General features: G+C 46.4%; 14 protein-coding genes, 2 long non-coding RNA genes and 2 pseudogenes across 63 annotated transcripts; 9 read left to right on the top strand and 9 right to left on the bottom strand.

Annotated features, from left to right (window-relative positions):
• The first annotated feature begins 6,173 nt into the window (after positions 1 to 6,173).
• On the top strand, positions 6,174 to 42,840 carry LOC105487065 (uncharacterized). Its single transcript, XR_011612794.1, has 5 exons — positions 6,174 to 6,301; positions 31,533 to 31,841; positions 38,445 to 38,560; positions 39,981 to 40,116; positions 42,125 to 42,840. It is a non-coding gene; the product is annotated as an uncharacterized lncRNA (long non-coding RNA).
• Positions 42,841 to 50,772: 7,932 nt separating this feature from the next.
• LOC139358323 (uncharacterized) lies at positions 50,773 to 62,812 on the bottom strand. Its single transcript, XR_011613091.1, has 3 exons — positions 62,552 to 62,812; positions 53,595 to 53,791; positions 50,773 to 51,323 (listed from the first exon to the last, which is right to left on the bottom strand). It is a non-coding gene; the product is annotated as an uncharacterized lncRNA (long non-coding RNA).
• An 18,605-nt stretch (positions 62,813 to 81,417) lies between these two features.
• On the bottom strand, positions 81,418 to 213,344 carry LOC105487061 (regulator of G protein signaling 3). Of its 11 annotated transcripts, XM_011750340.3 has the most exons (23): positions 213,175 to 213,324; positions 197,315 to 197,365; positions 193,713 to 193,771; positions 192,668 to 192,762; positions 191,269 to 191,337; positions 181,624 to 181,684; positions 180,069 to 180,159; positions 179,393 to 179,448; positions 171,998 to 172,079; positions 171,061 to 171,166; positions 169,913 to 170,264; positions 168,968 to 169,007; positions 162,953 to 163,149; positions 159,977 to 160,060; positions 154,530 to 154,641; positions 148,355 to 148,398; positions 140,633 to 140,755; positions 94,788 to 95,762; positions 87,771 to 87,835; positions 84,676 to 84,777; positions 84,228 to 84,289; positions 83,443 to 83,609; positions 81,418 to 82,387 (listed from the first exon to the last, which is right to left on the bottom strand). In XM_011750340.3, exons 1-23 carry the CDS (start codon positions 213,251 to 213,253, stop codon positions 82,202 to 82,204), a joined length of 3,258 nt encoding a protein of 1,085 aa, XP_011748642.2. In that variant the 5' UTR covers positions 213,254 to 213,324; the 3' UTR covers positions 81,418 to 82,201. The 11 variants fall into 11 exon arrangements, with proteins under 11 accessions (XP_011748642.2, XP_024650320.2, XP_011748643.2 ...); XM_024794552.2 differs by lacking the exons at positions 192,668 to 192,762; positions 193,713 to 193,771; positions 197,315 to 197,365; positions 213,175 to 213,324 and having other exon boundaries at positions 181,624 to 181,680; XM_011750342.3 differs by lacking the exons at positions 81,418 to 82,387; positions 83,443 to 83,609; positions 84,228 to 84,289; ... (1 more) ...; positions 87,771 to 87,835; positions 94,788 to 95,762 and adding an exon at positions 135,480 to 136,234 and having other exon boundaries at positions 213,175 to 213,344.
• A 27,438-nt stretch (positions 213,345 to 240,782) lies between these two features.
• Positions 240,783 to 269,390, bottom strand: C14H9orf43 (chromosome 14 C9orf43 homolog). 5 transcript variants are annotated; one of them, XM_071078215.1, is made up of 15 exons: positions 260,075 to 260,479; positions 258,494 to 258,695; positions 257,745 to 257,944; positions 257,495 to 257,630; positions 251,721 to 251,778; positions 249,660 to 249,760; positions 248,273 to 248,309; positions 247,366 to 247,538; positions 246,533 to 246,683; positions 245,775 to 245,832; positions 245,435 to 245,505; positions 245,125 to 245,212; positions 242,269 to 242,345; positions 241,546 to 241,609; positions 240,783 to 241,332 (listed from the first exon to the last, which is right to left on the bottom strand). In XM_071078215.1, the coding sequence occupies exons 3-15, from the start codon at positions 257,893 to 257,895 to the stop codon at positions 241,103 to 241,105; spliced, it is 1,395 nt and encodes a 464-aa protein (XP_070934316.1). In that variant the 5' UTR covers positions 257,896 to 257,944; positions 258,494 to 258,695; positions 260,075 to 260,479; the 3' UTR covers positions 240,783 to 241,102. The 5 variants fall into 5 exon arrangements, with proteins under 5 accessions (XP_070934316.1, XP_070934318.1, XP_070934317.1 ...); XM_071078217.1 differs by lacking the exons at positions 258,494 to 258,695; positions 260,075 to 260,479 and adding an exon at positions 269,370 to 269,390; XM_071078216.1 differs by lacking the exons at positions 258,494 to 258,695; positions 260,075 to 260,479 and adding an exon at positions 260,509 to 260,630.
• On the top strand, positions 260,656 to 263,845 carry LOC105487064 (DNA polymerase epsilon 3, accessory subunit). The gene is made up of 4 exons (XM_011750351.3): positions 260,656 to 260,848; positions 260,935 to 261,020; positions 261,346 to 261,464; positions 262,113 to 263,845. The coding sequence occupies exons 1-4, from the start codon at positions 260,783 to 260,785 to the stop codon at positions 262,283 to 262,285; spliced, it is 444 nt and encodes a 147-aa protein (XP_011748653.1). The 5' UTR covers positions 260,656 to 260,782; the 3' UTR covers positions 262,286 to 263,845.
• A 456-nt stretch (positions 269,391 to 269,846) lies between the features above and the next one.
• On the top strand, positions 269,847 to 283,353 carry LOC105487060 (aminolevulinate dehydratase). Of its 2 annotated transcripts, none has more exons than XM_011750339.2 (12): positions 269,847 to 269,959; positions 277,455 to 277,645; positions 278,598 to 278,648; positions 279,146 to 279,242; positions 279,841 to 279,976; positions 280,094 to 280,177; positions 280,278 to 280,366; positions 280,965 to 281,020; positions 281,136 to 281,223; positions 281,297 to 281,383; positions 281,714 to 281,843; positions 282,462 to 283,353. In XM_011750339.2, exons 2-12 carry the CDS (start codon positions 277,506 to 277,508, stop codon positions 282,521 to 282,523), a joined length of 1,020 nt encoding a protein of 339 aa, XP_011748641.1. In that variant the 5' UTR covers positions 269,847 to 269,959; positions 277,455 to 277,505; the 3' UTR covers positions 282,524 to 283,353. The 2 variants fall into 2 exon arrangements, with proteins under 2 accessions (XP_011748641.1, XP_011748640.2); XM_011750338.2 differs by having other exon boundaries at positions 278,432 to 278,648.
• Positions 283,354 to 291,623: 8,270 nt separating this feature from the next.
• On the top strand, positions 291,624 to 295,510 carry LOC105487059 (haloacid dehalogenase like hydrolase domain containing 3). Of its 4 annotated transcripts, XM_011750337.3 has the most exons (3): positions 291,636 to 291,754; positions 293,389 to 293,462; positions 294,404 to 295,510. In XM_011750337.3, exon 3 carries the CDS (start codon positions 294,579 to 294,581, stop codon positions 295,332 to 295,334), a length of 756 nt encoding a protein of 251 aa, XP_011748639.2. In that variant the 5' UTR covers positions 291,636 to 291,754; positions 293,389 to 293,462; positions 294,404 to 294,578; the 3' UTR covers positions 295,335 to 295,510. The 4 variants fall into 4 exon arrangements, with proteins under 4 accessions (XP_011748638.2, XP_011748639.2, XP_070934314.1 ...); XM_011750336.3 differs by lacking the exon at positions 293,389 to 293,462 and having other exon boundaries at positions 291,624 to 291,754; XM_071078213.1 differs by lacking the exons at positions 291,636 to 291,754; positions 293,389 to 293,462 and adding an exon at positions 291,784 to 291,937.
• Positions 295,511 to 297,526: 2,016 nt separating this feature from the next.
• On the bottom strand, positions 297,527 to 320,824 carry LOC105487057 (B-box and SPRY domain containing). 3 transcript variants are annotated; one of them, XM_011750335.3, is made up of 6 exons: positions 320,579 to 320,814; positions 315,704 to 315,802; positions 308,205 to 308,435; positions 306,556 to 306,578; positions 300,609 to 300,733; positions 297,528 to 299,361 (listed from the first exon to the last, which is right to left on the bottom strand). In XM_011750335.3, the coding sequence occupies exons 1-6, from the start codon at positions 320,783 to 320,785 to the stop codon at positions 298,835 to 298,837; spliced, it is 1,212 nt and encodes a 403-aa protein (XP_011748637.2). In that variant the 5' UTR covers positions 320,786 to 320,814; the 3' UTR covers positions 297,528 to 298,834. The 3 variants fall into 3 exon arrangements, with proteins under 3 accessions (XP_024650317.2, XP_011748637.2, XP_011748636.2); XM_011750334.2 differs by having other exon boundaries at positions 297,529 to 299,361; positions 306,556 to 306,581; positions 320,579 to 320,824; XM_024794549.2 differs by lacking the exon at positions 308,205 to 308,435 and having other exon boundaries at positions 297,527 to 299,361; positions 306,556 to 306,581.
• Positions 320,825 to 330,579: 9,755 nt separating this feature from the next.
• LOC105487056 (WD repeat domain 31) lies at positions 330,580 to 353,753 on the top strand. 5 transcript variants are annotated; one of them, XM_011750333.2, is made up of 11 exons: positions 330,580 to 330,730; positions 334,083 to 334,236; positions 338,165 to 338,206; positions 339,078 to 339,207; positions 341,236 to 341,310; positions 347,357 to 347,501; positions 347,601 to 347,701; positions 348,925 to 348,992; positions 350,009 to 350,150; positions 351,819 to 351,981; positions 353,541 to 353,753. In XM_011750333.2, the coding sequence occupies exons 3-11, from the start codon at positions 338,193 to 338,195 to the stop codon at positions 353,699 to 353,701; spliced, it is 999 nt and encodes a 332-aa protein (XP_011748635.1). In that variant the 5' UTR covers positions 330,580 to 330,730; positions 334,083 to 334,236; positions 338,165 to 338,192; the 3' UTR covers positions 353,702 to 353,753. The 5 variants fall into 5 exon arrangements, with proteins under 5 accessions (XP_011748635.1, XP_070934311.1, XP_011748634.2 ...); XM_071078210.1 differs by having other exon boundaries at positions 339,075 to 339,207; XM_011750332.3 differs by having other exon boundaries at positions 338,165 to 338,308.
• An 11,103-nt stretch (positions 353,754 to 364,856) lies between these two features.
• On the top strand, positions 364,857 to 371,580 carry LOC105487055 (ring finger protein 183). Of its 2 annotated transcripts, none has more exons than XR_011612791.1 (2): positions 364,857 to 365,185; positions 366,008 to 367,765. XR_011612791.1 is itself a non-coding variant. In XM_011750328.2 (2 exons), exon 2 carries the CDS (start codon positions 370,040 to 370,042, stop codon positions 370,616 to 370,618), a length of 579 nt encoding a protein of 192 aa, XP_011748630.2. In that variant the 5' UTR covers positions 364,857 to 365,185; positions 370,003 to 370,039; the 3' UTR covers positions 370,619 to 371,580. The 2 variants fall into 2 exon arrangements, 1 of the variants encoding a protein (XP_011748630.2); XM_011750328.2 differs by lacking the exon at positions 366,008 to 367,765 and adding an exon at positions 370,003 to 371,580.
• A 2,738-nt stretch (positions 371,581 to 374,318) lies between these two features.
• On the bottom strand, positions 374,319 to 392,949 carry LOC105487176 (pre-mRNA splicing tri-snRNP complex factor PRPF4). 2 transcript variants are annotated; one of them, XM_071078197.1, is made up of 14 exons: positions 392,817 to 392,949; positions 391,872 to 392,049; positions 389,271 to 389,457; positions 385,758 to 385,845; positions 385,287 to 385,366; positions 385,026 to 385,119; positions 384,213 to 384,307; positions 382,035 to 382,093; positions 381,465 to 381,588; positions 380,033 to 380,122; positions 377,710 to 377,832; positions 377,491 to 377,598; positions 377,282 to 377,400; positions 374,319 to 376,766 (listed from the first exon to the last, which is right to left on the bottom strand). In XM_071078197.1, the coding sequence occupies exons 1-14, from the start codon at positions 392,841 to 392,843 to the stop codon at positions 376,573 to 376,575; spliced, it is 1,566 nt and encodes a 521-aa protein (XP_070934298.1). In that variant the 5' UTR covers positions 392,844 to 392,949; the 3' UTR covers positions 374,319 to 376,572. The 2 variants fall into 2 exon arrangements, with proteins under 2 accessions (XP_070934298.1, XP_070934299.1); XM_071078198.1 differs by lacking the exons at positions 385,026 to 385,119; positions 385,287 to 385,366; positions 385,758 to 385,845; ... (1 more) ...; positions 391,872 to 392,049; positions 392,817 to 392,949 and having other exon boundaries at positions 382,035 to 382,132.
• Positions 392,950 to 392,975: 26 nt separating this feature from the next.
• Positions 392,976 to 402,895, top strand: LOC105487050 (cell division cycle 26). 6 transcript variants are annotated; one of them, XM_011750319.3, is made up of 4 exons: positions 392,976 to 393,204; positions 395,179 to 395,262; positions 396,029 to 396,122; positions 399,402 to 402,895. In XM_011750319.3, exons 2-4 carry the CDS (start codon positions 395,204 to 395,206, stop codon positions 399,576 to 399,578), a joined length of 330 nt encoding a protein of 109 aa, XP_011748621.1. In that variant the 5' UTR covers positions 392,976 to 393,204; positions 395,179 to 395,203; the 3' UTR covers positions 399,579 to 402,895. The 6 variants fall into 6 exon arrangements, with proteins under 6 accessions (XP_011748621.1, XP_024650312.1, XP_011748622.1 ...); XM_024794544.2 differs by having other exon boundaries at positions 395,151 to 395,262; XM_011750320.3 differs by having other exon boundaries at positions 392,976 to 393,208.
• A 1,936-nt stretch (positions 402,896 to 404,831) lies between these two features.
• LOC105487053 (solute carrier family 31 member 1) lies at positions 404,832 to 443,238 on the bottom strand. The gene is made up of 5 exons (XM_011750324.2): positions 443,104 to 443,238; positions 410,021 to 410,184; positions 409,139 to 409,211; positions 407,508 to 407,676; positions 404,832 to 406,124 (listed from the first exon to the last, which is right to left on the bottom strand). Exons 2-5 carry the CDS (start codon positions 410,147 to 410,149, stop codon positions 405,923 to 405,925), a joined length of 573 nt encoding a protein of 190 aa, XP_011748626.1. The 5' UTR covers positions 410,150 to 410,184; positions 443,104 to 443,238; the 3' UTR covers positions 404,832 to 405,922.
• Positions 443,239 to 443,433: 195 nt separating this feature from the next.
• On the top strand, positions 443,434 to 499,394 carry LOC105487054 (FKBP prolyl isomerase family member 15). 4 transcript variants are annotated; one of them, XM_071078193.1, is made up of 28 exons: positions 443,434 to 443,591; positions 453,970 to 454,085; positions 456,957 to 457,041; positions 457,666 to 457,735; positions 462,181 to 462,255; positions 462,588 to 462,686; positions 465,389 to 465,538; positions 466,409 to 466,477; positions 468,224 to 468,370; positions 470,825 to 470,967; positions 471,446 to 471,503; positions 474,400 to 474,507; positions 476,373 to 476,475; positions 476,965 to 477,071; positions 478,495 to 478,609; positions 480,058 to 480,167; positions 480,463 to 480,570; positions 481,019 to 481,113; positions 481,979 to 482,081; positions 486,095 to 486,266; positions 488,210 to 488,346; positions 490,250 to 490,405; positions 491,230 to 491,382; positions 493,146 to 493,271; positions 494,202 to 494,309; positions 494,883 to 495,604; positions 496,323 to 496,419; positions 498,756 to 499,394. In XM_071078193.1, exons 1-28 carry the CDS (start codon positions 443,539 to 443,541, stop codon positions 498,831 to 498,833), a joined length of 3,663 nt encoding a protein of 1,220 aa, XP_070934294.1. In that variant the 5' UTR covers positions 443,434 to 443,538; the 3' UTR covers positions 498,834 to 499,394. The 4 variants fall into 4 exon arrangements, with proteins under 4 accessions (XP_070934294.1, XP_070934295.1, XP_070934296.1 ...); XM_071078194.1 differs by lacking the exon at positions 462,181 to 462,255; XM_071078195.1 differs by lacking the exons at positions 443,434 to 443,591; positions 453,970 to 454,085; positions 457,666 to 457,735 and having other exon boundaries at positions 456,961 to 457,041.
• Positions 499,395 to 501,639: 2,245 nt separating this feature from the next.
• LOC105487049 (solute carrier family 31 member 2) lies at positions 501,640 to 515,202 on the bottom strand. Of its 12 annotated transcripts, none has more exons than XM_071078207.1 (6): positions 514,958 to 515,202; positions 507,960 to 508,026; positions 507,655 to 507,707; positions 505,079 to 505,170; positions 504,059 to 504,248; positions 501,640 to 503,015 (listed from the first exon to the last, which is right to left on the bottom strand). In XM_071078207.1, the coding sequence occupies exons 4-6, from the start codon at positions 505,134 to 505,136 to the stop codon at positions 502,847 to 502,849; spliced, it is 417 nt and encodes a 138-aa protein (XP_070934308.1). In that variant the 5' UTR covers positions 505,137 to 505,170; positions 507,655 to 507,707; positions 507,960 to 508,026; positions 514,958 to 515,202; the 3' UTR covers positions 501,640 to 502,846. The 12 variants fall into 12 exon arrangements, with proteins under 12 accessions (XP_070934308.1, XP_070934307.1, XP_070934301.1 ...); XM_071078206.1 differs by having other exon boundaries at positions 505,079 to 505,158; positions 514,958 to 515,201; XM_071078200.1 differs by having other exon boundaries at positions 504,059 to 504,609; positions 505,079 to 505,158; positions 514,958 to 515,180.
• A 39,762-nt stretch (positions 515,203 to 554,964) lies between these two features.
• On the bottom strand, positions 554,965 to 559,919 carry LOC139358055 (uncharacterized; annotated as a pseudogene).
• On the bottom strand, positions 554,965 to 563,368 carry LOC139358199 (uncharacterized). 2 transcript variants are annotated; one of them, XM_071078191.1, is made up of 4 exons: positions 562,574 to 563,368; positions 561,628 to 561,928; positions 561,123 to 561,229; positions 554,965 to 560,368 (listed from the first exon to the last, which is right to left on the bottom strand). In XM_071078191.1, the coding sequence occupies exons 1-3, from the start codon at positions 562,613 to 562,615 to the stop codon at positions 561,213 to 561,215; spliced, it is 360 nt and encodes a 119-aa protein (XP_070934292.1). In that variant the 5' UTR covers positions 562,616 to 563,368; the 3' UTR covers positions 554,965 to 560,368; positions 561,123 to 561,212. The 2 variants fall into 2 exon arrangements, with proteins under 2 accessions (XP_070934292.1, XP_070934293.1); XM_071078192.1 differs by having other exon boundaries at positions 559,913 to 560,365.
• A 1,711-nt stretch (positions 563,369 to 565,079) lies between these two features.
• On the top strand, positions 565,080 to 569,995 carry LOC105481482 (uncharacterized; annotated as a pseudogene). The gene has a single exon (XR_011612260.1). The product of XR_011612260.1 is annotated as an uncharacterized protein (transcript).
• The last annotated feature ends 1,011 nt before the right edge of the window (positions 569,996 to 571,006 follow it).

Raw genomic sequence — 571,006 nt, 5'->3', positions numbered from 1 at the left:
TCCAAGAGCCAGATGGGCCAGTGAATGGCCCAGGCTGGACATTAGGGCACCCATTGCCCTTGACTCCACAGATGTTTTTAGGGAAAGGGCGCCTGACCAAGCAAAAGCGGTCAGAGGTTTCCCTGGAATCAATGGTGGGAAATGGGGAAAAAGAAATTCTCTTTCCTCTGGATTTGTGGTGCCAGGAGGAGGTAGGTCAGGGCTGCCGGTGACTCACTCAGCTGACACTTTCACAGCACAGAGCTGAGCAGAGCCAAGTGATGGAGGGAGATGCCCAAATGACCCTGTTTGAGCCCCTGCTGTCAACTAGTTCCACCCATCTCCCAGGTCGGTGACTGTGGCAGGCTGGCAACCGGCTGCCCCAGCCTCGTTTCTGAGTCCCTTTCCTCTGGCTTCTCTTATAGAGGCAGAAACTGCTCACAGCTCAGTTTTCCAAGCCTTGATGAAGCTAAGGGTACCCTTGTGAACCAGCACAGCCAAACTGTGTCACTTGGCCACCACACTCCACTTTCACACCTGTCCACACCACCCTGTGTGTGGTGCCTTTGTGGCTCCTCCCAGAGAGAGGTAGAGTCTATTTCTCCACCTCTTTTTTTTTTTTGAGACAGAGTCTCACTCTGTTGCCTGGACTGGAGTGCAGTGGCACGATCTTGGCTCACTGCAACCTCTGCTTCCTGGTTCAAGCTATTCTTCTGCCTCAGCCTCCCAAGTAGCTGGGATTACACACACGTGCCGCCAAGCGCGGCTAATTTTTGTAGTTTTAGTAGAGACAGGGTTTCACCTTGTTGGTCAGGCTGGTCTCAAACTCCTGACCTCAAATGATCTGCCTGCCTCAGGCGTGAGCCACTGCACCCAGCCTGTTTCTCCACCTTTAATCTCAGCTGACCTCACAACTTTGGGGCAATAGAAGGTGGGAGGAGTGACACTGTGCCAGACCTGAGCCTAGGTCTCAAAAGAGCTTTTGGGTATCTCTGCTCCCTCTGTCGAACCCCAGCCCAGCCACCATGTGAGCAATCCCAGACTAGCCTGCTGGAGGAAGGGAGACATCCCAGCAGCTGACAACTCGCCAACGCCAGCCACGTGAGAGGGCCATCCTAGATCGGCCGGTCCCAGTGGACCACCAGCCTTTCGCAGACACATGACTGAGCCCAGCTGAGATCAGCCAAGCCAGCCTTAAATCAGCAAAACTTCTGAGCTGGCCCATAGTCTCATCAGCGACAATGTGTGGTGGTTTTTAGCTGTTAGGTTTGGGGATGATTAATCACACGGAAACAGATCACTGATATGGAAACATTATCAGAACTGCCTGTGGCACCTCCTTCCATTTTTCTGTTTTTGTTTTTTTCCTTCCTATGGGTAAGGGCTGGGAATTGGCAGCTGCCTCACAACTGCAAGACAGCAGGCTGGGGACGATGGGGCAGAAAGACAGGAGGGGTTGCTGAGCGCTCTCTCCTGCCCCGGACTGCCTGCCTCTGAACTTTTTTTTTTTTTTTTTTTTTTGGAAACAGAGTCTTACTCTGTAGCCCAGGCTGGAGTGTGGTGGCACAATCTAGGCTCACTGCAGCCTGCAGCCTCCACCTCCTGGGTTCAAACAATTCTCCAGCCTCAGCCTCCTGAGTAGTTGGGATTACAAGCATGGGACACCACGCCTGGCTAATTTTTGTACTTTTAGTAGAGATGGGGTTTCACCATGTTGGTCAGACTGGTCTCAAACTCCTGACCTCAACTGATCCCCCCGTCTCGGCTGCCCAAAGTGCTGGGATTATAGGTGTGAGCCACCGCGCCCGGCCCTACCTCTGAACATTATGTGAGACAAAGAAAACCTTTATTTATGCCAACCGTAGTCAGAGTTTTTATTTGTAGCCAAACACATTTCGGATACAATCAATAAATTACCTTGCTTGCTCAAGCTAGTTTTGAGTTGGATTTATGATCTTAACCAAAACAGCCCCTTTGTGCGTTCCTGTTCATCGGTTGCTTTTTTTTGGGGGGTAGCTCTATAACATGTAGTTTTTATAAAACAGCAGGTTTATAAAATGTAATTTTTCATGGCTCTTCTGATTTCTCTTTAGCCCACAGACAGAGGGACCACACTGGTTTGGGGTCACAGAGAGAAAACTCAGAAGCAGTGCTATAGTGTTTGCAGTATGAGGGCTATACATGTTGGAATATTCCCAGGTAAGAAAACTAACAGGTATTCTCATAGAGGCCTCCAAGGGGTCAGAAGACTACTCCAGGGATCCTATTTCTCAGGTCTTTGGTGGTGCCTCATGCCAAGGAAGCAGTGCCTGGCCATGCCCTGGAGAGTGAGTAATTGAGATACGCACCAGAACGATCTCCGTTTGTGAATAACCCACTATGTCCTCTGAAAGTCCAGGTGACTGATAGTTCCATCTTATCTTATCTTATCTTATCTTATCTTATAGACAGAGTTTTCACTCTTGTTGCCCAGGCTGGAGTGCGATGGTGCAATCTTGCCTCACTGCAACCTCCGCCTCCCGGGTTCAAGCGATTCTCCTGCCTCAGCCTCCAAGTAGCTGGGATTACAGGCGCCCACCACTATGCCCAGCTAATTTTTTTTTCTTTTTTTTTGTATTTTTAGTAGAGACGGGTTTCACCATGTTGGTCAGACTCATTTTGAACTCCTGGCCTCAGGTGATCGACTCGCCTCGGCCCCCCAAAGTGCTGGGATTATAGCCGTGAGCCACCGCACCCGGCCTGATAGTCTTATTTTAATTGTCTACTGCATAGTTCATCTCTGCAAAACTTTCTCTATCTGGTCCAGAGTAGGAAGGAGCACAGAAAATGTCTGTCCGGTGAGGGAAGGAACAGAGAGTTGAGTTGAAAAGGACGATGTTTCTCTCTCTTTGCTGGTTTGTGACACACTCTCTCTCTCCACCTCATTTTCTCTCTCGGGAGCACGGAGAAGCAGATGAGTGAGGGAAGGAACAGAGAGTTGAGTTGAAAAGGACGATGTTTCTCTCTCTCCGCTGGTTTGTGACACACTCTCTCTCTCTCTCCACCTCATTTTCTCCCTCTCTCGGGAGCACGGAGAAGCAGATGAGCTCCTGCCCCTGTCGCTAGGTGATCCCCCAATGCTCCTGGGAGCGAAAAAATGACTCACTCACCAAGCAAAGATTGCAAGCTAAACACAGGAGGATGCATCAGAACAGGGCGCAGACTCCGCCTTAGGGAAGCCCGCAGCCTGCGGGAGCACAGCTGTGCAGACAGATGATTGCAAAGCAGCGCTGAGTCCCTCAGAGAAGAACACACAAGCGTGAGTCCTGAGGAGTAGCTCCAAGCCCAGCCCACGGCAGGCGGGGAGCAAGGATGCTCTCCCAGAATAAGCAATGCCTACTGAATCTCTGAGGTTAAGTAAGACTTCATGAGAAAGAAGCGCTGGTAAGGGAAAGAAATACCGTATGCAAAGATGCAAGTCCAGGAAGCAGCTCAGTGATTCTGGGGCTCCACATGACCCAGAACAGTGGGGAAGAGGGTTGAGGACAGGAGCAGCCTTGCAGGGGCTGGCTGCGGGGCTGAGTGCTGCTGGCTGACATAAGTCCCCTCACAGCCTTTAAAGAGGGACCATCTTCTGTCCACAGCAAAATCCCCAGGGAAGGGCTCTGATGGGTCCACTTTGGTTCACAGGCCCATCCCTGAGGCGGGGGAAGAGGTAGTGCTTTTCAAAACTTGGCTACAGTTTATTTATTTATTTTGAGATGGAGTCTCACTCTGTCACCCAGGCTGGAGTGCCGTGGCACGATCTCAGCTCACTGTAACCTCCGCCTCCCAGGTTCGAGCAATTCTCGTGCCTCAGCCTCCCAAGTAGCTGAGACTACAGGCACCTGCCACCATGCCCAGCTAATTTTTGTATTTTAGTAGAGACCATGCCCGCTCAAAACTCCTGACCTGGCTAGGCGAGGTGGCTCACATCTGTAATCCCAGCACTTTGGGAGGCTGAGATGGGGGGATCACAAGGTCAGGAAATCGAGATCATCCTGGCTAACACGGTGAAACCCTATCTCTACTAAAAATACAAAAAAAATTCGCAGGGCGCGGTGACAGATGCCTGTAGACCCAGCTACTCAGGAGGGTGAGGCAGGAGTATCACTTGAACCTGGGAGGTGGAGGTTGGAGTCAGCTGAGATCGCGCCACTGCACTCTAGCCTGGGTGAAAGAGCAACACTCTGTCTCAAAAAAAAAAAAAAAAAAAAAAGGAAAAGAAAAGAGTTAAGGGCTGCTGTGATCAGGGGAAGGAAGGCTGGGCAAACAGAAACCAGCAGCAACAGATCCACTTCACTAGGAGCTCACGCTGGCATGGGCCAGCTGAGGCCGCTGCAGGCACGGAGCCAAGGAGACTGATAGGATGGCAAGGGGTCTGGCGTAGGCTTCCAGTTCCTCGATCCAGATTGAGATCCTACCAGGAGGGTCTTTGCAAAGCTCAGAACTTAGGTCACTCAAGAGGGGGCCTGGCCATCTCTTCCTGCCCAAGGGGGTGGCTGGGGTGCTACACGAAGCCCTGGCACAGGAGGTAGCCACTGTGAGCCCAAACCCAGCTCTACCCTCATGCAACCCCGTGCTGCCCTTCTCCTGGGGTCCTCAGTCTTCCTGCCCATAAATAAAGCTTTTCCAGCAGCAATAGCCTCTGACCTTTACTAGGTCTAGCCTGGTGGCCCAGCCCCATCCATCCACCCGGGGCAGATCCGTAACAAGTCCTGGAAAGGAGTCTGAGCACATCTCACTCCTGCTCTCCTGGGGAGTGGCCCAGACGAAATCTTAGATGAGGAAAAAGGGACGATTTGGAAAGACAAGAGAGTGAGGTAACCAAACGAATGTTTTGAGCAAAAATTCAAAATTCTGTGTAATTGGAAGGCAATATTTATACCAACCATGGACACAACAGCAATGATAGGTCAAGGAACACAGGCTTCCTTAATAGGGGTGAAAAAGGACACAATTTATAAACTGGCAGGCCTTAAATTTTGGCCACAAGGGCCTGGCAGAGCAGCTGTCACCAACCTGAGACTGCAGCGTTACCATGAGGCCGAGTCCTTACTGTGCCGGACACTGGTGTTCTGGGGTCCCGGGGTCTCTTGGCCTGGGCTTTTACGATCTCGCTGGGCTGAGAAAACAGATCCTCTCGCTGATAGCACCGGTGGTCAGGCTGGGGGCCAGCCATCAGCAGATGGCCAAGCTGACATTATTTGTTATTTAAATTAATTGTCAAGCATCTCGTTTTAATTCACCTGAAGTGACCTCGCTTTGCAAATTGTAATTAGCCAGAGAGAGAGAGGGCACAAGAGCCCGGTACGGTCTTCCATCTATCTAACAAGACCTAACAAGGTCATCCGCGTGTGGGAATCAAGAGACGCAAATGGCTGCTTCGAGGGAACTCACGGAGAAAACAATTGCCTGGAGAGGAGTTTGTGCGTCTGAAAGGGTGTGCATTGCGGGAGAGGATCTCCACGCCCAGCCTGTCCGCATTGTGAATGCTCATCACGTCTTCCTGCCTGGGCCTTCAGCTTTATTTTTGTGTGTTACTAAGTCTTGGGTTCAGAGGGAGATCCAGAACTCAGTGGCCCACACTGGTGACCAGTATGGGATCTCTCTCTGTGGGCACTGAGCCTTGGCATTGCAGATTCACTCTGTGAAGCTCTGGACCTAATTGGGGACCTAATACATCCAAGTATGGCCTTTCTGTTCCTTTGAGAGGCACTATGCCTTCCAAGAAATCCGTTTGTCCCCCTTGGATGACACAGGATATGACCCCTCCTCCAGGAATCAAGCCCACTTGTTCCCTCGGGATTTGGTCATGTATTGATGCCCTGTTCAGCAACTACAGTGTGTCATATGACGTTTCAGTCGATGACAGACCGCATATACGACAGTGGTCCCGTCAGATGATAATACTGCATTTTTACCGTCCATTTTCTATGTTTAGACACACAAATCCTTACCATTGTGTTACAGTCACCTACAGTCTTCCACACAGTGCCACAAGTGCAGGTTAGTAGCCTAGGACCCACAGGCTAGACCATGAAGCCTAGGTGGGTGGCAGCCTCTACCATCTAGGTTTGTGTGAGTACACTTTTATGACATTTGCACAAAATCGCCTAGCAACACAGTTCTCAGAACGCATCCGCATTGTTAAGCGACACATGACTATACTTAAGAGCACGATCAACAAGCCAGGGTCTGGGCCGGGTGTGGGGATTCAGTAAGAAGCAAGACTGGCTTGGTCCTTCAGGACACAGACGGTTCAGGGGACAAGTACTTACAACTGCAATGAATGTTGTGAGTGGTAAGCACACAGTGGGGCAAAAGCGTGGACTGGAGGGAGTGATCGGGGGCCCAGACTCCCTAAGGAAAAGTGACTTGTAAGCCACACCCCCAAGATAAGGAGGAGGGGATGGAAGAGCCTCCTGGGCTCAAATAGCGTTACCCTGAAGGCCTAGTCCTTACTGTGTTGGGCACTGAGACTGGCGTGTTAGAGGAACTGCTTTTCGCAGCTGAACTGTGGACTCAGCAGGGGAGAGGAAGTAGAAGAAATAGAGCCAGTTTTGGTAGGCCTCGTAGGTATGAGCCCTTTGGCTTCATTCTGAGGATAACAGGAGACCATGAAAGTATTTTGGAGGAATTGCCTTTTCCTGTTGGTTCCAGAGAGATCCTTTTGGTTCCATGATAGTGATGGATTGTAGGGAGTGGATGCAGGGGCAACGCCAGCATTGAGATTGGCTGCTTTTGGATACTCAATTGCTATTTCAGATTATTCAGCTACTTTTGAGTAGAATAAAAGATCTGGGCCACAAAACATCAATTGTGAAAAGTGGAGAAGCATGACACAAATTAAGGAATTATTGGGTGAAATCTGGCTTGAGGGAAATAGATTAATCAGGAGGACACCTGGTGTAACAACCAACCTCAAAATTTTCAAAGGCAAAACACCATAAAAGTTTAGTTTTGCTCATACAACCATCCCCCAAGGGCGTTTCTGGCTATAAAGCTCTCTGGGATGGCTCTCCTCTAGGGAGGGACTTGGGGATCCAAGCTCCTTCTAGCTTGTGGTGCTGTGGGATTCTCTGCATCTGGCCAGCAGATGATGTAAGAATGTGGAGATTCACATGAGGAGGTTTTCACAGATCAGGCCTGGAAGCAGAATATGTCACCTCCATCCACATTCTATTGACCAGAACCTGATGACAGGCCTGCACCTCACTGCAAGGAGGCTGGGCAATGCAGGCTTCCTCTGAGCCCAAGAGGAAAAGGGAAATGGTTTAAGGGGAAATTAGCTTCTCTCTGCCACAGAGGAGCTGCCACTGGGAAACTCAGAGCCAGAGAGGAAAAGTCGCTTGCTGATGGTTACCCTTCAGGTTGGTGACAGCAAGGAGACCAGAATCTTACAATCCTGATCCTCAAATCCATCATTTTCTCCTTTTCTGTAGTGGGCATGCTTATCAATGTGGGGTGAGGTCATGCTGCTCTGAAGTGTCAGGACATAGAAAATCAGTCCAGCAAGCTTTTATGAGAGCCTGCTATTGCAACTGGTAGAAAGACAACAAATAGGCCAGACTCGGTGGCTCACTCCTGTAATCCCGACACTTTGGGAGGCTGAGGCGAGTGGATCATGAGGTCAGGAGATCGAGACCATCCTGGCCAACATGGTGAAACCCTATCTCTAATAAAAATACAAAAATTAGCCAGGCGTGATGGTGCGCACCTGTAGTCCCAGCTACTCAGGAGGCTGAGGCAGGAGAATCACTTAAACCCAGGAGGTGGAGGTTGCAGTGAGCTGAGATCGCACCACTGCACTCCAGCCTGGGCAACAGAGCAAGACTCTGTCTCAAAAAAAAGAAAAAGAAATAAAGAAATAAGGAAGGAAGGAAGGAAGGAAGGAAGGAAGGAAGGAAGGAAGGAAGGAAGGAAGGAAGGAAGGAAGGAAGGAGAAAAGAAAAGAGAAGAGAAAAGAAAAGAAAGAAAGAAAAGAAAGAAAAGAAACCACAAATATATGATTTTTTGCCTTCAAGTAGCTCACTGTTTCCCAGGCAAAGGGGAACATGTGCCAGGGGCATTCAGAGTAGAAAGGAAATGGTATCTGGTCCCTTAGGAGACAACTGTGAGCTGAGCCTCAAAGGGCAGGCAGGGTTTTTGTGTTTGTTTCAATTTTATTGTCTTTCTGGGGTTTTTTGTTATTGTTGCTTTTTTGTTTTTTTGTGCTTTTTCTGGTTTTCACGGAGGTGCCATTTGGGCTATAGGGCCCTGGCACAGTTAAGGACATTAAATATTTATCCACGACCCAGTGTGACCTCTCCTGGATGTCTATCTTAGAGATATCTCCTCTCGCATCCTGCGTCTTGCATCTCATAGGACAAAAAGAAGCCCCGCCATCCCTTGAGGCTACTCCAGCAGTGTAGTTTAGAGGATCAGGGACTCTGAGACCACCAGGGTGTCCATTGCTGAAGAAATGCATGAGAAGAATGTGGTGAATTCTCACCATGAAAAAACATTGTACATGGTTATAAGCAACTATTACAGACTATTGAATATACTTTGGTGCTAAGAGAAGAAAGAAGAAGAAGAAAAAAAAAAAAGACTGAGAGCTACAGCACGGAATTAGTCATGTTAATTAAAAGCATATATACACAGAATAGCACAACATGTTTCATAAGGATTCATGCATATTTAAGAACATATATCAAATATATTAGTGAAAATGCCCATGGGGGAAACGGGATGGTGGTGGGAATCAGGGATAAACGAGAAAGAAGTTAAAAAACAAAAAAGAAACCTAACACCACAAAAAAGGTTGTGTGCAGTTCAACAGTGAGAATGTGCCAGGAGCTGGGAGATGAGAACCTTTGCTCTCTGTAGCTGAGTCTGATAAAAACAGAAAGATGGCTGGGCCAGTGGCTCACGCCTGTAATTCCAGCACTTTGGGAGGCTGAGGCAGGCAGATCACCTGAGGTCAGGAGTTCAAGACCAGCCTGGCCAACATGGTGAAATCCTGTCTGCACTCAAAATACAAAAATTAGCTGGGTGTGGGGATGGGCGCCTGTAATCCCAGCTACTTGGGAGGCTGAAGCAGGATAATGGCTTGAACTCGGGAGGCAGAGATTGCAGTGAGCCGAGATCACGCCACTGCACTCCAGCCTGGGCAACAGACTGAGACTTCCGTCTCAGGGGGAAAAAAAAAAAAGAAAGAAAAGTGCAGTGGTTTCTCTGTGTTGTTTAAGTTTGTATATCTTGGATTTCAGGTACATCTCTTTTCTTTCAAGCACTTGGTCACCATTTGATGTTATCCCTCTGTGAACTCCCTAGTGATATTCTTTGACCATTTGTATTGAATGTCCTAGGGTTTGTACTGAATCTCCTGGGGTCGTATTGAATTTCCTGGAACTCCTATTGATTTGAAGGAGTTCTTTGTCTATTATAGACAATAAGCTTTTTCTGATTTAGACATTAAAAGTCTTCTCCCAGCTTGACATCTGTTTGCTTTCTTGTCTTTGTTTTCCTCTGCTGAACAGAAATCCTAAATTTTGATGTAGTTGACTCTAACCATGTTTTGCCTTATTGTTTGTGCCTGTTCGGTCTTAGGAAGTCTTGTTCTACTCCCCAAGTCAAAAACCCATTCTTCCCAATTTTCTTCCATTCCCTTTAGAGTTTTAACTTTATCTCTTTAATCTGTCTGGATTATGAGATGTAAGGCAGGCTTTAGCTGTATTTTCCCCCCTACTTTAGGCTTGTTTTTCAGATACTAAGGGATCTCTCCTTTCCTCATTGTCCTGTGGCGCCCCCTTTTCCATAGACTGTTAGCAAGTTCCCGAGCATGTGGGAGCCTCACTCCAAGTGCTGTAGTCCTTACCACTGGCTGTTGGCTTTTTCTTTGCCCTTAACCACATTGTTTTTCTCTGGGGCTCTGCAGTGTGTCTTAATATGACATATTTGTGCTTTAAAAAATCTAAATGGGGCCGGGCGCGGTGGTTCACACCTGTAATCCCAGCACTTTGGGAGGCTGAGGCGGCCAGATCACCTGAGGTCAGGAGTTCGAGACCAGCCTGGCCAACACGGAGAAACCCCGTCTCTACTAAAAATACAAAATTAGCCAGGCATGGTGGGGCATGCCTGTAATCTCAGCTACTCGGGAGGCTGAGGCAGGAGAATCGCCTGAACCCAGGAGGCAGAGGTTGTGGTGAACCAAGATCGTGCCATTGCACTGCACTCCAGCATGGGCAACAAGAGCAAAACTCTGTCTAAAAAAAAAAAAAAGTCTAAACAGGGAAAGGGCAACCCAAGGTAGTAGAGTACCACACATAAGCCAAGACCTGGAAACCTCTTCCCCCAACTCTTTACTTAACCAGCTCCTTCTTACCTTGAGTCCTTGACCTGAACGTCCCCTCCCGAGAGAAGCTGGACCTGCTTGCCTTATATAAAATGCCCTCATCACTCCCTATCGTAGTCCTGTACTCTCCTGCATATGCAACACACACACTTTGTAATTTAACATGCAGCTGCTTATTGATGGTCTGTTTTCTTCACCAATCAGCAAACTCTCCAAGGGCAGAAAGTCATTTTGTCTTCCTGCCCAGCACACCCGCATGGCCACACCGAGAGTTAGTTTACGCTCTAGGTTAAGCACATCACATGTGTTGGCTCATTAATCTCCCATCCCAGCTCTACGAGATGGGTCCTATTATTCTCTCCATTTTATAGATGGGGAAACTGTGACACAGAGAGGTTTAGCAAATTGCCTAACACCACACAGCTGGAAAGTAGATGAGCTTGGATTTGACCCCAAACAGTCTGGCTGGGGAGTTCATGTTCATATCCGCTTGCTATACCACCTCTCCATACCACATTCATAGGGTGCACAGTAACTGAATGAAAGAATGAACAAATGCAGGGAAGAACGGGAAGGTGGACCGGATGATTCCAACAGCATTAGCAAACACATTTGGGTGCAGCTTCCATTTCTAAGTTGTTATGCTCTAAAAAGAGTTATTTTTCCTCTAAGATGATGATTTTAATAAATTATAGAAAATTCTTTGGCTATTGCTTTTTACGTTATGACCTGGGTGGAGCACAGGAGAGTGATGAATGACTTTTTAAATTTCTTCACATTGGGTTAAGGAACTCTCCAAGATAAGACCTCATGTAGAATGTATAATTAATTATTATTCACACTTAATACAGTTAGATAATGTGAACACATACTTTCCATTAATTTATGTGGCTGATTCCTCATCATTTTCCCATAGGTATATTTCACTGATTTCTCGAGTTATTAAAAATTAAAATTCATATTAGGGAGTTACAGGAGCCTGGTGTCCCTATGCCTATTTTTAGTCTAAAGTCACAGCTGGGTGGGAGCTTAACGCAACTGCTTCCTTTGGACAATTATTTTGTTGTTGTTGTTGAGATGGGGGTCTTACTATGTGGCTCAGGCAGGTCTCAAAGTCCTGGCCTCAAGCAATCCTCCTGCCTTGGCTTCCCAAAGCCCTGAGATTATAGGTGCCAACACCGTGCCTGGCCTTATTTATTTATTTATTGACAATTCTGAATTAAAGTGTGTGGATGCATTTACTCTTTTATTTGTTAATTCCTCAAAGGTTGACCAGTGACAGTTGATTGGTGACAATCCTGGGCCCACATGCTTGAAGGGCTATAGGGAAGACCAGCAGGTGTCTGTTCCCAGTGAGCCCAGTGCCTGCTGGGGAAGGTGGACAACAACCAGCTGCTGAGTGCTACCCAGGAGGCTGGGGACGAAGGGTACCTGGCCTAGACTGGGGAGGGGGCAGGAGAAACTGACATCCGAGCTGACCTTTGGAGGGAGAGTGGGAGTTAGACAGATGGAGAAGGGAGGGAAAGGCATTCCAGGAGCAGAAACAGCATGTGCAAAGCATAGGAGGCAAGAAAGGCATGGAAGCTTCTAGAAGGCCAAATACTTCAAGGGGGGAAGCACAAACATAGGGCAGTGGGAGTGCAAGCTGGAGAGGGGCAGGGGGCATCATAAAGTGCTGAAGAAAAAGAGAGAGGATAGTACTTTCCAGAAACCTCCATACAGGTATCTAAACACTTAGGGTGATCACAGATCCTTGAAGCTCATAGAGACCAACTCACCCATTATAAAGGTGAGAAAACTGAGGCCCACCTGCTTTAAAAACAAAAACAAAAAACCTTCATACCAAATGAATTCATCCCTGCCAAGGTCTCTGGGGCTAATACTCTCCATATGGCAGGGGCATTTACATTCCAGTTCCTGAGCACTACTCAGAAGGGACTTTCAAGAGGCATGACATTGCAGACAGGAGTCCAACACTTCCCGCTGCTCATGCCATCAGGAAGCTCTGCAGGTGGAATTATTCAGATCAGAGAACTGCAGGTGCCCTCCTGGTTACAACACAACCAGAGCCACTCCTAATTCGCATATTCTGCATAACTTTGCATAAAGCATTGACAAGTCTCAGAGCCTATAAAAATAAAACTAATTAGAGTAGTGTCTTGCCCCAGTATTCAGACTTTGCTTCTAAGAGGAGGGGAAGGGTCATCTTTGTCCTCTCTACTGCCCACTTGAATACAGCTCTTGGGGCTGGTGAGGGAGAGAAAGAGCCAAGGACAGTACTGACTTGGAGTCAGGCTGGGTTCTAATCTTAGCGTTTCTGTTTCCTATGTGTGCAACCTTGAGAAAACCATGTCACTCACTGAAATCAATAAGGGGCCACCAACCCTATATATACAAAGGAGTGAGTAGAGGCAAATGCACTCGTATGTCCAGCATGCCTGCCACAATGTCCAACACATATTCAACATTCAGCAAATATTTAGATATGTGGGTCTGATCCAGGTGCAGCAAAATTTCCCACCTAATAATCAATGCCAGAAAATTTTAATCTCATTTCTGAACGAATTTCTTGCCTATACCTCCCAGAAAGGAAATGACCCATATCCCTAAAACCAAAGGGAAATCCCAGGTCCCGAGAAAATCACCATTGACTGTGGAGTTTGTGAAATCAGAACATAAAATCCAACCTAGTGAGAAAACTGAAGCCCGGAACGGGAAAGTAAAAATCAAGGGCTGGAACCCAGGTTTCTCAACTTCCTGCTGGAGTTCCCACAACTGCCCCCCGTAGACCTGGATTGAGGACATTTTTTCTTTTTTCTTTTTTCTTTTTTTTTCCTGTTTTGGCAGTCCTTGGGATTCCAACCCCACACAGATAAATCTGGCTAGAGATTCCAAAGATCAATGCTGCTTTCGATACTCTCTCCCTGCGGCAAGCTCACGACATATTTTTTCACAAGTAATAATTAGCGACAGAAATATCTGACCTACTTACAACTCCACAAATACACACACTTGGCTGCCTGCACGTCAGCTCCAAGGCCGTCAGAAGGAGCCTGTTTGGGAATAGCTTTTTTTAAGGCGGTTGGATGACACTTCCGCGGTGGGCAGTTTGGGATGCTAATTTCTACCCACCTTACCTTTCAAGACTGGCACTGCCCCTCTGTGCCCTGCCTCCTCGCCATCGAGGTGGCTTTTGAGGCCCTGAAGCTGGTGATTATTTTTACATTCAGTTCCCACAAGCAGAGGGGGCACTGAGTCGTCGTTGGAAAGACAGATTATGCATAGATCTTTTCCGATTTTTCAAAGCCACTTAGGTGACTTTTTTTTTTCTTTTTTTTTTTTAATGCTAAACAAAAAAGGATAGTCTGGTGAATGTCCAGTTGTATAGTGTTAGTTCTGCCCTTGCATTTTGTAAACCCAGCCCTTCAACGTTCGGTCCGGGTTTCCTACTCATCTCCCCTGTATATCTTTACCTCGTCCCAGGAGAACACTCCACCTTTTCCCTTGCCCTCAAATGCTTTCCTAGAGTTTAAAATGTTCTTAACAAAATTAAACTGTGCAGGATCTGTGGTCCTGGGACGGGGCAGGGACAGGCCAGTGCTGGAAGACCTCAGTCATATGGCCAGAACATTCTGGAGCTGCCCTGTGGGAGGCTGTGGTCCCTTCCAACTGCCTCTCCCAGAACCCCAGCACCACCAACTGTTGGGATTTAGCCTTCAAGCGACACCCGCTGTACTGCTACCTGCTAGTGAGGCATGGTGCAGGCTGGTGACAGTAGCGAGGGCACCTTAGTTGAGTTCCGTAAGTGTTTATGGGGTACCTGCTATTGAGCCTGGAGACGCGGTGAATAAGACCTCTCCTGTTCTTTCCAGTGCAGTTTATGGCTTTGGGCTGCCTTAAGCTGCCAGCGAAAGAAACCCAAGCTACCAGGGCTTTAAATATCCCTGAAACTAAATAGATTAAGGAAATGTGTAGTGAATGACCGGAGGGGAGAATATGGCACAGGATGGGAGATGGGAGGGGACTTCCTCCAGCCAGCGGACATCAGAGAAGGGTTCATGGGAGACACGCACCTGCACCCTATCTTATTAGTGTTTTCCAGGTGGGGATGGGGTCAGAGGGAAAGGCCACTGCAGCCCAAGGGAGCAGTTTGTGCAAAGGCAGAAAGGTCAGTGGAGAACGTGGAGCGTTTGGGAAGCTGCATGAAAGTCAAAGGCAGTGTGGAAACTGAGGTTGGAGTGGGAGATATGATGAGACTGGAAGGAACTTTGGAGAACATGGAAAGGATTCAGACTCTAACATTAGGGCAAAGGGGAATCAGTCAATTGCTTTAAGAAAGGAGTCACATGATTCAGTTTGGACTTTATAGGTTCCTAGTGACAAGCACCATCTGGATGAGAAAAAAAATAGGAAGATTCTTCACAACTCTCCCACTCCCCATTCCCCAACCCAGGGCCCATGCCAGCCAGGACACTGGTATCAGGGCCCATGCCAGCCAGGACACTGGTAGCTGTCCTTCTCTAACCTTCCAAAGGTACACGAAAGTTAAAGAATGAGCCCGGGTGCGGTGGCTTATGCCTGTAATCCCAGCACTTTGGGAGGCCGAGATGGGTGGATCACCTGAGATCAGGAGTTCGAGACCATCCTGGTCGACATGGCAAAACCCCGTCTCTACTGAAATTACAAAAATTAGCCGGGCATGGTGGTGCATGCCTATAGTCCCAGCTACTCAGGAGGCTGAGGCAGGAGTGGCTTGAACCTGGGAGGCAGAAGTTGCAGTGAGCCAAGATCGTGCCACTGCACTCCAGCCTGGGCAATGGAGCGAGACGCTGTCTTTAAAAAAAAAAAAAAAAAAAGGTGAAGAATGAGAACACTGACAACAATGCAGCACTTTTGGGAGGTCAAGTCCTAGTGGGGCAGGAGGAGGAGGAGGCAGGAGAAGGTTGCTGTGGCAGTGCCTCCGAAGGCACAGTTCTGCCATCCTACATCAATCGACGTACATGGCAACCTGCACAGCTCTCTCTGTGGGTGTGGGGTTGCCTGTCTGCTTTGCACTTTTTAAAAAACTAAACAGATCATGTTTACTGCGATTTTATATTTGCTAATGTTTTAGAAAAGATATATGCTGGCGTTATGTGACTAATGAAGACCTGTAAGCATTTCAGTGGCATTCTCTAGTTGTTACGATGTTGTGCACGTTCCCCAGTTTGAGATGAGAAGTTAGTTTGCCTTCCTTCTTTTCTTCTTGAACTTTATTGATATCACTGAGGCTTGGGTATCCAGGCTATAATTGTTACATTATTGGCCTTTTGTCATATAACTACCCTTATAATTATACATTTGGATTTTTTTGTATTCTGTTGTTGCCAGATTTATAATAATTTAAAATTCTGTCTGTTTTAACTAAAATTGGTGTTGTTGCCCATTCTTTTTTGTTTTGCTTTGTTTTTGTTTTTGTTTTTTTAAGATGGAGTTTTGCTCTTGTTGCCCAGGCTGGAGTGCAATGGTGGGATCTCAACTCACTGCAACCTCTGCCCACAGGTTCAAGCGATTCTCCTGCCTCAGCCTCCGGAGTAGTGGGGATCACAGGCATGCACCACCAAGCCAGGCTAATGTTTTTGTGTTTTTAATAGCGGTGGGGTTGCTCCATGTTGGTCAGGCTGGTCTCGAAGTCCCGACCTCGGGTCATCCACCTGCCCCGGCATCCCAAAGTGCTAGGATTACAGGCATGAGCTACCGCGCCCAGCCACCAGTTCTTTTTATATCATGATTTCTTCATACCTGTGCTCTTAATTTTGTTTCATCCCTCAATAGGTTGGAGTACTTCCTCAAGTAATTTTTTTAAAAAGAGGTACAGAGGTAGTATATTTTCTGAGCCATTGCATGTCTGAGAATAAATTTCTTTTGCTTTCTTAAATGCAAGTTGGCTAGGTCTAGAATTCTTGGCTTACAATATTTTCAAACTTCTTAGATGCTTTGCCGTGGTCTGATAATGGCTGTGGAGTGAAGTAGTTTGGAAAAGCACAGATTAAAGTCCTAGACTGCCTATGGCCAAATAACAGCTCCGTCATCTGCTGTGTGACATTGGGCAGATTACTTAACTTCTCTGTGTCTCAGCTTGATCTGTTAGCGGAGATGACAATGACAGGACCTATCTCATAGGAGGATAGAACGAGCGAATGTGTGTACAGCACTTAGTTCATGCCTGGGACATAGTAAGCCCGATGTGCGTGTTCACCCCTATCAGTTGACCATTTAGGATTGCTCTCCATCCCTTCCTCCCCACATCCTTTGTATATAGCTGCCTTTTCTGCCTGGATAATTTTTAGGACTTTTCCTTTTGCTTTCTAATTTGAAAATTTTGCCACCACGTTGCCTGGAATGTAGAGAGTCCTTCTGATCTGCACACACAGTTCCTTTTTTAGCTCAGAAGAGTTTCTTGGTATTGCCTCTTTGACTACAATGTTTGTTTCTCTTGTTCTGAAATCTCATTCATGAACACCATTTTTTCATTCACTGGTCATCTCTTCTTTCTTCCCTATTTCTTCAAAATGATCCTATTATCAATCATCATTTTAATGTATTTTTTTCCTCTGCACTCTTCCTCCAAATCACCAATTCAATGATCTGAGGTATCAGTTAGGTCTGCTGTGATGACCACCAGGGTGGCCATTGTGCTTTTCTGTTTTCCTTGCAACCTGTCCTTGTCTCTCTCACCTACCTCCTTTTCCATCTCATCTTGTTGCTTTCTGCAGGCTTTCTACCTTCTTCTGCTCTACTGAGGATGGCTGAAATGACCTGTGGTGGGTCATTTTGGAGGTTTGCTCACCCACCGTTTCCCTTGTACTACAATTGTTTCATCCACAGCATCCATGTTGGTTTTTTCCTTCCTAATTCATCTGCACATGAGGCCAGATGATGGATCAGCTCTCTCTCCATTGACTGGTGATCTCCTCCAGCCCTTCAGTGGGAGGGGAAGTTGATGTTTGCAAATAGCAGTCAAATTTCCAATTGCTAGCAAATTTCCATGTAGTAAAACTCTGATCTTCTGTGACTTCCTCCTACCTCCATCATCTACGTCTCTGTATTTTGAGTGAGGTTGCCATGCACGTTGGACCAAGGTTGGGCAGAAGTTCCTTGTGAAAGCACTTTGGGCTTCTGTCTCAGTGCCCCCATGTCAGTTGCCTCCAAGGCCCTGGCAAATGCAAGCATGACATCTAAAGAGGCTGCCCCTCCTCCCCACTCAGCCTCCTCCTTATGGTAGGAGACCCCAGAGCTTCGGTGACATCCATTTACATTGGTAAAACAAATAGTCACATAACATGAGCAGAGAAACACCATCTTTCCTTTAATCCCCTGCAGGGCCAGCAGTTTGGTAATTCTGCTTCTCTTAGGCATAGGGTACAATGTGCCTAGCCCTGCTGGCACATGCGTTCAGGGTGTGGCTGCCTGCCACCTCCCAATTCTTCCCTTGGCACCAGCCTGGGGAAAGCCATAACACTAAGGGGCTCAGAACTGATGCCCTGGTCACCTGCTCCTTCAAGGTGGCTCAGATCAGTGTGATGCCATCTTTCTAAATCCATCCCTACAGAAGAGGTCCTCTATTTATGGTACTGGAGTCACCTGTGACAAGGATTCTTGGCTTGCCCAAACTTTAGTCAGACTCCTGAACCTTCTCCTAGGCCCATCTGTGCACTTCCTTACGAAGTCCAGTTTTAGCAAAAGAGCCCTGCTAAGTCAGTGTAGCAGCAACCCCCATCCTTGACATCTGATCATCCTCCATATCTGATCAGGTTCCTCACCCACCACCATCCCCCAGAGGATGTCTCATCTCCCTGGCCTGCCTTCAACCGCAATCCCCAGAATCCCGTTAGGTAGGTTTAACCAGAATCCCCCTCACCCTGAAGGTTTCATCTTAGTAATTTTCCACCCACTGACCCCACCCTGCCCCTCGGCTATAAGTCCCACCTGCCCATGCTGTCTTCAGAGTTGAGTCCAATCTCTCCCCCTGTTGCAATGATCCCTATACCTATATCAAGGGTCCTAAGTAAAGTCTTTGTTACCATGCTTTTAACAAGTGTCACTGAAGCGTTCTTCCTTTAACCCCTGCATGAGAACCGCCTGAATCCTGGAGCCCATCCTGAAATGCTCCAAGTCACAACCTCTGGTGGGTCTGCCCAGAAGTCTACATTTTAAACAATCCCTCTCTAATTTTAATGCCATATCAAGTTTGAGAACTATCCCCTAATAGGGTCTTGAAGCTCTATTTTTGGCACAACCCACATCCCTTGATGGAAAAAGATTTTGCTCCTAGTCTGAAGCATAGTTCTCACATTGGTCCATTCGTTGGTGTTAGACTCTCCGTGTTTATCTAAGGGGGATGATTTGGGGGGAGCAGAGGCGGAAGCAGTAACCTTGGGAGCAAAGCATGGGTCATGGCCCAGGCTTTTTTTCTGCCTCTATATCCTCAGGAGACTTTTCCCTGGTAAAATTGTGCAGATACTGTGGCTTGTGTACGGCTCACAGCTCAGGCACAAACAGCGGAGTTCATTAATTCTCATTTCCAGGCACGCCATCATCATCAATCCAGGCAGGCCCCCTCCACACTTTGTTTTATTGAATTCTCTCAGTGCCCCACCCTGCCCCCACCACTTCCTACCAGCACCAGCTCTAGGAGGATGACCAATGGGAGAGATTGCTCAGGCCTGAGGGGTTTCCTGGGACATTGGACTTTCAGAGCTCAAACTGAGGAAGTCCAGTGAGGAAATCCTCCCTCACTCTCACCCCCTCCTTCTTTCCCTTCCTCTCTCCTTTCCTCCCTCCCATATTCATGGGGCACCCGTCTGTGCTGGAGATGAGCACGGTCAGGGCTCTTCCCTCAAGGAGCTCACTGGGCCGTGGGGCACTGGGGAGTGGAGCGCTCCAGGCAGAGGAGTCAGCCCTGAGAAGGCCTGGAGGTATTGGGTGCAGCAGAGTTGGACAGACAGAATTAATGGGGCAGTGGAGAGGTCAGGCCTGCATCCTACTCCAGGCCCCACTCATTACCCACAGCACCTAGCAAAGCCATCCACTTGTTCTAGGGCAGGGCACAAGGCTCAGGGATGACTACATGTTTCCCAGGAGCCCTGTGGATTGGGCCCGGGAGCTTAGAGCTGGGACAAGAACCAGGGAAAGGCTTCAGTCACTGACTGGTGTCATCTGGGAAGTGGCCACAAGGTGGTAGCAGAGGATCAGTGGCATCACCTGGCTGCAGCCCCAGAGCTCTGATGATCTGACTGTGGCTGCGGCCATAGATAGCTGAGCCAGTCTCTGTGCTAGATCCTGGGACAACATGGTCACAACCCTGATGAATGGAGAGGGTCAGAGTCATGTCAGAAATGCATGTATGTGGGCATGTGTGTAAGTATACGTATGTCCATGCATGTTGTGGTGTATGCATATGCACGCCTGTATGTTGTGTGTGTGTGCAATGTGTATGTGTGCATGCATACATGTGTGGACATGGCATACACACTGCTCAGATGGGTGCGCTTACATGTGCACACCTATCTACACATATGCACGCCTTGTGTGCACACGTGTTGTGCATATGAGTGTGAGCATTTGTGTATGTGTTGTGCATACGTATGTGTGCATGGGTCTGTATATATATGGGCATATGTGTGTGCATATGATTCATGCCCATGTGTAGATGTGTGTGTGTGTGTGTGTGTGTGTGTGTGTTGGCTTCCCCATCCCGAGCCTTCCAAGGGTCTGTCTCAGGGATGACAGATGACTGAGGTTCCCAGGAAACCAAGATGACGGACACTAAAGCTGCAGCTGAAGATTGTTCAGGACTCCGCCAAGCAGTCGCCCACAGCCGAAAACTATGGGTGGAAAGCCTGCCAAGTGCTAAGCCACCTGTGCGCTAAGCCGAGCGCAGGGAAATGTACAGCGTGTGGAAGGTGTTGCAACCACCAGCAATACACTCTTTCTGGTGGTCAGGGAAGACCTTTGTGTGAAGTGACCTTTGAGCAGACACAGGAAGGAAGTGAGGGCTCTAGGCAGGCGGATGTGGAGGGAGAGGGTCCAGGCGCTTCCGGGGTGGGGTTGTGTTTGGGGCAATCAAGCAGCAGCAAGGGGTGGGTGAGTGAGTAGGGAGTTGGAGAAATTAAAATTGGGGGTGGGGGCATGTGATTCTGAAGCCCACCTGGGTCCCGGCTGCCTTTGGCTTCATCTCCGCCCCCTGGCTGCTCCTCCCCTCCCACCTGGACACCTGCAACAGCTCCCAAGCCTGGGGAAGAAGCCCAGAAGCTTCGGGTCCTGATGCAGCCTCATTTTTCCTCCTTCCAAGTCTTGGCGCCACCCTCTCCCCTGCCCCAGCCATTCCCTTGTCTTCTGCTCCTCCCCCTGAATTGGACATCTGAATCCCACTCAACCTTCCCGGCCCACCTCACCCCTCACCTCCTCCAAGAAGCCTTTCCTGCCTTCTGAGCCTCTCACCTCACAGCCCAGGGTGGGTTGGTTCTGTCCCCATGGCCAGTCCATCAGGACTCCCGAGGATAGAGGCCCTCCACAGCACTCTCTCCTCCCCATCCGAGGCCCTCCACAGCACTCTCTCCTCCCCATCCTTTCCAACTCATGGGACAGGAAGCTACACAGTCATCTTGGATGATCTGAGGGGAGGGGACTGTCCAGGATGGTCTACTTGGCTGGGCTGGGAGGAGAGTAGCACACTGGGTTTGTGGCCACCATCCCCGAGGCCCTGGATGTCAAAACTTCTAAATTTTGTCTTCCAGTGTTAAAGGGCAGGCTCTGGAACCACACTGCCTGAATTGAGTCCTAGCTCCACCACTGAGCACTGAGTGATCTTGGGAAAGTTACTAGCCTCTCTGTGCTTTATTTCCCCATGTGCAAAACAAGGATAATAGTAGGGCTGTTGTAGTGTATATGTAAAAAAGCACTGAGTTCAGCAGCACATGGCAGAGCTACGACTTACAGAATTATTAGCTACAGTTGTTACTACTAGGTTCAAATCTAGCTGCATCTCTGTGATCTTGGACAAGTCAGTTAACATCTGGACCACCAAAGCCCAGCCACTGTCCCCTGGCATCTCAAGTGTGCTTGTCCACGCGCACACACACACACACACACACAATGGATTTTGTTTTGTTTTGTTTTGTTTTGTTTGAGACAGGGTCTCGCTCTGTTGCCCAGGCTGGAGTGCAGTGGCGCGATCTTGGCTCATTGCAACCTCCACTTCCCAGGTTCAAGTGATTCTCCGGCCTCAACCTCCCGAGTCGCTGGGACTACAGGCATGTGCCACCACACTTGGCTGATTTTTGTATTTTTAGTAGAGATGGGGTTTCACCACATTGGCAAGGCTGGTCTCAAACTCCTAACCTCAAGTGATCTGCCCACCTCGGCCTCCCGAAGTGTTGGGATTACAGACATGAGCCACCGCGCCCAGCCAATACAAAATGTTTGTTCACTTGTTTACTGTCTGCCTTCCCTATTGCAGACCTGAACGTAAGCTCCATGAGGCAGAGCGTTGGTGCCGTTCATCAGTGAAGCACCAGCTCCCAACAAAGTGTCTGGCAAATGATAGGTGCTCAATCATTATTTGATAAACAAATGAACACACGTAGACTTTCTTCATTTGTCAAGCAGGGGATGATCATTCCTGTCTCACAAGGCTGCTGTTGGAAATGAATGAGACCACAACACATGAAAGCCATTCAATTTTCCTCTACGAGGGGGAGAAGCATCTGGGGATGACTATCTTGGAAGTGGACGCCAGGAGGCAGCAAAGGGCCAAGTCACTCAGGACACACTTAATCCTTGGGAGGATTTCCAACCCACCAGCAAGCAGGCAGAGGGAGCAGAAAAGAGAGGAGGGGGTCCCTCTTGCAGCTCCTGCCATGTGCCAGGGAGCTGTAGGCTCTCGCGGAGCAGATTTATGCACCTCACTCGTTCCTTCAGCAAGCCTTAATTGGGTCACAGAGAGGTAAACAGATTCTCACTCTCGTGGAGCTCTGAGCCTAGCAAGGAGACAGCCTCTGGACACACAATCAGAGGAAGGCGTGCGCTGAAGGCAGCAGGCCTTCAAGTGTCCTTGAGCACAATGACCCTGTGTTTTAGGCTGAGATGTGATAGCTGAGCAAGAGTTAACCAGTGAAGAGGAAGGGAGATGTGAGAGCTTCAGACAGACGGAAGAGCCTGTGCAAAGGCCCCAAGGCAGGGAAAGGCAAGTCCATTTCATCTTCGGCCCAGAGACAAAAAGTGACTCTCCAAGATGACACATTGAGAAGCAGAGCTCAGCTTTCTTGCTCCCCCTCCAGGCTCCGTCCCTCATCCCTAGTTTCCCTTCCAACAAGCTTCATCTCTGCTGTAGCAGCAGCTGGGCCGGAGGCAGAGGAATTTTGGCCCTGACACAGCCTGACCCAACTTCCCCAGAATATGAGCTCATAAGAGATTTTAATTTTGATGTCTAGACTAAGACAAAGACCAAACGTCATAGGGCGAATGAGGCTGATAAGAGCCTATATTTGGGGGAAACGAGGCAGCCTTCTCTGTTTTCATGTTTCAGAGTGGCCCTTGGCCAGGGCAAGGGGGCTGCAGAGGCCAGCGGAGCTAAGCATGGAGGCTTCTAACAGAGTGAGCGCATTGGCTGGGACTCAGAGATGGTTGGAAAGTTGCAGTTAAGACTGACCCTCATCTAGATGAGCATTCCAAGGAGGCTTAGCCTGGGACAGGGCAACCCTGTTTTATCAGTGGGAATAGATAAGGTTATACTGGAAACAAAACAACTGCTAAATCCAAGAGGCTTAAAACCGTAAAGATATATTTCTCACTCATGCAGAGTCAACTTCATGCTGGCTGGGCGTGGCCCCTGGGTACCAGCCCAGGAGGAGAGCAAGGGAAAAATTGGAGCATCTGTAATTGAATGCTTCCACCCAGCGGCCACAGCCAGGTGCGTCCATGTCCAAGGTCAGGATGGTGGCTTGGTGCTGTCATCCCCTGTGCTGGAGAAGGAAGAGGCCCGGGAACATAGAGCAAGCATGGGTGTCCATCTCCCCACCGCAGCACGAACAGAGATACCTGGGGAGCCACAGTGGGAGCCAGATCTCATTTAGCCAGTTGTCCCAAAAAGATAAGGCCTTGGGCTGGGCAACCTACCTCGAACAGTTGTGTCATTCATGAGCAATTACCCTCTGCCCCGTGCTCCGGGGGTGTTAGGACATTTAATCCTCCCAGCAACACCGTTAGGCAGGTACTGATGTTCTCCCCCATTTTACAGATGAGAAAACTGAGGCATAGAAAGGTTAGACAATCTGGCTGAGTCCACCCAGCATGTAAATGCCAGAGTGAGACATCACACCAGGCGTCCCATCTGCGAACCTGCACCCCTAGTCACCAAACAGGTGTTGAGAAAGATTGGGATACCCCACAAAGAAAGGCCTGGGGGCCAGGGCAGGGAAGCCGGGGTGGGTGTAGGATGCAGAGGGCTACTGACACAAGTGCTTGCAGCTTTGCGGGGAGAAAAAGAGAGGGGAAAGAGGGGTTTTATGAGGAGCAGCTTCTGTGGTAAGCAAAGCTTTGAGTGGAGGTTGGGGAAGGAGGATTGTTAGGACTTTTTTTTGCCACAGGATGCAAGTCCTGACTTTGTATTGTAGATTTCAGCAGAGATTTATGGCTTTTCCATTCCTTTTCCTTTTACAATTTTTCTTTTTTCTTTTTTTTTTTTTTTTTTTTGAGACAGAGTCTTGCACTGTCACCCAGGCTAAAGTGCAGTGGCATGATCTCAGCTCATTGCAACCTTCGCCTCCCAGGTTCAAGCAGTTCTCCTGACTCAGCCTCCTGAGTAGCTGGGATTAAAGGCACGTACCACGCTGCCTGGCTAATTTTTTTTTTTTTTTTTTTTTTTTGTATTTTTAGTAGAGATGGGGTTTCACCATGTTGGCCAAGCTGGTCTCGAACTCCTGACCTCGTGATCCACCCGTCTTGGCCTCCTTGCTGGCATTACAGGCGTGAGCCACCATGCCCAGCCTATTTGCATTTTTTGGTGTTTTTTTGTTTTTTTTTTTCTAATTTGGAAGGTTTTCTAACACATAGAATAGTTGAAAGAATACCCCTATCTGAGATTCACCACTAACATCTGACTGTATCCCCTTCATCAAGCTCTCTCTCTCTATTTCTCTTCTTCCTCCCCCTCTTTTGCCAAACCATCCAAAATTAAGTTGCAGACATCATGATACTCCACCCCCAAATACCTCTCTATCTCTCAGGACCAAGGTCATCCTCCTACGTAATCTCACACCAGTGCCACACCAGGGATAATCAGCGTTGGGCAACGTCACCCAACACAAAGTCCACACTCGCATTCCACCATTGCTCCATAACATGCTGCTGTTTATTTTTCCAATCCGGGATCCTGTCAAGTGTCATGCGCGGCATTCGGCTGGTGTGTACCCCCCAACTCTGCTCCTCATGACACTAAATCTTCTGAACAATCCAGGCCACATGTCCTGCAGAATAGCCCACGATTCCCAGGCTAGCTTCAGGCAGAACTTTTCCAGCAAGGGCCACACATCCTGCCAGCCCACAGCACATGGACACGGCCCAGCCTGACTGCTTTGGGGAGGTGCTGGCTGCCCGGTCCTGCCATCCTCAATGCACACCCCCCTCTGCAGTGAATACAAAATCTCTGGAGTGATACTTCAAAATCTTGTTCCCCAGCCACTTGTATTCCATGGTCTCTTCACATGCACTGATGATACTCACCTGAATCACTTATCACATTAGAGGTTATGAATGTTGATTTTCTAATTTTTTTAAAGACAGGGTCTGGCTCTGTTGTCTAGGCTGGAGTGCAGTGGCACAATTATAGCTCACTGCAGCCTCAAATTCCTAGGCTCAAGTCGTCCTGCCTCAGCCTCCCGAGGAACTGGGACTACAGGCATGAGCCACCACACCCAGCTAATTTTTAAACTTTTTTTTACAGATGGGGTCTTGCTATATTGTCCAACATGAGATGGTGTCTTGCTATATAGTCTCCAACTCCTGGCCTCCAGTGATCCTCCCACCTCGGCCTCCCAATAATTATTTACACAGATAACAAGAGGAAGCCTGGTTCTTTTGATGCAGAACTATCTGAGACTTGTCTCCGGCCCCCCACTGCCTTCCAGGTCACCCTGATGGCAGGTGGTAGGAGGATGGGCAGGCCATCATGGTAGAGGAGGCTGGTGCCAGGCCCAGTTCCATCACTAACTGCCTGTGGGGCCCAAGTTGGTCTCAGAACCAGCAGCACTGACTCACCTGGGAGATTGTTGGAAACCCAGGCCTCCGAGTAGGAATCTCCATCCCAATGACTCCAGGGGACCTGTGTGCAAGTGAACAGAGTCTGGCAAGAGATGGCCCAAGGAACCCCATAAGCCTCTCTGAGCTTGAGCCTTTCAAGGTTGAGACCATGAGTCAAACAGGCTCAGGCCCATGTTTTTCAGAAAAGCAGATTCTAATACCCGCCTACACAAGAAGGTGATGAAGGTTATGATGACAACAGCAACAACAACTGCCATTTCTAAGGAAGGAAAACGAGCTTGGACATTTCACCAAGGTTTCTGAATAGTATGTTTGTAATCAATAAGAAGGGTAGAATTTGTAGAGGAGGGGGCCTGGGGGTCATTAATCAGAAATGTGATGGGTTGGGTCGACCTGTTCCATCACAGGGCCACACGGACAGTCTTTCTAAAGTTTCTGCACTGCAGAAAGAGAATAGCCCACGCCAGGGGCTGGGCAGGAGGGAGCAGGGACAGAGGGGATGGGAGGGAACAGGAGGCCGGGTGCGTGATAGAGCACAGTGAGGCAAAAGCCTGCAACTGCCTTGAGAGTCCTTAGCCTCATGTGTTCGCTTCCAAATTCATGTCAAATTCTCCTGTTTCATAATAAATCCATGTTTATTTCAATATTTTTAAATGGTTTTAAACTGCCATGAGGAGAACATCAGTTTCCTACCCTATTCATCCCACGGCTTTGTCCCTCCCCAAAGCAGCCCTGGGCCCCAGGGATTTGTGAAGTTTCCAGCAGAGAGCGACCCAGCAGAGAGGGACCTGCCCACAGCTGCAGGAGGCCTTGGGGTGTGGATAGGCGTTCACAGCTGGAGACAAGGAGGCTCCGATTTGTCCAGAATCTCAACTGGGTGAGATGCTTCTGCTCCACACAATCCTCACCTGTGTCCAGTGCTTTCATCTGCAAGGCTTTTACTCCAAACTCCCCTCCCATCAGGTTTTATACAAGCTCCATGGGCCCCGCTGGCCAGGCATCATGACCATCCCATTCTACAGATGAAAGCGGCTGAGGCACAGAGCAGCACAGCAGTTCATCTGAGAGTGCATGTCAAGTGACTCAGGTGTTCTAACTTTCGGACCAGTGAGTCTTCCTGCTGGCCTGGCCCGGAAGTCTCACCCCTTCCCCCATGCAGAGGGAGGCATCTTCCAGTAGGACAAGCAGGATGTGGTGCACTTGCCCGGCAGTGTTGCCAGGGGTGGAGGAGAAAGGTTCTGTCTGCCTACTCCAGGGTAATCAGAGCCTCAGGAAAGGAGGCTGTTCCGCATCAGGGGTCAAGTGAGAGGAAGGGGAGACTGGGAGAGCCATAAGTTCTCAAATCCAGGCAGCCCCAGGCTCGCCCATTTTCAGGGCCTGTGGCCACCCCAGGCTGGGGAGCAGAATGTGCACAGTTTGGGGGTTGGGGAACAGGAGTGACCTTGAAGAGGCGTCAGGTTTCAACCCCGGGCGAGGATGTTTTCTCGCAGTCAGTGGGATGAGACAGGTTGCCTGAGCAAATAGTAAGCTTCCTGTCCAAGAACTATGCAAGCAGAGGCTGGCTGACCTCACCCTCCAACAGGCATACTACAGGCAACTGGCAGGCCATGTGTCGCTTCCATCCTCAGGACCCCATTCCAATAGGTGAAGCAAGTCTCAACGCTTTGGCCCTTGCCCTCACTTTTGGTTTCACCATGAGGGGTGGTGGAGGATCCCACTGAAGGCCATGTCTGCTGTCTCCATGTGGTCTGGCAGAGGACATCAAGTCTCCTGGAGAGGAGATGACCACAGAACTAGGAATCAGGAAACCCTTCCAACCCCACAGCATTGATCCACGGATGCTGTGTGTCTGAGCAAGTCACTTCACCTCTCTGAGCTGTCCATTCCCTTCTAGGCAGTGAGAATATTGCTCCTCCCACCTCAAAGGGCTGATTTTGGACACTCTCAAGAAATGGATGAGGGACCAGATTTTCAAAGTGCACTCTTGCTATCCCAGAAGACATTAGGATACTATTATCCCCATTTTGCAGACGGAAGAAAAGGAAGCCCAGAGAGGGGAAGCAGCTTGTCGAATGTCACAAAGCATGTCAGAGGCAGATTTCAGACTTGAACTCGGGGCTCCCAATCTCCGTTCAGAGCTGTCTCTCTCAAAAGACCCCACGAGCAGGATCACTGGAGAAAGGCAGGGTCCCCTCCCTTCCTGAACTTGTCAGTTTTCACAGTAACTGGTGAGGGAGCCCTTTGTCCTGCAGTAGGACTTAGCCTGACTGAACAGGAGGACACTGGCTCTCTCTCCCCTTCCTGGAGTGCAGGGGATTCCCTTCCAGAAAACCCTCATGGCTCTGCCACCCACACCCAGGCTAGACAAGAAAGATGCCCACACGTACCTTGCCCTAGGAAGGCTGGGGACCCCTCCCAGGTCCGCCCCAATTGTCACTCTAATTGGAATAGCATGTCCACGTTGACAAAATGCTAGGTGACCTTGTGCAAGTCCTTCCCCCCTCACTGGGCCTCAGTTTCCCTATCCATAAGCTGTATCAGAGGTTGGGTGTCAATCTCTCACCACCGTTAGCTCAGAACCAGCTCTGGCATATGCAACAAAAATGGAAGCTTTGTTTCTTTCTTAAACCGAACACATTAAAATATTCTGGTCCAAGGGAGCCTCGTGTGAGTCCAGTCCCCATGCGGCTCTCACATTCACAGCATCCTCCCCAAGCCCGAGGGCTCCAGATGGAAAGGCTTTTCTGGGCAGCGGGCCAGGCACATCTGCTTCCACTCAGCGCCCTCAACCGGCCGCTCTGCCAAGGCCTTGGCCCACAGCCTCTCAGGCCTTGGGGGCCTGGAGAGAGCGCCGGGTCCCATTATGGGGAGACAAAGGCCCCTGGCAGGACAACACTTGTAGCTTGCACATGGCTCTCTCGGCCCTGCAACAGCAGCCAGGCCTGCTCCCAGCCCAGACACCAGGAGGCCAGCCAGGGCAGATGCTCAGTGACTCAGGGGGCACAAAGAGAGGCCATGAGTGTTTTACACAGACGCAGGTCCTACAGGGCTGAGGGGCAGGGAGGGAAGGGCAGCCACTCAGAGGTGTGGCTGCTGGAGGGAAGGCTGAGGGGCAGCCCAGGCCTAGTGGTGGAGGAAGGTGTTGGCTTTGGCGTCAGACCTGAGTTCGAATCCTCACTGTGCCACCTCCTAGTGGTGCAACCTCAGGCACACCCTTCGCCGTGTCTGGTTTCTCATCTGGAAAACGGGATGATGATATTACCAAGTCTCACGATCACTGTGAGAATTACATAGGTCCAGGCATGCGAAATGTCTTACATGTAGTGATGCCAAGCCAAGAGTAGTTGCTGTGGTTATTGTTATTATGATTACTACCGTAGATATTAGTGTTGGGGAGAATGAAGGAGGTCTTGGTTTTATATCCTGCTCCCAATACATTGCCCCAAACAGCAAGCAGACAGGTTTCTAGATGCCATTACAGCCACAACACAGAGGGACAGAGAAGTCCTATGGGGACTGGGCAGGTGGAAACAGCTGGGAGGTAGAGGCGGGGCCCTGAGGCCTGTCCTGTCCATATCCTACCGTGTAGCCCCAATCCACCTTGACCACACAGAGGTTCAGGACCCGCAGGCTCTGACCTGAGTTCTGAGACTCTGGAGGTCTTCACTCAGCGGCATGGTTATAAAATCTATTTTAAGAGTGAAGGACAATGGAGCAAGCACTGTGGGTCTCCTGGGACAGAATGGCCTGACCCTCTCTACCAGAGCAGTGCGACTTCCCAGCAAGGGCACGGCCACCAGGTCAACAAGCTTTCAGCCAGTCTTGAGAACTTCATTTCTAATGGCAAGGGCAGCCTCAGGGTCTAGGGTTCCTCTGGGGACAGGGGACAGGCTGATGTGGTAGCTGCTTTCTATAAGGCTGCACTTCTGGGATGTGGCACTTCAGGAGAGGGCACTGACCACTCCTGGGCACACTATCATTCTTTCCCCCAGGAATCTGGCCGTGATGGGTTATTAGTTGATGCAGAAATATTTGCTGAACACTTACTTTGCATTCTGGGACAAATGCGGTCCAAGCAGAGCAGAGCTGTGGCTGAGAAAAACCGGAACAACTGTTGCCCTCAGAATGGTCAGGGAGGGCTCCTTCAAGGAGGCATCAGTGCATGAGAAGGCACGAGGTAGAAAGAAGGGGGCAGAGAGAAATATACCCCAATTTTTCTCCTTTGTCTGTGTCCAGATCTTTTGCTCAGTAATCTTATAGCTGGTTCTTATCACTAAAGAGGCAGAGTCTAGCACCAGGCACAGTGGCTCATGCCTGTAATCCCAGCACTTTGGGAGTATGAGATAGGAGAATCACTTGAGCCCAGGAGTTCGAGACCAGCCTGGACAACATAGAGAGACCCCATCTCTATAAAAAAATTTAAAAAAAATTAGTCAGGCATAGTGACAAACGCCTGTAGTCCCAGCTACTCAGGAGGCTGAGACAGGAGGGTTGCTTGAGCCCAGGAGGGCAAGGATAAGGTGAGCCATGATTACACCACTGCACTCCAGCCTGGGCAACAGAGCAGGACCCTGTCTCAAAAAAAAAAAAAAAAAAAAAAAAAGAGGCAGAGTCTATTTCCCCACCCTTTACTCTGGCCTTGGCCATGTGGTTTTCTTTGGCAGTAGGATGTTAGGAAATGACCCACACAGAGGCTGAAAACATGCGTCGGAATTCTGCCTTTTCCCTTGGACCCCTGCCTTCACCCCAGCAGGCCTGCTAGGGAGAAGGAAAGGCACATGGAAGAGAAGCCTGGTTGTCTAAGCCACCCCAGCCAAGACCAGCCAGACCAACCAACTGTCCATCAACCACCAGCACGTGAGGGAGCCCAGCCAAGATCCAGATCCACAGAACCACCTGCTTCATCCACAGCTACCTGCAAATGCTTGAGTGAACCAACCAAGACCAACTGAGACCAACCAGCACCACCAGATCTGCGGAGCTGCCCAGCCCACCCACTGCCTCCCAAGAAACCACGAATGGTTGTTGTTCCAAGTCACTAGATTTTGGAGTGTTTTGTTACCTGGCAGTTAACTGAGACTGATAACTGATACAGGCAGAGGGCATTCCAGGCAGTGGGAACAGCAATTGCTCAGAGATAAGAAAGAGCTGGGTGAGTTGAGAGAAACTGAAAAGAAGGCCAGCATAACTGGAATGCAGTGAAGGACCAGGAGGGAGAGAGAAAATGAGATTCCAGAGGTGAACAGGAGTCAGATCACGCAGAGCCTTGAAGGCCATTGAAAGGGCTTGGACACTTTTTAAGTACAGTGAAAGCCAGCGGTAGGTTTTAAGAACATAGTGGAGCTGGGCAGCAGGAGGCAGGGACCAGGGCGGGGAAACCAGTACAGGCATTTGATGCAATTGACTTTAAACCTCCCTCTGGTCACTCTGGGGGGATGGATTAGAAGTGCCAGGAGTGGAAATGGAAAGACCAGTTATGGTCTTGCAAAGCAGGTCTCAGGCACTGTTCACACCAACCCTGCAAAGTGTACATATGGGGAAACTGAGGCTGAAGGAAGGGGAGGAAATTGCCCATGGTCATACAGTGAATCCCATGGCAAGGGTATTGGGACCCTGGGCTCCTGATTTCTAGTCCAGAATTTTCTCTCCTGTTCCCCTTGGGCTTTAGCAAGGAGTCAGAGGAAAGAGGTTCACCCCCACCCACACCCCTATCCCAAAGCTCATACACTACGCCTCTGATGCTGCCTGCCATCTCTCCATCCAGCCGCCTCTCTGCCCATTTCCAACACTGGATGAAATTGCTTCTTTCCCACCCTATCCTCAGTCCCCTCAGACTTTCATCTCCGGTGCTCAGGGCTGACTTGGGTTTAACTGTGATTCTTTCTGTCTTGAACAGCTTCCTAACCATTCACTGCAAGGCACCCTCCACCCAGCTGCCAGAGGGATCCTTCTGGTTCTGCTCCAGAATTCTCCATGCCTGCTACCGCCTTCAGAATAAAGTCCAACCTCCCTAGCCTGGCATTCAAGTACCTCCACGATTGGGCCACGTCTCCAGCTTGAAGAGCATGAACTCTGTAGTTGGATTGTCTGGGATTCAAACTCCACTCTCTTTGTGGGACAGGAAGACATCTCCTAGACTCTCTGAGCCTCTACTTCCTTGAAGCTAACATGGGTACAGCAATAGGACTCATCTTGCCCAGTCATGGTAAGAACTGACTCACCTGCCTGCCGGTACCTGGCTGATAACCAGGGCTCAGTGAATGACTGCCCTGTTGCCGCTGCCCTCTTTGGCGGGCTGAGTTCTCATGAAACTGCACTCTGTGGGGGGTCCCTTCAGTCACCAGCATTCCTGTTTTGTTTCCGTTTCCACCATTGTGAAGGTGAGAGTCAGGAACTTTTGATCCTAGAGAGCAGCAGTCCCCAACCTTTTTGACACTGGGGACCAGTTTTGTGGAAGACAGTTTTTCCACAGACAGGAGATGGAGATGGGGATGGGGAGGGACAGTTTCCGGATGAACTGTTCCACCTCAGATCATCAGGCATTAGTTAGATTCCCTTAAGGAGCCTGTAGCCTAGATCCCTCGCATGCACAGTTCACAATAGGGTTTGCAATCCTATGAGCATCTAACGTCTCTGCTGATGTGACAGGAGGCAGGGCCCCGGCAGTAATGCTCACTCACCTGCAGCTCACCTCCTGCTGTGCCGCCCGGTTCCTAACAGGCCACTGGTTCCTAACAGGCCACAGACTGGTACTAGGGGTTAGGGACCCCTGCTATAGAGGACAAGAAGTTTAGATTTCCCAGGTTCGTGAGTCTCAGAGTTTGTGAATATTTTATCTGTGCACACGCATGGTAACCTCCTTGAGAACCAGACCCACATCTAGTGGGGATGTGACCTGTTCACTCACCCAAGCAGTGGGCCTCGAAACCAGGCCTGCCTCCAAGCCCTCCCAGCTCACTGGCTAGGCCACCTTTCTCCATAAGATCATTCCATGGGTCTCATGGCCCTTTCCTGCCCTGGGGAGTCAGATGGAACCACCTTATCCACCCGGCAACTTAAGCAGATCCTGGAGTTAATTGAGAAATCCTTTGAATGATCTTCTCAAACACGCAGAGTACTGTACTATCTTCTAAAGGCTTTTTACATGAGTAGTTATCCCTGCTCTGTACCTACTCAGTTTGCAAGAGATCTGAGGGAGTGGCTGTCTACACTGTAACCCCAAAGACTGAAGCCCTCTGGCTCTACCTTCTGATTAACAACCTGATTAAGAAGGCCATTCAAAGTATTCTCAGTTAACTGAGGGATCTGCTTCAAGATGATTTTATGATCCCACTTCTCTTCATTAAAAAAAAAAAAAAAAAAAAAAAACCCTAATGAATCTCTGCTTTCTCAAGTACCCTATTACATCTTAATCATCTGATTTTTCTTGTAATATAACAATCTCGTTTCTGTAAGAAGAACACATTAAAAAATGATTTAAATAATCAGTAAGGATATCAGCAGTGCTATCAACCAACTGAACTTAATTGACATTTAAGGAACGCTCCACCCAACAACAGCAGAATACACATTATCCAAGCACACGGCGAGCATTCACTAAGACAGATCACATGCTGGACCATAAGAAAGTCTCAACAAATTTTAAAAGATTGAAATCATGCAGAGTATGACCTCTGGCTACAACAGAATTAAACTGAAAATCAGTAACAGAAAGATATTTTGAAAATTTCTAAATATTTGGAAATTAAAGTCATTATAAATAACACATGGGTCAAATAAGAAATCACAAGGCAAATAAGAAACATTTTGAACCAAATAAAAATGAAAACACTGTATATTAAAATGAGTGGGATGTAGCTAACAGAGTGCCTAAAGGGAACTGTATAGCTTTAAATGTTTATATTAGAAAAAAGAGAGGGTTAAAATCAATAATGTAAGCTTCCACCTGAAGAAGCTTAAAAAAGAAGAGCAAATAAACCCAAAAGAAGGAGAAGGGAGGAATTATTAGTGAATAGAAATCAAAGAACTAGAAGGAGAGAAAACAAACGGAGTAAATCAATAAAACCAAAAGATGGAAAAAATAATAAATCTCTAACCAGACTGATCAAGGAAAAAAAAAGAATGAAGACACAATAACCAATATCAGGAACTCAAAAGGTACATCAACATAGATCCTAGCAGGATAATAAGGGGATTTTACAAATAGCTTTTTCCCCAAAAATTTGACAACTCAAGTGAAATGGAAAAATTTCTTGAAAGACAGAAATTACCAAAACTTAACTCGAAAACAAATAGAAAATCTGAATACTTCTATATCTATTAAGGAATTGGATTTGTAATTAAAAGTTGCAAACAAAACAAATTCCAGACTTAGATAGCTTAATGATAAATTCTATCAGACATTTAAGGAAAAATAACACGAATATTATACAAACTCTTTCAAATAACATAGAATTTTCCAACTCATTTTGGAAGGTCAGCATTCCCATGACACCAAAAGTAGACAGAGACAATGCAAGAAAAAGAAGGAAGGAAGGAAAGAAGGGAGGGAGAGAAGAAGGAACTACAAAACAATGTTCCTCATAACCAGAGAGGCAAAAATCTTTATATTTTAGCAAAGTGAATCCAGCAATGTATAAAATGACTGACTACATTTATCTCAGGAACACAAAATTGGTTTAACATTTGAAAATCAATTAATATTAATCACAATATTGGATAGAATAAATGAGAAAAGCCATATGATTATTTCAATAAATTCAGGGGAAAAAAATGACAGAATTCAACGATCATGCATGATTTGAAACTCTCAGCAAGCTTGAAATAGAAGGAAATTCTTCAATTTGACAAAGAGTATCTTAAAAATCTCAGGGTAAAAATCATATTTAATGGGAAAATTTCTTTCTCACTAAAACTGGGAACAAGTCAAAATATCCATTCTCACCACTTAGATTCTATACCATACGAGAGGCACTAACCAATGCAATAAAGCATGAAACAGAAATAAAATACACAATCCTAATAAAATACATACATGTGGGATGAGATGGAGTAAAACAATATTTTAAAATGAAAACATAAGCCCCATAATTGTATACATAGAAAATCCTAAGGAATCTAATAAAAAGCCACTAGAACTAATGAGTGAGTTTAGCACAGTTCCAAGATATAAAGTCAGTGTTCAAAAATGAATTGTATTTCTATGTACTGACAATGTACACTTAAATATTGAATTTACAAAATGCCATTTACAGATGTGTCCAGAAGATGTGATATATATATAATGATATATTTAACAAAATATATGTAATACCTCTAGGAGAAAAACTATAAAACATTACTGAGTGATATTAAGGAACACCCAAAGAAATGGAGAGATATTATATTCTTGGATTGAAAGCCTCAATATTGTTAAAATTGATCTATATATTCTCCCCCAAATTGATCTACAGATTCAATGCAATCCCAATCAACATGTAGCAGTCTTTTTTTTTTTTTTTTTTTTTTTTTTTTGTAGAAAGTGGCCAGATGATTATAAAATGTATATGGAAAACCAAAAGCTCTAGAATAAAATAAGTTGAAAAAGAAGAACAAATTTAAAGGACTTAAACTACCTGATTTCAAGCCAATTATAAATCTATAGTACTTAACGCAGTGTGCTACCAGCAAAAGGATTGACATAAAGATCAATGGAACAGATTAGAGAGACCTGAAATAGACCCAAGCATATACAGTCAATTGATTTTCACAAAAGTGCCAAGATAATTGAATGGGGGAAAGATGGACTTTTCAACCAATGGTGCTAGAACAACTAGATATCAATATGGAAATAAAATGAACCCGACCTTCACTTCCTATTACACACAAAAATTAATGTCAATAGATCATAGAACTAGACATAAAAAGCCAAAATTATTAAATTTATAGAAGAAAATATAGGAGAAATCTTTTTGACCTTGGATTAGGCAAAGATTTCTTTAGATCTGACACAAAATTCACTAACCATAAAACGAAAAAATTACATAAGTTGAACTTCATCAAAATCCAAAGCACTGCTCTTTGAAAATGTTATAAAATGAAAAGGCAAGCTACCAACATACAAGATTCTGAGAAAGGATTTGTATCCAGAATATATAAACAACTCCCTCAACTCAGTAACAATAAGAAAATACCATTTTTAACATATTTGAACAAACACTTTACCAGAAAAGTATACAAATAGACAATAAGCACGTAAGATGCTTGACGTCATTTGTCATTAGAGTCATTAGGCAAATACAAACAAAAATGACAGTGAGATGGCAGTACACACACACACCAGAATGGCTATAATTAAAACCACTGACAATATAAAGTGCAGACAGGATGCAGGGCAACTGGAATTCCCATATGTTGCTGGTAAGGATGTAAAATGATACTTTGAGAATAGATGGACATTTGCTTTGAAAGTTAAGCATTCGTTTACCACATTTCCAGCAATTCCACTCCTAAGCATTTACCATAGAGCAGCCATGTCCAACTGTTTGAATGCAAGGACTTTTTTGCTTATCTGTGGTGGTGGATATCATGAAAATTCTGCATGGACTTTTTTTTACTTTTAAGCTCATCAGCTATCATTAGTATTAGTGTACTTTATGTGTGGCCCAAGACAATTATTCTTCTTTCAATGTGGCCCAGAGAAGCCAAAAGGTTGGACACCCCTACCCTAGAACAATAAAAACACATGTTCACATAAAGACTTGTCCACAAATGCTCATAGTAGCTTTATTCAAAATACAGTACTCTCGAACTGGAAATAATTCAATGTCAATGAAACAGTGACTGTATAAGCAAACTGTGATATATCCATACAATGTACTGCACAATCAAAGAAGTGAGCTACTGATATACACATGAATGAATCTCAGAAACACTGTACTGACTAAAAGAAGCCAGATAAAAAATATCCTTGGCTGTATGATGCCACTCGTATGAAACTCCGTAAAAGGCAAATCTAGTCTATTGTGACAGAAAGCTGATCCATGTGGACCGAGGCCAGGGGTGGGAGGTATTGACAGTGTGGGTTATGAGAGAATTTTTAGAGGTGATGACAATGTTCTATATTTTGATCATGGTGGTGGTTACATAGACGTATAAGTTTGTCAAAACACATTAAAACATGCATTCAAATGGATACATTTTATTGCCTGTAAAACCATATCTCATTAAGATTGCTTTCTAAAAAGTAAACAAAATGTTTGTGGAAGGCAAGCAAGACTGTAGAATTGTTTAATCCTATAGCATTTGCTAAAGACCTACAACGTGTCCAGTTCCTGGGAAAAACACATCATGGGAAAGATAAATATAGGCCCTGCTTTCAAGAAGCTTGCAGCAGAGTCGCTGCTGTGGAGGTTGGTACCATAGAAGATTAAATAGAGTCCTGTCCTCTATGGAAGTTGGTTCTAAGGTCAGCACTAGGGCCGGGCGTGGTGGCTCATGCCTGTAACCCCAACTTTGGGAGACCAAGGTGGGCAGATCACTTGAGGGTAGGAGTTCAAGACCAGCCTGGCTAACATAGCAAAAAAACGTGTCTACTAAAAATACAAAAATTAGCCATGCATGGTGGTGCACTCTTGTAATCCCAGCTACTCGGGAGGCTGAGACACAAAAATCACTTAAACTTGGGAGGCGGAGGTTGTAGTGAGCCACTACACTACAGCCGGAGTGACAGAGTGAGACTCTGTCTTAAATAAATAAAGTCAGCATAAAAGGAGAACACTGGGCACCATTAAAATTATTCCTGAAAATTCTTTATGGAATTTCACCATGTTGAAGTCCAACATTCTATAACATCTCTCACTATGTCCATCACAGCCAGTTTTTCCTCAGCACAGATCTGACTGCAGTTTCTTTGGTTGAATGAAAGATGGTTGGCTTACTGGGGCCTTGTTACGAACACATGTGCACACACCCACAGACATTTGTGGGGGTTTTTCTTTTTTTTTTTTTTTTTTTGAGACGGAGTCTTGCTCTGTCTCCAAGCTGGAGTGCAGTGGCATGATCTCAGCTCACTGCAACCTCCGCCTTCCAGGTTCAAGAGATTCTCCTGTCTCAGCCTCCTGAGTAGCTAGAACCACAGGCACGCGCCATCATGTCCATCTAATTTTTGTATTTTTAGTTGAGACGGGGTTTTACCATGTTGGCCAGGATGGTCTCAATCTCTTGACCTCGTGATCCACCTGCCTCTGCCTCCCAAAGTGCTGGGATTACAGGCATGAGCCACCGCGCCAGGCCTTTTTTCTCTTTTTTTTTTTTTTGAGACAGGGTCTCACTGTGTCGCCCAGGCTGGAGTGCAGTGGTACAATCTCAGCTCACTGCAACCTTGACTACCCAGGCTCAAGCAGTCCTCCTGCCTCAGTCCCCCAAGCAACTGGGACTACAGGCACCCACCATCACGCCCAGCTAATCTTTCGTATTTTGATAGAGACAGTGTTTTGCCACGTTGCCAGGCTGATCTCAAACTCCTGAGGTCAAACAGTCCTCCTGCTTCAGCCTCCCAAAGTGCTGGGATTACAGGTGCGAGCCACGGTGCCCGGCAACACATGTGGTTTTAAACACTAGATCCACACTCAGTCTGGAAAGATGGCACCTGGGAACTAACACCTCCAGGAAGAATAGAAGAATGACAGACTCCAGTCTCCAATCTCGCACTCACTCCAGGCCATACATTCCTTGGGTGGAGTGGAGGGCGGAACCATCCACAGCATTGACCATGTTCAAATTCTCTCTTATTCTCATTCTCTCACTCTCACTCTCTGAAACCTTACAGATGATTGTAGACTGTGTCCTCCACACCATTCAGCAAGGAAGGCAGGCCTTGGGGAAGCAGAAATGAAGTGATGCCACTGTCCCAGCCCTGGGTGTGCTTACTGTGGCAAAGCTATCGTAAGTTGTGATGTTGGTGCAAGAATGAACCCACCATCCAATGAGACAGAATCCAGAAGCTGACTCAGGCATACCCCAGCAGGGCTGGGGATGCTGGAGCCAAATGCAATCAGAGTTGATTTATGACAACTGTCATGTGGTGGGGAAAGGATAGTGTTTCAACAAATGATGCTGAGTACGGATGGAGGCAGACACATAAATATCCATGATCCAGGGCTAAGTACTGCAAAGGATGAAGGCAGACAGTTTAGGGATGAAGAGAGGGCTGTGTGTGTGTGTGTGTGTGTGTGTGTGTGTGTGTGTGTGTGTGTGTGTCAGTAGAACCTGAAAGATACATTCTAAAACGTATATGGAAACTCAAAGGGCCAAGACACTCTTAAAGAAGAATAACAAGATAGAAGACTTGCCCTACCAGCTGTTAAGACTTAGCATAGTACAGGGTATCGTAAATTAAAGCTACGGTAAGAGTGATGTTGGTGCAAGAATGAACACGCCGTTCAATGAGACAGAATCCAGAAGCAGACCCAGGCATAGATGGATACATGATTTATGACAATGGTGATGTGGTGGGGAAAGGACAGTGCTTCAACGAATGATGCTGAGTCTATCAGATATCCATATGGCAGGGGAAAAAATGAACCTTGCCCCCTACCACATACCACAAAAAAAAACCCCACTGCAGATCTGAATATAAAAAGTAACCATAAAGCTTTTAAAAGATATTACGAACTTGAGGTAGGAAAGGATTTCTTAAAAAGCCGTAAGCATAAAGGAAAAATTTGCTGCATTTATTACATTTTTATATGTCTGATCACCAGAAAGTGCAATCAAGAAAGTGAAAAGGCATCATTGGGTGCAGTGGCTCACACCTGTCATCCCAACACTTTGAGAGGACAAGGCGGGAGGATGGCTTGAGCCCAGGAGTTTGAGACCAACCTGGGCAACACAGGGTGACCCCATCTCTATAATAATAAGAAAAATTAGCTGGGTATGGTGGCATGTGCTGTAGTCCCAGCTACTTGAGAGGCTGATAGGGGAGGATCGCTTGAACCTGGAACCTGGGAGTCTGAGTCCACTAACCTAGGCAACATACCAAGATTCTATCTCTAAAAAATTTAATAAAAATAAATAAATAAAAAGGACTTTTAATGGGTAAAATTAAACTCTGTGGTTTAGGAATGCCTATGTAGATGCAAACCTATAAAATAAAGCAAAATATGATCAAAAATCAACTAACTCTAGTAGAGAGAGAAAGGTGCACTGGGGGTTCTAGTTGCTGATAATGTTCTATATCTTGACCCGGGTGTTAGTTAGGTAGGTGTTGGCTTTAAAATTATTTGTTAAACTATACACATATATTTACACCCTTTTCTCTCTATATGAAATATTTGAAAATAAAAATATCATAAAATATAACAAGAAAGAAAATGCTGGGAGATGTGCAGTTGAGAGAGAAACTATATGTGCCCGAGGAAATCAAGGAAGACTTCATGGAAGAGGGAGTTCCTCCCTGCATACTAAGAGTTCTCCACATGCTAGACCCTGGGATGACAAAGGTAACCAAATACACACTCCCTGCCCCCAAGGAATTTACATTTCAGGAAGGGAGACAGGCAGGAATCAAATAAACATGCCGTAAATGCTTAAATTGCAGACCAAAGTAATGGCCATATTGGTCTGTTCTTACAGTGCTATAAAGAAATACCTGAGACTGGGTAATTTATAAAGAAAAGAGGTTTAATTGGCTCATGGTTCCATAGGAACCATGGAATGCTATGTATACTATGTAGGAAGCATAGCAGCAGCTGCTTCTGGGGAGGCCTCAGGAAACTTACAATCATGGCGGAAGGTGAAGGGGGAGCCAGGACCTCACACGGGCAGGGCAGGAGGAATAGGGAGTGGGGAGGTGCCTCACACTTTTAAATGACCATATCTCAGGAGAACGAACTCCCTATCACGAGAACAGCACCAAGGGGGAATTCAGCCTTCATAAGCCAATCACCTCCCACCAGGCCCCACCTCCAACATTGGGGATTATAATTCAACATGCGATTTGGGTGGGGACACAGACCCAAATCATACCAGTGGCCTTGCAGGTAAAGTTCATGGGCCCTCACTCTGAATATGCTGGAGATGCCGAATGAGCTGAGATTTGACGGGTGGGCATGGGTTGCTCAGCATGGTGAGTGAGGGGGGCAGAGGGGGCAGCACCCAGTAGAGGTCCTCAGGAGGGCAGGAGCTTATCTGTGTCCCCTCAACCCACAACTGCTGAAAGGTCACGTGGCCACGTGCAGAGAACCAGTGAGGGAGTAGTATGAGATGAGCAGCATGGAGAGGTGGGAGAGGATATTTGAACTGGGTTTTGAAGGGTGGATAGGAGTTCAACAGACAGAAATTATGAAATCCTTGAGGGCTTGGAATTCTGTGTCTTGCTCACCTATGTCTCCTATGTAGTCGTGCTCAGTAAATACTGTTTCTCCTGGAAAGTGAAAAGCCAGAGAATAGAAGAATGGAGAGGTTATAAAACGGAGGCCACTGGTCTTGACCTCAGGGGAATGGAGTGCAACTCGGGGAGAGAGTTTCCTTAGCATCCTGGGCTCTGTCTTCTCTGTCAGCAGCTTTAGTGGTCCAGTGAAGTCACCAACAGAGGGAGGTGGCAGCTGGAAAGGACGTCTCCAAGAGACAAGCCATCTGCTTCTGGAAGCAGCTGACAATGTTGCCCTACCCGCCACCACGACCACGAGGCTGGCTTGTACCATCTCTGCCACACCCCTAACCCAAACCCCAGGGTCCCATGAGGGTGACAGCAGCAGGGCTGGGGATGGTGGAGCCAGACGCAATCAGAGTGGGCAGCCACGGCTGCGGTGGCTTCGGAATCTGGTTGTTAGTGGGCGGCTGAGGGAGCCGTGCTGTCTCCCCTGTGTTTACTTGGCTCCATTGAGGGACTGGAAATTCGAGCTCTGTGGGGACCAGGCCCTGGTTAGCCCCTGCCTGGAGTCCAGTGGAGTCTTAGCCTCTCAGAGCTGCTCAGAGGCCATCCTGTTATCTGGGGAAACTGAGGCCAGGGAGTAAGTGGAGAAGGGACTCTCCCAGTCATAAACTGAGTGATAACAGCCACCATTTAGGGGGCACTTCTGATGTGCCAAGCGCTGGGACATGCTTTCTATATAATATCCCTGCAAGGAAAGTACTATTATTCTTGTTTGGAAACTGGTACTCAGAGAGGGCAAGTAATTTGCCCAAAGTCACACTGAGCTGGAACCAGATTGGCATCCAGATCTGCCTGATTGCCAGTGTCTCTAATCAGCCTGCAATCCTGCCCGCAAGGGCAGTGTTCAGCATGTGGCTGGGGCTCCTCAAAGATCTCCGACCACAGTGAACCACCCCCTCTATAGCTGATCCTGGAGTTGGGGACATCTCTTCTCACCTGGCCTGCCCACCTTCTCACAAGGAGGCTTCACACCTAGTGCCCTCCCTAAGCCCACCTTTCTTGAGCTCCTGCAGCTCTGTCTGGCGCTCCCACTGCCTCTATTTACTTATTTATGCTTCTTTCTTTTTTTTCAGGTGTGGGATTCAAACCCACGTTTCCACGGGAGACTGCATCCACTGCCTTTATGTCCCTAGAATGGGTCTGGGACTTTGAGCTCCCAATGGCAGGAATTCCTTCTCCAAACTGGCCATAGAAAGTGTATAACTATGAGAATGGGGTCTGTCCTGTTGTTCTGGATCCACAGCCCCCGACCACCACCATGCAGCACAGCTCCTGACACAGAGAAGGAATGAGAAAGGGCCCCAGCCTGGGCACCTGGCACGGGTGTCTGTGGCACAGCAGAGAAAGCTAGATCTGCTGCGAATGGCTGTGTGACCCTGGGGGCAAGGGATGCGACCTCTCTGAGCCCACAGCCCCTCTACTGATACTGACTTTTCACCGCACACTCCACGATTTCATGCAGGCAAAGGACTTGGCCCTCAGTGTGTGCTCAAGTTTAATGTCCTGGATTTGAACTTTGACTTTTTTTTTCCTTTTGTTTTGGATTTTTACTCTAGTTTTCAGATTCTTCCAGCAATGTACTACAAATTTCTGGGGTAAAGGAACCATGTGCCCCTGCCAAGATGCCCAGTGCAGTACCAGCAAGATGGCCAATGCCTAGAGCTCCCTTGTTGATCTGAAACCTCCCCTTTTCCTTACTTCTCTCTCTTTGTTTAGAGTTTGTAGACTTCTCGAAGCTTTGTTAAACCTGTTTACAACTTCAGGCCAAATCCCTCTCAGCATAAAAGGATCCAAGTGACTACTTAATCTGGTTGAACTAAGTGTCTAACTGTAATCCCTCTTGTAATTTGAGCCCATTTTCTCACATTCGGTCAGAAGTATGGAAGCAGCTGTTCTTTCTCCTCTGGGAATCCTGTGTCCTAAGCAGGGAGAAAGCACCCACGCCCCGCAACCCAGGAATCTCCCTCGTACCTTTCCTATAGGAAATTCCTGCACAGCATTGCTTTCCTCTCTTTGATGCAGCCTTGCTTCTTTGGGCCAGTTCCTCACCCACCAGGCCTTTTAGGGAAATGCTTTGAGCTTTCGCAGCTTGGGGAATTCCAAGGAACTCAAATCAGACTTCCACGACCCTCCCCACTGCACAGGAAGGAACCTAGCCAAGGCCCCTTCTTGGATAGATGGGGAGCGAGAAGGTCATCCAGTGTGTTGGTGGCACAGCAGATTCCTGACTCACTGTCTGCTGCTCCCAGGCAGCCGGGCCCACCTGTGGGGCCCTCGCTCCCCCTGTCTCCTGAGGCAGGGTCCCCTCCAGCCAGTCTCAGAGAACAGAGGGTCAGGCTTTCTTGCATAAAGAATGTCAGGTATCCGGTGGTCTCCAAGCCTCCAGCCCTACTGTCACTGTCCTCCTGGAATTTCTCCAAGCCTCCAGCCCTACTGTCACTGTCCTCCAGTGCCCATGTCCTGTGTCAACATTTGTGACCTCAAGTGCAGACTGTTCCTCATGGGGTGGTGAAGGAAAGAAAGCAGTGTCGACTCAGCACATCTACACACACACATCCCCCCCCCCGCTCTACGTGTGTTAAGGGCAGCAAGGGGGCCTTGTGAATCAGCCAGGTTTCTTAGCAATGCCTGGTGTTCAAACTCTGTGACCCAGTCCTGGGAGCTCATCAGCAATCCCCACAATCCTTCCCAAAGCCCAAAGCTGCATCAAAGAGCTGAGTCCTAGAGCCAAGGACCATCTATTCTCCTTTCCAGAGCAGAGTCCTCTCCCAGTCGGCCCAGTGAAAGAGAGCTCATTATCTCTCAAGGCATCTTACTCCACTGTCAGATGACTCAGGAGGCTGCCTGGAGGAGCAGAAGCAGGGCTGTGCAGTCAGAGAGACCTGAGTTCAAACCCTGGCTCCAGTGCTTCGTAGCTGTGTGACCTCAGGCAAGCCACTTCCCCTCTCTGAGCTTCTGATTCCTTTATTCTTTAATTAATTAATTATTTTTTTTTTTTTTGAGACCAAGTCTCGCTCTGTCGCCCAGGCTGGAGTGCAGTGGTGCGATCTCGGCTCACTGCAACCTCTGCCTCCTGGGTTCATGCCATTCTCCTGCCTCAGCCTCGCGAGTAGCTGGGACTACAGGCGCCTGCCACCACATCCAGCTAATTTTTTTTGTATTTTCAGTAGAGACGGGGTTTCACCATGTTAGCCAGGATGGTCTCGATCTCCTGACCTCATGATCTGCCCACCTCAGCCTCTCAAAGTGCTGGGATTACAGGCATGATCCATCGCGCCCAGCCAGTTTCTGATTCTTTATCTGCACAATGAGGAGTCAAATATTTGCCTTGTGGACTTGGTGTGAGCATTAGATGAGAAAGTGTACTTGAAATCCAAATGTCAGCCACTGCCTCCCTGCCCCCAGAGACAAGGGAGCATAGGAACCATCATCTGTGATCAATATCAACTAACTGAGAAGCATGTCAGGGGCTGCGCTCAATGCCCTTTACGGATCCTGCTATTTCATCTTCGCAACGAAATCTAAGGAAGCACTAATGTTACCCCCATTTCACAGATGAGGACGCCAGCACACTTAGAGAAGTGTGTGTGACTCGCCAAGGTCACATGGGTAGAAAGGGCAGGGCTGCGATTTGGGCCCAGGTATCCTGAACAGGGAACCTGCTTGTTTAGCCACAATAACTCACTACAGGCCCGTGGAAGTTGCAAGCCCTCCCCAAGATTTTCTCATGGGGGCTCTTGCCTTCTCGCAGTCTCTCTGCTCCTCCCCACTGCCTCCTCTGAGTCAGACCAGCTGTGGTTCATCTCAGTGGCCCTTTCATCACCATCTCAGCTCCTCAGTGTGTCTCCTAAGATAAACCATTCAGCCCCTTCCTCAGTTACCAGGAAAAACGCCTATTCCCAAGAAGCATGTGAGTGGGTGTAGACTGAACTGATGATGGAATGTGGAGGCATGTTTACACCGCAGTACACACTTCACACTGAACATTTGACATCCCTGGTTTTCAATATCCTTTTCTGCCCAACTCTGCCCCTCCAAGAACCTTCCTCTGCCCACTTTGCCTCCGAGGGCCCCCACCTTCCAGGGACCCAGTGTTCCACCCATGCCTTCTCCTCTCTCCTCTCCTCCCATGCCTCCTCGCCCTGCACCCATTCAGGCTTGCTCCCTCTGTCTGTTAAGACTAGGAATTCCAATCCCTCCAACCCTTAATCCCAAACCTTCCCACAGTCACACCCACCAAGGGGCCTTCCAGCTAGCCAGACCCACCCTCTTATGGGACAGTCTTTGAGGGGCTTCTTCATTCCTTGGCTCTGTGCCTGTTGACTCAAGTGACGATAGTTATATTAGCATAGAAAAATTCCTCCTCAGATTAAGTAGCAATGAGCTCCTTTCCAATAACAATCTTAAAATATCAAAAGCCACAGACCTGGGAAATGATCCTGCCCAGAATTTCTCAATAAGACACAAATGGCCTTCATGATATGAGACTATCCTGTGCACTGCAGGACACTTAGAATCCCTGGATTCTCAGCATTAATGCCAACAGCATCCTGCCTTCATCCTTGTGACAACCAAAAATGCCGCCCCATTTCCAAATTTCCCCATCTCTCACACAGGCACACTCAAGCACAGCCCATGAACACACACACACACACACACACAATGAATGGAGATCCAATCATCTCTTTTTACACACGGGTTCATGAGACCCAGAGAGGCAAAGGTCTCTGCCTGAGATCACACAGCAAGTGAGGTTGGAACAGAGGACTGGCGGACTGGGGGAGAGCCTCTCTCCCAATATGCAGGCTGAGGCTGCCCTGCCACTAGGCTGGGAGCCAGGGGACAAGGGCCCTATCTTGCACCCCACTCCAGATTTTTGTAAACCCAATTCCCTGGATCCCTTGGTAAGGACCAGCAGGATGCCAGACAGACACCAGCAGAGAAAACCTCAGCCTCTCATATTTTGAGGACTCGGCAGATTCTGCCTGGTTCCCGGTAAACCAGAAACATGGTCATGAGGTGAGGTTAACACGGAGTGCTGCCCGAGGAGGCTGAGCCAGCCAGCCCTCTCTGGGGAGGCAGAAATCCTTCCCAGAGCCTGAGACCCCTCCAGCCTGGCTGTGGGAAGTCAGCTGCTCTCAGCTGCCCAGAGATGGAGGTCAGGGGACAGGAGAGGGGATTTCCAGAACCCAAAAGCCAAGTGTGCCAGCAAGCCTATGCCTTCCAGATGTGAGGACCTACCAGGCCAAACACAGCTCCAGTCTCATCCAGAGACACAGTGCCAGGAGACGGGGAGGCAGGCTTAAGGAGGAAGATGTGATCCTTGACGCATCCCTTACAGTGTGCAGAGCACCCCCATTCACCTCTGTGAATCCTTATAGTGACCCTGCAAGGTAACCATAGCATCCCCATTTCACAGATGAGGAGATAGAGGCTCAGAAAGGCAAATCTGCCACCTACTAGCTGTGTGACCAAGGACATGCAATGTAACCACCCTGGGCTTCAGCTTCTCCTTCTGGATCATCTGGAGGGTATGGCCTGCCTTTAGGATGTTTTTGAGGCTAAATGAGGCAAACCTTTGTTATAGTAGCCCAATGCCTATCTAGCAACAGGTGCAGAAATAATGCTATTGGAACCAGCAGGTTGAGCAAGCCAGATTGGTAATGTAATCAAAAGCACAACCTTATTTTTGTGTCCCATTATCTCTTCAAAGACAACTCCAGGAGTGGGACAACTCCAGGAAGGGTGGGTGGGGGTGACTTTTTTGCTCTTAGTAATGGCCGTTCCTTTAAATTGCAAACACAGTCCAAGACAATCATGAGAATGCCCAGACCACTGCAGAATTCTCTGGTCCAGAAATAGAGAGAATGTCGCTTCTTCTCACCTCCAAGCCCATTCTCCAGGCTGCAGTTTCAACCCAGCCAAGGTTTGAGTAGTCAGGAAAAAAGAGGATTAAAGCGAGTGCACAGAAGGGTTCTTTCTCAGGTCATTTTAAAATTGAGACACACATGACATTTCTTAGATGTCTGAGTGTGTGGTTGCATCTGCATCTGCTACGTGCGCGCACACACACCCCCCCCCCACACCCCACATATTCTAATACTTTACTTTTTAGGAATTCTTGTATGTATAGAGTATGGTAGATATTGCAGCCAAGTTATGTGCCTTGTGCTTTCCCTTTAATAAACAATGAACACTGTCTTCTCTCACTGCACATACTTTTTTTTTTTTTTTTTGAGACGGAGTCTCGCTCTGTCGCCCAGGCTGAAGTGCAGTGGCACCATCTCGGCTCACTGCAAGCTCCGCCTCCCGGGTTCACGCCATTCTCCTGCCTCAGCCTCCCAAGTAGATGGGACTACAGGCGCCCACCACCACGCCCGGCTAATTTTTTGTATTTTTAGTAGAGACAGGGTTTAATTTATTTTTTGAGATACAATTCACATAACGTAAAACTCACTGCTTTAAAGTGTACAATTCAGGCCTGGCACGGTGGCTCACGCCTGTAACCCCAACACTTTGGGAAGCCGCAGCAGGTGGATCACCTGAGGTCAGGAGTTCGAGACCAGCCTGGCCAACATGGCCAAACCCCACCGGTACTAAAAATACAAAAATTAGCCATTAGCCAGGCATGATGGTGGGTGCCTGTAATCCCAGCTACTCAGGAGACTGAGGCAGGAGAATCGCTTGAACCCGGGAGGCAGAGGTTGCAGTGAGTGAAGATGGTGCCACTGCACTCCAGTTTGGGCAACAGAGTGAGATTCTGTCTCAATAAATAAATAAATAAATAGTGCAATTCAGGGGCTTTTAGTATATTCACTACCTAATTCTAGAACATTTCTATCATCCCCAAAAGAAATCTTATACCTATTAACAGGTTGGTGCAAAAGTAATTGCAGTTTTTGACATTTTAATTTTAAGTGGCAAAAACCACAATTACTTCTGCACTGACCTAATACTAGCCAATCTCCACTTCCCTTCCCCTCATCTCCTGGCAAAGAATCTGCTTTCTATTTGTCTGGATTTGGCACCTGGATAGGTTATATATTTGAAATTCTACAACATTTGACTATTTGTAACTGGCTTATTTTCAAGGTTAAACATTTCAAGTTGTAGCATAAATCAGTACTTCATTCTTTTTTATGGCTAAATAATACTCCACTGTTTAGATAGATCACATTTTGTGTATCCTGTTAGCAGTTGATCAATGTTTGAGTTTTTTCTACCCTTTGGAAATTATTAATCATGTACTATGAGCATTCGTTTACAGGTTTTTGTGTGAATATATTTCCACTTCTCTTGGATCTATACCTCGGAGTGAAATTTCTGAGTCCTGTGGTAACTATTTTTTTCTTTTTTCTTCTTCTTCTTTTTTTTTTTTTTTTTTTTTTTTTTTTTTTTTTGAGACGGAGTTTCATTCTTGTTGCCCGGGTTGGAGTACAATGGCATGATCTTGGCTCACTGCAACCTCTGCCTCTCAGGTTCAAGTGATTCCCCTGCCTCAGCCTCCCGAGTAGCTGGGATTATAGGCGCGCACCACCACACTCGGCTAATTTTGTATTCTTGTCAGAGGCAGGGTTTTTCCATGTTGGTCAGGCTGGTCTTGAACTCCCGACCTCAGGTGATCCACCTGCCTCAGCCTCCCAAAGTGCTGGGATTACAGGTGTGAGCCACCGCGCCTGGCTATTTTTTTCTTTTTTTGAGACGGAGTCTGGCTCTGTTGCCCAGGCTGGAGTGCAGTGGCATGATCTTGGCTTACTGCAACCTCTGCCTCCCAGGTTCAAGTAATTCTCCTGCCTCAGTCTCCTGAGTAGCTGGGATTACAGGCACGTGCCACCACACCTGGCTAATTTTTGTATTTTTAGTAGAAACAGGGTTTCACCATCTTGGTCAGGTTGGTCTCAAATTCCTAACCTCAGGTGATCCACCTGCCTCATATCTCCCAAAATGCTGGGATTACAGGCATGAGTTGCCGTGCCTGGCCCCTATGGTAAATCTATGTTTAGTTTTTTGAGGAACTGCCAGACTCCATAGCCACTTCCAATTTCTCCACATCCTCACCAACAACAGTTATTTTACCTTTTTAAAAAGTTACAGCCATTCTAGTGAGTGTAAAGTGGCAATTCATCATGGTTTTTATTTGCATTTCCCTAATGACTAATGCTGTTGGTCATGGATATGCTTTTAAATTATGATTTTAATGGCCATGCAAATTCCATTGTAGGTTACTATAATATATTTTTAAATTGGCTGTTATTGAATATTCAAGTTGTTTCTATTTTTTCAAATTCACTTATACATGTAAGCCTTTATGAATCATAGTCATCTCTGATTCCATGACATTCATCCATTCACTCATTTATTCAATAGCTATCTACCAAGCCAGGCCTGTTCTAGACAAAACAGATCCGATCTCTGCCCACCTAGAGCAGATGGTCCAGTGATTTATTAAATGGTTGTGCAAATAAGTCTATCAGCAGGCTGACGAGTATCAGTAAGGAAACACACAGGACACATATGTAAGAGGAGAGCATCATTCAGAGTGGGTGGCCAGGAGAAACCAGCCAGGGGTGGGAAATGGGGAAGAGCATTCCAAATAGAGGGAACAGCATGTGCAAAGCCATTGAGAAACTAACAGAGACCTGAGTGCCCAGGGGGACAAGAGCAAAGAGGGAGGTGAGGGCTAAGGTGGAGGGGATGGAAGTGGACATAGGATGGACTGTGCTGATTGGCAGCCCGCTGCGGGAGGGCTGAATATGTTGACAATTGTTTTATTTCCAATATGCCCTTTAAAAATAGCAAAGAAGGGATGAAGAGAAGGAAGAAGGCAGGGAGAGGGGATTTCCGAAGACGGAACACTTAAAGGAATGGGGTCCTGCCCTATCTGTGCCTACACTGGCCAAGGTGAGCATCTGTCAGTTGTCCAGCCTGTCAGTCACCTGCCAGCGTCCATGCCCAATCTCAGCAGCTTACACCACACATGATACTGAGTGATCTTTACCCCTGGCCAAGTGGGTATTTTGACCTAAGAGCAGCCAATCTTGAAGTTGGCCAGTGGGCTGAGAAGTAACCTGGTGTGGTATAAAATATGAATATTTGGTCTTGGTCTCTAATTCCTGGCACAGAGCTCCTAAAACCCTTGAACATATTGCCTTTCATATGCTAATGAGATGACTTATGGAGGAGCCCTAGAGAGCTTCACCATGAGGGCTGGTTACCCCCACACCCCCAGCCTCCATGGGGGCAAGATGGGCTGGAGATTGAATTCAATCGTCAATGGCCAATGATTTAATCAATCATAATGAAACTGCAAGAAAAACCCCTAAACAACAGGGTTTGGGAGCTTCAGGGCTGGTGAACACAGGGACTCACTGGGAGGGCGTGGAAGCTTTGTGCAAACCACCCCATGTTTTGTTCTCTGCATCTCTTCCATGAGTCTGTTCTTGAGTAGTATCCTTTATAATCCACTGGTAATAGTAAGTAAAGCACTTTCCTGAGTTTTGTGAGTCGTTCTAGTGAATTATCTAACTAGAAGAGGAGGTTATGGGAACCCTGAAATTCAGAGCCAGATGGTCAGATGTACAGACGGTCCCTGGATTGTGACTGGTGGCTGAAGGGTGACAGCCATGTGGGGCTCAGCCCTAAACTTTGGGGTCTGCACTGACTCCCGGAGTTAGTGTCAGAACTGAACTGAATAATTGAACACCTAGCTGGAGTTAGGGAATCAGAGACCTCATATAAGAACTCACTTAATCCACTGCCTGTCCTGGTGGGGGACTTCCAAACCAATCAAGTCCTCCCTCTGGGGCACTGAGTATAAGTTAAGAAGTTGGGAGCGAGAGTCGAAGCAGGAAAGATTCACAGAGGGAAGGAAAGAGAAACTGGGCTACAGAAGCCATGAGCTCACCGGAACTGGACAGCAAGAGAAATCACAAGGAGGCAGAGGCCGCAGGAAGCAGAAGGCATGCGACACAGAGGGGAGGAGAAGACACAGGAGGTAGCAGGGCAGGTAGAGGAAGAGATAAGCTGATCACCAGAGAAGGGCTGGAGATGACAAATTAGCTTGGCTCTGAGCAACTCTCCACTTCTCCTAAGAGCTTCCCAGGCTCTGAGAGCCCTGGCTGGGCTACGGCGGAGGTTCTGTTTTCCTCGTTTCCTCCTGGAGTCTGCTGCAAGTGACCTGGCAGTGTCTGCTCCTTACGCTGTCTCTGGTTCCAGGCACGTGGGCCTGGGCTTGGCTCAGAACTTCCCAGCCTCATTTTGCAGAAAAGGGATCTAGGAGAAGGAGAAAGTTCTGAAGAATGGCATAGGAAACCCTTAGGGTGGGGCCGCCATGGAGAACAGGGGTGCTAGGGTGGGCATAGGGGTCCTGTGGGTGCAGCTCAGAGATCCAGGAGCCAAAAAGCACAGATTAGACTCTGAGTCACTGGAGGCCCCTGAGAAAAGGCTGCGCCCTCTCTGGGTCTGAGTTTCCCCATCTCTGAAAGTAGGGTGACTTCTGCATCCCATCCCAGCATGAATATTTGTTGAATCTGTGACATGAGAGGAAAAATCATTTACAAAAGAAAGAGCCAGAAACTTAGAAATCCAGTAGGCCAACAGATGTTTGAGAAACACAACATCAAACATTTAAGATAACCAATACAATTTCATTTCTAAAATCTGAAGTTTCAAACTTCATCAAGTTGAGATATTCGAAATATTGGGCTCTGAGGGCTGGTGGGAGGAGAGGGGTCAGGTCTGCTGACGAATGTCCTCCTCTACACCAAGAGGACACCATCCACTCTAAGACCAACAGGGCACCAAAATGAAATCCCTCAAATTCCACAACATCAAAAGATTCCTAAAGTTCCCCAGGTTTAAAGATTCTCCAGATCCTAAAATGTCCAAGATTTCGAAAGATGCTGAAAGCTCTGAAGTTTCCCAGGTTCTCAAACTTTCACAGGTCTCAACTTCCCAAATTCTAAAAGTCCCAGATACACACAGTGAGCCTAGTCGGGATCTGGCTTGAGAAGCTTGAAAGCACAGGGCCACCATCTTTACCACCTGCTTTTTCTCCAGCCAGAGGCTGAGGCCCTCCCTTTGGGCACAGCTGTCCCTGAGGGCAGTGTTTTCTGTGACCAGGGTGGTCCCCACGTGGAGTAAGTTGGGCCTTAATCCTTTTCTATGCCTCCAGGGGCCCTAACCCTTCTCTCAGTAAGAACAGCTGCTGTCTGGGGTCCTGGGCCCCAAGATTCACCTTGTCATTCATTCCCAATGGCTCTGTCCTCGAGAGCTTACTGCCTAGTGGGGGCCACAAACAAGTAAGAGAAAGGGTCCCTGGAAAGGATGTTCACAGGGCAGTGGCCCGGCCAGGTGTGACCCCCTCTGAGGGGCCTGAGCTCCTGTCCTGCATGGCATCCCCACCTGCTGGCCGCACCCAGGTTACATCCCAAGGATGCCATTCATCAGCTCCAGTCTCAGGAGAAAGCATCTTAGAGGCTCCAGTCCATGGCAGGTCAGAGGGCATCTCCGAGACTGCTGCCGGCCTCGGCTTCTGCTGTTTTGGACCTGCTGGTCCAACTGCCCATCCCAGGCCTGAGCCTCCACCTCAGCCCTATCAGGGCATCTCCAGCTCAGCTTCCGCTCTGGTTCTGCTGCTCCCTGAGCCAGGCCCCCACTTTCCAGCTCTGATCCTTCATGGGATGACTGTACCTCAAGTCTCAGGAGAGATGGAAGATGCCTGAGGTCAGCTCCCAGCCTCCAAGTCAGGACCCCTCCCCAAAGGGATGTTGGGTGGCACCAGGTAGAGGGAGAAGAGACTTTGGAGGGAGCACTGGCCCAGAACCCAGACTTAACTATATATCCCCAGGTTGCAATCTCTGGAAACATCCATTTCCTCCACTATAAAGGGGGATTTTAATTATTCCTACCTGACTCAGTAGTAGGGGAATTGGGTGACCGGCTGCCTCCCTACTTGTTAAAGGACCTATCAGACATACTCCCCTTCCTTTCCGCTCCCCACCCCCAATCCTGAGTGAGTGTTGGGAGCCGAAAAGGTCAGTCTCACAGGAACCAGCAGCACAGAAGGGTTGGTGCTAAGGCTCGCCCAGGGGTGAAGAGTCAGAGAGTGGGTTTTAACACAAACACTAATTGTGGATCCCAGAATGGACTCCCTGGCTCCATTCATGAAACTGGTATTTTTAGCCCAGGATCAGCTGCCTGCGGCCCCAGAGGGGGTGGCCAGGCCATGTGTCATGTCTCAGTGATGATGGACTCACTCTGCCCAGGAAACAAGCCCACAGGGGCCTGCTGCCAGATCCCAGGGCTGCCACTGCATCCAGGAAGAGGCAGATGTTCAGTTAAACCCTCTCATCCCCAAGGGGCACACCACAGGGTGTCAGAAATGACAATAATAATGAATATACATTAAACATTTCCTAGGTACCCAGCACTGTCCTGGCATTACAGGCATTAACTTATTTAATCATCACTACGAGGTAGATACTATTATTATCCCCATTTTATAGATGAGAAAACTGAAGCTGGAGCAGTTAATTAACCTACCTGAGTCCACACTGCGGTAGCAAGTGGAGCAGGGCGATTTAAAGCCAGGGAATCAAACTCCAAAGTCCATGCTCTTTCTGCCTGGTCACTTGGAATCTGGACCAGCAGTGGACAGTCTTCAATGGCCAGTAGGTCCTCCTGCCTCAGCCCATTGAGTTTTCTGGGATTGCAGAGTGTATTTAGTCGGTGCTTCCCTCCTGCAGAGGTGAGGAAATTGAGGCCCACCATGATGTCCAAGGTTAAGGAACCATTTGGCCCTAATTCCCAAATCACAACTTTTCCCACTGAATGACTCCATGACAAGTTCATCTTGTCACCCGCTCGCCGCCTCAGCCTATCCCCAGCTCCCAGATCAGGTAAGCTTGCTTTAGGGCAAAGAGCCTGGACTCTGGATGCAGATATGAGCCCCGATCCTGATGTGTTATGTGACCTTGGGCAAGTCAACTCACTTCTCGGAACTTCAGTTTTCCCCTCTGTAAAATGGGTGTGACTGGGTTATCTTCATAAGGCTGTGTGGTGGGTATAAATTGCCTGGAGATTCATCAAACATGGGTCTCCTTACTTTGGGCTCCTTGAACTATTAATTAATCCCCACTGTGAACAAGACACATGGCATACACCTTCCCAGGGTTATTCCTGGAAATGGAAGACCTGGCGATGGAATTGTAGACACTGTGACCACCTGTTGGGGAGATATTTGGAGCAAATCATGCCATGACTGCCTCTATCCAGTCTTCAGATTCCCAACAGAAAAGAATTTGGCAGAAAGAAAGGGAAGAGAGACAAGGCCTGTCCATGCTCTGAGCCAGCTGCCAGGGTAGGAAAACAGAACATGCATGGCAGAGCTCAGGACCAGCTTAACCACGTGCCCTCTGGATGACCATGGGTCAGTCTCTCCTCTCCCTGGGGCCTGAATCTCCCAAATGCAGAGAGGGAAACAAGACTCATGCTCTCCCTGTCCTGATTTCTGTGACTCAATTAGGACAAGCCCCTCCCTCAGGGGCTTGGGACCCTGTGTCCTGCCCCATCTTCCAGCATGTGTGCACACGCGCGCGCGCACACACACACACACACACACACACACACACAGACTGTCTGCTCAGGAAGCCGCCACAGCTCAACTTCCACATTCACTCTGGGCTTGCCCAGGGAACGTGGGGGTGGGGCTCCCTGGGTCCTCAGCCTCTGAGTCACAGTCCGCAAGTGCAGCTCCCATCAGAGCAGGCGACTCTTTCCAGCTCTGAATCCCAATTGCGAATTTCCTGACCGGAAAATCTGATTGGCCCAGGTGGCATCAGGGGGCCCAGTGGGCTGGGTCATGTGTCCTGTGTCATGGGCCAGGGGTGGAGCAGCTTCTCCAAGAAGAGGGTGCAGATGAGAAGGAAATGAAGGCACCTCTAAGTCAGAAGCAAAATGAGTTCACCCGGAATGTAAATTAGTTACGTGGAAAAATCTATCTACACTCATTTCGCATTGATCTAGAAAGCTCTCAGAAAGCATCTGGTATTGGGGTGAAACTTAGAAAGAAAAAAAACTACGCCTTATTCTCAGCTGCCAAAATAAACGTCAAAAATCCATGTCCCTGACCCATCAGAGAATCCTCTCATTCATCGATTATGAACTCTTACACTACATACCATCCTGATACACATGGATTATTGGTTTTTCATTCGAAGGAGTCATGATAACACGGTGAGAAGTAACTGCTGATATCTCATAAGGAAGAAATCTTTAAAAATATAGAAGCAAAGCAGAACTTTTAAAAGCAGATACAAGGGTTAAGCAGCTTGGGGGACATTCACAGTTCAGGCACAGTGAGTTTAGGAGTCCGTAAAATTTACATCAATGCATACGGTAGTTAAAACTCACAAAGACAACCCTGGAGCATTGAGAATCAGTAAAATTACGTTTCGCGACCTTCACTTAAGGTGGTATAAATAGGTAACACATGGGGAAAGACTTCCATTTTAAAAAAAAAAAAGAACAGTTTTAAGTTTTTAACAGAAAAAATAAATCTCATCTGGAAAATGCATTCTTGTGGAATAATGCACTATAAATGATGTATGACTATACAAGGGTTTATAAGCCAATCCAACAAAAATAATAAATGGCACAATTTTGAAACCAAACTCTGTAACTAGCAGCTCGAGTTTCATTACTAGAGGAATAAAGTGCTTTAACAGTGATTTCAGTTGGATCAAGGACCCCAGAGACCCTGCCAAGAGCTTGAAAGCAGATAATTGTTAGGAGCAATGCCCAGTTCCAGCCCACCCCATAATTTTACCCTCTAGCTTCATAACTCTACACTTCGTTATGAGGGGGAAGGAGGCTAAAGAACTGTGATGTGTTCAAACTTGAGACTGGGTGGAAAATTCAAAGTCCTTGGTGTCGTGGGTCCCAAAACTTACATACATCAAAATCATTTAGAGGTGCCTAAAAACTTTAGGAGGTCTGGAAGAGGAATCAGAAATATCAGGAATAGGCATAAACACATTCCCTAAATGATTCTGATACGAGGTGGTCCATGGACCCCTTGTTGATGAACGTGGCTCCCCTCATTCTGCAGATGGAGAAATCAAGCCCAAGGAGGAACAGAAAAGTGGCTCAAAGTCACACAGCAAGTCAGAGGCTGAGCTGGCCTCTGGCCCGCGCCTGGGGCTTCTTTCCACCAAATTCCGCCTGCCCATGGGCTGCCCCCTGGGGCTCACATTCCAAGGAGCCATGTAACGGGAAAGGAAATGTCAGCCGTGACTGTTCCGATGTTCGAAGGCCCATTGTAACTCCAGGTTCCGCCAGACACAGTCCTCAGAGCTCAGGCGGCCAAGATTCATGAGCCTGCTTTTTCCAGATGGGATCAGGGATGAGATTACAACAGCTAGTATTTATTTTTATTTCCCCAGGAAAATAAATTGGCAGTTTTGCTCCAAGAAAAGTGATCAGAGGAAGCAGTGTTCCTAACCAGAAGGAGGGCCTGGACCATCTCCAGCCCCTCACAGCCCCCTCCAGGCCTGCCTCCCATCTTGAAGGTACCTGACATTAAGTCCCAGCCTCGGACAAAGCACCCTTTGGGCTTGGACTCAAGAACCCTCTCCTGCCTATCTATGGCAGTGGATAAAAGTCTTAGGAGCTAGAGGGTTACTTTCTCCCACCTCAACTTAGGTGAAAGACATTTGGCAATGTCTGGATCTGAGAACTGGAGAGCGGTGCTACTGGCCTCTAGGAGGTCGAGGCCAGGGATGCTGCCAAATATCCCGCCATGAAAAGGACAGCCCCCACAACAAAACTCCTTGGCCCAAAATGTCAACAGTGTTGAGGGTGAAAAACCCCCAAACATGGGCAAGTGGCCGCAGATGTTTGGAGTCGGGATGTGAGTCCAGGTTTTGCCTGTAAATGCTGTGTGAGCCTGGGCAAGGCTCTGCCCTCTCTGGGCCTCAGATTCCCAACTGCACAAGGAGGAGGCAGGGGAGGCTTGTCTCTGGCACCCCTGCCATTTTGGGCATTCCAGGCTTGGGAGTGTGCCTTGCCTTACAACTGAGATGTGGCTGTCAGAGGGGAAGGGTCTACGCAGCCCCACTTGCCTGAGGGGTGCACAATCAGCTCTGTAGTACCCCTCCCCCAAAGCGCTGTATCTGGAACTCCTGCTCCACCAGGAACGGAAAAACTATTATCTGCAGATGACATCACTTTGCAAAAATGCAGGCGGGTGGTTGCCAAGCAGAGCTCCAGGGAAACGGCGGGAAGGAAGGTCTCAGAGTATGCCAGCCACCAGCGCACCAGCATCCGGCACCTTCACAAATCTCAGCACAACCCTGGGCAAGTTACTCCACTTCTCTGGACTTCGGTCCTTCCATCCATACAAAAAGAGAATGCATCTGGGTTTTGCCAGGAGCCCTTCCACTGGAACAGTCCAAGATCCCGCAACTCTTTCATGTCAAGCCTCGGAGGGCTTCTGGGCTGCAGGAACACAAAGGGAGCCCCTCCGGGTACAGGAGTCCAGAGTTAGGACTGAAAGGAGAGGAAATTGGCTGCCCTGCTTGACTGACCACACAGAGGCTGCTGATGCCGCCAAACTGCTTGAGAGCAGCTCTCCTCCCGGAGCGCTGGTCCTGTGTCCTGCCCACCGACCCAATTCCTTTCTTGGTCTAGCATTTGGAGCACATCGTGAACCAGCAGAGCACTGGCTAATTGCGAGCCAGGGAACTTGCTTCAGTGGGGGAACCACAGTGACCTGCAATGCCCATCTTTCTACCTGTGGGCTCCCAGGATATGAAGGGTGGTAAAGACCGGCTCTGATAAGCAGAGCAGGCTCAGGTCACACTGGATGGAGTCCTGGGTTGCTCCCCAGAGGCCTGGGTTCTAGCCACAGACACAGGACCTCAGTTTCTCCTTCTGGACAGTGAGTAGTTTGATCCAGAGAATCTGTGGGGTCTCTCTACACTGTAGCAGGTGGTGGCTCCAGGAGCAGATAAGAACAAGTTACACATAAGACAGAGCATGGAAGAGCTGTGTGTCTTCGGCAGGGTGACAATTCCCTCTCCTGCCTGTACCTTCATCAAGACCAGAATTGCCTTTCAGACCTGTTGCTTTCTAAACGGAAGAGGAAGGCCGAGCACGGTGGCTCACACCTGTAATCCCAGCACTTTGGGAGGCCGAGGTGGGCGGATCACCAGAAGTCGGGAGTTCGAGACCAGCCTGACCAACATGGAGAAACCCTGTCTCTACTAAAAAAGCAAAATTAGTCTGGTGTGGTGGCGCATACCTGTAGTCTCAGCTACTCGGGAGGCTGAGGCAGGAGAATCACTTGAACCTGGGAGGTGGAGGTTGTGGTGAGCCGAGATCACACCATTGCACTCCAGCCTGGGCAACAGGAGCGAAACTCCGTCTCAAAAAAAAAAAAAAAAAAAAAAAAAGGGAAGAGGAAAGAAAAGGCAGATCAGCCTCGATCAAGCTCAAGGGAGGGGTGGCATCTGGCATGAAGGTCACTGCCCCCGCACCCTCCCTCATTGGGCGCTGCCCACTGCCAGGAGGCAGTATAGCTTACAGGTTAGAATAACCAGGCTGGCATCACCTAGACCAAAGTCCAAATCTTGGTCCAATTCCCTCTAAACTGTGCCAAACATGACTCTCAGTTTCCTCAACTGTAAAATGGAGTCAGCAACATATCCCTCTTTTTTGGGTGATTCTAGTTCCCCCTGCCCCCACCACCACCGGATTCATTCTCACCCCTCCCTGTCCTGCTCTGATCCCCAGGAGGCTGACCTCACCCAGGTAGGATATTGGAAGGCAGCAGGAAGAGAGAGAGGTCGAGGACTTTTCCCACTCCCTCTGCTGGGCCATAGTTTGGCTGTGGCTGCATCCCTGTCCCAGGGTCCCCCATCCTGTCGGGCAGCCCCTTCCACAGCTCCTGCTCTGTCATTCCGGTACCCAATGCCCTCCTCTGGCCCACAGGGCTAGAGGTGGTTACAACATGCTGCTTTCACTAGTCTCTGGTGCATCGTCGTCCCCTACCAGGTCTTTTCATTATTTCTCCAAAGATGATTTATAAACAGCCGACAAGCACATGAAAAGATGCTCAGCACCATTCATCATTAGAGAAATGCAAATCAAATTCATAATGAGCTAGTACTTCACACCCATAAGGATGGCTACTATCCAAGAAACAAAATAACAAGTGTTGGCGAGGATGTGGGGAAATTGGAGCCCTTGTGCATTGTGGGTGGGATTGTAGAATGGTGTGGCTGATGTGGAAAACAGTAGGGTGGTTCCTCAAAAAATTAACACTAGAATTACCATATGATCCAGCAGTCCCAATTCTGGGCATACATATTCAAAACAATTGAAAGCAAGGTCTCAAAGAGATGCCTGGAACCCCATGTTCATAGCAGCATTATTCACAATAGCAAGAGGTGGAAGTCACCTCAATGCTCATGGAAAGATGAATGGATAAAGAAGAGGTGGTACATACATACAACGGAATATTGTTGAGCCTTAAAAAGGGAGGAAATCCTGCCATACGTGACAAGGATGAACCTTGAGGACCTTATGCTAGTGAAATCAGTCAGTCACAAAAAGACGTTCTATGTAATTCCACTTCCTTTTTCGTTTGTTTGTTTTTTGAGATGGAGTCTAGCTCTGTCACACAGGCTGGAGTGCAGTGGCATGATCTCAGCTCACTGCAACCTCCATCTCCTAGGTTCAAGCGATTCTATGCCTCAACCACCTGAGTAGCAGGGATTATAGACGTGCGCCACTATGCCCAGCTAAATTTTTTTTTTTTTTTTTTTTGTCTTTTTAGTAGAGATGGGGTTTCGCCATGTTGACCAGGCTGGTCTTGAACTCCTGACCTCAGGTGATCCACCTACCTCAGCCTCCTGAAGTGCTGGGATTACAGGTGTGGTCACTGTGCCCAGCCTGTGTGATTCCTCTTCTACGAGGTACCTAGAGTCATCAAAGTCATAGAGACAGAAAGTAGAATGGAGGTTGCCAGGGGCTGGGGCAGGGGGAAATGGGGAGTTGTTTAATGGGTGCAGTCTTGGTTTTACAGGATGAAAAAGGTCTGGAGATCCTCGCACAATATGAACTACTTATATATGAATATACTTAAAAATATACCATGGAATGATACATTTAAAATGGTTAAAATGGTTTTTAAAAACTTATCAAATTGTATGTTTTAAAAATATGCAGTTGATTGTGTGTTGATTATACCGCAATAAAACTTTTTAAAAGTCCTTTCATTAAACTCTCTTCAGGAAAACTGGTGGTTCCCAAACCTGTGTGCATGTTAGAATGTTCTGGGATCTTTTAAAAATTCCCAATCCCAGGCCACTCCCCAGAGCCATTAAACCACAACCCCTGGGAGTAGGATACAGGCAGAAGGCGTATCTGATACACCCCAGCTAATTTCAACACACAATGACACCTACAGAATTGCATCCTTCAACTGGGCCATGTGTTTTTTGTCAGGAATCTGCGTAATTAGCTACTTCTTAAGCTTATTGTGAGGATGAAAGGGGATGGTGAGTGCAAAGCATTTAGCACAGCTGCTGGCACTGACAGCGCTTATACAATATAGTGAAAACATCGTTGGTGGTGTTGTTATTGTTATTAGTATTATTTCTCTGGGCCTCCAGGTTGCTGTGGGTCTCAGAGATACTACAGAGGAAGGTAGAGGGGGTATCAGGACTAAAGGCAAGGTACGACAGGAAAGCAAGCAGGGCAGGAAGGAGGGGTGCACTCAGAGGCAGAGAAAGAGGGGAATTCCGTGCTGGCTGGGGAACCTAGTTGCAAGACTGTGAGGAGCCCAGGGCAAGAGGATGGCAGATCTGCCATGATGCCAGGAAGTAACTGCCTCCAGGGGCTGCTGCCAGGCAGCGGGCACCACTCGGAGGCTTCAGAAAACACTGGGTGACACTCAGGGCCATGGAAGAGTTGATCCAGGAAGCAGCAGTCTGCAAGGTACATGCGCTTACCACTTGAGGACTTTTAGCTGTCTGTGCTTGCGGGGCTCCTTCTAATTTTTCAGGGTCCCCAACCACCCTTGGCAGCTGTGACAGGCCCTCTCTCAGCCTCTCCTCTGGGCTCCCCTGGTCTGAGGCAACCACGGACTGCCACCTCCGTTTACCTGCAAGTGTCTGCCCTGGGGCCCTTCACCTTGCTGGGCTGGCCGTGGTTGGGGGACAGGGGACGTGCCATCAGGGAGGGAGACCACATTACCTCCCTTGGTTGCCACGTGGGAGCTGGAAGATGGTGTAAGGCCATGGTATTGAGGTTCACCAATATGGTGAACTCTTCCGGCCAGCAAAGGATTCTGGTCAAGGAGGTGGAGCCACCGGCCCAGCCTGGATTTTCCGCCCCGCAATGGTAGGCCAGGCATCCACTCCAAAAAATATTTCCTAGGCTCCCACTACATGCCTGGCCTGGGGCCCTGAGATCTGATAGTGAACAAGACGCCCTGGCAGAGCTCAGGTCTGGCTGGAGGGAGCGGGAGTGCGGCAGGAAGGAGAGGGCCCCGTGGCAGAGCAGCCAGGGGCAGACAGACAGGGCTCACATCCCAGCTCTGCTCAGTACCAGCTGCAGGATTTGGGAGAAGTCGATTCACCTCTCCAGCCTCAGTTTTGTCTTCTACAAAAGAGGGTGACAAACCCAGCCTCACAGAGCTGCTGCTGGAGGGAATGAGACAAGATGACATGAGGGTCCCGTTTGGCACCACTTGGGGTTCCTTCCAGGAAGGGGGAGCGAAGAGCAGGCGCCTCCACCCGGTTCCAGCACAGGCCGCTTGCAGGGGCCTGAGCTGCAGATGAGAGAGGCAGCTCTCTGTGGACAGAGCTGTAGCCAGAGGCCAGCACCTGGGGCTCCAAGAACCACAAACCCACAGCAGGAAATCCTCCTCCAGAGCCTGGAGCCTGGGTGCCCGGGTCCCCACACTGCTGGCTGCTGATAGCGCTGGGTGAGTGTGGGGACTCCTTCCCCAGTCTGGAGTCCACCTTCCTCCTCTGGCCAGCAGAGCTCAGGCTGGACACCAACGAATCCTCCAGCAATGACATTCCAGGAAAACGGAAAGCCCTCACGATCCCTTCTTGCAGGTGGGAAACCAGAGGCCTAAGAAGGACAGTCTATTCAAGGGCACACAAGTTCACACAGCAGAGTCAGAAGTAGAAAGCCAGATCCCCTGACTCCAAATCCATAGCACCTGTCCACGCTAGCGCCTCTCCACAGGCTTGTGTCAGAGTACCAGGAAACTCAGTTAGAAGCTGTGGCTCCTTCTCTAAGGAACTCCTCGACAAAGCTCTCAGCTCCCATGAGGTAACCAGCCTCCCCTCCAAATATCCCCCAAGATCTAGAGAAGTCACTCCTTTGCTCAAGAACCTTCCACAGCTCTCCATCACCCAGTGAACATCTCACCCAGCATCCAGGGTCCCAACTTTCCTCTCCAGCGACTCCCCGGGGTCCCCCACCTTTGCCTTCCATCCTGGTCGCCACACAGTAATGACTATCCCCATCTCCTGGTCTTTCTGATTCTGTTTCCCCATCCTAGAACTTCCCTTCTCCTTCCTTTAAGACCATCTGAATGTTACCTCCTCCAGGAAGCCTTCCTGCTCCCCAGGTTAGGCACGGCCTCTCCCTCCCCCAGGCTCCCAGAGGAGGCAGGCTCAGGCTGTATCTGGATACCTCATGTGCCCATCTGTCTCCATGAGATGGGGAAGTACTTGGGCACGGAGTCTAAGAAACGCCCACTTCTTGTCCTCTTCTCATCCTCTATGCCAAGAATTGAAAGAGGAAGGGCTAAGTGACTCCTGGACCCACAACAGGACAAATAAACAGGGACTGTTTGGTGCCCATTTGGGACACAATTCCAGGTCAGAGGTGGCTAGAGGCTGGGCCTGGCGCCCAAACACAGGCGCTGATCCCGCCTCCAACGGCTGTTTCTGTTTTCCTTTTCCCTGGGCAGAGGCTGCGGGGGCGTTCTGGGCCACAGCTGGTTTCTATTGCATCAAGGCTCAAAAAAGCCCTGAGCATATTTTTAGAGAGAAGGGGAAAGAAAGAATCTTTTCTTCCCTGACCCAGGATGAGGGCTTGCTCCAAGTTTCCATCTGCTCTCTCTTCTGGGTGGAGCTGGCCGGGAAGTTTCTCTGCAGGGGGATCCTTCAGGACGGCGGTTTGTGAGCTCATAGTTAGGGCAGAGTGAGAGACTGCCGGCACGATGCCCGCCTCCCTCCCCGACACACATACAAACACAAATGTGCACATGCACACAACCTCGGGCATGTGATGTGGAGAGGAGAGCCATATGCCTGAGTAAGAACAGTGGAGGAGCAAGAGGGACTTGGAGCCACCAGTGGCTCTAGCCCAATCTTCCACTGGAAGCAGGTAGCTGAATGGTGGCCTGAACCAGGGGTTGCCGCACTTGCACTCCAGAGCCCGGGGATGTGCCGCATTCCCACTGAGGTGCCTGGATCCCCAAGACCTGGGCACATCTGGGCCTGGAATACAGAACGTGTTTGATGCATCTTTGAATGGCTGGTTTTCAATTGTCTGAAGATTCTGTTGGGAGGAATGAAAGACCAAATTATTTTAAGACTCTGAACTCTTAGAGCTTTTGTTGAAATGCATTTTCTCAATCAAAAAATACTAAATGCACTAGCGCTCTGCTGGTATGTGTGTGTGTGTGTTTGTTGTGTGTGGTGTGACATGTGTGTAAATCTGTGTGTGATGTATGCGTATGTCCTCTATTTGTATAACATGTATGGTGTATTTGTTGTGTTATGTGGTTGTGTGTTGTTTTTCTATGTGTATTGTGTGTATTTGTAGTATAATTTGTGTGGTGTGCATGTGGTGCATGTGTTTGACATGTTTCATATGAGATGGGGTGTATATGTGTGTCATATGTGTTTGAAATGTGCTGTGTGTGTATTGTGTCTGTATGATACATGCTGTGTGTTTGATGCATGCTGTGTGTGTGCTTGATGTGTGCTGTGCCTATGTGTGTTGTGTGTGTCAATGTATGTCATGTGTGTTGTGTGTTTGATGTATGTTGTATGTATAAGTGTGTGTTGTGTCTGATGTGTGTCGTGTAGCATGTGTGCCGTGTGTATTGTGTGTCTGACACAGGCTGTGTGTCTCTAATGTGTGTTGTGTGTCTGACACAGGCTGTGTGTCTCTAATGTGTGTTGTGTGTCTGACACAGGCTGTGTGTCTAATGTGTGTTGCGTGTCTGATGTGGGCATGTGTGGATGCTGTAATCAGAGGCCATTCTTGGTACCAGCCAGAGGCACATCTGGAACTGAGGGAGGGGGCTGTGCAGAGGAGAGTGTCCCTGTTTCCCCCAAGCACACTCTCCAAAGTGACACCTTTTAGAGATGCTCCAGGCCAATCTGTTGAGCAAAGCACCATGGGGAGAGAAGGTAGTTGGAGGGAAAGAGCCCTTTTCTTTTCTTTTCTTTTCTTTTCTTTTTTTGAGACAGGGCTCTGTTGCCCCGGCTGGAGTGCAGTAGCATGATCTCAGTTCACTGCAACCTCTGCTTCCCAGGTTCAGGTGAGTGTCCTGCCTCAGCATCCCAAGTAGCTGGGATTACAGGCGCCCGCCACCATGCTTGGCTACTACCAATTTTCTGAACTTGCTCCCCACCAGCCCCTGCCCCTGATGTCAGACCAGTCTTTGCCTCTGGTGGCACCCAGTTTTAAAATCCTCCAGCCCAAACAGCTGCAGGCCACAAAGCCAAAGCACAGAGAAGCACATGGCCCAGCATTACCGACAGGACAGGGATCAGAGCCCAGACCCTTCCTCCTCCTCATGGTCAACCTGGCCTTTAAGGCCCTTCAGTACCAATGAGACAGCCTGCAGAGAAGAGGTAAGGCTGTGACAACGAAAACCACAGCACACCCAGAGTCATCATTACAGCCCAGCAACTGCGCCTGGAGCTGGCTCTCAGGGGCCTGAGCTCTCTGCAAATGCAGCCTTACTTCCCTCTTGCACTCACCCATCAAGGGAGTATCATTGCACCGTTGTATCAAAGGAAACAGGCTCGGAAGGGAGACAGAGGTGAAGGCAGGCCCCTGAGCCAGGAGGGTAACTTCCTGGCTTTGGGGATCAGGTAGGGAAGTCGGTGGCAGCTTCCAGGGTCCAGGGGTTTACTCCGCCAAGGGGCAGTGCCTTTTCTGTCCTATCTGCAGAGACACAGGCCCTGCCCAGGGTCAGAGCTAGGAGGCAGGCGGGCACACCAGTGTCATGGGCCTTTGCCCTGCCCAACTCTCCACCTTTCCCAGGCAGCTTGGTCAGGCCAGGCACCCTCTTCCCCACAAAGCCCCTTCTGTCCCCAGGCAGGAAGGGCTGCTACAGGCTCACCCTCCAACTTCCTGGAAACTGAGGCAGCCCAGGTAGGGCCCAGGGGAGTTTCTTGGAAGATGGGCTTTAAAAAAAAAAGCCCAGATTCAATGCTTCCCCAGTCCTTTGGCCTTGGGCAAATCCTTCTCCCTCCCTGAGCCTCAGTTTCCTCCTCTGTAAAATGGGGCTGCCACCTGTTCCCTCCTGGGATGGTTGGGAGGAACACGTGCGGGTGCATGAAGTCCTTGGCACAGGCCTGGCACAAGGGAGGCGTTCGATCCACGTATGTCCTGTTCCCGTCTTCAGCTGCTCTGGCCAGCCACGAATTGGACTTGACTGGTCCAAAGGTTCCCCTCCTGACCCCAGCAGAAGCTGCAGGGGAGAAACAGTGATTCTTGGAAAGTCATCACCAAGTCCTTCCAGAAACTGGAGGGCCACTGGTCAACATGTCACCTGGCATCCACACCAACCGCCAGGCCCTGAGTACCCCCACCTGACCTCTCAGCTGACCAAATCAAACACCACAGTCCTGCTCACCACTCCGTGTCTACCCCGCGCTGGGCACTGGGGACTCATCAAACACCATCAGGCCCTGCCTCCCTAAAGTCATCTCGCTCAGCTCTCCCCTGCTCAAAGCTGCCAGGCTATGTATCAGACAAATGGATGATATCCATATACATTTATACACATGCCACACCACACCACACCACACCACACCTGCAGAGTACTGCTGCATTTAGCACAAAGTCCCTAGTCTGCAGCTGGGCATTCCAGGCCCCTCTTGGTCAGGCCAGCTTCCTCTGTTGTCTTTCCTGCACCTCTTCGGCCTGTACCCCACACCCAAGCCACTCCCCACTCCTACATGGCCGCCTGCTTTGGTCACCATGGAAAGAGCTTAGTTTGCGGTCTGGGCCACAGGAAGATGTGATCTGGAGTCTGCAGAACCTCCAGGCTTCAGCCTCACAGGGTCTCGTGCTTGCAATGCCACAACCCTTCTCTAGCAATCTATGACACACGTCCAGACCCACCTTGGTCTTCACCTCCTCCAGGAAGCCTTCCTTGATGCCCACCCCTCCAGGCCAGTATAGGTACCTTATTCCCAGGGGGAGCTGCCTGGTGTCCCCAGATCCTCCTGTCACTGATGTCCCATCAGGATGAAATAGCACCAGTCCCCACCCACCATCCTGGTGTGTCCTCTCCCCATAAATGTGGGTGTCCACCTGCCAGTCCTCCTTGCTCTCAGCATCTGCAGCTGTCCTCTGTCCAGCAGCCTGCTGGGCTCCATTCTGGAGACACCCCAACCCTCATCTTATCCCAAGGGCCTTGCAATGCTGAGTTAACTTGGATAACAGCAATCCCAATGCTGGCCACCAAACAACTTGACATTCAGGGTTAGACATGATGCTTCTTAGGAATTTGTCAACCATCTTTCCCCACAGAGAATCTCTCACAAGCTGGAAGTCGGGAAACCTAACCTCTCAGAGTGTTCTGGAAACTCCTTCTCCCTTCTCGGGTCCCCTCACCCTTCTCATTTCTAATGCCAAAGCTTCAGAACTTCTGCTCCTTGGAGATCCCAGGAGGGGCCTCACCTGACAGGATTTACTCTCTGCCAATATGCAAAAGTGGCTACTGTCAGTCATTTTAAATCGACATTGCTATGGAATGAAAGGTGTCTCCCACATTTCCAATGTTGAAGTCCTGACTGCCAGTTCTGGAGAATGTCACTGTATTTACGGAGGTTATTAAGTTACAGTGAGGTCATTAGAGTGGGAATGACTGTCTTCCTAAGCCAGTGTGACAGATGTCCTTATGAGAAGAGGAGATGAGGACACAGAAGGGTGCACAGGGAAGACCCATGGAGACACAGGGAGAAGATGGCCAACGACAAGCCAAAGAGAGCAGCCTCAGAAGAAGCCAACCCTGCTGTACCTGGATCCTGGATTTCCAGCCTCCAGAACTGGGAGGAAATAGATTTCTGCTACTTAAGGCACCACCAGGCTTGGGACTGCATTCTGGCCGCCCTAGCAGACTCATGTAGATGTTTCTCATGCATCTTGCTCATTGTGCTGTCCTCACCTATTAATGAGCCTGGGCAGATCAGACCATTCATCCCACAGAGCCTAGAAACCACTACGCCCAGAATGCGTGTCCTGGGTGAAGACCTTCTGTGATGAACAGAACTGGCTTCACCGGCTTTTTAAATCATCAGACACGGGAAGATGGCGGCCGGACAACGTTGCTCCCTCCCCATCTGCGAAGCACCATCCTATACGCCCTGAATGAAAGGCTCCCCAACATTTTACCAATGAGTAAACCAAGGCCAGGGAAGACAAGTGACTTGCCTGAGGTCATTCACGGAGTCAGAGTCGTTAGAGAGGAGAGACTGAAGCCCACAGGTCCCGGAGCGGGGGGCCTGAGAGGTAGCAGGCTGGTTTGAGTGGCTCTGCAGTGTCCACACTCTGGAAGGAGACAGAGAGGGCCTGGGTTTGAATCCTGACTCATCCTCTTATTTGCTGTGTGTGAGCAGGTTCCTGGCCTCTTTGAACTGGGCCTCAGTTTCCACATGTGAACAATGAGGCTGATAAATATAAGAGGACATGCAGTGCTCAGCACCGTGTCTGGCCCACGGAACGGGCTCAAGAATTGTTGGAAAGGCTGCTGCCCCCGCTAACAAACACAGCATTCCCAAAATACTTGCCGACTCCGCACCTGGCCCCACAGGAAGTCTAACAAAGAGCTTGGGTAGAAGCTTTTCCTGCCAGTCGACATGGGGGAGGTGGCCACACAACCTCTGTCCACCTCTGAGCACTGCCCCCACTCGCTCTATCATTTACCCTCCTCCTGGCCTTACAGGGCCCAGGCACTCGATAAGGTTCAATGGCTCATTGTTCTCCATCCAGGCCCAAACCAGGCCAGGCCTGCCGGGAACCAGCAACTAAAAATAGCCCCACAGGGTGTTTGGGTCCAGCTGCTTCTCTCAGTCCGGGGGTCAAGAGGTGCCCGCGCTCTTCCTGGTCACTGCTTTGGGTGAAGGCCAGCTTGGCCGACTGCCAGATCACCCTGACTGGAGAGCCCAGACTCACACCCGCAAAATATTTAATGGAAAATTCAAGAGCTGCTATGATTCCCCAAGGGACAGAGCCTTGGTGCAGACTTTCAGAGGAGTTCAGAGTTCAGAGGTGGGGCGGGACTCAGCCTGCCAAGGACTGGGAGAAAGGGCCTGGAAGAACAGGCTGGAATTGGCAACGCAAAGAGAGACAGGGAAGGCATCCCAGGTGGCAGGGACAGCAGAAGCAAGGGATAAGGAGGAGGCTCGGTGTGACAGTGAGAGGCTGCAGGAGGGCTATTCGGCAAAGCAGGAGGGGCATCTTCAAGGGTAGGCCCAGGCTCGTTCCAGAAGGGCTCCGAATGCCTGGCGAGACTTAAAATAAAAGAAAAAAGAAAAAAAGAATAAAATGGGAAGACTCACTCTACCTGATTGATTGATTTTTTTTTTTTTTTTTTTTTTTTTTTGAGACGGAGTCTCGCTCTGTCGCCCAAGCTGGAGTGCAGTGGCACGATCCTGGCTCACTGAAAGCTCCGCCTCCTGGGTTCACGCCATTCTCCTGCCTCAGCCTCCCGAGTAGCTGGGACTACAGGCGCCCGCCAACGCGCCCGGCTCATTTTTTGTATTTTTAGTAGAGACGGGGTTTCACCATGGTCTTGATCTCCTGACCTTGTGATCCGCCAGCCTCGGCCTCCCAAAGTGCTGGGATTACAGGCGTGAGCCACCGCGCCCGGCCGATTTTTTTATTTTTTTATTTTTTTTTGGCGGAGGGGACACAGTCTCACTCTGTTGCCCAGGCTGCAGTACAGTGGCATGATCTCAGCTCACTGCAAACTCCGCCTCCCGGATTTGAATGATTCTCCTGCCTCAGCCTCCCGAGTAGCTGGGATTACAGGTGCCCGCCACCTTAGCTGGCTAATTTTTGTGGTTTTTTTTAGTAGAGATGGGATCTCACCATGTTGGCCAGGCTGGTCTCGAACTCCTGACCTCAAGTGATCCACCCACCTTGGCCTCCCAAACTGCAGGGATTACAAGCGTGAGCCACCATGCCCGGCCCACTCTACCTGATTTTAAGACATCATATAGTACAGTAACCAAGATTGTGTGGCACTGGCAGAGAGATGGAAACACAGATCATTGGAACAGAGAACCTAGACATACACCCACAGGGTGTGACCAACTGATTTTTGACAAAGGTGCAAAATTTCACACCCACTGGGATGGCTGTAATAAAAAAGACATCATACGTCCTGGTGCGGTGGCTCACACCTGTAATCCCAGCACTTTGGGAGGCTGAGGTGGGCTGATTGCTTGATCTCAGGAGTTCGAGGCCAGCCTGGTCAAGATGATGAAACCTTGTCTCTACAAAAAGTACAAAAATTAACTGGGCACAGTGGCAGGCACCTGTAATCCCAGTTACTCAGGAGGCTGAGGCAAGAGAATCAGTTGAGCTGGGGAGGCAGAGGCTGCAGTGAGCCAAAATCATACCATTTGCACTCCGGCGAGGGCAACAGGAGCAAAACTCTTGTCTTTAAAAAAAATAATAATAATAACAAGTGTTGGTGAAGATGTGTAGAAATTAGACTCCTCACACACTGCTGGTAGAGATGTAAATGGCAAAGTTTGGCATTTCCTCAAAAGGTTACACACAGAGCTTGTTTATGACTCAGCAGTTGTACATCTAGGTAAATACCCAAGAAAAGTGGAAATGTAAGTCCCCTAGAGAACTTTGTACATGCCCATTCATAGCAACATTATTCATAATCGACAAAAAGTAGAAACGACCCAAATGTCCATCAACTAATGAATGGATAAATCAAATGCGGTCTGTTCTGTGGTATGTAAAATGTGGTATACACAATGGAATTTTATTAGGCAATAAAAAGAAACTAACTACTGATACACGCCACAACACGGTGAACCTTGAAAACATTATGCTAAGCGAAAGAAGCCAGTTGCAAAGGACCACGTATTGTGTGATTCCATTTACATGAAAGGTCTACAACAGGCAAATCTGTAGAGGCAGAAAGGAGATTCGTGGTAGTCCCAGGCTGGAAGGGTGAGGTATATGGGAGGGAGTGACTGCTAATGGGTATGATGTTGTTTTAGGGGCTGATGAAAATGTTCTAAAATTGATTGTGATAACGATTGTACAACTCTGTGAATACGCTAAAAACCACTGAATTGTAACCTTGAAAGAGGTAAATTGTCCCATATGTACTTATACCTCAATAAAGCTGTTTTTTAACAAAAGCAATTCAGCAGAAGAAGGATAGTCTTTTCAGCAAATGGTGCTGAAGCAACTGGCTATCCTTTTTTATTGTTTATTTTTTTGAGACGGAGTTTCCCTCTTGTTGCCCAGGTTAGAGTGCAATGGTGCGATCTCGGCTCACTGCAACCTCCGCTTCCTGGGTTCAAGCTGTTCTCCTGCCTCAGCCTCCTGAGTAGCTGGGATTACAGGCAACCACCACCATGCCTGGCTAATTTTTGTATTTTTAGTAGAGACAGAGTTTCACCATTTTGGCCAAAGCTGGTCTTGAACTCCTGATGTCAGGTGATCCAGTTGCCTCAGCCTCCCAAAGTGCTGAGATTACAGACGTGTGCCACTGCTCCCAGCCGCAATTGGCTATCCTTGTGCAAAAAAAAAGAAGAACCTCAACCTAAACCTCACATCATACGAGAATTAGCTCAAACTAGATCAAAGATTTAAATGAAAAACAATACAACGTTCAGAAGAAAACAAACGAAAAAGTCTTCAGGATTTTCCTGTACAACCCAGTAATTGCACTCCTGGTTATTTATCCCAGATAAATGAAAAGTCACATCCCCACAAAACTCTCTCTACAATAGTTCATAGCAGCTTTATATGTAACAGCCTCACTACCTGTACAGCGCCTAGGGCTTAGTGAAAAGCTCTTAGGCAACAGCAAGAGCATGATCCATTTTTTAAAAAGGACAAATTGTACTTCATCAACAGTAAAAACTTTTGCTTTGCAAAAGACACTGTTACAAGGATGAAAAGACAGGCTACAGACTGAGAACATTATTTGCAAATCGTATATCTGACAAAGGATTCATACATAAACTGTATAAACTCTCAAAACTCAACAGTAGGCCGGGCGCGGTGGCTCAAGCCTGTAATCCCAGCACTTTGGGAGGCCGAGACGGGCGGATCACGAGGTCAGGAGATCGAGACCATCCTGGCTAACACGGTGAAACCCCATCTCTACTAAAAAATACAAAAAACTAGCCGGGTGAGGTGGCGGGCGCCTGTAGTCCCAGCTACTCGGGAGGCTGAGGCAGGAGAATGGCGTAGACCCGGGAGGCGGAGCTTGCAGTGAGCTGAGATCCAGCCACTGCACTCCAGCCTGGGCAACAGAGCGAGACTCCGTCTCAAAAAAAAAAAAAAAAAAAAAAAACAAAACTCAACAGTAAAAAAGCAAACAATGTAATTAGAAAATGGGCAAAAGACATGGAAAGACAGTTCACCAATGAGGACATATAGACGGCAAATAGTACATGAAAAGATGTTCAATATCACCAGCCATTAGGAAAATGCAAATTAAGACCTGGATGAAAATCACCACGTATCTGTTAGAACAGCTAAAATAAAACATTGGGACAACATTAAATACTGGCAAGAATGCAGAGACATTGGATCTCTCGTGGTACAGCTACTCTGGAAGATAGTTGGCAGTTTCTTAAAAACTAAACCTATACTTACAGCACAACCCAGCAATTGCACTCCTGGTCATTTATCCCAGAGAAATGAGAAGTTACATCCACACAAAACTCTCTCAACAACAGTTCATAGCAGCTTTATATGTCATAGCCCCAAACTGGAAATGACCAAAATGTTCCTCAAGAGGCAAATGGCTAAACAAACAGTTGTACATCCACACCACAGAATGTTACTCAGCAATAAATAGGATTGAACGCAACATAAATAGGATACCCACAACATCTTGGATGAAGCTCAAGGACATTATACTGAGTGAAAAAAGACAATCTTAAAAGGTCACATACTGTACAATTCCATTTATATCACATTCTTGAAATGACAAAATTATATAGATAGAGAACAGATTAGTGGTTGCGAGGGGTTAGGGATGGGGAATGCGTGTGCCTATAAAAGGGTATCGAGGGAGATCTTCGTGGTGATGGAATAGTTCCATATCTTGATTGCGGTGGTGTTTATACAAATCTGCATGTGATAAAATGGCATAGAACTCTACATACGTATTGTCCCAATGTCAATTTCAATTTTTGATATGGTACCATAATTATGTAAGATGTGCTCATTGGGGCACACCAGGTGAAGGGTACATGAGACCTCTCTATACTATCTTTGCAATTTCCTGTGAATATATAATTATTTCAAAATTTAAAAGTTTAAAACACATACACACGCTTTCACTGCAGTGAGAACTTTACCCAGTAGACCCTGACCCTTCTGCCTGGGGGAATAGAGTTACAGTGAGCAGATCTGAGCCCAGCCCACAGGGAGGGGCCATGTCCAGCCCAGCTCCTCCTAGGTCAGTTGACTACAGAAGCATAAGAGAGAATAAGTGATGGTTATTTGAGGTCATTGTATTTTGGGGTGGGTTTTATTGATTGATTGATTGATTGATGATTATTTTTTTTTCGAGATGAAGTCTCGCTCTGTCGCTCAGGCTGGAGTGCAGTGGTGCAATCTTGGCTCACTGCAACCTCCACCTCCTGGGTTCAAGTGATTCTCCTGCCTCAGCCTCCCAAGTAGCTGGGAATACAGGCATGTGCCACCACACCTGGCTAATTTTTGTATTTTTAGTAGAAACAGGGTTTCACCATGTTGGCCAGGCTGGTGTTTAACTCCTGACCTCAAGTGATCTGCCCCACTCAGCCTCCCAATCACGGGATTATAGGCGTGAGCCACTGCGCCCGGCCTGCGGTGGTTTGTTTTGCAGCACTGTTGTATCAATAGCTAGCTGATACATACCCACTTGCCCCACTTCCTCTCCATAGCCCTACGAGGATGGACATCTGTCATTGATGACAGTGGCGGAGACAGCTTGTTGTGCCCAACATCTGCTCTGCCTTTGTATTACCCGAGAGTAACAGAACCTCTGATTTTTATCTGGCCACATGGCTATCTAGATTAACACTACATTTCCCAGCTTTCCTTCTTCTCATTTATTTATTTATTCATTTTCAGAGACAGGGTCTCACTATGTCACCCAGGCTTGAGTGCAGTGGCACCATCATAGCTCATTGCAGTCTTGAACTCCTGGGCTCAAGGGTTTCTCCCGTCTCAACCTCCTGAGTTCACTACCATGCCTGGCTGATTTTTTATTGTTTGTAAAGACAGGGTCTCAGTATGTTATCCATAGTGAGGCTCATAGTGAGGCTGGTCTCAAACTCTTGGCCTCAGGTGATCCTCCCACCTCGGCCTCCCAAAGTGTTGGGATTACAGGTGTGAACCACCGCTCCCAGCCTCCTTCTAAACAGGTGTGGCCATGTGCTCAGTTCTGGCCAATGGGGTGTAAGGGAAAGTGTCATGTGACAGTTTCTGAGCACCTTCTCAGACACAACTGAAATTTACCTTTTACCCCCTCTTTCTTGGCCTCCAGCCCTGCGTGGTGGCTAGAGCTCAAGTAGCCATCTTGGACAGGAAGCGGAAGCTACATTTTGAGGATGGCAAAGTAACAGAAGAGACAAAATCAGGGTTCCTGATGATCACAAAAAGACCACGCCAGCACTAGGCTGCTTCTACCCGAGTTTCCTTTATGGGAGAGATAGAAACTTCTGCCTTGTGTTTTTGTCACTCACAACAGAACACAGTCTTTACTCATGCAGTGGCTTCTTATCCAGACTTTTTGTTCATGGGCTTGTCCTGTGCAACCCACCATGCTAAGCAATATATGGCCTTTTATCCAATAAATAATTTATTAAGCACCTCCCATGCGCCAGGCACTGTGATTGATAAGGCTGGGGATACAGTGAGAAGTAAGACGGACAGTGTTCCTGCCCTGAGGGGCTTATGGTTGAAAGGAAGAGACAGCAATGAATGAACACATGCCTGTGTATAATTACAACCTGCGACAAGCACCATGAAACAGGAGCAGGAGACTTTGGGAGCAGTCAGCAGGGGCCTTCTTATAGTCAGGGTTATCGGGGGGAAGGGATACAGCCTACTCAAGAGCACAGGCTTCAGAGCCAGCCCGGCCTGAGTTCAAATCCCGTTTCCTCTTGCTACTATGGAACCTTGGACAAGGCGCAGTCTCTCTGCGCCGCAGCTGTTTTATCTGAAAAATAGACATTTGGTTGATAAAACATTGATACTGCATTTACAATGTGCCAGGGATGGTTCTAAGCACTCTGCAGGTAGTAACTGTGGAGTCTTACAGCTACCTTCTAGTACAGGCACTATTCCTATCCCCATGTACTGAGTACTGGGTAAACTGAGGCCCAGAAAGTGAAGTCAGTTGCCCAAGTTTACACAACTAAGTGGAAGAGCTGGGAGTTCCCCTAAGCCATCTGTCCCCAGGCCTGGCCTCGGGGCACTATGCTGTAGTGATTAATAATAACAGCTCTTAACTCCCAGGATTTTGGGGAGCTTGAAAAAAGAAAACGTCAGTCAAGTACTTAGCACAGTGCCCGGAAAATGTTAAATGTTAGCTATCATCCTTATCCTCCTCCTCATCATTCTCATTAACTAAGGGGGCGGGGGAAAGAGTCTTCCAGGGAGAGAGGACTGCAAGTGCTAAGGCCCCGAATGGAAGGAAGCGTGGTGCATCCGAGGACCAAAAGGCAGACCAGAGGGGCTGAATGCAAACAGCTCACCCCTATACTGTATTTTATTTGATCACAACAACTGTACTAGGTAAGAACTATTATTAGCTAGTTATAATCTCTTTAATGCTCTGTAAATGCGGAAACAGTGGCCCAGAGAGGTTAAGTGACTTGCCAAAGGTCACGCAGTAAAGAACCATCTGGGCCGGGTGCGGTGGCTCAAGCCTGTAATCCCAGCACTTTGGGAGGCCGAGACGGGCGGATCACGAGGTCAGGAGATCAAGACCAGCCTGGCTAACACGGTGAAACCCCGTCTCTACCAAAAAAGACAAAAAACTAGCCGGGCGAGGTGGCGGGCGCCTGTAGTCCCAGCTACCCGGGAGGCTGAGGCAGGAGAATGGCGGGAACCTGGGAGGCAGAGCTTGCAGTGAGCTGAGATCTGGCCACTGCACTCCAGCCTGGGCGACAGAGCGAGACTCCGTCTCAAAAAAAAAAAAAAAAAAGAACCATCTGAACCTGGACTCAAGCCCAGGTCTGTCAGCCTCCGAAGCCCATGCCTCCACTTACCACCCTCCCCTGCCTTGGAATGGACGGAACTCGAGAGCAAGCCAGTTCCTGCTGCAATAGCAGCTCAGAAGGAAAAGCTATACAGCCTGAGGCGTCAGAATCAGATGGTTCCTGGAGAGCACTTTGAACATGCCCCACCCATTTTTAAGATGGGGAATGTGAGGCCCAGTGAGGAAAGGGACCTGCCACAGACAGATTGGCAGCAGAACTGGGCCCAGAGACTGTATCCCCCTCCAGTCTTGGGGGGGCCATCAGCTTTGCCTTTGTTCAGGCCCTTCTTTTTTATATCTCCCTGGTGATAGCAAACTGCGCTGACTCCCCTGAGAGGGGCAGCTCCGGTGGGTGCGGTGCTTGTGTGTGCTGGGGGTAATGTGGGGATGGACTTTGCCTCAAGGGCAGGAGCTTGTAAAAAACCAGCAGATCAGGTCCCCAGCCTGGCTGGAGGACACAGGGGCAGTGTCCCCAGGGGCATGAACCCTGTAGACTGATGGGACTCCTTGGTAAACAGACTGCTCCATCCAAGTAGGCCTTCCAGTACCCTGGGAAGCAGCTCAGCAGAGCCCTAGCAACTCGAATGCACAGCTCACATACACACGTGCATACACACGCCCATGCACACACACCCCGCCGCGTACAGAGGCAGCTTGGCCTGGATCCCAGCCCCCCACACCCCACAGAGCACCATCTGCCCCTTCAGAAGGTCCTCACACAGGAGGAAAAGCTGGATTCTCCTTGTGTGTCAAGAGAAGAAGCCAAGGACCAGAGCAGAGAGGGGCCTCATCCAAGGTCACACAGAGGTTTGGGACAGATCCGAGCGCAGAGCCCAGAATTCCTGACTGCCAGGCCAGCTACCTGATGAGGCAGATGCTATTCGGTCGCCTTTGAAACAGCAGGCAGGCAGGACCCCGCTGAGCCCATGTGGAACCTAGGGCGCAAACCCCACCCCCTTGGGGCCCTGCCCGTGTCGCTGAGTCACTGGCCTTGGAGCAGATGCGGGGGCAGCTTCCTCCTGCACAGCTGGTTGGGGCTTGGCCTGACAGCGCCTCCTGGACCGGCCTCCCTCCCTCTGCCCCGCAGGGCACGCTCCCTCCGTGCCTGGCCCCGTGCTGAGGGTTCACACATATTCGTGAACCTGCCGAGTCCACACAAGTCCCAGGAGGTGGAATTATCATTCCCATTTCATAGTTAAAACAACTGAGGCTTGGAGAGGTAAAGCAACGTGTCACACAGTTCTACCAAGAACTGAGATTCCTTGCAGGACCGGACATCCGCACATTCATAAGCTCACTTATTCCTCGGACTTCCTTAGAAAAATTCTGCCCACAAGCCAAAGAGAACCAGCATCAAAAGCCCCTATCTGCAACTCCAGCTGAACCACTAAGTCTCGCAGACTGACTGGAGATGTGGATTCTTTTGGAAAGGCCTGGCTGAGGCTGCCTGGAAGTCAGGGATAGAGGTCCCCGTCCCTGTTCAGCCACGACGGGCTGTCCACTTTCTCTAAACCCTAATTTTCTCATTTGTAAACTGAAAATAATACTCAGCCCTTCCTCCCAGGGCTTTGTGAGGATCGATGGCAATGAGGCACGGAATGCGTGGTGTGTGCCTCTGCGTGGTCTAGGCTCCTATTTCTACCTGCCTCCTGGTACTGCCCTCCCCACTCCCAGCCATGCCTCTACTCTCTTCTGTACCCGGCAGATGGGATCAGTCTCACAGCTGTTCCTCAATCCCCTACTGCCTCCTCCCACCCAAGGAAGGGGGCACCAGTGCAGCAGGGGGCCCAGGGTACCCCTTTCCTCCTCCCTTCTCTGGCTAGGGAGAGGAGAGGCAAAGCCAGATGTTCCACAGATGTTGCCAGTTGTTAGCAAAACAACAACAAACAAGTGATTTTTTTGAGACCCCGTCAGGTCCATTGCTTGAGGGCCTGAGAGCTCCGAGGGAAAGGTGGGGCTGTGGGGGCGACACCAGGAGCCTGAGGTTTGGGCAGGAGGGGAGGTGAAGCAGAGAGGCCTTCTGGGGTGGGACGTCAGTGGGAGGAGTTTGGGGAGGAGACAGTAGGCTAAGGGACCCAGGCGTGCAGAGGCAGGGAGGTAGGGCGGGGAGCTGAGAGCTTGGTGCAAGCGAGAGGAGCAGGGAGGGGTGAAGCTGGAGAATCTGGTAGGTCCAGGAGTGGCTGCCTGGGCAGGAGGCCTGCAGGGGTGGTACTAACTTATCCCTCCTTCCCCACCCGGCCCCAGGACCCGACTTCAGATGGAGAGAACTTTGGAACCCCCAAGGGGCTCCCAGGCCCTTCTGAGCTCCGTCAGGGAAGGAATCAACAGAAATCCAAGGGTCCTAAGCACTGGGCAGCAGTTTGGACTCAATGGTCTCTTCCAAGCTGGAGAGTCTAGGAGGCTGTAGCTGGCCCAGACAGGTCAAGAGAGCACGTCACTCACATGGCAGAGGCCGAGAGCGTGAGGGACTTGACTCTCCCACCAGGAGCCTGGCTGCAGTTGGCACCTCTGCAGCTATCATCCAACTGAGTGGCACCCCCTCCTGCTGGCATCCGAGTGGCACTGCTGTGCCCTCTTGCCTCTCCACCCACCACAACCTATTTGCCAGCTGACCCCAACTGCTCCCGGCAGGGCCAAGACTGGGCAGCAGTACGGAACAGGCTGTTTCTGACTTACTCCCTGGAACTGGCTGGCTTTGTCCTCCAGCAAAACTGTTCCTGGAAGGACAAGGATCTGGGGTCTGAGACTAAAGGGCCCCCATCTTCTCTGGCCTGGGCAGGTGGAGAATGAGTTTTGCCACTCATCCTGTGACCCTGAATAATGAGATTGCTAACAGCAGCTCATGTTTATGAAGCACCTACCCCACGCCATGCACTGAACTAAACTTGTTGCATGCACGACCTCGCTTAGTCATTGCAACTCTGGGGTAAGTGCCAATGTGCACAATTTATAGATGAGAAAGCCGAGGGAAAGAGAAGGTACGTGACTTCTTCAAAGATTTGCAGCTAGTAGTAAATGGTGGAGTCAGAGACTGAGCCCCAGAGCCTGACTCCAAGGCCCTTCACCTCTATGGTGAAGAGTCCAGCTTCCCTTCCCTCCCCTCAGTCTTCCCATCTGTGGGATGGCGAGGAGCTGGATGGAATGACCTCACAGCTCCGCGATCCCACATTGACCGCCTAGAATTGCCAGAGACCAGAGAGCACTACTCCTTCCTCTCCTATGAAAGAAAATGGGAACCAGCCCAAATGACACTGTACAGATGAGACAACTGAGGCCTAAGCGGGCAGAGAATGTACCTAAAGTCCTCCAGGGAGCCCAGGCAGGGCCCAGGGAAGGGGGAAGGGGGAAGGGGACCCAGACACCTTTCTAGTCTGCCCTCCAGCTGCTCTGCACAGCCAAAGCCGCTCGGAGGCCAAGGGAACCAGGGTGTGTGTAATGGAAACCAAGCAGTGGGGCCTTCCGAAATGGGAATTCCATCTGCCTGACTTTGTTCTCCTGGACTTTGGTTTCCATGGCAACTCTGGGAACCAGGAGGTTGGGAAGGTGGAAGAGGGAAGGCCTGGTCCTAAACTGAATCCCTAGAATCTAAAGAACTGGAAAGGTGGGTCTCCTTGTGGACCCAGTGGCTCCTCCCAGCAGAAGATGTGAGAGAGGCCAGGTCAGGCAGGGAAGTCCTAGGCTCAGACCCAGTGCTGCCTCTACCATTTTGGGGGAGTAGGGAGTAGTATTATAGTCCTCCCTGGGCCCCAGTTTTCCCAGCTGTCAGGCCCCCACATCTCAGGCCTGGAAAAAACCTGGAAGGTGCCCTTGTTCAGAATTAGGAGCGCGACTGTTCCCAGGCCCTTCCAGCCTCTGTGAGGCCGTGAGTCTCTACAGTGGGAAAGCTCTTTACAGTCTGTAAAGCCCAATGACACTCATTGCCAGGTCCTGGAGAAAGACCCAGTGCCGCTCCTGGAGGGGCTCACACTCTGGTGCCAACACGTATCCAGCACCTACGGTATGCCTGACCCCAGGTTAGGACCCTGCTGCAGAACTGGCTCACCGGCTCTTCATCCCAGCGCTGAGGAGACAATAGAATCATCCCCATTCTTGCAGGCTCAGGGATGGGCAGTGACTCGCCAAGGTTACAGAGCAAATCAGTAAAGATAAGATTCAAACCCAGGACTGCCTGATTCCAAAGCCTGGCAGCCTTTGGAGACAGAAGAACCCATGCCTGACTCAGTACACGTGGTAAGGGCTAGTCAAGGAGAGGCCACGACCACTGGGGAGCAGAGGGAAGGGGTTCTCTGCTGACCCGGGCTACTGTTGTTGCACAGAAGATTCTTCCAAAATGGGTTTCAAGGTTTGAAACCCGTTACAAGGTTTCAATTGTTTGATCTGCTGGTTTTTTACAAGCAATGTTTCAAGCAAGCATTAGGGATCCCATTTGCAAGAGGGGCAGGAAAAGTCAGGTGCGGTCAGAGCGGCAGTCAGACAGCCCACCTCTCCCTCCTGATGAAGGTCTACCCAGCACCTGCTCCACACCCAGGCCCTGGCCCTAGTCCCCTGTAACCCTGAAGAAGGCTCAGTCCAACTCCCTGAAGGCCTCCAGAGACCAACAATTCTGATCCTCTCACTGTGCAGAGGGGCCAACAGGGCTGGCCTTGCCCAGGGAAATGAATGAGGGGAGGCAGGGCAGGAAGGAGCGAGCTGTACATGTCGTCTGCAGCTCCAAGTCTCCAAGACCCTGGGCAGGGAAGAAGATCCAAGGAGATAGGGCCCAGCTCCTCCTGCATCAACTCCATCAAGCTTCATCTAAGACAGCCCTGCTGAGCCAGACCCCACCCTGGGCCATGCCCTGGCCCCTGGGAGGTTGTATATGTGGGGTCAGCTCTGGCATCAGCTTATACTGGGCTCTGGGCCTCTTCTGCCCACTTCTAGGCAAGTGGCCCAGGTCCTCTCTTGAAGGATGCCCTGGGCCGTTCCTAAATTTGCATCTTCTGTTAGGTAGGAGGGGAAACAAAGGTACAGTGGGGAAAGCCTTGCCCAGGGCCACAGAAAGACTTTGTGAGTCCTATCTCGTGTCTCTACAGCTGTTCCTTCTGTCCAGAGACCTCCACAAGCTCACCACCACCCTTCCCGAGATTCTGGTCCCATCCACCTTCACCAGCCATCCCTGCACCAAGTGAAAGTTCTATTCAAACCTCAGGGTGTGGCGAGGCAGAGAAGTGAAGGAACTTGCTGAAAGACATGTGGCCAGCTGGCGACAAGCAAGGACTCCATCCTGTAGCCGGCAGAGTGCAGGCTTTGCAGTCAGTCAGACTTGGGCTGAACCCCTGCCACCTGCTGGCTACGTGACCTTCCCTGTCTGTGCTTCCATCTCCTCATCTGTAAAATGGGGATAAGCCCTACCTCCCAGGCTTGGGAAGGAGATGCAGTGACCACTAGAATGAGTGGCACGGCGCCTGGCACAGAGGAAGGCGTGCGAGAGCAGCCCTCACTAGTGTATCAGTGTATCTGGCTCCAGGATGGGGGCAGGTGATGGCAAGAGAGAAGTGGCTGAATCAACAGCCCAACGACCAACCCTCCCGGCCCCAGCCACCCTGGGAAGGCTTGAGACCAGGAACACACAAAAAGGGTCATGAACAAGAAATAACACAGGCCTTTTATTTGCTCCAGAACTCGGCTACTGTGTGGTCTGAGGGTGCCATGCTTTCCCAAAAGCCCCCAAGGGACACCCCACCCAGGGGGTGCCAGATCTTTGTGTGCAGCCAGACTGCAGTGTCCCCCAAGGCCGCCTTAGTCCAGAAGGCCAGCTGCCCACCACTGGTGCCCGGGACAAGCACATCCCCTGAAGCTGAAGAATGATGTCCACCTTTGTGTGGCAGCTTCTCACAAGGCATTGGCTAAAATATTGCACTTGTAAATCAGGAAAACTGATGAGGCAAGGGTTTCCTATTACAGGACAACGTGCCAAGCATCCAACTACTATTTAAATAAATAAAACTCAAAGTGGGGGTCTGAGCTGCGAGCTCCAATGGCCCTCCAGGAGGGCCCGAGAGCCCAGGCCTGGACCTCCTGCCCCATCAGCCAGTTCTTTAAGGAACTTGGTCAACATGAAGCCTCCGCGGTCTCCGAAGCAGGGAGCAGCAGCTCCAGATCTGGCTCGGCCGGGGCCCCCGACCTGCCAGAGTCCTTGGGCCCCCTCGTACCGGGGCAGTGGGGACCCCACGGGGCCCATCCTTCTACTCCTCCAGTAGCCTGGGCCTCTCTTGGTCCAGGCCTCACTTCCGTATGTCTATCCATCTGTCCAGAGACACAGCCTCTGGGGGCTTGCTTGCCCCCTCCGTCACAGTGGGGAGGGAGGCAGGTGGGCAGGAGACCCAGCCCGCCTGGTGTGAACGCTGAGCTCGACTCCAGTGGCCGGCCCCTAAAGCGGGGGACTCATCTTCTTCTGGTTAATAAGGTCCAGGTAGAGGTCAGAACGGAGAAAGCGAGGGTACGAGTCCTTTTCCATGAGCCCGAAGATGCGCTTCTGTGCCAGGTCGAAGCAGCCCCGCGTGACGCTCTGCAGGTTGTCCTTGGTGTGCTCCCGCGTGTAGGAGTCCAGGTTGACCTGCGAAGGCAGAGGGGCACGTGGTCAGGGTTGCCTGCTGGGGACTGACCGTAGGGCCCATGTGCCTGGAAGGGACCCATCCAGCCTCTCACCTCCAAGCCCCTCTGCCCACATCTTAAGGTTCATCTGAAGTGGAGACCCTCAGACCAGAGGATTCAAGTCCTGGCTCAGTCATTTCCTGAGGGGCTGGCAGCATTTATAAGGCTGAAAATACTACTCCGAGGGTTAGGCTTCCTGGGTTCAAATCCTAGCAGTGCCATACCTGGGTGTGTGACTTTAAGCAAATCACTTAAGTGCACTGAGCTTCAGTTGTCTAATCTACCAGCTAGCAATAATAGTACATTCCTCAAAGTGTGAAAACCAAGCAAGATCATCCATATAATGTGCTTTGCATATCCTGCCTGGCACACAGTAGACGCTAAATAGATGGGAGCAATTAAGATTTATCTCTCTGAGGCTGTCTCCTTTTTCTTTCTTTTTTTTTTCCAAGACAGGGTCTTGCTCTGTCACTCAGGCTAGAGTGCAGCGGTGCGATCTCGGATCACTGCAACTTCCGCCTCCCAGGTTCAAGCAACTCTCCTGCCTCAGCCTCCTGAGTAGCTGGGACCACAGGTGCCTGTCACCACACCTGGCTAATTTTGTAATTTTAGTAGAGACGGGGTTTCGCCATGTTGGCCAGGCTGGTCTCGAACTCCTGACCTCAAGTGATCCACCTGCCTCAGCTTCCCAAAGTGCTGGGATTACTGGCATGAGCCACCGCACCCAGCCTGTCTCTTTGTTTCACAGGTTGTTGTGAGGATTAAACATGAGAGCACATACATAAAGGGCTCAGCACATGCCTGGCATGTGGCAGTGCCTTGGTGGTGGCCATTTTTATTACTAACTGGGATTCTGTTCTTCCCCTGATCTTAGCTTGCATCTTCCCCGCTGGGGACCTGGGCTCATGGAGTCATTCTGGCCTCTCCCCTTCCTATGCTGCTGGCTGCCACCTTGCAGCTGAAAAGCCACTGGGTCCTGGGGATTGGAGGGGCTGAGGGTCTGCCCTGAGGTCCTACCTCCTTGCATGCCTGGATCGCAATGTATTCAGCAAAGATCTTCTTGGCCTTGGATGCCATCTTGGACTGTGACTTGACCTTCTTGAAGTCCTCACAAGCCAACCAGAACTCCAGATTCTCCTCGCTGAACTCAGTGCGAAGGAAGGCTTGGAACACTGCTAACCCGTCTGTGAGGAGAACAGATCCTGGGGTAAGAGGCAGAGTCAGCTTCTCCTACCCTTAAGACCCCCCAGCTTACCCCTACAGGACTTTGAATATGGGCGTGCTGGGAACTGAGTACAATGCCCATCTCTGATAGCCAGGAGCCCTGGGATGTAGCCCCAGCCCTGCCACTGCCTCTTTCAAGGTCTCAGCCGGGTCTCTCCCTCTCTATGCCTCAGTGTCTTCATCTGTGAAATGGGGACTATCGATTCTGTCTCACGGAGCCATGAGAGGAGCCGATGGGACCAAGTCCATGAGATGGCAGGCACATTACTCCCCGTGAAAGCCCTCAGTACTTAGAAATGTTTATTCTTATTCTGGGAATATGGATCTGAGCACACAGGTCCCACGGGCCTCCGGCAGGCAGTGCCAACTCCCATGGATGGGGAGGGGCTGGCAGAAGCTGGCTCAAAGGCCAGACCAAGGGCCTTGGCTTGGGCTCAGCCTCTCTGCAACAGCAAGGACACCCTGACGGCCCAGGAAAGGGAAGGCAGCCTCTCTAGCACCAGCTACACAGGGTCTGGATGGGGGCGAAGGGGAGAGGGAGGGAGGGCGCAGGGAAGGGGCAGGCCAGCCCAACTTACATTTGTGAACCAGCAGCTTCTCCAAGGACTCGCCCCACTTGAGCGCTTCCTCTGAGGTGGGCCTGAGGGGTGAGGGAAGAAACACAGTGAGGGCACTGAGAGGCTTGGGGACCTGGGGGGAAGCTGGGCCTGGAGGCCTTTGTTTACTGCCCTGGGCCCAGGCTGTAGCTGAGCCCAGCTGGGGCGCCCAGGAAGGAGGCCCATCCTCTTTCTTGGGGCCAGGGTCCCTTCCAGCCCCCACCTCCATCCCACCTAGCCTGCCCCCTAGGGCAGCCCCTCCCTGTGAGGGCAGCTGCTCGCCAGGTACCCGGCTCCGTCTGTGAGAACCTCTGTCTCCCCAGAGCTGGATCAAGCCGGCAAGCCCCTTCCCCTCAACCCAGCACTCAGTCCTACTCCCCGGGGGGACAGTGAGTCCCCAAAGGGTCCCAGGGTGCCAGGGAGGACCTACTTGAATGACTTCATCATTTTGTCTGCCTTGCCCGCGGGAGGGGCTCCAGGGGACTCGTTCCGCCGTCTGAAGATGCCCAGCTTGTTCTTCATGTCCTTGGCTCTGGGGGCAGAAGCAGAAAAGAGGATTGCTCAGCCTGGCCCACTCGCCCCCGCAAATACAGGGTCGGGAGAGCTGGGTCAAGGGCACCTACTCCTTCATGGTGTGTCGCCTCTGCAGGTTCCCGTTGCGAGTGAGGTACATGCCTCGGAGCATCTCTGTAGGGCCCCCCACCTTGGGGCCGCAGAATGGTCTGCAGGAAACACCCCTCTGGCTCCTGTCCCCTACCCCGCGTCCTGGGCAGCTGGCAGCAACGGTGCAGGCTGCAGCCACACGCGCTCGCTGGAATCCTGGCCTGATGACTGGACTCCCGGGCACAAGCCGGGCTGGGACTCAGACAGGAGGAGCCAGGAAATGGGAGGGACCAGGACGGGGAGCGGAAAAAAAAAATTCCTTCTGGCCAACCCTGAGAGGGAGCCGTGAAAGGGGCATGTGTCTGCAAGGGACAGCCTCTGGGGCCGCCCCGGCAGGAAGCCAGTCCCAGCTATTTGTGACTGGCCTCCTCGTTACTATGGCAGCAGGAAGACAGTGGTTGGGGGTGGGGGACAACAAGTCAGCAAATTGCTGAGAGGGAAGGAGGGAGCCAGGGGAGGCTCTGCCCACCAGGGTGGCAAGACTGGTTATTTTTAGCCAAGAACCATTTTTAGCTTTGTCAGTCCCCAAGGAGGCAGCAGAATTCAGCACTGGGTGAAACTGCTGGCCAGAAAGGGGTTAAATGCCTCTTGCTCACGTTCGCCCCGTTTTCCCCAGACCCCCTGTACAGGGCACCTCCCAGAGAATGGCTCCTGCCAGCCGGCCTCTCAGCCTCAGTCACCCACATTGGCGACTTCTAGTCATGAATATACAGCAGTTCCCCAACGTCTTAGAAGTTTTAAGCCTGAATAACTTCAGAAGCAGAAGTCCTATAAACTTACAAAAACACCATTTTAAAGTTTAATTATGTAATGTTGTGTGCATAGTTTTGTGATTTTTGAATAATTAATTTTTCACTTTAAGTTTTGGTCTCCATCCTCCCAAAGATGGAAAATGCTCACTGAAACCAAAAATGAAAATGAAAAATTGATTATTCAAAAATCACAAAGCTAAAGACGTGCAAAAGAAATTTTAATTTTAATCTTTCAAGGGGGTTTGGTAAGTTTGAAGCATTTATACCTCTGAAGCTCTTCAAGCTTAAAATGGCACTAAGACCTAGACACCCTGTCTAATGAAGGAGAGTCCTACGGGGAGGCTGAGCCCAGGCTTTGGAGCCAGACAGTCTTGGGTTCAAATCCCAGCTCCAGCAGTTACCAGCTGTGCGCCCCTTGACAAGTTTCCTGACCTCTGAAGTTTCCTATCAAGCTTTTTTCTCTGTCAAGCTGTTTCCTGTCAAACAGAAGCCAGCAGGCCAGGTCTCCAGGTCCCAGCTCCACCACTTTCTTACCATGTAACTTAGCCTCTGCACAGTAGTTTATTCATGTGTAAAATAAGGGTAAGGTCAATAAGAAAGAACGGGATGTAAAATAAAAGTAGTGGTAAAGATTACATTAGATCACATATGAAATACGCACAGAACAGTGCCTGGCATAATAAACAATAATGGTTATTTTTATTATTACCCTACATGTTCTAAGACTCTTCGTCTAAGCTTTTAAGAGTGTGAGCTTCAGAGGCCAGGCGTGGTGGCTCATGTCTGTAATCCCAGCACTTTGGGAGGCTGAGCCTGGAAGATCACTTGAGGCCAGGAGTTTGAGAACGGCCTGGCCAACATGGCAAAACCCCCGTCTCTACTAAAAGTACAAAAAAAATTGCTGGGTGTGATGGCACACACCTGTAATCCCAGCTACTTGGGAGGCTGAGGCACGAGAATTGCTTGAACTTGGGAGGCAGAGGTTGCAGCCAGCCAAGATCGCACTCCAGCCTGGGTGACAGAAGGAGACTCTGTCTCCAAAAAAAAAAAATGTAAGGCAGCACCTACACTGAAAGGAGGCTAGACAGCGCAGCTCCAGCACCCGGGGTGCCTGCCCTCTGCTGCCACATACTGCTTCCCTCTCCTCCCACTTCAGCGCCACATTCAACAGTCCTGGCACCCCCTGGACCCTCTCTCATCCTACAAAAGGTTAAGTGAAGATGGTTGGTGCAAAGGACTGTTTTGGTTTGTGCATTTCACCTTGCTAAGAAAGTGCAACTGGCTGTGGAGTAAGAGAAGCCAACAGTTGCTGCAGAAAACTGGAGAGGTCAAGGCAGCTGGGGCGAGAAAGGTTTTCTAGGGTAGTGGACCCCACCCAAGGTCGAGGCTAGGGAAAAGGGTTGCAGGAGGCTCCTCCCCATAGCCCAATTCCTGCCTAGTGGTGGGTGCTACAGGACCTGGAAGGGAGGGGCTTCCTCGGGGGGGGGTCACTGTGCACACACCCCACTGCCTCCTCCCTATACCTCCCCCGAGTCTCCAGGGCCTTAGGCCTGGGGATACAAGGAGACCTGAGGAGAACCCACACACACGTCTTTTTCATTGACACATCTAACAAACCCCCCAAAATAAGGCCTGAGTGTGGCCAGAAAGGCTTAGGGAGTGCGGGATTCGGCAGCTGGGCCAGCAGCGCCCCCTCCCGGCAACGCCTGAGACTATTAACATTCAGGAACTCAGGAGGAGAAAGAGGAGCCCCATGACTGTTAGGTCACTCGTGGGCCCAGAGGGAGCAAAGGAGTTGTCGAAGCCATTTGGCCCATGCTTGGCTCAGAAGCTGGGCTAAAGCCAGGGCAACCGGGCTGGTGGCCTCTGGTTCACTGTCTTCCGGGTACTGAATCAGCACTTTGCCTCCCTTGGAGAGAATGCTCAGGACCCAGGTAACCCCACTCTGGGGTCACTGCAAAGTTCCAAGATCCAGTTTTTCCTTGGTGTCTGTCTGGGGTTGTGGGTGGGACCAGGCACAACCCCTTCTCCCCACCTGGACCCCTAGAGGAGAGACCCCTGGGGCAGGGGAGGAAGAGGAGTGCAGAAGCCAGTGATCTTCCCAACTTACAGGTTTTTGCTCTTTCTCTTCCGGGAGGCTTCGTCATCATCCCCGACGGTGTCGGCCCCGCTCATCTGTGGAGAGAAGACAGACACGATGCAGTCTGGGCGCTCAGGAGCTCCTGCCTAAGCAAAGAGAGGCTCGGAGACCCAACAGTCCCTGCCACCAGCTCCTCCCACCCCCAAAGCCCCCACCCCCGGCACACAGGTGAGGGAGGGAAACCCCCCTGCTGGGAACAGCCTGGCCATGAAGTGGAATCGGCCTGGCAGACCCTCTGGCCACAGGGATCTCCTCCTGGGACATTCAGGCCCCCAGCTTACTGGGGAGAAGCCAGACAGCTGGCACTCATGACAGAGGCTTCATTGCAGGCAGTGAGCAGGTGAGAGAGTAGGGCTTCTGCTGCGTCACTAGGCCAATCCCTGCCTCTTTCTGCACCTCTGTTCCTTAATTTCTAAAATCAGGATCATAATGATTAAGTCAGGATTCTGAAGCTCAAAGGAAACCTCAGATGGTCAGCAGTGTATAAAATAAATCATTACATAGGCCTGAGCGCACGTCTCTTGCCTTATAGCTTTCCATGGCTCCCTAGTGCCCTCAGGATAACGTCCAAACTCCATAACATGACTGGATCTACCATCTTAGGATTAGGGCAGAAAGTTCCATTTTAACATCAGTTACAATTCCTTCAGTTCTCTCTCCAGCCTGGCCCCTACTTCAGCAACCTCCTCAACTCTGCCTTCCAACCAACAGAAGGTCTTCATCTCCATGTGCAATTCCTTCCCCGGAGAATGCTTTTGTGAGTCTCCCACCTGCCTGCCTGGATGGATGGATGGATAGTTGGATGGATATAGATGGATAGGTGAATGGATAGATGAGTGGATGGATGGATGGATGGATGAATATATGGGTTGGTGGGTGGGTGGGAGGGTGGATGGATGGATGAGTGGATGGATGGATGCATGAGTGGATGGATGGAAGAGTGGATGAGTGGATGGACATATGAATGCATGGGTGAACAGATGGGTGGGTGGATAGACAGATGAATGCATGGGTGAATAGATGGATGCGTGGGTGGGTGGGTAGGTGGATGAATCAATGAGTGGATGAGTGGATGGATGGATGAATTATACCTTCATTTAGCTCATACTATAGGCCAGACCCTGGATGGGGCATAATTCAGATACTATCTCATTAAACCTCACAATAAACCTATAAAGTAAATAGAGGCTCAGAGAATTTAAGTCACTTCCCCAAGGAGACCCAGCATGTAAGTGACAGAGGTGGAATCTGCCTCAATTCAAGACCTGTGTTTCTCCACCAGAGGATGCTGCTACTCAAAAATGCAAGGTCAGAACACATTTTAATGTTTCCCGTGAAAGACTCCAGAAGTGCTGCCTCCTTCCTGAGAATGCTGCCCCACCAGAGTTGTAAACACACGTGTGTACGTGCACACAGAGGCACACACCGTATGGTGTGTGATTTCAGAGCAAGGGTTTGGAACCAGACCTGGATATAAATCCTGCTTTCATCAACTTTGGGTAAGTTTCCTAGCCTCTCGGCTCCCGTTGTTTTAGCTATGGCTTAGGCATAGTGACAGCCACTTCACAGGGCTGATGGAAGGTTCACCAGGATAAACTCTGCACCCCAAGGCCCAGTCCTGGCACCTATACTAACCTCAGTAACCAGTGGTCATTGCCCAGTGAGTGTTACCACTGTCACCATTCAGTCCACCCTTCAGTGCACACACAGGCTGCAGTCATGCTGGCCCGGTGAGGCCATGCCCAAGGCCCCCACCCGTGGGAAAGAGCCCTCGGGCCCTGGGCTTCCTCCCATTCTAACCTCAGCTTCCGTACTTTATCGGCTCCACACAATGGGCCTGGGGACCACTCCCACCCAGCGGCCATCCCCAGCCTCTGTGCCGCTGTGAAATGGGCTCTTCCTTCCACTGAGGGGAGGAGAGTGTCTTCAGCAGGGACTGACCCAAGCCCAGCAGCCTGACAGAGGTGCTGGGCAGCTCTGGCCCTGGGAGTCGGCCCCCTGGGCTGCTGGGGAAACCCCAGCACCAAGAAGAGGCTGTGGGCCAAGGACAAATTGAGGTGAAAAAATTGGGTTCTGATTCCCAGCCCTAGGGACTCCCCATAGCTGCCAGGAGGCTTTGGCCTCTGACCTTGGAGGGGGCCAGAGTGGCCCCCCCAACTCCTCCCTCCCACAGCTGCAGCAAGGCCTGCCCAGGGCCCAGCCTGCAAAGGCCCTCCAAAGCAATTCTCCTTTCCATCTTCTCCCTACTGTCTCACTATGCGACCCTGTCCGGCTGAAAAGCAGATGGAGGTGAGTCCAGGATCATGCAGCCCTTCCTTCACTCCAGGCAGAATCCCCGGGCCCTGCCCAGCCTCATCCAGCCACCTCCAGGGACTAGGAGCTCACCACCTCTTGGAACAATAATTATAATTCTTACTGTAATTATAGTAATGTTAAGAGTGTAGATTTTTAATTGCCTGGATTTGAAGCTTAGCTCAATCATTTATTAGCTCATTGACCTTAGCTCAGTTACATCCCTCTCTGTGCCTCAGTTTCCTTATTTGTAAAATGTGGATAATAACTGGACCTCCCTCAAAGGGCTGTGGTGAGGATTATGTAAGTTAACACAGGGGATATGCTCAGCACAGCAACCAGCACACAGCAGTGAGCAAGTACTCTCAGCTAATGTGGGTTTTGCTATTATTTATTGAGCGTTCACTACATGCCAGGCGCTGGGCCAAAGTGTTTTAACATACTTTATCTCATTTAATCTTGGCAACAATTCTAAGAGCTAGTTACTGATATTTCCCTCAGTATGCAGCTGAGGAAACCGATGCCCAAGGTAAGTTTGGTAACTGGCCTGGGCTCTCTGAACTGGCAAGTAGCAGAGAATTGTGGTCTGGGTCCAGAGCCCACTGGTGACAGAAGGCTCGTCTGTAAGCAGGGCTCAGCTGGTTTCCCCTATTGGTCCTGGTTGAACTTCTGGGGCTCCCTGGCGATCCATGGCTGCCCTCTCTGATCCAGCCCAGCCTGGCAGGCCCCATGGAACCACGTGAAAACAGTGGATCTAAACTCTATACTTACTTGTTTACACATCCGAAATAATTCTTTAGGCTTTTTAAAAATAAGAGACTTGAAGGTATTATCATCTTGGAGCTGGAAGGCATTTTTTGGGTCCTCCTGTCTGACCTCTGACCTACATGGGAGCTTATGAAACAGGGCTGGCACCCTCTGTGGACCACCTCTGCCCAGGCCAGTCCCCTGCAGGGGAGGAAGGAAGCAGGGCCAGGGAAGGGCTGCAGCCTGTGGTCTCCTCACTGTCAAAGAATAGCCCATGACCCTCTGAGCTGAGCCAGAAAGGCTGGAATAGAATTCAATGGCAGCATCCTGGACCCAAACACAACGATTCTTCAGGGCTTCCTTGACTCCCCAGGAAAAACGCCTGTGGATCTGCTCTGCAGGGCCTCCAGGGAGCAGCCAGGAAGGCAGGGGTCTGGCGGCAGGGGGCACCATGAGACCACTCAACTCAGCACAGGGTGCCAGACCCAGAGGATGGACAGCTGGAGAATCGTGGGGGATGGGGGGGTGGCAGCGGGGGCGGGGTGGGGGGTGGCGGAGGGGGTGCTCTCTCTCTCTGGACTCAGTTGGCCCATCTGTGAGATTACCATGGCCGAGCCGACCATCTCTGAGGTCTGCCTGTTCTGACATTCCTACTCGCAGTAGAAATTGCTCAGCACACAAGACAGCAGGGTAACAGGAGTGTGGAGTGGTGACAACGGCGAGACTGAATGTCATCCTGTGGCAGGCAGCATGCGCTCTGGACAGCCTCAGTTTATCTGCACGGCAGCACAAATGACCAGCCCAAGCTTTCTATGTACTGCTCCCTGGAACCCTTGGGACAACTCCCGGGGGACTCTGTGTTCCATTTGTAAGAGAAAATCGAAGCTCAGAGAAAGAAGCAACTTGGCCAAGGTCTCAGAGCCAGGGAGGAGGAGGCAGAGCTGAGACTTGAACCGGGGTCTGTCTGACTCCACAGCCTGAACACTTCACCCCTCCCCTCTTCACCTCTTGCCTGGCATTGCCTGGGAATAGTGGCCCATCAGCATCAGGGGACCCTCCCAGAAGAGCCAGGCCAAAGCCAGGAAGACAGAAGTCATGGGGGAACCCGCCGCGGTCCCTCTGCCAGTCCCCCACCCCTGGCCCCTCATCAGCATGAGGTCACAGGGTCTGCAGTAGAGCCACAGAGGAGTGACTGGACAAGGGTGAGACCTTGTCCAGCGCCATCATCACTTGCTGCTGTGTGGCTGGGGACAAAACATCTCTTGCTAGCCTCAGCCTCCCACTGTAAGACAAGTGCCTGTCCACCTTGCAGCAGCGTCAGGAAGGTGAGAAATGGGGTCTGCTGATACTTTGAATGGTGGCACAGCCAGTTCTACCCTGGTTACTGCTCTTCTCTCCCTCCCCCCCTCATCACATGATTACCATTTATGCAGCACCCCCCCGGTGCTGAGCGCCAGGTATTCCCCTAAATGTTTTACCTGTGTTAAGCTATTTAATTTTCCCAGCAACCCTAGGAAGGATTATTACCATACCCGTTTCACCAATGAGGAAACTGTGGCTCACAGAGGGGCAGGGACTTGCCCAAGGCCCAGTACCAGTAAGAGATGGAGCTAGACCACGGTGTTCGTCCCATCTGGGCTTATCTCCTTTTGACAAGGGTGGGTTTCGTACTGAAGCTGCTGGCAGGACAGGGCAGGATGTGAATGGCAAAGGGCTCAGGGACTGGTGTGTGGAAGCCACATGGAAGGGTGGCCACCACCAGGCTGGAGGCAGTCTCAGATGTCTCTGCCAGCTCAGCCACTCAAACACAAGAAAGGAAGTGACCGGCTAAAAGTTGGTGGGACAGGGGAGGGTGCCAGTGGGAACCTTGGAAACCCAAAGGAAGAAGCTGAGACAAAAGAGAGCTGGTCCAGGCCTGCTGGACTCCCAGGCATAAGTATCTGTCCCAAAATAGGAGCTGAGGCCAACAGAGCCAGGGAATTAGATAGATGCATACACATGAATGTGTGTGAATTTATCTGTATATAAATAGTTTTATTGGAGCAAGTGTGGTGGGGGGAATGGAACTGGGAAGGGTATAGTGGGGGAATCAGGATTGGGAAGCCCAAGGCAGGTAGGCCTCAACCGCCCTCCTAAGAGGAGTGGCCAGGCCTGATCTGAGTGAGCCTGAGACCTTGCCTTGGAAGGACAGCATTCTGGATTCCGGACTCTCTCTTGTAGAAACCATCAAGAAATGGCCTAAGATGGTGATATTCTAACTTTGGCAAGATCATGATCCCTCAGGGCATGTTTAAAATACAGGGTCTGGGAACCACCCCTAGAGATTCTGATTCTAGAGTTCTGGGTATGGGGACTAGGAAACATGTATTAATAACCTCCCCTTGGTGATTCCGGAGCACACCACAGTGTGAGAACCACACATGCTTACAGATGAGGAAACGGAGATTCAGTTCCCAGGCCAAAGTTCAAGACCCTTTTCTGGAGGGCCCCAGCCTGCCCTTTGAGAATGACTAGCTTTCAGCAGAAGGCATCTCCCCAGATGCCAAGTCTGCCTTCTTGCTAGTGGCTAAGAAGCTAAGCAGACTTCTGAGGACATGTCCCAACTTGGTGAGGAAGTATGCTGGAATCCGTTAGTGATGTCTGCTGCTGGCTGGAGGGAGGAATAGCACCACCTGTGCCAGGCATCTGCCCTTTAGGAATGCTCTGCTCTAGCCAAAGAATGCCTGCCTCTACCTCTCTGTTTATTCTAATCCTGCTCAACCTTCAAGGCCAGGCTGAGAGGTATCTTCCTCCAGAAGCTTTCCCTGATGACCTTAGGCCCTGGGGTCTGTCCTCCTGAAGTTCTAGATCTCTGAGTCAGTTGCACTCCATGGGCACTGACCATCCCTATTCACCTGGCCTCACACCAACACCTTGCACAGGCTGTTGCATTTCAGGAGAAGGAGTGGGGCCCATCATTCCCTGAGGGCCACCGCTCATGTGGCTAGTGTCGTCAGGCACCAGCCTCTTCCATTCATCCTCAATTGTTCTGGGATGTGAGCGCTATTAACCCCTACTTTTCAGAGAAGAAAACTAAGGCTCAGAGGAGTTGAGTGACTCAACCAAAGCCACGTAGTAAGAAACAGAGCCCAGACCCAAACTAGCTGGTGGACTTCAAGATCATGGTACAATCTGTTCACTGTTAGGCCACTTTCGAGGCTCACACAGATAACTTATTTCTCTCAGGCTGAGAGCGGCCTCACACACTTCTGTGGCTCCTGCCTTGTTGCAGAGCGCAGGGCCTGGTACACAGCAGGAAATCGATAAATACTTATTTATCTACATACAAATATTCATGAGAGGCAAACAGTGTGGTGGTTGGTTAAGAGCACTGGCCCTGGAACCAGATTCTAATTCTGGTTCAGACACTGATAAACTGTGTAACCTGGAGCAAGTTAGATAACCTTTCTTTGCCTCGGTTTCCTCTGCTGTAAAATGGGCACCAAAATACTATCTACTTCAAAGGGCCGTTGTGAGAGTTAATGAGTTAATGTAAACTGCTTAGGATAATGCGGATATGGAATAAATGTGTGTTGTCGTTGTGACTGGCTGATGGATTTCTAGCCTGGCTAAGCTGTAACTCTATTTCTCCAGCTACTACCTCAGATCTTTTAAATCCAAATACACAATGGCCTGGGCTAAGCTACACCTATTCTGCTTTCTGTGGGGACCAGTGGAGCTATAAGAACACAGCATCTAGAGTCCTAAAGTCATGGGTTTAAGTCCAGGCTCTGCCTTCTTGGTCCCATTGGGCCTCAGTTTTACCTTTTGTCCAACAGATGGAAGGTTCGCTGGGAGGCTGCTGGGACAGTGGGGGTGGAACACGGTGACTGCTCATTCCCTGCAGCCCCTGGGCCAGCCCTCCCCACATTGCATGTATCCTTCTCCCTCCCCGTTTAGCTTTCTCACCTTCCTATGTCCCGTGAAGAAGAGGGAAAGGTGGTGCATGGAGCCACCATTGCGGCCCAGCTCTTTCTTGAGGGTGCTGGGCGAAGGCATGCCCCAGGTGGAGGCGGCGCCCTCACCATCTGAGCAGTGCAAGGTGGTGTCGGAGGCGAAGCAGGGCCCTCGGGGTTCCTGCAGCAGGCTGCCCTCGCTGTGCGTCCGGCGCCGCAGCGAGTTCTGCACACGCAGTGAGAGGCCACCCTCGGCCCCCTGGCCCGTCTCGATCATGCTGCTGCGCTTGGCCTCACTGCGCTCTCCATAGTTGTCATCGCTGGTGTCCTCATCCTCGTCCTCCTCCCCTTCCTCCCCTTCCTCCCCCTCCTCGGCCTCTTCCTCCTCCTCATCTCCTGAGCAGCCCCGCTCTGCCTCTGCCTTCTGGCTGTAAGTGCTATCCAGCCGGACCTCGGGGATCACGAAGGCTGGTCTGGAGGCCGCAGGTTGGTCCCCGGTGGTTGCTAGTGGGTCCCCAGAGCTCATGGTGCCCTCAGTAAGGGCCTTGGCCGGCAGGGAGACCTGGCTAGGAGGCAGATCTTGACAGGGTGGAAGGTCCTGGGTGGGGGGTTCCTGGACGGCAGGGAGGTCTTTGGTGAGTAGAGGGTCCTGGTGAGGCAGGGGTTCTTGACCAGCAGGCAGGTCCTGGCAGGGTGAGAGGTCTTGGGCTGGAGGGGGTTCCTGGCATGGTGGTGCATCCTTGCTTGGTGGGGCGTCTGGGCCTGGAGGGGATTCTTCACAGGTAGCTGAGTCTTTGCTGGACAGTGGTTCTTGGCTGGAAGTGGGTTCCTGCCCAGAAGGGGAGTCCTTGTTGGGTAGAAGGTCTTGTCCTGGAGGAAGCTCCTGGCCAGGAGAGGGCTCCTTGCTGGGTGGGGAATCCTCGGCACCAGGCCCCTTCCCTTCCTCCAAGGACATCTCCGTCTTCTCATCTGCCTCCGTCTCAAACATCTGGGAAACAAAAAGAAAACAAAAACGGTTCAGAAGAGGAGGCTCCGAGATGCCAGACACCATGCATGAGCTGACATGAAATCAGGCAGTACCCTGAATCCCGGCCCCCCAGTCTGAAAGCTGAGGTGCCAGATGGAACCCCAAAAGCCCCTTTGACTTAGCTGTGTAACAATTCTCACCCTGTCTTCTTGCTTGAACTTTCTGCTTCATCAAAAACACAGCTGGTCATTTACAGGAGAAGAGGGAGAGGTAACCACTGTCTATCTAGCTCCTGCCTTGGCAGTTGCCAGGGCAGCTTGACCCCACTCTCTCATATGGCCTTCCCAACAACCTTATAAAAGAAGCATCACTGTCTCCATTTTACAGAAAAGGAAACAGGGTCAAAGTCGCCTCTGGGGATAAAGGAGAACAGGCAGTTTCTGCTCATGGACCAGAACCAAGTCAAGCCCCAAACCCGGGGCAGTCACTGAACCCAGCCCAGGGTGTCTCCTACCTGAACTAAAAGTTTAAAAAATCCTAATGAGTCATTCAAACAGGAATATGCTCTGAACACTTAAGTATCTTTTTGAAACTAGTAAACTGGAATGAAACCGGAACTTTAAAATATTGTCCACACCTGGACTCACCAGATGTCACAGAAACATGGAACCTCCCTGAGGAATCACCCACCCAGGGATTTTTAAACTGCTTGGAGGAACCTCAAGGATTCCTCAAAAAACACAGCATCTCCTGCCTCACACACAACCCTCGGGATCCCAGGGGGTTTTGCTGAGTCTCGCCAGTAGATTTCATGCACAAAGAGAAGAATGTTTCTCTTGATGAAAGTCTGAATAGCAGCTATGTCACCAGAAGATTGGGGCCCCGAGAAAGTCAGGAGTGTCCATGGTGCCACAACCACACAGGGAGGCAGTTCTCAAGCCTGGGCTGGGCCCCTCCCACTCAAGGTCCAGGAATGCGGGAGGTGGAACTATTTAGAGCCCAGGTTCTGTCCTTCAAGAAGCCATAGCTGCTGAGAACAAATGAAAGAGAAATACCCCACTTGTACTCAGGAACTGAACAGATGCTTGGGAGTGTGTGCACATGCGGGCACATGTGCACACTGGCAGAAAACTTCAGAGGTAAGTACCCCCAGAACGTGGGTTAAGAGCTCTCATTGTAGAAATTATTAATGTCCATTTGATGGATGACAACACTGAGTCGAAAGGCCAGTGACTTACCCACTATTATACAGCTGCCCTGATACCCAACAGGCCATGCTCGAAGCTGAGAAGTCTTTGAAGCCCCGGGGGGTCTGTAATGGTGAAGCCCCACAGCTGGGAGTCACTGATCAGCCATGGCTTGGGGCAGCTGCAGGCTGCTGCACACACGTGTCAGGGGTCACGCTGGCATCTGGGAGCACAGATGTGAGCGGATGTGAAAGCGCGGCACGGGTAAGAGCCACAGCCTGGGAGCGTGAAAGTGAAAGTGGAGCCCTGTAGAGCAGAGACGGTGGCTGGACAAGGGAGGGGAGGCCTTGGAGGACTCTAGCATGATCTGGCCAAGGTCAGGAAGGGCATGCCTTAGGCTGTGGCTCATAGGCCAAAGACAGGTACCTACTGATGCTGTGGCCTTGCCCTGGAAATCCTGCCTGCAGCTCAGAGGTGACTCCACACAAGGGCCCTCTCAGACCTTATAGTCTCAGACTCTGGAACAACAGCGATCCGAAATCCCCACTGCATAGACAGAAAGGCTGAGGCCCAGAGGAGCAAAGGGCAACCTAGAATCACACAGGGGTGTCAGGTAGAGCCAGTCACCAACCTTCAGGCCTCAAGGTGTCCACCTATGAAATGGGATAACCAGCGTGCCTCAGTAACAGATCAGGAGCATATGCTGGAAAAGGCGGAAAGCTCCTACAGGAGATGGTGGTGTTGGAGGTAGTGATTTAAAAAGCATTGATCTAGAGGGAAATTCTGAAGTTAAGGACCTTAACCAGTGGCACATGTTTCCCACGTACCCCAAACTCTGTCAAACACCAGAGTCAGTGTTGGCAATTGGAATGTCAGGGCCTCCAGTCCAGAATTCTCATCTGGAAACTAAGGGCTGTGCTTCAGTCCCATCAGGCTGTTCCCAGGTGGACAGAAAGACCCTCCATTGGGTAGACAGGAAGGCTGAGGGCCCAGTCTGGACAGTGACTTAGTGACTTGCCCAAAGCCACCCTGCACAAATCAGGGGCTAGGCTGGGGCCAGAGCCTAGGCCTTCTGGCCCTGTTCTTCTCAAGCCCACTTCTGATCTCTGTCCCCATGAGCAACCCAGTCCCCAGCCCATCTCCCCACCCACCAGGGAGCATTCTCCATCAGGAGGAACAAACTGCCCTGCAGCCAGCTCCCTGGGGCCCCTCAGTCCTATCACCCTACCGCATGGCCAGACCTCCCCCCGACCCACCCCCCGGCCCAGCCACCTGCCTCTGATAGTCCTTGGGGAAAGGCGGAAGGAAGCAGCAACCGGGTGCCCTCAGGGCCTGGCACGGAGTGGCACTGAGTGGGGAGCAGGCTGCATTTCCCCTTTCCTGGGTGGTGAGGGTGGGGCCCAGGCCTGTCCCAGCGGTGATGACAGTCGGAGCCCGCCCACCCCTTGGGGAAAGTGCAGCAACAAACCCAAAACCAGAAATGCAAGTCAGCCTGCCTCTGCCAACTCTGTTCTAAATCGAGGCCAAACCAAACAAAGCCAGGAGGGGAAGTGCCGCTCAGGAAGGGGTGCTGTCCCCAGAGGGCCCCTACCCAGTGGGATCAGCTGAGAAACTAACCAAGACGGAAGGTTCGCAGAGGGCCCGGTGGTTATGTGCTCAGATACCCGAGCCAGGCTGATTTTGATCCCAATGGGGCCACTTTTTAGCTGTGCAACTCCGGCCAAGCCTTTCAACGCCTCAGAGCCTCTGTTTCCTCGTCTAGAATTGAGCCCAGTGATATCACACTGGACTTACAGGACTGTTTGAGTCTCCTCCTAGTGCCTGGCCCTGGAAAAGCTTTTGACACAATGGGAGCTATCAATGGTCTTATTTTAGAGATAAGAAACCTGGGGTCCCAGAGGGTATGGGAATTACCTAAGAGAATGAGAGGCTGATGCAAGATTAGAATTCACATCTCCTGCCAGGGTCTCTCCCTGTTTCCTTGCAGCCTTACACACAAGTGTTTGGGGCCCTCAGGGGGCTGTAGAGGGAGGAGGAACAGCCCGGAGTCCTGCCTGAGGCCCCTCACCTGGGTGCATCCCACACCAGCAGATGCTGGTGAACAGGGCCCAGAGCTCATGGTTTTCTGTGCTCCCAGGCAGGCCTGTATGAACAGGGACTGCATGCAGGTTTGGTACGGCCTGTGTTCTTGGGAGAGCTGGGGTGGGAAGTGGTTTGACGGGAGCTCCGGAGCAATTACAGGACACCCGAGAACCCAGGGGTGGGGGTGGCAAGTGTAGGAGAAAATTAGGACAGGAGGGGAGGCAAAGATGAGGGGGAGGTTGCAGAACACATGGTGGGCATGGGATTGCCCTGTGAGCAACGAAATGCCACAGGCAGAGCTGTGCTGTGTCAAAGCTGCTCCGGGGAATGTGGGCAGGATTTGTGGGTGGCAGGGAGGACTGGGGCATGCACACATTCATGTATTCATTCATTCATTCTCCAAGCACTGAGGTAGGTACTGGGGGGATGGCAGGGAACAAGTCAGACACAATCTCTGCCCTCACTTAAGCAGAAAAAACAGAGGTTAGACAACTAGTCTCAAGGAGCATGGGGATTGCTCTGATAGAGGAAGTACAGGCAGCTGGGGACCCTGTGAGGCAGCTGTTACAACCAGCTGGAGTAATAAGAATCCAGCCAGGGTGCCAGGGAGACCAGCCTGCTCACCCAGGGCCTTGGGTCCAGAGTGCTGGAAGCCACTGCCCCGCCCTTCCGAGGTGCGGGTCTGTCTTTCCCATCCATCACTTCTTTGGCTTGACTAGACCAGGTTAATTCTGCCCGTGTCTCATCTGCTGTAAGCACACAGGAAATGAACCAGGCCCTCTAAATGGAGCCACTGTTTAGGACCTAATCAAATCCTCTCCCAAATCCAATCCAGAGCTCGGAACAGGCTAAGGAGGGATGGCAGCTGTAACACCCAGAGTTCACACTCATACCAGCTTTGGCTCCTGGGCCCCAGACGCCCACTGACTGTTGGGTTGGGGGTAGTGGTGGGCTGCTGGAAGTGACTTGTCCAACATCACACAGCTACTCACTGAGCAGCCAGGTCTGCTGACCCAGGGACAACCTGCAGCTCTCACTCTGATGATTCATCACAGCCACCATGGATGCCGGGCTCCGCATCTGCCCTCGAAAACCACTTCCTGCACTGGGGGGTGTAAACTGGGGTTTGCCTCTGTCTCAGGGTGGCCCTTAACAGCCAGGATTTTACCAACAGAGCACTGGACATGCAGCCAGAAGACCTGGACTGGAATCCTCACTCCATCATTTGCTAGCTGTGTGACCCCAAGCTACCCCACTCCAAGCTTGGTTTTCTCTGCCATGAAAGAGGGTGAGGATGCCTGCGGCTTCCTATGCCAGAGACTGAGGGAACCAAGTCTGAGAAAGGGCAGGAAGGCACTCTGTGAACTGTAAAGTCCTTTGAGAAAGGGAGAGGCTATTAGAATTCCTGCCCCGCATTGGACCTCCAGGCTTTCAAGATGGGCTGTTCCTTCAAGCGTGGCATGCTCTGGTTCCCTAGCTTCAGGTCCCTGACTCAATGCTAGCTTCCAGGAACCTTGACAGCTCAGCTAACACTTAGCTCTCCCAGCTCAGCGTCAGCCCAGCTCCTCCAGGTCTGGCCTCTTGACCACCCAGAGGCTGGCACACCCAGTGCTTCCTCCATCACCAGCTCAGAGACCCTCCAGGCCATTCTCTCGTCCCCTCTACCTCCACTCTCTCCAACACAGCAGGTTTGGCAAAATTCAGGAGGATGGAGGCGGTGCTTACATTAGGGGGAGCTCCAGATACTAACTTCACACTTACTTGCTGGGTGACCTTGGGCTTAACCTTTCTGTGCCTCAGTTTCCTTAGCCATAACATAGGATTTCTAGAATACAGGATTTCTAGAACCTCCTCACAATGTTGAGAGGAATAAATGAGCTAACGAGTATCCAGAGCTCAGCACCATGAGGGCACACATGAGCACCCAATAAACGATAGCTACGGTCACCCCAGCACGGTGTGGTTTTAACAGCTCCCTCCCTGAATTTCCACTGACCCCTTCTCCATCCTCTCATGGGCCTGTCTGCCTGTCCCTCAGGACCTGCTGCAGGGCCCCTCTCATCACAGTCCTGTCCACTCCGTTGGGAACCCATCCACTCCCTGGGCCACAATCGCTATCTGTACCATCTGGCTACTGATGACTCGCAGTCCACACCGCTAGCCCAGACCCCTCTCCTGAGTTAGATGCCACAGGCATTCACCAAATCCTCATGGAATAGTTCTGCATCCAGACACTGTTCTAGGCTCTGCGCATAAAGGAAGGAATAAGAAAGACACGATCCCTGTCCTTGTGGAGCCTACAAACTAGAGAGGAAGGAGGGATATTGACCAAGTCATCACTGCTGTAAACACAGGATAAACAGAAACCAAGATCTGCGGTGTGAAGGAAAACCCTCGGGTGCTGTGAGAGAGTCCAGGGGAGTGTTGGGAAGGCCACCCTGTGGAATGGGTGGAGACTGAAATCTGCTCAAGGGGCAGGGCGGGGCTCACTAGAGGAGGAAGCAGCATAGGCCAAGGCCCCAGACCAGGAAGAGCCTTAGCATGCTGCTGAGACAGAGGACAGCCGTGTGGCTGCAGCCCAGGGACAGGGATGGAGGCCTCCTTCTGCATATCCCATCAGTGCCCCCAACTCAACAAGCCTTACACTGAATGTGTGATCTCCCTACAAGTCCATCATCCCTCCTCTCATGACCCCTGTATCAATGAAGCCACCACCAGTTGCCCAAACCAGGGAACTGGCCAGCATTTTCTCCTCCTTTTCCTCCACGGCCACCCCCATGGTCAGTCCTCAAATCCTGATCATCACTTATACAACTTCAAGGATCTTTCCATTAGGGAGGTTGGCAATAAGGAGGACAGAGTATATGGGAACTCTCTGTACTTCGTGCTAATTTCTAAGGCTACTCTAAAAAAATAAACATTGAGGCCGGGCACCATGGCTCAAGCCTGTAATCCCAGCACTTTGGGAGGTCGAGGCGGGTGGATCACCTGAGGTCAGGAGTTCGAGACCAGCCTGGCCAATATGGTGAAACCCCCGTCTCTACTAAAAATACAAAAATTAGCCAGGTGACATGGTGTGCACCTGTAATCCCAGCTACTCAGGAGGCTGAGGCAGAAGAATCCCTTAAACCCAGGAAGCAGAGGTTGTAGTGAGCCGAGATCATGCCACTGTACTCCAGACTGGGCAATACAGTGAGACTGTCTCAAAAAATAAAAAAATTAAAAAATTAAAAAGTTGATTCATCTTTTTTAAAAAGAATGTTTCTACTCTCTCCATGTCCACTGCCACCACTTCCCTCCAGACCACTGTCATCTCCCATCAGGATGATGCGGGGCTCACAGTGGCAGTGCAGACCCTGCTGGCCATTCTTTGTGCTATGTCAGGGGAGCTGTCTACATGCAAACCTCAACTTGTCACTCCTCTGCTTAAAACGTTGCTGTGGCTGGCTCCCCAATACCTCTCAGATAAAGTCCAAATTCTGTAGCCCTGGAAGACCCTGGGCTCTGTCTCCCTCTAGCCTCACATCTGATCACTCCCCACCTGAAGTGTTTGATGAATGAATAAATGAATGAAAGAACAATCGCCGGGCGCGGTGGCTTACGCCTGTAATCCCAACACTTCAGGAGGCTGAGGAGGGCGGATCACGAGGTCAGGAGTTCGAGATCATCCTGGCCAACATGGTGAAACCCTGTCTCTACTAAAAATACAAAAATTAGCTGGACGTGGTGGTAGGTGTCTGTAATCCCAGCTACTCAGGAGGCTGAGGGAGGAGAATGGCTTGAACCCGGGAGGGGGAGGATGCCGTGAGCCAAGATCATGCCACTGTACTCCAGCCTGGTGACAGAGCAAGACTCTCTCTGTGTCTCAAAAAAAAAAAGAAAAAAAGAAAAAAAAGAAAGAAAGAACAATCCAGTGAACTTCACAGGACCATCTAGACTCTTAGCCTCAAAGTGCAGCCCAAGAGTCAGCAGCAGCAGCACCCAGGAGCTTATACAAAATACACACTAATTTTTTAAAAATGCTAAGGAGCATCGTAAAAATGCCTGTCTGGACCCAATCTAAGACCTACTGCATCACATTCCCTACGAATAAGGCCCAGGCCTTTTTACTTTTTTCTGACTCCCAAGACAATTCTAGAGAGTGGCATCAGGTAACAGGCAAGGTAACTGTCTGTTATGTGAGGCCCAGAGAAGGGAAGTGATAAGGCCAAGGTCATACAACAGAATCAGCACTAAAATCCAGCCCAGAACCTTGCCCAGGACCAGTTCTAACACATAAAACCCTCTCTATAATGAGGAGCCTATGCAGAAGAGGCATGACCTTGGAGCAGGATTGGGGGCTGGCAAGTTCCCTGGAGGCAGCTACCCATTCATGTTTCCCAAACAGAGGCCCAACTGCAGGAGGAGAGAGGGGCAAAGGAGGAATTCAACCACAGACTGAAGCTCCTCTGTCAGAGGTTCAGGAGGGCGGCACACCACAGCAGGGAGCGCACCCACTATACAGAAAGCAATACTGAGGAACAGAGGGTTAGCTCACCCCTGCACAGGGACAAAGCCAACACTCACGGAAAGGGAATCCCTGAGGAAAGAGGAGATAGGAGGGCCCCTCAGAAACCCTCCCTACTCTTGGCTATCGCCTGACCAAGCCAGAAGGACATGCCATTTGCAGCCTGCTGGAGACCCACCACCACCTGCCTGGATGCCCAGCTTCTCCCTGGGTGGGGAGGCGGCTCCTGGGGTCTGGGTTTCAGCACGGTGTTGCCCTGTCACCCCCCCACCAGGCCCCTTCTCCTCTCGCCTCTGTTTCTGACACCACTGCTTCAACGTGGGGTGGACTCGTAGTCTCTGTCCCCACCCACCACCCCAAACACCCCTTCGACACCTCCAACTCTCTTCTCTGAAAGGCAGGAAGTTGAGAGTTGAGAGCAGGGGAGTTCCCAGTCTCTTCCTGAGCTAGTAGTGACTGACACCTTGTAAGAAGGGGAACTCCAGGCCCCCCTGGGGCTCTGCTGAGGAATCGGTTCGCCTGTGGGATCCATCCTCACTCCCCTTCCCACCCGACACTCTGCTCTTCTGCCTGCTCCGTGTGTGTGTGTGCTGGGGCCATCTCATTTCCCTAAGCTCTCTATCCCTCAAGTCCACTTCCTGCCTATCCCTGTGAGGACTGGTTCAATCTGCCTCGGATGCCCTGGCTAGAAGGCTCTCTGCTGCCCTGCCAAGACCCAGCCTGCCCTGCTGTCATGGCCCTGGGCAGGTCCTGTTTGGCTCGTCAGAATCATGTCTGGCTTATTCACACCATTTCCCTCAAGACTTACTCAGCAAATACCGACACAGCTGCAGCCATGTGCCAGGGCCTGTGCTGGCTATTGCTGCCAAACAGCAGCAAGCCATGTTCCCTGCCTTGGAGGTGCCAGATCAATCTCTCACCCACCTGCTACCACCCTAGGAGGCTGTGGAAGTAGAGGCAGCAGGGACAACTAGGATGGCTCTGGGAGGAGGTAATGGGGGAAAAGATGGGACAGGATATTCCAGGCTGAGCCAGAGCCAGCAGGGAACATTCAAGGAAGTGGAGGTGGATGGGGCAGGAGCATGGATATATTAAGGAATTCCGATGTTACCCTGAAAGCAGTTTTACTTAGTGCTGCAGAGGTAGGGAAGGTAAAGCTAGAGGTGTTTGAAACAGATAATGATGACAAAGAGGAGAGAGAGAGAGAGATCATTAATTGAGCATCTACTGCACGCCGCACACTGTGACAGTTGCTTTATACTTTAGGCTCTACTTCCAACAATCCTGTGAGATCAGTATCATTTTTAATAAGAAAACTAGGATTTAGAGATGTTAAGTAACTTACACAAGATCAAAAAGCAAGTCAGTGGAAGAGTCAGAATTGAAACCACTGTCTGCCTGACTCCAAAGCCCTGCTCTTTCTACTCCTCTGTGATCTCCTTTCCTGCTCTCTTCACTTCCTCCTTCCCTTCCTTCAAAGGATGCTTCCTGAGGACAAACCTGGGCCAGGCTCTGTGCTAGGCAATGGTGAGCAATACCAGACACAAGGGCCCTGCTCAAACTCCACATGGTTGGATATTGAGGGGCAGGAAAATGACACCTGGTATTGGGAGGGGCAGTGCAGAATTCTGTACACCTGGTGACCCTCCCAAATCCTCTCCCTCCCGGGGCCCCTTCCAGGTGGGGAGAGCTAGAAGTGTATGGCTTCTCTGTGATGTTTTATACTAGGTTAATCAAAGAAGCTCTGCCATGCCAGGATGACCTCAGGGAAGGACACAAATAGCGCTGCAGTCATGAGGTCAGCATTTGGAAGCAGGAGGGCCTGGGGGTGAATCCTACTTCCTACCCATGTGCCACCTCCCTCACAGCCAGTATGCCGCTTCCTCACAGGGCTGCTATGGGGCATACGGAGGCAGTGCCTGGCACACAGTAGCCCATGGTGGTGCGCCTCTGCTCCTTGCCTTCCTCTCCACAGCTTGACTCTCTCATGAGTGGGCACCAGGGACCAACTCAAAAACTAAGGTTTTAACTCCAAGCAACAGCTCTGAGAATAGGGACAACTGAAAGCCAGAGGTGGAAGGAAGGAAGCCTATTGCTGATGAAGAACTGGGGCTTGGAGACCAGCAAATCTAGCTTCAAACCCTGGCTCTGCCACCTCCTAGGTCAATGCACTGCACAGGCTGCTTAACCTATTCAGGTTTCCTCATCTGTAAAATGGCAATGTGAATACTGAGTATCTACATCACAGCTCTGTGGAGAGGGCTTAGCATAGGGCCTGGCACCTAGTAAGTGCTCAATAAGCATCTGCAATTTCTATAATCATAATTGTTACTCTCATCATGATCATTGACATCATCAGCTCCCTCTCCTGCATCCAGTTCCGGGACAGGGCACTTGGCATATTCTGACCCTTACAGCAGCCTAGAACAGGAGTCCTATTAGTTGCAGGTTTCAGGGGAGGAAACTTGGAAGCTGAGAAGGCAGACGAGTCTGTGCTCAGCCTGCCCCTAGGTTGGGTCAGACTGGCTCACTGCATGGCCTGGGCCAAATCACTCCCCTCACTGGGTCTTGCTCTCCCCAGCATGTCTGTCCAGCTCTGCATCTCAGCTAGCCTAGAAAGATCAGAGTTCAGGGCCCAAGGCATAGCCAGGTCTCCTTGTGGGGGCATCAAGGGCAGGAGGAACAGAAAGGTCCCCCTTTCCAGATATGCTCCCTTCCTTTTCTGTCTGCCCCAGTCTGCCCCACTGCCCTCCTCTTTCAGGGCCTGCAGCTCTGGGGGAACTGGGTGGTGGTGGGGGTCCACCCAGAAAAAAGAGTCTTTTTCACTCGAGGACACCAGAATGGACATGTGGACATGAGACTAAGCCACAACCCTGTGGCTGAAGGTCACCCTCCCAAGCCTCTGGTACCCTTGGCCTCACTGCTGCCTTCTGAGGCAGGCGCACCCTATCTCTGCTTGGGGGTGATGTCAGGGTTAGGTTTGGCTGAATTTACCATCTTCTCCAAACCCACCCTCCTGCCTCCATCTGTCATAAGACTTTATCTTATCTCCCTCAGCCCTGCACCAACTTGCCTATATTGTTCTCCTGCTCAAAATGCCTCCATCCCTTTAGGATAAAGTCCCATCCTCTAACCCTGTGTGTTCTGCCCCCGCCAACCTCTCCACCACACTGTTTCTCCTCCTTTCCCTCCAGCCAGTCTGATACACTCTACCCTCAGGCTCCTCTAAACCTATGCTCACACCATACGTCCTGCCTAGAGCACCTTCCCCTCCCCTGTCCACCTTTAGGCCGGGCGCGGTGGCTCAAGCCTGTAATCCCAGCACTTTGGGAGGCCGAGGCGGGTGGATCACGAGGTCAGGAGATCGAGACCATCCTGGCTAACATGGTGAAACCCCGTCTCTACTAAAAATACAAAAAACTAGCCGGGCGTGGTGGCGGGCGCCTGTAGTCCCAGCTACTCGGAGGCTGAGGCGGGAGAATGGCGTGAACCCGGGAAGCGGAGCTTGCAGTGAGCCGAGATAGCGCCACTGCACTCCAGCCTGGGCGACACAGCGAGACTCCGTCTCAAAAACAAACAAACAAACAAACAAAAAAAAAAATTCAAGTGACCCACACATGTATTGCCCCTCAATTTCTGACAAAGGTGACATTGCCCTATAGTGAGACAGGCTAGATTTTGAATACATTGAATATTTATCCAGAGAAAATGAGTCTTGACCTGTACTTCATATAGCGGACAAAAATCTATTTCAAGTGGATTTTAGATCTAAATATGAAACATAAAACATCTAAAAGAATACATAAAAGTATATGTCCATAACCTTGTAATAAGCAAAGAAACAGGACTCAACAAACACTCTCCATAAAAGAAAAAAGATTAACAAATTGGACTGCGTTAAAATTAAGAACTTGTGTTCTTCAAATATACCCTTAAGAGAGGGAAAAGGCAAATCCCAGAGTGGGAAGAGATATTTGGAATGTGCATATCCAACAATAAACACATATCTACAATATTGTTTAAGCTCCTACAAATTAATCAGAAAAAAAAAAAATCCAATAGGAAAATGAGGGAAAGACTTGAACAGGCACTTTTCAAAAGAGGTCATCCAAATGGCTAGTCAACACATGAAAAAGGGACTCGACCTCACCAGACATCAAGGATGTTCAAATTAAAGCCACAATTAGATATCACAATATCTAATACCAATAATGTTGGTACGGACATGGAATAACAGGCTCTTTCATGTACAGCTTGAAGTGAGTGTATTCCCGTCACACTTTGGAAAATAATATCATGGTATTTACTAAATCTAACTCTGTACAACTCTATGACTCAGCAATTGCAAAACTTAAGTATTTACCCAACAGAAGCATCCATAGTATATCAAAAGATATGTATGAGAATATTCATAGCAGCACCATTCATTATAGTCTCAAACTGTAAACAACACAAATGTTCATCAACAGTAGATTAAACTGTGGTGGTATATACAAGGAAATACCACAGAGCAACAAGAATAAACAAAATACAACTTGATACAATATTATTGATGAATCTTGCCATCAAAATGCTGATCGAAAGAAGTCAGCATGAAATAATATGTACTCAATGATTCCATTTACACAAAGGATAGGCTACACTCATCAATGAGAGAAGTCAGGACAAGGGCCAGGTACAGTGACTCATGCCTGTAGAGTCACTACATGTGGAGGCCGAGAAGGGCGGATCACCTGAGGTCAGGAGTTCGAGACCAGCCTGGCCAACATGGTGAAACCCCGTCTCTAAAAATACAAAAATTAGCTGGGCATGGTGGCACGCGCTGGTAATCCCAGCTACTGGGGAGGCTAAGGCAGGAGAATTGCTTGAACCTGGGAGATGGAGGTTGCAGTGCACTGCACCCTAGCCTGGGCAACAGAGTGAGACTCTGCCTCAAAAAAAAAAAAAAAAAAGGAAGTCAGGACAGGGGTTACCTTTGAGGTCACAGAAGCTAAAAGAGGGTTATTTGTGGGGATTCCTAGGGTACCAGAATGTTCTATTTCTTGACCTGGATGGGGTGTATGGTTTGTGAAAATTCATTGGCTATATTCTTCTGATTTTTCTGGAAGTATGCTATACTTCGATTTAAAAGGTTTATTTTAAAAACAAATAAAACCCCTCATCCCAGTGTCTCCTCCTCTGCTCCCTGGGCTGAGGCTCACTGCTCCTCAGTGAGTTCCTTGCTTTGTACACATCTCTGATTGCGCATTCCAACTGCTTCCCTCCAGCAAAACGCTGCCGTGCTGCCTCCTGAATGCCTGCTCATGCCAAGCGCCTCACGTACATCGCTGCATTTAATTACAGCCACCCATGAGATAGGCGCTAGTGGCACTCCCACTGCTAGCAGGACACAGAGTCCATTCACATGAAACATGTCTAAGTGCTTTACAGCTATCATCTCATTTAACCCGAGGAGACTAGACCACTGCTCAAGGACATAAAGGTAGGAGAAGCTCCATTCTTGTCCAAGAGCACACGACTGTAAGGTAGGAGAGAGCCTTCCCTCAAGTCCAGAGCCCATATTCCTATACAACCTCCCTAGACAAGGAGGAGCATGAGGCTGGACTCACAAAAACAATTTCCATGGAGGGAATCACGTCTACATCTCAGAGGGGTGGATAGACTGGAATGGAGACCTGCTCTTCAAAGGGCAAGAATCTGTACAATCACCTTCAGCTTCACCTCCTGTAGGAAGCTTTGCTGAGGCTCCCAGTCTGAACTGGGTGCTTCCCTGGTGGGTCCCACAGCTCCCCCCCACCACCCCGTGCCTCTCCATTAAAGCTGTATTGTTAATGTCCATTACCTGACCATCCTGGCACTAGATTAAAGATTGGAACTTTTAGATCTATGCCTCCAGTAATTTGCAAGTACATGGCACACAGTAGGTGCTTAACACACATGGAAGGAAGGAAGGAAGGAAGGAAGGAAGGAAGGAAGGAAGGAAGGAAGGAAGGAAGGAAGGAAGGAAGGAAGACAAGGAAGGGAGAGAGGCAGAGAGTACAGTACAGAGCTGCTGCTGTTTGAATCAACTGGGAACTAACTGCAGGAAGTGAGGTCTCAGAAGTGAAGACTTCATGTTCTGGCTGGACATTGCTTACAACCCTTGACTTGACGGGTGGCACAGCCATGCCACCTCCCATTCCATAGTCCTTCTCCTGGCTGCCTCCAGCCTGCTGTCAAGGTTCCTGCCAGTCATTTGGTCCCCAGAGGCGCTACCAAGACCTTTCTCTGCCTCTCCCCTTGTTCCCTTACCCTCTGCCACCCTTCCCGAAGTCCCCAAGCTCTGCTATTTGCCCAAAGCTAACCCCAGTAAGAGGTAACTGAGGACACCACAGACAGCCCTGGTTATGTAGTGAAAAGCATGCCCAGTTCCAAATAACTTCCTGCACACCCCCCTTTCTAAGTTGGGAGCCGCTGACAGTTCTCCAGCAGCAGCCTGAGCCATGGTGCCAGGTGCAAGCGGGCTGGCCCATGGAGGGCAGGGAGAGGGGAGAAGCCCTGGCCATCTGGAGCACAGGGCATACCTGACAGCTATCCATACATCTCAAGTGATGACTTAGGCCCACTGCCAGAAGGAAGAGGGTATCCTGGGACCCTCTTCCCTCTCGTCTGTGCCTGGAAGCTCTGATTTCCCAAGAGGCTTATGGCTCTAACACCCCTCCCACCATCCTGCCCCCATCCCCACTCCAATCCTGGAAGCCAGGGTACAGCTGGTTGTGTAGGGGCAGGCAGCACTCCATGGGGCTGAGCCTGGCTGGTCTGCTGTGAGTGGCTCCAGCTTCTCCAGGCTTAGGGGGCTGAGCCATAAGCAGCCTTGTTTATTCCTGGGAGGAATGATGGTTTTCCCTAAGCAATGACATCTTGGAAACCATCTGGCTCCACAAACAACAACAAACCTCCCAGCTTCGGCTTGGGCTGCAGCTTGCAATGAGAAGCCTCCTCCTGCCCAGAGGCACCTGGGGAACAGGCTGGGGGCTGCTTCCCTGCTGCACCAAGCCCTGGCCCTGACCATTGACTCTTGGAAGCCAGGAAGAGGAAACGGCCTGCAGAGAATCAGAGAACTGGATATTTGGAAGGCACCTGGCAATACTTGGCCCAGTCCCTGGTTGCTACAAAGGGGAAACTGAGGTGAGAAACAAGGCATATTTGCCTGAGATCATCAGTAAGAAGGGACTAGAAGGTGCTGCAGTCTCCAGCCCACCGACCAAGGGCTTTGTCTATTGCACACGCTGCTTTTCCCAGAGGATAGCAGGGCTCTAGTCAGTAAGCCCGAAGGTCCAAAAGGGACATGTAACTGGTGAGTCCAGAAAAAGAGAGCCCCAGGATGAAACCTGGATACTCAGACAGCCAGTTGGTGCAGTACAGAGAGGCCTGGGTTGGGGAACCTGAGCTTTTATCTCTGCTTTCCTGCTGAGTCGCACGTCACCTCAGGCAAGTCCTTCCTCTCCTGCCTCAGTTCTCTATCTAGCTATCTATTCGGTTGGTGCAAAAGTAATTGTGGTTTTACATTACTCTTAATGGCAAAAACCGCAGTTGCTTTCACACCAACCTAATAGAAGGCAAAGAGACTGCCATCTCCAGGGCCTTAAGAGGCCACATGGGAGGCAGCTGTTGGCCCCCAGGGACCCAGCTGAGGCTAGGCACTCTCTCCTCAGCTGTGCCTGTTCTGAGGGAGCCACACAGACCACTGACTTGAGGATCAATCCCCCCAGACCTACTCTGGTTGGCACCATCCCAAGAGGGTCCAGGGAGCTGAGCTCCAACCCCCTGTAGTCTGTTCAAAGGACCTTGAGCACTGCATTTCAACCAGCCAGGGATACCCCTCCACTCGTCATGGCCCAGGCTATGTTGTGGATACCACCTAGCCCAGCATGACCCCTGAGTGGATTCTCCCTATGGTCCCTGCCACGATGAAGCCAAAATCCTCCCCACCTCACCTCCTATCAAACCCAGCCCACATCCCTTGGCCCTATGGACACAACTTTGACATTCAGAGCCTAGGCCTCTCCTAAAGGGGCTCCCTGACAGGCCCTCTATGCCAGGCACAGAGCTAGGAGATGGGCAGACACAGCTGACTTGCACGTCAGTGTTTGTCCTCAAAGAAAACCTGCCCTAGCCAGGACAATGCAAAGCCCCTCTCCAACCATGCCCCAGGCCCCTGGCCAGGTCCTTGTGACTAAGGGATGAATAAGGCCCAGATTCTGCATAAATAGGATACAAAACAATATTCATGGGTACCACCACCAATGGACAGACTCATTCTGGCTGGAATATTTGCTCTAGCTGTGGAAGTTTGGATAGAATAAGACATGGAGAGGGGAGGGGAGGAGAGGGGAGGGGAGGGAAGGGGAGGGGAGGGGAGGGAAGGGGAGGGGAGGGGAGCGGGGGGGAGAGGAGGGGAGAGAAGGGGAGAGGAGGGGAGGGGTTTCCAGGTAGCCAGAACAGCATGTGCAAAGGCAAGGAAGCCTGGAAGTGCAATGATTTCACTGATACCACGTACTTATAATCAGAAGCCCCATCAACAATTTCTGGCTTAAAGCCCTGGAGACCTCTCACGAGGAGTGGTCACTTGCCTCAACTGCCTCATCTTCACCATCTGCCTGCTTCTCAGAAGCCAGTCTGGGCTTGCAATGAGCCCTGTTGTGGAACTCGGCTCCCTGAAGGGCCTGTCCTAGGCTAAGCCACACCACGTGCTAGGGCTAGGGAAAAGGGGAAGTGCCCCTTGGCTGGGCGCAGAGGACTCAAGGGGCCTTGGTGGAAACTTTGACTATGCCTGCAGTGCCCTGGCTGGGATCCCGCAGGCACCAGCAGGGCAGCCTCTGCAGCTCCTTCCCTCGAGGAGATGTACCCACTCTAGCACTGGGAGAGGGAGCCAGATAGCCACCCAGCCAGAAGGCCTGAGGGCAGCAGGATGTGGAAAGTTTTCAAGCATCGCTGCGGGGCCTGGTGTACCAAGCTTCTCAGGCCAGGAGGGTCAGATTTAAAGTTGAATTATAATGCTTAGCTCAGGTCAGGGAAATGATTTCCCACATATCCTGTTCTTGCTGTTCTAGGAGGCAGAAGTCCTCCATCCTGGTCCTGCTCAGCCAGAGACCTGCTGCTCAAACTTGGACTAGGCTCCTCCCTTTCTGGGTCCAGGTTTATCCTCCTGCCCTGAGTCCTAGGGTTCAAGGGTTCTTCCTGGACACCCCGGAACAAGAATAGAGATGTGGGCCCTCCAGGCTGGGAAAATAATTAGCTTCTGTCTGCTCACAGTGGCCAACTCTGTGGTGTGAGCCTGTCTCTACCACCACCTCCTGCCTGATGGGTCTCAGCTGGAGCCAAGGAAGCAGGTGCAGGTCCTCTCCCACGGGGTTGGAGCTTGGAGGCAAAGCATCTTTGCTTGTGCTTCCAGTGGACATTTCAGCAGAGACCGTCTCTGGGACCAAAGGCTACCCACTGAGACTAGTTCCACAGACCATCTCTTCCCCCGCCAGTGAAACTAGACACAAGCTTCCATCCCTGGTGCCTGGTGTGTGGCCAGCACCCCTGACACAATAGCAAACCCTGCTGACTGAGCTCCCCTCCCGTGCAGTGTCCTGACTTCTTGGCCACCAAACATTTCTTGTTTCTCCCAGAAAGAAAAGCTGGCTGGCCAGCCTAGAAGTGGGGAGCAGCCAACAGAGGAAGCATCCCCCCAAACCTGCAGGGCTCCCAGCCCCTGAGACAGACAGCTGGACAGACACACACACACACACACACACACACACACACACACACACACAGAGCTATCTCAGAACAGAGCACAAATGGTTTGGTTGCAACATGCCTATCAATGGCTGCCCTGGGGAAGAAACAATAGAAACAGGGGCACAGGGTGGCTTGGACTCCCGCCCGCCACATACACAGCCCTGTCACCAAGGCACCTACCCAGCACACTCCAGCAGGAACCCAGGCGGCTCCTGGCTGCTGCTCCTGCCAGCTCGCCCGCCCGGGTCTCCACCCGGCTCCTCCCGCAGGCGGGCGGCCGTGGCTGTGGCAGCTCCTGGCGGCCGTGTCAAGCGGCCGCCTTCCCCAGACAGAGCTCCTTTGTGTCAGCAGAGCTATTTATGGACTTACCCAAGTTCCCCAGGGGAGCAATACCTGCTAGGAAAAGCAGAACCAAATGACCAGGTTCCACCTCCCACATCTAGGTAGCGCTTTAAAAACCCTTGCATCACCCATCCCTCCTCCTCTTCCTCCTCCTACTTGTCCTCCTCCTCTTCCTCCTCCTCCAGCGACTTTCCCAAACACACACCCTGTCCAGCCGGCCACCGCCACTCTGGAGAGAGGCTGTTTTTCTTTCTTCCATTAAACAGAAAACTCTGTGGTTTCTCAAAGCACTTTCATCCGAGATGGAGTCCGGGATGTCTCAAAGAAGAGTCCTGGGCCAGCCCGTCCTTCTGCCCACCCTGCGAGGGGCCCAGCTGGCTCCCGGGTTACATGCTCACACGCATGGGCTGTGGGTCCCCTGCGGCTTGTCCCCAGGGCCCAAGCTGGCCCCAAAGTGCTGCTCCAGGGGGAGAGGCGTCCATCCCTCACAACAGCACCCCGTGGCACTGGGATCCCTAGCAGGCTCCACCCCACACACATCCTGAGGGCTCCCAGGCTGGGGCAGCGCAAAGCCGCCTCCAGCCAGCCTGCCGGCAGCCGCTCCCTACAAGACCAAGCCAATCATCACCGAGGCTTCCCTGTCACACCCCCACCCCGATGCCGTTCCTGTCCCAATGGGAGGCTACAACTGAACCCAGGGTCCTGAAGCCAGCACACGCTGACTTCCAGAATGTGACCGCCCCCGGGGGGGGGGACGGGTGGCAGCTTCAATCCCTTCCCAGCACACAGCTGAATCTTTGAATGCTAAACTCTGGGGAATCCTAGGTGGAAAGAGAACTTGGGGCTTCCTCTCCCGGAGACAGACAGCTGGGAGGGCAATTTGGACTGTAACAGCCCATTACAATTAGTGAATGACAGCGACATCCCCAAGGAGGAACTGCGGGGGCAGTGGAACAAGTCCTGGACTGGGAGGAGAGGGTCCCCAGCTCCAGTTCCAGCTCCAGCACTAGTTGATTGGGTGTCACTGAACAAGTTCCTGCCCCTCTTTGAGCCTCAGTTTCTTCACCTGTAAAATGGGGCTGCTAACCTTGACCCACCCACCTGTGGGATGAATAGAGGATTCTCTGAGCTGGCTCTTGGCTACCCTTTCTTGACCATGAACTCCGTGCCAGGCCCTGTTCCCAGAGCTCTGCCTGCATTAATTCACTGAATCCTCACCAGCAGCTTGTGAGGAGGACTATGATTATCCCAGTTACAGATGAAGAGTTCGAGGTACAGAATGGCAAAGGAAGTTGCTCACAGTCACACAGCCAGTTGGCTGTATAGCCAGGACTGAAAACTACTTGATCCTACTCACCTTGCCCACTCTTAACCACCATACAGCCCGACAACTGCAAGACGCTGCTGTGCCAGCACAGAGCTGTTCTCTGGCACTGCAGCTTGTCACGATGTCAACAAATGTACCCTGGGCTGTCCCTGAGACCCAAGTTGGGAATGCCCAACATGTGACTGGCTCCCACCAGAGCAGCAGGCATCCTGGGATGATGGCACAGAGAAAATGGACTGAAGGAGCCTCTATTTTCCCGTGCCCAGCCCGCCCACCTTGGCCACCTAGGCTGAAGCACAGTCTCTCTGTCTCTTTCTCTCCCTATGGTAGAGACCCCCCCAGGGTCTCGGGATGTTTCTGCCTGTATCCCTGCCTCTGTCTATCTCTGACTCTCTGTTCCTGACTCTCTCACACACACAAGCATACACATGAACACTGCTACAAGAAAACATTCTTTATCAGGTCGACTCGGCCTCCTCTGAGTTGGTCACTCACAAACTCCAACCAGTGTTTCATCTTGTCCCTGGGGGCAGAACCAAGGCAGTCCTTGCAGGGCCCAGGAACCTTCTAGATTGGAAGGCTGTCATCCTGCTGGCTCCTGAAAAGCAGGATTCACCCTTGGCCTGGGAAGCTAAGGAGGTGAGTCTCAAGAGATGGCCAATTCCAATGGAGCTGACCAATCACCAATGAGGCTGGCTGGTTTCCAGGATGGAATTTCTGGTGCATGGGATAAGATTTTCTTAAGGTGGGGAGCCTGAATATAGGATTCCTTCATGTCAGAGGTGCCCTTGAGCTTCAGCTGAGTTGTCACCTTCTTTCAATCAACAAACAGTTACAGAGCATAGACTGTGTGCCAGGCACTGTGCTGGGCACCAGGGATGTGGTGGAGAACTGATAGGCTGGGCCCTGCATTCACAAAGCTGACAGTCCAGTGAGGGAGGCAGACATTAGCCATGCAGTGAGACTAATGACTCCAAAATTACACCCTATGCTGTGATGGGCAAAGCAGCTCTGCCAACCCAGTGTGCTAGGTCCAGAACGAGTCCAGAATACATTCATCAATGCTCTGGACCATAGTATGGTGAGGAAAGGGTAGAGCAGCTCAGTGCCCCAAGGCCCAGAGCCTGCCAGGCCTGGATAGGAGAGCATCCCATGACTGGAGGAGCCCTGGGGCAGCCACTTCCCTCTGCCTCCCATAGCTCCAGACACAAATCAGCAGGGTTGGGGGGCCTCCCAGTGTATAGCCTAGGGCAGGATAGGGGAGTCACTGGCAGCCAAGCTATCTAAGCCAGAGGGCCCTCAGAGATCTTTCACTGTTGTTTCCCATTTACAGCCAGTGAAACTGAGGCCCAGAGAGGGAAAGTAGCTTTCCCAAGGAAACACAGAAACTGAGTGGCAGGGCTGGGATTGCTAACTCCCAGTCCAGTGCTCCTTTCACCACATCCCAATGCTTCTCAGAGGTACATAAATGATTGTGCTGTTCAGTACAGGATAAATTGGGATCTCGAGAGTGGTAAGATCTAGGCGGCCTACAGGCCCAGGGGTCAGCACCCGGGCACTCAGGACCTGGGCCCCAGTCACTGATCCACATATTTCACATAACAAACACTTATTTGACACATGATAGCACTGATCTAAGTACTTTCTGAATACTGATTGATTGATTGATTAAATCCTCATAATCCTATCAGATATGATTTCTTTCTTTCTTTCTCTTTTTTTTTTTTTTTTGAGACAGAGTCTTGCTCTGTCACCCAGGCTGGAGTGCAGTGGCACGATCTTGGCTCACTGCAACCTCCGCCTCCTGGGTTCAAGCAATTCTTGTGCCACAGCCTCCCAAGTAGCTGGGACTACAGGCGTGCGCCACCACACCCAGCTGATTTTTTGCATTTTTAGTAGAGATGGGGTTTTGCCATGTTGGCCAGGCTGATCTCGAACTGCTGCAGGCCTCAAGCAATCTGCCCATCTCAGCCTCCCAAAGTGCTGGGATTACAGGCAAGAGCCACGCGCCCGGCCTCAGTTATGATTTCTAATATCCCCATTTTATGGATGTGTAAGCAGAGGCATAGAGAGACTATGAAACCTGCCTAAGGTCACACTCTAGTAAGTGCAGGGCTACAGATGAAGCCCAGTTCACTTTCTACTGTGTCCTGCACCATGGCCCAGGGCAGCCCATGGAACAGATGAGCCCATCAGTTACACGGAGAACTGTACAGCCCAACCACACAGGTCAGGCACTGTGCTGGGCCCTGGGGATGTGGTGGAGAACAAACTCCCCACTGTTCACACAGGTTGGCAGCAGCTCCCAGGGCTAGAACCAAGGAGGTTCAGCAGGGACCCGCCTCCTATTTTTGGAATACAGTACCCTCAAGCAGAGCCTAGGTCTTTAGACAGAGATGCAGCAACAGCCTGGGATGCAGCCAGGTGCCAGAGACAGGCTGTTCCCCTACAGGCCACACCACAGCGAGGTTTCCACTGTCTTCCTTTACTGCTTCCACTGCGTGAAGACTAATGCACCTTGTGAGTTTATGCTCCCAAGACCCCATCATGAGCATGTAATTCAGCACTTTGGGAGGCGGAGGTGGGAGGATCATTTGAGCCCAGGAGGTTGAGATCAGCCTGGGCAACATAGGAAGACTCCATCTCTACAAAAAAAATAATAAATTAATTTTAAAAAATAAAAATTAGCTGGGTATGGTGGTGTGTGCCTGTGATCCCAGCTATTCAAGAGGCTGAAGTGGGAGGATGCTTGAGTCCAGGAGGTTGAGGCTGCAGTGAGCCATGATAATTGTGCCACTGCATTCCCACCTGGGTGACAGAGCAAGACCGTGTGAGAGAGAGAGAGAGAGAGAGAGAGAGAGAGAGAGAGAGAGAGAGGGAGAGAGAAAGAAAAGAAAAAAGAAAAGAAAAGAAAAAGAAAAAGAAAAAGAAAAGAAGGGAAGGGAAGGGAAGGGGCCGGGCACAGTGGCTCACATCTGTAATCCCAGTAGTTTGGGAGGTGGAGGCAGGCGGATAACTTGAGGTCAGGAGTTTGAGACCAACCTGGTCAACATGGTGAAATCTCATCTCTACTAAAAATACAAAAAAGTAGCTGGGCATGGTGGCATGTGCCTGTAATCCCAGCTACTTGGGAGGCTGAGGCACAAGAATTGCTTGAATCTGGGAGGTGAAGGTTGCACTGAGCCGAGATCACATCACTGCACTCCAGCCTGGGCAACAGAGCGAGACTCCATTTCAAAAAGAAAAAAAGAAAGAGAGAGAGAGAGAGAGAGAGAGAAGCCAGGGAAAGGTGTGGTCCCAGGAATTCCAGAGCACTTCAGAGTAAGACTAGCCCCTTGCCCCTACTAAGCTGCTTAGCTTTCATCACCCCCAGACACCCCAAGACTGTGCTGGGTACACACCGGCTTCAACTTCTGCAGAGCCCTGCCACTGTCCCAAGTCACTACAGAAGAAAGTGACTACCCCTGGCTGCTCTTTGAAACTCTGTGGAAGTGTCTGTACATGGCCACCCCAGTCCAAGCTTTGAATCTGCTAACTCGCTTAGAAAGTTCTGAGCTTTTACTTCCTGGGGCTCACAGCCCTGGTTTGGGGGTCTAGAGATTCTATGCAAAAAGGCCCTCCCACTGCAGAATCGGCCAAGAAACGTTAATTAGTTATTTCAATAACCACTGAATCCCTGCTCTGTGCTGGAGCCGGTACTAGGAACTAAGGATACAGAGCTGGCCGGAGCAGCCCACCCATAGGATGGAACTTGGAGACGGTCATGGCAGATGAAGCCACTGATGCTGCAGGCGGGGGCTGCCTTGCCATGTTTTGGACTCTAGGACCCTAGCACCCAGGCAAGGGACACATTCTCCTACTGCTTGCTTGGTGTAGGTCTTGCTCTTCCTGGTGGCACGGGCCTTGTTCTGGGGCACCCGCCACAAGTGGTGGGGTGGGGTAAGACAGAGCAGGTACCCTCAGGTTCAGGTTCACAGGGAGCTGTGGCTTGTGGCCTGCAGAACCCAGGGTAAGCCCCTTCCCCTTCCTGACCTCAGTCCTCCATCTCTAAAATGAGACCAGGAAGTGGGTGTCCAGTGGCCCTAGCCCTACTCCTCCCCTCCCATGGACAGTCCCATGCCCCTCCAGGCCCTCTCACTAAAGGAATCAGCTCAGCCAGTGGAATTTAGAGAGAGCACAGTCTTTGGAGTCTAAACAATCTGAGTGTGAATCATCCTGGGCAAGGCCCTTTACTATCTCTGAGTCTCAGTTTCCTCATCTGTAAAATGGGCCTCACTGGACCCTGAGGAGGACTAGATGACGTGGTATATGTGGAATGCCTGGTACACAGTAAGTGCTCAATAAATAAGAGCCATCATTGTTATTGCTATGATGTCATTGTTGCTATCATCTGTGAAAAGACAGAATTCACCTTGAGACGGTTAATGTAAATAGTAAAATTAAATGTGATAACACCTGTTGAGGGGCTAACAGATGAGGGCCTGGTGTGTTCTAACAGCTGAGAATCATTTCCATTTTTTGATAAACAGGCTATTCTCATCATGTCCAGCTTACAGATCAGGAAACTGAGGTATAGAAAAGTTACAAGGCGGAAGCCCAGCAGGCAGCATGGCTCCCAGGCCCATGCTCTTAACTGTATATTCTGCCCCTAATCTCTTATTCCCCAACTGTCTCCCCCTTGATATCTGCCTCTTCCTCAGCAACTTGAGGCAGCAATGGACGATTCCCAACCTGCTAACGGAAATGGTGGCTCCCAACCCAGCAAGGAGAAGCCCACATGCAGCAAAAGCCAGGAGACCAAATGTCCCCCTACAGAGCTATCCCCGAGGCCTGCTGCTGGCTGGATTCTGCCTCCATCCTGGGGCACGCTTTGCAGTCACCTCAGCAGTATCAGTCTGACCTTGGGCAGCTGTAGCAGCTCAGGATGGCTGGGAGCCATGACTGTCTCCCTTCCTGGCTCCAGTCCAACCAGCCACATGCTGGCCGGAGACTTCGGGGTTTTGGGAGCAATCCTCGACCCACTGTGCTTGTGCCAGCTCCAGGGCCGGGCTGTGTCCTGTCAGCCCATGTTCCTGGGAAGTGTTCAGCACAAAGCCACTGGCTCAGCTACGGGGAGACCAGGCCTGTGACCTTGGTTGCTGGAAACAGTTCTCCACACACTCCCCTGGGTCCACCCACTGCCTGGACTGTTGGAGTTGAGCCCAAGCCATCAAAACAAAGGGTCAGTGGGGGAAAGACCGAAATGCTAACTTTGCTGCTGCCTTCTGTGAACCCTGGGGCAAGGCCAATCCCCCCCCACCACCTTCAAGCCTCAGTTTCCCTGTCTCTAAAATGCACTGGGGTTGAACTAGATCAGTCCACTCAAAATGTGTTCTGCAGAACCATATGGGTTCACAGGCTGCTTGTTACCAGTCTGCAGTGAGATAGGTAGCAAGACTGAGTGTGTTTAAAGACCTTTGACTTGACATTGCCACGTCCAAGCATGAGATGAGTGGACTGGTCTCACTGAATAGGGCATAAGCTGGCTCAGGTGTTCTCAAGCCAGCATAATAAATCACATGCAGTGTGATGCTACAAAATGTCAAAGCCCCTCACCATAGGTAGCTTAAGGAGTCCTGATTTAAATGGCTTTGTTTCACGAGAACTCACTAACTCAGACCCTATCATGATACTTACATATACAGTAGGACTCAATCCTGCCACCCAAACCACTCCTCCTCCACTGCTCCCAACTCAGAGAATGGCACCGTTTCCCTGAGCTAGACTTACTATTTTTTTTTTTTAGGACGGAGTTTCACTCTTGTTGCCCAAGCTAGAGCGCAATGGCACAATCTCAGCTCACTGCAACCTTCGCCTCCTGGGTTCAAGCAATTCTCCTGCCTCAACCTCCCAAGTAGCTGGGATTACAGGCATCTGTCACCATGCCCGGTTAATTTTTTGTATTTTTAGTAGAGACAGGGTTTCACCATGTTGGCCAGGCTGGTCTCGAACTCCTGACCTCAAGTGATCCACCCGCCTAGACCTCCCAAAGTGCTGAGATTAGATGCGTGAGCCACCGTGCCTGGCCTCAGCTAGACTTTTGAGCACCATTCTTCTCCCAAACATTCCCCGTGAAATTAATCATAGAATTTTGCAGACCCCTTCTGCTATACATCCTGTGGATCTCTCACCTCTCTCAATCCCTGGTGCCTCCGCCCTAGTCCGAGACGCCATCAGTTCTCCCTGGCCGAGGGTAATAGCTCCATACTGCCCCCTGCCTCTCACCTTGCCTTCCTCCTCACCATTCTCCCCTATAAGGCCAGCATCAGCAACACCCATCAATACCTGCGCTCAGGATAAAGTCACACTTCTTCCTACAGCTTCTCAAGACCAGCACTGTCTGATCCTGAACACACCTCCAGCTTCATCTCAGGCTCTGTTCCCCTTCCTTGTCTTCCCGCCTACGCTGGCCTGCGTTAGGGTCCCCACCTAGAACAATCCTTACATCCCAAGCCTCCCCTGCCTCAGAAACTCTCCCCAGGTTCTCCCAGTAGGCGCTCTCATTAGGCCCTTTGTCACCACTGTCATCGATTTATTATATGCTGTTCATGACTGGTGTCCTGGCCGCACACTAGACTGTCAGCTCTGTCGGGTGAGGACCATGCTGGTTGATGAGCCAGGAAGTAGAGGACATCTGAGATCTGCCTAACCAGACCCCATTCACTTGAGGAACTAACCTTCCTTCTCTCATTCTCAAGCCAGGTGATTCACAAGGAACCGACCCAACTCCTGCTCCAAGGAAAGGCATATGACCCAGGACTCAGTCCATTAATTTAACCCATCCCACTGTCCTCAGTGGCTGGGATGGGCTTGTGATCCTACTTGGGCCAATGAGGCTCAGGCCCAGGGACTTTGATGAAATGATTGAGGGAGTCCAACTCCAAGGCCATGGCCATAACCCTGCCCCTTCTGGCAGCAGCACTGCTACCACTAAGGGAGTGAGCTAACACCTAAGTAAATAGAACCAAGAGATGAAGAGGCTGAGGCCAGTTCTCAGTGACATTGCTCAAGGGTCTGAATCCAACTAGGCCTGAAGGCTATCCCTCCTAATCCAGTAAATTCCATTTACTGCTAGAAGCTAATCTGAGTTGGGTTTTTGTCACTTATGCATACTGCATTGCCAGTACTTAGCACAGTGTTTGATGCACATTAGGCACTGTAAACTTCTTTGCTCACTCACACAGTCATTCAACAAACACTCAGCAGCGTGAAGGTGACCACGTGTGTTCTATAAGAAGAGTCATCGTGGCTGCTGTTGACAGCGGTGACTACATGGACAGGAGTAGGAAGAGGGAGACCCACAAGAAGCAATGCAGCAGTCCCAGGGACAAAGAGGAGGCCTGAAGAGGGTGGCTGACACCAAGGGAAGAGAAGGGAGGGGAAGAGTCCCAACTCTAAATTCACTGGAGAACCTCTGACAATCCCTGCCTGTCTCTGGCCTCAGTAGCCCAGTCTGTTTCAGATCCATCGTCCTAGCATCCCCAAGCTTTCCCCACTGATTACAGAGTCCCTGCCTGTTGATACTCAACATTGTCACTGGAGAGTACTGAGGGGAAGGGCAGGGTGGGCTCTGGGGTTGGGACCCAACAGGCAGGGAGTATAGTATAGCAGCTAAAGACACGGGCTCTGGAGCCAGGTGCTCGGGATTAGAACTTGGCCTGCACCTCCTAACTAGGAGACCTTGTATAATCTGCTCAATCTCTCTTTTCCTTTGTTTTCTCATCTATGAAATGGGGATAATAACAATAGTGCTGGGAAGATTATACATTATCACAGAAAGAAAGCACGCTTTAATGTTAGGCACCATTATTATTATTATTATTATTGTTATTATTATTATTATTATTATTTGTAGTAGGAAGTCCAGAAAGAGGAGATTGAATACATAGAATAGAAACCATTCCTAAATTAATAGAAAATTTCCCTGAACTAAAGGAAGACTTGAGTCTTCAGACTGAAAGGACTTACCTAGTTAGGACCAGGAAAAATTACCAAGAGAAACAACTAGAAATAATCTAGGGAAATTTCTGAATTCCAGAGATTGGAAAGAGGAATCCTGGCTGTTTCCATAAATAAATTTTAGAAAATCAATGAAAAACTGCTCTTAAAACACTAAATACTGGGGAAACCATAGAACACTGCTCTCAGGCTTCTGGGAGAGAAGGATGATTCACTCAGAAATTTCTATTCAAGCAAACTATGACTCAAACATGAGGACAAATATTTTCAGGCTTACCGGGATAAGAAAGGATACCACCCACAGACCCTTTCTGGAAAAATTACTCAAGAAAACTCTACAGACAAAAGTGAATTAAAATCGAGAAGTCAAGAATGAGATGATGTGGTATGTGAGAGACAGAGGCAAGCCATGAAAACGGAAACATTTAGAGCCTTAACTACTGATAACTAAAAGTGCAATTTTAAGTAAATGATTCTTAAAACAGAATAGTGCTAATGTTTAAAAATAGTCACAACCAGCCAGGCATGGTGGCTTACACCTGTAATCCTAGCACTTTGGGAGGCCAAGGCAGGCAGATCACGAGGTCAGGAGTTTGAGACCAGCCTGACCAACAGGGTAAAACCCTGTCTACTAAAAATACAAAAATTAGCTGGGTGTAGTGGCAGGCGCCTGTAATCCCAGCTACTCAGAAGGCTGAGGCAGGAAAATCACTTGAACCCGAGAGGTGGAGGTTGCAGGAGCTGAGATTGCACCACAACCGGAAACTGAAATTCCAGATAATTAGAACAATACCTAGGAGGTATGGAGGAAAGCAGAGAAGTATAGTCCAGCCGACATGATCATTATGGGTTAGAGGCCATGAGGACAGGCTACTATGGATCTGGTGTCATTCCTGATGTTGAAATATGTTTGTGACAAAGGTAACGGTAAAGCCACTAGCAGACTAGAATTAGGGTGTATAACTCCAAAGGAAATTTTGCAGAAGAATAATAGGGGTTTGCCTTGGGATGTTTACTACTAAACCATATTCTGAAGCTAAAGTCATTAAGTCTAACCTGATGTAGGAATAGACAGATCAATGAGGGAGATGAGAGACATTAGAAGCCAAACCACCCATATGTGGAAATTTGGTCTATGATAAGTGAAGAAAGGAAAGACAATTCAAAAAAATTGGTTTGGAAATACTGGCCAAACCATTTGGGGGAAAAAACTAATAAGAGTTCCATCTGACACCAGGCACTAAATTAATTGCAGATGAATTTAAAATATAAATGCAAAAAATAAAAGAATAAAAGTACCTGAATAAAATGTAGATGAATACTTCTCATAATCTAGGGGTAGGAAAGACCTTAGAAAATATAGGTGCTCCCAACCCCCCCAAAAAAATTTGATTACAAAAAAAGTTTACTTCTAAACGATAAAAGATACTATAAAGTTAGGCCGGGCGCGGTGGCTCACGCCTGTAATCCCAGCACTTTGGGAGGCCAAGGCGGGCGGATCACGAGGTCAGGAGATCGAGACCATCCTGGCTAACACGGTGAAACCCCGTCTCTACTAAAAATGCAAAAAATTAGCCGGGCGAGGCGGCGGGCGCCTGTAGTCCCAGCTACTCGGGAGGCTGAGGCAGGAGAATGGCGTGAACCCGGGAGGCGGAGCTTGCAGTGAGCCGAGATCGCGCCATTGCACCCCAGCCTGGGCGACTAAGCGAGACTCTGTCTCAAAAAAAAAAAAAAAAAAAGATACTATAAAGTTAGAAGGTAAATGACAAACTAGAAAAATAATTATAACCCATATAATAAGCACATGGTTAATATTCTAACCACATAAAGAGCTCTTACAAATGAGATAATGCCTCAGTCAAAAACTGGGCAAATGACATGAACTGACAGGCCAAAGCAGAAATATAGGTGACTGATCAATATAAAAAGAGGCTGGGCGCAGTGGCTCACGCCTATAGTTCCAGCACTTTGGGAGGCTGAGGTGGGTGGATCACTTGAGGTCAGAAGTTCAAGACCAGCCTGGCCAACATGGTGAAACTCCATCTCTACTAAAAATACAAAAATGTAGCTGGGTATGGTGGCATGCGCCTGTAATCCCAGTTACTCAGGAGGCTGAGGCAGGAGAATCGCTTGAACCCGGAAGGTGGAGGTTGCAGTGAGCCAAGATGGCGCCACCACACTCCAGCCTCTGTGACAGAGCAAGACTCCATCTCAAAAAATAAAATAAAATGAATCTCAACCTCACTAATAATGAAATAAATGTAAATAAAGATTAAATATAAATTTTCACTTCTTGTACCAACAAAGAATTAAAAGCAATTTAACATTCCATTTTACGTAGGGTGAACTCTCATTCACTGTGAGTAGGAATGCAAATTGTACATGTACTTAACCTCTGTTCCTTTGGTTTCTCAATTAAAAAATGGGATAAGAACAATACTGTTGGGGAGATGACATGTGTAAACAGAAGGAAAGCATTTTTAGAGCACTTCGCCAGTGTGTGCCACACTCCTAACAGAAAAGCACAGCAAGATATTTACTGCAACATTGCTCAGAACATCAAAACATTAGAAACAATCTAATCATGCATCAATACACTAAATACATTATGGTAACTGGGACTACAGGTGCCTGCCACCACACCAGCTTTTATATATATATACACACATATTTTTAGTAGAGACAGGTTTTCACCATGTTGCCCAGGCTGGTCTTGAACTCTGGACTCTGGATCGGCCCGCCTCAGCCTCCCAAAGTGCTGGGATTACAGACTTGAGCCACCGTGCCCAGCAGTACAGCCACTTTGGAAAACAGTCTGGTAGTTTCTCAAAAAGTTAAACATTAGTTACCATTTGGCCCAGCAATTCCACTCCTAGGTATACACGTAAGAGTAATAAAAATATATGTCCATACAAAAAAACTTGCACACAGATATGTATGGCAGCATTATACAGAATAGCCAAAAGGTGTAAACAACCCAAAATATCCATCAACTGATGAACAATTAAACAAAATGTGATATTCCATACAACAGAGTATCATTCAGCCATGAAAAGGAATTAGGTGCTGATACATGCTACAACATGGATGATCCTGAAAACATTACACTATATGAAAGAAGCCAGTCACAAAAGTCCAAATATTATATAATTCCCTTTATATGAAATGTCCAATATAGGCAAATCTACAGAGATGAAAAGTATGAACTAATGGTTGCTTCGGGTTGGAGGAGATGGGGGAATTAATGGATGATAGCTAAGTAGTATGATTTCTTTTTGAGATAATGAAAATGTTCTAAAATTGATTGTGGTGATGGTTACACAAGTGTGTGAATACACAAAAAATTATTGAATTGTATACTTTAAATGGGTGAATTGTATGGCATTTGAATTAAATCTCAATAAAACTACTCTAAAACAAATTATAGATATGACTAATAAGTCAGAAACATCTGTAGTTTAAAGAAATTATAAAAATAAAAGGCTAACATACAAATATCCTTATTATAGAAAGAGCTCTTTGTGAATTAATAATTAAACTATAAAAGTCCCAATAGAAAAATGAGCAAAAGACTTGCACAGGCTATTCCCAAAAGAGGCAACACAAGTGACTAGAAGGCATATAAATAAATGTTCAACATCTCTAATAATGAAAAAAAGAACCTATTAAAAAATCTAACAATATACCGTGTTGGTAATGATGAGGGGGAATAAACATTTTCTTATCCAGACTATCTCAGTTTGCTTGATTTGACAAGATTTTCAGTGCTAAAAAGGGAAAATCCCAGGCAAAGCAGGATGAGCTGGTCAATCTAGATGAGATTAGAAATCAGTACAACCTTTCTGCAGGGTAATTTGGCAATAGGATCAATAATCTATTTTATAAATATATAACCTTTGACCCAAAACTCTACTAACGGGCGTTTATTTTAACAAAACAGTCATTCATTCAACAAATATTTGTTTATTTAGTTCCTTTTTGAAATGAAGTTTCACTCTGTTGCCCAGGCTGGAATGCAGTGGCACAATCTCGGCTCACTGCAACCTCCACATCCCAAGTTCAAGTGATTCTCCCACCTCAGCCTCCCCAGTAGCTGGGACTACAGGCATGCACCACCATGCCTGGCTAATTTTTGTATTTTTTGGTAGAGACAGTGTTTCACCAAGTTGGCTAGGCTGGTCTCGAACTCCTGACCTCAGTGATCCACCCACCTTGGTCTCCCAAAGTGGTGGGATTACAGGCATGAGTCACTGCACCCAACAAATATTTATTTAGAGTCAAATGTGTACTAGGTGTTGAGCTGGATGCTGGGGATGCCAAGATACACCTAAGAGGATTTTTTTTTTTTTTTCATTCAGAGACAGGGTCTCACTGCTGGAGTGCAGTGGTGTAATCATAGCTCACTGTAACCTCGAACTCAGGCTCAAGCCATCCTCCCACCTCAGCCTCCTATACAAGGACTTTTATCTGAGGTTTTTGTAACAAAGAAAAATTGCAAGCAACCTGAATGATAAACAACTGAAGATTACTTAAATAAAGCATGTTTCATCTACACAATGAAATACTCCACAGGCACTAAAAATGATGTTGTAGAAGAATATTTATTGAAATGGAAACATGGATACACTACGCTGTTAAATGGGGGAGAAAAAGCAGGTTAGAAAATTGCACCAGTAACCCCAATTTGCAAATAAGATATATGTATGTATAAACGAATGCCTGACAGGACACATTCCAAAATGTTAACAGTGGTTTATCTCTGGGTGCTGGGATTAAGGATGAACTTCATTCCCTGTTCTTGGTTCATCTGTATTAAATGTTTTCTTCATAATAAACATCAATCACATGGATTACTTTTGCTACAACACAACAACAACAACAACAACAAAAGTCAACTGCATTAAAACAAACAAAGAAAAAAACAACTTCCCATGCCCCATGAGTGGAGGCCCCAAGGAAGGGGGTTATAGAAAGTCAGATACATGTTCATGGCTTGGTTTTGCAACAAGAGCTACTATTAAGTACCTACTGCATGCCAGGCATTACGACAGATCCCCTTTGATCTTCACAAGACCGCAGTGAAATCAGTGTTCTTGTCTCATTTTACAGATGTTCTGTGACCCACCAGTAATCCCACGGCTAGTGAGAGGAAGAGCTAGGATTTGAACCCTGGCCTGTCTGTCTCTAAACCTGCAGGAGTCTGCTACCACCTCAGCTGCCTCTGTTCCTGGGGAGGGGCAGGGAAAGATCCTGAGCTACTAAGGCCTCTGTCCTGCAGGCCAGATCTAGGCTGGTCCTTGTCCTTCCTCCCTGCAGACAGTCCAAAGAAAGGAGGACAAGTCAGCAAGGGAGGGGACACCAGCAAGAGGAGGTGTGGCACTGGACAGTCGGCTGGCTGAGGTCAGGGCTCAGGATGGGCTAGCCGGGGACTCCTCGCCTGCCAGGCGACTCTCAGGAAGCCTGACCACATCCGGTCCCAGGAGTTCCCAGGCTCTGTGCGCCCAAAGGCAGTGACAGCAAACCTCACAAGGCCTGCAGCCACTGTGCTGAAACAGCCAGGGAAAAACGGCCTGCCAACTGGGCCCTTCTCCCTGGGTTTGCTTGCCACCAGCCAGTGCTTTCTGCTCTCCGGGCCTCCAGGGCCTCCTCGCCTGTATGAGGAGGGGGTGTGAGAGATGATGGCTCCAGGACCCTCCCAGATGGAATTATGTGACTCCATGGGACTTCCGCACATCGGGCCTGGCAGGAAGAGGAAGGGGGTGAGGTCTCCCCACCCAGCTCCTGAAGGAGCCCCCTCCTCTTCCCCTCAGCTCCATTCCCACTGCTATTTTTAGAACAGACCTCAGGGAGCGTCTCCACCAGTCCAGCCATGCTCCTAGCTGCAGGTAAAACACAGCAGCCCCATTCATTCTGCTCCAGCAAGCACACGCCAGGAATTTACAGACAAGCCAGAGGACTAGACAACCTCTCCCCACACCATTAGCTGAGCTGCTTTCTCACTATTTCCATTACAGCCCAACATGGTGACTTGTATTTCCTAAGGCCAACACAGTGAGTTGCTGAGTGAGACAACTCTGAGACCATCTGTGCCCCTCCTCCACCCCCAGCCCAGCAGAATCTTCAGAAGTCACCAACTACATGCCCTTGGCCAAGTTTCTGCCTCTTTTACTTGGTTTCTACAGTCTAGCTTGTTAATCAATTGATCTCAGTGAGGGAGGGAGGAGGCTTTCCAGCTCCATGTTCAAAGTTTCTAGGGTTCTACCAATATTCTAGTCACTCATAAAATAAATGTTATATTCCCAAAGTCCACCTGAGTATTGATTATAGGCCTCTGAATGCATTTTCCCACTCAAAAGTATGTTATAAATGGTGGTCAGCTTCCTAGGCCAGCCTACTTAACCCTTAATAGTCTTCCATCAAGTAGAAAGAGTAGAAAACCCTATTGCAATAATAGACTTAAACCAAAACAGAAACCCACTAACATTTAGGACAATTTTCTTGAAAATTTATCTTGGGTAGGGTTATCCCAGCAGAAGTGGGTAGGTACTAAAGGTAATGAAAAAGTCAATGGCAACTTATGGGGAAGAGTCTGAAGGAGACTTCTGACCACACCAGAAATGAAAGGACTGCAAACCAGTGACCACAAATTCCACACGGAAATTAGCCTGATGCATTGGACTGGGAGTTGGAAAGGTTAAAGAATGTACTTGCATACATACTCGGTTGGTGCCAAAGTAATCGCAGTTCTCATCATTACTTTTAATGGAAAACACCACAATTACTTTTGCACCAACCTATATATACGTGAAGTTGAAACAAAAGAGTTCAGTGTGTGTGCCCAGCCACCTGAGCAGAAAGGAAGGAGGGAATGGGAAGATACAGGGTTGGAGAGCCCGTCTTGTGCTGGCCTCCCACGAGGGAGGCTGGAAGAGGCACCTCTAGGGGAGAGGAGGCAGTAATGTGCTCATAATTTGGGTGTCTGTGATGAGGACCACTTTCTGTCTAAAATATACCTATGTGTGATGAGTACATGATGAATATTCACCAGGAACAACATTTGCATAGGGCCATACACATATACTCTGTTTCAATGTGAAAACTAAAATGCCTGTTCCCTTTCTTCTTTTCGCCTGGTATTAGAGTACCGAGGCTTTGCAGTCTGCCCATTCTCCCCTCTGAAATCCCTCATGGAGCTGTTTCTATGGAACACCTATGTGTCTCCAGACAGTGACTGTGATGAAGAACCTAGCCAATTCTCCCCCTAGACCAGGATCTCCACCTTTTCTGAGGGGAGTAGCTACTTTATCATACTCATCTTTATTGTTATATCCTGATAATCTGGAATCAGATGACTCCTGGAGACCATCTGAATTCAGCTCCCTCATTTTTCTTGGTAAAGGAACAGATGATCAGAGATGTGAAGCAATTTACTCAAAGTCACATGGTAGTACCAGCAAAATCAGGACTCGAGGCAAGATTTTCAGAATCGCCCGCTGGTTTTCTCTGCGAGCAACGGGCCCGGTGAGAGGTAAGCTCCGCAACCCACAGCAGCAGCTCCAACTGTGTTTCCTTTCCCTCTGGGAATTCCCCAGCGTCAGCGTGGGAACATGGTGGTATCCATGACCCTGAAGTGAAACTGGTCAGACCTTCATAAACCAAGTGTAGATCCATGCTCTGGTCTCCACAAAGCTGAGGTGCAACAGAAAAAGCTCTGAATCCAAAGAATCAGGAGACCTGAGCTCTGGTCCTGGCTCTGATACTAACCTTTCTCATGATCCTGGCCAGGTCATTTCTCTTTTTGCACCTGTTTCCTCGTCTAGTTCTAGAATATAAGAGAGTTGAACTGGACAGCCTAATTCAATCCTACCTCTACGGAGCACCTACTATGGACCAGACAACAATAGAACCAAAGACAAATAAAATATAACATCCACTTGCTCCCAAGAAGGAAGCTCATAGTCATCCAGGTGCTAACGATGAATTATGCTAAGGCAGAAAAAGTACTCTGGGAACCACGAAGGGGGAAGTCAGGACTCCTGATGCGTGCCTGAGAAAGGTGTTCTCAGAGGAGCCACTAAGCCTCGAAGGTTGAGGATTACATCCAGCGGGGACAGCCAAGCAGGGCAGTCAACATCAGGCAGATCAAACACCCTAACTGTGAATGTATACAGTGAGTTTAGAGAAGGGGAAATAGTGCGGTGTGGCTGGGCTCCAGGTGCAAAGCAGGAGTGTAGTGCTACCAAGGAGAGCCTGGAAAGCCAAGCTTTATTCTGAAGACAGTGGCCTCCCACAATGGTCTTTAAGCAGGAGTGTAACAGCCCAGCCTCCCTGGCCCCCCCAGCTTGGATGGTCCGCACTTACAGGAAAGCTGTACAGCTAAATAATCCAGGCCGGGCGCGGTGGCTCAAGCCTGTAATCCCAGCACTTTGGGAGGCCGAGGCGGGTGGATCACGAGGTCAGGAGATCGAGACTATCCTGGCTAACATGGTGAAACCCCGTCTCTACTAAAAATACAAAAAACTAGCCGGGCGTGGTGGCGGGCGCCTGTAGTCCCAGCTACTTGAGAGGCTGAGGCGGGAGAATGGCGTGAACCCGGGAGGTGGAGCTTGCAGTGAGCCGAGATCACGCCACTGCACTCCAGCCTGGGAGACACAGTGAGACTCCGTCTCAAAAAAAAAAAAAAAAAAAAAAAAAATCCAAAGCAGGTGCCCTGGAGCTGGGCTGCCCAAGTTTCAATCCTAGCCACCCACTAGCTGTGTGACCTTGGGCACGTTTCTTAACTTCTCTGAGACTCAGCATCTTCATCTCTAAATTGGGCATAGTGAGAGTAAATGTATAACAGGGATAACACATCTCATAAGTCTGCATGAGGATTAGATGAGACAGGGTAGGTGAAAAGCTTGGCCCTGTGCCTGGCTCCTCTTGTAAGAGCCCATCAGATTAACTTCTGGTATCTACCTTTAAAACCAAGGATCTGGGAACAGTTTGGAGGATGGATGGCTCTACTGAGAGAAAGTCTTCAGCGAAGAGAAGGCAAAGACAGGATAGAGGGTAAGGTTGCACTGTCTTCTTCAGGAGCTAAAAAAAACAATAGCAAGACAGCTGAGACCAAGAGCAAGACAGCGAAGAAGGCAGTCTGTCCACCAATAGGGCAGCAGCAGGGAACGGGGAGGAGAGCTGGAGGCTGCCTGGAAACAGCTTTTTAGGGAGAAGAGTCTGCATCTCTTGGGGGAGATGGCTGAAATCAGATCCAATTCCCTGTTATTCAGGGCTGAGAGTCTAAATCAGTCAATTAGCAAAACCTGGGCACAAAACCTGGCAGGTTCAGCATGGGCAGGCTCTCTCCCTGCCCTCAGCTGGTCTCAAGTCAAAGGCCTCCTTCCAGTACTTAAGCTGGGCACAAGCCACCCTGAGCCTAAAGTTATACCTCTTTGCCTTTGGCCAACATTCCATCACTGCCAAGCACTTCAGGACTCTGTCTGCTGATCCTTTTGATGCCAAATTCAAAAGGGGAAGGGGTGTAAGCTACCCATTCCAGAGCTCCCCGAGAACCTGTCTCCCCGAGAAGCTCATTCCAGAGCTCCCCGAGAACCTGTCTCCCCGAGAAGCTCAATCTGATCTCTCATTTTAGTCTTTTTTCAAATCTTGTGGGAAGCTATTGATCTTTTCAGCCTGTGCCACCCTCAGGAAAATGCATTCTGGAAGTTTATTCTCCACTGGGTGGAAATTAAGGCATCTCATTTTATTTATCCTAAAAGCATCCCCTCTACAGCTTGATGGACCACAGCTTCTGACATGCCGGATATCCCTCTCTTGCCTTTTCCTGGAGATGATTGATTTCTCTTACTTCTGTCCCTAAAAGGCAAACCTTTTTATCTGAAATGAGCGGTAGATGAGATTCAAAGGCCTCGGCTTGAGGGCAAGCTTGGCCCTTGCCAGCTGTGTGACCTAGGATAAAACATCTAACTTCTCAAAGCCTTGGTCTCTTTCACCCATAAAACAAGGCTGCTGGGAGGCTGAGGGGAGATCATGCCTGGGGACCCCAGTTGCTGTCTCCAAAGTTCAGGCTCTCACTGTGGAGCTTTCGCTGTGGGGAGTCCTTCCACATTGCAAAACTGCCTTCATCTTCACTTTGCAAAACCCTCTTGGTGCCTTGGTGCCATGTGTGACAAATGAGGACTTTGGTGGGAGAATTCATGGGGAAAAAATAAAGAATAAAAATACAAGACATATATAAATAAATGTCATTATTTCCAAAAGGTCTGCAATGTCCCAACTCCCAAATGGCCAAAAGACCCAGGTCAGCAGAGATCCAGGACTGATGGCTTACAGGATAGATGAAGAGTTTTAAAAGACCCAGAGCCGGAGGCATTAAAAAAAAAACAAACAAAAAAACGTGAAAATAGGATCAGAGAGTCGGGGGTGAGTGGTGAACTAAAGAATAACTTTGTATTCAAGTTGCACAGATGGTCTTTCCAACAATAAATGGTTGTGCTCCCATCCTCCCAGCTCCTGGGCCTAAGACACCAAACCAAGACAATTGGCCCATCAGGAAAGAGGCCATTGTGTGCTTCTTAGCATGATTTATGTAGTAGGGAGGGGCTCGGCAATGCTTCCCGTGACTATAGCTCTCAAGTGCAATTTCGATAGCTTGTTCATCATCCTGGACAGCTAGGATGGACTGGGATGCTGGACAGCAGTGGCCATCAGGTCATGTTTCATCTTCTTGAGCCTGTGGAGCCAAATTAATTGTTCCATCGATTTGAGAGGCAGAGCAGCAACGGTGCTATGGCTCACCACAGTCACTGCCCAAGGCCCACCAGGAACTGATGTCTGCTTCCCTAACAGCTGGGCCTGGGACCCTGATGTGAGCCTCTGCTCGACTCAGCAGCTTGTCAGGACAGGCTGGGTGAAAAGTCCTGTCCCCAGGGCTGTGTGCTGCATTCAGATTGTCCATTTCTTTGTGGCCAGAGCTTCTGTCCTCTGCACCTGTCTGGTAGACACAGGTAGGTCACCAGGTCCAGGAGAGACGAGCTTGCTGCCTTCCCAGACAGGCGAGTCTCCTGTGCCTCACATTCCCCTTATGTCATTTTGTAAGGGAATCAAATGAAATCAAAGTGCAGCTTGCTGTCTGTGCAGACCCAGCTGCTCAGCCTCTCACAATTCCCCCCTGGCAGGCTGAGCCCTGGAAGACAGAGATACTGTGTATCACTGGTCCCAGTCCAGGCAGCGTCTACTCCCCTGCTGGGTGGGGAGCATTGGTCTGGTCACGGGCAGATCCAGCCCATCCCCCATTAGACTGCTGAGTCAATATGTCTGATCTTTCCTAGGTTGAGAGGAGGATAAGTGGGAGTTAAGGGGTGTATTCTCTTCTAGGCCACTATTTTTGGGGTTCAAGTGGCCATAGCAGCTGAGCAAGCTCACAGGGGCACAAGAACCTTTCTCTAAAGATGCTGAGGTCTTACACAACATGAAGAATGTCCACGGTCAGGCAGCCTCTCTGGCCTGAGCCAGCCCTCAGCCTCTCTGATCCTCTTTTCCTATGCAAGTGACTCTAATCCTCTTGATACACTTTTGCCCATGAGCCGTGCAGCAGGCAGCCAGTGGGGTGGGTTCATACTGCTGTCCCCTTGGTCGGTCTTCCTTCAGCCCTATGGCAGGACAGTCTCCACTAGAGCTGCTAGGCCACCTCCAGCCCAGTCCCTGGCCCTTGGGAGCCCCACAGAAAGCAAGCCAAGTCAGTTTCCAGGGCACTCTGTGGCAGCTTCTATCACAATGCTCAGCATAGGACGGAAAGACAGCACAGCGGCCCCTGCTAAGGCCTGGGCAGCCGTGAACTCTCCCACCTAGCCCAGGCCGAGCACTCACTGCTCCCAACTTCCAGGAACATTCCTAGAACTCAGCACTGGCCCCCTACCCAGGCCTGGCCAAAAGGTGGCTCTGTGAGGAAGGTCCTAATCCTCACTTACATCCACTGAGAGAGGGGCCATTGAGGAGGAGGGTAGGCAGGGGGATGAGGCAGGGAGTCATCTCTTCTCCTCCAGAGCCTGGCATTCAGGCACCCACCTCCCCAGCCACCATCCAGCACAAGCCACCAGGACAGACCTCACCTGGTTAACTGAACGAGCCCTCTAACTGATCTCACACCAACCTGGGTCCCTCCTATGTGTAAACTGATCTTGTAGAAATGTACCTGCAACTCCCTTCCTCAAAAGCCTTCAATGGCTCCCCAGTGTATCTAGAATGAAATCAACAAGACATCAACCACCAAACCCTGCACAGTCAGGCCCTCGCCCACTGTGTCTTGCTCCTCACTAAGCTCCAGCCACACTGGCCTGCTCGCCATTCCTCCAGCCCGCTGAGCTCCTTCCCATCTCAGGGACTCTCCACGTACTATTCCATCTACCAGGAACACTCTTCCCCAAGTCCAGGACTGGCTCCTTCCTCTCCAGCCCACAAGTCTAGGTTTAAAAGTTGTGTCCTTCCCCATCTCCACCCCCACACGCAGCAATCTAAGTACAATTCCCTCTTGAAGAAATCTGTATTTTCCTTCATAGATGATCACAGCTTGCCATCACGTGTGTGCATGTGTGTGTTGGTGCTGACTTATTTAGTGCTCACTCCCAGCTGGACTGAAATCTTGATGACAGCGAGACCGTATCTGACTTTTTCTCCACAGTATACCCAGCTCCTAGCACAGAGCCTGGCATAAAGTAGATGCACCCGACATATCCATCGAATGAATGAGCCAATGTGTACAGGTGAAAAATGAGTGAATGGGCAGAGATGTCCTCTGGCAGCAGCAGATCATGGCATTGTTCTTCATCAGGGTGACCTCTCCCAACCTCTCCTGCTGCCCCCAAGGCAGGTCCAGGAGCCATCACTGGAAGCCCAGATGTGGAATGTCCTCCTCCTCCTCCTCCTTGGAAGGAAGAAGCCTCTGAGTCCTCTCCTCTTGGGGCTTTCTGCTGCCAGTCTCTGCATGCCCACAAGGCCTCTCACACCACTGTGGTCCTTCTGTTGACGCACCCTTGGGACCACTCCCTTCAGATGACCCTAGGCCCACCATCTTGGTCCTCTGTTTTGGGTCCAGTTGAGGTGAGGTTACTGTGTGGTAGGGGATGCCCAAGAAAGGGTTAAGTTGCCAGAAGCAGAGTCCCGCCCTTGGGTTTGCTCAGCCAATCAGAGTCTGTCCTGATGAGGTAAAGCTTCTATCCTGGGTGGCATTGGTTGAGTTGACCGGCCCCATCTCCTGCTGGAGAGAGCCGAAAGGGTGGAGTTTCTGTGGAACCAGACAGAACTGGAATTAGCTCGCTTTCTACTCAGGCCGGGCTGCCTGACTGCAGGACCTGCCTCTGCTCCTTTCTAATGCACTCACACACCCTGGCATCTCCAGGGCTGTCTCTAGTGGCCCCAGTGGAGATGACAAGGTGGCACGCACCTCACTGTCACATCTGGGAGAAGTCTTAGAGCCAGAGCAGACAAGAAGGCCTCAGTTTCCCTGCCTGGCCCCTGGAATATGGCAGGTGTCTACCAGGAAGTGACATGGAGCAGTTGTCACATGTGCTCCGAGCACCAGCAGCAGCTTCAATGAACAAGGCCCCGATGAATCTTCCCATATGGGCAGCACTTTAAGACCATGACAGTGAGAATGATAGCGGCTAGTTCGGAGTTCATCTTGCATGCCACTTTGCAAAGCACATCCTGAGTTCAATCCTCACAAGAAGCCTCTTAATCCATCCACTTTACTGATGCAAAAACTGAGTCTCAGAGAGGCTAAGTGGCTCACCTGAGGTCACATCGCTTACTACGTTATTTTGAACTATCTGTCATGTCTGCCTCCGCCACCAGACTGTGATCTCCTGAGGAAAGGGAGTGATGAATTGTTCTGTGTGTCCCCCCAGTGGAGCACAGGACCTGCCCTGAGAACAGGGCCAGGCCCCACTGCACTGTGTCTGCCCTTATCCTAAGGGCTTGGTTTCCATGCTTCTCAGAAGGCTTCCTGGAGCCCAGCGCAGCACCAGGCACATGAAGGGTACTGAGCAGGAGGCTCATGGCATAGATGATGCTTGGATAGCCAGGACCCCACTGGATCCTTCTTAGGACCCGCAAGCATGGCTTTCATGCTTAGATCACCACTCCAGTGCCCTCCTCACCTCTCTCCTATTAGGAGAATTCCATAGGGACAGGGACCAGGTCTCATTCATCTCTGTGACCCCAAAGGATCTAAACCAGTATCTGGCACTGAGAAGGCATTTATTATGTATATTTGCTTGAATAATCAAAAGAATATATAACTGCCTCTCCCTTCTAGCTTAGAACCTGAATGGCCACAGGTGGGCCTGGCTCTGGGTTATTCTAGATTAGAAGTCTCGCAGCAGTTCCCCATGCAGGGAGTTTAGTACAAGAATTTCCAGGCAGAAGAAGAAAGGTAGGTGGCCCCCAGCTACAGATAATGAAGCAACAGAGGGGCAGAGCTCTGAAGAGGAAGGAGGGGGTGATGAACAGGAGTAGGAAGTTGAGACAAGAGAGAAAGTAGTTCATTTATTTCTACAAGAAATGGAGACTAGATGGCCCCTGGCCCTCGGCTTTCACGAAAGTCACAAAGCTTGGAGAGACAGAAAGAGCCATGGGCCCAGTGCCCAGATGGGACTACTGAGGCCACAGCAGTCAGCGGCTGCTGAAGGTCCCACAGCAAGGGTGTGACCTCCCAACTGTTCTTTAAGTCCATCTTCCCCTGACTCCCTCCACCTTCCCAACAAGCATATATTTCATCTTTAAGGTAAATTGCACTTACTATGTTTTGTGAATTTGGGAAGAGCTTTACATTTCTTAAGATATTTAAAGACTCCCCCACATCTGGGTGTCAGCAGACACTATTGAAAGGAGCACGGGAGTTTGGGGAGTTGCCTTACAAACCCCTTTTTGCCTGAGAGGCATTTGGGTGGGGCAGGGGTAGGGTGGGGGGTCTAGGCAGTGTTTTCCTTTGTTCAGCAGAAGGTGGAGCATCCGCAGAAAGGAGAAAGAACACAGAAAAGCCATTCAAAGGTGTGCTACTCTTGAGGTCAGGAGTTTGAGACCAGTCTGGCCAACATGGTGAAACCCCATCTCTACTAAAAATACAAAAATTAGCCAGGCATGGTGGCATGTGCCTGGGGTCCCAGCCACTCAGGAGGCTGAGGCACGAGAATCACCTGAACCCAGGAGGCAGAGGTTGCAGTGACCTGAGATCGCACCACTGCACCCCAGCCTGGCTGACAGAGCAACACTCCATCTCAGAGCAAATCGGTCCAGCAGGACCCTTACACCTGAAGAGCAAGCAGTCAGCCTCCGAGCTCTGCTTGGCCCTTCTTCTTCTGCCCTGGAGACGGAGACCTTAGTGGCCAGCCCTTGGTAAAGAGGTTCCTGGTCAGCCCGAGGCTGCCAGGACCTGATGGAACTGAGCACAAGTGGACAATGCTGTGGACCAGCTGGACAGCCAGGTGGGCCCTGTCAGTAAGGTTGCTAAAGCACTGCTAGAACTACCTAGGGCTGGAGAGAATCATATTTACTGGAATTCCTCTCAGGAAGCATTCCGTAAGTGTCTAGAAGGAGTAAGTTGCTAAGACTCTTTGCATGTGCATGCTGGCGGTAGGGATGGGGAAGGCTGAGCAGTGAGACCTCTAGGGCCTGCCTGACAAAAGACAGTTATATCATGGGCTTCTGAGGAGGGTGGCCCAAGTGGGGTGTGCCGGTGTGGCGCCAGGCCCAGTTCTTAGGCCTGGGAGATAATTCTGAGGCTGTCCCAGCACTCGGGCCCCCTCCTTCATCCTTCTCCTGTCCAGCACACAGCTTCTCCATGGAACACGCATTTGAAGAGTTTGGGTTTGAAGACGTGTCCAAACTGCTCTGCCCAGGATTCCCATACATCCTAGTGTGGCCCTGAAGCCAGGCCTCAAACCCTCGGGCCCTTCCAGGGTCAGCCAGCCAAGCCCAAAGCCCTTCAGGGACCAGAGCCTGACCCAGAAACAGCCTGCCTTCAGTCACCCTCTGTCCTCCTGAACCTGAAGATGGAGAGATTCTCCAAGGTATTGAGAAGGCTGCTGCTAACACACTCCAAAGTCAGCAAACTCTGATGGTGAGGCACAAAGAGCTCTTTCCCCGAGAAGAGGAGGCACAAGCCCAAAGGAAAACAAACTGAGGGCATGGGTTCAGCCATTTGACGTCCCAGGGGCCACCCCAATGAAGAAGAGTGGCCTGGATTCTGACTGTGACCAACCCAGGATCAGTGGGGCAGGGCAACCTATAGGCATGGTGACAGGTTTCTGCTCAGTAGAAGAACCTGACAGTGGCAACCAGCCAGTGTTGCAACAAACCACCTGGGGCTGGGCAGGGGGCAATGCATTCCCCACAGCTATGGTTGAGCGAGTGCCTACTGCATACCAGGCACTGTGCTATAGCCCGTATATGCACCCTCTCATTTCATTCTCACAACAACACTTTGAGGGAAGGATTATTGTCCCAGGTTACTGGTGGGGACATCAAAGCACAGAGCAGCAAAGTGACTTTCCCAAGTTCCCACTGCCAGTTGGTGGTAGAGGGTGGCTCAGAAGTCTGTGCTCTTCCTACTGTCTTCCCTCATCCAAGTTATTCTTGCCACTAGCTAGTGTAAAACAAGGGAACGTTCACAGCTAAGATGATGTAATTCTCAGACCCTCACTCCTTTCGGGAATAGCTGGGGAGCTGCTGTCCACCACTGGCCCTCAGAAGAGGTTGCCAACTGCCTCTTCCCCACCTCCTGCCTCAGAAGGCCTGACCCCCACTGCCCCTGCATAGGCCTGCTGCCCATGGCATGGGGGCCTGAGCGCACCAGGGAGAAGCAAAAAGGCCAGCAAGTTCATAGGCTGCAGCTCTCTTTCATCTCTCCTCTTCCCCCAGATCCAGCAGAGCAACCACCTCAGCAACTTTTGCAGCCAACCAGACCCAATTCCCAAATGCCCAGCACTCTTAGCAAGAGAAGGGACCCGAATGACTCACAAATGAGGTAATATAACTGTATATTGTGGCTGGCATCGGAGTGTCAAAGGGGAAGGCTGTGTGGTCCAGCTCCTATTCTATCCCCTCTCCCCAGGCACTGGATGGGCTGAGCAGTGCCTGGCCCAGAACAGCCTCCCCCTGGGAGTCTCTAATCTTCCCTGATGCTCCTGCCAGCCAGTCCCCAGCCCCCAGCAGTCGGCTATACTTGGCTCTGGCCCACATGGAACTATACAGCATACAACAGCTTCTGCCACAAACATCCCCTCTATCGCATCCGCCTGGGGCCAATGTTAAACACCAGTGTGCTGCCCCTGGGCACAGGCTACCCAATGGCAGAGGTGAACACATGCCAGGCAGCATCAGGGAGGCCAGCCCAAATTAAACCTTGCCATAGGCAAACTGAAGAACAGAGTGCAGAACTGATGGGCCACCCTTAATTTGGCTCTGTCGCTCTACGTGAGCACTGTCAGACCCACTCAGCAGACCCAATGACATGCCAAGGGGGAGAGACATTCGGGCACAGGCCCCCACTTGCCAAGAGCTCATTGCCCAGAGCCAAGTTGGAAGCTCAGGCTGGCCCCCAGCTCAATGCAGAGGCTCAAGGGTCCAGGCTGGCTGAGGGGAAACAAGGCAGTCAGGCCACAGCCACTGTCAAGGCCCTTACCTTGCTGTCCGGGGGCGACGCTGCCAGCTGTTGCTGCTTGGCGATGTTCTCCGACAGGCACCAGCACACTCTCTTCTTCTGCTCCTGCGAGTGCGCTTCCAAAGTGAATAAGCACTCTGCCTTCTGACGTCAGGGAAAATAAAGAAATGGACAGTCAGGGCTGCTCCCTGGTTCAGGGGGCTCCCAGGCCCAAGCCCATCCCTGTGCTCCAGAGGGTGAGGCTGCAGGCGGGAGGGGAGTGTCCGCCAAAAGCCGCAAATGCACACTAATCCCCAGTGACATCGAGGCAGCCAGAGGCGCAGGGAAGTGGGTTCAAGGGCCAGCTGGCGAGCTGTTGGCCCACAGGTTGGGGGAGGGGAGGGAGGCAGTGGCTCCCAACACAGCAGAAGCCTGTGAAGAGCTGCAGGACAGAGCCGATGAGGTCACCCCTAGGGGCAGGCAGCACAAAGCAGCAGCTGGGAGAGCACGTGGGGAGCCCAGAGGGCCAGGGCCTCGGGCTGATGCTCTGTGGAGCCAGGAACCCTCCCCACCTCCCCCGGCTCACAGAACCCATCTCCCTCACAGCGCTCTCCTCTGATCCCAAGGCCAAGGCTAAACGGGTGGTTGGACGGGCATACCAATAGAACCCAAATAGCAACTCAGGGCCCTCTGGAAAGTCTTTGATGGGCAGGGTCATGTGGCCCTTTGCAGCCCCACTGCCCAGCACATGATCTCGGTCTAATTAGTGACTGTTCGGCTCAGTCGAGGGCAGCAACAACAATGCCGGCACTGCTGACATTTAGGTCCCGCTTCACTGTTTAACCTTGTTAAGTACTACAGTCTCCTCTCCCCAACTAAACTATAAACCCCTTCTAGAAAGGCCTTTTTCATCTAGGCCTCGTATAGTGCTTAGCAAGCAATGGCCTTGGTAAGCTCTGGCTGCCAGGAGGGACTTCTGGGATGAGGTGAAATCTAGGTCAGCTTTGGCACAAGCACCAGGGAGCTTCAGGGACCCAGAGAGTTGCCCCTAAAGCAGTCAGAGTGTGCTAGGGGTGGGGTAGGGATGGTGGTACATGCCCAGGGTTGCCATCCACAACCGGGTACTCTCATCAGGGGATTACAAGCTCTGTCTGCCTCCACTGGAATTTGATTATAACCCCAAAGGGCTACGATTAGATGAACTCAGCCAGGGAGCTAAGAGCATCAGCTGATCCCTTGGAACAGAAAAAAAAAAAAAAAAAGACAGTATTTCTATGCAGCCCTTTCTCATTTTGCAGTTGGACAGGCCTGGTTTGAATCCGAGCTGGGCCACTTCCCAGCTGCCAACCTCAGGAAAGTCCCAAGCTGCCTGTGAAATGGGGATATAATGGCATCACTTGGCTTTCAGAGCTACTAGGAGGGCAAGCAAGGAGGACAACAATCAGGCCTCAACAAACAGTCACTAGTATTACTATTCAGCAATTCATTTGTTTAATAACTATTTATTGACTGGGCGCAGTGGCCCATGCCTGTAATCCCAGCACTTTGGGAGGCCAAGGTGGGTGGATCATGAGGTCAGGTGTTCAAGAACAGCCTGGCCAACATGGTGAAACCTCGTCTCTACTAAAAATACAAAAATTCGCCAGCATGGTGGCACACGCCTGTAATCCCAGCTACTCAGGAGGCTGAGGCAGGAGACTCACTTGAACCTGGCAGGTAGAGGTTGCAGTAAGCCAGGATCACACCACTGTACCCCAGCCTGGGTGACAAAGCCAGACTCAGCCTGGGTGACAGAGCAAGACTCAGCCTTGAAAAAAACATAAAATAAAATAACTATTTATTGAGCACCTGCTCTGTGACAGGGATAGTCCTAGGCATTGGAAATAAAGAGATAAATGAGACATTTATCTCTTAGGGACAGTCCTAGGCATTGGAAATAAAGAGGTAAATGAGACAGACTAAGCATGGGCTCTCAGGTCAGGGGCAAATACAACAATATTTATTATTTATACAAATAAACAATTAAAGAAATAATATATAGCCCTCCCTATCCATGGGTTCTACATCCATGGATTCCACCAACAGAGGATGAAAATTATTTGAAAAAATATTATAGGCTGGTCACAGTGGCTCCCATCCGTAAACCAGCATTTTGGGAGGCCAAGGCAGGGGGATCATTTGCGCCCAGGAGTTCTAGACAAGCCTGGGAAACACAGTGACACCCAGTCTCTACAAAAGTTAAAAAAAAAAAAAATTAGTTGGGTGTGGTGGTGTGCGCTTGTAGTCCCAGCTACTTGGGAGGCTGAGGTGGGAGGATTGCTGAAGCCCAGGAGCTTGAGGCTACAGTGAGCAATGATTGTGCCACTGCACTCCAGCCTGGGTGACAGAGCAGACCTTGTCTCAAAAAAAAAAAAAAAAAAATTCATCTGAACTAAATATGTACAGATACCTTTTCCTGCCATTATTCCCTAAACAATACAGTTTAGCAACTATTTACATAGCACTTACATTGTATTAGGTATTATAAGTAATCTAAAGATGATTTAAAGTACATGGAAGGATGTGTATAGGTTATATGTAAATACTACCCCATTTTGTATCAAGGACTTGAACATCTTTGGACTTTGGTAACTGTGGGGTCCTGGAACAAATCCCTGGTGGATACTGAGGGACAGCTGTAATTACAACTTGTGAAAATGTCATCAAGGTCATAAAGGGAGAGGTCGTACTTGAGGTGATCAGAAAAGGCCTCTTATACAGGCCTTTTATACAGGCCAATACACAAGCTAAGCTAAGACATAACAGTAAGAAGGGGCCAGCAAAAACAATGTTTGGGAGAAGCTGTTCCAGAAACAGCAAATGCAGGTCTTGAGCTGGGGTGGACTATCGCATCAGATGATAGCATCTAGGGACTTCTACCCTGCATCCGACCCAACCCTTAGGAATGCCACCCTTCAGAGTGGAGGCACATCCCACGTTGAGTGCCAGCCATTCCTCTCTGGCCCAAAAGTGCTCAGAAGTTGATCTTCCTAAAAGCATTTGGGGAAAGAGGAAAGAAAGCCCTGCCTACTGGTTTCAGGGAACTGGGTGGTGCACTGAGGCACTCCTGGAGCTTCCACTTAACAGCTTCCCTCCGCTGCCCAGAACCCTCTAGCCCATGGCAGGGGAAGGATATGGCCAGCAGAAGACCCCAAGATTTCCCAGGGAGAAGCCGGGTGAGGCAGATGCTGACCAGAAGGCCCTCTGCTCCCTGTCTCCAGTGTTCTCATGTAAAGGTTGGGGGTGAGGCAGGAACTGTGGTCCCTTCCAGCTTGGAAAGGCCATCACTCCATGAACCTGGCCCTGGCCCAAGCCTCCCAGTCCTGCTTCTACCCAGCTGGGTGGGCTTTAGCCCATTCCTTAATGTCTCTGAGCCTCCATGTCCTCTTCTCTTTCTGTTCTGAAGCAGGAATTCTGCCTTACTAATAATTCCTTTTGTCTAACTATCAATTTTAAAAAGAATTTTCCAACTGGGCGCGGTGGCTCATGCCTGCAATCCCAGCACTCTAAGAGGCCAAGGCAGGCGGATCATCTGAGGTCAGGAGTTTGACCAGTCTGGCCAACATGATGAAACACCGTCTCTACTAAAAATACAAAAATTAGCCAGGCATGGTGGTGTGCACCTGTAATCCCAGCTACTCGGGAGGCTGGGGCAGAAGAATCGCTTGAACCCAGGAGGCAGAGGTTGCAGTGAGCTGAGATCGCACCATTGTACTCCGGCCTGGGTGACAGAGTGAGACTCTGTCTCAAAAAGAAGAAAAATAACTTTCCCAGCCATGACCTCATGTTGATCTCGGCAATGCAGTGAAGAGGCAGGGATGGTATGGATTGTTGTCCCCATTTTATGGAAGGGAATGGCCAAGGTTCAGAGCAGCTAAGGACCTCCCTGAGTCTCATCGCCAATGAGGAGCAGAGCTGCAGCTCAAAGCCTTGGAGAACCACATGCTGGGATCTCATCTCCAACACCTAGGGAGGTCTCATCACCTGGTCAGGCTGCCATATCTGTGGCTGGCAGGAATGTTCCCCTTGCAGACTAGACCAAGAGGCAACAAGAATGCAAAGCCTCCAGGAGAAATTCTGTAGGTAGCTGGGTCTCAGAGCAGCTGCAGAGTTCGCTGGCAGCTTTTTGGATAACTGTCCACTGCTCTAAGCTCCAGGATGGGGTCCCCCTCCCAACAAAAGTATGGAAAAGTTCCCCCCTTGCTGGGAGGGCCTCTCACAGTGAGAGCCACCTACCCTCAATACAGAGGCAGCCCCCTCAAATCCCATGCCCTGCACAGTGCTAAGACACTTACCAGTGATACCTTGACACTTCTTCCAACAACTTTGCAAGGTAACAGCCGTGATTTTGCCCGTTTTACTGACACCACAAGAACCACCCTCCGCTGCCCTGCACCATGGGAATCTCCTTCGGAAAGCCATATTTCTTCACCTGAGATAGTGACCATATTGCCTGTCTCAACAGCAGAGTGTAGGGCTGGGTCTCTGGCTCTCAGAGCTTGAAGCTGTAATACTAGAGGACCCAGAAGGCTTCCAAGGCAGGGGCAGAACTGGCTGGCTTAGACGGGCAAACATTTTTGGGAGACCTAAGCTTTGGTCTCTCTCTCTTGGCCAGGCCAAGAGAGAGAGCACTAAGCCAGCTCCCTCCAGGGAGGCTGAATTCCCATCAGCCTAAATCTGTCTAATTGGGGACACTCATTACCTTCCTGGCTTCCCTCACAAGTAACCCATCTCTTTTAATCCAGGGTGTGATCCAACTCGTCGGTCTCAACACTGATGCCCACTGTGCCCTCAATACCAGGCTCTGGGGTCAAGGCCATAAGCCGCCCTGAAGGCCTCTTCATGTAACTCACTCAGACGGTGCCTCCTGACTATGGAGTGGTCAGCCAAGCACAGACCTTTCAGATCCACTGGCCCTGGCCCAGAAGCACTGGGCACAGACCTGTGTATTTAAACACGGGCATCCTGAAATTCAACCAGACACCAAGCTCCTCTTGACCTCTTTAAAATCCCCTCTTGCCTTACCTCCTTGCTCCTGAATTAACTATATCTTTGTAAAAACCAAAACCTCTTCAGCCATAAATTAAGTTGGTTCATTTGCTTTGATAAAAAATTCTGTCATTTAATTCAGTTCTCCTAATGACCCTATAACATAGGTAGGAAGGAAAGCAGCTGCTACCATTTTTCACATGAGAAAACTAAGGCTCAAAGAGGTTATGTCACTGGCCCCAGGAGGTCTTGGGAGAGAGAGATTCACTGTTTGTCTTCTGCCTCCTCCAGAGCCTGTGATCTTACCATATTTGTATAACTGTATATGCACATTACAAAGAATATGAGCTATTCCTCTTAGCTTTCTTTTTAAAGACCAATAAATCATTTGTGATTTCTCTAATGGAGAGTAAATGAATATGAAAAGCCCTTCCCCTTACTTTGAAATTGATAATAACAGTAGCTACCATTTATTGAGCCCTCGTTGTGTGCCAGGCTCTGTGCTAAGTGCTTTGGATGCAAGTCTTACTGAATCTCATTTAATCATTACCACAACCCTGCAGGGTAGGCCTCATCAGCCCCATTTCAGAGATGAGTTTGTAACTTGCCCCAGATCACTCAGAAAATGGAAGAGCCAAGATTCAAATCTAGGTCTTCCTAACTCCAAAACTCTTAAATTAATGGAGCCAACATCAGAGTCTAGGTTAGAGAATAGTCCCCGACCAATGTGCCCATGGACCCAACTGACTTCAGAGCCCCCTGTGTTCTGAAGCCAACTGTGGGCTGCATCTGTCCAGTGGATTTGCAGGAACTGAGAAACACACCTCTCCGGGCAATAGAGACCCAGAGCCCAGGACTACTTTAGGATAACACCACCCAGGACCTTGCAGCTAGAGAACAATCAGAGCTGCCACCACCCAGGCAATTGGGCCTTTCTCAATGCAGAGTCAAAAAATGTCTCCAAATCCTTATTCTCTTTTTCTTCTCTGGGTGCCACCTGCATGTCAGGCAATGAAGAGAAATCACTTTTCAGAAGTTCCAACTAAGATGTGAGTTTCAGGCTCTTGATAGGATCCAAAACCACCCATGTTAAGAGTGGCCCAGGCTACAGAGTAAACAGACATCTTGTCTTCCATGAATTACAGATGTGCTTCTCCTAAATAGCAACCCACTAAGAGAAGGGAGAGGCTTCTAGCTGCCTGTAAGCTCAATCCCACAGCCCCTGGGGATCAGATCACCTGGCACTTTACTGAAACAAAAAGCCCCAAATCAATATCCCTTCATAATCTCTGGAAGCTGGGAGATCACAGATCCCAGGAAACCAATAGAGCAGAAGTCCTTTTCTCTGGGAAACACTAACCCAACCTGGCAGGAAGCTCTATTGGCATTAAAGAACCTGGAGCCTCTTTTCAGGGACTGCCCCAGAGAATCAGAACCCAGTGTGGTGAGGCTGGAGGAGGAGCCTAGCCTGGTCATGGCTTCTCCTCTCTGCTTGGTTGGCTCTGTGGAACTAAACACCCTCCAGCACTGAAGTGATTCCACCAGCCACTTCCACCAGCCATGTACCCCAAGGGGAATGTGGCTGACACAGGGGAGGACATCCAATGCCCTCTTGGTCCTCAGGTCTGCATTTCAGGCAGCCCAGTTCCCCAGCGGTGTCCACTGCCTCTTTGGAACTCTCTGCCCTCCGCTAAAGCTAACTTCACATCAACTGTCTTCTCCTCCAGGGGGCTGTTGAAAGACTCTCTCTTGGCCTTGCACTTCTTAGCCAGAAACTGAAGGAATGGTTTTCAGTCACAAACTGTGTACAATTCCTTATCAAAGGGGTGTGTTCCTCTTGGCCACCCAATACAGACTATGTCCCACCTCCCACAAAACAAGTTCCCTGGACTGTTGCATGAGACAAACAAGCGAAGGCAGAGGGCAGGAATGTGTCTAATGCATCCTTGCTTGGAACAGACACTGCCCTGTGGTGAACAGAAAATTCACTGAAAATTGAAAAGTATTTGTATAGCTCAGTGGCTCTCAATTTTTTCATCTTCAAGGATCTCTTGAGTGAAACCCCAGCCTGAATGATATTTTATCTACCAAGCCATATCAAGTAATAAGTTACTTGCCAGATGTTGCTCAGCAAAGGCATAGCACTGCCTATCTAAGCTTCTGATCAGACTGAGATAACCAGGAATCTCAACCACACTGAGTGGGTATCATTCCAGACTGAAACCCAGACACTTGATGTTTGCTGAAGCCTGTATTATCTGGCCCAGGTAAAGGTACAAATACCTTCAGACCTTTTGAAACACTGACAAGACCCTGTACGAGGGGTCGTGGGTGGTACTTCCTGGGAAACATGGAAGCAAGAGGCAGGTGCAAGAATCACGGTGATCTCTAGAGGAAGGGCTATTAACCAGTAAACAGGGTGATGCACAGCTGCCCAGCCACACCCCCACTGAGATTCCTGCAGTTCAGGAGGTCCTGCACAGAAAATCTCAGGGGTCTGTTCTAAGCACTTTCCTTTCCACTGCTCTTTAACACAGAGGTAAGAGAGGCATGGGGTAGGAACAGCTAGTCCCATTCTACCTAGCAAAAAAACTGCTACTCTGGCCTTGCCCAGGACTTTGGCATAAGTGGGTGTGGAGGCTGGCATTAGAACACTGGTCTAGATCCCAGCCCAGTGTCTCCCCTCAAGCACCAGGTCGAAGATCTCTCTCCTCAAATCCAGAGGAAAGGACTCACCTCTGCTAGATAGAGCACGCAGAATTTCAGGTCTTCTGAAGAACCTTTGAGGGAACAAAAAGTAAGATTTGCATTAGAACTGGCTAAAGAGCCTCAGTAGTTTGTTCCAGCAGAGTCAGCTGTCTTGCTCAGAAGGCTGTGTGTGGCGGCACCTCCCGGGAAAAGAGAGAGGCAGGCATGGGAGGCAGGGAAGTCTCTGGAGGAAAATTGGCTAAGTAACTAACCAGGGTAATGTACAGCTCTAAGGCATTTGCCTGCGGGTCAGCCTGGCCCAAGGAATGCTGAAATCTCCTCCCTAGGAGAGGTAGCCAGGAGCACCCTCTGGGCATGAGGTACAGGGAGGGAGCCCTCATCCATCCCAGGAGGCCTCCTCCCTTCCATGATTTCTGCAGTGAGAGACCTGGAGGCAGCACACATCTGGATTTTCCTTTAAATGCTCCAACTGCCTTTGCCATTTTGAAATTCAATAGGGAGGCTTGTTTTCCACCAAGGAATGGTGGGCTGTGCAGTCATAGACTGGGTGGAGCCCAGAGATGGCTTCCAGGCCCAGGCTTCACCTCTCTGTGTGTTTTCCTAGAGACTTCTAACCCCTGGTCCAGGATCCCAGTCGCAACCATTCACTAGCTCTTCTCTACTTGGGAGGCATCTGGGAGGGCTGTCGGGAACTCCCTCCTCCAGCAGAGGAGCTAAGGTCCAGTGTCAACCCCGAGGGAAGGTGATTGCTCAGAGTGCTTCAGAAGCAGGAGGACCAGGAGATAACACTCAGATTCTGGGAAAAGCTTCCTGAAGGAGGGTCCTGTTGAATTTGGACTCAAGGTGAGAAGAAAGGACATTCCAAGAGAAGTACAAATTGTGTTCAAGGAAGAGCAAGTGCGGAGAAGCAGACTGTTCCCTTCCTCCAGGACACTGGCCCTGCCCACTGCAGCCACTCTTCAGGGCCTGGCAGCACTCCCACTTAGGGCACTTGTCTGGGCATGGGCCCGGGATGGTTCTCCCTGTGACCGTGCAATGGGCCTCGTTGGGCAAACCGTCATTGTTGAGGGAAGCAACCACAAGCACGTGAAACAGTAAATGCTTAAAGGGATAGGACCTTGGCGCACCACAGTGCTCCATGCCAACCACTGTTCCCTATGCTTCCCATGGATATGCTTGACCCTCACAACAACCCCTGGGAGGCAGGGCTCTTTTCACCCAAGACTCTTGACAAAACTGAGGCACAGATGAATTGAGTAACTTGCCCAGGAGTAAGAAAGAGAATCAAGATTTAGACCCAGGTAGGCTGGATCCAGAGCCCACACTCCCACCACTACACACCCCACCTCAGATGCCCACCACATAGGCCCTATCCAGCTCCTCTGTCCTCTCAAGGCACCAGACTAGTGTTGAGCTCAAGGTAGGACCCTTAACACATACTTGAAGTAAAGAAATTGTCAAAGACACCAAAATTAGTTGCAAAGAGAAGACAGCAAGATAAAAATAGAGACTGTGGGTCAAGTCAATTCCTAAGAAAAGCAGTGAATAAGGGCCCTGGTGTGGGTGAAGTCCAGGGCCCCTTGAAGCAAAGTATATGGGCAGTTCTGAGACAAAGCTATCCCTAGGGTCAGGGGCTGCCAGCCAGAGCCAGATTTAAAAATCTCCCATAAGTAAATGAGGGTTCACTTCAGACTTAGGGAGAATAAGTCTTTCTACTTCTTCCCACCTAGTGATGGGCTGGGGAGGGAGGGAGTCTTGCCTAAGAAGTCCATCATGTTTAAGAAAACTGTAATTTCAAAGCTTCTGCTGGTTCCTTGTGTTGCTGAGGGTAGAGACAAGAGGAGGTGGTTTCTTTTGTTTAAGAGAACACACTGGGACATTTCTTTGGCTTTCCAGAAGCAGATCCTAGTGCCAAGTGAGAGTCAAAAAGATCTATGTAAGAAAATAACAGAAATTTGGGGGTTAGAAGCTGGCAGCGAGAAAAGAGAAGGTTCTAGAAGGGAGAGGAAAGCCCAGGAGATGAGAGCTTCAGGGAAATAGGAGGCTGAGGTTGGGGGAACACTCCCTGAGACATATTCCCTATGGCAGGGAATGGTGGATGGATTGCCTTGACAACTTTTCTGTGCTGTGACACCCTTGCCTCCTTCCCCAATCTCCCTGCATTACTGCAAACTTTCCCTGAAATCTGTTCCACGTCACAGCCTTGTGCTGGCAGCACTTTGAGAGGAGGATGGAATGGGGGCAGCACTCAGCATGGTTCAGAGTCTCATAATAGAACAACAAACTGAAGAAGCCAAGGGTGCCAGAGAGGAGCTGCAGCTGTAGAAAAGCAGGCTGCAAGGGGCTGACCCAGGAGAGAAATTCTGCCCCTCCTAGAACATTAGAACTGGGGGCTAGGAGGGAGGAGAACGGCAGCACACATCTGGGTTTTCCTTTAAACATTCCAACTGCCTTGGCCCTTTTGAAATTCAACAATTAGCCACTGGGTTCCAGAGTGGGCCTCGCTTCCCGCAAGGAATACATGGACCATGCAGGAGGGATCCCCAATCACGGGCTGGGTGGACCCCACAGATAGCTTCCTGGCCCAGGTCTGACCCCTCCATCACTTTCCCAGAGCCCTCACTCACCTGGTCTGCGATCCAAAACTCAACAATTAAGCAAACCCCCTTCACTGTCTGAGGCAAGCAGGAGGGGTATTGTCTCCATTCTCCAGATATAGAGACTGAGGCCCACGGAGGGAGAACAACATGAATAGGACATACAGTGAGTAAGTGGCAAAGCCGAGCTTTGAACCGAGGACTGCCTGCCTTGTCACACTTCTACCCCTCCATGGGTTACTCATCTACATTCCACCAGGCTATGAGCCCCAGAGGTGGCAATGTGTCCCTTCCACTGCTACCACCCCAGCACTGCTATCACTGATGTAGGCTCTGAGGACGCGCTCAGAAAATGGGGACTAGCCAAGAGTTAACTCCAAACATTGCAGCAGCTGAGACCAATGCAACTGACTTTCTGCAACTGCCTACCTGGCTCCAAGGTGAATGGAGAGCCCAAGAAGCAGCAGAACATTTCCAGGCCACTTCTGAGACACCAGAGCAGGCCAGAAAGACACACTATGGGCGTGACGCTGGCTGCCTGGGAGGCAGCAACACAAAGAGTAGCAAAGCCAGCAGGGCGGCAGAGGCAGGAAGAGACCACAATGGGCCCCGGCTGACCGGAGATGTCCCAATTGTTAGCGCCAGCTCTCCGCCTGTTCCCATTACACTGCCATTCGGCCCTGCTGAAGCCTGGGGGAGGCTGGGCAGGACGGGGGCAACAAGATTTAAGTGACTACCACCCAGGAACCCTGGGGGAGAGGTGCACCCCCAGCTCCCGAACTGAGGCAACACTTCTGCTCTTTTAGTCATTCATTCACACAACAAACATCGATTAGGCACACACAGTGTTCCATGCCCCAGGCTAGGCCCTGGGAGTGTGCTTGGCCAATGGAGCTAAGGACTCTTCAGACAAGTTACACAGGCAGACCTTGGTCCCTAGCGTGGGGCTGCTTCTCCCCGGCCAAGGAGCAGCCCTTGCCAGCCCCAGACAACCAGAAAGGTTGGGTGCATTCCTTGTTTGCCATCTTCTTTGCCCCAAATTGAATTCTGCATACATGGTGATTTGAAAGAGACAAATAAGAAACCTAGGAGTCATGAGCAATATTAATCAGAGACCATTCTGCCAACAGAGGCTCCAGCTGAGGTCCCAAATGCATCCCTTAAAAGCCTCAGGCCCTTGCTGCTGCAGCGGGTCTCTTGGGGCACAGGGGAGGCAGGCAGGAAATTGGACGCCAGGACTCAGAACATTGGGTCCTGTGGCTCCAATTTGGACTGCAGGAGAAGGGGTCACTAAACTTCCATGAGCCTCTGGACCCACAAGCCTATCTCAGGGGAGTGGGGGCAGCTGGGGGAAGGCAAGGGCTCCATCGGTGCCTGGAAAGAAATCTAAGCGTTGGATTGTGCACCTATAAACAGAGCCATTTCCATCCTCGCAGCAGCTCTCAGGCTCCCTGGAGTTCGGCCCCAAACCATCTGTCCAAAAAATCCAGGGCAGGCAGACACATGCACGCACACACACAGGCCCCTCTCCCACGCCAACCCAAGGGGCTCTTCTGGCCATGGTGGTCTCTCCTGAGAAGTGCTGCCTTGGCCATCCTCAGCCCTTGTGCAGCTCGCACTCCATCTGCAGGGAGAGGAAGCCACAGTGCCAGGCTTGCACAAGGCTGCGGCTCAAACATAGCTCAGCACCTGGAGAGGCTCTCTGTGACACCCCAAGTCCCCACACCACCCGCCTTGACCAACACCCAGTGGAGAATGGAGCATACCCCACCCCTAGCTTCAAGTCTTGGGCCTGGCACCTCCAGAAGGGGAGATCCCAAGCAATTCCCCATCCAGCCCCCAGAGGGATAGAGGCAGGATAGTATAGGCATGGTCCAGCTGCTCACAGCAAGCTCTGGGGTTCTGTGTGGGGGTGTCAGAGCTGGGAGGGACACAGAGCGCTGGCCCCACCCTTAGTTCCCAGTCAGAGAAACTGAAGCCTGGCAAAGGGAAAGGACCAGCTGAAGCCACACAGCACAGCACAGCAGCACCACACCCAGACCCCAGACTCCCAGTCACTGCCCTCAGCTCCTCTACTGCCTTCTTCCTACAACCTCCATGTCCACCCAAATTACAGCCAGTGTGAGCCTTCTCTTCCCTCCCTCCTTGCAGGAAGCTGAGCAAACCAGGGTCCTGGGTTATGGCCTCAGTCTTGTAACGTGCAAAACAGAGTGAGGGTACCACTTATACCAACCAGCGCATATTACTGAGCCCTGCCCCATCCAGTGCTCCTCCCTCAAATGTGACAGGGTCCTAGACTGTCTGGGCTGGGGCCAGGGAGGGGGAAGTGGAGAAGAAAGGACTCAGTGTGAGTGCACGTGTGAATATGCACACTGCAGCCAGGCTGGAGCGACAGGGAGAATGGGCATATGGGAAGCTGGGTGTGACAGAGCCAGAGAGGGGCTGGGGGGTATGGAGAGGATGGCACGGAAGCCCAGAAACAGAGGCCACTGGAGCTCCAACCTGCTTGCCTCCAGCAGGCATGGGGAACTCTGGGAATGCCAGTGCTGGAACTGGGTTGCTCAGGCAGCTCATTCCCACTGCCCCGTGGTCAGGCTGAGCCCGCCTGGAGGGAAGAGCTGACCCAGTGAGGTGACTTGCTTTTCCCTTCCATGGGCAGGGGAAAGGCCAGAGCCCGAGATGGAGAAGTTGTCAGTGGCTTCCTGTGGGGAAGTGAGAGTGGAGGTTCTCACACTGAATGGGTTTCCGAGGAGGAGGAATACTCGGGCACTGAGCACACAGGATAGTTTGCAAACAGCCAGGAAGCTTTCCCGGAGCAAACCCCGCCAAAACAGAATTCTTTCACTGGGTAATATTTTCCTCTCTGCCCCTGTCACTCATCCTCAGACAGGTCTGTTGTTTTCATGATCTGGGAGAGGAAACCGAGCCCCTCTCAGCGGAGACCTCAGGCGCCAAACCAAACCACCGACAGATACTCCCAGCTGGCTTCCCCTCTCACGAGTGGAGGGCATGGTGGAAAGTTTGGGTTAGAAATTCCCTCCACGCTCCCACATGCGCCTGAGGCCCAGCAGCTTGGGCTCTGCAGGACCATGTAGCTGGGTAGGGCCAAGTTGCGGTCTCTGTCCACAGATCTGTAGGGTGAGTGGGTGGCAACAAGTATTTATTGGGCACCTGTTATGGGCCAGGCACTTTGCATTTATGACCTAGCTTAATCTTCACAGCAACCTTGTGAGTGACTATTTTTCTCCCTATTTATGCAGGAGGAAACAGGCTCAGAGAGGCTGAGAAAAGTGCCCACAGTCATCCCGGTATGGAGGGACAGCGCCAAGATTTGAACACAGGTCTGTCTGAATCCAAAGCTCCTCCTACCCATAGCCTTCCTGGAAAGTCTCTAGAATAGAAACTTCCCTGAAAAGCTCAGGTATATCAGAAGGCTTACCAGCCTGGAAGAAATGCCAGTGTCTGAGACCTACTGGCCCATGGACAGAGCCCAGCAGCACACACTCCAGTGCCCTGTGGATGACTGGCAGCCAGGGCCCAGAGGGCTGCCCAGAGGGACTGGGGCAAGTTGAGAGGGGCTCCGGGCACCTAGAGCATCTGCTTACCTTCCTGCAGCTTCACACTCTGGAGGTAGAGGGGGTTCCTCAGGACGTCGCAGCGGCCAGGCTCGTCCTCCTTGGTGAAGAGCAGCAGGTCCGAATAGGCAAACAATGTCACCTGGGTTGACAGAGAGCAAACAGAATTGGCTACTTTGCTGTCCTCTGGAGGCTGGGAGCCACAACCTCCCCGAGAAGGTGGGGAGCCACAGCCTCCCCAGGTAACACATCCTCATCATCTCACACAGGACCAGGAGCAGTGCTCAGTACAGCCTCAGCCAAGGGCAGACCTGACCTGCAGTCAAGATGGCCCCACCACCCTCCAGTTTCCTATACTTCTACTCCTCAAAGTAGGAAAAAAGCAAACAGAAGGGGGGAAAGCAGCCCTCATGGCAGCTGGTCTCTACAAGCTTCTTCACAGCCTGATCCCCTAGGCCTACCTCTCTGACCAAATGCTCCTGGAGTCTCCAGCCCAGCACCTGGGGCTTGGAGCCACCCTTAAGCTGTAAGATTTTCCATATTTGCTTTTATTCTGCTGTAAGTGTCTGGCTGAAAGAGCACTGGACTTGAGAGTCAGAAGTCAGGAGACTCCTACCCCAGCTCTGCCACTAACTAGCCACAAAAAAATTGGCTTAAACTCCCTAACCCCTTCAGTTTTCTTAACAGTCCAAACAGGGAGAAGAGTCCCTGCCTGGCGTTCTTACAAGCTCCTTCCACAAGCTCTTTGCAGACTGAGTAAAGCACCACACAATGTGAGCTAATATTACCAAATTCCTTGCAGATAAGTTTAATTGCATTAATGAGAAATCAGTTCAAGAAACAGCCAGTTACTCACACTCCAGTACAGACATGCACATCACTTTTATCTCTTTTATGCATTAGCTGCTCCAAAAATAAAGGCAGAGGCTATTCTTAGACTTCATAGGTAAACCAACAGGCACGCTCAGCATATTTTTATGCTAAGAAAATCCACTTGATCCTCTAATGCCACTGAAGATTATACTGTTCTTTGTTTTGCAAATCCTGCAGCGGACTTTAGTCAAAAGCAATAAAATCCAATTTCAGATTCTCCAAATAAAACAAAATCTTATTAATTATATGAACTTCCCTTTGAGGTATCAAACACCTGACACCGTGTCTCTTCTGAAGAAGAACCAGCCAGAAGGGCCTGGCATGCACTGAAGGGTACCATGAGTGTGTGTTGCACTGTTGGTGACATTTACAAAGCCAACAGGTTAACATTCAGCTATCAACCTGTTAAAAATGACCCCACAGCCCCATTTCTGAGACTCTGTCCTACAGAAATACTTACAAGGAGGTATCAATATGAACATACGAGGATGTTCTCAGCAGCATTTTTGTAATTTAAGAAAAGAAAATGACAAACATTCATCAAGAGAAGATGAATAAAATGAATTATGCTACCTTCATATGGCAGAATTGTATGCAACTATTAAAAAATTAAGTAGCGCTATGGGGGCAGAAATAGAAATCTGTCTATCATAAATCAAAATAGTGCAATGTGCAAAAATACCTAGCATAGAGTCCAATTTTGTAAAACAAAACGATACATTTCTCATAGTTATACCTTTTTAAAATAGCTAAGATGACACACTCCTCACTCCAGGGAGTGGGATTTTAATTGATACATTTTGATTTAATGTGTATTATATTTGCAATCACTGTTACTTTTGTAATTTAAAGATATAGAATATATATTAAAAGATGGCTTGGCTTCTTGAGTGTAGCACAAATACAGAGGCTTGAGGAAATCTGGGCTGCAGAGACAACAGGGAGATGTCCCTGAAGGAGCTCTCAGGGGCTTTGGCTTCTCCGATGGGGCCCAAAGATGAAGATTCCAGAACCCTGGGCTATAAGGCATCTTGGTGGTGACCCTAACCCTTCCCACCACAGGCCTGTCTCAATGCAGCCCAAGAGAAGCCTTCATGTGTTGAACGCTTACTTTCTGCTCAGTGGATCCTCACTTGTAAATAACACCACTGCCCTCATTTACAGACGAGGACCCTAGAGATCAGAGAGGTTAAGTGACCTGTCCATGGCCACACAGCCAGGGACCATTACCCAGGTATGGCTGACCTAAAGCTCTCACTATACAGAGAGGTAGCAATGTGCCTACAGCTGTTCAGTTCCTGAATGTGAAAGAATCCAGAGACCAAACAGGAGGAGCAAATGAGGCAAAAATAAATAATAATAATAATAATAATAATAATGTTAAGAAAAGAGGGGAAGAAAATGACCCAAGAGCTCAGAAGGAGTCAAGTAATTGGTTGTCTGAGAAGACTTCAAAGTCTGAGCGATGGAAAGAAGGCTCTAAACTAGCCAGAAACACAAGGCAAACACCCTCAGAGTCCCACAAAACGTGTCTTCCCTGACTCAAGGGAAATCTGGTAGTCACCTCCAGACCCAGAGGGAGGCTGGCAGGGCAAGGGCTAGAGCCAACAATCTGTCAGGAGCCTAGAAAGTTAAAAAAAAAAAGAAAAGAAAAACAAAACAAAACAAAACAAAAACAGCCCAGGCCCAGAGAGGGGTGGAAGTAGGGCAAGTGGGAGGAGCCACCAGCAACTGGGGAAGAACCATGAGCAAGGTGAGAAAAGGCCCAGGCCACCACTCTGGCTCAGATTCCCAGGGCTGAGAATATGGTCTAGACAGGAAGTGATTAAGACATAAATGAAAAATTTCCCAAAGGTTGGGTCAGGGAAAGGCCAGAACTGGCACACAGCTAGAGGCAGAGCAGAGGGGCAAGCGCACCAGGGAGGGCATGTAGACTCCCCCATCTCACCAGCACCAGCAGGGGCCACGGCAGTCCATGGGAGAGTGATGCCCATCTCCATGGCCCAATCACCTGTCGCGTTCCACAGCACGCCACAGGGGTCACCCGGTGTCTTTCCCACACTTGCTCCAGGGACACATCTGATTTTCCAAAGGGTCAGAGTTGAGGGACCACTTGGTAAGGGGGTCCTTACCACTTGGAGGGTGGCTTCTCCCAAGTGGCCCTAATCAAGCTTCTTCTTGGGAATCTGACCTAAGAGCAGGGTTTACTGAAAACACATTGGTGCCTTAGTTAATGGTAAACTCCATGAGTCAGTGTGTAAAGGGAGGGTGTGTCTGTCTTGTGCTTCATGGTATTCCCAGAACCTCGAACAGGGTGATAGACCTCAGGGCACGTTAATCAAGTCTATTACTTCTGGAAGGGGGTGTAATGAGGGTAGTTCATGGTGGGACTGGATCAGCTCACAGATGTTAGCAAACTTGAGTATGCCCAGAGAAGTGATGGGACAAAGAACCAAGGAGGAACATTCCACATATAAAGATTTCTGTTGAGTGTAAGGGAGAATGCTCTACAATTTGGCCCTCCCCAGTAACAAAACCACTGCTCTAATGGCTACCCTAGAAGATTCAAGCACCAATCAGAAAACCATTTAACTGGAAAGTTACAAGGAAGCACTTAGAATGGATGACTCCTGAAAGCCTAACCAAGGCTGAAATTTTATGAATTTATCCAAATCCCTTTGAATTTTTTTTTTTTTTTTTGATGTGAGTAGCATGACAGGGTGCCCAGATCTACATGTTTGGTTGCTATCATACTTCAAGAAAAAGGAATATATTAATATTTATTTTACTTGTCTTCAAATTGCTTCCTTCAATCTTCAAGGCGAAGGTAAAGGAGTCTCTTTGTTCTATGATTCCAGAGATCTATAAAACAGGGTTTTTGGACGAATTGCAACTGTCACAAGGCTCTGGCTTCAGCTTGTGTTCCTTAGTTTGCCTTTATGCAGACATGCCAGAAGCAGTGTGGGGTCATGGAAAGCATCGCTGAGCCAGAAAGACCAGAGTGCTAATCCCGGCTCCATTCCTTACCAGCCTGGAGACTCTTGGGTCCCGGTGAATCTCACTGGAGCCTCAGTTGCCTCAACTACAGAGTGGGGACAATCGTGCCTCTCATGGGGGTGCTGCAAGAGCTAATTGGGGTCAAGTATGTAAAATGCATACACAATGAGGATACACAGTAAGTGCTCAATGTTTGCAGATTCAAGGGTAAGTGCACAAACAGAAGAGTGTATTTAGACTTATGTATACGTTTCAGGGTGGCTGCCATCTCTAACTGGCTTCTTGTGAGTCTGGTGAATTTAGGGCCACACCTCAATTTCTGACCCTTGGATGCCTGACTTAGCTCCACTATGCTCTCCTTCACCAAACGTGGCTCTAAGTGACTTCTCATCCCTAAAACTTAAATCCCTCCCAACAGATGAAGTTTTACTCCTACTGAGACAATTCAGAAGATATGCAAAGATTTTTAAGTTCCCGAAGTTTGCAAAGTTCCCAAGAAGAGGTTCGGAGAAGAGGAGGTCCAGACACACAGCAGACAACAGCGAGCAGTGGAAGGGAGCATGCAGCCCCCCAGGGCACTCCCTTGAAAAAGATAATGTGCATTTGGAATAGATGAGTTCCAGTCCAGTCTGCTTACTTAAAAAACAAACCAACCTCCTGCTTCAGCCACAGTCACACATAGTGTCCCAGAAGGCTGAGGTTTAAAGGGTCCTTAGAGACCAACCTCTGACCCTGCCCTTACTGCCTCAAATACACACATACAGCTGCTGCTGCTCAGATGGGAAGACTGAGGAAGAAGGAAGAAATCACATGTGAGCCAGCAGCAGAGCTGGGTCTCGATATAGACTTCCTGTCTCCAAGTTTCCTGATCTTTCCACTACCCCAAGCTGCCACTCGGCTCAGCCAAGGCAGCTCTACACTGGCGCCTGATCTGCAAAGAGTCTGCTACCCTCACCCCATGGCCCCAGGTAGCCAGGGCAGAGCCCAGGGCTCTAACTTCTATACCCAAGTAGTTTTAAGCTCAGAGACTGAACTGGCCAGCTCCGGGGTTGTGTGGATGAATGAAGTTCTCCCAATTAGAGAAAAGCATCCCAGGCCAGCTCCCAGAAGGGTGGCACAGCTCCCATGTCAGCACCCTGCTGGGAGAGCTAGAACCCAGGCGAAATCATAGACTCGTCTCTCAGAAGAGGATGTGGGATTTGGGTTAATACAGACAGGCCCAGAAAACTTGGGTAAACTGATGCTGGTCTAAAAATTCACTTCGGCTAATAGCTTTACTCTTCCCACCACCAAAGTTACCCCCCACAGCCAGGGTAAATTGCCATCTCTTCTGCTCCTGAGAGGAAGGTGGGGTAAACAATGGGGTGTCTTTAGGGGCTGGGGAAACCTTCTAACCATCAAAGAAGGATTCAACAGCTTTGAAAAGAGATGTACAAGAAAAAGCTGTAGCCTTTGCTAGGGAGAGTGGAGGAGTCCATTTCAGGTCTCCCCTACCCTGAAAGTGTACACTTCTAAGATACTCAGAAAGAGACCCAAGTGAGGGTCCTGGAGGATGCCAATGAAGCCCACAGAGAAAGCCCCCTAAAAAACGCAGGTGAAAGTCTTACCTGGGCAGCCTTGTTCCTCCCTTCGTACAGCAGCAGCTCCTCTGACAGCAGGAGGGTCCGGGCAGGGTTACAGAGATCTAGAGGCTGGAAATAAAGCAGGCTGAGTGGGCAGTTCAAAAAGAGGCTGGGTGAGGAGCTGGGGGGAGGAAGCGGCAGCTTGTCAAAGCCAGCCACAGAGAACCCTCTGACCCAGAGAAGACTGTCAGCCCGCCACCAACCCGAGAACCCACACACCCCCTCATACATAAGATGGAAACAGAAAGACAGACGCTGCTGTCCTGTGGAACTGTTGCTGCCACCTTCCCCATCAACCCTCTCTGTGAGAGCTACACTCACTGACAGGAAGTCTAACCACAGGCTTAGGCCCTCTGCAGTCCTCAGTCCCAGCTCCCACCCCACACTGCACTGGGTTCCTGGGCCCTCCCAGCCCCCGCCATCCCCCATCTATCCTGTTCATGCCTCACAGGACTAGGAGGCATCCTGAGAGCCACATGCCACGAGATTTGGTCACTTGAGTTCCTTCAAGGCCAGGCCAGTCCCTGCTCTGCATTCATAACACACTTGAACTGACTGTCTCCTTCTCAGCCAATCCCCATAGCGTCAATTCACACCCAAACCTCTCAACCTATTCCATCACCTTGCCTAGCCCAGCCCAGAGGAAGCTCCCTAAGCTCTGGATTACCCAGCAGCACTTGTCCTTATGACTGCATATTTCTAACATGGCTTCTAAGTACATGCCATCAAGTAGGGTACTTGAAGGAAGATCATGAAACAAACAGCAAGCTGGACCTGAAATCCCAGCTACTTGGGAGGCTGAGGTGGAAGGATCATTTGAGGCCAGGAGCTTGAGGTTACAGTGAGCTCTGATCATACCACTGCACTCCGGCCTGGGGGACAGAGCGAGAGACTGTCTCTTGAATAAAAATAGTTTCTTATACAAATATTAAAATGAATATGAAAATTAGACACAGGCCGGGTGCAGTGGTTCATGCCTGTAATCTCAGCACTTTGGGAGGCTGAGGCTGGTAGATCATCTGAGGTCAGGAGTTCAAGACCAGCCTGGCCAACATGGTAAAACCCCATCTCTACGAAAACTACAAAAAATTAGCTGGGCATGGTGGTGGGCACCTGTAATCCCAGCTACTTGGGAGGCTGAGGCAGGAGAATCGCTTGAACCTGGGAGGTGGAGGTTGCAGTGAGCCGAGATCGCGCCATTGCACTCCAGCCTGGGCAACAAGAGCGAAACTCCATCTCAAAAAAAAAAGGAAAGAAAATTAGACATTGTAGATGCCAAGAACTTTGTGTCACATGCTAAGAAAGAGAAGAGACCAACAGAAAGGCCAAGGCCAGGACCTGCTGACAGAGTTGTCTAAGGGGAGGCATGTGAGCTCCCAGAGATGTGTTGCATCCTAACAAAGTGTGCCTACTGGACAGTGACAGGCCCAGACTGGGATGCCAGGGAGACCAGAGAGGCATAGGCAGAAATGAAGCCCTTGGGGCCAAGTCATGTCTATGCTGCTGGTAAGATGATAAACCATTAGAATCTTCCTGCAAAACAATTTGTCAATATGTATAAAGAGTCTTTAAAATGTTTATGACCCATGACCCAGTCATTTCCCTTTCAGCAATCTCTCCCAAGGAAAATAATCAGAGAGGCAATCCATGAGCAAGGATTTTCATCACAGTGTTATTTACGATAGCAAAATAGTAGACAGAAGTATCTGAATACAGAACTGGTTAAATAAATACAGTATACCCACATAATAAGAGAGGGCAACTACCATAAAACACAGAACATTTAGTGGTGTGGGAAAGGTTCATGCTACAATTTTCATTTTAAAAAGGCAACATGACATAAAATATAGAATAAGATCTGTTTTTTAATGTGTACATGCACACAGAAAAGATGCTGAAATGTTCACACTATCATATCTGGGTGTTGGAATAAATAAAGGTTTTCGGGTTTTGTTTCATTTTGTTTTGTTTTGTTTTGTTTTTTTGAGACAGAATCTCACTCTGTCTCCTAGGCTGGAATGCAGTGGTATGATCTCGGCTCACTGCAACCTTCGCCCCCCAGGTTCAAGTGATTCTCCTGCCTCAGACTCCTGAATAGCTAGGATTACAGGCATCTGCCACCGCGCCCAGCTAATTTTTTTGTAGTTTTAGTAGAGACGGGGTTTTACTGTCTTGGCCAGGCTGGTCTTGAACTCCTGACCTCAAATGATCCACTCACCTAGGCCTCCCAAAGTGCTGGGATTACCGAGCCACCACTCCCGGTCCAATAAAGGTTATTTTTAAAGAGAAAGAAAGATAAATGGGGAGGAAGAGGGGAAAGAAGAAGAGGCTGGAGTACAGTGTTATGATCATAGCTCTCTGTAACCTCAAACTCCTGGCCTCAAATGATCCTTCCACCTCAGCCTCCCAAGTAACTGGGATTTCAGGCCCAGCTTGCTGTTCATTTCATTATCTTTCTTCAAGCATTTTGTTTGACGTTGGAGAATAAGAGAGATCTAGTGAATCGCAGGCCACCAGTGAATACGGGTCAAACATGTTTGCAGAGACCAGGGAGACCAGATAAGCCACAGACCCCAAGGGTCTCCCCTCAGTTGTTTCCAAATAAAAAAACCACTGGGTGAGCCAGGGAGTGGGAGCATCAGCAAACAGGCCCTGTGACATGGCAACAAGCAGCTGGGGTCCACCTGCCCTGTCCCCAGAGAAAGGGGAGGCAAGGTAGGGGAAGGAGAGGACCCTTTCCTTGCTGGGCTCCCCCGGCCTCACTTTTTCCTGTGTATCTCCCTGGAAATCTCTGCTCCCTCAGTATAAGCCCCTAGAATCCCGTGCATCTAAAGCTACTTATCTTTCCCAAAACGGGGCCCTCAGTCCTGGGATAAGGCATCATCCCTGAGTCCTGGGGCAAGGGCCCTCCTCTTTCTCCGTTCCTCCTGAGGGAACCCTTAGGACCAGTCACGGGCTTACCTGAACAAAGACGGGGAACACCAGGACTTTAGGGGCCAGGGTGACATAGGTGCCGTAGCTTGAGTGCGTGGCATGCGGCCTCACGACTGGGCAGTTTTGGTAGTTCCCATGGCCCTTCATGGTCTGCACTGTCTTCATCAGCCGTGACTTCTTCCCCAGGCCCGTGTAGGACTTCCCTTTACTGGGACTCCCTGATTCTGTGAAACAGAGATGGGGGACTATGAGACATTTTCATCACTCCTGCAAAGGTGTCCCCTCTGTAGAAACGGGACACGGACTCATTTTGTCAACAACCACTTACTGAGCAGCTACTTTGTGCCAGGTCCTGCGCATGATGCGAAACACAGGGAGGCCTCACATGGGCTCGGGCCTCAAGGAATTCCCTCACACTCTAGTGAGAGACGTTGACACGTGAGAAAGCAAGTCCAGGGCTAGCACAGCGCTGGGCACTACCAGCTATGACGGAGGCAGCATGCTCCACCTGCTGCCCCAGGCCTGGACTTTCCAGTTCAGCCTTACGCTTTTAAAAATCAAGAAATCGCTCATATTTGAAAAATCAGAAGATCTGGCCTCACTGAGCCCACAGTCCCATGTGGAACAATCAGTTAGAGCAGAGTGGTGACCAGCCTGTGTGGCAGGGCACACGCTCTCCTCACCAGACCCCTACACCATTCCCACTACTCCCTGCACAACCTCAGCCCAGCCCAACCTGTTTCCTCCCTCCCTGCCCCACAGACAAAAATCCACAGCAGCAGCAGCAGAGACCAAAGGCTTTCCCAGGATGTACTGGAGTCCGCCCTCTGCAGCCAAGGGAGCTAGAGCAGCCTGGCCCACTCCAGTCAGTCTAGAATAAGGAGTAGCACTTGCTGTCCCAGGTCACAGTAAAGCACACAAGCTTCGAAGCCAGGTGGCTGTGCTCAATCCTGCTCCCCTGCTTACCAGCTGGGTGAGCTTGGGCAACTTATTTCACCCTCAGAGTCTTGATTTCCTCAACTGTAATAACAGTGCCAAGCTCACTGGGTTACAGTGAGGATTAAATGAAATGCTCTAAGTGAAGTCTTTGGAACAGTGCCTGGAACCTAGTAAGTGTGTGATAAAAGTTAGCTGCTAACTCGTTGTTTTGTTGTTGTGATTTCTCCACTTGGAAAAGCAAGTTTGGGAGTCAGGTGCCCCGTAGGACTCTGGGAGTCCCAGGCTTCACTGTATTCAGGAGGTACTCCAGCTTGGCCACCAACTCACAAATCATTCTAATCATAAGGAAAGACAGAGAGAAACAGAGAAACAAGGCCAGCCCCAGGAAGGAGAGCAGAATCTGTAATGGCGGTGGGAGGGGTCCCTCTTTGAGGGCACACTGATGGACACACACCCCTCACCCTGAACAAGGGATGGTGCCCAGGTTTTTTGTTGTTTTTTGTTTGTTTGTTTGAGATGGAGTTTCGCTCTTGTTGTCCAGGCTGCAGTGCAATGGCCAATCTCGGCTCACTGCAACCTCCGCCTCCCAGGTTCAAGTGATTCTCCTGCCTCAGTCTCCCAAGTAGCCAGGATTACAGGCATGTGCCACCACACCTGGCTAATTTTGTATTTTTAGTAGAGACAGGGTTTCTCCATGTTGGTCAGGCTGGCCTTGAACTCCCGACCTCAGGTGATCTGCCCACCTCAGCCTCCCAAAGTGCTGGGATTACAGGCATGAGCCACCATGCCCAGCCTGTGCACAAGTTTTTATCACGTCCCATCTAGTGGGCAGAGGGACAAAACACAAAGTCGCTAAAAAGTCAGGGGTTCCTGGACCAAGCAGGTGGGAAGGAAACTCCAGAGCAGTCAGGGGAAACTCCACACACTCCTGGGCCCCTTCTAAGGCATTCCTGCTACTGCGTGGCAACTACCAGGTCCTCAGTGACCTGGGTGCCCAGCCTGGTCCCGGGCACAGGCCTCCTTCTGCTGCCAGCAGCCCTGGCCGCGACGGGGGAGCCAGTGGCCTGACCCCAGCTATACCTCAGGGAAGCTCCCCACCAACGCGCACCCACAGTGTCAGAGGAAAAACTCACCTCAGAAGGTTTCACACTTGCTTCCTCCTCCCACCGCCTGCCCCTTCTCACTGAGCAAGGTGAGAAAAACAAGTTGACTCCCCCCATGCCCCTGACAAGTGACCACTGATCATAGACGAATCTGGGGGCAGTGCTCAAACCACCATAACTCAAACCACTTCCTGCCTCTTCTGTGAGTCACATAGAGAGGAGTAGAATGAGCATGAGCTCAGGATGGGCACAGGAGGAACAGACACAAGGAAGATGTCACATAGCTCCTTGTCTGATCTGGCCCTGCACATCAGCCCCAGAGGGGTGTGTGCTGCCAGGCCCTGGACCCTTTGCTTAAAGCACCATCCTGAGTCTCAAGATCCTCACTGAATTTGAGTTGGATAAGACACCCAAGCTTGATCACTGACTTCCCAAGTCAGAGACAGTCTGTGTAACCCTGAACAGCTTCCTTCCTTCTCTGAATCAAAGTTTTCTCCACTTTGAAGTGGAGATAATACTGATTGCTGCCTTGCTTGCCCCAGGGCCAGTGGGAGGTTCACACAAGAGACCTGACGGAAGAGAGCTTGGTGGATTGTACCACAGTGTGAGTAGTCAGGGCATTATCACAAACCCTAAGCCTCCAAGTAATCCACCTATCAGGGCTAGTAGAAGGACAGGCAGGGCTGCTGGGTCTCAAACTGTGCTGTGAATGAAACCCCATGGCCAGCCTGGATCTAGACAGTCTAATTTAACATGGTCAAGCCTAGAGCAGAGAAGGCAAAACCATGCAGGACTGACAAGTAGGTGACTGGAGCAAAATAGACCAAAATTAAAGATGGGTACCCTTTGTAGATGCCAAAATCTGGGTCCTGGGCCCCCAGTCTCAGATTAAAAAATTGATTTCTTCCCTTCTCTAGCTCAGGAGCCCAGGGCTGTCACAGAATCCTCACCAAGGGCCTCACCTAAAGCAACCAACACATAACTCTGCCTTCAGAGAGGAAAAGTTCGCTCAGCCCCATTTGGTAGACAAGGAAACTGAGGTCTGGAATGATAGGGTGACTGGTCATTTGGTCAGTAAATTATACAAGGCAGGATTAACCCAACCCATGCAGCAGTCATGCCCTCGTGTCCAATCTCCACCCACCCCTGGACAATATGTGGCCAGTGGGAGTGGCTCTGGCTCTGCAAAACTGATTTTTTTTTTTTTTTTTTATAGAACAGTACAGCTTGCAACCCAGTTACCGAGCTCTGTGAAGGCAAACTCATTTACTTCCCACCTGCTACCGATATCTGGTCCAAACCCCCATATCACCCTTTTTTCCTCCAACACCTGCTTCACTGACCAAATACAGTAATTACAGGGCTCTGCTCCCAGATTCTGAGGCGAGCCCTGGCAGCCACCCTGCCCTGACAGTGGCAAATCTGAGGCCAGGTCACCTTTACAGGGCAGGGACAATGCCAAGGACACCAGCAGCCCTGGGAAACATGCCAACCACAGCCGGGCAGGCACTCCAGGCTCCGGAAGGGCACCAGACCCTATTCAACTCAGGATGGCTTAACTCTCCCTTCTATTCAACTCAGGATGACCCAATACTCCTGAAGGGCTATGTCTTGGCAGCCCAGCCAGACAGCCTTAACCTCTGGACAACCCCAAGTGTGTTTAAGGGAAATTATGTGCCCTGAATTTCACCCTTTCCTCTGAATCCTAAAACTGTGAGCTACAAAGACTTCATCCTTGGTAAAGAGTGAAGATTTATTATTATGAAGAATATATAAAGTCAAGATCTTAACACAATATATTCAAAGAGCTACCATGGTTATTAATATCATCATCATTTCCTCACTTGTCCCTTTCCCCATGGCTCATATGACTGTGCTCTTGCTGACTTACTATGTATTATACTCTCAGAGGGGAATGCAACATGGATACAGACTAGGAGCACAGCAGGGACACACAGATGTACCTCTAAAACTGAGAAGGGATCAACCCCAGACACCAGCTGTGTGCATGGGCCCACTCCAGGCAGCACACTTCTCCAGTCCCCCTCCTCCACGACCAGACTCCAAAGCCTCAGAGGCAACCCAAGTCATTCTCCTTCAGTCAGTCACACAACCAAAATTCTACTGAGTATCTGCTATCTGCCAGGCCCTGCGTCCTGCACTGGACCTACACAAATGAGCAAGGCCCAGTCCTTAACCCTAATGAAGTCCCGATTGAGCAGCGGCATCTCCACTCTAACCTAATGTGCCAACCAAAAGCTTTTTAAAAACTCCTCGTTGATGGAATACTACTCAGCCATTTAAAAAAAAGGAATGAATTAACGGCATTTGCAGCGACCTGGATGAGATTGGAGACTATTTTTCTAAGTGAAGTAACTCGGGAATGAAAAACCAAACGTATGTTCTCAACGATACATAGGAGCTAAGTTGAGGATACAAAGGCATAAAAATGATACAATGGACTTTGGGGACTTAGGGGGAAGGGTGGGAGGGGGGCAAGGGATAAAAGACTACAAATAGGGTGCAGTGGATACTGCTCAGGTTATGGGTGCACCAAAATCTCACAAATCACCACTAAAAATCTTACTCATGTAACCAAATACCACCTGTAACCCAAGAATCTATGGAAAAATAAAAAATAAAAATAAAACTCATCATTGAATTGCTGTGGGACTTCTCCCCAGAAGGAACACAGATTTATTTCCAACTGACCAGGCTCAACTGCCCAAATGCCCTAGACCGGAGAGAAAGAAGGTGTCTTCCATCAGCGTTCCTGAGCCTGATAGGAGTGCTTTACACACGCAAAAGGCACAAGCACTTTTCCAACTACCCCTATAAGCATCGCCTTCACACCACTGAGAGAGGAACAGCAAGGAAAAAAGTCTATGAGTGGCTAAGCAAAAGCCACTGTCAAGGAAGGCGGTCCAGACACCAGATGGACTTCTGAGTCAAAGCTCTCTGGCAGGCACTTGAAGGATCTCAAGGATTGCCCAGCCAGCTTCAGCCTCAAGACCGATATCTCAGCCTTCCTGGGAAAAGAAAGTGGTTTTGAGCTCAGCCTCCATCCCGATTTTAAAAGCCAAAGAAGAAGAATCCATCCAACAGCAGAGACACCTGTGCATTTCAAAGACAGCTACCCTCTGTATAGCATCTCTCAGTATACAGGCAACTACTCACAACCATTCTCTCATGGGATCCTCCCAACAACGCTCTGAGGTAGGAATTATTGACCCCATTTTATAAATGAAGAAACTGAGGCTCAGCGAGGGGACATGATTTTTTTTTTTTTTTTTTTAAGACAGAGTCTCTCTCTGTCATCCAGGCTGGAGTGCAGTGGCATGATCTTGGCTCACTGCGACCTCCGCCTCGCAGGTTCAAGTGATTCTCCTGCCTCAGCCTCCTGAGTAGCTGGGACCATTGGTGCGCACCACCACGCCCAGCTAATTTTTGTATTTTTAGTAGAGAACGGGGTTTCACTGTGTTAGCCAGGATGGTCTCAATCACCTGACCTGGTGATCCACCCACCTTGGCCTCCCAAAGTGCTGGGATTACAGGCATGAATCACCATGCCCAGCTGAGGGGACATGATTTACTCAAAATCACATAGTTAGAACTCTAACTCAAGACCTCCCAGCTCCACGCTCCATGACTCCCTTCCATGCAAGTTCAACCACATTGCCTCTGGCACCTAACATATATCAGCTGCTCAGTAAAATTGGATGAATCTCAGTTGAATGCCTGAGGCCTGGACACACTGTCTCTTAAATTGCCCTGGTAAGATCCCCTCTCCTCCTTCTTAGTTCTGGCTTCAAGGAAGAAAGACATTGGTTCCGTGAGGGAGAGAAGGTACCACATGGAAAGAGAGTCTGTGTCGATAGGCTAAGTGACCTTGACTCCATTGGAAAGGCCTCAGAACTCAGGGGCAGAGGCTGGGCCAGGCCTTAGCTGATCCTTGATGTCTCTCTGAGCTAGGAGGGCACAGCAGCAGCAGGAGACTCACCTTCGGGAATGGTATCCTCCTGGTACACAGGCCGGAGCAGCTGCAAGGGAAAGACAGGAGAACAACCTCAGCCCCAGGAGCAGGGCAGGACAGCCCAGGAGGCTGCTGGACACAGGGGCCCCAGGGGAGAGGAAGTGGAGCACCTCAGGGCACAAGAGAAAAACAGCAGTTCTGGTAACCAGCTGAGGGAGGAGGCAGGGAGAGAACACAAAATCCCAGAATATTCAAGTTAAAAGAGGCTTTATGGGTCATGAAGTCTAGCCCCTTGGCAAGTCCCCAACTTCCTTTACAGCAGCTTGTTCCAAAGTGCATTCCATGGAACACTGAAATGGTAAGACGGTACCAACCACGCCCTCAAGGGTGCCCCCATCAGGCAAGTTTGGGAAATGCGGTGTTATTTGGGTGACACCACCTGCTGTAGTACAGGATGCCAGCAGAGCCTCTACTAGGCTCCTTTGCACTGGGAATCTCCTAGATGAGGAAGAGAGTACAGGATATGTCTCAAGCTTATCTGACCTCAGAACACCTTTTTTCTAGAGTATCTCATGGGACTAATATTTTGGGGAGTGCACTCCATCATCCCACCACGCAATCATGCAGTGTCTGCTTTCACCCCTCCTATGATGGGGGCTCACCACCTACCAACACAGCCCATTCCACTGGGGAAAAGCACAGGCTGGTAGAAAGCTCTTCCTTCTGTGAGTTGAAATCTTCCAGCCTGTGCATGCCCTGCTCTTGGATCTGTGCCCTGAGGCCACATAGACCCATCCGTCCTCCCCACAAAGAACAGCCTTGCAGAAGGCAGAGCTAGCACATACTCCATCTCCTTGCCCAACATCACAGCCCCTCGCAGGCTCCTCATCACACAACTTTGGGTCTTCAAGTCTTCCTGGCCTCCCACAGGGACCCAATACCCTTCACCTTCCCCACACAAGCTGTCCATACCTGGCTCCCAGGATTCAGCGGGGCCAGGATGATGTAGTTGGGGTCGGTGGGGGCAGTGGCACGGGACAGTGCAGGCAGGGTGTGCTGGCCTCCACGCTTGGCCACCTCGGTATAGCGCTCCCAGCCGCCAAGCAGCAGCCCATCAGAGCTGTCACATACCAGGTGGCAGCTGTGGCGCTGCTCTGGCCGTGCCTGGGCCCCATGGGTACAGTTCTTCTCCCTTTTGTTGGGGGGTGACTGGAGGTCATGTGTCGACTTGCAGGAGGCCCGCCGCAGGACCCCACCATCTGGTCCTGGCTTGACCTGGGGGACCATGCGCCACACGAGTAGGATGATCTCACTAGGGCAGCTCCTAGAAGTTGGGGGATCACACAGAGAGGTTGAGCCTGGGGAAAACCAGTATCAGCCAGAGTGAGGGCCCACAGGGCAGGGAGGATGATGGGGGGAAGAGGAGGCAGATGCGGCAGGGAAGCCCCCAGTGTTGGGGCAGGAAGGGATGCAAGAAGCCATTTAAACAAGAGACAGCAAATGGGTCGCCTAGGTCAATTCCTATTGATGGGCAGTGGCTGAGAAGGACCCTGAGGTCAACGCCAGGTTCAACAGGAAAGAGTTCCATACTCAATCCATGATGCTTGTCATAAGCAAGATATAAGCAAGTAAAGCTCGGAGATTCCCTAAGTGCAAGCCCTCATCTGGCATTCCAGAAGCAGACCTAAAATCAGGCCATCGGGGTTTTACCCTAGGGGATCAAAATTTGGGAGACTCCAACATTTTCAAGAATAATTTTTTAATTGCGCCATTGAAACATTTGCAACATCTTCACGTCCTTAAATAACAAATGGACTTAGCTCTAAGGTAGCAGAAATAATTAGCTAAAGCAGAAAGCAACCCCCTGGTGCCCCGTCCTGAACCACGGAGTCTGAGAGCATCTTCCCTGCTGTTTGCTCTGGAATCCGAAAGTGCTCTGAGCCTGAACCTTCCATTCTCAGGCCAAGAAACAGATTCCTTGAGGAGCAAAAGGAATTGTCTGCTCACAGCTGGGCAAAGGAGGGAGCAGCAAGAGCTGGGCCAGGCAAGGCAGTGTGCCCAGAGGTGGGGAGGGCGTGCCATCAGTCTGAGGCCCCAGGCCACCCGCTGCCCCCTGTCACCGGATCTCGTGGGCCAGCTCCACACATTTCCAGTGCTCCACAGGCCTCTCGTTCAGCTGCAGCACTGTGTCCAGCTGCTGCAGCCCTGCCCGTTCTGCTGGACCCCCTGCAGGGACAAAGAAAAGCCATTCAGGGGCCCCTGAAGCCCAAGACCCCTTCAAAGGACCTGGAGTCCTTTGCTGCCATGGTGACCTCAGACAAGGACCTCCCTTTTTCTCTAAGTTTGTTCATCTGTGAAATGAGGGGCTGAACTTGGTGCCTCTTAAGAGTCTTGAAAGAAGGCATCCCCTTTGCATTCCCTTCTCCCTGCTTGCCTCCCCTACTGCTGGCTCACCTCTCTGCAGTCCACCCTTCCACCCAGGCCCTTACCCCTCCCCAGAGCCTCCTACTCCATTGAGAACCTTCCCTAGGGCCAGGCTCCCACACTCCATTCATTCCTTCTCTGTCAATCATTGTGCACAAACCTCATGCCCACCCCTGTGCAGGCACTGCACACACCCTGACCACTGAGCCCTGGCTTCTGTCTTTGAGATGCTCACTCTGTGATTAACAGAAATCTTCACTTGTGAAAAGTAGGGAAGGATGGCTCTTTTTAAGCGCTGATCAGGCTCAGGATAGGATACAATACCAGCTTCAAATAGAGTTCACAAATGACTCTCATTTTCCCATGCAGCCATTGCTGAAAATATAGGTTTAGTTCCTGTTCAAACTGATTGGGAAACAAAATATAAAAACCTATTTTCATTTTGATAAAAACAACAAAAAAAGTGGACATATTTTATAAATGGCAGTTTCATCTATGGTCACTTAAAAATATTTTGAAAAGCCAGGACACTTTGCTCCAGTTTGGGGCTCCCCTTTTAGTTCCAGCCTCTGTTAGCAAAGCCCATATGTGTGGTGGGCAAGGGGAGCTAGCATCCCCCTGTCACTCACTTACCGGAATCCACGGCCTGGACTCGGACTGGAGAGTCACAGCAGATGGTGAAGCCAAAGCCGTCCTTTCCCCTCGGAATGGTGATCTAGGACACAGTCCTACCCAGTCACTGCCAGAAGCTGGAGGCTCCGGCCTCTATCCCAAGGTCAGGAAGCCCACAGCCCACCCCTGCCAAGAGCCACCCTCCTCTCCAAAGGAATCAGAGCCACAAAGGAGCTGGCCAGCCCCTCAGTGTCCCTATCTCAGCCCAGACAACTTGAGCACTGGGTTGTGGGCCAAGCAGGAAGGCCAGAGCTCAGCAGGTAAACCCATGCCAATGTGGGGAGGGCCTGGGATGGACAAGGTCTTGGAGAAGCAAACCTTGCCATCCTGAGCCCCAGCAGCTCAGCCCTTGACCCAAGGGCCCATCAGCACTGCACAACTCGGCCTCACCTTTGATCTACTGTTTTCCTGGCTCCCTTCTTCCTTTCTCACAGAAGTTCACAGAGCATTAGCCTGGGGCTGGCCCTGTGCTAAGGGCCCAAAGACAAGACCAGCCTGGTCACTGCTCTCCCAGAGCACAGAGGAGGGAACACTGAGACACACTCACTCCATCTCAGGCCAAGGGTCAGAGGAAGAGAGCTGGGGTTCTGGGGGCCAATCTGTGGCCAGGGCCCCAAGGCATCCAGTGAGGACTCCCAGGTAAGGGGCAGGTAAGGTCACAGATAGGCTTCCTGTGACCTGAACTAGCCACTGACTCATGTGCCTGCTGAGGCCCATTGGCTTGACAGGTCCACAACTCCTACTTTCAGAAGTCCATGAGAGGGCCTTGCCATCTGGATGCTCTTTTCTTTTCAAATTGGCACACAATTATTGAGCTCCTACTGCATGCCAGGCTCTGCAGACGTACAGAGGCACACAGCCTTGGTCTCTGGCTCCCAGAGGAGCACGAGGGTACACAAACCTCTCCACAGCAAAGCAGGGCACAGCAGGCACTAAAGTAAAGCAGGAGGACTGGGCCATTCTCAGTCCTTTATGCTCCGACTGTGGACGCCATGCTTGGCACACGATAGGAATTCAGCAAAGGCTACTGTAGGGAGGACAACCTAGCAGTTTCCCACCCACAGGAGGATGTAGGGTGGTATGCCAGCCAATTCTGGCTGCTAAAGGCAGCACAAATCGGAAAAGGGATTCAAGGGGTCCCAAGAGACCCCCTAGAGAAAGTGGGACTTGGGGTGGGCCCTAGTGAGGCACAGGGAAGGGTGTCCCACACAAGTTGAGAAAGAGGCAGCTCAGCAAGCCTGGAAAAGGTCAAGGGTGCCGGCCTTGTCAGGAGATTTCTGTCTCCTTCCTTTGAGGGTTGTCCCTGCAAGACTGGGCACCTGCACTCATTCACCTGCCAACCATCCCAGGGCCAGGCATGAGGAAGGTGAGTGGGAGGGAGCCCAGAATGACCAAGGGCCTTGGAAGCTGCAGGGACCTCTGAGGCTCTGCTTCCCACCAGCCCCGGGCCTGGATTCAAAGCGAGTTTGTAAAACAGGAAATCTGACAGACAAGGGGAAGGGGGAGGAGGCAGGAAAATACCCTGTTCCCATAAGAATTCTGGGAAAACACGCAGCTAAGACAGGAAGAGAAAAAAATGGAAAGAAAGAAAGAAAAACAAACGCGGGTGCGAGTGTGGAAAGCTGGGGGAAAGGAGCAGCCACTCATTGCCAGGCCCGCCTGAGGCCAGGGAAGACGCCAGGAGCCTGGCCCCCTCCATGGAACCAGCGAGGATTTTTTAGGGGTCTCACAAGCCAACCCTCAACCCAAGCACAAGCCGGGGTCCCAAAGCCCATCCAGCACTTCCCCACCCCTACCCCACCCAGGGCCAAAGCCTCCTGCATAGAAAACCCATGCCGGTACCCTGGGCTCAGGATGGCCAGTTTTGGGGCAGTAGCTGGAGATTGGGGTCTGGGGAGGAGTGTGCTCCAAGAAAACAGCCTCCTCCTCCCAAACCCAGACCCCACATCCAAGCAGGACTGTGGGCTGGGGCCCCTTACCCTCCTGTGCCAGCCCAGACCACAGTCCAGCCAGCTGGGGGTGTGAAGGAGGGGAAGAGGAGAGGGTGCCAGGAGGCAAGCTCATCTCCTAGTTCGGAGGAAGCAGAATTTATGCTCTGTCCACCATGATCACTGACCACATTGAGAAGGTAGTGTCCAAAGAACCTGACCATCCCTGCAGCCCCCAGGGAAACGAGTACACCCATTTTACAGAAAGGAGATAAGACCCCAAGTGCCACCCCCTCCACCCTCCTGCTCTCCGCCCTGCTCTGACTAGGAGGTGAAGGGAGCAGCCCTGCCCCGAGTCCTTGGCAGCTTCTGACAGAGCCTGTCCTTCCTGCGGGTGGTTCTCACTCTTTCCTGTCCAGGGCAGGAACAGCCACTGCTCCCAGGTCTCACCCATGCCAGCCCCTCACTTCTGCTCTCCTGCCTAGTTTCTGCTCCTCTGTCCTGCCTAGACTGTAATCCCCAAATGCTGCCATGTATTAAACATCTCCTAGATAGATATGCACAGCAGACACTGAGCCAGGCTCTTCGCACACATCATCCCATTCACTCCCACGGCACCATCGCTGGATTTCATTATCCCTATTTTACTGACTAGGAGATAAAGGCTCAGAGAGGAACAGTGACTTGCTCAAAAGCTGCAGCTAAAGAGGAGCAGAGCTAGATTTGAGCTCAGACCTGACCAAAAGCTTGCTGCTCTCAATTCTGCACTGGTTTCTAACACAGAAACCATCTTGAACTCTGAGTCCCTGAGCCCTAGGTCTAGCCCACAATTGCTCCTGGCCCCACTCTGATGGCGAGCATGCCCCATCTTCTAGCCCATAGCCCCAAGGTGACCAAGAACTTCTAGATGTCCTATCCAGTGCTCTGTCTCACCACCCTGTCATCCAGATGCTAGTGTCGCAGGGGCTGCTTTTCCCAGCTCCAGGAGGGCAGGAAACACAAAGTGGGGCCTGCAGGGCAGAGCCTGAGAGCTGGGGAGGGCTAGAGAGAGAATACTGGGTCCCCTAGCAGGCAGGTGGCGGGGGAGCAGAGGCCCCTCTGGGCATCCTCCTGGGACCTAAGCACTGCCTGTCAGAGGAGTCAGGACCCACAGTCCAGTCTGGTCATTAAAACAAATAGAGGGGCTTCTCTATGTGATTTTTTAAAAATCAGAACAATTTCAGAACTCCCTTCCAGATTAGATATCACTTGCCTTCACCATCCCGGATCCCATTCCTATTTTATTTTATGAGAAAAAATGGTCCATCGTAGTTCTAGAAGAGACACAGGGGGGCTAATGGGATCATCATGGCCCACTCTGCCCCCTTTCCAAGACCGGAGGCTGAGGCCAAACCCTCACTGTAAAGTTGGATTCCAAAGCCAAAGGAATCCTGAGCCATAGTGAGGCATCAGCAGTAGGGGGGAGGAAAGTTATATGTATGTACATAAACACAAAAACACCCGACCTCACATACGAGCACACGCCAACACACACACACACAGGGGGCAGAATGGGCACTGCTGTCCCGTCAGAAGCAGGAAAGTGAGCAAAAATACAAACTCCGCTCCCAGCTGCTCTGCAACCACGGCATTTTCAATCTCACACCCACAGCCCCTCCCCAAATAAAAAGAACAGAAAGCTAGCTGGATTATCTCACCAAAAACACCACCCAGCCAGTGGTTAGTACTCCACACACAGCTGGGCCCTAAAGGGGCCTTGGGTCCAGCTCCTGCCTCTATCCTCCTCCCCATATCCAAGTGAGCCTGCAGGGAGCAGGAGGGGGTAACAGAAGACCTTGTTGGGAGCGAGATCCTGCTCTGATGGTCCCTCTACCCCCACCCCTGAACACTCCACAGGCTCCCCACAAGAGGCCAAGCACCCACCTGGCGGTAGCGGCGCTCCGAGCACACCTTGCAGAGCCCATTGAAGCGGTTCATGGCTGCGGGTCCTGCCTCGGCTGCTGCCCCATGAAAACCCAGCTCTCCCCCAGCAGTGGGAGCCCACACTGGACCCGTCAGCCTGGCATGAGCACCCTGGGAAGCCCGCCCTACAGAAGAATGGCAGGAAATCACCTCTCACCTCCCCAAGCCCTGTCTGTGCTGTGTGCCTCTGCACGATAAGCCTGAAGGCTTCCTGAAACCTCAGAATGACAAGGAAGAGGGAGAGTTTTATATTAAAATTCCTGTCAACTAGTTAGTATTCCCCGGGCCCGGCGGGGAGAGGGCGCCTTTGTTCTGGCTGCATTCTCTGCCATGGGCCACTTTGTGATTCCAATGTTCTCACAAACACCCCTCACTGGAGGAGAACCCAGGCAGAAAACACAGCTGCTCTATAACAACACCTCCTCCCCCTGCAAGTCCCAGGGTCCCTACTGGAAATCCAGGAGACTACCCCAGCCTAAAGAATCCCAGGACACCTTGGGGGGTTACACTCACAGACATCCCATCTCAAGACAGGGAACATAAAACATTTGGAGTCTGAAGACCTGCCTGCCACTTGGAAACTACTTAAAAGTCAGTTTCGGCCAGGTGCAGTGGCTCATGCCTATAATCTCAACACTTTGGGAGGCCGAGGCAGGTGGATCACTTGGGGTCAGGAGTTCGAGACCAGCCTGGTCAACATGGTAAAACCTTGTCTCTACTTTAAAAATACAAAAATTAGCTGGGTGTGGTGGCAGGCACCTGTAGTCCTAGCTACTCAGGAGGCTGAGGCAGGAGAATCACTTGAACCCAGGAGGCAGAGGTTGCAGTGAGCTGAGATCATGCCACAGCACTCCAGCCTGAGCGACAGAGCAAGACTCTGTCTCAAAAAACAAAAAAGTCAATTTATTTGTCTTTTGTCCATGGAAGTGGGTTGCTGTCAGGATCTGGTGATACATGGACCATGAAGTCAAATGTAGAAGGGATTTCCAGGCCATCAGACAATCCAGCCTCCTCATCTTACTGACAAACAAACTGAGGCCTGGAGAGGTTATGATCAAACAGCAGGGCAGTGTGGGGCTAGGACCAGAACCCGGGTCCTATTTCCTGCCTGGCAGTCCCAGGATAGCATCCTGCAGAGTAGCACATGGTGAGCCCAGCTGCTTTTGCCCATCTCAGAGCCCCTGGGGAAGCCCAGCCACGCACTCAAGTCCTTGATGACAGAGGGTTCCTTGGTTCAGCCCAGCTTTTGTTGCTGTGTGACTGTGGGCAGGTCACCCAGGTTTCTGGGCCTCCATCTCCCCACCTGCACAGCACAGGAGCTGAAGAGATGGACTCCGGGGGCTCTCCCCGAGCCACAGCCAAGCCTCTGACAAGGACACCTTCTTTGCTGAGTCCCACAGACATCTCCGAGCACACAAGCTCAGGAAAATCCAATACACCTCAGAAAAAGGCCCCCAGGGGCTTGAGGCCTGTGTGCAGAATCCAGCCTGCAGCAGGATTTTACAAGCCACCAAGAAACCTATGATGCTGGAGGAAGCGAACATGGTGTTGACACCCATGTAATTTCCATGAATCATGAGGGAGACCCCCTGATCACCATGCTCTCTGTGCGTGGCAAGTAGAGAGACAGGGGGAAAGGTCTTTGCAGTTCCCCACAGAAGGCAGAGGAAAGCTTCTCAACTAATGAAGCCACAGAAAACAAATCTGACAAGTTACTCCTGGCAAGTTTCTCTGTCTAACCCAGTCGCAGCTAGACACATGTGCCTGGTAAACTGAAATTACTTAAAACTAAAGTTGACACTCAGTTCCCCAGTCACACCAGCCACATTACAAGTGCTCAGTAGCCACAGGTGGCAGGTGGTCACCACACCGGCCAGCACAGCTCTAGACTGCTCCATGGGGCAGGGCCTTGGACAGGTCCAGAAATGCATCCCAGCACCCAGCACAGGGCCCAGCCCTAGGTGTAAATATTTAATGAATGATGAATAAGTGAATGACTTGAGTCAGTGAACGTGAAAATGTTTGGTACATTGTAATATGCCGATATTGTGTAATATGTAAGATACTATTAGGAACTACAGCAACGTAGTATATTCCCAGCTAGGCCATGCACAGGAGGCAGTGTGCCACAGCACACTGAAAAGGCAGCCAGCCCTCACTCAGAGCCTGCCTTCACCACCTGCCAGCTGTGTGGCCACGGAGAGGGCCTAATGCTCTGAACCGCGTATGTCCCTCTCATCTGTGAGATGCCGAAGTAATACCTGCCTCAGAGTGGGCAGTTAAGATTAGGTAAAAGCACGTGGTATACAGGGGCTAATGAATTGCTGGGAGTTTGTTTTGGCTGGAATGCAGTGGTGCGATCTCGGCTCACTGTAACTTCCACCTCCCAGGTTCAAGCAATTCTTCTGCCTCAGCCTCCCAAGTAGCTGAGACTACAGGTGTGTGCCACCGTACCTGGCTAATTTTTGTATTTTTAGTAGAGACGGGGTTTCATCATATTGGCCAGGCTGGTCTTGAACTCATGACCTCAAGTGAGCCACCCACCTCAGCCTCCCAAAGTGCTGGAATTACAGGCATAAGCCACCATGGCCGGCCCTTTTTTTTTTTTTTTTTTTTTTTTTTTTTTTTTTTTTTAATTGAGACAGAGTCTTGCTCTGTCGCCCAGGCTGGAATGATCTCTGCTCACTGCAACCTCCGCTGCCCGGGTTCAAGTGATTCTCCTGCCTCAGCCTCCCAAGTAGCTGAGACTACAGGCGCCCGCCACCATGTCTGGCTAACTTTTTTGTATTTTTGGTAGAGACAAGGTTTCACCATGTTGGCCAGGCTGGTCTTGAACTCCTGACCTCAGGTGATCACCTGCCTCAGCCTCCCAAAGTGCTGGGATCACAGGCGTGAGCCAGCATGCCTGGCCAAGTAATTCCCTCTCTTATTTGTTAAAGAAAACCATAGATCCCCTGCCATGCCCTGCAAAGAGATGGAATGAATTTTGGAGAATTCTCCCAACTCCTTATGTGAAAAAGGCTCCTTTCCAGACTTTAAGCCCTAATAGAGTGAGAACCCCTTGGTCTCAGGTTCAGAATCACAGCTGCCCCCTGACATCAAGCAGGTCTAACCTGAGAGGGTGATTCAGCCTCAGTCCCAGGGGAAGCAGGGGGCCAAGAAGGCCTGTGGGAAGGGGAGGACTCGGTTTCTAGAGGCCCAAAGTTAGTAAGATCCAGATGCTTGTATTTCCAGAGGTGGGTGCCTGGCCCTTTCCCCACCCCTGCCACAATCATGGATACCCCAAGAAGAGCATTTATTTCCTGTAATACATCTCAGGAAAGTCAAGAAATCATTCCTTCCAAGTGCATGACTTGCTGAGTTTCAAGCACCAAATGCTACCCCTTTAGGGGTTTCCTGGGCCCAGGGGCTGACAAGGAGGAGATCCAGCCTCTGGAGCAATGCCCTAGCTTGTCCCCACCCCTACCTTTAGTTTCTTCCCATTCTCAGCGTCCCCACCTCCTGGCATTCTCAACAGTGGGTCTGGAAGGCAACAGAACAGAATCAGAAAATGCCTGGTGGCATAGAAGGCTCCCCTCCTCAGACCACCCAGAGGACAGTGCTGGGAAACAGGCCCATGGGTTTGCCCAGGACCACTCCTGGCCTCAGGATGTGGGGACACCTGAGGCTCGATCCAGACAAGGACTCAGGAGCCAGGGCTGCATGTGGGAAAGGCAGAACATAGAAAAGGGCCATGAAATCCGTGTTTTGAGCCTCAGGGATCATGGCAGGACCTAAATACCCTGTCTGTAGAGGTGGGAATCCCAAGGTGAGCAAGGCAACCTGGGGGATCCCTGAGACATGGAGCTGGGAAGGAGCCACTGGGGAAGCATAAAGTACCCCACAAGCAAGGGAGCTAAACTACATGGGGTCAGGCCATAGCCTCTCCAATGAAAGTCCAACCAGACAAGCAGTGGAGGCATGGGCAAGAGGCTGCCTGCAGCGTGCACTCTAGCAGGTGCTCCTGAGAAGTCCCTGCACCCAGCAGGCTAATAGCAGCCTGGGTGGCAGGGGCCACCAAATATCAGAACTGATGCCACTATGCAGGAAAGGAGGGAGGGGGCAGGTCCTGGGAAGGGAAGCTGAAGGAGGTGTGCAGGTACCTCTCAGCGGCCGCAGTCGCCGCCTGGCCACCTTCAGGTGCTTGGTCCGGCCCAGGTGCTCTCCTAGGAGGTAGTACCAACCACTGATCTCCTGTCACGAGAGAAGGAATGACACACTCAGACACAGGAGGCAGAGGCACAGGTCGGGCAGCCACCAATCCCCCTCCAAAAGTAGCCACTGGATACCCTCCCACAGGAGAGAAAGACTCTCCAGCCTTCCTGCCCCTGAGCTGCCACACCTGTACCTCCAGGAAGCCTTCCATGATGCTCAGGGCAGAGCTGGCTCTCCCCTCTGCCGAATTCCCACAGCCTCTTATCCCTGGAGGACAACCATCTACTTGCCTGTCTCCCCCACTAAGTCGTGCACAGGCTCTTTGATGTGCCTTGCACTATGCCTGGTATACAGCAGGAGCCATATTTGTTGACAGAACAGAAGTGAAGGAGTGAAAGAGGGATGGAGAGGCCAAAAGGCATCCTGTGGCTCCTGAGCAGTCTCCAGGGGGAACATCTTTTCCAGGAGAACGAAGCCAAGGCTGCAGTCAAGAGAAGCTCTAGACCAGGCGTGGTGGCTCACACCTGTAATCCCAGCACTTTGGGAGGCCGAGACGGGTGGATCATCTGAGGTCAGCAGTTGGCGATCAGCCTGGCCAACATGGTGAAACCCTGTCTCTACTAAAAATACAAAAATTAGCCAGGCATGGTGGCAGGCACCTATAATCCCAGCTACTCAGGAGGCTGAGGCAGGAGAATTGCTTGAACCTGGGAGGCGGAGGTTGCAGCGAGCCAAGATCACACCACTGCACTCCAGCCTGGGCAACAGAGTGAGACTCCATCTCAAAAAAAAAAAAAAAGAGAGAGAGAGAGAGAAGCTCTTTAGGACTCACAAGCAGGATAAAGGTTCCTCAGCCACCCACCCCAGGACACAAATCTGCGTGGCAGGTCATGCCACAGGCCACCAGGACATTTCCAGGGATGTGCAAAAGGAGTGCCCCCCACCCTCCACCTTCCAGTTCCGGGGGTCCAGTGCAGCATAGAAATTGATAAGGGACCGGTGACCCAGAGCAAGGAGTCTTGGGTCCCAAAGAGTCCTCCTCCAGCCTGAAGGAAAGTTCCACAGAGGATGGTGCTGCTCACTCCATCCTTGAGCACCTGTTAGGCCCAGAAATATCAGGCCTGGTAGACACAAGAAGAGGACCCCTGGTACGGACCATGGGCGCACCTGGCCTTCATCTTCTGGGGCAGGCCCAGGAGTGCTCTGGGCCCCAAAGGATCTGCCAGTATCTTCAACAGCAGACACCAGACTCAGAGCCTCCTGGGAAGACTTGGGGCTGCCTAACAACTGCTCTCTGGCAAGACAAACCAAGAAGGGGACCCAGACTCTCAGCTAGGCAGGTAACAAACACAGTGCTGCTATGCAGGCCACCCCACAGGCAACTGTCTCAGTGGGGCACCATCTCACAGAGAGAAGCCTTAATCAAGGGCTGACAGAGAAACCCTGCCTGTACCGGCCCGGTCCAGTTGGGATGATCCTGACAGAAGCGTCCTTAGGACCCACCTTCTCCGGAGTCAGGAGAGACTTCACCCCAAAGCTCATGCAGCCAATGAGTCCACTCTGTCTGGGAGAACAATTGAGGCTTGAGTCAGTACTTTTTGTTGGGCTCTATTGGGAGGTCCATTATCAAGTATAGCATGGGTTTGCCTGATGCACTGCGGTTTACAAAGCACTTTACCCACATCATCACGTTTGATCCTTCTGACTCTGTGAGGCAGGCTAGAGAGGAGCTATTATCTCCATTTTACAGAGGGAAAAATGGAGACTCAGAGTTGGTCCCTTTCCCAAGGTCATAGGACAAGTTCAACACTCCCTCTACCAAACACAAAAGCTCAGGGGTACTTCACGAGTTTTAACTGTTCTGGTGCTGGGTAGATCTGAAGAGCTGGTCCCCAGAGGGAACCTCCTTGCCCATATCAGTTGGTGATGCTCAGTGGAGAACAGTTATGGGACCTCAAGCTCAAGAAGTTTTGTCTCAGATCCAGGAAGGAGCTGAGCAGTTCTTAGATGGCTACACATCAAGATCCAAACCAACCTGACACAAAAGCTGCTGAGACCAATCTGACCTGGCCACCAGCAGGGCAGATAGACATGGGCCAGGGTCACGCTTCATGGGGATGTCAGACTATGGCAAGGGGCTAAGTTCAATCTTCTTGGTTAAAAAGAATTCACAGCTGGGCACAGTGGCTCATGCCTGTAATGCCAGCACTTTGGGAGACATAGGCAGGCAGATCACTTTAGGTCAGGAGTTTGAGACCAGCCTGGCCAACATGGCGAAACCCTATCTCTACTAAAAATACAAAAATAGCACTACATGGTGGTGCATGCTTGTAATCCTAGCTACTCAGGAGACTGAGGCAGGAGAATCACTTGAAACCAGGAGGTGGAGGTTGCAGCCTGGGTGACAGAGCCAAGACTTCGTCTCAAAAAAAAAAAAAAAAGAAAAAAGAAAAGAAGAAGAAAGAAGAATTCAGAGTTCCTGAAGAATGTCCACCATTGAGGCTCAATGTCCAATAATCAGGGAAGAAGAAAGAAGAAGAAAGAAGAAAGAAGAAGAAGGAGGAGGAGGAGGGAGAGGAGGAGAAGGAGAAGGAGAAGAAGAAGAATAATAATTCAGAGTTCCTGAAGAATGTCCATCGTTGAGGCTCAATGTCCAATAACCAGGGACTAAGATTTGGCAGCTTTTAATAATGATGGCATGGGCTGGGTGGAGTGGCTCACACCTGTAATCCAGCACTTTGGAAGGCATCACTTGAGCCCAGGAGTTTGAGACCAGCCTGGACAACATAGGGAGACACCATCTCTACAAAAAATTTTTAAAATAGCAGGGCATGGTGGCATGAGCCTGTAGCCCCAGCTACTGAGGAGGCTGAGGTAGGAGGATCACTTGAGCCTGGGAGGTCAAAGCTGCAGTGAGCTGTGATTGTGTGTTACTGTTCCTCCCTCTTGGGAAGTGGCCAAGTCAGCACTAACAGGAGGCAGTTGCAGCGACACAGCGAGACCCTGTCTCAAAAAAATAATAATGATAACATCGATTAATATTAATAAAGTCCAAAAATATCTTGCTATTATTAGAGAAAAGGAAGTTTACCAAGCTGTAAATTTAATGAGTAATGTGAGTTTAATGAGAAAGATACCCACAAAAATACTAACAATGGTTATATCTGGTAGATGGGATTACTAGGGGTTTAATTTTCTTTTATGGGTTTTCACTGTTCTCATACGGAACACGTACCCTTTCTGTAATCAGGAAAAAAAAAAAAGACAGTATCAGTCTACTTTTAGGGACTTTTATTGTGCCACAACCTGTTTTATCCTGACAGTAGGGTTTTTTTTAATGTTATCTTTCTGTTCTCCTCTCTCTTACCCCATTCTCAACTTGGACTCCCTCACAGGTTGGTTTAATAACTATCAATCAAGAAACATCATGGATATTTAGGCTGGAGCATAACCCTGGAGGCTGGCTTCAATAGCTGGAGGACCCATATAGCTGAGAGATTTGGCATGTCCTATGGAAGGCACAATATCAAAGCCAAAGATGGAACAGGCTGCAGGATAGGTAGTAAACTCCCTAGAGATGCATTTTCCAGAACCTGGTCTAAGGGAAACCACTGCTAGAGCAGTGGTTCTAGCCAGAAGCGTACCACAAATCCACCTGAACAGCCTGTCTGAGGCATATGGCTCAGGACTTCTTCCTGAGCACCCAAAACTAGTTGGTCCAAGGTGGGGTTTGAGCATGGGAGCCTGGAGAAAGCTTTCCAGTGGATCCTGCCAAACACCCACTTACACCTGCCCCAGTCAAAGACCAGTGATCTAGAAGGTCTTGATAAAGACATATTGTTCAGATTCTCCGGAAAGGGTGGCAGCTTATCACCTGACAGTCCTAAGCAAAACAAAATAGCTTCTCAAAGGCAGCCAAGTCAAGCGAGGGATGGGGAGGCAGGATGCCAGGGGATTGTTCCTCAAACCTGGTCCACCTGCCTGCAAACCCATGCTCTGCCCCATGGCCCAGGGCTGAGGCCCCTGCTTCTGGCTATCTCTTAACAGCTGCTCTCAGTTCATCACTCCTCCTGCTCCCAGTTCCTCCAGCCTTGGCTCCACCTGCTCTCTTCTTCCTTGCCTCTCTCATCATCCAAGGCTTTATTAATAACCTATTCAAAAGGGACAATGCGCTAACCCCAATAAAACGACCCTTCCATATCCACCTCCCCAGCCCACCACCAAAAACAAATACTCCTCCCCCTTGGGAAGTAGCCAAGTCAGCACCAATAGGAGGCAGTTGCAGTGACTATCATATCTGAGCTGCCATTCCAGAAAAGCCTTGGCAAGACTTTGCCAAAGTCCTCAAACCGGTTTCATTTTATTTGTCACACATTTGAGAGAAATCCAGCTGCTATCCAGGTGCCCACACAACTCTGCTGTACACGTCTTTCCTACTGGGTAGGGCTGAAACTTTCAAAGTCTCCAGGCCAATGCATTAGCTCGGCAGCCTCTCTCTGCTCTTCACTAAGTGAAATTTTCATTCCCTGTTGTTTAGAGAATGTTAAATGGTTAATAGCCTCCCTTGAGTTTTACTTCCTGCTAAGGGGCCTCCTATGATTTCACGATAACTCAGGCAGGGTAAATTGCCACAATTAACGTCCATAAGCAGGAACCTCTCTCTAAGTGTTCTTCAATTAGCTATTTCTTACGCCTGCTTTTGAAAAATCTTTGGAGGAAGAAAGACTTCTTTTAAAGCAACCTAAATATATGACAATACAGCAGTCAGTTTATTAACTTGGGAACTAGCACTCACCCTGAGGAGTGCCTGAACTCTCACTAGATGCAAAGTCTCCAGAACCAAGCCTTGGTTAATTCTGACTACCAATCCCTCAGCTCTGGGCTTGGTGCACTTAGTGAAGGCTTGACAAATGGATGAATCTATCACGCCCATGGTTGGCAGGCACTGGGCAAGGGGCCACAGTGTTAAGGAAACAAAACAAACATCCAGGAATTTAAATAGCAGTTCAAGACAGCAATACAGGGGATGTCACAAGACAGGGTGAGATTGACAGATGAACAGTGCAGGCAACATATTCTGAAGGTTCGGGAACACAAGAGGTAGCTTCGGGCTGAGAGGCTGGAAGAAGACCTATGAATTGAGCCAGAGAGAATGAAGAGCATTTTGGGCAGAGGGAACAGCCAGTATAAAGGCTTAGAAGTAACTTCATGCAGCACATATGGGGAATAGTATTCAGTTTACTTTTGAGCATAGGGTTGCAGACTCATTACAAGATGAAAAAATCTATTATTTTTTGAGGAAAGGCACTTTAGTTCTCCCTCTCAGGTAAACTATTTCTCTTATAGGGTTATGCCATTTAATCCTAATTGATTTTGAATTTGATGACTTAAATTGAACTTAGATTTTTCCATTCACTTTTTCCTTAAGCTCAGTACCCATTGCTGGTCACAAGCTTTCTAACATTAGGCCACTGTACTTGGCACTGAAATCTCATTTATAAAACAGATTAAAGGACAGTGTACACTTACAGTGCCTGGGACAGTGCAGGGCAAATCACAAGCAGAATCTCCTTAAATGTAGCTACGATTAGCATAAAAGATTATGCCCTGACCAGGCGTGGTGGCTCATGCCTGTAATCCCAGCACTTTGGGAGGCCAAGGCAGGCGGATCACTTGAGGTCAGGAGTTTGAGATCAGCCTGGCCAACATGGTGAAACCCTGTCTCTACTAAAAATACAAAATCAGCCGGGCGTGGTGGCATGCGCCTGTAATCCCAGCTACTCGGGAGGCTGAGGCAGAAGAATCCCTTGAACCCAGGAGGTAGAGGTTTCAGCGAGGTAAGATTGCGCCATTCCACTCCAGCCTGGGTAACAGAGAGAGACTTCATCTCAAAAAAAAAAAAAAAAGATTATGTCCTTGGCTGGGCATGGTGGCTCATGCCTGTAATCCTAGCACTTTGGGAGGCCAAGGCAGGTGGATCACCTGAGGTCAGGAGTTCGAGACCAGCCTGGCCAACATAGTGAAACCCCATCTCTACTAAAAACACAAAAATCAGCCAGGCATGGTGGCGTGCACCTGTAGTCCCAGCTACTTGGGAGGCTGAGGCAGGAGAATCGCTAGAACTTGGGAGACAGAGGTTGCAGTGAGCTGAGATCATGCACAAGAGTGAAACTCCGTCTCAAAAAAAAAAAATTACTTAAAAAAAAGATTATGTCCTTTAATTACATATATATAATGTTCTTTAATTATATATATAATTAATGTTATTTAATTTTATATAATTAATATAATAATATGTAAAGAATTGTATATTATATATAATTTTATACCAATATACAATTATAATTAAGTTATATATATAATTATATATTGATATATAATTATATATAAATTATAATTATATATTGGTATATATAATTATAATTAAGTTATATATAATTATATATACCAATATATAATTATAATTAAGTTATAATTATATTTTATATTCTATATAATTTATAATAATATGTAATATATATTGAAGATAATCTTTGGAGGTACAAATATAATACATATATGCATTTTTTACCTTAGTACATAACATTATAATTCTCTCCAAGTCTGTTCCCTGGCCACAAATTCTGAAAATGCTACGATTAATACTAGAAGCTTCAATTTGGCTTTCGCCGTATTATCAAACAGAATTTTTAAATAGCTGAGTTCCATATTCAATGGCATATTGAGGAATTACTATTAATTTTTAAGTGTGATAATGTCATCATGATTATTTTTTAAAGCCATCTTTTAGAAATATATACTGATGAGATGAGGTTTTAAAATAATTAAATTTGCTTTAAAATAATTCACTGGAGAAGGGGAAAGTGGATGGGTGTAAATGAAATAAGATTGGACATATATTGATAATCGATGAAACTGTGCTATGAGTATATGAGGGTTTATTATATGATACTTTGTACCTCTGCATGCATTTGAAAGAGCCTATAAAAAAGCTCACAGAACCTTGAAGCTGAAAGAAACATTAGTGATCACTGCATTTTACAGACAAGGAAATTGAGGCTCAGCATGGGAAAGGGACTGACCCGTGGTCACACAGCTAGTCAAAGCTAAGCCAAAATCGACTGTGCTGAGGCCTGGTTCTCCTCAGTTCCCACTGTGATCACCATGATGAACTGAAATCATCTGGCCCTCCCCAGAACTTCTTTGTAGATCATCTTGTTCTCTAATACAAGTTCACAGCCATCCCCGGAAGGATAGTGAGGATTAGCGAAACAGACGCTTTCCTGTTATCTCCTATCAGTTTCAAAAGGTGACCACCACACATTTGGCTGAATAATTTACATAAAACTCCACTATAAATTCTGCAGTAGCTCATGTCTGTAATCCTAGCACTTTGGGAGGCTGAGGCAGGAGGAGCACTTGCAGCCAGGAGTTGGAGACCAGCCTGGGCAACATAGCTAGGCATCGTCTCCACAAAAGCAAAACAAATTTAATTAGCTGGGTGTGGTGACATGCACCTGTAGTCCCAGTTACTCAGGAGGCTGAGGATGGAGGATCATTTGAGCCCAGGAGTTTGAGGCAGCAGTAAGCTCTAATCAAACCACTGCACTCTAGCCTAGGTGACAGAGTGAGATCCTGTCTCAATCAATCAAACAATCAGTCAATGAAACTACACTATAAATGCAATGAGAAGCAGCCTGAGTCCTGAGGAGCAAGCATACTGACACAGAAAGAGTATGTTCTGGAGTCATTTATCATCCATGTGAGATGGTCAAGTGTACTGTAATGTGGCTACAAGAACCTGGGCTTGGCGTCAGCTTGCCTGCATTTACATCTTGTTTTCATGGCACCCTATCTGTGTTACCTTAGGCAAGTTACCTAACGCCCCGTGCCTGTTTCCTCACCTATAAAAGAACAGTAATAATAATACCTACCTCTTATGGTGTTGTGAGGGTTAAATTGGATAATGTGTGCCATGTGCTTAATGTCTGTTACATAACCTCAAGCAAGTGCCTCGGCTTTCATAAGCCTCAGTTTCCTCTTCTCTAAAGAGAGGGGCAATAATAATTCCTACCTCTCAGGATCATGATGAGGATAAAATGAGGTAATGTATGTAAAGTGCTTGGCACAGAGAAGAATTCCGTAAATGTTTGTTTCCTTCCTTCCACAACTGTCTTTCATGTTGATAAGTTGAATGTCCGTCCTTCGGAGAGGCACAATTTGATTTGAGAGCATTCAGCAGAGCCGAAGTTTCCTGCAATCACTCTGTCTGCCTCCTCCAGCTCAGAGGCCTTCTTGCTCCGAAATGGATCAACAAAGGACAGAGGATGAGGAGAGTGCAAGGAGGCCGGGCCAGCCTGCATACTGCTCACAGCTTCACAGGCCCCTCTGCTCCAAAGGCCCTGATCCTCTTGAGCTTCGGGCTGGGACTGTGACTGTGAGTTTGGCTGTATTTTCTTTAATAAGGCATCTCACTTTCCCAAAATAGGCAACACGTGGAGACACTGCCCCATGATGCTGACTCACTTTCCCTGGCCTCATTCTCTTTTCCAAAAACCATGAAGGGCATGACTGGCTCCTTCTCCAGCAGTTTGGTGTCTGCTTCCACCCAAAGGGCTTGCTGGGTGTCCATGTGCCTCTCTGACACTCTGCTGTCTCCTTCAGGACCTTCCCTTCATTGGCCTGTCCCTTCAAAGACAGGGATCAGACCCTTGGTCCTTAGCACTTGATGTTCTTCCTTGACATCTCACTTGCTCAGAATTTCACCCACTGCCTTCCTGCTTGTGGCTCCCATCTCTCTGTCTCCCAAGTTACAGGTAGGCAAAGACAAGCCCTCCTTCACAGCTCTGACCTGGCTCCCCTCCAAGCACCTGCATCTCACCGTATCCCAAGCTGACTCACCTCCACCTCCAGTAACTCTGTCTTAGGTGGAGACACCGCCAGCCACCCAGGAGTTACCCTTGACTTCTCACACTGCTCTCACAGCCAAATCACCACTAAACACTACTGATTTAATCTCCTAAATATGGCCTGAGTCTGTTTTCCCCTCCCTAGCCCCAAAGCCTCTCTCTCACCCCAACCTTCCAAAGACCTACCAATGCGATAGATCTAGAATGTGCATCCGTCATTCCCTGGCTCGACACACTTCAGTATCTCCCAATGGCCAGACATTCCCAAACACCAAAGTGGCTGCAGGAGGTTCACCCTGCAAACATGTTTAAATGCAGATTTCTCAGCCCTGCCCATGAAGAGTTGGATGTAATTAATCTGACATGGCACCTGAGAATCCAGGTTCCTGACAAGCATCCCAAGGAATTCTGATGCATATCCAGGATCGAGAACCACCGGCCCTTAGGAGAAACCTCACACTCCAAAGAGAATCTACAGAATCATCTGACTTGGCTTACACCAACCTCTTCAGCTAATCTTTAGCCAGTCCCTACTTTGTACTTAACCTTCCAGCAACATCAATGAGTTTACAGATCCCTCCTCACTCCACTCTTGCCCTGCCCTCTCTACTTTACTGGCTCTTTCTTCTGTCCTTTCACCTGTCCACCCATGAGTCAGTACAGTGTTGAGAGGAAGGACCCCGGGGTCCGACTGCCTGGATTCCATCCCGGCTTTATTGTTAACTGGCTGTATGACCTTAGGCAAATTCCTAACCTCTCAAAACTTTAGTTTCCTCTTCTGAAAACTTAGGACAAAACCATACTCTTCTTAGAGTTGTTGTAAGAATTAAATGAGATTTTTAATCTGCACTATTAACCCCTGGCTCTAGGTCAGCACTCAGTCAGCCATTGCTCTTGTTATTAACATGATGTCCCCCTCCTCACTCTCAGCTCCAAGTCTCTATCAGTGATCCAGTAGGAAAGTCTTTGACCCTATGCATGCATCCCCAGCATGTTGTTGCCACAGTGATACCCAGGAAATGGCAGCTGGATGGATGGATGAATGAATGAATGAATGAGGTTTATTATACTATACTACCCTATGATGAAAAGTGGATACTTTATTAAAAAGGAAATCCTTCATTTTGTAGATTAAATGCACCCTGACTTTAAAATCATATTAGCTAATAACATTTAGGGTACTAAAGAGCATTGAACCCAAAAATGTTTTCCAGGTCTCAGATGTTGACTTGAGCTGATTTTCATTCACGGAAGCCCCTTTTCAGTCACCATTCAGTGATGTGATTGCTCCACAAATGATCCTGACAATGGGGTATCCCAGATTCGTTATGCTGCACCAGCCAAATGAGCCACTGCCGCTAACCGTGGGCCATGGCAGTCCATTGCTGTCACTTAACAGCCAATTATCATGCTCTCCTGCCCAGCACTCCTCCCCTGCTCTGCTCTAACTGCCGTCACTAATGGCCACTTCTGCCCTCCTGTGTCCTGCACTGCCTGCAAGACCAGCCTGTTAGGATTCTCCTACACAAAACTTCTACACTCCTCCACCTGGTCTCATCATGGCAGCCTGAGCTTACAGCGAGTATTTCTGCCTCATTGCCTTTGCTCATGCTGTGCTCTGCCTGGAACGTCATTTCCAACCTTTAGTTGTATTATTCTTCATCTGTGCCCAAGTTCAAAATTCCACTTTTTCCATGAAGCCTCCCTTGATCATCTCAGACCACAGTGAACTCTCCCTCTTCCCATACTGATGGTCTTTATTACTCATGTCATTCTTTTATTCATGCAGCTAATATCTAATAAATACCTATGTGCTAGGCACTAGGTACCATGATGACTAAAAAAGAAATAAGCCTGTTTTTCAAGGTGCTTAGAGTCCTATAGAACTGAGCATGTACATGTTGTCATTGTAATTTCTCTCCATGCAGTGCCTGGTGTCCCCACCTGAATAGTGGGCACCTTGAGAATAAAATTCATGTGTAGGCTGGTCGGCATCCCAGTGATCAGCACAGTGCCTCGTTTGATACCAAGTGCTCAGCAAATGCTCATTGATAACACAGTCCTTGGTAACACCTGGCGTGATGGGGACTCAAGGAGGGGCAGCCTCTGCAATTTAGTATTGCCACTAACACTCATTTATCCAGAAAGCACTAATCGAACCCCTGCTGTATGCTGGCCACCTGGCTGTCACCCACTAGCCCAGAGCAGAGTCCCCCTCCAGCTCAGCAGCTCTCCTCACCTGGACTGGCTGGCCCTGTTCCACACAGTAACCAAGAGACGCTTCTGATCATCCTCCTCTTGGACAGGACTGCAAAGTCAATCAGACCATTGGAGTGTTAGTAAGGGCCGAGCTCTAGACCATGGCTGACTCATAGAGTCAGTCATAATTCCAAAAATGTGGAAGTAACATCAACAGCTGGTTAAATAAACTATATTACAAATAAATAAGAGATGAGTACCTCCATGCATAAAACAGTTTATATTATGTTGTTAAGCATAAAAAGGAGGTTACAACATGCTATTATAAAACAATTCCATTTTTGGGCCGGGCGTGGTGGCTCACACCTGTAATTCCAGCACTTTGGGAGGCCGAGGCGGGCAGATCATGGGGTCAGGAGATCAAGACCATCCTGGCTAACACAGTGAAACCCTGTCTCTACTAAAAATACAAAAAAATTAGCCGGGCGTGGTGGCGGGCGCCTGTAGTCCCAGCTACTCCAGAGGCTGAGGCAGGAGAACGGCGTAAACCCAGGAGGCGGAGCTTGCAGTGAGCCGAGATTGCGCCACTGCACTCCAGCCTGGTCCGTCTCAAAAAAAAAAAAATTCCATTTTTGTAAACAGACACACACAGACATACACACACATGCAAACATACACACCCACACAAATTAACAGGTCTGAAAAGAAATACAGTAGGGCATATCTGTGAGTAGGAAGGCAATAGGTGTTTTCTATTTTCTTCTTTTTACTCATCTATATTTTCTATTTTCCTATCATAACCAAAATTACTTTATGTAGTAAGAAAAAAACCAAAATATTATTATTAATTTTCACTAATAGGAAAATACAAAATGTCCCTTACCTTCCCATTGGCCCCAGAGTTTAGAGATTGGGGAAAGAAATAATAATAGCTGGTACTCTGTGTTATGTTATACTGTCCCATTTATACCCCACAGCTCTCTGAGGTTGCTACTATTATTAGCCCCATTTTACAAATAAGGAAGCCAAGGCTCAGAGAGGTTAGAAAGTTGAAGTAAAAAGGGGGGCAGGGAGGTAAAACATCCTTCAGCTTGGAAAATTCCTTCAGCTAAAGGAGAAAGCTTGGTCCAAGGCACAGTGGGAAATTGCCTACACTTTTTAGGGGCTGCCAGACCCAGGCTGGGCATTTTAGTTATGAGAGCCAGCCAAGTGATACCTTATCACTATGGACCTCACGGCTGGGCCCGGTGCCAGGGATGCAAGGACACGAGTGAGTGAGAAAACAAAGACATCCTTTAGAAGGCACTGTTTTGTTGTGGGGTTTTTTTGTTTTTTTTTTTTTTTTCATAGACCTAGTTCTAGATTTGGCAAACAGAGCTGTTTCCAGATAAACACTCCTTCCCTCTCCTCTCTAGGGCCCAGCGGCACCAGACTCTTACAAGAAGAAGTGCTCGTGGAAAGCTGGGTCTCTGCAGTCTGGAACAGTCTGCGTCTTCTGATGGTGTAGTCTGTTATCTTCAGGGATCAAAGAAATCTTGAATTGGAAAAAACGAAGCATGATTAGCGGATCTCATGGCCCACCTAAGCTCAGCAGCTGACTCTGCACATCTCCAAGTTGGAACAAGGAGCCCAGAGCAAGAGGCATTGGAAGCAGATGCCAGGACAGGGCCTCATGGTGGGTGGTACCAAAAAGGCAGCCACGGCTCAGCCAGAGCTGTGGTACAACTTTATCATCTCTGCTCCTCCCCCAAGCAGAATGGTTTCCCCAGAAGTGAAAGGCCTCCTCTCTTATAAGTTCCCAGCAGCTGCTGAATGTTCCCTTCACAAAGGTTCCAGGTCAGCCTCCTGCCAAGGCCCCAAATCCATGCTGTCACCCCAGGGCTGTTCTAGCCCTGCTCCTGATCAAGTCCTTGCCAGCAGGGGCCTCTGATCAGCCTGAAGCCTTCAGGAAGAATGCTGAGTGCCAGCACCTGGCACCCCAGCTGCCACACTTTAGGAAGTTCCTGGCCTTTGGCTCTCAGTGAAAGTAGAGCCCCACTCCTGCAAGGACCCTGTCTTTACAGCAAAAGCCAACCCAGAAGGATCTTCCAGCTCTCAGAGACACTCCCTCCACTCTACTGCCCAAATCTGGCCATCCTGCCCCTAGTCTGGGGGGAAAGTGGATGAAAACGGTGCTTTTCACAAGAAGGCTTGGGATCGCCTGTGGATTTCAGCCATCCACATACTCACTGTGCCCACCTATGTGGATGACCAAGATCTCCCTTCAGATTTTGGCTATTGCAGGAAGCGCCAGGGACCCAGCCGAGCTAAGGGAATGGGTCTGTTCCAGCACTGGGCCCAATAAATGCCTATTGACAAGATGAGTGAGATGGCAACTGCCTCCTCAAAGGTCACCAGCCCCACAGGTGTGCTGGGACCTTGGGACTGAGCCCAGTAACATGACCCCTCATTATCCCGCTCCCCACCTCTGGCCCCACCACATACCTTTACATACGGATCACAGGCTCCAGGCTGTTTGCTGATCAGGCCTTTACCTTCTATAACTAAAAGAGAATTCAGACATTGGGGTGGATGAATGGAAACATACACACACACAGCGAGAAAGAGAGACACACATAGGAATATCCACCCACACAAATAAAGAGACCTGAAAAGAAAAGCATATCTGTGAGTAGCAGGGCTATGACCCCTACTACGAGGCCCTTAACCTGCATAACCACCAATGGCTATTAACCTGCTCCAGTCTAGGCCATTCCCATCATCTCCCACGCTCTGGCAGCACCCTCACCAATGCTGCCAATTCAACTCACCAAATGAATGGAGTATATTCAATTCCCTGAATCTTACAGCTGGAAGAGAACTACAGTTTATAGAATCCAACCCCTCATGTAATGGGGAAAATGAGGCTTCGGTGGGCACAAAGATAGTAAGAAACTTGCCCACAATCACAGAACAATGGGAATGACCGTTGGATTTGGAACCCATGTCTCTTGACTCCCGGCCCAGTGCTCTACCACACAAGACTGCCTTCTAGGAATGAAGGGGCCGCTGACCGTGTGCCATGAGCCATGCTGTGGCACTCACGGTGTGCCGGGAGCCTTGCCATGGCTGGCAGACAGCACAGCACAGGCGTCACAAGCTGGGGCCTCAGGGGATGATGGACCCAGGCATGAATCTAGCTGCACTGCTTACTCACCATATAAGCTAGAGTGAGTTGCTTTGCCTGGGACAGAATTTGCCATTTTAATGGATTAGTGATAATAACATGCACTTCACATGGTAGTTGTGCCAATTAAATGAGGTAATGTGTCTGAAGCGCTCGGAGGAGTGCCTGGTAAATAAGTAATTGCTCAAAACATATTTTCTAAAGAAAAATAATAATAAATAAAGGCAAGGGGAGAGGTGTGGGGTGGGTGCAAGTGTGGTCCCAACACTAAGCAGCACCATTTGCCTGAGGTCTATAGAAAGCAGACAATAGACCTGATAGAACCTGAGCCTCTGTTCTATCTCCTTTTACATCTGTTTTTTTGTTTGTTTTTGTTTTCTTTTTGTTTTTGTTTTTGTTTTGAGATGGAGTTTCCCTCTTGTTGCCCAGGTTGGAGTGCGATGGCACCATCTTAGCTCACTGCAACCTCCACCTCCCGGGTTCAAATGATTCTCCTGCCTCAGCCTGCCGAGTAGCAGAGATTACAGGCATGTGCCACCACTCCTGGCTAATTTTGTATTTTTAGTAGACACAGGGTTTCTCCATGTTAGTCAGGCTGGTCTCAAACTCCTGACCTCAGGTGATCCACCCGCCTCAGCCTCCCAAAGTGCTGGGATTGTAGGCGTGAGCCACTGCACCCAGCCTTATGTCTGGTTTTCATTGAGCCCTAGGGTTCAGCTCAGTCAGTGCTCCCAGTAGTCTGAGGTGCAAGGTCTGGGAAGCCAAAGGAAGGAGTGGGGACTGGCAGGAAGGGATGAAGGGCCTGAGACTGGGGTGAAGCCAAAGCAAACTGTGCAGGACAAATGGAGTGGTGGAGTCCAAGATGCATTTTGCAAAAACTGTTTGCACAGCCAGAGTCAGGCCCTGGCAGGCAGAGAACACCCCTCTACTGCTCCTTGGGAACTTCACTTTGAGCCCCCCATGGCCAGGACCAGAGGACCCAAGTGCCTACTAGTCTACTCTGCCCAGTATCCTAGTTACTGTTCCTGTGTGCATCCCTTCCCTCAAGGGCGTGGTTCTTGAGGGCAGGACCCAGGCCTGGTGACCTCCTGGGTCTGTCTGGCCAGCAGTGGCAATGAACCGGACCCGGTCCCTGCCCTCATTGCATTCTCAGTCTGACGGAGACCAGACACAGGTGGCACAGTGTAGTCAGGGCTGTGACAAAGACACAAAGCAGAAAGCTATAAACCCAGCCCAGACAGGTGGGTCGGGGGGATGATTCCTGGAGGGGGAAATAATAAGGCAAAATGAGCCTTCCTTCCTGAGTCTTAATGATGATGAAAGCAGGCATATTTCTTGCAAAATCAGAGCAGAGAGAGAGTTAGTTTTCAAAAGGAGTTAAAAAAAAAAAAAAAAGATAGGTTATTCCAGGCACAGTGAACAGCGGGTGCAAAGGCACAGAGGCAGGAGCAAGCAAGATGAATTCAAGGGAATGCATGTAACTGGATACAGCTGGCGGTGGAGGGTACCTTCAGCAGCAAGAGCCACGGAGGCTGGAGAGATAGGGCCTTCTGCGCTAAACAGAAGCGTCCTGGCAGTGGGGGCCATGAGAACAACTCATGTAACTATTTATGTGCTGGATGGAAGGATGGACACATGGACAGACAAACAGGTGGAGTATGAACTCTTCCTGTGCTGTGCTCCAGCCATGCTAGACAGCTCTTCAAATGCATCCTGCTCTCTCTGACCCCCAGGCATTTGCACTTGCTAGCCCTGTGCATGAAGTGCCAACCATACCCTCCCTGCTCCTCTCTGCCTGGCTCACGCCCATTCCTCCTTCAGGATACTGTGTGGACATCACCCCCTCCGCCAAGTCTTCCCTGACATCCCATCAACACCACCTGGACAGGGGTGGGTGCTTCTCCTTGGTGTTCCCAGCCCCTAGCACAGAGCTAATGCTCAGTCGCTATTTTTGGAATGTATGGTTTTCTTTGTTTTTATTTTTTTTTGAGAGGGAGTCTCGTACTGTCACCCAGGCTGGAGTGCAGTGGCATGATCTCGGTTCATTGCATCCTCCGCCTCCCAGGTTCTAGTAATTATCCTGCCTCAGCCTCCCAAGTAGCTGGGATTACAGGCATCTGCCACCACGCCCAGCTAATTTTTTTGTATTTTTAGTAGAGACGGGGTTTTACTATGTTGGCCACTACGTAGGCCTGGGCACAAACCCCTGACCTCGTGATCCACCCGCCTCGGCCTCCCAGAGTGCTGGGTTTACAGACGTGAGCCACCGAGCCCGGCCAGTTTTCTATTTTATGTAACAAAAACTTATACAGGATTGACTACAAGTTCGGCACTGTTCTAAGCACTTTACTAATAGTAACTCATTAATCTTTGTAGCAACCTGTAAGATACATACTATTACCACCACTACTTGACAGATGAGAAAACTGAGCTTGTTCAAGGCCACTCAGCAAGTAATCAGAGCCAGGGTTCAAATTATAGTGGTCTGGCTCCAAAGACTGTGATCTTAGCCATTATACTATGCTGCATGTCAACCAATGAATAAACGAATGAATGAGAAAAATAGAGAAAAGAAGAAAAGATGGAATTAAAGAAGGGAGGGAAGATAGGAAAACTCTTCTGTGACCCTGCTTCACTGGGGCCAAGAAGGAAGTTGAGATACCCAGGGGCAACTGTAGCCTGTCAGTAAGAAAGGTCTACCATGTGGACTCCAGACATATCTAAGGCAGAACCAGGGCTGCTCTGTAGAAAGAGCCCCAGGTGAATACTGGCTTTTATCAATAGACACATGGCAGGACACTATACAAGGATGAGAAAAGAAGCCTTGGCTCATGGTGCTACCATCCCCTGACCCCAGCCCCAGGCAGGAAGCTGAGTGGCCCGCCCCTTCCTTGGTGAGCCTGCACAAAGCCGTACTCACTGTGAAGCAGCAGAACCCGGTCCTGGGCATCAATGGACAGCCTCAGCTGACCTAAGGAAATAGCAACAGAAACAACCTTGCCTCAGCTCCCTGGTGGGTATGGTGGAAAAAACTGGGGGAAAGGTGACAGGAATGCTGTTTTGTTCGTGTGAAGCCATTCAAAGACTCACACAGTCTCTGGCTGGAGGGGACCTCAGAGTTCAGCCCCCCCCACCACATGAGGTGTCCCTTTCGAATGCCTCCAGCAGTGGTTGTCTAGCCTTGCTTGTGCCCCTCTGGTGATGGGAAGCTCACTACTGTACGGGCAGCCAGGTGGATGCTGGGAGCTCTCACTGCTGGGCCATTGTCAAATGTTGGTAAAGGTGTAGGAAAACAAGTACTCTCATTCTCTGTTGGAGGGAGTGTAAATGGAGGGTAATTTCTGCTAAGATCTACTGAAATTTAAATGTGCATATTCTTCCACCTAAAAGTCTTCATTCCAGGTCACTATTGTAGGCAAACACAAACATGTGCACACAAAGGCTGGCACTACAGCATTATTTAAGGAAAAACTGGAAATACCTGAAATGTTCGTCAATATAGAAATAGTGAAGTAAACCATCTATAGCTGTACATGGAATAGTATGAGCTGTTATAAAGAATGGAGGAGCTCCATATGACCTGGCAGGAGAATATTATTGAGAAAAGTTTTAGGTTTTTTCGTTTTGTTTTTGAGACAGGGTCTGGTTCTATCACTCAGGCTGGAGTGCAGTCATGTAGTCATAGCTCACTACAGCTTCGACCTCCTGGGCTCAAGCAATCCTCCTGCCTCAACCTCCCAAGCAGCTGAGACTACAGGCATGCACCACAGTGCCCAGCTATTTTTAAACTAATTTTTATAGAGAAGGGCTCTTGCTGTGTTGTCCAGCTTGGTCTCAAACTCCTGGGCTCAAGCGATCCTCCCACCTCAGCCTTCCAAAGTTCTGGGATTACAGGCGTGAGCCACCACACCCCACAAAGACGAGTTTTTAAAGGAACACGCACATTTCAGAACAATACATAGGGTATGTATCTGGCAGGGGAGGGGGGTTTCTGAAAGGATGCCAAATTAAAAACAGTGATCCCTTCTAGAGAACAGACTAGGAATTGGAGGAGGGTAGTCAAGAGGAATTTCAGTCTATCCCCATTGTTGTTTTAATAATTGGAATATATCAATGAACTATAGCATTTCTATAATTAAAAAGAAAGGAAAGAGGAAACAAAGGAAGAAGGAAAGAGGCAGGAGAAAGGAGGGGAGGAGGAGAGAGAGCAGGGAGGAAGGGAGGAGAGCAGGGAGGGAGGGGACATGTAAATAAAACAGAAGGACGGGGCTGGAAGGCAGGGCAAGAATGAGTGGCCAGGTGAAGCTTATCCCCTGGCTTTTCCATTTTTGTTTAAAGTTTTTAAAAAAAGAAAAAACAGGACAAAACTTCAGGTCATCCTCACAGACACCCAATGGCCTCCAGCCAAGACAGAGAAGAGAGAGAGGGCCACACTCCTCTTCCTCAGTGAGAGACATCGAAAATGTTTCTCTCAGTCCAGTAGACGTTCCCTGGGACCTCAAAAAGCTGCTGAACTCAGTCCACCCCATGGACAGGCACTGGAGACATCAGAGAGCAGGGCAGGGCACATCTACCAGAAAGCCCAGGCATGGCTCCATCTATGACGACCCTGGCTAGCAGTGCCCTCCCCCTTTCCAGTCACCTGTAGCGATGGGGAGCTTGCTTCCTGTGGTGGGAGCCCTTTCCCCTTTGAAAGAGCTCTGATTATTCAATGCTGCATCTTATATGAAGCCGACAGTGGTTGCTCAGTAACTTTCATTGCCCGGATCTAGTTCTGCATTCTCTGGGCTCTTTCCTCTAGACCTGAACTCCAAAGTCCTTCCACAATCCCTCGCAGCACAGTGAGACATCCCCTCATCATCCCTCCCATCTGGCACCTCTGGACATGCCTCATGAAACTAGGCTGGCGGCTGGGGCTGTGCTTTGTTGCTGGTTAGAGGACAGGTTTGGAGAACCCTTCATGTCTCCTAACTCTGAATAAGTCCACCAATCACTGTGACCCAGACATCACTTGACCCTCATACTTCTGGTGTTTAAGCTTCAGTCCCAAGCAATTTAGGGTCCCGCAAACCCTGGTCCAGCCCTTCATCCATCAGAAATATCTGCTGTTCTCCTATCCAGGACCCAGATCTCAGAAGCCCAGGAATCCTCTTTCAGTTCCAGCCCTAACTGCCCTCTTCTTTCAGGACCACAGTGGCCATGGATGTGAGGTGGAGCTAATTATAGGGGTTATGGCACTCTCCAAGCTGTGATCAGATAACGCTGGTGGGTGAGGAGGACTCCTTGGATGAAAGGCGCCGGGAGAACTGATGGTATCATTATCTCGAAGTTTGAGCAATTACTTCACTGTGGCTCCCTAGAGTTGAGAAACCTATGAAAACTGTGCCCGATCTAGTGTGGGGTGGGAGAGAGGGAGGTTTGGAAACAGGCAAATGAAGCCAGTAGTCATGGGTTGAATTTCACCAACTCAAAGACACCTATGTTTAATATGAAACATTTGTTCTGAAACTACTACCTGTGCAAAGCCAGCTCTGGCACAAACATGCTTGGATCCCAAAGCCACAGGAGCCCTGTGCTCCACAACACCTATCACCTAACAAACAGTGGCCCTTTGCCCAGAAGTCAGGGTCAAGACATCTCCAGACACAAATGGTCACTAATTCCATTTAGCAAATATTTGCTGGGCATCTGCACGAGGCTGGGCAGGTGCCTGCCCTCACAGGGCTCACAGCCCAGTGGCTAGGACAGGGACTTGGGCAAGGCCAAGCAGGAAGCTGGAGCTGACGAAGGGCTAGGGACAAAGGCTGACTCGGGATTGAGACGAGTCTGCACCGTACTGCACAGCTCCCATTCCAGGTCCTGCCAGCCAGGGGCTTCTCAGGAAGGCCAGGGTGCCCTGTACCCTGTTACAGCAGAGAAACCAAACCCAGCAGACCAGACTCCAGGCTCCCCAGGCCAGGACACACCAGCCCCAGTTCACAAGATCCCTCCCTCGGCCATGCCTGTCCCCTCCTTCCCCTCATCAGGCTACTCCACCAAATGTCTGACACACAGGTCCCTGAAGTCATCTTGTCCAGTCTCCTCATTTTGTAGCCAGAACAGTCATGCCTGAGATGGAAGGTGGTCTGCTCTGGGCCCAGAGAATCCAGGGCTGGAGACTAGAACTCCACCCCGACTCCAGCACTCTTTCCTGTGCACAGTCTTCTGGAACACCCACGGCCCTCTAGCATGCACCTCCTCTACTGTGCCCGCTGGGTTTGCCAACACAACCTTCAGATCCAGGGGCAGAGAGAGCCATCAGGGACAGTACCAGGTGCCACAGCTTTTCTCAGGAAACCAAGAGGTTAGCTGGGCATAGTGGCACATCCTATAGTCCCAGCTGCTTGGGAGGCTGAGGTGGGAGGACCACTTGAATCCAGGAGGTTGAACCTGCAGTGAACCATGGTCACATCACTGCACTCCAGCCTGGACCTTGGGGAACAGCGTGAGACCTGTCTCAAAGAAAAAAAAAAGAAAGTGAAAAAAAGAGAGGGCAGCCTCCTAGAAATGTCTCCAATCTAGAGAAAGAAACCTCCAGGTGAAGGGGAAGTTGGGCTTAATCCCTGGAGTCTTCAGCTCACCTAGGCACCAGCTAATTTGGCATCCTTTCAGAACTGCCCCCCACCCCGCCACTCGCCTCCCTCCACAGATACACACCCTATGTATTGTTCTGAAATTTGCTTGTTCCCTTAAAAATTTGTCTTTGTGGGGTGTGGTGGCTCGTGCCTGTAATCCCAGCACTTTGGGAGGCTGAGGTGGGAGGATCGCTTGAGCCCAGGAGTTTGAGACCAAGCTGGACAACACAGCAAGAGCCCTTCTCTACAAAAAATTAATTTAAAAAATAGCTGGGCACTGTGGTGCATGCCTGTAGTCTCAGCTGCTTGGGAGGTTGAGGCAGGAGGATTGCTTGAGTCCTGGAGGTTGAAGCTGTAGTGAGCTATGATTGCACAACTGCATTCCAGCCTGGATGACAGAACCAGACCCTGTCTCAAAAAACAAAAACCTAAAACTTTTCTCAATAATATTCCCGCCCCTACACCTCTGGTTTTTTCAACACTCCCAGTTCCTCCCTAGACTCGGGGAGTGTTCGGGCTAAACGGCTTGAAGTCATCCTCATCAAGGTTGGGCAGGGCCCTTGGACAGGGCATGTTCCCTGTTCCAATGAGACCGCAGTTGGGCACCAACACTATGTGCAAAAGGTGGTGATGGATGCCCAGAGAGGCTGCAAGCGTGTACCAGGGCCCAGAGCCAAAGGGAAAATAGACAGGGCCCCATATGGCAGGAAAAATACTGGACGGGAGTCAGCTTCAGAAAGCCTGGAAAAGGCAACAAACCCATATTCTGCTGGGCACAGGACTTGAAGAGCTCAGACTTACTGGGCACCATGGAAATGGATGTGGACACCAGCTAAAGAAATTCAATCTGGCAGATAACACTCAATAGAGGACCATAGGAAGATGAACTCTAACCCGCAGGCCACCATTTGAAAGAGACATACTCAGACAATAAAGGAAGTAGATGGGGACTGCCCACCTTTGCTAGACTCAGGGATCAGCTGGAATGTGTCCCAGGGGGAGCCCATGCCACCCTGAGATGTGCAGAGAATGTATCTATGATGGACTTGCCTGGTTAGCATGAAGCAGCAGGCATCCTAAAATCCAATTCACCCCAGAAGCCGCTGCCCATTTAAGAACTGTCACATGTTAAAAGCTACAGGAAGGGTGATAATATCCAGACGAACATACAAAGGCAGCTGGTTCTACATGGAGCCTAGCCAGCCACTAACATCCACAGATTTCCCCTCCATTTATGAGGACACGTCTGTACTCAAGTCTTGCTCACAGGAGAGAGGGAGCCCAGCCAGATGCCAGGCACGCCCTCTCTCTGTGGTCTTCAGCTGCCTCATCCACACCCCAGCCCTGATCCAGGCTCAGAAAGGGTTAAGCATGTGTTTACCAATTTCACTGCCCGCTTGATCTAAGGGAGAAATGGTAGGCTGTAGTGGCACTGGGAAACAGGCAGCCACACAGCTCTACGGACATAACCCAGGAGAATCTCCCATGGCTACTGTGTTAAAAGAGGGAGAACCTTGAGTTCCATTCAAAAAAGTGGCCCTGGTTTGTGAAGGTGAGGACATAGGACTCACAGTGCCGGGATAAAAATTTTGATGGGTCAGTTCAATCCCCTGGACTCTCTGCTTCCTGTGAAAGCTGATACTAATGTGGTTTCCCGAGCTCTTTTTCCTTCCAGAAAAAGATTGCTCTGGCCAGCATAAGTCAGAAATTCTATTTTTCAGCATAAACTAATAAATTAGCATTCAGGTCTCTTGATAATTTAGATTCCCATGGATCACTCACAAGGGATTCTAGGTCCATCTGGGCAAGCTGGTAAAATAAAACTCCTGAATCTACTGCAGTTAGCATCTAATCTTGGCTAGCAGTCCTGTGGGGGCTCAGACCCAAACATCCTACAGGCTTCATGCACATCTCAACCCAGAGTTCAGGGCCATAGTGAACTAACAGGCTAGGCACACACATGGAGAGAACAAAGTCAGTGTTTCTTAGAGGTTTACTAGGTACTCAGCACTTTACTAAAAGCTTTTTATTTCCTTTATTCCTCATGATAACTCCATGAAATGGTTACTACTTTTTTCCCCAATTTACAGGCAAGGAAGCTGAAGATTATTAAGAGGTAAACAGGTTGGCTGGGCATGGTGGCTCACACCTGTAATCCCAACACTTTGGGAGGCTGAAGCAGGATGATCACTTGAGGCCAGGAGTTTGAGACCAGTCTGGGCAACATAGCAAGACTCTGTCTCTCCAAAAACTTTTTTTTTTTAAATTAGCCAGACATGGTGGTGTGCACCTATAGTACCAGCTACTCAGGAGGCTGATGCGGGAGGATCACCGGAGCCCAGGTGGTTGAGGCTGCAGTAAGCCATGATCACACCACTGCACTCTAGCCTGGGCAACAGAGTGAGACCCCAGCTCAAAAAAAAAAGAGCTAAAACAGGTTGTCCAAATCACACAGCCAGTAAGTAGCAGAGCTGGGGTTTGCATTTAGGCAGTCCAGGGCCCCCACTGTTAGCCTCTCTATACCTATGATGGGTTTAAAATTTGTCAACAAAGTCTTTGATACTCTTCCTTTCAAGAGGTGAAGCCTAGTTCCTCCCTTCAGACATGGGCTGGACTTAGTGACTTGCTTCTAACAAACAGAATGTGGTGGAAATTACAATGGATGACTTTCAACATTAGGATATTAAAGGCATTATGAGTTCCTTCTTTTTTTAACAGCTGTATTGGGATATAATTAACATATCATGCATTTCATCGATTTTATTTATTATTGAGATGGAGTCTCACTCTGTCACCCAGGCTGGAGTGCAATGATGTGATCTCAGCTCACTACAACCTCTGCCTCCCAGGTTCAAGTTATTCTCCTATCTCAGCCTCCCGAGTAGCTGGGATTACAGGCATGCGCCACCTACACCTGGCTAATTTTTTGTATTTTTAGTAGAGACAGAGTTTCACCATGTTGGCCAGGCTGCTCTCGAACTCCTGACCTTAGATGATCCACCCACCTCAGCCTCCCAAAGTGCTGGGATTGAGCCACTGCGCCCGGCCACACTTCACCAATTTAAAGCATGTAATTTTCTTTTAGTATATTCACAGGATTCTGTAATCAACCACCTCTAACTAATTTTAGAACATTTTAATCCTCTCCTAAAAGAAATCCCATACTCTTTCTCAGTCACATCCTATTCCCTTCTCCCCTCAGCCCCTGTCAACCACTAATCTGCTTTCTGTCTCTAAGGACTTGCCTATTCTGGATACTTATGTAAATAGAATCACACAACACATGGTCTTTTGTGATTGACTTCTTTCACTTAGCATAATGTTTTCAAGGTTCACCCATATTCAAGGTTCACCAAATACGTATCGGTATTTTATTCCTTTTGTGGCCAAATAATATTCCATTGTATGGATATACCACATTTTGTTTATCCACTCATCTGGTGATGGATATTTCAGGTTATTTCGACTTTTTCGCTATTATGAATAATGCCGTTTTGAACACATGTGTACATATGTTTGTGTGATCATGTGTTTTCATTCTTCTTGGATTTATGCCTAGGAGTAGAATTGCGGGGTCAAATGGTAACTCTACATTTAACTGTTTGAGGAACTGCCAAACTTTTCCAAAGTGGTTGCACCATTTTACATTCTGGCTGGCAATGTCCAAGGGTCCCAATTTCCCCTCAACTTCTTCAATGCCTGTTATTGTCTCTTTTTTTTATTATAGTCATTCTAGTATAATTGTATCTCATTATGGTTTTAATTTGCATTTCCCTGATAACTAATGACATTGAGTATTTTTTCATGTGCTGTTAGCCATTTTTCTTTGGAAAAAATGTCTATTCAAATCCTTCACCCATTTTTGAACCGGGTTACTCATCTTTTTATGGAAGTTCTTTCTTGCTTTCACTTTTGTATCACTTGCCTAGAGGGAAGCCAGCTGCCACATAATAAGGAAGCTCAAGCAATCCTACGAACAGGTCCATGCAATGAGAAACAGAAGCCTCCTAATTACAGGTAGCAAGGAACTGAGGCCTCCTGCCAAGAGCCATGTGAATGAGCCCTCTTGGAAAGGGACTCTCCAGCCCCAGTAATGCCTGCTCGGGTAACTGCAGGTAGGCAGGCAGGCAGGGAGAAAGGAAGGAGGGATGGAGAGAAGGAGCGGGGAAGGAAGGGACGGAAGAGGCAGGGAGGGAGGAGAAAAGGACCGAGAGAGGCAGAAAGGGAGGAAAAAAACAAAAACCAACTCAAAAAGCTTAAAAAACATATATAGGGGACTTCCATTTCTGGGATGACAGATCCACTGAGGAAAACTAGAAATGCTAAACAAAGTATGTTAAAGCATCTTCTTAGATAAACGAGAGAGAGAGGAGCTACCAGGCAGGATCTAGGGGGATGGAGGACTGTAGAAGGAAGCCTAGTGTTTTTCTGGGCTAATTTTCTCCTGGAGTGTTTTCAAATTCCAGAGGGCTGATTGAGAGATCAAGAGGCTGAGTGAGTTTCTGCCTGCCTCTCAGGGCTACAGGAATAGGAACTAGGGACCAGGGCCCAACGAGAAGCAGGGTTCTTCTGAGCCCCACCTTTTGCGTAGGGACCCTGAAGGGTTGCTCCATAGGAACAGGATGAACTGTAATCAGACACAGCTCCTCCAGGGACTACAGCTCGACTTCAAGTACTCTCAGTCCTAACCCTGAATTAAGACTATCCCAGTGACCCTAAGCACCTGACAAACAAAGATTTTTTTGAAGGAAAGTATCATCCTAGGTCTGCATTGAGAAGAAAATAATAACTCTGTGCCTGTACTGTTTGTTTGTTTGTTTGTTTGTTTGTTTTGAGTCATGGTCTCACTCTGTCACCCAGGCTAGGGTACAGTGTCACAATCATAGCTCAGTATAGTCTTGACCTCCTAGGCTCAAGTGACCCTCCTGCCTCAGCCTCCCAAGTAGCTAGGACCACAGGTGCATGCCATCAGGCCCAACTAATTTTTTTTATTTTTTGTAGAGATGATGTCTCACTATGTTGCCCAGGCTGATCTCAAACTTCTGGGCTTGAGAGATCCTCCCGCCTCGGCCTCCCAAAGTGCTGGGATTACAAGCATGGGCCACTCACCACTCCCAGCCATGTGCCTGTTCTTTGTTATAAACACAGTACGTCTACAATGTAGATCTAGAAAGGTTGAAAGAAAAAGGATGGAAAAAGATATGTCAGGCAAATATTAACTGAAAGAAGTATGGGTAGCTATGTTAATATCAGGAAAAGTAGACTTTATCCCTACTAGAAATAAAGAAGACTTCACAACAATAATAGACTTCATAATAAAAATTTCAGCTCACCAGAAAGATAATAATTCTAAATCTGTATGTTGTTAATATAGCTTCAACATATGTAAAGGAAAAACTGACAGAACTGCAATGGGAAATAGACAATTTTATAATGGCAGTGGGAATTTGAATATATCTCTCTTAGTAACTGACAGAGAAAACAGGAAAAATCAACAAGGATACAGAATATTTGAACAATATAAAGAGCAAACTTGACCTAAACTTGACATACACAAACAACACTGCACCCAACTGCTGCAGAATCCTTTTCAAGTACACACAGAACATTTATAAAAACTTACTGTCTTTGGGAAGCCAAGGCAGGCAGATCACATGAGGTCAGGAGTTCGAGACCAGTGTGGCCAACATGGTAAAACACCACCTCTACTAAAAATACAAAAACTAGCCAGGCACAGTGGTGGGCACCTGTAATCCCAGCTACTGAGGAGGCTGAGCCAGGAGAATCACTTGAACCTGGGAAGGGAGGCTGCAGTGAGTTTACATTGTGCCACTGTACTCCAGCCTGGTGACAGAGTGAGAATCAGTCTCAAAACAACAACAACAACAACAAAAAAAAAACTAATTCTATGCTGAGCCATCAAGTAAATCTTGATGAATTTAAAGAATTAAAAGGATGGAGGTTATATTCTCTGACTAAAATGCAAAGTAAATATAAAAATATTACCAGAAAATCCCCAATATTTAGAAATTTAGAAACATACTTCTAACTAACGCAAGGATTGAAAAAGAAATGACAATGAAAATTAGAAAATATTTTGAAGTAAATGATAAAGAAAAAACCACATTATCAACATAAGTCTTCTGAATACTAGAAATGTTCAATTTTTGACTCTAGTGAAAGTTACAAAGGTATTTCCTTTGTGATAAGTCACTGGATTGCACATTATTGGGGGGGACACTTTTCTGTCTGTCTGTATAACATTTCAAAAATTTTTAAATGTTTAAAAAGAACATACAAAGCCGAATGGGAAAAGAGGACAAAGGGCTATTTACAGGCCAGAAACTTTGAGGAATTTCTGAAAGCTCCCGAGCAGATGGACTCTGAATGACACAAAAGCCAACAAATACTGAGGAGTATGACCAGCAAATGATGAGCTCCTGAGAAACAGTTGGATAGGTTTCCCCAGCCATGCCAGGGAATCTCCCAGGCTCAGAGCAGCAGGAATGGAAACACGTGCTGGTCAGGGGCAGCTGGCAGGGACACGTTGAAGGCCTCCAGCTCAAGGCCTGACCGTGCACTGCCCAACACACCACGCAGCTGGCTGGCATCTGTTCCCAAGCTTCACTCTCACTACAGAAAATGAATTATTTATCTCCATGGCTTCTAAAGAGAGGCAGAGACAGGAGTGGAACGGGCCCCAGCTAACATTGTGCCAACACAACAAACATGAGGAAAAAAAAAAAAAATTTACAATGCCAAGCAAATCAATGACACTCCTAAGTCTACTTTGTCTCCAGAACCACATCTTCCCAACTTCCCTCTGGCAAATCAGGGACTCCAGGCAGTCCTCTAGAGCCTGCATTTATAGCTGCTCCCGACAGCTTTCATTTTGCAGGTTTACAGGGGGCTGGCATTTCTAAAGAGAGGTGCGTTGTGTCACCAAATGTCCACAGCCACCTGTGGACCTCAGAACATGTCCAGCTTGCCCATCATCTCCAGATCCAGATACCCTGTAGAAAAGGCAACCTATTCTCTCTCCTGACCACTCACCACATCCAGGTGACTAGAGATCCCAAGCAAGTTAAAAATTTGGTTCAGAGACCCCAGGTCTCTGATTCATCAGTCAAACTAATAAGTTGGTATCCCTTCAAGATGATATTTTAAAACTATTTATCCAACATTTTTGCGAACTTGGGTTTTTTATTTTCTATATAAAATATTATGCCTAAAATTCATATGGAAACTCAAGGGACCCAGGACAGCCAAAATGATCTTAAAAGAGAAGAAAAATATTGGAGGATTTACACAACCTGATTTCATAATTTACTACAAAGCAATAGTAATCAAGACAGTGTGATACTGGAATGATAACAGACAGATCAATGGAATAGAATTAAGAGCCTAGAAATAAGCCCGTGGGCCTATGGGCAATTGATTTTCAATAAAGGTACCAAGATCATCCAACAGAGAAATGATGGTATTTTCAACAAATGGTACTGGGACAACTGGATAGCCACACAAAAGAATGAAGCTGAACTCTTACCTCATACCATACACAAAAATTAACTTAAAGTGGATCAAATACCTAAATATAAGAGTCAAAACTACAAAACTCTTAGAAGAAAACATACAGGTGCCGGGCGCGGTGGCTCAAGCCTATAATCCCAGCACTTTGGGAGGCCGAGACGGGCGGATCACAAGGTCAGGAGATCGAGACCATCCTGGCTAACACGGCGAAACCCCGTCTCTACTAAAAACACAAAAAATTAGCCAGGCGAGGTGGCGGCGCCTGTGGTCCCAGCTACTCGGGAGGCTGAGGCAGGAGAATGGCGGGAACCCGGGAGGCGGAGCTTGCAGTGAGCTGAGATCTGGCCACTGCACTCCAGCCTGGGCGACAGAGCGAGACTCCGTCTCAAAAAAAAAAAAAAAAAAAAAAAAAAAAAAGAAAACATACAGGTAAATCTCTTGGTAACTGACAGAACCTTAGATTTGGCAGTGAATTCTGAGATATAACACAAAGTACAAGTAACAGAAGAAAAAGTAAATTGAACTTCATCAAAATTAAAAATGTTTGGGGTTCTGGCTGGGCACAGTGGTTCATGCCTATAATCCCAGCACTTTGGGAGGCCAAGGCAGGAGATTGCTTGAATCCATGAGTTCAAGACTAGCCTGGGCAACATAGGGAGAACTCATCTCTACAAAAAGTTTTTTTTACATAAGAAAATTTAGCCAGCTATGGTGGTGCAAGTCTATAGTACCAGCTACTCAGGAGGCTCAGGTGAGAGGATCGCTTGAGCACAGACGGTCAAAGCTGCATGGTCAAAGGGGAGCCATGATCGTGCCACTGCACTCCCGCCTGGGCAACAGAGCAAGACCCCATCCCAAAAAAAAAAGCTTGTGGTTCAATGAACACTATTAAGAAAGTGAAAAAACCCCACAGATTGAGAGAATATATTTGCAAATCATATATCTGTTAAGGAGCTTGCATCTAGAATATACAAAGAAATCTTACAACTCAATAACAAGACAAAGAACCCAATTTTAAAATGAACAAAAGATCTGAATACATTCTTCTCCAAAGAAGATATATAAATAATGAGCACATGAAAAAGATGTTCAACATCATGGGTCATCAGGAAATGCAAATCGAAACTATAATGAACATCAATTCACACCCACTAGGATGGCTAGAATTAAAAAGTCAGATAATAAGAAGTGTTGGTGAGGATGTGGAAAAACCAAAACCCACATACACTGCTGATGGGAACGTAAAATGATACACACACATTGGAAAAGAGTTTGGCAGCTTCCTAAATAGTTAAACACAGAGTTACCATAGGACCCAGCAAATCTACTCCTAGGTATATACTGTGTGTATATGAAGAGAAATGAAAACATTTGTCCACACAAAAACTTGTTCACAAATGTTCATGGCAGTATTATTCACAATAGTCAAAAGGGAGAAACAACCAAAATATTCATCACCAGATGAATAAATTTTTAAAATGTGGTATATTGATACAATGAATACTATTCAGCCACAAAAATGGATGGAGTACTGATATCTGCTATAACATTATGCTAAGTGAAAGAAGTCAGTCACAAAAAAACATACGATTCCATTTATACGAAATGTCCAGAATAGGCAAATCTAGAGAGAGAAAGAATAGTGATTGCTTAGGGCTGGGGACAAGGGATGATGGTACAAGCTAAAGAGCATAATATCTCTTTTTGAGGGAATGAAAATGTTCTAAAATTGTGATAATAGTTACACAACTCTGTGAATATACTAAAAACCATTGAATTGTATGGTTTAAATGAGTGAATTGCATATATCTGAATTATATCTCAATAAAGCTATTATAAGAAAAACCAGCAAATATCCTAATCAAAAGAAAATACATAATCCTGGAGAAAAATATTATGTATACCTACAATGACTTCACATTACATCAGTTTTTACAATAAAGAAAAAAATCCCTCTAGAGTAGCTGGATCCTAGCTTCAACTTGCCTAGTCCCTTCTCCTGAAGTAAGGCCACCTCCTCAGAAGGCAGTGTCTTTCAATAATGTCACTTGAACATACCCCTTTTGGGGGACAAGGGGTTGTGTTCATGTGTACACACAAATATATATATATCATGCAATACTCTCCCCAAAGGGAATTCAGATCAAAACAGTTTTGTCTCTTTATATTTCCATAGATGATTACGCTCCCTTTACATGTCTGTGTTCAGGAAACTACTAGCTAAGCAACATCTTCACCTGGTTCTACCAAGGCAAAGCTCACTGTATAAGGCCAGGGGCTACCTACTATGCTAAGGAAAGGCCAGCGGACTGAAAAACTTAGCCAAAACCTTCACAGTAAAAGTGGTCCCCACTGGCTACAAAACTGACGCTGAATCCATAGCTTCCAAACCTGGATGACAGTCAGAACACTCTGCGGCTTCTTAAATGTTCATATTCTCAGGATCCACCCCAGACCTATTAAACCAGAGTCTCCGGAAGAAGATTCTAGGAATCTGTGTCTTTTTAACAGGCTCCCCACATGCTTCTAATATTTGGCCAGGTTTGGAAACCACTGATAAGAATCTTTGCTCATAAGCAGATCAGCAAAGATCATAGTGGATAAAGAAAATCAGCAGCCTGAAAGAGGGGCACCACGACAAATGGCACCCAGGGAAACACAACCAGTGCAGGAAACAGGAGAGAATTTCTCAAATACTCTCAAGAGAGATGTGAGAGGAGCCTGCACAAATAAGAGCAGGTGGCTTCCCACCCCACCCAGGCTCCTGCCTGCCTCCTGCACACTCAGGTCACAGCCACTTCTTCAAGCAGCAACCTTCCCTGATACCCATCGGACTCAGCCCTGAGGCCATGGCTGGGCAGGAAGATCCACTCCCTGCTGGGCCTGAATCCTCCCCAACTTCCCAGATCTGGCAGGGAGATTAATCCAATAGAAGAACATGGACCAATGCAAGGAAATATTCACATCAGGCCACTAAGGAAAACATATGGGTTACAAAATTGTCCATACAAACTTGATCTCAATTGTATTGAAATTTGATGTCTAAATACACACACACACACACACAGAGAAATAGGTATGGAAATAAGCATGGAAGGATATAAATCAGAAAGTTAACAGTGGTCTGTCTCCCTGGGAAGTCAGATTACAAGTGATTTTCACTTTCTTCTTTTAACTAAGTTTTCAGCAGTAAACACATGTTACCATGATAATAAGGAGGAAAAAAGCAAACACATTTTTACTTTTTAATCAGGACACAGCTAAGGTAAGAGGGCCTCACAGCTCCCTGACACCCTTTCCTGACCACTCCTAGCCCAGCCAACACAGATCATCCTGGAAACCACCCTTGTCTCATAGAGCCCTGCATCCCAATGGGGTTAGCAGGAATTGCCTCCTAGGCTGGGGCATTAAGTGAGATAATGCAGGTAAAACACTTGACATAAGGAATGGCAATGGTAAGTGCTCAACAAATGATGGCTAGTTAATTGCCCTTTATCTTCCACCAACTGGACCAGAGAATTCCTGCTGCCAGACGTCAGGCAATTTCAAAGGGCCAAGCCATTGCTCTTCCATCATTCCCTCTACCCCTAGGGAAAAAAAGCAGGTTGTGGAAAACCAAGTGTGTTGGGCAGGAGTAAGCCTGAAAGCAGAACAGCCAGGAACCCCAGGGAGGGACCAACTCCTTGGGCAGTCTGTCTTTGAAAGCTGGGCAATGTCCAGTTATGTTGCAATAACAGCCCCAACCTTTAGAAGGAAATTGTATGCAAGTTCAAACAAAAATGCGCTGGATGGGTCATCTCTTGAAGGCTTAAGCTCAGCTACCAACTCTGCCACTGGCTCATGGAAGACTTCTTAGTTTCAAGTCTTCACAGAGGAAAAATAACCCCTCTCCACAGGGAGTTGCAGGACCAGTGAGGAAATGAAGGGCTATCCTCTAGGGTAGGGTTGCTACCTTTACTATGGCTATCAGGAAGGACAGGTTTGTCCAGGCCTTTGGGCAGCTGCCGCCCAGCTGTTATTTGGGGAAACTCAGTCTGCTACCTAGGGGCTTGGGAGTGAGGCCTGCTGTTCATTTCTTTCCACCTCAAACCCTGAGGTAGCCCTGGGACCCTCCTAAGGGATTGTTCTGTCTTGGAGGAGAGAATTCTCCCATCTCTACTGTGGCTCAGATACCCAACAAAGTCAGATTGCAGCCTCCAAGGTGAGCCTGCAAGGCAGCAGAGCCAAAGGATCCAGCACCTGTCCGCTCCCTGAGCCAAAGGAAAGTGGGTGAATGAGATCTCCTGTTGCTATAACAAGACCTTGATTTAACCTGAGCTGCTTGCTAATGAGAAACTCAGTGGTGACAACCTGGGTCTCTGAAAGATTAGAGTGTGATTATTCCAGCCAAGTGAGGCAGAACCAACTGCAGTTGGCACCCATGGTCGGACAGCAGGTGGTGTCCAGCAGCTTGCTTGGACTGAGCCTGTGCCCTGAGCCCCTCCTGGGCAGTCACAGGAGAAAGGGGCCAGAGAAGGTGACCCCAGATAGAAAGAGCACCTGCTCCCAGCCTCGCCTGTCACCACGAGGGGCTGCATTTCCGGGCGCTGGGAACAGGGTGAGGCAGCCCCTGCCGCCGGCCCCAGCGGGCACTTACCAAAGGTGGTGAGGTAGAAGGACAAGTCCGGGTGGGCACGCCGGCTCCCAAGGGAGACGCGGTGCAGGGAGCGCTCCATGGCGTCCCACTGCGACTCGGACAGGAGTGCCTGAAACCCAAGGCGGCTGTGTTGCTCCCCAGTAACCGAGGCAGCAGGCTCACCGCCCCCTGCGCCGGAGTCTCCAGCGCGGGAGGAGCGCGAGCGGGAGGCAGGGCTGCCCCGCGCGTTGGAACGGCCCGGGCGCGCCCGGCCCTGATTGGCCCGCGCGGGTTTGAATGGGGAGAGTTCCACCTGCCAGAGCAGCGCAGGGCCGGGGTGGGAGAGGCGGCGCCGCGGACCCGCGCTGAGCAGAGAGGGCAGCCACCCCAGGAGCCGGCAGGACCGTGCGGCCACCCCGGGGCTCCCGGCCCCAGCACCGCGCTCCCAGTTTGAAGGGCCAGTCCCACGAGAGGCCCCAGTCCGGGGTGCCCACTCTACTCTGGGCAGGCTTGGCCTCCTGGTCCAGCTCTCCTAGACCAGCAATTAGTCGGGTTTATAACCTGCTTTGAAGCTCACACCTATAATCATTAGATCCAAGCAAAGGCAAAGGAGCACCCGATGGTCCAGGGCAATGAGGTTTGGAGAAGTGTTCTCTGCGCTTGGACAAGCTGCCCCCCACCAGGCTGCATCCTCTTCCCAAACCCTGCGTCCTGGATCACTCTCTTGAGCCTCCTCTTGAACAAGTGCTGCCTGACACAGGTCCAGATGGGAGCAGCTTGCTCCAACCAACCTGATGGCCCCCCATCCCACAGCCTGATGCCACCGGACAGCAGGACAGGCCTACAGCCTCTGAGAAAGAGGAAGGCACAGGAAACAGAGGGGATGGGTGAATCCCCCCGCCTGCTGCAGTAAGGCAGAGTTGGAAGGTCAACCCCTGTGCTGCTTTGTCGGCAAACATTTACAGGACACCTCCGGATAGCAGTTTCACACCAAGACATCTGCTCTGCAAATCTCTGACTGTTGCCACTGTGGGAAGGAAAGCTGTTAGTCTCGTAAATCTAAAAATGGGAAGTGTTGGTATTTGTCCCTGTTCCCCAGACTTCATCGCCAAGTGGATATTTGTGGTTCAGTGATCCACTCAAAAACAAGATGGGGAGATGCAAGAGAGAAAGTGGAGAGAAGAGTTATGTGTTGAGTACCAGATGCCAGAGGCTGAGCTGGGCAATTTACACATATCATCTCAGTTAATATTCACAGTATGTCTAATAAGTATTAGCCCCAATTTACCAGGAAGAAATCTGAACCTCAGGCAGAGAAGACAGGTGACATGCCCAAGGTTTGTAGAGCTAGGAATAGGCACAGCTGAAATTTGAACCCAGGCCTGTCTGCCCTAAACAACATTGTCCTATTCTTCCTTGGCCTCCACATCTGCCCCATGGCCAACAGCAGGTGCAGAGAGCAAACGCCACAGGGTCAGGTGGCCACCAGTGAGGAACAGAAACTGGAGAAGGAGCCCTGAATCAGCAAACTGGTGATAAGTCACATAAATGCCATAGGATTGTTTGAATCCTGGCACTTCGTGAAGTCCTACCCTGCTCTTTACTGTACCCCCCACTCCGCTCTCCCCCTCCAACCCCGGTTACACACACACACAGTGAACACTGCCTTTAACAAGAGCAGGTCCACTCTCCTAGCCTCAAGCCAATGACAGATGGACTTACCTGCACCCTGGACTTGGGCATGCCTGATCCTCTTCCTGGCTGGAGAAGTTTGAGTTCACTCATCTCTTCTGGGTAGAGTGATATCAGGGCTCAGTCACTCCATCCAACCAGGGAATATGGGCAACCTCAGGCTCAAGCTACAGGATGTAGACAGGACACTGAGCACAGAGACGTGGCAGACCTGCAGGAGCAAGATGGGAGCATATGAGTTTGGCCTGAAGATGCCCCATGCAAGGGGTATTTACTCCCAGGAGGAACTAGAAAGCATGGTGTTCAGGAAACAGAGCAAAGCAAGGCCCACAGGGAAAGGAAAGGTGATGTGCCCAAGATGACAGTCACTTCTTCACAACTTTGCCAGGGACCACTGTAGAGCCTCCTCCCAAAGGGGAGACTACATTGGACTCGGGAGGCTGTGAGCAACCTGCAGGTGCAACACTCAGGAGGGTGAGATCCAGAAAGAGAACTGGGCAGAGGTGTGCTGTCTGAATGTAACCTAGGAGAGAAAAGACCGAGGCCCATACTGGGCACTTACACCTGGTAATGGGAACAAAGATCCCACTGCTTTGTAGGTCCCCTCCTGATTCCTGCCCCACTCAGCAGCTAACCTATTCAGTTGGAAGACTGCAAGGCCAGCCTGATCCTGAGCTGGCCCCTCTGGTGATATCACCTTCACCACCACCAGTAAGGCTCCTTTACTTAGTAGCATGCTGGAAGCTTCCTTTTCCTAAAAGGACAGGTCGATTACCCTTTCCTCAAGAGATGGAGGAGAGAGGTGAGTGGGAGTTTGGGCAGGGCACTTCAGGAGATACTGGCGCTATTAACCCACACTGCTGTCCACAAGCAACATCCAGAAAAGCTCATGGTCATGGCCCTGCTTTCCCCAAGAAGGCAGGAGAGTTTGACCAAGCCTGGCTTTCTCACATGTTCTGAGCATTCTAGCACCCCCTGGGGCTCTTCCACCTCACACATGTCCACACACGCTCCACACATACATCATCATACCACACACATTATAACAATAATACACTCTGTGCACATAAATACACATACCTTAACATATCCCATGTACACACACAGTCACATCATATGCACATATACACATACATAAACACACTACATACAAACCTCACATGCATATACAAACACACCCCACACATTATATATGCATCCTATGCATATATATAAGCACACACATCACACAGACGCATGCACACAAAACACATACACTACATATATACCATATTCATATACACAGATTGATTTGAAGCACTTAATAAAGTATCAAGCAATGATTTTAGGCTTTTTTTTTTTTTTTTTTTGAGATGCAGTCTCGCTTTGTCGCCCAGGCTGGAGTGCAGTGGCACGATCTCGGCTCACTGCAAGCTCCACCTCCCAGGCTCATGCCATTCTCCTGCCTCAACCTCCCAAGTAGCTGGGACTACAGGTGCCTGCCACCATGCCCAGCTAATTTTTTGTATTTTTAGTAGAGACAGGGTTTCTCTGTGTCAGCCAGGATGATCTCGATCTCCTGTAATCCCAGCACTTTGGGAGGCCAAGGCGGGCGGATTTTAGGCATTTTTTTAAAGACTGACTATATCTGGAAGAATAAGGAATACTTGAGTTTTGAAAGGAAGGGACTAAATGGATTTATTTGGGTGCATTTTCATAATAACTCTCAAAGAATCTTAGTAACTTTAAGATATCATCTAGCGGCCGGGCGCGGTGGCTCAAGCCTGTAATCCCAGCACTTTGGGAGGCCGAGGCGGGCGGATCACGAGGTCAGGAGATCGAGACCACAGTGAAACCCCGTCTCTACTAAAAATACAAAAAATTAGCCGGGCGCGGTGGCGGGCGCCTGTAGTCCCAGCTACTCAGGAGGCTGAGGCAGGAGAATGGCGGGAACCCGGGAGGCGGAGCTTGCAGTGAGCCGAGATCGCGCCACTGCACTCCAGCCTGGGCAACAACGTGAGACTCCGTCTCAAAAAAAAAAAAAAAAAAAAAAAAAAAAAAAGATATCATCTAGCCCAATAATAACCAAGAAAACTTAGAAAAATAATAATAAAGGGAACTTGGACTACCAGATGTTAAATGGTGTTAAATAATATAAAACTAGAAAATAAAACTAGAAAGAAAAGACAGATCAATGGAATAGAGTAGAAAGTTCAAGGGGATAATTTATTTAGAAAATAACAAAGATTTAAAGTGTTTTAACTAAAAATTCATTTTAAAAAGTCAGAAGAGGAATAAGCTAATTCAGAAGAAAAAAAAAATTTTTTTGAGATAGTGTCTCGCTCTGTCACCTAGGCTGGAGTGCAGTGGCGCAATCTCGGCTCACTGCAAGCTCCACCTCCCAGGTTCATGCCATTCTCCTGCCTCAGCCTCCCGAGTAGCTGGGACTACAGGCACCCGCTAACACGTCCCGCTAATTTTTTGTATTTTTAGTAGAGATGGGGTTTCACCTGTTAGCCAGGATGGTCTCGATCTTCTGACCTTGTGATTCGCCCGTCTTGGCCTCCCAAAGTGCTGGGAATACAGGTGTGAGCCACTGAACCCGGCCAGAAGAAAATTTTAAAAGGAAATAAAGTTAAAGAGGTAGCAGTGAGCTGAGATCGCGCCAGTGCACTCCAGCTTGGGTGACAAGAGTGAAACTCCATCTCAAAAAAAAAAAAAAAAGAATTTAAAATGTTTATAAAATATATGGCAAATATGTACAAAGAAATCTTATAAGTCAAGTAGAAAAAGACAGATGTACCAAAGAACATGAATAAGCATTGTACAAGAAAGGAAACACAATTGACTAATGCATAAAAAGGAAACTACAAATAAACAGCTTTAGGAAAGAGAAAGAAAGCCAAGATACAAAGATATTTTAAATTATAAGAGAAAAGCATTGCAAACTGGTTGTATAAATTTGCAAATTTTACAATTAGTAATATGCAAAATTTGAACCATCTTTGCATTTCTGAGATCAATGCCAACATGATCATGCATATACTGTGGGATTTGGTTTGCTAATATTTTATTAGTATTTTTACATCTATAGTTATCAGTCAAATTGGTCTATGTTGGGATTTCTACCTTTGACCTTTTGTCTATAGTTTCCTGTTTCTAACCTTATTTGGTTTCTGTCTTTGTCTAGTTTCCTACCTAGCGCTGACAACCCTTCATTTTTTTCCTAGGTTCTGAAATAGCCAAAATTGCATTGGCATCATCTGTTTCTTGAAGGTCTTATAGAATTTGCCTCGAAAACTACCTGGGTTTTCTAGTAACCAAGGAAATAAAAAAGAAAAAAAATCTGGTCACATCATTTGCTTTCAGAAAGTTCAAGCATTTGTATGTATATACGAAGCAACAAAGATGCAGAGTTGTTAACTGAATCAGGTTGCTAAGCTAGTAAATAAACAGTGGGGAAACAAAAAGCCAGCTCCCAGCAAGAGAACCATTATAGAATACCATCTCTCCCAGCAGTCCTCCTGCTCAGAGTGGCGAGGCGGCAGTCTAGCAGGACTGAGACTTCTGTGGCTACTGACACATTAAAGTTCAATTCAACAAGTGTTTGCTAAGCACCTATGGAGCTGAGCCTTGTAACTGGGCACTGGGGACACGTATAGCAGTGAACAAGATGGAGTTTATAGTCAAGTGGGAGATTGGGTGAGCATTACAATAGAGGAAACACAGCAACCTCCGGAAGCACAGAATAACATTTCACTTAATCTGGGGAGCTAGGCAGACCAAGATGATAAAGGAGATCGGGGAAGACTGTCCAAAGAAAGTCACCTGCAGGATGAGTTAGCCAAGTATAGGAGAGGAAGGAAGGGTTACAGGCAGAAAGAACAAAACATTTAAAGGCCAGAAAGTGAGAGGGGATGTTGTACGTTTGAGGAACTGAACAATGGGAAATGTGGTAGGGAACTTAGAATGTGAGGGAATCAGTAATATGCAAAAAGGCAAACGGGGCCAAATCATACAGGGCCTCAGCCAGGCGTGATGACTCATGCCCGTAATCCCAGCACTTTGGGAGGTTGAGGCAGGTGGATCACCTGAGTTCAGGAGTTCGAGACCAGCCTGGCCAACATGGTGAAACCCCATCTCTACTAAAAATACAAAATTAGCCAGTGTGGTGGTGCATGCCTGCAATCCCAGCTAATCGGGAGGCTGAGGCAGGAGAATGGCTTGAATCCAGGAGAAGGAGGTTGCAGTGAGCCGAGGTCGCCACATTGCACTCCAGCCTGGAAGACAAAAGTGCAACTCTGTCTCAAAAAAAAAAAAAAAAAAAAAAAAAAAAAATCATACTGGGCTTCATATTTTATTATAAGCAGCCTGGGCTTTATTTTATTTTTTTTTTTTTTTGAGACGGAGTCTCGCTGTGTCGCCCAGGCTGGCCTGGGCTTTATTTTAAGAGCATACAGCAGTTGTCAAAGATTTTAAGCAAGATCTCAACAGCCTTTAATTCACATTTTAGAAAGATTGCTCTGGCTAGAATATGAAAAAAAAAAAAATTAATTGGTTAGGGGTGGGGGCATTTGCATGACATGAGGGTTGGAAGCAAAAATTGCTCTTAGAAGTCTTTTCTAGTCATCCAGGTAAAAGATGACAATGACCAAACTAGTGAAATGGCAGTAGGGATGGAAAGAGATAGAATCAATAGGCCATGGTGATTGAGTAGAAGATGGAATGCAAGGAATTCTGGCTTGAGAAATTGTTTAGAAGTGCCCTTTACAGAGATGAAGAACATGGGAGGAAGGGCTGAACTGAGGGGAGAATGGATGAGTTCAACTGTGAGCCTGCTAAGGTTGAGTGACCCACATGCTGCCCAAGTGAAGATGTCAAGTGAAGAGTTGAACACAATGGACTGAAGCTCAGCAAAAAATACTTAGGCTAGAAATATAGATTTAAGAATTCCCTGTGAGGCCATAGGCATGCATAAGACAGCCCACAGGGAATGTTTAATGTGAGAAAGCTCAAGACAGAACCAAGAATCGTACCAACTGAAAAAACAGGCAGAGGAAGAAAGGCCAGAAAGGGGAAGGAAAAGTCAAGGGATGTATTAAGAAGGAAATAACAGTCAACAGTGTCAAATATTGTTAAGAGGTCCAGTAGGTTAATAACTGAGAAGTGTCCATTAGATTTAGCAACAAGACAGTCCCTGCTGACCTTTCATCCCGAAATAAAATGCTGGGGGGCAACGACTTCACATGAATGAAAAGGTACCACATTTACTCTAAAAGGAAAAACACCCTGGGCTCAAAGCCAGACCATATTCTTGGGGCGGGTTTTTTTTCATGTCCTAAATTTAACCAGCTGGAATGCTTTATTAAGTGGTATTTTATTCACCCTTGAAATGAAGGATTTGCCTTTTAAAAGTGTCTCTGCAAGTCATCTTCAAGGTAGAACAACATAGTATCTTTGGGTTAATTGTTCTCTACAGGAACAGATGCTGGTTGCTGTAAATATCACTGAGGAACTTTAATTTGCCCCAGATGTAAAAGCCTCTAGTGACCTAAATACACAAACAGGGACTGAAGAGAACCAAGTAAAAGATTCAAGATTTCAAGTGTAAGCTGAGAGATACTGCTTCAAAGTGGAAAAGACCAAACCTTCACCACCAAAGGAATGTGAACTAGTAAGTTAAGTCCAAAGATAAAAGCTAAAGACTTGATAAGAGCCAGAAAAGCAGAGTGCCCCGTCTCTGCTAGAATGACTCAGCGCCCTCGCAGTTAGGCTGGAAGCCCTTTCAGCCTCTTCAAGAGCTGCTTTTCCTGGCCTGATAATGAGAACTTGGCCTGGCATAATCCTACATTCCAGAGGCCCTCAGTTTTTCAAAATTAAAAAACAATATAGACTTCTGCTTCTAGCCAAGATGGAATAACAGGAACTGGATTTTCCCTTCACCTGAAACAACTAAAAGACTGGACAAAATACATGAAACAATGGTTTTTAAGATATCGTACATGAGGCAACGAAGGACAGTGATCCCTGAGAAATAGAAAACAGACAAGCTGCGCCCTGTGATCAGCCCAGCTTATTCCCAGGACAGATTTTCCAAGAGGGAGAGGGAACTCAGGCCAACTCCAAATCCCTGAACTGAGAAGTTCAGGAGGCCAAGGCAGCTAGAGTTCCAAGGCCAGAGTACCAGAGAGGAGGCAGTCACACAAAGAGAGAGCCCCAGAGGTCTCCAGAGGGTCCCCACTCACATCTTCAGCTAAGTGCTTACGAGCTCAGGAGTTTGAGGAAAGTATCCCAAGGCTGGGGAAAGAACCACCAAAGAATTACAGGGAACAATTTTTAAAGCTCACACAGGGCCAGGAATAGTTCTTAAGCTCATCAACCGAGTGGGAAGACCTTCTAATTCCTTAGAAGGTGTTAGATAGAATACTCAGAAAGGTCTTGCCTCAGCTGTGGAGAATAATCAGCCCTAGATTAAATGCTGCACTTGTCCATCTAAAAAAACAAACAAACAAACAAACGAAAAAAAACTTAAAATCAAGACCCAAAAGGATCAAACTGTTTTTGATTTTGTTTTTGTTTTTGTTTTTTTGAGACTGTCTCGCTCTGTCGCCCAGACTGGAGTGCAGTAGCATGATCTCAGCTCACTGCAACCTCCACCTGCCAGGTTCAAGCGATTCTCATGCCTCAGCCTCCCAAGTAGCTGGGATTACAGGCATATGCCACCACACCTGGCTAAGTTTTATATTTTTAGTAGAGATGGGGTTTCACCATGTTAGCCACGTTGGTCTCAAACTCCTGACCTCAAGTGATCCACCCACCTCAGCCTCCCAAAGTGCTGGGATTACAGGCATGCACCGCACCCAGCCAGGATCAAACTGTTTCTAAGTAACTTATCTGCATCCCAGAACAAGCTCAAGAATACTTGTAAGAATATAAAAATATCTAGAACCCAAAAAGGTAAAATTTGTAACATCTGGTATCTAATAAAAAGTGAACAGATATGGCAAAGAGCAGAAAAAATATGACCCATAATAAAGAGAAAATCAATAGACACCAACTCAGAAATGACATGTTAAGTAGGCCAGGTGTGGTGGCTCACACCTGTAATCCTAGCACATTGAGAGGCTGAGGCAGGAGGATGGCTTGAGGCCAGGAATCTGAGACTAGCCTGAGCAACTTAGACCCCATCTCTACAAAAACTTTTAAAATTAGCTGGGCATGATGGCACATGCCTGTGGTCCTAGCTACATGAGAGGATGGCTTGAACTCAGGAGTTCAAGGTTGCAGTGAGCTATAATCACAGCCTGGGTGACAGAGCAAGACCCTGTTTAAAAATAAAAATAAAAAAAGAATATGTTAAGTAAAGACATGGAAGATATATATATTTATTATATTTTATAATCATTATATAATGAGTATATTATATATAATATATTATAATAAATATATTTATATATGTAAATTTATATATATATAAAAGACCCAACTGAACAACTAGAGATGAAAAATATAATGCCTGAGATAAAAAACACAAAAGGTGAGATTAATAGTGGGTTAGACACTGCACAAAAAGAGATCAGTGAACTCAAAGACACAGCAGTAGAAACCACCCAAAATTAAACACAAAGAAGACCAAAATAAATGAATAAATGGATCATCAGTGAGCTGTGGGACAACTTTAAGCAGCCTAATAGATACCTATTATTAACTGGAATAGATATGTATAATAACTGGAATCCCAGAAGAAAGTAGGGGACAGAAAATACATTTAAAGAAATAGTGGGCCAAGCGCGGTGGCTCACACCTGTAATCCCAGCACTTTGGGAGGTTGAGGCAGGTGGAACACGAAGTCAGCAGATCGAGACCATCCTGGCTAACACAGTGAAACCCCATCTCTACTAAAAATACAAAAAAATTAGCCAGGCGAGGTGGTGGGTGCCTGTAGTCCCAGTTACTCGGGAGGCTGAGGCAGGAGAATGGCGTGAGCCCAGGAGGCGGAGCTTGCAGTGAGCCGAGATCACACCACTGCACTCCAGCCTGGGTGACAAAGTGAGACTCCGTCTCAAAAAAAAAAAAAAAAAAAATAGTGGTTGGGCTTTTTCCAAGTTTGATGAAAACTATAAACCCCAAAAATCCAAAGTCAATGAACTCTAAGCAGAAGAAACATGAAGAAACCTAAAAGTACATCATTATCAAATTGCTTAAAACTAGCGAAAAAGATAAAATCTTAAAAGCAGCCAGAAAAAAAAAAAAACTACACATTACACGCAGAGGAGCAAAAATAAGAATGACATCAGACTTCTCATCAGAAACTATGTGCCAGAAGACAGGGAAGCAATATCTTTAATGTATTGAAAGAAAAAAACAGGCTGAGTGCAGTGGCTCATGCCTATAAACCCAGCACGTTGGGAGGCCGAGGCGAGTGCATGGTTTGAGGATGACTTGAGGCCAGCCTGGGTATATAAATAATAGCATCTCTACAAAAAAAATTTAAAAAGTAACCAGATATGGTGGGGCATGCCTGTAGTCCTAGCTGCTTGGGAGGCTGAGGTGGGAGGATTGATTGAGCCCAGGAATTTGAGGCTGCAGTGAGCTATGATCACACTATTGCACTCCAGCGTGGGCAAGAGAGGAAGAAGAAGGAGAAGGAGGAGGAGGAGGAGAAGGAGGAGAAGGAAGAGAAGGAGGAGAAGGAGGAGAAGGAGGAGAAGGAGGAGAAGGAGGAGGAGAAGGAGGAGAAGGAGGAGGAGAAGAAGAAGGAGGAGGAGAAGAAGAAGGAGGAGGAGAAGAAGAAGGAGGAGGAGAAGGAGGAGGAGGAGGAGAAGGAGGAGGAGGAGGAGAAGAAGAAGGAGGAGGAGGAGAAGGAGGAGGAGGAGGAGGAGAAGGAGGAGGAGGAGGAGGAGGGGAGGAGGAGGAGGAGGAGGAGGAGGAGGAGGAGGAGAAGAAGAAGAAGAAGAAGAAGAAGAAGAAGAAGAAGAAGAAGAAGAAGAAGAAGAAGAAGACGAAGACGACAGAATTCTTTACCCAGCAAAAAATATCTTCCAAAAATGAAGGCAAAATAAAGATTTTTCTCAGACTTACAAAAGCTGACTGAATTCATCATCTGCAAACATGCACTACAAGAAATGTTAAAGTCTTTCAAGTTGCGGGGAAATGGTACCATATGGAAGTCTGGATCTACACAAAGGAATAAAGAGAACACTGGAAATGCTAACTACATAGGTATATATAAAAGAGTTTTTCTTATTATTTAAATCCGTTTAAAAGAACAATATAACTAGGATAGGAACCATTGACTTAAAAAAAAAAAAAAAACCCAAAGCTCCCTGCATCCCGTAATAAACTGCATATGTTGCCTTCTGATGAGATAATTGCAAGAAGCAAACTCCAGGGAAGCTATTAGCAAGTTAGCAATAGCAGTCATGTGGGAATATGGATTCTACTTATGGAAGAAAATAATATAGATATGTGTAGTCTAAAATGCAACAACCACAGCTGAGATCAGCTGGATCGCGCTCAGGTTTGAACGTAAGGCTTATGTAGAGTAAAGTCTGTTTCTGGATCCATGTACTGTGATGGTGAAGTGCCCCTCCAATGGACATAGCCGACCATACTGTAAAGAAACAGGGGCAGAGGTCATGGCATCCAGGGATCCCAAACGTTCTCCAGGGAAATCTGATTGGAAACTAGAGGACATATCTAAGTTAGTTGTACTGGAACTGGAACTTAGAGAAGTGGCATGTATTCCCTTTGCTTTCAGATTCTTTCCAATCTCTCAAGGACCCCTTTTTTCTTTTCTACTTTTTTTTTTTTTTTTTTGAGACGGAGTCTCGCACTGTCACCCAGGCTGGAGTGCAATGGTGCGATCTCAGCTCACTGCAATCTCCGCCTCCCAGGTTCAAGCAATTCTTCTGCCTCAGCCTCCTGAGTAGCTGGGATTACAGGTGCATACCACCATGCCCGGCTAATTTTTGTATTTTTAGTAGAGACAGCATTTCACCATATTGGCCAGGCTGATCTCAAACTCCTGACCCCGTGATCCGCCTGCCTCAGCCTCCCAAAGTGCTGGGATTACAGGCATGAGCCACCGCCTCCAGCCTGGGGACCCCTTTTTTTGCCCTCACCACACTGCTGAAACTTCATTCACTCAGCAGTCACCATTGTCTTCTTCCTTATATGCAGACCACTTGCCTATTCACAGTCCTCACCCCCTTGCCTGAATTTTCCTGCTGCTTCTCTGACAACTCCTCTATTTTCTGACTCTGCTTACCTTCTTGTGTGTTCCTGGCTGTGGCCTTTAGTCCTCTTCCCTCCTCAATATTATTTCCCTCTGAGAGCTCATGCACGCCTATTGCTACGCTCACCTGTTCTAATGACTCCCAGATGTCTCTCCATTCCCAGGTCCCAGCACCACCTCTGCCTTGACACACCAGCCACCAGTCTCCTTTCCCTCTGCCTCCACCCTTCTCTCTGCTCACCTAGACTGTAGTGCTCATTGTCTGTTTCCATATATTTCTACCCAACTAGACTGTCAGCAGCTCCAATGCAGTGACTGACATGCATTTTCTTAGTCTACTGCCCAACCTGGGGCCTGGCACACACTTTAAAAAGCAAAATCTGGCCAGGCACAGTGACTCACACCTGTAATCCCAACACTTTGGGAGGCCGTGGCGGGTGGATCATGAGGTCAGGAGATTGAGACCATCCTGGCTAATACAGTGAAACCCCGTCTCTACTAAAAATACAAAAAAAAATTAGCCAGCATGGTGGCATGTGCCTGTAGTCCCAGCTACTTAGGAGGCTGAGGCAGGAAAATCAATTGAACCCAGGAGGGGGAGGTTGCGGTGAGCTGAGATCGCAGCACTGCATTCCAGCCTGGGCAACAGAGCAAGACTCTGTCTCAAAAAAGTAAAAATAAATAAAATAAAAATACACAAAAATAAAAAGCAAAATCTGGCCAGGCATGGTGGCTCATGCCTGTAATTCCAGCAGTTTGGGAGGCCAAGGCAGGCAGATCACCTGAGGTTAGGAGTTCGAGACCAGCCTGGCCAAATGGTGAAACCCCATCTCTACTAAAAATACCAAAAAATTAGCCAAGAGTGGGGGTGGGCGCCTATAGTCCCAGCTATTCAGGAGGCTGAGGCCAGAAGAATCACTTGAACCCAGGAGGCAGAGGTTGCGGTAAGCCAAGATTGAGCCACTGCACTCTAGCCTGGGCAACACAGTGAGACTCTGCCTCAAAAAATAAAATTAAATTAAAAATAAATAAATAAAAAGCAAAATCTGGCTTGAGAATTTGGTTCTAAAATCAGTGTATAAGACATAAATCATGAATAACCACAGTTATCCTTAAATAATCCCTATGTCAACCATAAAATACACATGGTTGACATAAAATGAGGAACAGCAACTTGACCTTCCCCATCTCACACTCCCTCTGGGACGTATTTTCAGAGTGGTAGAGCTGGAACAGTTCCCATTAGTTGTAGTACATCTTCTTTGTCACTCCCTCCCACTTGGGCTTTTGTTTTAACCCCACATATTGATTGAATTTTCATAAGTAAAATGTATATAGAACCACAACTTCATTGTAAAGGTTTGATTAATGATCTCTATCTTTCCTTAAATTGGTTCTTCCTCCTGACTTCACATTTCCAATAATACAGCACCTCACTCCTCCCTTTCCCTTACTCTTCCTTTCTGGTTTCCAGGTTCTGGTTCATTCTTCCTTTGCATAGTATCCCTTTGTCTCCATTCTTATTGACATCTACATAATTCAGACCTGATCACCTCCCATCTTGATTTCTATGATAGCCTCCTAACTGATCTTGCTGGTCTCTCTCCAATTCACGTTTCACTCTGCCATTAGATTAGCATTTTCTAAGGCATTGATTTAGTGCTATCATTCTCTGATTCAAAAGCCATCAATGTCTCCCCATTGGCTATCAGTCGAGGCCCTGCACAATCTAGTCACAAGCTGTCTTCAGTACCACTCCTACTCTTCTGAGATAGGAACACTATGCTCCTTGCCTGCTCCCCAAATTTTTCCCACCTATGTCACTTCCCTCTACTTCAAACACCACCTCCACAAACATCTTCACTTGCCAAAACCCAACCCAGCCTTAAATGGTAATATCCAAAGTGACCTCTCCTTCTTTTCATCACTGTAGTTCTTTCTTTGTACCACTTATCTCACACTGCTGGATTATAAGTACACTGAAGAAAGAAGACACATTATATATTTTTTTCATTTATTCCCTCATTCAACATATATTATTAAGCACTTACAGTGTGCCAGGCGCTCAGTGAGGTGCTGGATATTTATACAGTGAAGACAGAGAGAGCTCTGCCACTTGCAGAAGTCAGTCTGGCAGCAGAGGGTGGCAACAGACAAGCTGTGAACCCTAATAGTGGCTATAAGAGAAAAAGTGAAAGAGGGGAACCTCATCTTGACAGTGGTCAGAAAAAGCTTATTCCCAAATGAGTCATATGTAAGCTGAGACCTAAAGAATGAGTAGAAAATAGGCAGAAGGGGGAAGAAGTCGAAGAAAAAGTACCAAAAAAAAGTCAGAAGGTAAGAGAGGACATGGTTCGTTAGAAGAACCTAAAGGAAAAATCTTGGCTGGAGCACATAGAACAAGGTGAGAGTGAGCAGCAATGGGGCTGGTGGGAGACAAGCCAGGTCATAGCCGTGCCTTGTGAGGCTTGTAAACCAAGTGAAAGAGGTTAGGCTTGATCCTAAGGGGAAAGGAGAGTTTTAAGGAAAGATGTATCATGATATTCACATGGTGGAAAGATGGAAGAATGGATGGTCGGGGTAAAGATCAGGGGTTAGGCTTGGCGCGGTAGCTCATCCCTATAATCCCAGTACTTTGGGAGGTTGAGGTGGGAGGATGGCTTGAGCCCAGGAGTTTGAGATCAGCCTGGGCAACATGGTAAAACTCCATCTCTACAAAAAATAGCTGGGCATGGTGACACCCACATGTAATCCCAGCTACTTGTGAGGCTGAGATGGGAGAATAGCTTGCACCCGGGAGGTCGAGGCTGCAGTGAGCCGTAATTGCGCCACTGCACTCCAACCTGGCAGCCTGGGCAACAGAGCTGTCTCAACAAAAAACAAAACAAAAAAAAAGACTAGGGGTTAATGCAGTAACCCAGATGCAAGAAGACAGAGACCTGGACTAGGGTAATAGCAGAAAAAGCAGAGAGAAGTGGATAGATTTGGATGCTGCACCTAATATGACTTGGTGATTAACTGAATTCAGATGGGCCATAAAAAGAAAAGGTCAAAGATGATCACACAAGCTTGACCAGTGCTTTGTACATAGTAGGTGCTCAATAAATATTTGAGGAATGAATTTATAGCAAATAAATGAATGAGCAAATAAAACAACGAATGAGAGGCAGAGAATAATTTAAAAAAACGATTTTTGAAGAGGATTCAGTCCAAGGCAAAGCCATCCCAATAAGTAATACAGACCCCCCAAAAATTTTATATATATATCTCTCTCTCAGAATTTACTGGTTTACACCCTCCCTGTATTTTTCTTTCTTTCTTTCTTTCTTTCTTTCTTTTTTTTTTTTTTTTTGAGACAGAGTCTTGCTGTGTTGCCCAGGCTGGAGTGCAATGGTGCAATCTTGGCTCACTGCAACCTCCACCTCCCAGGTTCAAACAATTCTTCTGCCTCAGCCTCCCGAGTAGCTGGGACTACAGGTGCGTGACACCACTCCCAGCTAATTTTTTTGTATTTTTAGGAGAGACGGAGTTTCACTGTATTAGCCAGGATGGTCTGGATCTCCTGACCTCGTGATCTGCCTGCCTCAGCCTTCCAAAGTGCTGGGATTACAGGCGTAAGCCACCATGCCTGGCCCCTCCCTGTATTTTTTAACAGATGAAATCTGGCCAAGGTAAGCTTAGGGGATACAAAGAATTATAAGTGCCTCGGATCACTTTTGGTATTTCTGCCCTTCCAAATACTGCCTTCCTGAGTCTCTGCCCAACTGATGATCTGTCAGGATCATCAATAGCTCCTAACTTCCCAAACTCCTAGGCTTTTTGGACATGTGCCACCTTTTTGCCACACTCTTGGAATGATCCTTTCAATGATCACCGAAATTGTTCAGAGATGGATTCATTCCTCAAGCATTGATCAAGGGCTTCCTACATGCCAGGGCTATCACCTGGGGTTGTAACCATGAAAATGATAGGCACCGACCCTTCTCTCAAGGAACTACCAGTACCCCGGAGCATTTAAATTTACATGTGTAAATTTATACATGTAAATGGTGGAATGTGTTTTTCTTCATTTACTCACTAAGACGTTTCTTTGGTTGTGGAGACACTGGCCTCAGAAGTGACCAGACGCCTGCAGTTATTTGAAAGGTGTCAAGGAAAGCATGTCACTTTCATAATGTAGTATCACCACCTAGTGGTTCCAGAAAACGTTACCAATTGATCCAGAAAAATTTTCTTACAAAGCTATATTCCTGGAAATGACTCTCCACCATTTCTCCAGAACTTTTCCTTTCTCTATCAAGATAATCTAGGGGATGATTCTCTAATATGTATTAGGTACCCAATATCTGTTAAATAAATGCACATATACCAGGACAAATTAATTTCATACCCTGGTACCTTATGTCAATGGAAAGAGAGAATTTAGAAATTCCTTCCCAGATTCCTCTGGACTTCTAACCATTTCTATCTAAGAAGGACCTTCTAATCATTTCTATCTAAGGCCAGAAGTATTGCTGTCCTTAATTTATCAAGCAATTCCTTTAGGTGTATTTGAATAAACTGATTTTTTAAGTGTCACTGTATCATGGATGAAACCCTCACTCCCTCCCACCAAACCCAAGGGGCTTTCTATAATTCAAAAACATTTTGGGCACGGTGGGTCACACCTGTAATCCCGGCGTTTTGGGAGCTCAATGTGAGCAGATTACTTGAGGCCAGGAGTTTAAGGCCGACCTGCCCAACATGGAGAAACCCTGTCTCCGCTAAAAATACAAAAATTAGCCAGGCTTGGTTGCACATGCCTGTAAACTCAGCTACTCAGGAGGCTGAGGCGTGAGAATCACTTGAACCCAGGCGGCAGAGGTTGCAGTGAGCAGAGACTGCGCCACCACACTCCAGCCTGGGCAACAAGGGGAGATTCTGTCTCAAAACATACAAAAACAAAATCAATGAAGAACAGCATATGTCACCCCAGAGGTCGGGACCAATACCAAAACAAAGTTCAGCTGGCTCTGAGAGTATGGGCCTAGAATGTCTGAAGATGCTTTCATTGACTCTTGCTTCTACACAGATGTCAAACTGGGCCAGGTGTCACTAGGAAGTGTGCTTAGAAAATTATGGGCCAGGCGCGGTGGCTCAAGCCTGTAATCCCAGCACTGTGGGAGGCCGAGACGGGCAGATTACGAGGTCAGGAGATGGAGACCATTCTGGCTAACATGGTGAAACCCCGTCTCTACTAAAAAATACAAAAAACTAGCCGGGCGAGGTGGCGGGCGCCTGTAGTCCCAGCTACTCGGGAGGCTGAGGCAGGAGAATGGCGTAAACCCGGGAGGCGGAGCTTGCAGTGAGCTGAGATCTGGCCACTGCACTCCAGCCTGGGCGACAGAGGGAGACTCTGTCTCAAAAAAAAAAAAAAAAAGAAAAGAAAAGAAAAGAAAATTATGGTAACTCAGGCCCGGCGCAGTGGCTCACACCTGTAATCCCTGTAATCCCAGCACTTTGGGAGGCGGAGGTGGGCGGATCACCTGAGGTCAGAGTTCGAGACCAGCCTGACCAACATGGAGAAACCCCATCTCTACTAAAAATACAAAAATTAGCCGGGCATGGTGGTGGGCACCTGTAATTCCCAGCTACTCGGGAGGCTCAGGCAGGAGAATCACTTGAACCCACGAGGCGGAGGTTTCAGTGAGCCAAGATGGCGCCATTGAACTCCAGCCTGGGCAACAAGAGCAAAACACTGTCTCAAAAAAAAAAAAGAAAAGAAAATTATGGTAACCCAAAGCAAGTGGCCTGTCTCTAGCAGGGATCACAAAGTAGCAAAGAACAAAAGAAACTAAGGACTAGTTTCTTGGGAATATAAGCCTCTTTGAACCATATTCCAACAGGTTAAATCTTAAATCCTCTTGTTGGTTTAAATAAGTAAAGTGAATCTCCAAGCAATCCTGGCTATTAATGAAGCCTTACTTCTGCTTCCTTAGGCCCAGATGGTGGGAAAATGGCAGTTAGCAGCAGTTACCTGGCTCCTCCTCTCTCAGAACATTGGGAGGCTCAAACAAGGGGTTCGTGAGTGCTCCTCTCCTTCTGTCAATTCTTTTCTACATGGCCTTGTCCTTCCTTTCAGTCTAAGGGTATCCCAGTCTCAGTTGCACATCAAAGAGAAGGAGTCAAAGAGGTGTCAGGACACAGTGGATGAGGACAGGTTCTAAGCCCAGGCCCCTTTACTTGCTTGCCTTTGACTTTTGGCCTCTCCAGCAGGGCCACTAGGTCTGTTGTGAAGGTTGTGGACCAACTCTAGGGGTGCTGCTCATATTACAACCATCTTAGATTTGTATAGTCATTGAGTTACTTTTCAACAGATGATAGTAAAGTGTTTTAAAGGGTGTCTTTTTCTAATTCACTCAAAGGTCCCAAATGGGCTCTCATCAGCCCTGTATTCTGAGCCTAATTTATCAACTGGATACAGTCCACATCTATCTATATAGTTGGCCAGAGAACCAACTGAAATAGTGAGTGTAAAGCCCCTTGAAAACTAACATGGTTTGGAGATTATATTTCCCAGGGTTCTGTTTGTAATCGTCTAAATTTGAGGGATCGCTATGTGAAAGGTAAAACAAGTTTCAGTCTGCAAGTGTTTTATCTCCCTTTGAAAACAGACACAACAGAAAACCAAACACCGCATGTTCTCACTCATAGGTGGGAACTGAACAATGAGATCACTTGGACTCGGGAAGGGGAACATCACACACCGGGGCCTATCATGGGGAGGGGGGAGGGGGGAGGGATTGCATTGGGAGTTATACCTGATGTAAATGACGAGTTGATGGGTGCTGACGAGTTGATGGGTACAGCACACCAACATGGCACAAGTATACATATGTAACAAACCTGCACGTTATGCACATGTACCCTATAACTTAAAGTATAATAATAATAAATAAATTTAAAAAATAAAAATAAAAAATAAAAAAATAAAAAATAAAAAAAGATTTAAAAAAAAAAAAAAAGAAATTTAGTTGATTATAAGTAGTAAGGGAACTTTTAAGAGGTAATCAGGCCATGGGGACTCTCATGAGGCCTTTGGCAGATGACAGCATTTTGATCTTGGAATTCTGAGTTTCCAGAACTATGAGAAAATAAATGTCTGTCTTTATATATTAAAAAAAAAAAAAAAAAAGAAAGAAAATAGACACAAAAGTCAGCATTCAGATAGTGCATATCTTCTCAAAATCCACCAGGATTCAAAAAGTAACTGTGTACTCATCAACAGGACTTAAAAGAATGTTCCAATTTCTGAGAGTTGCTTCACCAATAAAGTAGTTGAATTAGTTATAAAATAGTTATAAATTCTCTTCTCTGCCTGAGTCTTTAGATAAAATGAGCAAATGGAAGGCAAACCCTGCCTTGTCCTCATCTCCACCACTGACCATTAGAAATTGGGTTTGCTCCAGTGGACAGGTCTGAGGGTAGGCTAATAAGAAGTGAAGAAAATTGTAGGCTGGGCACGGTGGCTCACGCCTATAATCCCAGTACTTTGGGAGGCCAAGGCAAGCAAATCACCTGAGGTCAGGAGTTCGAGACCAGACTGGCCAGCATGGCGAAACCCCGTCTTTACTAAAAATTAGCCAGGGCACGGTGGCGAGCACCCTGTAATCCCAGCTACTCGGGAGGCTGAGACAGATAGGAGAATCACTTGAACCCAGGAGGTGGAGGTTGCTGTGAGCCAAGATAGTGCCACTACACTCAAGTCTAGGCAACAGAGCGAGACTCCGCCTCAAAAAAAAACAAAAAACAAAAAAAAGAAAGAAAATTGTAAATTTTTAAAACCCAGCCCACATAAGTCATTCTGCAATGTAACGCACATTCAAGAAATAATTATTTTCAGGGAAATAGCCCACATAACACCTTGTTGATTCCTCTCCCTATGAAGATTCAGCTAAGTATAGCTCAGTCTACTAACACGAATGATGTCATATACTTTTGATTTGGCTTGGAAAAGAGGAGGCCTGAGCAGGCAGCAGATTTAGCTTTCTAATTTGGCCTGTTTTGAGACAATGTTTTCAAGGAGTTGAACATTTAATCTGCCTTTCCTGTAAGAACTGTACTCAGGGGAACCGAATAATTGATGAGTGAGAAGTTTCACTTTAGAAAAAGATCTCAGGATTGTCTTGGCTATGCGGGCTCTTCTTTGGTTCCATATGAAATTTAAAGTAGTTTTTTCTAATTCTGTGAAGAGAGTCAATGGTAGCTAATGGGGATAGCATTGAGTCTATAAATTACTTTGGGCAGTATGGCCATTTTCATGATATTGATTCTTCCTATCCATGAGCATGGAATGTTTTTCTACTTGTTTGGGTCACTCTCAGGCCCAAGCCAGAATTCCACTTTCAGTGTGACACTGAGGACCTCCAAGGTCTGCTCTCCAGTAAAACTAGTGAGAATTGTTTAAAAAACAAAAGAAAACAAAACAAAAACAAACAAACAAACATTTAAAGACTCTGGAAATGGCCCTAAGGACATACCACAAAAGAAGAAATATTTGTTCAAGAAAAATCTACAAAAACTCAGAATTTCAAGAATCTGAGGTATGTGAACCAAGACCCATGCCCACTCTGTCCTCCCACCCTCAATTCAGTGAGGCAAAAACTATACTTCAGGCTGCTTCAGCCTGGAACACAGGGCTGCCTCTCCCCTCAGCTATCTTCCCAAGAGGGACAGGATGTCAGCATTTCTCATCCTTCGCCACTACTTGTTGCTGTAGGCAAAGTTCCAGGTGAGTACAACTGATATAAATCCAACCTCCACTTGTGGAAATAGGCTCTACCTTGGGCATGGTACCGTTGAAAATACTAGGACTCAGAGTTTGCCCCAGCTCATGGGCAGAGTTCCACGCTGAGAGGCAAGCCAAGGAGACCTGTGACTGCTGCCTCTCCCATCTACCAAGCACTTAGAATCTAATATGGGGTGTCACTCAGGAATAAGCACATCACTGTTCCCATGCCCATCACCAGGAATTTGGCTCAGAGATTTCCTCAGATACAGATATAAGTCATAGAACAGAGAAATTTGGGAAACTCTTAAGTATATGGAAATTAAACAACGCAGTCTTACACAACCAATGGATTTTTAAAAAATCAAAAGAGAAAATACTTTGAGGTGAATGAAAATGAAGATATATCAAAACTTACAGGATACAGCTAAAACAGTACATAGAGGGATATTTATAGCTGTAAATGACCATATTACAAAAGAAGAAAAGACCTCAAATCAGCAATCTTATACCACCATAAGACTTTGGAAAAGAAGAGCAAATTATACCTAAAGCAAGCAGAAGGAAGGTAATAAAGATTAGAGTGAAAATTAATAAAATCAAGAATTTTTTAAAAAACAGAAAACCAATGAAAACAAAACTGGTTCTTTGAAAAGATAAACAAAATTGACAAACTACCTAACTGACCAAGAAAAAAAGAAAGATGACTCACATTACTAGAACCAGATATAAAAGAGGGGATATTACTACCAACCTTTAAAGGATTAAAAGAAATACTACAAGTAGGCTGGGCACAGTGACTCACGCCTGCAATCTCAGCACTTTCTAGGCCAAGGCGGGTGGATCACCTGAGGTCAGGAGCTCGAGGCCAGCCTGGCCAACTTGGTAAAATCCTGGCTCTACTAAAAACACAAAAATCAGCCGGGCATGGTGGCAGGCGCCTTCCAGCTACTCGGAAGGCTAAGGCAGGAGAATCACTTGAACTAGGGAGGTGGAGGTTGCAGTGAACCAAGATCATGCCATTGCACTGCAGCCTGGGCAACAAAAGCAAAACTCTGTCTGAAAAAAAAAAGAAACGAAAAGAAAAAGAAATACTACAAGTAAATATATGCTAATAAATTCAACAAGTTAGATGAAATGGACAAATTCCTAGAAACATGCAAACTACAGAAACTGATTCAAGAAGAAATAGGACCAGGTGTGATGGCTCACGCCCGTAATCTAATACTTTGGGAGGCTAAGGCAGGTAGATCATCTGAGCTCAGGAGTTCAAGACCAGACTGGGCAATATGAAACCCTGTCTCTACCAAAAATTAGCCAGGTATGGTGTGGCTCATGCCTGTAGTCCCAGCTACTCAGGAGGCTGAGGTAGGAGGATCACTTTAGCCTGGGAGGTGAAAGTTGCAGTGAGCCAGGATTGTGCCACTGCAGTCCAGCCTGGGTGACAGAGTGAGACCCCGTCTCAAGAAAAAAAAAAAGAACAACAACAACAACAACAACAACAACAACAACAAGAAACAGGCAATCTGAATAGGGTTATATCAGTAAAGAGATTGAACAAATAATCAAAAAAACTACCCACAAAGAAAAGCCCAGTCCCAGATTGCCTTACTGGTAACTTCTACCAAACATTTAAAGAATTAATACAAGGCCAGGCACAGTGGCTCATGCCTGTAATCCCAAAACTCTGGGAGGCCAAGGCAGGCAGTCACTTAAGGAGTTCAAGACTGGCCTGGCCAACATGGAGAAACCCCATCTCTACTAAAAATGTAAAAATAAGCCAGACATGCTGGTGGGCACCTGTAATCCCAGCTACTCAGGAGGCTGAGGCAGAAGAATCACTTGAACCCAAGAGGCAGAGGTTGCAGTGAGCTGAGACCACACCACTGCACTCCAGCTTGGGCAACAGAGCAAGACTCTGTTTCAAAAAAGAAAAGAAAAGAAATAATAATACTACCACTCCTCACAAACTCTTCCAAAAAAACTGAAGAGAAAGAAACACTTCTCAACTCCTTCTACGAGGTCCTCGTACCAAAACCAAAGACATCACAAGAAGACTACAATATCTCTTATGACATGGATGCAAAAAAAATCCTAGCAAACTGAATCTAACAACATATAAAAATAACTAGACAACATGATCAAGTAGGATTTATCCCAGGAACACAGATTGGCTTACATTCAAAATTCAATTAATGTAATACACCATCTCAATAGAAGAAAAACCAAAAATACATGATCATCACAATAGATGCAGAAAAAGCATTTACAAAATCCTATGCCTTTTCATGATTAAAACAAACACACACAAAAACAAAAAAACACACAAGCACTCAACAAACTAGGCAAAAAAGGGAACTCAAGGCTGGGTATACCATAGCTCACACCTATAATCCCAACAGTCTGGGAGGCTGAGACAGGAGGATCACTTCAGCCCAGGACTTTGGCAACACCGCAAGACCTTGTCTCTACCAAAAATTAAAATTAAAAAATTAGCCCGGCATGGTGGTGCACCTGTGGTCCTAGCTGAGGTGGGAGGATCACCTCAGCCCAGGAGGTCGAGGTTGCAAGCAATCAGCTATAATTGTGCCACTGTACTGCAGCCTGGGCAACAGAGTGAGACCCTGTCTCAGAGAGAGAGAGAGAGAGAGAGAGAGAGAGAGAGAGAGAGAGAGAGTAGTGCCAGGCGTGGTGGCTCACACTTGTAATCCCAACACTTTGGGAGGTCAAGGCAATAGAAGCACTTGAGCCCAGGAGTTCAAGACCAGCCTGGGCAACAAAGTGAGACCCCATCTCTATAAAAAATACAACGAAGTAGCCAGGCATGGTGGCACACACCTGTAGTCCCAGCTACTCAGGAGGCTGAGCTGGGAGGATGACTTGAGCCCTGGGAGTTCAAGGCTGCAGTGAGCCATGATGGTGCCACTGCACTCCTGCCTAGGCAACACAGTCTGTAAAAGAAAGAAAAGAAAAGAAAAGAAAAGAAAAAAGAAGAAAAGAGGGAATGCAATATAATAAAGGGCTTCTATGAAAAACTCAAAATGAACATCATACTTAATGGTGAAAGACTGAATGCTTTGCCCTAAGATCAAAAATAAAACAAGGATGTCTAATCTCTTCATTTCCATTCAACATTGTACTAGAGGTTCTAACCAGGACAATTAAGCAAGAAAAAGAAATTAGAAGCATGAAGATTAAAAGGAAAGAAACAAAAACATCTCTATATGCAGATGATATAATCTTGTATATAGAAAATCCTAAGAAGAGCTTCCAGATAGCCGAACACATGGAGATTCCTGAAGGGTGGCTCGCCCAGGGAAAGCATGGAAGCCCCTTTCCCCATACCTCGACCTACACATCTCTTCATCCGTATCCTTTGTAGTATAATAAACCAGCAATTGGGCAGGTGCAGTATTAGCTCCTGCTAGATGAAAGGAATGATAAGCCAAAAACAAGTTGGGCTGCATGTCAGAAGGCATCTTTCCCTACTTTGCCTGCAGGAGCATCACATTAGAAAAACACACTTCATTCATGAAGTGGAAGCCTCAGGACCATGTGACCACCCTAAAGTCACCTTGACATGTTAGGGATGAATTTGGAAGAGGACAATGATGGGGTTTAGGACATGCAACCCCAAAATATGGCACCTTGCCATTTGAAAACACAGCAGAACCAGGAAGGTCACTCTCATCATTCCCTCCTCTCCCCAAAACAAGTTTCTCATTTTGAGAGGGACCCTCCCTATACCCAAAGGAAAAGAATATCCTTAGCTCTGAAGACACAAGGGACACAAAGAAGAATCTGCACAAACAGGCCTTGCTAAGTTCCCCCAGTTTATTACCATTAGATCATACTCTTTTGTCCTCCAATCACATTTCTCCACAACTGTCTACTCTTCATCAAACAGCATAAAAATACCCAGGTTTCCCTGTTTCTTTGTCTTCAATAGGGAGGCTCCCGTGTCACGTAAAACTTATATGAAATAAATGTGTATGTTTTTCTCTTGCTAATCTGTCCTTTGCTATAGATGTCTCCTAGCAATAAGAGAGAAAAGAAATCTTTCCTCTGTCCCCAACAACACTATCAATAAAGGCAAAACACTCCAAAAAAGAGAAAGAAGATAATAAGAAATCCAATAAAAAACTACCAAAACTAAATAACAAGGTAAGTAATGTTGTGGGATACACGATCAACATGCAAAAATCAGGCAAACATTATTATTGGCCGCTAAGACCAGAGAAGAGACGCCCAGACATTATGGGCCTCCTGATGGAAGAACACAATGCCATCTATGAAATTTTCTTGCCAAAAAAACAAAAAACTCGTGAAGCAGTTCAAGCCTCTGGATCTAACAGTTTGCAGGAAATAAAGAGAATGAAGAAATGTGTTAAACACCACCATGAGGATACAACTGGCAAAATCAAGAATGTAGGAATCTACAGACCAAACAACCCAGTTTCTTCAGCAAATAAATTGCAAGGAAAGAAAAAGGAAAAAGGAGAAAGTGGGACCTATAGATTAAAGGATTTTAGGGGCCAGGTGGCTCCCACCTGTAATCCCAGCACTTTGGGAGGCCAAGATGGGAGGATCACTGGAGCCCAGGAGTTTGAGACTAGCCTGGGCAACATGGCAAGACCCCATCTCTACAAATAATTGTTTTAAAAATTAGCCAGGTGTGGTGGCGCATGGCTGTGGTCCCAACAATTTGAGGCAGGAGGATCACCTTAGCCCAGGAGGTCAAGGCTTCAGTGAGCGGTGATTGTGCCACTGCACCCCAGCCTGGGTAACAGAGTGAGACCCTGTGTCAAAAAGAAAAAAAAAAAAAGAAAGAAATTTTTGAGCATATCAACTAAATACAATTTATGGACCTTATATGGATTCTAGTTTGATGGTATCAACTGTGAAAAGAAATTAATAATAGAGGGAAATTTGAATTTGCCTGGATATTTGATATTAAACAGCTATGATTAATTTTTGTAGTTATTTTTAACACTTTTCTTTTAGAAGTGTATGCTGAAATATTTATGGATAAAATGACCTTTGCTTCAAATAACCTTGTTCAGGATGGGGGTGTATATATATGAAACAAGATTGGTCATAAATTGATAATTCTTAGGTAATGGACACATGGGAGCTCATGAACTTTTGTATGTTTCCAATTTTCCTGATTAAAAAAAAAATGGAGCCAGCATCCTCGGGACCCACATTAATCAATTATAGAGGAAGACAGACAGCACACCAGGAAGGAGAGGAAGTCAGACTCAGGTTAAATATGATGATGAATAACCTACCATTGTTTCTGGAGAATGAGGTGAGAGAACAGCAGAGTGGAATAATGAAAAGAGCTCTGACCTAGCACTAGGAGAGCCAGATTCCAGCTCAGCCCCACTTCCCAGCTCATGAGCTCAGTCCAGACATATCCCCTCTCTGAGCCTTGCTATCCTTACCTTTAAAATGGGGCTGCAAATTAATGATCTCTATATTGTGTTGTTAAATTCTTCCTCCTTAAAATTTGTCCCAAATGATGGCTCTGGGCAGTCCTAATGTTTTGCAGGACTCAGGATAACTGTACAAAAACAGGTCTACTAACCATGTCTGAACATTTAAAAACTATAAATTAAGCTAACAAATTGTTAAATAAAACATGTTCTAACTTGCTATCTTGATCAGTATACCTTCATGATCTAGAAAGCCAGGTTCATTCAAAATCCACAGATTCCTTGAAGTTCCACACTAACATGCAGCACTAGAAGAACCAGCCCTCACTTCTCATGATCCCATCCTTACTGAGAAAGGCCACAAATGCTGATACGCCAGTCCATCGGCTCAAGCTCTGGACAAATTCCTCTCCAAATACCCTCCTGTTACCCCCCTGAACCCAGCAGTGCACATACTGGTGGGATAGTCCACTCTTGGGAGGATGGACCCACAAAAGAGGCCTGCAGAAGCCATGGAAGTAGGCAAGAGGCCACTGGGCAGGGAATTCCAGGGTTCCAAATACCAGGAACAAAGTCTAAAAGGGGAGTCACAGACTCCAGCTAGGTATACATTCACTTGGCTCTGCAGATTTCTCCGCCATGAGGGGCAGCACAGCCAGAACACCAGAGGACTTTCTAAAGCATGGGGCCAAGGGCCTTCCTTGCCCAGATCTAAAATACTGAATACATCAAAGTGTCATTATATTATTCTCTTTCCCTTTACGTAATTTTGAAATTTTTACATTAGGACTAAAACATGAAAAAAAAAAAAAAACCCTCCAAAACCAAGTTAGAGATTCCCTGAGACTCTGAAATTCTGAGCCTTTATGAGCATCACTGAAACTTTCCTGAAGACTCAGTTCCTTAGAAACTAGAGCTTTTCGCCAGGCGTGGTGGCTCATGCCTGTAATCCCAGTCCTTTGGAAGGCTGAGGTGGGCAGACCACCTGAAGTCAGGAGTTCGAGACCAGCCTGACCAACATGGGGAAACCCCTGTCTCTACTAAAAATACAAAATTAGCCAGGCATGGTGGCATATGCCTGTAATCCTAGCTACTCGGGAGGCTGAGGCAGGAGAATCGCTTGAACTCGGGAGGTGGAAGTTGCGGTGAGCCAAGATCATGCCATCACACTCTAGCCTTGGGTAACGAGAATGAAACTCCATCCAAAAAAAAAAAAAAGAAACAAACAAACTAGAGCTTTTGGCTGGGCACAGTGGCTCCTGCCTGTAATCCCAGCACTTTGGGAGGCTGAGGAGGGAGGACTGCTTGAGCCTAGGAGCTTAAGACCAGTGACACAATGAACATTATTTGATAACAATGTAGATCCCATCTCCAAAAGAAACCATTTCTAGGGAATGAGAGAAAAATCTAGGGAGCACCATGGCAGCTCCCATGAGCCAAATTCAGCCTCCTCCAACTGGAAACCTTTCAGAGCTTCAGAGATAAGAGTGACCCAAGAAAACAGACACCAAGAGACATCTTTCCCTTCTTCCTAGAAACAGAAAATGAGTCTTTTAATTGAGAAGCAGTTGTGTTTAATCACCAAAATTATACTGACCCTAACGCAAGAGAAATAATCTAAATTTAAAAGGGCTGGGGATTTTCCTCCTACATTTATTTTAGAGGCAAGTAGAGGTGAACGAAGAAAACTGAATCCCTAAGCTCAGATCTCAGGCCCTGGTAAAAGCTCCAGAGAGCAGAAGCCCCTCTCCTCTTGCCCTTACGTGAAACGTCGCTGCCCTCAGGTTACCAACCATCCCACTTTGGAACACGGCTGCCCCGGGGGATGCCTTCAGTCTATTCCTCCAGAGGCTTCTCTGCCTCAGAGTACTGGTTCTCCTCATCCTCATCATCAGTCTCCTGAAGAATCCTCAGTAGTTTGAGCTCAGAGTTCCAGCCTGTTCTAACCATGATTTCTGAAAAGTTAAAGGAGATCTTCTTTTGCCTGGCAGCCTGGGCTTCTAGCACAGCTTCCACCGGAGCACTAATGTCCTTGTTAGTGGGTTCTGTTTCATACAGTTCAGGACCTAAAAGAAGATGTAGTCATTAATTGCACCTGTAAACTCCTCTCAAATAACTACGACAAATGGAGGACAGAAAAGGAAAAACTGGGATTTTTTTAGGACTTGTCTGAGATAGGGGAACTGTGCCTTCAGGGAGGTAAACTATCCTGGACAACACAGGTTCAACTCTCCCTATCCTCCGTCACTTACTAAGGTTCCTCTACTCTAGTAACTTACTTTTTACATTGTGGTGGAAATCCACATGGTCACAGTAGTCCATCTTTGGTCTCTCTGTGGAATCCTGAAATTCATCGGGGTATAAGGAAATTTGAATCAAGACTTTAGGAAACTAAAAGGATTTTTCTAAAAGATGCTTTTCTTGAAGAAATTAACATCTAAGATGAGCCAGAGACCCACCTCTTGGGACTGAAGAGAAGCTTGTATCACACGTTCTTTGCCCTCCATGCTATCCAAATGAACCTAGAACCACTCCTTCCCATTCCCTGCAGTCAACTAAGGGCAGATGGCCTCCAAATATGGCTTCCAACAATTCCTCCCATTCCAGTATGCACATGCTGTTCCTCCCATCAAGAGATAGGGCCTATTTCTTCTCTTATTTACTCTGGGATGGACTTGTTTCTTCTTTGGCCAAGAAAATGTGGCAGAAGTAACAATGTTTTAGTTCCAGGCCCATCCCTTAAGAAACTGCTTTTATGAGACTACTATGCTATCAAAAAGCCCAAATAAACCACATGCAGAGGCCTCAGGAAGGAAAACCAGCAACTTGGCCAACAGCCTCAGCCCAGCTGCATTAAGTGACCTCAAGCAGGGAAAGAAGAACTATCCAGTCAACCCACAGAATCATTAGAAATAACAAATCACTACGGTTAAGCTTTGGGGTTGTTACACAGTAATAGATAACTGAAACCGGGTCCTAGCAGAGGCCTGGTACATTGTCACCTGTTTCGAGGTGGTTCCTTTTTCCATCTGCTGCTGCTGCTTCATGTCACTGTTCTGACCTGGCAGAGTTCTGTAACCTAGTAACCAAAAAGTCAATTCAATCTTCCTCTTATTGGCATATCATATCCTCTTTTGGGGCTTCTAGGTGACCCCTAGTCTACAAGTGACTCCACATCCAGGAAAAGACAAGACCTTGATGGCAGGTAAAAGGTAGTTAGAACTTCTGAGTTTTATTTGAGATTCTGCTCACCTGGGACTGTAACTTAATCTATTACAGAATTAGAGATTACGGTCAAGTGTGTGTTAAAAGACCCAGGATTCCTCCAAGAAACCCTAATCTACCTTTTCACAGAATGTGACTTATCTTACCAGAATGTGACTCATCTTCTTGCGCCATCCCTCATGCGCCCACAAACAAAGCAAAAACAAAAACCTCTAGTTTTATGTTTCTTTTGCATCAGCTGCTTCCCCAACTAGTCCGTAAGAAGATTCATTCATTCTTTTCTCAATCTCCCTTTCCCTAAACAAACATCTTCCAAGCTGCCACCTGAGGCATTATGCTAAAATATAGCATTTCCATCGACTCCCTACTAGCACTGGTTCTCACCTTAGCTGTACACTGGGAGAACTGAAGAGCTTCAAAAAACAAACAAACAAACAAACAAAAAACACTGAAGCCTAGTTTCTACCACCAGAAATTCTCATTTAACAGCTGGGATACAGCCTGAGTATTAGAGTTTTAAAAGCTTCTTGGGGCCGGGCGCGGTGGCTCAAGCCTGTAATCCCAGCACTTTGGGAGGCCGAGACGGGCGGATCACGAGGTCAGGAGATTGAGACCATCCTGGCTAACCCGGTGAAACCCCGTCTCTACTTAAAAAAAAAAAAAAAAAAAAAATACAAAAAAACTAGCTGGGCGAGGTGGCAGGCGCCTGTAGTCCCAGCTACTCGGGAGGCTGAGGCAGGAGAATGGCGTAAACCTGGGAGGCGGAGCTTGCAGTGAGCTGAGATCTGGCCACTGCACTCCAGCCTGGGCGACAGAGCGAGACTCCGTCTCAAAAAAAAATAAAAAATAAAAAAATAAAAGCTTCTTGGCCGGGCGCAGTGGCTCATGCCTGTAATCCCAAAACTTTTGGAGGCCGAAGTGGGCAGATCACCTGAGGTTGGGGGTTCGAGACCAGCATGACCAACAGGGAGAAACTCCATCTCTACTAAAAATACAAAAACTTAGCCAGGCGTGGTGGCGCATGCCTATAATCCCAGCTACCCAGGAGGCTGAGGCAGGAGAATCGCTTGAAATCGGACCCAGAAGGCGGAGGTTGTGGTGAGCCGAGATCGCACATAGCACTCCAGCCTTGGCAACAAGAGCAAAACTCCGTCATAAATACATACATACATACATACATACATACATACATACATACATAAAAGCTTCATAATTGGTCTTAGTGTACAGTCAAGGCGGAGCACCACTGGCCTGGATGATAAAGGTCAAATGACTCAGCAGTCCACACAAGCCCCTGCCTACCTCTTTGGCGTGGTAGACCACTCTCCCTTAAATACCCAACCCCACAACCACACTCAACTGCTCAGTATTTCCTGAGCAGCTATGATCCTCCTAGATGCCTTTGCACAGGCTATTCCCTCTCAAGAGTTATTTTCCATATCAGGAAAACTCCCACACATATTCAAGATCCAATGCAAAAATCATCTCTTCCATAAAGCCTTTCTCAACTTAGTGAGGACTGGCCACTGCTCTAAGAACATGACTCACAGGGGCACCCCAGTCACCCAAGCAAAACTGCTCCTATTGGAGGCATTGGGAAGGGGTACAAAAGGCACCAGAATGGAATTCAGAGTGGTCACCCTAGATGGAGTGCTAACCTTGGATACATCACCTCCTGCCCGGGGCCAAGCCCTGATTCTGTCCACCTCCCATGAGAAGGGCAGGAACCTTCTAACCTTCAGGTTAGAGCAGATCATTGGCATCAGACAACTAAGTGAGATAGGAAGAAAAGCAAGAGGGCAGCATCCTTCTACAGGAAACCTCATCTCAGCCCCCCCAGTGCCCCAGGATTGGAAAGCTCTTTCTGATGATTAAACAGTTGTTTTCATATTAAAGTCAGCAATGTCTAGTCTGAGAAGGGCACAACCATTCTCCAAGGTTTGGGGGGATTCTTTTTCCCTCCTCCCATTCTCCACTCAAGTTGAAAAATTTCAGAGGGATAGGGGTAAGTATATGCCTGAGCTCAGACATGATAAGGACTCCAAAAAGGGGAGATGTTCTTTCTCGTGTCCAGCATGAGCACTGGAGCAAAAGAACTGCCTGACGAGAATTGTCTCCCTGACTCCTGGATGGAGCTAGACAATGTGTGTGACTTTACCATGAGGCTCCGGGGACTCTCTACCTTGTAGCAGGAAAGTTAGGGGGCCCTGGAGCTCTGCTTCCTTAGAACTCTTTTGGGGTTCTAGTGAGGAGCCCCAGCTCTCCCTGCCTCATTGGACAATGAGCCCTCAGGGTTTTCTCTTCAATAACCTGGGCTTGCTGCTCTCCTGATCCTCAAAGTGCTCTGCCTTTTCTAAGGTAGAACCTGAGGAAAAGATGACTGTGATTCATGTTCATGGTCATCTTTCAAGCCCCCATGTGAAGCAGACATCTGGCCCAGCTTGTTTGTTTAGTAAATTTCTGAAGGAAGGATGGTGCATGAGAGACCAGACAGACTGAAGCATTCCAAGAAATTCTGAGTGCCTGACAAAGGCAGGTCTCAAAATGACAAGAGCATGTTTAGCTTTTCCAGCCCTCAGATACCTACCCCTCAGGGATCCTATCACCCCCAACCAAGCATATATTCCCCTTACCATAGAGAGGGTCATGAACAGTGGTAACTGGATGTTTATGTGAAGTGCTCTGGCTCCCTGGATCACTCTTGGCTTTCTTTTTAGCCTCCTGAAACCCACATCAGGAGGAACAAATTAGGATTTTTGGAAGTAAAGAAAACCTTTTTCAAAAGAAATCAAAAAGAAGGAATTTAACATCTACAACCAGACAAGAACTTTATATCTATAACCAGATAGAAAACAAGGAGACTCCCACCCTTCACACATCCCTTCCCATTCCAGACTGTAGCTACCTATCCCAGTCCCAGCAAGCCCCTCACTGCCACTCTACCTGTTTCTTAATAGGTGTTTTCACTTTCCTCTGTTGCTGCTGCTGCTGCCACTGCTGCTGTTTCCTGTAACCTGGGGACCAGAGAGCCAGCTTGATCCTCTTCTAACAACCCCCTCTCTCCCACTGGAATGCCTGCTGTGCCTTCCTTCACAATGGTGACTCTCCCTGGTAAGGACCAAGCCAGAGGGGCTGCTTCCTGAAACCATTGTTTCCTGAGTTCTACATGTGACCCTGTATGACTGTGGCCACAAATACAACTGAACTGGACCATGTTAAAGTATGAGAAATGTGGGCTAACAGAAAATGGTGCTTAGCGATCCAGCAGCAACAGCAAATCTACCTTCTGTCTTCAGGTTATGTAATTTCTTCAAACGTTCAGGATATCGCAGTGCGGGTCTCTGGAGAAAGAAAAAAGAAAAAGAAAAGCTCTACTGCAGGTCTTTCCTTTTCTCCAAATGTATCCCCCAAATGCGTTTATTCATCCAGTCAACAAGCACATTTTAAGAACCCAGTGTTTTGCAGCATTGTACCAGGGGCTACGGAGGAAGGGAAAAGGTGTGGGGAACAAAGTGCAGAAGAAACAGAGAACATGGCCAGGCACGGTGGCTCATGCCTGTAATCCCAGCACTTTGGGAGGCTGAGGCGGGCAGATCACCTGAGCTCAGGAGTTCAAAACCAGCCTAGGCAACATCGTGAGACCCTGTCTCTACAAAAACTTAAAAATTAGCCAGCCATGGTGGCACACGCCTGTAGTCCCAGCTACTCTGGAGGCTGAGGTGGGAGGACGGCTTCATCCCAGAATGTCAAGGCTGCAGTGAGCCATGATCAACCACTGCACTCCACCCTGGGTGACAGAGTGAGACTCAGTCTCTCAAAAAAGAAAAGAAAAAAAAAGAAAGAAATAGAGAACATTGCTCCCTCAACACTTCCCCCTTGACTGACTTTTACCTACATAGAGCCCAGCCTTCTGTGGGGCTTGGGTTCAGAGTGGAAAGGAAGAAGAGAGATAAGGAATAGAATGTCAACTCTTCCAGATTTGAGGAGAGATGGGTTTGAATTTTCACATAGGCTTCTTCCCTGCTGCTTCCTTGCTCTTACTTCCAGGGTGAGGCGGTGTATAGATAGAAACATCTTAGAAGAAATCGCACTGTCAGGTCGGTTCCTTTCCAAGGGAAGATTCTTTTTCATCATGGCCAATTTTATCTTCATCTCCAGACAGGGCATGGTTTGCTTTCTATCTGGCAAAAGTCTGAAGGGGACAGAGGATAGCCAGACAGTCAGCAACAGCTCTTCCTGGAAAGCATGACTGAGGAGAAAGAGATGTAAAGGGCTCCAAGAAATCTCCACTTTGGGTCTGAAAAGGCCTGTACCAACAAGTGCTCATTCGGTAACACCTTTCTGATGCAATTACGATCATCATGGCTGCATATACCCAGTGCTGATTCTATGTCAGGCTCATGTGCTTTATAACACCGAATCCTTACAACACCTGAGAACAGATATTTTTTCCACTTTGCAAATGAGGAAAATGAAGTTTTAAGAGGCTAAATACATTACCAAAATTCACATAGCCAGTTAAGTTTCAATGTAAAATTCAAAGGTCATCTCACTGCAGACCACACATTCTGCCTACCACTTATTCATAATTCACCTATAAAAAGAAGAGAGTGACGGTGCCTACCTCCTAGTGGAAATTTAAATGAAAGTACATGTGATGTGCCTAGCATAGGGCTGGGCAAACAGTAAGTGTGATAAATAGTGGTGGTTATGATGGTCATCCCTGCCTGTTGGTAAGTCTAAGAGTTCAGTAAACAAGTTGGGGTGATCGTTTTCTCCCAGCCCTACTCAGAAAAAGCACACCATTTAGAACCATCTCAGCTTCAGTGGAAAGCAGGTGCTCTGGCCCTCCCACAGACCTACATGATACTTACTCCTTCAGTAGATCCTGAGGTAATGCTTCGGATTGAGCCCAGAGAGGTAGGAAATCTGAACTGAATTGTTTAGACAATTGCACTGGGGTTGGGGGAGGCACAGTCATCCCTGGAGTTTCTACTCGTGTTTCTGCGGACTGATTTCCGGAGAGACCCAGAAATGACTTGCTTTTCTGGAAGAGAAACAATGGAAAGAATTCTCCAAAGCGCTCTTTTTGAGCCTAGTCCTTTCCATCAACATCCTTGCCTCTCAATACTACCCTGGCATGTACTCCAGCCATGCTTGCCTCCTCTAAATGATGAAGGCCACCTCATGTTTCCCTCTCAAGCTCCCAACTCTATTGTTGTATACTGATCACACAGGGATTCGTTGTTTTGTTTCATTTTCCCGAAAGGTCATTCATTTCTTCACTCAACAAACTGAACAAAAATTTATTGTCTAATTGTGTGTCAGGCACAGGGCTAGGGATGGGGATTCACCAATGAACAAAATGAACCAAGACACGACTCTCATGGACATAGAAGTCTTACAGTGACTTATCCAAGGTCACATTTACCCATAAATGGTACAATTAGAATTAGAAGCCCAGGTCTTATAACTCCTGGTCCTTTGAAATTCTATCTCATCACATTGGAGATTAGTTTTTAATTGACCAAAAACTCCCCTGAATACACAACAGTTCCTCCTATTATCTCAAGGTGCTCTTCATCTCCCTACAGGGAGGAGACAGAGAAAAGGAGTCTCTGAATAGAGAATGGTTTGGTTAATTATTCCTAAAGAAGGGTTTTCTTTAGCAGATTTGGATCATTTCAGGAAAGAATGGGGGTAAGGTGGAGGAGACCTGAAAGGAAGACAAAACTCTACATAGCAATATTATAAAGATTTGCACAAAAACATCAAACTCACCACTGTCAAGTTCTTTCTTTTCTTCTTCCCATGCTGTCTGGAGAAAAACAAAACAAAACAAAACAAAACATGCTTCTCAGCTGGACTTGAAATAAGAATAAGCACAACTTATTCCCAGATATCTTAAACAGAAGCTCCAAGGATATTCGTGAATGATGACCACAAAGATTCTTATCTTTGATCAGTACTTGAAGATAGCTGGTCGGGAGCCCAGCAGTACCTGCTGCCCAAGCACCTTCTGCTAAAAAGACCCCCCATCCTCCTATCTAAATTAGGTTTCCCATTAATCTCTCAGGCAATCCAGTTATCTGCTTTCATAGCATGAATCCAAATTAGAAATGATATATGTAGGTGTGGTTATGTCTGTAATGGCTGACTCGCCCTGACAAGGCTCCAACAGGACAGGGACCAAATCTATTTGGTTCACCAAATCCTCGCTGCTTGACACAGAGAGGTTTCGTAAGAAGTATTTTTTGCTCTGTCCTCTTCCTCCTTGCCTGGGACATGGATATGATAGTGGAAGCTCTAGTAGCCAACTTATACCTTAAAAGCACCCATGAAACTCCTTAGAAGGTGGAATTCATGGGCTAAGGAGATGGCCCAAAAAGCTAGAAGGAGCCCCGGTTTCTGATTATCTCATGAAGCTCACATGCCCTAGCCTGCCTACTTCTGAGCTTCTTTCACATGAAAGGAAATAAACCCTTAGGGTTGTGTTTCATTTGTTTATACCATATATACACACACACAAATGCATACATATATAGAGAGAAGCACTCATAGCATTATTTTTTAAAAAGAAAAACAAAATGAAATAAAAAGAAATTCTTAAGTTTCATCATCTCTAAATGTCACTTAAGAACCTGAAAGCCTCAAGGATCAGGAAAGAAGAACCAAACACTTTCCTGATGGTTGTCAATATTAGCCAGCCTTTGGGCCTTCACCAAATGATCTTTGTCACACTCTGTTTTCTACACAAGTCCTACATGCTATTGCTTTTGTACACTGTACTAGGCCCTGGGGTTGAGATCACAGATTCACATGCTTCACTGAGAACTTTTTCACTTGTTGCAAGTGGTTAACCAGAAAAACTAAGAGAGAGCATTTATTTCTTAGTCAAGCCTTACAAGTAAGTTAAGCCTTATCTTGTATGCTATTTACTGCCATGTGAAATTTGATATGGAGAAATCCCACAGCATGAATCTCAAAATGCATTACGTTAAAATTCCAGTGTAGCAAAAGGCAGGTGCAAAAGACCACGACCTTCTCTGCTTGGCCTCCTGCTACTTGCAATGAGCTGGCGAAAAGGAAGATCACAAAAAGGAGGCCTGCAGAAGACATCAGAGATTTATAGAGTCAAAGGCCTCTGAGTTCCAGATATGATACTCACCTCCCATGTATCTCTGTTTCTTCTGGGATCCACAATACAACCATATTTCTAACATCTTCAGGGCAGGGAAGTTGCGTCTCATTCAAATTCAACACTGGAAGCTAAGAGAAAGATACAAAGCCCATGTATGGCTTGAGGTGCTAAACTCCTGTATCAGATTAAGGATATGCTAAGCAAAGAGTTTGGTGGCACAGAAGATGATTTAAGTTTCCCATCTCCAAGACATCTTCATAATATTCTCCCCCCCCCAAAAAAAAAAACCGGCCTCCTCCATCAAATATCAGTATAGGTATCTGCAAGAGTTAGTATTAATAAGCAAATAATCTCCCCTGCTTCCCTGTGCCCTTAGGGTAGCATTTAGCAACTCCCAATCCGATCCCATATGAGGGTGCCCTGGGGCTTGCCTACAGGAACACTACTTATCCTGCCTACTCCACGCCAAAGACTTAGATCCTGCAGACATTACAATCTGCAGCTTGGGAGCAGAAAAAGAACTGACAGAAACAGAAGCAAGGTGTTTTACAGTCTGACTACAATTATAGGCATCTATATAAAAGTCAAAGGCTAACTCTTCTCACATTTAGCTATTTAGCATCCTAGAACACTAGTGCTCAAGGAAACCTTGTAAATCACCTAGTTCATATTCCTGGTAAGATACACATACGAAAAAACTATTCAAAATAAGGTTGTCCCTGTGAAGACGAACTGATGGACTTGGAAGTAATAGGAGAGATTCCTTTTCATTATAAATCTTTTAATGCTTTTTGAAGTTAAAAATCATGTTCATACATTATCTCTCCAAATAATTAACTTAAAATAATTTAATCTAGGCCAGGCATGACAACTCATGCACTTTGGTAGACCGAGGTAGGAGGATTGCTTGAGGCTGGGAGTTTGAGACCAGCCCGGGAAACATAGTGAGACCCTGTTCCTACAAAAAGTTTTTAATTAGCCAAGTGTGGTGCTGTGTGCCTATAGTCCAGTTACTCAGGGGTCTGAGGCAGGAGGATGGCTTGAACCCAGGAATTTGAGGCTACAGTGAGCCACGGTCATACCACTGCACTCCAGGCTGGGTGACAGAGCAAGACTCTGTCTCTTAAAATAATAATAATCATTATTATTGTTGTTGTTATTATTTAATCTAATCCTCTTGTTCTAAAGAAGTCAAAGAGGTAAAGTGATTAGTCAATTTGTCCATTCAAAACCATCTACCATCGCAGTTCCTTATACTCTCCATTACACATAATATTGAAAAGTGAAGCATCTCATGAAAAAAATAAAAGGCATCCAGTAGGACTGCAAAGAATAGTAAATCTCTCTTTACCATAGTTAAGTAGGAGGGATTTTTCTTTCTAAAGTTCTAATTTAGCTCTACCCCTAACTAGCTGTATGCTTTAGCAAATCACTTCCCAACTGAGTTTCCTCATCTGCAAGATACATAAGATAAACTGTGGTCTATCAAACCATTGTAGTGTTCTTCAAACTGCAATTGCAACTATTCATAGGTCATAAAATCAAGTTTTCTGAATCACAGACTACATTGTTTACAAACGAAATAGAATAAAACAGAATAGAACAGAAAATATTAGAGTATATCACTCATAGTTAGGTAAGGATTGTTCCATGATTTTTTTTTTTTTTTGGTAAAATCTATTTCTTACTGTAGATCATAAGCTGAACAGTTTGTAAGTTATCAGATTAGATGACCTTAAGGCCTATTTGGGTCTGACATTCCAGCATTCCAGTTTCCCTGATTATGAGATGACAGTATTTACTGAGTAGCTGAACATGTTCTATGCAGGAAAGAGACAGAAAATTCTCACCCACACCTAACCTATACAAATCAATCCCACTGACTTCTAGGATTTCTGAAAACAATATGGCATGTAGATAGCACAGAGTCTAGCATATAGCAAGGACCCAATATTAGATGGTTACTATCAACATTACTATTCAGATTATAGTCCTCCTGAGGAATAATTTCAAATAAAGGCAGAATAGTTTATTTCCACTAGTAAAGAAAAATTGTTGAGCAAGTACCTTTTAATATCTGTGACTTACTTTGGGAAGTCTATTAGTACAGTTGATCAAACTTTTGTCAGGTAAACCCTTCGGAGGCCTAAAAAATGAGTTCCACACATAAAACAGAAATACAAAACACTTATTGGAATGATAAAGTTAGTGCTAAGAGGAAACCCTTCTACTTATCTACAGAAAACCTTGGGCTTTATGCTTACCAAACGAGTGTAGGGTCTCACCATATCCTTAAGTTTTGTTTGTTTTTCCTGGAACAGCTCCTAAACAGACATTGCACACTGCAAACACTTCACAACTATTTGTTCCATCAAACAGAATTCATAGCCTACTCTTCTTTCCAGCTAGAGACAGTCATATCACCATCAATAAAAGTTTAAGTACTTTGAGATAGATGCTCAAAATATAAAATAACATAAAATATAAAATAAATAATAAATAAAAACAAATAAAATTTAAAAATTTATTATAAAATACACAAAATGCATTATATACATACAATAGAATATCATTCAGCTTTTAAAAGTCATGAAATTCTGATACAGTAGTCCTTTATTCATGGTTTCACTTACCCGCAGTCAACTATGGTCTGAAAATAGATGAGCACCTGTAAGTAAGGTATTTTGAGAGAGAGAGAGAGAGAGAGAGACCACAAGAGACCATATTCACACCATGAGTTTTTATCACAGTATATTATAAGTGTTCTATCTTATTGTTGTTAATCTCTCAGTGTGCCTAACTTATAAATTAAACTTTACTACAAGCATGTATGTATATGTAAAAACATAGTAAATATAGGGTTTGGTACTGTTCACAGTTTCAGGCATCCACTGGGAGTCTGAGAATACATTTCCTGCAAATAAGGGGGGACTACAGTATATACTACAACACTGGAAACATTATACTAAGTGAAATAAGCCAGACACAAAAGGACAAATGTGTGATTCCACTTATATGAGGTACTTAGAACAGGAAAGTTCATAAAGACAGAAAACAGAATAGAGATTACCAGAGGGTGGGAAGAGGAGGGAATGGGGAGTTGCCGTTAATGGATACAGTTTTTGTTTGACATGATGAAAACATTTCGGAAATGGATAGTGGTGATGGATGTACAACATTGTGAATGTACTTAATGCCAATGAATTGTACACTTAAAAATGACTAAAATGGTCAATTCTTGTTATGTATATATTTACCACAGTAAAAAACTCATATCCTTATATTTTCAAATCACTTGCTATTTTTCCTATTTGTTAAAAGACATGTTACATACATGGATGAATGAATAATGTCAAGGGGTAAATGAAAACGACCTTTAGGAATGATAGTAAGACGAGTTTAAAAACAATAAAAAGATAAAGACCTAACACTCAGCTTGCTTTATGAAGTTCTACATGACACAGACACCTGCTTCCTGTTTCTACTGCAGCTCCCCAGCCTCATCTCTGACCACTCTTCCATTCCTGCTCTATGTTCTAGGCACAATGAACTATTTTCCTGATACAGACAGAATTTCCTCTTGCCTCCAAGCCTTTGGATATGCTATTCCTATGGTTTAGAAATCTCTTCCTGCCAGCCTCCCACCTACAACCCCCATTTCACTAGACTGCTCAGACTTCCGGTCTAGGCACAGATGCCACTTACACAGAAGACAGTGCCCTGGTTTGGGAACCCTTTCTGGTGTTCCCACACACCAGGGGGCAGTCCTCTCATGACACTCATCATACGACCTGCTTATTTCTTTGCCTCCCCACTAGGCTGAAAGTCCCTTGAGGGTAAAGACTGTATGTTGTTACTGTTGTATCCCCAGCATTCGCCGCAGTGGCCCCCACTAACATACAGTTGTGAATTGAATGACTAAACAAATGTCATGGCCCCTGCTTTCAAAGGGCCTAAAATCCAGCTGGACTTAGGAGATAAACATATAAATATCAATAAGCATGTCAGGGACTCGAAGTACTAGGGGTAGTTTGGAAGAGAGAATATCAGAGGCTAATGGGAAATGAGAAAACTCAACCTTGACAGAAGAAAAGGACCAAATTCTCTCAGTCAACAAATACTTATTATGTTTCCACTATATGCCATGCATTATTGAAGACATAGGAGACAGAGCAGCCAACAAAAGAAACATACAGTCCCTGCTCTTGTAGGGACTGACATTCTCATGAGAGGCGGCAAACAAATCAATAAAAATCATTTCAGATCAGAAGAACTGAAGAAAAAGGATGCTTGGTTAAATGATGATGAGGGTGTAAGAAAATTTTCAATAGACTGCTCGAGGAAGACTTCTGTGAAAAAGCAACATTTAAGCTTAAACTCAAGGACCGAAAGGAATTAGCTGGAAGGATCTAGGGCAGTATTTCTCAATGAGGGGGCAATATTGCCCCCAGGGGACAACTGGTAATGTCTGGAGGCATTTCTGGTTGTCATAACTGGAGGCAGGGTACTACTAGTATTCAGTGGGTAGAAGCCAGGGAAGTAGCTAAAATCAGATAATGCACAAGACAGCCCCAAAGGACAAAGAATTATCTGGTCCAAAATGTCAATAGTGTTTTTTTTTTTTTTAAAAAAAAAAAAAAGAGGAAAAGTGTTCTACTCAGGGGAAACAGTAGGGGCATAAACCCTGGGGTGGAAGGTGTGGCATAGATGAGGAATTGAAAGAGCAGTGTGGCCTGAGCCTATTCAACAAGGAAGGGAGAAGTGCGAGATGAGGTCCAGTAGGAAGGCCAGATAAGGCCAGGCCAGGGACTTAATGAAGTGACAGGAGGGAAGAAGGCCTTTACAGTTAAGGAAACTGCATGACAGAAAAGCACAATCAGAAAACCAGTCTCGCACAGAGGAAAAGTTGGTGTTCAAGAAGAGAGGACTCTGATTAGAGAAGCCAGACAGTAAAGAGAGAGGCCACCAGTCCAGAGTTGGGAGGTTTGAGTCTGTTCTCTAGTAAACAAAGTGCTGATAAAGGGGCTTTTCGAGCAAGGAAATGAACAAAGCAGTATTTTTGGAAGATTAATCTGTTGGCCATATGTAAAATAGCTTCGAGGAGAAAAGGCAGAGAAGCCAGTTCAGAAGCCACTGCAAACACCCACCATGTCATGAGGGACTGGTCTCCGACAGAGAGTGTGAAGCAGAAAGCCAGACACACTGAAGGAAGAAGATGTGGAAACAGGGAACTGACTAGAGGAGGCAGCTCTCTCACAGCTCTGCGCTATACACGGAGGGCATGGCAGGGGTGGAGTGTGTCCCTGCGTGTGAATGTGAAGCACATCATAGGTCCTGACTGAGAAACACCGCTGTTTAACCAAAATTCAAGTCCTAGAGAACATGAAAGTAGTCGTGCCTCTTCCTATACCATTGTTAGCCAAAGAGAAATCATCAGGGGCTACTTAAATGGAACAGGAGAAAAGAAATTACTATAAGAGCCATCACTGGTGCTTTGATTCCAGGTAACAAAGTCTTTGAATTTTTTAAGTCTAAGCTTTCCACAGATACCTGTCCCTTAGTTTCGTGTATCAGCAAGCACTCATTGGGTACATAGACATTGTAGGAGACTCAAGAAAAGAAAAAAAAAAAAAGCCACAGCTTTTTCCTTTAGGAGCTTACAAATAGTTTCACACCTAAAAATAAAATATTATTATAGAAAGACAGCGGCCGGGCATGATGGTTACAAATAGTTTCATACCTAAAAACAAAATATCCATACCAGGCATGGAGCTTACAAATAGTTTCATACCTAAAAATAAAATATCATTATAGAAAGACAGGGGCCGGGCATGGTGGCTCACGCCTGTAATCCCAACACTCTGGGATTACAGAATAACCCCAACACTCTGGGATTACAGAGCAACCCCTTTATGTTATTCATTCATCCATGCATGTAACATGTCTTTTAAAAAATAAGAAAAATAGCAAGAGATATGAAAATATAAGGATATGAGTTTTTTACTGTGGTAAATATACACATAACACAAATTGACCATTTTAACCATTTTTAAGTGTACAATTTATTTGAGCTCACAAGTTCAAGACCAGCCTGGGCAACATGGCGAAACCCTGTCTATACAAAAACATCCAAAAATTAGCTGGGTGTGGTGGTGCGTGCCTGTGGTCCCAGCTACTTGGGAGGCTGAGGCTGGAGAATCACTCGAACCCAGGAGGTGGAGGTTGCAGTGAGCAAGTTCGTGCCACTGTACTCCAGCCTAGGTGACAAAGTAAGACCCTGTTCCCCACCAAAAAAAAGAAATAGAAAGACAGGGTTGGACATGGTGGCTCACACGTAATCCTAGCATTTTGGGAGGCTGAGGCCGGTGGATCACTTGAGGTCAGGAGTTTGAGACCAGCGTGGACAACATGGTGAAACTCTGTCTCTACTAAAAATATAAAAATCAGCCAGGCATGGTGGTGTATGCCTGTAATTCCAGCTACTCAGGAGGCTGAGGTATGAGAATTGCTTGAACGTGGGAGGCAGAGGTCGTGCCATTGCACTCCAGCCTGGATGACACAGTGAGACTCTTGTCTCAAAAAAAGAAAGAAAAAAGAAAGATGGCATATATGGACAGTTTTCTGATCTACAGATGCTGATAAGACTGGCTGAATTGTGTCCTCACAAAAATCGTCTGTTAAAGTCCCAATTAGTACTTCAGATTTTGACTGTATTTGGAGATACGGTTTTTTAAAAAGTTATTAAGTGCCAGGCGCAGTGGCTCACGCCTGTAATCCCAGTACTGTGGGAGGCCAAGACGGATGGGCTGCCTGAGGACAGGAGTTCAAGACCAGCCTGGCCAACATGGTGAAACCCTGTCTCTACTAAAAATACAAAAAAATTAGCTGGGCGTGGTGGTGTGCGCCTGCAATCCCAGCTACTCGGGAGGCTGAGGCAGGGGAATTGCTTGAAGCAGGGAGGCGGAGGTTGCAGTGAGCTGAGATCAGGCCACTATACTCCAGCCTGGGTGACAGAGCAAGACTCCATCTCAAAAAAAAAAAAAAAAGAAGTTATTAAAGTAAAAATGAAGTCACATGGGGGGCCCCAACCCAGTAACACTGGTGTCCTTGTAAGAAGAAATTAAGACACAGACGCGTAGAGGGAAGACCATGTTAACACATAGGGAGAGGGGCTCGGTACGGTGTATCATGCCTGTAATCCCAACAATTTGGGAGGCCAAGGCAGGAGGATCACTTGAGGCCAGGAGTTCAAGACCAGCCCAGGCAACAAAGCAAGACCTCATCTCTAATAAAAGCAAAAAACAAAAAAATTAACCAGGCACGATGATGCACACTTGCAGTCATAGCTACTTGGGAGGCTGAGGTAGGAGGATCGCTTGAGCCCGGAAAGTTGAGGCTGCAGTGAGCTATGATCACACCATTTTACTCTAGTCCAGCCTGTGTGACAGGGTAAGACCCTGGCTCAAAAAAAGTAAATAAATAAAAAGGACACAGGGAATAAAAAATTACCATCTACAAACCAAGAGTGGTCTTAAAAGCAAACAATCTTGGCAACACCTTGATAATGGACTTCTAGCCTCAAGAATTATAAGAAAATAATTTTGTTGTTTAAGCCTCCCAGTCTATGGTACTTTGTTATGACAGCCCTTCCGAACCAATATACCTCCCAAATTAACCAATTCCTATAGCACAAGCAGGAAGTGTTTCTTTCTGTCTCCCACTGCCTATTCACCACTTCTTTAACCAAATTGGTATTTTCTTTTTAATCTGGCTTTCTCAAAGTATACTACACGGATAAGGAAAATCATAAGCCAGAATTTTGAGACAATAGGCTGTTAAAGGAAGATTCCATCATAATTTACCTGCCATGAAATTTGGAGTAAAACTTTGAACTCCGAGACAATAAAGAACGGGCCTTAGTAACGGTACATTCTGGTAGATGACGAGGTGCAAAGCAGGAATCCGAGATGTTTACCACGGTGAGCACTGGGAGTTTATCTAAGAAGACAGACCAGAAGAAAACATGTTAACATGCTGCCTGGAGAAAGGAAGTCACATACATAAATACATTAAGGACCTCGTGAGGGAGAGGACAGAAGCTGGCTAATTCACCTTCAGCATCCAGGGGAGTTTTGCAGGTTGAGCCAAGGATTCGAGGATGGCCCCTTTCAATGCGGCGGACAGTTGCCCAGCATTGTGGGTGCTGACAAACAGCAAAGCCACAGGTGGTTTCATCCCACTGGCTCTCATCTGGCAAGTCCATACCTAGAAATGGTTTAGGCCAAAGGCCAACCCTGCAGCATTCTAGTCCTCTGGAAAATCAACAACCACATAATTAGGGAGTATTATACATTAGCCATACGGTCCAGATCTTAATTTGAACTCAAAGTATAAAATATTTCTGTTGAACCTATACAGGTAAATGATGGCCACAAAATAGTTAAAGATTGGATAACAAACAAGTATGAAAATATCTCAGCATGAGGTAGAATGGCAAGAGTTTGAGAGCAGAATGACTTCAGGTCTCCTAATTGGCTATTTAATAGCTGAGTGACCTGGGACTTAACCAGTCTGAGCCTGTTGACTTCACTGTAAAATGAGGATAAGTTTATTTCACAGGGTCATTACAAAAATTAGTTAATGAATATTAAAAGCCTGGCATATTGTTCCAAATAAATATTTGCATCCTTTCCTTTTTCCCTTTGTTAGTCATCAGGGAGAAGATGTCACCATCTCCAAAAAGCATTATCAAATTATGACCAAAGTAGTCACAGAAGTGTCTCAGAAGGCCCAAACTCCTGGAAGACATGTTTCGTTTTTCGATGTGCTTCAGTTCCCACGCAGGCAGATAAAATACCCACCAGCAATGAATGTGTTTGCTCAAATAGCAAATCACTAGACACTCCTAGTTGCATCAGAGTCCATTAGCTTTTCATTTACTGGCCATATGGCCTTGGACAAGTGACTTCACACCTCTCTCTCAAGTAGGGGGAAGGGTCCTGACTTGGTGTCTCAGGTCTGTAATCACAGCACTTTGGTAGGCCAAGATGAGTTACCCCCTCTCTACAAAAAATAATAAATAAATAAAATAAGCAGGAGGGGAATCCCTAAGGAGGACTGCAGAAGCATTAAATGAGATAATGTACTTTTACACATGGGAGGTGCTCAATAAATATTATCATCTTTTCCTTTCTAGAGGTGTTTTAGGCAATCAATAACCACTACCATATCCCTAAGAACTTTTTAAGGACAGCGTCCATTTCTTTCTTTTATTCAACACATTTATTGATTACTAAATATGTGAGGGGACCTGCTTTGGACATGAACAGTAATAAACAAACTCCCTGTTCTAAACAGTTTATAATTTAGATCAAAGATAAACTATCAGCCTAGGATTGCACCTGGCCTATGACTTGTTTTGTTTGGCTGGCACTTTGAACCAATTTTAAAATTGAAATAGCCCACAATGTCCAGATTTCTGATTCCTTTTAGGGACCAAAATACTTGACAACACTGGGCCCAATTCCAGCTGAACTGCAACTGACTAGCGCTGAGCAGCCCTGTTTTCCGCCAGGTCTGTTCTATCCAAGCGGAGCTCCCCCACCAGACCTTATGGTCTCTAATTGAAGCACTTTCAGTTGCCACTTATCATAGCATTTGCTCTTTTGTTTTAAAATATTTCTCTGTAAACAGGCTTCTATCGAAAGCAGGAAAACTAAATGGCGACTTGAGACTTCCCTTTTGAAGGGAAAAAAGCAGCATTAATTCTCAGTGGGAGGCCGGGCACGGGGGCTCACGCCTGTAATCTCAGCACTTTGCGAGGCCGAGGGCAAATCACTCGAGCCCCGGAGTTCGAGACCAGCCTGGGCAACATGGCGAAACCCTGTCTCTACGAAAAATACAAAAAAAAATTAGCTGGGTGTGATGGAATGCACCTGTAGCTCCAGCTATTTAGGGGAGCTGAGGTGGGAGGATCACCTGAGCCCAGGAGGTCGAGGCTGCAGTGAGCCGAGACCGCCTCACTGCACTCCAGCCTGGGGGACAGAGATCCTGTCAAACATAAATACATACATACATACATACAAATCAGTGGGAGTGAGAATTTCCACGAACATAATATAAAAATAACTTAAAAACAAAACGCCATTGCAAAACCTTGAGAATGATTTTAACTGGAAAAGAGGTATGATGAACAATTTAACTGAAAAATAAACACAATTTTAACACGGTTTGTTTTTGAAAGCGAATGTAATGTTGCATTCTTCTTACAATGAAAAGGCTGCTTCTCGTCCTTTCGTTACCTGCCCAGCCCGAATAGACTCCTGAGACCTAATCAGGCGCATCTCTATATGGCCAACATTATCCCCGGGCTACATAAATAGTTCACGTTAAAAACAAACAACAACTACAACAAAAATCTAAATAACACTCAGTTTTAGTACCATTATTACAAAGGTGTGAGGGGTGAAAATATTAAAAATGAACATCAACTTCGGTAGAGATGGAAAAAGATTGCCCGCTCCTTTCCAGGAAAGAAAAAAAAAGTGCGAGAATCTGATCACGACGGGCTGAGGTCCTGTAAGAGCAAAGCGGATTCCAAACCGCTTAGGGTTGCTAAAAGAAGTGGTAAAACGCGGCCCCTTGCGGCGCGGTGAGGAGATTTACGGACCCGGCCGGCCACACCCTGCCTCCGGCCCTAAAGGGACCCGCCCAGCCGCGTCAGCCACGCCTCCGTCTCCCACACGCTGCGCCCGGTTGCACCGTCGCCAAGCAGCCGCGCAGAGCACCATGGAAAGCGGACGGAAACTCCTTTGAGCCATAATAAGCTGATGAGAAAGTTCCCGACGCAGCGATGGCGAGAGGCAAAGAAACGGACCTGGGGAGGGGCGTGCGGGGTGGGGTGGGGTTGGATGGAAGCCTCGGCGGGCCAAAACCACTGCGGCTTCAAAATCCGGATGCGCCGGTATTTGAGGCGGAGGCGGGGCTAGGGGGAAGAGGGAGGCTATAGCGCGCAGAGCACTGTGGGACACTGTGGGCCACGTGGGGCGGGACGGAACCTCCGGAGGGTCAGACCGTAGCGACGCGGGAAGTCCGGACGCAGTAGCTGCCTGAAGCGGAGGCGAGTGGGAGCCTCAGCCCCGGCGGCGGCAATGGCGGAGAGGCCCGAGGACCTAAACCTGCCCAACGCCGTCATCACCAGGATCATCAAGGAGGCGGTGAGCAGCTCGGGGGGGCGGACGAACGGGCAGGAGGGAAGCAAGTGCTGGACCGGCAGCTTTGCTCACCCCCGGTCTCCTCGCAGCTCCCGGACGGTGTCAACATCTCCAAGGAGGCCCGGAGCGCCATCTCCCGCGCCGCCAGCGTCTTCGTGCTGTACGCCACATCCTGGTGAGCGGGGCAGAGGCATAAGGGAGGCGCGGGGATACCTGGCTGGGAGTTCCTGGCCGGGAGCCCACAAACCCCAACGATTATGTCCTCCCTCGGTCGGGACAGGTTCAGTCCTCAGCCAGTTCCTACAAGTTCTGAAGCAAAGTAACGCAACAAAATAACTTTGCTTAAGCTTTTTTTGTGCAGAGAAGGGAAGGACTTATTCGTGTCACACCAAAATCCATGCATGTAAGAGGCAGGTTTTCCCGTTCCACCTCTGGGTGCTCCTTTTCCCACTCACCCCTTACAAACAAGAGGGAGTCTGACAGCCTTTGTCTTCTCTCAGTGCCAACAATTTTGCTATGAAAGGAAAGCGCAAGACGCTGAATGCCAGTGATGTGCTCTCAGCCATGGAAGAGATGGAGTTCCAGCGGTTCGTTACCCCATTAAAGGAAGCTCTGGAAGGTAACGAGCCTTCTGTCTTCTAAACCACGTAGATGGTCATCCTGTGTGACCTGTTCATCTGGCCCTGAGACTTTCTCAGCGCGGGTCCCTTTAAGTTCTCTAAGCCAGCACTTGATGTGACTCGACCCAGTTCGATGGACACTACCTCGGATCTGTTTTGTGATGCTGAGCAAGTTATTTTTCCTTTTCTGCCTCCGTTTTTTTTTTGTTTGTTTGTTTGTTTTTTTTTTTTGGTCTTGTTTTTCTTGTTTTTTTTTTTTTTTTTTTTTTTGAGATGGAGTCTTGCTCTGTCACCCAAGCTGGAGTGCAGTGGTGGGATCTTGGCTCACCGCAGCCTCCTCCTCCTGGGTTCAAGCAGTTATCCTGCCTCCGGCTCCCAAGTAGCTGGGACTACAGGTGCATGCCACCACGTGCGGCTAATTTTTGTATTTTTGTAGAGATGGGGTTTCACCATATTGGCCAGGCTGGTCTTGAACTCCTGACCTCAGGTGATCCGCCCGCCTCAGCCTCCCAAAGTGCTGGGATTACAGGCGTGAGCCACCGCACCCACCTGCCTCTGTTTTTCCAGTTGTATAATGTAATTAGCTCCTGCAGTCTGTCTGGCTCACTTTCAGCTCTGTCTCCTAACCCCTTCTTTCCTCCTTACAGCGTATAGGCGGGAGCAGAAAGGCAAGAAGGAGGCCTCAGAGCAAAAGAAGAAGGACAAAGACAAAAAAACAGACTCAGAAGAGCAAGACAAGAGCAGGGATGAGGACAATGACGAAGATGAAGAAAGGCTGGAAGAAGAAGAACAGAATGAAGAGGAAGAAGTAGACAATTGAATAGGGTGGGAGACTGTAGCAGCTTGGAAGGTACCACTTGAGATGAGACGTGCTACGTGTTTCTGTGAAGCTTTTCCATGCTGGGCAGAGTAGTCTCAGGCAAAAGTGCCTGAAAAGATCAGAATAAAAACTGACTAGAAATACCATCAAAACCAGCACTCACCAAACTGAAAGCATCTGAGTAGCAGAATCCTGTTTTCCTTCATCAATCTGAAGATTATGACTTTTTGACAAGAGGGATTCTGAGCGGCTAAATTAGTCAGTTGATCGCTTTTGGTTACTTAAATGTATGGTTAGATGGTTTTTGATCTGCAGTCTTCCCTATTCCCCCAAATAAGTAATAATAATTTCCATGCTGCCTGCTGTGTTCCAGATCACAGAAGCAGCCAGGGCTCAGGAAAAATTGGGGCTTTGCTTATGGTCGCCTATGTTTGATTGCACAGTCTTTGACAGTAGCTTACTAAGACTGCTCAGAATGAGTAAGCTTTAGGAAAGTACTAAAATGCTGTGGAAGAATAACAAAATCTGTCTCTTCACTTGACAGGAGCATTAACTGGGTTTTGTTTTTCATAGACCCGCTTGGCTCAAAACCTTTCTATATTGCCTGCAGATGATTGACCTGCTGGTGTAGTGGTAATCTGATCACAGATACTCTTAAATCAGCAGTGTAGAATGGTATTAGTCAAGCAAGGGTGCTAGTGTCTTACTTTTACAGAAACAGATGGCATAGTGTCAGGTGTACCTTACTCTCTGCCACTATACAGCTTTAGGATTTGTCATCACCTCCTGGAAGGTGTAAAACCCCAGGCTTTCTCTTCTTGAAGTCCATCTCCCAGACTTGTGACTATAGCTTTTCATTCTTCAATTCATGAGTTCCAAACTTTATTTCCTGTAGGCACAGCTTTCTCCCTCTGTGCCTCCTGCTTTCCTCTGCCTCTCCTCTGTCCCCCATCCCACTTTCTCCTCTCCCTCCTTTTCTCACTTCTGTCAGTCTGGAAGCTTTGATTACCTGCTTAATACTCCAAAGTGTGAGTTTCTCTGATCTCTTGTTTCCTTGGTTCTAATCTCATGTTTTGTTTTGTTTTTAAGAAATGGGGGGTCTCTGTGGCCCAGGGCGGAGTGCAGTGGTATGATCATAGCTCATTGCATCCTTGAAATCCTGGACTCAAGTGATCCTCCCACCTGAGCCTTCTGAGTATCTGGAGCTACAGATGCTGCCACCAAGCCTGGCTAATTTTGTCTCGTGTCTTCTAAAAATTATTTTGTGAAGCCCCTCTGAACCTTAAGGGAAATCTGATGGTGCTCAGGAATCTAACTGTCCCTAAACCATCCTCTTTAACTGCTTCTAAAATATCTCTGTTGGCCTTTCTTAGTTTTTTTCTGTTTCCATTCAGTGCTCCAAGCACTTTTTGTTTCTCTCTAAGTTGAGCGCTTGGGGTTTGACAGGTAGTGACGTAGTTTGACACTGTTAACTTGTTAAATACAGTGAAAAGTTTGTGAGTGAAGAATGCTGAGAAGATTGTAATGCTTTGTACAAATAAAAGTCTTGTTAAAAAATGATGCCTCCTGTTTCATGCCGCTTGTTCGTAGTGTGTTTTTGGAGAGAACCCCTGATGATACTCTCCATAAAAGTTTTTGGCATGTGGACTTGGCCAAACCTTTGTAAACATGAGATCCTACATCGCCTTGGATGACCAGCAGGTGCTGCTCATTCACAGGCAAGGGCTCTGAACTACTGCAAGAGTGTTTTTTTCTTTTTCTTTTTTTTTTTTTTTTTGAGACAGAGTCTCAATCTGTCACCCAGGCTGGGGTGCAGTGGCATTATCTCGGCTCAATGTAACCTCCTGGGGTGCAGTGCCATTATCTCGGCTCAATGTAACCTCCTTCTCCCAGGTTCAAGCAATTCTGCCTCAGCCTCCCAGGTAGCTGGGATTACAGGCGCCCGCCACCACGCCCAGCTAATTTTTATATTTTTAGTGGAGACAGGGTTTTACCATGTTGGCTAGGCTGGTCTGGAACTCCTGACAGGTGATCCACCCACCTCAGCCTCCCAAAGTTCTGGGATTACAGGCATGAGCCACCACACCTGCTGAAAGTTTTTTTTTTTTTTTTTTAATGGATCGTTGCTCTGTCTCCCAGGCTGGAGTGGCGTGATCTTGGCTCACTGCAAGCTGTGCCTCCAGGGTTCACGCCATTCTCCTGCCTCAGCCTCCCGAGTAGCTGGGACTACAGGCGCCTGCCACCATGCCTGGCTAATTTTGTTTCTGTATTTTTAGTAGAGATGGGGTTTCACTGTGTTAGCCAGGGTGGTCTCAATCTTCTGACCTCGTGATTCGCCTGCCTGAAAGTGCTGGGAGTACAGGGGTGAGCCACCACACCCGGCCGGTGCAAGAACTTTTCACAAGTCTGTCTATGTTGCCCAGGCTGGTCTCCAACTCCTGGACTCAAGCAATCCTCCTGCCCCGGCCTCCCAAAATACTGGGATTACAGGCATAAGCCACCACACCCAGCCCTAAGTATTAACTCTTAAACCCTATGAAGCAGCACTGCTGTTACCTCTATTATCTCTTAACCACAGTGTTTTATTATCTATGTAAGCAGCTTTTTTTTTTAATTTTATTTTATTTTATTTTGAGGCAGAGCCTCGCTCTGTCACCCAGGCTGAAGTGCAGTGGTGCGATCTTGCCTCACTGCAGCCTCTGCCTCCCAGGTTCAAGCAATTCTCCTGCCTCCGCCACCTGAGTAGCTGGGATTACAGGACCAGCCACCACATCCAGCTAATTTTTTGTATTTTTGGTAGAGACGGGGTTTCACCGCATTGGCCAGGTTGGTCTTGGTCTCGAACTCCTGATCTCAGGTGATCCGCCTGCCTCAGCCTCCCAAAGTGCTGGGATTACAGGCGTTCCTTTTTTTTTTTTTTTTAAGGACTTTTGCTCTGTCACCCAGGCTAGAGGGCAGTGGTGCCATCTCAGCTCACTGCAACCTCTGCCTCCTGGGTTCAAGAGATTCTCCTGCCTCAGCCTCCCAAATAGCTGCGATTACAGGCCTGCGCCGCCACACCTGGCTGATTTTTGTATTTTCAGTAGAATAGGATTTCACCATGTTGGCCACGCTGGTCATGAACTCCTGACCTCAAGTGATCTGTCCGGCTCGGAATCCCAAAATGCTGGGATTATAGGTGTGAGCCACCGTGCCAGGCCAAATCTACATAGCTTTTTCAAATCATAAATTTATAAATAACATTTCACAAAGATACAACCCCCAATACTCATTAGATCTAATAGCTTTTTCCTTCGCAGTAGAAACATCCTTTCTTAATTCCCATGAGCACTGCTCAACTCCTGTGGCTTCCTTTAAGCTCAGTCCCCTGCCTCATCTCCTCTTTCCCTAGCTTCCTCTGTGGATTACTTGGCATGGGGATCTTCCTGGAGCATTGCTGGGTTGCAGACCCTCCTAGTTTCCTATTAAATATATACTTAAACCTATTATTCAAAGCCTGCATGAGAAGGGCTCGCCCTGCTACCAATTTTAACCGGCCACTCTAACAAGGCTGTGTGCGCTAGTCAACGATGAATCCCCAAAATAACTCTTCCATATGGCTTTAGTTAATTATGTCCCATTCATCACCAAACTTGGACTACCTAAGAAAAACATGTTTCCTGAGAATAGGGACTATTACTTTAAAACTACAGAATTTGGCCGGGCACGGTGGCTCACACCTGTAATCCCAGCACTTTGGGAGGCTGAGGCAGGTGGATCACGAGGTCAGGAGTTCAAGACCAGCCTGGCCAAAATGGAACCCCTTCTGTACTAAAAACACAAAAATTAGCCGGGCGTGGTATCCTATAGTCCCAGCTACTCGGGAGGCTGAAGCAGGAGAATTGTTTGAACCTGGGAAGTGGAGGTTGCAGTGAGCCAAGACTGCACCACTGCACTCCAGCCTGTGTGACAGAGCAAGACTCTGTGTGAAAAAAAACAAAACAAAACAAAAACTACAGAATTTAACAACTGGGAAAAATCTTTGACATTACCCACCAGTTTTTCCCCCACCACACTTCTATCACTACTATAGTGGTTATCTGGACTTTTCAAGTTCCTTACTAGGCTAAGGTAATGTTACACTTTTAAACCATAGCCCTTCATGCCCAGAGATGCAGATTTGGATTTGGGAGGTGGCGGGGGGGGTTCTCGTCCCTACCCATTCAAAGCTACTTTTATAGCCTAACCTCCTATTTTTACTGATAGGAAATTGAGGTTCTTCAGAGAGAAGTGACTTGCTCAAGACCTTACCATGAATTTATGAAAACTGGGATTCTGTTCCAAAGACCTTTGGCCTTGCTCTGTTTTTTGGTTTTTTTTGTTTTTTGTTTTTTGGTTTTTTTTTTAAATAAGCTTTTTGTATTTCAACAGTTTCTCTACTTACGTCCTTTTTCGATTACAGGGGCCAACCCAGAATACCACATTGTATCTAGTGAACTCACTTTTTAAGACTGAGATGAAATTCAAAGAACATAGAATTAACCGTTTTTAAATGAGCAATTCGGTGGCATTTAGAACATTCACAATGTTGTGCAACTACTACCTCTATCTAGTTTCAAAACATTTTCCTCAGACCCTGGCAATCAGCAGTCTGCTTTCTTTCTTGTTCCTTTTTTATGCTTTTCACAGCATTTAGCACAATGCCATATACCTACCTAGGAGACACAATAGTTTAGTTTTAATTGTTTTTATTGAAATATAATATACAAACCAAAAGATACAAATAAGTGTGGAGCTGAATTTTCACCAATTAAACACAGCCATGTAATTCACACCCAGACCAATAAACATTAACTGCACCCAAAGAAACCTCTTTAATCTCCCCCTGCTGCCTTTTTTTTTTTTTTTTTTTTTTTTTTTTTTTTTGAGACAGGCTTGCTCTGTCACCCAGGCTGAAGTGCAGTGATACGATCACAGCTCACTGCAGCCATGACCTCCCAGGCTCAACCAATCCTCCCACCTCAGCCTCCCAAGTAGCTGGGACTACAGGTGTCCACCACCACATCCAGCTAATTTTTGTACTTTTTGTAGAGATGGTTTCACCATGTTGCCAAGTCTGGTCTTGAACTCCTGGGCTCAAGCGATCCACCAGCCTTGGCCTCCCAAAGTTCTGGGATTACAGGCATGAGCCACCACACCCAGCCTAATCTCCCTTTCAATCCTCCCCATCTCTCCAGTGGAAATCACTATTCTTTTTTTTTTTTTTTTTTTTTTTTTTTTTTTTTTTTTTTGAGACGGAGTCTTGCTCTGTCACCCAGACTGGAGTGCAGTGGCCGGATCTCAGCTCACTGCAAGCTCCGCCTCCCGGGTTTACGCCATTCTCCTGCCTCAGCCTCCCGGGAAATCACTATTCTGAGTCCTAACAGCACAGTTTAATTTTGCTTGATTGTGTAGTTAATATAAATGAAATCATATTATATACTCTTTTGTGTCTCACTTCTTTTACTCAACAATGTGTTTAAGATTTATTCATATTATTGCGTTCACAATACTGAAAGATTAAGGTAAAATGTTTCAAAAGGTGGAGGCTGGGGGGAGAGTGGGAACAGGTCTTTCAGTCAAGAACAAGAAAAGACATAAGGGAAATAGGCTACACCAAACAGCAACATTTTAAAATTTCCCATTCTATTTGGGCTCTTAGATGGTCCTAATTATTTTTAGTTATCAATAACCTCAGGGACGGAACCGGTGTCAGGAAAGAAATGTTGGGCAGGGAATCTGGGATAAAACAAATAATAATTGCCCCTATGGAGCGTGGTTATTAGCAGACATTGCAGAGAGAGCCCAATGTAACATGGGGCAAATTATTTAATCTAGCTGGCAATTGTTTTCCCAATCCGTAAAGTGAGAACAGTAACATCGTTGCTGTCAAGATTAGATAAATGAGGCCGGGCGCGGTGGCTCAAGCCTGTAATCCCAGCACTTTGGGAGGCCGAGACGGGCGGATCACGAGGTCAGGAAATCGAGACCATCCTGACTAACACGGTGAAACCCCATCTCTACTAAAAAATACAAAAAACTAGCCGGGCGTGGTGGCGGGCGCCTGTAGTCCCAGCTACTCGGGAGGCTGAGGCAGGAGAATGGCGTCAACCCGGGAGGCGGAGCTTGCAGTGAGCTGAGATCCGGCCACTGCACTCCAGCCTGAACGGCAGAGCGCGACTCCGTCTCAAAAAAAAAAAAAAAAAAAAAAAAAAAAAGATTAGATAAATGAATGTAAAATGCATGGTACTGTCCCTGACTCTTTAATGCACAGCAAACATTATTTCCTTTCTACCTCCTTCCTTGTTGAATACAGATCAGAACTCTAGTAGCTGGAAACTAAGCAGTGTCATATTTCCCTAGCCTTAGGCCGCTATGCCCCTTAAATTTAAAATTATAAAGTATACAACAGGTTTGGGGTACAGATTTTGAGAAATAAAAAAAAAATTTTTTTGAGACAGAGTCTCCCTCTGTCACCCAGGCTGGAATGCAGTGGCATGATCTCAGCCCATTACAACCTCCGCCTCCCGGGTTCAAGCGATTCTCCTGCCTCAGCCTCCCGAGTAGCTGGGATTACAGGAGCCTGCCACCACACCCGGCTAATTTTTTGTATCTTTAATAGAGACGGGTTTTCACCATATTGGTCAGGCTGGTCTCGAACTCCTGACCTCAAGAGATCCGCCCGCCTTGGCCTCCCAGAGTGCTGGGATTACAGGCGTGAGCCACCGAATCGGGCTGAGAAATAAAATCTGAGAATAAGTGTAATGTGACCCACTAGTGTCCTCTACATTTCGAAGTCAACTTTTCAATAATCCCTGAAGAACTACTTGAAAGGCATTCCTTCGCTAGGGCGATGATCCCCGATCGCTATTTTACCCATCCAATCCTACTAGTTTACCCAAGCCCCCATAAGCCTCATCAGATCCCTCCTGCCTCAGCACATACAGACCTTTGGTCGGATCTATCACTGTACCTATCGTAGGTCTGATGCCCCTATCAAGACTTGGAGTTTTCCTAATGCCCATGTCTTTCATATCACATCTCTCAACTCATAGCATTGCCGTACCCTGAGAAATAAATGACACTGGTACAAAATTTCTCTGAAACCTTAGAAGTCTGGCGCTGAACTCAACAACTTTAGCTTAGTCCGCAAAAATGGACTAGCTAATATTGTGTTAGGCATAATGGTGCTGTTTTAACGGCTTTGACATCCAATTATTCTTTCACCAAGCCATTAACCAGAGCCGAGTTTGCCCTAGGCTGGGAAAAGGAGTGCGGTGAAGTGAACCCTGGGCTGTAACTACCTCCGATTCGGGCTCACACCCAGGGACCCTCCCACGCGGTTCCTGCGCCCCCCGTGGCCTCCCTCCTGCGGTTCGCTGCACAAGCGCAGGACCCGGAGCGGGGAGGGGCGGGCCCTCCAGGCACTCGACACACCCAATTGGCCAGGCCTCAGCGGGTGTGGGCGGGGCTGCGACGGGAGCGGAGGAGTCTTTGGAAGAGAGCCTTCAGGGGGCGTGGCCTGGATTGTGGGGGGGCGGGCCGTGGGGGGAGCTGCTTCCGGGTGAGCCCTCCCGCCCCCCACATGGTCCCTGGGAGACGGGAGCGGGAGACAGCGGTGACAGGCGCAGCGACCGGGAGACCTTAGGGAGGCAGGTGAGCGGGGGCTGGATGCGGGGAGATGGCGGACTTGGAGGACGGCTCCAGGGCGAGGCGGGGACTGTGGCACCAACAGTCCCGCGTCCCCAGATTGTGCTGTGCGCCTGAAGCCCTGGCGGTGCAGCCGTGTACGGAGTCCCGTGGAGCGTTTGGTCTAGATTGTTTGGTCTAGATTGTCCCACTGCAGCCGGGGTTGGAGGCCCGGGTTCGGGGCTCCGCGCCTCTTCTCTGGGGTTTAGCCCCTCGGATACCGCCGGGGCAGACTGCATCGATGCAGAGCCCGAGGTGTGGGTGGTGGTTGGTGGTTGGTGGTTGGGGGGCGGGTAGGGAGGTGAAAACACTAACAGCCGTTTTGTACTAAGCATTGCGTGCATTGACCCTTTTTTTTAATTTTATTTTGAGATGGAGTTTCGCGCTTGTTGCCCAGGCTGGAGTGCAATGGCGCGATCTTGGCTCACTGCAATCTCCGCCTCCCGGGTTCAAGCGATTCTCCTGCCTCAGCCTGCCAAGTAGCTGGGATTTCAGGCATGTGCCACCATGCCGGCTAATTTTTGTATTTTTAGTAGAGACAGCGTTTCTCCTTATTGGTTAGGCTGGTGTCGAACTTCCAACCTCAGGTGATTCGCCCGCCTCGGCCTCCCAAAGTGCTGGGATTACAGGCGTGAGCCACCACGCCCGGCCTGACCCATTCATTTCTTACAACAACCCACTGAGGTCGGTTCAAGTCCCCATTACTAAACAAAGAAACGGAGGTCACACAACTAGAAAGCTACAGAACTAGGATTTGTACCCACATCTATCAGACTCCAGAGCCCACACACTTAACCATCCTGCTACCAACAGCAACCAGGTCCAGAGTCAGTTCACCCAAAGCTCTCCACAAGCCCAACATGCTGGGAAACAGATTTGATATCTATCCTTAAAGTATGGAGGTGTCATGGTGGGCACTGAGGACCGGGCTGCTGGAGACTTCCCCCAGATCTGCTGCTGACCCACTGCTTGATCCTGGACCTGTGTCTACCCCTCTCTGAGCCCAGTTTCACCCTTGTTTCAATCAGCAAACTTTAAGAAGCCTCTTAGCCAAGATATTCTAGGATTCTGGGAATGGCAGCTTCTCCTTCTACGTCCAGATGGCTAACCCCAGAGAGGGTCAGGCTCTTCAAAACCCCAGGGCAAGGCTGGGTTCTCATTCTTCGCTTTAATCCCTGTGTCTAGCACTTCAGCAGGCCCATAGTAGATATTCAGGAAGTGTGGGTTGGCTAAATGAACACTTCGTCCCTTTTGAGAACTGCTTGACAGCCACTCTCCTGGGCCTTTGTGGGGCTTTGGATTTCTCAGTTCTGGCCACCTTCTACCTAGCTGGCTCTCCTGACTGCCTCCTCCCTGACCAGTGGCAGAGCCTGCCAGGGCTGGCAGCAGGTCCTAATCCTCTGTGCCAAGACCCACAGCCTCTGGAATCCTCAGCATAGTACAACATGCGGGGGTGGGGGGTGGTGTATGAAGCTCTGTCTCAGCCCCTCCTGGTGGCAGCGCTCAGGGCCCAACTTCAGTTACTCCCAGTTTGGGGATGTTGCCTTCCATGGGAGGAGATGCTTTCATATTAAATCTGAAACACTTATTATCCTTCACTGTCCCCTCTTCCATGAAACTACCCTTGACTCAGAGACACAGTCCCTTTCACAGCACCTGGGCCACCCCTCTACTCTGGCAGCTGGATGGTGATTATTTTGTTTTTCCTTCACCACATAACCTGCTGGAAGGCAGAGACTCCACTTCAGAAATCTTGGAAAACCCTGTGGCCCTCAAGGGTTTGAGCGCATATTCCCATCTGGTGTGGTGCAGAAGGTACAGAGCTGTACCAGGACATCTTGTTCCAACCTAGCCCCACTCCTAATAGTAATAAAATTAGCTACATGTTTACTGTGCAGCTACTTGGTGCCAGACACCTACCTCAGCCCTATCAATAATCTCCACAGCCTTGCAAGTTAGAGATATCATGCCTATTTTGTAGATGATGAAACGAACACTGAAAGGTCAATGACTTTGCCCAAAATTACACAGCAGAACATAGACCTTTGTAACTGGGACTGTCTGACCCTGAAACATAGTTCTTTCTGCACTGCCCTATACTCTGCGTCCCAGCAAAGCTAACCTGTCTGATGTGGGTGGACAGAGGTGCTGGACCTCTTGGTGGCTCGCTCCTGTCTTCAGTGTGATGATGTCACAGGAATTTAAGTTGTAGTTTGCAAGCTCACTTGATTTGGGAGAAGTGCCCTCCCAGTCTGTGAAATCCTCCCAAACTCTAAGGGCCTTTTTGCAAAGCAAAACCCATCCTGCATTTGGTGCTGCCAAGTGGAGTGGGAAACTCCACTTATTAAGCGAGTTTAATAACAACGGAATGACTCTATGGTGTAGGTATCAGGGCATTGAAATAGAAGTCAGGAGCTGCAGGGTCAGTTTCTAGCTCTGTATGTCATTCACTGTGATCTCCAACAAGTCCCGTTGACTCTCTATACCCCATTTACCACATTAAAATGTAGGGGACTAAACAGGATTGGCAATTTTCAAGCTTTTAATATTTTCAGCACTGACACCTGTTTCTCAAATCAAATCTCTCTCTGAATCTTAAAATTCAAAAACAGATCAAAGTGAACTGCTATAGTGAGACTGTTCCCTTTACTCTAACCCTGCCCTGGTCTCAGGGGCTCCTAGGCAGCCCTGCCACAGGGTTTCTGCTAAGCAGGAGCCAGTAGTTCCCTCAGCTCCTAAAGGCGATGAGGAGTTGAGGCCAGTGGAATGCAGCTTTGGATTCTAGAAGCCAGAAAACAACAGAAGTTGTTTGTGGGAAGTGAATCAGAGAGATTAGCCCTCTCTTCAACATCTGCCTAGACTCTAGAATGGCATTAAGCAAGTCATTAAACCACTCAGAGCCTCCGCTTCCTTATCACTAAAAGTTAGAACAATTCTTGCAATGAAATGAGATACTACTACGAAGTACCTTAGTGCTGTGCCCAGCACAGAATGAATACACTCAGTATGTTTTCCTTTTGTTTATTCTGTCTCTCCAGCGCCCAAAGCAGAAACAGTATGGGCAAAGAGACGCCTACTGAATCAGGTGTTTATCAGTATTAAGGAATATAGTGTATAAAACCCAGCATTTGGAGTCCAGAACAAATTCAAATTCTGGCTCAGTCACTAAGTAGCTATGTGGTCTTGGGCAAACTGGGTTACATTTTGGTAATTCTCTCAATATTCAAAAATAGTCTCTCAGCCAGGTGCAGTGGCTCACACCTGTAATCCCAGCACTTTGGGAGGCAGAGGCTGGCGGATCACTTGAAGTCACGAGTTTGAGACCAGCCTGGCCAACATGGCGAAACCCTGTTTGTACTAAAAATACAAAAATTAGCTGGGTATGGTGGCACATACCTGAAGTCTCAGCTACTCGGGAGGCTGAGGCAGGAGAATCACTTGAACCCAGAGGGTGGAGGTTGCAGTGAGCCAAAATCGAACCACTGCACTCCAGCCTGGGTGACAGAGCCGGACTCCATCTCAATTAAAAAAAGAAAAGAAAAGAAAAGAAAAAGAAACTTCTAGCAGACATGAGAGCAAAATCAAGTAGAAAATGGGTACTCAGGACTATCTACTGAGTAATTGTCTGTTTGGAGGTTGAGACATGATTGGGGAGGCCTGGCCTGCCCCTGTGTCAGGTGATGGGGCTGGCCCACCCAGGGGTGTGGCAGCAGGGCTGGCCCCTGTGTGACTTGTGATAACCCCACCCTACCAAGGAGGAAGACTGGATAAAATGGGCCCCTGAGATGGCTGTGGGGAGCCAAAGGGGCCTAAGAGACTATGGGGAGAAGGACAGCCAGTTCCTAGGCAGCCCTGCCCCACTGTTTCTGATAAGCAGGAGGCAGTTGTTCCCTCGGCCTCCTGAAAGCAATGAGGAGTTGAGGCCATGAGAATGTAGCTTTGGATTCCAGAAGTCAAGGGCCTGTTACAAAGGTGGTTTTCTGGGAAGCAAATCAGAGGGATTAGACCTGGCTTCAACATCTGACTTGACTCCAGCCTACCAAAGGATCTCCCAGTTCACCTGGGAGTTAACACACCAGGGTTCTAGTCCTCTTACTTGCTGTGTGGCTTTGGTTAAGTCCTTGCCCCTCTCTGGACTTTGAGGTCCCATTCATACAAAGTGTAGTTGGACTCAGGCCAGCCAGCCCCCATTTTTGTGGCCCTTTTCCCCCCATCCTTTGGCTATGGGATATTCTCCCGGGCATCTCCAAAAGGAAGTGTCTAAAACAGAGCTCTCCACCTCCTCTCCAAGCCCAGCTCCCCACTGCCCTCTTCCTGCCCTGTCCCTGTCTCCGCTGCCGTCCAGGTCAGGCAGGCAGGCCTAGAGCATCTACCCTGAGACATTGCCTCTTGGCTGCCTTAAGACGCCCCCTTCTTCTCTGCTCCCAGCCTCTGCATTCCTCTGCTTCCCGTCTGCTCTGCTCAGCCTGCAGGACTGATGTTCCTAAAGCCAGGTGTCAACCAGGCCACTAACCCTACCCACTGTTCAGAAATCTTCCCACAGCCTCAGCCTGGCCCCCTCTCATCCATCCCCTCCATACACACTTGCCCCAATTGCCTCCTCAGCTCCTCAGAACAGTCCACAGCCATCCTCCTTCCCCACCTTTGCCCCTTTCTTCCCTTCCTAAGGAAATGTTGGCCCCCTTCTCTCCACCAGGCTGAACCCATTCATCCTGCAAAACCAAGTTCAACCCCCTGTCATTTCGTTTGTTTTTTTTTTTTGAGATGGAGTCTCACACTGTCGCCCAGGCTGGAATGCAGTGGTGCACTCTCGGCTCACTGCAACCTCTGCCTCCTGGGTTCAAGTGATTCTCCTGCCTCAGCCTCCAGACTCTGACTACAGATGCATGCCACCACACCCAGCTAATTGTTTTATTTTTATTTTTATTTCTGTTTATTTATTGTGAGATGGAGTTTCTCTCTTGTTGCCCATGCTGAAATGCAATGGTGCCATCTTGGCTCACTGCAATCTCTGCCTCCCAAGTTCAAACGATTCTCCTGCCTCAGCTTCTGAAGTAGCTGGGATTACAGGCATGCGCCACCACACCCGGCTAATTTTTTTTTTATTTTTAGTGGAGATGGGGTTTCACCATGCTGGTCAGGCTGGTCTCAAACTCCTGACCTCAAATGATCCCCCTGCCTTGGCCTCCCAAAGTGCTGGAATTATAGGCGCGAGCCACCGTGCCTGGCCTAATTTTTGTATTTTTAGTAGAGACAGGGTTTCACCAGATTGGCCAGCCTGGTCTCAAACTCCTGACCTCAAGTGATACACCCGCCTTGGTCTCCAAAGTGCTGGGATTACAGGTGTGAGCCACCGCACCTGGCCCGTGTCTTCTAATACGCCTCTTCTGACCTCCTCACTCCCACTGGAGCCATGGCTCACTTCTGGTCAGGCTCCATGCACTCAGTCAGCCCTGCCTCGCAGGACTGCAGTACCCACTCAATGAGAAATCACCCGTGAAAATGCCAGGCATGGTCTGGCACACAGTAGGTGCTCAAGAAACAAATGTTAATGCCCCAGCTTCCTTCTGTCTTGTATCCACGAATTTGGCATTTGGGGCATATTTTTGTACTTCACGTAATTAAATATTTACTGTGTGCCAAGGTCAGTGTGTGACAGAGCACTGTGGGGGAGGCAAAAATGAACCAACTCTGGACCTTGCCCTGCAGAAGCTCTGTCTACTGGCACGAGATAAGACAGGTCCGGCCGGGCGCGGTGGCTCAAGCCTGTAATCCCAGCACTTTGGGAGGCCGAGACGGGCGGATCACGAGGTCAGGAGATCGAGACCATCCTGGCTAACACGGTGAAACCCCGTCTCTACTAAAAAATACAAAAAACTAGCCGGGCGAGGTGGCGGGCGCCTGTAGTCCCAGTTACTCGGGAGGCTGAGGCAGGAGAATGGCGTAAACCCGGGAGGCGGAGCTTGCAGTGAGCCGAGATCGCGCCACTGCACTCCAGCCTGGGTGACAGAGCCAGACTCCGTCTCAAAAAAAAAAAAAAAAAAAAAAAGACAGGTCCACAAATAACTTATAGAAGAGAGACTGCAATCTGGACAAGAAAGCCTCAGTGGGAGAGGGAAGGAGAACCCTGTAGATTTGGGTGTGGGGAGAGCACAGCCTTTCAGGTAAAGGGACAAAGTGAGGAAAGCAAGAAGGTGTACTTGTGCTCGTGGAGCCCAGGAAACTCCTTGGGCTAGAAAAGATTTGGTGGCACCCTATACAGTGTACGTATGTGTCTGTCTGTCCATCTGACATGAATGGTACTATTTTCTCCTATTGGTGTGAATTGTACCTAACAAGAAGTCCATGTCCCAAGGTGTTAGCAGTACTTTTCTCTTTTCTTTCTTTCTTTTTTTTTTTTTTTTTGAATGAAGTCTTGATCTGTCGCCCAGGCTGGAGTGCAGTGGCACGATCTCGGCTCACTGCAACCTCCTCCTGGGTTCAAGTGGTTCTCCTGCCTCAGCCTCCCCAGTAGCTGGGATTACAGGCACGCACCACCACGCCCAGCTGAATTTTTTTGTATTTTGAGTAGAGGTGGGGTTTCACCATGTTGGCCAGGCTGGTCTCGATTTCCTGACCTCAAGTGATCTGCCCAACTCAGCCTCCTCAAGTGCTGAGATTACAGGCGTGAGCTACCATGCCTGGCCAACAGTACTTTTTCTAGAGGTAGAATTGCAGGGGATTTTTCTCTTTTTGCTTATCTGCACTTTTCTAAAAGTTCTGCCATGAACATGGGCATTTTTTGTGGAATAAACAAAGTTTAAATATTGGCTTCTCAACATGCCCAGCTAGAAAATTATTTTTTTGGCCAGGCACCATGGCTCACGCCTGTAATCCCAACACTTTGGGAGGCCAAGGCACGGAGATTGCTTGAGCCCAGGAGTTCAAGACCAGCCTGGGCAGCATGGCAAGACCTCCATCTCTACAAAAAATACAAAAATTAGCTGGGTGTTATGGTGCACACCTGTAGTCCCAGCTACTTGGGAGGCTGAGCTGGGAGAAGCAGTTGAGCTCGGGAGGTCAAGGCTGCAGTGAGTCGAGATTGTACCACTGCACTCCAGCCTGGGTGACAGAGACCCTGTCTGAAAAAAAAAAAAAAAAAAAAAGAAAGAAAATAATTTTTTTAAAACAGTTGTTGCTTGCTCAGATGTTTACTTTAAAAGATAATAATGAACAGAAAGCAGTCATATAAAATACAAGCCCAAATTTTATATCATTAGATTCTGATTATCATGAAAGTTTCTAAAGACTTACTTTCATTTCTCAACTTACCTTGTTGACCAGCAGGGATTGGTGAACCATGCTGTGAGTAGCATTAGGCTAGAGAGAGGGGAGGCAGGAATCTGGAAGAGCTGTCTTCCAGATGTGACCATCTCCTGAGGACAGGGACCATGTCTCATGTGCTGCCCATCTCACCCCACAGACAGAGCTTGCAGCCAACAACGCCCCAGGAGCCCTCGGTTCCAACCAACTGATGCCCCTGTGCCCACTGGCCCATGCCATGCAGCCCCAGTCTGTTCTGCACAGCGGCTACTTCCACCCACTGCTTCGGGCCTGGCAGACAGCCACCACCACCCTCAATGCCTCCAACCTCATCTACCCCATCTTTGTCACGTGAGTCTCCAGGAATGGGCCAGACCTCTGCTCTGCTGGTTGGGGTTGGGGAGGGAGTGTTGACTGCAGCGGGCATCAGTATTGCTGGGGGTGGCAAAGTGAGCTGTCAGCTTGAAATTCAAGGTACTGGAAGCAGCCTACTTGGATTAAGGACAGGAATCTTAGGAACAAAACAAACTTTGAAAGAACTCATTCATCCCATTTGGAAAATTAGAAGAATAACCCTTGCCTGCCATCCTGAGCTCTTGCAATAAGACAGAAGCTGAGAAGGTGCTCTGTAGGTTGTAAAGTGCTATGTACCTGTAAGAGATGGCAATCGTGATTGTTAATGATAACGCAGACATTTACTGAGTACTTACTCTGTACCAGGTACTACGCTAAGCACCTACACACATGATCTCATTCAATTCTGAGAGCATTTGTATGAAGAAGGAGTAGCTATCCTCTAGAACATCAGCTCCTTGAGGGCGGGGATGTTTGTCTATTTTGTTCACTTTTGTATCATCAGGGCCTAGAACAGTACTTGGCACATAATAAGTACTCAATAAATATTTGTTGAATGAATGAATTAACCACGCATGATAGACATGAAGACCTAAGTCTCCAAGAGATGATAGAACTTGGCCACGGTCACCCAGGCAGTGAGTGGCTGGGATAAGAAGCAAGGACCTGCCAAATTCAGAGTCCAAGTTCTTAACCACTTAATTCTTTCCTGTAATTACCATTCTTTTAGTACAGTTGCTACTGTTGTCACTGTTATTTTTGTTGTTCCTATTATTATTTCAGGCCCTGGGCTTGACCAGGCAGGGAAGCCAGACACTGGATCCCACCCTCTTCCCACCATCTCCACTGCCATATTTCTTCCCTGCTTCCCAAGCATCCCTCTCAGTTGCCCCCTCACCACTGGCCCTTCCCACAGCCACCAATCCATATCCCACCCCCACTCTTGCAGGGATGTTCCTGATGACATACAGCCTATCGCCAGCCTCCCAGGAGTGGCCAGGTAGGAGACATGGAGTTGGGGGGCCAGGGGGTGGTGGAGGGAAAGATTCCACAGGTGGAAGTGCCCGGAGGTAAAAGCAGACCTAGGAAGTAGAAGATGCGGACAGGCAGACATCAGCTCAGTAGAGGGAAGGGTTTCCCCGGGGCCAGAGCTGTTCTACAGTGGGAGGGGCAGCCCTATAGAGTGATGTGCTACCCATCACCAGAGGCGTCGCGGCAGAGGCTGTTGCGGAAGGGATCTGAACTGCAGATGGGAGTTCAATAAGAGGGCCTTGGAGGAGCCTTCCACAGCCGAATTCCAGAAGAGCTCTGCTACTCAGGGCCTCGGTCTTCCCTCCTATTTAGTGGACGTGTCCCTGCCCCTTCCTGTCCTGGGGGCTTGAACCCTCCTGGTGCCATATGCAGCTTGGTTTCTAACAGAGGCACAGTGTGGTGGAGTCCAGAGGACCTTTGCCTGGGACCTGCCTTCCTTCAACCCCTCTACCCACCCCCACACAGGTATGGTGTGAACCGGCTGGAAGAGATGCTGAGGCCCTTGGTGGAAGAGGGCCTACGCTGTGTCTTGATCTTTGGCGTCCCCAGCAGAGTTCCCAAGGTGAAGAATCAAAGGAAGGGCTAAGAAGGGAGGTTGCGCTCACACCCATAATCCCAGCACTTTGGGAGGCCAAAGCGGTTGGATCACTTGAGCCCAGGATTTTGAGACCAGCCTGGGCAACATGGCAAAATCCCATCTTTACAAAAAAATACAAAAGTTAGCTGGGTGTGGTGGTGCGTGCCTGTAGTCCCAGCTACTCAGGAGGTGGAGAGGTGGGAGGATCGCTTGAGCCCAGAAAGACGAAGCTGCAGTGAGCCAAGACCGCGCCAGTGCACTCTAGCCTGGGTGACAGAGCAAGACCATCTCCAAAAAAAACAAACCAGAAAAAGGAAGGGAGGTTGGGCGAGGGTGAGCTGAGGGTCCACACTGACCGCTTCCTTACTCCCATATGATGCTGGCCCTGGGGCCACAGGTAAATGGACATGGTCCCTGCCCTTAAGTCAGCACCCAAGTAGGGTCAGTCCTCTGTGCTTCCTTATCCAGGGGCTGTGACGATGAAGGAAGGAGAGGGCCAGGGCTGTGCTCTGTGATGGCTGCCATCCTGCCTTCCGAAGCAACATGTAACAGATACACTGCTTTGTCCCTCCCCTGCCCCTAGGACGAGCGGGGTTCCGCAGCTGACTCCGAGGAGTCCCCAGCTATTGAGGCAATCCATCTGTTGAGGAAGACCTTCCCCAACCTCCTGGTGGCCTGTGACATCTGCCTATGTCCCTACACCTCCCATGGTCACTGCGGTGAGCTCCCTTCCTCCAGCCCTGCTGGCACCCACACTCCCACTGCCCACTTCTCACCAGCGTGGGGACAGGCCAGGGCCCAAAGTGCTCCCTAAAACCCAGTCATCTCTCCTGCAGGGCTCCTGAGTGAAAATGGAGCATTCCGGGCTGAGGAGAGCCGCCAGCGGCTAGCTGAGGTAGCACTGGCATATGCCAAGGCAGGTGAGTGAACCACCAGCAGGGATGGGTACCTCTGGGTCAGGGAGGTCGCAGAGTGGCTAGGACGGTCCCAGAATTCTGAAGGCCACCCTCTGCCCCACAGGATGTCAGGTGGTAGCCCCGTCAGACATGATGGATGGACGTGTGGAAGCCATCAAGGAGGCCCTGATGGCACATGGACTTGGCAACAGGGTAAGGGCAGGGAGCGCAGCACGGGGTCGGGAGGAGAGAGTCTGCACCAGCCCTGCCCCCGTGTCTGCTAAGAATCACAGAACTGCCGGGAGCAGTGGCTCACGCCTATAATCCCAGCACTCTGGGAGGCTGTGACGGGTGGATCACTTGAGGTCAGGAGTTCAAGACCAGCCAGGCCAACATGGTGAAACCCCGTCTCTACTAAAAACACAAAAATTAGCTGAGCGTGGTGGCAGGTGCCTGTAATCCCAGCTACTCGGGAGGCTGAGGCAGGAGAATGGCTTGAACCCAGGAGGTGGAGGTTGCAGTGAACTGAGATCATGCCACTGCACTCCAGCCTGGGCAACAGAGCTAGACTCTATCTCAAAAAAAAAAAAAAAAAAAAAAAGAATCACAGAACTGAAGACAGTGCTGGATGAGGTTTTGGGGAACCATGTCAACCTCTGGGCCTCTGATGGGGAAATCAAGCCCAGCACTCCAACAGGACCAGAACACAGGCACTCTCCCTCCCAGCCTAGGTTCTTTCTCTCCCTGCCACATCACCCTGGGACACCTGGCAAGGGCCGACTAAGCCAAGATCCCCATTGTCTCCCCATAGGTATCAGTGATGAGCTACAGTGCCAAGTTTGCTTCCTGTTTCTATGGCCCTTTCCGGTGAGCCGGGGTGGGTGGGGTGAGCAGGGGTGGGCGGAGTGGGCAGGGGTCTGCTGTTAAATCCCTGCCCATTTGGCCCAAAGCTGGAGCCCACCCGGATGACTCTGTTTTGCAGGGACGCAGCTCAGTCAAGCCCAGCTTTTGGGGACCGCCGCTGCTACCAGCTGCCCCCTGGAGCACGAGGCCTGGCCCTCCGAGCTGTGGTGAGTCACTAGGACTTGAGCCCCACCCTCAGCCCCTCCCAGACACCGCCCACACTCGACCCTCATCTCTTAGGACCGGGATGTACGGGAAGGAGCTGACGTACTCATGGTGAAGCCGGGAATGCCCTACCTGGACATCGTGCGGGAGGTAAAGGACAAGGTGAGCGCAGGTCCGAGGCAAAGGGGGCTCAGAGGGCTGGGACAGCGTTTTCCACAGACTCTGGAATCTCAGTGTTGGAAGCAGTCTGCCCTTGAGCAGAAATCCTCTCCTCCCCATCCCTGCCCAGGAACCACCATGGCCTTCTGTGTCAGGGCTTGCAGGAGCCTCAAACAGCCCTGCTTTAACAGTTCAAGAGTGGGCCAGGCTGCTGGCTGCAGTAACCCAGGACACGGGGCTCAAGATGGTCACAGATTGAGCAGTGGGAAGGGACGCTCCCAGAGCCACATTAACCCTCCATTTCAGCCTGTCTCCCTGTCTGCTTCCCTGCAGCACCCCGACCTCCCTCTCGCCGTGTACCATGTCTCTGGAGAGTTTGCCATGCTGTGGCACGGAGCCCAGGCTGGGGCATTTGATCTCAAGGCTGCCGTACTGGAGGCCATGACTGCCTTCCGCAGAGCAGGTAGGCAGGCAGGGGTTGGGTGTTTTGACCTGTGCCACAGGGACTGATAAGCACTCTGCCTAGATCAAGGAACGAAGTCCTGAGAGCTTGGAGTCTTATTTCGGGAATTACTAGTGATCTAAACAGACACACATTGAGGAAGAGATATGGAACTGCAGCATAGAACATGACATGGTGAAGCAAGCAGAGCCCTTCATTCATTTTTGGTTGTGAGAATGTGGGCAAGCCACTTCTTAGAACCTCAGTGTCCTCACCCATAACTGGATAACTGGGGACAAGATACCTGGTGCGTGATTGTCCTGAGGATTAAATGAGGTAGTATCACTCCATAAAGGGGGCTCATTTTGTTAGAACTGTACACCAGCACAGGAAGGGAACTTGCATCTTACCTATATCCTTCACTGTGCATATTATTCTTTGGTAAACTGAGGTCCCAAGAGAGAAAATGACTTGCCCAAGAAATACAGCTGCCCAAAGCTGGACTCCGTCTCATGTGGTGTGCCCACAGGCTGTGCCTCTTCATGGTAGCCTTCTTCCCCGCCTGGCCTTCCCATCCCAGAAGGTGTGCTCGGAGCTGATCACCATCCCCCGCAACTTTCCGCATCTCTCCCAACACAGGTGCTGACATCATCATCACCTACTACACACCCCAGCTGCTGCAGTGGCTGAAGAAGGAATGACGGAGACAGTGCAGGCCTGAGAACTAGAACTTTAAAACGTTCCCGGGGCCTCAGAGAAGTGAAAACCAAAGTAAATCCTGCTTTTAGAACTGTGCCCTCGTGCCCTCTTCCTGCTCACATGCTGGCGGGGCCCAGCAGCCCTGGGTGGTTTTGCCAGCATGCTGACTCTTGGAACTCCCAGCTGCATCCTATGAGCTCTCCCAAGCTTCCCTGCCCCTCGCCTGGGTCAGCCATGAGGCTCACCTTTGCCACCCTCAGCTCTTTCCTCTGGTGTGGCTTCAGCTTGAAAGCAACCTGGAATCGGGGGCACAGGCTTTGGGGCATGGCTGGGAGAGAGTCTTGGAGCATTAGGGGAAGAGGAGAGCAGAGGGATCTCGGGGCCTGAGAAGCCTTGGAACTCTTCTGGCAGCAGAGCTGGGTGTGGGAATGAGGCCTAGATCGATATCCCTGGGTTAGAGTTGAAATTTGCTGCAATTCCACTGGAAGGCATTTCCCACACAGGCCAGAGGTTGCCAGGCTGCCTGAGGTCTCCTGTTCTACTCTGAACCATAAACCCAGAGAAGAATTACTCATTAAGCAGCAGAAATACTGCCTGAGGATCAAAACTCAGAGGCAAAGAGGGAGTTCCTGACTGCTGGAGATGCCACCACCACAAATACTTTTTATTCAAGAGATACTTTTTGAGAATCTCTGCTCTGTTCCTAGGTTCAGTGCTGGGTCCTGGGAATACAGCAGGACAGACCTCAGCTTGTCTCTTCATAGAAATTATACAAAGAGAATAGGGGAGACAGCTAAGAAGAAAACAAAGAAATAAAGCAGTTACAAATTTGTGATAAGTGCTCTGAAGGAAATAAGGGGTCTGAAACAAAGAACAACAGGGCGGGGGCCTCTCTTGAAACGGTAGTTGGGAAGGAGGCAGACATGCACCGGTGATGTGGTGACAGGTGCTGTGAAGGAAGTCACCAGGACTTGACCTGCTTTGAAGGATCAGAAAATACTTCCCTGAAGTACTGACATTTGAGCCTAGACCTGAAGGGTGAGCCGTCAAGCTAAGACATAATTGGAGAAGAACGTTACAGGGAGAGGGAGGAGTTGTGCAAAGGCCCTGGGGCTCCTACCTGGAGGAATGCAAGGCTAGCCTGTCTGGAGCACTGAGAGGATGGCCTGAACTGAGTGGAGACAGACCAAGACCAAACCATGCAGAGATCAAGGGCCACATTCACCTTTTCAGAGTGACTCAATCAAATTTTGCAGTTTGTAAAAGTATTTTAACAGTCCTGTGGCAAAGTGGAAATGAAAAGTCTTGATGGCATGGACTGGAGCGGGGACAGTGGGGATGGAAAAAGGGGAATGGATTGTGGATGTGTTTAGAAGGTAGATTAGATGCGAGGGATGAATCTGGCTTGATCTTCTGGGTGGCTGATGGGCCATTTACTGAGCTGGGGCAGCCTGGAAGAGGAACAGAAGCAGGGTCAGGGTGGAGGGAGAATACTAAACTTAGCTTGAGACATTTTGCAACGAGGAAGCTATATCTAGAGAGCGTATGGGACTCACCTAAGGCCACTCAACAAGTGTGTGGCAGAACTGGGTTAGAACCACCCAGAAAACAGCCAAGCTGGGATCTGAACCCATGTAGTCCAACTCCAAGGCCTCTGCCCCTAACCACTGTGCCATACCACCTCCCAATAATCGGCAGCAAAAGTATGGGTCTTACAATGTTATAGAGATACCCCTCCACTTATGTGATGGGTTTGCATCCTGATAAACCCATCATAAGTTGAAAATATGATCATAAGTCAAAAATGCATTTAACCTACCAAACATCATAGCTTAGCTTAGCTTAGCCTGCCTTAAACATGCTCAGAACACTTACATTAGCCTACAGTGGCCAAAACTATCCAACACAAAATCTATATTGTATGTCTTGTTTTATACCGTTGCAAAGTCAAAAATCGTGAGTTGAATGATCATAATTCGGCGACCATCTGCAGTTAGTTCCAGTTACAGGGGGAGACCAAAGAGACCAGGCACCTACTTGGTTGCAAGTGATGGAAATCCAGTTCAATAGTGAAGAAGGACATGATTGGTTTTCATAACTAGATTGAGATAAGGACAGGTGTGGTTGGACCCAGGGTCAAACCCCATGGAGGACTCTGTCCCTTTCTAGCTCTCATCTGTGTTTTCCCCAGCTTTATACTCAGGTGGATTTTTGCCACTTGCCAGCAACATGATCCTCAATAACTCTAGGCTTAAGTAGTCGTTAAGATTTGTAATCCCAGAGAAAGAGCCTTTCTGTCCCATCACTCACATAGCAAATCTCTGGAGGGCTCTGACTGGGCCTGTTCATGTCACATGGTCCACTCGGCTCAGTCACTAAACAATGGGATGGGAGATGGGAGACCAGGTAGGCCTCATTATACAGAACGCTGTCTTGGACTGAGCTTTTGCACCAGTGGCCTCCTTGGCCTGGAATGCTTTTCCCCTAAATCTATATGGCTGTCTCTCTTGTTAAGATCTCAGCTCAAAGCGTCCCTTCCTCCGAGAAACCTGACCCAACACCCAATCTAAAGTCATTCTTGTGGCTGGGTGTGGTGGCTCACACCTGTAATCCCAGCACTTTGGGAGCCCAAGGCAGGCAGATCACTTGAGGTCGGGAGTTCAAGACCAGCCTGGCCAACATGGTGAAACCCCATCTCTACTAAAACTACAAAAAATTAGCCGGGCATGGTGGCAGGTGCCTGTAATCCCAGCTACTTAGGAGGCTGAGGCAGGAGAATGGCTTGAACCCAGGACTCAGAGGTCGCAGTGAGCTGAGATTATGCCACTGCACTCCATCCTAGGCAACAGAATCAGACTGTGTCTCAAAAAAAAAAAAAAAAAAAAAAAAAAAAAAAAAAAAAAAAAAAAAAAAAAAAAGTCATTCTCCATCACTCTGTATTAATCAGGATTCAGGTTCAGTGGATGTAACGAAAGCCAAAATACTGATAGCTTGAGATGAAAATTTACTTCTAAGCAATCCAGGGCTGATATGTCAGTGATATGTTGTGAGGGGGTCTCAGCTCTTGTCTCGTTCTGTCATCATCAACACGTCTTGCCCTCCATCTCATGAATAAAGATGGCTGGTGCTGGGCACAGTGGCTCGCACCTGTAATCCCAACACTGGGAGGCTGACATGGGTGGATCACTCGAGTCCAGGAGTTTGAGACTAGCTTGGGCAACATAAGGAAACCACGTCTCTACAAAAAATAACAAAACTATCTGGGTGTGGTAGCACATGCCTATAGTCCCAGTTACTCAGGGGGTCAAAGATGCAGTGAGTCGTGATTGAGCCCCTGCTCAATCACTCAACAGAGTGAGACCCTATTGCAAAAACAAAACAAAAAAATGGCTGGGCCAGTTCCCATCATCAGGTCCTCTTTTCAGCCAGCGGGAAGAGAAGAACAAGTGGAGGGCGTGGCCCTTCTTTATAAAGTCATGACCCAGAAGTTGCACACATCATTTCTGTCTACACACCCTTGTCTCAAATTAGTCACACGGTCGTGCCCAGTTGTAAGGGAGGCTGGAAATAGTCTAGTGGGCCAGGCATATGCTCAACTAAAACTCCAGAGTTCAGTTACTAAGGAAAATGGAGAGAATGGATAGTGGGGCAAATGGCCGTTTCTACCTAATGGAGGTTCTTGGGATCACAGAAACAGTGGTCAGAATATTAAAGAAAAAAGATCCTTAGAGACTATCTGGTTAAACACTCTGATTTTGTAGATGGGGAGACAGACCCAGAGAGGTGACTGTCCAAAAATCAGACAGCAAGCTCATCAGTGGCAGACCAAGGCTAGAATTCAGGTCTCTTAACTCCAAGCCCAGGCTCAAAATTCGGGAAGGGGCTGGGCATGGTGGCTCACACCTGTAATCCCAGCACTTCAGGAAGCTGAAGTGGCAGGATTGCTTGAGGCCAGGAGTTCAAGACCAGCCTGGGCAACAAAGCAAGACCCCATTGCTACAAAAATTTTTTTTTCAATTAAAAATAAAACTAGTGAAGGGATTTGTTTTAGAGGAACTTGAGCTTTATATGTATTATTTCTATTCATGTATTATATGTAACAAGGATATATTCATGTGTTGCTATGTAAATAAAAATTGAAAACTATATGAAAAGGTGTTATCTTCATTAGTGGAGAAATTCAAGTTAAAACCACAATGAGATACCACAATATATCCACAAAAATGCCTAATACTGACTGGGCGCGGTGGCTCATGCCTGTAATCCCAGCACTTTGGGAGGCCGAGGTGGGTGGATCACGAGGTCAGGAGTTCGAGACCAGCCTAGCCAACATGGTGAAACCCTGTCTCTACTAAAAACGCACACACAAAAAAAATAGCCAGGTGGGTGGTGCGCACTTGTAATCCCAGCTACTCCGGAAGTTGAGACAGGAGAATTGCTTGAACCCAGGAGGCGGAGGTTGCAGTTAGCTGAGATCATGCCACTGCACTCCAGCCTGGGCAACATAGTGAGACCCCGTCTCTACTAAAAAATAAAAATAAGGCCGGGCGCAGTGGCTCAAGCCTGTAATCCCAGCACTTTGGGAGGCCGAGACGGGCGGATCACGAGGTCAGGAGATCGAGACCATCCTGGCTAACACGGTAAAACCCCGTCTCTACTAAAAATACAAAAATTAGCCGGGCATGGTGGCGGGCGCCTGTAGTCCCAGCTACTCGGGAGGCTGAGGCAGGAGAATGGCGTGAACCCGGGAGGCGGAGCTTGCAGTGAGCTGAGATCCGGCCACTGCACTCCAGCCTGGGCGACAGAGCAAGACTCCATCTCAAAAAAATAAATAAAAATAAAAATAACATCAGCGGGGCATGTTGATACACATCTGTGGTCCCAGCTACTTGGGAGGCTGAGGCAGGAGGACTGCCTGAGTCCAGGAGGTGGAGGCTGCAGTGAGCCATGTTTGGCCTGCACTCCGGCCTGGGCTACAAAGGAAGATCCTGTCTCCAAACAAACAAACAAAAAAAATGTCTGGCTCTACTAAAGCTGAACATTTGCATACCTTATGACCCTGTGATTCCACACCTAGGTATTTACCCAACAGCACCTATGTTCATCAAGAGACATGTTCAACAGTGTTCGTAGCAGCATTTTATAATATATGTAATAAGGCTGGGCATGATGGCTCACGCCTGTAATCCCAGCACTTTGGGAGGCTGAGGTGGACGGATCACTTGAGCTCCGGAGTTCAAGACCAGCCTGGCCAACATGATGAAATACCATCTCTACTAAAATACACAGATTATCCGGGCATGGTGGCAGGCACCTGTAATCCCAGCTACTTGAGAGACTGAGGCAGGAGAATTGCTTGAAACCAGGAGGTGGGAGGTTGCAGTGAGCCGAGATGGTGCCGCTGCACTCCAACTTGGGTGACAGAGTGAGAATTCATCTCCAAAAAAAAGAAAAAAGAAGTGTAATAAACAAAATTGGAGATAACCCAAATGTTCATCAACAGTAAAATGTGGTCTGTTTATATAATGGAATATTAAACATGTGAGAATGAGTTAACCACAACTACACGTAGCAACATAAATATATCAAATACAATTTTGAGCGAAAGCAGCAAGGCATAAAAGAGTGCATGCTATATTATTCTGTTTATATACAGTTCAAAAACAAGTAAAACGATGCAATTTGAAGTCAAGATAGTTACCTTTTGGGTGGTAAGTGACTGGGAGTGGACAGGCTGTGGGGGGTTTTTGGAAATTGTTCTTTTTCTTGGTCTGGGTGCTGGTTGCATGGGTATGTTCACTTTGTGAAAATTCACATTTTGAATATTGGGAGACTGAGCCCAGAGAGAAAAATAATTGAATGGAGAGCTCACAGACAGATGGCAGAGCTGGGACCAGAACCTAAGGGGTTAGGTTTCCAGTGACCTTGAAAATTGGACAGTATCAGACATTCTTGGATTCTGTGAAATGCAGCTGAACCTCTGGTCTCCCAGTCGCCCTTCCCACCCCCACTTGTGCTTCATGCTTGTAACACAAAACCAGTTTTGCAAGTGAGTCCCCAAGTGAGTCGGGCTCTCTCTTGCAGGGCCAAAGTCTGTGACTCTGCATTTCGTGTTTCTTCCCAGGCCTGAACCCAGTGAACAGACCAACTTGGAACACAGGAGAAAGTTTTGTTTTTTTGTTTTTAAGAGTTGAAAGGAAGACAATTAGGCCAGGCGCAGTAGCTCATGCCTATAATCCTGGCACTTTGGGAGGCCAAGGCGGGTGGATCACTTGAGGTCAGGAGTTCTAGACCAGCCTGGCTACATGGCGCAACCTCGTCTCTACTAAAAATACAAAAAATTACCTAGGCACAGTGGCGCACACCTGTAATCCCAGCTACTGGGAGGAGGCTGAGGCAGGAGAATCGCTTGAACCTGAAAGGCAGAGGTTGCAGTGACCCTAGATTGTACCACTGCACTCCAGCCTGGGTGACAGAGTGAGACTCTGTCTCAAAAAAAAAAAAAAAGAAAGAAAAAAGAAAAAAAAGAAATGGGCTGGGCGCGGTGGCTCGTGTCTGTAATCCCAGCACTTTGGGAGGTCGAGGCAGGTGGATCACCTGAGGTCAGGAGTTCAAGATCAGCCTGGCCAACATGATGAAATCCCGTCTCTACTAAAATACATAAATTATCTGGGCATGGTGGCAGGCACCTGTAATCCCAGCTACTCGGGAGGCTAAGGCAGGAGAATCACTGGAACCCGGCAGCTGGAGGTTGCAGCGAGCCGCGATGGCGCCATTGCACTTCAGCCTGGGCAACAAGAGTGAAACTCCGTCTCAAAAACGGAAGAAAGTGAGAAAGAGACAGAGAGGGAGGGAGAGGAAAGCAAGAAAAGCAAGAGGGAAAGAGAGAAAGGGAGGGAGGGAGGGAAGGAGGGAGGGAGGGAGGGAGGGAGAAAGAAAGGAGAGAGGGAGGGAGGAAGAGAAAGAGGAAAGAAAGAAAATTAGATGCATGTTTGTGTGCTCCTAGAAATCTGTGTTGTAGCATAACCAAAACTGTCACCTCAGCAATCCCGGGGGAGTAAGAAAGATGGGGGTGGCGAAGCTCTTCTCTCCCTGCCCCAAGGCTGCTGCCCTTGTTCAGTAAGCAGGCTGAAGCTCCACACCCTTCTTGCCAGTTCCTCACCTGGAGTACTTGTTCTTTGATCTTAACCTGACAACCTCCTTCTCACCATTCAGATCTTTGTTCCTCCCTTGACCACCTCGTCCAAAGAGATACCCTGTCACTGTTCATAAAATGATTCTGTGTTACTGCTTCCACTTCTCGCTTTCTGAAATCACTTTATGTATCTACTCGATGGTTGTCTGCCCCTCCCATGTCCCATGCAGGCAGGAACCACCTTGTTTCCCACTGAATCCTCAGAGAAGGACAGGGGACACAGAGCCCACAGATGCTAGGTGTTCAGTGAATGAGGTTGGGTGGTGGGGGGCTGGCTTTTTACTTTGTACACATTTGTATTTTGCATTATTATTATTTTTTTTTTGAGACAGAGTCTTGCTCTGTCACCCAGGCTGGAGTACAGTGCTATGATGTTGGCTCACTGTAACCTCCGCCTCCCAGATTTAAGTGATTCTCCCGCCTCAGCTTCCCGAGTAGCTGGGATTACAGGTGCCTGCCACCATGCCTGGCTAATTTTTGTATTTTTAGTAGAGATGGGGTTTCACCATGTTGGTCAGCTGGTCTCAAACTCCTGACCTCAGGTGATCCACCCGCCTCAGCCTCCCAAAGTGCTGGGATTACAAACGTGAGCCACCGCACCCGGCCAACATGCATTACTTTTGCAAACAAAAATGAAAGTCTTTTTTTATTCTTCAAAAGAATAAAAAAGCTCCCTGGTGGTCTAGTGGTTAGGATTCCAGGCTCTTACCACAGGGTTCTTAAAAACAAAAAGAGGCCGGGCGCAATGGCTCGCGCCTGTAATCCCAGCACTTTGGGAGGCCGAGATGGGCGGATCACCTAAGGTCTGGAGTTCAAGACCAGCCTGGCCAACACGGCGAAACCCTGTCTCTACTAAAAATACAAAAATTAGTCGGGCGTGGTGGCACAGGCCTGTAATCCCGGCTACTCCGGAGGCTGAGGCAGGAGAATTGCTTGAACCTAGGAGGCGGAGGTTGCAGTGAGCCGAGATCGCTCCCGTTGCACTCCAGCCTGGGGCAACAAGAGTGAAACTCTGTCTCAAAAAAAGAAAAAAAAAAAAAGAATAGGCCTGGTGCAGTGGCTCAGGCCTGTAATCCCAGCACTTTGGGAGGCTGAGGCGGGCAAATCAGTTGAGACCACTCTGGCCAACATGGTGAAGCCCCGTCTCTACAAAAAAAATACAAAAATTAGTTGGGTGTGGCGGCATGCGCCTGTAATCCCAGTTACTCGGGAGACTGAGGCAGGAGAATCGCACGAACCTGGGAGGCGAGGTTGCAGTGGGTTGAGATCGCACCACTGCACTCCAGCCTGGGCGACAGAGCGAGACTCCGTCTCAAAAAAAAAAAAAAAAAAAAGAATAGAAAAAGAAAGAATAAAAAAGCAGGTTACTGCAGTTGGATTTAACCTCACCAAGTTGGATTTAACAAGTTTCCAACTGAAAGCAATTTCCTCCAATACCAACTGGGGACCCTGAGATCAGAGAGGGGCAGGGCCTTGCCCAGGTTCACACAACACTAAGCAAGCAAGGCTGGGTCCCAGCTCCCCTCCTCCCAGTCAACCTGGTACTTCTCGGGGGTATCCGATCCAAAGGAGGCAAGGAGCGGGGTGGGGGATGGGGAGCGGGAAGAGCGCGGTGGGGAGGGAAGGTGTGGCGGGCAGGGGGTGCGCAGACAGGGCAGAGAAGGTGCTGGTAACGGAGGCTGGAGAGCGCGGAAGGGTGTGCGGGCTGGGGAACCGAGAGGGAGCGGGGAGGGAATAAGGGGCGGAGCGGGTGCAGAGTAACGGAACCGCGCAGTGAAGGCGGGTGACGGGCGCAGAGAGACGCACAGTGAGACGAAGGAGGGAGAGGGGACGGCGAGGGCGACGAGGGAGGCGGGTGGAAGAGGGCGAAAGCGAGGGGACAAGGGCGGGGAAACGGGCAAGGACAGACAGAGGCGGGTCGGGATGGGAGGGAGGGGCGTCCCGCACGATCCCCGCCCCGCCTCCCGGCGCCTGCGCGCCTTCCCCCGAGCCCGCGGGACTTGCGGCTGCGTTCTCAACCGGCTTCCTTGCAACTCAGGTAGGTCCTGGGCCGGGGAACCGGCGCCCAGCCGTGGATGCGCTACAGCGAGAAGGGGACCCAAGGGGTCGGCCGCGGCAAAGGTCCCTAGGACCCCCGCGCCAGCTCACGCTGCTAACGGCAGCTGTAGAGATTCTGCGTGAGGTTCGGGCTCCTGGACTTCGCCTTTCCCGAGCCGTGGAGGTGGGGAAGAAGGGCGAGCAGTTCATGCCTGCAGCGCAGAGCCCCAAACCCGCGCTTTTAGAAATAGAAAAAGCCAGGCCGGACGCGGTGGCTCACGCCTGTAATTCCAGAACTTTGGGAGGCCGAGGCGGGAGGATCACGAGGTCAGGAGTTCGAGACCTGCCTGGCCAACATAGTGAAACGCTGTCTCTACTAAAAATACAAAAATTAGCCAGGTGTGGTGGCGGGCGCCTGTAGTCCCAGCTACTCGGGAGACTGAGAAAGGAGAATCGCTTGAATCTGGGAGTCGGAGGTTGCGGTGAGCAGAGACCATGCCATTGCACTCCAACTTGGGTGACAGAGTGAGACTCTGTCTCAAAAGAAAAAAAAGAAAAAAGAAAAAAAAAAAAGAGCCGGCCAGGTGTGGTGACTCACGCCTGTAATCCCAGCACTTTGGGAGGCTGAGATGGGCGGATCACCTGGGGTCGGGAGTTCGAGACCAGCCTGACTAACATGGAGAAATCCCGTCTCTACTAAGAATTGAAAAAAAAAAAAGGAGATCGAAATCATCCTGACTAACATGGTGAAACCCCGTCTCTACTAAAAAATACGAAAAACTAGCCAGGTGAGGTGGCGGGTTCCTGTAGTCCCAGCTACTGGGGAGGCTGAGGCAGGAGAGTGGCGTAAACCCGGGAGGCGGAGCTTGCAGTGAGCTGAGATCGCGCCACTGCACTCCAGGCTGGGTGACAAAGCGAGACTCCATCTCAAAAAAAAAAAAAATTAGCCAGGTGTGGTGGCACATGCCTGTAATACCAGCTATTGGGGAGGCTGAGGCAGGAGAATCGCTTAAACCTGGGAGGTGGAGGTTGCAGTGAGCCAAGATCGTGCCATTGCACTCCAGCCTGGGTGACAAGAGCGAAACTCCGTCTCAAAAAAAAAAAGAAAAAGCCATGGGTCAGGAGCCAGAACCCTCTGCTCTAGTCTTAGCTGTGCCAGCGTGACTCCCTGTGTGATTTGGGGGGTAAATTACTGCCCTTCACTGGGTCTCTGTCTACACACCTGCAAAATGAGAGGGTCTTTGGATGAGTCTCCTTAATTCATTTCCTAGACAAGCTTCCTCCAAGGCTTCCCCAGATTCACCGGCGATGCCCCTCCCTAAGTATCAACTTGGCTGTACTTTGAACTCTGGCCCCTCAGGTTTCAAGGGTTTGTCTGGGATCGAACAGGCCTTGTCTGGGATCAGCTCTGTCTGGGGAAAGAAGCTGCACCAGCCTCTGGATAGCAGGCTGAGTCATTTGTTTCTTGTGCCTTGAGTCAGTTCTCTCATCGGCTCTCCTCCTAGGCCAGTGTTATTACCTCCAGTAAAGATCGAAAAGTTGGGGTTCAGAGAGGGCTAGAGACAGACAGCCTGCTCTGTCCTGTCTTTTCTCTTGTGCTGGATTTTAAAAATCCAAATATATTTCATGGTACAGTGGAAGAACTGGTCAGAGAGTCTGGAAGTTTGGGTTCTGGTCCTGGCTGTGCCACTGACCCACTGTGACCTTAGGTAAGTACCTGCCCCTTTCAGGCTCAGTCTACTCTGCCCAGCAGCCAGGATATTGTTCAGATGCTCTGCAAGTCCCTTTCTGTCTTTGACATCCCTAATAATGATAATAGCAATCATAATAATTGTGTCCTGACCTACAAGGTCCTGCCTGAGCTGGCCTCTGTCAACCCAAAGCACCAGACTCCTTGCCCTGCCTCAGGGCCTTTGCACTTGCTATTTCCACTGATGGGAGCACTCACCTACCTCTGCTTCTTGCACATGCATTCTTCTGATCTCCATTGAAACTCGACTTGCAGGGCCGGGAATGGTGGCTCACGCCTGTAATCCCAGTACTTTGGGTGGCCAAGGCTGGGGGATCACTTGAGTCCAGGGGTTGGAGAGCAGCCTGGGCAACATAGTGAGACCCCCACCATCCCACCCCACACCACTGCCCCGTCTCTACAAAAAATTCAGAAGTTAGCTGGGAATGGTGGCTCCCAGCTACGAGGGGGGCTGAAGCAGGAGGACTGACTGAGCCTGGGAGATCAAGGCTGCAATGAGCCGTGCACTCCAGCCTGGGAGACAGAGAGACCGTGTCTCAAAAAAGAAATTAAAAATAAATAAAAAGAAACTTCACTTGCTTATGACATTCCCTAACTACACAGACTAGATGCATTCCCTGGATTTATATCCTTATGGTATCTATTGACTTCATTGTATTTAAGTATTTGTGTAGTTCTTTGCCTAATATCCGTATCCCTGTTCTTCAGTGCCTGTAAATGCCATAAGGGCTGGAAATCTGTCCCATATGCTAGCAGCTAGCTCAAAAAGGTGCTCAGAAATGTGTTGTGGATTCAGAGTGACTTTCCTAGGGTCACACCATTGGCAGCACCAGAATTTGAACCCAGTCTGTCTGATGTCAGGGCCTGAGCTTTCACCTTACCTGCTGTTTTTCATTCTAGGATCTTGTGCTGTGAAGACATTTCCCAAGTGCTTCATGTTAGCCAGCAAATCTGACCCACAAGGCCTGGAAAGAGGTGATTGTTAGGTTGTGCAGAGGTGGTCTTATCCAGCTCAGCGTCCCCTGGGACCCACTGTGGGACCTGAGGCAGAACTGGGGTGGACTTGGCCTCCTCCATGGCACACCGGCTGCAGATACGACTGCTGACATGGGATGTGAAGGACACGCTGCTCAAGCTCCGCCACCCCTTAGGGGAGGAGTATGCCACCAAGGCCCGGGCCCATGGGCTGGAGGTGGAGCCCTCAGCCCTGGAACAAGGCTTCAGGCAGGCGTACAGGGTCCAGAGCCACAGCTTCCCCAACTACGGCCTGAGCCATGGCCTCACCTCCCGCCAGTGGTGGCTGGACGTGGTCCTGCAGACCTTCCACCTGGCAGGTGTCCAGGATGCTCAGGCTGTAGCCCCCATCGCTGAACAGCTGTATGAGGACTTCAGCCGCCCCTGCACCTGGCAGGTGTTGGATGGGGCTGAGGACACCCTGAGGGAGTGCCGCACACGGGGTCTGAGGTTGGCAGTGATCTCCAACTTTGACCGACGGCTAGAGGGCATCCTGGGGGCCCTTGGCCTGCGTGAACACTTCGAGTTTGTGCTGACCTCTGAGGCTGCTGGCTGGCCCAAGCCAGACCCCCGCATTTTCCAGGAGGCCTTGCGGCTTGCTCATACGGAACCGGTAGTGACAGCCCATGTTGGGGATAATTACCTCTGCGATTACCAGGGGCCTCGGGCTGTGGGCATGCACAGCTTCCTGGTGGTTGACCCACAGGCACTGGACCCTGTAGTCAGGGATTCTGTACCTAAAGAACACATCCTCCCCTCTCTGGCCCATCTCCTGCCTGCCCTTGACTGCCTAGAGGGCTCCACCCCAGGGCTTTGAGGCCGGTGAGGGAAGTGGCTGGGCCCTAGGCCGTGGAGAAAACCCTAAACAAACCTTGGAGACAGGGAGCCTCTTTCTCCACAGCTCTGGACTTTCCCCCTCTGCCTGCAGCCTTTGTCACCTATTCTGATAATAAAGCAGTGAGTGCTGAGCTCTCAGCCTTGCCCCACTAACCAGCTCCTAGCCTCTGCCTTCCCTCATTCTCATTCGCACCCTTTTCCACTAGGAGGCCTCTTCACATCCAACAGGATTCACAGAAGGCCCAACTAGCTTCAAAACCAGGCACTTTCAAACTTGGTTTTAGCAGCAGGGGCCTTTTGTCATGGGAGGTCTGAAACCCCATTATGCAAAACTAAAAACAAACTGAAAAACTGCTGGAGTTGAAGCAGAGGTCCTAAGGTCTCTCTCAGCTTCTGAAACACCCTCCCTCTGGAAGCCTGGGGTCAGCGCTTAGTTTGAAAAGCAGGATGCTAAGCCGTCCTGTAGGGACACTGTCCATTAGTACCATATAGTATGAAGAGAATTTAAGCAAGGAACCCCATGACAGTCATGAGAAGAAATCCTGTTGACATGCCTGCCTCGTGTTAGGTAATGTGCTAAGTTACTTATATGCACATATAACCCTCAAAGCTACCTCGTTGGGCCTAGGTGGTTTGACCCCCACCACAACTTTACGAATAAGGAAACTGAAATTCAGAGGTTAAGCAGCCTGCCCGAGGTCACAGCCAGCATGCAAAGAAGCCAGGATTGCAATTTAGGCACATCTGAATCCAAAGCCCATTGGCTTGACCACTAGGTTGTAAGTAGATGGGGATGCTTGTCATGTGAAACATGGTACAGTGGAGATTCTGGGAGAATAGGGGAGGTGTCCTAAAGAATGTCAATCTCGAAGGTCACCTCTGTCGCAGGGACCAGTGTGGAGGTAGGAAAGTATGGGGAACAAGGACTGGAGTGTAGGGAGTAGGTTTGTGGGGAGGGGGGAACAATTGGAGGTTGAAGTAGGTTGGGTTTTTCAATTCCTTTTCTCACTTTAGGAGGCTGAGGCAGGAGGATCACTTGAGCTCAGGAGTTCGAGACTAGTCTGGGCGACACGGTGAAACCCCATCTCTACAAAAAATTTAAGAACTAGCCCAGTGTGCTGGCACATACCTTTAATCCCAGCCACTCAGAAGGCTGAGGTGAGAAGATCACTTGAGCCCAGGAGTTCTGTTAAAGTGAGCTACATGCCACTGCACTCCAGCCTGGGCAACAGAGTGAAACCCTGTCTCTGAAAACAAAAACAACACAAATTTCTCTTCCTGCCTCCCCACCTTCCCACACCTTTCTACTTGGTATTTGCTGGACATCTCTGTGCCTTGCCCAGTGCCAGGGGATGCCACACATTAAAAACATAGGCACACTCCTGGCAGTGTGTTCTGGTGCCAGCAGCCCGGGAGCGTTCTAGAGTGGATGCTGAATTGAGGAGTGGCACTGGGGGTGGCTTTAGATGAGCAGGGGGATGCGGAGGACGTTCCTGCAGCAGGCCCATAAACTGTGGAATAAAGGCTGCTGTGAGGAACTGGGTTGGTAGGTTGGGAGAAACATGGCATGGGGACCTTCAGGTGTCAAGAAAAGCCTTGGCTTTGACCCAGATTTTTGAGCAGGGGCTGTGCCCAGGCAAAGGCAGGCAAGATCTCTTTGGGACTTGACCAAACCCCTTTTGGTCTGTCTTCCTTGGGACTGGCACCAAGGCCAGGCAGCAGTAATTTCCTTTTCTTTCTTTCTTTTTTTTTTTTGGAGGTAGAGTCTCACTCTGTTGCCCAGGCTGGAGGGCAGTGTTGCAATCTCGGCTCACTGCAATCTCCACCTGCCAGGTTCAAGCGATTCTCCTGCCTCAGCCTCCCGAGTAGCTGAGATCACAGGTGTGCACCATTATGCCCAGCTAATTTTTTGTATTTTTAGTAGAGATGGGGTTTCACCATGTTGGCCAGGCTGGTCTCGAACTCCTGACCTCAGGTGATCCACCTGCCTTTGCCTCCCTTTGAGACTCTGTCTCAAAACAAAAATTAATTAATAAACACTGGTTTTCAAACTGCTCTGTGGCTCCCAAAGAAAGTAGGGAGGGCTCTGCCTTTCATCTTCTTTGGACCCAGGAGCCTAAAGTTGTAGGTAAGATTACTTTAGAAGAGAGTTCCTGGATAGAAGTTTGAAGACCACTGTTCTAGGGTGAACTTCTCATGGAGACAAGCATAAAGGGACTTGCCTTGGGTCTTGGTAACATCTCCAGGCTCTCTCTGCTACACTGAGCTGCCGCCCATTTATTTCCGAGAATGCAATAAGGGTATGAAGACAGGCCAGCGTACGGTATACACCCAATTAGCAACAAAGAACATGGAATAAATCTTTAATGCTTTCAAGACCTTTAATAATGCCCACGTGCCCTGAGGTTGGCCCTCTTGCTCCCTCAGCTCTTTCTGGCTTTAAGCCATCACCCCAGGTATGCAGTTTATGTTAGAAGGGGCCATCAGGTAGGGAAACTTATCAGCTCCTCTAAGGGAAAAGGCCATCCCTGCTATTACCGGTGGGCACAGGCTGGAGCTCAGTCGGCAGGTGTGAGACAGATGCTGATGATGGGGCTGCAGTCAGGTTACCTGGAGACACGATTCCCTGGTCCTCTGAGGGCCTAGGCAGGACATGGGGGAGAACACGGTCCCCTAGGACAGAGTCCGCTGGCCAGCAGTAGCCTTTCAGGTTGCTCTTGTGTGCTAGAAAAAATATTTTCTCTATGTGCCATGTCATGAAAAAGCAGCACTGAATTAATTGGATGCGGAAACGTTAGCCACAGGCTCCTCTGCCTGTGAAGAGAAGCACTTCTGCATGTGCAAAGCTGGAGCAGGAGGCTGAATGGCAGTGCTTCTCCAGAGACCACCACATCCAACCAAGTCACCTGTCCACCTACATTCACTTATCCATCTATCCATCCACTCACCTGCCAAATATTTATTGCATACTCACTATGCACCAGGCACCATGCTGGATGCCAGAGACAAAGTGAAGACACCCTCAGAGGGGCAGATGCATGGTGGATTTGGGAGACTAAGGCCCAGGGAACAGTGGGTTCCCCATAGATAGCCAGCATTCAGAGCAGCAATCTCCAACCCTTTGAATGCAAGGACTTTTTTGCTTATCCGTGGTGGCAGATACCACGAAAATGTATAAACAGACTTTTTTTTTTTTTTTTTTTTTTTTTTTTTTAAGCTCATCAGCTATCGTTAGTGTATTTTATGTGGCCCAAGAAAATTCTTCGAATGTGGCCCAGGGAAGCCAAAAGTTTGGACACCTGTGATTTACAGGTTGTGCCTAGATCTGAAAGAGATCCCCATCCCTCCTAAAGCTGCCCACTGGTTGTGGGCCTTGTTTCCCTTAGAAACACCACACACATCATTTGGGAAAAGGACACTGAGTAGAAACATGGCCTGAAAGGATGGTGGGAGGTGGACCCGGCTTCCTGTGGCCAGAGGTCAGCGGACAATGGAAATGGTCTGATCGGCCACAGCAAAGACTGGGAAGAGGGGCCCCGGGAAGGACCCATGATGGGTATACAGCACTGTGCCGGAGGCTGGCTCATAGAAGAGCAGCTCCCGAGCCTGCAAGTCCAGCAGTACACCCAGCTGGGCTGGGCCCCGCAACAGCCCCAGGGGCTCGTGCTGCCCATTGTGTGAGAAACGAAACTCCTGATCATAGCGAGAGAAGACCCAGGAGAAGGCATTGTGGCCCAGACGGCAGTCACTGCCAGAACCCTTGCGGGGCAGGTGACCTGAGGCCACGCCCACCTTATAGGCACAACTGTTCTGGACATTCACCATCCAGGCATGGAGCCCATTCTGGAAGGAGGTGGCAGCCAGGGCATTGGGCCAGTGGTCGAAGCGCTCTGGGCCATCTGCACAGGTCTTTGACTTCTTGGTGCTGAAGGTCAGGGTCTTTCGATCATCTGACAATTGCAGGAAGGGGCTGACTGTCCTCTCATCGATCCGTATGTCCTCTGTGCCTGCCAGAAAGAATTCTCAGAGTTGCCGAGGGCCCACCCTGCCCTAACCTGGTCCTGCCAGGTAGCAAAAGTTCCTCACCACTCATTAGCATGGTGACCTCATATAAGCCATTTACTTTCTCTGTGCCTCATCTATAAAATGGGGGTCAAAATAGGACTTCTCACTGGGTGATCACAAGAATTAAACAGAATCATACATGTAAAGTGCCCAGCATGTAGTGCTCTGTAAACTGTAGCCTTTATAACAATAGTTACTATCAGTCAAGACCCTCATCTGTAAACTCTGATAGAAATAAGGCCCAGAGAGGAAAAAGGGAGTTGCCCACGTTTAGACTCTGAGTTGGTGGCAGGGGCAAAATGAAGACAAAGCATTTTGTTCGTATACCTAGCACTGATTATAATCCTTTCTACTTGGTCATATCCTCCAGATTGGACTTGTCCTAGAAACACAGCCTCTGGGAGCTAGGAAGCACGAGATAAGCAATTTCTAGCAAATATCTAAACTGCTGGTAAATCAAGCATCATTTGATACCAGAATCTAGAGTAGACAAGCTACAGCTTGTACCAAAAATTTTGGTACAAGCTTGTACCAAAATTGTAAGGATAATATGAGGAGGGAGGATTAAAACTGAAAAAAAAAAATCAGTCTATTAACCTAACTATTCCATGAATTGTGCAAAGACTATCATGGGAGAATGGAAGCTTCCATCTAACTTGGAGGAGGCCTGCTCTGGAGAACCCCTGTGCTAAGTGGGAATTCCTGGAGGCAGAAGACCATGTCAGTTTACCTCTGTGGCCCCAGCATGTGGCACAGGGTGAGGCCCACAGTTGGTCTGAGTCAGTGTGTGTAAAGTGAGTAAGTGAGGCAAATCAGGCAGCTTGATTCTTGGTCCAGATGTTCTTCAGTTGGCCATCAATTATATCTTCTTAAAGAGAAACCCCAAGTTTCCAATAAATAATACTGAGCTGCCCTAGTAGGTCAGGATATAAGGAAGACATGACTTATAGGAGTGAGATTTATCTTTGACCCAACCACAGAACATGTTAGTCTGGAAATGGGCAGGACTTGGCCCAGCTGCCCCAGGCATGTCTGGAACCTTGACCCTACTGACCAGCCTGCATCCAGGATGACTTGTTTAAGCTACCATTTCAGAAGCACGGGTCCCCATTGTGAACCAGGAGTGAACCCCAGACAGACAGACAGAAGCCCAGTTATCCTAATGGTCCTGGGCTCTACTGCTGCTAACCTGAGAGGGACCCAAGAACCGCCGTTGCCCAGAGTCGGGTCAGTAGTGGGCTCCGAGTGCACTTCTCATTAAAGTTCAACATTTCCGACTCCTGGGGATCCAAAATGCCCTCTGCTTCTTCGGTCCTTATATGGGGAAAAACAGAGACAGAGATTCAGGATGGTTCTGGAAATATATCTGCATCAGTATGGGGTGAAGAGAAGAACAGAAGTAAAATCCTCCTATCCAGGTGACACCAAGATTGGCAGCTAGGGCCAGGTGCAGTGGCTCACCCCTGTGACCCTAGCACTTTGGGAGGCCTGAGGTGGGAGAGGATTGCTTGAGCCCAGGAGTTTGAGACCAGCATAGGCAACATAATAAGACTCCATCTCTACAAAAAGTTTAAAAATTAGCTGGGCATGGTGAGGCATGCACCTGTAGTCCCAGCTACTTGGGAGGCTGAGGTGGGAGAATTGCTTGAGCCCAGGAGTTTGAGGCTGCAGTGAGCCAAGATCATGCCACTGCACTCCAGCCTTGGTGACAGAGTGATACTCTGTCTCAAAAAAAAAAAAAGGTGGCATCCAGGCCCCAAACAGGGGCTTCGGCCCAAAGGGAAGGTGGCCATTTCCCCTGTTCCCCCCGAGAAACCTTAATTTTAGCAAAGCTGGTGGACAGTTTACAGGGAGATGTATTCTTGGTGCTAGTATTAGAAATGGAAGGTAGTGTGCTCTGCAGAGGAAGCAACTTGCCAGAGTCCCTCAGTAAGTTAATGGCAGAACTGGGGCTAAGACCTGGGCCTCTGGAACCCCTGCACGATAGTCTTTCTACTCCAACATCTTGCCCTTGCCTGGAAAATATCTCACCTTCCTCTCAGACCTGTTGGGGCAGTCATGTTTCCCTGGGTTTTGTCAGAAGGTACAGCCACTCCTCTACTTTAAAAATGCAAACACCTGAGGGGTCCACAGAGGAAAGGGCCATCAGTTATCACCCCAGCCACAAATGAATCATGGCACTGTGCTCTTAATAACTCTCTCCTCAGCTCACAATGGGGCCTGGGTTTTGCTGGAGAGGTAATTTGGGACAATATGATGCCTAGGAGTTGAAAACTGCCACATATCAGCAGCGAGGCCCTGGGCTTGCTGTTTTCTCTATAGAATCACACTTCCTTTGCTATAACCTGGGAGACAGTGGTTATCTGATTTGACAGGACAGAACAGATTCAGAGCTAAAAAGGGGAGCTGGATTCAAGTCCTTCCTGCATGCAAAAATAGAACAAAACTGGGATGAAGCCCAGACAGCATTCAACATAATTTTTTCCTTGACCTGGAGTGAAATCTCAAAGGAATATAGGGCAATGTAGGAGTTTACCATGGAGCTCTGCAGCCCTTTGACCCAGGTGCTGAGAAAGACCTTTCCTACTGCCTCCAATCCTGAAGATGGCTTTGAGATCAGGCAGTGGTTCTGAATACACACACTCTCTCCCCATATCTCATGGCTTTGCCTATAAATGGAGTGAGGAAACAGGGGTGGGGCATGTGCCCTGATGGCTCTTTGCAAGACTGTCACTGACTGTTCTGTCTTGGGAGGCATGAGGTGAATAGAGCCTTAGAAACGCTGGGAGCAAGCTTAGTAACAAAGCCTCTCTGTGGTCAGGACAACAGAGGGTCTATTGCCATCTTCTCAGAATGCAGGAGCTCCAGCCAACAGGTGGGTAAGAAAGAGGAGCTGATGTCAGCGGTGCTAAGCTGTCATCCCAGGGCAAATCTGAAGCTGAACATAGAGAGTAAAGTCTACAGCAAACCACCTGGGCTAGATGCCCTATGGTACCAAAGACAAAACTCATGGCCCCAAAGGGGTGGGAATGAAACAGGGCCTGAACACAGCATGCCCCAGCCAGGATCAGAACACCCAGACGGTGCAGCAGGATCTGCTGCAGTGTCCGGTCAGAGTTGAGCCCAGCCACGAGCGTGGAAACACCGGAGCCAACAAGGCACTTCTCAGATAAGTGAGTTTCCAGCTAGATGGGGCTTGACAACTTTTGAACACAGTACTTTGAGAGTATATTCCCTCAGCCTGGGGGCATAAAGAACATACAGACAAATCTGGAACTCTATGGATAGGCTTGTCAATAGTAATATGGGCTTTGCAATGCCCAGACAACTTTGTATGTATTGTAGGATTGAGCAAATATTGTTGTTGGGGGCTGCAGTCCTCACTGTAAAATAATAAAAGGTACAAATGTAGAAAGGGAGAGGGCAAAGGAAAAACCTTGAGGTGTTACATTGGAATTAGAAGTTGTGATATGGGCTGGGCATGGTGGCTTATGCCTGTAATCCCAGCACTTTGGGAGACTGAGGCGGGAGGATCACTTGAGGTCAGGAGTTTGAGACCAGCCTGGCTAATATGGTGAAACCTTGTCTCCTACTAAAATTACAAAAATTAGCTGGGTGTGGTGACACATGCTTGTAATCCCAGCTACTTGGCCGGCTGAGGCAGGAGAATCGCTTGGACCCAGGAGGTGGAGGTTGCAGTGAGGCAAGATTGTGCCACTGAGCAACAGAGTGAGACTCAGTCTCAAAAAAAAAAAAAAAAAAGCTGTGATACAAACTCATGCATCAAATAGCTACACACACACACACACTCACTCTCTCTCTCTCTTCCTAGTTCTATCTGCTACACACTGAGTGAGGCCTGGAAGCAAGGTCACTGAGTACCCTTAATGCTCAGATCTTGGTTTCTAAATATCATTCTCCACTAAAAACAACCAGGTCCCCTGGAGAAGCAGCTGATTCAGGGGCAGGAAAAGCACAAGTTGAGCTGGGGTTTTCTTCTTGTGCTTCTTATGCCAGAGAGCAAGAAAGTGCTCAAAGAATGATGGGAACTTTTCAAAAGGACACAGGGTCCAGTTTGAAGGGGCTTCTACTGGCCAAATCTGGGACAGTCTGAATGTCAAAAATTAGTAATTACAGTGACAGATTATAATGTATTGAATAAAATAAGAATCCATGAGTCTGTATTAATATTGAATAAGAGAACAAACAAGCAAATAAATAAAGGAATAATTCAGGCAGGAGTGACCAACGGTTGCTAAACTATTGGGAGAAAGTCTGAAGGGACACAGGATATATATGTAGAAAGTGTCTCCTCACAGACTGCTTAGTAATTATAAAAGGAAAAGTGTAACTTTATAATGAGGAAACCTAGTAGACAACACCTTATCCCAGTGCTCAAAATGGACATCCTTGATAACGGACAAAGGGACATCATGTGCCCCCAGATATGATGAACTGAAGACACATCACTTACGAGGTATTCCTGCTAAAAATGTATAACTTGAATCTAATCATAAGGTAACATCAGATAAACCCAACTGAGGGAGATCCTATAAACTGGCCTTGACCTTGACTCTTTAAAAATGTTAAAAAAAAAAAAAAAAAAAAAAAAAAGCTAAGGAATTATTCTACACTTAAAAAGACCAGCTGAATTAGGAAAACAAAATAAAACACTGTTAAGAACATTTGCGCAATTGGAAACAGTCGGATATGGACTGTATTAGATTATAGTATTATATCAATGTTAAATTTCCTCAATTTACACCGGGGTTATGTAAGGGAATGTCTTTGTTTCTAGGAGAAACATGCGGAAGTATTTTGAAAGAAAAGTTCATGTTTTCTGGAATTCACCCTCAAATAGACCATAAAAAAATAAGTTTCTAACATATATACTAGATAGATAAGTAGGAAGACAGAGAGAACGAGCGACAATGAATGTGGCAAAATGTCAACAATTGATATTTTCTAGGTGAAGCTCATTATACTACTTTTGCAACTTTTTTCTAAGTTTGAAATCATTTGAATAAAAAATTAAAGATCAATTTAAAAAACTCAGATCAGCTTGATATTAAGGATACACTGTATTAAAGGAAGATGATGAAGATAAAGGAGATAGAGAAGATGGGCAGAAGTGTGAAAACATTGTACAAGGGGAGAAGCGGGAACAAGCCAAGCATGCATTAGGAGACAGTAAAATAAATATGATCCATCTACACTGTGTAATACTTCACAAACTTTCAAAAAAGTGACGTGAATCTAAATGTACTGACTTGGAAAGATGTCCCAGATAGCCTAACAAGTTTCACAACAACAGGTATAACATGATCCTATCTGTGTTTTAATTTTTTTGGTTTTTTTTTTGAGATAAGGTTTCAGTCCCATCACCCAGGCTGGAGTGCAGTGACAGGCTCTCAGCTCACTATAACCTCCACCTCCTGGACTCAAGTGATCCTCCTGCCTCAGCTTCCCCAGTAACTGGGATGACATGCGTGTGCCACTGCACCCAGCTAATTTTTGTATTTTTAATAGAGAAGGGATCTCGCCATATTGGCCAGGCTGGTTGTGAACTCCTGACCTCAAGTGATCTGCCTGTCTAGGCCTCCCTAAGTGATGGGATTACAGGCGTGAGTCATCATGCCCAGCTTTTTCTTTTTTTTTTTTTTTTTGAGGTGGAGTCTCACTCTGTCGCCCAGGCTGGAGTGCAGTGGCGCATCTCAGCTCACTGCAACCTCCACCTCCTGGGTTCAAGTGATTCTCCTGCCTCAGCCTCCTGAGTAGCTGGGACTACAGGCACACACCACCACACCTGACTAATTTTTGTGTTTTTAGTAGAGACAGGATTTCACCATCTTGGCCCAGCTGGTTTTGAACTGCTGACCTCAAGTGATCCACCTTCCTCGGCCTCCCAAAGTGAAGGGATTATAGGCATGAGCCACCAGGCCTAAAAACTTTTTTAAGACAACAACCAAAAAACCCCCATACCCTCCTATGACTATATATAAGTCCACAAATGCACATGTATTCAAACCCATCGCTGTCAGAGAATGGGACTGGGAAAGGGTGATGGAGACTCATTTTTTCTTTTTCTTTGAGACAGGGTCTTACACTGTTGCCCAGACTGAGTGCAGTGGTGTGAGCACAGCTCACTGTAGCCTCAACCACCCAGGTTCAAGTGATCATCCTGCCTCAGCCTTCTGAGAAGCTGGGACTATAGGTTCTCAGCATGATGCATGGCTAATTTTTTATTTTTTTGTAGAGATCAGGTCTTACTGTATTGCCCAGGCTGGTCTCAAACTCCTAGCTTCAAGCTATCCTCCTGCCTCAGCCTCCCAAAGTGCTGGAATTACAGGTATAAGACACCATGCCCAGAAAGATTCATTTTTCATTTTAAATGGCTTTATATTGGTGGAATTTTTTTCTCTCATGCACATGTATTGCTATTGAAACTTATATATGAAAATAAATAATTTATACCCGTTGAAATATAGAAAAATAAGTAAATAAGAAGAACGGACTGTGTTCCCTAAGTATAGCTCTGAAATTTCACACAGAAGGTTTGTGAATTACTCTGCCTGGCAAATTATGTCCTCTTGACCACTTCCTCAGGCACTCAGCTCTTTTAGAACTCAGGCAGGACCTGGTGAAATTCTTTTATTATTGAAGAGCTAAAATGCAAAATTTGAGTGGTAATGCAGACTTAAGTTTCAAAGATTCCTCCATCGGGGAAAGGAAGAATGAGGCAGAGGTGACGGTACCAGGGCAGGTGTTAGACGGGTCCAACCCCCTGGTTCCAGGCTTAGGGAGGTCCCTTCCCCTTTTAGTCTCAATATTTTCATCTGCAGATGGAGGTGGTAAAACCCTCCAACAGGGTGACTACCTTTTTACAGAGGAAGTTTAAGAAAGCAGTGGCAAGCCTTGGATTACTAAGTATTCCACTGCCTTTCCATGTGTTTTAAAGCAGTTCTCTAAGCCAAGGGCAGACAGATTCCCTGTCCACAGAGCCGGGCTCCAGGAAAGCCACTCAGCTGCATACCCTGTGCATTCTCCCAAGAGCAGCAGGGCCTGAAGGCAGTGGGGTGTGAAGAGGCTTAAGGGTCTCTAAGACTACCCAGTCAAATCACAGGGTCTATACTCACCTCTCGAAAATCTCTTGCTCCTTCTGCTGTGAGAAAAGAAAACAAAGTCAAGCTTGGCACCAGATACCCAGCAAGGAGTCAATGCTAGGACAGATTTAACCACCAGAAAGGGCTCCATGTGGACTCTAGAATAAAAACTTCTACTCTTTAAGACCAGCATGAAGTTTTCTAGGCTGTTCTACACACACACACACACACACACACACACACCCATAACACATGCTCACAATGAATCCCTCTGCCCCATGTCCCAGGGCATCCTGGATTCCCCTCAACTCCACTCAGGACCATCGCCTGTTTACCCGATAGCATCCCCCATGAAGACTGCCAGCTTCTGGATGGCTGCGACTCTTTCTGAGTCTTCTATTGTGACTGTCCCAGTGTCTGTGAAAGAGCAAGCTCTGTCCATGGACGCTGTGACTAAATGAATGCACGGTTTCAGGCAGTCATGGAAACTGCCCTACTTGCAGAGGCAGTGGGACAGCTCAGGTGTTCCACATTCTCCTTCCTCTGCTTGTGACTCAGATGCCACCTTCTCCCCTCAAAACTGCAGGCAGCTGCCTATCTATATAAAATACTTTGAAAGGCTATGTACCAAATATGAATCATGGTGATTTCTGGGTGGTAGGATTAAGGATGAGCTCTGTGTTTTCATATCGAAGGCCTCGTCAGCTCCCTGGAGCACAGTGTTCTCTCTACATGCTCCTGAACTCTTTCCACCTCCTCACTTCCTTTGACACAGCTAGTCTTCTTATCTTTCAGGCATCAGCTTCTAAGTCGCTTCATCGGGAAAGCGACTTTTCTCTGACCCCTCTTTCCCCTAGCCTGAATTGTCAGTCCCTAGCATGGGTGAGTTCCTCTACTGCAGCACATATCCTTCCATATCCTAATTGTCAGTTAGTGTATTTGTCTCCTTTGTAAGGCTGGGAGCAGCTGACAGCTGCATCTGGTTACTCTGCCCCAAAGCACAGCGCTTCACATATAATAGGCACTCAGTACACACTGACTCACTATCAAAAGAAAACTATTATCAGTGCCAAAGAAACAGTTTTATTCCCTTGCCTCATGTTAGAGAAGAAATTATTCAATGATACCTGTTAGAGCACAGTCAGGCAGACTTTATTCAAGACTTCATTGCAATGGGGTCTTGCAATGGGAGAGAGACTGGGTTCAACTCTGAACACAGCGTGGGCAGGTAGGAATTTATAGCTAAGGAGCAGGGTCGGGGGTTAGTGGATGGAAAGTTACTAAGAGGAAACATTGGGGGTAAGGGGGATTATGGCTAAGCCTACCTAACAGGATTCTTGCTGCAGACAGAGCACAGTGATCAGACATCACCTGGGGGATGGTGGTGGATGAGGAACCTCATCAGATATCAACGATGATCAGATATCAAAGATGGGGGTTTCTGGCTACACCGACTTAGCAGGGTTCTTTTGTAAAAACTAGATTTTATAATGAAGTGCACAGATGGGCCTGGGAGAAGGCTCAGAAGCCTGACTAAAGTTTGGCCAAGCAAAGAATCTTTGTCACTCATCCCTGCTCCAAATTCTCATCTCCACCCTCCTCACACTGACAAACATTCTCCATATTTTCAGACTTTCGGGGAGCCTGGCCGAAGGTCATGCCCTCACCCTTGCCTGACTTACAATCAGCTGCAGGTCATCCAGGTGGGTAAGCATGCCCACCAGGCTGGTGCGGATGGTGTCAAGCTTCTGCAGTGCCTCGGCCCAGTGCACCCGCTGTGTCAGGATGCTCTGGTGGGCCCGCTCCTCTTCGCCATGCACCTGTTCCAGTAACCGCTGCTCCTCGCTCTCGCAAAGACTCCTCACCAGACTCAACCGCTGGATAACCAGTTCCCTCGCTGCACTGGCCATGCTCTGATGAGGGATAAAATGAGGAGCTGGGTGGTCTGTGCAAAGCCCCGGTCAGGAATAAAAGGGTTTAGGCTCAGTGGAAAGGAGTGTTGAGATTGATTAGCAATGTCTGCCACAGGCTTAGTAATGAAAATAATAGCATGTAAGCCTTTTACTTTGACATCTCTGCCCTAAGACTTCCCAAATATGGTTTAGGATAAAGAAATCTGAGATACAGACACATAGGCCATATCTCAGGGAGCCATGATCACATAATGGAAGACCTGGGCAGGACTTAGAGCCCGACTAGAATACTCTGCTTAATCACAGTTGGGAATACAAGGTCAAAGGATCAAGGTCAGAGAATCACAGAATTGCAGAGCAGAGGGCCTAAAAAGTCATCCGCATCAGCAGGATCCATACCAGCAGTGGTAGAGTTGATATTTCACCATTTTGAGGGAAAAAACTGATGGCTTCCTAAAGCTGTCCATTTCAACTGGTTATGTGGTAGCATTTTTATCTGCCACAGAAGAGGCCTGAAATAAATTCTCAGACAATTAAGTTAACAGGTGTCTTCTTGTAATTCTTAGCACAGTGCCTGGCATGCAGTAGGTACTCAAATATTGACTGAATGGGAAATGTTTTCTTTTTTTAAATTTTTTTTTTAAATAGAGATGGAGTTTCACTGTGTTGCCCAAGCTGGTCTCAAACTCCTGGGCTCAATCAATACGCCCAACTCAGCCCCACAAAGTGCTGGGATTATAGGCATGAGCCACTGTGCCCACCCAGGAAATTTTTTCTGACTTAGGAAAAGATCTCTTGGTAGTGCTCACATGGCAATTCAGTAGTAAAGCTGAGACTGGAACCCAGTTCTCTCGACTCTCAGTCCAATCCCATTCCCTTACACCAGATGCCACCTGGCAACCAATCCTCCCCAAAGGCACCTGTCACATAAGCAGCTGCACTTGTACTCTTGCCAGACAAGTGGGAATAGAACTGCCTCCTTCATGTGAGAAAGTCAGGGATGGCCAGCAGCTTCCCTATGCCCTGTCCCTGAAGACCTGCTCTGTACAGTGCACGGGGCAGTCATTCCTATTTCACAGAAAACTCTGAGACCCCCAGTTTGCCTTACAGGGAGGAGACAGTAGCTAAGTGAATGGCAAGTGAACCCAGAAGGTAAGACTCCAAGTTTATAGTGTGCTCTTGAGGCAACATAACATAGCGGTCAGGAAATTAAGCTTTAGAGATAGTGTCTAGATTTAAATCTTAACTGCTCCGCTCATTAGCTGTGGAACTTGGAACATCTTTCTTATCTTCCCTATGCCTCTATTTTCTAATCTGTAAAATGAGAATAATAATAGTACCTACCTCATAAGGCTATGGTGAGGGTTAAATGTGTTAATATATATAAAGTAGAACAAAGCCTGCCACATTATGTGTTCAATAACATTCATTCACTATTGCTCTTCTTCATTTTTTTTTTTTTTCTTTAAGAGATAGAGTCTTGCTCTGATGCCCAGGCTGAAATGCAGTGGCACTATCATAGCTCACTGCAGCTTTGATCTCCTGGGCTCAAGCGATCCTCCTGCCTCAGTCTTCCAAAGTGCTGGGATTACAGTCATGAGCAACTATATCCAGCCCACTATTATTCTCCTGTTTATCCCACCTTAATGCCTTACCACAGGGTGAGCCCCTGAAACCATGGTTGTACTGTTTGATCCTGGATCAAAACAGATCCTCACCCAAGATGAATCAGATTCTGATTCCTGCCTAAAAGACTCTAGTCAATCTCAACAAGTTTCTTGAGCCATTCCCAGAAAAGGAGAGCAAGGCAAAGAAAAAACTTCCCTTTCCAAACACATGACAGAGAGAGACAAACCAAAAACCCTCTCAGAATAAGGTAGAGAAATGCTGGAAAAATAGCCCAAGCATCCTTTTAAAAGTGTAGTTGTGGCTGGACACAGTGGCTCATACCTGCAATCCCAGCACTTTGGGAGGCCGAGGCAGGTGGATTACCCGAGGTCAGGAGTTTGAGACTAGCCTGGCCAACATGGTGAAACCCTGCCTCTACTAAAATACAAAAAATTACCTGGGCCAGTGGTGGGAGTCTGTAATCCCAGTTACTCAGGAGGCTGAGGCAGGAGAATTGCTTGAACCTGGCAGGTGGAGGCTGCAGCGAGCTGAGATCACACCACTGCACTCCAGCCTGGGTGACAGGGCGAGACTCTGTCTCAAAAAAAAAAAAAAAAAAAAAAAAAAAATTATTAAGTAGAGAGCAGATTTGAACCAACTAATAAGTGTTTTATTTTTTGAGACAGGGTCTCGCTCTGTCACCCAGGCTAGAATGCAGTGGCGCAATCATAGCTCACTGCAGCCTCAAACTCCTAGGCTCAAGTGATCTTCTCACCTCACCCTCCCAAGTAGTTGGGACTATAGGCTCCTGCCATCATGTCTGGCTAATTTTTTAATTTTTTGTAGAGATAGGGTCTTCCTATGTTGCCCAAAATAGTCTTGAACTCCTGAGTTCAAGTGATCCTCCTGCCTTGGCCTCCCAAAGTGCTGGCATTATAGGCATGAGCCACCATGCTCAGCCCAATGAATATGCTTAATAGACATACATATAGAACTCTACAGGCCAGGCACAGTACCGGGTCATGCTGGTAATCCAAGCACTTTGGGAGGCCAAGGCAGCAGGATCACTTGAGCCCAGGAGTTCAAGGCTGCAGTGAGCTATGACTGTGCCACTGCAATTCAGCCTGGGCAACAGAGTGAGACTTTGTCTAAAAAAAAAAAGAAATAAATAATGAAATTAAGACAGAGATACAAAAGAGCAGATCAAAAATACTAGAAGCTGGTTCTAAAGACTAATAGTCAAACCTGTGGCAACTTTGATCAAAACTAAGAACAACTTTATCTTAAGTAAACCCTTAAGAAAAAAGAGTTCTGTTTCCCAATCCATTGAATAAGGCTTACATAACCTTGATACCAAATCTGATAAGGACTGTACAAGAAATGAAATTCATAGACTAATCTCACTCCTGAGCATACATGCAAAAATCCTAAAACAAAAATAAAAAATGCTTTACTGAGATTAGCAATCCAAATTCAGAAATTTTGTATTAACAATAATACAAGGGGAGAGGAAAGGGTACATTGGCTATAAAAGGGTAGCACAAGGAGTCCTTGTGATGGAACTGTTCTGTATTTTAATTGTGGCAGTAATCACGTGAATCTCTACCTGTGATAAGATAGTTAAATAAACACACACCATTTGAGAGCAGTGATCTCTCCCACATCCTTGGAACCCATGCAGGGACACTCTGTTCTCTTAATTTACTTCTATTTCATTAGCTGATTTCTTGGTCCCCTTTGCTGGTTCCTCCTGTCTTCTCAATAGGAGGTGAAGTGCCCTAGAACTCAGTCTTTGGATCCTTGCTCTTTCGTGTCTACACTCATTCACTTAGTGATGTCATCCTCTTCCACGGCTTTCAATACTATTTATACACTAATAAATCCCAAATTTTTATCTCCAACCCAGCCCTCTCCCAACTCATATATGCAGCTACCCACTCAGCATCTTCACTTGGATGTCAAATAGGTATCTCATGCCCACAACAACTTAACACGCCTGGTCTCCCCCACTCCCCTCCCCGCCTCCACCAACCATCACTCCACATGCAGTCCTTCCCCACCCCAGTTCATGGCTGCTCCATCCTGCCAGTTGCTCAAATAAAAGAACTTAAGTATTATCCTGACACATCTTCTCTTTCTTTCATAGCCTACATCTAGTCCATCAGCAAATCCTGTTGCCTCTTCAAAATATATGCAGAATCCAGCCACTTCTCAGTAGCTTTGCCACCATTGCTTGGGTCCAGACCACACTTGTTTCCCACCTGGATTATTACAATGGCTTCCTAACTGGTCTCCCTGCTTTAACCCTTGCTGCCTGTAATCACTTCTAAACATAGCAGCCGAAGTGTTTCTTTTTTTTTGAGATGGAGTCTCGCACTGTTGCCCAGGCTGGAGTGCAGTGCGCAATCTCGGCTCACTGCAACCTCCGCCTCCTGGGTTCAAGTGATTCTCCTGCCTCAGCCTGCCGAGTAGCTGAGAATACAGGCACCCACCACCACGCCCAGCTAATTTTTTGTATTTTTAGTAGAGATGGGGCTTCGCTATGTTGGTCAGGCTGGTCTTGAACTCCTCACCTCGTGATCTGCCCACCTCGGCCTCCCGAAGTGCTGGGATTACAGAAGTGAGCCACCAAGCCAGGCCAAAGTGTTTATTTTAAATCTTAAATTATACTATCATGCTCTGCCCAAAAATTTCCAAAGCCTCCCATCATATCCAAATAAAAGGCAAAATCCCTATGTCGCCACTGAGGATACAATCCAGCTCATTGCTTCTCTGGCCTCATCTTCTACTGCCTTCTCACTGCGTTCCTCTGCTCCAACCTCACAGGCCTCCTTGCTGCTCCTACAGCATATCAGGTACACTCCTGCCTCAGGGCCTGTGCATTTGCCATTCCTTCTTTTCAGAACACTCATTCCCCAGATGTGTGGTCCATTCCCTTATCTCCTAGGTTTCTGTGCAAATGTCATCCTTCTTCTTCTTCTTCTTCTTTTTTTTTTTGAGATGGTGTCTCACTCTGTCCCCCAGGCTGGAGTACAGTGGTGCGATCTCTGCTCACTGCAATCTTCGCCTCCCAGGTTCAAGCGATTCTACCACCTCAGCCTACCGAGTAACTGGGACTACAGGTGCCTGCCACTACAGCTGGCTAACTTTTTGTATTATTATTATTATTATTATTTTGAGACAGAGTCTCGCTCTGTCGCCCAGGCTGGAGTGTAGTGGTGCAATTTCGGCTCACTGCAAGCTCCGCCTCCAGGGTTCACACCATTCTCCTGCCTCAGCCTCCTGAGTAGCCGGGACTACAGGTGCCCGCCACCATGCTCTGCTAATTTTTTCTATTTTTAGTAGAGACAGGGTTTCACCTGTTAGCCAGGATGGTCTCAAACTCCTGACCTCGTGATCCACCCACCTCGGCCTCCCAAAGTGCTGGGATTACAGGCGTGAGCCACTGCGCCCAGCCTCGACCCTCTTAATGAAGTCATTCCTGGTCACAGCACATGTAACTGCAATCCGTCTCATTCCCCTTTCTGTTTTATATTTCCCCAAAGCACATATCACCTTTGGACATAACATATATATATATATATATATATTTTTTTTTTTTTTTTTTTTTGAGACGGAGTCTCACACTGTTGCCCAGGCTGGAGTGCAGTGGCGCGATCTCGGCTCACTGCAAGCTCCGCCTCCCGGGTTCCCGCCATTCTCCTGCCTCAGCCTCCTGAGTAGCTGGGACTACAGGCGCCCGCCACCGCGCCCGGCTAATTTTTTGTATTTTTTTAGTAGAGACGGGGTTTCACTGTGGTCTCGATCTCCTGACCTTGTGATCCGCCCGCCTCGGCCTCCCAAAGTGCTGGGATTACAGGCTTGAGCCACCGCGCCCGGCCATAACATATATTTTATTTGTTACTGTCCCTCTTCTGTGACAAGAATGTAGGCTTCACGAAAATAGGAATTTCTGTTTTGTTCACTGGGGAATGCCTAACCCATTGAACAACAGTATCTGGCACATGGTAGGTGCTCAATAAAGATTTGCTAAATAAATAACTGGTGGCATGTTGGTAGCTTTTCTCTTAAAGTCAGGATTTGTCAGGCCAGGCACAGTGGCTCACGCCTGTAATCCCAGCACTTTGGGAGGCCGAGGTGGGCAGATCACCTGAGGTCAGGAGTTCAAGACCAGCCTGGCCAACATGGTGAAACTCCATCTCTACTAAAAATACAAAAAATTAGCTGGGTGTGGTGGCGGGCACTTGTAATCCCAGCTACATGGGAGGCTGAAGCAGGAGAATCGCTTGAACCTAGGAGACAGAGGTTTCAGTGAGCCGAGATCACGCCATTGCACTCCAGCCTGAGCGACAAGAGCAAAACTCTGTCTCAAAAAAAAAAAAAAAAGCCAGAATTTGCCACACTAGCTTCTATTTATCTATTTAACACAGTACTAAGGTCATAACCAGTGCATTAAGACAATAAAATAAAAAGGATAAGGAAGAAGAGGGGAAGAGGGCAGAGGAGGGAGATGGAGACCATCATGCAAAGCGAAGCATAGATGGGCAACAAATAGCTACCTGGACTTCTAGCAGCTTTCTGGTTCCTAGTCTAGCCCCTTTTAGGTCCTAAGAGGACCCCTAGTGTCCTGTCAGGAAATGCCCCATTTTCTTATGCTTGTTCAACTGGGTTCTGTTTCATGCAATTAAAAGAACCCTGACTAATGTGGTACCAAGTCTGCTCCATGTACTATAGGGAAAGAAGGGAGGGGATGTGCAGAAAGAAATTCATAGGCTCTTCCCCTGATACGCATACTTAAGAGTGATGACACAGCAGTGGTCATGAGTCCACTGAACAAAAAATCTGCAGTGGAGGCCAGGCACGGCGGCTCACACCTGTAATCCTCACACTTGGAAGGCCAAAGAGGGAGGATGGCTTGAGTCCAGGAGTTTGAGACCAGCCTGGTCAATATGGTAAACCCCGTCTCTAATAAAAATTAAAAATATTAGCCAGGCATGGTGGCAGGCACCTGTAATCCCAGAGCTTTGGGAGGCTGAGGCAGGAGAATTGCTTGAAACCAGGGAGGCAAAGGTTACAGTGGGCCAAGATTGCGCCACTGCACTCCAGCCTGGGTGACAGAGTGAAGCCCTGTCTCAAAAAAAAAAAAAAAAAAAAAAAAAAAAGAATCATCAGTGGGATGTAGCAGAAGGAGCACTAGCCTGGGAGACAGAATATCCAGGTCACGGAACCCACTTCCAGGAGGCGGCCTTGGGCAGGTCAGTTAACCTCTTTAACCTCTACAAGGACCCATTTTCCTATTTGTAAATGGGAATGTTATTGCCACCTACTTCATAAGATTGTCACAGAGAATATTCAATGTAAAAGTCCTAGGTTATTTTATAATTCTGGAGCTGGGCAGAAAATGACTACATGGTAGGTGAATATGACCTTTCTTGATCCCCTCTGCCAAGATACCCAAGAAAGTCATTTCCTAGCAGAGTCTTTGCACCAAGTATGGTACAGGAACAAGTCTACCCTGTCCAGATGGTAAAACTGAGTCTCTGAGGGATTGGAAGCTTTGCTAGTAGCACAATGAGTCTGTGAGGTTGGTAAGGGACCCTAGACTTGCCCAAGTCCGTAAGTCTAAGGGGGCCGAGTAGAGAGGAAAGAAGAGGAATTACCACTGCTCTTTGGTTCTTCCCTGGCAGGATGTCCGCCACATACTTGGTGATGGCAGCACTTTGTAACTGCAGCCTCTCACACTGGTCCACAATCTTGTTCTGCAACACAAACAACGCTCATGGCATCTTGGTCCATGTACCTGAGCCATTCACTCCATCCCAGTGATTTTCTCCTGTTACTACACCTCAGCCACCCACTCCCATGGTCATAGCCCAGATCTCATGATTATCAAAAACTACACTACCTCCTAAATCTCCACTTCAAGGATCCACACTCTCCCCACCATGCCCTATCCTTCTCACTCCCTAATTCTAGGATCCCTATTCCAGCAACAGCTCAGTTGAGGCCACCAACACATTAGTAGGAACACCTTTCACTGTCCATCATCCCCTTCTGTGACCTGACTTCCGTCTTTATCCCGGAACCCTAGCCTATCATTATAATAACTTTAAAACAAATTTTTCCTTTATGAACATTCTCAGGCTATATTATTTAGAAACATTTAAGATTAGAATCATTTTATGTTGCTGGTGAACTGCACATTCTCTAAGTGACTTTAGTAGTACGTTTGCCTTAAAGTCCATTTTGTCTTGTGTTTATTTTTATTTAATTTTATGTATGTATGTATGTATGTATGTATGTATGTATGTATTTTTTGAGACAGAGTCTCACTTGGTTGCCCAAGCTGGAGTGCAGTGGCGCAATCTTGGCTCGCTGCAACTTCCACCTCCCAGGTTCAAGCGATTCTCCTGCCTCAGCCTCCCAAGTAGCTGGGATTACAGGCGTGTGTCACCACGCCCAGCTACTTTTTGTATTTTTAGTAGAGACAGGGTTTCGCCATGTTGGCCAGGCTGGTCTCGAACTCCAGACCTCAGATGATCTGCCCGCCTTGGCCTCCCAAAGTGCTGGGATTACAGGCGTGAGCCACCGCACCTGGCCATTTGTTTCTTGTCAAATTTATTTACGTATTGATTTTGAGATAGAGTCTTGCTTGTCGTCTAGGCTGAATGCAGTGGCATGATCAAGGCTCACTGCAGCCTTGACCTTCCAGGCCCAAGTGATCCTCCCATGTCCTTCCTGAGTAGCTAGAACTACAGGCACGTGCCACCACACCTGGCTAATTTTTGCATTTTTTGTAGAGATGGACTTTTGCTATGTTGCCTAGGTTGGTCTCCAACTCCTGGGCTCAAGCAATCTTCCCACCTCAGCCCCCCAAAGTGCTGGGATGTTACAGGCATAAGTCACCATGCTCAGCCCATTATAATCACTTTCTGGTGCACACACTCTTGGTCCTCTGTCATACAGACAGGTCCCTGACTGTCCATATCTTCTGTTCTGTCCAGAACTGCTCTCCCCCAAGTTATCCCCATTCATTAAGCAGCACCATCAATCATTCACCTGTTATCCAGACCTAAAACCCAGGAGTTTGTCTCCAACCCCACATCAATTCCATTAGTGAGTCCTATCAACCCCATCTCCAAAGTCTCTCTCTCTCCTCTGGTCACCTCTACTCCAGTTATTCTATCCAGATTGCCATGATCTCTCACAGGAACCACTGTTAGAACCTCCTAACTGGGTACTCTGCACCCCCAACCCCCCAGCTAGCCAGAGCCACCTTTTGTAAGGAAATCAGACCAGGTCATGCCCCTATGCAAAACCCTCCAATGGCTTTCAGTACACTCACAATGACATCAGGCTTCTTAGCTTAGCCAACCTAGCCCTACCTGATGTGACTCAGCTTATTTCTCCAACATCACCTTCTACCTCTCTCCACGCTGGCCTTCCTTTTTTTTTTTTTTTTCCCTTAGACAGAGTCTTGCTCAGTCTAGAGTGCAGTGGCACGATCTCGGCTCACTGCAAGCTCCGCCTCCCGGGTTCACGCCATTCTCTTGCCTAGCCTCCCGAGTAGCTGGTACTACAGGCACCTGCCACCATGCCGGGCTAATTTTTTGTATTTTTAGTAGAGACGGGGTTTCACCATGTTGGCCAGGATGGTCTCGATCTCCTGACCTCGTGATCCGCCTGCCTCGGCCTCCTAAAGTGCTGGGATTACAGGCATGAGCCACTGCGCCTGGCCACTGGCCTTCTTTCTGTTCCTTAAATGCACCAAACTTGACCTGACCTCAGTGCCTTTGCACCTGTTGTACCGTTTCCACCAGTCTGTGTGTGTGTGTGTGTGTGTCTCACTCCCCAACTCCATTCAGATGCCACCTTTTCAGATAGGTCTTCACTGACCATCTCCTTCCTCACCCAATCTCTTACTTTGCTTTATTTTTCTCCCTTGCACTTATAACTCTCTGAATATATATTATGTGTTTGTTTACCTTTTGGGGTATCTGTCTCTCCCACCACTGAAACAGACGCACCATAAGTCTGACTTCTCTATGTCCTAGTACCGCAAAGAGAGTTTCTGAACATAGAAGGCCCCGAATAAATGTTTGTTGAATGAATAAATGAACACCCACTGCCTTGACCACAAGAGGTTCAGCAGTTCAAGGCTCTCAAAGCTATCAGCATCATCCATGAGCTCAGGGGAGTTTTAGAAATGGGAAAGCTGGCCAGGCACGGTGGCTCACACCTGTAATCCCAACACTGCGGGAGGCTGAGGTGGGCAGATCACCTGGGATCAGGAGTTCGAGACCAGCCTGGCCAACATGGTAAAACCCCATCTCTACCAAAAAATACAAAAATTAGGTGGGCGTAGTGGCATGCGCCTGTAGTCCCAGCTACTCGGGAGGCTGAGGTGGGAAGAATCTCTTGAATCTAGGAAGCAGAGGTAGCAGTGAGCTGAAAGAGTGCCACTGCACTCCACACTCACGCCTGTGCGACAGAGTGAGACTGTCTCAAAAAAAAAAAAAAAAAAAAAAGGAAAGAAAAAGAAATGGGAAAGCTGAGGCCCAAAGAGAAGTGACTTGTGACTTCCCCGAGAAGGTATGGGCCAGGGCCCTGCTTTTGCTCTCCTTTTCTCCAGGTAATACCTAAAGCCTGTCCAAGCAACAGTCCCTCCACTGTTTCCCCTAATAGTTCTGCCTCAGTTCCATCTGCCAAAAGTCAACTTAGCTACCTCTTCCAGGAAGCCCTTGTAAATCTTTCCACTCAGAAGTAGAAATTAGTCTTACATTTCACAGGTCCAAATACAAAGTTACAGAACTGAGTTGACTAGGAGGAAGCTGTGATCACCATGCACCATGGATTGAGAGCACTGAGAAGGCTTCTGAAAAACCACAGGGCAGGAATCCAGAGGTAGGAGAGCAGTAGAACTGGTGCTGGTTTTGGTAACAGTCTTGCCCTAGGGTGAGATTTATTTGCTGACTGGATGGATAGAGGAAGGAATGTGCAAAATACAGAAATCTACTCTAACACAGAGGAAGAGAGGGTAAGACCCACCTCCCTTCAGGCAAAGAAGATAAATATGCATAGGGCCTCAGACGGGCTCCCTGGGGTAGAGTACAACCGAAACTAGCACCAGGCCTGCCATCTGCCCCAGGCTTCACTCTTTCCACCACTCAAATCCAGTCCTGATAGCTACTTTTAAGGTTTCCATGACATTCTCACCCCCATTAGCATCACTTCCTCCCTCCAACCGCCGAAGCAAAGCAGCAGTTTCCTCTTGCCTAGTCAGTGACTCCCTGGGTCCCACCCCTGAACATTAGGAAGCTTGGAGGAGTTACTGCCTTGTTCTGGGCCTCAGGTGCCTCATCTGTAAAATGTAAGTAGGACCCCTTCAAAGGCGTGGTCAAGACAGAATGAGATGACAGACATTTAAGTACTTTGGAGTTTGCAGTTTTTGTCTGTTATGCAAGTTGATTACACCGCATTATCCAGGTTTATCTTCGTCATCATTATTGTTAATAGAGGTAACAGGTAGGACCAACCAGGAACTTTTGGGGGTTGCTGAAAAACTGAACCCCTCCCAAGCCCAGCACCCTATATAAGATGTGTTTATTACAGGTCACTCTGAGTAGGTGAAGTCCCCAGCGAGAGCCCTCAGGCTTCACAGCAGGGCTGAACTCCAGAGTGGGGATGGGAGAAACAAGCTGTTTAATCAAATTGCAAGGAAATCCCCAGGGGCCACAGAGAAGCCCCAAGGTGACTCCGACTCTTCCAGTCTCAGCAGCTCAGGAGAATGGCGATGACAAGGAGGTGGCCATCCTGGAGCCGAGGGGGAAGTGGAGGTGGGGAGAAAGCCTGGGTGAAGGGGAGTCTCCTGATATTCTCCCTATTCCCTGCGTTTATCCAGCTGAAACCCTTAAACCAGCTTGAAGTACACTCAAGGCCAATCCTGAAAGGGAAAAAGATCACCGCACCAGACGCCAGAAGGCAGCAGGAGCAGGGGAAAGAGGAGAAAGGAGGAGGAGGGCTTTAAGTCCAGGGGTTAAGGGATAAGGACGCGCTGGATTTTATCAGTGTCAGTTTCCACAGGGGCAGGAGCTGGGGCACACCTTGCGCTGAGAACTGGAGCAGCTGAGACTTTCATTGTCCTATGCCAGCCCCAGCTCCCACAACAGAGCAATGGAAGGGGCCTGGGGAGCCTGGATCCCCTTATCGCTAAGCATTTTACCCACTATCTTATTTATACCTCACAACTCTAATAAATACGCGCTAGTACTATTGTTGTTGTCCCCAAACTACAGATGAAGACACTGAGGCTCAGTTACGTGACTCACAGGGAGTGGATTCGAACTCACGCCAGCCTGACTTCAGAGGCCACACCCTTAACCGCCTAGTCCTACAGCCAAAGCCACAGAGGAGCCTGGGCTCCGGGGCCGGCTGTCGTGTCCGCCAAGCCCCAGGCTCCCCAGTCCCTGCCGGGTCCCGCCAGGCGCGCCCAGTCCCTCCAGAGCCCTCGCCTTCCGGCACCCACGCCCGCTCACCCGCAGCTCCTCGGCGCGCTCCTCCGCCCGGCGGATGCGGTGCCCCCGACAGCGACCGCCCAGCCCCGCGCAGGCGGCGCACACGGGCCGTCGCTCGGAGCGGCAGAACCAGCTCAGAGCCTGGCCGTGTTCGGGGCAGAGTGGCCCCGGCTCAGGCCCCGGCCCGGGACCGGACCCGGGCCCCAGCTCCGCGCCCTCGGCGGACATGGCCGTGCTCCCGCGCCGTGCGCTCCACCTGTCGCAGGTGGCTGTGGGCGGGGCCTGGTTGACCCCGCCCCCGGCCCTCCCGGTGCGCCAGCGCGCCCCGCCGCTGCGCCTCCTCCCACCCAACCCGCGTTCCCATCCCGCCCAGGGCAGCACAGCAGGTCTCTTTAAATTCTTTGTTGAATGAAATCGCGATTGTATGCGTATTTGTTCTACAACAAACATAAAACTCCAAATATTAGTGTGACCGTAGGAAAAAAACTTTATTGAGCACTTACTAAGTGGCAGGCTTTCGCTGAGAACTTTGCAAGCGTTCTGTTATGTAATCCCGACCACTGCCCTTTTGCTGCCTAGCTTCAAGCAAGGCTGTGCTGACAAACTGCCTGAGCTCAGATCCTGTTTGGCTGTTCACTGGGTGGGAACCACAGCTGTAAAATGGGGTGAGAGTACCTGTCTCCCAGACGACTGAGGAGTAAATGCGCTAAATACGTAAAACAATATCTGCAACACAGCAGCTGCCATCGCTAAGTGTCTACTAATAGTGCGAGGAAAGCACTATTAGGATCCCATTTTTATGGAAGTGGCTTGCCAAGGGTCACAGTTACTAATTGGTAGCCATAAGATTGGAACCTACGCAGTGTGACTTAAGGGTTACTATAATTAATAATTTTTTAAATGGAACATTGAGGCCCAGTGAGAAACATCTGTATTAAGCTGATTTTCTCAAAGTATTTACATCCAAATTTTTTGAATTTGAATATTTGAGTTTTCTTTTTATTTTTTATTTTATTTATTTATTTATTTATTTATTTATTTATTTATTTATTTGAGACGGAGTTTCGCTCTGTGGCCCAGGCTGGAGCACAGTGGCCGGATCTCAGCTCACTGCAAGCTCCGCCTCCCGGGTTGAAGCTATTCTCCTGCCTCAGCCTCCTGAGTAGCTGGGACTACAGACGCCCGCCACCTCGCCCGGCTAGTTTTTTTTGTATTTTTTTAGTAGAGACGGAGTTTCACCGTGTTAGCCAGGATGGTCTCGATCTCCTGACCTCGTGATCCACCCGTCTCGGCCTCCCAAAGTGCTGGGATTACAGGCTTGAGCCACCGCGCCCGACCTGAGTTTTCTTTTTAAACTACCATTGAAAAAAAGTAACGCGTTTTTATTTTGAAGCAAACAACATATGAAAATAAGCATGTGGAAGAAAAGTCCACCCACCCCCACCCCAGAAAGAAAAACTGCTAACATGTACCTCAGCTGTTTAGGGCTTTCCCCCCTAGGATCTTATATATTAGTCTGAGCTTACCTTGAGCCCTCTGCTGGGGATCCAGTCTCTTCTGTCTATGCATACAAGGAGAACGCTGCTCTCCAACTCTAAATTCTTTTTTCTTCCTCTTTTTTTGACATAGGGTCTCACTGTGTCACCCCGGCTGGAATGCAGTGGGGCAATCATAGCTCACTGCATCCTCGACCTCCCCAGCTCAAGTGATCCTCCCACCTCAGTCTCCTGAGTAGCTGGAACTACAGGCATGTGCCACCATGCCCAGCTAAAGCTTTGTATTTTTTGTAGAGACAGGGTTTTGCCATGTTGCCCAGGCTGATTTCAAACTCCTGGGCTCAAGCCGTCCTCCCCCTTCAGCCTCCCAAAGTGCTGGGATTACAGGTGTGAGCCACCACACCTGGCCACCAACCCCAAATTATTTCTTAGGGGTCTTGGCAGAAAGCTGGGCACTCTCTCAAAAGGGGAAGGGCCCAGGCCTTCAGGTGTCAGAGAGTACTCTGAGTGCATCAGAACTGAACGCAGGCGGGAGCTAAACTGAAAGAGAAACATTACATCGCATAGCGCACAGGGGCTCTAGCACCTCTACTCTGAAGCTTCTCTAAGCAATGGCTACACAAAGGAGATAGAACCCCTTCCTTCTCAGCCACTACTGCTTTAGCCCCTGAGGGGTAAGGGCAGCTAACAGCTCCAGAGCTACCAGAGCAGCACACAGTGGTGTCATCATCCATTGGGGACACATTGTCACCCCAGATAGAAAATATTACACCATATGACTAGAGAGGACACAGAGTGAAATACAGTCATTGGTTTCATCCTGGCTACACAGCTTACAGCTATGAGATCTTGGTCAGGTTACTTACATCTTCTGTGTCTGTTTTCTTATCTCTACAATAGAGGTGATAATACTCCTCTCTACCTTAGCGGGCTCCTTCAAGAATGAAATGAGATCTTGTCTGCGAAGTGTTCAGTTTGGGTGTCTGATATACACTAGGGGATAATAAACGTTTTTATTATATGCGTGAGGATCCGTAAATATAGTTGTAGCGGGTTTCGGAATGTAAATTGTGTGAGGTTCTTTGGCGACAGGGGTGCTGCGTTCCTGGCATCAAAAGAAGTTTCCAGTGCATCCCAGTGGGAGGGTGATGGCCTCATAACAGCATCTACCCTCCTCTGGGGGTGGGGAGGGAAATAGGCCACGGTAATTAGAGATTGTGGTTACCATTTGTTCCTTCTAAGGACTGGGGATGGGGAATTATTAAACCCTATGGTGAAACAAAGAAAACAGGAGGTGCTTTTTGTGCGGCTCACTGCAAGCTCTGCCTCCTGGGTTCACATCATTCTCCTGCCTCAGCCTCCCAAGTATCTGGGACTACAGGTGCCTGCCACCACACCCGGCTAGTTTTTTTTGTATTTTTAGTAGAGACGGGGTTTCACCATGTTAGCCAGGATGGTCTCGATCTTCTGACCTCATGATCCACCCGCCTCGGCCTCCCAAAGTGCTGGGATTACAGGCGTGAACCATCGCGTCCGACTGTGTGAAGGCTAAAAAGAAAAGAGGTTATGTGGCCGGGAGCAGTGGCTCATGCACTTTGGAAGGCCGAGGCAGGCAGATCACTTGAGGAGTTTGAGACCAGTCTGGCCAACATGGTGAAACCCCGTCTCTACTAAAAACACAAAAATTCGCTAGGCGTGGTGGCGCGTGCCTGTAATCCTACCTACTGGGGAGGCTGAGGCATGAGAATCGCTTGAACCTGGGAGGCGGAGGTTGCAGTGAACTGAGATCGCACCACTGCACTCCAGCCAGGGCAACAGAGCAAGACTGTTTCAAAAAAGAAAAGAAAAGAAAAGAGATTGTGGAGGGCAGGGGGGAGGAACAAGGGTTAAAATCCTTAGGGAAAGTTGGGGCGGGGGGCTTTCACTGGGTGTGGTCCTAGAGCAGTCATTGGCCCTACCAGGTCCAGGATCTGGAAAACAGCCCCTAAATCACCAGAGTTGCTTTCAGGCAGAGGTCTCAGCAAATGCAAAGGGCTAAGGTAGGAGTGGATTTACTTTTATCAAGTCAGGTTCCTCTGTTTCACCACTTGTGAGCCAAGTTGGACTGGAACTGGAGAATCGCCCTTTCCCTATCTGTTCATCAAGCCCTGCAGGACACATCTGGGATACTCATAAACTCCCTGGTTGTGGCTCTTAAGCTTTATCAGGCTTCAGAATTGTTGGAGGACAGCGGATGGTCAGGAGGGGAAAGAGGAGGAGTTGTAAAACACGCAGACTTTCCAGTAAGATTTTCATCCATTAAGTCTGGGATGAAGCCAAGAAGCTGCATTTGTGGCAGTTACTCCTTAACTAGGATGCAAAGGAGCCCCTTGACTGTTTCTAGAAACTCTGCCCTAAGGCAGTGGCAATGCTTTATTAGGTGGCATATCAATAAATTCAAGGGGTGGGTATCAGCATCTTTTATAAAAAGAAAGAAAAGGCTGGGCACAATGGCTCACGCATGTAATCTCAGCATTTTGGGAGGCCAAGGAGGGTGGATCACCTGAGGTCAGGAGTTGGAGACAAGCCTGGCCAACATGGCGAAACTCCGTCTCTACCAAAAATATAAAAACTAGCCAGGCGTGATGGCACATGCCTGTAGTCCTAGCTACTCGGGAGGCTGAGGCAGAAGAATCGCTTCAACCCAGGAGGCAGAGGTTGCAGTGAGCCGAGATTGCGCCATTGCACTCCAGCCTGGGCGGTGGGTGACAGAGTGAGACTCTGTCTCCAAAAAAGGAAAAAAGAAAAAAGAAAAGAATGAAGAAAAAAACAGAAAACATGCTCTTAGTGAGGTTTTTGTTGTTCTTTCAATTACCTGTATATAGTTAAACAAAATGAATGGAAGGCCATTGTTTTGTACTGGGCTTCTACACTAGGCCTCACCAGACTAGACCAAAACAAAATGGAGTTACTCATGCTAAATTTCCACTTCACCAAACCAAAACTAAGTTGTTTATCTGAACTTCCAAGAAATTGGGAGAGAAAAGAGAAAGAGAGAGCATATTAAAATCCCCAAACAGTACAGAATTAGCTGGAATGATAAGGAAGTCCTCTCTGTTTTAACCCTGAAAGGAAATTAACTTTGAAATGAGCAATCCTCTTTTTTTTTCCCCTTATTTCTGTTTTTTTTTTTTTTTTTCCAGCTCTTTTCTACCTACCTATAAAGCCCATCTCCTCTGTTCAGCTCATTGGAATATTCTGTTTTATAGAACGAGGTGTTGCCTGATTCTAGAAGTGCTAATAAAAGCCAATAAGGTCACTTAACTACATTTGTTGTAATTTTGTCTTTGGCCTACATATACATATATATGCACTGTGGAGAATGAATGTATTTCTTTATGAGGTTAAAAAAGTTTGAAAGCTGCTTAGAGCTCTTAGGGGACCTCTGGAGGCTTCATGGGCACGGGCAGGGCTGTATTTGAACTTCAGGCACTCTGAACTAGGGAGAGAAGAATGGACACCTTTGTTACATTTTAGTCATTCAACAGATTTATTGAGCCCCTGGCCTTCGACACTGGGGATACAACGGTCAAGAAGAACAAAGTCTACTTTCATGAACAAATAAAATGCAACAAATGGATATGTAATATAATGTCAGTAATGATAAGGGCTATGAAAAAGATCCAAGTATTACAGGAAAAAATGCATGATAGAGGTGCTGGTGTAGAAAGGATGGTGTAGAAGGTCTTTCAGGTAAGTGACACTGGAAAAAGCAAGGCATGAAAACATCTGGGGAGGAGCTTTCCAGGCAGAGGACTAGCAAGTGCAAGACGTTTTTCTGTACCATCAACTCTGCTCCCCAATCTTCAAAGAACCTCACACGATTTACAATGTGTGAAAACCTGCTACAAATATACTTACAGGTCCTCACACATAGGTTAAAGCATTCCTTAGCTCCCACTATATGATACAAGCTGGAACGTATTTATAAGATAAATAAAATGCTCTCTAACCTGCCCTTTCACTTGCTCATGTATAACATTTGGTTTGGATCTTTTCTAAAAAACTTAAAAAAAAAATAACTTCTGGACCAGGCACAGTGGCTCACACCTGTAATCCCAGCACTTTGGGAAGACGAGGCAGGCAGATCAGGAGGTCAGGAGATTGAGACCATCCTGGCTAACACAGTGAAACTCTGTCTGTACTAAAAATACAAAAAAAAAAAGAAAGAAAGAAAGAAAGAAAGAAATTAGCTGGGAGTGGTGGCGGGCACCTGAAGTCCTAGCTACTCGGGAGGCTGAGGCAGGAGAATGACATGAACCTGGGAGGCGGAGCTTGCAGTAAGCCGAGATAGCGCCACTGCACTCCAGCCTGGGGGATAGAGCGAGAGCGAGACTCTATATCTCAAAAAAAAAAAAAAAAAAAAAAACGAAGAAACAAAACCATAAAAAAAACTTCTGTAGAGACCTGAGTCTTGCTATGTTGCTAGACCAGTCTCAAATTCCTGGCCTCAAGTGATCCTCCCACCTCAGCCTCCCAAATTGTTGAGATTACAGGTGTGAGCCACCAGGCCTGGCCTAAACTTTTTTATTGTAATGAACATTTTGGAAAGTCTTTTGGAAAGGACTATTCTTCCCTAGCCTTTACTTTCCCTCAGGCCTTCTGCTCGGCGTCAGGCCCAGCCTTTTCTGCCTGCCTGGTGGGGCCCTGGCCTGGCCCAGCCCAGCCCCCTTCTGCCTGGGCCTGTGTCCATTCCTCCTTCCTTCTCAGACACTGATCCAATATCTCTGGTGCCAGGACTGGAAGTCATCTGACTGGAGTTTGCATGGTTTCCAGGAATAGCAATAAGACTACTAACACTGTGGCTTCTTTTCCTCCTGGGGTATTTTCACAGTACAGCCAGCTTTAACCATCACTTTTAAGAGGGATTTGGCAGCCTGCCATGCAGACAAATTCAGATCACATGGGTCCTCTATGGTGAAGTCCAAGTCTTCCAATGACAGAGTCCTCTCTGCTCAGCCAGACTGAACTAGATGAGAACAGCTCACTTCTCTAGAGGGCTCCTTAGACCAGCCCACTTCACAGGAGGGATGTTATCAATCTGGGCAAGTCCAGGAGAGAACAACCAACTCAGGCCATAAAGAGCCAAAAACTAGGATTATATTTAAACAAGGCAGAGCCACAGGCTGCTGTGGTTTGAACGTGTCCCCCAAAGTTCATGTGTTGGAAACTGAATTCCCATTGTAATTGTGTTGAGAGGTAGGGCCTTTAAGAGGTGATTAGATCATGAGGGCTCTGACCTCATGCATGGATTAATGATGTTATTGTGGGAGTGGGTTCCTGATAGAAGGATAAGTCTGTCCCCTTCCCTCTCTAGCTCCTGCACGTCACCATGTGATGTCTTCCACCATGTCATAATGCAGCAAGAAGGCTCTCACCAGATGCAGCCTCTCGATCTTGGACTTCCCAGTCTCCAGAACCATGAGCCAAATCCATTTCTGTTTGTAATAAATTACCCAGTCTGTAGTATTCTGTTATAGCAGCACAAAATGGACTAAGACAAAGGCACTGGTAGTGTAAAGTTGAGGGGATGTGAAGTGAGGAGCCAGGAGAGGTCAACATGAAATTATGTTGCTTATACCCATAGCATTCTATCATGTCCTGTCTGTCATGACTGTCTTTCTCTTTTAATCTTTGTTCAAAAATATTCAATGGCCATCTACCATGTGCTAGCCCTACACTGTTCAATACCATAGCCACTAGCCCCATGTGGCTATTTAAATTTAATTAAAATAAATAACTTTTAAAATTCAGTTCTTCAGTTGAACTAGCTACATTTCAAGTGCTCAATAGCTAGTAGGGCTAGTGATTAGTGTATTAGACAATGCAAGTATAGAACATTGCCATAATTGCAGAAAGTTCTATTGTAGTGCTGTGCCAGACCCTGGGTTAGACACCAACAATACAAGTGTAAATGAGACTCAGTCACTCCCTCTGTTGCTTGCAGTTGAGTGAGAGAGAGAAGTAAATGAAAAGTTATACTATGTGGTGGAAAGTGTGGGAGCTTTGGAAGCACAGAAGAAGAATAGTTAACCCAGTCTGGAGAAGGGGAGAAAGGGTTAGGGAAGACTTGGGGCGTAGAGAGGGAAATGGCCTCTAAGCTGAGTATAAAGTCATATCCTGCGTAATAACATTTTGATCAATGATGGACTGCATGTACCTGGTGGTCCCATAAGATTATAACACTGAGTCGGGCGCAGCGGCTCACATCTATAATCCCAGCACTTTGGGAGGCTGAGGCGGGCGGATCACGAGGTCAGGAGTTCGAGACCAGCCTGACCAACATGGTGAAACCCCGTCCCTACTAAAAATACAAGAATTAGCCAGGTGTGGTGGTGCATGCCTGTAATCCCAGCTACTTAGGAGGCTGAGGTAGGAGAATCGCTTGAACTAAGGAGGTGGAAGTTGCAGTGAGCCGAGATTGCACTACTGCACTCCAGCCTGGGCACTTACATGGCTGGCATTTGGTGCTAGCTACTGGATGGGCCATGTCTCTCAAACAGACTAGCCTGGTCCTCTTCCCATGCTGGCAGTGTTCCAAAAGGATAGGAGCAGAAACTGCAAGGCCTTTTGTAGCTTAAACTCAAGAAGTCCCACAATGTCACTCATGCTGCATTCTATTGGTCAAAACAAGTTACAAAGCCAGCCTTAATGGGAAGAGCTACAAAGAAGTCGTGGTCGTTTTTAATCTATCACACCCTGATGTTGGCCTGAATCCAGGTGGTAGGTAGAGAGAAGTGAACAGATTTTTATTTTTATAATGTTTGGGAGGCAGAATTGAGAAGTCTTGAGGGTTGTTCTTGAACGAGGAAGCGAGGGTAAAGTTACAAATGACTCCTAGATCCTTGACTTGGGTGACTGGTGAATGGTAGTGCCCAGCACTTAGAGGGAAAAGAGGGGGAACAGGTTTGGGGGGAAGATGATGATGTTTCCAGTATGAGTCATGTCAAGAATGAGGTGTCTTTTAAACAGCCAGTTGCAGATGGGCGGGTGGCAGGTGGATATACAGGTGCGGCTCAGGGAGAGGCCTGACTACAGGTACCAGTTTGGGAGTCTTTCATGCCTTAAACCTAAAGCCTCTCTCTCAGAGGGAAGAACATTCCCAGAGCAGGAACATTTTGGGGGCAGAGATCTAGTAACTCAACTCTGTAGCTGCACTGAGCCTAGCCCAGAGTCCCAGGACAAAGCAGTAAGTCTATCCTGGTTGTGGCTTGCCCAGCTGCTGTGGGGAAAAGGGATTAAGTCTGTAAGGAGAGCCATCGGCTCTGAACGAAGATCAGAGTTTCAGGTGGCATAGGGGTAGATACGTTCTCCTGCCAGAGGGAAATCTCCCAACAATAGGTCACTAGCTTAGAAAGTAATGAGTGCATCATCACAGAGCAAGCATCAACTAGGGATACAGATACCCCATCAGGGATGCCATGGAGGGGATCCCTTCACTGGATTGGAAAACAGACCCAATCGCCAGTATGTGGAGGCAAACTTCTCTCACCACTCCCACATCCTCAAAGGCACCCAATTTTCAGAAGCTCCACAAATCTTCATCAAAGGCTGTTTTGCCAGATCAACACTGCAAAGGCACCTACTAGGGTTCAAAATAAATGTTAAGGCCAGGCGCAGAGGCTCATGCCTGTAATCCCAGCACTTTGGGAGGCTGTGGTGGGTGGATCACCTGAGGTCAGGAGTTCGAGACCAGCCTGGCCAACATGATGAAACCCCATCTCTACTGAAAATAGAAGAATTAGCCGGGCATGGAGGCCTGCACCTGTAGTCCCAGCTACTTGGGAGGCTGAGGCAGGAGACTCACTTGAACCTGGGAGGCAGAAGTTGCAGTGAGCCCAGATCACATGACTGCACTTCAGCCTGGAGGACAGAGCAAGACTCTGTCTAGTAAATAAATAAGTAAATAAATAAATGTTGGCTAGGATCCCTGCCATTCATTCATTAATTCAACAAACATTCAACAAGCCCCTACTATATACCAAGCCCCATACTGTGCACCAGGAATACGGAGATGAATAGACTCCAGTCTGGAAGCAAAGAGACTACAGCTGTAAAAACTGTTAGTTTCTACAACTGTCTTCCCATTCGGATCTCAAGAAGTTACTGAGGGGTCTCTTCTTGCTATGGTACTAGGCTGTAACGGCTCGATGAAAAAAATAATGAAAGGGATAGAGGAGTGGGGGGCTGGGAGAGTGTCCAAAGGAGGAATTTCTAGTCGAAATCAGGGAAACTCCAAAGAAACACGGCAACATGTATATCTGAGCGACTAATAATTTAAAAGACGACCTTTATTAAGTGCTTTCTCCATAGCTATTACAAAGGTACCCGCTTTCCTTGGATTGTCTAGATTCTTCTGGCAACGTGGTCCTGGGCACAAGCGTCCTCTTCTCTGGACCTCATCAGTGCATTGTTACACGAAGAAAGTAGCACTGGGCGCTCAGTTCTGTCCCAGCTTTACGCTAGCGGAACTGCGGTTCGGCTGCCGGCGAGAGTGCCCGGAGGCTTTTCGTCAGCACTCCCACCCTAGCAACGTGCGCCTGCTGCTAGGGGCGGAGGCGGGGGAGGGCTCGGAGGCTGCTCACACCCGCCAGCTCCGCGTTCCCGCTGGCCCCAGCTCCAGCCCCCGAGCCCGCCGGTGGGTACTCAGCCTGAGGTGGGAGAAAGGGGCTAAGCGGCAGACTGGGAGCGGGCAACCTGCGCCCTTTGGCCGAAGCGGAGAGCGGTTATGAGGGCCGACCTTGTGTTGGGTGGCGCTAGGTTCCCATCTTGGGGGACTCCTCTCCCCTCTTTCCACATACACATCAAAAATAAGCTTTAGGCCGGGCGCGGTGGCTCGCGCCTGGAATCCTAGCACTGTGGGAGGTGGGTGGATTGCCTGAGCTCAGGAGTTCGAGACCAGCCTGGGCAACACGGTGAAACCCTGTCTCTACTAAAATACAAAAAATTAGCCAGGTGTGGTGGCGTGCGCCTGTAGTCCCAGCTACTTGGGAAGCTGAGGCAGGAGAACTGCCAGAACCCGGGAGGCGGAGGTTGCAGTGAGCCGAGATCGCGCCACTGCACACTAGCCTGAGCGACAGAGGGAGACTCGAGACTCCGTCTCTAAAAAAATAAATAAATAAAAAATAATAAACTTTAGTTGTTCGTATAATGGTCAGAGAGATGAGCACTTGTGATGTGAAGCAACAGAAAGGAAAAACTGCACACAAGTCCACAAGTCATCCCTAAAATTTGAGGCAACCTTGAGAGTGGCGGCCTAGAACTGGCTCCCTATGTGACTCTAGGCAAGACCCTCTTATTCCCTGGGCCTCGGTTTCCGCTATCTGTACCATTAGAAGGTCGAACCAGACCAGCTTCCAGGTGTTTCTACTCATACTTTTCTTTCTTTGAGCATTGTTTTGGCAGCTGAAGATGCCTTGGTCTCCCAGAGTGTAAGATAGAAGTGTGCAGAGGGAGATTTCCGGAGACGGAGGGAGATAAGATATCAGCGTTTGCATGAACAGGGGACCAGGGAAATAAGGTGCAGTCCACCCAGCTCTGCCCCTGTGACCTTCAGCAAGTCACAGCCTTCTGAGTCCCAGTTTCTTCATGAAATAGAGCAGTTGGATAGGTACTGGTGTATATCAAGGAATATTGCACTGGAGAGTTAGAGAATTCTCTGCTTTATGTTTAGGGTGGTTTAGAGTGACTACTGGATATCTCAAGGCCTTTGGAAAGCAGATTAGAATCGAAATAAGTGCTGGGATTCAGACTGAGGCCTGGTTCCAACTGGAACCAATGGGGACATCCAGAGCCGTAATTGAGTCTATAGATTTTCCCATGTCCTCTCCAGCCTTTCTGGGTCTGGAGTCTGGGATGAAACAGGGTGACTGCTCTCTAAAGGATACGTTGTTGGGCAGGTTAAAAGGGCCCTTATGTTGTTGGATCCTTAAAAAGTGTACCGCTGGGCTGGGTGCAGTGGCTCACGCCTGTGATCCCAGCATTTTGGGAGGCCAAGGCAGGCAGATTACCTGAGGTCAGGAGTTCGAGACCAGTCTGACCAACATGAAGAAACCCTGTCTCTACTAAAAATACAAAATTAGCTGGGCGTGGTGACAGGTGCCTGTAATCCCAGCTACTCGGGAAGCTGAGACTGGAGAATCGCTTGAACCTGGGAGGTGGAGGTTGCGGTGAGCCGAGATCGCACCATTGCGCTCCAGCCTGGGCAACAAGAGCCAAACTCCAAGCTGACTCTTCATCTTAGTATTCCATTAATTAATTCAACAAATATTTATTTGCCTTGCATTCATTCTCCTAGGCTAAGGTCAAATCATAGATACAAAAATGAACCAGAAATTATATCTCCTCTCAAGTATATTACATGTTCATAATAAAAATAGTGGAAGAAAACTTAGCAGTATTTTTATTTCTTAGTCTACTCATAATAAGTTACAACAACGTAGACGTAACCCAAATTCATATACTTTGTTCTTGAGACTTTTTAAATGCCTTGCTATGTAACATAATGAATTCTTAGCTTTATTGGGTCCAGTCACTCTGATCAGAGGCCATAATTTACTTCAGCTTTAATATCCGCTAGATTTATATATCCATTTGTATATGTTCTCTGTGTATATTTGTGCATTAATATTTGTGCATTGGCCGGGCGCGGTGGCTCAAGCCTGTAATCCCAGCACTTTGGGAGGCCGAGACGGGCGGATCAGGAGGTCAGGAGATCGAGACCATCCTGGCGAACATGGTGAAACCCCGTCTCTACTAAAAAATACAAAAAAACTAGTCAGGTGAGGTGGTGGGCGCCTGTAGTCCCAGCTACTCGGGAGGCTGAGGCAGGAGAATGGTGTAAACCCGGGAGGCGGAGCTTGCAGTGAGCTGAGATCCGGCCACTGCACTCCAGCCTGGGCGACAGAGCGAGACTCCGTCTCAAAAAAAAATGAAACAAAAACAAAAACAAACAAAAAAAAAGAAATCCAAAATGCTTCAATGACTATTTCCTTCTTATGTCATGTCAGTGCTCAAAGAGTTTTAGATTGTGGAGCATTTTGAATTTTGGATTTTTGGATTAGATGCTCAGCCTGTAGTAACGGTATCTCAGAGGCTTGTGGAATAGATAAAATGAGTTAATAAATATAAAACCTATAGCAATTCCTGGTACATTTTAAGTGCTATTTTTAATCTTCGCAGAAGTCAGTGATGGAGTTATTATCCTATTTTACACATAGGAAAGTGAGACTTAGAGAGGTTCAACAACTTGCCCAAGGCCACATTGAGCTATAATTCACAACTAGTCCTGTCTAATGCAGATACTAATGCATTTAATCAAATGTTGTTCTGACTATTCTGTGCTGCCCTTAATTCTCAGAATAAGCTGTACTGTCAATCAATATTTAGAATTTATTTGAATTCTTAAAATTAAGTTATTAAAATGCAATAAAACTGTTTATTCTTTGTAGACATTTATAATGGAAATTCTGGACTAGAAGTCAAGAGATTTACTTAGTTATAATTTTGAGCAAATAATATTTCTATCCTTATTCTGCAGATCTTTAAATAAATGGTCGTAGTTATAATTTTGAGCAAATAATATTTCTACCCTTATTCTGCAGATCTTGAAATAAATAAATGGTTTATATATGGTGATTTTGAAAAGCTCTTCCATCTCAAATTCTAGGATAATTATTTAAAACAGGAGAAATTGCCTTTTTCACAAAAGCAGTAAACTCTGAAGTAAGCAGTCAACTCAAGATTTTTGATGAACAGAAGTACTATGTTAGGAGCAAAATCAAAATGTTTAATGATGTATTTAAATATATTTTGCATATTTTAAAAATAGATATATAATTAACATTATAGTATACTTTCCTGAATTGTGGAAATGTGAGAGAGATAATCTTGGAATTTTGTAAAATATTTCTTTCTTTGTGAGGGAAAACTACACCTAACCATCTCTTTAATAAACAAGGTCTTTATTTATCTTGTAAATCTCTTTTCAGTGCAAACATGCTTAGACAGAGAAGAGATTAACTTCAGTGGCTTCCCACTAATTACAGAGATTAAGAAGTGCCTGCCTGAATTATTTTCCAAAGGATACACATTACAAATTATTGCATAGGGGCAGCTCACCAAGAAGATCCTATTGGTTTGGGGGTAAGTAATTCTAAAAGTTATCTTTTCCTTAGAATGTCCCATGAATATGCTTTTCTTGGGAAGTATGGCTCTCTGACTATACCAATCAGTTTTGAGCAGAGCCAATCCATTTATAGCACCTGCAATTTCCAGTGACCTAGATCTGTGGATGACATCTGTCGTTAGTTTGATGACAATGTTGAAAAATAGGTTAGGCTGGCAGATAAGAAGCCCTGCACCCTCTATCTATAAACAATACCACATCCCAAGCTTTTTGAAAACTATCCTGAATTTTGCCTCTCAGCACATCTTGTGGTCTCTTACAGAAAATCCTGGACTATCTGAAGTGGAAGGGACTTTAGATTCGCCACTTCACAAGTATTTTTGTTGTACAGTACTGTGCAAGCCACTCGGGGTACAAAGATGAATAATGAAAGACCTTCTCTCATTATACTCATAGTCTACTAAGAATCATTTCATCTAGTGTCCTAATTTTTTAGCTGGGGAGACTGAGGCCAGAGTGGGGAATGGAGCTGCTCAAGGACACATAATGGGACGAGGCAGGGCTGGGGTAGATCCTGGGTCTCTTGATGCCGCTCACATTGTTTCCATTGCATTATGCTTTTCTGTATTGGTTACCTCGTCTTGTCAGGAGGTAATTCTATCTACTTCTCAAAACGTAGGCTGAAATTCTTCTGGAAAGCTCTATTTTTTTTAATGCTAATGGTATGAATGAGAATATTAAGTTGGTGCGTTTTAGCTGCTGTTCTCTCCTGTAGACAGTTCTTCCTAGAATTAGGTTGGTCATGCCCATAAGAAACTCATTTCCTAGAACTTTTAAGCAGAACCTCAGAAGAAATGGGGATTGGGTGCTCCCACTGCCCCCCATACTTCCCTCAGCTCTTTGATATCACAGCTAGTTGCAGGGGACACTTGACCTGGAGTAGTTGAGACTGGTCCTTAGGTTCCTTGGGTCCCAGCAAATGTTCCTGCTGGTCACATCTTCAGGTTCTCTTTTTTTCAGTTTCACCAGCAACTGGTATAGGACCTACATAAATAGGGTGCTTAGGAGGTGTTTCCTGAATGAGTGGAGGAGCATGTTTGAATGCATAATACATTCTCTTTCTTTTCAGTTCTAGCCTTGTTAGTTGAGGGGGATGATACAAGTAAATCTGGAAAATGTTTCATTATTCTTTTTATTCTAATATGTAATCCAATATTAACATTATTTAAATTCTGGGTCACTGGCTCTCAAACTTTTTGGTCTCAGAACTTCTTTTCATTCTTAAAAATTAAAAACCCCCAAAGAGGTTTTGCTTATGTAGGTTATAGATTGGATTTGAATCCTGCTCTGCTACTATTGTTTGACATTAAAACTGAGATTGAATGCCACATGCAGGGTTTGTTAAATTTAAAAATAAATAAATGAGGCAGGCACGGTGGCTCACACCTGTAATCCCAGCACTTTGAAGGTGGGTGGATCACCTGAGGTCAGGAGTTTGAGACTAGCCTTGCCAAAAAATTGTGAAACCCCATCTCTACTAAAAATACAGAAAAAAAAAAAAAAAAAAAAAAAAGCCTGATGTAGTGGCGCATGCCTGTAGTCCCAGCTACTTGGGAGGCTGAGACAGGAGAATTGCTTGAACCCAGGAGGCAGAGGTTGCAGTGGGCGGAGATCACGCCATTGCACTCCAGCCTGGGTGACAAGAGTGAAACTCCGTCTCAAAAAAATAAATAAAATAAATAAGTAAATGAATTAATTTAAAAAAACAGAAATTTTAAAGATATTTACTTATTAATTTTCAATTAGTAATAAACCTATTGCATATTAACATAAAACATCATTTTATGAAAAATAAATATACTTTCCAAAACCAAAATATTTAGTTAGAAAAAATGGTATTGCTTTATGGTTTTGCAAATTTCTAATGTTTCCCTTAAACAGGAGACAATTTGACTCGGATATCTGCTTCTGTATTCAGTCTATTGTAATCTATTGTTTATGTTGAGGTATAAAAAGAAAAGAAGGCCTGCACTTTGGGAGGCCAGGGAACGTGGATTGCTTCAGCCCAGGAGTTGGCGAAACCCCGTCTCTACAAAAAACACAAAAAAATTAGCTGGGCGTGATGGTGTAAGCCTGTAGTCCCAGCTCCCCAGGAGGCTGAGGTGGGAGGATCACCTAAGCCTGGGAGGTGGAGGGTACAGTGAGATCACACCACTGCACTCCAGCCTGGGTGATAGAGTGAGACCCTGTCTCAAAATAAAAAAGAAAGGAGAAGGAAGAAGGAAAAAGGAAGAAGGAAGAAGGAAAAGGAGGAGAAGGGAGAAGGAAAAAGGAAGAAGGAAGAAGGAGAAGGAGGAGAAGGAAGAAAGGAGAGGAAGGGAGAGAGGGAGGGAGAGAAGGGCCTCACCGAGACATGTAGTTGGAAAAGGGAAGTCCTCCCAAACTCCCTAAAAGGCTCTCAGGAATCCCCCATGATCCATGGATCACACTTTAAGAAATGCTAGTCTAGGTCGTTACCTATATTGTCTCATTTAGTGTCATTATTTCTAGCATCTCAGAACATCTATTTCATGATTCTGGCACACTGAGAGGTGCTGTAGTGAAATTATTAAGAAAAAAAAAATCCAGCAACCAAGGAAGGTTACAACCTTTTAGAATAACTGAGGCTTTTCTTTTTCAAGAAGCTTCAGTAATGTGAATTATTTTTTATTTTTGATTACATCTTCTTAGTATTTATTTTATTGTGGCAGAGTGCATGTAACATAAAATTTATGATTAGTAACATTTAGTATATAGAGACAATGTTGTGCAACCATCATCACTATCTAGTTTTAGAACACTTTCATCAGTCCAAAAGGAAACTCTGCCTCTTAGTTTTTTTGTGTTGCTATAAAAAAAAAACTGAGCCTAAGTAGTTTATAAAGAAAAGCAGTTTATTTGGCTCACAGTTCTGCAGGCTGTATAAAAAGCATGACACGGGCTTCTGTTTCTGGTGAGGGCTCAGGAAGCTTCCACTGTGGCAGAAGGCAAAGGAGAGCCGGCATCCCATGGCAAGAGAGGAAGGAACCAGGTGAGGAGGAAGGTGCCAGGCTTTTTTAAAAACAGTTAGTTCTCGTGGGAACTAATAGAGTGAGAACTCACTAATTACCAGGGAGATGTCACCAAGTATTCATGAGGGATCTGGCCACATGACCAAAACACCTCCAACTAAGCCCTACCTCCAACATTGGGGATCAAATTTCAACATGAGATTTGGAGGGGGCACATATGCAAACTATATCTAGGCTATTAAGATATTCTATATACAGATTCTATCTGTATCTATTAAGTAGTCACTCCCCAATCTCTTCCTCATCCCAGCTCTTAGCAACCACTAATCTGCTTTTTGTCTCTAGGTTTGCCAACTATGGATATTTCATATATATAGAATATGAACTATGTAGCCTTTTGTGTCTGGCTTCTTTTGCTTAGCATGATGCTCTCAGGATTCACCCATGTTGTAATATGTATGAGTACTTCATTCCTTTTAATGGCCAAGTAATATTTCATTGTATGGATTGACCACATGATGTTTATCCATTCATTTGTTGATGAATATTTGAGTTGTTTTCACTTTTCGGCCACTGTGAACAGTGCTGCTGTGAACATTTGTGCACAAATTTTTGTTTGAACATCTGTTTCTGTGTTTTTGGCTGTAAACCCAGGAGAAGAATTGCTGGACCATATGGCACTTCTGTTTTTTAGTTATTACAGGACTTCTTAGTCTTTTTTAAAATCAGTTTTGTTTTGTGTATCTGCAACCTCAGGGCCGTAAGGGTGAAGCAGGGTGAGGAGGAAAAGCAAAAGCATACAATTAATTAGTCTGAAAAAGGATTTATTTTCAACACCATACTACCATTATTGTGCCTAACAAAATTAACAGTATGTATTCTTTTTATTAAACAGGGAACGCAACTTCCAGCAGCCACAAGGAATGCTGCTACTCAGGTACCAACTGAAACAAGCTCCTCCACAGAAGGTTTGGTGTAGGTTTTGTGCTGTGATGGGGAAACTGCAAAGCAAACTCAAACACAGCACTTACAAATACAGGTACAGCAATCTTCCCCTGGGAGCCCAGGTTTTATCATGCCCCATTAAAACTCTCCACTAAAGAAAGAGAAGACCCAGGGTGAATGTTGATGGCCTTCCCTGAACAGTTTAGTGTGTTTTCTTTTGGATAAGAAACAGTCAGGGCTGGGTGTGCTGTCTCACGCCTGTAATCCCAGCACTTTGGGAGCCCAAGGTGGACAGATTGCTTGAGGTCAGTAGTTCGAGACCAGCCTTGGCAACATGGCAAAACCCTATCTCTACAAAAAATACAAAAATTAGCTGGGCATGATGGCATGAGCCTATAGTCCCAGCTACTTGGGAAGCTGAGGTGGGAAGATTGCTGGAGCCCAGGAAGTCAAGGCTGCAGTGAGCCATGTGTGCCACTGCACTCCAGCCTGGGCAACAGAGTGAGACCCTGTCTCAAAAGAAAGAAAACAATCAGTTTATTAACTAGTGGCTGCACCCATACACAGAGGGGCCTAAATCTTTAGGATTAATTGCTAGTGTGAGCAAAGAAAGACTCCTGGCTTCTTGGCTTCAGGATCCCCCTTTATCAGATTCCAATCCTTCAGTCATTCTGCACATTTTCAGAATAAATAATACCATTGCTGACAATGTCAGTGGGTCTCCCTTCTCTTCTCCTTTTTAAATATTCCTCCTTAGTCTGGCCTGAATTGCCTTCTTAACCCACATTCTTCTCCCTACCCCACCACACCCCTATCCATTCCCATGCCATTGGGTCTCTCATTTTCTATACTCTTTTTAGCAGGCCTGATGAAATTATAGAAGAGAGAATTCAGACTAAAGCTTTTCAAGAGTATAGCCCAGCTCACATGGATACCGTCTCTGTCGTTGCTGCTTTGAACTCAGATGTTTGTGTCTCTGGAGGGAAAGATAAGGTGGGGTTTGCAGTGTTTCCTGGGAAACGAACTTTATTGCAGGGAAAGGAAGATATTTTGAAAGGAAGTCTAGGGTTTGCATTTCTGGAGCAGGGTTGATGAGTATAAAAATATGAGCTTTAGAGTTAGGAAGACTGGGTTTAAATCCCTGCTTGGCCACTACCCATTCGTTTGGACAAGTCTTTAAATTTTTTTGAGCTTCAGTCTTATCTGTTAAGTGGGAATAATAATGCTACCTCACAGGTGGTTATAAAGATTAAATCAAAGAACGTAGGTGAGATCCTTAACACTGTGCCTGACCACCCACATGTTTTCTATAAATGGCAGAGATCATACTTCCCACCAATGCCATGTTACACCTACATGGAGGCACAGCAGTTAATTGTCAGCAAAAGGAACTTTCTAATCTCTTCTTTTATGCTCTTTACACTGATATGCATTATGATTCCTCCTGTGTTTTTGTCCTCTTTCCTCCCATTCTCGCATTTCTCTCCTTCATATTTGGATCTATCATAGCACTCACACCTGGGATACTGGTAGCACAACTGCTAATTCTTTTTGTAGTGAATAATACTAATAATGGGGCGGGTGTAGCGGCTCACACCCATAATCCCAGCACTTTGGGAGGCCATGGCAGGTGGATCACTTGAGGATAGGAGCTGAAGACCAGCCTGGACAACATGGCGAAACCCCGTCTCTACTAAAAATACAAAAATTAGGGGGGGCATGGTGACGCATGCCTGTAATCCTAGCTACTTGGGAGGCTGAGGCTCAAGAATTGCTTGAACCTGGGAGGTGGAGGTTGCAGTAAGCTGAGATCGGGCCACCGTACTCCAGCCTGGGTGGCAGAGCAAGACTCTGTCTCAAAAAATAATAATAATAATGTCTCTCATTTTCAATAGCCTTTTAGAATCTTCAAATTCCATTTGCATACTGTATTCCACTGGTTCTAAGATGCATGTTTTCACATTTTATTTTATTTTATTATTATTATTTTTTTTATTTTTTATTTTTTTGAGAGGGAGTTTTGCCCTTGTTGTCCAGGCTGGAGTGCAATGGCTCGATCTTGGCTCACCTCAACCTCCGCCTCCTGGGTTCAAGCGATTCTTGAGCCTCAGCTTCCCGAGTAGCTGGGATTACAGGCATGTGCCACCACACCTGGCTAATTTTGTATTTTTTTTAGTAGAGATGGGGTTTCTCCATATTGGTCAGGCTGGTCTCGAACTCCCGACCTCAGGTGATCCGCCCGCCTTGGCCTCCCGAAGTGCTGGGATTACAGGCATGAGCCACCATGCCTGGCCCTGTTTTCACATTGTAACACTTCTTAAATCAGGATGCATCTAAGTATCCTAATTTAATTGGCAGTATTTTGTCTTAAAATCTAGGCCGGGCAGGGTGGCTCACTGCAGTCTCCACCTCCTGGGTTCAAGCGATTCTGCTGCCTCAGCCTCCTGAGTAGCTGGGATTATGGGCATGTGCCACCATGCCTGTCTTATTTTGTATTTTTAGTAGAGATGGGGTTTCTCCATGTTGGTCAGTCTGGTCTCTGACTCCCGACCTCAGGTGATCTGCCCACCTCAGCCTCCCAAAGTGCTGGATTATAGGCATGAGCCACTGTGCCCAGCTTGAAATGGTAATTTTTTTTAAAAAGCACCACAACAAAAATATACAGCGCAGTAGGAAAACAAATCTAACCCTATGTGGAATTCTCCTTCACCATCTACAGCCAGAACCTCCAGTGGAATCAGTTCTCCTTGGGGAATGTTAGCCCAAACCCATCAGTAAGTTTAGAGCAGTGGTCTAGTGTGAGAGGGAGAGAGAGAGAACCACCAGGAGGAAAGAAAAGAAACTCAAAGGAGGGGCACATGAGGAGGGATGGCCACAACAGGGAGCCCCTAATGCTTTGAGCAAGTCCCTGAACAGAGAGGGAGTGAGTGAAGAGGGAGAAAGTAAGGTGGGAATGCAGTAGAGGCTAGTGTCACTTTAACAAGAATTGAGTAATGAAACTAAAATCTTCACTCTCTTCAGACAGTTGTGGCCTATAATTGGAAAACTGGAAATGTGGTGAAAAGGTTCAAAGGACATGAACATGAGATCACCAAGGTAATTGTCAAATGATTATTATGAAGGCAATCTGGAACTGAATAAAGGATAGCTAATAGTTCTAGATATTAAGGGTGACTGAATCTTTGATCTTAAGGAAAAATGCAAAGGCTTTGTTTGATGCTGTGAAGTCCTACTTCAGGAGAAACAGAGCAAACCATTCACTTAGTTGTTGTTACAGGCATATCGAACACAGTTTTTCTTTTGTCATTAAGCCCTTAATAGCACAGGTAGTAAACAGAACACAGCTAATAACAACTCTCTCTGACCTATCCTGACTCAGCAGGTACAGTACTGAAGGCTTACCCTGTGCTTACCATAGCTAGGAAAATGACAGAATCCCTGTGCTCAGCAACCTTTTAGTCTAGTTGGGGACATTTAATGAACATTCAATAACAATGAAATAAAAATTAATTTGTTAGGTAGCATTACAGACCAGAGTGAGCTTCCAGCAAAAATGATAGAGAATGCCAGTTTATATATAATTCCCTGCTCTGAAGTCTACCTAAATGAACCCAAAATTAAGATACACACTTCTTTTATAATGAAACTAGGCATCAGCCACAATCCCATAGCACAGAATATGATAGTTGCTCGCCAGATACGTTGTGTTCTGAACTAGACTGATAGGGAACACCATGCTCTATTCACTTATCCCCAGATATTTGACAGAGTGCAGATTTCACTAAAAGAGCTGGTCCTGAATGGTCCTCCCAACAGCCCTTTATTTAGAAAGATGAGGACTAAGGATATAGATTGTTTACCAGTAAAACAAGACAATGTAACAAAATCGAGGCTGCTGCCAGCTTGCTTCTCTTTCTTCTAGTCACCCTAAAATGCCGAAGGACTGGCTAGGCATGGTGGCTCGTCCCTGTAATCCCAGTGCTTTGGGAGGCTGAGGCAGGAGTATCATTTGAGACCAGGAATGTTTTGTTTTGTTTTTTGAGATAGAGTCTCACTCTCTCTGTTGTGTGATCACAGCTCACTGCAACCTCCATCTCGCGGGTTCAAGCTATTCTTCTGCCTTGGCTGCCCAAGTAACTGGGATTACAGACGTGTGCCACCACACCCGGCTAATTTTTATATTTTTAGTAGAGATGGGGTTTTGCTCGGTTGGCCAGGCTGGTCTCCAACCCCTGGCCTCAAGTGATTTGCCCGAGGCCGGGAGTTTAAAACCAGCCTGGGACATAGCAAGACCCCATCTTGACAAAAAATAAAAAAAACTAGCTAGGCATGTTGGTGCACACCTATAGTCTCAGCTATTTAGACAAGACATAATCAGCCATCAGTATTCAGGATGACAAATCAAGACATAATCAACCATCAATATTCAGCATGACAAATCAAGTTATAGTAGACCTTGGACTGAAAGGAAAGAAAGTGAGAGAGAATTGACTGTTTGTGAGTGTGTGTATGTGCGTGCACTTGTGTGTGTGTGCACATGCATGTGTGTGTGTGTGCATGTAATACTTGAGCATGTATCAAGCCTTGTTGAATTTACTGCCAAAGATTGGACTTGCCCTCATTCAAAGATGAAAAGATTAATAAGCAGAAAGGATCCAAAGTGAGGTCTATATGCCTAGATTTTTTTAAAATACACATATAACAAGCTAATGTCAGATGAAAATACACTTTGAAGGAAGAACTACTCAAGAAGCAAACATAAAATTTGATTAATGCTTTTTTACTCTATAAATTAAGAGAACATATACTCTATGAAACAATAAGTTGAAAAAATAAGACAAGCCAGGTGCAGTGGCTCCTGCCTGTAATTCTGGCACTTTGGCAAGGCAAGGCAGGAGGATTGCTTGAGCCCAAGAATTTGAGACCAGCCCAGGCAGCATAATGAGACCCCATCTCCACAAAAAATTAAAAAATTAGTTGGATGTGGTGGTGCACGCCTATAGTCCCAGCTACTCAGGAAGCTGATGTGGGAGGATCATTTGAGTCCATGAAGTTGAATTCATAGTGAGCTGCACTCCAGCCTTGGTGACAGAGCAAGATTTGTCTCAAAAAAAAAAAAAAAAAAAAAAAAAAAAAAAAAAAACAGTGAGACAATAGAAGAATTATCTGGGGGAGAAAAGATTTGAGGAAAAATATTATTAAAAAGTAAAAATTGGCCAGGCAGGGTAGCTCATTCCTATAATCCCAACACTTTGGGAAGCTGAGGTGGGAGCATTGCTTGAGCTCAGGAGTTCAAGACCAGCTTGGGCAACATAGCAAGACCTGTCTCTACTACAAATAAAAATACAAATACATTCAGTGGTCATAGTGGTGCATGCCTATAGTCTAAACTACTTGGGAGGCTAAGGCAAGAGGATCGTTTAAGCCAGGGAGATGGAAGCTGCAGTGGGCTATAGTTGCGCCATTGCAGCCCAGCCTGGGTGACATAGCGAGACCCAGAAAGAAAGAAAGAGGGAGGGAGGGGAGAGAGAGAGAGAAAGAGAGAAGAGAGAAAGAAAAAAAAGAGAAGAAAAAGAACGAGAGAGAGAGAAAGAAAGAGAGAGAGAAAGAGAAAGGAAAGGAAGAAAGAAAAAGATTATTTATGTGCGGAGAGTGTTGTTCATATGTAAAGGCATGGAAAGACATTCTTAAATCCGTAAAATCTTGCCATATGCAAAGCATTCCTGAATAATATAGTTGAAGGTATATTATTAAAGAATGTGAATGGGCCAGGCGTGGTGGCTAACGCCTGTAATCCCAGCACTTTGGGAGGCCAAGGCGGGCGGATCACCTGAGGTCGGGAGTTCAAGACCAGCCTGACCAACATGGAGAAACCCCATCTCTACTAAAAATACAAAATTAGCTGGGTGTGGTGGCGCATGCCTGTAATCCCAGCTACTCAAGAGACTGAGGCAGGAGAATCGCTTGAACCCAGGAGGCAGAGGTTGTGGTGAGCTGAGATTGCGCCATTGCACTCCAGCTTGGGCAACAAGAGGGAAAGAAAAAAAAAAGAATGCGAATGAATGATGAATAATAAAGCCAACTAATATTAAAGAAGTTCCAAACTGAATTCACTGTATGAGTCTTCAATCCAATTAAACACAGAATTATGTCTAAAGAATTGTCAAAACTAGGGCTATGAGAAGAAATGTAATTGTTCTAATTCTTTAAAAAATTTATATGAATAAAATGCAAAATATTAATAATATGATAATAGACTGGATAAAAATCCAAGAGAGTACCTACAAAAGTGGGAATGAGCCAGAAGTAATATAATTGTGCTAATTAAAGAAAAAATTGTTTTTCCTTATAGGAGATTCTTTTCTTTCTGAAATTAATATATTGAGAATATGAGTTTAAAGATATTAATACATATATAGAGGTATCATGAGAAGAACTCAGGTTACATATTATTTAAATTAAAAATATAAAGAAAGGGAAAAATAAATCTAAAAATAAATATGCAATTTTATAGAAAAAGAAGACAATGAAAATATGACAAAATGATTTTCAAAACCAGCAGAAAAGATGGAAGAAACAAGATCAAACATATATATGATAGCAGTAAATGTAATTGGGATAAATTCACTTATTGAAAGGCAGTACTCTTACTGAGTTAAAAACTAAAGCCACCTATACATTGTTTAAAAGAGACATATCTAGGCTGGGTACAATGGCTCATGTTTGTAATCCCAGCACTTTAGGAGGCCGAGGCGGGTGGATCACTTGAGGTCAGGAGTTCAAGACCAGCCTGGCCAACATGGCAAAACCCCATCTCTACTAAAAATTTAAAAAAAAAAATTAGCCAGGCATGGTGGCACACACCTGTAATCCCACCTATGCGGGAGGCTGAGACAGGAGAATCACTTGAACCTGGGAGGCAGAGGTTGCAGTGAGCAGAGATCATACCATTGCACTCCAGCCTGGGCGACAGAGTGAGACTGTGTCTCAATAAATAAATAAATAAATAAATAAATAAATAAATAAGACATATCTAATGCAAAGCACCTTTAAAATTTAAAGTGAAATAGTAAACATAGAACAGATATTTGTACACACGCGCACACACACACACACACACACACACACATATATATAGCAACATTGTTTAGAATAGCCAAAAGCTGGAAACAACCCAAATGTCCTTTGACAGATTCATGGATAAACAAAATGTGGTAATATACATACAGTGGGCTATTTTTCACCCTTAAAAAGGAATGAAATAGGCCAGGCACAGTGGCTTATGCTTGTAAACCCAGCATTGTGGGAGGCCCAGGCAGATAGATCACTTGAGCCTGGGAGTTCGAGGCCAGCCTGAGCAACATGGCAAAACCCCATCTCTACAGAAAATACAAAAATTAGTCGGGTGTGGTGGCACACACTTATAGTCCCAGCTATTCAGGAGGCTGAGGCAAGTGGATTGCTTGAACTCAGGAAGGGAAGGTTGCAGTGAACTGAGACCAGGTCACTGCACTCCAGCCTGGGTGACAGAGCAAGACCCTGTCTCAAAAAAAAAGGAATGAATTTCTGATACATGTTACAACATGGCTGAACCCTGAAAACATTATGCTAAGTAAGAGCCAGACACAAAAGGACAAATATGGTATGATTCCACTTATATGAGGTACCTAGAATAGTCAAGTCCATAGAGACAGAAGTAGAATAATTGCAGGTGCCAGCAGCTGCGGGGAGAGGAAAATGGACAGTAATTGTTTAAAGGTTGTAGAGTTTCAGTTTGGGATGATGGAAAAGTTCTAGAGATGATAGTGGTGATGGTTATACAACAACGAATGTACTTGTTGCCACTGAGTTGTACATTTAAAAATGGTTAAAATTGTAAGTTTTATGTATATTTACCACAGTTCCAAAAAAAAAAAAAAAAAACCACACAAAAAAGAACACGATGGAAGAGATCAGAACAGGAAGAACAGGTCAGCAAAGATATATCAGGCAAATGTAAACAAACAGAGCAGGAGTTGGGATGATGATATCAAGCAAAGTTGTATTCAAGGTAAAAAGCATAAAATGGAACAGCGATTTACCTCAAATTCATCATAAGTACAACAGAATCACCTGTCATAACAGTACAGTATCCATTTTTGGGGTGCAGTGATGATCAGGTGTAAAAGGAATCCCACAGGAGGAAGTTCTATAGGAAGCCCAAGAAGGGAAACATCCTCACCAAGGTAACGTGATCTGAGGAGGTGAGATTTTTTTTTTTTTTTTTTTTTTTTTTTTTTTTTTTTTTTTTTTTTTGAGACGGAGTCTCGCTCTGTCGCCGGGCTGGAGTGCAGTGGCCGGACCTCAGCTCACTGCAAGCTCCGCCTCCCGGGTTCCCGCCATTCTCCTGCCTCAGCCTCCCGAGTAGCTGGGACCACAGGCGCCCGCCACCTCGCCCGGCTAGTTTTTTGTATTTTTAGTAGAGACGGGGTTTCACCGTATTAGCCAGGATGGTCTCGATCTCCTGACCTCGTGATCCACCCGTCTCGGCCTCCCAAAGTGCTGGGATTACAGGCTTGAGCCACCGCGCCCGGCCGAGGTGAGATTTTTAACCTTACCCTGAAGGACAGGAGGAAATCTGCTACATAAAGGAAAAGGTAGCACAACATTGAAAAAGGTGGAAATTCAGACTGGCCCATGCTTTGCATTCATAGATTTCAAGCTTAGGTATTACTCTTGAGAAGTGTGTGTGGGGGCCAGGCGTGGTGGCTCACGCCTGTAATCCCGGCACTTTGGGAGGCCGAGGTGGGCGGTTCACCTGAGATCAGGAATTAGAGACCAGCCTGGCCAAGGTGGTGAAACCCTGTCTCTACTAAAAATATTAAAATTAGCTGGGTGTGGTGGCTGTCGCCTGTAATCCCAGCCACCCGGGAGGCTGAGGCAGGAGAATCACTTGAACCCGGGAGGTGGAGGCTTCAGTGAGCCAAGATCGCGCCACTGCACTCCAACCTGGGTGACAGTGAGACTCCATCTCAAAAAAAAAAAAAAAAAAAGAAGTGTGTGGGGAGGGAGTTATGCAGAATCATCTTTTTCCCCCAATTTGAAGTCCAGTCCAACTAGCACACCAGAGCTATTTCAGTGTTACTGTTTTTTCCCTGAGCAGGTAACCTGTATTCCCAATTCCAACCAGTTCTTCAGTGCCTCTCGTGACAGGATGGTCATGATGTGGGACTTGCACGGTTCCTCACAACCAAGGCAGCAATTGTGTGGCCATGCCATGGTGGTCACCGGATTGGCTGTGAGTCCAGGTAAAACAAAGTGAACCTCTTCCCAACACCTTGATACTTTCTGAAAAACCCTGTTCAGGTCCCATCTCACAGGCTGTCTTCTCACCATTGTTTCCAAAGACTCATCACAGCTGTGCACTGGCTCTCGGGACAACACCCTGCTTCTGTGGGATGTGGTGACAGGACAGAGTGTGGAAAGAGCATCTGTCTCCAGAAACGTGGTATGAACTCAAACTTGGTACAGAACAGGGCAGCAGAAAGGAGCATGGGGTGAAGGAAAGGCTCAGGAGAGAAATCAGGAGGCCCATGAGCAGAAATTAGAGCCTGGGTCCCAATTGCTGTCCCCTAACCTGCTGTGAGACCCTGGCCTCTCGGGGTTATTAGATTAGATGGTCCCTTGAGTCTTCTGCTCCAGACAATGATTTTACCCACTCATATGGGAATTAAAAATGGTCTTCATTATTTCACTATTACTTTTCTTCTGTGGGCCAGACACTGTGCTAGGAACAGGGTTAGTGACCAAGGACAGAGTTCCTGTCCTCCAGGAGCTCACAGCTTATGCTTATTGTATGTTCATACATGTAACATCATGTGGAGAAATAAACGTTACCTTTTGCTTTATGTAGAATTTGCATTGCTTTTGAAGGACCAGTTGTTTTCTAGTAGCAGACTGGTATAAACTGCAGAGCCTTTGGAGTCAGTCATACCCAGGTTCAAATCATGGATCTATTACTTACCAGCTATGTTATCTCAAGGAAGTTACTTAAGCTCTTAGAGTGTCTATGTCTTCATTTATAAAACGGGGAGAATTCTATCACCTGCTAAGGTTCTTCAGAGGGTGAATTGAAATACTAGATGTGAAATACCTGTCGTTGTACCTGACCTATAGTAGATGTTCTTTTAGTGGTCGTCACATTTCAGTCCCAGTCATCTTTTCTAATTTTGAAGATGACTGCCAATGGTCAGATGTGCTTGCCCCATGCCCTCTATATTGGTGGAGTTTACTGGAAGAAAATAAAATCCTGTTATTTTGGGTTATTTTGGAAACTGTTTTATGCCTGTCCAAGCAGGAGCCTGCAGGGATAAAGAGAAACATGAATGCGCTTCCTGATCCCCATGAGGTGTTGGGCTAGAGTTTCAGTGAACCCGCCTTACAACAGGGGCTGTTCTATCTGCCACACAGCTGGGGTTTCAGGCACTCTAAGGGTTCCTGCATGTATTTTGGTGCTCACAACTGGCCCAGCTGTTCCCTTGCTGCTGATAACCTGGGAGATGCAGGTAGCATGACTGATAGGTATCTGCAAAATGTAAGATGCCTGTAAATGAATTTGCTAGTTCAGAATCCTTGAGAAGAGGCACAGTGATGCTAGTTAGCACATTTGACAGGAATTATAGCAGAGGAATGACTTGGTGTGAGAAGTTCTGAACATTTTGCTTTTTCTAGGTCACTCACCTGTGCTGGGTCCCCAGAGAACCATACATACTACAGACCTCTGAAGATAAAACCCTCAGGTGGGCTTACTGAGCAGCAGTGAAAGTGTTTCTTGTGAGGTTTGTGGCTCCCATGTGTACATGGCTCCATTCCCACTCTGCTTCTCCACATTGCTCTGCCCTTCCCAGAGCCTTCTGTTCCTCTCCCCTTCACTGGTGGTGGGGCCTCTCTGCTCTGGCCCCATGGATCATTAAGGTAGGGAGGGACTGTATACCATGAGATCAGGCCTGGTAAAAGCCCCTGTTCCAGATGGTTTCAAAGCATCTGATTCAGCCAGCTCCTGCTATGTGAATGTGTTCAGATTAACCCCAGAATCAGTCATTTGCTTGTCCCACCCTGTCGGGCTGCCTGGCTCTCCTTGCTACTCCTGCATGGCTCCTGGTGTTCTCAGTCACCCAGCCTTCAGCTGAAGCTCTCCCTGGGGAAGCAGGGTCAAAATCAGCATCAGGGGAGTCAGTAAAGTCAATAGTTCTTAGACCGGAGAGCATAACTAGAAACTTTGGATCTCAGAAGAGATTCTCCTTAGAAAATGATAGGAATGGGGTAAAGAGGTAAAAATAAAATAAAGAGCAAAACAAAATACTCCCCAGTGGACCCCATAGCCAAGGTTGGCCATGACCTGTATGTAAATCTTCTGTAACTGATTCTGAATGATGACTGATCTTCCGTATCGTAATAAGTATCTTTTTAAAAATTTAAGTCACAGGCACAGAAATATCCTTTTGTCCATGGAAAGCAGTGCCTCAAAGGACCAAATTAACAAATTAACTTGTACAATTAAGATGCCTGGTCTCAATTTCTATTAACTGATCTCAAAATAGAAAGAACTCAGATGTCATTCAATTTGGTTACTTCCTGCCAGCTTTAGAGTCTCAGAGATTGATCTGGTTCATGCTGCTGTTTTTAGGTAAATCATGCCATTCCAATCTGGCTGGCCTACACAGCAAAGAGCCAAGACTTTTATGGTAGTGGGACAATACGGGTATATTTCAGCCACATTTACTACAAGCTAATTTCCTGCCCTAATCTCTTTCAGATTATGGGACAGTCGGGGGCTGCAGGTAGCTCATATGTTTCCTGCAAAGCAGTACATTCAGACCTACTGTGAAGTCAGTGTGGATGGACACAAGTGTGTCTCCTGCAGCAATGGCTTTGGAGGAGAAGGCTGTGAAGCCACGGTAGGAGACTGTGTGAGGTCCAGGTATCTGGTTGCTGATGAACAGATCACTTACTCTGGCCTCATGCCTGTAGCTGTTCTACACAGGCGAGCTCTGCTAATGGCTCAGGCCTCTTTCAAAATCATACTGTGAGTGATTCTTTGCATTCCAGTTGCTTCATTTAAGAAACATTCATAGGGGAGGCCGAGGCAGGAGGATTACTTGAGCCCAGGAGTTTGAGACTAGCTTGGGCAACAGAGCAAGACCCTGTCTCTATATAAAAATAAAAAGTTAGCTGGGCATGGTGGCGTGTGCCTGTAGTCCAAGCTATTCAGAGGCTGAGGTGGGAGGATCAACTGAGCCCAGGAGTTTGAGGCCAGCCTGGGCAACAAGGGAGACCCCATCTCAAAAAAATAAAGAAAGAGAAGAAAAGAAACATTCCTCAACTTAGGGCTCTCTGAATTGGTAGTAGGAAAGAGGAATGGGATGAGAGTCAAGATGGGGAAGAGCTAAACACAGAACTAGTCTGCTGATGTCTCTACTCGCAGCAGAGCTTGGAGAGGGGAGGGACTGTTTGAAGAACGAGATTTATTCCCATTATAGGCATGGCCACAGTAAAAGAAGCTCAAGCTTTTTAGGAAATTTGGAGCTCTAGTGTTGGTCCAGGGCCTACTCCATCCCTTACACATATACCTTCCTTGCAGTTAATTTTGGAATAGATTGCCTAGGCTCCTCCAAAGCACCTTAGATTCATAATTGTAGAATATCAATTAAAAGGGTTATCTAGTATTCAAATAGAACAATTATGCCTCCTATTTTATCGAACATATCTTGTGTGCTGGGCACTGGGCTGAGCACATTACATGTAATATCTCATTTAATCCTTAAAAACAACCCCATGAGTTAGGTACTATTATAATTCCCATTTCACAGACAAGGAAATAGAGGCATGGCAAGTTGACATTTCTTGCACAAGACCATATCCCCAGTAAATGGTAGATTGGGGTGTTGCAGCCTTTGAATGTAGCATCTCTTTTCTAAGTGAAACATTTCCAGCTCCTACAGCTATTCCCTGGATAACATGCTGTCCAATAACTTCATTATCTTTTTGGACATAATTCAATTTGCTGTCCTCTCTGAACATTATTCTCCAGCTGTGATCTGATCTGTATCTATGAGAGTGGGACTGGCAGCACTGACTGGCACTTCCCTCTTGTAGACACTAGTCTTCACACATCAAGGTTCAGCATCTAGGCATTAAATCAGAATGTCTACATCTATATGTACTTATACCTATGAGGTACTTCTAACCATGGGGTCCCCACAGGACCCACAGATGCCAAGAGGTTGAAATAAGGCAGCTCTTGAGTTGCCATGAAAGCAAACAACCCCATACTGTTGTTTCGGGTTCCCCATGATGGAACACCATCATGCTGTAGGACTAGGAGCTTTTACTTCCCTAACCATTAAAAAGGCAAAAACTTATGACACATTCTTAACCAGGGTTGTTTGAGACATAGTTGAGGCTTAAAATAATCACTAGATGGGGGTTGTTGGGTCTGTGGATGGATGAAGATATGTGAGCAGGTAAGTGGAGGGAATAGGTACATCATGGGAGCGGGGGTGATGGATATTCGTGGACGAAGCTAGGCTAGTAAGTATGAGCTGGTACATGTCATTACTTTGCAGTTGTGGGACCTAAGACAGACTCGAAACAGAATATGTGAGTATAAGGGGCATTTCCAGACTGTTGCATCCTGCGTCTTTCTACCAAGAGCATTGGCCTTGATGCCTTTAATTGCTACCTCATCACATGATTGCAAGGTGAAGATTTGGAACCAAGATACTGGAGGTAAGGAGCCTGCTGTCAGTTCTCCTTGAAAGACACATGAAGTCCTAAAACCTTCTTTAAAACTCCCTCTTCCCATTGCTCAGCATTACAAAGCCACCCATCTTCTGCCACTGTCTAGTCCTGTGGTTAAGAGGTGATGTCAAGATGCTATCCCCATGTATCCCCTGGTACCATGTTGCATAGACTCATTCCTGAGAACTCACATAGATTTGGCTCTTACATTCTTTCTACCTGAAGTTCTTCATCAGATTCTAATTTGTGACACTTAAAATACCTGGAAAAGAGAACAAGAATTGCCACTTTTGAATTCTTCTTTCGAGGACTAAAATGAAACCCTCAGCTTTTGGTGAGGTTAAGGGGGAGTCAGGATAGTTTCAGAAAGTCTCTGCCCTGTTTTGATTCTGTAGCTGAAGTTTAAGAACACGGTAAGCTCATAACATTTCAAAGCATCAGAGAAAAAGGATGTCTTATGCAACCCAGGTCCCCAGATTCCTGGATCTGCTGGAGCCAGCCCCTGCTGGCCAATTGTTAAATATTCAGGATTTTTGTGAACTGGTTTTTAAACCTTTGGTGGCCTGAAATCTGATCATGGTGGAGGTATTTACACCATGAAAATTGACAAGTGCTATGAATCGGTGGTGGTAGTGTTTTTTCCTCCAGAAAGCTGGTTTACCAGCACGCCACTGCCTCCATCTGTTCTGTCCTGGACACAGGGTTCTGCCAGACAGAAATAGCATTGACTTAAAGAACTTTAAACCAAATCTCTCCTACAGCAGTCTTCTAGAACTCAGCTCCTCTCAGGGGAGACAGGGTAGTTCCCTCAGAGAATAGAGGCGGGACCGTGTCTTGTGGGCACTCTGCAAATAGCTGTGGCCACAAGCCAAACTTCCATAGTAAGGACAGCCTGCTGTACCGTCACCTGGAGCGGCTTCTCCAGCCACCCAGGTGTAACAGTTGCTTGAGGAAAAAGAGCAGATGTTTTAGACTTAATGATCATAAACCTTACCAGGGAGAACGAGGTCTGAAAGTGTTGACCTGACCAAGTGGCACAGATTCCCTGCCCACCAGGTATGAGCCTGTAGATTTCAGAAGAGTGGCCTCTAAGATGCAGATGGAGGGAGATGGGTCAGCTGAAACCCCTAAAGAATGCCTTTCAGGCTCCCCCATTATCCTTCATCTCCAAGGCATCAAGACCCCAGGAAGCCAGCAGCTAAAGATCAGTATCCTTGTATGTTTTTCCCTGCCTGGGCCCTGCTTTATTCTCTGGGCAGGTGACTGAGGGCAGCTTTGTAACATGTCTTTAGCTGGTGAGACCCTGATACTTCTTGGTGATGGTATGCATCCTGTTTGGCCCATGTGCCATTCTCTACCATTGATGTCGTGGGGTTGGCCCAAGTTCTGACCTCCCTGATATGCTTTCCTCTGAAGAAGTGGGGCCTCTCTCATACTGGTTAGATATATACAGCAAATGCTTTATTTCCTTGCATTTCTCATGAAGACATCACGTTTCATGATGCTACACTCTTGGCCTAATCTGCTGGTTCCCCTTTTCCCCCCAGCCTGCCTTTTCACCTTGTCTCTGGATGGATCAGGACCCTTGACTTCTCTGGCTGTTGGTGACGCCATCTCCTTATTGTGTGCAAGTTTTAACAGAGGAATTCACTTACTCAGAATGGACCACAGCCGAGGGCTGGAACTGCAGGAAGTGGCAGCATTCTGAGGCCAAGAGACACTCACTGGACAATATCAAACCATGGCCCTTTCTCAGCGTGGCTTTGTGTCTTTCCCAGTTATCTTGTGGGGAGTGGGATGTAGGGCTGGTATTCTTTGTTTAGGTTCACTTAGAAGAGGTATCAGTGTTGTAAGTCAAATAATTTAAGTCCAGTGATTCAAAATCAGGCATAGAGTCCAGAAACATGGACTACACATAAGGTTCTCTAAGTTAAATACAAATGCAACTTTTTAGTGAGCTTGTAGGACTACTCTTCAAAAAAAGTTTATTGCTCAGAATGATGACCTGTAAATGTAAGAGTGGCAGGCCTCTGTCTGTGAAAGTCAGAACACAGGGCTCAAGCCTCTGAAACTGACCCTTTCCAAGTCTTCACAAAAGAAAAAAGGCAATGGGGAGAGAGAGTGTTTTGGTTACATCAGAAATAATTGAGATGGGAAAGAATAGTGCAGCTCCATAGAGGAGACAGACTGTAGACAATGAGATTAAGCTTCAGTCACTGCTCCTCAGCAATGTGAAGAATCAAAGTCAGGGCAAGCAAGCGAAAGCTTGGACTTCTATTCAAAGTGGCAGCAGAGTGGGAGGGCGGTGCCCTTCTAGCCCAATGCTGCTGAACTTGTGTGAAAATCAGACCTGAGATGGCTTGAAGCGGCCAAGAATCACATGGGCATTGCCCAGAATTATAGGAGTTAGCACATCTGCTCTACAGATAAGAAAACATTGAAATTCAAAGATTAAGGCCAAAAATATCTCACTTGCAATTTTAATATCTTTATTTGGATTTATATAAATGAAACATATATATATATATATATGTTTTGGAATGGCCAGAGTGAGGCAAAGGAGATCCCTGAAATAACATTAGAACATACAGGAAAAACGAGGCAGGCGGATCACTTGAGGTCAGGAGTTGGAGACAAGCCTGTATGCGCGTGCCTGTAGTCCCAGCTACACAGGAGGGTGAGGTGGGAGAATCACTTGAAGCTGGCAGGCAGAGTGTGCAGCGAGCTGAGATTGTGCCACTGCACTCCAGCCTGTGTGACAGAGTGAGACACCTTGTCTTGAAAAAAAACACATACAGGAAAAAGAGGGATGGAGTCAACTGTGCCCCAGACATTAAGCCCCCTTCAATGAGGAGGGGCAAGGTGCTCAGGCCTGCCTGTGTGGCCCCCAGGAGTCAGACCTCAGCCTCGTGCTCACAGGCCCATTTTCATCCAGGGAAAATGGAGTCCTTTCTGCCTTCAGAGATGCCCACACATAAGGCACATGAGGCCTGGAGATTCCCTTTCTGACAAGTCCCAGCCAAAGAAAGATTTTGCTTTTGTCTTCTCTGGCCTCTGCTTGTCTCTGATACCAGTGGCTGACAGCCACCTTCCTTGTTCCCTCTCTTGGTGTGATCATGGCTAACTGCAGCCTCAATCACCAGGGCTCAATCAATCCTCCCTCCTTAGCCTCCTGAGTAGCTGGACTGCAGGCATGCACCACCACACCTGGCTAATTTTTTGTGTGTTTGTGTAGTCTCCTGGGCTCAAGTGATCCATCTGCCTCAGCCTCCTCAAGTGTTGAGATTACAGGTATGAGCCACTGCATCCAGCTGAGAGTCTGTTCTTAAGCTAGTACAGTCAGACCGGACTTTGAATCTCCACTTCTCCATTTAGCTGGATGATCTTGGGCAAGTTATAAAATCTGTTTCCTCTTCACTTTATAACATGGGGCTCATGATCATACCTCACCACAGGGCTGTTCTGAAGACTGGACATAGCTATTTTAAATGCTAGGAAAGGCCAGGTGCTGTGGCTCCTAGCACTTTGGGAGGCCGAGGCAGGAGGATCACCTGAGGTCAGGAGTTTGAGACCAGCCTGACCAACATGGAAAAACCCCGTCTCTACTAAAAATACAAAAATTAGCCGGGCCTGGTGGTGCCCGCCTGTAATCCCAGCTACCCGGAAGCCTGAGGCGGGAGAATCGCTTGAACCTAGGAGGCAGAGGTTGCAGTGAGCCGAGATTGCACCATTGCACTCCAGCTTGGGCAACAAGAGTGAAACTCCGTCTAAATAAATAAATGCCAGGAAAGGTGCTGACAAATGGTAACCATAATTATTTATTGTCCTCTCTGTCCAGACTAAATATTCCCTTTCCATATTAAACATTTACCGTTCTGCCAGATGAGTTGGCTCATGCCTGTAATTCCAGCACCTTGGGAGGCTGAGGCAGGCAGATCACAAGGTCAGGAGTTCAAGACCATCCTGGCCAACATGGTGAAACCTCGTCTCTACTAAAAATACAAAAATTAGCTGGGTGTGGTGGCGGGCACCTGTAGTCCCAGTTACTCAGGAGGCTGCGGCAGGAGAATCACGTGAACCCGGGAGGTGGAGGTTGCAGTGAGCTGAGATCATGCCACAGCACTCCAGCCTGAGCGACAGAGAGAGACTCCGTCTCAAAATAAAATAAATAAATAAAAATAAACGTTTACCATCCCTTCATCCATTCTTGGATCTTATCCTCTAACCCTTTGGTCTTGTTTTGCTCTCCTTTGATTCCTTGTTATGGCTCTTTCAACTCTGGAAAGACAAAGAGGTAGTGGGAGAGGAAGCTAGAGGGCTGAATACATTTATTCTCATTTGTTATTCCCAGTATTCCCTGTGTTGTTATTTCCATTTCACAGATGAGGAAGCTGAGGGCTAGAGACATGCAGTACTTTGTCCAAAGTTACATAGATATTAAGAAGAGCTGAGATATGAATCTGGGTCTGCCTGACTCAAAGCACTTTCCATTGTATCATGTCACAAAGTCATAGACCATGACATTGTTTGTATCTTAAAGACCAGTTATTAACTTTCTGGCTCCAAGGAGATCCCCTGCCCAAGGGCCTAGGGGTAGTAGACAGCTGTCTCAGGGACAGTCTTAGCGTGTGCTGGATTATTAGTGCATCAGCTGACACTTTTTCCCAGAAGGGAGAGAGGCAGCAAGTCAGAAAGTCCACGGGAATGAGTTGGGAGGGGGTTCCAAGGAAGGGGGACAGGCTGCCAGGAGAAGGAAAGTACACGTGAGAAAATAGTAGGGCTCTGATGAGTTAGTAGGGTTCTGTTACCAATAAAATTGTTTCCATAAACTGTATGTGTGCTTGATGTCAAATTACACATTTTTTTTTTTTTTTTTTTTTTTTTTTTTTTTTGAGATGGAGTCTCGCTGTGTCTCCCAGGCTGGAGTGCAGAGGCGTGATCTCGGCTCACTGCAAGCTCCGCCTCCCAGGTTCACGCCATTCTCCCGCCTCAGCCTCCCAAGTAGCTGGGACCACAGGCACCGCCACCACGCCCGGCTAGTTTTTTGTATTTTTAGTAGAGACGGGGTGTCACCGTGTTAGCCAGGATAGTCTCGATCTCCTGACCTCGTGATCCACCCGCCTCGGCCTCCCAAAGTGCTGGGATTACAGGCTTGAGCCACCGCGCCCGGCCCAAATTACACATTTTAAGTAGAAAATAGATTAGTAAATGCTAGTGTTTGTAGAGGACTTTTTTCAGTCCGATATGCCCTAATCAGATACTCTCAGCACCTAAGATATAGGCTGCTAAAATTCATTCATTCCTCGAACATTCATTGAACACTTCATTCTAGAGGCTGCCCCTCTAAAATCATGTCAAGGAATTTTCCAAAGACAGTTGACTTTTTTCCCAGGAAGGTGGATAAGCCCTTGGAACCTGGCCAATTGCATATTTAAAATTTAAATAAATGTATATATTTACTTACATATTTATGATTTAAATATATATACTTAAGGGGAAATGGATGCTTATTATTAATGTTCTTCATTTTGGCACAAAAAAGTGTAGAACTCGGGTCACTTGGTGTTTTTATAATCCAACAGTGAGAAAAAAACTATTTCCAAATGGCCTTCTGAAAACATAATTATTAAAGAGCAGCTTTATCATTAGAAATGTAGACTGTGGCTGGTGCGATGACCCACACCTGGAATTCCAGTGCTTTGGGAGGCCGAAGCAGGCGGATCACTTGAGGTCAGGAGTTTGAGATCAGCCAGACCAACATGGTGAAACCCCATCTCTGCTAAAAATACAAAAATTAGCTTGGTGTGGTGGTGCACACCTGTAATCCCAGCTACTCAGGAGGCTGAGGCAGGAGAATTGCTTGAACCTGGGAAGCAGAGGTTGCAGTGAGCTGAGATCGCACCACTGCACTCCAGCTTGGGCCACAGAGCGAGACTCTGTCTCAAAAAAAAAAAAAAGAGAAAAAGAAAATAAAAGAAAATCCCAGCTTTGGATCAGGGGGTTGTTGTTACCTGGCACTGCGTGTTCAGATGCTGGACTCAGTTCCCCTGGATTAATTTTTTGGTAACTGGCTAATTTCATGCAATAACAATGCAGATGTTTAACATGAGGCTGCATGGAAGCTGTCTGTGATTCACCCTACATGAAAAACACAGGAAACAAAAACCATCGTACAGCATCATCCTGTTTTGGTAAAAATACCTCCATACACATGTCTGTACATTCATAGATAAAGGCTTGGAAGAAATATGGCAAAAATATTAACAGTGTTGTACCTGGGTATTGAGTTTAAAAATGAATTTATTTTCTTCTTTGTTCCTTTCTATATTTCTTGATTTCTTTTGCAGTGAAGATGTATCAATTTTTTCAAATTTTAGTTTTGAAATAGAGAATACATTCACAAAGTAATAATCAAGAGTCCAAAAGATTATACAATAAAAATTCCTTCTCTCGTCCCTGTCTGCCTTCCATCTGGCTCCCTCCAGAGGTAAACAGTGTGACCAGCAACTAGTGTATCCTGTTAGAGACTTTATGCACATATAAGCAAATATACGTTTGTTTTTTCCTATTATCACTTTTACAACCAAAGTAAAACTACCTTGATTTTTGAAGAAAAGGCTGTAGAAGACTCTTTGATTATATAAAAAGATGAAAAGTGAAAAACAGAGGCTGGAAAACTACGTACAGTGTGACATTTTATATGAAATTATATAAAATAATTATATATTATTTTAAAATATATAAAATATATATTTAAAATATAAAGAGAGAGAAAAGTTATAATCCAAATGTGTGGGCAATTATCTCTGTGTCTAAAGTTTTAGGTGAGTTTATTTGTTTATTTGCTTTTTTTTTTTTTTTTGCAACACAGCCTCACCCTGTTGCCCAGGCTGGAGTGCAGTAGCATGATCTCGGCTCACTACAACCTCCACCTCCCAGATTCAAGCAATTCTCCTGCCTCAGCCCCCCGAGTAGCTGGGATTACAGGCATGTGCCACCACACCTGGCTAATTTTTGTATTTTTAGTAGAGGCAGGGTTTCACCATGTTAGCCAGGCTGGTCTCGCACTCCCGACCCTGTTATCCACCCGCCTCAGCCTCCCAAAGTTCTAGGATTACAGGTGTGAGCCTACCACGCCCAGCCTGAAAACCAAGATTTTTCATTAAATTTGGTGCCAAAATTTACCTGATCTTGTGAAGTTTATTCTTTTTGGTGTCAATATTCATAATAAACTGGAGGATGTTAATGTTTGAGTATAGGGTACTGCCCCAGATCCCACTGGGAGAACTGGGAGAGTTGGCAAATGCATCATCTTACCTTCCTAAAATATGAACAATTCTGAATTCTGAAATACACTTGGAACCAAAGGTTTTGAATAAGGGATTGTGACTTGGAAAGCACATTCAGATGCTGCACACAGTAGAGGCCGGGGGTGCCCATCCCCAGGTTGGGATTCACATTGCCCTGCCTAGGGGTCAGGTTCTTGGGAGCCTTTATGAATCCGAAGCCGAATATAATCAGAAGGTGTCAAGAAGTATATGTTGGAGGTATTTCTCCTAAATCAGTACTCTTCACTTTTAATGTCTCTCTGAATCTCCCAGGGATCTCGTAAAAATGCAAATTCTGCCTCTGTAGGTCTGGAGTGGGTCTGAGATTTTTCATTTCTTTTTTTTTTTCTTTTCTTTTTTTTTTTTTTTTGAGACGTAGTCTTGCCCTGTTGCCCAGGCTGGAGTGCAATGGTACAATTTTGGCTCACTGCAATCTCCACCTCCCAGGTTCAAGTTATTCTCCTGCCTCAGCCTCCCGAGTAGCTGGGATAACAGGCACCCGTTACCATGCCCAGCTAATTTTTGTATTACAGGCGCCTGTATACCACCCCCAGCTAATTTTTGTATTTTTAGTAGAGACAGAGTTTCGCCATGTTGTCCAGGCTGGTCTCGAACTCCTGACCCCAAGGGATCCACCTGCCTCAGTCTCCCAAAGAGCCATGATTACAGGCGTGAGCCACCAAGTCCGGCCAGATTTTGCATATCTAACAATCTCTAATTGAAGCCTATGCTGCCGGAACTGTCCTAAATGCTAGATAAACCTCAGGCAAGGCTCTGAGTGATGATGACAGGGTGGCCCCCTAGGGAGAGTTGTCCTCCGCCCTTGACTGGGACCTGCTAAACACTGACCATCCGGGATTCTAAACCTGCTGCAGTCTTCACCTTTTCTCCATCCTTCTGCCTCCTGCCACCTCTTCCTTCCCAGACGGGTTAAAACCACCCCACGCCTCTGCTCCAGACCTTGGCTGGGCTCCACCGAGTCTCATGACTGTTCACTCACTCAGGTCTAAGGTACTGCTTAGGTGAGGTGCTTTTCCGGATGGCTGACCTTGCCCCCACAAGCATGAACTTTATAAATTAGTTTTACTCTCAAGTTCCTGAGATGCCTCACTATCTCTCCCAGGTATCTCCCTGGAAAACTTTTCCAGTGTTGGAAAAGCACTCCTTAGCCTGACCACCCACAGACATTATGATAATACACTGACTCACTAGACAATTAGTGACCTGGAAAAAGGCCACGACTTTTTAAATTTTATTTTCTTTTTTTGAGACAGAGTTTCACTCTTGTCGCCCAGGCTGGAGTGCAATGGTGCGATCTTGGCTCACTGCAACCTCCGCCTCCTGGGTTCAAGTGATTCTCCTGCCTCAGCCTCCTGAGTAGCTGGGATTACAGGCACCCACCACCATGCCTGGCTAATTTTTGTATTTTTAGTAGAGATGGGGTTTCACCATGTTGGCCAGGCTGGTCTCGAACTCCTGACCTCAAGTGATTTGCCTGCCTCAGCCTCCCAAAGTGCTGGAATTACAGGCCATGCCTGGCCATGACTTATTTTATTTTTATTTCAATGCTTACAGTGTCATGACTGACTTCTTACCTGCCCTACCTGCTTATCTTTTTAAGTTCTGGATACCCTGGTTGCAGAAAACTCAGACTTAACTTACTCTCTAAGTGAACTTTCTTACTACAAAAGTAATACATATTTGAGAACTTAGAAAATATAAGAAGAAAGTGAAAACATGAAAACATGAGGGGCCATCACCCAGAGATAAATATTGTGACATTTTGCCTCACGGCCTTGCAGTCTTTATACATAAATTATGCTTTACAAAATCTGGCTTATGCTACATACTCTCTCTTTCTTTCCTTTTCTTTTCCTTCCCCTCCCTCCCTCTCTTCCATCCTTCCTTCCTTCCTCCCTCCCTTCCTTCCTTCTTTCCTTCCTTCTCCCTCTCTTTTCTTCTTTTCTTTTCTTTCTTTTTTACTTTTCTTTCTTTCACAGGGTCTTTGCTCTGTTGCCCAGGCTAGAGTGCAGTCGTGAGATCTGGGATCACTGCAGCCTTGACTTTCTGGGCTCAGGTGATTCTCCCACTTCAGCCTCCTGAGTATCTGAGACAACAGGCATGTACCACCACACCCAGCTAATTTTTTATTTTTTGATTTTTTGTAGCAATGGGATCACTGGTCTTGAAGTCCTGGGCTCAAGCAATCCTCCAACCTCGGCCTCCCAAAGTGCTGGGATTACAGGCGTGTGCCCAACCAACATGCATCTTTTTTTTTTTTTTGAGCTGGAGTCTCTCTCTGTTGCCTGGGCTGGAGTGCAGTGGCATGATCTCAGCTTACTGCAACCTCTGCCTCCCAGGTTCAAGTGATTCTCCTGCCTCCTTAGCCTCCCAAGTAGCTGGGATTACAGGCACCTGCCACCACGCCTGGCTAATTTGTTTTTTAGTATTTTTTTAGCAGAGACGGGGTTTCACCATATTGGCCAGGCTGGTCTCAAACTCCTGACCTTGTTATCCGCCCGCCTTGGCCTCCCAGAATGCTGGGATTACAAGCGTGAGCCACCCACCGCGCCCTGCCAACATGCACCATTTTTAACACTGCTTTCCCCCTCCATTTACAGTGTACTGTGACCATTTTTACAAGTCAATGAAAATCTTTCTATATCTTCATTTTAAATGATTATGTAGTTTTTCACTTAATTGATGGGGTTTTGGAGTGTTTTCAATCATTTGGGATTCAAATAAAACTACAATGAATGTCCTCACTCAACCAAAATTATCTTTTTGATACTTCTGGGGAATTACATGATCAGGTCAAAGTAGATGAACTTTATGTTTTCTTATGTTGCCAAGTCAGAAAGCATGACTTCCAAACTCTCAAATACAAACCAGGTTCTTTGGACTAAATCAGTGTCTCGAAACCCCACTAACCTCAGTTAACCAGTAGTGACACTGAAAAGCAGGGAATTCCAAAGCTGAGAGGAACTTCGAGGCCATCAGTGATCAAATACCTCTCATCTCCAGCTCCGAAAGAGGAGAATTACTCAGACATTTTGTTTAGAGATCTAAAACTTCCCAAAGTCCACAGTTTTATTTTCACACAATTCTAGGCTAACTTAAAATCAGCATTTTTGCATTATTCTTTCATTCAATATTTATATATTTATAATCAGGGGATTAGATCAATAGGGGATTGGTGAAGTGATTTATGGTACAGCCATTCAATGAAATCTGATACAACCATTAAAAAACTGAAGAAGGTCTTATTATTATTATTATTATTATTATTGTTATTATTATCTGAGACAGAGTCTTGCTCTGTCGCCCAGGCTGGAGTGCAGTGGTACAATCTCAGCTCACTGCAACCTCAGTCTCCCAGGTTCAAGCGATTCTCCTGCCTCAGCCTCCTGAATAGCTGGGACTACAGGTATGCACTACGATGCTGGCTAATTTTTGTATTTTTAGTAGAAATGGGGTTTCACCATGTTGGCCAGGCTGGTCTTGAACTGCTGACCTCAAGTGATCTACCCACCTTGGCCTCCCAAAGTGCTGGGATTATAGGTGTGAGTCACCGCGCCGGGCCAAAACCGAAGAAGGTCTTCATGTACTAATACAGAATGGTATCTCAAATACATCATCAAATGAAAAAAGAAAAAATGCAGAACAGGGTACATAATACGCACATTTGTGTAAAAAGGAGGTAAGGGAATACATAGATGTTTTGCCATGGACATGCTGTTTGTGTATGCATAAAACATCTTTGGAAAGATACACAACAAACTGATAGTATAATACTTTGATTTCCAGGGAAACTAGGTGGCTGCGAAGAGAAAGTTTTCACTGTGAAATCACACCTTTCACATGGTCAACCATGTAAATATATTACCTATTTAAAAATCAAATGTGGGAGCGGTGGCTCAGGTGTAATCCTAGCACTTTTGGCAGGTGGATTGCTGGAGCCCAGGAGTTTGAGACCAGCCTAGGCAACATGGAGAAACCCCATCTCTACAAGAAATACAAAAATTAGCCAGCCACGGCCGGGGGCGGTGGCTCAAGCCTGTAATCCCAGCACTTTGGGAGGCCGAGACGGGCGGATCACGAGGTCAGGAGATCGAGACCATCCTGGCTGACACGGTGAAACCCCGTCTCTACTAAAAAATACAAAAACTTAGCCGGGCGAGGTGGCGGGCGCCTGTAGTCCCAGCTACTCGGGAGGCTGAGGCGGGAGAATGGCGTAAACCCGGGAGGCGGAGCTTGCAGTGAGCTGAGATCTGGCCACTACACTCCAGCCTGGGCGACAGAGCGAGACTCCGTCTCAAAAAAAAAAAAAAAAAAAAGAAAAAAAAATTAGCCAGCCACGGCGGCATGCACCTGTAGTCCCAGGTACTCAGGAGACAGAGGTGGGAGGATTGCTTGATCCCAGGAGGTTGAGGCCGCAGTGAGCTGAGATCACGCCCTGCACCCCAGCCTGGACGACAGAGTGAGACTCTGTCTCAAAATACATAAATACATAAAAATTATTGTTAAAAAAAAAAAAAAACACAACATGAGGGGACTAGGGCGTTTGATTACATCACCAAGCAGATACATTTATTTACTTATTTCTCAAGTACTGCTGAAAATATCAGTAAAGAAATAAGGGGCCAGGCGTGGTAGCTCACACCTGTAATCGCAGCTCTTTGGGAGGTCGAGGAGGGTGGATTACCTGAGGTCAGGAGTTCAAGACCAGCCTGGCCAACATGGCGAAACCCCGTCTCTACTAAGAATGTAAAAATTACCCGGGCATGGTGGCGCGCACCCATAGTCCCAGCTACTCGGGAGGCTGAGGGAGAATTGCTGGAACCAGGGAGATTGGGGTTACAGTGAGCCAGTATCGCCCCACTGCATTCCAGCCTGGGCGACAGAGTAAGAATATATCAAGAAAGAAAGAAAGAAAAAGAAAGAAAAGAAAGAAGAAAGAGAGAGAGAAGAGAAGAGAAGAGAAGAGAAGAGAAGAGAAGAGAAGAGAAGAGAAGAGAAAAGAGGACCATAGGTACAAAAATAATAGGTGCAAAAAGAATTTGAGCAGGAACAAAAGACGGGCCATGTGAACAGACCGGTCGTATAACAATAATAGTTCTGGTTAACATTTACTGAGTTACTGTGTGCCAGGCACTGTGCTATTATGCGATCTCGACACATATTACCTCGTTTCATCTACAGATCAAGTAGGTAGGGTACTATGGCCGTTTTCAGGTGAGGAAACTGAGGCTGGCAGATGTTAACTAATTTGCTCAAGTCTCCATTGCTAGTTAAATGGAGTTTGGATTCTCAGTGAGGAAGGAACTCTGACCTAGAAGTGTGCCTTGCTTGAGAACCCTGGCTCTTCAGGCAGATGCTCAACTGTCTCCCGACTATTTTTCTGCTATATTAGTGGCAGCGTTTGTTAGTATTTTGCAAGAGCTGTTTGTATTTTGGTTGCAGGGGCTCAGCATAGGGAAGGATCTATCTGAGCAGAAGCCAGGAGTCCAGGCGGGTCAGCGCACAAAGGACAGTGGAATCCGAGGGGATCGTAGGAGATCAACCGAACCCAGAACAGAGGCCTGCAAGGATGACTGCGCTTGACCCCCTCAGAGAAAAAAGCCAGAGTCACTCACAGGAGAAAGACAAAGCAGCCAAAGCTTCCCGGGTGTACAGGAAGTCCAAAGTCATCAGAAGGAAGAAGAAAACCTGAAACAGTGAGAGCTGGCCAAGCGCTGCTAAGACCTATGCAAATGAGACCCACCCACGCTGCCTGGAAATCGGGCCTGGGAAGTCAGAAAACAAAGTACTTGCGTGCAGGGCTGCAGGGAAGGGAGGCAGAGGAGGCGGCTCCGAGGGAGCAGGTAAGGAGACAGAGAGGGTCGCGGAGGGACGGGTCACAGGGCCCCAGAGTCCGGAGAGGCAGCAGCCGTGAAGCGCGTGGCAGGTGAAATCTGGCCTGGGAGGGAAGGCTACTGGGTTCATCTTTCAAACTCAGCCACTCTTTAGCTGGGAAGCCTTCAGCAAGTCGCCTCAACTTTCTGAGCCTTGGCTTCCCCATCTAGAAAATGGGTCCAACAATAATCATGCTAACCAGAGTTGCATGTCTTCTGTATTCTACCGGGCACCTTATAGACTAGTCCTTCCCCAGAGCAACCCTGTAGGAGTGAGATGATTACCCCTTTTTACGGAGGAAAATGAAGTTCAGAGAGATTAAGCCATTTGTCCAAGACAAATGGTTCCAAATCTGGTTACAAAGCCGGCACACTTTGTCCTCCCCATTCAGCCTCTCTCACAGGGTGGTTTTAGAGTATGAAATGGCCTTCTGCAAACAACAAAATATCCTAAAAGGCAAGTAACCTATCTAGATGGATCACCACACTTAGATCTTACCAAGGGCCAGGAACCTCTGTAAACTGTGAAGTGCTATGAAATGCCAGTTCCTGGGTGAAAACAATGGAGTGATGCTGGAGACAACTGATATTTGGTGATGACTTGTTCACAGACCAAGGAGATGACTTTGTGACAGTGTTTAGGATTTACTGTAGCTGAGATGTCCTGGCTTGGGGTGGGGGTGATACGTGGCCAGAGTCTCTCCCCAGCTGATCCTGAAACAACAGTGGATCCCTGGAAGAGCAGCACAGATAAAGATCCAGGCAATAATGATCCTTCCTCCTCTTGGACAGCCTTTTACAGCTCTGGCCATGGAATTTCAGAGAATGTAGGTCTGATCTGGGGGGAAACAGGAGATCTTGACGTGTAGTAATACAAGCTTACTGGAGTGAAGTTAGAATTTTCAGGTAAGAGAATTAAAAAAAAAAAAAAAAACTTATAATCTTGCCCCCAGAGATAACCACTGCTAATATTTGGTTATTTATCTTTCCAGACATTTTTTTCCATTGTGCACACATTTTTGAAAATTGGATTATATTGCAATATGGTTTTGTTGCTGGTTCTTTTTTGCTTAATGACATTATATCCTAGGCATATACCCATATTAATAGTTTTACCACATCATATTAAAGGCGGCATAATATCTCTTCCTATGGATGGAGCAGAATCTACTTAATCAATGTCCTATTACTGGATGATGACGTAGTTCTCCATACGTCACTGTTAAACCAGCGCCCAGATGGGCGTCTCTGTACTCACATCTTTGCAGAAGTCCTTGATGGTTTCCGTGGAATCAATCCCCAGTGGGGGAAATGATGAGTCAGGGTTACATACAGTTTAAGGCTTCTGCTAAGTATAAAAGGTCTGCTTCTAACACACTCTGGGATTCAGGAGCTCCTCAAAGCTTGATGCAGAGAACTTTGTTGTGGCTTTGAAGTCAACCTTGACCCTTCCTTTCTCTCAAATCCATTTGCATTAATAATTTCAGTTGCCTCATATATCCATAACAATACTTTGGTCAACAGTGGATTACATATGTGATGGTGGCCACATAAGATTATAATACCATATATTTACCGTGCCTTTTCTAAGTTTATGTTGAAATACACACGTAATTATCATTGTGTTACAATACCTATAGTATTCAGAACCTAATAAGTTGTGTGGGTTTGTAGCCTAGGTGCAGCAGGCTAGACCACACAGCCTAGGCACGTAGCAGGCTCTACCATCTAGGTTTGTGTAAATATACTCTGTGCTGTTCACACAACGATGGGTTTCTCAGAACATATTCCCGTTGTTAGGTGCTATGTCGCTTTGTAGTCTTTACTGGGTGCTGGGCTCTAACTAAAAGCTTTACTAGTTTTGGCTTCCTTTTCACAAGGGGAAATAGAGGCACAGAGAGGTCAAGCAATTCAACTGGAATCGCAGCCCTAAGTAGCCATGGATCTGGCATCATGAACCTTGACATAAACTACAACTGGATCCTTAGAGCTCCACTGCTTCTTGGGAAGTGGCGTTGATTCTGTCCCCAAAGATATCACTTATCCCATCCCCTTTTATCTTCTCCGCCACTGCCTAACCTGCACCACCATCGAATGCCTGAGCCACACTGCTACAGCCCGAACACGTGCTCCCTTCCCGGTCTTGTCCCCTCAGTCTGTCCTCTGCCCTGCAGCTAGAATGGTGTTTTAAAAATGGAAATAGGATCAGGTACCTTACCCTACCGCTCACCCCTGTAATAAAATCCAGATGAGCTTTGCTCACAGGTCCTGCGTCCTGTCCCTCCCCACCTTGCCTACCCTGGCTCCAGCCACCACACCTTAATCACCCTGGGCTCCTTTCACTTTCTCAAATTGGAAGAATTTTTCTCGCCTCAGAGCCACACATGCTGTTCCCCGGGCCTGCAACGCTCTTCCTCCACTCTGCGTGGCTGGATTCTTATATACTTTGGTCTCAGCTCTTCTGTCACCTCTTTGCAGAAACATTCTCTGGTGGTCTCATCGGGCGCAGCGACCAAGCACCCGAAGCCCATTTTCCTTTTTGCCTTTTATTAACAACCATTAAAACTGTGTATTTATTTATTGCCCACTAATCATTAAATATCTCTTTGCCTCACTACACTCTAAATGTCATGAGGTCAAAGACAATGTCTATTTTGTTCACCATAATACCTAATAATACCCTGCACAGCACCTGGGCTAGAGTAAGCCCTCAATAATGACCGAGTGGATGAATGGGCCGCAGAAGAAAGCACTGGTGCAGAGCCCTGGTAAACTACCCTAGTTTCGCTTAGGGCTCCACCTCCCTCCACATATCTTCATTTCCTCCTTCCCTGTTTGGAGCAGTGCCAGAGGTCTAGAAGAAAACCAGGAAGCCACGGGTCAAAGAGTATAAAGAGCAGGTTTTGCTTCAGACATTGACTCAGTCAGGATAGATGATATCATATCAGGGGCTTTAGGGAGACTCCCTTCCCCCCAGATCCCCTCTTGCACAGTTCCTGGATTTCTACCATGAGTCTTCTGGCTGTGAGGGATTCCTGATCACATGCAAACACTTATTATCTAGCTAGTAACACACACTGAGTAGGTGGACGGCGTGGATGTAGCCTTCCATCTTTTCGAAAACCATGAGTCTGAAGACATGGGTCCCACGTCACCATTAACTAGCTGGGTGACTTTGGGTGAGTCACTTCTTGTCTCTCATCTGCAACATGAGTAGTTCAGATGGAGAATTGGTTTTTAAACTTTTTCTTTTCCCCAGTAGCTCAACTCTTCAGATTATTCAAATGACCTATATGAAAAACAGAGAAAAGCCAAGTATTTCTGGTTGAAATGGAGAAGCAGGGCTGGAGTGCGCCTCCCTCCAACTCCCCGCTTTAACTCCCTAAGGTTGGTGGGACGACCAACTCTTAAGATCTCAGAAGGCTGACCCGCTGTGTGCTAAGAACAAAGCAGAAGGCAGCAAGGTTTGCACACGCTGCTTGCAGTTACTTAGGCACATTAAAAGATCAGTGGGTGACTGGACTGAATCTGATAGTCGGAGCTTTTAAGCTTCCAAGTAGGTGACTTTCACAGCAACCGAAGTGCTGAGCAGGCAGCCCCTTTGTGCAAGGAGGAGGTTCCAGCCACGTTCGAAGAGAAATGAGGACCCCAGAGAGTGGAAGCCCAGAAGACTCCCTTACCCTCTCCACATCTAGAAAGAGGAAATTGCCACCCTGCCTTTCCAGACCAGGGGCTCCAGGTCTTGAAGGGACTGCCCACAATCTCGCAGGTGTTTGGCTTCCAGGTTCAATTAGTTGCCACGCCCTGGGGGGAACTCAGGTCCTCCATCTCCCTCCCCACCCCACCCCCTAGGAAGCTCTCTGGCCTTGGCTCCAAGCAGGTGTGCTCAAGAGGCTGCAGACTGGGCCACCTGGCAGCCCCAGGTGCTGCGTGCCTGCTGCCATGGAGACAGGCCCCTGGGTTGGTGGCAAGAAGGCAGTCTCCCAAAGCTTTGGCAATTCAGGGGAGGGAGCGACTGGAGCCTCAGGCCCTCCAGTGTAGTCTGCCTGACCACCCTGGAACCCACAGAAGCCCAGGTGCGTGCCCTGAAGGTTTCCCAGGACAAAGGGAGGGAGGAGGAGCCAGGGTAGGCAGAGGACCGGGAAGAGGCTTTGGAAGGGGAAGAGGCTCTGGGAGGGCTGATCTGGGAAATGGGGCAGGGGAGCTTCTACAAGCCTTCCAGATAGGGAGAAAAGCCTTTCCAGGGGTCCCCTTGCCAGGCCAAGGACTGGGTGAGTAGGATCTGGAGGGTTGGCCCTCTAGCTCAAGGGGAGGAGGGAAAGAGGGCTGGCATTTGTCCCCATAGGAGGGACAGACCAGGGAATTCACAAAACCCATCTCTGCGCTAGTCAGGGATTTGAGGTAGCAGGGAAGGAAACATTTGTCCTCTAGCAAAATCCACAGACTGCAGCTTACCCCTAGCTCCCTGGGTTCAGGGCAGCCATGGCCACAGACACCGACCATAAGGAGCATTTGCGTCCAGCTCCAAAGCCCGGGGCACTGTCTCCTCCAATGCCGGCTCACTTGGGGGCTCTTGGTAGGGGTGGCCCAGGCCTTCACCTTGACAGAGGGGAGGCTGCAGGAGCATTCGACTCCACTCGATGGCTTAGATCAAGAACAAAACGCTTTTGAACCTGAGTAAAACATGGTGATGACACCTTTCAACACCCACAGAACACTTTGCCCCAGGCCAAGCACAGGGATGGGGCTTCATGGCTGTTCCTTTGCTCCTTTCCCCATTCTGCCAGGACGTCTCCCGCGAGGCCTTCCTGTGTGTGGCTGAGGATGGCTGAGCAGGAGGGCCGGGAGCTTGAGGCCGAGTGTCCTATCTGCTGGAATCCCTTCAACAACACGTTCCATACCCCCAAAATGCTGGATTGCTGCCACTCCTTCTGCGTGGAATGCCTGGCCCACCTCAGCCTGGTGACTCCAGCCCAGCGCCGCCTGCTGTGCCCGCTCTGTCGCCAGCCCACGGTGCTGGCCTTGGGGCAGCCCGTCACTGACTTGCCCACGGACACTGCCATGCTCACCCTGCTCCGCCTGGAGCCGCACCACGTCATCCTGGAAGGCCGTCAGCTGTGCCTCAAAGACCAGCCCAAGAGCCGCTACTTCCTGCGCCAGCCTCGAGTTTACACGCTGGACCTCGGCCCCCAGCCTGGGGGCCAGACTGGGCCGCCCCCAGACACGGCTTCTGCCACCGTGCCTACGCCCATCCCCATCCCCAGCCACTACTCTCCGAGGGAGTGTTTCCGCAATCCTCAGTTCCGCATCTTTGCCTACCTGATGACCGTCATCCTCAGTGTCACTCTGTTGCTTATCTTCTCCATCTTTTGGACCAAGCAGTTCCTTTGGGGGGTGGGGTGAGTGCTGTTCCCAGATAAGAAACCAAACCTTTTTCGGTTGCTGCTGGGCATGGTGACTGTAGAGCCTCATTTGGTGGTGTCTTCCTTTGTAGTGTTGTTTATTTTACAATCCAGGGATTGTTTAGACCACGTGTTTGCTTCTGGGAACAATTAAAAACAAACAAACAAACAAAAAACCGAACAGCTTGAAGGACTGGGAGATGTGGAGCAACCTCCAGGTGTGAGTGTGGCGTCATGGAAGGGCAGACAAGCAGTTCTGACCACAGAGCTCCACAGCAAGTTGTGCCAAAGGGCTGTACAATGGTATCCAGGAACCTGACTAGCTCACATAGCAAGTTGCATTTCTCACTGGAGCTGCTTCAAAATCAGTGGATTTGTTTTTTGCATTGCTCTTTTTACTATGGGTTGCTAAAAAAAAAAAAACTGGGAAGTGAGCTTGAATTCTGTGGGTAAATGTGTGTTTGTTTTTTTTCAGCTTTCTCTTTGGATGTCTTGCCGCCAGTTGCAGTAAAACTGTTCTGCATTCATTAATTCATTCACTTATTCATTCTATGACCATTTACTGGGCTGGTGCTGAGTGCCAGAACTAAGGGAAGAGAACAGTAGGATTATCCAGGGGTAGCAGATGGCCCTTACTAGCAGGAAGGGGTGTGCTCATTCAGCTGCTGCTTCTATGAGACAACCTCTTGCCACCATGTAGTTCATGGAGTGTTAGGTGAAATCTAACGGTGAAAGATGTTAGATCAGTGGACTAGGGGAAGTCTGGGATTTGGAGGAATAAGTCTTTCTTCCTCCAGGCAGATACAGAGGCCCTGATTAGAATGGACACAGGGTAGAGTTCTGATTCCCCTCCCCCAAGCTTAATAATCCTGGCTTCAAGAAGATGGAAACTCTGGACAGAGGCAAAGGCTTAGCTCCCATCCTGGATGGGATAGAATCCAGGAACCAATCAGATAGAATTTGGGGGCTCAGGCTATTGCTTGGTAAGTTGCAACCTTGCAGTGTCTAAAACCCTGATTTCTGTTTCCCCAGTTTCAACCTTGCCTGGTGGCTTAAGGCTCTGACACAATTTTAGAGTGGTTAAGATACCATTACAGCCTGGGCACAGTGGCTCACGCCTATAATCCCCAGCAAAGATGAGCTGGGCGTGGTGACGCATGCCTGTAATCCCAGCTACTGGGGAGGCTGAGGCAGGAGAATTGCTTGAACCCAGGAGACGGAGGTTGCAGTGAGTCAAGATTGCACCACTGCACTCCAGCCTGGGTGACAGAGTGAAACTCTGTCTCGGGGGGGAAAAAAAGATATCATTGTACAAAAAAGATACCATCACAAATACGTAAGGATAACATTTTGAGGTTTTGTGGTTTTTTTGATATGTGGAATAAGCTTTCAGAGGCCGGAATTTGAGTTGGTTGATTTGCTGCAAATAATGTTAGATTCCCCCCCACGGGTTTTAATGTACAAAATACATCAAAATATCCAAGACGTATATTTCACGTTTAGAAAAACCAAATGGTTTTAAGCTCCAGTATAAAGAAATATTCTCCATTACAAAGTTGGAAAACTGCCTACATACTCCTCTAGGGGACTAGCAACTGTCTCTCCATTTGTGCCATCAAAGATAATTACACTAAAGCTGGGACTCCACCTTTCCCCATTTACTTCATTTCTTTACACAGCTTTGCTCCTTAAACTTGTGGCAGGTAAGTTAGGCAATGATCTCACCATGTCCCCTGAGCTAAGAGGACAGGCAAGGGCAGCTCAGGACAGGAAGAGCTGAGGAAAGGCCAGGAAGGAACATGGGCCTCTGCACTGGGGCCTACTAATCTCAGCAAGCTTAATTCCCACTTTATAGATGAAACCGAGGCTCTGTGAGTTTAGCTACCTTGTTCAAGGTCACCCAGCTAGGAGGTGGGAGAGTCTTTTCAGTCAAAAAAGAACTTAGATCCTTGGAGTGGTTGATACACCACCCAAATAAGACAAGATGTAAGTTTGAGGGTTTTTCTGATAGGTGAGGATATACAGTCATCCCTTGATATTCAGGGGGAAATGGTCCCAGGATATCCTGAAGATTCCTGAATACAAGGATGCTCAAGTCCTTGCTATAAAATGGTGTACGTGTTTGCATATAACCTAGACACATCCTCCTGTATATTTTAATTCATCTGTTAATTATTTACAATACCTAATACAATGCAAATGCTATGTGAAGTTGCTATACTGTATTGTTTAGGGGATAACAAGAAAAAAAGTCTGTATATATTCAGTAGTGTATTTTCGACCTATGGTTAGTTGAATCCTTGATGTGGAACCCGCCGGTACAGATGGAGGGCTGCCTGAACATTATGGTGTCTCTCATTTTCACATTCAGTAGCTCCAGCCTTGCGGCAGCCCCATCCTCTTCAAATGTATCTGGAAATGCACGGGAGCATCTTTTGTACTCAGTGGAGGGGGTGAACTGCGCTGCTGACATTTAGGGCTCAGAGGTCTGGGATACTAACACCTGCTGCAATACTTATGTTGCCACAGTTCCACAGGATGAAAGATCATCTAACTACAAATGCAAATAGCTATCTTGTTGATAACAATAGGCTCCTCATCCGTTCGGGATGTGGGGGAGTTACTTTAACTCCACTGGGCATGAGCTCAGAGATGGAAGTGACTTGTCAAAAGAGCAGTATACAAGGTGGGCACAGTGGCCCATGCCTGTATCTCAGCTACTCATGAGGCTTAGGCAGGATGATCGTTTGAACCTAGGAGTTAGAGATCCTATTTTTTTTTTTTTTTTTTTTTTTGAGATGGAGTTTTGCTCTTGTCGCCCAGGCTAGAGTGCAATGGCACGATCCCAGCTAAGTGCAACCTCTGTCTCCCGGGTTCAAGCGATTCTCCTGTCCCAGCCTCCTGAGTAGCTGGGATTACAGGTGTCCGCCACCATGCCTAATTTGTGGTATTTTTTGTAGAGATGGGGTTTCACCATGTTGGTCAGGCTGGTCTCAAACTCCTGACCAAAGTGTTGGGATTACAGGTATGAGCCATTGCACCCAGCCGAGATTCCGTCTTTAAAAAAAAAAAAAAGGTGAGGGGCATTATACAAAGTGGAGAGTCCTTAAAAAGCTCAGACTTCGTACAGGAAACAGGCAATGCTGGCTGCACCAGTCCTTTTGTCTGGTCAGTGTGGGGAATCTGTGAAACCTTCACAAGGTCACCAATGGTCAGATGACAGTTCAGATTCAGGCTCCATCACTTGCCAGTTGGGTAAACTTGAGCGAGTGTTTCTTGGAGCCTCAGTTTTGTCCGTAAAAAGGGAATAATAAACTCAAAAGATGGTGGAGATTAAACTAGGTATCTGAATGTGCTTGGTACACCATCTAGGTAGGCACTAAGTGTTCTGTGAACACTTCTGTGGCTGTTTATCTTGCCATTTTCACAAATGCCACGCCTGGCTTTGTGCTTCTTAACCACTTTCTTACAATGATGTTTTAATTCCTGTGAAGAAATAGCCCACGAGGTATCTGTTCTGTCAAAGGCTTAGATGAAATGTTTTCACCCAACTGCTACCTCTTGGAACCAAAAAACACAAACAAATAGAAGGGAACTAATAGTAAAATTCAAACCTGAGAAATGAAAAATCTTTGTTAGCACATTATATCCAATTGCATGCTAATTCACCAGCGTTCATTATTTTACACATACTACAAAGGTAAGAAAAAAATTTCTCTTCATCGCAGTCTATGAAATAGAATTCATTAATACTTGAACAATAGTGAAGTGAGCAATACAGGGTAGTCCTGACAATTCGGAAGCTGAACAACTACATAGGAAATGCAACTACTTGGTTATAATTGAAATCAGATTAAAAACAGTATGTTTAGGTCAGGCACAGTGGCTCATGCCTGTAATCCCAGCATTTTGGGAGGCCAAGGCAGAAGGATTGCATGAGCCCAGAAATTTGAGACTGGCCTAGGCAACGAAGTCAAATCGTGTCTCTTCAAAAAATCAAAAAAATCAGCCAGGCATGGTGGCATCCTCCTGTGATCCCAGTTACACAGGAGGATGAGGGGATGAGGCAGGAGAATCACTTGAGCACAGGAAGTCAAGGCTGCGGTGAGCTGTGTTCTCATTACTGCACTCCAGCCTGGGTGACAGAGCGAGACCCAGTCTCAAACGGAAACAAAACAATCCAGCTGTTTGGCGATATATCACACATTCAGAGTCCACAGAACAGAGCTGACCAAAGCCATCGCCAGCCTCTCCGCAGCAGCAAATGAAAAGTTTTTTTTTTTTGAGATGGAGTCTTGCTCTGTTGCCCAGGCTGGAGTACAACATGATCTTGGCTCACTGCAACCTCTGCCTCCCAGGTTCAAGCAATTCCATGTGTGAGCCAATGTGTCCGGCCAAGAAGGCCTTTAATAACTCTGACAACCCTTTCTTCTTCCAAATGCCATTTTTTTTTTTTTAATTTACTGTGTAATTTGAGAGTTCAGAGGTTGTACAGTTGAGGTGAAAAGAGGAGCATGACAGGCAAGTAAGAATTGTAATGAGTCCAGACCTGGCTTACTGGTAGTCTGGCCCACAGCGTAAACAGCCCTCTATTTAAAAAAAATTGTTAACAAGGTGCTAAGGAGACATAAATCAGAGTAATCCATATTTGAGATCATCCATTATATCTCCAACTAAAAAAAAGGAGACCTCTATGGACCAATGGCTAGGATTCAGAAATGCTTAACTATAGAAAATAATTCTCTATAGCCTAGTTTTTGTAACTGGATTTTACCGTAGCAAATGTGGAATAAAGAAAAAGTTTAGGTTTAGGAATACCCATTAGGGTTTTTTTTCCCAGTTACTTTAACATAAAGTACCCTTTAATATATGAAGTGCATCCTTTAAACAGCCAACAGAAAGGAGGTTGTACAACAGACACGTCATGTTTGCTTTCTAAACATTTGTTTGACTCCTGACACAATGGTTTTGCTTTAGGGTAACATGAAGGTTGCCAAACTTCAAAGTAAAATAAAAGAGATTTTCTGACAAAGCAAATGTTCAGTTCAGAGATTCCTGATGCAGCCAGCATTCCAAGCAAACTCAACAGGAAGAGGTGAAGTCTTCTTCACTGCATAACCATCGGCGTGGCTGCAGTCCACTGCTTCACATCCCATTCTCCAGGGAAAGGAAGTGTTCGCTGTTACGCATTGTTTAACCAGTAAGTGGTGAGACGCGCCTCTTTACCTGAGGGCTTCCCGACTATAGTTCAGCCACCTTGCTCTCTGGGTCACATGTAGTCCTGAAGCATGTACCATGTTATGGAAAGCCAAGTTTCAATAATTAAAAATGCAGTCAGTCACAATCCTGGGCGCTGTGAGGATGGCTATAGGGCATTCGAACAAAAGATTTTTTTTTTTTTGGAGACAGGGTCTTGCTCTGTCACACAGGCTAGAGTGCAATGGCACAATCTCAGCTCACTACAACCTCCATCTACCAGGCTTAAGCAATCCCTCCTACCTCAGCCTCCCAAGTAGCCGGAACCACAGGCACAAGTCACCGCAACAGGCTAATTTAGTATTTTTTTTGTAGAGACGGCATTTGCCATGTTGCTCAGGCTAGTCTTGGACTTCTGAGCTCCAGCGATCTGCCCAACTCAGCCTCCCAAAGTGCTAGGATTACAGGCATGAACCACCATGCCTGGCCAAACAAAAGATTAATAAAAACAATGTCTACACAGTTCATGGCAGGGCATAAAAAGGTAATAAATTTTCAACCATGAGATGGGTTCACCATTACCTAGGGATTGGGCCGCCTGCCTGGAGTGGGGGCTGACATGGAAATCCAATTCTAGTGAGGGTCTACGCATGGTAATTGGCAGAAAACATGATAGAACTAAACACTTCAATTCTTCTCTTTTGAGGAAAACAGCTCCTTAGAAAGAGCTTGAGGTTCAAGTCCTTTCTCCACTGTCATCTATTCAGCCATCCAGAGCTTGAAGGTCCTATCATATGAGCAAGTGGCTATGAGCTGCCCATCGGAAGAAATATCTAGGCCCATCACTTTGCCTTCATGGCCGGCCAGAGTCTTCAGCGGGGACCAGCCTGGGTGCGTCCAGATCTTGGCTGTGTTATCATAGGCACCCGTAAGCAAGAAGTTCCCATGGATAGCTACAGAAGAGAAGGGGAATTGCTTGAGGAATTCAGGTATTCAAAAGAGAAGACAACACAAGCACAAAAGTCTGCAAAAACATACTATTTTTAAAAAACTTATTTCTACATTCAGAAAAAGTCAACATTGATTCTGTCTTCCTACTAGGCCTCCAGGTAAAGGGGATAACCCAAGGCAGACTTAAGGGAACAAATAACAGTAAGGTCGTCTGGCTCATTCCCTGACTGTAAATCTGTTCAGAATAATATTTAGAATTCAGTGCTCAGAGCATCCATGGGGGAAAGAATGAAGCAAAGCACTCATGAAAGTCTTTACTTCCAGCAACGAGAAGCATGCTTTCCCACAGATCTAAGGGTATGGCAGGGGGAAGGAAATTATAATTTGCTCCTTTACCAGTAGGTCAAATTCTCTCCTGTTCTACTTCTCAGTTTAAGCTAAAGTCTGGCCTGTATTGCACGGGAACACAATACTGTTTGTCTGTGTCATTTAGATCTAAAATAGGAGGAAAGCTTACGCTCAAACTTGACACCAGTCACTAAGTTCTGATGAGCAGGGATGGTGTAGACGCAACGCCGCTGTCGAAGGTCCCACACTTTGCAGGTGTTGTCACCACTGCCGGTTGCAATATGATAGCTGTGGATCGGATGCAGTACTGAAGTTAGAAATAGAGTACTTTCTGACCCAGAACCCTTTTTCACCCCTCATTCAGTGTGTTTATTTTACCCATTGGGGGAGAAATTTATTCCATAGATTTCTTTCAGGTGGCCTTCTAAGAACATGATACAACGTCCTGTGCGTAGGTCCCAAACTCGACCAAATGCATCCAGTCCCCTGATAAAATAATTTATAAATGAACACTTTGAATCCAGTTCTCTGTGGAAGCACGCATACATAAGAGGTGAGAGTACTGAGCTGCCCCTGGCTACATGGGAGAAGCCTTACCCAGTGCCAGCCAAAGAGCCATCTTGATGGAAGGCAATGTCATACACACCCATGCTGTGGCCTTCCTGATGCAGGATCTCCTCTTGAGCCTCCAAATCCCATAATCGCCATGAACGGTCATAGCTAAAACCAAATCACACTAACAATCAACCAGCTGGTATTTATCCAGTTTCTACAACATATAAAGTATTGTAAGTCATTATAGCTTGTTATTAATGCTTCTGAAACTATTCATATAACCATATTAACAGGAAGCTCCTTTCTGACATAAACAATGACTCAACAACTAAGCTTATCTGCCTTAGGTGCTGACTGAAAACCATGGACTCGCTATAAACCTCTAGTGCCTATTTATTTATTTATTTATTTTTGAGACAGAGTCTCACTCTGTTGCCCAGCCTGGAGTACAGTGGCGCAATCTCGGCTCACTGCCAGCTCCACTTCCTGGGTTCAAGTCATCCTCCTGCCTCAGCCTTCTACGTAGCTGGGACTACAGGTGTGCGCCACCATGCCCAGCTAATTTTTGTGTTTTTCGTAGAGATGGGATTTCACTATGTTGGCCAGGCTGGTCTCGAACTCCTGAGCTCAGGTGATCCACCTACCTTGTTCTCCCAAAGTGCTGGGATTACAGGTGTGAGCCACCGTGCCCAACCTAGCGGCTATTTTAACAGGATTCCCCAAGAATGGCCCAGCAAAGACTGTGTTGCCTTCTTCCTTCTTCCACTGTTATGCTCTTTCATTTATCAAGCATTTATACATTTACTAGGCCCTAAAATGGATGTTGGGGATACAAAAATCACTCACAGACAAATAGATCAACGGAAGAGAATAGGAAGTACAGAAATAACCACACATACATGGTCAGATGATTTTCAACAAGGGTACTGAAACATTTCCAACAGAGAAAGGAAAGCCTCTTCAGTACACAGTGGTGTAACTGACTATGCACATGGAAATAAAGACAAAAGAGACAAACTCAATTAAAAAAAACAGGCAAAGCATATGACAGGGCACTCAAGAGCAACAGTGATCAGGGTAATAAGAATGAAAATCATGGGAGATCACTACACACCTGCTAGATTGGGCAAAATGGTAAGTCTGACAACACCGAATGTTAACAGGGATGTGAAGTAACCAGAACTCCGGGAATGTAAAATGGTGTAACCGTTTTGGAAAACTGGTGGGGAGTTTAGAAAAAGTTAAATATACGTCTAATACCTCTACCCTATGACCCAGCAATTTGTACTCATGTCCACAAAAAGCCTGGTACAAGAATATTTATAGCAGCTTCATTCCGACTGGCCCAAACCTGGAAACAGCCCAAGTGTCCATCAACAGGAGAATGGATAAACTATGGCACAGTCATAAAAATGAACAACCCCCAGCAATAAAAAGGAATTACTGATACATGCAACAACATGAATGACTCTTAACAATGTTATGCTGAGAGAAAGAAGCCTGCCACAAATGAATTCACACAGTATGAATAGACGTAATTAATTTATGGTGATAGAAGTCAGATCAGCAGTTGCTTCAGAAGGGGAGTTGGCTGGAAAAGGGCATGAGGGACCTTTCTGGGGTGATGGGACTGTTCTCTACATTGACAGGGGTGTGGGTCACAGGAATGGTACGCATTTGTAAAGAATGATAGCTTTGTACACAAAATAAATCCATTCCATTGTATGTAAATTACAGCTTAATGAAAAAGTTCTCTAGCAGATTCTAGCCTCCCTGAACTTACAGAACCAGGAAGGGAGACTTACATACCTGTAGCATTGGACAAAAGTGAAAATCCTTGTTTTCTGGTAATTTGTAACTCTGAAATTTCAGATCAATTGTAATTTAAAGGCAAATATGACTGGGTGCGGTGCCTCATGCCTATAATCCCAGCACTTTGGGAGGCCGAGGCAGGAAGATGACGTCAGGAGTTCAAGACCAGCCTGGCCAACATGGTGAAACCCTGTCTCTACCAAAAATAAAAAATTAGCTGGGCGTGGTGGCACGCGCCTGTAGTCCCAGCTACTAGGGAGGTCGAGGCAGGAGAATCGCTTGAACCCAGGAGGCAAAGGTTGCAGTGAGCTGAGATCGTGCCACTGCACTCTAGCCTGGGTGACAGAGTGAGACTCTGCCTCAAAAAAAAAAAAAAAGGCAAATATACTTAGCCCTCACTATATTAAACATTCTCCTCTGATTCCAATTCTCTGCAGCCCAAGAAAATCCTACCTAAAGATCTCTGCTCTAAAAATTTACCTGGCACATAGCCATAAAGAGTTAAGAAGATGCCACAGGCCTATATGGATAAAACAGTAACAGGATGGCTCACCAGGTGGTGCCCAGGAAACGTCCTGATGGATGCCACATTACCCGGGCCACACGCACTGTATGGCCTTCAATATCTGCCACTGGTTCATCACTAGAAAAGAACCAAACATATAAACAATTTTATAGACATATAAATATTCCCAAAACTGATTACCTTTTGTGCAGCTATACCCATTCTTTACAACATGAGAGGCTAAACTGTAACTACACTTGTAAAATACTTCGGCCCAATAAGCAAAATAGTCATTCTGTACCAAAGGAGTACCTGAATTCTAGAAAGAAAACATGCTTTGGAAGAGACATAAGGACACAGAAATCACACAGTTTTGGTACAGAATTACAGATAAACCTTTTTCAAATTTAGGCCTGTTCTAAGATCCAAATGAAAAAGGAACTCCTAACTAGAGATGAGGCTTAGTCTCCTTTTGGTGGCTATTAAATTCTACAATCCAGCAACCACCAAAAGATCTGAAACATCAGCAAAAGGAAATAAACATGAACTCTAAGGAGGGTAATTAAAAAGGGAACTTTGTCAATGTGCATACACAGAACAAGCCAAAGCCCGAAGGGAATAAATATTGCTAAGTATTACCAAAGCCAATTAAAACTCGCTGTGCTCGTAAGTCAGACCCTGCCTGGTGAGGAATGAAGACATTAATTAGCTCTTATAAAAATTCTCAAGTAAAAACCTTCATGTGTTTTCCCAAAGAAAGAAAACTAAGCAATTAAATTCAGATGTCTTTTGGCCAACGGGGTGCTTCCAAAGTTGTTTTTTTTTTTTTTTGAAAACAATCACATAAACACATGTTAAAAAACTGTTGTAGTTGGAAAATACATTCTAGGTAAAGGATGACGCTACTGGGAGGAGACATCTCCCTGGTAATACTGCTAGACAGAACCTCACTTTCCTCTCCCCTGTGGCTGTTTGCTAAGAACCAATGAATTGCCAAGAATATTATCTTTAGTTCATTGTTAATCATGTAGGAGGTAGCCTGGATCTTTCTGGAATAAATGGAGCCAGGAAATAGTGGTCACTAGGCTACAGGCAAAAATCAAGATCCAAAGTTAACAGGTAAGAAGAAACTGACGTAACTCCTTTAGTAAGAAAAGGCCTAAGAATGAAATCTTCCACTTACTTCATTTTCACACTAAGTTACCTTGACTCTTAAACCATCTTGGGGGTTAAATGCCAGATTTTTTTTTCTTTCAAGACAGAGTCTTGCTCTGTCGCCCAGGCTGGAGTGCAGTGGTACGATCTTAGCTCACCACAACCTTCACCTCCCAGGTTTAAGCAATTCTCCTGCCTCAGCCTTAAGGTGTGAACCACTGTGCATGGCCTAAATGCCAGATTGTTAACCTGAGGTCCTGGGGACCAACCAATCAAACATCTTCTTTAGTGATGGCAGTGTGGGCCGCAGAACAGTGATACTCACCTGTCGAGACTCCAAAGCTTCACAGAGCCATCAGCCGCACAAGAGGCCAGGTTGACATCTTTTTGGTCCAAGGAGACAGTAGATTTGGGATGGAATACAATTGCTCCTACATTTGTGTTATGCCCTAAAGGAGTGTAAGAGATCCAAGTTAAAAGGTTCCTGCCTCTTTATAACCTGTGTACAAATACAGACTATGATGAACATCACAGGTAAGTATACACTAGGGAACATGTGGACATAGAGAGTATGAAAGTGACTATTCAACTATTAAAACATGAACTATTTTAAGCTACTATTTAAATTATATTTTTTAAAAAAGCAAAACAAAAAAAAAAAACCCATTGTGGTTTTGGTTTAGAGATTACAAAATGCCAGAGTGTGACTGGACATGACAGAAAAGTGGATGTGTATGAGGTTGTGATAGTCCAGTCTTGCAGCCAGAGAAAACCAAGTCAAATCAAATCAAGAATTAATGCTGTGTGTATGGGGTCTGAGTGTCAAGCAGAGTTTACGGTGTAACTGAGTTCACACTGGGAAAAAGACTGAGATTTAGATAAGACTCTAACTTACCTCGAAGAGTGTGAAGGAGGTTGCAATCAGGAACAGACCAGAGCTTGCAAAGCCCACTCCTATCAAATACAAAGGAAAGCATCTCAGCCAGGGTTGGTCTGGGAAGGAAAAGGTACCTTGGTAATATTACTAAAGGACAATCTCTTCTCAACGCCAACAAACTTTACAATGGCTGACAGAAACATAAAAGCCTTATAGTTGGAAGGGTTATAGAAGAAAAAGCTACCTCCAGCCCGCACGCAACTAGAGGCTTTTACTGGACTATAATTAACACTACACCAGTAGCCATTTTCCTTAACTTTTGGATCCACTTGTGAGGGAAGGTGGGGCAAATTAAACTATCCAATAATACTAATATTAATAGTGATACTATCCTTAAATATGAACAGTATTTTGCTGATTACAAAGTATTTAAATTTTTTTTTGAGAAAGGGTGTCACTCTGTCACCTAGGCTGGAGTGCAGTAGCATGATCACAGTTCACTGCAGCCTCAACCTCCCAGGCTCAAGCAATTCTATCACTCAGCCTCCTGAGTAGCTGGGACTAACAGGCGCATGCCACCACACCTGGCTAACCTTTAAAAAATTAAATAAATTTTTAAAAATTTTATGGGCCAGGTACAGTGGCTCACGCCTGTAATCCCAGCACTTTGGGAGGCCGAGGCAGGCAGATCACAAGTCAGGAGATTGAATCCCTCTTGGCTAACACAGTGAAACGCTGTCTTTACTAAAAACACAAAAAATTAGCCGGGCATGGTGGTGGGCGCCTGTAGTCCCAGCTGCTTGGGAGGCTCAGGCAGGAGAATGGCATGAACCCAGGAAGCGGAGCATGAAGTGAGCTGAGATCGTGCCACTGCACTCCAGCCTGGGCGACAGTATGAGACTCCGTCTCAAAAGAAAAAAAAAAATGTGTAGAGACAGGGTCTCACTATGCTGCCCAGGCTGGTCTCAAACTCCTGGGCTCAAGTGATCCTCCCACCTCGGCCTTCTGAAGTGCTGGGATTACAAGCGTGAGCCACCCTGCCTGGCTGGCCTTAAACTTTATTTAGGCCAGCCTAATTTTTGGAAAATTTTGGAAAATTTTCAACAAATTACTTTTATATCTATTATCTCAGATGATCTTTCTAACAGACCTGTGAAGTAGGTACAGCAGGAATGATCATTTATACTTTACAGTGAAGGTAATGAGGCTTGGAGAGGTGGACTGATTTGTGCAGTCCCTTGGCTTTCTCCTAAACCAGTCTCAAGGTCGGCCTAGTCAAGTAGCTCCTGTGTATTAAATCTAAGTTTCCTTTCTCTTTAGTTAGCCATGTCTCACAAAAAACCACAACCATTTGGGAGGCCGAGGCGGGTGGATCACAAGGTCAGGAGATGGAGACCATCCTGGCTAACATGGTGAAACCCTGTCTCTACTAAAAATAAAAAAAATAAAAAATAAATTAAAAAAAAAAATTTTTCAGGCGTGGTGGCAGGCACCTGTAGTCTCAGCTACTCAGGAAGCTGAGGCAGGAGAATGGTGTGAACCCAGGAGGCGGAGCTTGCAGTGAGTGGACACTGTGCCACTGCACTCCAGCCTCGGCGACAAAGCGAGACTCCATCTCAAAAAAAAAAAACCAAACCAAACCAAACAACCAAACTCAAACAAAACAACAAAGTTACCACATCCTGAGTTTTCTGCGTATGTGGTGATAAGAAAATAAAACAAAGATAAACCAATAATTAACATTTAATGAGCCCTTACTACATACCAGGCACTGTCAAGGCAAAATGCTTTACAAACACTACCTCATCCCACTTTACAGATAAGGACACTGAAGTTGACAGGGATTAAGTATCTTAGGGAGATCACATAACTGAAAAAGAAAAGCCAGACTGAGTTATGGATACTAGTTGGTCTGTAAACTCACTACATGACCTGCTCCAAAATACTAGTGTCAAGAATGTGACAGAGTGCTAGAGTGTAATGAATCTCTGGGGTCACTGGTGAAGACTGAGAACGGCTAAACCAAGTCTGCATCATATTATACAACAGGTAGAGCACTGACTGACATCTGTAGTTTGGTGTGATCATGAGAAGCAGAGAAAGAGGACGTACAAATAGACGTCTAAGACAAATGCTAATATTTTCCTGAGCCTGTTCCCCATTTAGGAAAAAATGTCACTGTAAAATGGAACTTACCAACAAGCTGTGGCCAGCATCTTGGAATTGGGACTAAAGTGACAGTAGGAGATAGGCCGATCATCCCCAATCTGACTGCAAAAATTATTCAAAGACTTAAAAAGAAAAAAAACACACACACACGATGATCATTAATAGGTTAATCTGAGTTCCTTGGCTTTTCCACCAAAAAAAGAACAACAAAGCAACTTTTCAGTTTTAACCCATCCCAAGATTCTTCTGTGGTTTTGAGACAGAGTGTTGCTCTGTCGCCCAGAGTGGAGTGTAGTGGTGTGATCTTGGCTCACTGCAACCTCTGCCTCCCAGGTTCAAGCGATCCTCCCATCTCAGCCTCCCAAGTACCTGGGATTACAGGCGCATGACACCATATCTGGCAAATTTTTGTACTTTTAGTAAAGACAGGGTTTCATCATGTTGACTAGGCTGGTCTCAAACTCCTGAGCTCAAGTGACCCACCCACCTCTGCCTCCCAAAGTGCTGGGATTACAGGCATGAGCCACTGCACCCAGCTGTTTTCTATAGTCTTAGTATCACAACTTCTGAGTCAGATAAATATAAACAGAAAACCCCAGAGAAACTTTGACGTATTAACAGGGAGAAATAAAGAAGAGAACCATAGGCCTCTGCTGAGTACAAAGCACAGCAAGCTCCTGTCACGTTAACTGATTGCTCCTTCCATGTCACAGCAGCTCAGCTCAAGCAGGGAGGGATCGCTCTAGTCACCTCTACCTTCCCAGAGGTGGGCCAAAGTAGAAAAATCACACAAATATGAAGAACCTTTAAGACGTGGGACAATCGCTGGGAGCATCTTACCCGGAGAGACTTGTGCAGCTCTTGCATCTGGGAGGTCCTTGTTGTCTCCGGAATCTCCTTATGGAGTCGGGCCTCTTCCAAGCGTTTCATTGCCCTGTGACACAGAAACACCATCACCAGGAGCAACAGGGTTGTAAACAAGGGTCCACATGTATCTCTACCCCTCAATTTCATTTAACAACCACAGTCATTATCAAGCACTCAGTTCCTGAAACACACACACAAAATATGCTTCTTTCTTCTACTGGAGGCTCTCTTTACCTGGGCAATGAATAATTAGCAATCCATAGTCTTGCCACCTTCAAGCTATTTGGTCCTTCATGGTACCAGGTCTGCTGATACTGAAAGGCAAATTAAGAGCAGAAAGGTCAAATCTGAAGCATTCTACTCCTGTCGTTTCTCCATGTTAACTGCCCAGAAGGAAGGTGAATTCGTTTGGTAATAGTATGAAATCAGGCATATGGCTTTCTACCGTATTTTTTTTCTATGATATGTAAATAGATGGTTATACCAGGAATGCTATGATTCTTTCCTGACTGGAAAACTCACTTAGCTCCATTCATACTTACAAAGGAACCAAAACTACTGCCAGCAACTATTCTTGAATGGTAGAGCCTTCAAAGACACTTCCCTCCATCATCTTAGCAAAGCAAACCATTGAAAGCAGAAAATGAGAGACCTATCTCCTCATTTCCTTCATGTTTACACTGTGAAGTTAAAGACATGTTCTACCTCTTCTTTGGACTTCTTAGACTTCTCATCATCCTTTTTGGTCTTTTTCAAGGCATCAGTACCGACGACTGAGAGGATATTTCTTAACCTGTTAAAAAAAACAAAAAAAAGATCAGAATTAAACATGGTTGACATAACACTGTTTTTAAAGTACACTTTAACACAGTTTTAAACACTGTTTTTAAAGCTCCCCTAAGATGGGAGCAAGCCTCTACTATTCTCTTACCGTTCAAACCACCTAGCAACCTTTTTTTTTTTTTTCTTTTCAAGAGATGAGGTCTTGTTGTTGCCCAGGGTGGAGTGCAGTGGCACGGTCATGGGTCACTGCAGCCTCAAACTCCTGGGCTCAAGCGATCCTTCCACCCCAGCCTCCTGAGTAGCTGGGACTACAGGTATAATGCTACAACTGGCTAATTTTTAAATTTTTCTGCAGAGACAAGGTCTTGCTATGTTGCTCAGGCAAGTCTTGAACTTCTGGGCTCAAGTGATCCTCCTGCCTCAGTCTCCCAAAGTGCTGGGATTATGGGCATGAGCCACTATGCCCAGCCCTCCAACAACCTTCAAAGAGTCAAGTGGGGATGGCTAAACTCCCACTGTGGTTTCTCCCACTCAGTCTTCTCTATTTGGAAATTCCCAAAATTCAACTATAAGCAATTACTCTATGCAGTTTAGAGTCAATGAGCCCCTACACTGCTACCACTTGGTTTGTGAAGACTGCCAACTTTCACTCAGTGCCACAATGTACTGGATACGGACTCAGGTGCTAACTATACAGTGATGACTAAGAATCCGTTCTTGATTTCAAGTAGCTTAGTCCTGGGGAAACGACAGAGAGTACTGGCGAACTATATTATATTACCTATCACGACAGCAGTAAGCACACAGTGCTAGAGGGGACTTTGTAAGGGGGATCTAACTAGGCTTAGAGGATCAGGGAAGGCTTCATTAAAAAAAGGTAGTATCTAAATTGAGTCCTCAATGAATCAGGTCAAGGGGGTTAAGAATGAGAAAATGTCAGGCAGAGGGTTAAACAAATAAGGCCTGGAGGTAAGAAAAACATGTTGAGCTTGCAGTCATAAATAATTCAGTATGGCTGGAGCATGGAACATAGAAGAGGACCGGTGAAGAACAGGGCTGCAAATGCGAGGAGGGGCCAGGTCACAAAGAATTGCTAATGCAGCACTCAGGAGGGCTTACAGGTGAGAAAGATCACCGAAACAGTACGAAGAGTGGATTAAAAGGGAAGAATAATGGCAGGGAAATCAGACAGTACTGCTGTAGTGACCCTCTGAGTCACAATGGTGGACTGAAATTCAGATAGTAGCAGTAGTGACTCAAGGGATTCATTTAAGGAACATAATAATGAATAAGACTTTGCTGGTGGAAAAAACAAACTAAACAGTAATAAAAAAGTATACCCTTCGAAAAGGCTAATAAAATAACATACTATGACAGAGAATGGAGGGGTTAGGTGTGATGAAAGGCTTCTTTGAATAGGTGGCATTTATGCTGAAACAAAAGAATAAAGTTTGACAGGGATCCAGATTCAATAAAAAATGAAGAAGAAAGGCTCAAGCCTGAAATCCCAGCACTTTGGGAGGCCAAGGCAGGCGGATCACTTGAGGTCAGGAGTTTGAAACCAGCCTAGCCAACATGGTGAAATCCCGTCTCTACTAAAAATACAAAACTTAACCAGACATGGTGCCACATGCCTGCAGTCCCAGCTACTTGGGAGGCTGAAGCAAGAGAATGGCTTGTACTTGGGAGGTGGAGGTTGCAGTGAGCCGAGATTGCACCATTGCACTCCAGCCTAGGTGACACAGCGAGACTCTGTCTCAAAGAAAAAAAAAAAGAAAAAAAGGAAGAAAAAAAGGTTCTAAAAGCCAAGAGAGAGGAATAAAAATAGACCAATTATGTGGGAAAACATAAAAAGAACTAGCATATTCCAGAAGGACCAATGTGGCTATTCTAGTAAATTGGGGAAGGGTGGTATGGGTAAGGCTGAAGACCTTACAGACCATGAAAAGAGTTTTTTACTCCAAGTATGAGATGACAATCTAGGATTTTAAGCAAGCAATCAACACAACATGTTTGGGGCTATCACAACAGTGCAGATTTGAAAGCAGTAAAGATAGAGCAATGATAGATTGGAGTTGTAGCTCGCAAGCAGAATAGATTAGATTTTGCTGATGAATTATAAAGGAGGCTAGGTAGATTTTCAACTAAGAACTGTATGAGTATAGGAGAGAGCTGGGGAAATATTTCAATTCAGACGCCTCAAGTCTGAAGTACCTGTGGGATGCCTCAGCTACAACGAGAGATCTGGGAATCAACAGAACACACACAGTGAATGATGCCAAGGGAGTAGATCTGATCATCAAGGGCAAGTAGAGAAGGCAGCCTGTAAAGGGTAGGCAGAGAAAAAGAGGTTTAGAAGGTAAGCGAGAAGAACTAGCTAGTGAGAGACAGGAAAATCAAGAGGATTTGGTCTTAGGAGAGTGAAGGAAAGGGAGTATTCCAAGGAGGGAGTGGCTGGCAGTATACTAGGGCTATTCTTAGTAAAGGCGGGTTGGTGACCTTAATAAGGAGCAATTTTAATGTGGCAGGGGTCGGTCAGTTTGCAGCAGGTTGAAGAGTAAATAAGGGTAAGGACCTCAAGAGAGTAATAGAGAAAACCCTTCCAACAAGCTGGATGATGAAGGGGAGATGAGATAGTGGATAGAGACCAGAAGGGCTCTTCATAATTGTGTATGACTAGACCACAACTAAAAGACTTTGCAACCTGTAAATCATAAGAGGGCATTACCCGAGGACCGTACCCCTCTTCAATAAAATCCAAAAAACATTTATCATTGTTTTAGGTTACTGACATAGAATGCATTTGATGTCTAAATTTTCAAAGCCCCAAAACAAATGTTTATCCAATTCAAAACTTGCACTGGGGAGGGGAGGCAAGGGAGCATGTTAGCACCCTCTTCCCAGTCTATAAAGAAAAACTGGCCAGGCGTGGAGGCTCACGCTTGTAATCCCAGCACTTTGGAAGGCTAAGGTGGGTGAATCATTTGAGGTTAGGAGTTCAAGACCAGCCTGGCCAGCATGGTGAAACCCTGTCTCTACTAAAAATACAAAAATTAGCTGGGCATGGTGGCGGGTGCCTGTAATCCCAGCCACTTGGGAGGCTGAGGCAGGAAAATTGCTTGAACCTGGGAGGTGGAGGCTGCAGTGTGCCAAGATCATGACACTGCACTCCAGCCTGGGTGACAGAGCAAGACTCTACCTCAAAAAAAAAAAAAAAGAAAAAGAAAAAAGAAAAAAGAAAAAAAAATTAATAGTAGAATAAAAATTGGCCTAAGATAGATGATAGGCTAACTCATATAAACACAGTAAGATATTGGTAACATGATAACATGATTTGAGACATTCTATTCAAGTTCAACTAAAACATCAACCAAAATTTGGAGTAGAACCCTGTGATTATAATAAAGAAAAAAAGTAAACGTTTAGAAAGGTGACCTTTCTCTTCTTTCAGCAGGACCCTCTCCAAAAAGTGTGATGGGTTCCCCCAAGGCTCTAAGGCAAGCCTTGACCTCTGAGTCATCTGTGGAAACATTGATCTGCCGGGCTCGCTTCCTTCTCTCAAACTCAGCCAATACTTCTGCCTGTCGCTCACTGATATGCTCTTCAATTTCAAACACTTCTCCTGTCAAAAAGAAAACAGGCAACATCAGCAGATCTTCTTCAAATGGAGAGAAATAAATAATTGCAGTCTGTGTATGCCCTGAGAGAAAGGTAATGTCTAATATATTACACATTTTATAGTTTACTGTTTTTCAGTTTATTAAATTATGCCAAACACATAAACCTAAATGACACAACTTCAAAAGGCAGGAAAATGGTTCAAGCCACCTCTGGTTTCATTTATTAACTTTATACCTCTATATAACTTTACAAAGCTATTTATTCTCTAAAGGAGTCCCAGTATAGGGATACTTAACAAATAATTAACTAGTAAACTGCAAATAATTACCATGAAAATGAGAGTTCCACAACTATAAGGATTTCTGGAAAATCTAGCAATAGTTTTGAAACCCACACCAAAATACAAGTGTGATAAAAAATGAGAGGTACAGTGGTGACATTATGTTTAAAAACAGTATAAAAACTTAAAAAAGTCACTAGGCTACAGCACATGTGTTTAGAAAATGTGTGGGAGGATCAATGAGAAACCTGACAGATGTCCCTACTGCAGAAGAGTCTTCAGTTTTTTGAGACGGAGTCTCGCTCTGTTGCCCAGGCTGGAGTGCAGTGGCGCCATCTCAGCTCACTGCAAGCTCCGCCTCCCGGGTTCACACCATTCTCCTGCCTCAGCCTCCCGAATAGCTGGGACTACAGGAGCCCGCCACCACACCTGGCTAATTTTTTTGTATTTTTAGTAGAGACAGGGTTTGACCATGTTAGCCAGGATGGTTTCCATCTCCTGACGTCGTGATCCACCCACCTCGGTCTCCCAAAGTGCTGGGATTACAGGCGTGAGCCATCACACCCAGCCAGAGGAGTCTTCATTTTATGCCCTCTGGTATTGTCTGAATTTCTTATGACAAATATGCATAATTTTATTTTAAAAATAGAGTGGACCTCTCATTACTGACATGGAAAGATATCCTCAATGGTATATAAAATGAAAAATGGGGGTTATACAACAATTTACATATCATGTTTTCACTTATGGAAAAAATGACGTATTTTTATAGCTGTATTAAAATTCTAAGATATACAATCAATTAATTAAAAAATACTGGATTTTCTACTTCACACATTCATACACTGTTTGATCTTTTAAAAGAAAAATAACTATTACCTTTTTTTTTTGAGACAGGGTCTCTCTCTGTTGTCCAGGCTGGAGTGCAGTGGTACAATCATGACTCACTGCAGCCTTGAACTCCCACCTCAGAACCCCAATTAGCTGGGAATACAGGCACGTGTCACCATGCCCGGCTAATTTTCTACTTTTTGTAGAGATGGGGTATCACTATTTGCCCCGGCTGGTCTCGAATTCCTGGGCTCAAGCCGGACTCCCACTTCCCAGCCTCGCAAAGTGCTGGGATTACAGGTTTCAGCCACCAGGCTTGGCCACTATTACTTTTATAATAAAACAAGATATCTCAGCCAGGTGCAGTGGCTCACGCCCGTAATCCCAGCACTTTGGGAGGCCGAAGTGGGCAGATCATTTGAGGTCAGGAGTTGGAGACCAGCCTGCGCAACATGGTGAAACCCCGTCTCTACTAAAAATACAACAATTAGCTGGGTGTGGTAGCCGGCACCTGTAATCTCAGCTAATCGTGAAGCTGAGGCAGGAGAATCACTTGAACACAAAAGGCAGAGGTTGCAGTGAGCCACGGTTATGCCACTGCATTCCAGCCTGGGCAAGAGAGTGAGACCCTGTGTCAAAAAAAAAAAAAAAAAAAAAAAGATATTTCCCTTTGGGTAAAAAATAATTGGAAAACTTCAAAAGGGAGATTATCACGAACCACTCTAGCTGCAAACCAATGCCAGAACTATGTTAGATCTCCAGAAGACAAATGGAATCAATCTGAATCCAAATGTACACTGAATTTTTGATAAGACTGCTCACTCGTAGAAGCAAAACTATGTAACACATTGTAAGAAAAAGGCTCTCCGCATGATTTTAAGGGGGTAGGCAAAATACAGCCTTATAGATGCAAGTTTAAGAATTGAAATTCTGCCAGGCGCAGTGGCTCACGCTTGTAATCCCAGCACTTTGGGAGGACGAGGGGGAGGGATCACAAGGTCAGGAGTTTGACCAACATGATGAAACCCCGTCTCTACTAAAAATACAAAAATTAGTTGGGCTTGTTGGTGTGCGCCTGTTATCCCGGCTACTCCGGAGGCTGAAGGAGAACTGCCTGAACCCGGGAGGCGGGGGTTGCAGTGAGCAGACATCGCGCCACTGCACTCCAGCCTGGTGACAGAGCGAGACTCCGTCTAAAACAAAAGAACTTAAATTTTTTGACATTATAAAACTGATGATATTCAAGTTTAGGAAAGTATTCATTACACAAAGAGGTAAAGATGGGTTCACAATTTGCATCTTACCAGAGGTTATATTAATATTTCCAGCTTCGATCCCTGCTTTAAGTCCTTCTTTCCCCAAAATCCCAGACTCTCCTTTGGCCAGACGCTCCCTCTCCTTCTCTTCCAAACTTCCATAATAGATGTGTGGTTTCTTCACAACCGGAGCAACTAAGTCATCGGGTGTTTTAGTTTTGGTTGCCTGCCAAATCAAAAATCTGGATTAAATTGAGGTTTAATCTTGGCAATTTACCGGATTTCCCGAGGATGAAGCTCGCCCTGAGTTTCACAGTCCTATTTCCTTCATAATTGAAAGGACAAATTGGACACTACTTAAGATGTTCTTCATCGATTTGAGGTGAAGGGGAGGGTGTTTCAGTCCCTCACTTTAGCTGACGGGATTGATAAAACTAGTGAGGTTCTCTCGAGTATTTTCATATGAAAGGTTTGCTCTGGAATCTGTTTACTTTATTCTGCTGGAAACGTGGAATCTCGTGTTTTACGATGTATCCAAGATTACTGCTCATCACTGGGGAAATACTAAGGATAGATGAAATAACCAACGCGGTGCTAAAGGATAACAAGTTACAACATTACGAGTGTATACATTTCAAACGTTTCTAGACGTGAGGTAGAAGTTAGTAGGTCTCATTAAAATTTTGAGATCTGCCAAAAGCATAAACCTTGGCCAAGACACTTCCCTATTTCAGAGCACCGTTACTGGATGAGTCGGAAGAGATGTTTGCCCTTTGGGGCTGTAGTGGGAGAGGTGCAAATAAGCTACAGTCCACGAAAGCGCTTAGGGGTCAGGAAAACGGTGGTCCGCTGTGTAGAACACCACTGAGTCCCGCAGCCTTCCTCCTCAGCCCTCCACCGCCTTCTCTCGCTCCCTAACGGCCCCTTCCCGCAGAGATCCTCTTCCCCCTTCGCGCTCCCTGCCAGAGTGAGTTGCGATCCCGGGCTCTGTACCGTGGAGGAGGTTCGCGAGGAAGCCATGCTGGGCTCTGGAGCCGCGAGGCCCCAGCGAAATCCAAGATCTCCGTTTCAGACCTTCCACCGCGCGCCCAGCAGAGCGGAAGTGCGTCACTGACCGGAAGTGTGTCACAAACAGGACATGGGCCAAGAGCCGTCGCTGCGCCCGGAGCGGCGCGGAGCATGATGGAAGTCGTAGTAGGAAATGGCGTCGTGGCATTGAGGGGCATCCCTCCTAGAACCTCCAAGAAAAGCTCGCGGAAGACGAGGTTCTGCTGAGAGAGAGGCTCCAAGCCGTCTGGGAAGTGTAGTCCAGTTGGCGTAGCAGTAGTTTCGTGGAGGGGAGCCGAGGTTCCGGGAAGGGGCTGAGCCGACTTGAAAAGAGGTAGGTAAGTCGACTCGCGCGGCTCGGGGCTGAACTCTGGAGCGAGTCGAGGGCTTCCGGGGCCCGCTGTGCCTCCCCGGGCCTACGGGGGCGTTTACGTCTTCTGGGAGCCGAGGACCGTGTTACCATAGAAACCCTGGGATCCGAGGTACAGGCCTGGAGCTAGGGGACGAGGACTGTTCTCTTCCATGGTCCGGAAGTCTTCCCAGGGGCCACCTATGAGCTTGATGGCTCGGCGGTGGATTTGGGCTGCAGCGAGAGATTAAGCTAGAAGAGCCCGCTGGTGCCAAAGTCAAATAAAGACCCGGCGGAGGAGCTTCGGCCTGATTTTGTTCATTTGTCTTCAGCCTGGTCTTTGTATCAGATTGAGAGTAAGATGATGGTTAGGAGGGTGTCAGGGAACTTCACGTCTCTCTGCCCAGCTGGATGCTGGGGTATTAGAGACGAACAGCATAAGGTTTTTATCCCCACGTGGACGGTGGGAGATCCTCAAAATATTGACGTTTCCGTAGCTGGCCAGATCCTCATCCAACCCCCTAGAAAAATTACAGCCATAATAGGTGTTATTTATTGAACATTTATTAAATGCCAAGTAATGTTCCAAGAGCTTACTCTGCATTACGTTATTCACTTCCTACAACAGCAAAGTAGGATACAGATGAGGAAACTAAGGCCTAGTTAGAAATGAAACTAATTGTTCAAGATCAGTGGCGCAGTGGGATTAGAACCTGTGCCCTTTAACCTCTACAGCCGGCACTTTTAACTGCTACTCTATACTGCTCCATAGTGGCCAGTTTTTCGCAGTTTGCAGAAAAGGTAAAATGTATAGTAGACCTTTTTTTTCCTTTTAGGTATCCCTATCCCTCTCTTTCCCTCTTTGGAACTTTGGCTTTCTCTACCATTTGTCTGCATTGGAATCTGGTAGAAGATAATGCCTGATTTAGTACAAAGCAATTTGAAATGTAATGTGCCAGTGTTTTGTGTTGATAATATCGCCTGTAATATCCTAAGCTTCATGGGAGAAGGAAATATTTCTTCCTTTGTATACTTCACAGTCCCTAGTTTCATCCTAGATACATGTAATAATTTGTATCTCTATATACTTTCAAGGAGTTTTCACTTCCATCATTCTCACTTAATCCTTATCATGTTGACCTGTATAATTTTTATAGGAGGCTAAAATTATTAACCAAACTGAACAGCTTGCTTCGATGACTTCTTTATGTGTGAAATAGGAATCATTTTGTCAACTTCACAGGGTTTTTGTGTTAAGAATGTAAAGAATGGGAATGGAAAAAGAGCACAGTGCTCAAGAATGATCTCACCTTTTATTCAACAAACATTTACTGACTGTTTTTATAGATACACTCTAGGGGATGCTGTGGAGAATATACAAATGATGCCATCAACAGATATTAAACTCAATTGGGGGAGTTGTGTTTTCTCAAAAACAAAACAAAACAAAACAAAATGGTTTTTGTTAACACAGTATTACCTCGGGATTTCAGGCTGTGGAATGCTCTTTTGAACCTCTTTTCTTCTTCTTCTTTTTTTTTTTTTTTTCTGAGTTGGGGTCTTATGGTGAGATCATGGCTCACTGTGGCCACCTCAAACTCCTGGGCTCAAGTGATCCTTCCATCTCAGCCTCCTGAGTAGCTAGGACTACAGGTACACACTACCAGCCTAGCTAATTTTTTTACTTTTTTGTAGAGACAGGGTCTTGCTATGTTGCCAAAGCTGGTCTTGAGCCTCCTTGTGCACTCTTCTCTCTGCCTGCCCTTCAGAAGTCAACTAAGATATCATTTTCTCCAGGAAGGCTTGCCTGACATCCTTGTCCACCCCACACTCAGCCCAGACTGGATTAGGTGCCTGTGTGATGCCAGTGCCAGTATCCTCATTAGGGTTCTCGTTATATGATATCACAGTTTTCTTTATTTTCCCCACAGATTATGACTGTACCTTTTAATTCTGTAGCTGGAGCACAAGAAGTGTTTGTTTAATGAATGACGTACACACATTTAGGATCTGTTTGGACGCTGAGGATAATCCTGTGAATTGGTGAGTTGGAGTCTTCATGAGATTTAGCAAACTGATTTTAGCATTCAGGAGTGATCACAAATCTCTGACAGTTCTCACGTAGAGTAGATTAAATTCACTGGTTTGTCCACTTTCCCCTCTAACTATACTGAGATGTGATAGTTTATTCTTTTAGCTAGAGTATTTCTTTGAATGTGACTAGAACATGAGATTAAAGTGATAGTTTGCTATTTTAAATTCTTACTGAAAGAGTTTTTGATTTTACAGAGCTGTAGATCTCCATAATGTAATAAAAATGTAATAATCATATACCTAAAGACTTTAGAAGTTGGCTGGGTATAGTAGCTCTTGCCTATAATGCCAGCACTTTGGGAAAATGAGGAGGGAGGAACACTTGAGCCCAAGAGTTTGAGACCAGCCTGGGCATCAGAGAGAGATCCCATTTCTACAAAAAACACAAAAATTAGCCAGATATGGTGGTATACGCCTGTAGTCCCAGCTACTCTAGAGGCTGAGGCAGTAAGATTGCTTGAGCCCAGGAAGTTGAGGCTGTAGTGAGCTAAGGTCATGCTACTGTGCTCCAGCCTGGGCAAAGAGCAAGATCCCATCTCTTAAAAAGACTTTAGAAGTCTGTGTGAATTCAAATAAAGTTTTAATACTTCCATTCACTTTAGTACACATGCTTGCAAACTGATTTTATGTTTTGTATCTGAGACTTTATTACCTTCAGTTTTTCCTCCTCTCTTTCATTTTTATCAGCTAATAGTTCACTGGGTTTGGCCCTTAGTGTTGACTTCAGTATGCTGAGACGAAAACCAACACGCCTAGAGCTAAAGCTTGATGACATTGAAGAGTTTGAGAGCATTCGAAAGGACCTGGAGGTATGAATACAACTTTGTGTTTTTTTGAGATAGAGTCTCGCTGTGTCACACAGGCTGGAGTATAGTGGCATGATCCTTGGCTCACTGCAACCTCTGCCTCAGCCTCCCAAGTAGCTGGGACTATAGGTACATGCCAGCATGGCCGGGTCATTTTTGTGTTTTTAGTAGAGACGGGATTTTGCCATGTTGGGGCCAGGCTGGTCTCCAACTCCTGACCTCAAGTGATCCATCCGCCTCAGCCTCCCAAAGTGCTGGGATTACACATGTGACCCACTGCACCCAGCCAGTGATTGATTGCAGAAATCATGTCTGTTTGCATCACCATTTCCTACCATCTAGCTCATGGTAGAAGCCCCATATGTATTTTTAAGTGTGGCCTTGCTACATGGTATTAGATGTCCATTAATAAGACTTAAATTCTTCAGTGGTCTACAGAATAAATTCCAAATTCCCTAGCATGGCATATGAGGTCCTTTGTGAGCTGGTCCTTGCTTATCTCTCCACTTTCACTGCTGGGTTATCTTTAATCTCAATGCCTATACACAAGTGTTCCCTTTGCCAGAAAAGTCCTTTATTTTTCTTTGCCAGGCTAACTCTTACTTCTTCCAGCCCCCAGCTGGGTTAGGCTCAACCTCATCCTCCTGTGCTAACCTCTCTCATAAGCACTGTTAGTCTCTGTTGTAATTGTCTGTTTGCTTTTGTTTTCCCTCACTGGGCCATAAGCTCCTTGAAGTCAGGGATTAGTATATTTCTGTCTGCATCTGTTCCCTGCAATACCAGGCCCAAAGGGGGGCTCAATACAAGTCTATTTTCATTTGCTGTCCTAGCAGATATCTTGTACTATATGGCAGAGGACAGTACATTTTGCATGTATTTACCAACAGCTTTATTATGGATTGTATATGCTTCATATTAAGACTAATAACTTAGATTTCTTCCCCCTGCTTCATCCCAAGAGACTTTAGTGTTCTCGAAGCATCATAATTTCTGCTTTTAAAAAACTCATATATTATTAAGGATGAGCTTTAAAGTATGGCTTAAACTTCAGTTGTTACAAATCTCATAAAATGCTAGCATGCCGAACTTTGACTCTACAGAGTCAGCTCACTATTGAGTTAGTCTTTTCACCAAAGGCAGTTATCTAGTGGGTTTTGCCCTGTTTTAGAGTAACTTAGGAAGCAGGGACAGTCATGCCCTAAAGTGAAACCAGTAGAAAACTGGCCTGTTTCATTTATTACCAACATGAGTTTGATTATACTACTGTGACTCTAGCTTCTGAAACAGCAGTTGCTCAAAGTGGGAACCCTTTTAAGTGATTTCATTCCACTTGGATATTCTCAGAATGATAGAGTTGTTTGCCTTTTAGAACTTGTTTTCACAAAGATATTTAGGTAGAACTTTCTAACATCACTTACTAGTAATCAGGAAGGTCATTTGCCACATAAAAGGCAATACCTTATTTTATTCACTGTAATACTTTGTGAGTGTTGGCATTTATTTTATTTTTTATTTTTATTTTTGAGACAGGGTCTTGCTCTGTCGCCCTGCTGGTGTACAGTGGCATGATCACCACTCACTGCAGCCTCTACCTGCCAGGCTCCAGTGATCCTACCACGTCCGGCCCCCTGAATAACTGGGAATACAGGCATGTGCCACTATGCCTGGCTAATTTTTAAATTTTTTGTGGGCCGGGTGTGGTGGCTCACGCCTGTAATCCCAGCACTTTGGGAGGCCGAGGCAGGCGGATCACGAGGTCAAGAGACCATCCTAGCTAACATGTTGAAACCCCATCTCTACTAAAAATACAAACATTAGCTGGGTGTGGTGGCATGCACCTGTAGTCCCAACTACTTGGGAAGCCGAGGGCAGGAGAATCGCTTGAACCTGGGAGGTGGAGGTTGCAGTGAGCCGAGATGGCGCCACTGCACTCCAGCCTGGTGACAGACCGAGACTTGGTCTGAAGAAAAAAAAAAAATTTGTGGGGACAGATGGAGTCTCACTATGTTGCCCAGGCTAGTGTCAAACTCCTGGGCTCAAGCAGTCCTCCCAAAGCAGTGGGATTTACAGGCATGAGCCACTGCGGTCAGCCCGATGCTTGGCATTTAAATGCCCACAGTCCAGCAGCAAGTGGTGAAGAATGGTGGTAATTCCAGTGATTTGAGTAGCTGAGCCATTCTATTATTATTAAGGAATTTTGGATAAAACATCATTTCACTCTCTTAGAGAAAGTTATCATCTGTTGTCCTTACAGTCAGGTAGTGGCAGTTACGGGATAAGTGTTTCTTTTTGAAAATGATCAAACTGAGACATACTTTGTGGATTCTGCAGTCACATGTGACTTAAGAACCAAACCTTTTATCTGAAAACAAAATGAAGCCACAAAACCCAGACCTTTTGATAAGATAGCATAAAACCTTCTCATGTTACTTTTAATCTCATGGGATCAGTTAGGCTATAGATTTTTGGTGGTTATTTCTTTACCAGTCAATTTATTTTTCTGTCTATTCTCTAGAATAATAAATTTGTTGAAATACCCTTTGCTCCCCCTTGTCTGCTCTTACATCTTTCCAGTTGTAGCTTCCTGTTGTACCACCACACCCCAACTCCTTACCTCGTCTCTTTGGCAGTGTTGACTTCCCTCTGTCATAGGTCATAGCCCGGATCACCCTATAATCGTCTCTTTGCCTGTTTACCTATTAGACTGTGACATCCTGGAGGGCAGGGGTTACATCTTTTTTTTTTTGAGACGGAGTCTCACTCTGTCACCAGGCTGGAGTGCATCTCGGCTCACTGCAACCTCCGACTTCCTGGTTCGAGTGGTTCTCCTGCCTCAGCCTCCTGAGTAGGTGGGATTACAGGCATGTGCCACCATGCCCAGCTAAGTTTTGTATTTTTAGTAGAGATGGAGTTTCACTGTCTTGGCCAGGATGGTGTTGATCTCTTGACCTCGTGATCCGCCCGCCTCGGCCTCCCAAAGGGCTGGGATCACAGGTGTGACTCACTGTGCCCGGCCACATTGTTTATTTTTAGTAGAGATGGGGTTTCGCCATGTTTGCCAGGCTGGTCTCGAATTCCTGATGTCAAGCGATCAGAGGTTACAACTTTTAACACCGTATCCTCATTGTGCCCCTAAGTATTCCAAACCTAGGATTTCAGTTTATTGTTCTTTACACCCTAACTCTATCCTTTACCCCATGCCTAGTACATGGTAGGTACTCTAAATAAACGTTTGCTAATTGAAAGAATGTTGCCTTAATCCTAAAACGTTTATACTTTCAGACCCGTAAGAAACAGAAGGAAGATGTGGAAGTTGTAGGAGGCAGTGATGGAGAAGGAGCCATTGGGCTCAGCAGTGATCCCAAGAGCCGGGAACAAATGATCAATGATCGGATTGGTTATAAACCCCAACCCAAGCCCAATAATCGTTCATCTCAATTTGGAAGTCTTGAATTTTAGAGATGGATTATCTTGCATGCCAGAGCGCTGGAATGGAATAAAATGATGGCAGAAGTACAAACCAGATTTAGAGAATTGAGTGCTTGCAGTCAAGCAGAATGTACCTCCTGCAGAGACAAATCCTTCTGCATGAGATTACTGATGCTTCACTTGCACGCTAAGCCGGAATCCAAACTGTGGTTTGTCTCTGGAAAATCTGACTCTATAAAACTGATCTGAGTTTTTGTTTTTAAAAATAAATATATTTTTGGAAAAATGTGAGGCATCCTTAATGAAGTATAACAGCACTGTTAACCCTCAGGCTTTAAAAGATAATTGCTACAAGATTAACATCATTCTTTCCATCTTTATTAAAAGACCCTAAGCACAGGACACTCTAGTTGATCCCTGCCACTTTTATTTAACCCATCTATTCAACAAGTATTTATTGAGTGCCTACCATGTGCCACTCAACAAAGATCCCTGCCCTTGTAGAAATTAAAATCTAGTGATATTGTGTAAATCTGAAGAAACTGTAGGTACCAGATCTCTTTACAGAATGGCTTTGTAACTAGTTTGGGTACAATGTTCGGAGGACAGACAATGGAGGGAAATAAGAGGAATGCTTCTAAACAGTTTTGCCATTATTCCAACTTTCCTTCCTTTCTCAACTTGCCTAAGCATTTTTCCCAGAAAGAACCAGCGAGGCAGCTCAGAGGATAATTTTGAATGTTGCCCTAATGTTTTGGAGTTAAATTTTTTTTTTTTAATTTTTATTGTTTTACGTAGAGGCAGGGATCTATGTTGCCCAAGGTGGGCTTGAGCTGCTGGCATTCAACAGTCCTCCCAAAGTGCTGGGATTACTATGCTTGGCCTGTTTTTACTAATTCAACCCAGGGAATCGCCAGCTGTGATCATAAGAGCCTCTTGAATCATCAGTTCTACAGAGACTCTTAGCAGGACGTTAGCCTTTTTGGGGTAGTTTGAGTAATACGAGTGGGAGAGGGCCTGGTGTGGTGGCTCATGCCTGTAATCCCAGCACTTTGGGAGGCCGAGGTGGGTGGATCATCTGAGGTCTGGAGTTTGAGACCAGCGTGACCAACATGGCGAAACCCCGTCTCTACTAAAAATACAAAATTAGCCAGGCGTGGTGGTGTATGCCTGCAATCCCAGCTACTTGGGAGGCTGAGGTGGGAGAATTGCTTGAACCCGGGAGGCAGAGGTTGCAGTGATTGCAACCTCTGAGATTGCACCATTGCACTCCAGTCTGGGCAACGAGCAAAACTCCGTCATAAAAACAAAAATGAAAAAAACAAAAGAACAACAACAAAAAAAACTAACCTACTAACCTTATCAAGAAAAGTGTACTTTTCATTTTCCTGAAAGCTAGATTAACAATAATCATAGATAAAAAAAATACACTAAGGCTTGAATGCGTATTTTGTGCTGGGTGCCTGATTCAAACAGGTGTTATGGTCAGGCATAGTGGCTCACACCTTTCCCAATCCCAGCACTTTGGGAGGCCGAGGCGGGCGGATCACTTGAGCTCAGGAGTTCAAGACCAGCCTGGCCAACATGGTGAAAACTCGTCTCTACTAAAAATACAAAAATTAGCCAGACATGATGGTGTGTGCCTGTAGCCCCAGCTACTTGGAAGGCTGAGCAGGAGAATCACTTGAACCCGGGAGATGGAGGTGGCAGTGAGGCGAGACTGCACCATTGCACTCCAGCCTAGGTGACGAAGTGAGACTCCATCTCTAAGAAAACTAAGGCTTAGGGATCATTAGACTAACTTCCTAAGGTCATATTGCTAGTAAGTGGTGGAGCCAGAATCCAAACCCATTGACTCCTCTAAGTCCACGTTCATGATACTACACTAAGAGACTAGGAATGGTGCTGACGGTAAGATACCCACTGGCAGCCAGTGGGAAGAGCAAGTAACGTCAGCATTTTGGCATTACTGAAGGGACTGGCAGGGTCACTGTGCATCTCAAGGTTTGGCGGTAAACTTCCTACAGGCCCAGCTCAGAGCCTCTTGCCTGACAGCAGAAACACGGAAGGGATTATGATGTGACAAAAGTTGGCTTTTAAATTCAGGAATCCTCAGTATATTGAAATACTTCTGGCTTTATGAAGACCCTGTCTCCTGTGCAGAAGGTCACACGGATCTTCTGGCATGTACCAGGCATGTCATTTTAAGTAGAGTAGGAGGAAGTGAGATGAAAACCTGAAAGGATCATACCACCTAAAATACTGACATCTTAAAAACTGATGTTAATGGCCAGAATCTATGCAGACTATGAAGAGACTAGCTTATTGCGTTATCACTCTGGGCAGAAAAACTTGCATAGAATCACAAAATCAAAATATTTATTTTGTTCTTTTTCATATGACACTGTTAAAACATTCCTACTACAGCAATACTGTTCTCCAGGAGCTTACAATCTAAAACAGTCAACATTAATTGTAGACCCAGTAATTAAGGCATTATATCAAATGCAGACTTTGTATCTTTTTTTTTTTTGAGACAGAGTTTTGCTCTTGTTGCCCAGGTTGGAGTGCAATGGCGCCATCTTGGCTCACTGCAACCTCTCCCTCCCGGGTTCAAGTGATTCTCCTGCCTCAGCCTCCGGAGTAGCTGGGATTACAGGCATGAGCCACCACACCCGGCTAATTTTTGTATTTTTAGTAGAGATGGGGTTTCACCACGTCGGCCAGGCTGGTCTCAAACTCCTGACCTTAGGTGATCCGCGCCCCCCTCGGCCTCCCAAAGTGTGTGAGCCACTGTGCCCGGCCGAGTTTGTATCTTTTGATGTATCTTTTGAAGGAGCAGCTGGAGAGGGCAGGATCAAAATTAAATGATATGAAAGTGTACTCCCCTCCTCGTGCTCCTTATAAGGAACCCCTTCTGACTAGAACCTAAGACCAGTACCCACAGCCTGAAAGGGAATTTCAGACAACCCTACCATAGAAGTAGTGAAGAAACCTTAATTTCTAATTTCCTAGTGGATACAGTGAGGATTCCATTTGTGGGCAATGGGGATGCTGGGAGTTCCTCCATCACAGACTAGAGACAGCACCTAAGATTCTGTAACTCTGGGAAGGGTACCATCCTTATAGAAATTCCAGTGGGGCAACTGCCTCTTGAAGCATGGTTAAAGTCTCTAACAGGTTTATAAATGCCAATTTCTGGTTGATATTTATATCCATAGCATAGCACTGTCTACTGCATCAGGAGGGCTATGGAGATGTAATACACTAGACATGAGATTAAAAAAAAAAATTAAAGAAAAGGGAAAGGACAGTAGAGTAAGGGGGCTGAAAAAATGGTGATGCAGTCTTCTAATAGATGTGAATGGGGAAGAAAGAAAAGAGAAGTTTGGATTCAAAATGAACAAAGAAGCATTAAATTCCAAATGAACAGGTATACAGAAATGAAAAGTTAATGAGATCATTGTATTATCACAATCCAAGAGCTCAAGATGGAATTTAAGCTTTTTCTCCTTCACTAGCTTCATCCTTTGGCACCTAGTCTAAGAATCTCTGAAATTCAGGTTTTAATACCTGTGTCTCCTGAATACCTGAAGACCTAATCTAAACTGATATTTCTGTGAATTTCAGTCATAGCATTTTGTCTTAACTGGCCTTGAATTTTCTTTCTTTTTTTTTTTTTTTCTGAGACAGGATCTTGCTTTGTCACCCGGGCTGAGTACAGTGGCACAATCATGGCTCACTGCAGCCTCGACCTTCAGGGCAAAAGCAATCCTCCTGCCTCAGTCTCCCAAGTAGCCAGGACTACAGGTGTGCACCACCATGCCTGGCTAATTTTTCATTTTTTATAGAGATAGGATCTCACTATGTTGTCCAGGCCTGTCTCGAACTTCGGGGGACAAGGCATCCTCCCACCTTGGCCTTCCAAAGTGTTGGGATTACAGGCATGAGCCATTGGGTCTAGCTGGCCTTACTGATAAGGTTCTGTTGCTGGGAGGGTATTCTATAGCAGTTCATGCTGAGATTTCTAGAGAGCACCAGTGTCACTACTAACTATTGATTCCTATTTATTTATCATGGTTTTAAGATTCCTTGGCTTGAGACAACAGGCTGTATTACACCTTTTTGTTGGACTTTGTCAGTACCTGTCATTCACCCTGCTCATGTTAAGTATCATCATTACAAGGTGACGATATGAGAGAAAAGCGCAAAGCTCTAAATGTTGGTTCTTGGATTTTAACCTCAATCCAGTAGGCTTATAACCCTCTCTTGGTTCAAAGCCATACAAGTACACATTCCTTGCTCTCCAATATTTAACTGGCACCCATGGAGAAAGTACAAACTACAAAACCACGACACAGGCCAACAGGATAAGTTTCCTCTGCCCTGAGGCACAACTGGATCTAGCACCAAGAAGGGCAGGATTTAACAGACCAGCACAAGACAAATCAATTTAAAGAGGTAGTCTGAACCGGGACTAAGACTGCAGTGTAGACTACAACTGAACAGAATAAAAATCCAATGTGGTTCTTCACTGAGAACAGGGGTTTTGGCCACTTGTAATGTAATTAAACCCCCACGAATAACAAAGATGGTTATATGGAGGATGAGGATCTGCTTGGTATGAGCACAGTTGTTGGAGCCTGAGGAAAATCTGGCCATCAGCAAACCACACCCTGAGTCTTTCCAAAGAGAAAGCTGGGCTTTTGCCCTTTTGGCCCATGACTGGTAGATTTACACTGCAGATCAAAGGTCTCTCTCAACAATCAAATTACTTCCAAGAAACCACAGACCTTTAAAAATAAGGACTAGTGACTTCATACAGGCTAGTAAAAATACTTTGGCTACAGCCCTTCACATATGTATGCTTGGGTATACACACACACAGGTGGAGCTCAATAAATGTGGAATGATTAGGTATTGATCAGCAGTATTTACTACATGAGTTAAGTCCAGACACACCATCTACCAATCAGCAATTCAAATTTCCATGCCCAGTATCAGGCAGCCAGCCCACCAGGCAATATTTCCTTAGCTTAAAGCAGAGATTCTCAAAGTGTGGTCCCTTGTAACATGAGCAGGAACTCAGAAGTGCCACTCTGGGGGCTTTAGGGTTGAGGCCCAGCAGTCAGTGTTTTAACAAGCCCTACAGGTGATTTTGATGCACACTAAAGCTTGAAAATCACTGTTTTAGAGGCAGACATGCGAAAACGGTAATGGAAAAAGTAATTCGAACTCTTTTGCTTCACTTCAGCTGGGACAAACCAAGGTATCAAGCCAAAGTAAACTGCGAATGGTTTTATTTAAAAATACCTATTTCTATTTTCTAAAACTGATTGTCATTTTTTGATTGGCAAGTTCATGCTAATCAAAGTGTTAAGTGGGAATGCAGGTTGATGAGTCAGCCATCCAAGAATACACACTCTGCAAGCTCTAAGCCTGTATTTAGTCTGAAACCACCCCTCTGCACACTACTAAAATTTTGGTATAATGCATCACATCTGGACAAAGGCACAATGTATTTCCCACTCATTGAATCCAAAAACTGGACCTTGTTTTCTTTTTGTTTGAGATGGAGTTTCACTCTTGTTGCCCAGGCTGGAATGCAATGGCGCCATCTTGGCTCACTGCAACCTCCACCTCCTAAGTTCAAGTGATTCTCCTGCCTCAGCCTTCTGAGTAGCTGGGATTACAGGCGCCCGCCACCATGCCCAGCTCATTTTTGTATTTTTAGTAGAGACGGGGTTTCACCATGTTGACCAGGCTAGTCACGAACTCCTGTCCTCAGGTGATCCAGCCTGCCTTGGCCCCCTAACGTGCTGGGATTACAGGCGTGGGCCACTGTGTCCGGCCCTGGACCTTATTTTCTAATGTTAAGTTTGAGTTCTGGGTTTAGTTGGGCAAGAATTTCCCTCAGCTGCCATCAATCCTGGCTGAAGTTAACCCCTTTCCATCGCTGACCCAGGGAAAAAAACTACCAAATTTACTTACTATCTGTTAAAAATTCAAAAAGGAAGCAGATGATCAAGTCATTGAACAAAAAGCTACATGGATTAGACAAGAACATATAACATGGCTCTAAGATGATGGAGAAGGAAAAGACATTTCATGGGTGGCTTCTCCTTAAAAGAAATGGGAAACTCAGCTTATTAGAAAAAACAATTTGGGAGGTTACTACTTTAGCTCAGAGACTGTAAACTAAACCTCTGTTGAGCAGGAGGTGTGTGTGTGTGTCTGTGTGTGTGTGTGTGTGTGTGTGTGTGTGTGTACGTGCACAAAGAGGAGCAAGAAGGGATGATTGGAGCAGGAAATCACGTCTTCAAGTCTTGAACAGCTTCCCACTGCAATCGATAAGGCCACGCCAGAGTTTGACATCAATGGCAATGCTCTGTGATGTCCACTACCACTGCCTTCTTCCAGCTGAAGAGGAAGTATCCTGTACCGGCCCCTGCTGCTACTGCAATGCAGAGGTACCCGTTGTAGGTCATGAAGATAAGCATGAGGAAGTAGCTTATGACCACCTGGATGATGTGCAGCACTGTTTGCAGGAGGTGAGGAAAGCTCAGCATCTGCTGCCTGGAGAGTAAACAGGGACACAACAATCAGGGACTCCTAGGAGTTCTGCAGATCAGGAGAAAGAGGGAAGAGCTCTTGCCATGAGCTCAGCTGGAACTGGACAGCCACTCTGGCAACTCATGGGTACTTGAATGTTCTTTGATTGGTCCATGGAAATGAAACAGCACAGGGCTGTCAGGCTTATAAACATTGGTCAGATATGGCTGTGAGGAGGAACCCTTTTCCGGAGAAGGAGAAAAGGACGAGCAGTAATCTAGACTTATCTCCACCTTAGATCCTGAAAGGGAAGCGTAAACCCTCTCCCGCTCATCTGCCCGAATGTTTTTAGGTTTCCCACCTTTGTAAAGTTTACATTCTACAAACACGGAAACAGAGGCTGGGGGTGGTGGCTAATGCCTTTAATCCCAGCACTTTGGGAGGCTGAGGTGGGCTGATTGCTTGAGCTCAGGAGTTTCAGACCAGCCTGGGCAACATGGCAAAACCTTGTCTCTACAAAAAATAAAAAAAATTAGCTGGGTGTTGTGGCTCATGCCTGTAGTTCCAGCTGCTTGGGAGGCTGAGGTGGGAGGACCACTTGAGTCTGGAAGGCAGAGGTTGCAGTGAGTGAAGATCGTGCCACTGCACTTCAGCCTGGGCAATAGAGGGAGACCCTGTCTCCAGAAAAAAAAAAAAAAAAAAATAGAATTGAGGGTTGGGTAGTATAGAAGAAATTACTTAATTAGGGATAAGGAGCCCTGGCTATTCATCCCCTGTGCCACCTTAGGTAGGTCACAATCCTTCTGGGCCTCAGTAAGCTCATCAGTACAATGGAAATAAATAACACTGCTTGTTTGAAAGCAGGATGTCGGTCTATAGGATTTCTTAAGGTCCAATTTGGTTTTAAGACTTACATTTTTATTAAAACAATCTCAAAAAACATTTGCCAATCCACGGGAAAAACCAATAATCACCCAAATACTTTCTTCGACAGAACACAGAAATTAATACAGTCTTATATTGTAAACAAAAAGAGGACAGAGCTGACTAGGTGTAATTTTATAGAATCAACTGCAATCTGCCATTCTTTTATATCTTGACCTGAATTTCTTAACTTGTTCATTATTATTTTGGTAAATATTTTAAAATATGGATTCTTCACTTCCCTTCTTCTGAAGTGGCCAATACCTACAACTCAGAACAAACATTCATATTTGCAGAAGACTTCCTCTCATTCCTCCTTTGGCCTGCTCATGACCTACAACCCAAACCTCTAAGGACAGTTTTGATCAAGGTCATACAGAACTCCTAACTCAAGAAGAGGGCTGCTGCTGATCACATAGCTGCACTTTGCTGCTTAACTGATCAAGCTCTTTAGGACTTCATCTGGATCTGTTCAGTTCTTACCCAACAGTTTTGTGTGTCTCCATAAGGATGGTTCCATTTGGTCCTGGGACAGGCATGGAATTGTAGCGAATGCTGACTTGTGACTTACGCAGCAGGCTCTCTCGGGCTATCTTGAGTCCTTCATAGAACATTGCTAGTAAAAACACTGCCACAAAAGCTCCAGCCATTTCTAAGTATGGAAGGAAAATATGGTGGTACTGTCAAACATGTGCAAAATCATTAGCCAATGTGCTGTCCAGCTAGAAAGACACACAGAAAAAATGCTACTCTCAGTTTTTGAAGACATTATATTATTCCCTCTTCTCTTGCCCAGATAGGAGAACAGCTAAGATGGTGTAACTGAAAACTATTGCCTCTGCCAATAACATGTTTACTTTTTGATTAAGATAAGAAAAAAAATCAGAACAACAATAACCTTTTGGTCAGACTGCTTGATGTCATTAAATTAGGTTTGTTACACTGAAACACACAATGTAGAATATTCCTGAATAGGCATTTCAATTCTAAGTCTTTCACACTGGGAAGTGTTGGTAATGACATAAATGTATTCAAACTGCTAATTTAACACGTTACCTGAACGAAATGCTCTCCTTCTTCCCAAAACAAATTGATTTTATGGCTCCAAAGAGACATCTGGTACCTAAGGCAGTCCAACTGACTACTGAGTTTGCGCAAGTTAAATTTAAAGTATACCATACAACATAATAGACACAAAGAGATGGGTAATCATCTACCTCAAAACTAGGAGTGACTAAGATGGGCCATGCCAAGAATCAGGAAGGATGTGGGCCATAGTTTGGTAGACTAAAAGAACACTGGTCTAGGTAGCTCTGGAAGGTCTGGGTCCTTGTCCTAGCTCTGACATATTAACTCTATGATTGAGGGCAAGTCATTTCACTCTTTGTGGCACTTAATTTATCGTAAAATTGAAGTATTATATTAGAGCAATAGTTTTAAACTTAGAGTTATTTTGTGGTATTTAACTTGACTTAGTCTTATGTCCAGGACTAATAACTTATTAAATAAGTAAACACTCTGAGGCCAGGCATGGTGGTTCATGCCTGTAATCCCAGCACTTTGGGAGGCCGAGGTGGGTGGATCACCTGAGGTCAGGAGTTTGAGACCAGCCTGGCAAACACGGCAAAACCCCGTTTCTACTAAAAATACAAAAATTAGCTGGGCATGGTAGTGGGTGCCTGTAACTCTAGCTACTTGGGAGGCTAAGGCAGGAGAATTGCTTGAACTTGGGAGCAGAGATTGCAGTGAGCCAAGATAGCTGCCATTGCACTCCAACCTGGGTGACAAGAATGAAACTCCATCTCAAAAAAAAAAAAAAAGTAAACACTCTGGAAAAGAATGAAAGAAAATGGATTGCAAAAGACTTCTATCTGGTATCTAAATTATTTTTTAGAGCTCCAAAACATACAGGTTAGTTAACAGAGGTTTACCAGAGGACCAAAAAAGTACTGTGTTTCCTACCTTCTAGGTAGGAAATAGGAACCAAGATGGTTATGCATCATTACCATGTTGACTCAGTAGTTAGGACAGAAACAGGTGCTGGACTTCCAAATTATTTGTCACTGTCTCTCATGTGACTATCACCTTCCAGCACTACCTGATGGCTTACTCACCTCCAGCTGTATTGATCACCAAACCGGAAAACAGTAGTTCCACATTCTTAAAGCCAAAGTAGAAGGTCATAGGCTGCCAGAAAACCAAAACAAGTCAGTTAGAGATGAATGAAAATTCTAAATGAGAATTTGGGGCAAAGAAGCTTAGAACATTTAAAAGTAGAAGATCTGGATAGTAAGAAGAGGCACTCACGTGAGTGGGAAGCCCTCATTTTAGTGTTACTACCACAGGCACCGAGCATGAGTACTCTACTGGGCCCCCACCATCAACATTTATCTTTCTTTCTTTTTTTTTTTTTTTTTTTTGAGACAGATTCTCTCTCTGTCACCCAGGCTGGAATGCAGTTGTGAGATCTCAGCTCACTAAAACCTCCACCTCCCAGGTTCAAGCAATTCTCCTGCCTCAGCCTCCCAAGTAGCTGGGACTACAGGCACATGCCACCATGCCTGGCTAATTTTTTGTATTTTTAGTAGAGACAGGGTTTCACCGTGTTAGCCAGGATGGTCTCGATCTCCTGACCTCGTGATCCACCTGCCTCCACCTCCCAAAGTGTTGGGATTACAGGCATGAGCCACTGCGCCTGGCCAACTTTTGTCTTTCTCTCTTTTCCACACAAGGCATAAAGACCAGAACTTAATTCAGAAAAGAGTCGATTTTAGACGGGACTACCAAAGAAAGAAGCCTAAAATCTTGGTTCTGGTGTGACTCTGTAAGTAGCCTGCCATGTAATCTTGGGCAAATTACTTGCTTGGGTCTGCTTTAGTTATCCTCACTGGTAAACTGACCTTTAAAGATAATAAGCTTCCAACACTAAAATTCCATTATTTCTATTACCCAAGTGGGTGGGAAAGGGCCTGCATTGCCCCTCCTATGGCACTCACCATCATCATCATGTGGCTGTCTCCTCCACCATGGGGGTGTGAGGCTGAAGTGGCTGGGTGATGGTGAGAAGGTTGCATGGTACTGTTGGAGTCCATATAGCTCATCCCCATATGGTGGGAATGATCCATTTTTTCCAGGAAAAGTTGAGAGTCAGCAGAAGATTCTTTTAAGAGAAAGAATTATATATAATAATTTAAGGATATAAAAATCTTGTTTCTTTTTTTTTTTAATTTTTAGAGATGGAATCTTGCCATGTTGCCCAGGCTGGAATGCAATGGCTATTCACAGGCATGATCCCGCTACTGATCAATACAGGAGTTTTGACCTGCTCCATTTCTGACCTAGGCTGGTTCACCAGGCAACCTGGTGGTTCCCTGCTCCTGGGCTTGTTTCTTGGTAAATACTTTGTCTATATGGAATTTGTCTAATAAATGAATGCTCTCCTGGCATCTTTACTCAGAATTATTTTTCATAATCTACAGATGGAGAGAGAAGGAATTCATGCTAATAGCGATCACTTTTGGAGACTGTAGCAGAAAGGGTTTACATGTAGGGCTACAGATGCCTAATCCTTCCTTATTCTGCAGAATTGTTCCTTTTTTTTTTTTTTTTTTGAGACAGGGTCTTGCTCTGTCACCCAGGCTGGAGTGCAACTCACTGCAGCCTCAACCTCAGCCTCCTAAGGAGGTAGAATCACAGGCCTTAGCTTAGTCCACCACCACCACCATGCCTAGCTAATTTTTTGTTTTACGGTACAGATGAGGTCTCATGTTGCCCAGGCAGGTCTCAAACTCTTGAGCTCAAGCAATCCTCTTGCCTTGGCCTCCCAAAGTGTTGGGATTACCCATGTAAGCCACTGTGTCCAGCCAGTATAGTTCCTTTAATAGGTATTGCTTAATATATGTTCAAACTTAAATATTAGATAAGGAGAAGAAAAGCAGCTTCTTTGGATTGCAGGAAACAGACAATCTGTATTAAGATACAAATGAACGCCGTTAATGAAATTTAACTGCTTTAAGGCTTTCTAATCATAAATGTCAGCAGATGAAAAGCAAGGACTTCAGATAAGTCACCTAATTGGGATGGCCTGTGCCTAATCTGGATATTTTGATTACATTTTCACATACAGGACAACCAGCCTTCAGCTAATTTAAATTCGAAGAAAGGTCTACTGTGGCCCTAGGCAAGCAATGTGCTCAGACTTTAGATATAATTTCAATCCTACCAGGACATTAGAGTGAAGAACATGAAAAACAAGGTATAAATTGGATACTCTATATTAAATTAAGTCCAGACAACTGCAAATTCAGCCTTGTTTCTTTACTACCACATCACTGTATTGCTGCAAAAGTCATCTAAGACATAAACCAAGGAGCAATAATTCCCTTTTCTTTAAATTTTTTTTTTATTTTTGAGACAGAGTTTTGTATTGTTGCCCAGGCTAGAGAACAGTGGCGTGATCTTGGCTCACTGCAACCTTCACCTCCTGGATTCAAGCGATTCTTGTGCCTCAGCTGCCTGAGTAGTTGGGATTACAGGTGTGTACCACCACACCTGGCTAATTTTTTAATTTTTAGTAGAGATGGGGTTTCACCATGTTGGCCAGGCTGGTCTCGAACTCCTAAGCTCAAGTGATCTGCCCGCCTCAGTCTCCCAAAGTGCTGGGATTATAGGCTTGAGCTACTGTGCCTGGCCCAGAAGCAATAACTCCTATAGCTAGAGTTGGAGTGGGAGAGTGGGAAGCTGGGGTGTGTGGAAGGGAAGGTGTTGATGGATTCTCTTTATGTGTCCCTCAACTCCAGTCTGTGGAAGAAAAAGTGGTTTTAAAAATTCCAAGTAGGTATTCGTGTTCATGAAACCAAGTATACTTTTCATTATTCATGCACTCAATAAATATTTATCAAGCTCCTATTACATACCAAACTCTAACCTAAGTGCTAATAATTCAACAGTGAATATGACAAACAAGGTTCCTAATAGGGAGAGAAACAATAAACACAATTTCATGTTGTGAAGGAAATAAGCTGAGAAATAAGACACAATTACTAAGAGGTAAAGAAGAAATTGGCTAGGTGCGGTGGCTCATGCCTGTTATCCCAGCACTTTGGAAGGCTGAGGCGGGCAGATCACTTGAGGCCAGGAGTTCGAGACCAGCCTGGCCCAACATGATGAAACCCCATCTCTACTTTAAAAAAAAAAAAAGCAACAAAAATATTAGCCAGGTATGGTGGTGTGCACTTGTAATCCCAGTTACTCGAGTGGCTGAGGCATGAGAATCACTTGAACTTGGGAGGTGGAGGTTTCAGTGAGTCAAGGTTGCACCACTGCACTCCAGCCTAGGTGACAGAAGGAGACTGTCTCAAAAAAAAAAAAAAAAAAAAAAAAGACTGTAGGTAGGAAATTTATATCGATTCAGGGAGCTATCTATTTATCTATTTTCTCCTTGTTAACTCCTACCCCATGGTTCTATGACAGCTGGCTTAAGAAATAGGTTCTTATTTCTAGTGAAGGATAAGGCAAAGCATCAGGTAGGCATAATCAAAGATCCCCTTTCATGCCAGACACTAGATTATTTTATAATTATAGAGCTTGACAGTGAAACCCCGTCTCTACTAAAAATACAAAAATTAGCAAGGCATGGTGGCATGCGGCTGTAATCCCAGCTTCTCAGGAGGCTGAGGCAGAGAATTGCTTAAACCCGGGAGGCGGAGGTTGCAGTGAGCAGAGATCATGCCGCTGCACTCCAGCCTGGGCAGCAAAGCAAGACTCCATTAAAAAAAAAAAAAAAAATTACAGAGCTCAACAATCTGGTATTATTGATACCATTACCATAAAGAGATTAGATTGGAGGTATAAAAACATACATAACAGGGTCTTTGTCTACAACATTTTTAAAGTAAACACGAAAAAATACAATGCACAATAAAAGACCACGCTCAAAGTGTCAATGATGGGACAAATGGCAGGTGGGCAGCTGTTTTCAGATAAAGAGGTAATCACGGTAGGATGGAGAGATCACTGGCATCTGAGTGATCATAAATTATGATATTGAACCAAACAAATGCAGTAAGAATGAAAAGACTTTCGCTAGCCAGGAAGACTATTAACACATCCTTATAAAAAGATAAAGGCAGAAGACACAAATACTGTTCTCTTCCAATAAGAGTCTGAAAAATGATTATAGCATAAGAAAACCATAAAGGATTATTTCATTCCATATTATCAATATGAATCGTGGTCAGGAAGAGGCAATGAATATTTGCAAGAGTGCCTTCTTAAGACCAAAGGAAATAAAGAAATGAACATGGAGTCTTTCCTCAAGGAGCTTTAAGGCTAAAAGCTAGAAAGGGAAACTGAACAGTCATAATTTTCATTTTGGGATATAAGATAACATGTAAAGGACTGTTAAAAAAGCAAGACTAGGCCAGGCGCAGTGGCTCACCCCTGTAATCCCAGCACTTTGGGAGGCCGAGGTGAGCGGATCACCTGAGGTCAGGAGTTTAAGACCAGCCTGACTAAAAACCCCGTCTCTACTGAAAATACAAAACTTAGCCAGATCTAGTGGCAGGCACCTGTAATCCCAGCTACTTGGGAGGCTGAGGCAGGAGAATCACTTGAACCCGGGAGGCAGAGGTTGCAGTGAGCCAAGACTGTGCCATTGCACTCCAGCCTGGGCAACAGACTGAGACTCCATCTCAAAAAAAAAAAAAAAAACAACAAAAAAAGACTATAGTACCACAAACTACCTAAAAGTTGTAACCCTGATGATTTCCTTGATGAACTTTCATAACATTAATTATTACCATGAACTAATTTCGAAGACCCACAGGTTCTTAATTATTCAGGCCCCTCATTATCAATTAAGAGAAATCTACTCAATGATGACACATTATCAAATCCCTTCAGACATATCAGTGACTCAGGACAAGGTATATACAAATTTCCAGAAAACCTTTCAAAGTATGCACCTGTTTTGAAGTGTCATCTGTGCAGGATATATTTCACATCCAAATATACTAGGAGATAGAACAAGAGCAGAATCTACTTGCTCTCACTGTCAGTAGACAATGGATGTAATGTAATGGAATTCTATGCAAGGCTTACCCAATGGTGTATGAATAGGAAGGTACAAAGCTGTTGGAGATTACTATATAAACATACACTGTAGGCTCAAACACAAACCAATCCTGATAAGTCCTTAAGCTCACTAAAAGCTTTATTTTAGGAAAAGATCCCATGGGAATATGCAAAGCTAAATGACATCAAAAAAGGAAAAACTTACAAATTAATTATTAAAGCATAATAAATGAAAGTGATTATATTTTTTTATCTTCCCACTTAAATTTTCAGTGATGTGCTGTATGTATTTGGATAACTTATCTTCTAAAGCAATCAAACACACCTAACCCATTCTCTCTAGAATAGAAATTCAACTTATAGGAGGTAAACTACCATTGGTTCTTTTTAGCCTGTTCCTTTGGTAGCTTTAATCTAAGATGACTCAAGCTCAGCTGCTTCCAAAATAAAAATGGGTATTGATGTAAAAATAAGTTAAAATCCAGGGTCATAGCAATCTTTTTTTTTTTGGAGATGGAGTCTCGCTCTGTCACTCAGGCTGGAGTGCAGTGGACGGATCTCAACTCACTGCAAGCTCCGCCTCCCTGGGTTCACGCCATTCTCCTGCCTCAGCCTCCTGAGTAGCTGGGACTACAGGCGCCCGCCACCTCGCCCGGCTAGTTTTTTGTATTTTTTAGTAGAGACGGGGTTTCACCGTGTTAGCCAGGATGGTCTCCATCTCCTGACCTCGTGATCTGCCCGTCTCGGCCTCCCAAAGTGCTGGGATTACAGGCTTGAGCCACCGCGCCTGGCCGGTCACAGCAATCTTTGCTCTACTTTTTTTTTTTTTAGATGGAGTCTCACTCTGTCGCCCAGGCTGGAGTGCAGTGGTGCGATCTTGGCTCGCTGCAACCTCCACCTCTCAGGTTCAAGCAATTCTCCGGCCTCAGCTTCCCTAGTACCTAGGATTACAGGCATGTGCCACCATGCCCAGCTAATTTTTTATTTTTAGTGGAACCGGGTTTTACCATTTTAGCAAGGCTGGTGTTGAACTCCTGACCTCAAATGATCTGCCCACTTTGGCCTCCCAAAGTGCTGGGATAACAGGCATGAACCACCATGCCAGGCCAAATTTACAAATTATTTGTAAAGAACAATACTGTCTAAATCTGTTTTGTATGGCTATAACAGAATACCTCAGGCTGGGTAATTTACAAAGAAAAGAGGTTTATTTGCCTCATGATTCTGGGGACTGGACAGTCCAAGAGCATGGTGCCAGCATCTGCGGGGCTTCTGGCAGAGAAGCAGAAAGGCAGGTGGGCATGTGCAAAGAGATATGGACTCACTTTACAGCAACCCAATCTTGCAGGAACGAATCCATTCCTGTGAAAGCAATAACTCACTCGCTCCTGAGAGTGGACATTAATTTACTCATGAGGGTGGATCCCTAATGACCCAAATGCCTACCGGCTCTCACCACTGTTACAAATACTAACCAAAAAAACGTGAATATGTAACTCAGGGACAGAACTGAAAAACAAACAATAAAAAAACCCTTAGGATTCCTAACCTTTAATCTATGATAAAATCCACCTACAATATTTTATTTACCAAGTTGAGCTTATAACTAGGGTAGAAAGATTAGAATTACTGTGACCAGGTGTGGTGGCTCACGCCTGTAATCTCAGCACTTTCGGAGGCCGAGGAGGGTGGATCACCTGAGGTCAGGAGTTCGAGACTAGCCTGACCAACATAGTGAAATCCCATCTCTACTAAAAATATAAAATTAGCTGGGCATGGTGGTGCATGCCTGTAATCCCAGCTACCTGGGAGGCTGAGGCAGGATAATCGCTTGAATCCAGGAGGTGGAGGTTGCAGTGAGCGAAGATCCTGCCATTGCACTCCAGCCTGGGCAATAAGAGCGAAACTCCATCTCAAACAATAACAACAACAACAACAACAACAACCACCCCCAAAACAAAGAAAGATTAGAATTACTGTACTGCCCTTTCATTTACTTTTTTTTTTTTTTTGCCAATTGAGGTACACTAGTTTTCTTTAACATAATTCAAAATAGTTCAATACTGGAGAGTCACCTTTGCATTAAAATAATGGAATGACAGGATTTAACTACATAACTGAACACATCTATACAAAGAATTTGGAAGGTGAAGGTGAATTTTAAAAGAAAAGGAAGGTGATCTGATTGTATGTCCTGGGAAAGTTACTTAGCCATTCTGGAGCTGGTCTCCAGCCTATACAACTTGGAGGATTCTTGGGAGGATTATATGAGATAACATACATAAAGCATCTACCAAAGTGCCCGATAAATGGCAGTTATTATCATTATGTGGAAGATTAGGGGATAAAAGACCTTGCGTAGGGAAAATCCAATGAGTGAACTTCGTGGGAGAAGGCATTAGTCAAAATATTAGCTGGGTTTCTCTCCCCACTTGACTTTATTAAGACAACCCTTGACTTGTCTGTTAGCTTCTCTCCTACAAAGTATGCGAGTCAAGACTACTTTCAAGACTGGGCACAGTGGCTCACGCCTATAATCCCAGCACTTTGGGAGGCCGAGGTGGGAGGATCACTTGAGGTCAGGAGTTTGAGACCAGCCTGGCCAACATGGTGAAACCCCATCTCTACTAAAAATACAAAAATTAGCCGGGCATGGTGGCGGGTGCCTGTAATCCCAGCTACTTGGGAGGCTGAGGCAGGAGAATCACTTGAACCTGGGAGGCTGTGTTGTAGTGAACTGAGACTGCGCCATTGCTCTCTAGCCTGGGCGACAAGAGCAAAACTCTGTCTCAAAAAAAAAAAAAAAAAAAAAAAAAAAAGACTACTTTCAAGTCTCTTTCTGCCTGTCCTGATTCCTGAGACCATGCAGTGGCTATGAACACTCATGTGAACAGTTCATAAGACCTCTTCCTTCTAGCACAGAAATCTTGGATCTTTTTTTTTTTTTTTGAGACGGAGTCTCTGTCACCCAGGCTGGACTGCAGTGACACAATCTCAGCTCACTGCAACCTCCACCTCCTGAGTTCAAGTGATATAAAATAAAAGATGGCCTGGCCATCTTCTTGGATTATTAAAGAAGATGAGAAATGGTCTAGGAATTGACTATTTTAAAAAATTAAGCAAGAGGTTATATGGAATTTAGTTCCCATAAAATAGTTAAGAAAAGGAGTTTCTTTCTCAGGAAGGCTTTAAACTATTCAGTTTCTAGGGAACATTTATCTTCAGTTAGGTACCTGAAGTTGGCTATGTGCCAACTTGTTTCTGTTGCTCTGAATGCTATTAAATATAGGAAACAGCACATGCTATATTGACTCTTGAAGAGCTCAGCACTTCTATTGCTTTCCTCTCTCCCCCATTTAATAAGTACGGTATGATATTTTTCCAAATAACTTTCAAAACCTCCTTATAGTCAAGGGTCTTTCATAGTCAACCTCCAAAGATTATCAAAAAAGTTTTCCCTATACCTGCCCTGTCACCTCCAAGACAGACACAGTCTGTAAAATCTAGTATCTTTAACAAAAATACATACAAATTTATGGTCAGGAGTTAGGAAATTAGCAAGATGGCTAAATTCTGATGCCTATTCTGAGTCTTAGCATTGAGTATTGGCCTTATTTCTATTGCACAATAAGAATAAGATATAATAATCCATAGGGACTATGGAGATTAGATTGCACAAAAAGACTACACAGAAGTAGTCATACATCTGCCACATGGGCTCTTTTCTCTAGCTCAGACAGATATAATCTGGAGCCCCGGACAATTCTTTTGGAGACTGCCTGTCTTTCCTGGCTTCCATGATAAGGAAGAAAGTCTTTATTCTTAAAATGATTAGGGTCATATTCCTTTTTAGATTTGTAAAAACATTAAAAAAAGAGAAAACTATCTAGTTTATCTTCTACTTTCTATATTCATTACTTATAATTGGTAACTGTAAGTTTTTGGCAAGCACTTATACAGAAAATTCAAGGTCAAAGACAGTACACTACCATAAACAGGGATGCATGCTTATGGACTACGTCCACATGATCAAGCAACCAGTTTAACTGGGCGAATCCTGCCTTTTGATGACCTGTATGGGGTTAGCAGACACTCTGAGAAATGACTCTGGCTTTGTTTTGATTGCTTCTATAGGTGAATTTTAAAATTACCTTGGTTAGGTACGGTGGCTCATGCCTTTAATCTCAGCACTTTGGGAGGCCGAGGCGGGTGAATCACTTGAGGCCAGGAGTTTAAGACCAGCCTGGCCAACATGGCAAAACCCCATCTCTACTAAAAATTAGCTGGGTATGGTGGTGTGTCTGTAGTTCCAGCTACTCAGGAGGCTGAGGCATGATAATCACTTGAACACAGGAGGTGGAGGTTGCAGTGAGCTGAGATTGTGCCACTACACTCCAGACTGGGCAACAGAGCAAGATTCTTTCTCAATAAATAAAATAAAATAAAATAAAATAAAATAAAAATAAAAATTATCATCCAGGTGTGGTGGCTCACGCCTGTAATCCCAGCACTTTGGGAGGCCAAGGCGGGCAGATCATGAGGTCAGGAGATCAAGACCATCCTGGCTAACATGGTGAAACCTTGTCTCTACTAAAAATACAAAAAATTAGCCGGGCATGGTGGCACGTGCCTGTGGTCCCAGCTACTCAGGAGGCTGAGGCAGGAAAATCACTTGAACCCGGGAGGCAGAGGTTGCACTGGGCTGAGATCATGCCACTGCACTCTAGTCTGGGTGACAGAGCGAGATTCCATCTCAAAAAAAAAAAAAAATCTTAATGGCTGGGCATGGTAGCTTACACATGTAATCCCAGCACTTTGGGAAGCTGAGGCACGCAGATTGCTTGAACCCAGGAGTTTGATACTAGGCTGGGCAACGTGGTGAAACCTCGTCTGTACTAAAAATACAAAAATTAGCTGGGCATGCTGGTGTGCACCTGTGGTCCCAGCTTGAGAGGGTGTGGGAGATCACTTGTGCCTGGGAAGTCACGGCTGCAGTGAGTAGTGATTGCGCCACTGCACTCTAGTATGGGCGACAGGGTGAGGCTCTGTCTCAAAAAAAATTATCCTGATGGCTCAATAAATCCCACACACCTTTTGTGGAGGAGTGGTGGCAAAGGAGATGTAGGACAACAAAGGGGAGACCTTGATATAATACAGCAATAAACAGAACTTTGAGCTGGGTACAGTGGCTCACATCTGTAATCCCAACACTTTGAGAGGCTGGGGCAGGCAGATCGCTTCAGCTCAGGAGTTTCAGACCCGCCCGGGCAACATGAAGAAACCCCATCTCTACTGAAAATACAAAAGTTAGCCAGGTGTGGTGATGTGTGCCTGTAGTTCCAACTACTCAAGAGGCTCAGGTGGGAGAATCGACCTGAGCCTGGAAGGTCATGGCTGTAGTGAGCCATGATTGCGCCATGCACTCCAGCCTGGGCAACAGGAATGATACCTTGTCTAAAAAAAAAAAAAAAAAGAAAGAAAAAAAAAAAAAGAACTTAGTGGCATTCTAGGTCAATATACTGGAGTTGCTTGGAAAAAACACAGTAGCTCCCAGTAAGTGGGAGGGGAAATACAATCTGATAAATTTTTAGGGAGAAGACTCTTCGCTTTGAAGGCTGTAATGTTTCCTACTCATTCCCTGGGTCCTGGCTTCATATTCCTATTCCAAACTAACTGACAGAGGTCGGGTGTGATGGCTCACACCTGTAATCCCAGCACTTTGGGAGGCCGAGGTGGGTAGATCACTTGAGGTCAGGAGTTTGAGACCAGCCTGGCCAACATGGTGAAACCCGTCTCTACTAAAAAAAAAAAAAGAAAAACAAAAAACAAACAAAACAACAACAAACAAAACCAAACCCAAATTAACCAACAGAAATGTGACCATAATTGGATGACGATAACCATATAATCCTTTTGATATTCTAGCTGCCTTTCCCTTGCCTATGTCTTTCTTGAGGTGCAGTGATCATAGGTATACTTAATTTGATCAATTCCTCTTATAAAAGGTAGGCTTGATTAAACTATGGGTCTCGGCCAGAACTGGCAAAAACTTAAAGACCCCTAAAGTTGTGCCATACCAATGTATTAAATACGGTAAGTAAAATGATCAGTGGAGGTAGTAAAAAAACAGGTCAGGTCAACAAGAAAAAAAAGAAATGTAAAATATCTTAAAATTATATACATTCAAACACATATTGTTCTCCCCAGATTAAGTCTGTCAAGTGACAGTAGTCCATATGGCACTTGCTACAACTGTAGTCTTACAAGGATAGTCTGTACTTAGGAAAGCAATTATCCCAAACCCACCATTATAATTACCTTTACCTCACACACCCACACACATATCTTACATTTTATCTTTTTAAAACTTCTCCAATAAAACCTAGCTACTGTTTTGCCTTTTGCCTTTGTTGATAATAACTCCAAGGGATCATCTATAATAAATTCTCACTTGCTTGTCTTCATAGCAATGTTGGGGCTGAGAAGGATATTAATAGAATTGGCCAAGAATTAATTTAGTGATTATGTGCAGATTTCAATAATCCTTATATTATTCTCTCTCTCATCTTGTTTTTTTCTGACCCTGACAGATGGAGATATTTTCTCTTCCTTCACCATATACCTTCCCTGAAGCACTTTTCATGTAGAAAAGCCAAACTATGCCATACTCAAGTAATAGCAGAATTTATGTGGATGAATTACTCATACATCAGACTAATAAGCTGCATCAAAAGTAACCAACTGTCAGAGACATAAAGGAGGAAACTACTTCAAATAATTACACTTAAAACTTTAAGTGCCTTCATTTATGAGTGGCCAATGATCTAGGCAAACAAGAAATGCTGCATGGATTGACAACTTTTTAAAATAATAAAACAAGCTATGAATTAGTAGGAATAGCTTTTTTTTTTTTTTTTTTTTTTTTTTGAGACGGAGTTTTGCTTTTGTCACCTAAGCTGGAGTAACTGGTGCGATCTCGGCTCATTGCAAGCTCCGCCTCCTGGGTTCAAGTGATTCTCCTGCCTCAGCCTCCCGAGTAGCTGGGATTACAGGTGCCCACCACCACGCCTGGCTAATTTTTTGTATTTTTATTAGAGATGAGGTTTCACCATGTTGGCCAGGCTGGTCTCGGACTCCTGACCTCAGGTGATCCACCTGCCTTGGCCTCCCAAAGTAATGGGATTACAGGCGTGAGCCACTGCGCTTGGCTAGTAGGAATAGCTTCTTTACTCATAAGCTCTTGGCTAAAAATATCTATTTTAGCAAAAAAGGACGATAACTCAGGAGCTGCCCTGAGAATCTTACTTTGACTGTACTTATGGAATGATAAAAAACAAAAACAAAAAACCTGTGATTTAATTATAATCAGAACAAGACAGGAATAAGCTGGGGGCAGTGGTGCGTGCCTGCAGTCCCAGCTACTCAGAGGATCACTGGAGCCTGGGAGTTTGAATCTAGCCTGGGCAGCATAGTGAGACAACCCCCCCGCCCCCACATCTCTTAAAAAGAAGGAATAAGACAAAGAAACACTTTATCTCCAGTATCAGTTGAAGGTCATCCCCTTCTATCATAAATTTCATCTTTCTACATCACTCCAGCTTATTAAGCTGTTCAAACTCAGCAAAGGAGATGAGAAACCTGTTGAGGCAAGACAGATCCTGGAGAAAGTGATTACGTGATTAATTATACAGTCATTGAAGGCTATTATTTGCAAGAGAAAACATGCTAAAGTCAAACTCAATTTTTAAAATGCCCATTGTCCAATCCCTAGGTCACCTATGTCTTCTAAGTAAACATGAATGGACCATGTAATTACTATATAAACAACAAAATATAAAGGCAAGAACTAGTTTAAAGGTGAGAGAGGACACAGGTGACATACACTACATTGGGTAAGTTATTTTACATTTTAGAGCTTCATTTTCCTTAACTATAAGAATACTGAATTATATAATCCATAAAGTTTCACCTAGAGTTAAAACTTAAAAAAAAAAAAAAGCCTAGAGTATAAAAACACAAAGCCCTTGGGAGGCTGAGAAGCCTAGAGTATAAAATACAAAGCTCTTGGGAGATCTGAACATTTACATTTTCTGGCCAAATTTACCTTCATAGATACTTTTGGAAAATATGTGTTTTGTGACAAATATGAGGACAGAGATTGTAAACAAAACTCATCCCTGTTTCTAAAAGAAGAAGGGAAGAGATTATACTGGCTGCTGTTGACTTTTAAGTGGTCTGAAATGCTAAACCAAAACTTTTTATGTGAATTAAATCTCTAAAGCATGAAGCCTTGACAAGTTCCATATAAAATGACATCAGGGGAAATGGAACAAACTGTAAGATAAGATCAACTTAAAAATGATTTTAGGCCGGGCATGGTGGCTCATGCCTGCAATCCTAGTGCTTTGGAAGGCCGAGGTGGGAGGATCACTTAAGAGTCCAGGAGTTTGAGACCAGCCTGGGAAATACGGTGAGACCCCATCTCTACAAAAAAGCAAAAAATTAGCCGGATGTGGTGTCATGCACTTGTAATGCCAGCTACTGAGGGAGGCCCTGAAGTGGGAGGATTGCTTTAAGCCTGGGAGGTCAAGGCTGCAGTGTGCTATGATCATGCCACTGTACTCCAGCCTGGGCAAGAGTGAGACTTTGTCTCAAAAAAACCAAACCCTACCTTTTCTGCCTATATGTACTTTATATTCCAGCCAAACAAGTCCAATGGCCAAAAGTTTCTAGTGCTCCTAGGAAACATCCCACACTTTTCTGTCTGGAATCTTTGCCTGCATTGTTTCTTAAGTCTGAAATGCCCATCCTTACTATCTCTAGTGCAACAAATCCATGCCATCCTCCAAGGTCTAGGTTTGTTTCTGTTTTTTGTTTTGTTTTTTTTTTTTGAGACAGAGTCTCACTCTGTTGCCCAGGCTGGAGTGCAGTGGCGCAATCTCCACTCACTGCAAGCTTCATCTCCTGGGTTCATGCCATTCTCCTACCTCCCCCTCCCAAATAGCTGGCACTACAGACGCCCACCACCACGCCCGGCTAATTGTTTGTATTTTTAGTAGAGATGGGGTTTCACTGTGTTAGCCAGGATGGTCTCGACGTCCTGACCTTGTGATCTTCTAGTTTTAAGAGCTCTGAAGATCCATAGTATATTGTGCCTTTCCTAATAATTCTAACTGGAACTAGGTCTCAAAATACTCTAAAATGTTTTTATGATATTTTCAATCAATGCCCATATCATCATACTGATAGAATGGTATTGAGAAATGGTAGGAGAAACAGTTGAATGAAACTATTCTAAAATTCCTTCTCATCTTTATCAACTGCAGATGCTTAATGAGCCCCTCTTGGATGCTACTCTTTCTTGAGTCAGCTAAGAAGAGAAGTCTGGCTCCAAACAATTCGGTCTGGAAAGAGATGGATGAGCCATTTCTTCACCTATATGTGGATCACCTGAAACTGAAACCTGAGTGTCCCGTCTCTTAATTTGTGGGTCACAGAATCCCACTAAGAATTGGAAGGACCTTAGCAGTCATTGCATGGTGCTCCTCAGTAATACTCAAATTCTATAATAACTGTTCAAACACCTCTGGGAACTTGTCAGGCAAGTATGTTGCTCCCTTCCAGAAATATAAGGAAGCAAAATTATCTTCCTAGCCAAGCCAAATACAGAAGATGCCCCATAGGAATCTGAATCTTGCTATTTGACAGTGATGATGCTGATGAACCGGTACTCCAAGCTAAACCAGTATTTGTACTGCAGATACTATTTGCATGTACTTCTCAAGCTGTAATTTGCTTCTAAGGCTGCACTCTGAAGAACTAATTTCTGGCCTGCAAAAAGAAACCTAGGTATCTTCACCCCCACTTTTGATATCAATACACTGATTTTTAAGCTCACTATGTGGCATTTAAATCTGTTGCAGACTTATCTTTCCAGACTAATCTCAATCTACTCTCCTTCACATTCATATGTTCCACTGAAACTGACCTACTCACTGTTCCTCAATAATTTTTGGTTTTTTTTTGAGACAGTCTTGCTCTGTCGCCCAGACTGGAGTACAGTGGCGCAATCTTGGCTCACTTCCACCTCCTAGGTTCAAGCGATTCTCCTGCCTCAGCCTCCAGTGTAGCTGTAATTACAGGCAAGCACCACCACGCCCAGCTAATTTTTGTATTTTTAGTAGAGATGGGGTTTCACCATGTTGGCCAGACTGGTCTCAAACTCCTGACCTCAAGTGATCCGCCCGCCTCGGGCTCCCAAAGTGGTAGGATTTACAGGTGTGAGCCACCGTGGCCAGCCCCTCAATAAAATTCAGCACTTTGACATTTGTATGCGTTTTCAGGCTTTTGTAATTCCCTGGAATTCCTTTTATTTTTTCCCCCTCATTTTCTATATATGTACTAATCCTGCCATTATTTATTCAACATTTATCATGCAATAAAATGTGCCAGAATTAAGGATAAAGCTAAAACATGGCCCTTGATCCTTTTGATTTATAACCTAGCTCATTCCAGGAGGTTTTTCTTTAATTCTGAAGAAATCTCTCTTTTTTGAATTTCCCTAGCAATCTTCTCTTACAGAAATTTTGACTTACAGTTTTTAAAATACAAGATAAAAAATGCCATATGTACACAGCAAGCTTCTTGAGGGCAAGAAACTTTCTAATTTCTACTTCCTTACAGCATCTGGAAGAATACTCACCAAATACTCATTCATTCAAAAAGTATGTATTAATTCTTACAAAATCCATGTAGGTTTCAATATCTACCTATAAGGAGTCTGATGCAAAAAGACAAGGTAATTGCCTTTGTGGGGCTACTCAAGAGGAAAAAGTCTCTCTCAGTAAAAATGTAAGCAAATAAATATATATAGGAATGTATAATTACCATTTGTGTAAGTGGTATGAAGGAAGTACAACAATGAACTGTGGCAGAGAATAACGGTGAAAGAACTAATTTAGATGGAGGACAGGTGGGAAGAGAAAGAGAGGCGTTTTCTTAAAGGAGCTGACTTTAAACAGACTGATAAAGTAATTATTGGAGTTTAGTAGAAGGAAAGAGAAGAGCCTTCCTGAGTCAAGAGAAGAAGTAAGAGATCAAGGTTAACATGAACAGAACATACTGAGTGAGTGGAGGACAGGCTAATGAGGTTGAAGAGGGAAGCATAAGGAATACTCAATTAAGAATGTCTGGGCGCGGTGGCTCACACCTGTAATCCCAGCACTTTGGGAGGCCAAGGAGGGTGAATCACTTGAGGTCAGGAGTTCAAGACCAGCCTGGCCAACGTGGTGAAACCCCATCTCTACTAAAAATACAAAAGTTAGCTGGGTGTGGTGGCGCATGCCTGTAGTCCCAGCGACTTGGGAAGCTGAGGCAGAAGAATCACTTGAACCCAGGAAGCAGAGGTTGCAGTGGGGCCAAGATCACACCACTGCACCCCAGCCTGGGTGACACAGCAAGACTGTGTCTCAAAAAAAAAATCTTAAAGGTCATTTTAAGGATTCTAAGTTTTATTTCCAGGGCAATTGGAAGCTATTTAAAGGTAATATGCAGGGACTCATATTTCCTGTTTAAGTTCTTTGAGGCAGATTTACAGAAGGAAAAAAAATCTTTATAGATTAAATCCTTACGGCTACAGCTGTTTAGTTTGCCAGGATCCAGAATGGCATCTGTTAAAACTTTAGAAAGGTGAGAAGAACCATCTAATTTCTGGGCATAAAATGATTTGAGGGGCACAACTTAAGAATATTCTACAAGAACTAGTAAGGAATTTAAAATTTTTAAATTCCTGGATTTTAAGAGCTTCTAAAAGTCACATGCCACCCTTTGCAAGTGAGATTTGATCTTACAGACTATTGTTAAGAATCTGGGGGTAGGAGTTAAAAAAAAAAGTCTGGAGTCAGAAGGTATTCAAATCCTGGCTCTACTAATTTCTAGCTGAGTCTCCTGGTGACATTTCCTATAAAAGTCCCATGGGTCTTTAGTTTGGCAACAGGTACTACACATAGAGATTGCTACAGGGATCGTGTCCAGATTTCAACAGCATTTTGGTAAAATGACTCAAATTTGGTACTTGCTCAATAAATAAATCAATAAATATGATGAAGGTGAACTAGCCTCTGGGAGGGACAGGGGCAGCAGACTGTGAGACACACAGTAAGTGCTTAACAGACTACACAATCTATACTATACATCTTCAACAGTGATCTAAACAAACTCCACTTGTCACTCATACCTCTTCAAAACATTAGTGATTAATGTAAGACTTGTGAACTCCAGATTTATTTTTTAATTTAAAAAGAATTTTGAGACAGAGTCATACTCTGTTGCCCAGGCTTGAGTGCAGCGTCACAATCTCTGCAACCTCTGCCTCCTGGGTTCAGGTGATTCTTGTGCCTCAGCCTTCCAAGTAGGTGGGATTACAGGCGTGTGCCACCATACCTGGATAATTTTTGTATTTTCAGTACAGACAGGGTTTCATCATGTTGGCCAGGCTGGTCTTGAGCTCCTGACCTCAGGTAATCCACCTGCCTTGGCCTCCCAAAAAGTGCTGGGATTACAGGTGTGAGCCACCACGCCCGGCCTGTGAACTCTAGATTTCAATGCCCTGCTTTAGAGATAGTGAAAACACACTAGAGTGAGTCAAAGATGTGGATTCTGGTTCCAACTCTATCACTTTGAGTTCTTTTGGGGAAACACCTATCTCAGGGTTTCAACCTCAGCATTAACAACATTTTGGACTGGATAATTCTTTGTTGTCTGAGCTGTCTTGTGTATCACTGGGTGTTTAACAGTATCTCTGACCTCTACCAACTCAATGCCAGTAGCATTGCCCCAGTTTTGACAACCAAAAATGTCTCCAGACATTTCTCAATTTGTCCTATCCCCTTGAGAAGCATTTTCATACTCTGAATTTCAATGTCTCATCTGAAACTCATGGAAACATGGAGATAACATCTATTTTATCCTCCTTCAGGGTTACTATACGATTCAAATAAGATAATGAATGGGGAAAAAGAGGGGAGAAAAGGCCATATGTGTAAAAGCCTTATTATTACTCTGTGGTAATATTATCATTATGCTCTGTGAGAGCTCAACAATGAGGTTAACGCATTCATATCTTGTTTACAGAATTCACTATAAGGTTTAGGTAAAGGCTATATGCAGTCTAATATACCTTTTAGGTGGCTATTCAATAAATACTTGTTGATTGATCGATTCTAAGTCTGGGTCCAACAGTAACTTCATTTACTTTTGTGGCATGTTCTCATGCACACTTTTTCTGAGAATTGCTGAGTCACAACATTGCAGTATGTTTCCAAACTTAACTCCACTTAAAAGAATAGGCCTAGATTAAACAAGAATAGTTATTCATTTTTCAGATGGAAAACTGAGGTATAAAGGTTAAAGGACTAGCCAAGGTCACAGGGCAGTTAGTCTAGTGCTCATCATTACAAGCCTGATTCTGACCTCAAGCCCAGTGTTCTTTTTATTATTCGTAGCATGGTCTGTCTATCCAACTATCTCCTGTTCCTAATCTCTTAACACCAAGTTAGCTTTTTTTTTTTTTTTTTTTTTTTTGCATTCTAAGGGCAACTCAGAAAAATGGAGGCAAGGAAACAGCTGTAGTTTTGAGAGAGGCTTGGAAAAAAAAATGTAGACCTATTCCTGTTGAGGCACAACTGGATATTCTCTACATTCAGGGTAAACCAATGTCAAGCTATCCTAGTGCTCTGACAAGTCTATGAAATCCTTGCCCATTAAGTTGTCCAGGAGCAGCTAAATCTAATCGTTACCCCCGCTCCAGAGCAGCTGTGTCCTGCAATGGTTCATACCATGCTGCTGGCATACAGTATGTGCTACAACTGTCATCTGCAGTATTCTTGGCTGCTCTACTTCTAAGTGGCTCTAAGTGGGGTGAAAATGGACTTCCATACAGCCCCAAGCTCTAGGCCACATTTTGGCATTCTGTGAGTAATGCGCAAAAGCCCCAAATGCCTTTCTACAATTTGTATTTTCAGGGTCAGAAACAGAACTTTTGAGAATAATTCATAAACATGTCACCATTTATTCTACTCCTTTAAAATGTCAGATAATCTCTGATTATCATGGCTTTGTGTGAACTTTCATATGCTGAATGTTGTCACAGGGTTGTCAGTCTCAAACACTGACTCAACAGTGTTCTGGATAATTCCCAGGCAAGGGGAATTGGTGGGCTGGAGCCCACCTTAATCTTTACAATGATTACAATTTGAAAAATATAAGACTAGAAATTTTTGTTCTAGCCCTGGTTTTCCATTACACTAGGTAACTTAGCCTTTCTGGTCATAGCTTCCTGAGTCAAGGAACACACTGATTCATCTTTAGAGCCTATTTCGGTCTAAAAAGTTTAGGTGCGTACAAGAACAGTTTCAGTGAGAAACAAATGCATACTTCACTTTTCGAAACGCACTCTGAATAACAGGGCTGGGCGCAGTGGCTCACATCTGTAATCCCAGCACTTTGGGAGGCCAAGACGGGCAGATCACTTGAGGCCAGGAGTTTGAGACCAGCCTGGCCAACATGGCAAAACCCTGTCTCTACTAAAAATACAAAAACTAGTCAGGTTTGGTGGCGTGCACCTGTAATTCCAGCAACTCAGGAAGCTGAGGCTTGAGAATTGCTTGAACTTGGGAGGCAGAGGTTGCAGTGAGCCAAGATCATGCCACTGCACACCACCCTGGGCGACACAGCAAGACTGTCTCAAAACAAAACAAAACAAAACAAAACAATGAAATGCACTCTGAATAATGATAGATATACTTTAGCCATTCTAACATTTCAGTGGCTTTAACACTGATTAAACACATTCCAGAACATACTGTTCATATTACTTTCCAGAACCAATCTTAAACAATCATCTCCTCTGAGAGGCACCTTGCCAAATCAGAAACAGCAAGGGCAAGAGCCCACACTGTTCTCGGAGTCAGGCTGCTCACTGTTGCAGGACATTGCCATCTTTTTTCCCCCATAAAATAAGTACATTTTATTTAATTGTTACCCAGAACAGTAACTATTGCCAGTACTCCAGGAGCTCCCCTCCTGCCTCTCCCAGTCATGCTTCCTCCTCCTCTCCGGAGGGAACTTCTCTCCTGACTTCTAAAATCATATACAGTCTTCTGTGATTTTGAAATTTATATAAATGGAAGCAGATAGAATATACTACTGTGTCTGGGTCCTTTGCTCAACATAAGTTTTGTGAGGTTCATCCATATTGTGTGTAGCAGCAGTTTGTTATTTTTCATAGCTCTACAGTTTCCTTTGAATGAATATGCAACTTACCTTTCCATTTCGGCTCTGGCATCTAAACTGTTTTCAGGGTTTTTAATAACGCCGCTGTGAATATTTGCAAATACTTCCCCTCTCCAAGACTGGTCACATTCTTCTCAGCACTTATTATAGTCAGTCTACTTAATTTTAGCCATTCTGGTGGGTATAAATTGAACTTTAATTTGCATCTTCCTAATGACTATTGACATGGAAACTTTTTCATACATGTATTGGCTTTTGGATATCCTTTCTTTTGTTAAGTATTTGTTCAAGTTTGTGGCATATTTTTCTGTGAGGTCTTTTTCTTATTGATTAGTGAAGGTTCTTTACATATTCTGAATGAGTCTTCTATCATCACATACATTGCAAATATCTTCTCCCAGTCTGTGGCTTCCCTTTTCATTTCTTTTATTGTGTCTTTTGATGAACAGAAGTTTTTTACTGTTAATGTAGTCTATTTATCATGCTTTATTTTTTATCCTAAGGGGCACTGTCATCCTTAAAACTCCTAATAAGTTACAAAAACTTTGTGAGGATAATAAGTACACGTAAAACTGGGATAAAATCTCACAACAGTATGAATATCAAATGTAAAAATACATATTGAAGAGATTGGCATGTTAATAACATATATAGTAAATAATAAATGTTAATTACTTTCCTCCTAACTCAAGTGCTTCTCAAAGTGTGGTCCAAGGACCGCCTGGATCAGAATCATCGGGGAAGTTTGGGTAAAAATAAAAATTATGGACCCTATGCCACACCACTGAATCACCTCTCAGGGAGTAGGGCCTCAAAATTTAGGTGCTTATCAAGTTCCATGGACAATTCTTATGCACGCTAAAGCCTAAGAACCACAGTTCTGAATTATAGAGATGTACAACATAGATACATAGTACACAGAATCTAAGAACTAGATGTTCAACAAGTGAGAGCTAAAAAAAAAAAAAAAAAAAAAAGATGGCCAGGCGTGGTGGCTCACGCCTGTAATCCCAGCACTTTGGGAGGCCCTGAGGTCAGGAGTTTGAGACCAGCCTGGCCAACATGGTGAAATCCCGTCTCTACTAAAAATACAAAAATTAGCTGGGCTTAGTGGTGGGTGCCTGTAATCCCAGCTACTCAGGAACCCGGGAGGTGGACCCAAGATCATGCCACTGTACTCCAGCCTGGGCAACAGAGCAAGACTCAGTCTCAAAAAAAAAAAAAAAAAAAAAGAAAGCTAAACAAAAAGACAAATATTGCATGTTTTTAGTCATATGTGGGAGCCAAAAAAGTTGATCCCATGGAGGTAGACAGTAGAATAGTCACCAGAGGCTGGGAAGGGTGTATGTGTGTGTACTCAAGGTGGCGTGAGGGTGGGATAAAGACAGATGAGTTAACAGTACAAACAGTTGCTTAGATAGAAGGAGTAAGTTCTAGTGTTTGATAATAGCACAGAAGGGTGACTACAGTCAACAACAATACATTGTATATTTTGAAATAATTAGAATATCTGAAATGTTCCCAATACAAAGAAATGATACATATTGAAGGTGATGGATATCCTAAATACCCTGATTTGATCATTATACATTATGCAATTATTTATTGTGCCCATAAATATGTGCAATTATTATGTGTCAGTAACTAAAAAACGAAAGCCAAGATTCAACCAGGAACTAAAATAATGCATTTGTTTATTTTGAAATTCCAAAAAGGTCACAGAGTTAGCCCAGTCTCACATAAAATTTACACAGACCACCACCTAATAATCAAAGAACCTTGGGGGCTAACACTGAATTTAATACCAAATCACTCATCTTTGGAATCTGAGAGAGGTTTTCTAAAGCACTGTGTAAGTAAAATCTCTAAATCCCAGATGAAGGGGAAATTACATATTTTTGTAGTTTTATTTTTGTAGACTAGTTGTGAAATACAGGGATTGATCTACCAGAAAGACAGACCTCAAACAGGAAGTACACCGTTTTGCTGAGACTTTTACTTTTGTTCCCAGCTGACCTTTCCAGAGTCTGTCAACTGTCTTTCTGAGATTGGAATTTGATCTGAGATCCTGAATAGCCCACCAAAAACAAAAAAACACAAGGAGGAAGCTGTGGGTAGAAAAGATATTTCCCCTTTCTTTATTATGGCAGCTATTTAAATATGCAAGGAGATCTTCTCATTCTCTAACCAGTAAAACTGTACCTACTAGTTGTGGGCCCTTTGGCAAATTACTTAACATTTTTGTGCCTCAACTCTAAAATTGGGAAAATAAAAGTAACCTATTTCATAGGATTGTTTTAAAGAATTATTAGCAGGAGTTCACTGAGGCAAAAGCACAGTGGTTAAGAGGGTAAGTCAGTTTCCTCTAAACTAAGGATGTTTATAGCAACTACCTCTTGACAGTATACACTTAAACACTTACTTAAGCACAGTCTCTAAACACAGGAAGTTCTTGATAAATACTCATAATTTTTACTTCTGAATCTACTGTTCTCTGTATATTTGGTATAAGTACAATTCCCTAAATCCTTGATTTGTCCACCAACTACCCCATAGCTAACCCTTCTTCCTAATCTCTGCTGTTTTTTTTTTTTTTCGAGATGGAGTTTTACTCTTGTCACCTAGGCTGGAGTGCAGTGGCGCGATCTCGGCTCACTGCAACCTCCGCCTCCCAGGTTCAAGTGACTGTCCTGCCTCAGCCTGCCAAGTAGCTGGGATTACAGATGCTTGCCACCATTCCCAGCTAGTTTTTTTTTTTTTTTTTAATTTTTAGTAGAGATGGGGTTTCACCATGTTGGCCAGGCTGGTCTTGAACTCTTGACCTCAGATGATCTACCCACCTTGGCCTCCCAAGTGCTGGGATTACTGGTATGAACCACTGCATCTGGCTATCTCTGCTGTTCCTGATTTGGGAGTTTGCAGGGGTGTGCACATGAATCCCACCCATTTAAATTTACCGACAGAGGTGGCTTTTACCTATGTTGAATCAGGTGGTCAGTCATTTTTTTCAATTTGATTCCCATCTGTATCACATTTTCTTTCAAATGTTTTAAAGTTTCTGGCTTCTGCCTCCCTGTTTTCTGACTATAAATAACGCTTCTTCATATTTCTATGTTAATTTTACTAGGCTTTTGGGAAGGAAAAGAGATGAGGTCAAAACGCCATCTTGAAATGGAAATAATGATACATTATACTAGGTTTTTGTCTATCTTTTCTACATTCTAATTTTTTAAGAGTAGTAGCAATTCTAAGCTATAACATAGAGCCATGTATTCTGTGGTATTGCTAAAAACATAATGAAGGAACTGTTTTCAGGGCTACTTTCTAGAAAGTTTGTAAGCTTTTACAAGTTGCCCAAATAATAGACAGGAAGAAGTCCAGTGAGGCACCTAGTTTCAACTACCCAGCAGCAATTTTCCCTGGGAATATGGCATTGAAGAAAACATTTGGAAAGGTAGGACTGCCTAAGTGCTGCATGCTAGACCATACAATTCTGTTATCTATAACTTTACAGGAGTTATAGTCCACACGTGGGCCTGACTATCTCCTATCCCAGAGTTTATCACAACTCTTCCACAGAGATACTATGAGTACTTAATATATGGCCCACAGACAAGTTTTTTAAATCTAAAATCAAAAAAATCAACACTAATCAAACTCTATCTTCTAAATGTCCAATAAGCTAGAGTTCATATTCATCGACTATTCACTTTGATGATTTCATACACATAAAATAAAATTCATGTGAATAAAAAGATACATGTGTATTTTGAATTATATATTCCAATGCTGTTCCTACCAAGTGTGCCTAACTCCACAGCTACCACTAATGTATAACTAAATAAATAATTTCCCCATTTTTTTTTTTTTTGAGACAAGGTCATATTCTGTTGCCCCAGCTGGAGTGCAGTAGCATGATTACAGCTCACTGCAGCCTACACCTCCTGGGCTCAAGAGATCCTCCCACCTCAGCCTCCAGAGTAGCTGGGACCATAGGTACGTACCATTATGCCCAGCTAATTTTAAAACTTTTTGTAGAGAGGGGGTCTCCCTATGTTGCCCAGGCTGGTCTTGTACCCCAGCCCTCAAGTGATTCTTCTGCCTCAGTCTCCCAAAATGCTCAGATTACAGGTGTAAACCACCGTATCCAACTCCCAATTTTTAAGTACAACACAAAGAACGGCAGTGGGAGCCAGAAAGACAGGTGTGTGTGCGCATTTACTTAAACATAGGCAGACATAGACTGCTCTTCAAAATAAATAATTTACTTGGCCTCTTGTCCTTTCCTGAACCAAATTAAGCATGTAAAGGGATGGCTTGACAGGTGTGTCAAGGCTGAGCAGGGAAAGGGAAGGATATGGCACTTGAGAGAGGAGCAAAGTAGAGGTCAGATCACTTTGACATCTACCTCAATTCAACTCAACAAGTATTATGAAGTAGCCTCTGCCCCAGAGGCTACAGGGAATTCAGAGATGAAAAGGATGGAGGCTCTGGCTTAAACTTGCTAATGAACAGAGAAAATTTCACAAATGGCTTATTGTACCTAGAAAGAGAATGAGGGAGGTGAGATGGGGAGAAAAGAAAAGTTAGTAGGTTATAGTCAAGAAAGTATGAGGGGCTGATACAATTCTGACCTACTTTATGGTCCCTAGCTTCCCCAAAAGACTAGTGACTATAGTAAACAATGTTATTGTGGATATTTCAAAATATCTAGAAAAGGGAATTCTGAATGTTTTTACCATAAAGAAATGATAAATTTTTGAGGTGATATATATGCTAAATACCATCGTTTGATCATTATGCAATTTATATACGTATTAAAATACCACACTGTACCCCATAAATATGTACAATTATTATGTATTAATTAAAAACAAAACAGGCAGCATATAGTGCTCATGCCTATAATCCCAGAACTTTGGGAGGCTGAGGTGGAAGGATTTCTTGAGTCCAGGCGTTCAAGACCAGCCTGGGCAACATAGTGAGACCTTGTCTCGACAAAAAATCAAGAAAAGTAGCCAGCTGTGGGGATGCAGGCCTGTAGTCTCAGCTACAGGCTGAGGCCATAGGATCTACTTTTGTACTACTTTGGCAGGCTAAGGCAGGAGGATCGCCTGAGCCTGGGAGGTTAAGGCTGCAGTGAGCTGAGATCGCACCACTGCACTCCAGCCTGGGTGACAGAACAAGACTCTGTCTCTCAAACAAATGAACAAACAAATCCCCAAAAGATTAGTAATTTTTATGGTATCATACATTTTGTAAAGTTATCACACACCTCATAACCATCCAAAAATTTGGGAAGACAGTAAAAAACAGATATTAGTTAGTCTCTCTTTGTTTTATCTTTCCATTTTCATTCCCTACATAAATTGTAATAAAGGGCAAATCTTCTGAATCTTCTGCTTGGTAAATACTAGTAAAGATAGTTGGGAGACAGTCTTGTTTTGTTCTGAATTTATAATATTCACCTTGCAAATTAGCTTCAATAGTATCATACTGAAAAGCACTAGAAAAATATACAAGACCACGATGCAGAATTCAACATAATTTTGATGAGGTTACCTATTCTTGGTTCTTACTTAAGACTTAGTTCTGAATAGTAAGAGATAAAAAATTAAGATATTACCAAGAAAATGATACTTTTTCTTTTCCACTAATCATTTTTCAGTTAGTCTCATAGAAGATTAAAACTAGAACAGTCATCAGTCTGATGCCCACACTCTTTAACACAGTAATCCCACTTCTAAATATTCATTCTATAGATAAACTGGCACATATGGGAAATGTATGTGTATAAAGTTACTTATAACAGGATTGTCTGTAATAGCAAAATATTGAAAATACAACCTAAATGTTCACTGATAGGGCACTGATTAAATGAGTTATCCTATTTTCATACAATGGAATACTTTGCAGAATAAGAATGAGAATGCTCTTATATATTGATATAGAATGATCTCCAAGATATATTATGAAATGAAATAAAACCAGAGTATAATGTATGCTGTAATTTGTAAAAAACTTAAAAAGGGAACAGAGTATGTACATGTTATTTTTATATACCTATACTATCTGCAGGGGAGTTGGGGGGAAACAACAAAGTTGTTGGTTGAGCCTGGGAGGCAAAATAGGACCGTGGTCCCTAAGGGGAACTGGTCAGAGGTGGGTAGGAGTAAATCAAATACTTTTCACTGAATATCCTTGTGTACTTTTTGAATTACAAACCATGTGAATATATTTCCTATTTAAAAAATTAAATTATTGGCCGGGCGCAGTGGATCACGCCTATAATCCCAGCACTTTGGGAGGCCGAGGCAAGCAGACCATCTGAGGTCAGGAGTTCAAGACCAGCCTGACCAACATGGAGAAACCCTGTCTCTACTAAAAATATAAAATTAGCCGGGTGTGGTCGCGCATACCTGTAATCCCAGCTACTAGGGAGGTTGAGGCAGGAGAATTGCTTGAACCCGGGAGGTGGAAGTTGCAATGAGCCAAGATTATACTATTGCACTTCAGCCTGGGCAACAAGAGCAAAATTCCAACTCAAAAAAAAAAAAAAAATCATCAACTCCAACTCCTCTATTTTACAGATGTGGAAACTGAGGCCCACGTTATTAAATAATGACACTAATACTCTTTAGTTAGGTGAATCCATAACATCTGCTTCTACTAGAAGGCTCCATAACACTAGACTAACCACTTTCTCCAGTCCCATTTCTCCGATGGCTTGCTGGGAAGCAGCTAAGCAGGAGGGGTTTCTGAGCTTTACATATCCTGTTCTGGTGGCACGTAACACAGAAGCTCCTATTTATCTTGCCCGCTCCCACCCTTCTGTACAAAGAAGATCAAGTGTACAACTACATTCTTCCAAAGGCCTTTAGAAAAGCTTTTATTTGCCTGGTTCTAATAGGACAACTCAAATTTGATATGTCAAACAAACAAACTGAAAAGGTCTTTTAGTTATGTAATGATAGCAGGGCCTAAGTCCAATGGGGAGTGGATCTCCCAGCTACTTTACTCCATTTCTGTGATACCTTTTGTTGTTGGGTAAGCCACATCCTGGAATAATGTAATCACAAGAGGCACCCTTTCATGCTCCTCTTACAGGATCCTTTTGTAGTCCTGACGCACTTCCAGTCTGCTAACTGTGCTTTAGTATGATTTATGTGAGGATTTCAGTGTTTTCTAGGTAGTATCTTAGAGTGGAGAAAGCACGGAGCACTAGGTATCAAAGGCTCTGAGCTCTGGACCCACGTTTGCCATATACTAGCCATATGACATTAGGCAAATCACCAAAATTTGCAAAACAGATATTAAAATACCTACGCTGCCAATCTCATAGTATTGTAAGGGTCAAATAAAATATGCTAAATACTTTCCAATTTTAAGGTACAGTAAATATGAACTATAATAGCTTGCTTGCTCATTAGATGACAAAATCTCCAAAAGAAGCTAAGTCACACATAAGGCTCACTTTCATGTCTTTTGAACTATACAGCGTTTCACAGTTTGATTTAAACAAAACTAGCTAGTCAGACAAATACACATTGGCAAAGCATTGCTTTAACTGCATTATTGTTATAATGAAAGGCAGACAATGGTCCTCCTTGTCTAAACTTTGCTTTAATTATATTATATAGTATTTAAACTGTCTGGATAATAATGTTGTTGGTTTGCCTATGAATAATATTGGGAATTAATATGGCATAAGACACAAACTAGAAAACATTTGAACTGTTCCCTTTATTCTACTCAGTAGGAAAATGCAATTAAATATGTTACACAAGATAACAGGAACTTGATTTAATGAAAATGCAATACGAGAATGAAAATGAGGCTGGGCATGGTGGCTCACGCCTGTAATCCCAGCACTCTAGGAGGCCAAGGCGGGCAGATTGCTTAAGCTCAGGAGTTTGAGACCAGCCTGGGCAACATGGCAAAGCCCCAACTCTATCAAAAATACAAAAAATTAGCTGGGCGTGGTAGTGCATGCCTGTAGTCCCAGCTACTCAGAAGGCTGAGATGGGAAGATTGCTTGAGCCTGAGAGACAGAGGTTGCAGTGAGCTGAGATCGTGCTACTGCACTCCAACCTGGGCAACAGAGCAAGACCCTGTTTCAAGAAAAAATAAAATAAAATAAAAAAGAAAATGAAAACGAAAAAGTTGTTCAATATCTCAGATAGAGGCTGTATGGTGTGGCAGTAAAAGTACTGGGCTAGGAATTGAAAGAGGTTCTAGATCTGGCTCTTAGGTCTCATTTGCTATGCAACTCCGAGGAACTCAGACTATTCTTTCGTTATTTATTGCACACCTATTGAATGAAGGTACCACGATGAAACTCTAACCCTAAGAAACCCATTCTGGTGAAAGAGGGACACATGTAAATAATTTAAAAATAATGTAAAATGTACTAAGGTATAGATTATGCATATGGGTTGTATGAGAGCTCATAAAAAACCATCAGAAAAGGTAGGAGAGAGGATGCGGGTGTACGAGTTACAGCATTTCTCTTTCGTTTCATAAATTAAATGACTACATTCTAGATGCTCTAAACTGCTTCAAAATTATATAAACACTCATCATAGTTCTACGATAACTCTTCTATCTAGGGAAATATGTCACCTGTTACTCTAATTTTGCACTCTTTATATGTTCCCTCCGAATCACTTCTCATATTTACTTTTGAGATTCAGGCTTCCATCTTACCATGCTGTATTTCATAATGTCCTTAGCCTACAAAAGCACGTTGTATACAAAAGCCTAGGGCCATTGTGTAAAGGAAAAGAAGTAGGGTGGACCCTTCTCAACCCTTTCCTTCTCTGCAGGGCTTTGCATTCCTAAGGATGGGCCCCTCCTCTGCTTGGGGATGTTACCTAAATTATAAAATGATATTACTCAAAGCAATGGAACTTCAAAAGCATTTCCTTCCCAGGCCCTACTATAAGATTTCTTTTGGCATAAACTGTTCATTGTAATGTATTAAGTATCAGACTTCTGATGACTTGTCATACTTAAGTCACAAAACTACAAAAAACTTTTAAGTTTTTAAAATGGCTTTGTTTTAAGAGCTGCATGCGGGAGGACAGGCATCAGCAACCCCCTACCCCTTCCCTCCCTTTTCCCCAGTCAGGCCTGCCCTGTCAACTTTAAAATGCAGTTATTTGGGTGATACCTTGTTACTAACTTATCTGACAACTGCTAGTTGAAATCAACTTGTCTCTGTAAATACTTTGCTTTTCTTTTTTTTTTTTTTCTTTTCAGATGGAGTCTCGCTCTGTTGCCCAGGTTGGAGTGCAGTGGCGTGACCTCGGCTCACTGCAACCTACGCCTCTCCAGAGTTCAAGCGATTCTCGTGCCTCAGTCTCCTGAGTAGCTGGGACTACAGGTGCCCGCCACCATGCCCGACTAATTTTTGTATTTTCAGTAGAGACGGGGTTTCATCATGTTGGCCAGGCTGGTCTCGAACTCCTGATCTCAGGCGATCCACCTGTGCTGAGATTACAGGCAGGAGCCACCATGCCCAGCCGAACGCTTTGCTTTTCTAGTGATAATTATATCATGTTTCTCTCTTGTAGCACTTCTGGTGGGAAAAGTGCAAAAATGAATTAACAGTAGAGATGAGTCTCTGATTCCTAAGTCCTTCTCTACCAAGACTTCCAAGTTGGAAACAAGAGGTAGAGAAAGACTTAGGAATCAAAGACTCTTATGAGTATGATATCTACTTTCAAAACAGTCATTTCATTTTATTCACATTCAGTATGGAAACTTTAGTTTTCTCAATTCAAAATTGAGACTATAATCCAAAGGAAAGCTGAATTGAAAATTTTAACAGATTAATACCAGTACCCCAAGTAGTGTTTACCATGCCTTCAGAACAACCCCATGTTCTAGGGGCCATTAAAAAATGAAATGGCTACTGACATGGAATGGAGCTGGGGAAATTTAACTTTTTACTTCATACATTCCTGAGCCATCTGAACTTTTTTACATCAATCATGCCATTTAGAACAAAAAAAATTCCACTTCCTACCAAGCTAAGTACAAACTTGTCACCTTGACCTTCAAGGTATTTGACAAATATGGTCCTGGATTCCTTTTCAATTTTAATCCATTACTTTCTTTTGGGAACTGTTGCCTTATACTCCTAGCAAACTATCCCAAAGAACTCTCTTATCCAATTTAACTGACACCACACCACGAGGCTATTCTCCAATGTGATGGGAACAACACTTCTGGTTCCCCCTCTGTGAAGTGTGCTTATCAATGGTGACAACGTGTTTATTCAGAAACCAATTTATGCCAGTTGTGCTTATTATTGAAAATATGTAAATACTATGTAAAGCAATGAAGTATAAATAAGAAGGGAAAAATGACAGCGGCAATTAACACTGAGTACCTACTACTTGCCAGACACTGTTCTAAATGCTTTACATGAATTAACTCCTATAATCTTCACAAGAAACCTAGAAATGGATACTACCATTATGCCTATTTTACAAAGGCAGAAACTGAGTAACTTGCCTATGGCCTATATAACTAGTAAGTGGCAAAGCAATTTGGCTCCAGAGCTCAAGTACTTAACTACTACAAGACATAGCCTCTCTAGTAGTTATTTCTATAAAATCCACATTGAATGCTTTGGAAAGACTAGATAAAAGTGAGCATACAAGGCCAGGTGTGGTGGCTCACGCCAGTAGTCCCAGCACTTTGGGAGGCCAAGGTGGGTGGATCACCTGAGATCGGGAGTTCCAGACCAGCCTGACCAACATGGAGAAACCCCATCTCTACTAAAAATACAAAATTAGCTGGGCATGGTGGCACATGCCTGTAATCCCAGCTACTCAGGAGGCTGAGGCAGAAGAATCGCTTGAACCCGGGAGGTGGAGGTTGTGGTGAGCCGAGATCGTGCCATTGCACTCCAGCCTGGGCAACAAGAGCAAAACTCCGTCTCAAAAAAAAAAAAAAAAAAAAAAAAGTGAGCATACAGATAACACATAAACTTGCTGTTAGGTGTGGGAGACAACAGAAAAGGCTGGAAGGGCATTTCATAAACACCTAGAAAGATTCTGCAGTGAGACTGCTTTGCAAGTGACTTTAAGTATTCATTCTATGTTAAAAATACCATAGATAAGGTAGGCCAGGGGCTAGCAAGCTCTTTCTGTAAAGGGTCAAAAGTAAACATTTTAGGTGTTGAAGGCCATGTGGTTTCTGTCTCAACCACTAATACTCAATTCTGCCTTGTAGGCTGAGAGTAGTCATAGACAATACATAAACAAATGAGCAAGGCTGTGTTCTAATAAAGCTTTACTTATAAAAACAGGCAACAGGGTCCTACATTCCAAGAAAAGGCTGAGGCCTTATGTTAAAAGAATGGCAAAAGAATGTTTATGTCCTCGTTAAAATGTTATGTATGTAACTATTATCTGTGTGATTCCCTGCTTTAACGTACTTCTTCAGTTAGTCAACTAATGGCCCTAAAAGTCTGCTTTCAGTAACTGAGTGAATGTTATAGATGCCCTAGAAGCTGCATTTAATTCATATTCCTGTCATTATACCTGATATAACTTGGTTATAACTTTAAACTACTAATTTTAAAATGCATGCATCAGTACAGATTAGTATGGGCATACTCGTATATAAAGACTGTCATCTCTGTTGCAAAATTGCTGATAATTTGAAAAGAATTATTAAAATTGCTGCTTCCCTGAGGGAGGAAGGAGGGTGGAGGGTGGAGGAAAAAAATTGCTGCTTCCTGGCCAATCTTCAGGGGGTTGACAATACATTTCATGAATATTCTAAAAGTTGTATACTTAAGCAAAACAAATAAACAAAAATGCTTACTTTAAACTTGAGATCAAGGTTGTGCCTTACTTGCTTTTGTATCCCCAAGAATTACTCAGTAGAAGTCCAGGTCTAATCCACTTGTTTTACGGTGTTTAGGGAGCCTGGACCAAACTCAGAGTTGAGTTAGAAGGGCTGGGACAGGAATTCAGATTTCCTGATTCCTAGTCCAATATTACCAATCTGAAGATACACGAATTTAGGAAGACAGTGGCTTTCTTTTCTTTTTTTTTAGGTGCACCCAGTCCTGCAGTTCAAAGCCTGGGAAGACTCACCATCATCTTCCTCCTCCTCATACTGCTAATAAGAATCAGCAGCTGTGTTTCTACAGTGATAATCTGGGTATGCACGTTCGTGATGTTCCAATCAACAAAAAGGCTATTGATTTTAGGATTCCTGAGTACCTAAAAAGCTACTTAAACATCCAGGATAAAAACACCTCCACCCAAGAATACAAGATCAGAGTTCAAATATTCCCTTGGCCATTTTTTTTTTTAAAAGAAAAGGCTGGAAGGACATTTCATAAACAACTAGAAAGATTCTGCAGTGAGACTGCTTTGCAAGTGACTTTAAGTATTCACTCTATGTTAAAAATAGCATAGATAATGTAGGCCAGGGGCTAGCAAGCTCTTTCTGTTAAACATTTAGATGTTTCAGGGCTGCAATCACAGTGACCAGTATTGGGGAGAGTGATTAAAAAGTGCCATGGTACTTAATCCAGTTATTCCCCCAACACCTCTAAGAGGTAGCCAAGTTCACACACTAAACAGAGCTACTGCAACAGTTCTAATGCTAGTCCTTAGATTCTAGTTCCATTTCCGGTTCTAGTGCTTAGATTCCAGTTGCATCATTCCAACTGTGAGGCTTCGCTGCTTTAACATCTTTGCCAGGAGGTGCAAAGTTCTCTGGGAGGGAGAACTTCGCTTCAATTTCATACTGACAGATTGAAACATTCAGGTAAGGGACACCTGTAGTACCAACCTGACTGTGAGGGGAAGCCCAAGAACTCCATTGATTCTGTGGACGCTACACTGGGACACTATCTCCTGAGCCACACCTTACCTAAGCCAGGACTACCCCAGGATTGTTTCGAGAATGAAACCAGGTTAACCAAAAAAATACTTAGGTAAGATACAGATAGGGTGGAAACTGGAGTCAGAGGAGTCCGTCACAATTGATGTTGATTTAGGACTGTCGCAGGAAGACCCAGGGAAACCCACGCCAAGGTTGGGCTGGGGATGTGTCTGCCTCCAAAGTATCCTCCTTTCCATCACCCACCGCCAGAATATCCTAGTTCTTCTGCACCTCACCTGCGTAGAATACAGGTGGACTCTAGAAAGGGAATTTTCCTCGAGGTGTATGCTACAGTCTTTCAATAGCCATTCTGTAAGGGCACACAGTGCTTAAGGGCTGGTAAGGTTCTTGTTCACGCACTAGCTCACTATGTCCTGAATCAAAGGACGAGGAATCCAGTCTCAGTCTGCCCTTTACTCTTTGTGACCTCGGACTAGTCACCCGGGTGCTTAGTTCCTTCGTCTCCCTATCTGTAAATTCTGAGATTACGAGGAGGCCAGGATCGAAATCGATGGCCTCTGAGCTCTAAAAGCTTCTGGACCAGCCGGCACATGGAAGCACTGGACAAATGGCCGGTTGCACACACGGGGAAACTGAGGCACCGAGCACCGCGGCCCAAGGTCACTCTGGCTAAGCCACTGCAGGGACCGGGTCGAAGCCCAAGTCTTTAACCCTCCAGTCCCGCGCTCTTTCTCCTTCCGCGGAGCTGAGGAGAGCGGCCAGAAGGGTCCTTGTCCCGCTGGGGAAAGGACGGTACCCATGCACAAGGGTGCTAGAGAGGGACCGGGAGAAGCCTTACCTTCCCAGGTCGAGTCCAGCCACTGGCGCCTCTCTCTCCCAATCTTAACCCGTCACCCCCTCACGACTCCTCGAACGGCCCGTCCACTTCTACCCGGCTCGACGTGTCCACGACCGCCTCCGAGGCCGAGGATTTCCCGCCCCCTCCCGCCCCCTAGCATTACCGACCAATCCCTGCACGAGACTGTGAAGCTCCGACCCCCTGCGGGCTGGAGAGGCCTGACGTCTGGCGCCGCGCGCGCCCACGCGAGCCTCTCATTTGCCTTTGCCCCACCTTCTCCAGAGCCTAGACTACTTTCAGCCCAGAGACCGTGAGGGAGTTCACCCTGCCGGAAAGCAGCACGCCGCCGCGGCATTTTACGACGTCGGCGGTGACAAGCCCTGGGACTCTGGAAATACCCAGCTTCCTCCCCGCAGCCTGGTGAAAGCCAACGCAATGTTCGGTGCGGGGGACGAGGACGACACCGATTTCCTATCGCCCAGCGGCGGGTGAGTGACTGAGAAGTATGCGCTGGAGGGCGTGGCTGAGAGATACCGGCGGATTTTTGGAGGGGGGTCGATCTCTTCTCAGGCCTTTTCCCAACTTCCGGGGGGAGACTCTTGACACATTCCGGTGCTCTACACCTCTCAGAATCTGGGCAGAGCTTCCAACTGTGCTGACTCTGCCAATCTGAGGTTCGGGACCCGGCATCTCTCTTGGCGCGAAGATAACCCTGGGGTTTGCCTTTTGCATTCTGGGTCACAGTTTCTCCTGTGAAATGGGAATGATTGCTGATGAAACTTCCTGCCTCAGAATTTTTGTAGGAGTCACCTGGGGCTGATAAGAGACTTTCTCTTCTCCGTGGAGAAGGCGATGACACTTTAGAACCGGGCCCTGGTGGGTCAGCTCTAGCATTCTTCAAGGCCCAGCTCGGATGTCACGTTTTGGATGCTTTTCCTTCTCCTGCAGCTTCAGGCAGAATGAATTGCTTTCTCTTCCTTATTCCTACAGTTAGGTGTGTTTGCCTCTATTCTTGTACCCCAAACCTATTAGATTATGAGTCCTCACAGGACAGGGACTGCTTATGTTGTTCATTTCTGTCTAGCACTCAGCATGGTACCTAGCACATAGTGAGTGCTCAGGAAGTGGCTGTTGAATGAATAATAGCTGCGAAACTGCACTTTGTAAAGTTTAAAGCTTAAAACCAACGTAACAGACTTCCGTCATTCTCCAGTTTCTTCAAGCGTTACATTAATATATACCAGCCTGGGATAGAAATCTTTAAAGAGAGGCAGGGTTTTGTCTCTTTCAGTGGTCAGTTTAGCCTTTTCCATTGTGTTGTGCCAGTGGACAGCTTGACTTCCTCCAAACTTGTGAGCTACCAAGCTCTGATCATTGCAGAGCTTATCTTTGAACATATGCTTAACAAATTTTGTGCGTGCTGAAGAATGTACTGGAAAAATGACAAATACACCACATATGCTCCTTAATCTGCTAAATGCTAAGAGGTTACAAAAATGATTAAACTGCTGTGCCTCCCCTTAAGTTGCTTAGAGATCTATTGGGCCATGTGGTTTCTGTTGCAACCACAAATACTCAGTTCTGCCTTGTAGGGTGAGAGTAGTCATAGACAATACATAAACAAATGAGTTAATAGATGAATGACCATAAAATGACACTGGCCTTCTTTTGTCTTTAAATAGGAACTTTTGATTTACACTGACTAGCTCTATATTACCTATCCTTAAGTCTTTTCACTCTCACCACTCTTTTCCCTTCGTATCCCCCTCTTTAGATGGCCTGCATTCACTTAGTTCCACTTTGAGTTCTTTCCGTTTCTCAGTTATTTTAGAGTTAAGCTGTGCTTTGGTTCCTTTTTTCCCTGTTCCACCCAAAACATTAACAAATCTCCATACAGTCCAAACTCCTTGCTGCTGTTGACTCTGTTTGTAGCCAGCCTTTTGAATTAATGTTCCTTCCAACAAACCTGTTTTGTGTATAGCCGTATATTAGACCACTTGAAAATTTCGAAGGTTATACTTTAAATTCACATCCTTCACTATGTGAAAGTATTTGGGAGAAGTCTGTAATGTTAGGGCTCCCAACTTTCTTGCAACAATCAGTCCAAGCTGACTGAAAATGATGGGATAAGTAATGACAGTCATGTGTTCTTTTCCAGATTCCTGGCCAGAGATAAATTCTTGGTGGCTCAACTATTCTTTTTTCCTGAGCAGTCTTCTCAAGGATCTGGGACACTTGAATTCTAGGCATGTGACTGTACTCCTAGACATAGACAACAGCTAATTTGATGATAAAAGACATGCTAAGCAAAGTTGCAGTTTATTTTTGTTCCCCACGGTTATCAGGAAAACCAAATCAAATTTAACACTGAGAATACAGAAAGTTTCACCAACATTCTCTGATTTAGCTATTCCTTTTTTGGTTTTCTCTAAGGAAGTAGAACATATGACAGTGAATACTGCAGCTGCTTTTCACTTCCTCTTTTATAGCTATATATTACCATAAGTATACTTGCTTAAGTTCCAAGTCTCTTGATTTAAACACCTGACTTGCTTGGTTCCATTAAGGATATTCAAGCCTAATAGAAGTGGAAGTATCTGATAATCTGCCTTCTGAATTTCTAGGCCTCTTAGAGTTTACTATTAATGTAGAAGTAGTAATCAAGAGGCTTGCTTTTGTTTGTTAGTTTGTTTTAGCCCATTCCTCACTGTTGTGGGAAGTAATAGTAATGAAGTAATAGTACTTGGCTTCAGCTAATCCAGATAGGAGTAAAGCACAGTTTCTGTCCCTAAGAAACTTTTATTTTAGTAGTAGAATAAAATCAACCCAGGAATAATAATTACAAAGCGTTTTTTAAGGGGCCAGTTATGTATATATTTGTTTTAGATTATAAAGGTATGTGTAGGCAGATCTGATTAGCATAGTAATGGTAAATCACCAATCTAAAGGGGTAAAAAGATAAATTAGCTTATCATCAGAAAGCATTTTATTTTTTTTATTTTTTTATTTTTATTTTTATTTTTTTTTGAGACGGAGTCTCGCTCTGTCGCCCAGGCTGGAGTGCAGTGGCACGATCTGGGCTCACTGCAAGCTCCGCCTCCCAGGTTCACACCATTCTCCTGCCTCAGCCTCCCGAGTAGCTGGGACTACAGGCGCCCGCCACCTCGCCCGGCTAGTTTTTTGTATTCTTTTGAGTAGAGATGGGGTTTCACCGTGTTAGCCAGGATGGTCTCGATCTCCTGACCTCGTGATCCGCCCGTCTCGGCCTCCCAAAGTGCTGGAATTACAGGCTTGAGCCACTGCGCCCGGCCCAGAAAGCATTTTAAGTTCTGTAAAAGATAGGAAAAAGCCTAGATTCTAATGTTGATTCTATCCCCAGTTAGGAATGTGACTTTGGACAGATTATCTTCCATCCTTGTCTCTCCATACCCCAACCTATTCAATAATGAGGTTTGACCTAGATAAACTTGGAGACTTTTCCCAGTTCTATAGTTTTAATGTTAATGCTAATATCAGTTTATGGTTGCAGGTCAACTTGTATGTCAATCAAGCATGCTTCCACCCTTGCAGGGGTATCTGAGTTGAACCACATTTTGAGATAATAGGATGTGTTCACAAGTATATAAATACATACTCTGTGCTTACTCAATGCTACACACTGTTCTAAGGAATACATAGACATTATTGTATTTATTCCTTCCTTCTACTCTATGAAGTAATTTTACCTACTATGCCCAGTTTACAAGTGAGAAATGTATATATACATTAGTGTATTTACTCTTCTCTATGAGGTACTATTAACTATTATATCCATTTTACAAATGAGAAAGGCTCAGAGAGGTAAGTTGCCCAACATCATGCAGCTAGAAAGTAATAGAGCCTGGATCTGAAATCAGGTAGGCAGATTCCACGAGACCTGCCTATGTGCTATTGTTGTTGTTATTGAAATAGATGTTTGATGTCAGTTTATTTAAAAAGTATTAATACTTTACCAACAAAAATAATCCATTTATTAAAATATATTGATACAATATAAATGCATGTGTTTTTGTTTTTGATGAGAAAGAAAAGTAATATAAAACTGAGGTGAGGTGAGGTCCTTGGTGACTAAATGCATTGTCTAACATTTTTTTTTAAATGTAGTTAATGTTGTAATGACTTTTCCTATGAATTATAAACATTGACTGAAGTCCAGAGTTTGCAAACTCATTCTTGCCAACATAAGGGAGAGTGTGTACATTTGAGAGTTCTTTAGTAGTGGCAAAATCTAAAAATTTATTCATTTTTGTTGATTTATTTATTTTTTGAGACAGGATTTTGCTCTGTTGCCCAGGCTGGAGTGCAGTGGTACAGTCATGGCTCACTGCAGCTTCGAACTCCTGGGCTCAAGCAAACCGCTTGCTTCAGTCTCCCAAGTAGCTGGGACTACAGGCGCATGCCACCACGCCTGGCTAATTTTTAATTTTTTGTAAATATGGGGTCTTGCTGTGTTGCTCAGGCTGGTCTTGAACTCCTAGCCTCAAGCAGTCCTCCTGTCTCAGCCTCTGAGAGTGAGCCACCATGCCCTGCTAAAAATTTACAAGTAACTTATCTCCCAAGTTGATGTAGAGTCCATTAAAAATATTAATAGAAAATGGGGCTGAGCGTGGTGGTTCAAACTTGTAATCCCAGCACTTTGGGAGAACAAGGTGGGCGGATCATGAGGTCAGGAGATTGAGACCAGCCTGGCCAACACAGTGAAACCCCGTCTCTACAAAAATACAAAAATTAACTGGGTGTGGTGACGGGTCTGGCCAACACAGTGAAACCCCGTCTCTAGAAAAATACAAAAATTAACTGGGTGTGGTGACGGGTGCCTGTAATCCCAGCTACTCAGGAGGCTGAGGCAGGAGAATCGGTTGAATCTGGGAGGCGGAGGTTGCAGTGAGCCGAGGTCGTGCTAGTGCACTCAGCCTGGGCAACAAAGCTACTCTCCGTCTCATTAAAAAAAAAAAAAAAGGGCTGGGCGTGGTGGCTTGCGCCTGTAATCCCAGCACTTTGGGAGGCTGAGGCGGGCGGATCACCTGAGGTCAGGAGTTCAAGACCAGCCTGGCCAACATGGTGAAACCCCGTATCTACTAAAAATACAAAAATTAGCCAGGCTTGGTGGCGGGTGCCCGTGATCTCGGTGATCAGGAGACTGAGGCAGGAGAATCGCTTGAATCCTGGCAGTGGAGGTTGCAGTAAGCTGAGATCCTGCCATTGCACTCTAGCCTGGACGCCAAGAGCAAAATTCCATCTCAAAAAAAAAAAAAAAAAAAGAAGAAGAAAAGAAATTGGAATTAATCTGAAAACTAATTAGGTTGACCTGGCTTTTGGATTGACTTTGTAGTCTTCAGTTGGCTGGTCTTTAGAACATCTATGGAAACACAGTTCACTTATGACATTCTTGTCTTTCCTTTTAAAAAGGCTATACCTGCAAAATTAAAACAGCAAGCCCAATACCAATGGCTTACTGAAGCTAACAAGAACATTCTTTTCTTATATGTTATCTTAACTAGGTGCTAAGCTTTGTACATTTTTCACTATGTTAAAGACAGTGAAACCCAGCTCTTCCAGAATCTTATTCCTTAGGCAATTTGCCCAAATTTTCCTGCCTGAAAGGAAAAATCTTGCTCTCTTCTAAATTCCATAAGCATTCCTTGATGTCTTTTTCGGCCAGTGCTGCTCTCACACAAGCACTGCATTTACAATCTCATTTGAACCTCTTAGTCCTTTACAGTAGGCATTTCTGGCCTATTTACAGGAAACAAACTTACGCTAGACTACTTTGAGAAAAGAAGGTAATAGTTTCAAGTCATATCAAATTTATTTTGTAAAATGCTAGTGTGTATTTCTCTATACATAAAACTAGTTTTGAAAAAACCTGAAAAGCCAAAATAACTTGTTGGGAAGTTTCAATGTTTACTTCACCTAAACTAAGGATGCCTTTGGAGAAGAGGCACTCAGAGCCAGACTAAGCTTTGAATTCATTTATTGAACCTATTACATACCAGACCCTGGGCATACCTCTTTTTTTTTTTTTTTTATTTGCTTTATTGTGCCTTGCAGATTTTTTTTTTTTTTTTAACAAAATAAAGGTCATGGCCAACCCTATGTTGAGCGAGTTTGTTGGCATAATTTTGCCAACAGCAAAATTGCTCCCTTCGTGTCTCCGTGTCACATTTTGGTAATTCTCTTAATATTCAAAAATATTCTCTTGGTCAGTTGCAGTGGCTCACACCTATAATCCCAGCACTTTGGGAGGCTGAGGTGGGTGGAACACTTGAGGCCAGGAGTTTGCAACCAGCCTGGCCAACATAGCAAAACCATGTCTCTACTAAAAAATACAGAAATTAGCAGGGCATGGTGGTGCGCTCCTGTAATCCTAGCAATTTGGGACGCTGAGACATGAGAATCTCTTGAACCCAGGAGACGGAGGTTGTAGTGAGCTGAGATTGTGCCACTGCACTCCAGCCTGGGCGACAGAGTGAGACTACATCTCAAAGAAAAAAATAATAATTATTTTATATATATATATATATACACACACACACACACACATGCACACACACATATATCCTCTGAATATTGCAAACTTTTTCAATGGCATTATATCTGTTATGGTGTGATCTTTGGTGTTATTGTAATTGTTGTCACAAACCACGCCCACATAAAATAGTGAACTTAATTGATAAATGTTGTGTATGTTCTGACTGCTCCACTGACTGGCAGTTCTCTATCTTTTTTTCCTCTTCTTGGGCCTACCTATACTCCATGACTCAGCAATATTGGCATCAGGCCAATGAATAACCCTACAACCACCTTAAGTGTTTAAGTGAAAGGAAGAGTTGCACATCTCTCGCTTTAAAAAAGGTAGAAATGATCAAGCTTTGTGAGGAAGGAGTGTAAAAACAAAGACAAGTCAAAAACTAGGCCTCTTGTGCCAGTTAGCCGTATTGTGAATGCAAAGGAAACATTCCTAAAGGAAATTAAAAGTGCTTGCTCCAGTGAACACACAAATGATGAAAAAGCAAAACAGCCTTATTGCTGACATGGAGAAAGTTTGAAGGATCTGATAGAACATCAAATCAGTCACAAATTTTCTTAAACCAAAGCCTAGGCCGGGCGCGGTGGCTCAAGCCTGTAATCCCAGCACTTTGGGAGGCCGAGACGGGCGGATCATGAGGTCAGGAGATCGAGACCATCCTGGCTAACAAGATGAAACCCTATCTCTACTAAAAATACAAAAAATTAGCCGGGCGTGGTGGCAGGCGCCTGTAGTCCCAGCTACTCGGGAGGCTGAGGCAGGAGAATGGCGTGAACCCGGGAGCTGGAGCTTGCAGTGAGCTGAGATCGCGCCACTGCACTCCAGCCTGGGCCACAGAGCCAGACTCGGTCTCAAAAAAAAAAAAACAACAACAAAACAAAACAAAAAACCAAAGCCTAATTCAGAGCAAGGCCCTAACTCTTTTCAATTCTCTGAAGGCTGAGAGAGGTGAGGATGCTGCAGAAGAAAAGATGGAAGTGAGCAGAGGTTCATGAGGTTGAGGGAAAGAAGCCATCTTCATAGTATGAAAGTGCTAAATGAAGCAGCAAGTAATTTCCAGCTGCAGCAAGTTATCTAGAAGTTCTAGCAAAGAGAACTGGTGATGGTGGCTACACCAAACAACAGATCTTCAGTGTAGACAAAACAGCTTTCTATTGGAAGAAGATCTAGGACTTTCATGGCTAGAGAGGAGAAGTCAGTGCTTGGCTTCAAAACTTCAAAGGACAGGCTTACTCTTATTAGGGGATAATGCAGCTGGTGACTTTAAGTTGAAGCCATTGCTCATTTACCATTCCAAAAATCCTAGGGCCCTTAGGTATTATGCTGAATTTACTCTGCCTGTGCTCTATAAATGGAACAAAGCCTGGATGACAGCACATCTGTTTATACCATACTTTACTGAATATTTTAAATGCACTGTTGAGACCCACTGTTCAGAAAAAAAAAAAAAAGCCTTCTTTCAAATTATTACTGCCCATTGACAGTGTACCTGGTCACTCACAAGCTCTGATGGAGATGTATAAGATTAATGTTGTTTTCATGCCTGCTAACACAACATCCATTCAGATCAGGTCTTACCATTTAAGAAATATGTTTCATGGCTGAGCACAATGGCTCACACCTGTAATTCCAGAACTTTGGGAGGCTAAGGTGGGTGGATCACTTGAGCCCAGGTGTTCAAGAGCAGCCTGGGCAACATGGTGAAACCCTATCTGTACAAAAAATACAAGAATTAGCCAGGTTTCTTGGTGCATGCCTGTAGTCCCAGCTACTTGGGAGGCTGAGGTGGGAGAATCCACAGAGTGTGGTGGTGCATGCTTGTAGTCTCAGTTATTTGGAAGGCTGAGGTCGGAGGATTGGTTGAACCCTGGAGGCAAAAGCTGCAGTGAGCCATGAACACCCTGCTGCACTCTAGCCTGGTGACAGATTGAGACCCTGTCTCTAAAAAAAAAAATTGTTTTAAAGAGTTAACACAGCAAGCCTGAGACTATTATTCCTAAAAAGCCCTGCTTAGAAGGTTGGCTCTTGGCTGATATGTTAGTCTGTTTTCTGTTGCTTGTAACAAAATACCTAAAGTGCGATAAAGAAAAGGAATTTCTTTTTTACAATTATGGAGGCTGTGAAGTTCAAGGTCAGAGGGGCTGTATGTGGTGAAGGTCTTGTTGGTAGGAACTCTCTGCAGGGTCCTGAGATGGCATGGGGCATCATATGGCAAGCATGCTGGATATACTAGCTCAGATCTTTCTTCCTCTTCTTATAACGCCACTGGTCTCATTCCCATGGCATTTATGATGATCTAGTAATCCTTTTCTTTTGGTTTAGGGAAGACAGGGTCTTGCTGTGTTACCTAGGCTGTGATGCAGTGGCATGATCATAGCTCAGTGTAGTCTCAAACTCCTGGGCTCAATTGAGCCTCCTGCCTCAGCCTCTCAAGTAGCTAGGACTCCAGATGTTTATCCCCAAGACTGGATAATTTTTTTTTTTTCTTTTTTTTTTTTTGGAGACGGAGTCTTGCTCTGTTGCCTAGCCTGGAGCGCAGTGGTGCAATCTCAGCTCACTGCAACCTCTACCTCCCGGGTTCAAGCGATTCTCCTGCCTCAGCCTCCTGAGTAGCTGGGATTACCTCCATGCCCAGCTAATTTTTGTACTTTTAGTAGAGATGGGGTTTCACCATGCTGGTCTCAAACTCCTGACCTCAAGTGATCCTCCTGTCTCAGCCTCCCAAAGTGCTGGGATTATAGGCATGAGCCACTGTGCCCAGCCAACCCATGCACTTTTTACTTTTGCTGATTTTGCTGTATATCCTTTTGTAATAGATTTTAGTCATGAGTACCACTATATGCTGAGATCATTGAGTCCTTCTCTGGAATCCTTGAAACTGGCAGTGGTCTTGGAGCACAAAAGGAAGAACAAGTTTTGCTGGGGCAGTGGGCATTGGAGGATATGAGTTCTGGTTTGGACATGTTACATTTGTATTGCCTGTGGGATATCTATGTTGTCTGGCACTTGGGAGCAAGTTCTGGGCTGGGAATACAGATCTGAGCATCATCAGCATTTGGATAGCATTTGATACCAAGGTAAATAAGTAGAGAGAGACAGTATGAAACGCTACCAAGAGAGAGAAAGCATGAAGCCCTGGAGACATGGACATTTAAAGATTGGGCAAATGAAGAAGAAGAGCCCAAGGAGTTAAAGAGAAGCCAGAGAAATGGGGCAAAACAAGCCAGGGATTGCATTAGTATTTATTGATATCTTATTTGGACCTGTTCCTTCCACAACCCCTGCAGAAGTCAAGAGAAGAATTTCAAGAACAAATTAATTAACTGTATAAAAAGGTGGTATGAGGTCAAATAAGATAAGGTCTGGTAAACTGGGTTTAGTAACAAAGAAGTTGTGATGATCGGATGGGCCTGGTGGCTCGTGCCTATAATCCCAGCACTTTGGGAGTCCAAGGTGAGTGGATCACTTGAGGTCAGGAGTTCGAGACCAGCCTGCCCAACATGGTGAAACCCTATCTCTACTAAAAGTACAAAAATTAGCTGGGTGTGGTGGCACATGCCTGTAGTCCCAGCTACTTGGGAGGCTGAAGCAGGAGAATTGCTTGAACCTGGGAAGCGGAGGTTGCAGTGAGCCGAGATCATACCACTGCACTCCAGCCTAGGCAACAGGGTGAAACTCCATCTAAACACAAAAACAAAAACAAACAAAAAGTTGTTAGTGATCTTAACAAGATGAGTTTCAGTGGAATGGTGGGAGCATAAGATTCCTTGTGTGGGATGATGAAAGAATAGTTCTGTTAGATGAAAGGATGTCAGGGACCGTGTTTGATGGGTAAGTTTGTATCATAGCTTCATTTCAATTGAATAAACTGGCAAAAGCAGGAGGGGGAGTAATCAGTAAGGGTGACTAGAAACTGTGATTTGCTAAAAGCAAGAATTTACAGTTTGAAGATATCATAGAGAGCATCTGAACTAATCACTTCAATTTACAGGTGGAAAAACTGAGGTCCAGAAAAAAGAAATAACCAAGATCCTGGGGATGAGCAGGGTCAACTGATGGTGTTCAAATCACATATACAATCTTGATTTCAAAGACACTTTGCTGTGTCCAGTATTTTTCTTTCTTTCTTTCTTTTTTTTTTTTTTTAACCAGCTTTCCTAGCTGGAAGTGCTTCTAGTATTGAATGGTGGGATGTCGTCAAGGAAGTATTTCTTCAAGGTTGGAGATGAGCAGCTTTTATAGTAATTCCAGGTTTGGGATATATCAATAAAATTTCATTTTTCATTTTCTATTGACAGTGCCAGATTGGCCTCCCTTTTTGGTCTGGATCAGGCAGCAGCTGGCCATGGAAATGAATTTTTCCAGTACACAGCCCCAAAACAGCCTAAGAAAGGACAGGGAACTGCAGCAACAGGTAAGTTAAGAGTGTATTGCCCAGGCAAGGTGGCTCACACCTGTAATCCCAGCACTTTGGGAGGCCGAGGTGGGTGGATCACTTGAGGTCAGGAGTTCAGGACCAGCCTGGTCAACGTGGCGAAACCCCATCTCTACAAAAAATACAAAAATTAGCCAGTCATAGTGGTGCGTGCCTGTAATCCCAGCTACTAGGGGGGCTGAGGCAGGAGGATCTTTAGAACCCAGGAGGCAGAGGTTGTGGTGATCTGAGATCGTGCCACTGTACTCCATCCTGGGCAACAGAGCAAGACTCCATCTCAAAAAAACAAAAACAAAAACAAAACAAAATAAAAGCAAGAGTGTATTAGGGTTCTCTGGAGGGACAGAACTAATAGGAAATACGTATGTATGAAAGGGAGTTTAATTGAGAATTGACTCACACGATCACAAGGTAAAGCCCCATGATAGGCCATCTGCAAGTTGAAGAACAAGGAAGCCAGTAATGGATAAGTCCGAGTCCCAAAACCCCAAAAGTAGGGAAGCCGACAGTACAGCCTTCAGTCTGTGGCTGCAGGCCTGAGAGCCTCTGGCCAACTACTAGTGTAAGTCCAAGAGTCCAAAAGCCAAAGAACCTGATGTTCAAGGGCAGAAAGCATCCAGCACAGGAGAAAGATGAAAGTCGGAAGACTCAGCAAGTCAGCCCCTTCCACCTTCTTCTGCCTTATTCTAGCCATGCTGGCAGTTAATTAGATGGTGCCCAACCAGATTGAGGGTGAGTCTGCCTCTCCCAGTCCACTGATTCAGATATTAATCTCCTTTGGCAACACCGTCACAGACACACCCAGGATCAATACTTTGTGTACTTCAATCCAATCAAGTTGACACTCAGTATTAGCCATCACAACTGGCACTAGGATTGTGTCTTAACAGGTTAGATGGAAGGGTTAGCAACCTTCCAAAAGTGACATGCCAGGTTGTGTATCCTTGACCAGTCTGTCTAAGCTCACCCCCAGTGGTGGGTGCTTCTCTAAGATCTGGGATCCTAATTTCTAGTAGCTGGATGGTGTGCACTTTCTTGGGAACTGATGGAGAGATTCGAAAGCAAGACTTTCTGCCCCATGTGGACACCGCTCTCCCAAACTCTGCCCAAGGCACTCTTAAGTAGACACTGTCCAGTGTTTTGGCAAGAAGGAAGACCTACTTTTCACTTCCTTTATCTGGGCAGGTTAGCTGTAGGCTCCATCCTGAGGCTCCACCCCTGTAGGGCCCCACTCATTAGCATTGTCAAATGATACAGTTATAACACATGTAGTTTTAAGATCTTGGTGGGCTTTTATTTGAGATTCTAGAATTGGGCAACACTTCATTCTATAAAATGGAATGTTGTGATGAGCTGAGCAGAGGAGGTTGGCTTTATAGGCAGAAAAGGGCTGAAGAAAGCAGAAACAGAACAAAAAACAACTGGTCACTTCAAAGTTACTTTTGTTGTGTAGGTTAAAGCAAAGGGGCCTTCCTTCCTTACCATGCTGGCTAAAATTGGATTATACAAAAGATGTTCCTACCACTCTTATCACTCAGGAAATTACAAGAGATTTGGGAGCACTGTGTCAGGAACCGAGGACAAAGAACAAACATATTTCATATTATACCACAACCTATATATAGGCCCTTTACAGAAAATGTTTGCTGACCCCTGCTTTAAATATTACCTATTACTTTAGGCAGTTTTGCTGTAGGTGCTTCTCTTGTTTTCCAAGTCATAACCTGGCCAGATTTCTAGTAGGCTGTGCTTTTATATTTCCCGTGGTGCATCTCTTCATCAACAGTGTGCTTCAGAATTGAAGTGGTTGAGTTAATGGGAAAAAAAGAAACCACCTTAGTCACCACCCAATGAAAACACTTGATTTTTTATTTTTATTTTTTATTTTACTTAATTTTGGAAACAGAGTCTTGCTTTGCTGCCCAGGCTGGAATGTAGTGGCTGTTCACAGGTGCCATCCCAGTGCACTATGGCCTTGAACTCCTGGCCACTGCACCTGCCTAACTTGATTGTGTAAATCAGAAGACAGCAACTATGAGTTTGTTATGCTTTTAGCGGGGAGCTATAGAGGCAAGATTGCCTATAGAGTTTTCTTTAGGCATTTACAAATAAATAAAGTAGCAATACAGAAGACCTTCTCTGTTCAAGGAAAATTTTTTTTTTTTTTGAGATGGAGTCTTGCTCTGTCACCCGAGCTGGAGTGCAGTGGCGTGATCTTGGCTCATTGCAACTTCTGCCTCCGGTGTTTCAAGCGATTCTCGTGCCTCAGCCTCCCAAGTACCTGGGTTTCAGACCTAGGCACTATAATGGTATAATTGTGTGAGGCACTTGGGTGATTAGAAGCTCAGTTTCTTCACCCCCAGACTAGATCATAGGGCTGCTTTGTGGATCAGTTAAGGATAATAATAATAAAAGCATTACAACACTAACTGTGATCTTTATAATAAGATCAATTTTGAAGCTAGTTCAGTGGTTAAAAATTAGTTTAAGGCTGGGTGTGGTGGCTCATGCCTGTAATCCTAGCACTTTGGGAGGCTGAGGCAGATGGATCACAAGGTCAGGAGTTCAAAACCAGCCTGACCAACATGGTGAAACCTCATCTCTACTAAAAATACAAAGATTAGCTGGGTGTGGTGGTGCGCACCTGGAATCCCAGCCACTCATGAGGCTGAGGCAGGATAATTGCTTGAACCTGGGAGGTGGAGGCTCCAGTGAACCGAGATCGCGCCACTGCACTCCTGCCTGGGCAACAGAGTGACACTCTGTCTCAAAAAAAAAAAAAAAAAAAAAAAAAAAAATTAGTCTAAACCTAGAAGTGAATGACAACTTTGTTTTCTTGTTCATCTTCAGGAAATCAGGCAACACCAAAAACAGCACCAGCCACCATGAGCACTCCCGCAATACTGGTTGCGACAGCAGTCCATGCATATCGATAGTAAGTCGCTGAGAAGGAACGCTCTCTGAAGTTTGGTGAAAGGGTGTGCAGTTAAGCTACTTTTTCTCGAAAAACTCTGTTTGTTGCAAAATGGTTATTCAGCCCTTCCACGGACAAAATCTCAGTAGTACTTTTAACATCTGAATTGGAGATTTCTGCCGTAAAACTTGAAAAGCCATTATCTTGACTACTCTCTTTAGGAAGTGCTTGTACCCTCAACAACTGTCAAATACTCAAAGAAAGCCTCTCCACTGAGATAGCAAGAATGATAGATATTTATATTTAAAGAGTAAGGAAGTAGCATACGAGCTTTAAATTATAAACTGCTGGGCCGGGTGTGGTGGTGCTCGCCTATAATCCCAGCACTTTGGGAGGCCGAGGCAGAAGAATCACTTGAACCTGGGAGGTGGAGGTTGCAGTGAGCCTCGTGCCACTGGACTCCAGCCTGGCGACAGAGCGAGACTCTGTCTCAAAAAAAAAAAAAAAAAAACAAGTAACTGCTCACCTGTGTGCCTGTCTAGAGGCTGAATGACTATTGTTCCCACTTCTCTGTGGCAGAAAAGAAAGCTGGTTCTGCAGAGTTTAGGGAAGTGTTAATACTTGTTGTTTCTCTTCCTTCTATAGCACAAATGGTCAATATGTAAAGCAGGGCAAATTTGGTGCTGCAGTTCTGGGGAACCACACAGCCAGAGAGGTGAGAGTGCTCCCACATCTCATGTATATTCAGATGTCCCACATAATACCAATGAGTTGGCTTTTATCTGACTTGCCCAATGTTTTGTTTATCAGAAGATAAAGATGATTGTTTGGCCGGGTGCGGTGGCTCACGCCTGTAATCCCAGCACTTTGGGAGGCCGAGGCGGGCAGATCACAAGGTCAGGAGATCGAGACCATCCTGGCTAACACTGTGAAACCCCGTCTCTACTAAAAAATGCAAAAAATTAGCCGGGCGAGGCGGCGGGCGCCTGTAGTCCCAGCTACTCGGGAGGCTGAGGCAGGAGAATGGCGTGAACCCGGGAGGCGGAGCTTGCAGTGAGCCGAGATCGCGCCACTGCACTCCAGCCTGGGCGACTAAGCGAGACTCTGTCTCAAAAAAAAAAAAAAAAAAAGATGATTGTTTGTATTGAATGTTAATTTATAATATCAGGTATATAGTAAATGATCACATTTTCGTTACTATTGTGCATTCAAACAAATCCAACCATTCAAAATTATTAAATTTGACCTTTGTGATATGATCCTACCTTACAAATTTGGCCATTTTTTGTTTGTTGTTTAATTGTGGGGTGTGTGTGTACACAGACACATACACGAACACATATATATACACACATACATATGCATATATAAGATAAAATTTGCCATTTAACTGTTTTAAGTGCATAATCCAGTGCTATTAATTGCATTCATAATATTGGTTGAGCAACCAACACTACTATACATTTCCCAAACAGAAACTGTAACCATTAAGCAACAACTCTACTTCTTCCTTTTCCCAACTCCCCATAAGGTCAAATCTACTTCTTGTTTTTATGAATTTGCCCTTTCTGGGTACCTCATATAAGTGGAATCATAACAGTATTTGTCTTTGGTGACTGATGTATTTCATTTCGCATAATGTCCTGAAGGTTCACCCATGTTTTAGCATGTGTCAGTATTTCATTCCTTTTCATGGCTGAATAATATTTCATTATAGGTATATACCACATTTTGTTTATTCATTCATCAGTTGATGGACGCTGGGTTGTTTATACCTTTTGTCTGTTGGGAATAGACAAAGTATGTACCAGGAAGACTGACATAAAAGTATATGGTCAAGTTCCTGTTTTGGCTGTATACTAAGAGTGGAAATTACTGACTTGTATGGTAATTTTATGTATTGCTTTTTGAGAAACTGCCAAACTGTTTTCCACAGCAGCCGCACCATTTTACATTCCCACAAGCAATGTATGAGGGTTTCAGTTTGTTCACATCCTTGCCAGCATTTTGTTATTATTATTATTTTTAAATTCTTCCCATTCTAATACGTGTGGAATGGTACTTTATTGTGGTTTTAATGTGCATTTTACCCAATGTCTAATGTTGAGTATCTTTTCATTTGCTTATTGACCATTCATCTATTTTCTTTGGAGAGATGTCTATTCAAGCCCTTTGCCCATTTTAAAAATTGGATTTTTTTTTTTGTTGTGGAGTTGTAGTAGTCTTTTAATATATTCTGAGTATGAAACGCTTATTTGCAGATATTTTATTTATTTATTTATTTATTTATTTTTTTTTTTTTTTTGAGACGGAGTCTCGCTCTGTCACCCAGGCTGGAGTGCAGTGGCCTGATCTCAGCTCACTGCAAGCTCCGCCTCCCGGGTTCACGCCATTCTCCTGCCTCAGCCTCCCGAGTAGCTGGGACTACAGGCGCCCGCCACCTCGCCCGGCTAGTTTTTTGTAGTTTTAGTAGAGACGGGGTTTCACTGTGTTCACCAGGATGGTCTCGATCTCCTGACCTCGTGATCCACCCATCTCGGCCTCCCAAAGTGCTGGGATTACAGGCTTGAGCCACCGCGCCCGGCCTGCAGATATTTTATAGATTATCTTTTCACTTTCTTGATAATGTCCTTTGATGTACAAAAGTTTTTAATTTTGGTGAACTCCATATTATTAATTTTTTTCTTTTGTTACATGTACTTTTAGTGTTTTATCGGAGAATCCATTACCAAAACCAAGGTCACGAAGATTTACCTCTACATTTTCTTCCAAGAGTTTTATGATTTTATCCCCTATGTTGTTTTATATACAAGTTAGGCCTACAGTCAAAAATTACTTGACATGTGAAGAGGTGGGAAAATGTAACTGATAATCAAGGGAACAAATAAACTAGGAGCAGACTCACAAATAATCTAGACATTGAAGTTAACATACAAAGCACTTAAAACAACTAGGAATAATATCTTAAAGAAAATAGAGGAAAAAGGCCGGGCGCGGTGGTTCAAGCCTGTAATCCCAGCACTTTGGGAGGCCGAGACGGGTGGATCACGAGGTCAGGAGATCGAGACCATCCTGGCTAACACGGTGAAACCCCATCTCTACTAAAAAATACAAAAAACTATCCGGGCGATGTGGCGGACGCCTGTAGTCCCAGCTACTCAGGAGGCTGAGGCAGGAGAATGGCGTGAACCCGGGAGGCGGAGCTTGCAGTGAGCTGAGATCAGGCCACTGCACTCCAGCCTGGGCGACAGAGCGAGACTCCGTCTCAAAAAAAAAAAAAAAGAAAAAAAAAAAAAAGAAAATAGAGGAAAAGTACAAACGGAATGAAAAGGTGGAGAATTTAAAAAATTAGAATCTATAAGAATAATCACATGGCATTCTAGATTTGAAAAATACAATTTCTGAAATTAAGAACATATTGGATAGGTTTAACAGAGTAAGAATACAGCAGAAGACAGAATTAGTGACTTCGAAGGCAGTTCCATAGAAAATATTCAGACTGAAGCACAGAGAGAAGAAATAATAGAAAGAGACTAGGGCAAAGATTGATGTGGGACATGGTCTGACGTCCATATAATTGGAATCCAAAGACAGTAGAATTACATCTTTAAAGTGCTGAAAGGAAAACAAAACCCTGCCTATTACAGAATTCTGTAGCAACAAAAATGTCCTTCGAAAATGAAGGCAAAATAAATTTTCAGCCAAACAAAAGTGAGAGAATTCATTGTAGTAGATTTGGACTGCAAGGAACATTAAAGGACATTCTTTAAGTTGAGGGAAATGAATGTCTGTCTTTCAAAAGACATGGAGAGACTGGGCGCAGTGGCTCACGCCTATAATCCCAGCACTTTGGGAGGCTGAGGCAGGTGGATCACCTGAGGTCGGGAGTTGGAGACCAGCCTGACCAACATGGAGAAACCCCGTCTCTACTAAAAATACAAAAAAATTAATCAGGTGTGGTGGCACATGCCTGTAATCCCAGCTACTTGGGAGGCTGGGGCAGGAGAATTGCTTGAACCCGGGAGGTGGAGAGGTGGAGGTTGCGGTGAGCCGAGATCATGCCACTGCACTCCAACCTGGGCAATGAGTGAAACTCCGTCTCAAAAAAAAAAAAAAAAAAAATGACATGGAGAATGTTCATAGAAGTATCATTCATAATAGCCTCTAGCTGGAAACAACTCAAATGTTCATAAACAGGAGAATGAATGAAGAGTTTATGGTATATTCACATAATATAATACTACATGACAATAGAAGAGAACAAAGTACTGCAACGTGAAGTATCAAGGCTTACTCTTACAGATACGGTGAGTGAAAGAAGCAAGGCAAAAGAGTATACTCTGTATAATCCCATTTATACAAATTTAAGAATAGCAAAATTGGGTGCGGTGGCTCACACCTGTAATCCCAGCACTTTGGGAGGCTGAGACAGGTGGATCACCTGAGGTCAGGAGTTCAAGACCAGCCTGGCCAGCATGGTGAAACCCAGTCTCTACTAAAAATACAAAATGAGCAGGGCATGGTGGTATGCACCTGTAGCCTCAGCTACTCTGGAGGCTGAGGCAGGAGAATTGCTTGAACCCGGGAGGTGGAGGTTGCAGTGAACAGAGATTGTTCCACTGTACTCCAGCCTGGGCAACAGAGAGACAGTGTCTCAAAAAGAAAAAAAAAAAAAAAAAGAAAAGGCAAAATTAATCAGTGACAGAAGTCAGAATATTGGTTACCTCAGGGTGGGGATTACTGACTAGGAAGGGCATGAAGGAGCTTCCTGTGGTGTGGGAAATGCTCTGCTATTTTAAAAATCCTGTTAATGGTCACGTGGGCATATATATGTATAATGTACATGTATTTTATGTTTTTCATCAATTTAAAAACAATTTGTATTTTCTTTTACACAACCAGTCACTCTCTCTTAGTCACCCCTTGTATAAATGAAAACACTAACAAAACGAAGACATTGCCAATTACAGTTAAACAGCAAGGCCAAAATGAGAGATTAACGTGGATAGTGAGAAGATAAAATTTACAGTTGAGGCCTTAAAGGATGAAAAGATTTTGAGTTTAATAGCTGTATGAAGCACAACCCCTGATACATATTGCTGATTTTATGTTGCCTTTTAACTTCTGTTCTCTTTTTTTTCTGTCGTTGCTTGTCTACAGTATAGGATTCTTCTTTATATCAGTCAGCAACAGCCAGTTACGGTTGCTAGGATTCATGTGAACTTTGAGCTAATGGTAAGACTTCATCATGTAATCATTAGCTCCTTCAGGATAGGTTTACAGGAGAGATTGGTCTGATTGTACCTAGTAGAAATTAGATCCACTTGTTCATCCCTGGGTGTCCTTGTAAGTATCTAACAGAACCTTTCAGAAAGGTCTCTTGGCTCCTTCTGGGAATGTGGACTAAAGGGTGAATGGTGGAGGGTGAGAGGGAAGAAGAAAAATCTCTGATACTTCTCTTTGGGTCCACCTGAGTCATGACCCTACTCTGTGAGCTTAGGCAGTCATGTTTATCTGGTATAATACTGCTTGTGGATGCATTATCTTAACATTTCTCCTTTCTCCAGGTTCGCCCCAATAACTATAGCACCTTTTATGATGACCAAAGACAGAACTGGTCCATCATGTTTGAGTCGGAAAAAGCTGCTGTGGAGTTCAATAAGCAGGTGATAATATCTTATTCTCCCTGTGAGAAGCCAGAATACTTGTTTGGATTTCCCTTAATTTTAGGGAAACATATAGAAACCCCATAATCTGCTGTGTTTTGTTGGTGACTAGCATTAAAAAACCCACTAAATTTGCCACTTCAGCCTGTTGTATGATTTCAGGAAAATAATAGGAATACTTACTGAAACTGCTTGACAATTTAGCCTTCCTCTTTTTTAAAAGAGAATGTTTTAGGCTGGGTGTGGTGGTTCACGCCACGCCTGTAATCCCAGCATTTTGGGAGGCCAAGGCAGGTGGATCGCTTGAGCCCAGAAGTTCAAGACCAGCCTGGGCAACATAGTGAAACCCCATCTGTACAAGAAAAGAGAGAGAGAGAGAGAGTAGGTTACTACATACTCATTGTAGAAAATTTAGAAAAGCATTAAAAAAAAAAACACTCATAATCTTACTACTCAAAGTAACCACTATTTCCTTTTTTCTATGCATAATATACATAAGTAGATATAATCCTTTAATAGTTCTTTATCTTGCTTATTGTATTTAAAAATGTATAATTCATCTTTTCCTATCTCATGAAAAACTATTTGGAAACATTTTTGAAGGCTGCATAATATGCGTGTTGTCAGTTCAAGCTACCGTAACAAATTACCATAGAGTGATTAAGCAACAGAAAGTTATTTCTCACGGTTCTTGAGGCTGAAAGTCTGAGATCAGGGTGCCAGCATAGTTGGGTTCTAGTGAGACCCTCTTCTGAGTTGCAGACTATCTTCTTCTTGTATCCTTACATAGTAGAAAGAGGGTGAGATGGTTCTCTGGTATCTCTTTAATAAGGTCCCTAATCCCATTCATGAGGGCTCCACCCTCCTGGCTTACTTACCCCCCAAAGGCCCCACCTCCTAATACTGTCACACTGGGAATTAGGATTTCAGTGTAAGTATTCGAAGGGGACACAAACATTCAGCCCATAACATTTGTTTCTTAGTTGATGTAATCATTACCTTATGTTATGCACTTAGATTGTTTTCTATCTCTGCAATAAATGACACCGAGGTGAGCATTTTTTATAGAAGTCTGTCCTTTTTTCCTCCCTACATATTTCCATAAGCTTTGTTTCAGTGAGTGAGTGATTCGGTTCAGTCAAAAGGTCCAGATATTTTTAGTTTTTATTTTTATTTTTTTTTTATTTTGAGACGGAGTCTCGCTCTGTTGTCCAGGCTGGAGTGCAGTGGCTGGATCTCAGCTCACTGCAAGCTCCGCCTCCCGAGTTTATGCCATTCTCCTGCCTCAGCCTCCTGAGTAGCTGGGACTACAGGCACCCGCCACCTCGCCCAGCTAGTTTTTGTATTTTTTTAGTAGAGACGGGGTTTCACCGTGTTAGCCAGGATGGTCTCGATCTCCTGACCTCATGATCCACCCGTCTCAGCCTCCCAAAGTGCTGGGATTACAGGCTTGAGCCACGGCACCCAGCCTATTTTTAGGTTCTTAATACACTTTGGCACACTGCTTTTTCAGAAAGATTGTACTATTTCACATTTATAGCAATTTTCTCATTGTACCTTTGCCAGCATTTAGAATGATCCTTTTTTTCTTTTGGTCTTCATCACTTGGTAAAAATAATGATGCCTCATTGTTTTTATTTGATTGCAATAATGAATTTTTTTTTTTTTTTTTTTTTTTTTGAGATGGAGTCTTGCTCTGTTGCCAGGCTGGAGTGCAGTGGCGTGATCTCAGCTTACTACAACCTCTGCCTCCCCGGTTCAAGTTATTCTCCTGCCCCAGCCTCCCGAGTAGCTGGGACTACAGGCGCACACCTCCATTCCTGGCTAATCTCTTGAGCTTGTGATCCGCCCGCCTCGGCCTCCCAAAGTGCTGGGATTACAGGCGTGAGCCACCGCGCCTGGCCTCTGGAACTTTTTAAAAGAAAATGAGCAGCAAGTTTCTAATGGATACTATATTAAAACATTGATAAAATTGGGTCTTGAATCCACATTTTTCTAAACTCGTAGTCTAAAGATCTTTCATAGTATATTGCTTTTGAGGGCTTAATAATATTAAAACACAAGCCCAAGGATAATTATTCATAAATAGAATAATTATTCACAGAGATGCCTCTGACTCCTTTGTCTAAGATTTATGCTAAGATAATATGGCCAGATCCGTAGGTGGCATTGATGTGGATTCTGGGATTGCAACATGATTTTGTAAATGCCCTTTCTACTGCAGTCTTTAGAAGTGCTTTTTGACATTTTTTCGAAGTTTCCCTTTCTTTCCTAGGTTCCCAAAAACTGAAACAGTAAATCAGTATCATAATCAATAGCTAATGCTTATTAAGTACTTACTGTTATTTGCCAGGTACCTTGTCAAGTACTCTACTTATATTAGCTCATTTAATTTTCATAACCATCCTATGAGATGTGTGAAGCATTATCTCCATCTTGGGTACATAGAGATTATTTGGCCAGGGTCACAAAGTTAATAAGTGGCAGTACCTGGATCTGTACTCAGACATTCTGACTACAAAGCCACACTCCTAGGCACTTTTGATTCCTGGCAAGATAAGTAACTTTCATTTGGTTTACTTCTAAACATGTAATCTGTTTTGTTAGTGGATGAAACTATTTGAGAAAGAGCAGTAGCAATAAAGGAATGAGTACTTACTGAGCTTAAACTACATTTATGCTGCTTCGATTTTGTCTTGCAGGTGTGCATTGCTAAGTGCAACAGTACCTCTTCCCTGGATGCAGTGCTCTCCCAGGACCTCATTGTGGCAGAAGGCCCTGCTGTAGAAGTTGGAGATTCTCTGGAAGTGGCCTATACCGGCTGGCTCTTTCAGAATCATGTGCTGGGCCAGGTAAGAAAATGCACCTTGCAAGTTCTTTTGTAAACTTACATAGCATGAGGGCTATTCCCAGGGAAGATACTATTACTGTGAACTGCTGCTGTTGTCAAATAGGAGTCCCACTTTAGACACTGCAATTGCTTTGGGGGCACATTATGAAATGTGAATGTGTAAAAGATCCTCAGTGCCACTCTGTCACTTCAACTTAGGGAAAGTGGGAACCAGTTTCCCAAGTACTATTATTTTTGCTAGTTGTTCATGTGTATGCTCCTATACCAGTGTTACACTTGAATATATTCTTATGGAATTAAGTCTTAAAACTTCTTTTTAGACCCTCCTTACAGTTTTTCTTATAGTAGATACTGTAAATACATTGAGCTTATTATGTTTTAATATTGTTAAGCCCTTAAAAGCAATATATTATATGAGAGAAAGACCTTTATGAGTTTAGAAAAATCTGGATTCAAGATCCAATTATATACTAATTTGACCTTGATCAAGTCATTTATACTCTTATTTTTTTCCATTTGCGAATGGAGGTTAATGATCTTGCTCTGCTTACTCGGGAGGGTTAGTGTCAGCATCAAAATGAGATGATTTATTTGAAAGTATATTGTGGATGAAAAATGCTTAAATACATAGTTGTAGGAATGTGTTTTTTTCCTAAACCTGGAAAATCACTGTTTTAGAGATACTCATTATGATAACACCCTTTAGCTATGATGTCATCCAACATTTCAGGTCCTTTAGAAACTATCTTCTGAGTGTATTTAACAGTCCCTGTTCCAGAAGTACTGTGCTGGTATGTAGTTAGTTGAATGCCATAATGGTTATTATTATTTTTGAAATTGGCTGGCCTCATTTCCTTCAATCAAATTGCAGGTTTTCGACTCCACTGCTAACAAAGATAAGTTGCTTCGCTTGAAATTAGGATCAGGAAAAGTCATCAAGGTAAAGGCTGCACTGTTTTTTTTTATGGTTTTATCAGTTGCAGTGGGTTTAACTTAGATTAAATTGTGTGGAATTTCTTTTCTTTTCTTTTTTTTTTTTTGAGACAGAGTTTCGCTCTTGTTGTTCAGGCTGGAGTGCAATGGTGTGATCTCAGCTCGTTGCAACTTCCACCTCCCGGGTTCAAGCGATTCTCCTGCCTCGGCTTCCCGAGTAACTGGGATTACAGGCATGCGCCACCACGCCCAGCTAATTTTGTATTTTTAGTGGAGATGGAGTGTCTGCATGTTGATCAGGCTGGTCTCGAACTCCTGACCTCAGGTGATCCACCCGCCTCGGCCTCCCAAAGTGCTGGGATTACAGGCGTGACTTTTTGACATCTGGAAATCTTTTTGACATCTGGAAATGCCTGGATGAAGAATATGAGGGGAAAATGTGTTACATTGCATTTGGGATATTTTTATCTTTGAATCATTATATTGAAGATGGTTACAATCGTTTTCTGTAGTCCTGACCTTTTCTTTTCTATTCTATGACTCTGAGCATATTATTTCATCCTTCCTATAGCCTAGTAGGGGAAAAGGAGAGACAGTTTATTCTAGAAGCTTGTCATAAAGGGTTGAATCTCATCTGTCTGGGTTGCTTTGAATCAGCACTTTCCAATCACTGTGGGAGGCAACTGTGACAATAGCAGGAGGAACACTGGGATTCGAATCCGAGAACTTGGGTTCAAGTTGTGAATTTTTTCTTTACTAACTGTGCAGGTGTTTTATAAAATAAAGAATGTTTTACACATGTGGTATATTATGGTGTCAGGACATAGTAGTGATGATGCATTGTGCTGTACTCATTCATCTGTGTGGTAAAAAGGTTTATTTTCATGACCGCTTTTCCCAGAATCCTATGGAGACTTTTTCCAATAGATCATAGCAGTTAAGTCATGATCCCTGAACCTAGACAGATCTAATGTTGAATCTTAGCTTAACAACTTACTAACTGTGTGATCTTGGGCTACATACTTAACCTCCACAAGCTTCAGTTATTGAAGTAAAATGGGGACAATCCTGACAACCTTATGAAGTTTTTGGAGGGGCTTAAACAAGATCGTGCATGTAAAGCACTTTCCACACTTCCTAGAAAACAGTCTTTTTTGATGGGGGGAAATGGAGTCTTGCTTTATCACCTAGGCTGGAGTTCAGTGGCATGATCTCAGCTCTCTGCAACCTCTGTCTCCTGGGTTCAAGCGATTCTCCTGCCTCAGCCTCCTGAGTAGCTGGGACTACAGGTGTGCACCACCATGTCTGGCTAATTTTTTGTATTTTTGGTAGAGACGAGGTTTCACCATGTTGGCCAGGCTGGTCTCGAACCCCTGACCTCAGGTGATCCACCCATCCCAGCCTCTCAAAGTGGTGGGATTACAGCTGTGAGCCGCTGTGCCCAGCTGAAAACATGCTTTTTTAATGATAGCTTTTCTTACTCTTACTGCTCTTCTTTTATTCCTCCCATTTTCTCTCATCATCTAAGCTAAATATATTTCATGCAACCCCAGATATGCCTGCTTTTACAAGTAGGTTTAGAGGGTGTCTTCTAGATATTCTTATAGCAACACGGGGCAGTAGTCAGACCCGACCTCTGGAGGCACTGAGTAAACCTGAAAGTGTGAATAAGTGAAACCTGTTGCTCCTGTACTTCACTTTGTCTTCTGAGGAGCTTCTTGTTTGATGAACTTTTCCTATCTGATTTTTAAAGGGCTGGGAAGATGGAATGCTGGGCATGAAAAAAGGAGGAAAGCGGTTGCTTATTGTCCCTCCAGCCTGTGCTGTTGGCTCAGAAGGGGTAATAGGCTGGACTCAAGCAACAGACTCGATCCTGGTGTTCGAGGTGGAGGTTAGGCGGGTGAGTGAAACTGTCTTTGTTTTGTTTGATGAGTCTTCTGCATGTCTTTTTGCTAGTTAAATAAATAAATAAATGAAGATATTTGAAAACTAGGTTCTGAAGACGTAGATTTCTTTGAAAAAGTAGAAATGGAGTAGTCAGAAAGAGCAACAGCTTTGAAATCTAAGGATCAAAGTATTATGTCCTTCCTGGCTCTCTATTCAGAGTCTAGAAGTGGTTGTGACTTTAAGAAAGTCACATCTCATGCCTGTAATCCCAGCACTTTCGGAGGACGAGGTGGGCGGATCATGAGGTCAGGAGATCGAGACCATCCTGGCTAACGTGGTGAAACCCCATCTCTACTAAAAATACAAAAAATTAGCTGGGCTTGGTGGCAGGCGCCTGTAGTCCCAGCTACTTGGGAGGCTGAGGCAGGAGAATTGCTTGAACCTGGGAGGTGGAGATTGCAGTGAGATGAGATCGTGCCATTGCACTCCAGCCTGGGTGACAGAACAAGACTCTGTCTCAAAAAAAAAAGTCACATCTTCACACTAAGCTTTTTATTTTGTCTACAAAATAGTGACTCCTGCCCAATGTATATACTTTTTACTTAGTGATTCTATGGCTACAAACTTGATATCTTTACATAAGTATGCAAAGATTGCCTGTGTGTATGTTTTACTACGACTACCTCTGCCACATTGTAGTAGCCAAAAACTGGCAACAATGTAAATGTCCATCATTAAGATACTGGTTAAATTATGTTTTTTTTCATAGACTTTTATGTAGCTCTTAAAGAATATGAAAAATCTATTGTTAAGGAAGCAAGTTGCAGAACATTGTGGATAGTATGGTCTCAAGTGCGTGTGTATGTGTGTGCATGTGTGTGTGTCTGTGTGTGTATACACATATACATATCCATATCCATAGTCATATGTACATATATGTGTATACACACACACGTAATACACACATATATGCTCATATATTCATAGAAAATTCCTGGAAGCTTTAAAAGAAATCATTAAAAGTGATTTTTTTTTTCTGTAGAGTGGAAATGGAGTTCAGAAAGTTTTACTTTTTGTCACTGTACGTTTTGTACCATGTAAAAAACTTAACATGAATATATATAGTTTCTGTGCAATAAATTGTGCTTAGTCAACTTAATACTACCTGTTCCCTGCCCCCAAATGATCCTGTTTGCTTTATACTGTTTGTTAGATTCAAATGTGATAGGGTTTGTTACTGTAAACTCTAAAATACAATACAAATAGGGAATATTATGGTCATCTTCTTTGTGGCTGTTACACCTGCCACAGAGAAAGGATGTGCTTCCCTTCTCAGTGATGCTTTCCTAACCGTTCCTAACTGGACACTTTCATCCTTCTGGGCTGCTCTAGCCCTCTTTCAATGACATGTGACCTGCTGCCTTTTTTCTTTATTACAACTTTTATATTCTCTGTCAATTTTCCTTTGAGTTTGAAAAATCATGGCTGGTGATAGGTAACAAACCAATTTGAGTTTATCATGACTGGCACATGAAACAAAAAATTTTCTGTTTTACCAATAATCAAACAATGACAAATTGACCTGCATATCAAATTCACAAGGCTGGTAGAGAATGATACCCCGTGTGGCAAGTGTTCAGAAAGATTTATACACTACTGTGGTGTATAAACTAGTTCACTCTTTCTGAAGGGAAATTTAATAGTATCTATTAACCCATTTATGCTGGAGGTTGCAAAATTTTGGGGAAAAATCAGACCTTGGTGATGACCTTGAGCAGTAGGATATAAATTACTCCCACAAGCTTAACGTTCCAATAAGGGACCACTTGGCATAAATGGGTTAAAAGCTTTCAAAATGAGCATCCCTTTTATCCAACAATTTTAACTAATTTATAGTTTGGAAATATTTAACTAAAATTTAACTAATTTATAGTTTGGAAATATTTAAGATTATGTACAAAAATACAGATACAAAGCTATTCATGGAAGCATTGTTTATGATAGAAATAAGCTGAATGTCTAACAGTGAGGAATTGGTGAAATATACTTTGTAATAGAATATGTATTTATGACTTTAGTTCCTAAAATCCTTTGGAGACTTTTTCCTATAGATCATAGCAGTGAAGGGCTGACCCTTGAAGTTAAATATACTCTTCAGTAGTTAAAAATAATATTGCAAATTAATATTTAATGATATGGAAATAGGTTAATATGTCAGTGAGTGAGCAAAACAGGTTACAAAATAGCATGGCCCATTTTTGTAAAAGCTGTATACAGAGACAGATAATATAATGGTAGTTGGATTGCAGGTGATTACTACCTTTGTCTTTTTGGCTGAGCTACATTTTCTGATTTGCCTGCAGTGAACAGGTAATGGCTTGTGTAATGAAAAATAAGTAAAATGAAAGGAGGGTGAAAGGGGAAGGGTATTTGTCGCCTATTCCACCTGCAATGACTCTTTCTCTAGGTGAAGTTTGCCAGAGATTCTGGCTCTGATGGGCACAGTGTTAGTTCCCGGGATTCTGCAGCCCCGTCTCCCATCCCTGGTGCTGATAACCTCTCTGCTGATCCTGTTGTGTCACCACCCACATCAATACCTTTCAAATCAGGGTAAGATACTCCAATTGTATGAAGCTCTTTTATGGCTCATAAAAATGATTCTTAGAGGGGTTCAGAAATAGAGATATAGTTAAAAACTAAAATAATTTTAAATAACTGGAAAGAATGGGATCAGGGAAATGGGGAAAATACTTGCATCAGATTTTTCTGACAAAAGTTTAATATTCATAGGCCTCAAAAGCACTAACTCAGAAGCATACTTACAAAATTCTGGAAGAAAACTAAGCAGAGGGCATAAATACAAAATTATATACTCATGGAAAAAATGTAAATAATAAACATTTGGATGGAAAGTTGTTCAACTTTACTAGCATTCAAAGATTATGCAAACTAAAGAAGAGTTAAAATTCTGTTTTACAGTCATTAAATTGGCACACATTTAAAAAAACAATTTGCTTATCCAATATAGTTTGGACTTGTGATTCTGGATTTTGTTTTCAATCTTGGAATATGGTCTGTTTGCTTTCAGGGAGCCAGCTCTTCGTACCAAATCTAACTCCCTCAGTGAACAACTTGCAATAAATACAGTAAGTATAAGAGTCTTGGCCAGGCATGGTGGTTATCACCTGTAATCCTAACACTTTGCGAAGCTGAGGCAGGAGGATCACTTCAGCGCAGGAGTTCAAGACCAGCCTAGGCAACATAGTGAGACCCTGTCTCTCCCTTAAAAAAAAAAAAAAGAGTTTTTCTCCCTCACCCCTAGTGTGCTGAGGTTTTATGTGCTTAGGATATGGTAGGTTAGAGAAAAAAAAAGTTAAGAGGCTAAAATGTTTCTAGGCTAAATCAATGGTTACTTTGTTCATTTCCCCTTACTTGGGAGTCAGTGTAAGTTAGCCTCAGCTTCTGCATAGAGATTCAAATCTTGATTCTTATAAGCATGTGGCCTTGAGAAAATTGTCTAACTTCTGTGATCCTCAGCTTCTTCATTAGTAAAAAGGAATTCATTCTCATAGCCCCTTTTTACAGTTTTTGTGAGGATTAGAGATAATTTGTAAAGTGCTGAGCTCAGAGCCTTCGTTTAGTGTGTCTTTAATAAGTGGTCACCGTGATTATTATCAGGAGACTGATGTTCAACTGGGGGAGGAGCCTCTCTCAGTTAAAGTGCTCTTCAATTTTAGAAATATTATTTATTCCGAGGATTGTGTTAGTGGTTAATCCTAGGCACTCTCTTCTACTTGCTTTCTGTGACCTTGAACAATTTAGCTTCTCTAAGCTTCATGTTTAAATCCTCATCTGTAAAATGGAGATGTTGCCTATCTCAAACAGATTTTTATGACTTTTAAATAAAATAATGCCTATGGAGTTTTTAGTATTGTGTCTGGCATATTGTAAGCACTCAGTAAACATTAGCTCTTGTTATTATCATAAATGTTGCTAACATTACATATCTTTATACTTTCATTCTCACAGAGGAGCTCTGTACTAATTCACCAGCTGATTGACTTTGAGCAGGACAGTGAGCCTCTGTGTTTCCCCAGTTGTAAGATGAAAGTGCCAGCATGCTGTTTTAGTAAAATCTGGATTTGAATGCGTTTAAGAAGGATGCATATGGTAGTTTGCTGCTGGCCTGCCTGGTCTGTGAAGGCTTCTGAGTTTGCTGCCTGTGGACCAGACAGTGGCTGAGGCACTTCAAATTCTAAAGCCCTGTGGCCTTCACCTACTGCACTGGGAAACAGAATAGGTGTATGGAGTGAAATTGGTGCTAGCATCTCTCCAACCCTAGTTTACTTGTTTATATTCAATCCAACAGAATTATTAAGCAAATAATTGTTTCGAAGTGATCTCCTAAACCCAGAAGGTTAAATCAAAGAATCAGAGGAAAATTGAAGAATAATTATTATCTCAGATCTTTGAACAGTCACCAAAATGGTCCAATATTGGTTCCATTGTACTCTGTAGTCATAACAACTCTTGTTACCTATTTCTAAGCTATAGTAACTTCTAGCAGACTAATGGCCTCCAACTATTTTTTTCTTTTCTTTTTTTAAACAAGTTTTTTTTTTAATGGAGGCAAAATCTACATAACATGAAATTAACCACCTTTCTTTTTCTTTTTCTTTTCCATTTAAGTTTTTATCTTTGTTTTGAATAGGTAATTACATTTATATGGCACAGTTATCAAAACAATATAACAAGATCTACATTGTGAGGACTCACTTCTATTCCTGTCCTTATCTACCCTATTCCATCTCACACCCCTTAGGTAACTGCTTTTATTAGTTTCTTATATATTCTTTCAGTGTTTCTTTATGCAGGTGCACGCAAATAGGAATGTATATTTTATTCCTCCCTCCTTTCACACACACAAAGTAGCATACTCTGTATGTAATGCACCTTGCCTTTTCCATAAAACTATATTATATAAAAAATGCAAAATCTATTCATGTTGGTGTATAGAGAGCGTCCTCATTTTAATCTGTAGATCACAATATTCCATTGTGTGCATAGGGTTTATATAACTAGTCCTTTCCTGATGTATCCAACTTTTTTTGGATACATCATCAGTTAAGAAAAAATAAGCACACACTCCCAGTATATGTTTATTGACAAATTATGTACATAAAGTACCATCAGTCCCTGTAAGCAAACTCAATGTCTTACACTGGTAGCTTAAAAATATTAAAAATGCAGCCTGGGCAACATGGCGAAGCCCTTTCTCGACCAAAAATACAAAAAATTAGCGCCTGTGGTCCCAGCTACTTGGGAGGCCGGGGTGGGAGGACCTCTTAAATCTGGGAAATGGAAGTTGCAGTGAGCTGAGATCACGCCACTGCACTCCAACCTGGGTGATAGAGACCCCATCTCAAAAAAAAAAAAAAAGTAATCTTAATAAAAATGGAGGTTATGATCATTTCCTTCTACACCCAATAGCTCATGTTGTGCACCTTCAGGTGTACTTACTTGCCATTCTGAAATTTTGGACCAGTTAATGGAAGCTTCTAGCACAGGGTCTAGTGTGTAGTTAATGCTAAGTCATAGTTAAATTAACCTGAAGTTAAAACAAAGAGCTCCCGTTTCCTTTTCTTCACAGATCTCTTCTGAATATCTATCTACTGAATTGCTTCAGGCTTTTGAGTGAGGGTACTGTCATCTAAAATGCCTCCCTCTCTTAACATCTCTATGTTAGTTTTTCATCTGTAAAATGAGACTAATTATGCCTGCTGGGGAGACTTGATCGAATACGTGTGAAACTACTTTGTCCATTCCAAAGATACAGGGAATTATTTTTACTACTTTTAATTGTGATCCATGTATGCTTCTATGCAAGAAATCTTTGATTCTCATTTTCTAGAGGATATGTTTTTAAATAGATATGGTAGGGGGATTTGTTGAAGGATTTGATACAAAAGCCAAAGGGATAGAGCTGCCTGAAGGTGATAAACCTTGATCACAGTGATTTTTGTGACTTTCCTCTCTTTGTAGAGTCCCGATGCAGTCAAAGCCAAGTTGATCTCTCGGATGGCTAAAATGGGCCAGCCCATGCTGCCCATCCTTCCACCACAGCTGGATTCCAATGATTCAGAAATCGAAGTATGTCCCCCTGGCTGTATTAGAATGAATAGTAGAGATGTCGCCATCATCTTTCTTTTTATTTGGTTGGAGTGATTATGTTTTCTGCCTCTAAGGCAGAATCATTATTTAGACGGCTAATATGCAAAATGATACAGATTGGTATTGGTACATGTGTTTCTACTGTGATTAGTACTTCCCCTGAGAGATGGAAGCAATTTTGTAGATCTTTTACAAGAACCGGGCAGTTTTCAGTGGTTAATTTAGCCTTCTTTACTAGAATCTCTGTGTTACAAGAGATCACTCTCTGGACAGCATGATGCCCAGTTCATAGCAAATGCTCTATTCATATGTGTTGAGCGAATGTTTAGATTATTTTGGGAAAGGCTGGTCTTCTCACTGATGTTGCCTATCACTAAAGCTCCAATTAGTATGTCTTTTGACTTTGTATATGGGTATTTTTGTGTTTGTTTTCTATTTAGAAGTTCAAGAATTTTATTGAATTCAAATCTGTCAACTTTCTCCCCTTGTTATTTGTTTTTAACATGCTTAGAAAGCCTCCCCACTTTCAGATTATAAATATCACATGTATTTTTAAAGATATTTATCAATATTTTATACTTAGATCTAAATTTTTAATCCATTTGGAATTTGGTGTTCCAAATTGATTTTTAGTATTCTTTTACTTTGATAGAAAACAAGGAAAGGGTGATGGTCTTGAAAAAATTTTTTCTGGAATATACTTTATATTTTACATTTTTGTTTTATTCTTGGAAAAGCTCTACATAGATTTAACATCTTAAAGGAAGATAGGATTTCTGAGGCCTACTGTTATAGGATTAATTTTTTTGTGGTCTGGAAATGCAATTTAAATAAGAATATTTTTATTAAAAATTTTGTATGTTTTTATTCATTTTAGAATACTTTAAAATTATAGAAAAGAAACATATTGAACAAAAAGGGCATTCATCTTTATATATTGCTTTGTAACCTGATTTTTAAACTTAATGTTATATCATAAACATTTACGTTAACATAAATGATTTAAGTAAATAAAGTGGTTTAAAGGAAACCCAGTGTTCTATTATATCATTTTATTATATTCCTTTCACTCTGTTGTTAGACATTTAGGTTTGTTAAGAGCTGCAGAAATCTAAAACTGGGATGTTTTTCTAGAAGAGAATATAAGGGGACAAGGGGAAGTTCTAAAGTAAAAGAATGTCTAAAACTTTGGTCCTTGAACTATAGCATAGCAGATTACAGTCAATATTGTGCCTCAAGATTTTCTGTTTCTTATATGAAGCAGGAGGATGTAGAATAACTTTGTTTAGAGTTATAGCTTTGATTTTATGAAACGAAAGATTGTTGGAAAAAACATCCTAAAACTATATTATCTAAATATAGCATGTTAATCAGGTGCAGTGAATCCTGCATTATCCGATTTTCATTGAGTACCTTGAGGCCTATGGAGATGATTTGTCAGAAGGGAAGAGGCTGGATTATTTCTTGCAAAAGACCACTTTTTTTGTAGGAATAGATTATATTTGTCTTAAGGTAGCTACTGGTTTGGAAAATGATATATTCTGAAGAGTGGTTAGTTTAGTTGCTTCAGACAATAGAACATCAACTTCTTAGAATATTTGTGGAAATGAACTATATTTACTTATTCAATATGATTTACAGGGAGAAGGACTCTTACTTTATTGCATAGCAGAGCGCTTTTTCTCCACAACCCACACCCTCAACTCATGGCCTTCCGCTTACCTTTCCTTCCTCTTCTTTGCCTAGAAATCCTGTGTTGGAAGCAGGTTTAGGGCAGACAGTCAGCCTCAGTCTTCAATGAGGGACCCCATACAGAGTAACTCAAACACTCGTTCCTGTTTCAGGATGTGAACGCTCTGCGAGGAGGTGGGCAGCCCGTGGTGACTCCGTCCGTCCAGCCTTCTCTTCAACCAGCCCATCCAGTGTTACCACAGATGACCTCACAGGGTAAGGAACCTCTCTGAGGCTCTGTGGCCTTGAACTGGGTCAGCACAAAAATTATCATCACTGTTCCTTAAACTGTTAGGCTGCATTGTTTCAGTACTGAGGACTAAAGTGTAAATGTAAGAGTGGGACACTTGTCAGTTTGTCCCTGGGTAAGACATTTTCACACCCAGAGAGGGACCTGGCTGCTGGTTGTGACTTCTGCTGTGTTGCACTGTCAGTTTTGGGTATCTGCACTCAGCTATTGAGACATCTCCCTGGGTGTGTTCTGTACTTCCTGTCGGATGGGATCCTAGGGCTGAGTCAGAAGCACATGAGAGCACCCAGTTTCCTTCCACTGGCTCATTCCTGAGATTGCAGTAGAGCTGAGTGTAGGGAGACTAGGCAAGGAAAATAGTTGAGTCGGAAGCATGATGGTATGTAAGGTGCTAGTCCAGACTCACACCAAGAAGCAAGGGTGGATAACAGTGGAAACGTCTCCCTTTATCTTAGCACCTCAGGCATCTGTTTCTGGGCTCCAGGCACCTTCTACTGCCTTAATGCAAGTTGCATCTCTCGATTCCCACTCAGCTGTATCTGGAAATGCCCAATCCTTTCAGGTAACGTTTTGTAACCGTATTAATTATATCCTATAATTTGCCATGGTTCTAGTCAGTCTTTTCTTTTTCGTGTACATTTCATATGGTAGCAGTTCCCCAAAGTCATAGTTTGTAATTGTTTTCTCTTCCTTGGTTACCACTTTCTCATCTCTAAACCAGGCAAAGGATTACCTACGTTCCAGTGTCATAAAGATTAAATGCAAGAACAAGTAGAGCCCCTAGTACAACGTAGTAAAGGTCCAATCAATGTTTGTTTCCTTTTCTTTCCACACATATCCAGTTGAAGGGTGTATATTCACGTTCTTCTGTATTTTCTACCAAAAGTTGGCAGGCTAACATTCTGCAGTAAATTCAGCAGAATGATATGATTTAAAAGTGGAACCGCATGGAAAATGTAACTGGATTTTGCTATCTAGTAAACTTTTCTTAAAGAAGGCTTTTTTCCTGTTATCCACAGAAGACAATGGCAGCAGCCTGTTTGCCAGGGGCAGACCCTTTCTTCTGCCTCAACACACTTAGTGGATAGACATATTGTCACTGATAACAGCGGCTCACTCCTTGGTGATGCTTAATGGAGGTGTGGGAGTAATGGTAGCTAGGCTATGCCTCATTAAGATGGGGAGTCTCGAAACTGGAAAAAGTCCCACTGTTGCCCTCTTTCTCCCCATCCCTCCTCTCCTCCATGGACAATTACTATCCTGTAGACTAAGAATTTTTTTTAAGTGGATGGGTAGTTATATCTATCCCTGGAAATGAGCTAGACTTCCTTATTTCAAGGAAGAGTAACCATCCTCATTAAAATAAAAGCTGCTGTTTATTGAGCGCTTACTGTCAGGCCTGTAACTTACCAGCTTTTCAGAACATTACCTATCTCACTTCATTTAGTACATACAACAGCCCTATGAAGTGATATTATTATCTTCCTCTTACAATTGAGGTGACCGAGGTTCAGAGGAACATGAGAGCTCTTGGTCTTGCAGATTAGCTTCAGAATCTTGCAGGGGAGAGGCATCCTTGGAAATTGGCAGATTTGGTTTGGAATCTCAGTGAGCACTTCTTCCTTGAACTCAATGGAAGCTAAGCAGAGTTTATTAATCTAAAAACTTCTTAGACAATAGACCTGATAGTGGGGAAAGAATCCCTACTTAGTTAAATCATCTCACCAGATGACTGGGTAGTGACCCAAGATACACTTTCTTTAGTTTCTGGGTAGGATTTTAGTGACTGGTTTCCCCTGGGTTACATAGATAACTCTCCTGCTGTAGTCCTTACTCACTACCAAACCCAGATCTCACCCATCTCTAGCTTCAGTAAGTTTGAGTCTCCTCCCAGCTCATCCACTTTATTCCACCAAAGAAAAATGTGAACAAAAAAGAAAGACATGAACGTTTTATCAAGCAGCGGTAACTCGTCAGTTTCTCAGCCCTATGCAGGTATGCAAGCCTACGCTTATCCCCAGGCATCTGCTGTCACCTCCCAGCTGCAGCCCGTTCGGCCTTTGTACCCAGCACCGCTTTCTCAGCCTCCCCATTTCCAAGGTAGGAAGTGAATCCCTCAGTTTCTCATCTTCACTCTTGCTGTGCTTTCCCTCTTCTTGCTCCTCTTTCATTTTTACTCCAACAGCTCTCTACTCATTGTTTCTTCTCTTTTTTAACAGCTTTGTTGAGATATAATATGTATTCCATACATTCATTCATTTTAAATATACAATTCAAAAGTTTTTTAGTAAATTTGCAGAGTTGTGCATTCATCACTACAATTCTATTTTAGAACATTTCCATCATTCCCCAGTGTTTCCTTGCGTCCGCATTCTGTATTTTGTTCCTTGGATATTCTCCCCTGGCCCTTTTAATTCTTCTGTTAGAATAGCTAGAGTTTAGAGAAAATAGTAAAAGAGCAAAACATTGGAGGAAATTGGGAGAAAGTTGAATACTATAGGTGTTTAGTATCTCTAATGAAAGCTACTCTGTTAAAATTTTTTAATTATGAAAATAAGAGACTTTTATAAAAAAGTCAAGCAGTACAAAAGGGTGTAAAGTGAAAAGTTACTGTCCTTCCTATCCATAAACCCCCTGGCCTTGGAAAACTGTTGTTAACAGTTACTTGGGTAACTTCTCAGATATTTTTGTATGCATGTACAAGTATGAATATCTAATGTAAAAAAACCAAACCAAGATAAAGTATAAACTGCTATGATGGAATCCTGCCTTGTTCTGCTGTTTGTCTTCTGTTTAGTAATCAGCTTTGGTATTAGGACAGTGGTAGGAAAAAGCCAGTATGTCCTGCAACGTAATTTGTGGTTCTGGACTGGTCAGGATTTCCTGGATGTAGCCTTTATCTGGAAGCTCTGTCCTTCTCCATCTGGGATATGCTTTTTCATCCATCAAAACTGTCATCTCCCTCTGTGAAGCCTTGCCTGACTATTCTCTGTCCCTCTTTCCTCTCTTCCCACAAACACAACTATGTATGCATGTCAGCAAAGAGTTAATCGTGCTTTTCTTTGTGCTACTTTTATACCTAGTATATGGTTCATTGTTTTGCACTTAATACACTCTCTTGTAATGATTTTTTTACATGTCAGTCTCCCAACCAGACTAAGAGCTCACCAAGGGCAGAAGCTGTGTTTTGTTTACTGCTGTATTCCTTGTACCTGGTACAATGCCTGGCATGCAGTTGGATGAACGGGAAAGCAATCTGAGCTGCCAGTGCTATGGCAGTGCAAAGTGGGCATATTTGTGCCCTTGGACCAGATGTAGCCCTTGATGCGTTTTGCATGAACACAGCTTAGATATTGTTTACTTTGAAGCCCTTTTGCCTCTACTCTCTCTCGTATATCTTCTGACAGGGTGAAGTCACCTATAGGCTTTCCTAGTGTATGGAAGTATTAATTTCTTTCTTTCCTCTACTGGAAGAGCTACTGGCTTTTCTTCATACAGTTTCCTCTGCTCCAGTTTCATAAGTTTCTTTTTGGCTTATATCTGTTTAGGATCAGGTGATATGGCTTCATTTCTCATGACTGAAGCCCGGCAGCATAACACTGAAATTCGAATGGCAGTCAGCAAAGTGGCTGATAAAATGGATCATCTCATGACTAAGGTGACTGAGTCAGGGTTGGGGCCATGTTGAAAGTGGGGATGTAAACAGGGAGCAGCCAGAGCTATAGGTAAACTCTTCTTTGGTTTCCTGTATTGGTAGTAGTTAGAGGTTATATCACTTACAAGGACAGTTATAATTATGTTGGGATCCAGTTACTTGCAGAGAACTCTAACTTACAGTTAGAGATTGTCTCAGGAACTCATTAACCCCCTTAACAACGGGGTCAAATCTTGGGTAAATTGTATTTCTTCGTTTTATAATTTCTCACAAGGTCTTTCTGGTATCCCTTTTGTAGGTTGAAGAGTTACAGAAACATAGTGCTGGCAATTCCATGCTTATTCCTAGCATGTCAGTTACAATGGAAACAAGCATGATTATGAGCAACATACAGCGAATCATTCAGGTGAGGGTGATTAAGAACAGACCACTCAGGCTGAAGGTCTTACCCTGCTGTCTTCCCAGAGGTACTACCCTTTAACACCTCCACCCCAGAAATAGCCTGTGATAAATGCTACACTGGGTTAGACAATTCTAGAAAATCCATTATGGCTTAATTCCGTCCAAGTGACTTATCACTATATATTCTGAAGGAAACATTGCTTTTTTGACCATACTTCAGAATTTCACTCCTTTTTTTTTTAGCCATTTATTCACTCAATCCATTGGACCTAGTGATTTGTATCCGTCAGGTATAATCTGATATGTTGTTTTAACATACATGTAGACATAAGTTCTGGTGTTTTGTCTCAAAATATGTTAACAATGTCACCTGTCAGTTCAAGTTGATTCTCTTCTATCTGGCACTTTTCTCTTAAGACACTTAAATTGTACGTCATATATTTTGAATTTAGGAAAATGAAAGATTGAAGCAAGAAATCCTTGAAAAGAGCAATCGGATAGAAGAACAGAATGACAAGATTAGTGAACTAATTGAACGAAATCAGAGGTAATGACAGGTACGGGGCCTGGCTAGGATGAACAAAAGGGTTTATTGTGTATATGCCCAGCTTAAGTACACGTATTTGTTTAGGGCAGTACGTATGTATTTCTGCCATTTCTGTTTCCTGCCTGTCATGTGAATTATTGCCTGTTTTCTGAGAGGCATTGCAGTAGAAGGAGCTTAGTAGGCTGTGATGTAGGGCAGACCTGTGTTTGATTCCTGCTCTGACCCTCATTCATTTTGTGGCTCTGGGCATGTTATTGATTCCTGCTGGCCCTAGTTTCTTTATCTTTTAAACTGGTACTATTTATTACTTACAGAACTCTGGTGTCAACTCTTCTCTCTTCTGTGTGGGTTAACTCGGTTTTATCCACCAGAACTCAGACAAAACTTCACTGATTCCCATATAAAACCTAAGGATTTTGTATTTTTTGTAGATACTTCTGAAGATTTGGAGGGATGTGTGGGGAGGGTGAATGGAACACATCACAACACAGCATTTCACTTAAAAAAAATCATTCTCCCATATTTCTCTTCTCTGCTGTCTCTTGTCTCCCACATGACAGAGCTGGGGGAGTGGCTTTCTCTTCTTCCCTCTTTCTTATAGCCTCTTTACTCCTGTCTCTTCCTCCTCATTCCCATTATCACACACCCTTCACGTTATTGTCCTCTCCATTATTCAGGGTAGTTCACTGCTGGCCCAGATTCCTGCTTCCAACCTGATTTCTTTAGATCCCAGTACTTCAGATCTAAGGAAAAGAAAATGCTTTCAGATAGCTTTTGATGAGCAGCAATGTTATGAGGACAGAATGGGCATTGGATTGTGCTCAGTGCTTGATAAGTGTTTTCTTTTTCCCTATTTCTTTCACAGGTATGTTGAGCAGAGTAACCTGATGATGGAGAAGAGGAACAACTCACTTCAGACAGCCACAGAAAACACACAGGCAAGAGTATTGCATGCTGAACAAGAGAAGGTAAAGCAACTGGGGAGAGAAAAGCCCAGGTCAGGATGGGTGGAGCTAAGGAATGTCCCGTGTACGTACTCACTAGTCAGCTTTCCAACAGAATTTTTGCCATCACTGCAAAAAGAACTAGAAATCTCCCGGCAGGTTTTCATGTATCCATCATCTACATTTCTGTTTTATAATATACTTCGCAGTAAGGTGACTCAAAAATAATCACTGATCTTAGTAATTTGATTAGGTAAGAATTACACAGCTTATTAGAAACTAAATTTATTCTGTTGACAAAATCAACAGAAATTTTCCATTATGCCAGATAACAGATGTTTAGGTTCTTTTTAGAGGAATTCAAGATTGTTTGCTCCTTCATCTGTGTTTGCCAAAGCATTTTAAAGTACTACTATTTGACTTCAATCCTTTCAAAACTAGGAATTTTGACCTGTTCCTGCAGTAGCAGTAAGGAAGACTAGTGGGTCTTGGGTTGGGATCTGCTGATTCTGAAACTCACTTCCCCCGTTGCTCCAGTGATGTTCTTTATCCTGAATGGATTCCTTCTTGTTTGGGCTGCCACTCATCAGCTAGGAGATCCTGACTTTTTCATCTGCTGTCTTTCTCCTCAGAGGTTTAGAAATCATTTATATTTTATATTAGTGTTTTCCTTGATGAAAACTTAGATTGAACACACTTGTAACTTGTGGAGTTTACTCACTTTCTCATATTCTGATAATGAGGATTCCTTACTATGTCTTACGCTAATCTTTGTCTTCTCTTAGCCATAGAATCCAGGCAAGTAATGTGTGACCTCTTTTTCTCAGACAAGCAGTGCCTTATCCTGCACAGCCCTGTCCAGTGCTGACCCTGTTCTGTTCCCATTACTTTATACCATTTCTTATTTATGTGACTGACGACTCCTAATGCCTAGGTGAAGATCAGCAGCCTTTGACATTGTTATCATTAGGTAGTGCTGAAGTCACTTAACCGCTCCCCACCCACTAAATACACTTTTTACTATTTCTCCTTCCTCTACTTTTATTTCTTCTCTTCCTTTCCTTTACTCCTTTTGTTTGCTTGTTTGTTTTTTCTTTAGGCCTATACAGGGCATCTAAATATATTATTTGGCCTCACTGTTACTATTCAGGGCTAAAATGATAACTGTAACTTGTTGCAGATCAGTGGTCCGCAAGCACTGGCTGCCTCAGACTCACTTGGGGTGCTTGATTAAAACTAGATATTCTTAAATCCCGAACCTCCAGAGATTCTAATTTAGTATATCTAGCTGGGATCTGAATCTGAACTTTTAAAAAGATCCTATAGATTCCAGGTGTAGGAATTACTGCTCTTGTCAGTGATTTCTTTTGTCATAATCTCTGGAGGGGCAGCATTTTTAAGAAGTTCAGCATGTGATTCTCATGTTGAGAAGCACTGTTTTGTGTGTGTATGTGTTCCAATAAAACTGTATTTACAAAAATAATAGGTCAGTTTGGCTCATAGGTCATAGTTTGCCAGCCCCTGAATTAGCTCAGTGATCTATCCAAATGTTTTCGTGTTGATAAACCCCAGAGATGTCTGATACCATGCACTGAGCCCAGTAGATGCTCTGTTTATAATAGCAAAACAGTAGAAGTAATAACAATAGTAATCATAGCTAGTATCTGCCACAACCCACTGTGTTATAGATACCATGCTTCACACAAATTTTTGAGGGAATCTCATGATAAATGTGACTGGGATGCCAAGTACCATATGTTTTAATTGATCATCTTTATTTCAGTGAAACTTTTTGAGCCCTGACTCTCCCCTCTTTTTCTTTTGATCCACTTCTCACTTAACAGTTTTCCTGTGATCTCTCCTTTTAAAGGGAGATGGGCAAGGTCCTTTCGTCCCTGGAGGCAATTTTCTGCCTTCAGACACAGCTCAGAAAGGTATGGTTAAGGGCTCAATGAATATTTGGTGAATGAAATTATTTTTCATTGTGATATAGTACCACAAAAAATCGTGGATAATGGCTAAAACTGGAAGAGCTATTAGAGGTCGCCTTTTTAGTTTAACCTTTTTATTTTAGAGGGACAAACCAAGACTCAGAAATGAAAGAGTAAAAGACCTGCATAGGACCCCATTTCCATTCAGCTATATTTCTTTTCCTGTGTCAAATTACTATCTCTCTTGAGTACTGTTTTCCTGCTTTTACCTTGCAAGCTTTATTCACTGTTTTTCTGAACTCTTGGTTCTTCCTGTCATTGCTTTCTTTTTCTCACTCTCCATGTCAGCAGTAGAATTTGATCCACGGTAGGAACCAGGGAGCCATCCCATCCACTGTGTAGATTTTTTTGTGTTTTCCCTTCTCACTTGATTATACCCTAACCTTAAAAAGAAATTATAAATACACCTATGCACACACACACACACATACACACATATACACACACATACACATTTTTTTCTGATCATAAAAGTTGCATCTGTTCAGTCTGGAAAATTTACAAATACAGATAAGCAAACATAAAATATAAATCCTTCCACTCAAAAATAATGATATCCATTCCCTTATTTTCTGTGTACATGTGCATTTGGGGGATAGCATTAATTTTTATGCTTCTGATAGGCCTTTCTAGCTAAAGACCTGAGATAAAAAGAGCTTTTGGGTGATTTTCCACTCTGCTTAACCTTTAGCAAGAGAGTGACCCTCCATTTCATTGGCGTGCCTTTGGAATTTGTCCCTTCCAGTGTTTTAGCTGCTGCAAGTGCTCGTGAGAGAGGTGCATGTTTTGTTATTAGTGAACTCTCTGAGCTATGAATAGATGCAAAGCTCTCTGAGCTCTGAGTTAGTTTTGTTTTCATTAGGCCATTTGAAGCAGGACAGTGAGTAGATGAAAGCCACTCCTATATCTAGAAGTTCTAGATTTCATTGTCATCTGTGTTTAGGAGGTGAAAACCTAAGCCTACTGAATAGCAAAAATAAATATCTTAAAGCTTAGTCTAAAGGTTACATATACTCTCAGATACTCATTTATAGCCTATTTATTTTTATTTATTTTTTAAAGTGAAAGCAAGTTTATTAAGTAAAGGAATAAAAGAATGGTTACCCCATAGGCAGAGCACCGGCATGTTATTTTTATTTTATATACAATTTTATGTTCTTGTTTTACTTATTTATTTATTTATTTTTCTTTTGAGACAGAGTCTTGCTTTGTTGCCCAGGCAGGAGTGTGATCTCAGCTCACTGCAACCTCTGCCTCCTGGGTTCAAGTGATTCTGCTGCCTCAGCCTCTGGAGTAGCTGGGATTACAGGCGCCCACCACCACGCCTGGCTAATTTTTGTATTTTTAGTAGAGACCGGGTTTCACCACGTTGCCAGGCTGGTGTCGAACTCCTGACCTCGTGATCTGCCCGTCTTGGCCTCCCAAAGTGCTAGGATTATAGGCGCGAGCCACCGTGCCCGGCCTTTATTTTTGTTTTTTAGGAGAGTCAAAATATCAGATTTTAAATGTAATCTATAAAACTGATAAAGACTTTGGAATAAGGCAAGGAATAAATATATTTAAAACAAGTGGGTACAGTGAACACAATAAGAAGAGACAAATGATAATAAGGAAATAGACAACTATAAAAATGTATGTAAGGTGTAATAGAGCCAGGCATAGTAGCTTGCACCTGTAGTCCCAGCTACTCCAGAGGCTGAGGGGGGAGGATTGCTTGAGCCCAGGAGTTTGAGGCCACAGTGAGCTATGATCATGTCATTGCACTCTAGACTGGATGACTGAGCGAGACCCCATCTCTAAAAAAAAAAAAGTTTTTAAGTATACTTGTATAGGTATAATAGTATAGGAGTTGTAATAATAGTAGTAATATAATTGTATAGGAGAGATGGTCCACACCCATAATTTGAATTTGGTTTAATACAAATTGAAGGCAGCCGTAACTCCCTGTTTACTAGTTCAGTCTACATAGAGTTATGTGAGGTTGGTTCATTACTTGCATGAAGAACACCTATGTTTAAAGTGACATCATACTTTGTTATTATTCAGGCCAAGGTGACAGAGGAGTTAGCAGCGGCCACTGCACAAGTCTCTCATCTACAGCTGAAAATGACTGCTCACCAAAAAAAGGAAACAGAGCTGCAGATGCAACTGACAGAAAGCCTGAAGGAGACGGATCTTCTCAGGGGCCAGCTCACCAAAGTGCAGGCAAAGCTCTCAGGTATGTGCTAGGTTGGGGATGCTGGGATTGTTGCCATTTAAACTCAAGGAATTAAGCTGTTTTCTTCCTCTCAATCTTTTTGGCACAATGCTTATGAAGTTTTTGAAGGACTGCACCAAAAATTAAAGGAGACTAGTATAAAATCTACATGATTATTTTACAGAAGGAACAATAAAGAACTGACTATTCATGTGGAATTCATCAGTGCCACAGTTCCCTTTTGTTTGGGGAGGTGTTGGCTTCAAAATCTTTGGTACCTATGATTGGCTTCAAATACCTGGAAGAGTTAATGTGTTGTTCTAACTCATGACTCAGTGGAAGTTTAAAAAAGAGATGCTTCCTGGTGTGGTTTCTTCTTTCCTAGAGGATGGATTGCAGCTCTTCAGCCTGACACTCAAGGCCCCTCCTGCTTGGCTTGTCTCCCATTATATTGTTCAGTTCATCTGGCCCTGACCATACCAGCAAGCCTGCTGGCTGCTCTTCAGCTCATCCTGTAGTTCTTGTCTTGCTTCTTATCCATGCTGTTCTCTGGACTTGACATGCCTACCGTTACCAATATTCACCTTCAGTCCTCTTCAAAGTCTGCCTCTTTCAGAAGCTTTCCTAGTTTTCTCTAGAACATTTGATCCTTTAAAAAAAAATCCTTTATCTCTTAGTGCATTATTATAACCCTTATCATAGTTTGATAAGCGTGGTGTTTTGCTTATCTTTGTGAAGTCCTCTCCTCCATATTAGTGTTCAGTGCCTGGCAAGACATGGTGATTGGATAGAAGATTGGTGAAGACCAGCAGGTTAATTAATCTACCGTGGTGTATAGAAACAAATATGGAAGGCAGAGATGGGACTAATGGGCAGAGGGTACCTGGAGCCGCAGCAGAGTTGGGTGGAAGCAAAGTTCATTTGCCTAATAGAGGACTAAAAAACAATGATGTCAATGGGTAAGGTGCTACCTTGAAGATACATCCCTTCCCTTTTATTTTTTTCTTAAATTTTTTATATTTTGCAGAGACAGGAGTCTCACTATATTGACCAGGCTGGTTGTGAACTCTTGACCTCAAGCCATCCTTCCGCCCTGTTCCTCCAAAGTCTTGGAATTAACAGGCATGGGCCACTGCTCCCAGCCCATCTCTTGCCTTTTAGAGCATGACTGGGCCCACATGAGGCAAACATGTTAGACAGTCTTAGATTTGAATGTTATTCAGATGTCTCCTGCTTTTGTGGTGCCTTATGACAATTACCTCAAGAGCCATAAGAGTCTCAAAAGTTTCCCAAACAAATTTTATTTATTGCAAAGAGCTTTATTTGAGACGGGATGTTTTGAAAGCAAATTCTTGGTAGAATGCCCCAGCTACCAAGAAAGTTGAGACTATCTTACTCAAGCAGTGAGAAAGAACCCAGACTAATACTAAACAGTGATCAGTCCAGTGTGTTAAGATGGTGGCCAAAATGGAATTGTGGGAGTGATCTGTTTCAAAGGTCATTTCTGACTGCTGGGGACATTTCTTTCCCATTTTGTATGTGGAGAAGGTGACATGTACACACAGAGATGACTTTCTATGGGGTAAATATGGGTTGATGGAGGAGTCAGCTGACAGCTTGACATATCTTATTGCTGGTCAGTGAGGTGATGTTGAAAGAAGTGAGCAGAGGCTGCTTGTGTGGTAGAACTGGGAAATCAAAGCGTGCAACTTTGAAAGAGCCACTGGGGCCAGGCACAGGGGTTCACGCCTGTAATCCTAGCACTCTGGGAGGCTGAGGTGGGAGGATTGCTTGAGCCCAGGAGATGGAGGCTATAGTGAGCCATCATACCACTGCACTCCAGTCTGAGTGATGGAGCAAGACTCTGTCTCCAAAAAATAATTTAAAAAAAGAACTGCTGGGATAACACATAGCCCACTACAGCACTGGTTCTGTAGCCAAGTCTTTCTGCTCCTGTATCCCAGAGCTCCAAGAAACCTCTGAGCAAGCACAGTCCAAATTCAAAAGTGAAAAGCAGAGCCGGAAACAACTGGAACTCAAGGTGACATCCCTGGAGGAGGAACTGACTGACCTTAGAGCTGAGAAGGAGTCCTTGGAAAAGGTAAGCTCTACAACCCAGTTGGCCAGAATTAGCTGTTTAATAAACATTTTAATTTTCCTTTTACAAATTACAATAGTATGTGCTTATTGTAACAAATACAAATAATATAGAAAAGTGTAAAATTAAAAAAAAAATTTCCCCTCTCTAATCTCATACATTAGAGGTGACAATTATAAAGTGTATGATCCTTCCAGATTGTTTTCTGTATGTAGAAAACATACATTCACACTCACACACACATACATGTATGTATACTGACAACTTTTTTTACATCACATTTTATGCTTTTTAGGAAAATATCATGGCCTTGTACTACATAAGATCTTTCTCATATTTAACTGCTGCATAGTAGCCAACTGTGAGGCTGTACCATAATTTATTTAATTATTCGGATGGATATTTATGTTTTTATTTTTTCATTATTTTAAACATTGCTTCTATGGACTTTCTCAACATTTGTATAAGATGGATTGCATGAGTAAGAATCATGGGATCAAAGGGAAGGCTACATATTTGAAGTTTTATAAATATTACCAGATTATCCTCAAAGAATAGTGCTTACACTTTCAGCACTATGTGAGTGAGCCCATTTGTCACATTCTTCCCCATTCTACATATATCACTTTTTCTAATCTTCATTAGTTTGACAGGTGAAATATGTTATCTTGTTTTAATGTGTATTTTTATTAGTAGTAAAGCTTTCATATATTTAATACCTATTTATATTTCTTAGGTATCTCTTTTTAGTGTCCTTTATCCTATTATTAGTTTGATTTGTGAACCCTTTTAAGGGTATCAATCCTTTGCCAGTCATAGATGTTGTAAATATTTTTCTAGTTTGCTGTGTTTTTACTTTATTTGTAGTATATTTTGTTGGTTAAAATTTTAATATCAGGAAAGACTAAGTGAACAAAGTGAGGACATTTCTATCTTTTTGTATGTTCTGGAATAGTTGAAATATGAAAAGAATAAACTGCTCCTGAGGGTTCAGTAATCGCATTAGTAAAACTGTTTTGGCCCAGTGCCTTTTAAGAGGGTAAATCTTGGTCTGCAATTACATTTTTTTTCTAGGATTTTTTTTCTATTTTATTTATTTATTTATTTATTTTTTTGAGACGGAGTCTCGCTGTGTCGCCCAGGGTGGAGTGCAGTGGCCGGATCTCAGCTCACTGCAAGCTCTGCCTCCCGGGTTTTTACGCCATTCTCCTGCCTCAGCCTCCCGAGTAGCTGGGACTACAGGCGCCCACCACCTCGCCCGGCTAGTTTTTTTTTGTATTTTTTAGTAGAGACGGGGTTTCACCGTGTTAGCCAGGATGGTCTCGAACTCCTGACCTCGTGATCCGCCCGTCTCGGCCTCCCAAAGTGCTGGGATTACAGGCTTGAGCCACCGCGCCCGGCCTTATTTATTTATTTTTAACCAATTCCTTCTAACCTCTTGGCTGTTTTCAGTTTGTCATTACTTTAGATACTACTATAGTGACCATCCTTGTAACACACTCTTTATGACTGTGACTTATTGAATCCTTAATTACAATTTGTGGAATTTCTGGATATGTATGTTTTTAAAGACTTTTCAGAGGATTACTATCCAAAGAGAGTATATCCATTCATTTTCTTACTATCAGGGTATGAGAATGTCTGATTTCCTGTACCCTCATTAAAGTTAGGATGGGTTCCCTAGCTCTTAATAGAGGGGTAAAGTTCTTCTTGTCTTCCTTCTCCTGTCACCATTTTCCTCACCCAGTAGCTAAGAATGTTAAATATTTAGGGGAAAATTAAACTAAAAAATGAAGTTTCCAGAAATGGAGTAAGGATCCCACAAGGTAATTAACTGCCACCGCCATCATCCCTTTTGATTCTCCGTTAACAAGCTAGAGCTGATGATGGTTCTCCTGTTCCTAAGAACCTCTCAGAAAGGAAAAAGAAGTCAGCTCAAGAGCGTTCTCAGGCCGAGGAGGAGATAGATGAAATTCGCAAGTCATACCAGGAAGAATTGGACAAACTTCGACAGCTCTTGAAAAAGACTCGAGTGTCCACTGACCAAGCAGCTGCAGAACAGGTAATGGGAAACTGAAGCACTTTGGAAATAGAGGAAAGGTGTGAAGGACTCAGAGAGAAAAGCTTCTAGTTTCTTCCTTACCCTTTTAGGATGACATTTCTCATAGCTGATACTCTCACTTTGGAGAAAGGTAGATAAAGTAATCCAGATATATGCCAGACAGCCAGGAATCGAATGGAGAATCTTCTTTCTTTTTTTAAAGCTTAGTTAATATTTATTTACATAAGTAAAAATGAAAAATACTTTCCTTACAAAAAAACTCCAAACATGATAAGGCCAAAGCCATCAACCATCAGACACCATCCTTCAGGCACATTATCATCCTTGAAAGGAAGGGATTTATTTAGGTCATCAGGAAGGGAACCAGGGATAGTGGCAGGACACAGCTGGATCTCTAGTCTGTGCAACAGCAACCTTTCTCATTGTAAGTTTAAAATTTATATGCATATGTTTGTTTAATTAGAGTTCATTGGTGCCCTCGGTTTGACCACCTCTGGGAATTTTGGTGAAAAAAAGTTTCTGAACCTATAAAATTTAGGGTTCAGACCCTGAAAAGCAATGATCACATGACCCTGCCCTCCAGGAACCTATATAAATAGGCACACTTTTGTCTGCTTGGAGTACCTTTTGGAGTCCTGACAACCAATGACATCTTAAGAAGTGCATTTACTTTAAAAGTAATGAGAGTCTTTTAAACAGTTTCCCAGTTAAATCTGGGCTGTTAGCTTATTCTTTTGCTTTTTGAAAGATGGGCTTCCCTAGGTGCAATGGAATCTCACTCCCCTGCCCCCAAGGATGGTATGGTCATTACTTTCTCTTGGCAGCTGTCTTTAGTACAGGCTGAGCTACAGACCCAGTGGGAAGCAAAATGTGAACACTTGTTGGCCTCCGCCAAGGGTGAGCACCTGCAGCAGTACCAGGAGGTGTGCGCACAGAGAGACGCCTATCAGCAGAAGCTGGTACAACTTCAGGAAAAGGTACATATTTTTCTTGAGCCAAACAGTTTAGGCAGCCCAGTTAATTTGAGGCAAGCAGGCTGTTTGAGTCCTGTTGATCCTTCTAAGCCTAAAAGTTATTAATAGCTAGAAGACAAAACCACACTTGTTTTTAGCTTGTCAGGTATCTTTTACATACTTATTTGGGGTGATAGGTCAGTGACCTGGAAAAAGAGAGAACAGCACCAGTGTTCTGGAACATGTTTTCCATTATTATTGGATCCTTCATTTATTAAACAAATATTTATTGAGAGTCAGTTGTATTCCATCCACTGTGTTAAAGAAAGCGCATACCAGGAACCTGTCCCTCACGTATCTCACAGTCAAGAAAGGGAGACAAAGAAACAAAGATAGGCGTTAAGTGCTGTGGGGCCCAGAAGAGGAAGTACCCAGGAGAGCTGGGAAGGTTTCCCAAAGGAGGTGACATTTGAGCAGAGCCAAGAAGGACAAATAGCTTTGGTAAGGCAGCAAAGGAAGCAGAACATCTTGGGCAAAGGCACTGAGATAAGTTGGAGGCTGGGGTGTGGTGGGATCATCAGGCCTGAAAAAGAAAGAGATGGGACATGGCTTAGGGTCATGGTATGAAAGTCCATATTCGAGGTCAGTTTCTTTCCCTAAAGTGTCCAATTGAAAACTTTTGGCTCAGAGATCTCGGAGGCAATCTTGCAGACAAATGGGTTGCTGTTAATGCTGAATGTTTATGTCTAAATGACTAGAGTTATTACCTACCCTCCTGCTCTTTTTTCATTATATTTTTGACCTGATTAAGAACAAGGCAAGCGACCTTCTTGGGAAAGAGAAAGTGAAGTTTTGAGTTGAAATTGAGTGATGAGGAGATAGAATTCTCTGAGGCAGAGGGCCTTGGGTGGGGGCTGAGGGAGTGGACACCAACAGACCTAGGTGAGCTTAAGACTTGATGTTTAGAGATGCCGGAGAGGATGTGGAAAAATAGGAATGCTTTTACACTGTTGGTGGGAGCGTAAATTAGTTCAACCATTGTGGAAGACAGTGTGGTGATTCCTCAAGGATCTAGAACTAGAATTACCATTTGACCCAGCCATCTCATTACTGGTTATATACCCAAAGGATTATAAATCATGCTACTATAAAGACACATGCACACGTATGTTTATTGCGGCAGTATTCACAATAGCAAAGACTTAGAACCAACCCAAATGTCCATCAATGATAGACTGGATTAAGAAAATGTGGCACATATACACCATGGAACGCTATGCAGCCATAAAAAAGGATGAGTTCATGTCCTTTGCAGGGACATGGATGAAGCTGGAAACCATCATTCCCAGCAAACTATCAAAAGGACAGAAAACCAAACACTGCATGTTCTCACTCATAGGTGGGAATTGATCAATGAGAATACTTGGACACAGGGCGGGGAACATCACACACCAGGGCCTGTCAGAGGGTGGGGGACTGGGGGAGGGATAGCATTAGGAGATAGACCTAATATAAATGATGAGTTGATGGGTGCAGCAAACCAACATTGCACATGTATACCTGTGTATCAAACCTGCACGTTGTGCACATGTACTCTAGAACTTAAAGTATAATGATAAGAAGAAAAGAATCTGAAATAAAATTGTCTTTTTATTATATGCAAAAAAAAAAAAAAGAGAGAGAAAGAGACTTGATGTTTAGGGTGGTTCTCCTCCCCCTGGGTTTTCTGACCTTCACCTGGTAATCCAGGTTCCTGAGGCCACAGCCACAGTCTGTTTGTTTTGCAGTGTTTAGCCCTCCAGGCCCAAATCACAGCTCTCACCAAGCAAAATGAACAGCACGTCAAGGAACTAGAGAAGAACAAGTCCCAGATGTCTGGGGTTGAAGCTGCTGCATCTGACCCTTCGGAGAAGGTGAGCTGGTATTTCAAAGGAGAAGCATTCAGAAAGAACATGGCCAGTATGTTGTGTTAGTAGCTCTTTTTCTAACTTTAGTGATGTTTTATTTGTCTGATGACTTTAAAATGAACCAGATTTGGTGTTTGCTTGTGTTTAAGACGGAGTCTCGCTTTTTCGCCAGGCTAGAGTGCAGTGGCGCGATCCTGGCTCACTGCAACCTCTGCCTCCCAGGTTCAAGCGATTCTCCTGCCGCAGCCTCCTGAGTAGCTGGGACTACAGGCATGCGCCACCACACCCAGCTAATTTTTATATTTTTAGTAGAGACGGGGTTTCACCATGTTGGCCAGGATGGTCTCAATCTCTTGACCTTGTGATCTGCCTGCCTCAGCCTCCCAGAGTGCTGGGATTACAGGCGTGAGCTACCGTGCACGGCCCAGATTTGGTTTCTTGAGTTTAAGGAGCTTACAGTCTAGTGGGGAAAAAAAATACATACTTATATATTAAATGGCAAACCCAAAAGAACCCTATCTTTCTGAGGTTTTGACAGGTATAGGAAGGGCCTCTAACCACAGGAGAGAATGGGACTTGGGGCGTGTGCCCAGCATCCACTGGCCTCTGACCCTTAGAGCCTATGGCAGCTCCTAGTGGTGCTCACAGTGGGAGGGGGACATTAAGCAATGGTCTTTAAGCAGTCCTGGGCACACGGACCACAGCCTGCCTGCGCTTAATAGGTAACTCTCATGACTAGCCCTTCTGTCAAAATGCTGCTCATTATTTAATATCATCCTCTCCACAGTGACAGACTTCAGTGTCTCTGCTTATGACCAGCGGTATCCGTGTAGAGATCTAAGATGGCTTCATTTTGGCCTTCCAAACACCTCTCTGGGATTTAATGCATCCTTTAGTGACTTGATTTTGGCAGCATGTGTTTTGATGTTCACACAGGTCAAGAAGATCATGAACCAGGTGTTCCAGTCCTTACGGAGAGAGTTTGAGCTGGAGGAATCTTACAATGGCAGGACCATTCTGGGAACCATCATGAATACGATCAAGGTACAGCCAGCCAGCTGTCGATTGTTTCATCGGAATGGGCGTTTTGTTGCTTAAGTACTTGCTAAGGGATCATGAATAAAATAATTGTTCAAGGAAGGCACAGTGGCTCATGCTTGTAATCCCAGCACTTTGGGAGGCAAAGGCGGGAGGACTGCTTGAGGCCAGGAACTCGAGACCAGGTTGGGCAACATAATGAGACTTCGTCTCTACTAAAATTGAAAAATTAGCCGGGTATGGTGGCATGTGCCTGTAGTCCCAGCTACTTGGGAGGCTGAGGCTGGAGGATCACTTGAGCCCAGAAGTTCAAGACTATAGTGAGCCATGATTACCCCTGACTGCACTTCAGCCTGGATAACAGAGCAAGACCCTGTCTCCAAAGAAAAAAAAAAGAAAATTATTCAGAACTGTTCCTCAGTAATTAGGATTCCTGGAGTGACTTGACAGATACAGTCAGCCTCTTTTAACAGAAAAGAAGCAAGGTCATTTAAACTAGATGACCAGTAGTGTTAATAAGAATTAGTAGTGGCTACTGCGTTCCTTTCAGTGATCATCTCCTCCTTGGCTTTTGAACAGATGGTGACTCTTCAGCTGTTAAACCAACAGGAGCAAGAGAAGGAAGAGAGCAGCAGTGAAGAAGAAGAAGAAAAAGCAGAAGAGCAGCCACGGAGACCTTCCCAGGAGCAGTCAGCCTCAGCCAGTTCTGGGCAGCCTCAAGCACCCCTGAATAGGGAGAGGCCAGAATCCCCCGTGGTGCCTTCAGAGCAAGTGGTCGAGGAAGCTGTCCCGTTGCCTCCTCAGGCCCTCACCACTTCTGAGGATGATGTACACAGAAGGAAAGGGGACTCAGAAGCAGAGGCACTCTCAGAAATAAAAGATGGTTCCCTTCCACCCGAACTGTCTTGCATCCCATCCCACAGAGTTCTGGGGCCCCCGACTTCAATTCCACCTGAGCCCCCAGGCCCTGGAACCATGGACTCTGAGTGTGAGGAGTCACTGGCTCCCAGCCCAGTGGCAGCTAAGCCCAACAACCCACCAGGAAAGGTCTGTGTCAGAGAAGTAGCACCAGATGGCCCACTACAAGAAAGCTCCACAAGACTGTCCCTGACTTCAGACCCCGAGAAGGGGGACCCACTGGCCTTAGGGCCTGAAAGCCCAGGAGAGCCTCAGCCTCCACAGCTCAAGAAAGATGATGTCACTAGCTCCACTGGTCCCCACGAGGAGCTGTTGAGCACAGAGGCAGGTTCCACAGTTGCAGGAGCAGCCCTCAGATCCAGCCATCATTCCCAGCATTCCAGGTATGTTCCTCTGAGCACTGCTTCAGGGACAGGGTGGCTATCTGTGGTGAGGAGTGTCTCTGTTTTTTCCAGGGCTGGCAACTCATCCCTCAGAGACTAATTTACTGATGTCTTCATTCATTAGTTGATGTATTAATTCAGCAACACCTACCATGTAGAAGGCTCTGTGGTAGGCACTATAATAATGTGGTGGGCACTGCGATAGTGCAGCGGGCGCTGCGATAGTGTGGCGGGCGCTGCGGTAGTGTGGCGGGCGCTGCGGTAGTGTGGCGGGCGCTGCGGTAGTGTGGCGGGTGCTGCGGTAGTGTGGCGAGAGCTGCCGTAGTGTGGTAGGCAAGGCAGGTTTGGTTCTTGAGTTTAAGGAGTGACAGTCAAGTGGAGAAAACAAACAAATACATATTTATATATTATAAAAGTATAGTAAGTCCTTTTAAAAAAGAAACAGGGCACTATTCTAAAGGAGTTGTTCCACTTTAGATAGGGTGGCTAGGGTAGGATTCTGAGAAGGTCACATTGAAAAGATGACTCTGGCTGTAGGTTCTGAAGGGGACCACTGTAGGGTGTGGGAAGAGATGGTGGCAGCGGAGGTGGGAGGAATTCCTGGGCAGTCACCAACGCTGTTGAATCCTTACCCAAGGGCCGGTGACCCTTGTAGGTGGTGGGCAGTGTGACCTGGAGCAGGAACAGTAACATTTTCTATGACTTGATTCTCCTTCAGTCTCTCTCGGGATGAAGAGGATGAACTGTCTAAAGGGGCAGCTCTGAAAGCTCTGAGGCCCAAAGCACAGCCTGAGGAGGAAGATGAAGACGAGGTGGTAAGGAAATCCCAGGCACTGTCAAGTCCTCACGCAGCCACCTGGGGGCTCTTCCCCACTGGCTCTGAGAAGAGAAATGGAGCCTGTTGGTGGCCCACTCCCTGGGCTCTGTGTGCAGGGCCCTGTGGGAGCAGGCTTGGGGCTGGGCTGGGAGGGCGCAGCTCTGTAAGCAGATTAGGGGACAGTCACATACCACTTTACTTTTGAGAAAGAATCATAGTCTCTGTCCATGCAGGAATTCGTTCCCTGAGAGCAAGAAAGCTGAGCTGCTTAGTCCTATATTGGAATGCCGAAGCCTTAGGTTTCCCCAAATCTGCTGGGATATTATTTATATTTTAGAATTGGAAAGGACTTTGAAGATCATCTTGCCTGGCATCCTTATTCATAGATAAAGAACCTGAGGCTCAAAAGGATGATTTACCCAAAGCCACAGAGTGAGTTAATGGCAAAGCTAGGACTAACCCCCAGGCTCCTGTAAAGACTGCCTGTTCCTGAGCATTTTCCACTTAGCCCGCTTTCCTCCTGCCTTGTTTTGTCGTCACAATATCCCTGGGCACAAAATGGGTTCAGTATTAATAGCACAGCTTCATTTAACAGAGAACAAGAGTGAAGGCCAGGAGAGGAGGGCACTGATAGGGACTGAATTAGAACCCCGCTTCTCGCATCTGCAGTTCCCTACTGTGCTCGGTTACAACCGTTCTGGCTGTCCCTAGGCCATTCTGACGGCTCTGAAATGCATATGGAGAACACAGGTGGGCTTCAGGCTCAGTCCATCCAAAGGACAGAAATATGAGAGTGAATGGGGCAAATTTTGTCCCCTCATGTATCAGTCAGAGTGGATTTTGCCTTTTGCCAAAACCTTGAGCAGAGAGCTGTGATAGATCTGGACTCCAGCTTGTATGTACCAGAGCCCTTCCCTCTTGCCTGTGTTCCTTTGGGGAATGTACCAGTTCCTTCCATTAGCCTTTCTTCCCAAGAGTTAAATTTTCATTTGAGAATCCAGAATACCAATTCTGCCCTAAAACAAAAGGAAAAAAGGGGGGAAAACCCAACTGAGTATATTCTAAGTGACTGCCCTAAATATAGTTGGAAGCTTTTGATTATATTGTTGGTATTAGTACCAATACCAGTATTTTACTGGTATTAGTATCAATACTGTCAAGTTAACATGTATTTCTTGGGTACTCTGAAAACGACTTCACAAATGTTCTCATTTAATCTTCTACCAATCCAATGAGTTAGGTACTTTTATCCCATTTTATAGATCAGAGGGCTGAGGCTCAGGAAGATTAAATAATTTAACTAAGCTTATATAGCTAGTAAATGTGGAACCAGAACTTTAGTCAGGACAAAACAGAAGCTGTGAGCCACACTTGAAAATCCTGTACTGTCAGAGTTAGAGATCACTTCATTGATGTCCGGAGAGAAGTACGAGGTCTGGTTAATTGGTAGTGACATGGGAATTGCCCAGAGACTTGTGTACACATCACACTGCCTTCCCTTTTGCCTGGCCCTGTGAAGATGGATCCTGGTTGGCAGTAGCTCACCAGAGCAGAGAATGCCTTAGTAGAGACTCTTCGGTTCGTGCCTGTCTCTAGCATCAATCCCTTCTAGCCGGGTAGGTCCTGTTCCCTTGCCAATCCAGAGGAGAAAGGTCAGGAGCTCAAGTTGTGAAAAGAGTGGGTCTCTTATGGCCCATCAGTCCCTTTCAACCCCACTACCTTAGCTGGGAGGAGCAAGGGTAGTGCCAGTCAGGCTAGAGGTGTGGGGGGCTGTGGCTCCGTGTTCTTCACCTCTTAGGATTCTCCAGTTGGCCAAGCCTCCACGTTCAACTCTTTTTCAAATGATGAGATCACACCCAGAGCCAGTCAGGCCACCTTAGGCCACAACAACAGTGTTTTTTCATATGTGGTTGTCTTCTTCCCAACCTCCCTACTTCCCACTTCCTCTCGCTCTCTCAGGGCTGCTTTGCTTCTGTTTCTTTCTCCTGCTCTAGTGTTTCCTCTTTGACCCTTCTTTCTTCACACAAAATATGTAAGTTACTGCATGAGAGGAAAACCTGTCAAATCAATACATGTGCTTCACAAATAAATGACAAGATCAGCCAAACAAAGTTCGTCTTTTGTCTCTGTTGAAAAGATTGCCTCCCTTCTCTACCTGCTTGTCTCAGCTTTATCTGAAAGCCTAGGTTTGCTGGCCTCAGAGTTGGCCCTGTCAGTACAACCTCCTTTCTGAACCAGAGCTGGGAACAGAAGTTGGATTGCTTCCACTCACAGGTGGAAAGTTGAGTGGTGCAGGGACAAGTGAGGACTGACTGCTCTTTCCTGTTTTATCAGAGCATGAAGGGACGCCCACCCCCAACACCCCTTTTTGGAGATGATGATGATGACGATGACATTGACTGGCTGGGATGAAGACCCAGGAAACTGGTGCAAAGGTTTCTCTGCAACCCTTCCCTAAGCATGATTTTGCACAGCCAGCCCTGGGTCTAGGTGAGCCACAGGGTGAGGTCAAGGTGAGCATTCTGGGAACAATAGTTTGGGCTCAGACAGTGGCTCGGCCACCTTCTGAGCCCCACCCCCACCAGACCTGGTGAAGAGGATCATAACCATCTTCAAAAACACTGGATTTTCAGCAGCAAGTTGGAAGAAGGACTGGTAGATTCCCCTCCAGCCAGTCACCTGTAAGAGTCTTGTCCTCTGCCAGACTTTTAAATCTCTTCATTAACTCTCAGACTGACCTGGGAGCCCTCCTCTACCTGAATCCAGTGCTCAACTGTGCCCCGGCAACAAGTCAAGTCACCTGGGTTGAGGTCTTCCTGGTAGAACCAAGGGAGATTACACCATCTTAATCCCGGTGCAGTTAACAGCCTGGTCTATAGTCCTGGGACATGTATCTTCTTCTCTGCCTTAAATCTGATATAAGAGGCCAATGACTATTTGAAAATAAAACTAAAATGAATGTCTATAATGAAACTTGACTCAAGCCCTTGGAGAGAAATTGAGTTTGGTTCCAAGGGCTGTCTGTGCTCCTTTATGGGAATCTAAGGGTAGGAGTCTTACAGATCTGGGTCAGTTAACGTGCACAGAACGTTGTGGCGTATTTACTCCCTTTGTTACCTAACCCTGGAACTTTTAGGCTTTCAAAGAAAGTCACCACTGTAGTACTAGCCCATCCCTGGAGCATGATGGCTCTCTTGCTCCTGCAGGCTTAGTCCTGCAGTCTAGGAAGCCATGCAGAGAAGGTGGGAGGGTCCCTTCTTTCCATTGTTCATGGCACCTGAGGGATTCTTCACTTTGAGAGCAGCTTCCATTCCCTTAGAACTCATGGGACCAGGACTAATGCAGAGAAGAGTAGTGAGAAAATATTTGTGGTCATTTTCTTGATTCCAGGATCTTCCAAAGATCATGCAATCAGTCTTTTAAAAAATAGAATAATTTTAATAAAAATGTTCCTTGATTTTAAATGTTTACAAGATAGGACTCAAAATTCCACTTCATCTGGCCTGGCATCATCCTTGCAGGCTTTGGATGTCTCCCAGGTGCGGGCCTGGGGGGCAGTGAGAACTAATTATTTCTTTGTTGCTTAACAAAAGGCAGTGCTGTTTGGCACTTTATACAGACTGGCTTATCTCCAGCAACCACTGCAGAAGACAGTGTTATCACCATTTTATAGAGAAAACTGAGACTTAGAGAGGTAAAGTAATTTGCCCAAAGTTACATAGCTAGGAAGCCTCAGCACAAGAATTCAAATCCTGGCCATCTGATTCCAGAGCCTGGGCTGTTGGTCAGCACAGCAGCATTCCCTGCCTGACTGTCACTGGTTGGGGGAAGGGGCGGTGATGCTTTTAGAAACACAGGCTTCTGGGCTCCACCTCAGATCTTCTGAAACAGAATTTCCACCATTAATGGTAAAATAGAAAGAGCATGATCTGCGTTCACATCCCTGTTCCACTGGGTGCTGTGTGGTGGTAGCCAAGTTACTTACCCTTTCAGCCTTGGCCCCCTCATCTGACTTGATGAAGAAATGGACTTGGGGTCAGGCTGCCTGGCTCTGAATCCCGGCTCTGCCACTTATTAACTAGTGACTTTACTTAACTTCTCTGTGCCTGAGCTTCTCATTTCTAAGATGAGGACAGAAATAGTTTCTGCCTTGTCATGAAGATTAAATGAGTTAATTTTTGCAAAGTGCTTAGAAGACTGCCTAACAAAGAATAAGCACTATATAGATATTTGTTTGTTTTTGAGTCAGAGTCTTACTCTGTCACCCAGACTGGAGTGCAGTGGCGCCATCTCGGCTCACTGCAAGCTCCGTCCCCCTGGGTTCACGCCATTCTCCTGCCTCAGCCTCCCAAGTAGCTGGGACTACAGGCGCCCACCACCATGCCTGGCTAATTTTTTGTATTTTTAGTAGAGACAGGGTTTCACCGTGTTAGCCAGGTTGGTCTTGATCTCCTGACCTCGTGATCTGCCCACCTCTGCCTCCCAAAGTGCTGGGATTACAGGCATGAGCCACTGCACCCGGCCAGATATTTGTTAAATTTAAAAAAATTTTAAATTAGGAATTTAGGAAAAACATCACCTTTTGTGACTGGGCTCTGAAGAGTGAGGCAATGGACTGCCTACTAGGTCTACCCATATAATCACTGTTTCTAAAGCACAGATAGATAGATAGATAGATAGATAGATAGATAGATAGATAGATAGATAGATTTTTTTTTTTTTTTTTTTTTTTGAGATGGAGTCTCGCTCTGTCACCCAGGCTGGAGTGCAGTGGCATGATCTCGGTTCACTGCAACCTCCACCTCCCAGGTTCAAGTGATTCTCCTGCCTCAGCCTCCTGAGTAGCTGGGATTGCAGGTGCCTGCCACCACGCCTAGCTAACTCTCGTGTTTCTAATACAGATAGGGTTTCACCATGTTGGCCATGTTTATAGTCTGTGTGACAGTTACTTTTCTTATAGCATGTACTCAATTAATACTTGTTATATGAATGAAGAACGACTTGCCTCAGTTGGCATTCTGGGGTGTCTACCTGGGTGCAGCATTTCAGGGCTGGGTTTCCCTGAGCAGAGTTGTCTTTGTAGCAGGTGGATGGACTCTGTTCTCAGACAGGCTTATAAAGAGCACTACCAGCTCTATTAGCCCCACTCACCCTCTGCAGTTGTTATAAGGGTTCAGGTGCTTTCTGTTGGAATGAGGAGAACAGAACAGTCATAGACTATTTAAAAATATATATTTACTAAAATGTATTTGTTTTTAATTCCCAAAGCTTACAACCATCTTTTCATCTAGTCTGTGAGGTATTTAGTATACAGCAGTGATTTTTCTCTTTCCTTTTTTATAAAGTGAAGAGGTTCAACTATCCAGAGAGTCCCATCTAACTTAAAAAATGTAATGGCTTTGGTTGGATTGCATCTTCAGTCAGTACCTGCCATGGCTTAATCAATATTTTAAGTGAATGAATCATGTTTCCCCACCAGATCATTACGAGTAAGCAGTAAGTAATAAATAGAGAACATTAAGTATTGAACATTATTAGATGCAGTTTTTTGTTTTGCATAGAGGAAAGATGAGGATAAAGAAGGGCATTAAGGCCATGAAGAGCTTCCCAGACACGCACGGCCATCAGATGATCTTCTTCCTGCAGGCAGTGCCTTCTGGTGGAAGGAGCTCAGTCTATCAGAGAATAAACCAGGAGCCTGAGAGCAGTCCTGTGTCTCTGTCTTTAATCAGCTGTCACTTATTCTCCCCCAAAGAAAGGGAAGTAGGTCTCAGCAGTTGCTGCCATCCATCATGAATAAAATGAAATCATTTCATTAAAATTTTTTTTTGTATGATTGTGCAAAATTGCCAACTAGGAGTTCAATGGGAAAAATAAAGTTTGTCAACATGATCCATAGAAGAGATGATCTTCATGTGTTCCAAAGGCAGAAAGGTGAGAAAAAAGATCTAGCTTGGTCTCTGTCCCTCAAAGACAGAAGAGGTCAGGAAGTCCAATGGGCGATGCTCCTGTAGATAAGGCACAAAGCAGGAGAGCTGAGGGTGTCCAGGTTCCATGCCCTGCATCACCAAGAACCCTTCTCCCTGGCTTGAAATCTTTGGAAATTCCTGGTTTGAGTCACAGAAATGCATTGTCATGGGCTCAGTAACCCTGCCACCCCTGTTCTCTCCATTCTCCCTTTGGTCACAGCAGCCATCTTAAGACACAAGACCAGGCCTGGGCCCTATGCAGGCTGGCTGAGAAGGAAGGTTGATACAATGGCCTCCAAACTCCAGGGAGAAAGTGCTGGCTTCAGCTCAAAGTTTCCAGGGGCTGGGAATAAGGTGGAGGAATAGCCATCAGAAGAAAGGGCAGTTGGAAGTATAGTGTCTGGAAGAGGGGTCCCTGTGTCCCTCCAGCCTCAGTGCCTGCACATTCCTCACCAGCTAAGCTGTGCTGAGAAGTGGGTAAGCTAGGTAGTAGCCCACAGCAGAGCCCAGGACCACACCAAGGAAAATCCAGGTGTTGTAGGACATTACGGCCAGCATGATGAAGTAGCCGATGACCACCTGGATGACATGGATTAGAGACTGGCCAAAGTGACACAAATACCACCTAGATAAAAAGGAGAAGCAAGTTAATCCTGGTAATGAGCTGGTAATGAGGAAGCTGGGAGTTGATATCAGGGAGTAGAAAGCTGTTGAGTTATGTGACCTGATTATTTATAACTTATATGCTTAACCCAGGAGAGATTTCTTTCTGCCCCCCCCCACCCCCAGAAGAAACTCAAGAGATTTCTTTTTAAAGAGACATATCTTCACTACATTTGGTGCCGAGCTTCCTGGCATCCTAGACAAAGGGGAAAATGAAGGTATCTGTAATCTGTCTTTCTGATAAGGAATAAGAAAATCATCAGTAAGGCATATTTTCCCCATGAATCTACTTTGGGAGGCAGTATGACAATGGAAAGAAAAAGCATGGACTTAGGTGACATATCAGTTCCTAGTCCTGCCACTTACTAAAAGTGGCCTAGACAGATGTCTTAACCTCTCTGAACTCAAGACTCCTTATCAGTAAAACAGGAATGAGAATACCTCCCTTGCAGTACAGTTGTGAAGATCTGAGACACCCATGTAGGGTGGCTAGTGATGGAGTGGGCAGGCTTATTAAGCACAGGTGAGGCTGGGGCTGGGCAGAGGGCAGAACAGGGACCCTAAATGGTTGCCTGATTTGAGTGGGAAGGGAGGAGAGGAGAGCTTGTCTTCCTCCTCCCACCAAGTGGGATACATTGCTTCAGGACAGCTGCAGATCCCCTCCTGGATATGGGAGCCTAGTGACCCATGGAACTGGTGAGATTTGGGGGAGGGTGGGTGGCCACCCCAGTTGCTAGATAGGGGCCTGCATCTGAAGATCACAGTTCCCTAAAGAAAGCCTTCTGAGCCTTTCAAGTGGCTGTTCACAGAGAGTGCTTTGGCCTGGGCATCAGGAGACATAAGCTCTAGTTGACTTGGCTATTTATAACCATTTGTTGGCAAGTCCTGGTCCTTCCCTGGGCCTTACTGTCCCCTCTGTGAAGTGGGGCTAATGCTGTCCAGGCCAGCCTGTCTCCCAGGGTGAATGTGAGGCCTCTGCCCCTTTCCCATACCCACTGCCTGTACCTGTGGTGGGTTCTGCCAACAGGGGATGAATCTGAGCCTGCAGAGTCTCCGTCTGTCTCTGCGATGGTCTGCTGGCTGATAGAGGTAGGCAGGTTCACCAGCACCTGGTGGAGCAGCTTGGCTTTGCCAACCTTGATGCCTTCATACAGTACAGCCAGGAGCAGGAGCACCAACACCGAAAGGGCCATGCCTGTCAAAGGAGGCAGAGTTGTGGAGACCTGGCCAGGCCAGCACTGTTTCCCTTCCAGCACCTCCACCTGTTCATGGAATCCACTCCATCCACCTCTCTCTTGCATCTTCTTCCCCACCCTTGCTGAGCTCTGAACTTCTGCACTGTCTTCACCAGACCTTTCTTAGCAGGATTGGCCTACTGGAGTGTGGCTTTGAGATAAGGAAGAGAAGCCGCCTGAAAAAGCCAGGGGCTGAGACTGAAGAAGCCATGTACCATCACCCCAGCCACTCCCCTGGCAGGCTGCACAAATCTGTTGTGACCTCTTGTTAAGGGATGAGTACTGCAAGGTCCTGTTTATATGTAAGTACGCGAAAAACGTCTAGAAGGAAAGATAAACAGCACAAGAGTAATAGTTATCTCAGCAAAGTAGGATACGGATGGTTTTTATATTCTTGCCTAACTTTCTAAGGTTTCTTTTATATATATTACTTTTATATTAGGGGAAAAACCCAATAAATTATTTTACAGAAAATATAAAGTGCTTATTAGAGCTGCTGTGTAAAATATAACTGTTAATTACTACTTTCGTTTCACTAAGAGGGATAATAAGCGGTCCAGCTAAAGTATTTTACTGGACTCTGCAACATAATAAGAGATATATATCCTGTTTCTGCCCTGGTTTCCTGGCACACGACTTCTAGAGCCCTTGGAAACTCTGAAGTGGTGTCTTTTTATATGCTAATGAGATGACTGATGGCTGAGGCTCCTGGATGGGCTCTGGATGGGGGCTGGTTGCCAGGGGAGCCAACCTTGTGCTTGGAGGTTGGCACTTTCAGCCCACTTCCTACCTCTGGAAGGAGAGACGGACTGAAGGTTGAATTGATCACCAGTGGCCAGTGAGGTCATCAATCATGCCTCTATATGAAGACTCCATAGAAACCCAAAAGAATGCAGTTAGAAGGAATAAGTTGTTGTATTCAACAGTACAGTAGGGAAATTATAGTTAACCATAATTTATTGTATATTTCAAAATAGAATTGTAATGTTTCCAACACAAAGATAAATGTTTGAGGTGATAAACACCCCAGTTACCCTGATTTGATCATTGCATATTGTATATAGGTATCAAAATATCCCATGTACCCCAAAACATGTACAACTATTATATATGAATAATTTCTTTAAAAGGACAGGATTTGAAAAGCTTCCAGCTGCTGAACACATGGGGGTACCTGGAAGGTGGCAAGCCCAGGGAGGGCCTGGAGGCTCTGAACCCCTTCCTACATGCCTTGCTCCATGCATCTTTTCCTCCCAGCTATTCATTGTACTTCTTATTTTTTTTGAGATGGAGTCTCGCTCTGTTGCCCAGGCTGGAGTACAGTGGCGCAATCTTGGCTCACTGCAACCTCTGCCTCCTGGGTTCAAACAATTCTCTTGCCTCAGCCTCCCAAGTAGCTGGGATTACAGGCACCCCCCACCACGCCTGGCTAATTTTTTTGTATTTTTAGTAGAGACGGGATTTCACCATGTTGGTCAGGCTGGTCTTGAACTCCTAACCTCAGGTGATCCACTCGCCTTGGCCTCCCAAAGTGCTGGGATTACAGGCATGAGCCACCGCACCTGGCCCATTTGTACTCTTTTAAAGTGTTTCCTTGAGTGTTGTGAACCATTCTAGCAAATAATTGACCCCAACGAAGGCGTTATGGGAACCCCGATGTATAGTCAGTTGGCCAGAAGTACGGGAGACAAGCTGGGACTTGCGATTGGTGCCTGAAGCAGAGGGCAGCCTTGTGGGACTGTGCCCTTAACCTGTGGGATCTGCACTAACTCTGGTTAGTGTCAGATTTGAACTGAGTTGTAGGACACCCAGCTGGTATCAGAAAATTGGTCACTGAGGGAAAGCCTACACATCTGGTCACAGAAGTGTGTTGAGTGTAAGAAAAGGAAAAACAGTCGGGTTTTTTTTCCCAAAGGCTCCCCGGAGAAAATCATCTGATAGATGCAGGTTTTTAAAATATAAAATTATAGGTAATTTCATGTACATGGTGAAACTTCAAACAGTGCAAAAAAGAATACAGTGAAAATTCAGGCCAGGTGTGGTAGCTCATATCTGTAATCCCAGCACTTTGGGAGGCCGAGGCGGGTGGATCACTTGAGGTCAGGAGTTTGAGACCAGCCTGGCCAACATGGTGAAACCCCGTCTCTACTGAAAATACAAAAATATTAGCTGGGCATTGTGGTGCATGCCTGTAGTCCCAGCTACTCGGGAGGCTGAGGCAAGAGAATTGCTTGAACCTGGGAGGTAGAGGTTGCAGTAAGCCAAGATCGTGCCACTGCATGCCAGCCTGGGCGACAGAGACTCCATTTAAAAAAAAAAGAAAAATCAGTTTTCTTCCCACCCCAATCTCCCTTCACCCCAATTCTCCTCCTCAGAGCAACCTCTGTTGCTCAATGTATATATCAGCCTCTGTTTGTCCAAATGACAGCATCCTATCTACACATACTCCTTTGCATTTGACTTTATCATCCAGTTTTACCTCAGTTCACACAGATTTACCTTTTCCCCAGTGGCTTCATCGTATCTGTGATAGATTATATTTTACAAAGACAGCCACTCCAATATATCCAACCCCACATCCCCTTCTTATGATGTCAACATTCTTGCCATCAAGCAGTGGGGTCCATGTTTGTTCCCTCTCCTTTAGCCTAGGAAGACCTTCGTGACTGCTTCAGCCAAAGAAGGCAGAAGTAATGCTATCTGATTTCCAAGGCTAGGTCTTGAAAATTCCACATACTTCTACCTTGTTCTCTGGCGACACTCGATCTTGGAATCTAGCCACTCTGCCATGAGGAAGCCCGAGCCATAGGAGATGCCACACGTAGGTGTTCAGCCAACAACTCCAGCTGAGGTCCTAGCTAACAACCAGTATCAGCCACTTGGCATGAGAGTGAGGAACTCTTCCAAATGACCCTACTTCCAGCCACAGTCTGACTATACTGCATGAGAGACCTTGAGTGAGGACCACTCAGCTGGGTCCAGTCAACTCATAGCACCTTGAGAGAGAATGATAAAATGACTTCTTGTAAGCCACTGTTTATTTAGCAATAGATAACAAGAAATGGTAGCCCATTGTAGGGATGACCATACTTTATTTAATCTGCACCCGCAATAACGGGCATTTGGGCTGTTTCCAGTCTATTTTTAAGATGCAGTTATTTAACTTGAAAAATAACTTTTTCATGAATTAGTGACAAACTCTGCCTTTTCAAATCAAAGGAATATTCTTCCCTTTCAAACTGGTGTCTCATCTCCAGCAGCTGCTGTGGACTTCTGAACTGGTGCAGAACAATGAACGCTGGATAAGGAAGGTGCCAAGTGGCACCCGGAAGCCTTGATCTAGTTGTGGCTCTGATGCATACTTACTGTGTGACCCTGCATGAGTCTCTCTTCCTGTCTCTGGGCTTTAGTTTCTTCCCCTGTAACAGAGAGAAAAGCTGCCTCCCTGCCTCTCTCGGCCTTTGTGAGGATCAGTAAGATAATGGTGCCCTTTGCGATCTGAAAGGGAGTGGTTGTAAATGGAATTATGAACGTGAAGTTCCTGCTCAGTGTTTATGCCAGAGGAATCAGCCTCACTTAAATGCCCACCGAGAATCAAGAGAACCCGGATTCTCCCTTGCCTCGTGCTACAAGGCTTTCCAAGCTACAAGTTTGAGCTTCCCAATTCTTACCAGCAGGACTGTGGACACTCCAGAAATCAAACAGAAGCACCACCGTATCTGAGAAGATGAAATGCATCTGAAAGAGAAGGGAATCGGCATCATGGGGCGCGGGGCAGTGGAAGTCATGGTCCTTAATGCTCTCCAGCGCCTCCTCTGGGAGTCCAGAAAAATGGAGTCTTTGGAAGTGTCGAAAGGGCCATCAGAAGTCATCAGGGCCAACTGAGGCCATAAAGAGCTGAGACTTGCCCAGGAGGGTCAGCAGCAGAGCTATAAGTGAGCTGGCCCTGCTCCATATGAGAATAGAGGTGTGGGAGTGCCCATCCTCACTGGGCCAACTGGCTCGGGATGTGACAGTGTCCTCAGACTATGTGGGGATGTCCCCTCCATGCCTTCCAAGTGCAGGTGCAACTGCCTCCTCTTACCCCCTGGGGCCCTAGCCATTCTACTGCAGCTCCGAGACGGGCTCCCGTGTGATGGGAACCTAGAGTCCTCTTTGTTCTGCGGAGTCTAGACAGATCCCACAGTGTTTATCATCAAGGGGCCCAGAGGCAGCTGTCTTCACTGTACTCCACATCTGTCCACTCATTCACTATACATTTGCTGAGCCCAGTTCGTGTGCCCGGCATTTTGGAGGCAGATTAATGTATCTGACCCTGGTGAGTTCACAACCTTACAGGAAAGACTGCAGGTAAAAGCAGTGACCATGCAGTGCCTGTCAGATGCCTTTTCAAAGGGTGCTTGCTCCACGCTGTGTTCAGGGTGGCATCAAGGGCTTTTTCTACATCATCTCATTTCATTGTCACAACAGTCCTCTGTGTGACAGGGACAGTTAGGCCCATTTTATAGGAAGGAAAGCTAGGGAAACTAGCCTTAGAGAAGTAATTTGCTGGTGGTCCCAAAGCTAGTAAGTTGGCAGAGCTGGGATTCAAACCTGTGTCTAGCTGGATTCCAGAGCCCTGGACATTCCAGGACACGGTGCTTCCTCCCAGGCTCCAAGAGAAGAGGGTACGGTGGGAGCTGGATGGTAAATTTAGACGCCCACACCAGGCTTAACGACTGTTTGGAAAGATGAGGACCCAACAGATCTATCAGTTAGTTCACCCTCTCAGGGAAGGGAAGGCAGCCTCTGGTCCCCAGGTAAGCCCTTCTCAGCCAGCACAAGCAGTTCAGCAAACACTGTCAGTGTTACCCAGCTAAGGAGATCCTGGCTGAGTTGTAATCAGCTCGTGGAAGCCTTTGCCTTCTAAGACAATGGCCAAATATTAGAATCCTTGAATGTCAGCACTAGATAGAAGTATCCTCAGAGTTTTTAGTCCCATGGCTTTCAACTTTTTTTGCCAGGGAACACTAGCCAATTTAAATCTTTCTTGTAATTCTGTGATATAAAACATAGGGCTCAGGATGAAGAGGGGAGAGAAATCTAAGCTCTGCTGAAACTCAGTTTGAAAAATGCTGATTTGGCCCAACTTCAGTCCCTCTCCATCGCCTCTCATTTCCAGATGAGGGAAATGAATACAGAGAGAGAAAGGGATTTGCCCGACTTCCTTAGAAGCGTGATTACTCTTAGTTTGTGTTCAAGGGAGGAAGATATGAACCCACTGAGACTGGGTTCTTGTGAAGGCTGTGGAGGCCATCAGTTCTTACAGAAAAGGAGTTCCGGTAGAGGCAAACGTCAGTGGGGGGTGGAAGGATAGGCAGATTTGATTAGCTGCCATTTTGTCAGGAAGCTGTGCCATGTGGGTATCCCATAGCCTCCCGGAAACCAGAGCCACAAACTTCTGCTTGCAGATGACAGCCCTAAACCACAGGCCTTGCATGTTCTAGTCGTCTCCAATCCTCCCCCTCTCAATATTTAGGACCAAAGGAGATAGTAAATAATAGTAGACTGAGTCTAGGATTTGGAACAAAACAGATTTGTTAGCCACAGCCTCTCTCTGGTCTCAGTTCCCTCCGAGGGGAGCTGGGGGAAAACTCTGCAAAGCCATCCACACAAAGTGACACACAGTAAGGGCTCAATAACCCCAGTGCCTTTTTTTCCCCATACATGTCAAAGCTGGAGGGGTGTTTCTCAGAAGTGTTCCACGGGAGAAGCACAGGATACTGGGGAAAATGGATTCTGTGGTCAAGGGAGTTTGGGAGAGACTGGAATTGGACAAAAGGTTTAACAGCTTTCAGCACTGCCAGAAGCCTGTACCTCTGAAAGCCTGTAACTCTCTCCTCCCTTTTTTCTTGCTGAGTGTCCTCTGGGAGAGAATCTCATAGACTATCCTCTAGGAAGTACTAATCTAGAGCAACCGTCTTTTTTCATACTTGGGAAGGAAATGACACTTACTAATTATTCTGTGCCAGGCACTCTTCTAAAAACGTTATATGTCTTCATAGGTGGGAATTGAACAATGAGATCACTTGGACACAGGAAGGGGAACATCACACACCGGGGCCTATTGTGGGGAGGAGGGAAGGGGGAGGGATAGCATTAGGAGATATACCTAATGTAAATGACGAGTTAATGGGTGCAGCACACCAACATGGCACATGTATACATATGTAACAAAACTGCACGTTGTGCACATGTACCCTGGAACTTAAAGTATAATTTTAAAAAGTTGTATGTCTTAACTCACTTAATTTCAAGGGGAGGGGATGATGATTCTTAGCTCCATTTCATAGATGAGAATACTAAGGCAGAGAGAAGTTAGGTAGCTTGCCAAGTTGCTAGCTAGAATTTTGCCTGGGTGGGCTGGCTTCAGATTCTGTGCTCCTAACTGCTCTCAATGCAGCTTCTCAGGGCAGCACCAGAAGTCCAAGGGGCAGTTGTGACATGCCCAGGGTCACATTGTGAGTTGGTGGCAGCATCAGGACTGGATCCTGGGTCTTCTTACCAGGCCCTCATTTGGCAAGAGGAAAACAGATGCTACATCGCAGAGAAGAGCCCACTTGCTTGTGCAATACTAGACAGAGAGGAGGGCTGTGCTGTCTTTTGGTTGTTTTAACATTTCAGGAAGATATGCAAATAGCAGAAGAAGCTGATATGGCCACTTTGGAACAAAATATGGGAAGAAATTGGGGAGGGGAAGGAATGTATGAGAAAAAGTCTCTGTACAATTAGGATAGTCATGCTTAGCCCCTCAAGGATGCTCAGCCAGTAGCTGGCCCGTATTTCCTGAGAAAGGTGAAGAGTACACCTTAAATAAAGGAAACAAACAAGGACCAGTCTGGGGATGGGAGAGTAAGACCAGAGCCCAGGGACAACAGTGGTACAACAGGATGAAAAGGCAAAGAGGATAGGGTGGGAGGGAGGACACTGGAGTGGATCACAGGTGTGGATGACGATGCTGTTATAGCCATATCCGCAGAGGCAGAGTCAGTCCCGGGTGAATCACTGGGCAACCACAGGCCAGTCATGAGCTCCACACACACTGGCAAGTGGCTTAGTGTAGAGGGATAGCAGCAGCTGCTTAGACTCCAGGGCCTTATTAAAAGTGCAGATTCCAGGCCCCTAATTAGAGTCCAGGGGCAGAGCCACAGGAGGCAGGGAAGACATAGATATTAACCAGCCCCCTTGAGGAGATTCTGAGGCTCAGTTCACTTGGTTGCAGTTTGAACACAGGCAGCAAGGCTAGTGGTTAGGGACACGGTTTCTAAAGCTGCACTGCCTGGATCTGCCTCCCAGCTCTGCCAGGAACCAGTTGCGTGGCCTTGAGCTGCAGACACACAGAAAGCCCCCTGTGGACCCCAGTCTCTTCATCTGTAAGATGAGGATAGGACTCTAGGAACCCTTTCCTTTGGTTTGGCCTCACTTTCACAGGCTCCCATCTTGAGCTCTATCTACTGTTTTCCTGAAACCTTGTAAAAGAAAAAAGTGCTAGCCTGGGCAACATGGCAAAACCCAGTCTCTACGAAAAATACGAAGATTAGTTGGGCGTGGTGGCATGTGCCTGTAGTCCCAGCTACTTGGGAGGTGCTGAGGTGGGAGGATCACTTGAGTCCAGGAGGTGGAGGTTGCAGTGAGCCAAGATCGTGCCACTGCACTGCAGCCTGGGTAATAGAACAAGACTCTGTCTCAAAAAAACAAAAAACAAAACAAAACAAAACAAACAGTGAGTGTGCCTCTGTTTCCAGGTTGGACGGGGCACCACATCTATGCATCTCCTCTCAGATTTGGACACTGCAGCTTTGGGTTTGGTAGAGACCTGGGACTAACCTGGCTGTTCTACTCCCTACACACAGCTAACATGCCTTTCAGTGCCAAAGGGGGTCTGACTTGTGTCACCAACCCCTGCCTGCGCCTACCCAGGGACTGGGCTCACTGGAGATGGTGGAGCTGCAGGACAGAGAAAGAAATGTGAAAGCATCTGATTGGAGAGAACAGCCACACAGCTCCGTGTCTCCTGAGGGCCTGCATGTGCCTGCACCGTGTTCACCTTCCATTTTTTATGCCTCACCCCCTGTGACATCTCTGCAGGTGCCTACTATTATTAACCTCTTTAAATTAACAAGGAAGGCACAGAAAGGCCCACTTATCTCCCCACGGTCACTCAGCAATCAGGTGCCCAGAGCCAGAGATCTTTCTGGAAAGCCTGTACTGGTTCTCAAACCTTAGTGTACAACAAGTACTCTGGGTGTTTCTGGGACAGGTGTTTGTGGGGGTCACACTTTGAGAAATCATAGGAACCATGATGGTCTCCTGTCAACCAACAGGGACTGGTCAAGTAAATTATATGAGAGCCTCAAAATGGAAATCTAGGCGGTCACATCACAACATGATAAAAATCATGTTGAAGAGTTTTAAAAATGTTGAAGAGTTTAAAAATAAGAATAGCTTTTACATCCGCCCCCCTCCCCCAACCCAATGGCACTAGCTCAATGTAAAAAGCTGACAGAGTACCGAAAAGAAAGTAAAACATCATTTTGAGTCCTACTGCTCAGAGATCTCTCCTGTTAGGCTTTCAAAAAACATTTGTTGACATAGCAAAATGTTTACACAAGATTGATATACAAAAGCAAACAGGTACGAACAATACTGTGAAACTCCATTTACACTGGAGATGGCCTCATCCTCAGCAGAAGCCTCTAGCACCATCTCTGCCAGGTGGAGGTAGGGGTGACGCCCGTGGATCACCCCTTCTCTGAGTCCATTTGGTAAAGCAGATGGCATGAATGGAATGTCCCTAGTGGCTAATTAATCAGTCAGGGAGTTGCCACAACTAGTTTCCTTCTATCATCCTTGGGCCTGAGCCAGTTACCTTAGGAGCCCAAAACAGCCCAGACATGTTTTGCCATAGACCTGAACCCCCACGGAACAGTAAGAGTAATTTGAAAGATTTCTTTTTGTTGTGCTAGGGCTGTGCAGACCCTTGCGATACAGAGATGAATGGGACAAGTCTTTGGCCTTTAGGGAGCTACCTGTCTATGATGGGGGACATTTAAGTGAGCAAGTAATTACTACAGGTTGTAGGTCAGAAAGAGAGGCACAGTGGAGGCTCCCTGGGGGTGCTGGGGACTAAGCTGCCTGAGAGACACCTGCCCTGGCCAGAGAGCAGTTGGCTAGGACAGTCCTGAAGTCAGAGAAGCAGGAGACAGCTGGGAAGATGAACTGTATGGTATGTTCAGGACTGGAAGTACCTACGGAGTCCGAAGCCCCAGAGGAACAAAGATTCACCTGTCACTCAACCCTTTCTACTTTTGCCTTTTTGCTAGAGGAAAAGATGGAAATCAGCACACCCTGACTTGAGAGAAGCGATCTGGGCTACAGTTTTCAATTAAAGGACTTTGTGGTCAGATAGGCAGGGGGCAGGGCCCCAATCTTGTTTTCCTCCTTGGGATGAATCTTGGCCTCTGACAGTTTAACTGATTTGTGCTTTTTTCAGGGCGGGGCTGTGGTGAAGGAGGGAGCAATCCCTGGAACTTGTTTTCTTCTTTATTTTTTCATTTGAGGTTACTTACACTTTGAGAAAAGCTTCCTTTTTTGTAAACAAGGGTTGGGAAGGAGATGAAGGTCCCAGTGCTAGGCTGACTGGCTGGGGAACTTTTGCAAGTGCTTTCCATCTATTTCCCTTTTTAAAGGACAGTTGATCATTTGACTAAACGGCCTATATAGACTTCCTGTATCTTTTTTGTTTTTTGTTTTGTGTGTTGTTTGTTTGTTTGTTTGGGAACGTCTTGTTCTGTTGCCCAGGCTGAAGGTCATGGCTCACTACAGCCTAGAACTTCAGGGCTCAAGCAATTATCCTCATCCTCCTGCCTCAGCCTCCAGAGTAGCTAGGATTACAGGCGCCTGCCACCACTTGTGGCTAATTTTTGTAGAGACGGGGTCTAGCTATGTTGCCCAGGCTGGGCCTCCTGTATCTTAAATTCTATGACATTCTTCATGGGATGAAGAAAATGATATGACTTCTTCAAAGACGAACGAGTCTTGCAAGCTGTCGTTCTCTCCAGCCCAGGTGAACCCTACCAAGAAAAACAGCTTGTCCGAAACGCTGTTTTCTGACTGAAAGTGCAGGGAAGCTGGAAAGGAGCTGGGTCTGTTTTATTCCCCAAAGAATCAGGCTACAAACTTAACAAGAGCAGTGTGCGCGCCGGGCTGCAGGCTGAAATGCGCCGGGGCTTTCCCTTTCGTGGAAGCCTACCTGGAATCTCCCAAGGCGCTGCCCTCCGCCCTGGGGCGCCGGCCAGAGGTCCGGGACTGGGGACCCCGGACCCAGCTGTCTTCAGCCACCGCGCCCCCACTCTCAAGCCGCGCCACCGCGGGCCCTCGGTAACTGCTCGCCTAGCCGTACTGCCTCCCAGCAGGAGGGACAAATAGAGGAAAACCACAAAGCCACGGCAACCTGTACCTGCCGCGTCCCCCCAACCCTGTTCCGGCTGTTGGCAATGCTGCCAACACACCCCTCACCAGCCCCGGGCCAGCGACAGCGAGGATTCGGGGTGCCCAGATGGCAGCTCCAGGAGACCCCGCCCCAGCCGCCCACCCGCGTCCCCTCCTCTCCCTAGCGCCCGGAACTTACCGCCATGGTGAGCGCGCGGGGAGGGCGTTAGGGCCGCGTCTGCTCGCTCGGGTCTCCTTGCTCGGGTCTCCTCGCTCCGAGTCAGTTCAGCCGCCGCCGCCACCGCCGTGATCGCGACCCGCGCCGCGCGGATCACATGGTCCGGGCGAGGCGGCGCGCGGGCGCCTGGGAGTTGTGGTCCCCACGCGCGCCCCACGTCGGCGGCCTCAGGCGCGACCCCTGGCCCGGACCCACGTGCCGCGCCCCAGGTTCCTAAGGGCAGAGGCTTGGCGTTCCCGGAGTCCCGAACGAGTGGGGCCACCTGCTGCCTTCTGTCTCCGCCCTTGCTGTTTTGCACTTGGCTTATCTTGGCAATTATGAGAATGCTTATTGTTCATTGTAATAAACTACCCCAAGCGTAACATGTTGAGTTGAAAATGGAAAAAGTCCGTGCTATGAACACAGTAGCAACAAATTTGGAGTAAATTAAGTTAATTATGCCCTAGATTTTTAATGCAGTCATTACAAGATAATTACATTTTTCTTTAAAAAAAAAAATATTTTCCAATCTGATAAACCAAAAGGAATACACACATGTAATTTTGTTTTTCTTTGATTACTAGGGTGGTAAACTATTTTTCTTATCAGTACTTCCATTTCTGTGTATTGCTTGTTAATTTCACTGCTCCAGTTTTTTTGTTGGGGTTTCTTGTAGGGTGAGGGATTTTTAATGGTTATTGATTCTTTTTTTTTTTTTTTTTTTTTTTGAGACGGAGTCTCGCTCTGTCGCCCAGGCTGGAGTGCAGTGGCCGGATCTCAGCTCACTGCAAGCTCCGCCTCCCGGGTTCCCGCCATTCTCCTGCCTCAGCCTCCCGAGTAGCTGGGACTACAGGCGCCCGCCACCTCGCCCAGCTAGTTTTTTGTACTATTTAGTAGAGACGGGGTTTCACCGTGTTCGCCAGGATGGTCTCGATCTCTTGACCTCGTGATCCGCCCGTCTCGGCCTCCCAAAGTGCTGGGATTACAGGCTTGAGCCACCGCGCCCGGCCCCGGTTATTGATTCTTAACCATATTTAGGAAACCTTTGCCGATCAGCCTGTGAGTAAAGAGGCTCTTCAGAGAAACCTTGCTAAGGACAGTGTTAGCAGAGACCTTGAGCCTGGAGCTGACCTCAGTTCATATCCGTATCCATCAACTATTGACTTTGAGACCATAGGCAAATAGCTTACATTTCTGAACCTCAGTTTTCTGGTAAATAAAATGAAAATAATAATAAAATCTATGTCATAGGGATTAAATGAAAACATACATGTTAAATTCTCAGCATGTAACCTGGCAGTGGGAGCTTGTTCAGTAAATGGTAGAATTCTCAGGGTCACACAGCATTTTTTTTTGACAGAGTCTCGCTCTGTCGCCCAGGCTGGAGTGCAGTGGTGCAATCTTGGCTCACTGCAACCTCCACCCCCTGGGTTCAAGCGATTCTCCTGCCTCAGCCTCCTGAGTAGCTGGGACTACAGGTGCGTGCCACCATGCCTGGCTAATTTTTGTATTTTTAGTAGAGACAGGGTTTCACCATATTGGTCAGGCTGCTCTTGAACACCTGACCTCGTGATCTGCCTGTCTTGGCCTCCCAGAGTGCTGGGATTACAGGCGTGAGTCACCTCACTAGGCCCAGACAGCTTTTTTTTTTTTTTTTTTGAGACAGAGTCTTGCTCTGTTGCCCAGGCTGCAGTGACCTCGGCTCACTGTAAGCTCCACCTTCCGGGTTCACACCATTCTCCTGCCTCAGCCTCCCAAATAGCTGGGACTACAGGCACCTGCCACCATGCCCGGCTAATTTTTTTGTATTTTTTTAGTAGAGACGGGATTTCTCCGTGTTAGCCAGGATGATCTCGATCTCCTGACCTCATGATCCACACAGCTTTTAAGATCCTCAGTCTGAAAGCTAATGGGGGCTGGGAGCAGTCAGGGATTAGAACAGCTTCAGGGAGAGAACATGGGCCATGACACTGTGATGGGGCTGGGGAGGGAGAGCTGCTGCTGTTGTCGTTTACTGGAACATGGGGAAGCACTGGGGAGAAGGGCTAAGGGTATCTCTGAAGCATCTGGGTTCCAAGAGCTGGGGAGGGCTCTGGGTGTAGCTTTTTACCTTTCTGGGCCTTACATGGGAAGCAGGAGTAAGATGATCTGACCTTCACATAAGTAGGCTCCATTGCACCCCACTCCCCACACCTGCATTGAAGAATCTGCAACACAGCTTTATTCATTTGACTGTTTTTGTTGACTTTGTCACAATCTGATGACCTTTACACTTACTTACAACTTCCTCATGGATGTTTTGGTTACAACACTTAGCCCGGAAGTCCTAAAATGCCCCATTTCTTACTGTACCACCAGAGACACCCCTTCCCTGTCCCCCAGGCAGAGAGCTTGTTGCAAATCATGGGATCCTAGATCGTAAGATCACAACACAGCCACTCAAGCCTGGGTCCATGGCAAGAGATTCTTTCTGGACTCTGTGTTTTGACAGGCCATGACTCCCTTCCTTTCACGGAGCAAGAGTCTGTTGTTGTCTTTCCAGCGCACACCTAGACCCCCGAGACAGAATCCTCCATCAGGAAAGATGGCGTTGCCTTGGGCATCACAGAGATTATCGAGAGGCCCTTTAGCCTGGGCTCCTTTGTAGTCAGTTGGTAGAGCGGAAATCCAACCAGTCATTTCTCCTTCTGAGGTTCAATAGAGGAACTTGAGGCTCACGAAAAGACCACATGCACAACATGTAATTCCTGCAGAATGTTGGGTCTTTATGTGCAGGTAAGGCTGCGTGATCCCCAAGGATGCCACCACCCATCTCTGGGACCCTGATGTCCCCATCCATAAAGTGAGGGGTGGAATGGATGACCTGCAACTGCCCTCCACATGCTGATCTGCAGTTATAAGTGAGCCTGAGGGTGGAGTTGAACACATTATGGCCAGGACCTTTGCATATTTTCCCTGTAACTCCATCAGCTAGCCTTCCATCTTCTCTTCTCTCCAACAATACCTCTATTATTTTATATTTATGCCATGAGCAGCATTGTGGATCGGATATGTGTGACACAGGGGGAGCGTGCACATTCAAGGTTGGCCTGTGTGGAGACAGTGGGTGTGTGTGTCGTAGGGGCGAGTGTTTACTGGATCTTGTGCTGGTAAGGCTGGAGGAAGCAGGAGCCAGGCCACCAACAACCCGGAGGCCATGTTTAAAGTCAGAAATTTATTCTGGGATAAGAAAGAACTACCAATGGGTTTTTAATATGTATGTTTTCTAGCTGCATTTTTTTCTTTTTTTCTTTCCCAAATGTCACTTTCTTAGGCCACTCTGACCACCCGATTTATTTATTTATTTTAGAGACAGGATCTTGCTCTGTCACTCAGGCTGAAGTGCATTGTTGCAATGATAGCTCACTGCAGTCTGGACTCCTGGCCTCAAGTGATCCTCCTGCCTTAGCCTCCTGAGTAGCTGGTACTACAGCATGCCCAGCTAATTTTTAACAATTTATTTATTTATTTATTTATTTATTTTTGAGACCGAGTCTCGCTCTGCCGCCCAGGCTGGAGTGCAGTGGCGGGATCTCAGCTCACTGCAAGCTCCGCCTCCCGGGTTCACGCCATTCTCCTGCCTCAGCCTCCCGAGTAGCCGGGACTACAGGTGCCTGCCACTACGCCTGGCTAATTTTTTGTATTTTTTTTTTTTCAGTAGAGACAGGGTTTCACCATGTTAGCCAGGATGGTTTCGATCTCCTGACCTCGTGATCCGCCTGCCTCAGCCTCCCAAAGTGCTAGGATTACAGGCCTGAGCCACCATGTCCGGCCAACAATTTTTTTTATAGACAAGGCCTTGCTGTATTACCCAGGCTGGTCTCAAACTCCTGGGCTCAAGCAATCCTTCCACCTCAGCCTCCCAAAGTGCTGGGATTACAGGCATGAGTCATGAGCACCCAGCCCCCACCCTATTTAAAACCACAATTTCCTTTGTATGCCTTGTTCCGCTTCCTCTGCTTTATCTTCCTCCTATCGCACTTATCACCCTGTAGCGTATGATGTAATACATGCGTTCATCATTCCTTTCCCTCCACTCACACGGAGGCTCAACTAGAACAGGGATTTCTGTGTTTTGGTTTAGGAAGGCATCCTCAGTCCCTAAAATACTGCATGTCATGTAGGAGACCATTGATGGATATTTGCTGGATGATTGAATGAAACCAGGTAGGCAGCCATTCTGTGCTTCACTGCTTTAGAGGGGGGAACCGGCAGAAACAGAAACAGCCTCTGAGATGTGATGGTTTTGTTTGCCATGAGCATTGTGGCTGTTTGGGGTTGGTTTGTAGGAGAAAAGAGAAAATAATTTATGGAGAAGCAGGAGGAAGAGCAGCCCCTCCCACAACCCCCACCTCAAATGCCTGAACCTAAAGGAGGGAGAGATAACTGAGGGTCCTAGAGCAATGGGCCTGCACCAGCTTTGAGTAGGGTCACCAAGGGAGGACACCCCAGGAGCCAGCTGGGGCTGTGCAGACAGAGTGGACTGTGTCCATGGGGAAAGAGCAACAAAGGCACCCTGAGGCCTTGCAGCCCAGGACAAAGATAGCACAGCGCTGCCTCTTGAGCTCAGACCCAGGGAGAGAGACAACTCACCATGTAAATAAACAAACAATCCATTTAGAGGGGGTTTAAAAAAAGAAAGGAGGGTTTCTGCAGCAAGCCCCAGTCTTGAGTTGTGAGGTCTAAGGAAAACTTAAACAGAAGAGAGGCAGGTGGGAGATAAGATCTTGGCAGGCATTTTGCACTGCAGCCCTCCCCTTGACACTTTCTGGGCCATAAATAGCTTTCACTGCTCACCTAGGGCATTTAGATGGGCCCGATTCTCTTGTATCAGCGTGGAGCCGAGTCCACATTGACAATTCCCTCTGTAACCTTTTCCCCTCTGTTTGCAAAGGCTCTTATTGTCTCCCTGGATCCTTGCAGCATTGTTGGGGCCAGGAAGGCACAGGTGACCACACTGGAAAGAGAGCGGAATTGCCCAGGGTCTACCATGAGTCAGTGGCAGCTCCAGGCCTCCCACATTGCCCCTGGTTCAGAAGGCTGTGAGCTGCTGCTTTAGCCTCATACTTAGATGTCTAGACCAGCCTCAGACTAGGATGCAAGACGAGACCTTGACTATGGTGAGAAAAGGGGTGGCCGCTGGCCTCAGAAAGGTCCAGACATTTTCCCCAAATGTACCTGAGATACTTTTTAGGATAATCCCAAACAGGGTCTTGAGAGCCCGTTCTTCATTTGTGTGATAGTTTGAAAACTACAAATTCTTTGACATTCCTCCCATTTCTGTGGTTTCTGTTCTCTCTGGGCCAACCTTAGTTTAAAAAAAAAAAAAAAAGCGTTCTGGAGATGTGTTGCAGAACAGTGTGAGTATGCTTAACACTACTAAACCAGACACCTAAAAATTGTTAAGATGATACATTTTATGTATTTCACCACAATTTTCAAAAATTGTGCACCATTCAGGTGCCTGAAGAAACGAATGAAGGAATAAAGGAATGAAGTACTGATACACGCTACAATATTGATGAACCTTATTGTACTTATCACCCTGTAGCATACGATTTAATACGTTAATTCATCATTCCTTTCTCTCCACTCAAGTGGAAGCTCAATGAGAACAGGGATTTCTGTGTTTTTGTTCAGGAAGGCATCCTCTGTCCCTGAAATACTGCATGTCATGTAGGAGACTATCCATGAATATTTGTTACCTGAATGAACGAAGCCGAGTAGGCAGCCGGTCTGTGCTTCGCTGATTCAGAGCAGGGAAATGGCAGAAACAGAACCACCCTCTGAGACGTGATGATTTTGTTTCTCATGAGCACTGTGGCTGGTTTGGGGAAAGCATATGTTAAGTGAAAGAAGTCAGTAACAAAAGGCCACATGTTACATGATTGCATGTATATGAAATATCCAGAATAGGCAAATCTATAGAGACAGAAAAAAAGAAACCATTGGTTTCCAGGGGCTGGAGGAATAGAAAAATGGGGAGTGACTAGTAATGGATATGTGGTTCCCTTTTGAGTGATAAAGAAATATATTCTGAAAGTAGATAGTGGTGATAGTTGCAAAACTCTGTGACTATACTAAAATGATATACTTTAAAAGGGAGAATTTTATAGTATATAAATCATATCTTGATAAAGTTATTTTCTGAAAGGCAATGCAGTTTTTACCTTGTACATTAGGTACACTTTCAGAGTTCTGAGCTGCCAAGTATAAAAACTCTCAATTCTCTGAGGCCACCATGTTGTGAGGAAGCCCAAGCCATATGAAGCTACAGGTAGGTGTTCCAGCTGAGAGCCTGACTGATCTCCCAGCCACCAGCCAGCATTAACTGCCAGCCCTGTGAGTGATGCCATCTTCGACATCCAGCCCAGCTGAGCATTTATTTGAGTGCAGCCTTGGCTAATGTCTCAGTGAAATTTTATGAGAGACTCCAAGCAAGAACTGTCCTGCCAAGTCCTTCCCAAATTCCTATCCCATGATATCTTGACCAAAATAAGATGGCTACTTGAAACTAAATTGAGAGGTAATCCGTTAAGCACTAGTAGAGAACCAGAACGCATATAATCCAGTTTATTTCTTTGTCATCCCTTGAGTTCATTCCGTGGAGATGAGGCCGGGGTGAGGAATGTTAACATTTTCTTCTTCTGAAGGGTTTTTAAATAAATGGACCATTTAGGCTGAGCTCAGTGGCTCATGCCTGTAATTCCAACACTTTGGGAGGCCAAGGCGGGTAGATCACTTGAGGTCAGTAGTTCGAGACCAGCCTGGCCAACATGGTGAAACCCCGTCACTACTAAAAATACAAAAATTAGCACATGCCTGTAATCCCAGCTACTTGGGAGGCTAAGGCAGGAGAATCACTTCAACCCAGGAGGTGGAGTTTGCAATGAGCTGAGGTCTCGCCATTGCACTCCAGCCTGGGCAACAGAGTAAGACTCTGTCTCAAAAAACAAATAAATAAATAGATTGACCATTTGTTGATTTATTAATGTATCCCGCCTCCACACAGTCTTTGAGGGAGCTCACAGAGACAGTCAAGAGAGGAAAACAAAAACTGAAATAAGTGAGGAAACGATCCACAAATATCAGAGAAGAAAAGCAATAAAGTTACTCAGAATAGCCCATGGTGGCAGTCATTTTAGCATGGGGCACACAGTGGGTGCTTACAAACTGGCAGCTGTGACAGAGTTGTGGTATGGGCATCCCAGGCTCTTCCCCGGCCTGTCCCAGTGAGGATTCACAGCGCAGGGTCAGGACATGTGCATGGAGGAGTCGTATGTGGTCTTCAAACCTGGACACTTTGCCCCTTTCAAAGGCTGGGAGTGTTGGTTCTGGGCCATTTTGCTGTTCCTACGAATGATCAGAGCCTGCGTTCCTCACTGCATGAGACCTTTCTACCTGGCTCTGCCACCACTGGGATCCTGATGTTTTTCTTTGCTCCTGAACATGACTCTGCTCATCCTGGGTGGCTGAGAACTTGGAGGGTACTCCCCAGGGTTCCTGTTCCATGATTCCTCATTCCCAGGGAGCCAGGACTAGGCTGGTGCTCCTTTTCCCTGCTGGGGAACTTCCCACACTGCATCCAAGTTCCAGGAGAGAGCCCTGAAGAAGGCAGGGAACATCCAACTGCCTCTGTGCCTGGGAGTCTGGACTCCCCATCCGTCCTCCTCTGGTGGTTCTGAAGCCTGTTGGGGTGAGAGAGGACATGGACCAGCCAGCCCACCTGAGTGGGAAGTAGGGGTCTATTAGTTTCTTATGGCTGCTATGACCGATGACCACAAGTATAGTGGCTTAAAACAACACGTGTTTATTCTCTTTCCATTCTGCAGATCAGAGGGATGAAATCAGTTTCACTGGGATGAAATCAAGGTATCATCAGGGTTGCACTCCCTCCAGAAGCTCTATGGGAGAACTTATTTTCCTGTGCTTCTCCTTTCCAGCTTCTAGAGCTGCATTTCTTGACTGGTGGGAGGCCTTCCTTCATCTTCAAAGCCAGCAGCAGTGTGGCATCTTCAAATTTCATATTGTCTTCTCTCTTCTGTGTCCAGTCTCCTTCTACCTCCCACTACCCCCACCCTTTTTTTTTTTTTTTTTTTTTTTGAGACAGTCTTGTGCTATCGCCCAAGCTGGAGTTGCAGTGGTACCATCTCGGCTCACTGCAACCTCTGCCTCCTGGTTCAAGTGATTCTGCTGCCCCAACCACCCAAGTAGCTTGGATTATGGGTGCCCACCACCACATTTGGCTAAATTTTGTAATTTTAGTAGAGATGGGGTTTCACCATGTTAGCCAGGCTGGTCTTGAACTCCTGACCTCATGATCCTCCCACCTTGGCCTCCCAAAGTGCTGGGATTACAGATATGAGCCACCATGCCTGGTTGCCTCCCTCTTTTAAGGATCCTTTTGATTACATTTAGGACCCACCAGATAATCCAGGATTATCTCCCCATTTCAACATCCTTAATTTAATCACGTGTGCAAAGTCTCTTTTGCCAGATAACATTCACAGGTTCCGGGCATCAGGACCTGGATAATTTTTAGGGCCATTATTTAGCCTATTGTAGGGGGCATCCACATTTATAACTTTCCTGACTGTCCGAAAGGGCTTTGAGCCAAACCAGAGCAAACAGCAGGCCTCTGGACAGCTGAGAAAGAAAACAATGGTTTGTTTTAGTTTCGCAAGGAAGGTAAATGCTGTGCGGATCCCTTCACTGTTGATGCCAGGGCTGAAGGGGGCCACACCCCTGAGAATTCACAGGTGTAGGCTCTTTGCCTCAGTTGTCTTGACAGATTCCTTTCATAGCTGCTGCAAGGTTGTCCACTCCAGCTGCCCGGGACTCCCAGGCCCTGCATGCCTGCCTCCTTCAGGAAGACTGAGCGGTCTGGTGTCTCCAGCAATGCTGCACTGAACTCGGAAGGCCAATGCTTAGACTGCCTCACATTTGCAGGGTAAACACGTTTGAAAAACAGCTGTCCATGTCCCATCCAGCTGATGACAGCAGATTTACAAATACTTTTTAAGCAAACTTGTAGCAAAATGCATATAACATAGGCCGGACATGTTGGCTTATGCCTGTAATCCCAGCACTTTGGGAGGCTGAGGCAGGCAGATTGCTTGAGGTCAGGAGTTTGAGACCAGCCTGGTCAACATAGTGAAACCCCATCTCTACTAAAAATACAGAAATTAGCTGGGCGTGGTAATGGGCGCCTGTAATTCCAGCTACTTGGGAGGTTGAGGCAGAAGAATCGCTTGAACCTGGGAGGCAGAGGCTGCAGTGAGCTGAGATCACACCACTGCCCTCCAGTCTGAGCAACAGAGCGAGACTCCATCTAAAAAACAAAACAAAACAAAAACAACAACAACAAACACACACACACAACATAAAATTTGCTCTCTTAACCATTTTAAGTGTACAGTTCAGTATTGTTAATTATATTCATTAATTATATATTGTGTAACCCATATCCAAGATGCTTTTCATCTTGCAAAGCTGAAATTCTATGCACATTAAACAACTCCCTATTCCCTTCTCCTCCTGCCCCCTGACAACCACCATTCTACTTTGTATATGATTTGAATGTCTCTCAATACCTCTTAAGTGGAATCACGTAGTATTTGTCCTTCTGTGACTGACTTATTTCACTTAACATAATGTCCTTAAAGTTGATCCATATTGTGGTGTGTATCAGAATTTTCTTCCTTTTTAAGGCTGAATAATGTTTCATTGTAAGTATATATCACATTTGGTTCATTCATTCATCCACTGATGGACACTTGGGTTGCTTTCACCTTTTGGCTATTGTAAACAATGCTGCTGCAGTGAACATGGATCTATAAACACAATGTTTTAAAAAAGTGAGTGCTTATCCAGAAGCTTGGCCCTGTACTTCCTTTCAGTCTCATGAAAAGAAGATAGGAATGGATCCCCTCTCTCTGTCCTTGTGTAGGCTTCCTGCTGCATTCAGAGTTCTGAATGTACCCCCAAAAATCTCTACCTGATCCAGACTGTATGCCATTTCCTAATCTTAGGGAGATTTGGCAAAGCAGGTTTCAACTTGTGTATGGTAAATTTTCTCTACAGCAGCTTTTCCTCCTCTTGAAGAAATAAATGGATTTTCACCCCTAGGAACGCTAAAACAGTTCAAACAGGAGCACCCTGTTGATATGCCCTTGTTGATCTACTATGTATCTTATGTCTTCCGAGGTATCACAAATCAAATGATCATTTGGTGCTGGAGGAAGGAACTAACTGGGAAAATGTTCTTACTTATCTCTCGGAATAGGATAAAGTATTCATTTGACCAGATGAAACGGCTGACATTTGACCGTTTTTAACCTGAAAAAAAAAAAGACATTTTCTTTTTTTTTTTTTTTTTTTTTGAGACGGAGTCTCTCTCTGTCGCCCGGGCTGGAGTGCAGTGGCCGGATCTCAGCTCACTGCAAGCTCCGCCTTCCGGGTTTACGCCATTCTCCTGCCTCAGCCTCCCGAATAGCTGGGACTACAGGCGCCCGCCACCTCACCCAGCTAGTTTTTTGTATTTTTTTTAGTAGAGACGGGGTTTCACCGTGTTAGCCAGGATGGTCTCGATCTCCTGACCTCGTGATCCGCCCGCCTCGGCCTCCCAGAGTGCTGGGATTACAGGCTTGAGCCACCGCGCCCGGCCAAAAAAGACATTTTCATATATAGTTCAACCAATAGCTGAGGCCACTGTAGGTAGACTCCCCACCCACTGTGCCTGAGTCTGAGGAGGAAGAATGCCTAGCAGATGCAAACCACCTGGTTCTGACACATTGCCCTGGGGGAGACAGGTAGGGGAGAAGCCGGTTCTGCTCTGATAACAAAAGGTGTTTTTCTGGTGGTGGGGAGGCGTCAGGGAGGCACTTGGATGAATCTTAGCTCTGGTCACAGTCTGAGGTTGGTGGCTAGTATTATGTGTAGCCACCAGGACAATAACTTTGAGACACAGCCCTGTCCCTTCTGTTCTCTCTGGATGGGGAGGATGGGACTCCAGTAGCTAATCAGTGGCCCGGGAGGAACCTATTTGTATCATGTCTGTTTTGAGCAACCTGCATTCTAAGAGGCAACATTCCCGGATCTCAACTCTGCAGCCACCAATTAGGGATCGGGGTGGAGGGGCTGGATAATTAGTGCCACTTCATGTTTTTTCTTTTTGGTTGAGACTCCCCATATAGAAGCTCTTCTTTTTAAATCAATTAGTATTGAGAAATATTTAATTTAGCCAAACAAAGAAGGTGTGTAAATTTGGCAGTAAGTTGTTAATACATAGATGTCACACTACTACCACAGTGACTCAGAGGCAAATCTGAAGAATAGGATGACGAAGCAGTTGATACCTCGTTCACTCAGCAAACACCTTGCACTGTTTGGGGTCCGGGTTTTGCAGAACAGAGAACCAACCACCTAGAAGTTGACAGGTCAGGGAGACTTTTTTTTTTTTTTTTTTTTTTTTTTTTTTTTTGAGACGGAGTCTCGCTCTGTCGCCCAGGCTGGAGTGCAGTGGCGCGATCTCGGCTCACTGCAAGCTCCGCCTCCTGGGTTTACGCCATTCTCCTGCCTCAGCCTCCTGAGTAGCTGGGACTACAGGCGCCCGCCACCGCGCCCGGCTAATTTTTTTTGTATTTTTAGTAGAGACGGGGTTTCACCGTGGTCTCGATCTCCTGACCTTGTGATCCGCCCGCCTCGGCCTCCCAAAGTGCTGGGATTACAGGCGTGAGCCACCACGCCCGGCCCAGGGAGACTTTTTTGGGGAAAACTCAGTGGTCCAGGCATCTCTCCCAAACATGCCTAAATGGCCCCCTTGGAGATACCGTAAGTGATTGGTGGAGAGAGGTCAGCAAAGCTTTGCGGATGAGGTGTCACCTGTGCGTGCATGGGATGTGAATGTGTGTGCAGAGTGTGTGTGCAGATGTTACAGTATGTGAGAATGAGTGTGCGTGTAACTGTGTGGGAGTGTGTGCATGTGTGTTTGGTGGATTTATGATTCCGTGCCTGGGAGTCAGAGTGAGTACTAAGCCTCTGTTTACATGAGTGGATGTATGAGCTGAGAATGTGGGTAAGTGCTGGAATGATGTGTGAGTGAACGTGAGGGTCTGAGAGTGTGGCATTTCAAATAAAGAAGAAAAGGCCAGGCCGGGTGCAGTGGCTCAGGCCTGTAATCCCAGCACGTTGGCAGGCTGAGGCGGGTGGATCACTAGGTTGGGAGTTCATGACCAGCCTAGCCAAGATGGTGAAACTCCCTCTCTACTAAAAATACAAAAAAAGGCCGGGCATGGTGGTGGGCGCCTGTAATCCCAGCTACTCGGGAGGCTGAGGCAGCGAATTGCTTCACCCCAGGAGGCGAAGGTTGCAGTGAGCTGAGATTATACTGCTGCACTCCAGCCTGGGTGACACACTAAGACTCTGTCTCGAAAAAAAAAAAAAAAGAAGAAGAAGGAGAAGAAGAAGAAGGAGGAGGAGGAGGAGGAGGAGGAAGAAGAAGAAGAAGAAGAAGGAGGAGGAGGAGGAGGAGGAGTAGAAGAAGAAGAAGAAGGAGAAGGAGAAGAGAAGGAGAAGGAGAAGGAGAAGGAGAGGAAGAGGAAGAGGAAGAGGAAGAAGAAGAGGAGGCCAGGTGCAGTGGCTCACATCTGTAATCCCAGCACTTTGGGAGGCTGAGACAGGAGAATTGCTTGAGTACAGGAGTTCGAGACCAGCCTGGGCAACATGGTGAGACCTCATCTCTACAAAAAAAGAAAGAAAAAAAGAAAAAAGGGGGACGGGAAGGAGAAATGGGTGGATGCTCACTGCTGGCCATGAGAAAGCCCCTAGGAGGCAAATCCGGGGTGTGAAAGCTGCTTGGTTAATGGAAATCCACATCCCTATTCCCTTATTTGGCAAACTCCAGGACCAGCACTGCTTGCAGCCAGAGCCTGGATGTGTCTGTCTAGACCTGGAGCCAGTCTGTCTGGGTTTGCACACTCATATCAGCTCTTGAATAGTCTGTTCCCATTTCTTCATGCCTGGAGACAGCTCCTTTATAGACTATCTCCGTCTGTAAGGCCCCTGCCTACTTTGCAGAGGGGAAGGTAGGGCTGTCAGCTTCCAGAAAGCAGCCTAGAGTTGCTTCTGTATAAATAGGTTGAGCATAAGGACCTTGTAAAGAGGTCACCTAACCTGTTTCTCCAGTAACTGACAGGTAGCTGTTTCCAGAGAGTGATAAACAGAACTCTAGAGAATTCAAAAGAGATTTTTCCTTCAAAGGGATAAAGTGTAGTGGATGTCCCCCTGGGCTGAGAGTCAGGAGACCTGACTCCAGACTGTGCTGAAGATAGGAAAGTCATTTTCCACCTCTGGGGGACCCCTGTAGGAATAAACATAACCTATAGCACAGAATCGCTAAATCTCATTTGTCCGCATCATTAGCACATGATACTTGTAATAAGCTGTCAACTTGTCTGTCTCTGCTACTAGAATATGGAGTTTTCTTCTGAATTTCCAGGGCCTGCTTGAGCTTTCCATGTATATTAGGGACAACAATAATTGTTATCTAACAGTTATTGCACAATTGCTGTGTATCTAATTCTATGCTACCTACTTCACGTGGATTATTTTTTATAATCAGCACAATAACCAATGATATAGGTGCCATCATGATCCCTGTCTTTTTAGAGAGGCCAAGTAGTTTGCTGTAGGGCACACAGTTGGTGAAGGGCAGAGCCCAAACACTCTGATTCTGGAGGCTCTTTCTTAGGGATGAGCAACAGGACCTTTCTTAGGAGGCATATCAAGGTGCTCAAAAGAGGATTAAATGTTGTTAAGTGGAAGAAACTGTTCCCTGCATTTGCCTGCCCCCCAACCCCTCACCTGTGAATCCCATTTCAGGGTTCAGTTTCCCTCACCCTCAGTAGGACACTGCACTGTCTTGTGGATATTTTTTCTGAACATCCTTATGGCATTTTTTCCTCATTCTTACCTTAGTGATCCTGACTTCCTATATGTCATTATGGGCTATTCCAGGATGGGTGTGATGGCTCACACCTGTAATCCCAGTGCTTTGGCAGGCCAAGGTGGGAGGATCACTTGAGGCCAGAGCTCAAGACCAGCCTGGGCAACATAGGGAAATACTCCCATCTGTACAAAAAAACTAAAATATTAGCTGGGCATGCTGGTGCATGCTGTAGCTCTAGCTCTTCAGGAGGCTGAGGTGGGAGGATCACTTTAGCCCAGGAGACAGAGGTTGGAGTGAGCTATGATTGTATCACTGCACTGAAACCTGTGTGACAGAGAAAGACCCAGTCTCTAAAATGAAAAAAGGAAAAAGAAAAAACATGTTAGGTTGACTACATATCAAAAAGCCAAAGATCATTCTGAAAGTCTTCCTCAAAGTGACCACATTATATATACATAATATTTGTTAGAGATATATAATATTAGTTGTTCTGCATATGGTTCCACAGGCTAGTGATATATATTAGTTAGATATATATTTCTATAAAATGAAAGCATATGTTCACAGAATCACTTGTACATGAGAGTTCATTGTTGCTGGAAACAACCCAAATACACATTGACAGGAAAACTGTATCTACACAATGGAACCCTACTCAGCAATAAAAAAGACCAAATCTCATAGCTCAGTCTAATCTCAGAGACATTGAGTACATACTGTATGATTCTATCTAGATGACCTTCCAGAACAGACAAAACAAAACTGTCTTGTCTTGAATAGTTGTTCAACCATCTCTGCATCTCAGTTTCTAGCTTGTAAAATGGAGATGTAAACTAAATATATGAGTTTATTTATACACAATTGTATATAAATATTGTATATTGTATACTGTAAAATGTCTTGTACATTATAAAATGGAGATATAAACTAAATACATACATACATATATATATCTCTCTCTAATATATATCACTAACCTTTGGAACCATATGCAGAACAAAGTGTGTGAGTGAATAGAGTTATAAGGAAAACATTTTCCTAAAGTAACTCTTGCTCTTTCCTCAATTTGGACTTTTAAAAATGAAGTATAATTTTTAATAATACTAAAGAAGTTTAGTATTAAATATTATTATTTAATACTAAATAAATAAATAATTATTAAATATTTAATAATACTAAACAAGTTATAACATACACTTTGGTGAGCATTGACAAATGTATACATCTATAAAACTATCATCCCAAACAAGATATAAACTTTTCCATCACCTTAGAAAATTACCTTGTGCCTCTTTCTAGTCGATTATTCACACAACCCCTCCTCCCCTCTACAACCATTGTTCTGATTTTTATCACTATAGTTTTTACTTTTGTCTGTTCTGGAAGGTCATCTAGATAGAATCAAACAGTATGTACTCATTTGTGTTTGGCTCCTTTTGGTAAACCCAGTGTCTCTGAGATTAGACTGAGCTATGAGGTTCAGTCTTTTTTATTGCTGAGTAGGGTTCCACTGTGTGGATATATTTTTGCTGTCAGTGTATATCTGGGTTGTTTCCAGCAACAATAAACTCTCACGTACAAGTGATTCTGTGGATATATGCTTTCATTTTTATTCAGTAAATACCTAGGAGTGGAATTGCTGTGTCAGGCTATTTTCTCTGACACTCAGAGGTCCTTTGTAATTCTTAGAAATACTGCTTTATTTAAAAACGTGATTACTTAAAATGGCAAGTCATCACCATAGGGCCTGGAGATTTCCTGGAGCACAAATGCTTATGATCCTTTAATTATATTGAAGGGCTCCATTCCAGCACATGAGGCAGTATATTCAGGGCTCTGTTGTAGTTTCACGATAGCTCACAGTAAGCACAGAAAAACAGAACAAAGAAAGACTATGACCTTCACACAGAACTGTATAAAACTTCTCAGAGTATTTATTATTTGAGTCGAGCAATGGAAGACACTAAAATCACTTGGTCAGTATAGTCCTTTGGAGAGAAAACTTGGACAGGACTATAAGGAATCAAAAGTAATAGTTTGGATCTTGGCTAAGTTGTATCCTAGCTGTGTGACCTTATATAAAGTTGTTCAACCATCTCTGCATTCAGTTTCTAACTTGTAAAGTGGAGACGAAATCTTGTGAGATGATGACAGATATTCTCTGTCCCCTGCACAGGGATTCTGTAGGGATGAGGTAAGATAAAGTCTGCTTAAGTCTTACTCTGGATAAACTGTAAAGTGCCATGCAAAATGAGATAGCATCATGTGAAGAGAGGCAGGAACTCATACAGAGCTTGTTTTGTGCTCTGATGACCGGCACTGATTGTCATGAGAACTCAACTGCCCTTGTTTCAGGGACCTTGAACAAGGTCAGACACAGTGACAATAACTCTTTGTGAGCTGCCTGCTGGGCCCAGATGTCCCTCTCCATTGTGTTCATCTCTGCAACGGGGGACTGTTGGGCTCTGGATTCTTCTACATCTGTAGGAGAATCTTTCCCAATAGCACAGATACCTTCCCACCTCCCAAACGATAGGCCCTCAACTATCTCAGCCCTCACTCATCTTTGTTTACCCAACCTATTCTCAGTTCCCCACTGCAGGTGACAAAAAGTTGAATATTTTATGAAAAGTCTATTTGGGGTAGTTCTAGCCAAAGATGTCATGGATAAACCTTAAATGGATATAGAAGGTAGTGCAGGCAGCATCCTATAATGGCTGTTATTGATTGAGAGTTTATCTCTAAGTGCTAAGGGCTCACAACTACCCTACAAGTTGGGCGCTATGATTAGCCTCAGCTTACAGATGATGAAATGGAAGCAGTTTTATGGGAAGAACTTGGGACTAGGAGTCTTAGAACCTGAGGCTTCCACCATTGTTGCTACCTGGGCCTCAGTTTCATTATCAATAAAATGACAGTGAGGATTATCTTCTTTTAATCTCTGACATCTTTTCTAGCACTGACATCCCGTGAGTCCATGTCTGACTTTGAGTGAGTCATACAGCCTCTCTGAAACCCTTTCCTCATCTGTAAAATGGGAGAACCATCACCACCTGGCTGCTCTTTCCCAAAGTGCCATTGTGACAGTGCCGGTAGGGAAGGAATTGTGCTGAGATGTTAAGTGTATGTCTCTGTTTTCTCCCCAAGGGACCTGAGCCCATAAAAATGAAGGGTACCTGTCATAAGCAGAAATCAGGCACTGCCTTAGAGGTTCCCCCATTTGCTTGGTAAGGAGTGAATAAATAACACAGATTATGAGACATTTTAATATGAGAAAGCCTTGGGGATCATTGTGTTAAATACTTTCTATTTGATACTAGAGAAAACTGATGCCAAAAAGAGAGTACCTTCCCGGAGGACACTTAGAGGGCAAAGGAAGAGTTGGGGCTGCAGCTCTGGCTCACTGACTTCAGGTATTCTGGTCTATCAGTAATACTTCCAAGCTTCTTCTTCTTATTATTTATTTATTTATTGAGACAAAGTCTCCCTCTGTCACTCAGGCTGGAGTATGGCGATGCAATCATAGCTCACTGTAACTTCCAACTCCTGGGCTCAAGCAATCCTCCTACCTTGGCCTCCCAAAGTGCTGGTATTACAGGTGTGGGCCACTGTGTCCAGTTGAAGCTTCTTACCCTTCAGACACCGACCCAATGTGAGATCTAAATCTCCAACAGGACACCACAGTGGGGACAATACCTTGGCTTCAAACTTTTGGAAGGCTGATGGGGGTCATTTTCCATTTGTATCCCTTTTTAGGGACAGTACAGAACATCTGTTATGCTCTATGAAAGAAAGCACAGTGTGAGCTCCACACCTGCACTGTTGCCCTTCTCTGAGGTTCTTGGATGTGGTGAAAGCCTTTATTCAAGCTTGGATCTCTCCTAGGAGGCAGCCTGTTTCCTCGAGCGTGACTTTCCAGGTGTGGCTCTGCAGATGAGCCCACGGCAGTGGTACAGCACAGGGAGGGAGGAGTGCTGGCCTGGGATCAAGGGACCTGACCTGCCAAGGACACAGCAGCACTGGTGGCAGAGCAGAGCTGGAAGCCAGCCCTGATTCAACACCAGAAGGCCTCTCCACCTGCCTCTGACTGCTTCACAATTGTACCTATTCCCACACCAGTGCCATGCGTTGAGGGCAGCTGAGAGTGTCTGAGGAGCAGCAAGGGTGAGGGAAGAGCTATTCAAAGGCAGACTTTTGCCTGGACTGTCAACTTCGGTAGGTCTGAACTGAACATTCCCTGGAGATGAACCAGAAGTTGAAAGACAGGGAAGGCTACTGGCACTGTCTAGACTGGCTTAGCCAGTGTAATCAAGGATCAAAATCTTGGCTTCTGAGATGCTTCAGAGTTCAAGCATTCCTTTTCTGGATTGTTGCAACCCGGATTCATAGACTTCCAGGTGTAAAACAGCCACATATATGCAAAACTTTATGTGTGTCAGTGCAGGGGCTCTTCTCTTTCGAAAGGATCCATAATTTTAATCAGATTTACAAAAAAGAAAATGGCAGCAATTCCTGCGTTAAATATTTCTGAGCAAAGGAGAGAAATGATCTCAGAGGGTTGTAGAAATACCATCTTGACAATTCTTCAAGGAGTAATGAAGTTCTACCAGTTTCCTTTTTCTTCTCAGAAAAATGGGCTTTGTGAAAGATAGGGTGTAAATATTTAAATTTCAACAGTTGTCTGGTTGAACATGCTTTTTTTTTTTTTTTGAAACAGGGTCTTGCTGTGTTGCCCAGCTTGGCCTCGAACTCCTGGGCTCCAACGATCCTCCTGCCTCAGCTTCCTGAATAGCTGGGATTACAGCATGCACTCCTGTGCCCAGTTTAGGAATCTACTTTTCATCTGCATTGTCTCACTGAGCATCCCAAAGGTGATAGTCCACAGAGGCTAAACAGATTTTCTAGGTTGCACAATTTCTAATGACCAATTTCCAGATCTTCTGACATGTGTTAATAATCTTTCAACTCCAATTCTGAGACCTGGGCTCGTCCTCCCGCCCTGGGCTGCAGCTGGCCCTCCTTGTCCTGATTGTGAAGCTGAACCAACTCTTCTCTTACAGAAGAGATACTAAGGAGGGACTGGCCTGCACAGGGTCTTGCTGCTGAGGTGTCTGGAACACTCCTGAGTTAAAAGAGACACTGAACTGTGGCCTGATGTGCCCAGCATGGCAGTGGCAATTTTTCATTAATATTAAGCAATTATCTCCCATGCACATGGAGAGGGGCTGCTTGTGTCCCTGAGACAGAGATGTCCTCACATGCGTGCTCTGGATGGGCACCTGGGAAGGGAAGGGTGAGAAGGGCCACGGAGCCTGTGTCCTGTGCCTGGACCTGTCTCAGCTCATGTAGCTACTTTTGCCACCTGGAAACAGAACAAGCTTCCTGGCTCCCAGACCACAGAATTTCCCCTCCCACCAAACCACGCCTCTGAAGTGTCTTCCCTAAACTACTTGAGTAAGCCCAACAGTTGGAAGAATGACGCTTGATCTCAACTTCCACACCACCCCTCTACTTTCCGTGTCATTTGAGGAATGTGTGAGTAACCTCTGAGGTGCAAGAATATCCCCAGTGGAGAAAAAAAGACAAAATAAGATCATGATTTTAGCTGAAGCCACTTAGTTTTATGAGTAAAAGTGTCCTTTATTTCTAAAACAGTATTCTAGAGCAGATGAGATACATTCACATACTTTAAAAATCTCTATGGAGCGTACCTATGTGCCAAGCACAGTACTACGTGATTAGAATTCAGTGGTGAATGAGGCATTTACAGTCCCTGTCTTTGTGGATTCACAGCCTTGAGAAGAAAGTCTGGAGGAGAAATGGCTGGTCCAAGGTCACACGGTTGCTGGTAAAGACAAAGGCATCCTCTGAAGGTGGATCATCCTCGTATTGTCTCCTCTGGCCAGGCTGCGGCAGATGGGGTCATAACCTCCAGACTGTCTGTCTCCATTATGTATTTCCCAAGCCAGAGAACACAATTCCCATCATGGTTGGAAGCTGAAACCAGGTTTGGTTAGGAAGGGCATTTCCTCCCTCAGGCACTGGGCTGGATGCTGGAGCTGAACGACCTGCATGGTTCCATGAGAACGGTTGTGTCCCTATCCAGGTGTTTCATCCTGGCAAAGGAATGAAGCCCCGAGCCCTGGGCAGGTTTCAGCAGCTCATGGGGAAGCCACCTGACCTTGCTGGCTGGCAGGGCTTCTCTGTCCCTTCCCAGTTGTCAGGCCACTTTCCCTGCCCCAGGCACCAGGTAAGGACTGCACAGTGAGCAACCGCACCCGCACCGTCATGCTGAGGCCCAAACATGTGCAACTTCTGCATCTGTACCCTGTCACCAGCTTATTAAAATGATGTTTTAAATTTCTGTATTTTTCACTACACTATGAGACCCCAGAAGGGATTAAATGTTACTTGCCTTAATCAGAGGGAGGATGTGTGTACTCATACCTCAAATACAGGGGAATGAATGCCCAAAGCTGAGGAGCCATTTCAGATCAACAGTACACTGAGACGTATTAAATGCTTGGTACTAGACCAGATGGTGCAAATGCAAAGATAGATAAATCATGCTTCTCATACACATGAGAGGCAGGTATTCACATGACTACATTACAGTGCACCAAGATAGAAACAGTGCATTGGGAATGTAGTGATACATTTAAACTTGGGAGAAGAGGAGGCGGAGAAGGCTTCCTGAATGCAACATTGTCACCGGAGCTGGGCCCCAAACATTGAGCAGACATTCCAGGAAGGAAAACTACTAGAGCAAAGTCATGGAGGTCTTACAAAAGCGAAAGACCACCGCTGTAGCTTGTAACACTCTGGTACAACCTAGGGGCCTGGTAATTGTGTGTGCTGAGTGCCCTGCCTAGTCTGCTGGGTACTGATGCTGCTGGTCCCTGGATTAATAGAGGCAGTGATGGCCTCCACCCCAGGCAGCCATCTCCCTCTCCACATCAATCGGGGAACAACTCTCTTGAGGATTTCTTAGGGGTCATCCAACCAACAGCCAGTTGGCTTATGACCAAAGATATGAACAGGGTCCGCTCACATACCAGTGGGTTTGCTTTGAGGAGCACGTTGTCCCCTGGATGCTAGGATGCCTAAAATTACCAAAATGTTCTCCATGTAACATTCAGTATGTGACACTGCAGGTATGGACATGTGCATACTTTTGTCCACATGTTCATATATACACAGGCATTTAATACACATACGCATTTGTGTTCATAAAGACATCTTAATGCAAACGTATACATGCAAATGTAATTGACCATGTGCACACATGCCCATACCTGCAGTGTTTGCAATATGCAATATTGATCCAGTACCATATGTACATGCAACCAACCTCTTGTGCCCAGGGTGGGGATAGCTGCTGCCCTTTGGTCTTGCTCTGTGCCACCGTCCACTCAAGTTTCTGCTCTCTTTTACATTTGGTCTCCTTTCCACCTCTCATCTCATTGCCTTTATTTCAGTCACTGCTTACATCTGACTGTCTTTGAATTCTCTTTTGAAGAGTCCTCTGAAAATGCTATAGGCTCAAGTGAGACTTTAGGGAGCAGAGGAATACTTCCTAGATTCACTCCTTTAGTTGTACCTTTTCCTGTGTGTGGTGGTGGTGGTGGTGGCAGCTACTTCTTCATTCCTGACCTATAGGCAGAATAAAGATGTCTGTTTCCTCACACTCAGGGGACAATGGAGGGTCATGAAAAGATGGCTTTAAGAGAGGTTCCTGAGATGTGGTCTCTCTCCTTGGCACAGCTAGGTTGGCCTGTCCTTGTCAAGTCACTTGGAACCAGCGTGGTAGGGATCTCTATATTTAAAGTGCATCACCAACCTGAAACTGCCATTCCTGGAAGCAACCTCTATCTGGTTCTTCTTGTAAAAGAACCTCTTGTGAGGGGAAAATGAGGAAGATCCACACTGGCTGCCTCAGACAGGGATCTCCACTTGGAAAGTTGCACCAGGAGCTTCTCACCTTCCTCTCCTGAAGGGTGGACCCACAATCCAGGATGGCTCCTTTCCTTCTGGAACCTGTGTGCCTCCCTGGCTCCCATGAACTCTAAAGCTGGCATTTAAGATGTTTAAGAGGAAGACATAATACAAAGGATTATTCCTAATTCTGAAAATTAACTCTTTAAATCCAGTGACTTTATCCACTGTTTAGTGGATAAAATGTGTGTGTGTGTGTCTGTTACCCACTGTTTACTGGATAAAGTGTGTGTGTGTGTGTGTGTGTGTGTGTGTGTGTGTGTGTGTGTGTTGGGGGGTAATCTAGTATGTCTTTACTTAAAAATATTAGGTTCCCATGAATTTTATAGATGTAAAGATGAACTTCAGCTATACTTTTTATAATGGAATAATTTGATTGAGCTGAAGAACCACATTTGTTGCTACTGTTTTATGGTGCCAGATTGTGAGTTAGTTCAGAGACAAGAATATCTAAGTGCATTTGTTTCCTCACAGTCCCAATGCCACTGAGTTGCTTCTTTCAGAAGATTAGGAAAAGTGGCATATTTTATTTTATATTTCTTTAACTGCTGGTGAAAGTGTCATTCTTCTCACCACTTGAAGATCTACAATCTGTGTTTTGTCTAACATGCATATTATACATAAATTTGGTACATATTTGAGTGGGAACCTTTTTTTTTGAGATGAAGTTTCACTCTTGTTGCCTTGACTGGAATGCAATGGCGCTAATTTTGTATTTTTAGTAGAGACGGGATTTCTCCATTTGGTCAGGCTGGTCTTGAACTCCTAGCCTCAGGTGATCTGCCTGCCTTGGCCTCCCAAAGTGCTGGGATTACAGGTGTGAACCACCAGGCTCGGCCAAGTAGTAACCTTTTATCATGTCAGCTCTTACAACTTTTACCCATTCTATTCCTTTATTTTATACATTCCATTATATTTTATATTAATAGTCTCAGAGAATGTTAATTGCTAGGAGCGTACTACTCACCAAATATTTATGAACTGAAGATATGTTGAATTAGAACAGATAGGGGGCATTGAGGTCATCTAGTTCAGGAGCCTAAACATTCACACATAGAAAATAAAGCTTAGCAGTCCCAGCTACTCAGGATGCTGAGGCAGGAGAATTGCTTGAATCCAGGAGGCAGAGGCTGCGGTGAGCCGAGATTGCACCACTGCACTCCAGCCTGGGTGACAGAGTGAGACTCTGTCTCAAAAAAGAAAGAAAGAGGAAAGAAAGAAAGAAAGAAAGAAAGAAAGAAAGAAAGAAAGAAAGAAAGAGAGAAAGGAAGAGAGAAAGAGAGAAAGAGAGAAAAAAAGAAAGAAAGAAAGAAAGAAAGAAAGAAAGAAAGAAAGAAAGAAAGAAAGAAAGAAAGAAAGAAAAGGCTTAGAACAGTTTAGCGACTTATGACTTAGCCAAAGTTATAATGGTAAATCCAGATCAGTGAGCCAGACCTATGTCCAGCAAAGTTCTAATTACTGCACCAACTGCCTCAACTCTAAGACATGGTTTCTGTTTTGGTGCTACTGATGTTTTGGGCCCGATTGGCCAGATAATTCTTTGTTGTGGGGAACTATCCTGTGTATTGCAGAATGTTCAGCAGCATCCCTGGCCTCTATCTTCAGGAGCCACCAGCAAATGCCCCCTACCTCTGAACTGTGACAACTAAAAGTATCTCCAGACATTGCCAAGTGTTCCCTGGGGGACAAAATTGGCCCTGGTTGAGAACCACTGCTCTAGCAAGAGCTAAACATTTCCTATGCATTTGTGGCAGTGATGTGAGTTTCCACGGCAGAAGTTCAGAAGGGGAGCCCGGCACTCCTCTCAGGCAGCTGGAGAACATGGAAAAATCCATCAAGTTGCTGGCTGGAGGCAACAGTTCAGACCCCTGCAAAGTGACATGGCAGAGAGCCAAGCAGGCTTTCCCAAGATAACAAGAGTTAAGCCTTGGTGAGATCAGAACCAAGGACAGCTCCAAGGACACTGGCTTTTCAGACACTTCGAACTAGAGTTCCTTTAAGCACAGGCAGTTTGGATTTGAATATCCTTTCCCCTACTCACCCACTCCACCAGAAACTGTCTGCTCTTTAATGTTTCCATGTGGAGATCCCTGTCTGAGGCAGCCAGTGTGAATCTTCCTCATTTGCCCCTTTACAGCGGGCTCTTTTATAAGAACCAGAAAGTGATTGCTTCCATTAATGGCAGTTTCATGCTAATGATGTGCTTTCAGAGCTAACCAATGTAAGCTTCACCCCTACAGTATGAGATTACTATTATTATTCTAATGTTACAGATCTGGAAGCAGGCTTAAAGGTTACACAGCTAGAAGATTCTGGGCTTCAAGGTTGGAAAAAGAATATTGGCTTCAATGTCTGCTCTTTCCCCAATGCCTCTGCCAGGCAAAGTTTAAGCATCATATCCTCTATGAAGAACTTCCAGAAATTCCTTATCCTCATTAGAATTGGCCACTCTCTTCTCTGCCCCACACCTTAAACACACACACTTCACACCACCACAGCATCTATAATCCTTTATGGCACTTGTTTCTACACCTTCCTGTGCTAAACTGTAGACCTCCCTAAGGACAGGTCACGTGTCCCCAATTACTAATGTGGCATCTGACACACATGAAGGACTTAATAAACGTTGTGAATAGATAGATTTGGAGGAGGTACTGAATCAATAATACAGACAGGCTTCCACGATCAAATCCTTTATAGGCAGGTCCGCAAGAACAGTTCTCTAATTCCTGATACTGAACCCTTTTCTTTTAGTCTTAAAAAAACACGACTCAAGGGATGATTTTGGTAAATGTGGAAAACAAAGACTACTGACTCCTAGTATGATTTTCTACATTGTTCACACCACTGTCAGAATGACAAATTAAAATGAAAACGTGAAAGCTACTGAACAATGTAACAGATTTAGGTTATTGAATTTCCCATTTTTAAGATTAGAAAAGAAAATCCTTAGAGACAAAAAACAATAAAGGGCAGAATTAGTCCCTGAGTATCTCTCTAAGACAGGAAGGTCAAGCTTTGGAGAGAGTCTGGTTGATCTTTGGGGTTGGATACTGCTCTTCAAGGCATGACAAGCATCAGTTGACGGAGAACAGGCTCTCTTGTTTGTAGGGCAGCTGGTCTCACTTATGTCAGATCCTTAGCCCCTGTGTAAGGTGGTGCTCAGGTGTGCCACCCACACAAGCCGTCTGTCCTGAGGGAGCACCTATTTTTAGGCTACAGAAAGACAACCTAAGGGCCAACTATGGCCCGGAGACCTGTTCACTCCGGAGTCTTGGACAGCCCTTCACCTTTCCTGTCACCCAGGCTGGAATGCAGTGGCTTAATCTGGGCTCACTGCAACCTCCGCCTCCCAGGCTCAAACGATTATTATGCCTTAGTCTCCCAAGTAGCTGGAATTACAGGTGTGTGCTACCAGGCCCAGCTAATTTTTTGTAGAAACGGGGTTTTGACATGTTGCTCAGGCTGGTCTCGAACTCCTGGGCTCATGTGATCTGCCTGCCTCAGCCTCCCAAAGTGCTGGGATTACAAGTGTGAGCCACTGAACCCGGCTGCTATTCATCTTTCTTACTTATTTACCTTCTAGCTTAGATGTCCCATATAGAAATGCCTTTCCACTCCAAGATTATATAAATATTTATTTCCTTCCTTCCTTTCTTCCTTCCTTCCTTCCTTCCTTTCCTCCCTCCCTCTCTCTTTCTCTCTTTCTTAGACGGAGTCTCACTCTGTTGCCCAGGCTGGAGTGCAGTGGCACGATCTAGGCTCACTGCAAGCTCTGCCTCCCGGGTTCATGCCATTCTCCTGCCTCAGCCTCCTGAGTAGCTGGGACTACAGGCGCCCGCCACCATGCCCAGCTAATTTTTTTTTTTTTTTTTTTTGAGACGGAGTCTTGCTCTGTCGCCCAGGCTGGGGTGCAGTGGCCGGATCTCAGCTCCGGTGAAACCCCATCTCTACTAAAAAATACAAAAAACTAGCCGGGCGAGGTGGCGGGCGCCTGTAGTCCCAGCTACTCAGGAGGCTGAGGCAGGAGAATGGCATAAACCCGGGAGGTGGAGTTTTTTGTATTTTTTTTAGTAGAGAGAGGGTTTCACCGTGTTAGCCAGGATGGTCTCGATCTCCTGACCTCGTGATCCGCCTGCCTCGGCCTCCCAACGTGTTGGGATTACAGGCATGAGCCACCACGCCCTTCCTCCCTCCCTCCCTCCCTCCCTCTCTCCCTTCTTTCTTTCCTTCCTTCCTTCCTTCCTTCCTTCCTTCCTTCCTTCCTTCCTTCCCTCCTTCCTTCCTTCCTTCTTTCGAGTTTTGCTCTTGTTGCCCAGGCTGGAGTGCAATGGTGCTATCTAGGTTCACTGCAACTTCTGCCTCCCGGGTTCAAGCGATTCTCCTGCCTCAGCCTCCTGAGTAGCTGGGATTACAGACATGCACCACCACGCCCGGCTAATTTTGTATTTTTAGTAGAGACGGGGTTTCTCCATGCTGGTCAGACTAGTCTTGAACTCCCGACCTCAGGTGATCCGCCCGCCTTGGTCTCCCAAAGTGCTGGGATTACAGGCGTGAGCCACCGCACCTGGCCACCATTTTGTCTTCTGTTGAAATTCCCTCATAGTATGAGCTGGGACTCATACTATCCCTGTAGATAGTACAGATGCCTGTGCTGTTATTCGGGATTGTCTTGTGGTTAGTGCATCAGCTAGGTTTCTCTTCTGTGTGGGCATGCTGATGACCTCAAATGATAAACTGAGGCTTCGCACTGTAAATGTTTTCACCATCACCATAGCCACAGGGCTGATCCAGGGGCTCTCTGAACAGGGTACGGTGGCAGAATATGTCATGCTTGAACAACAGAGAGGTTTGTTAAACTAAGCCAGTCAGATGCTGAAAATGGAGTTTCTCCAAATCACTTTCCATGGGAGGGCTTCCCGCAAAGATCCAGCAAGGATTTCCTGGATTACAAAGTGCTCTTCGTGTCCCTGAAAAGTCTTTGCCTCACTGTCCTTCACAGAGTGGCAGGTGAGTATCTGTGAGCTTTCCAAGAGCTTTCCAAAGTACAAACTCCTGCTTTTCTAATTTCATGGAGTCACCCTTTTGAGGGTTCATATCATTCTCATTTCTTTCAGTTGCTGAACAAGACACCCTTCCCCATATTTTTAAGGAGGAAAGGATTCCACAAAAAAAAGTCCCTCTCATCCTTCCCTTTGACAATTTCCCATGTTGTTTTCATTCCAGTTTTCTGTAAGGACAAGCTAGATTTTCGTAAGGAGAAATACTAAGTGCTTTGTTCAGATTTCAAATGACCCACGGGCTAATTTTTGACGAGGAGTGGTTAAAGCATGAAGTGTTTCTAAAGTAGGGAAATACTCAGCTTTGTTTCTAGATTTTAAGAAAGGAAAGTAATAGACACTGGTTCTTAGGAACAATGGGAAAGAAATACTAACATGACTCCACTAAAACTACTAAAAGCCACAAACTAAGAATTCAGAATGTTCAAAGCAGTTAGAGATGCCCAGAGAAAGTTTTACAGACAGAACTCACCCCCTGCCTAAAGGAGGAGTCACCAAACATCCCTTTCCTTTTTTTTTTGCAAAAGAATTCTAAAATGTAAAGAATAAATTCTAGGTTTTGATCTTTGTCTATTTCTTTCTACAATTCAATTTGCATCTTTAATTTCCTTCATGTTAAATTTACATTTATTCAGTACATACAGAATGACAAATTCTGTGAAGCTCCAGGAATATGACAGACATATAGAAAGCTGAATGGGGACAGGCATGGTGGTTCATGCCTGTAATCCCAGTACTTTGGGAGGCCGAGGTGGGTGGATCACCTGAGGTCAGGAGTTCAAGACCAGCCTGGCCAACATGGTGAAACCCCATCTCTACAAAATACAAAAATTAGCTGGGCATGATAGCAGGCACCTGTAATCCCAGCTCCTCAGAAGGCTGAGATGGGAGAATTGCTTGAACCAGGGAGGTGGAGGCTGCAGTGAGCTGAGATCGTACCACTGCACGCTAGTCTGGGCAACAGAGCAAGACTCTGTCTCTTAAAAAGAAGAAAAAGAAAGAAAGAAAGAAAGAAAGAAAGAAAGAAAGAAAGAAAGAAAGAAAGAAAGAAAGAAAGAAAGAAAGAAAGGAAGGAAGGAAGGAAGGAAGGAAGGAAGGAAGGAAGGAAGGCAGGCAAGCAAGCAAGCAAGCAAGCTGGATGGATAAATGGATTGAAGAATGAATGGAGAGAGATCAGTCAGGAAACCAGTCCTGGGTAAGAAATAAGGCACAAACTATGAACAAATGGCAGTTGGAGTGGGTAGAGGGACACCTCTTCCCCATTTGTGAAATTTCCTTCCAGGGTAAACTATGATTTGCATGCCCTTTCTCCACCCTTTTGTTCTTCCCCAGGGAGAAGTAACTTGATATGATTTGGAGAATAAGAAACTCAACTCAGCTCCTCCCTTTGCCCTCTTGGAATCAAGCTGCTCCCAACTGCCGTGACGCCCTGGGTCCTCTGCTTCTCCTCTGTGTAATCGGTCCAGGCAGTCTTCTACATAGGAGTCTTACCCAGGTCCACTGCTGCCTCTGATGGTGGGAAGTATGTCTAATTCCAGGCTGCAGGCAGTTGGCTCATTTGGTTCTTACATTCTGCTATAGCCTCCAACTTAACTTACTCTTTTTTTGTTTTTTTTTGATGCCACTTGTCTTTGTGTTACTTCTCAGCTTGTTAATAACCGGGGCTTGGAAGGGGATGCTACTGATTGACTACCTTCTATAGCCTACAACAGGAAGTACAGATAGAACAGGAGAGAGCCCAGAAATATTAAGGAGAAATAATGTGTTTATTCAGCAAATATTAACTAGCTCCCATTAATGTCAGGATCAGTGCCAGGTGTTAGGGAATCAGCAGAGACCAAAGAGGCAGCATGCCCTCAGGATGATTACAGTCAGGCTGGAAAGTTAAATAAGTAAATAGTTATGGCAACATGCAAAAAGCATTTTAAGAAAGGAATGTGTTCCAGGCAGAGACTAGAAAGCCACCTAATCAGAAATAAGAATTTACATTTTTGTTTTTAATTCAAAAGTAACACAGGCTTACTGTAAAACTGTAAAAAAAAAATCAAGTAATGCAAATGAAAAGTAAAAAGTTTAGAATATCACCTCCTCATCCCATTCCCTAGAGGAAATGACTATTAACAGTCTGGTATATGGTCTTTAGGAATCTTTTCTTTATAACCACAAAGACAAAATGTATTTATAGAAAATGGGAACTTACCATACTTATTGAACTAGAATATTTGCGTTCTTCATTTAACATACTGTGGTCCCCTTTCCAAGCCCGTTAATAGTGATTTAATTATTTTTAAAAGACCTGCCTTGTATTGCATATCCACATCTTATTATATGGATATGCCATAACTTATTTTACCAATCTGACAGGTGAATGAATCTTATTCCCTTTAGTTGTATTTCTTTTTGTTTTCTTTTAATTCTTTTTTAGACAGAGCCTCTCTTTCTCACCCAGGCTGCTGTGCAGTGGTGTGGCCTTGGCTCACTGCAACCTCCTCCTCCGGGGTTCAAGTGATTCTTGCATCCCAGCCTTCCACGTAGCTGGGACTACAGGCATGTGCACCACACCCGGCTAATTTTTGTATTTTTTTGGTAGAGATGGTGTTTCACCATGTTGGCCAGGCTGGTCTTGAACTCCTGGCCTCAAGTGATCTGCCTGCCTTGACCTCCCAAAGTGCTGGGATTACAGGTGTGAGCCACTACGCCTGGCTGTTATTTCTTTATTATTGAGTTTGAACGTTTTTTCTGTGACCTGCCTGTTCGTATTTGTAAGTATAAATACAAGGTAGACACAAAAGAGGTGAATTGCTCAAGCTTAGGAAATACCTGGAATGCCAAATAAGCATTCTTCTTTTCTCTGAAGACTTCTTGCACATTCTAGTCTTGAAAGTAGTGGGGGATAATATTGAATCTAGACACCTGAGAAGACAATGTACTTGGCTAATCAACAAATTTCTTTATATTTTAATAACATTCCAGTATGGGATAAAATCTGGGATTGTCATCCCTTCATAATCCTGCAGTTGTTACCAAATAAACCACAATGAACAGTGATATGTCCTTTCAATTGTAGTTAGAGCTTTATGGATATGTACACACAAATGTCTGTATGTGTGTGTACATCACAATTCTCTAACATATTTCATAAGCATCTTCCCAGGCTGTGTAATACTGCACCGTATGAATGTAATATAATTTATATAATTTGCTCCCTTAAGTAGGACAATTAATTTACTTTCCATCTTTCCCCATTATAAATAATGCTGTGAATGCACATGTCCTTTGGACCAACAATGCTGCTTCCAGGAATTTATCCTGTATATAAAACTAGCACATTTACAAAATGGCATTTTACACAAGATTGTACACTACAGTGTAATTTTGCTGTTACAAACAATCTAAATGCTTGATTATAAGGATCTGATTAAATAAATTATGGTCCATATTTTCATAAGTACAAGGAAAACATCTGAAATCATTTCCAAAATACCCCGTTAAGTGAAAAAAAAAAAACAAGACACATAGTCACATGAATAGCATGTCACCATTTGTATGAAAAAAGAAAGAATATGTGTGTATCTCATAAATGCACATTTATGTATTTGCTGGATATGTAAAGAGTACTTTCAGAAATATACATAAGAAACTGATAGGCCGGGTGCGGTGGCTCACGCCTGTAATCCCCACACTTTGGGAGGCCGAGGCGGGCGGATCATGAGGTCAGGAGATCGAGACCATCCTGGCTAACATGGTGAAACCCCGTCTCTACTACAAATACAAAAAATTAGCCGGACGTGGTGGTGGGCGCCTGTAGTTCCAGCTACTTGGGAGGCTGAGGCAGGGGAATGGCGTGAACCCAGGAGGCGGAGCTTGAAGTGAGCTGAGATTGCGCCACTGCACTCCAGCCTGGGTGACAGAGCGAGACTTGGTCTGAAAAAAAAGAAAAGAAAAGAAAAGAAAAGAAACTGATAACACTGGTTACTTCCAGAAGAGGGAAACTAAATGCAGGGGAGACAGGTGTGGGTGGGAGATCATTCTTTGAAGTCTTTTGTACCGTTGGAATTCTGAAGCTTGTAAATGTGTGACCCCTTCAAAAAGTTAGAATTTATTTTAATTAAAATTAAAAGACAAAAATTATGCACAGAATTATTGATCTGTATTTCTGACTCTTTCCTTAGGACTTCTAGAGATGAAATTGCTAGGTGAGAGTGGAGCTATTTTTAAGGCCCTTGATGCATAATTCCAAAATATTTTCCAGGAAGCTTATGCCAATCTAACACCTACCCAAATTTTCTTTTTTGGACAGTTATGGCAGATATCGCTGATTGTCTACCCAATATCTACTCTTTCCTCTTCCCTGCAGACAGACCCTGATTTTGTTCAGAATAGCAATGTACCCAACTTAAAACTTCTCAGCCTCTCCTGCACCCAAACTGGCCACATGACACAGTTCTGGCCAACGAGATGTAAACCTAATTTGTTGGGTGGGGCTTCTAGGAAAGTTCTTTACAAGGAGGCAAACTCAACTGGAGCAAGATTTTTGCCCTTTGCCTTTTCTTTCTTTTCAGGCTGGAAGTGGGATCCTATGCTATAGGTTATGGGCATCTTGTAAGCAGAAGGAGATGAGCATGAGGACACAAGCCACAAGGTCAGCCTGGGCAGGCAGAAACAGAAGGAAGCAGAACTTTTGGTGGCACAGCAGAGCCATCATTCCAGTCCTAGACTGCCTGCCTCTATTCTCCTTGTTACCTAAGAAAAATAAAACCTAAGTCACTATAAATTGGGTTTTCTGTTGTGAGCATTCGTACCTATTCCTAATGGATACGACAGAAAGATTTGTGCATGTCTGAATTTAAAAAGAAAAAAGTTATGTATGGAGGAAGATCTGGGGATAAGAAAAATGAAGACATAATGGAAACACAGTTTCTTTTTGGAAAAATGAGAGAATAATGAGTCTGTATCAGGAACATGACATGTCAGCACTATACGGAGGTGAGGGGCAAGCATGGTGGCTCACACCTGTAACCCCAGCATTTTGGGAGGCTGAGGTGGGAGGAGTGCTTGAGCTCAGGAGTTGGTGACCAGCCCGGGCAGCATAGTGAGACCCTGTATCTACAAAATATAAAATTAGGTGGGCATGGTGGAGTGTGCCTGTCGTCCCAGCTACTCAGGAGGCTGAGGTGGGAGGATTGCTTGAGCCCAGGAGGTTGAGGCTGCAGTGAGTCGTGATTGTATCATTGCACTCCAGCCTGGGCAACAGAGCGAGACACTGTCTCAAAAACAATTTTTTAAATAAAAATGATATGGGGGCCAGGCGCAGTGGCTTATGCCTGTAATCCCAGCACTTGGGGAGGCTGAGGCGGATGGATCACATAGTCAAGAGATCGAGACCATCCTGGCCAACATGGTGAAACTAAAAATACAAAAATTAGCTGGGCGTGGTGGCATGTGCCTGTAGTCCCAGTTACTCGGGAGGCTGAGGCAGGAGAATCACTTGAACCCGGGAGGTGGAGGTTGCAGTGAGCCAAGATCGCGCCACTGCACTCCAGCCTAGCAACAGAGTGAGACTCCATCTCAAAAAAAAAAAAAAAAGATATTGGGGTGGTCTGAAGATGTTCTCACCAATGGCCTAAGGGATCTTCACTGTCCAGGTAGGATTAAAGAAGCTCCCTTAATACTTCAAAGGAAACTGTTCTTCTGCACATTCTCATTTCCTTTTACTTTCTGTGTGGATCCTAGGTAATTCTTCCTTGGGCTTTTGCTTCCATATCTTCTACCTCACTGAAGGACTGAAGAAGGTTGACTGTGTTAGAAATTAAACTGAGGCACAATTAACAATTCAAAGAGTTTATTTGAGCAAACAAAAATCCATGGATTGGGAAGCACCCAACCTTGGCTTGGGGCTCCACTTGAGGGGCCTGAAGGAAAGGCTTTTATAAGGTGAATGAGGAAGCAAAGCATGGAAAATAATTGATTCTTTACAATGATGTTGTTGCCTTATTTGGATTATCCAGATAGAAAGTCCCCTAGTTATGTAATTAGAGGTTTGCTGTAGGTTTTGGATTGGTGAAGCTTAAATTTCATTTCCTCTCAGTCAGTCATTTATAAGAAATGCATTTGATTTAGGTTTTGGTTTGCTTCTGTGGGAACCCAAGGCATTACAACCACTTCAGTCTGATGGTTCCTCTTTAAGTAGACCAGGAGATAATGCTTAAGGATGGAAGAGTAGTAAGAGGCCCCGAGCCCAGAAAATGCCTGTCTACTCGCAGATGCTAGGTGCTTGGGATGCAAAAATGCTCAGGCATAGTCCCTGTCCTTAGGGAATCCCAAGAGGTTAGAAAAAGGGACATTAATTTTTCAGTGCCATAAACAAATGTAGTTGAGGTTACAGGAAAAAAATGGGAAGCATCTCCCCAATCCAAGGGAGACAGGTCTATGACTTGGAAGGAAAGCAGGAGTTGCCACTACAACAACTTTTGGTGGCCTGCCTGTCTCCGTGTTCTTTTCTGGCTCCTCTTTACCAACCCTGTCTCTTCTGAATTTTGTTTATTATTTATTTAGAGACAGAGTCTTGCTCTGTTGCCCAGGCTAGAGTGCAGTCTCAGACCACTACAACCTCTGCCTCTCAGGTTGAAGCAATTCTCATGCCTCAGCCTCCCAAGCAGCTGGGATTACAGGCATGCACCACCACGCTCAGGTGATTTTTATATTTTTAGTAGAGAAAATACAAAAATGTTCCCCATGTTAGCCAGGAGTTGGTCTCAAACTCCTGGCCTCAAGTGATCCACCTGCCTCAGCCTCCCAAAGTGCTGGGATTACGGGTGTGAGCCACCATGCCTGTCTAAATTTGCTCTTATTAACAGACAGGATCCTGGGATCCCAGACCTCCTGCCAGCCAGGTTACAAAGGCCAAGAAAGCATGGGAAACAGAGATGAATTCTGACAGGAGAATTCCTGGAGTGAAAAAAGAGATGTGGCAATTATGGGAAGAAACAGGAAGGTCCCTGCAGGGTTAGGAAAAGACTGAATAAAAATTCCTAAGTGTCTAATCAGCACTGTAACTGTAGATCACCCATAGAGTCCTGGTTCTTTAGGAAGAAATACATCTGGAGCATAGGAAAGCAATTGGTTAGCTTCTACAGCTTGGAAATATCCCTCCAGAATAACTACTCCCTTATGCTTTGATTTGGTCTCCACTAGCAGCATTGGGCTCTGGACCTGTTATGAGCTGGGCCCACTTGTGGGGCACATAGGGGGAAGCAAGTTACTCACCCGGGTCACAGAAAGAAAGGACTCACACCCTTGATGCCCCACTGCCTCCATGCATCCAAAGGGTCTGAATGTGTTTCCCAGGACATGACATCAGGTGTCAGATGACAATTCCCATGGCCATCCTGGCGATGCTTGGGCTACTAGTTTTGCAAGGAGCCTCTGATTATCTGAATGTATTCAGCAATGCGAGAGTCATACATCTACGATTTGCTTTGTGTAGTCAATATGGTGCAAGCTGGCCTTGTATAGAAATTTGTGTAAGCATTTCTGCTTAGCCCGAATAGGACGAGTAAACAATATTAATGAGTTTACTGTAATGACTAAATGTTATAATACTCAAATATCTTCTATCATTTAATAGCTCTCAGCGACAGCTGTTTATTTATTTAATACAAGTCTGTAAAATAAAATCAATGGAAAGTAAATGAAAATGAATCATAGGGAAAGTTCACCTAGGATACTCGAAATTTCAGTGACTGGTTATGGGTTGGGAATTAAGTTTGAATAAAAAGAAAATAATAGTATGTTATACATTGCTTAGAGATTAATTCTTTACATTCATTTGAATTTTTGAATCATTGATTTTTAAATTTCTATTTAAACAGAATTTAAATTAGAACATTCTTCAGGCCAGGCGCGGTGGCTTATGCCTGTAATCCCAGCACTTTGGGAGGGTAAGGTGGGAGGATCATGAGGTCAAGAGATCAAGACCATTCTGGCCAACGTGGTGAAACCCCATATCCACTAAAAATACAAAAATTAGCCAGGTGTGGTGGTGCGCACCTGTAGTCCCAGCTACTCAGCAGGCTGAGGCAGGAGAATCGCTTGAACTGGGGAGATGGAGGTTGCAGTGAGCCGAGATTGTGCCGTTGCACTTAAACCTGGTGACAGAGCGAGACTTGGTCTCAAAAAAAAAAAAAAAAAAAAAAATTCTTCAAAGATATACCATTTATGCTGGTACAATGTAAATTGAAGCAGGAGATCACGTTTATTGAACTAAGGATAAAAAGGACATAGAAATGGAATAAAATGAGGCTTCTCTTAATTCCAGAGGTGTCTTCCTACAGGGAAAGAAAAACAAAACCCAAGCAAACAAACCAAAACAGCCCCGCTCTCCAACTTAAAGGGAATTTATTGGTATTAAAAAGGCACATCATGCCCCCAACAAAACAAAAATAAACTGTGCATCATGAGAACTAACACACTCTTAAGGATAATCTGAGATACTTTTCTCATTGTATGATACTGTATTACCACAAAGAGAGAATAGTGTATGAAAATAAACTGCTGGAGCTGTAGTTCCAGTCTTGGGTAAAGGATGGTGGGACCAGACACAGATCAAAAGACGGAAACTGGAAAAAGTTTTAGTTTCATTGCTGACAGTTCCCTGGGGAAATCACTGCACACTGCAGGGCCACTCGGGTAAGCCCAGGGTGGGTCACCAGGCCAGGAAGATGGGGAACATCAGACAAGTGCCTTTACTGTGGTCTCCACGGGAGGGAACAGGTGATGCAGGGTTAGTAGACTTAGGGCTGGCTCGTTGGAATAATTTCAGTGGGCTCCGGGATAGAGGCGAGTCCATGGTTGTCTGGTGCCTGGCTCTGGGCCAATCAGGGCCAACGTATACAGGCATGGAGTGTGGCCCCTAACAGAGGTGGCTGGGGATGTGGACTGCTCAAAAAGGGAAACTGGCCTCTACCTAGACCCTCAAAACTGGGTCAATACGACATTTAAAAACTATATGACAATCTGGGCATGGAGGCTCATGCCTATAATCCCAGCACTTTGGGAGGCCAAGGTGGTTAAATCATGAGGTCAGGAGATCGAGACCATCCTGGCCAACATGGTGAAACTCCATCTCTACTAAAAATACAAAAATCAGCTGGGCATGGTGGCGCATACCTGTAATCCCAGCTACTTGGGAAGCTGAGGCAGGAGAATCGCTTGAACCAGGGAGGTGGAGGTTGCAGTGAGCCGAGATCACGCCACTGCACTCCAGCCTGGTGACAGAGTGAGACTCTGTTTCAAACAAAACAAAACAAACAAAAAAACGAAAAAAAAATTATATGACACCTGCATATTTGTATTCTTCTTCATATTTAACTACGAATATTCCCTTAGTTATCCATGGGGCTAAGTACCAACATTTGGGTAAGCCAGCCAATTATTTAAAAAGTATCTCCTGCCACAATCATGGCCTCTGTTGATGACTCTGTGTGTGTGTGTGTGTGTGTGTGTGTGTGTGTGTGTGTGTGTGTGTGTTTGAGACAGAGTCTCACTCTGTCACCCAGGCTAGAGTACAGTGGCGTGATCTTGGCTCACTGCAACCTCTGCCTCCCGGGTTCAAGTTATTCTCCTGCCTCAGCCTCCACAGTGGCTGGGATTACGGGTGCATGCCTGGCTAATTTTTGTGTTTTGAGCAGAGATAGTTTCACCACGTTGGCCAGGCTGGTCTTGAATTCCTGACCTCAAGTGATCCGCCAGCCTTGGCCTCCCAAAGTGTTGGGATTACAGGCGTGAGCCACCATGCCTGGCTGGTTTTCCTTATATAGGGGTCTTATCTATGTAAAAGCTAAGTTATATCTATGTGTGGGTGGGCTGACAGTGTGACGTAATTTATTATTTTTCCGATTTAAAGAAAACTATCTTTGGCATTTTAGTGTCTAAGTACATCAAAGCATGTCTGTAATCATCTGAAAAACATATACCGTTATGTGATATTGGGAGAACGGGACATTCTGCTGTCCTAGAATTTTATCCTTGTGGGTATTATTAAGCTGTTTACCCAGCCATAAACATCTTAAGACCATGGGTGGTGACTGGCAAGGAACGTGCCTTGCTAGTTTGAAGATGGAGCTGATTTTACACTTGATCTTAAACAAAAGGCCGAGAAGCAATAAGATAGAGTTGATTTTAAAATGGTGTTACTCTGGCTCTCCTATTCTTCTGTTCCCCTAACAATACCACACCATACAATTCATCCTTTTAAAGTGGACAGTTCAGTGTCTTTTAGTACAGGTGTTCCTCGGCTTACAATGGGGTTATACCCTGATAAATCCACCATATTGAAAATATTGTAAGTCAAAAATGCATTTAATCCACCTCACCTACTGAACACCATAGCACCCTTGCCTACTCTAAATATGCTACTTACATTAGCCGACAGTGGTCTAAAATAATCAGACACAAGCCTATTTTAAAATAAAGTGTTGAATATCTCATGTAATTTATTAAATATTGTACCAAAAATGAAAAACAAAATGTCGTATGGGCTCTTGAAGTATGGTTTCTACTGAACGCATACTGCGTTTGCACTGTCATAAAGTCACAGAATGGTAAGTCAGCTGGGCATGGTGGCTCACGACTGCAATCCCAACACTTTGGGAGGCTGAGATGGGTGGATCACCTGAGGTCAGGAGTTCGAGACCAGCCTGGCCAACATGGTGAAACTCTGTCTCTACTAAAAATACAAAAAAAAAAAAAAAAAAGAAAAAAAGAAAATTAGTGGGGCTTGGTGGCGCACACCTGTAATCTCAGCTACTCTGGAGGCTGAGGCATGAGAATCGCTTGAACCCGGGAGGCAGGGGTTGCAGTGAGCTGAGATTGCGCCACTGCACTTCAGCCTTGGCAACAGAGCAAGACTCTGTCTCAAAAAAAAAAAAAAAAGTTAAGTGGAACCACGGAAAATTGGGGACCATCTGTATAGCTACTATGACCCGCAACATCTTTCCCTTTGCCAAGCATCTATACTTCCCACAAAATTATTGGATCGTTATACATCATTCACTCTGAAATCACCTTTCAGAGTTGGGGTTTACTTTGTGTCCACAATATTGTGCTCCATCACTGTTGCTATGGTTGTTATGTTGACTTCACTCAACCACATGCATGAGCACCAGAAACTCTTCTAGAAAAAAAAAAGCTTTTGACTATTTTCCTTAAAAGGCCTTAAAAATGGCCTTTAAATTGATAGGGGAGCATCTGGGTTTGTCGTTGTCTAAAAATAGCCTCTACATACAGCTTCTCTAAGTAGAAAAAAGGCCACCTTATCTGTGCCACTGTGCAGAGAGTAAACAACAACAAACTGTTCTTGGCAAACATCTCCCACGTAAGATGCTTACTTCTTCCAGGTCTTAAAAGGAACACATGAAATGAAGAACCCCAAGGAAACGATGCCTTTAGCTTTTTTTTTTTTTTTTTAATGGTCTTGTTCTGTCCTTCAGGCTGGACTGTAGTGGTGCAATCATAGCTCGTTGTAGCCTTGACCTCCTGGTCTCGTGTGATCCTCCCACCTCAGCCTCCTTCCTGAGTAGCTAAATAGGTACACGCCACCATACCTGCGTAATTTTAAAAATTATTTGGTAGAAATGAGATCTTGCTATGTTGCCCAGGCTCGTCGTGAACTCCCGGCCTAAAGGGATCCTCCTGTCTCAGCCTTCCAAAGTGCTGGGATTACAGGCATGAGCCATGGTGTCCCGCCTGGCTTTCCAGTTCTACCAAGTGGTTGAGCGGTTCACAAGTGTGGATGTAGGACCTACAGCATCAGCATTGCCTGGAATTGTTTAAAATGCAACCACTCCACTTTGGGAGGCTGAGGCAGGCAGATCACCTGAGGTCAGGAGTTTTGAGGCCAGCCTGGCCAACATGGTGAAACCTGTCTCTACTAAAAATAAATAAATAAATAAATAAATAAATAAATAAATAAATAAAATTAGCTGGGCGTGGTGGTGGGTGCCTGTAACCCCAGCTACTTGGGAGGCCGAGGCAGGAGAATCGCTTAAACCCAGGAGGCAGAGGTTGCAGTGAGCTGAGACTGCACCATTTCACTCTAGCCTGGCAACAAGAGTGAGACTCTGTCTCAAAAAAAAAAAAAAAGCCAACTACTCAGCTCCATCAGACCTACTTGCTCAGAAACCTGGGGGAGGGCCACGCGATCCGTGTTTCCACGAGCCCCCCAGGTGGTTCTGAAGATGCAGTCTCAGATTTCAGGCGGCTGAGGAAGGATCCTCAGGTGAAGGAGGGAAGGAACTGCCTTTACAGCCTGTGAAAGCATCTGATAGGTCTCTAGAGCAGGACACACTTCTTGTTTTATCTTTTAAATTCAAAATAAAATCACTTTTGTGTGGGTATACTCATACCAGTTTCAGAAAAAATAGCCCATTTTCCAGTGTGCAAACACTTTATTCCAAGAATACCTTACCCAAGGCAGAAATTCAAAAATTAAATGCCTAGAGGAAAACTAGAGTATTCTCCATCATTCCTGTTGAGGAAACATTATTAATATCCACATTACCTTTTATTTTTTGTTGTGTGTGTGTGTGTGTTTTCAGATGGAGTTTCACTCTTATTGCCCAGGCTGGAGTGCAATGGGACAATCTTGGCACACCAAAACCTCTGCCTCTCGGGTTCAAGCAGTTCTCCTGCCTCAGCTGCCCGAGTATCTGGGATTACAGGAAGCTGCCACGATGCCTGGCTAATTTTTTACATTTTTAGTAGAGACGGGGGTTTCACCATATTGGCCAGACTGGTCTCGAACCCCTGACCTCAAGTGATCCAGCCACCTCCACTTCCCAAAGTGTTGGGATTACAGGCTTGAGCCACCGTGCCTGGCTCATATTACCTTTTAAGCCATAATATTTTACAGAGAACTTGATTATGTCCATTGACAATAAAAACATAAATTAATTTTTAATGTTTTATTACACATTTCCTTTGAAATTTTCAATACAATAATGCATTTTTAATCTGCATAAAATGTTACAATGGTAGTATCTATGCACACAATAATATACACAAACATGTAGGAGGTGTGTGTTCACATGTTTGGAAACGGACAGAACAAAGGGGAAGAAGCCTGCACCTCAATAGTCAGGGCAGAGACAGGCCCCTCTAGGGCTGAATTTGAGGTCAGCACCAACTGTGTGCAAAGCTGATCTGGGCCTTCTGCAGAAAAGAGGCTAAACTCATGTACCCACCTGGCCTCACTTTCCTCCTGTCCTCTGTGAAAGGGACAGAGGAATAATGGTCCCTTACCTGCCACGTAGCAGCTGTGGCCCTTCGGCAAGTAAGTCCCTTTCCTGCTCTGAGCCTCCCACTTTCCCAAGGTTCTGAGCCACAGAGAGAGGCTAGACCTGAGGGGCACATGGAGACACCACACCTTCCCATGAAAAGCAGTGGGCATCCGTCACCACCTCCCACAGCATGCAGTTAGCCCATTTTCCAAACTGCCATGATCTATTTCACAGCCCAGTGTAGTGGGGGAAGAACAGGACTGTGCTGGGGCTCCTGGCTGGATGCCTGCTCTGCCTTTTGCTGCCAGCAATGCCTTGGCCAGGACACAGCCCCTGTGTCCCCAAGCTTTCTCCTCTGTCATATGGGAACGATGATCTCATAGGGTTATGGGGATGATTAGATGGGACAACAGCAAAGGTATAGAATTGTGCCCTGTGTAAGCAGTCAGCGGTGTAATAGGTCAGGAGAGGGTGACCTTCAGGGCTCAGCAGTGATCGGGAGAGGTGATCACAATTAGCAACTGGAGAGAGCCTCTAGGTCTTGGGAAACACTGGGTTTCGGCACAGGTGGTGGTTTCACAGGTATTCACTTTGAGACAACATACACACCACATGCTTAGATACCCGGACTAGATGCTGGTGCATTATTCCTTTCAGAAAGCGTTTTAGTTTTAGTTTTGTTTTGTTTTGTGCAAGACATGAGAATTAGAAAACGATCCTGGGAAAGGTTCAGGCCTCTGTAGGCTGAGATGGGGCCCAGGACTATGTCTCTGAGGAGGAAAGAGGAACCCAGTGAATTTTGAAGAGCACAGGGGAGCAGAGGGAAATTGCACTGTGTGTGCGTGTGTGCGTGTGTGTGTGAGCGCACACACTGCGGGGCTGGAGGAGGAAATCAGCAAGGCCCAGAGAAGGGCAGAAGGATCTTCAGGCCCGAAGGGCTGCTGCTGCACGTGGCTGGATGGCAGCACAGCGGCCTGAGGTTCCTGGGTCATTTTTGTCCCCTCTTCATGCTCATGGACTTTTGATGACTGTCCACAGCTCTGAGATGCGGGCCCTGCAAGCTGGAACCAAGCATGCTCTCTGCCCGTTTCTGAGGCAGTCGTTGGGACTGTGAGGCCGTGGACCCCTGCCAGGCTCGCCTGTCCCCGGGACACTCAGGATGCACTGCGGCCTCCTGTCTCCTGCAGGCACCTGCACAACCCTCCTTTTGAAGGTAATTTCAGGAGTTGTTACAGCAACACCTGTGCACTGAGGCGGACGACAGGGCCACCACAGAGGTGACACTGTGTGCAGGGAGGGCAGAGGGGAGTCGCCTGTAGCTTTGCTTCCTGCACCCCCAGGGAGTTGCCACTCATAGTGGGCTCCACCCTCCCCCCGCCAACACTTTCCCTATCATCCTCCAACAGCCACTGCCACCGTGCCCAGGGCCGTCCTCACCGCTGAGTCCTACACACACCAGGGACCATCGGTCACCCCATCACTTTGAGTTTCCTTCTGTCTGGGCCACATCCAGATTCTGGGATGTTTTCCACACTCAACCTCACTTTGTCTTTGACGTGCTATGGCCTAAATGTCAGTGTCCCCCAGATTTATATGTTGAAGCCTAATTCCCAATGGGGTAGAAAGAACAGGTGGGGCCTTTGGGAATGCCCTGAAACCAGACGGACATTCTCAATAATCTCCTCCTGAAGGAGGTTTAGTGCTCTCATCAAACAGGCTCCAGCAACCTCCCTCGTCCCCTTCGGCCACATGAGGACACAGCTGGAGGCACTGCCCTAAGGAATGGGTCCTCACCAGGCACTAAATCCTCAGGCAATTGATCTTGGACTTCTCAGCCTTCAGAACTTTGACGATACATTTCGGGCGTTAGTAACTCCCCGGGCTAATGTACTTTGTTAATGTACTTTCCCTTCTCACCTGACGTCACTTCCAGGATCCGCCCCTCACAAATATTCACCCGTTGAAGGAATGCTGTGGGTGAAGGGGCCAGGAGAGGCCCTGTAAACTGCTCACAGGCAATCAGAGGTCCCTCAGAATGGGGAGGACAGCAAGCACGACCAGAATCTATCAATGATGCACGACACACAGGACTCCAGCAGACCCTCACAGAAAAGGATCAAAGAGGGGAGGCAGGAGAGGGTGAGAGCCTCCTGCCCAGAACAGAGCAGTGGCAGAGGACGCAGGGAAAAGAGCCAACAAGAAGAAAGTGAGCCAGAAGATGCATCTCACAGGCCCAGAGTGGCTCTTGCTGTGTGCAGAGCCCAGGAACACCAGAAATCAGAGCTGTGTATACGGTCCAGAGGGATATTGACACTCTGAAGAACGAGTCAGTCATTGACCACATCCTGCATCACCAAACAGGGGCCTTTTCCAGAGTGAAGGCAAGGAGAGAACGTATTCACCACCCAAGAATGTATTCACCACCGAGGTGAACACACAAGATTTGTGGGACTGCCAGGCCCACCTTTTCTCACAGAGGAACAGGCTGAAGCCGCATTCTGCAGGTTCCAGCAGGCTCCCAGGTTGGGGCTGTGATCAAGAATAGGAAGGTCACACTCAGGGTCGGAAAGGCCCAGAAAGCTAGGAAGTCCCTCCGTCAGCTACTGTGCCCCAGGACACCCCAGTCCACACATCCCAGTGCCTCCTGCCCCAGGGAGAAGAGTCTCTGGGCCCAGGACCCGAGGTCTGCAGAGACTCAGGAGACACAGAGCCCTGGGGTTCACCACAAGCTTCATCCAAGGGTAAAATGCAAACCAGGATGAGGCATTTGATTCAGGGTCCTCCTGCACTGAGAAGAAGGAAGGACGAGAAGAGCCATGGCCAAAGCAGGGCGAGTCAGGATGACGCACAGGCCGAGCTGCAGGCACAGCCACCTCCGTGGCCGTAACCCGGGGATGCCAGGTTCCTCCGGCCACCACCTCCCCATACTCCCTAGCTGGCTTGGGAGGAGGCTTTCCATCACTATCCCGAAATTCTGCTCCAACAGTAGGCATATAGAGCTTCTGACTCTCTAGAAGCAACGTCTGCATACACCGAGACAACTTGAATGACCCCCACGTAGCGCGGCTCTCTAGTGGCGCCCTCTGTCTGGCCTCAGCTGGACTTCTGTGTCTCTTCTATCAGCCATGCTGGCTGCCGTCGAGGCAGTGCCTGGGTTTAAGGGATCCCAGGACTTTGTGCTCAGAGTGTGCAAGGCTCCACCTCACCCTTCCTGAGCGCCTGCCTGGGCTGCCCACACCCACCTGCACTGGGGAGGGGCAGAGGCGGCCACACCCATCCACATCTACCTCTTCCTCTGGGCCAACTGTTCACGGACCAATCACTCAACATACCACCCGTTCTTCATACATTTCCAAAAGAAGGAATGAAGAACACGGTGGCATGTCCAGAAGCCTTTTTCTTCTGGAGGAAAAACAAAACTTTGACCAACGACATAGATAAACCAAATGTCTGCCCCGCTCCCTGACAATCCTTCACTTTCTGCAGCCGCGTGCAGAGGGGGACACGGACCAGGCCACTGAGGCTTCTGTGAAAACCAATCTCTCAGTCACCCTGAAAGATGGCTAAGAGCTATGGAGCTTCCTATTTCACCAAATGTGGAGGGGACGTTTGGGGGTGGCGGGCCCTGCATTCAGATAGGAAAGAAGAAACAGGACCCACTGCTGGGATCCAGGGCCAGCGGCCCCCAGGAGTCCCTGGGCACTCAGCTGGAGACGGCAGCCCCTGCATTGCCACCCACGGTGCAGCAGTCTCCCTGCTGTTCCCTTCTGTCCATCAGGACCCATGGAACTGGGCACCCGGCTCTGCGGTATGGAGAGCACACAGGAGGCCTGGCTCCTCCTCACCCCTGACTCCACAGAAATGAGTCTCAACTCAAGGTCCACTTAAAGGTCTTGGCTTTCTTTCCTGTTCCAACTCCAGAGAGGGTGCAGATGTCCACAGTGAGGGGATGGTTACTTGACCACCAGGTGTGGAGCGGCCCTGGCCAGCTGCTGGGAACCCCGCAGACCGAGGCTGTGGCTGGTGCAGGGGAAAGTGAGATCCTCTCCTCCTCTCTCCTGCCAAGAGTGGGCCAAGGAGAGAAAGGCCAGGGAAAGGTCCACTCACAAAACCGAGTGGGAAGGAGGGGTGACAGTCACAGCTTTCTACACGGAATCCTGCATGCCACAAGAAGTGTCCCCACTCCTCTTCAGGGCACCTACTTCCATGCTGGGAACACAGTATTAGACCTCGGCACGAGCCACATGTCCCTGCCCACCCCTCGCCCAGAAGGGATCAGGAACAGGAAGGAGTTTCCAGTGCCATGGACAAGCCCTGGGTGAGCACAGGATTCGGGGTCCTGCTGTGGCGGGTCCGGGGCTGACCAGAGCAGGTCCTAGAAGCAGGCGAGGTGCTGTGCAGTCTGCAGCGTAACTCTGAACTTGACAATGAGGTCTCCCCGCTGAGTGCATACCTTGAGGAAGGGAAGCACCTTTCCATGGAGTCTGCCAGGTTGCCTGCCAGTGGCATTCGTGCCCAGCTAGAGGACCAGCCACCACCCCTGCTGGCCGCAAATGTCCTTTCAGGCAAACACGGCACCTTGAGAAAATGAGGCAGGGAGTGAGGGAAGGGTTTGGGTAGGAAAGTCACCGGCTGGTCCTGACAAGGACGCTGAGGGTACAGTGGTTCCATCTGAGCAGAAGTGTGTGCCAGGGCTTCTCTTGGAGCACGAAGACAATGCTGCAGGGATGGCTTCTGGCTTGGAGACTCCCTTTTGGGAAAGTGACCTGTGGCTCCACGCAGCTGTTCTGCGTGCGACGGTGCTGAATCTCGTCCTTGTCCTTGGTGGGACCCCTCGTGCTCAGGGTGGAGGAGCACTCTGTGACCTCCCTGGACCAGGCAGCGCCACAGGAGATCCCCTTCAGGCACTCCTGCACACAGATCTGCCCCACCATCTGCAGGAAGCGTGTGGTGCTCCCGGCTCTCCTTAGACACTCTCAGCCGCTGAAGTCAACTCACCAAGCATCCAGGGGAGGCTTCTCCCTGTGCCTCTGGGTCATGTGGTCAAGGCCAATGCAGGGCAGAGGAGTGACTGCTGGAAAAGAAGAGCCCAGATGAAGTGCAGTCACCTACCTGAAGTCAAGCTCCCCTGGAAGTCCCCAAGAAGTAAGTCTAGGAAGAAACCACCAGAGCCACTGAGGGCCGCTAGATACCCAGTGGGGAGGGAAATTTCGGGCAGCGCGGCTCGTCTTCATGGACGGATTGCTGCAGTGCTGGGATTTCATCACGCCTGCTATCTTCATTAATTTCTATTCCCATGAGAAAGTAAGATAGTAATGCAACATTTTATTTTATTATTATTTTTTAAGATGGAGTCTCTCTGTCGCTCAGGCTGGATTGCAGTGGCAAGATCTCGGCTCACAGCAACCTCTGCCTCCCAGGTTCAAAGAATGCTCCTGCCGCAGCCTCCCCAGTAGCTGGGATTACAGGCATCCGCCACCATACCTGGCTAATTTCTGTGGTTTTAGTAGAGACGGGGTTTCACCATGTTGGCCAGGTTGGTCTTGAACCCCTGACCTCAGGTGATCTGCCCACTTTGGCCTCCAAAAGTGCTGGATTACAGGCATGAGGCACCCCACCCGGCCTTAATGCAACATTTTAAAAATCAAAATTCATGCTAAATAGTCCATTGTGAACAAAATATCCACATTTTAAATCAAGTCATCATCAGATCCTGTAACTGCAACACTCTGAGAGCTGTACAAGCGTTGGGCACGGTGGGAAACGAAATCTTGGCAAATTCCATTCAACGCATAAAATTGTCCCCAAAGAAAAGGAAAAGTACTCACTTGCGGAATGTTCCAGACAGCGCCCAGGCGCACTGCACTGCCAGAGATGGGGGATCTGCTCCCCGAGGACTGGGACTTTTCCAATGAAGGTCATTTTCCAGTTTCATCTAAAAGCACAGAAGGACTTCGTGAAATGTTTGGCTTTTTCCTAAGGGAAGGAGGTGCCTACAGCGTTGCCATCACTGCTGCTGGCCACAGGAAGATGTGTACATATCGTCCCGCCGTAAGATCGTGTTTTGAAAGGGGACGACATTGGAAATTAACCGAGGATGTAACTGCAGAAAAGAGCTGATGGGATCGGGGAGCTGCTCCGATGAGTCTCCAGAGCGGCTGGGTGACCGCAGGAGCTCTGAGTCATCAAAGACCGGGCCCAGGGAGCCTGGAAGAGGAAGGGCCCGCTGCTCCCGGGCTACCCCGGGGCGCATGAGTTACGGGCAAAATTTCATGCCGCAACAAAGTGACTCATTTTTTTGGAACTGAGGCTCTTTCAGAACTTTTTACTCACTCTTGGCTCCGCCCCAGCGCTTCCAGGCCCCGGGCCCGCCGCAAACACCGCTGGACTTGGACCCAAAGCGGGGTCCTGTCCCGCCGGGTCTGGTCATACGCTGTTGGAAGTGGCGGTTGGGCTCAGCGCCAGGCGCGCGCCCTCTGGTGGCCGTTGGGAAGCAGCGAGGGAAGCGCTGAGCTAGCGGCCGAGCGGTTGTCGCTCGTCCCCTCGCGGCCTCCTGCGGAATCTCTGACATTCTCCGTCCCTTGCTCTCTGCTCCTTGGCTGGGGATGCTCCATTTACATGGATTGGAATAGATCTAAGCACCACAATTACAAAATCAGTTATACGTTAATCAAAGCCTCAAAACACCAGGTAACCCATGTTCTAAATCACTGGTTGGAAGTCAAACAGGTGAGTCACGTGATAAGGAGTACCTGCCCCAACCTCTTATAGGAAAGATAATTTTGTAATACAATCAAGCTACTGATCACTGTTTATCTTTATAATACCTACCAGTTTTAAGAAAATACTATTCTGAAGAAAGTGTCACAAGATAAATTCAAACAAAAGAACAACAAATGCTATTTTATATCATTGTAATAGATCAAAGAATGTTACAATATTTATTCAAGGAATACAAATTTTCTCTAAACATTTTTGTAACTCATAATGTACAAGATATTGTCAAAATAATTCCATGATTTTGGTACTAATATTTGCCACCTGGGGCAAAATAGTTGAGATTTCTTTTTGAGCTGGGCAAACAGTCTATATAATTGATTAGAAAGAGCTACAAGTATAACTTCCTCTACAGTTTTCCTGTGGGGAATGTCAAATGAAGGGAAATAAAAACATATTTTCATGTAAAGTAATTTTTTTTTTTTTTAAAGATAGGGTCTTGTTATGTTACCCAGGCTGGTCTCAAACTTTGGCCTCAAGGGATCCTTCCTCAGCCTCTCACCTCTCTCACCTCCAGCCTCCAAAATGCTAGGATTACGGGCATGACACACCACGCTTGGTGGAAAAACAGCACTTCAATTTCACTGCTAAAACCTCCCAGGCAAAGACTGTATTTCTTTGGCTTCAGATGGGGGCAAATTTTTAGAAGAACCTTTAGACAGCGATTCCCAAACAGGGACAAAGTAAATTTTCTGCTTTCATCTTCCTGATTGTGATCAAGGCTGGAGGGTGGTTTCTCCAGGAGATCTTATCTCACACACCACCGTGGCCCTCCGTGTCCAGCTGGTTGAAGTCTGGAGAATGTGGTGGTGGGAACAGGAGTCTTGGGTCTTCCGGAATTTGAGGTTATGTCCTGTTTCCCAAGAGAACTAGGAGCAGGTCTTTGCATTCAGGCCTGACTGAGAGGGGATACTATTCAGACATCTACTCTTCAGGTATCTCAAAGGCATGAAGATGTCCTTACTTTTAAGTCATGGCGCTAAGGCGTGTCCCAGGAAAGGGAGCGGGCAAGGTTGGAGCAGAGTGTCCCCAGCCGGGAGCAGAGAACAAGCGACGGAGAATGTCAGAGTTTCCGCGAGAGCCCGCAAGGGGACGAGCGACCACCGCTCAGCCGTGAGCTCAGCGATTCCCTCGCTGCTTCCCAACGGCCACCAGAGGGCGCGCGCCTGGCGCTGAGCCCAACCGCCGCCTCTAACCGGAAAGGACCAGACCTGGCGGGACCCCACCGCTGTTTGGGTCCAAGCCCAGCGGTGTTTGCCCTGGGTCCGGGGCCTGGAAGCGCTGGGGCGGAGCCAAGAGTGAGTAAAAAGTTCTGAAACAGCCTCAGTTCCAAAAAAAAATGAGTCACTTTGTTGCGGCATGAAATTTTGCCCGTAACTCATGCGCCCCGGGGTAGCCCGGGAGCAGCGGGCCCTTCCTCTTCCAGGCTCCCTGGGCCCGGTCTTTGATGACTCAGAGCTCCTGCGGTCACCCAGCCGCTCTGGAGACTCATCGGAGCAGCTCCCCGATCCCATCAGCTCTTTTCTGCAGTTACATCCTCGGTTAATTTCCAAAGTCCCCCCTTTTCAAAACACGATGTTACGGCGGGACGATATGTACACATCTTCCTGTGGCCAGCAGCAGTGATGGCAACGCTGTAGGCACCTCCTTCCCTTAGGAAAAAGCCAAACATTTCACGAAGTCCTTCTGTGCTTTTAGATGAAACTGGAAAATGACCTTCATTGGAAAAGTCCCAGTCCTCGGGGAGCAGATCCCCCATCTCTGGCAGTGCAGTGCGCCTGGGCGCTGTCTGGAACATTCCGCAAGTGAGTACTTTTCCTTTTCTTTGGGGACAATTTTATGCGTTGAATGGAATTTGCCAAGATTTCGTTTCCCACCGTGCCCAACGCTTGTACAGCTCTCAGAGTGTTGCAGTTACAGGATCTGATGATGACTTGATTTAAAATGTGGATATTTTGTTCACAATGGACTATTTAGCATGAATTTTGATTTTTAAAATGTTGCATTAAGGCCGGGTGGGGTGCCTCATGCCTGTAATCCAGCACTTTTGGAGGCCAAAGTGGGCAGATCACCTGAGGTCAGGGGTTCAAGACCAACCTGGCCAACATGGTGAAACCCCGTCTCTACTAAAACCACAGAAATTAGCCAGGTATGGTGGCGGATGCCTGTAATCCCAGCTACTGGGGAGGCTGCGGCAGGAGCATTCTTTGAACCTGGGAGGCAGAGGTTGCCGTGAGCCGAGATCTTGCCACTGCAATCCAGCCTGAGCGACAGAGAGACTCCATCTTAAAAAATAATAATAAAACAAAATGTTGCATTACTATCTTACTTTCTCATGGGAATAGAAATTAACGAAGATAGCAGGCGTGATGAAATCCCAGCACTGCAGCAATCCGTCCATGAAGACGAGCCGCGCTGCCCGAAATTTCCCTCCCCACTGGGTATCTAGCGGCCCTCAGTGGCTCTGGTGGTTTCTTCCTAGACTTACTTCTTGGGGACTTCCAGGGGAGCCCGACTTCAGGTAGGTGACTGCACTTCATCTGGGCTCTTCTTTTCCAGCAGTCATTCCTCTGCCCTGCATTGGCCTTGACCACATGACCCAGAGGCACAGGGAGAAGCCTCCCCTGGATGCTTGGTGAGTTGACTTCAGCGGCTGAGAGTGTCTAAGGAGAGCCGGGAGCACCACACGCTTCCTGCAGATGGTGGGGCAGATCTGTGTGCAGGAGTGCCTGAAGGGGATCTCCTGTGGCGCTGCCTGGTCCAGGGAGGTCACAGAGTGCTCCTCCACCCTGAGCACGAGGGGTCCCACCAAGGACAAGGACGAGATTCAGCACCGTCGCACGCAGAACAGCTGCGTGGAGCCACAGGTCACTTTCCCAAAAGGGAGTCTCCAAGCCAGAAGCCATCCCTGCAGCATTGTCTTCGTGCTCCAAGAGAAGCCCTGGCACACACTTCTGCTCAGATGGAACCACTGTACCCTCAGCGTCCTTGTCAGGACCAGCCGGTGACTTTCCTACCCAAACCCTTCCCTCACTCCCTGCCTCATTTTCTCAAGGTGCCGTGTTTGCCTGAAAGGACATTTGCGGCCAGCAGGGGTGGTGGCTGGTCCTCTAGCTGGGCACGAATGCCACTGGCAGGCAACCTGGCAGACTCCATGGAAAGGTGCTTCCCTTCCTCAAGGTATGCACTCAGCGGGGAGACCTCATTGTCAAGTTCAGAGTTACGCTGCAGACTGCACAGCACCTCGCCTGCTTCTAGGACCTGCTCTGGTCAGCCCCGGACCCGCCACAGCAGGACCCCGAATCCTGTGCTCACCCAGGGCTTGTCCATGGCACTGGAAACTCCTTCCTGTTCCTGATCCCTTCTGGGCGAGGGGTGGGCAGGGACATGTGGCTCGTGCCGAGGTCTAATACTGTGTTCCCAGCATGGAAGTAGGTGCCCTGAAGAGGAGTGGGGACACTTCTTGTGGCATGCAGGATTCCGTGTAGAAAGCTGTGACTGTCACCCCTCCTTCCCACTCGGTTTTGTGAGTGGACCTTTCCCTGGCCTTTCTCTCCTTGGCCCACTCTTGGCAGGAGAGAGGAGGAGAGGATCTCACTTTCCCCTGCACCAGCCACAGCCTCGGTCTGCGGGGTTCCCAGCAGCTGGCCAGGGCCGCTCCACACCTGGTGGTCAAGTAACCATCCCCTCACTGTGGACATCTGCACCCTCTCTGGAGTTGGAACAGGAAAGAAAGCCAAGACCTTTAAGTGGACCTTGAGTTGAGACTCATTTCTGTGGAGTCAGGGGTGAGGAGGAGCCAGGCCTCCTGTGTGCTCTCCATACCGCAGAGCCGGGTGCCCAGTTCCATGGGTCCTGATGGACAGAAGGGAACAGCAGGGAGACTGCTGCACCGTGGGTGGCAATGCAGGGGCTGCCGTCTCCAGCTGAGTGCCCAGGGACTCCTGGGGGCCGCTGGCCCTGGATCCCAGCAGTGGGTCCTGTTTCTTCTTTCCTATCTGAATGCAGGGCCCGCCACCCCCAAACGTCCCCTCCACATTTGGTGAAATAGGAAGCTCCATGGCTCTTAGCCATCTTTCAGGGTGACTGAGAGATTGGTTTTCACAGAAGCCTCAGTGGCCTGGTCCGTGTCCCCCTCTGCACGCGGCTGCAGAAAGTGAAGGATTGTCAGGGAGCGGGGCAGACATTTGGTTTATCTATGTCGTTGGTCAAAGTTTTGTTTTTCCTCCGGAAGAAAAAGGCTTCTGGACATGCCACCATGTTCTTCATTCCTTCTTTTGGAAATGTATGAAGAACGGGTGGTATGTTGAGTGATTGGTCCGTGAACAGTTGGCCCAGAGGAAGAGGTAGATGTGGATGGGTGTGGCCGCCTCTGCCCCTCCCCAGTGCAGGTGGGTGTGGGCAGCCCAGGCAGGCGCTCAGGAAGGGTGAGGTGGAGCCTTGCACACTCTGAGCACAAAGTCCTGGGATCCCTTAAACCCAGGCACTGCCTCGACGGCAGCCAGCATGGCTGATAGAAGAGACACAGAAGTCCAGCTGAGGCCAGACAGAGGGCGCCACTAGAGAGCCGCGCTACGTGGGGGTCATTCAAGTTGTCTCGGTGTATGCAGACGTTGCTTCTAGAGAGTCAGAAGCTCTATATGCCTACTGTTGGAGCAGAATTTCGGGATAGTGATGGAAAGCCTCCTCCCAAGCCAGCTAGGGAGTATGGGGAGGTGGTGGCCGGAGGAACCTGGCATCCCCGGGTTACGGCCACGGAGGTGGCTGTGCCTGCAGCTCGGCCTGTGCGTCATCCTGACTCGCCCTGCTTTGGCCATGGCTCTTCTCGTCCTTCCTTCTTCTCAGTGCAGGAGGACCCTGAATCAAATGCCTCATCCTGGTTTGCATTTTACCCTTGGATGAAGCTTGTGGTGAACCCCAGGGCTCTGTGTCTCCTGAGTCTCTGCAGACCTCGGGGCCTGGGCCCAGAGACTCTTCTCCCTGGGGCAGGAGGCACTGGGATGTGTGGACGGGGGTGTCCTGGGGCACAGTAGCTGACGGAGGGACTTCCTAGCTTTCTGGGCCTTTCCGACCCTGAGTGTGACCTTCCTATTCTTGATCACAGCCCCAACCTGGGAGCCTGCTGGAACCTGCAGAATGCGGCTTCAGCCTGTTCCTCTGTGAGAAAAGGTGGGCCTGGCAGTCCCACAAATCTTGTGTGTTCACCTCGGTGGTGAATACATTCTTGGGTGGTGAATACGTTCTCTCCTTGCCTTCACTCTGGAAAAGGCCCCTGTTTGGTGATGCAGGATGTGGTCAATGACTGACTCGTTCTTCAGAGTGTCAATATCCCTCTGGACCGTATACACAGCTCTGATTTCTGGTGTTCCTGGGCTCTGCACACAGCAAGAGCCACTCTGGGCCTGTGAGATGCATCTTCTGGCTCACTTTCTTCTTGTTGGCTCTTTTCCCTGCGTCCTCTGCCACTGCTCTGTTCTGGGCAGGAGGCTCTCACCCTCTCCTGCCTCCCCTCTTTGATCCTTTTCTGTGAGGGTCTGCTGGAGTCCTGTGTGTCGTGCATCATTGATAGATTCTGGTCGTGCTTGCTGTCCTCCCCATTCTGAGGGACCTCTGATTGCCTGTGAGCAGTTTACAGGGCCTCTCCTGGCCCCTTCACCCACAGCATTCCTTCAACGGGTGAATATTTGTGAGGGGCAGATCCTGGAAGTGACGTCAGGTGAGAAGGGAAAGTACATTAACAAAGTACATTAGCCCGGGGAGTTACTAACGCCCGAAATGTATCGTCAAAGTTCTGAAGGCTGAGAAGTCCAAGATCAATTGCCTGAGGATTTAGTGCCTGGTGAGGACCCATTCCTTAGGGCAGTGCCTCCAGCTGTGTCCTCATGTGGCCGAAGGGGACGAGGGAGGTTGCTGGAGCCTGTTTGATGAGAGCACTAAACCTCCTTCAGGAGGAGATTATTGAGAATGTCCGTCTGGTTTCAGGGCATTCCCAAAGGCCCCACCTGTTCTTTCTACCCCATTGGGAATTAGGCTTCAACATATAAATCTGGGGGACACTGACATTTAGGCCATAGCACGTCAAAGACAAAGTGAGGTTGAGTGTGGAAAACATCCCAGAATCTGGATGTGGCCCAGACAGAAGGAAACTCAAAGTGATGGGGTGACCGATGGTCCCTGGTGTGTGTAGGACTCAGCGGTGAGGACGGCCCTGGGCACGGTGGCAGTGGCTGTTGGAGGATGATAGGGCACGTGTTGGCGGGGGGAGGGTGGAGCCCACTATGAGTGGCAACTCCCTGGGGGTGCAGGAAGCAAAGCTACAGGCGACTCCCCTCTGCCCTCCCTGCACACAGTGTCACCTCTGTGGTGGCCCTGTCGTCCGCCTCAGTGCACAGGTGTTGCTGTAACAACTCCTGAAATTACCTTCAAAAGGAGGGTTGTGCAGGTGCCTGCAGGAGACAGGAGGCCGCAGTGCATCCTGAGTGTCCCGGGGACAGGCGAGCCTGGCAGGGGTCCACGGCCCCACAGTCCCAACGACTGCCTCAGAAACGGGCAGAGAGCATGCTTGGTTCCAGCTTGCAGGGCCCGCATCTCAGAGCTGTGGACAGTCATCAAGAGTCCGTGAGCATGAAGAGGGGACAAAAATGACCCAGGAACCTCAGGCCGCTGTGCTGCCATCCAGCCACGTGCAGCAGCAGCCCTTCGGGCCTGAAGATCCTTCTGCCCTTCTCTGGGCCTTGCTGATTTCCTCCTCCAGCCCCGCAGTGTGTGCGCTCACACACACACGCACACACGCACACACAGTGCAATTTCCCTCTGCTCCCCTGTGCTCCTCAAAATTCACTGGGTTCCTCTTTCCTCCTCAGAGACATAGTCCTGGGCCCCATCTCAGCCTACAGAGGCCTGAACCTTTCCCAGGATCGTTTTCTAATTCTCATGTCTTGCGCAAAACAAAACTAAAACTTCTTGTCTGGGTATCTAAGCATGTGATGTGTATGTTGTCTCAAAGTGAATACCTGTGAAACCACCACCTGTGCCGAAACCCAGTGTTTCCCAAGACCTAGAGGCTCTCTCCAGTCGCTAATTGTGATCACCTCTCCCGATCACTGCTGAGCCCTGAAGGTCACCCTCTCCTGACCTATTACACCGCTGACTGCTTACACGGGGCACAATTTTATACCCTTGCTGTTGTTCCATCTAATCATCCCCATAACGCTATGAGATCATCGTTCCCATATGACAGAGGAGAAAACTTGGGGACACAGGGGCTGTGTCCTGGCCAAGGCATTGCTGGCAGCAAAAGGCAGAGCGGGCATCCAGCCAGGAGCCCCAGCACAGTCCTGTTCTTCCCCCACTACACTGGGCTGTGAAACAGATCATGGCAGTTTGGAAAACGGGCTAACTGCATGCTGTGGGAGGTGGTGACGGATGCCCACTGCTTTTCATGGGAAGGTGTGGTGTCTCCATGTCCCCCTCAGGTCTAGCCTCTCTCTGTGGCTCAGAACCTTGGGAAAGTGGGAGGCTCAGAGCAGGAAAGGGACTTACTTGCCCAAGGGCCACAGCTGCTACGTGGCAGCTAAGGGATCATTATTCTCCTGTCTCTTTCACAGAGGACAGGAGGAAAGTGAGGCCAGGTGGGGTACATGAGTTTAGCCTCTTTTCTGCAGAAGGCCCAGATCAGCTTTGGACACAGTTGGTGCTGACCTCAAATTCAGCCCTAGAGGGGCCTGTCTCTGCCCTGACTATTGAGGTGCAGGCTTCTTCCCCTTTGTTCTGTCCGTTTCCAAAAATGTGAACACACACCTCCTACATGTTTGTGTATATTATTGTGTGCATAGATATTACCATTGTAAAATATTTTGCAGATTAATAATGCACTATGCCATTGAAAATTTCAAAAGAAATATGTAATAAACATTCAAAATTATTATTTTTGTTCTCAATTATTAAGGGATATAATCAGGTTCTCTGGAAAATACTATGGTTTAAAAATAACAACGATAATATGGATATTAATAATGTTTCCTCGACAGGAATGATGGAGAATTCTTCAGTTTTTCTGTAGGGATTTAACTTTTGAATTGGGATTTTGGGTATATCTTTAGGATAAAATATGTGCACACAAGAAAATAGCGTATTTTTCCTAATAATTTGTTTTTTATGCATTATTATATACACAAGAAAATGGTTTTATTTTGGCTGAGCACGGTGACTCATGCCTGTAATCCCAGCACGTTGGGAGGCCGAGGCAGGTAGATCAACTGAAGTAAGGAGTTCGAGACCAGCCTGGTCAACATGGTGAAACCCCATCCCTATTGAAAATACAAAAAAAATTAGACGGTCATGGAGCGGGCACCTGTAATCCCAGCTACTTAGGAGGCTGAGGCAGGAGAATCGCTTGAACCTGGGAGGCGGAGGTTGCAGTGAGCCAAGATAGTGCTGTTGCACTGTAGCCTGGGCAGTAAGAGTGAAATTCCATCTTAAAAAAAGAGAAGTAGTTTTATTTTAAAATTAGAAGCAAAAAGAAAATAAATGTATCCTGCTATCGAAACTTGTCTTCGGATTCTTATGACCTCTTGTAAATGCAGTTCCTCCCTCATGCCCATCTAAATATCCTTCCTCAGCCTCCTCAAATTGGAGCCTGCATCATCAGAACCACGTGAAAGGCTCTAAAAACATTGACAGCATAGAGGGAGACCTTGTCTCCAAAAAACAAAACAAAAAACCCTTTATTTTTAATGGGATAAATAGTTAAATGGTAGTTAGATATTCAACTTTTGTATGCTCCATGAAAAAACAAACAAAAAAAAATACAACACTTGAAGGAGACTACAGACCTGCGTTCTGTACCTGACTTTGAGGCAGTGATTGGATGGGATGGTGTGCTTCCTGTGCCTGTCCTGTCCACTCTGTGTTTAATTTACTCTCAGTTGGCCAT

Source organism: Macaca nemestrina, chromosome 14, assembly GCF_043159975.1.
Source record: "Macaca nemestrina isolate mMacNem1 chromosome 14, mMacNem.hap1, whole genome shotgun sequence".
Taxonomy (NCBI): Eukaryota; Metazoa; Chordata; class Mammalia; order Primates; family Cercopithecidae; genus Macaca; species Macaca nemestrina.
The sequence above is the reverse complement of the archived record's forward strand: the minus strand, read 5'-3'. Positions and strand labels throughout refer to the sequence as shown.

Excerpts from the sequence above, each read along its gene's own strand:
- LOC105487061 (XM_011750340.3), bottom strand. The coding sequence starts at position 213,253 with ATGGAGCGCTCCCTGCACCGCGTCTCCCTTGGGAGCCGGCGTGCCCAC. Across the intron at positions 172,080-179,392 it reads AGAATGGGAAGAAACTAAAG|ATCACCATTCCGAGGGGAAA; the intron begins GTAGGGGTGGGG and ends ACTGTGTCCTAG. Across the intron at positions 163,150-168,967 it reads GGAGGATACCATTCCCGAAG|AATCAGGGAGTCCCAGTAAA; the intron begins GTGAGTCTCCTG and ends TCTGTTTCACAG.
- C14H9orf43 (XM_011750349.2), bottom strand. The coding sequence starts at position 259,975 with ATGCGCCTGATTAGGTCTCAGGAGTCTATTCGGGCTGGGCAGGTAACG. Across the intron at positions 245,213-245,434 it reads AAACACCTATTAAGAAACAG|GAGGCTAAAAAGAAAGCCAA; the intron begins GTAGAGTGGCAG and ends TGTGGGTTTCAG. Across the intron at positions 241,610-242,268 it reads AAGGAACCACCTCGAAACAG|GATTCCACAGAGAGACCAAA; the intron begins GTGACAATGTAC and ends GATGAATTTCAG.
- LOC105487064 (XM_011750351.3), top strand. The coding sequence starts at position 260,783 with ATGGCGGAGAGGCCCGAGGACCTAAACCTGCCCAACGCCGTCATCACC. Across the intron at positions 260,849-260,934 it reads CCAGGATCATCAAGGAGGCG|CTCCCGGACGGTGTCAACAT; the intron begins GTGAGCAGCTCG and ends GTCTCCTCGCAG. Across the intron at positions 261,021-261,345 it reads GTGCTGTACGCCACATCCTG|TGCCAACAATTTTGCTATGA; the intron begins GTGAGCGGGGCA and ends GTCTTCTCTCAG.
- LOC105487060 (XM_011750338.2), top strand. The coding sequence starts at position 277,528 with ATGCCATGCAGCCCCAGTCTGTTCTGCACAGCGGCTACTTCCACCCAC. Across the intron at positions 278,649-279,145 it reads AGCCTCCCAGGAGTGGCCAG|GTATGGTGTGAACCGGCTGG; the intron begins GTAGGAGACATG and ends ACCCCCACACAG. Across the intron at positions 281,844-282,461 it reads GACTGCCTTCCGCAGAGCAG|GTGCTGACATCATCATCACC; the intron begins GTAGGCAGGCAG and ends CTCCCAACACAG.
- LOC105487059 (XM_011750336.3), top strand. The coding sequence starts at position 294,579 with ATGGCACACCGGCTGCAGATACGACTGCTGACATGGGATGTGAAGGAC.
- LOC105487057 (XM_011750334.2), bottom strand. The coding sequence starts at position 320,785 with ATGTCCGCCGAGGGCGCGGAGCTGGGGCCCGGGTCCGGTCCCGGGCCG. Across the intron at positions 315,803-320,578 it reads AGCGCGCCGAGGAGCTGCGG|AACAAGATTGTGGACCAGTG; the intron begins GTGAGCGGGCGT and ends TTTGTGTTGCAG. Across the intron at positions 299,362-300,608 it reads GGTTCTTGGGTCCCTCTCAG|GCACAGAGGACATACGGATC; the intron begins GTTAGCAGCAGT and ends TCTTTCTGGCAG.
- LOC105487056 (XM_011750330.2), top strand. The coding sequence starts at position 338,193 with ATGCTGCTACTCAGGTACCAACTGAAACAAGCTCCTCCACAGAAGGTT. Across the intron at positions 338,309-339,074 it reads CACAGCACTTACAAATACAG|CAGGCCTGATGAAATTATAG; the intron begins GTACAGCAATCT and ends TACTCTTTTTAG. Across the intron at positions 351,982-353,540 it reads TTGGAACCAAGATACTGGAG|CCTGCCTTTTCACCTTGTCT; the intron begins GTAAGGAGCCTG and ends TTTTCCCCCCAG.
- LOC105487055 (XM_011750328.2), top strand. The coding sequence starts at position 370,040 with ATGGCTGAGCAGGAGGGCCGGGAGCTTGAGGCCGAGTGTCCTATCTGC.
- LOC105487176 (XM_071078197.1), bottom strand. The coding sequence starts at position 392,843 with ATGGCTTCCTCGCGAACCTCCTCCACG. Across the intron at positions 389,458-391,871 it reads AAATATTAATATAACCTCTG|GAGAAGTGTTTGAAATTGAA; the intron begins GTAAGATGCAAA and ends TCTTTTTGACAG. Across the intron at positions 385,367-385,757 it reads CTAAGAAGTCCAAAGAAGAG|TATCAGCAGACCTGGTACCA; the intron begins GTAGAACATGTC and ends TTTGCCTTTCAG.
- LOC105487050 (XM_011750319.3), top strand. The coding sequence starts at position 395,204 with ATGAATGACGTACACACATTTAGGATCTGTTTGGACGCTGAGGATAAT. Across the intron at positions 395,263-396,028 it reads GAGGATAATCCTGTGAATTG|TGTTGACTTCAGTATGCTGA; the intron begins GTGAGTTGGAGT and ends TTTGGCCCTTAG. Across the intron at positions 396,123-399,401 it reads GCATTCGAAAGGACCTGGAG|ACCCGTAAGAAACAGAAGGA; the intron begins GTATGAATACAA and ends TTATACTTTCAG.
- LOC105487053 (XM_011750324.2), bottom strand. The coding sequence starts at position 410,149 with ATGGATCATTCCCACCATATGGGGATGAGCTATATGGACTCCAACAGT. Across the intron at positions 409,212-410,020 it reads ACAGCCACATGATGATGATG|CCTATGACCTTCTACTTTGG; the intron begins GTGAGTGCCATA and ends GTTTTCTGGCAG. Across the intron at positions 407,677-409,138 it reads GGTGATCAATACAGCTGGAG|AAATGGCTGGAGCTTTTGTG; the intron begins GTGAGTAAGCCA and ends TTCCATACTTAG.
- LOC105487054 (XM_071078193.1), top strand. The coding sequence starts at position 443,539 with ATGTTCGGTGCGGGGGACGAGGACGACACCGATTTCCTATCGCCCAGC. Across the intron at positions 443,592-453,969 it reads TTCCTATCGCCCAGCGGCGG|TGCCAGATTGGCCTCCCTTT; the intron begins GTGAGTGACTGA and ends TTCTATTGACAG. Across the intron at positions 488,347-490,249 it reads AGAAGGAGTCCTTGGAAAAG|AACCTCTCAGAAAGGAAAAA; the intron begins GTAAGCTCTACA and ends CCTGTTCCTAAG.
- LOC105487049 (XM_071078200.1), bottom strand. The coding sequence starts at position 504,354 with ATGCAAGAGAGAGGTGGATGGAGTGGATTCCATGAACAGGTGGAGGTG. Across the intron at positions 503,016-504,058 it reads GTTGGCAGAACCCACCACAG|GTGGTATTTGTGTCACTTTG; the intron begins GTACAGGCAGTG and ends CTTTTTATCTAG.
- LOC139358199 (XM_071078191.1), bottom strand. The coding sequence starts at position 562,615 with ATGCCCGTAATCCTAGCATTTTGGAGGCTGGAGGTGAGAGAG. Across the intron at positions 561,929-562,573 it reads GGAGGCTGGAGGTGAGAGAG|ATCTATTCCAATCCATGTAA; the intron begins GTGAGAGGCTGA and ends TGTGGTGCTTAG.